Here is a 497,856-nt window from a genome sequence, read left to right as displayed (position 1 = left end):
GTCAACTCTGTTTAACAAACAGAAGCACCTTTTGTCTTAGGTTTGGGAATGATTTCCTCTTATGCGCTGCCTTTTTCCACTACCTAGTAGAAGGCTTTTTTATGAAGATAGGAAGTAGGATACAAGTCTCCTCTCTCACAGTTTGATAAAAATAAGGATAATTAAATCTAAGAGATCAATTGACCAACCTGCTCCTTTTTAATAATTTAATGTCATATAAAGTATCACAGCAATAGACACAAGCTACTAAACCATAGCAACTATAAAAATCTTCATGCACAGTAATACTGTATGTATAGCTGGAGAACCAGCTAAATCCCCACTCCATGTTAATGGTATATTTTGTTGCACTGACAACTCCAGACATCACCAACACCACACTGGAAGGGGATTTTAAAGCCTCCCTAATGAGACTTCACTGCAGAAGATTGAAGGGAAGATGGCCCCAAACAAGCTGCAACAAGAGTTTCCTGATGAGTAAGGATTTGAGCCCCTGTGAGGGCCGGGACAACAACAAATCTAAACCCCCTTGTGAATAGCAATTCCTAGGCCCTTGCTCCTCTCATATCAAGAATGAAGCAATAACTGACTAAAACAGTAGCAGCTCCTGGAACTAAACTGTGAGTGACACCAGGAGACTGGGAAGGTTAGTGTAGCAATTTGTGGTTGGATTTGTTCAGTTGCATGAAGGCTTGTAATGCAGCCACTAAAACAGAATGTCAAAATAAGTTTACCATGTGTCCTCTCCCACTAGGTTATATGCTGCTGAAAGAACATATTTGTCTTTAATCAAGAACTCATCATTTACTGTTATGTGAATGTGTTCCTTCTGGTGTGCTCTGTAAAGACTTTGCCAGCAGCTCCTTATTCAAACTGCTGCTTAGTTTAATGCTTTGTTTCTGCCACAACAGCCAATAATTCTCTGCTGTTGTGTTACTGTTTCAGTTCAATACTATTTAACTTCATCTGCGTTCAAAAAGATTCATGGCTGAAGCCACTCAACCTAGAAGCAGACTGCAGTGGGGCATTCATGCTATGCTACAAAATCCTTGTACTTTCTAGTTGCTTTATTGTTTTTATACTGTGTCTGCAGGACCTGTGTTCTAGGAAACTGACCAGCCTTAAGTAGCTAATTGTCTGTACAGGTAAGTGGGCCACATGTACGATTGTTAAGTGCAACATTCTTAGGATAGTCCATAAATGTCTTTAATGCAAGACCTTGCAAAGAAAAGCTTGTCAGTGAAATATGTAAAGTTGTTGGGATCTCACACCCACATTTACGTAAGTTGTTTAGAAGCTGGCATGTTTTCTAGGAACAATGGGTTGTTATATATCATTTAGTTCCCCCCTTCTTTGTCACTTGTCCTTAAAGTCTGCTGTGAGAGCCACTCTGACATTGATTGTGAGCTTTCTTTTGTTGTTGAAGCTCATTCTGCTAAAATTTGCATCCTCCTATTTCCCTTTGTTCAGTGGAGGTTATTCAGACTTCCCAACAAAATGTATTTCAAGTAGTTCTTTTGCTATTTCATACACTATCTTCTGCTCTGAAGTGAGACCTGATTCATCACTGTGCCATCTGCCTAATCTCTGCTGGTGTAGGTGAGTTGCAGTAGAAATTGCGGTAACCTGAAAGTGACATGGAACACTAGCAATACTTGTGACCTGTAGTGAGACTTAATTCGATGCTTTCCGCCCAATAATGCTCCTTGTATGCAGAGCCCTTTTTAGCTTCATTATTAATGAATCCTCTGCACCCTCACTACTTGGGTAGATGTTATCCTGTTGTGTAGATTTCAGACTGTGAGGCAGAGAGCCACAGGAACAGTGATCAGCGTGAGAGCTGAGAGCTTTTCGTCTGCTCATGGTAGCCCCACTTAGCATGCTTCCCTCTAAACCTTGTCAACACTTGAAGAAATTAAAGAAACACACCTCTTTTGGCAATGTTTTGGCTAAATGCCATCTTCGGTGTTATGGCTTTGTCCAGATGATGAATGTTCCCTGTCAGCCTTGCAACATAGTAAGAAGGAACAGCAATATTGTAATTGTCTAATCAATTCCATTTTCGATTGTAAAGCAAATGCAATTCATTAACACTCTGGTTTTACTATAGCTATTAATTAACTTGTGCAATTGCAATTCATACAGCAAAGCTGAGTTTGAGATGAAGTAGTTGCATTTTTGTTACTTTACTCCCCTCTAGTGGTTTTCTATAGGATCCATTGCATGAAACAATTCATCGCAATGGATTTCAGATGGTGAGTTAAGGCATTGTAAAGAACAAGTGTCTGCAATTAATTTTTGTTTCCCTCCGTACTTTGTTTCTTTCTATGGGGTGAAACCCATTCACATAGTTTCTTGGTGTTTTCTTTCCTGTAGAACAGCCATCTACCTAAACACTGCTATTACCGTATGTTCTATTTTAACCATAGCTAATAATCAAAGGTGAGAGTGTATGCATGGGTTTAAAAGGCCAAAATCTCCAGATAAATTCCAGAGATATAAGTTTTTGTGCTACCTACTACACATGGTGCCATCATTAATGTTAACAGCCCTATGGCTCAAATAGCAGCCAAAAGCTATAGAAACTTTATTTAATAGTGGTGCCTAGCCTTACACTAAACATGGTCCCCTCCAGCAGGTAAAGAGAGACAAGAGCTTCTGTGAGAATATTGAAGATGTCTAGGTCTGCAGTTATTTTTACACCTCACCAAGAGTGGTTCCTTCCTAAGTCACTGTAACATGTAGTAAAGCAGTGTGCAACAAAGGCCTAATAAACGACTGCAGTGTTATGAATAAATCTTTGGCCCAGGTTTCCTTGCATGCTTAAACCTGTAATCCATGGGGTCAGAATGGGCTCTTTTTGTTTGTGTTGAGGTGAGAAGAAGGGTAGGGGTGTAATGATCAAACTGAAATCTTTGGCACCATTTCCCATTGGAAAATTTAGTTTCTTTGAAATTGAAATGCTTCATGAAACAGTTGATTTTTTTTTTCCTAAAATTTTATTTTGGAGAGAAAAAAGGGGGAATAAAGTTCTGATTGTCAAAATGTCCTGTTTTGACACTTTGGGGACCATGTTTCGATGTTTCTTTTGAAATGACATTCTTTTGAAATCTTTAAAAAATTGTATTGTGAAAATTTAAAATAGGTCCATTTTCAATTTTGCAATCTGAAACTAAATTTTGAAATTTTGGGGATTTCTGCCTTGGAATGAAAACAAATTTAGATATCTTGAATTCCTTCACAAAACGGAATTTTTATTCTCTGCACAGCCATAGATAAATGTTCTGCACTTATATATCTGCACACAGTAGATTACCCAATATTAATATCTCCAAAATTCTTCAGATAATTCCCTGTAGGTCTTTAACAGACACTTCCAATACACATGAGCCAATGTTGTTTTGACCCCCCTACATCCACCGCATGTGTGTGAACAGGACTTACACCAACTTAGCAGATAATGAAACAGTTTAACATGTCAGTGTCAAGGCAACTAACAATTATAGCAGAACCTCAGAGTTATGAACACCAGAATTATGAACTGACCAGTCAATCACACACCTCATCTGGAACCAGAAGTACTCAATCAGGCAGCAGCAGAAACAAAACAAAACCAAAAAAAGCAAATACAGTATAGTACTGTGTTAAACGTAAACTGCTTGAAAAAAGGAAAAGTTTAAAAAAAATTTGAAAAGGTAAAGAAGTTGTTTCTATGATTGTTTAATTTAAATTAACATGGTTAAAAGCAGCATTTTTCTACAGCATAGTGAAGTTTCAAAGCTGTATTATGTTAATGTTCAGTTGTAAACTTTTGAAAGGACAACCATAACATTTTGCTCAGAGTTATGAACATTTCAGAGTTACGAACAACCTCCATTCCTGAGGTATTCGTAACTCTAAGGTTTTCCTGTACCTCGTGCAGCAGTTTCAAAATACCCATGTAGAGTGATACTTCGTAGCAGGAATAATTTTTAACATAACTATGCATATATGAAACCTCGCAAACATACCTTGCAGAGTAAGAAAATAATTTTCTTTAAATGAAACAGAGGAATTAAAATAACCATTTTATTCTCCTCAGAAGAAATTGTTTCCAGAATCTTAAAAGCTGCATGATTGGCTTATTGTGTCCACAGGTTGTATATGTACTCCTCTTGTCCTGGTTTTACTACCATATCTGATCCTCTGTTCTTGGTTTGCAGGCATGTCAGGATATGAATTCTGTTTTTCTTTTAAAGATGACCTGTAAAAGGGGAGGATGGGTTTGTGCCTTTATACAAACAAACTCATTTTGTTTGTTTAGAAATGCTGGTGTTGTTTGCCCTGGTGACTGGATTACATGTGAGACTGACATCACAAGATATTAGAGAACTTAACAGCTGAGAAGGGAAGGAATGTCTAATCAGAGAGATGAAAATATACTGGGTTTTGGTAATTCCAGTTTTACTCCAATGCCTAATAACCACTTCACTAAAAGGACATCATTGCTAACAGTTCAACACTCCTACACCTGTAATTGAGGTGTGTAAGCTCACTGCATATTTTGATGAAACTGCTATCACGTTTTCCACCAAAACCCAAGAAAGAATGGACTTTATCATAGAATATCAAGGTTGGAAGGGACCTCATCTAGTCAACCCCCTGCTCAAAGCAGGGCCAATCCCCAGATAGATTTTTGCCCCAGATCCCTAAATGGCCCCCTCAAGGATTGAGCTCACAACCCTGGGTTTTGCGGCCAATGCTCAAACCATTGAGCTATCCCTGCCCCCTATGTCCCTGATATTCCTAAAGTAGGAATGAACAGGGGAGGGGAGGAAAAGAAGCCTTAAAAATCCATCCAACCCTTCTAATCAAGTCCTAAAGAAGCAGAATAAAAAGCACAATCCAGATTACCAAGGATTTTTTGAGATCCTATTTCAATGGAAAAGAAAACCATTTCTCCCTGATGGCTGTGTGTAGCAACACCATATGTATCAGGGTGTGTCTACATCAGGATCTTAAAGTAATAATAAATAACCACTGTTACTACAACCAGTTCAGCTCCACAGCTGGCAGCAAGAGGGGATGGGGATGGAATCAGTGTAGCAAGGGCTTCAGGCACCTGTTAACTTTTTAAGCACAGTGTCAGCTGACTGCTGAGAGCAGCTCCACGCAACATGGTGCTTAGAACACAGCCAGATGCCAGCACTTGGTTTACATTAGCGTGCTCTCTGTTGCTACCGCCAAATAGCACTAAACTGGTGGTAGCACCAATAGGAAATTTTGGCTAACATTTCCCAATGTTTTCCAAGGCCACTGAAACTCTCATTCCTTCTTGCGGTTTCAGAGGAGCCAGACTGCAGACAGCAACTATCCTAGCAACCCCTCAAAGCCTCTGTGTTCTTTGATTCTTCGTATACAACAAGTGGGGAAAACAGTTTTAAAATGCTCATGCAATTGTTCTCACAAGTGTGCCCTTGTAAGCATTGCACCAAAGGTGAATATGTTAAGAGAAATCTAAAAACGTATTTACGTTCAATAATCCAATTTCCTTGAACCATCCAATGGCTGATGTGGAGGTTTAATGAAAAAATCTGTGGTGATGAGGAAAACTGTACCTTTACTATTACAGGGAATAATACTACACACGACTGACAATATTGCTTACATAAAAGTGCTTCCTCTATTGTTGTTCCTTTGCTGCTAGTCATTTTGGGCACAGTGCAAGGCTGCTGGAAGGGAGAGGCAGATCTGGGTGTTCCTTTTGATTTTAATTGCATGTTAATGGTATAAGTGGTGCATTGTATAAGACATCTCACTAGTGCCATCATTAACACCGGTAGTGACCATCGCTTGCTCAGAGCATGGCTCAACTTTAATGAAAAGGTGGAGAAGAAAGCGCTACAGATGGCAAATCAGAGACAGCAGCCAAAAATATTCGATGATGCAATTTGAAAGCAAACATTTCCAAGGAAGACTGGAGTCTTATAGATAGCTGCAATGTGCATTATAAAAACTTCACTGATAAATTGAGGCAATCCCTGAAATTAGCTGAGAAAGAGAGACCAAAAAGAGCGAAGGGAAGAATCTCTAAGGAAAGGCAGAACTTGCTAGAGAAGTGGAGGAATATGAAGAGAAATGATGACAAATTGGAGTACTCCCTCTGCAAGTTGATAAGAAGAAGACTAAAGGAGGACTTTGAGAAGTACCAAAATGAAAGGCTCTTAAAGATGGCTGAAGATCGTAGAGGCCTCACAAAATGCAAAAGGGAATTGACACAGTACAGGTCAACAATAATGGCGCTGAAGAACAGGTACGGAAAACCGGTAATTGACAGAACAGGGACGGAAGCGATCTGCAAAGATTTCTACACTGAACTGTTTGTGTCTCAGCTAAATGTCCCAGTACCAACAATTCAACAGACCGACGAGCATGTACTCCCAGTCCTTGTCAGCGAAGTTCGACATGCAGTTCACCAAATGAAGGAAGGAAAAGCCCCAGGTAAAGATGGACTGACAGTCAAAATGATAAAAGTTGGAGGCCAAGACCTCTGGAAAACCGTTGCTCAGAGGTTTAACCATTACTTGGAAATGCAGAAGATACCATTTAGCTGGAAGGAGTCCAACACCATTTTGCTGTACAAGAAGGGTGATTGTGAAGATATAAAGAACTCTCGTCCAATATGCCTACTCTCACATGTCTACAAGCTGTTCACCAAAATAACAAACTGACTCTGTCTGGATGAGTAGCAGCCGAGAAAGCATGCAGGCTTTCGAAGGAATTTCAGCACAATGGACCATATTTTCACTATAAACCAGCTATTGGAACACTCAAGGAAATACAAATTCCCTTTATGTATTGCCTTCATCAACTATATGAAAAAGGGTTTGAGAGCGTAGAGATCAATGGAATGTTGAAAGCTCTTGCAGAACAGGGCATCAACGCAAACTATATCAAACTATTAAAGGAAGCAAATTCTCAGTGCACTACAAATATAACTTTATTTGATGCCCCCCTTCGCATCGCCATTTAAAAAAGATGTGCAACAAGTAGACACTGTTTTACTGAAACGCTTCACAGCCTGCCTCAAAATGGTAATGAGACAGATGACTTGGAAGGGTGGAATCAACCTCAACGGAGAGAAGTTAAACCATCTCAGATTTGCGGACGATATTGTGTTGATCGCTGAAAATACTATCAAACTACATAAAATGTTGCAAGGACTCAACGCAAAAAGTAGGCAAGTCGGATTGAAAATTAACTGCTCCACAACAAAATGTATGTGGTCGGACACCTTGCCAAAAGCCCAAATAACAATAAAGGGAGAACAAATAGAAGAAGTTGAGCAATATGTCTATTTGGGTCAAGAAATTAACATGCAACACGATCAGGAAGGTGAACTCTCGTGAAGAAAGAAAGCAGGTTGGTGCGCATTCAATTCTATCAAGGATGTCCTCCAAGGAAAAATCAACAAGACAACATGCGCCAGCCTCTTCAACTCAACAGTACTGCCAGCAATGTTGTACAGTAGCAAAACATGGGCGCTGACGAAGACTTAGGAGCAGCAACTGTCACGAAGAGGGCGATGGAGAGAAGAATTCTTAGAATTTCAATCCACGACCGAGTCTCCAATGAAGTGATCAGACAGCAGAGTGGAGTGCAGGACATCGTTGTTGAGAGCAGACATAGTAAAACGCGATGGGCTAGGCATATAGCGAGGCTCACTGACCATCGATGGACTGCAGCTGTCGCCGAGTGGTAGCCACGGGAACTGAAATGATCACTCAGTAGACCTCCAAAGGGATGGGAAGATTTTATTGTGAAAAGACATGGGTGCACATCGAGAAGGAAGGCCAGGATATGAGAAAAATGGAAGATGTGTTTGTGATTGGCGCAATCTTACAAGGGCTGAAGGATTGATCAACATTAATGGTAGCTGAGCAGTGCACATGCTGGGTTTGAGAATTTTGTTGACATTTTAAATTTAAAAAATATATATTTAAACTTTCTGTGTTTTTGAAGGGCTGTCTGAAAACAGAAAAGCTAGAAAAAGAACAGAAGGCACAAAGTCTCTCCTTAACTCATCCATTTGTGCCTAGACCTTGTATGGATTGCCAGATCACCAGCAGTCTGGCAGGGGCTAGCTCTTACAATATGCATAGTGCAGTAGGGCCCCAGTCTTGCTTGGTGACACTAGACCAGGGGTTCTCAAACTGGAGGTTGGGACCTCCCCGGGAGTCGTGAGGTTATTACATGGGGGGGTTGCGAGCTGTCAGCCTCGACCCCAAATCCCGCTTTGCCGCCAGCATTTATAATGGTGTTTAAATATATAAACAACTGTTTTTTAAATTTATAAGGAGTGGGGGGTCGCACACACAGAGAGGCTTGCTATGTGGTCACCAGTACAATAGTTTGAGAGACACTGCATTAGATGTTAATGCACATACTAATGCCATCAGCTAATGCTCTAAGTTGTTCAGTGTGTTCTCTGCTGTAGGAATCTGCTAACTGTAGAATGCATTTTGCCTCTCATCTTAAGAATCAGTAGCATAATCTCTGCCTGCTGCTGGCTAGCATTTTGTTGAGAGCAACACACGTGCTGGTCCACTCAGGGGATGAGGCTAAACAGCCCCCGAACTGCAGACCCACACCTTTGTGGCTGTGAGGCATAGTCTAGAGCGCTTGCTTGCATAGCTTGCAGCACTCTGCGGTGCTAGCTGCTGCCCTGTTGCTTGCATGGATGAAGAATGCCCATTTTCTAGCCCAGTCCTGGCACAACAATGCAGCAGAGGGCAGGATTTAGCTCCAAACGTGATACAACAATTCTGTCCTGGGGGGATGAGAGTTGATTAAGCGTGTGGCTAAACTTCCTGTATCCGTCGAAGCCATAAACCAATAAATAAATCAAAACATTTTTACCACACTATAGACATATTGCTATTGGGAGAAAAAAATGTTTAGACTTGTGAAGCAAGCCAACCAAAGCAGAGCAAACAGAAGATACCACTAGGGCTACTTTACATTATCTTGCTGTGCTATCCTTGACAAAATCCGTGCACTGTCAGATTTTTATTCTTTCCTATGGATACTGCAGCAAAGCAATAGGCGATACTTTTGGTTGGTTTGTGTGTGGCTGTGTGTCTTTAACTGTGTTAAAGAACTAAAACGTAAAAATGTTGGAGCCAACGTTCTAGAGTAGGCCTTTTGGACTCTAATAGTGAGGCACTTATCTTAGTACTTTATTAAATTTTCAAAATCTTAGTTAGTCCATTGACCATAGATCTCAAATAAACAAGCAGCTTGATCCACATGCTAATTGAAAACTCATTATTTACCAGGTAAATTGCAGCAGCTTCAAAGGAGGAATAAGTATCTTGCCTATAAGAAGCTGTGTGAAGACTTATCTAGGTGTTATTAAGTATATTTTCATCCTTTTAGAGTCTAAGACTTAGACCATGGGTTCCCAGTCAGGGGTGTTGTAACCATATAATTATATAGGACAGGGAACCCTGCTAGGTGGGAAATGATTCTTGGGTTGGGGGTCAAGGCATGGAACAGTTTGGAGAACCACTAGCCTAGACCATAATGTCCTGAAAGTGAGGAACAATTTGTTCATTGGCCAAAGAGTACCCCACTTCTGTGCTAGGACATCTCTCATTCTCCAGAATGCTCTAGCCTCAACCTGATGTCATTTTCAGGAGCACCTCAGCTGTAAGACAAAAGGGTTGTGTAGGGTAAGGTACTCCATAATTAAGGTAGGGGATGATCCAAAGCCCCTTGAAGTTAATGGAAAGACTTCCATTGACTTCAGTGATCTTTGTATTAGGCCCTTAGTGCCCAGTGAATCCTTTCACAGCAACCCAAGAGTGGGAAATTCTATCTCCTCTACATTTTATTGTAATCTGAGTGCAGATTGCAGCCTCTCAATGTTCCTTTCAACTTGAAGGGGCACCCCCGAATTCAATTTATTTATAATCTCCACCTCTCCATCAATAAATTAGGCTTCCTTTTCCTTATGGCTTTACTCCTGAGGAACAGGAGTGGGAAAAGTCTGCTGTGCTATATATACAAAAATGTTTTTCCCTTTCAGGCATCTGCCCATGAGTATTTTTCCTTGGCTCTCCCTTGTGGGTGTCGGATGACACTTCCTCTGTTGACTGTGTGCCTGCTCAACCTCTGTTCTTAGTCGTCTGAAGTAATGTGGTATTTTTTTTGGTATGGACAAGAGTTCACAAAGTTAAAAACTGTTTCAACATTTTTTTTTATTTACAATTTGTGAAGTGTCAGCCTATCGAGATTTTTTTTTTAAATCAATACAAACATAACTTCCCCCTGTGATGGGGTGCCCACCCTACACGAGGCTTGAAGGGATAAACTAGACCAATTTACCTATAGGTTGGACCTGGAGGAAAGTCAGGGAGTGCTAAGGCTTAATTTGCTGATGAAGTGCACCTGGGGGAGCTGGGCTGGGATTATAAAGCAACAGAAGAGGGCTGCAGGATACAATCACCCCCAGGGGAAAGGGAGGTATGTTTGGAAGCTACAGAAAGAGATAGGTAACCTACAGTTATTCCCAGGGAGGAGGGCATTTGGGCTGGCAAACCCAGAGGAGGGGGGAGAGCCAGAGGTACAGAAGAGGCTCAGGAAAATGTAGCAACGTTTAGAAGGGAATAGAACTTGGCTGCTGACTAGAGGGTCCCTGAGTTGGAGTCTGGAGTAGAGGATAGGCCCAGGTTCCCCTACTGAGGGAGTGGAACTTGGAGCAGTGAATGGGAAGCTTGCCCAAGACTGCTGAAGAAAGACTGATATTCTGGAAGGGGAAAATAATGTATAGTAACCTGGCCAGAGGGACAAGTCATGAAGAGCAAGCAGCAGCTCCTGGAGTGAGTGAGGAGCTGCAGATCGAGAGAGTGACAAAGAGACATGGAGGTATCGCAGGAAGGGGTGTTGGCTTCACAGAGCTAATCCCCAGAGCAGCCAGGAGGAAGTGCCCTCCCAACCCCCAACTAATATGAACACCAGACCTAGTGCTGGTGGTAATTTTCAATTCAAAATTTGTTTGTAAATCCAGTGTCCCCCAAACTGGAAGCGTTTACATGTTAGAATTGTTTTCCCTATTCAAACTACAATCTCTCAATAATTTGCATCACAAATGTGTTATTAGCAGTGAAAAATCTTGATATCAGCAATATGTTAAATAGAAATTATTGTACAAACCAGGTTACCCTAAAAAATAACCCCTTTAAGCCTAGATAGTCTAGTATATTTCTAATTCATCTCAAATCTGCATGTAGCAAAAATATGTGCTTTACCTCTCTCTACTAACTGTTTCAGGATCAGTATTTGGAACCCAATCCTTCTTGCCTTATCCATTTACTTCAATAAGCCTACCTGTGTAATGTAATGTTTCAGTCCTGACTCCAATTGTTGTTTCCTCTTTCTTTCCTGTGTGCAGCTGCAGAATTTTCATTATCAGAGGATCCACACTTTTCATGCCAGTATTCTTAGGAAACAGTCAGTTTGTCATGAATTATAGTATGAGTTTATGGATACATCTACATTTAAGCTGCACCGTGTGATTGCACAAGCATACCCACACTAGCTCTGCTTGAACTGGTGCCTTAAAAAATTGCAATGTCCGCAGCAGCACAGATGGCCACTCAGGTAGGCTGCCCTGAATTTAATCCTGCCCACGGCCAGGGTACATACTTGGGTGTCTACCCTAAGATGCTGGGAACTCACTGCTATTTTTAGGTGCTAGCTTGAGCAGAGCAAGTGTGGGTTACGTCTCCGTGAGCTAGGAATCACACTTCCCAGTTCAAATGCAAACATACGCTGAAGTGTTTCTCTAATCCAGTGTATACGTGAATGGGACAAATAACCAAAAAAGTGCACATCTAAGTCAATGGAGTCTTTCTATTGACTTCAGTGGGCTTTAGATCAGGCCCTAGATGCACTTAGGTGACAGTATTTTGAACCCTGCACCCCACAATGTAAGGATGCAGAATACTAAGATATATGTATTATATAATAAAGATGGAACATGTTTTCTAGCACTCTGCAAAGAGTTCTTATAATCTCCAATGCAGTTTGAGGCAATTAATGATTTCTAAGGACTGGCTAATGCCAAATTTGGATCTGATGAAAACCCCTTAATGAGAATCACCACTTGGCTATTTTAACTCAAAAATCAGCAGTTAAGGCAGACATGGAAAAATAATCCCCAAAGGGGTTTACACCCAGTAGAAGGTGACGGACTCCAAATCAGATTGTCTCACTTAGTTTAAGCCAGTATCTAGAAAACCTGAGGAAATGAGGTCATACTTTGGAAACTGTTACTGAATAAGTGAAAGTGCAGACTCAGGCAGACCAGAGCTGTAGTGAACTGTTCACCAGAGCTTTGAACTAGCTGGAGACTGACCATGGCCATGCATGAGTGCCACTGCCAAAGCCATGGCACTGGTGCTTCTCATGTGAAAGATTGGGCAGAGAAAGCATGATGTGTTCAGGGTCTAATCCCAGGTCTTTGATAGCCATGTTGTTATTTAAACTATGTCAGTGGGGAAACTCCCATTGAACTGAAACATTTCATTGCCAGAGGAATGCTGGGATAGAATATCTCAGCAGAGACGCCCAATCCCACTGCTGACACAATGTTGTAAGGAATGTAGGGCCTGATCCTACAAACATTACTGAGGTCAGGGAGGAGTTTTGCATGAGGGAGAGCTGGAGGAAAACACTAGTAGATGCCAGCTTGCAGTCATCCGGAATGTAATCATTGTAGCTGAAAAGGAAGCTGCATCCATTTTGCTCAGCACTTCACTCTGAAAGCTCACCCAGTGATAAGTATGGCAATTTACTTTTGCTTTTGAACCTAGTGATGGTTGTCATTATTTAAAATGTCAGTTGCGACAGCAAAGGAGTCCAAAGTAAGACCCTCCCAGTCATCTATTATTTGGCTTCAGCATTGGCTTAAATTCAGTGGGCTGATCTGCAGACTTTACTCAGTTAATATTGCCATTTCAGTCCATAGGAGTTAGGCTTGAGTGGTGACTGGAGGACCAGGAAGAACATGTCATGAACATTTATTTTTATTTTTTACATAGTTCTCAAACCTGCATTTAATTTTTTTACATCTAAATCAAAGAAACAGAATTTCTCTTTCAACCACTGGCTTATCTACATACCTATATCGTGGTAGATATGTTTCCTTAAGTACATTACACTGTATTAGAAATATGTTAAGCCACCATCAAAGGTTGGACGTTGCCTTTCAAAGCCTTCCCCTGCATCCCTGCTAAGAGACACTTTTATTTTTATTTGGTTGTATGACATTTGACATCAGTCATGCAGAAAACTAGGTCAAACTCCATCTTCCCTGGGGGCCAGAAGGATCAGAAAAGCCCCAGTAGCTGGTAGTTTTCTGACTCATTAATAATCTTTTGTGTAGGGGCCCTCATGAATAACTATGTTGGTGTTAATAGGTGCTTGGATTACATCTTCAGCCACTAAAAGATGATAATCTCATTCCCCTTTTCTCAGGAGGGTGAAGATTAATTGTAAAATTGACCTACCTTAGGACAGGAAAAAACACTCAAGTGTTAATGGACAACCCCTAAAAATAACAAAAATGTAGAGAAATGAGTTTCAATTTGGGCATCTTTTTTTTTTTTTCCTGTTGCTTTTCTTTGTCATCCTGACTTATGAAGCCAGGTGTATCAGAGGATCAAGCACATCTGTTTCCTTTAGACTTTGAGGGCAATCAGATTCTTTCCCAAATTGTCTCGAGTTTTCAGTGTGGAGCCATCATACTCCCCATTCTGTAAATCTAAGGGACTGTTTTGCTTGAAGGGATACAAGACTACAAATCCTGCAGGCATTTCACCTTCCACAGGAAGTAATAGCGGAGGGGAGAGATTTTTTAAGCCTGTACAAAGTGTAACAGCTCCATGGTCAGCCAGGACTTTGTGGTTACAAGCTGGAATAGAACTGGGGGCCTGTGTGCGCTTTTGGATAAGGACCAGAAAGTGTGAACTAGAGGGTAATCTTCTTTAGTTTTCACTGTATTCCAGTGGAGTGCACAGCACACCCCTTAACAGGTCTGACATTGTGTCATTTCATCCTCCTTCATCTTTACCAACTCAGCTGAGAGATGAAAACTTCAAACCAAAATGAAAACACACAAGAAAACCATAAGCAAAGATTAAATAGAAATCTGTGGCCCCAGAGCCACGTCTCTGAGGAGTTGTTCCCGAAACTCATCCATAACATATCTTCTTGTGTCTAGTTATTACAGATGATCTGATCATACACTGTTAGGAAAAAGGGTGGTTTATTGGTGAGTTTCAAAATTCGCTCATGCTTTTGTAGATTTAAACCAGCCACTTGATCTAACTTTACATTCAGGCAAAACCTGTATTATTACTATTTGTGCTTCTAGAATACTTACATTTAAAAAAAAATCTTTCCCACACTGTTTGTTTTCATTGGCATGATCAAGGTTTCCTTTACTAACTAAGAAATATGTAGCCAATTGAACTAAGATATCCAGACCTTTTCAAAAGCATGAACATATTATTTCTGTTCATGTCGGTTGAAACAGATTAACAAAATTTGCAGATCTAAATATTCACCTACTGCGGAAGTTCAGGTAGTTACATTTAAAAAAAAAATACAGCCAGCTAGCTAGAGACTAGTTCTTAATTCTGTCCCATTAGATGGTTTCTTTGTTTATCACAAAAAAAAATATTTCAGTATAAAGTGTGAACATTTTTTAAATCAATATTTGGCTCTACAAAAAGGGGGAGATTTTTTTTTTTATGCTGGAACAAAATCAACTGTCTGAGCAGTAAAAGTTCAAATGGAGGGAAAGACAGTGCAGAGACTAAGCACTTCTGAACCACCAATATTCCAAACCAAAAGTCTGTTCTGTGTCTTCAGGAGATGTGTGCAGCAGGGTAAACTGGGGTATTTGTCTGGAGGTAAGCTATATACAGTGAGCATTGCTGTGCAATTTAATTGTCTTTTAGGCAAATGATGAGACCATCCTAGATGTACAAGAGAGTTTAATATCCAGAAAAACAGAATAATTACCAATGAAAATCCTAAACACAAATTCCTGTTAACATACACAATAGAACACAATTATAGACTAGGGTTTTTTAAGTTACTACATAGCAGCCTGAGCAAAAAAATCTGTCAGACTTAGCCAGTGTAAATGGGGGAAAAAAATAAATCAGCATGTCAGTTCCAGACACACAGACTCCTAACAGAACTAAAATGGAATTACAATTGTGTTTACTTGGAGAGGTAGCTTAGTACAACTGGTAGGGAGGAATGATATTATTATTATTTTAATAACTCAGCCACTTTATAAAATGAACTGAACCATTTATGTATCACTGTCGATTTGTGCTATGGTAGAGGTTAGAGGCCCCAGCAGTATTGTGTTAGGCACTGTACATACAGCAAAGAGATGGTCCCTGCTTCAGAGAGTTTACAATCTAAGTAGTAGTGGAGAACAAGCAGACACTAAGGAAGTTATGCTGCTGAGCAAAGAGATGCCTCCAACGCAGTGGGTGGTGGCTGTGAGCATGTCTTTTATTAAAGATGCAGTCCTGACCTTTGCAAAAATAATTTCCACTTTTAGGTTTATATTGGATCTATCACTCTTACTGTTTTCCCAGATGCCAGAGGCAGCATGTCTCCCCCACCCCAAATCTAGATTGACCCAATCAGCTGCCACTGTTCCTTCTTACTGTGGACCCTGCCACCACAACCCACACCACTGTTACCTGCAATGCACTCTACTTGGGGTTACTCCTGAAAATCATCTGGAACATTTCTTCAGGGAGGTAAGTTGTAATGCGCATGCAATACTGGTGTTACCAAAGCTGCTGTGATTACTGGTTTATTTCTGGGTGCAGTTCAAGGTGTTGGTTATGGTCTAAAAAGTCCTCAAAGGTCTGGATCTGTTATCCAAGAGATCAGGCCTTCTCCTGTGGCCTGTCCCGGTAGCAGAGAGATGCTGGATAATTCCTGCTGTCTGTCCTTGGAGTGAAATACTCTTGAATGGATGGCAGGGCATCATAGTTGGAAGGCCTAGGAACCTCTTCCTTCTAGATGTGTTCTAGAGTCCAGGTTTGATAAGCTTCATGTGGCTGTGCCAGAGTTATCCATTTTGTAGGTCTCTGGCTGCTAGTAAGGAGCAATCAATTTAGTAACACAGAAAAGAAGTTCTGTTTAGTCTTTTGATTTGAAGAAGTACTTGTTGTTGGTTGGCTTTTTTAAAAGGGTCTAAAATACCCAGATAGACACCATTATAAATCTGTAAGCAAATCAGATAAATATTCCCCCTTAGTATGTATAAGCTGATGGTCTTTAAAAGTGCTATACACCAAAAATTGATGATCTCCATGTTTCCCTATATTAATTGATGGGCAGCCTGTGTATCGTGCAACATCACCTCATTTACTGTAATCTACATTTCTGTAACTGTGCAAGATACCAAATAAGACATCATAAATGTCTCATCAGATAGCAGTCATCAGATTCTAATTAACCTGTTATGCAGACTGGATAACTTTTCAGAAGCTGAACCCGGAGCATGAAAGCAATCATAAGAGAAAATCTGAGTCCAAATGAATGTTTATAAGTGCCTCATTAAGGTAATACTTCTCATGATTCGTTACCTTTGTGTTTACTTGTGTCTTTTTCATTATAAACCTCATTTTCTAGCAGCAGTTTTTGCAATAATATAGTTTAAAAGCACTCTGCTTCCAGAGTCACTTTAGTAAATGTGTAGATTTCGCTATACATAGAGCAAGACCAAAGTAAGGGAACCAAAGATGACTGCCCCATTACAAACATTTGATTTGTATTCTTCTGTAGTAGCAAGAACTCTGCAACTGCACCACCACTCTCATCTAAACTTTCCTTTTGTAATGACAAACTTATTTTAAAAAGGAGTGCAAAATCCCTTGCACAGCACCGTCTCTTCACTTGAGCAGTTACAGATGTATATTTCTTTTTCACAGGATACTGTTGGGTGCGGGAGGGAATCTGAATGAGTAGCTTTGAAGAAATTACTTTCCTTTTTATCCCCAGAATGGGTTCAGTATGAGTGGCATCAATGCCAGCTTTCTCCTCACTGCCTCATGAGTGTGCTGAAAACCAAACTAGCGTTTCTAGGAGTGTAAATGTTTTTCAGCCTCCATGCTATTCATTCCTTGGAAGGTCTCTCTTCTGAAAGAGCCAGCAAGGTAAAAATTAGTGACTTGATCCTTATTGTAAATAAACAACTTTTTTCACACAGGCCACTGAATGGTAGTGATAAGTTTTGGGTCACTACCAACCTGGGCCAGAATCAGACGATGATCTACAATAAAGTGCAGTGCTCTGTAACCCATTGCCCAGTCAACTAGTCATCATTTTTCAATGTATATCTGTATTTTACCTGTCTATTGGGACTGCACACCCTTCCTGTAAATCCAGTCTACCTTGACAGTACAGCCTTCTTTTTTTGGTTGGTATCTTCTTGGGAGTCCAGGTTAAGAGATCTGAATTGCAAGGTATAAGGATTTACTAAATATCAAAATGACCGGGAAGAAAACATAGAATCACCACTGATAAAGTTTGCAGATGACACAAATTTGGGGGGGAGTTGGTGGTAAATAATGACAAGGCCCAAGTGACTGTTTCGGAGCAATTGGATCACTTGGTAAACTGGGTGCAAGCAAACAATGCATGTTTTAATATGGCTAAATGTAAATATAAACATTTAGGAACAAATAATGTAGGCCATATTTACAGGATGGGGGACTCTATCCAGGGAAGCAGGCAGTGACTCTGAAAAAGATTTGAGGGTTGTGGTGGATAATCTTCTGAACATGAGCTCCCAGTGTGATGCTAGCCAAAAGAGCTAATGCGATCCTGGGGTGCATGAACAGGGGAATCTCAAGTAGGAGCAGAGAGGTTATTTTACCTCTATTTTTGGCACTGGTGTGACTGCCACTGGAATACTGTTCCTAGTTCCAGTGCCGACAATTGAAAAGGGTGTTGATAAATTGGAGGGGATTCAGGGAAGAGCCACAAAAATAATTGAGCTCTGTCAGCTTATCCAAGAGAAGGTTAAGGTGTGTTTTGATTACTGTCTACAAGTATTTACAAGGGGAACAAATATTTAATAATGGACTCTTCTTTCTAGCAGAGAAAAATGTAACATAATCCAATGGCAAGAAGTTGAAGCTAGATAAATTCAGTCTGGAAATAATGCCTAAATTTTTAATGGTGCAAGTAACCATAACAAGCATTGTGGTAGATTGTCCATCACTAACAAATGTTATAGATTGGATGTTTGTCCAAAAAATATGCTCCAGGAATTATTTATAGCGAATTGTAAGGAGGCCAGACTAATTAGTGTTAACTGATTAGTTATGCTGGAATGGTGAAAATGAAATGCGTGGGGGTACAGATATAAAGTTAATTGATCCCCTTAATAAAATTCTACCGATTGGAATGCTGTTTCTATTGAGTAAGCAAAAAATACTGCATTTGTGTGGATGGCTTAAAGTAAAATGGTCCCACATACTTAAAAGGATAAAGTGTGTTGAATAAAATATAAAGAACTGCTGTAAAAAGAGATTTCAGCTCCTTACAGTCATTTCAAGTGATGTCCATCATGTTTTTACTACATTAGATTAGAGTTGTAAGCACAGTATGTAAGATATCCAGTATGTAACCATACAAAGTTTTTTGCATTGTTCTAATAATGCACTCATGGCACCAGATGTAGCGTGCGTCTACCTAATGCATACTTTGGGCAGGGTGGCATACGTGAGGGTGGTTAGCTACTTGCTGTAAGGTTGTACATTGTCCAAAATCAAACAGGTCAGTACTGTAATTAAGCTATCCTATATATCAAAACTTCTGTAATTACAAAGCACAACTGAAAGCAAAGCCTTTGGAAGACCAGTTTTGTAACGTAGGACCATTCACAATGGAATAGCTGGTTGAAACTGACAACCTGGAATATTTTCAAGTTTGAAAATCTAACGTGTCTGTCAAAATACTTACTTATTAGCAAGGAGATGAATACGTTCATATTTATTGTCTTCACACTTGGGCCTTGTCTACACTACAGGAGAAATTCGATCTAAGCTACGTAATTTGAGTTACGTGAATAGCGTAACTCAAATCGACATAGCTTAGATCTACTTACTGTGGGGTCCATGCTACATGATGTTGACAGGAGACGCTCTCCCGTCAACTCCCTCTACTCTGCTTGATTTGGTGGAGTACAGGAGTCAAGGGGAGAGCAATCTGCGGTCGATTTAGCAGATCTTCACTAGATCCATTAAATCAACTGCCGATGCATCGATTGCTGCTTGCCAGTTCCCCGGTAAGTGTAGAGAAGCCCTAAGGTGCTTGTGTGCTTTCAGTTGTGTTTTGTAACTTCAGAAGTTTTTGATATTTAGGATAGTTTAATTACAGTACTGACCTGTTTGATTATGGACAATGAAATGAACCCCAAAAAGCATAAATAGAGGCTCCAGTGGGTTAGAGAGCGGGAGTGAGATTAGATTTTGTTTTGCAAAGTGATTTACAAATATTGAAATAATAAAAGTAACTACAGGAGCATGAATGAAAACTATAGACCTTACCAACTACAGACATGGCTACAGAAATGCTTTGCAGCCAGAGCTATTAAAATTAAAGGGGAGACTGACTTCTGTCACTCTTTTTAGGCTCTGATCTAAAGTTCACTGAAGTCAATGGAAGTCTTTCTGTTCCCTACTGCTGGCTCTAGATTGGCCCTATTGGCTGCAAGTTGTTAGCATCCACACTTCCGATCAAAAGGGTATAATTCCATTTTTAGAACATCAGCGGGAGCTGCGCATAATATTATAAACATAAGCAGTTACTTGAGAAGTGAGCTCCTAGAGGATGCTTACTCCTCTTAGAATGCAGCAGAACGTGTGCAGATCTTCTCTCTCATTTTAGTGATTGTCCATAGGCAGTTTGATTTATGGGTTAGTTGTATGGTTCTCTGTACCACGCATTATCATAGCATAAGATTATTTACATTTTATAATAATCTGATCTCCTTGTCTCTGTATTTCCTACTGCATTCTATCTTCATTTTATCTATCTTTTAGTGTCTAAGCTCCCACGAGCAGCAATTCTAGTTCTACACCAAACCTCACATCCAGGGCTGAAGTACCTAGTGTAAAGCAGGCAACCAGAAATGCAAAGCACTAAAAATTATCACACAGGCACCAGACTTCTCCATTTTACAAAGAAAGATTGCTTAAAAATCAGACGAGACTTAATTTGTTGCGTGTGGGCCGAAAAGAATATTTCTATCAACACCAAGATTCTGCCACTACCAAGTCTGGAAGAATGTGATACTGACTTTCCACAAGGAAAAGCTTTTAGTTGTTGGCTTCACTGTTCTATTTATTAATTTTTTAAATCTTACTATCTGTTGCAGTTTTGATCTCCTGGTTTGCCTTGTACTTCTGCAGTTGGACTTCTCTATCTTCTAGTCAATAGTGAATTCATTATTCGGCAACCTCCAAGGTAAAGTCAATATCGCTGCTGTTTCCCTTATAAGGGAAACATAAATACCATTATGCTTTTAAGCCACTCAATCAGACTTAAACTGCTGCACTTCCAGGACACATGATTTCAGACAGAGGCTGAGGAATCCACCTCTTTCAGTTTTGTTTTCTCCTAGTCCGGGGTCGTGGAACAGTTTTTTATAGTGGGGGTGCTGCTGCATGTATTTGGGGTTTGTTATTACTACTTCAAGCTCTGGGGTGGAGCAGCACCACGGTCTTCCCCCCTCCGCTCCTCAAGGTTTCATAAATTGCTTTGCTGCTACAACCCAGCAAGAAAGTGATTTGGACACTTCTGAGCCCAAGTGCCCTCCTGGGACCAGGCCCCGTGACCTGTTGGTACATTAACATCAGGCTGGGGCTTGGCTAAACAAGCAAGTCCTCTCCTCCTCATGCAGTTGTACTCAGGCCCGGTTAGGTACTGCAAGAACCTGATGCTTTCTGCAGGGCGTGGGGTTACCTAAGGCAGCTAACCCTGCAGGCCGGGTATCCCTCTCCGTCCTCAAGGCAGGGGGAAGAGCAGCTGGCTCCTGCTGGCTTTTGGTCCTCTCCTTCCAGCGCGGAGGGAGGGTGGGGCCAGGAGCTGCGGCTGGCCTCGGCCCCCAAGGCATCCCCACCTTCACTGCGGCTCCCTGGCCGCCCGCGGGCGTTCTTGGCGCAGGTGCCGCCCGCCCTCCCGGGAGAGCTTCAGCGGCCGTCCGGGCTCCCGAGCCTGGCCCCAAAGCGCGCGCCAGGAACCCGAGCAGCCGGGGGAGCGGCGCACGGGGCCGCCCCAGCTCCGCGGCCGGTCTCAGGAGCCGGGGTGGGGAGTGGGGAGGGGAGGCCGGCGGCTGACCTGCCTCTCGCGAGACGCAGCTGCGCGGACGGTACTTGAAGAGGAGGGGAGAGGGAGAAGGGAAGGAGGGGGCCGTCGGAGCAGCGGTGGGTGCAGCGGACGCGGCTGGAACAGCGGCGGGAACAGCGGCGGCGGCAGCAGCCTCCGCAGCAGCGGCGGCTCCAGTGGGTGAAGGCAGCGGGTTTTTTTTCCCCCTCGGGTTGTGTTGCGGCTGGGCACGGGTGTCAGCGCCCGCCCCGTGCATGGCTCGCCCGGGCTGCCCCCAGCCTGACACCTCTCTCCTGCCGCCTTAGCCTCCCGGTTGTTTTGGTGCTGCTTTGCAAAGCCTGGCCAGTTTCATGCTTTGGAGACAGTCCCAGCCCCAGAGCAGCCTCAGCAGCTGCAGCCGCCGCTCGGTGCGCTGGGCGGGCTGTGCAGCCCTTGCTGATGCTGTCGGAGGGAAGGTACGGGAACGGGAGCGATGGGGAGCCCCGGCAGCCGCAGGCGGAGAAGCCAGCCGGGAGTTGGGGATGGGGGCTATGCCGGGCTGCAGCCTGGGCGGCTGGGGCAGAGACAGGCTGCGCAGTGGCCGGGCTCCGGGCACGGGCGAGCGGAGGAGCTGCGCATTGCATGCTGCGGTGGCTCGCTCTGGCAGCTGGGGATGGGGGTGGTGCGGGGAATGGCTGAAGTTTAGCTCCGTGTCACTGAAAACCCTTCTCCTCCCCTCCCCTCTTGCAGCTGATCGGGAGTCGGTCGGCTGGGACCTGCGGATTTAGGCGGCTGGGGAGGAAGGAGAAGCCACTTGCAGCGCTCCGAGCCCAGGCGAGCCGGAGAAGGGAGGCGGCGCGATGTGGCTGGGGAGGCTGCTGAAGTTCGCCCTGGGATTTACAGTGATTTTATCTTCCTATACGAGCGAAGGTGCCGAAGGGAATTTGGAGGCTGATAACGCGAAGGAAACCAGAGCCAGCAGAGCCAAGAGGAGAGGACAAGGCGGAGGCGGAGGAGGGCACGATGCGCTCAAAGGGTAATTGGAGGGGAGGGGGCACGGGGTGTTTGGAAATAACAGAACCTGGCGCACCGTAAGGCTACAAAGGCAATTCCTGTGAAGTGGCACCATCCTTGGGACATGTTAGTGTTTTTGCACCGTCCAGTTCTCCCAATGGGCTTCAGCGAAAGGGAGGTCAGAGAGTTTGGGACAAATTGGATTGTTACAGTAGAAGAAAAGCCACTGTTATTACCTAGCCTGGTGAGATGGTACTTTCCTTGGAGCCCCTGAAGTTGTAAGGAGGCAAGATCTGGCTGTCTCTGTTCTCTTATGTTTAGTGAGGGTTATACTTCCCCCAGATCAAGCTCTGAGTGTGGAGTAATGGTAACTATTGATCTGCAACGTCCTGCCCTCCCCTATTAAATACAGGGAAAGGGTGTGATCATGCTGACAAAAGCAAGGAAAGTCCAAGCTAAGGCTGAGATTTTTGCTGCTCTGTCCTGAGCTGGTCATAGCTATACCATGTGCATTACACACTGAGCACAACAGGACTGGTAAGGATAAGTTTTTGGCCTGATCTTGCATTCCCTGTGCACCCAAAATTTCCAGGAACTTTAGTGGGAGATTTGGATGACCCAGGATTGTATAGTCCAGTCTTTGCTTTTTTGATAACTGTTAATTTTAACTCAAATGAAATATTATTATATGTTAATGTTTTGGTGCTTGTTAATTTAACTTCCAGAAAGGAAAATAGAAAAAAAACCAATCCCATTCCAGCCCCTCACCCTCTTTTTAAAAATAATTAGGGCCAGTCCTTCATTCCTTGCTCACACAGGACTCCCATTGTTTGCCTAAGACAGAATGCCCGTAACTTTCAGATCAATTATGGTCTGTCATGCCTATTTAGACCATTTTGTAATATGTATCATTGCTCATTTGATACCATTATTGTCTGATGTATAAAATATGTACCATCCTCACAATGCCACTCTTCTGGAGCTATTAATATCTAGTACAGTATTAGTAGCTACGTTGGCATATGCCCTAAGTACTCTTAAGTGTAATAAAATCATGGTGAAATGTCATGGTGCAGGCTTAGTAGTTTATTTTCAGTATTAAAGATTTCAGCCTGTAAAACAAAATGTCTTTAAAGATGCTGAAACAACACATTTCAAAACGTAATTGTTTTGTTAAATGGGAAACCTCAAAATAATACCTCATCACTGTACGGTGTGTAATGTGGATTCCTGCCCCATCACCAGGGCAAAATTCTCAGTGATTGGAAGTAAAGTTTATATGGATGTTCTGATACAAGCCTAGCTATACTGATATTAGCAGGCATCGCAAATGAGCTGAATTCTGCAGTCTTTAATCTGGAAAATATTTCTATTGATATTAATGGGTGTTTTGCGTGAGTGAGAAATGCAAGACTGGCTCTTATATTTTTCCTTATTTCAGTATTTGCCTAATAAGGAAACATTATGGTTTTATTCTTAGGGGGTTAGATACATGGAATTCATTCTTTTGCCAAATTATGCATATAATGATCATGATGTATATCTATATGTAAGTGTGCAATGTGGTAATTTTATAGTTCCTTGAGCGAGGAGGTGTCTCAGGTCACTTTATCCTTTCTGGGCATCATCTTGAAAAAAACATACTCAAGTGATCAGTGTTTACTCATCCAAATAGTCTCAACAGCTTGAGTTTTCATGGTCAGGCCCTTTACTTCCAGGTGTCTTGTCACTAGAGAGACAGCTGGACAGTGCACATTCTGGCACTTCTTACTTGCACAAAACTGCTGTTGAAGGCAAGGACTGCAAACAAAGATAATTGTAAATAATAAAAGCTTTCAAAGGGTTAGAGAATTACTTTTCAGACAGATATTTACTATTCGTACTATGACTTTCAACCATTTTTCCCTCTTCGCATAATTCGGGTTCTGAATTAAAGTATCAAGTTGAAAAACACGATTACTTAATCGTGGGACCAAATTCTGCCTTCCAGTGCATGTGTTGTCTTCAGTGGGAGTTGCATGTGTGTGCTGGAAGACACAATTGCTTTGTTGAAAATAACCATCACTGTCTTTGTGTGGGTTGTTTAGAAAGTAGTAAAAAAAGCATGAACAAACAGTTGAAATCAACAGCTTTTTCAAAGATCATATTGCAAGTGTTGATTACTGCTGAAAACTGAAGAAATAGCACAACTGTCTAGTTCTGTGATTTGCTTCATGAGTTAGACATCTTTTATTTATAAAATATGTTGTAGCAATTGCGTAAGAAATATTTGTGAGTGAGTTTGATGTATTTTAGACAACACGAGAGTTTAGAGTTAACAACAATGTTAGTTTTAGACATTCCATTTGACCATGGCTTGGGTAATTATTTGGAATATTACAATTCTGATTTAGTGCCCTGGAAAGCAGATACTTAACAAGCTTATAGCATTTTGCCAAAGGGTCTGATCCAGTAAAACACAAAACAAATCATTAGTTCAGTCAGTCATTATTAGTCCCTTTTTTGCACCTCATACTGGAGGCTGACAGTAAAAAGTGACCAAGTTGTTTAAGCTTCGGAACTCTTTTCTTCTGTTAGCCATATAACCATCCTTACCATTGTTATAGGAAGTCCTGTTGGATATTCCCAATTTGGAAATCACAAGAACTTTCTTTGGTGTGGCAGTCTAATGTACAAAAAGAGCTGTCATTTTAACAGGCAGGATTGGAGTTAATTCTGTGAAATCCATATGGAAAAGAGGCACCAAGTATATAGGAATTGCAGATACATTAGACAGAGAATCAGTGGTTGTTAAATAGACTTAAAACATTATTAGAAAATTCACTTGTTTATAAGAAGACACATTCACATTATTTTTCTCATTTGTCCATTAGTACAAATATCTTTGGAGCTCTGAGAATTATAACATAAATCATAATGGTAGACTTTGTTTTCATGTTACAATACTTCAGATAGTTTTTGGGGGGGACACATAAATCTGAATCTGGTTTTACAGTGTTTTCTGCTCTTGATGGTCAGTGCATGGATGTGGGTGCCTCTTCAAAAATTTTCAGAGAAAAAATTTTAGTAGACTTTTTGTTAGTGTTTGTTTGGTTAAAAGAACACTGAAAAGCATGTAGCTTTAAAAAATATTAAGATTCTGTGGGCACATGTTGGTTTTATATGCAAAAGAATACAATTAGGGTTTACTGCTAATTTGTAGCTAATTTCATACTAATTCTGTATTTTATTGCAAGTTTAAAGTTGATTATTTTCTTCCTCACTATCATTGCTTTATCTGTTATGCCGATGAGATGGCTGAAAACTAGAAGAGGACTTTAACTGGAGCAGATACTCCTCTATGTTAGCCTGAGCCTTAAGACTTCAAGCCTGCTGCTTGTCCTGTAACTTAGATTTCTGACTCAACCATTATGCCATTGAGCAAATGGCATTTTAGCAAAAGCTGAATCCCTTGTGTTTTAAAATCAATTCCTCTAATCTAACATGCATGTTTGCATATTAGTTTCATATTTTTATTAGTTGATCAGAAAACTATTATTAAGGTAGTAACTATTTTTTCAGAAAGTATAATTTGATTTTTCGGTGTCAGTTTCCACGTCCAAATACATATTGCAACATGGTAAATAGACGTATCTCTGGAATCCATTGTGGTTTACCCTATAGCATGTTTAAAATAATAAACACCTTATGTGTATATAGATAGATCTTTCATCCGGAAGAGTCCCAAGAGCTTTAAAGACTGTTAGTATATTATATTGTAAGGGTCTTATCCTGTAACCCTTGAACTCCTAAAACTCTCACTATTGTCACTTGGAGTTTGCCCAAGTAAGGACTACAGGACTGGGCTTCCAATGGGAAACTTCCTAAATAATAGACACTTGAAGAATATGGTGTGTAAACTTAACCCTTGAATATAAAGTAAAAGTCAGTTGTTTCTTATGATCTGGTCCCTTTTGGACTAAATAGCAGAGAGGTATTTTGTTTTGTTATGGTTATCTACATTGATTAGAATTTCTTCCCAAAATGGGGAAAGACCTTGTAACTTTAAAAAAAGTGAAACAATTACTTAATAAAACAAGTGGTTATTTGCTTCCTCTCAAAGTGTAATGGTGGAAGAGGGTAATACCTACCTTAACAATCAGTTGAAACTGAAATTTTAAAATGGCTAAGGTTTCTTTTGAGGTAGCTGAACCGTGAGATAAAAGATTATTCTAAATAAGACTGTAATTAAATAAATTGATACTAGAACTGGAAATGATAGTGAATATTACAGAACAGAATAGTTGGCACTGATCTGATTCATGAAACTCTGAGTGAAACAAATTAAGCTCTCCTACAGCAGATTATTATCCTTTTGGGATTAAATGTTGCTTGTCCTAGTCCGAAAAGCAAGATGCACTGGTTTTACAGGGGTTGAATAAACCAAGCAGGATTTGGTCTTTCATTTGCATCACTGCTCACTGAAATAAAATAAGTCTTTTAAATCTATAGCATAATTCCAGTTTCCTGATATATAATTAAGGCTTCTGGTTTTCATTTAAAACCAATGCTTGCCACTAAAAACCTGTTGAAGAAAAGCAGACTTACCGTACTGGTAAATATTGGTTTATACTGAAAACCTCAAACATTTTTCTTACCACTTCTGGCCTACACACCTCTGGCTGTCCACTTATGCCACACCCAGTCAGTGTCAGACTCTGGACCTGAGTGAAACTGAAAGCTGAAAACTTCAAACTGGGAACAAAGTGAAAAGAATGTAAATGCAGGGCAAATTGGGTCTTTTGGCTTTAGAGATGTTTGCCAGTACATATCTCACGTAAATTGCAGCATTAAGAGGGAACACCATCAACCTGAAATCTGGCCAATTAAAAAAATTAACAAACTGCTGCTCTTTTTATATATATATACACAATGTGATAGCAACCAATCTGAGTTTGATGGCTTACAAACACAGAGGAAAGCATAGTTCAGGTCCCAAAGATCTTACAGTTTAAAGCCAGTGTGGATGCAAGATTCCAGTACTAGCTGATCCTGGGGCAGAATTAAGGCCTTTGACAGTTAAAAGTAGTTTTGAGTACTATACTTGTCCCTGAGTCTACATGCCATTGATGGTGGTTGCTACAATTACATTTTCCTGTACATGAACTAAGGTCTAGTTCAGGTCAGAATGAAACAAGTGAGGAGATTTTGGCTCAGTCCCTAATGCATATGTGAACATAAGAATGGTCATACTGGGTCAGACCAAAGGTCTATCCAGCTCAATATCCTGTCAACTGACAGTGGCCAATGCCAGGTGCCCAGAGGGAGTGAACCTAATAGGTAATGATTAAGTGATCTCTCTCCTGCCATCCATCTCCACCCTCTGACAGAGGAGAGGGACACCATTCCTTATCCATCCTAGCTAATAGCCATTAATGGACTTAACCTTCATGAATTTATCTAGTTCTCTTTTAAACCATGTTATAGTCCTAGCCTTCACAACCTCCTCAGGCAAGGAGTTCCACAGGTTGACTGTGCACTGTGTGAATAAGAACTTCCTTTTATTTGTTTTAAACCTGCTGCCCATTAATTTCATTTGGTGGCTCCTAGTTCTTATATTATCGGACAAAGTAAATAACTTTTCCTTATTCACTTTCTCCACACCACTCATTATTTTATATACCTCTATCATATTCCCCCCTTAGTCTCCTCTTTTCCAAGCTGAAAAGTCCTAGCCTCTTTAATCTCTCCTCATATGGGACCCATTCCAAACCCCTAATCATTTTAGTTGCCCTTCTCTGAACCTTTTCTAATGCCAGTATATCTTTTTTGAGATGAGGAGACCACATCTGTACGCGGTATTCAGGATGTGGGCGTATCATGGATTTATATAAGGGCAATAAGATATTCTCCGTCTTCTCTATCCCTTTTTTAATGATTGATTTCAAACATCCTGTTTGCTTTTTTGACTGCTGCTGCACACTACATGGTCGTCTTCAGAGAACTATGCACGATGATTCCAAGATATATTTCCTGATTAGATGGAGCTATATTAGCCCCCATCATATTGTATGTATAGTTGGGGTTAATTTTTCCAGTATGCATTACTTTTCATTTATCCACATTAAATTTCATTTGTCATTTGGTTGCCCAATCACTTAGTTTTGTGAGATCTTTTTGAAGTTCTTCAGTCTGCTTTGGTCTTAACTATCTTGAGCAGTTTAGTATCATTTGCAAACTTTGCCACCTCACTGTTTACCCCTTTCTCCAGATCATTTATGAATAAGTTGAATAGGATTGGTCCTAGGACTGACCCTTGGGGAACACCACTAGTTACCCTCTCCATTCTGAAAATATATCATTTATTCCTACCCTTTGTTCCGTGTCTTTTAACCAGTTCTCAATCCATGAAAGAATCTTACCTCTTATCCCATGACAACTTAATTTACATAAGAGCCTTTGATGAGGGACCTTGTCAAAGGCTTTCTGGAAATCTAAGTACACTATGTCCACTGGATCCCCCTTGTCCACATGTTTGCTGACCCTTCAAAGAACTCTAATAGATTAGTAAGGCATGATTTCCCTTTACAGAAATCATGTTGACTTTCGCCCAACAATGTGTGTTCTTCCATGTGTCTGATAAATTTATTCTTTACTCTTGCTTCAACTAATTTTCCCGGTACTGATGTTAGACTTATTGGTTGTAATTGCCGGGATCACCTCTAGAGCCCTTTTTAAATATTGGCGTTAACATTAGCTGTCTTCCAGTCATTGGGTACAGAAGCTGATTTAAAGGACAGATTGCAAACCATAGTTAATAGTGCTGCAATTTCACATTTGAGTTCTTTCAGAACACTTGGGTGAATATCATCTGGTTCTGGTGACTTGTTACTTTTACATTTATCAATTCATTCCAAAAGCTCCTCTAGTGACACTTCAGTCTGTGACAATTCCTCAGATTTGTCACCTACAAAGAACGGCTAAGGTTTGGGAATCTCCCTAACATCCTCAGCCATGAAGACTGAAGCAAAGAATTCATTTAGTTTCTCCACGATTACTTTATTGTCTTTAAGCGCCCCTTTTGTATCTCGATCGTTCCGGGGCCCCACTGGTTGTTTAGCAGGCTTCCTGCTTTTGATGTGCTTAAAAAACATTTTTTTATTACCTTTTGAGGTTTTTGGCTAGCTGATCTTCTAACTCCTGGTTGGCTTTTCTTATTACATTTTTACACTTAATTTGGCAGTGTTTATGCTCCTTTCTATTTACCTCACTAGGATTTGACTTCCACTTTTTAAAATATGCCTTTTTATCTCTCACTGTTTCTTTTACGTGGTCTTTAAGCCATGATGGCTCCTTTTTAGTGTTTTTTACTGTGTTTTTTATTTTGGGGTATACATTTATGTGGGGCCGCTCGTGCCTAAAAAACAGAGTATGAGACTATTTGATAACAGTGTGATGCAGGATTGGGAAGCATATACAAAGCCCTGCACGAAAGCATGTGCAAAGGCTACCTTTGCTGTGGCTAGTGCTGACCAGTGCCAACACTTTCTTGAGTACAACAATTTAAGAAAACAAGAAATCACATTTAATCCTTAATAATACAGATGGCTTCCTCTGTGTGCTGTGTTTAATTAGTCTGTTGGTTTTTTTATGAAAATATTTATTTTTTAGTGAATGTAATGAAAGTTGTCTTGTAGCCCTGGAATCCACTATTCACAGCCAGTAGCGGTGCAAGTATCCCCACACCACCTTGCCAATATGTCCTGCTTTGTGATCTGCATTGGCAGATTCCTGGGCCTGTGTGGATCACAATTTAGGATCGGGGACCCATCCAAATAATTTCAGGCACATCACTGAAAAGCAATCAAGAATCATCATTAAGGGCTGTATTCCAACCAGCAGTGACCTGGAGGCTCTATATTCCATTACCAATCTCCTGAGCCACTCTGCTCCCCAGCATGTCTTTCTTACGTCCATCAAATGCAGATGTTTTAACTGGATTCTGAGACAGGACACAAATATCTTTTGACATGCTGGTTGTGTATTATTTGATAGTTGAGCCAGAAACCCTCAATTGAAAAAACCCAAGTTATTCTATAGATTCTCGGTAATAAATCGTAACTAGAACAGAGAGAGTAAACAGACTATAGTAAAGTGAATACAGCGCAGCTGCTCTGCAATACAGGATGAAACATAGCTGTAGCGCAAATATTGTAAAACTGGCTCCGGGCAATCAGGTGAAGCCTGATTACCAAGTGCCACTTTGTCAGAAAGACACTTTGATGTGCAGATGAGGGTGAGATATTTTTGCCTGCTTAATTGACTGCGCAGGATAGACCGTGGCAGACTGCCTAGCAGGCTGCAAGGTGGGGGTCACAACTGGCCATTGGACGAGGTATTTGATTGGGCCACTTTCTGCCCAACAGGCTGGGGGTTTCATGATGGCTAGTCCTGTAGCCTTGAAAGTCAAACACAGTAGTCTGGCATGGATTAGGAAAGGTCATGTGCATGGCTGGCTACATGTGACCAAGTGACTGGCAGGTCAGAAGTGGGGTCATGCTATGACTCCTGTTTACAGGGCTAGATATGTAATGGGACTTGGATCTGTTTCCAGGTGCCTGTTGCACTGCATCATTTTCCTGTGGGGATGTTTAGGGTGTACATGAAGGGTGTTGGCTTTCCGTGGTTTGGTATCCATGTGTGCGCTATGGCTTCTGATTTTGTATTGGTGTCTTTTTTTTTTTTTTGATTTCTTGTATTGCCTTGTCCATAGGACTGTAGCCTTTTGATATGTGTCCATCTGCAGACAGTTTATTTGCTGCAGTTTAGGTCAAATGAGCAGTGCTCACCCAAAGACGGACAAGTGGTAACCAGTGCATAGAAACTGAATGCTTAGTTGGAGTGGGGCTGGAGGAAGAGTAACAGTGGCAGAATAATGTCTGATTGTTGTAACCTGCACGGAAGTTGGAGGGAGGAGCGCAGGTTGCAGGAGGGAAGAGTTTGGAGAAGGCACCAGGAAACCAATCTGTATGCATATGGCGAGAATGGTAGCTGCAGTTGTGGCACCTCTATGTTTATAGTTTTTAATAAAGACAGTTTAGTTTTAGAAACATGGAGGCCTCTCATGTTATTACCCACCACATGGTACATGAAATACTGATGATACTTGGTTGGGGGCCAGTTTGCACGCTGCTTGCTGGATTTATCCTGACCTCATGTAGTTGTCTCATTACCCAGGCAAACTACTCTGCGTGGGGCTTAACACTCCTATTCTGGGTAGTTTGAGCCTGTACTTGGGCTCAAGGACCCTGGCAATTTGATGTAGGCGTAGGTCCTTATAAGTCTCTTTGGAGGAGGTAGGAGGGACATTTGGCTTGGACTGCCTACCTGCCCTCTTACACTGGCTTTTGTTGAGTAAAGTTGCAGCCTGTGTTTTCCGCTCAGGTTCATTTGTCCCCTCATCGGTGTGCTGCCATTCAGCAAAAGTGTTGCTCACTTAGTACGAAGAGTGTCTTGTTTATTATGACTTGTGTTCCATATTTAACTCTGTATGGACTTTAAAGAAAATTTTCATCGGGGTTATTTTGAACATATCTGTGCATTTAGCTGCATCTGATTGACAACATGGAGACCTAACAAAAGCACGGTTTAACTGTTTGCATAACGAAGCAAAAGAGAACTCCTTTTCATAGAAATGTATTGAGCAAAGACACATGGGCCATGTCCTACCACTATTTGGAAAAACCCTCATAGGTACTAGTGAATCTCTACTCCTAGAGGCCCCCAGGAATCATTCTGAGTTGGGAGAATAATTTGTATTGTTCCCACACCAAGCTGGAAGTGGGATCTTCTTCCCCTAAACCTGCAGATATTTTAAGATCCATGAGAAACTCTGGACACACAGAGGTGGTTGAGACATGTAGGTGAGAGCCTCCTGCATAGAACATTTTTTTGTTTGGTTTTTGTTTTTATTTTTTTGCTGCTCCTCATGTCTAAAGTGAACTACAAAGTACCTTTCAATAACTCTTCCTGAGAGCTCCAGCTCAGGCCAACTACTATACTCTGTAATACCATACGATGTCTTACAGGACATAAAACCTTAGAATTAATATTCTCTCCTTGTTTGGTGGCTGGAAGTCACTTTGGGCCCATTCCTGGATCAAACAGAATGGAATGTACAAAAGATGAGAGATTCACCTGGATTGGAGAGCGGCTGAAGCTAAAGCACTTCTGAGGCGGAAGGAAGCACTCCCAAAATGAGTCCATATACTGTTTATGTAGCCGCACATCCTTCCCTTGCCTCTCTTCCTAGGGCCACAAACTCATCTCAGACTGTCATATTTGATGTGGACTTCTTTGTTCTTGGAGTAGGGAGGGAGGAGTGTGGAAAGCAGGTTCCTATGTGGCTGGACAGCAATCCACTAGAGAGATGCTGAATGGGAGCACGTGCCTCAAAGACAATGGCTTGGCTAACAACTCCAGAGCTAAAGATGGTTGATTTCCCTTCTTGTGGCTGCTGAAGGTGGGATGGGCTAAAGTAGAATGTCCACTAGCAGCAGCCCTTTCCCGCTCCTCCACACCAGATGTATTTAATTTACTTTAAAAACACAGGAACAGTATTGCTAACTGCAGGAGTTCAAAAACCACAAGTCCTCTCACCCTTAGATTGGCCTGAAAATCACAGGAGGTGAGTGGGTGAGGGAGAAGTTCAGGCAGATTTTCAAAGGCATGAACAGCAATTAGGTGCCTAGCTCCTATTGACTTTCAGTAGCAGGGAGGTTTCCAAGTGCCAGTTGTGCCTTTGAAAATCTCTCCCAAAATCATGCTGTTTGGCTATCTATCCAGATTTTGAACTCCCCCTGCCTCTCCACTGCCCCCAACATGTTTTTGACAATGGAGCTTGAAAATTCAACTTTCAGAGCATACAGAGTGCGTGCACAGAAATTCAGGTCCCCTTTCTCCTGTTCACCTGCTCCCTAACTTACTTCCATTTCAATGCCTGCCCCTCCTTGGCTGCCTCCCCCGGTGCCCCACTCTCCCAGCCTCACTGGCAACATCCTGCAACTCCAGTCCTCTGCCAGCTTCCAACACGTGCTACCAGTCTCTAGCCTGCAGGGTTAGGGTGGATTGCCTTGAGCTCTTTCCTCTAATACTCCCCAACACTCATACACACCTTCATGCCCTGTAGGGAGGTGAGACTGCTGCTGCTGTCCTCGGAGAGAAGCTGCTCAGCTGTGTTGTGCTTTGCCTACTCCACTCAGAGTACACAAGATGTGTGCAAGCAGCCTCTAGCGGCCGAAGCGGGAAATGCCTTGCAAATCTCACAAAATTCCTGAGCTGCTTTTGTTTCCTTATGAGACTCCCACAGTTGACCCCAGTCACTGGCAATGAGACTGTGAATGTTGGCAATGGTGCAGAAACCTTGACCTAGTCCCTCCCTCTCTCCCCAGCTGGAATTACCTTGGGGTGACTACAGACATCTGTCTTGGCCCTAAAAGGTGAGGTGAGAGGGAGGATTGGGGTATGCCATCCCTTGAGCATGTCTATAGTTCTTGCTCATGGACTGCATGAGAGACCCTTCATTTCCTTTTATGGACCATGCTTGGTTGGCCCAACATGCCGTTAGTTTCCATGGCATGCTGGGGCTCATGTGCCTCATACTGCCACATAAATTGGGTCTAGGGCTGGACCCACTGACATTAGCATGTAGAACAATGAGAGAATGTGCCTAAGAATTTGCCATTCTGTGGCTAAGCGTGAGAACAGTGCATTGCTGTCAAGTCAGATGAATTTGTCCCTGCAAAATGATGACAGGAAGATTCCATGAAGCAGTGTAGCAGAGTCCCCTGATGTCAAATACCATCACCCAACTGCTGTATTTGGCGGGCACAGTATGATAGGAGCTGGGGTTTGGAGGATGTTCAGTGTTGCTGAAGGAAAGATCTTGCAGGTCGTTTTGAGTTCCTGACATGCGCATTGGCCTCAGGACTGCAGAGCCATTGGCACCCATGGAGCTACTAAGTCTGTTCTTTCCTCAGCTGAACTGAGCCAAGATTCTGGGACAGTAGTACTGTCCTGTGCGAGTGAGGAGTAATTATCATGTTAAGCTCACTGCACGGCACAGACACACCACAGTCTCACGCTACAGGGGAAGAAAATCAGACAGTCATAAGAGATCCTGTGTATTACACACATAGATGTGCATGAAACATGGCACAAGATTTTGGTGACATGGGACAGATGCTTAATATCTTCTTTATGGGATAATAAGCAGTATGCCTGAACACTCTGGTTGTTGGTACTGAGACCTGAATGCTTTCATGGGTTTCTCTTCTACACTGCTGCTACAAGTTTTCAACACACTCTTCTCTCCCTCTTCCCCCAGGATCTTAGGTGGACCAAGGTCTTAGACAGACAAAGCACAATGGTAAAAATGCCTTATTTTGCATGAAGATAACTGGCAAAACTAGTTTAATAATCAGTGGGATGTGTGAAAATCAACTGTCGTGGAAATGCATGATTTTTAAAGCTCCAGTTCACTGCTTCACAGTTTTGTTGGAGTTGAGGGAGTAGGTTAAGTCTGGACTAAAACTTCAGGGCCAAGTCAACAGTCGGTGGGGCTACCCCAATTTACATCAGCTGATGAATGGGCCCCACTACAGAAAGCTGGGGAGCTCTGCACGTGGATAGGCGCACACAAGTGTCCGCAAAGCCATTTTACAGTAAAAGGTAATGATATGATTATAGATGGCTTTAAACAGGGTAATAAGGCCAACTCTGCATACTTTTTAGAATTTTTCGGTGGCATTTACTGGCATACTGGATATACTTTAACACTCTGAGCCAAATTTGTAAAGGCTAGGCACTTTTAACTGCATGCGTGAATGTGGACACTTAGCCAAAGACCTCATTTCCATTCATGATTAAGTACCATGTTTAAGTAGTCAGTTTTGTTTCTGTTATTACTTTTGGATGCAGTGTTTGCAGGCACCAACTTTGCTCAAAAAAAGAGGAGACTAGACGGAGGCCCCTTTAAAAATCTGGCCTCTTGTATTAGTTTGATTTTTACCTTTGGCACCAGGAAGCTGCCTTTTTACATAAAGCAGATGCCAACTGTTGGAGCTAAGGATTTAAGAAAAGACATCAATGAACTTTTCCTTGAAAATAAGAGTCCAGGTGCATTTTGTGTGGTAGGGAGGAATGGGGAGCAGAGAGGTTAGAGATTTCACCTTGTATTTGATCAATACAACATCCTTCCCCTTGTACAGTTTAACTAACTGCGATTTCTCCATTTCAGTTCAGTCTTTATCTGACAAGCACATTTTCTCTGTTACTCTCTCAGCCTTGCTCTGCCCACTCTGTCTAGCCTCTGTCTAATTTATTCCAAACCCACGCTTGATTCATCCCTGGGTTACGCCAGCTTTGACTAGCGTATGGCAGGGCTCCTGGCAGATTGTCTGTCTATGGTACATCTCCCAGCAATGCCAGCAACTCTCATGCACAGATGGGCAGTGTCTTCCCCAGTAATGAGCTGTGCTTTCTGTGAAGGGTCATGGCCAGGGCAGCTGGGGGATGTGAACATTCAGCACCACCCCGGGCAGACTTCACCATGGGGCTCCTACACTAGTCTGGCTACATTTCAGAGCTGCTTTCCCCTGTCAAAACCCCTGGGAAGGGCAGCAGTGCGCATGCCACCAACCTTTCCTTGGAATCGAATTCTCCCCAGTCCTCCTGCTGCCTCATTACGGGAAGCTCTTCCCTTTCCCCAGCTCCTGTCACACTACTTGGCAGTCACAGTGCTTGGGTGCTAGTGCTTGATATTGGAGTGACTCTGCTACACTGGTTCATGGAATCTTCCTGTCTCTTATGAATTTTCAAATAGATTCTCTGTAAGCAAGTTCCATTGTGAAAAAAGCAGGCAGCCGCCCCCAGGTGACATTTCAGGGGGAAGCTGAAGTGGTAAAGGAGGAATTGGTTGATGAAAGGAAGACAAAACAATGGGACAGTGCTGCACACTGTAGAGAAGAGGCAGGTCAAAGATGTATGGTGGACACAGCTGGCATTGCAGAATGGAGCAGAACTAGCAGATAGTATTATACAGGACTTAATTGATGATGGGGCACTGAACAATCATGGCTGTCAGAATAAGCTGATGCTAGGGCAGTATTAATAAAATATTGGTATAATGCTACAAAAGAACAAGGAGGATTCATGCATGCCTAATGTATCGTGATTATGTATGTGCATCATATATGTTGTGCATGCAAGATCATGATTGGAGTGGCACTGGCTACAGAGTCATTGATTTGTTGCTTCTCTTCTAGATCTGTGTTAAAATTGTGAAGAAGCAGCACTGTATATCTGTGCCCAGGTCCTTGCACATGCACCAAGTCTGAGGCTTTGATTTAAGGTAGTTCTGTGGGGATGATGGGTGAAGGAACCCTCACTTCACAGGAGAAATGCTCTTCTGTTGCTATTGAAGCCCTTTCTGCTGCTGCACCCCTCCACAGAGGTCAATAGTTGGTGAATCTGCATAGCAGTGTGTCTGTCGGCTCTTGCCACTGCTTTACCTCCATCCGACCCCAATCCAGTGGTGAAAGGAGTCACCACAGAACCAGACTTGGTCCTACGCAGGGTGGGAGGACTCCATGTATTGGCCTAAATCCTGTACCCAGTGATGAGCTGCCAAAATCTTAACAACCGGTTCCCTATAAAAAGTTATGATTTAAGGGATGTGCCACAGTATGTATTTTTTGTTCCAAGAGGGTTACCATGTTTCCGTACTTTCCTGGGAGGAATTTTTACAATTTAAAATTTAAAAATTCCTCCCGGACGGCGATTTAAGAACCGAAAAGCCTGATATGTCTGGGAAAATATGGATGTATGTTAACCCTACCTAAAGTTCTTTTTTAAAAAAAATGGACCTGAACTAGAAAGGAGCTCTGTTTCACATGTGTGGGTCCCTGCCACTCCCTGGGGGTGTTCTAGGGTGACCAGATGTCCTGATTTTATGGGGGGACAGTCCTGATTTTTGGGTCTTTTTCTTATATAGGCTCCTGTTACCCCCCACCCCCATCCTGATTTTTCACACTTGCTGTCTGGTCACCCTAGGGTGTGCACACATGTGGGTCCCAGCTGCTCCCTGCCCCCCTCGTTGAAGCAGGTGTGCAGGGTTACTGCCCTAGGAACTGCAGGGCACCAGTGGACGTGGGGCTGGCTGCAGACAAGGGCGTGAGGCAGGACTAGCTAGAGGCAGGGGTTGCGGGGCTGCCTGCGGGCAGGACAGAGGGTGCAGGGTTGGCTGGAGGCAAGGAGGTGTGGGGCTGGGCTAGCTGGAGGCAGGGTGTTTGGGGCTGGCTGTCGGCAGGGCAGGGGGTGTGGGGTTGGGTGGAGACTGGAGGGTGCAGAGTTGGCTGGAGGCAAAGAGGTGTGGGGCTGGGCTAGCTGGAGGCAGATGTGTGGTGAGGGAGGGATAGCTCAGTGGTTTGAGCATTGGCCTGCTAAACCCAGGGTTGTGAGTTCAATCCTTGAGGGGGCCATTTGGGGAACTGGAGTAAAAATCGGGGGATTGTTCCTGCTTTGAGAAATGGGTTGGACTAGATGACCTCTTGATGTCCCTTCCAACCCTAATAATCTATGACTCTATGTGTGGGGCTGGCTGTCGGCAGGGCAAAGGGTGCGGGGTTGGCTGGAGGCGAGGTAGGGGCTGGCTGCAGGCAGGGTAGGGAGGTGCGGAGCTGGCTGGAGACGGGGTGCAGGGCTGGCTGGCTTTGGGCATGGGGTTACGGCAGGGGTTGGCTGGAGACAGGGTAGGGGATGCGGCAATGGCTAGCTGCAGGCAGGGCCAGGGGGTATGGGGCTGGCTGGAGACGGGGGTTGTGGAGCTGGCTGGCTTCGGGCAGGGCCACAGGGGTATGTGGCAGGGGTTGGCTGCGAGTAGGGCAGGGGGTGCAGCAGGGGCTGGGTGTGGGTACTTGAGGGGAGTGTCTCGGAGCAGCCGGAGCAGCAGGACACAGCCCAGGCCCACCAGAGCAGTTGGGGACCCACCAGGCAGCAGCAGGAGCCGCAGGGCCAGGGGTTGGGGGAGCAGCAGCAACAGGGCCTATGCCCAGGGCCAAGCGGCAGCCCACATGGCTCCCGCAGCGCAGCACCCCTGGGGGCCGGAGGAGGAATTACTAACTTCCCGGATGGAGCCCATCAAAGCCGCAGCGCCCCCTCCTCGCAGGGAAGCAGGTTAATAACTAGTTCTAAAACCACTTCAAAATTTAACAACTGGTTCGCGCAAACAGGCTCCAGCTCACCACTGCCTGTACCCGCTCTTTCCAAACTAGTTCTGCTGTGTGTCTGTCCTGGCAGATTCTCAGAGGTGGGAGCAGGATTGTGCTCACAGATACCATCACAGAGATCTGAGGTTGCTTTTTGTACATACCTAGATCTCTTATTAAAAATCCTTTGATTCCATCTTTCACATGTTAGGAGTGCATATCGCTGCAGCGAGTCCACAGTATTAAATATGCTGCAAAAAGCAAGAATAACTGTCAGCATTTGCCTGTTTGGAACAATTATGACAAATTCCAGAAGGCTTTCAGAAACAGGAAGATTAAGCAGCAAGAGATGGCAGATGGATTTTAATGTGGACTATGATTTCCTTTTCCCTCCAAAACACCTCCCCACCCACCCATATATTTTCCCAAGACAACAGGAGTGTTTTTGTCCTCTTCTGTGAGGGGAAAAATTTTTTTTAAAACCAGTTTAAGCCATGAAGAGTTCAGTGTCCAGGGTAGAGATGAATGAGTTGCCATCAGGCCATTTCAGACTTTTAAGTGCCTGTGGCCTACTGGCCTTTTTGATTCTACACAACTAAAATGCGAGGTAAGTTTTCATAGTTTAAGGGCATATTGGCAAAAATAATCCATTTATTGTATTTACTGATGTGGCTTGAAATTCATTGATCCTCTGAGAAATGAGACCTGGGAGCCATTCTGGAGAACTCAGTGAAGATTTGGTGGTCTCAATCCAGTTTTAGTTGACAAATGTTCATATCCAAATAACTTCAGTGGGAAGCAGAGGTCTTGAAGGATCAGGCCCCCCACAGAGGTCTGAACACAGCTGAGATGTGTGGACAGGGCACTGTGGCTTGCTTTGCTGCCTACCATCTTCTAGTTCAGGCCTCTCCAGCCTTTTCATTGAGCTACTTTGTTGCCCTTTAGATCTCTAAGTTTTATATTAGTCCAATGTAATGAGCTCAGGTGGTGTTAATGATATGCGGTAGGCGGTTATTGTCCAGAATTTTAGGGTGAGATTTTTACTTAAGGAGAAAAGTATCTGTCCAGCACTCTAGGCATCTTTCATGGAAATGTACCTGATATGTACACAAAACTGACAGCATTGGTGATGATGAAGGCATCTGACTTATGTGGAGTTAACAACATTTACCACTACTCCCATGACATGTTGAGTCTTTGCTTCACAGAGTGCCTGCTGAGGATGGGGAGTAATGAAGCCTCAAGTCTAGTGTTAGATGGGGCATATTCCATTTCTTGCTAACCGCATACATACTACTTGCATTCAGTAACAATACCATTAAAGAAACAGCCTTCTTCAAGCTACTGTCTTCAAGCATCAGACGCAAAAGTATCACCAGCTGAGCATGTCAGTCTCATGTATCAGTTACTGGAAACTGAGAGAGAACAACATTCATACACATTTATCAGTTTTCCAGGAGATGACTAACATCCTTTGACAATAATTCAACTCATCTAGCTACTGCATTTTCACCCGCATGTTATTAATTGAAGACAGAATTTGTTTATTTTGGAAGTCTCTGAACAAAGCTGTGGGCTTCAGTCATGGCTTTTTTTTCATCATCGTGCGATCAGGGAAAGCTTTTTTATGGTTTGCGAGTATATAAGTAACTCTGAAAAATGCAGCCTCTTCCGTGCCCCTCCCCCACCTTTTTTAAGACTTTGAACATGTGGTCATCTAAGTTTTCAAAATGCATGTGCTCTCTTTGGGTCAGATTCTGCCATCCTTACTTATTCTGGGTAGGTGGGTGCATTGACTTTGATGGGACTACTTGAGGGGGAAGGTGGAAGTAAGGGTAGCAGAATATGACCCTGAATTTGAAAATTTTTGGGATAGTCTTCATGTTTCTCACGAGGTGTGGCGAAGGTGACCGTCCAAATCACCCTCTTTGCCAACAGTAGCTTTGGGGTGATGTATGAGCTGCCTATGCTGGCTTTTTTTTTCCTTTGTACATTCATCAGAGTGGGAATATAAGAGTTTATTATATATATTTAGAAGAGTAGTACTCAGACTGTGTAATACAGACACAGGAAGATGCAGTCTCTGCATTGAAAAGCTTACAGTCTGAAAGATAAGAGCTAGACAGAAGGTGGGGGATAAGGTACAATACAAGCAGTAGAGTAGCTTCCTTTTGTGTGTATAAAGTCATGAAAATGGTGCATTTTCTGCTTCTTTTTCAGAATACAGCTAAGTCATTTGCGCTTTAGTGGGTTGTCTGGCTGACTTTCCCCCGCATCATCCAGACCTGTTCAATCTCCCAGTTGATCTGGGAGACTCTTGATATTCTGTTCTCAGTGCTGCGTTCCTGAGCAGCGGCTTCATTCTCCCAGTTGGAGACATTGCAGCCTTGTGGGAGAGGCATTCTACGCAGTCTTCCCTAGATGAGGGCTCTGGCTATAGAGATCATATCTACAGCAGAGCATTAACCTGCTGCACTCATATAGGTATAAAGGGTAATGCAGTGCAGAGTGATGTAAGGGGTCACTCTAGCCATGCTTCTATGCTGTGGGCGTGTTGGTGACCATGCTCTAGGCAGAGGAAAGCTGGGGGATGTAGCGAGGAGGGATGCGGGGAACCAGAGCATGAGGGGAGATATATGGAGGACCCAGACTAGGGAGAAGAGGGACATTTGAGCAGAGGAAACTGGGCTAGGGGGCTGGGTGGGAAACTCAAGGAGGCAAATGATAGGTTTGATAAGGAAGAGCAAGGAATTGAAGGATTTGACGGTAATGAGGATTCATGTAAAAGAAGCTCAATATGCAAGCAGGTCAGAATATCAGCCGAAGCCCACAACTGTGCCCACATCTAAGTGCCTCTCCAGCTCACCCCTCTGGCGTTTCCCTCTCTGTGTCCTGGCTGCTCCTCCATTTCATCTGTTGGCTATGGTGAGGGAGGGTAGCTGGATGAGCAGCAGAGGAGACCTTCACTACTCTATCCACTTCACAGTGCCCTCTGCGAGGCGAGAGGAGCTGCTGTAGCTCTCTCTTCAATCTCCTGCAGGCTGCGGGGGCTACCATTGATACACCTCCCCTCCCATCTGCAGTGGATGTGATCGTAGGGCTGGGGAGTGAGGAGAGGGAAGGAGAACTTCACCACGCTTCAGGCCTCGGGAGGGAGTGGGGGTCAGCTCCTGGAGATCTTTACTTTCAACCCATGGAGTGTGTGTATGTGTGTGCTGCTCCCTCCCTTCCCCACTACCAGCCGCTATAGGAGCAGGAGTAAAAAGTCTCTCTGCCTTCTATTGTACCTTCCTTTGCCATAGAGGCAGCAGGAGGTGATGCAGAGAGAGATATCTGCTAATTCCACTAGTGCTCCTGGATGTAGAGAGAGGGAAGAGCTGCTGGCGAGCTACTTGAGAAGGCTTCATAAGCTACTGGTAGATCACAGCCCACTTGCTGCAGACCCCTTCTCTAGAGAGAGGACTGCAGGGTCCAGGACTGTCCTGGCACCTCTCCCAGCACTAAATTCACTTGGAACCTCTCCCCCATCCCCAAAAGCCCCCCCCCCCAATGGGATGAAGTAATTTTGTAAATTTACAATGGTACGCTCTCGTCTACACAACAGTGTCTAGCTCTGGTAAGCTAGAAAATTGACTGATGGGTGCATTATAAATATCTGGATAGACAGTTATGATGAGGTATAATAAAGAGTTGGATTATTTAGTTTCCAAAGGAAAGGAGAGAGGGAGGGGCTTGACAGAGGTAGTCAGAGTCATTAGGTTTGTAAGTGCAGAATTTCTCAGTGCTTCCTTTTTACACTGTTCCGTGATCCGAGAACAAGGGGACGCTTTGTGAAAATTAATGGCGGTGAGTTTAGAATGTATTTCTTTATGAAGTGTAGAATCTGTGAGTTGGGAAAGTCACTTCTGGAGGAGGTTCACCAAGATGAACACTGGGTTATTATTGTTTGAACCACTTGTAGCTATAGAAAATAAGGCTGTAATAAGGGTAATTGAATGACCTGCTTCAGTGTATAAGCATGGTTGCCCACTGAGGTCTGGCATGTGTTTTCTCTTATAGACAGCATTACGTTGGCTAGCTGCGTTAAAAGGATTTCTTTCCCTGGAACACTGGGTGTTGGCCAGTGCTGGAAGAAGAATATGACAACTTCTTTGTTCTTAAAAAGACATCTATCTCAATCAAACGTAAAGAAATTCTGTATGTAGTGCACAGAGCTTATGAGGCATATAAATGTTTTATCCATTTTGTTCTTTTAAGTTACCGTATAATAAAAATGCATTCTCCATGTAACGCCAGTCAGAGAAATTGTTATATTCCTTAGCATTGTGCCTCATAATGCATCATTAATGTCTAACCAATCATTTTAACAGAAAAAATTGTTCTTTGAACGTGTATCTGTTCAAAGCTGGTGTTTCTATATAGCCTCCAACTATGTGACCTTGTGACAGTGTTATAACAAAAAAAATTTACTGGATGACAATAATAAAAGTGATCTTAAAATATAGTATATTTAAAAAAGAAACCTGGTGAATTTGCTCCGTTCCATAACTTGCCGTGGACCAACAAACAGTTTATTGTACTATATACCTTATCTGTCTTTATATATGTATACTTTAATCACAAAATATTACTTAAATATGAGCTTTTGTCCCTCGTACATTTTTTTAATTTACCTTCAAAATAAATGTTACAGTCATTTGTTATAATTTTGTTTCATTATCCCAACTTACTGTTTATGTAATTCAGCTGCCCTCTTTAAATTTGGTTGTACTGAGGGAATGGTAGGAAAGGGAAGAATATGACTGGCATATCTAGACTATTGACATGGATATAAGCAGGTGAAAAGCAAGACTTACATAACTTTATAAGCCTTGTATTTAGATGCAGTGACCAAAATTGGCCATGAACATAAGTGGTTGCAGTCAATGGAGTTGTGTCCACTTAAATCTTTGATTAATTTAGTCCAACCTATATATTACTATTGCAACGTTACAGAAGATAAAGTAGACTAGATTTCAATCTCATTCAATTAATGTATTTATTCTATGGCATTTATTACTGTAGTATCTGAGCATCTCATAACGTTAATTAGTTTTAGGCTCACAACTCAAGAATCCTTATCCCCATTATATAAATAGACAGACTGATCCACACAGGGTAGTGTTACTCAGGACATCTGTGGCAGAGCTGAGAATTGAACACTGATCTCCTCACTAGAGCTGGTCAGAATCTATGTTTTTCTGTCAAAACATGCAAACTTGTTGAAATTGAAACATTCTGCGGGAACATGCCAAGTTTGATGAAATTCCAGTGGAAACCAGGTGGTTTCCAACAGGACCCTGCTTGCTAAGCAGGCTTCAGAAAGCTAGGCCCTGGCTGCTTCTGTTGGGGTTCCTAAGGCTTCTCGTGTCATTGGCTCCAGGGCAGTCAGCTCGCCAAGTCCCATTTTGAAATTATTTTTAATTAATTAAATTTTACATTTCACAATTTCCCAGAAACTGGAACTCCTGTTCCATGTCTAGCTCTATTCTTGACTCTTAACCTGTGTCGTAACCACAAGACCATCTACTTACTGTGGATTTACACTGCTCTAATTGGTGTAACTGAGATCAAAATTTGGCCCAGAGTCTAACTTGTCTTGTGGCCTTATGCTTAGAGGTTATCACCAACCAAAACTGGATACTTATCAGTTTGTTTCCCCAGGTACCAAGAATGCCAGCCAGTCTGTATTAATAAGTTCCATTATTTCTTCAGACAGGAGAAAGTGAAAGGAAATCTCACTTTCCTGGTTCCCAGTCTTGATTTGGCATGAGATACTGGAGCAGTTTTGTACCGAGGAGAGCGGAACTCCTAGAAAGTGACATGGTTGTAGCCCTGGGGGATGCAGCTGAAACAATTACAATTGAATATGTTGAAAATATATGAATGAGGCGTTTTAAAACCTGTAAAAGCAGTTAGAGAAAAGAGTAGTGTGATGTTCTGAGAAATGGGGCCCAATTATACAGCCCATATTTACCTTGCTGAGCACGGAGCCATTGACCCCAAACCTAGTGAAGTTGATGAGTGTTGCCGTAGATGCCATTGGGCTTTGGATCAGGTCCTTAATCACCAGTGTGATGCTGTTGAAATTGGTGAAATAACAATACACCTCTACCTCGATATAACGCTGTCCTCAGGAGCCAAAAAATCGTACTGCATTATAGGTGAAACCGCGTTATATCAAACTTGATTTGATCCACCGGAATGCGCAGCCCCGCCCCCCTGGAACGCTGCTTTACCGCGTTATATCTGAATTCATGTTATATTGGGTTGTGTTATATCGGCGTAGAGGTGTACTTAAGATGCTATTAATAATGCATATTACTAGATAAATATAAGGCGGTCATTTGGGACATACACACAAATAAATGCTTATAAATATTAAGGAATTTCGGAAATCCATGCTTGAGTTGGCTCACCATGCAGGGCAGCTGTTCACTTAGACATTGTAATAGTTAAAATAAAATAATCTAAAAAGGGTCAAACAATGTCCTAAAAAGAAAAACAAGCATTTAATCTGTCTCTGTAAATCAGAGTGTATGCTAAGGAATCCATCTTTACCAAGGTCTAGATTTTGGCATACTTTCCTCAAGTTGTGTTACCCAAGAAAGGTTGTAGGATCTGGCCCCTAGTACGGTTATGATATGTAAAAGAGTAGGAAGATCTATTTTCTTGCATTTGGAGCTATATTCTGTTAGTCTTTACAAGAGTAGTTCCACTGAGTGGGACTATTCATGGGAGTAAAACAAGGAAGATTTGAACCTAGAGAGGCACAGAATGGTGGTTTCAACTTGTGCATTTTCACTGACTATTAGAAATATGACACTGCGGAGCCCGGTCCTGCAAACCTCTACTGCAAAACTTATTTATCATTCACTTAAAAGGTACTACTGCTGGGAAGTATGAGTTTGAAGGATTGGCCCCAGTGGTTCCTATGTCTAAGGAGTAGCAATAATAGGTTCTGAGTATACCAGGTGCCTTAGTATTTAATTCACAGACATTTCAGCTCACTAGAACCACACATATTTTAATTTTTTTGCTAGCAACACGTTTTTGCTAAATAAATATTTACATATATTGGCTTTTTAATTTGGCTAATGTAATAGTTTGCTTTCCTGTTGTTCTGCTCAAAATAGGAGTAGTATAGCATTTTAGAGCTTGGTAAGGACATAAAAAAGTACATGAAGCTGCAAGGAGTCGGGAGTTATTCTGAGTTATTCTTATTTCAGTGGGAGTTTTGCTGGCATGAGGAATGCAGGGTTGAACCCTGTATATGTTGTTCTGTTTCCTAAGTTCCTAACAGTATCCACATAAAAACTCAGTAGCATCTGAATTATCAGATCTCTGTTACATTTTTTATTTTGCTTTGAGTAGTTTTAATTATATTAATTAATTTCACATTTTTGCAATGTAATTTTTGGCACCATAAGAGGGTAGACATGACTAAAGCCAATAACTAGTATAAATACTTCCTGTTAAATATGAATAGACCACTAGCTCCATTGATGCTGAGAGCCGATTTCCAGAATGTATAGTGCATTGCTTTTATTTTCAAATCTTGGTTATTAAAATGTATTTTGGAGAAAAACCAGAACCAATTTTTCTTTTAGACCCAATGTGTGTGGATCACGTTACAATGCCTACTGTTGCCCTGGATGGAAAACGCTACCTGGTGGAAATCAATGCATAGTCCGTAAGTTACTGTCATTGAACATTGTGACCAAGATTTGTCTTTTCTTGTTGCATTGTGTGCATGTTTGTCTTGACTGTGCAGAGCTGAATTTATTGCTGGTGTCAGTTCAGTACCTGCCATACTACATTTATTTACTGTTTTAACGTATATAAAAACCCCTCTGAGCTACAGTACAGCATGTATGTAGTTGATGTATTGACAATATTTGGACACGGGAGTCCCACAGTTATGTTCCTCTTGAGTCTGTGGTAAATCCCGAGCCAAATGATGTTTGGGCTCTTCCAGGGTTAGGAGCCGTGGGATCTGTTCCTTTGTTTCCCCATTTAAACAAGAATGCTTTTTCATAATCTAGGAGTGAGGCAATACCATATGGCGAAGGAACTTATGCTACATGCAAGTGCTGGACCTCTTTATACTTTAGTCTTGAAATATACGTAGGGGGTATAAAATATATCTACAACTATAGATATCTGTACGTGTGTGTTTATGTAAAGGCGTACCATACCAGCAACAGCTGTCAGAGGTGTTTTGATTGTGGATGAGACAGACAGGGGAGAATAATATCTGAGGTGACAACTACCACATTGCCATGTACATCTCTGGTGCTAGATGAAAGGTGCAGGCCTGCACTCCTATCAGCACCATCCTTCACTAGTGATGCAGTAGGCGACACCATGGTCACATGGCTCCTAAGGCGTGTCCCCTTTTGGGCATCTAGTACTAATGCCTGATCATGCCTTGTTCTCAGGGAGCATGAGTCTGGCTGTCCGCTACAAATAATGGGACGGGCCCCCTTTGCTCACCATCTCCAAACGCAGAATCGTCTTTCTGTGTGCAGAGATTTTGTCTGCAGTGTTATTGTAGCTATGTTGGTCCTAGGATATTAGAGAGAGAAGGTGAGTGAGAGAATATCATCTATTGCATAAGGAGAGGGCTGGACACTTCAGGACAGATGATTTTGGTGAAAATTGGGACTGGGAGTGTGTTGGGGTCACCCTGAAAATAGTAACCAAAGAGAGCAGAAGCCAGGGTGGGGTTCTTGTGCCATAGACATGCTGCTGGAGTTAGAATCTGATCCAGGGATGTACAGCACACGAGACACGCAGGGTGTGACCTGCATGCTTCTCTGTGGGTTAAGGGTGTCTAGGTTGGTCCAGTTAATGATATTACCTCACCCACCTTGTCTCTGTAGATATTTTAGTAATTATACTCTATTTGTGTTATGAATCAGGTGCCTTTTGTGTTTTATGGGTCTTTTAAACATATTTTAAAATCTTTTTTATTTTATTTATAGCAATTTGCAGACATTCCTGTGGGGATGGATTTTGTTCAAGACCAAACATGTGCACATGCCCAAATGGCCAGATAGCACCTTCCTGTGGTTCAAAGTCAAGTAAGTATTCTGCTGTACCTTCCGTTCCTGTTTGCAGTCTGTCAAGCTATCAGCAGTCAATAATGTCTCAGACAACTAACCTCTGAGTCACTAGACCTGCTTACCACAGCAAAGAAGGCCTAGTCCCCTGTGATGAAAAGTGAAGAATGACTCAGAAGCTAGCTATGGGAGATGCTCCTTTTTGCCAAATTAAAACCAAATTAGTTGTATTAGAAACCATATTAGCTTGCCAGTACTCTCACTTCCAGCATTTTTTACTTTCTGGAAAATTCCTCTTCTTTACTAGACGCTAGACTTGCACACATTGACAGCACAAAATGCATCATGATAGACATGTCATTGCAGACAATGGGCCAAATTCCCAGTGAAGTCATATGGGGTGTGGGAGGGCCAGATTCTGTTCTTATTTACATGGGTAATCCTACTGATTTCAAAGGGATTAACCAGGTGTAACCGAAAACAGAATTTAGCCATTTCCTGTTATATCTTAGGGTATTATACTAATTGACATTTTTAATCAGTACTGACAATTTTTCCCTTGTATTGTACTTAGATTTTGGCTATTTTAACATTGTGGATTTCCTATATACACTATAAAACACTAACACTTTTTAACTTAACATGCAGCTCGTGTTAAAAAAATCACTCGGCACTTATTTAAATGGTACTGTAGTTTTAGGCACACTTTTGGAGGTCACACTGTTTTTAATCAGTAAAGCAAACCAGTGTTTAAAATAAAAAGTGACTGAGTTATGTTAATTAGAACACAGTCTACTGCTTAGGTGAGCTTTTATGTAGTAATTTTTATCACCAAGCACTTCAACCGCACAAGGACTTCAGAAGGTAGACTTTGTGTGAATGGTTAGCACAGTTGGCATCATAGACAGATTCCATGAATATATATGTACACAATAGACCACAATAGCTTAGAGCTGTCATTAAGAAACAAAGGAAATGTGACATTAAAAAACCTGTTTAACATTAAAGGGTTATTGTCAACTTAAATCTGGCTCCAAATTAAAATGTTGTCAAAAGAAGCTTTTATAAAACCAAAGACAAACGGCAAATGATGCTAACAAATATAAATTCTGATTTAAAACAATTGTTTTTAAACCAATAATCACTGGGTTTCAAAAATTGCATGGCAAATACTGCAGCTTAAGAACCTGAAACTTAACCATATAAAGAATAGTGAAACCAACTTCATTGTTTTTCACTGTCCCACCTGAGAGACGTTCAAAAGGAAGCATGCATGTTTTAGTTTAAATATTGACTTCTCACAGTGTAGGGTTGGATAGTGCAAACCTTATCACTGGTGAGTACTCACTCATATGAGTGATCTTGTTGACTTCCTAGTGAGACATCTTGTATGAGTCAGTACTCACTAACCTAAGTAAGGAATGCACAAGCTAGCGGCCCTTAAAATGCCATTATTAGCATGGGTAAAGACATTTATTTGTTCACAACATGAGTTTGATTCAGCAATATTTAAGTTTGTGACAGACCTAAGGAGGAGTGAACATTCAAAGTTAAGATGGCTGTTCCATCCATAATACATCCTGTGGGGGGCAGGAAGGGGGCGTACAGTATGGGGAATTGATCAGTCTTGATGTTGATCAGTTGGCATCCTGCAACCCCGGGCCCTCAAAGGTTCTGGAACCTAAGTTGCTTATTGAAAGAAAAGGTATTTACAGAAGTCAACTTTCCTTCAAAAGCTAACAGTGTTTGGGCCCTTTTATGGGAGGACTGTAGAGCAGTCCTGTGGATCACCATTTGGGGGGTCATAGAGTTGCTACTCTTATTTATCTCAGGACTTTTCAGGTCAGGTTTGATGTCTGTGGAAGATATGTGAACCACCCAGATTTCCACATGTATAAATTTAATTAATTGATCTAAACTACGCAAAAGCATAAAATAAGTACAAACAAATCAAATTTAAAGTAAGTAGGTTAATATCAAATCATCAAATTAATCTAATTATCATGTTGATTGAATCATATCAAATAAACCAACAGTTCCCTGTAAGCTCTACATAATAACTTGAGAAGGCAGCAGTCTTGTTTATCAGCCCCCCAAATAGCAAGGCATTCTCAGTCTCAATGCCAGTAGATACATTCATGTCCCAGTCGCATAGATGATACAGGGAGCTCCCAAGCTGAAGTTAATGTTGAGACTTATAGGTCTGGTGCCAGTTAAGGCAGCCTGCCCAAATAATTACTCTGCTAAGAAGATTGGAAAAGAATACCAAACCAAAAAGGTTCCTATTTATGCAGGATGGTTGGGTTGTCCCAATTCTTTTTTTTGGTTTCATTCAGCTTTTGGAAACTGGTACATGGTTGAAAAGATTAGCTGGTAGTTTTCTTGGCTTAGATGTTTTAATCTCAACAATCTTGCTGGCTGATTAGAGATTACTTCCTTGTAAATGTCAAATCTCCAGTGTTTTATGCTGCTGGACTCCTGGCCTTTGGTGGCTAGCTAGGAGGACGTAGGAAACACTGGATTCTTGGTCAGTCATAGTAGCATTCATGTCCTGAGGCCAGAAGCTAATGGCAGCAGTCATTGCAGTCAAGCAAGCCAACAAGCAAAGGATTTTCTTTGATATTTTAAGATATTGACCTGCCTGGTTCTTCCCTCTTGGAACATCTCCTCAGGAGTTCTTTGTTGAATTGGAATGGGGGATTCTGAAGTCAGTGATATCACCCAATGGGATTTGATAAGGTCACCTTTCTGTAAATGGAAAAAACTTCCTCCTCTGAATCATTTTGGGCTTGGAGAATTCTCTGATTGAAAAATGTATCCAGTCAGTCAGCAAATCTGTAGGTATTTGAGATTGTCTGAGGTCCACATACATTGTCGCAACCATCCCACAAAAGCCCTGACTAAAATGTCATTTAAAAAATGCAAGGCAAGCAGAAAGAATTCCATTGACTTCAGTGAACTTTGGGTCAGGACTCTGACTCCAGGTCCTTGTTCAAACCAAACAGAATCTCCCAAAGCTCATGCCTTTCTTCTTTTTGCTGCCATCAGGAAGAAGCTATATCATTTTAAGTTTTGAATGTTTCCAAGGCTTTTGGGACATCACAACTTTCCTGCCATGCTCTGTATAACATGCAGTGAGGCAGAGTGCACCTTCTCATGATCAGTGGTTATAATTCCATGGCTTAGTGCCCACCGCCTAACTCTGGTCTTCTGAGTCAGTCACGCTGCAAAAAAAGCATGCTTGGGACGTGCATTTCTTTTGCATTTGGGTTGCCATGAAGATCTCATTTCACATTTACAGCTGCTGGCTGGAATTCTTCTATATAATACCTGGGCTAGAGTAGAAATGTTCTTTCTTGTCACAGAATTCTATAAAAATAGCCACTAATATTTTCTCTGATACTCCTGTGCTTGATCCTACAAAGCGCCCCTTTTCCAAAGATACTGATATTACTGCTGCTTTTGCCCTTAACTTCAGAACTGAAGACCCTTATGCTTCCCTGCTTGGAGTCATTGACTGGACAGTGCGTGTTACTTTGTTACTGCTTGATCATCTTTTGAATGTGTTGTGAGCTATATTGGTGTGATGATATGGCATGGAAGCTCAGTGTGAAGCCAAATCCTGAAGTTCTTACTCATAGTCATTGAAAATTTAGTTAGAACTTCAGGATTTGTTACTTTTGAATGTGCTGCCCATTTTTTCCATTTGTGTAGCAACTTTAATATTACTTACACATAGTTTTGAGTGTTAATTCTCAGTGCAGTCGGTAGATTTATAAGGCCCTTATCCTGCAGCTACTTCTGTTTGAAGTTAGTGGCAACTCTGAGTGTAGATTGATTGATTGATTTTCAGGATTGGCCCTGAAAGAACAACTATTTGGGTTTTTTTAACCATCTCTTGTGCAATCTAAGACATGGCAAAGCCATGTGTATTAGCTGACCAGTCCCATGTAATTCCTGTATTTTTTTGATAGTGCCGTACTTGATCTGCAATTTTTGGGCCAGATTCTTCTCTCCCAGCTAGACTAACACAGCTGAACAAGAGGAAATTGCTGATGTAACCAAGGGGAGTGTCTGGATCTTTATTAGTATGCTGGATCTCAGAATTTCAATCATAGATCCAAACCCTGGCCAGTCTATGCATGTATTTCTATACATTCTGATACTTTAGAATGTTCATTATGGTTTCTTACTGATGTTTCCAAACATTGTCAAAAGAGAATCCAAAGTCAATGTTTAGGTTCCCTGTTGTATGTCACTGGTTCTGCTGTATAGTACTAGAGGAGACAGCTCACCGACTTGAATGGGCCATTTTAGTAATAATGACTGTGTGTACCACCATACTCCCATCATTGTATTTTAAAAAGTAGAGAGGAATATTTTACTTTGGAAGAGTGCCTTTGAGAAATGAGACAAATGATGGAAACTATTTTTTTCAGAATTCTATGTAAAACCATTCCTTTTCCCAAAATGGGGGAATATCCTTTTGCTTTCAGCTTGAACAAATAATATAAAACTTTAGTAGTTAAGCTACTGTTAACCTTTTTATCTCAGATGTAGTTCAAAGTATTTAAATGGTTTTGGTACTCATGTGGGAATGGAAATTAGCTTTTGGCTTGGCTTGCTCTAATTGAAATCAGTTTGTGGTTTTTAAGTTCCTACCCTGCTTGACAGATGATATCATTTCCTATGCTTTTTCTAATCCCCTCTGTTTTTCTAAGATTGTATAAAGCTAAGTTGAACTACACATTTTAAAGTAACTATACACCTTTTTCTGACCTACTTAGGATGCTGTCCAAAAACCTTCACTTAGACACTTACTCTGAATATTTTCAGATATTTTCACTTTTTGTTGAGGAATGTTATTACAGTTTTTGTTGCCTGAAGTACTTCCATAGAAAAGCAAAGATGTATCACAACTATTAGAAACATGGGAAATATAAGTTCTAGTTTTAACCTCAGACAATTTAAACTTTAACAATGTGTGTTTATATTGTTGGATATATTATAGAGTGGTAGATGTACCTGTGGCAACAAATGCTACAATTATTATTTCTTCTTAAAAACAACAAAAACCCAACAACCACCTCACTTGCATCTTTGTGGAACTTAAATTTGCCAAGGGATCTAAGGAGCTTTGGCTGCAGCAAAATTTCAGTGGTGGTTTGCCATCTGTCAGTAACATGCAGTAGTTGCTTGTGCAATCTCTTTTCCTCAGTCCTTCTGAGCATTTCAGACAGTGTAGTAGGTATCCTGTGCTCTGTGCCAGTCTACCAAAACCTTAATCTGAGAGTAATTCTATCTGGGGAGGAGTCTTTCATGTGGTTCCTGTTAAGAAGGAAACCATTTCCTGGCTACATATTCAGAATGTCTGCCTCAATTGGAATCTATCAGACATTGGGAGCTGTGAGGAGAATTAAATCATGAGGCCTCTCCGCTTCCATACAAATGAAGTGCCTGATATTTAAGTGGTTCCTGACGTCTTCGTTGAATAACATATTTGTCCTTATTATCAGAAAAGTGCAGTGCAGGCTTTTCAGTTTTATTGGCTAAGAGGTAGATTGCATATTAACCATTTGTAAATGGCAAATGCTTAAGTATGGGGGAGCATGAAATACAGCTACCCTTCCTTTGCTAAAAGATGTGGAAGTGCTTCCCCTTTCTCTGGCCTGGGGGAGCACTGCTGCCGTAAACTCCTCCTCCACACTCCCCGGCACATCAGCACCTTTGTCTGGTGATGTAAAGACCCCACATTGACAGGTTAGAGATTTTTCACTGCAGTTCCACCTTCTCCCACTAGAGGTCCTAATGTTGCAGCTCCCCTTCCTGATCTGCATGTGTTAACAGGAGCAGGGGTCTTGCTGGCTCCCCACATGAGCCTATTCTTCCATTGTCCTGTCTGCCAACATCTTTGCTTTCCGTTTTCTGCTGGCTTAGTTTCACCACTGTAAACCGGAGCTGTATCCTGTAGCCCTCACTTGTGTGTGAAATTCTGGTTAGTTCAATGAAGAGGAGCTGGAGGTTCTACCCTCTTTTGTTTCTGGCAGTGTTTTGAGTCCCTTAATACTGAAACTTGATTTTGTTTTCTCTTCCACTTTCTACGTACCAAAGACCTACTCTTAAAGGATGCTAAGCACCCTCTATTTCTAATGACTCCCTTGATGCTCAGCTTTTCACAGAATGAAGCCCTAAAATAATCACTGAGCCATTTAGCTATTCCTGACTATTTTGCTAACTTGTGAAAAATTATTATTTTTCTTTCAAGTACAACACTGCAACATCAGGTGTATGAACGGCGGTAGCTGCAGTGATGACCATTGTCTCTGCCAGAAAGGATACACAGGAACACATTGTGGACAGCGTAAGTAACCAATATTTATGTATGTAGACTGTAAAGATATACAATATTGAGACACACACATCAGTCACAATTCAAATCTAACTCTAAGCTAACATCGGACTCGCTCTTGGTGGACTACAGTGGAATTTTACAGGAACACACGTGACATTTTGAATTAAGTGCCAAGTGAAATCTTTCTGATCAGAACTATTAAAATAAACATCAAGTAAACTCATAATAATTGGATATAACCTGATCCTGTAATTCTTAGGCTAGCAAAATTCACATTGGCCTCCATGCATTTACACGTTGTAGCAATAGGCCCTAAATTTCAGTATTATCAGGAGATTCAATTTCCATACAGTAGAGTTTCTCAAGGTTTTTTTAATGCAATAACTTTATGTAATGCGAGGATTTTTAAATACAGAATTATGTAGTGTACTGGATAAACAGATTGTTCATTTTGGCATTAGTTAAGGTTGCTTGACATAGTTACTCTCCTTGACCAACATTTTTTGCATTGAATTACATCTATTCTTAGCTGTCATGTTCAGCCTGGAGCTATACTAACTAGGCAGTACAAATAGCTGGTAATGCCTTTAACGTAAGTACAGCTCTGTTAAAGAAACATATAGTTGATCTAGGCATGTGAGATCTCTGTAATGTATGACCAGAGTCCTTTGCCTCTTTCAGATAGGATATTTGCTAGATCCTGTATAAACCCACCTGTTCTCCTCTGTAACAACCAGGATCATTGCAGTCATGGGAGAGTCTCCACAAGCATTTCAGACTCCACTGTTTAAAGAGTACCAAAGGCTGATGCTAACTGTGTCTTTTCCACCAGGGCTGCAACAGTTCTAATAAACTCAGAGATCACTCTTGAACCCAGTGCTGTCATGTTGCTATCCAGCGAGCTATTAGTCCTACAAAGAAAATGTATTTAAATACAGACAAAAAACATTTCTTCCTTGGGTAAGAACTAGGGATGAAACCCCGACCCAGTGATGGCAATGGCAAAACTCCCACTGCCGTTAGTGGTGCCAGGATTTCACTATAGGAATTTGAAGGGGAGCGGGAACTTTGTTATGAATGAGTAGGTGGAATCAATGTGTGTGGTTGGGATGTGAAATAGCAAGTAGGTAAGGGAGGACGATCTTGCAAAGTGTGTTATAGATGTTTCCTTAAGTAGAGGCAGGATTAGTAAGACAGATATTGCTTAAACAGAGTCACATCAGAGAGCAAAAACTGTGGGGCTGCTCCATTTGGAAAGCGATCGGTTGCCTTTTCAATTGGTACTGTGAAAACAAATTGTATGTAAAAGCCAGTAGGTATGTGTTATGTGAATATTACATTTACTGATTATCTTTTGACAACTGTAACTATGCTTTTGGACTTTCATGTCAGGAGAAGGGAGTTCTGTATCTCATGACATGTCATATGAGGCTGCAAGACCTGGTGTACCTCTTTTTGGATCCAAACAATGAAACATGAATAGCTGATATCTTTTTTAACTGTCCTGTCTGATACCATGATTTACGGGCTGTCGACAAGAAAGCCTGGGACATTTAATCATATTTCTGATAGGTCTGAGTGAACAAATCAGTCTGTTAATTTATTCCTGGACTGTACAAAGGCATGGACAGAACTTGGAGTATTTGGAGATAATGTGTTTTCCCAGTCCTAATCTGTTTACTCTCTAGTAATTAAATGTTACTTAGATTAATGGGAAATGTGAAGGGATGTTTGAAACTAGTGCAATTAGACTGTACCATACAGAGGAAACACCAGAAGCCCAGAAAGATTCTGATTTTTAAGGTGTTTGCAATATGTGCCCTTGGAAAAATTAATGTTCTTCACTCGATTAAGGCTGTGAAGTTGTGTAAAAACTGAAAAATAGACTTTAAAAGACAGGATCTATTTTTTAATGAATCTAAACTAAATTAAAATATCCAGTCTCATAACATCCCCAGTCTTCACCATTTTTTCCTGAAGCTGGTAAAACTACGTCTATTATGAAAGTATGTCAATTAAGATTATTTTTTTGCTCCCCTTCTCTTGCAGCTGTCTGTGAAAATGGGTGCCTTAATGGAGGGAGATGTGTGGCTCCAAACCGATGTGCTTGTACATATGGTTTCACTGGACCTCAGTGTGAAAGAGGTAAGTGCTCTAGATCACGAGCGCTGGTGTATGTGTTAGCATTCTAGTGAAACTGGTTTAATGGTTATTTATTATAATTGTAAATTGAAAATACTGATGATGTGACACAACTTAGACTGTAGAATTTTATTATTGACCATGAATGATTAATGTAAATAAGATTCTTCTTGAAGAATAGCATGCACATTCTTCATTGAAAGCAAAACTGCAGTCTGAGAGAATTGTGAAGGTTTTATATGCATTCATGCAAAGTTATGGAGTAAGACTAGCTTAACTCTCGTGGATGTAATCTCTGAGGATGGATGATCTATTGATGGATAGAATACCTATTGTCTGTATAGGACTAACAGTTCAGTCTCCTGTTTTCTTAACTGTCCATTCCATGTACTTGGTTGATGGCATGGTCCTATAGTCCTTGTGCAGCCCGATGATAGATTTTTTGCAAGTCTCATTTTATTTTTCTATTGCAAAACTCCCCATTTAATTACTGTTTCAGGGGATGTAGAGATGTCACATTTCCCCCCACAACTGAATGAGTCTTATTTTAACTTTTAGACTGAAAATAAATATTCAATGTTAGTTACAGAAATATGTAAGTTTGATTTAAAAACAGGACCCAGAATAAAAGACATATGAAATTGATTAAGGCATATGTTTTGTTCCATTTGTGATGCTCATGAAAACACCTAGGTCCAAAAGCTGTCAAACAAAAGCATCAAGACATATTTTTACATAAGCGTTAGCTCTGCGTTTAAATTATGAGAATAGCTCTGTTTTCATATCAGTCAGATTGATGCATTTAATTAATGATGATAAGCTGCATCCTGACTCTTTTTGTGTTTTGGGTTTTTTTGGCACGTTTACTCAGTTCTTTACATCTTGTATGAATTTGTTGTTACCGATTTGAAACTTTTTGCTTAAGGGTATCCATAGCAACAAGCACAGCTGTTTCCAGAGGGAAAACACAGCCATACCAACTGCCTTATCTGCTATACTGGGTTGTTTCAAGGAAATTGAATCAGTTTAATGGCTCACTGGGGACAGAGGCCAGGCATCATTGTTTTACTGTAATCCTCATGTTGAACTCTTTGTAGTCTTGAAAGTAACGTTTGTTTAAATTTGATAAAATGGTCTATTAATTTGTAACTTTTGAAAATTCATCTAGATCATCCCTAAGTTACAATTTAGTATATGCTCAATAATATTAAAGAAACATGCATTATAGATATTACAGAACCCATTTTGCGCCTGACCTTGAGAGGTATTGATCATCCAAAACTCCCCTAGACTTCAGTGGATGTTCTGGATTTTTGTACCTTCAGGCCCTTAATTGTGGCTGGCTCTCCTGTACAGGCAGAATAGGTGGTTACCTAAGGCTAAAGCAGCCATATATTGGAGGCAGCAAAATATGTGACTGTTTGTTCTGTCTTTGGTCACGAGGTGGGAAGTAGTAGGCATTTCCTACTTTGCTTAGGGCAGAGAGAACCCCTACAATTGGCACTAAGAAAAGTCTTGCGTACAGTTCACTTTAGTACGGTTTTGCTCTTACGATCAAAGCTTCTGGTGAAATATTTCTGCAAACCATATGAGTGCACCATACAAATCCTCTGTTTTTTTGCCATCAATATTTTTAATGGGGGATTTCTGGAGATTTTTTAGGGAGAATGATACTGATATGTAAGAAGCTATCGTGTCAGATTCTGTGGGGAGTCTGAAGTGTATGCATCTTGCATTTTCCCGTGGTGCCCTCTGCATGTACACCACATGAGCTTAAATTCTACGCAAGCTTAGAGGTGTAACTTGAATCCCATTGTATATCAAATCTGAATTTGACCCCCCAAGTGTTGGTGCACTGAGTTGGTGCACATGGCCAAAAGGTTATAAGACACAAGTGTAGCAGGAAAAGCAACTAACAGCTGGAAGTTATATGAATATGTAGGCTAAAGAAGGAGTGCCTTCTTACTCTTACTCTTTCTTATGCCTTCTTCCAGTTACTTAGCGTATTAATTGTGTGCCACTGTTAACTCCATAGATGGCTGTACAACCATGTTTACCTAATTATTGACATATAACCCACAGCATCTTACTTACCACCTCTGAATTTGACCATTACCACTGTGGTCTAGATTTTCAAACTTCATGTGCACAAGCAGGGTTTGCATGGGCCCTGTTTTGTGCTTGTGCAATGGGTAGTTCCTGCAATGACTTTGATAAATTGGCCCTGTACGTCATGTGGGGATCGTATGCAGATTACAGGTGCCGTTCAAGTCTGTGAGGTGGGGAGGAGTGTGAGGAATCAAAAATTGCTTAAGGATCTGAGATTAAAGACTTCTAAATCTGAAGGAAATAAAATTATCTTAGTGTTTGTATTGTACTCAGAAGTACTGAAGGTTACTGGACAGGGACTATTCATACAGACTTGCAGACAGAGCTTGTTACTGCAGCCTTTGGGATCAAGTTTTGGATCTGGTGAGGCTCTGCCCGGTGCCAGGATATGAGGGGGGAGAGAGCAACGGTGGCTGTATGCTATCCTTATGCCCCCTGCTTCTGGGGCTGCCAGGGGCCAACCTGATTCCCAGCACATGTTAGAGCAGTGGTAGGCTGCTCAATTGTGTGTCTAGCAGCAACAGCTTGCAAACCATTACACCAGCTGGGGGTTGTTGGAGCCAAGCAGTGTTCTGGCTATGCTCCACGTTCCCAGCCATACTCCCTATATGAGGCTGGAAGAGGGGCCAGAGAGCTGGCTAAGCCAACCTTTATGCCATTGTGGAATCCTGGGCAGGCAACTGAGCCAATTCCATGCGACTTTGTGCTAGTGGACCACAGCAAAGCAGACATAGCAGGGGCCAGGGCCTGGCTAGTGTCTTCAGTCTGTTTGCCTTTGCCATAAGGCATTTTCTTAGCATACATGTTTGATTTCATAATTATCAGAAAAAAGAGAGAACTGTGATTAACACACCCTAATTTTTCTTGGTGAGGATTATTGCAAAGATCAGGCCAAATGATAGTGTCCCCTGTGGATCTTTGAAGTTCGATTTCTTTCATACATGCTGCATGTATTTCACCCCTGAAGCCTCTGTACCTAACTGAGCTAATATATTCCAGTTCACCAGAAAGGGTGGGGTTCCAGATTCCTGAGTCATTCTATGTCATCAGAAAAACTCCACTCTGAAGGGAACATTTTAAGTATTAGCTAATGCTGACCTTGACTGGAGTAATGCCTGTTCACCATCTGCACCTGTGTTGTCGCTGGGGAGTTGTCTGGCACTCTGCCTGCATGTGATTTTACACATCTGTCAGTAGAATCAGAGATCCAAATGCACACACTAGCATCAGAAACAAGATGTAGATTTTTGACTCTCCCTGGAGGACTTATTATATGTATATGGATGGATGTGAGCCAATGAGTGGATTACAGTGGAGTTGCATACTGTGTAAAGCAAAACAGTACCTATTTTCTTCTGACGAAACCTGACATGCCAAAGGGGAAGCACCACGAATAAAGTGAGAACTACGTGTGGCAGCATTCTTTTAAAAATCTCAATTTTGGAGTGAGCAAAATAGACCCAGTTTTCTTGTTTGACAGTACCATTTCTAGGTAAACGCAATGGGAGATGGAGTGGCCGGATTTTATAGTATGAGCCTTGCACATCACACATGTGTAGCTGTGGATTGACTTCTGAGTTGGGCCAATGGTCTAACTCATGTATTACAGCTACAAATTATACAGTGCTTCTGTCTACAGATATTAATCATTGCAGTCAAAAAGCAAGTTTGTGGCATGTCTTCTAGTTCATGTATGTCACGTGCCAAAGAATCCTGCAACCCTTACTACATAATGTTGCAGCTTATAGCATTCTTATACAGTATATTGTTGGACAATCTAATACATTGTTTGGAAGCATCCTAATAATCTGAGTGGAAAACAATGAAAAAGCTCTATTGTTGTAGCAAAGACTGTATCCGTTTTTTAGATCCCGAGGTATGCAACGTGATCTTGCCTCTAATATTATGCTATTTTAAATAGAGTTTCTGTTACGTATATTTTGGTCCATATATGTAACATGAGACAAGCTGGATTTATGTTATCTAAAAATGCTGGCCATGTGCTTGCTAAAGGAAGATCTAAAAGCCCTTTCCAGAGGCCTGCTCCTTCAAGCACCAAAGCAAGCAAATCAAAGGGCCTATTACAATAGAAATTCTGCTGACGTGAGAGCGCAGTAAGATCTGCCGAAATCTGTGGCGTGATTACTTTTGACTTGGAAGGGGCAGTATCTGGCCGTGGATGATTAGAGCATACAAATTGCATTTTGTATGGATCAGTGGAAGCCTTCCTGACATAAAATACTATAAACAAAGTCAAAAGGAATGTTGTTTATTTACTACTTTGCTGGAGATCTTCAGCACATTGCGGGAGAGTATGTTATGCCACCAATGACGTATATTCTCTTAGAGCCTGATTTATTTGATGGCTATGGCGTGATTGCATTAGTCATATACCTGTATCGATAACTTCTAAGCTGTTGAGTAGAGTATTTGGCTCCTTTCCAGAGCAGGGGAAGCCTACTGGGCATAGTGCCAAGTATATGCAGATACATCATTATGAATAAAACTGACTTGGTATTTCTTTGGGATGATGTTTATTGGAAAGATGGACATGGCATAAATTAAACAGTGAAAGGGTAATGGAATTGGAAAAACTTCCTAAAAGAATTTAAGACAGATTTAAGATACATTAACTAGGTGGGAGAATATTTTATGGAGCCTAGCTTGGTTGAAAAGATTTCAGCTTTTAGGTCTCCATCCTGCAAGGTGCTGAGTGCTCTGGCCCTGATCCAGTGAAGTACTTCAACACGTGCTGAACTTTAAACCCAAGAGACTCATGTGCTTGCAGTTAAGCATGGGCGTAAGTGCTTTGCTGGATAAGTGCCTAAGTGCTCAGAGCCCTTAAGCACATGCTTAATTTTGAGCGTGTAAGTCTCTCAGCACCAAGTTCTTAGTGAAAATAAACTCCAAATAATAGATTAATAAACCAAAAATCAGATTTCCTTCTGCCATTCAAAATAGCTCAATGAATCATGCACTTGATGAACAAAAATTTCAGTTCAGAAAAGACAGTAGAAACTTAATGATCAGAAATCCCCTATAATCCAAAATAGGTTCAGACCCTCCCCTGCCTGCTAATTGCATTGAAAGTTCCCTTGATTTTCTGAACATATCACTCTCCCCTGTACTTTAATAGGGTGAACTGTACATAATGTACAATTGATGCGGTACATGGCTGCTGTACTTGCACTACAAAAACGACCTGAAAAGCATGCTTTTGCTACCTAGACCCATTTGGAGAAACAAAGCGAAAGCTCTTGGAACAAGATACAGCCCTATTTATTTGTTCAAGTCCTTGTGGCAACATAAAAGGCCCAATCCTGCTGCTTAGTGGCTTTTTGGCGTTGGCTTTAATAGAGCAGGATTGGACCCAAGGTAGTTCAAATATTATTTAAAATGTATCGTGGTTTTTTTTCTGGACTCAGAATATGAGCAAATTAATTCTTTTCCTGCACACCGAGTCATTCCTATACTGCTGTCTTCATACAGGGATTTTTGCTTGATTTTTAATTGTTTGATCATTATTAAAAGTTCCCAAATTGAATGCCCTATGTAAAATCATCTTTCCCAGAGATCCTCTATGCTAGTGCGAACACTAACTGTGCTCAAACCAGGCCTTAGTACTATGCATATTTTCTTCTGTCTAAATATTACAACTGGTAGAATATGTTTTTACAGCAAAGACGCTGCACCCCTTAACGTGCCCCGTCTCTGGTATTTAGTCTAAATGGAAAGTAAATAACAAAGTGTAGATAGCAGTAAAAGTATGTTCTCAAAGCCTTATGTCGCATTTAAAGTAGTATTGCAGCATATGGTAGCTGGCAAACATTTGAATAAACTTGATTTTTGTAGCTGGCTTCCAAGAAACACATCTGTTGACATAGACATGTAATTTCTGCAGCCCAGTAACGTTAATGCATGTACAGTATTATAGCAGCACACTCTAACACAGTTGTAGTTGAAAGCCTATAATAACTGTTGCTATTGTAGACCCTTATTTTCATGAGTTTATAACTTAATCATGAAAATTTGCATCAGGCTGAAATTTAGTTGATTCAGTCTTGGCATTGAAGTGACTTTTTTTTCCTTTAAAATATTTTAAGCACAGTTTTGTAACTCCGTATTATAAAATGTTTTCAATTTTAAAACCCAATTTGCAGATCTTCTTTCCAAATAAGCTAGTGCTTTAGAGGATTTTTGTGCATGAAAGAGAGTGAACTAAATGGATAATCCACTTGAGTTTTTCACTCCTGGAATGGAGGTTGTAGCTTAATCCTGTGGACAATAGTCCACATTACACAATTAACACACCCAATTTAAGATGCTTTAAAATATACAACAGTATAATCAATGGATCTCTTGGCCTGAATTTGATAAATTCAGTTAAAACTCTGAGTTATTTAAAGCAACAAATGTAGCAAGGATTTTGAGTAAGCAGTAACACACTTCAGAAGAGGTAGTTGTACTAGGTCAGGTGTGGCCAATATGAGCCTGAGAAGGTGCCAGAATTTACCAATGTACATTGCCAGAGAGCCACAATAATATGTCAGCAGCCCTCCCATTAGCTTACCCCACTCCCGCTCCCAGTGCCTCCCACCCACCACCAGCCCCGCTGATCAGTGCCTCCCCCACACCTCCTGATCAGCTGTTTTGTGATGTGCAGGAGGCTTGGGGGGAGGAGTGAGGGGCTGGGAAGAGGTGGAATGGGGGCAGGGCCTGTGGCAGAGCCAGGAGTTGAGCAGTGAGCTCCCTCCCCCCACCCCCGGCACATTGGAAAGTTGGCGCCTGTAACTCTAGCCCCAGAGTTGGTGCCTATACAAGGAGCTGCTTATTAACTTCTGAAGAGCTGCATGTGGCTCCGGAACCACAGGTTGGCCACCCCTGTACTAGGCACTAAAAGTTCCTGAGTAGGGAAAGGACTTGGTCATTGTTCTGTTCCTTGCATATATGTGTCTGATATAATTATCTAACTAGCCATATATTGTTGCCTATTCTATGCCTTGTGCATCTCCAGATATTAAATAGCATCTTTAAAAAGTGCTTATTTAGAGAGATACATAAAGCTGATCATGATACATGGTATTTCTTTGGGATGATGTTTATTGGAAAGATGGACATGGCATAAATTAAACAGTGAAAGGGTAATGGAATTGGAAAAGAATTTAAGACAGATTTAAGATACATTAACTAGGTGGGAGAATATTTTATGGAGCCTAGCTTGGTTGAAAAGATTTCAGCTTTTAGGTCTCCATCCTGCAAGGTGCTGAGTGCTCTGGCCCTGATCCAGTGAAGTACTTCAACACGTGCTGAACTTTAAACCCAAGAGACTCATGTCTTCAGTGCAGAGGGACTTAGGGCTTCTGGGAGGAGCTTAATTCTTCATGCATAGTGTCAGGCATTTTTTTAAAGTTTCGTTGAAGTCAAGGCTCTGTTTGGAGAAGGGAAACCATCACACACACTTTAGTTTGACCCAACAATAAAAACCAACCAACCAACCCCCCACCAAATCAACAGGAATTCCTGTATTTTTTCACAAATGCCACAATAAAGTGCAAAAACCTCTACCTTATCTACAGGCTGTTCAGGCCAATGACCTCCAGATATGTAACGATGTACTGGGTTTTAGGTTTTGGGGTTTTTTAATTGTTTTGGTAAAGGTGTGCAAAAATTCAAATGAAAATCAAGGTTTCCACATTGTGTTCAGTGTAGAAAAGATGAAACCCGTCATCAGCAATTAACTGTATCAATTTATGCAGACAGACTTCATAAATTGTAATATAGATATTTTAAAAATAATAATGGTTTGAAATAATTCCTGGAGTTTTGTTGCCCAAAGTATGAGCCTAATCCTGCAAAGATTGAGCGGTTTACAAGTTCCTTTGGGGTACGTGTGTGTCTCAGAATTATTACTTAAGGATTGGATTCTGCTTCCATTGATGTCAATGACAAAACTCCCATTAACTTCTCTTGTGCGTGATCTGGCCCTTAGTATCTAAGAAGCCTTGTGTGCAAGGACATAATTACATCAATGAGTTCTGCTGAGATTATATACAAGAAAGGATGTCCATGCCTACTTGACTGTCGGATTTCACGTTAGTACTGATATGACTTAAATACACAGTGCAGATAGGTGAAGAATGTAACTTCCTGAAGAGCTTGCATTGCTAGATTTGCACTCTGTGAAGTCCTGTAGGGAATTTGGAGGAATCTATATAGAATTGTATTGTGTTATGAAGGACAGATTCTTTCATGTACTGAAGGAACTGCAGGAATGACTATTCTTTGCTTTTGAGCTGTCTCCATACTCAAACATCTCTGGCCTCCATGATGAGCATGAACATTCAAGCTATTTTGACTTTTTCACCAACTGTCATAGTATAATTCCCAGTTTGAACCTTAGTGTCAAAATATGGGTACTAGCATGAATTCCCCTAAGCTTAATTACCAGCTTAGATCCTGTAGTGCTGCCACCAATCAGGACTTAGAGTAGAGTGCCTGATAAACTCTGGTCTCCCCCAAAACCTTCCCTGGGGACCCCCAAGACCCAAATTCCTTGAGTCTCACAACAAAGGGGAATAAACCATTTCCCTTCCCTCTCCTCCCCTCCAGGTGTTCCCTCCCTGGGCTCCTGGAGAGAGAGAGAGAGAGATACAGATTCAAGCTCCATGAATCTAAACAAAGGGATTCCCCCTTCTCCTTTCTTCCTCCCAGATTTTTCCTGCCCTGGGTACACTAGGAGATCACCATGATTCAAACTCCTTGAATCACAACACAGAGAAATCAGATTGGTTTCCCCCCTTTCTCTCCCCCTCCCTTCTCCTTCCCTGTTAAGTACAGACTCAATTCCCTTGAGCCTCAACAAGGGGAAAAATCAGACAGGTATTAAAAGCAAAACTTTAATAAAAAGAAAGGAAAAAAGTAAAAGGTTATCTCTGCAATTTAGATGGTGAAAAGTTACAGGGTCTGTCAGCTTATAGAAACTAGAAAGAAGCCTCCCCCCCAGCAAAATACAATTTAAAATACTTCCAGCAAACTACACATTTGCAAATACAGAAACAATCAAAAGACTATAACTGCCTTTCTTACTAAATTACTCACTATTCTGAATATATAAGAGACTGTAGCAGGGAGATTGGCAAGAAACCTGGTTGCACATCCAGTCCCTTCCAGGACCCAGAGAGAACAAAGCAAAACCCAAAAAACACAAACAAAGGCTTCCCTCCACCAAGATTTGAAAGTATCTTGTCTCCTGATTGGTCCCCTGGTCTTGTGTTTGGTTCCCTGTTTGTTAACCCTTTACAGGTAAAAGAGACATTAACCCTTAACTATCTGTTTATGACACCAACATTACAAATATATTCCCCAGTTACCTACATTTCAGGTACCTCTCAGCTTACTGCTCAGTACATATTTCCTAGAACATACAATAGCCGAGAAAGAGGAATTCCTGTAGGAGCTCTAGCTGGAGAGGTGTTTGGCTTCCTAAATGGTAATTCTTGAGGTTAAAATAATAAATGAGGCTGAGAACCTATTTAACTGTGCATGCAGCCATTTATGGAGAAAAATGTTCGTTCTGCTCTGGACCTCTGTGTTTTGATATAAGAAAGCACAAGTACCTAGAATCTCTTGATTTGTTGCTGTGAAAACAAATGTTTTCTTTGTGAATCACCAAGAAATTTTATGTGAATATTTTCCATTCATACTTCCCCCTTCCCCCTTATTGAGCCGTTAAGCTGCAAGTTTTGTTACTAATGCAACAGAAAGAGACAGAGTAGTGAAATTCCAATGCATATGCTCTCCAAATAATTGAGTATGTGTGGGTTTTTTTTCTTTTTTTAAAAATAAAAGATCCGAAGCTTGAATAATGATCAGTTCTAATAAAGGAAAGAGACCTTCATTTGAAACATCAAAGATCATACTTGATGCAAGGATAAACTGACAAGGGTATTTCCAAATAAAACAATTCTTGTGTGTATGTCAGCTGCAAAATGGGGATTATCTGTAATGAAAACAGATCTTAAGCAGAGGTGGTCAGAATGGTCAGTGCAACTTTCCTGTCATATCCCCTTGCAACCTACTTGTAATAAAGTGGATGAATTTTTTCCCTATCAAAGTCAATGCTTTTGTACAGTAAATGTTGCATTTAGAAATAATTTCCTAATTTAATTTTAGCATTGCAAAGTTGCAAAAGAAGATAGGAAATAACTACTTAAGAATGGTTACAACAGCCACTTTCACACTTCTAGTTAGCCTTGGGAAGTTCAGGGATAATGACTGAGTGGTTTTTATATTTTTCAGTGACAGCATGTACTGTTTGGCACTCTGGAGCAATGCTGTAGGAAAAGAAAAGAGGCCTAAATAAGGTCTGAAAAGGAAAGAGCCCTAAGAGAAAGATCTGTCTCCAAACTCTGCTCTGCTGTAAAATAAAGAGCTAGTTTTACACTCCTTAACCAGACAAAACTCCTGTTGAGATTAATAGGCATTTTACTTGAGAAAAGAAAGCAAGGTTGAGGATTTATCTTTGTAAAAAGGTTTTAATGCCTAAGGATTAGGGAAAGTAACCAACAAACTTCTACTATTGTTAAAAATGAACACCACTAGACGTCTTAAAATTACACATTTATTCTAAAACAAATATCCATAATTCTTTAACTGGACTTTGAGCAACAGAGATCAGCAAAATTCAACTATACATATCAATATCCACAGACAGCATAGGACAATAAAGTTACTTATCTAGCCAGCTCATTTACTGATTGTCATTCAAGTCCCAGTCCAACATATTATACTTCTAATGTCAAGATTTATCATAGGGTTCTCCCATGCATCCATTTGCCACCTGTGTGGTTTTGCACTAGAACAGAGGTTCTCAAACTTCATTGCACCATGACCCCCTGCTGACAACCAAATACTATGTGACCCCGGGAAGGGGGAGTGAAGCCCGAGCTCCTCCACTGCCCTGGGGAGTGGCAAAGCTTGAAGGCTTCAGTCCTGGGCAGTGGGGCTCAGACTTTAGCTTCAGGCCCGAGCCCCAGCAAGTCTAACACCAGCGCTGGCGACCCCGTTAAAATGAGGTTATGACCCACTTTGGAGTCCCACAGTTTGAGAACCGCTGCACTAGAGAGAACGTTCCTGTGCTGTAGCAGCACTCCAATTCACTCTGAAAATCGCATTTCTCATTTATTCCCTTTCTAAATTGTCTTTTAATAGATTTATTTTAAGTGCACATAGTGGTTAGGAAACAGATGGATAGAGGCTAAAATCCCCTCTCTGCAGCAAAGCTACAGTACAGGGCTCAAGCAGTGCAGGGCAGGGTTCCTTCACGTGACAATGCCAGTGCCTCAGCTGTAACACATTTACAGCAGCTGAGGATCTAGGGTAAGAATTTCAAAAGCACCTAAATGACTGTCACATTTTCAAAAGTGACATAGGCACCTAGGCTCCTATAGCCCATTGAAATTCAGTGAGTTTTAGACTCTGAATTGCATAAGCCATTTTTGAAAATGAGGTTTAGGCTCCTAAGTCATTTAGGTGCTTTTGAAAGTTTGATCCCCAGTTTTAATTGGTAGCATAACTTTTACTATTAACACATACAATAATCCTTACCTTGTTTTTAGTTCATGTTCTTATTTTATAGCTCACCTGATGATGATGATGATGACAGTAGCAATAATGATCCCTAGCACAAGCATTTGTTCTCAGATGATGGCCATTTGGACTAAAGGACTTTGCCTCCAACCAGACATTAACTAGGAGGCAAATCCCTACCCAAATGAGTTTTGCCTTTTTACTGTTTAAAATATGCTACTAATAAATATTATGTTTCAGTGTCAGTCTTACAATGTGCCCTGAGTAAAGGGCAGCATATAGTTCATAGATTTAATGAGTCTAAAGCCTGACTGGATCATTGGATCTTCTACTCTGACCTCCTGCATATCACAGGCCATTATATTTTTTCCACTTACTGTGTACGGAGCCCAATAACTTATGTTTGGCAATAGCATATCGTCCACAACTCCAGTCTTCATCTGAAGACTTTGGACTTTCCTTAGTAGTTTGTTCCAATGGTTAATCACCCTTATTTAAAAAATTGAGCCTTTTTCCTAATTTGAATTTGTCTGGCTTCCACTTCCAGCCATTGGTTCTTATTCTGCCTTTCTCTGCTAGATTAAATAGCCCTTAAGTATGTTGTATTTTCTCCCTGTCAATGTCTTTATATACTGTAATCAAGTAATCTCTCAGTCTTCTTTTTGATAAGCTACACAGATGGAGCTCTGTAAGTCTCTCACTGTAAGGAATTTCCTCCTGGCCTTGAATAATTTTTGTGGCTCTTTTCTGTGCCCTCTCCAGTTTTTCAAGAGCCTTTTAAAATGTGAGTACTGGAATGGGACACAGTATTGCAGTATGGGTCTCTCCAAGGCCGTGTAGGTATAATCACCTCCCCACTCCTATTCGCTCATCTTCTGTGTATACACTAGGGATCGGCAACCTTTAGCACACGGCCTGCCAGGGTAAGCCCCCTGGCAGGCCAGCCTGGTTTGTTTATTTGCCGCATCCACAGATTTGGCCGATCACGGCTCCCACCGGCTGTAGTTTGCTGCTCCAGGCCAATGGCGGCTGTGGGAAGCGGCAGCCAGCACATCCCTCAGCCTGCGCAACTTCCTGCCAGCCCCCTTTGGTCTGGGATGGCAAACCACTGCCAGTGGGAGCTGCGATCTGCAGAACCTGCGGACGCGGCAAATAAACAAACTGGCCCAGCCCGTCAGGGATGGGCCATGTGCAAAGGTTGCCCATCCCTGGTATACGCCAGAGGATCACATCAACTCCTTTTGTGACAGTGTCACAGTGGGAGCTCATGATGAGTTGCTCATTCAGTATCACCCTGAAATCCTTTTCAGAGTCACTGCTTTCCAGTATACATCCCTCCCCATTGAGTTGGTATAGCCTGCATTCCTTGTTGCTAGATGTATATGTAATCCACTAAACTTTGATTACACAAGTATTCCATTTTCCTGCAGGAATAGTGAGCAGAATCAGTCTGGTTTTCACAGCAAAGCTCCCACCTGTGGATAACAACACATAAAATAAATAAGCAAATTTGGAGTCGTGGATGCCCATACCCTGAGTTGCCCCAGTTTGGAATAAAGACACCACAATGTAGCAAAGCTGCTCAGATTAAAACAAATCTTTAAATTTGTAAGAGGACACTCTGAGGGTTAATTTAAGACGCCTCAGAAATCTGAACGCAATCTTATCATTACAGCAGTACAGCAAATGCTGTGCTTGGAGCCCTGTGTGGATACAAAATTTGTATCTGCATTTGATCCGCATTTTGCAAACATGGTCTGTGGATATCTGCAGATTTGCAGGGCTCTAACTACGCAAACAAAAATAGTAGTATCAAGCATACCAATATCATCAGTACCAAAACGGTACATAGGCCACAAATTCTAGGCATTTAAAATATACACTACTGATTTGGCATTAATGTCACCATACTGTCCTGAGCTGAAAAAGCAGCATGGGCCTAATTCTTTGAATAGGCTGATATCCTCCTACTTGTGATTATCTTCTTGCAATTAGTAAGAGCATGACCTCTCGGGCACAGAGATTTTCACCTTGTCTCTGATATGGCTGTCTCCCTGTGGGTCCAGCATTGAAGAGTTTGATGCCTTTTTTGTCTTTATTCTTGGGAGTGGAATTGCCCCGCCCCTCCTTGGAGATGTCCTACTAACCATGTTCCAACGGTTTGTGACCTTTTTCCTTTGTTTACCAGCTAGTTCCATAGTAGCTGGAGTCAGGGGACAGCCAGTCCACTCTTCTGGCAGGCTCCCTTCCCCATCCTCGCCCCCTACAAACTGACTTTTCCTGTTCAAAAGGAACAGGTATCAAGCGGAGTGCCCCAGGGGTCGGTCCTGGGGCCAGTTTTGGCCAATATCTTCATTAATGATCAGGAGGATGGCATGGACTTCACCCTCAGCTAGTTTGCAGATGACACTAAACTGGAAGGAGTGGTAGATATGCTGTAGGGTAGGGCTAGGATACAGAGGGACCCAGAAAAATTAGAGGATTGGGCCAAAAGAAATCTGCTGAGGTTCAGCAAGGACAAGTGCAGAGTCCTGCACTTAGGACGGAAGAATCCCATGCACTGCTACAGACTGGGACTGAATGTCAGAAAAGGACCTAGGGGTTACAGTGGACGAGAAGCTGGTTATGAGTCAGCAGTGTGCCCTTGTTGCCAAGAAGGCTAATGGCATTTTGGGCTGTGTAAGTAGGAGCATTGCGAGCAAATCGAGGGATGTGATCATTCCCCTCTATTCGGCATTGATGAGGCCTCATCTGGAGTAGTTTGTCCAGTTTTGGGCTCCACACTACAAGAAGGATGTGGAAAAATTGGAGGGAGTCCAGTGGAGGACAAAAATGATTAGGGGGCTAGAGCACATGACTTATGAGGAGAGGCTGAGAGAACTGGGATTATTTAGTCTGCAGAAGAGAAGAATGAGGGAGGATTTGATAGCTGCTTTCAACTTCCTGAAAGGGGGTTCCAAAGAGGATGGATCTAGACGGTTCTCAGTGGTAGTAGATGACAGAGCAAGGGATAATGGTCTCAAGTTGCAGTGGGGAGAGGTTTAGGTTGGATATTAGGAAAAACTTTTTCATTAGGAGGGTGGTGAAGCACTGGAATGGGTTACCTAGGGAGGTGGTGGAATCTCCTTCCTTAGAGGTTTTTATGGTCAGGCTTGACGAAGCCCTGGTTGGGATGATTTAGTTGGGGATTGGTCCTGCTTTGAGCAGGGGGTTGGACTAGATGACCTCCTGAGGTCCCTTCCAACCCTGATATTCTATGATTCTGTGAACAGCGACAGAAACATGGATTACATATACCTTTGCATTTGGCTGTCTTAAAACACATCTTGATTGAATGGGCCCACCTTACTGAGCGATCCAGATTGCTCTGTATGACTGGCCTGCTCTCATTATTTACCATTCTGCCAATCTTTGAGTCATCTGCAAATGCTATCAGCAGTGATTTTTATCCTGAGCTGGCCCAGGAGCAGAGCAGGGATTGAACTGTGAATCAAGGAACAACAATACAGTCCTTGCTTCCCCCTTATTTGAAGGGGAGGGAATAAACTACTCCAGCCCCCCTCTGCATCAGTTCGGCTCTGCTGGCTGGTGCACTGACAGGAGTATAACCAAGTCTCCACCCACTCCCAATTCCTGCCTGCCTGTCAGCGTGGGAAGGGGAGCAGTAACCTGGCACTGCTGCTCTCAGCCTGAGCTGCTGCCCACTTCCTACCGGCAAGAGCAGATTGGCAGCCAAGGTGACATTCTGGCACTGCAGCAATAGCAGTGAGTTCAACAGGAAGGTAAGAAATGGCATTTCAACCTTCTAATTTATTTAATATATTTCCTGTTTTTGCCAGAGTGTCCACCTGCTGGGCTCTGAACTTCAGTCAGTCTTGGTGTCACCATCCTTCCCAGAACTCCTTCTTTATCTCCGCTTGCCCATGCTAGTTTCATTTAATTTATTAGCTGGTAAGCTTTGTGCAAGGCCAGGGGAGTTGCTGTGATTTCTTCTGGAAACCGAACACATAATTAAAATATGTATCTGCAGGTCTGTGGGGTGGTGCTCATCCCAGGGATATGATAACTTTTTTTTATTTTTATAACAATTTTGAAAAATGTATGGCAGCTGGAAGAATACTGGAGAGAAAGCATGATTTCAAAATAATACTTTGACTTTAGAGAACCTGAAACAAATGTGCATTTGCCTATAATTTGTGATCCAGCTAATGGCATCAGAGAGCACTTTAGCAGTCCAAGAAAGATATAGTGCCCACGTTGTCAAAGTGTTCATAATCCAGAATGTTTTGAGTTCTCTGTTGTGCATGTGCTATGCTATCCAGTGTGTGGAGCAATGATTAATTGAGTGCTGTGAAGGGAAAGCACATGTTATGCTGACAATACCTAATGAACTTGCCTAATAAAATCTTGAAAATAGAACCGTCAGTTTTAAAAAATTCAAGCTGACAAAGGTTTTGGGGGAGGGGGAAAACCCTCTTTCCGACTGACGTGTAGGAGATGTAGTCTTAGCGCCTATTGGCATCAGTGAGATTTACACCGGTAAACTTCCCATTTGTGGTGCCATTGATTTCACTTTTGAGCCATATATTTTTGGGATCTTTGATAAACTAATGTATTAGAACAGCGTTTCCCAAACTGGGGTCTGTGGACCCCTGGGGGTCTGCAAGGTTACTCCAGGGCGGTCCACCGGCCCTGCTGATCAACTCCTCCCCCTTCCTCCCAGGGCCTCCTGCACACTGGGAAACAGCTGGTCAGCAGCATACAGGAGATGCTGGGAGGGAAGGGAGAAGTGGGGGTGGGATATGCTCAGGGGAGAGGGTGGAAAGAGGCAGGGAAGAGGAAGGGTAGGAGTGGAGGCAGGAGGAGGTGGGCGGAGCTGTGAGGGAAGGTGTGGAGTGGGGGTAGGGCCTGGGGCTGAGCGGAGAGGTTGAGGATCCACAATCTTTTTAATCAATATGGGGGTCCTCGGGTTGCTAAAGTTTAAGAACTGCTGTATTAGAGCATAAGAACATTAGGGATGGTCTAGACAGTATTTGGTCCTGCCATGAGGGCAGGGGACTGAACTCGACGACCTCTCGAGGTCCCTTCCAGTCCTAGAGTCTATGAGAATGGCTAGGCTGGCTCAGATCAGTGGCCAATTTAGCTCAGTATCCTGTCTTCCGACAGTGGCTGGTTCCAGATGCTTCAGAGGGAATGAAAGAACAGGTCATATATCAAGTGATCTGTCCCTTGTTGTCCAGTCCCAGCTTCTGGCAGTCAGAGGCATAGGGAGACCCTGATCATGGGGTTGCCTTCCTGACCATCTTGGTGAATAGCCCTTGATGGACTGATTCTCCATGAACGTATCTAATTATTTTATGAACCTAGTTATACTTTTGGCCTTCACAGCATCCCGTGGCAATGAGTTCCACAGGCTGACTGTGCGTTATGTGAAGAAGTACTTCCTTATGTTAGTTTTAAATCTGTTGCCTATTAATTTCATTGGGTGACTCCAGGTTCTTGTATTATGTGAAGGAGTAAATAACATTTCACTTTCTCCACCATTAATGATTTATAGACCTGTATCTTATCCCCTCTTAGTTATTTTCTTTTCTAAGATGACTGGCCCTGTCTTTTTAATCTATCCTTATATGGAAGATGTTCTGTATCTTAATCATTTTGTTGCCCTTCTCTATACTTTTTCCAGTTCTAATATATCTTTTTGAGATGGTGCAAACAGAACTGCACTCAGTTTTCAAGGTGTGGATGTACCATGGATTTATATAGTGGCATTATGATATTTTGTGTCTTCTTATCAATCGCTTTGCTAATGGTTCCTGTTCTCTTAGCATTTTTTGACTGTCACTGCACATTGAGCAGATGTTGTCAGAGAACTACCCACAATGACTCCAAGATCTTGCTTGAGTGATAACAGCTAATTTAGACAGTAGTGTTTTGTGTGTATAGTGAGGATTACATTTTCCAATGTGCATTACTTTGCACTGTAAAGCCAACCACATTGTTGTGGTTATAGACTGGTCATAGGATAAAATAGGTGAGGATTGGGACAGGATATCTGTGGAACTCATCTTGGTAACCAGGACACTGAGGACTATAGTTAACGCCTTGTCATGTTTTCCTTTGATGCAACAGCTGTGAGGTATAGAAGGAGTAGTCTTCCTGGGTGCTGTGGGGCCTGGGAAGGTCATTCCATACATGGTTATTTTGTGTTAGAAGTCAGTTGAAGTTGGACCCCAGGTTGAGCACATAATTAGGCTGAACATAATTAGCTGCAGATGCAGACATGACCAACCACAATCAGCATCATTTCAGGAACCCTGGTTAAAACTTTCTCTGTTCCAAGTCAGTGTTTGGCTGTGACTCATTGGGTGGTGAAAGGAGTATTTACCAAAAGGTGAAAGGGTGAATTAAAGTAAACCGAATTAAAGCCACTTTAATTCTAAGTGAGAGTGTCCACACCAGGGTTTAATGCAGTTTAACTAATCCATGCATTTACCGTAATTAATTCAGATTAATTTTCCCGAGTGTTCCCATCTAGAGAAGCCCTAAAAAGGAGTTTGGAATCTTATCTGAAATCACTTCTCTTTGATACTAGGTAAAACAAGAAAAGAGCTTCCCTAACTTATCTGACTAGATGCCCAGAGGGCAGCTCCTGCATGATGAGAGAGACTGTGTGAGTGAGCTTCTTGGTGATGCTTTTTATAGAAGTAGACAAGCCAGGAATCATTCTGGCATAATTAGAGTAATTGTGAAGTGATTTTCCTATATGAATGAAGGGTTTCGCCTCTCTCTTAAGAGCATGATTCCCATTATTGTTCATACTCATCCTGTAGCTGAAAAGAACTTAGGTCTCTTTATTTTCCTCACCTTGTGACTGGTGTTCATTATTATAAGGAACAGCAATGTGTTGAAGAAATCAGACTAACACAACTGCCCTCCAGTTACTGTATCCACAAAGAGGGAATAGAAAGCCAACCTCAACCATTTACTACAAGGGAAATAAGGGTCAAGTAGGGGTAAAGTAAACAAATACTGTGTTGCCTGCTAAAGACTTGTTTTCATGCTATGGACAGTTTTTAGATTAGAAAGAGACAGTTGTGGCAACATTGCCGTACCACTTTAACTTGTTTGCTGCTCTGTGGGAGTAGGCTGTATCTGCAGAGGTGTGTGCAAATGTAACAGGGTTGCAGCACACACACAAAAAGATTGTTTGGAGTCCTCCCTTTACCTGGATTTGCTGGGCTGGTGTCTCCTTACTGTGGTTCTTGGCTGGCGTGAGCAATTGATATCATGTAATCACTGTAAAGCCAGTGGGAAAGCAGTCAGCCTTTCATTTTCATTTCTAACATTCTTCAGTCGGGAAGAGAGTGTCAGATGCAGGCCAATGACGTCCAAGAAACTGTATGTTAGAGAAGCCAGCAAGCCAGGAAAGACTCACTTTTCATTCTTTACTTAATATTTACCTTGGTTTTGGAGCCTGTACTCCTTCTCAACACCAGACTTATTGGCATTATTTGAGGTCTGTCTTTCTGCTATTGTGTAGTTACAGTCTATGTGTTTGTATGTTTGGGGCTTTATCCTCATCTGGACCAAGCTCCCCCTTGATACAGCAGAGGGAGGAGAGGCAAAGGGGGCTCTAAGCCACGTTTACATCTCTCTTTGTCTCCGGGATGTTCGGGGTCCACAGTTGGCACCGATATAAGCTAGAGCAGCCATAAGGAAAGAAGAAAGATTGAACTGGGTCAGGGTGTTTGAAAGAACAAAGAAGGGAGGGAACTTTATTTTTTCTTAAGAGACAGAAGAACCAGATCAGCCTCTCAAATGTTTCCCTTGTGTTATTTGTTGACCGAATCTCTGCTGTATAGTTCAGCTTCTCACTATTGTTGGCTGAACATTCCTATGCTACTTGTTTATCCTTATGAGAGGACCTCCTGCTTGCAATCTGAGGGGGACAGAACCTCATCTCACCTTTGCCTTGTGCCACTGGAACAAGCTTGTGGTAGATGGAGCAAGGCATCAGGCAGTACAGGTGAAAAGCTGACTTAGTGGTCTAGATTTAAGATACTAGTATGATGTCAGTATGATTTGAGGCTGCCCATCTTTTTTCTGCACAGTGCAGAGTAAGGACAAAACATGCTGAACAATGAGAAGTTGGACATAACTTAAAATGTTACTTCCTTTTTATCATATTCCTTGACCCTGGCCCTATTCCATAATAATTGGGGAGAAGAGGAGATTTGAATAACATGAATTAGTTCTTATGGGGATCTTTAGGGGGGATTTGACTGAGGAGAGGAAGGGGGATTAGTACAAGATGGGGCATTAGTTGGTGTCTGCTACAGACCACCAAATCACGCTACGGAATAGGATGACCAGCTCCTTACTCGTTTATCTACAATCTGTAGGTCAGAAAGCTGTGTGATCATGGGGATTTCAACTTGAGTGACACAGGCTGGAGGTTTTATGCTGCCAGTACTGAAACATCCTTGGAATTTCTTAAATACTACAAAAGATAATTTCTAACTCAAAATTTTTTGCAACCAATACTGCAGAATTCTATATTACACCTCCTCTTGAAAGATAAAGAGGAACTGATCACAGAACTAAAAATTAATTGTAGCTTAGGTACAAGTGATCATGATTTGATCACAGTTGTAATGTGCAAACAGAATAAAAATGCACACCAGAAACTAACACACACACACACTCCTACACCTACCTGGTGCTTTGAAAAAAAGGGCCATCTTCACAAAAATGAAAGCAATCATGAACCAAATCATCTGGGAGGAAGAATTTAACCAGAAAAATGTAAATCATAATTGGGACTCATTTAAAAACACCTTACTGGATACCCAAAACCCTACAATCTCACAATTAAGAAAGGAGGAATATTGGTTTAAAAAACCCGACCTGACTTAGAGGAGAAGTGAAGGCAAATATCTATATCTATCTATATCTGCCTTCACTTCTTATTTTATATATATGTAAAACAAATGGAAGAAAGGGGAAGAAATCTGTGGCCAGAAAAGTTAGGGACAATAATAAGGAATTTAAGTATATTAGGAACAAAAGTAGTCCTGACAATCATATCTGTCCATTACTAGATGGAAATGGTAGAATCATCAATAATGCACAAAAGGCGGAAGTGTTCAATATATATTTCTTGGCTGTATTTGGGAGAAAAATAGATGATATAGTCTCATCATATGATGATGAGTACACTCTTTTCATTCCACTAGTACCTAAATAGGATGTTAAACAGGAGCAACAAAAGTTAGACATTTTAAAATCAGCAGATCCAGATAACTTGCATCCAAGAGTTTTTAAAGAGTTGGCTGAGGAGCTCCCTGGATGATTAATGTTGATTTTAAGTAAGTCATGGAACACTGGAGAAGTTCCTGAAGACAGGAAGAAAGCTAATGTTGTGCTACTATTTAAAGAGTAAATGGGATGACCCATGTCATCTGTCAGTCTAATATCGATCCCATGCAAGATAATGGTGCAACTAATATGGGACTCAATTAATAAAGAATTAAAGGAGGGTAATATCATGATTGCCAATCAAAATGTATTTATGGAAAATAGATTCTGGCGAATTAAGTTAATATTTTTTTATGAGATAAGTTTGGTAGAATAGAGTAATAGTGTTAACGTTATATATACTAAGACTTTTGTAAGGCCTTTGATTTAGTATTGCAGTAGAACAATATAAAGTTAACATGGAGCATATTAAATGGATTACAAAGCTGGCTAATGGGTAGGTCTCAAAAATGTAACTGTAAGCGGGGAATTGTCATCAAGTCTCTCAGGAATCATTTCTTGGCCCTGTGCTATTTAACATTTTTATTAATGACTTGGAAGAAAACAAAATCACGACTGTTAAAGTTTGCAGATGATACAAAAACTGGGGGAGTGGTAAATGATGAGGACAGATCATTTATATAGAGAGATATGGATAGCTTGGTATCCTGGCTGCAAGCAAACACTATGTATTATAAGATGGCTAAAGGTAATGTATATATCTAGAAACACAGAATGTAGGCCATCTTTACAGGATGGGGGACTCTGTTCAGAGAAGCAGTGAATGAAAAAGAATTAGGGGTTGTGGTGGATAATCAGCTGAACATGAGCTCCCAGGGAGACGCTGTTGCTAAAGGGCTAATGCGATCCTTGGATGCATAAACAGGGGACTCTCAACTATCAGTAGAGAGATTTTTACCTTTTTATTTGGCACAAGTGTGACCATTGCTGCAATAGTGTTGCCTGTTCTGGTGTCCACAATACAAGAAAGATATTGAAAAATTGGAGAGAGTTCAGAGAAGAGCCACAAGCATGACTTAAGGATTACAAAGCATGCCTTATAGTGATAGACTCGAGGAGCTCAATCTATTTATCTTAACAAAGAGAAGATTAAGGGGTGTCTTGATTAGTCTATAAGTACCTATGTGGGGAACAAATATTTAATAATGGGCTCTTCAATCTAGCAGAGAATAATATAATCCAATACAGTGGCTGGGGAAATTGAAGCAAGTCAAATTCAGAATGGAAATAAAGCATACATTTTTAACAATGCGGGTAACAATTTAGAAAAAATTACCAAGGGTTGTGGTGGATTTTCCATCATGGGCAATGTTAAAATCAAGATTGGATATTTTTCTAAAAGAAATGCTCTAGGAATTATTTGGGGGAAGTTCTATAGCCTGTGTTATAAAGGCAGTCAGACTAGATGATTACAATGGTACCTTCTGCCTTTGGAATCTGTGAATCTATGGGTATGTTGGTACTGCACACTAAGACTGGGCTCTGAATCAGATTTGAGCCCAAGTCCTCCTCCTATCCACACATGCATCAGTCTGACTTGGGTCAGCAAGCCCTCAGTACCCAGATCCTAGGACCCTGCTGGGGTGGGGTGGGGGGATGAGTCAGAGCCCAAGTCTCAATGACTGTGTCTACACAGCAGTGTAATCCCAGGGTTCAAATTCAGGCTCAAGCCTACCCACTCCTTCCATCTACACACACAAATTGTGCTAACCCAGGGCTCAGACCCAGGGCTCCAGAACTTCACAGGGGTGGAGGGTCTGAGCCTGAGTCAAGCCATAACACAGGGTTCAAGCCCTATTGCTTTGCAGTGTGGCCTCAGCCTCACTGGAGTTATTCTCTGGGAGTCTGCCAAGAGTATCCCACAATCCTATGGCCAACTTTCTTTGTCCGTTGGATGGTCAACTTTGGGGGACAGTTAAATTTTCCCACACTGCAACACAAAAAGAGGGCTAGAGAAGGCACATTTTGGGAGGGTGCTAGGAAGTCTTGGAAATGGATGGTTGGACTGGGGCCCACATAATGCAGCATTAGACACTAAAGCTCAGGCTGGGAATGAGGGTTCAACAATTGCTAACCTGGGGTTGCAAATGAATGTAGATGTTCAGGCCCTTGGTTAACAAGTCCAGGGTCTGCATACTCAAGCTCTCCTAACCTGAGGCTTACATTGTAGTGCAGACACACCCACTATGCAAGCCTTGTCATTTTGCGGTATGTATGGAGGTCAAGCTAAAGACCGAAGTCAGAAGGTCTGTGTAGTGCAGTATGAACACTTTAGCAGGGCTGTGAAACTTAGATCCAGCAATTATAAATATTGAATTCTCAAGTCCAGGTCCCACAGCCTGGGCTTAATGTGCAGCATAGACATACCCTCTGGGGTATGGTTAAAAAAACTGACCTGATTTGGAGGGGAAGTGAAGGCAGCTACAAATATATAAACAAACAGAAGAAAGGGGACCTTTCTTATCCTATGGCTATGTCTGCACTGCATACAAAGACCTGTGGCATGGGACTCGGGCTGGGGCTGCGGGACTATAAAATTGCAGTGTATCTTTTGGACTTGGGGGTCTCAGAGCCTGGGCTCCAGCCCAAACATCTGCGCTACTATTTTTAGTCCCACAGCCTGAGCCCTGCCAGCCTGAGTCAGCTGACCTGGGCTATGAGACTGAGGGTTGCGGGGTTTAGATCGCAGTGTAGACCTACCCTATGAGTCTGTGTCACTGTGCCATCAAGGATCACAACTTGAGAATACCAAATTCAGGACAAACTGCTGACAGGTAAGGCAGCTACACCCCAAAACTGGTGGTTATTCTCCCATGAGATATACCAAACCAGCAACAAAAGTAAACTTCTGTTTCACCACACTGGCTAACAAGAAGTCAGAAGAGCAGTCTCCTTAGGCATTCCAGTCCTGGATTCAACGCCCAGACACTAGATTGAAAGATGAGTGGTTATTTAAAACCAATTTAATCAAATCAAAGGTTCTTCTGATCCCAAAGGACCAGCTGCACACCCAGGTCAATATATAACTTAGATTTTACCCAATAATCATGCTGTTGCCAGTCCTTTAGTAGCTAAAATCTAAAGGGCTATTTATAAGAAGAAAGAAAGAAAGATTAGCATTAAAACTGGTTAAAGGAATTAAATACAACAGTAATTAAATGGTTCTTGGATCAGGCTTGTAGCAGTGATGGAACAAACTGATGGCTTGTTAAGTCTCTGGTTACTTCCAAATGATTGGAAGGTGCTCAGTCCCTTGGTTAGAATGCTATCATTAGTGTAAGTTCATAGTCCAGAGGTTTGAGCAGGAAAGAGGCAAAATGGAGATGTTTCCAGGGCCTTTTATAGCTTCTGCCAATTGAAGGGAAACCCATTGTTTTCACTGTGGAAAATTACAGGTAACAAGATGGTGTTTGGAGTCACATGGGCAAGTCATATGTCCATGCATGATTTCGCTTAGTCACAGCAGAAGCCATTACTTATATTCCAGATAGAAGGTTCACAGGAAAATCCATTAAATGTAGATAGGTGTCTCCTATGGTCCATTGTGAGTTCAGTGCTCCTTGATGAGCCATTTAACTTGAATAGTCCCTTCAAGATGTGCAGGCTAAATACCTTGGGCCTAGTCTACACTGTGTGGGGATGGAATCGATCTAAGTTACGCAACTTCAGCTACATGAATAATGTAGCTGAAGTCGACATACTTAGATCGACTTACTGTGGTGTCTTCACCGCGGTGAGTCGATTGCTGCCACTCTCCCATCAACTTCACCTGTTCCTCTCTTGGTGGTGGAGTACAGGACTCGACGGGGGTCTAGACGCGATAAATCGACCCCTGTGGAGCAATCGCTGCCTGCCAATCCGGCGGGTAGTGTAGACATACCCTTGTTGTTGTTACCATGTGAGCAAACATTTGAAATACAGCTACATAGTTAATATTCATAACTTGAGATACAAAAATGATACATTTATACAAATAGCATAATCATATTCAGCAAGCATAACTTTCCTATTGACACCTTACTGGACACACTTTTGTATACAATTTGTTGCTGTTATGTAACAGTGGTAGCAACAATTATCTACATGGTCATATTTTATTCAGATAATGTCACAGCCTGGCAGACTGGAAATGGAAGGTCATTCCGTCAGTAGTGGGTATCATAAAGTTGACACAGAAACAGGTGAGGGAAAGAGAGGCAAAAGAGTGTGAAATCAGTAATGGAGGGGCTGAGGGAGAAGTGATATACCAAAAGCTTTTGACATTCATGGTACATCTGCATAGCAAGTGTCAGTCCATGGCAGTGAGTCTCAGAGCCTAGGTTTACTGACTTGGGCTTGCAGGCTTGTGCTGTGGCCCTAAAAATAGCTGTGCAGATATTCGGGCTTGGGCTAGAGCTCAGGCTCTGAAGCCCACCCCCTCCCTAGGGCTCTGCGACTCGCTGCTACTGGCTGTGTAGATGTACCACAAAGAGGGATGGAGCTGTGGAGAGCTTTGAATCATAGACCCATGAGGTTAGAAGGGACCACAAGGGTCATCTAGTCTAACACACTGCCAAGATGCAGGATTTGTTGTGTCTAAACCATCGAAGACAGATGGTTATCCAGTCTCCTTTTGAAAACCTCCAGTGAATGAACTTCCACAGACTCCCTAGGTAGTCTGTTCCATTGGCCTTCTGTTCTTACAGTTTGGAAGTTTTTCCTGAGATTTAATTGAAGGCAGGGGCAAGGAGTTTAGACTGAATGTTAGACGAGGGGAGGGGAACGAATAGAGATGCATTCTATTCATGTAAATGGCTGTTTTGTTAAAAACATTACTGAGAAACAAGCATAAGCAATAAAAGATGAAAGCCTCTGCAAGTTACCTAACATGGGTAGTTAACCTGGGTGGTTATCCAAGCCATGTGAAATACTTCTCTTGGTCTGAGACAGAATGGGCAAAGTGAGGGGGCATACACTTTTACCTTGATATAACGCTGTCCTTGGGAGCCAAAAAAATCTTATCGCATTATAGGTGAAACCGCGTTTTATTGAACTTGCTTTGATCCACCAGAGTGTGCAGCCCCCTCCCCCCGGAGCACTGCTTTACGACATTATATCCAAATTCGTGTTATATCGAGGCGCATTGTATAGAGGTAAAGATGTACTTTCTGCCTCATGCTACCATAGTCTGAGGAAATAGTCGCATTGTTTTTTCCTTCTTGTTCGAACAGGAATTTAATAAGACATGGCTACATGAAAGAAAACCGATGTACTAAATTAACAGAGCAAAATTTGTTCCAAATACAGTCCAGGGAGTCATGTTTTTAGAAACCCAGCTTATATCTAGCACCGATGTGTCAGCTGTTTGCTGACATCCATATAGGAAAGAAAAAGTACCAGTACTACTACTTATAGCTGCTGTCTGAAAGGAAGATGAGCGGGAAAATTAGGTTAGTATAGTAGAAGATAACCTTTATATTTGTCATTAAATAACTGGATTGTTTAATGTTGAGGGCAGTGAAAAAAAATCCTCTAGATTTTTACTATTTATAATAAATAAATTATTTACTTTTTCCATGTTTTTTTTTAATCGTAAAAATTATGTCAAATTCAATTGCAGACTCTTGATTAAACTTCTTGGGGGTAAGACCTAAGCCACCAATGTGTGTGAGAATGATTCTGCTCTTCTTATTACAGTTGATTACAGTGTGCTCTGTTATAAAGGGTGGAGACACTTGGTTGTTCTCCAAAGAAAGTGAGTAATAATTGACCTAATGTACAGTGCACATGAATAACATATTCTTTTGGTAAGAAATTTATGTTTTACAGGGTGTGCTAGAGTTCACATCCCTTTTTTACGTCTTCCAGAAGACTTTAAAATACTCAGCTGCTCTATTAAATTTCTAATTCAACAAAGACTCAAATGCAAAGTATGTATTAGATAAAGCTCTTGAGTCAAGTCCAAATCCTGAAAATCTTTTAATCTGCCTTGAAAACAGCTGTTTAGAATTTTGAATAGAAATAATAACAATTTTCCTCAGCATATATTATTGCTGTTCACATCAGTCCCAACTGGGATACGTTTCTCTTTGTTATAACTGATGTGAAGTATTTCTGCTGTTACAAAGGTTCAGCTGTCTTCTAAACATACCAGGCATGATAGTCTGGTCCCAGTTAAGTCAATAGGAGTTTTGTCTTTTACTTCAGAGAGGGGTGAGAAGCAGGGTTTCACCTCAGGTGTTTTGATTTGCTCAGAAGACAGGAGTTGACTTTAACTCCTTCAGTGCCAGGCGCATGAATGTGGCCTTGCTGAGATGTTCCTGTTAGTGCCACTATATCTTCATGGCTATCTAGTTCCCCTTTCATGGTACTACTTGTAGTCCCCATGAACACACTCAAATGGCAAGTTTTTTAGACATATGAAGCTTTTAATCCTCTTTTCATAAATAAATGAGTAATCTTGTAAAAATATTCATATATCGGCTCTGCATTAAATAATGTTAAGTAAAATTGAGTTCCTAGGCATGTGCATTCAAAGAAATTACAAATGAATTCAAAGTGATTAACATAACAGTGAACACCAAAAGAAATAATGATTTGCCGTTTGAAAAATGATGCCCAAACCCCACAGGCCTGGCTTGCATTTATTCCACAACTTTCATTTTGTCATATCCAGAGAATAAATTCTACATGTGTTTCCCAAAGGAACTGGTCGTATATGAGAACACATGGGCACTTTTTCTATAGCTGAGTCTTTCTTTTAAAAAAAAATTCTGCACTGTCAGGGGAAATAAAGCCTGGATGGAACCCCTCTTGAATTCTGGCTCTGATCCAAAGCCCAATGAGTCAAAGAAAGGATTTGACTTCAGAGTAGTCAGCTCATGTCCGCCAACTCCAGTGAGGGGTGTGAGGGAGTTGGAGGCACTTTGTTGTGTGCACAGGTACCTGTGCATTTGTGGCAGTCCATAATTTTGGATACTCATAAGACATTTCAGTTACAAATATGAAATCACGTTAGCATAGAAGACTCTCTTTTTTTCTGTAGGCTCAGGGTGCCAGATGGGGATTGTAATTAGCTGGACAGGGGGATTTAGGTCTTATAATAAATTGGTGATTATTGGTAGGGAAAGATACTGTATTAAAATGGTGGCAAACTAAGTAGGTATGCTACTGCTATAGCCGATAATTCCGTCTACTCTTTTATTTTGAGCTTCATACCCTGCATTTGAAAACCATGTGTTTTTTGTGTTATGAGTATGCTTCAGAAATGGGTGTTTCTTGGATGTCGCAATGTTCATGTATGCATTGGCGGTCACATATAGAAATGTGAGAACGCAGCACGTGCATATGTACCCCAGACAATGCTACCAATGAAAAGCAGGTAGCCTATTAACTTTGCAAAGGGAATGTAAGCATTTCTTACCATGGGCCTGATCCCATTACATCTTTCTATTAAGTTCAGTGAGCTTTGGAGCAGGCCCTGACTTTGGTGCATGGAAATGTCATGCGTTCTCTTTTCAGTGAGGGCACTTCATCTTTTAGTAATCAAACCTGAACTTGGTTTGCAACTGCACATAGGGACATTCTACAAATACAGGACATCTGTTGATGTGAATGGGACCCCATGCATCCAGCCATGAGCAGTATTTGATCCCAGATATGCAACATGCATGCTGTATTTTACTTTCCTGCAAACAGGAGCATGAAGACTTCTTGATTTTTCACATAGATCATTGTATGAATAGAGTTTTAATTAGTTATTTAAAATGTACTGATTCAATTTTTAGTTCCTAATTAAGTGAACCGGGGGAGGGGGAGCATCAAAACAGTCTTCTTGCCAAGTGAGAGTTCCAGTCTGGTGGTGATCTCATTTTAAACATGGGCTAAACTACATTATCTTTATAATTTAGGCTTACAGTATATTTACACACTAATGAAAGTTCTGTGTTTAAGGGCAACCTAACCACATCAAGCTGATTTTATTTTATAACACTAAATTATTTAATGCTTAAAAACATTTTTCTAATTCCAATTTATCTATCAGAAGTATGGCATGAAAAGCGGCGCTTAATTATTAAAATAAGGGTTCACGGCTTTTCTTAACCCGAGCACTTCCGAACAGGAATGATATGGATAAATAACATACTTTCTGGGAACTTGCCTTTTGGACAAAATGCAAAATAACTGATAATTAGGAGGAAGTTTTCTCTGTCTCTGAAGTGTCCCAAATTATGGGCTTTCTATTGTTTTATGGGATGTTTTTGTTTTGCTTTGCTTTTTAAAACCACCTAAAACTTTTCCCACAGTATTGGTGTGAATGCAGCTGTAACTTCCAGTTATCAATCAAAATAGTCTGTTCTGCCATTAATGTTTCTGGGGCTGATGTGTGTGTATCAGTGGCCATCTAGATCCGTAAATGTTCCCTTCAGTTACAACTTAAAACCAAAAACTTCCTTTCAACCTTGCAAACTTGTACTTAAGAAGAAATTTTTTAACTATAAGTTTGAATTGGCACCATAACTACTAAACTTTACATTTCAGGCTGATGCCAGAGCTCCCACAGAGGAACTGTGTGTGTGTGTGTGTGTGTGTGTGTGTACACATATATACTGTATTACATTCTATAAGCTTACTCTCCTTAACACTTCAATTTGAAGAGTTCTGGTTTATCACTGGTTAACCCCATCCTGTTTTCCATTTTCTCCACTCTCCTCCCAACAATTATGGGAAGCCCCTGTACTCTCATGTAACTTAATGGTTCTCTTGCCTTAAATCCCAGACAGAAATTGACCCCTAATAGTCATCATGTCCACAGTCATCATGTCCACTGCTTCGGAGTGTGAATCTGTATTGGCTGAGAGGTTGGGAGAGTTGGATTTGGCTGGAACAGGTTCCCAGCTACTAAACAGCATGGATTTGATTCAGAGCCTGTTGGAGTAATAGATTCTCACTGACTTCAGGTTTACTTTCATTTGCCAATTTACTGCATTTTGTGTGTGTGAGGTGGGTGGGAGGGTGGGGGTTATGTCATTTATGGCATGTGTCATCTCTCCAGCTGGATTAAGCCATTCCTGATGTAGTTTGCAACCCTTTAACTCTTACTTCATCTGGTGAAGCATTTGTTTTTCCTATTGTCTGACAATGAAGAATGAGAATAATATCAGGGCAAAACATTTGGACCACATCAGCTTGAGGAGAACAGGCCAAAAAGAATGTGGAAATCAACTGTCTACGGATGGGAAACGGTCCTTTTGGAAAATATGAGGTTAATAGCTTTAGTTTATGTAACTTTGTTTATTAATATGTGGTCGCCTAGTGCTAGTTAGTACATAATGTGTCAGAGAAAATAGCCAGAGGAGACAGTCTAATGTTTTATGTTAATGATCTACTTATCACGGTGCTTTTATATTCTCCTGCATTTCTCAAGCCGATACCTTTCTGCTGGACAGAATATGAACAGAACCTTGCTTTTGTTCCTCTCTTTCTTTAAAAATAACATCCATTAAGGCAAGGTGCCCTGCTCCCAGGGTGGAACCAAGACCTGTTGGGGTCAGCTTGATATTCAGGTTCTCTTCCTAGCTGGCTGCTCCTGGCTATGCCTCCCTTTTAACTAGTTGGTTGGCTGGCCTTTCCTGGCAAGCTTCCCTCTCCTGGTTGGCTGGCCCCTCATGGCTGGCTGACCCATCCCTTCTTTTTCTCCCCTCCCCCACTATCCCCCTATGGGTCTCCTCACTCCCATCGTTTGTCTCTCCTCTTGCTCCCCTTACCACCTTCTTGTTTACCTCCCCACCCGTTATATTCACTTTGATCCTTTCTTCCTTGCTACATCCCTCTTTCCTGTGCTCTCTCTTTCTTTGTTGGCTGTTTATATCTATTTCTCTCACATCTGTTCTCTAACCCGTTTCTCTCCTGTTTTTCCCGTTTCCTCAGATTTGTTCCATCCTCCCCGTGCACTGGAGGCACTGCCTGGGCACTTTCATTAAAACAGAGGAAATAATATTTTTACTAAAACACCATCTAAGAATGTTTTTGAGGGTTTTATTTTGGTGACTTGTGGAGATTCCCCCTTGGTATATGCCTCTCTTTCCTGAGCCTCATGGATTTATGAGCCCAGTCTACACTCAAGCAAATCTTACAGTAATACATCCGATAAAAACGCTGTATAAGAGTTACATACTGCTTCTGTATCTTCTTACCCTTGTTGTTGTGTACCAAGAAATCTGTGTATCAAATAACAGCGTTTCTCCTCTATAGTTGGTTATTGTCTCCTGCAGGATTCCTTTAGAAATGCTTCAGCCCACTGTTTCGGACATTACAATTGCAATTGTGGTCTCACAAACACTTCATTACGTCAGTGTGGAATAAGATTTTTTTTCGCGATCACAGTGATGGGAAAGGAAGTACAGGCAAATGTCATGGCAGCTAAATAGAAGTTTGCTGAAGAACCTGGTATTTAAAAAAGACGTTCCCAAGTAAGATGAGATGCTGCATTTCATAGAGTATTCCTTTCTCACGTATTTCAAGCTCAATCTTGCACTTCATACTCAGGCAAAAGCTCGCACTGACTTCAGTGTAAATGTTGCCTAAGTAAGAACTGCATGATTGAGCCCCTTATTAGCTGCTATGTAGCACATCACTTTCCGTCTGGTTGAAAACTACGTTAGTATTATCAATACTGATTGATGGATGAGCCCTAAGGGGTCCTGTTAGGGCAACTCCCTCAACATTGTCTGTATTGGAAAAAAAACCCTCTTCTTTCTCCCTGATGTGTTAAGCCACCTCTCATGTCAGAAATATGAATCCCACCTGTGAGGACATTGCTGCCACATGGGAATATGTTGCTGTGAGTGAACACCCCTTGTCCAGCTGCCAAGAAACAGATTCTGAGGGGTTGTGGATTGGCTTTTCGCATATGCCCAGATGAGTCACATTTTTGTGTAAAAAATCGTTCATGCAACTTATTGAGTTGGAAAATTAATTAGACTATCTAATTGAGTGCACATGAATTCTTCCAAGGAATGTGTTCTGTTGCCAGTACCCTTGTACAACACAGAAAATCTCAGGAAATAATTCCTATGGACTTTGACTAGAAGCTGGTGACCAACTGTGCATAGAAAGATAGAGGATCTTAGCATGAAAAAATGTTACATGAAAGTTCTTATTTATTATTTGTATTACAGAAGTCTCAAATGAGCTTGGAGCCCTATTGTGCCAAGTGCTGTACAAACATATACTAGATCTTTGCCCCAAAGAGATTACAGTCTCATTAGGCAGAACTCCCGGATTGTGTGTCTGTATATAAAGGAAGTACTGTCAACTCCATTTTACAGGTGGGGAACTGAAGCACAGAAAATTAAGTCACTTGTCCAGTGACACACAAGAAATCTGTGGCAGAGCTAGGAACTGAACCCAGGTCTCCTGAGTCCCAGCCATCTGTCTTAAACTGAGGAGCATCCTTCCTTTTTAATGATTCAGTCAGTAAGCAATTTCCAGCCTATTATATACAGTGCTTGGTAAAACTATCAAGTGATGCATATACATTAGACAGGCATCTGGACTTCAGTTCCTGCATCTGCTTTCACCTGTTAGCAGGAGTACACTATGCAGTTCATAAAATTTCCCAAACTGCTTTTATTTATAAAAAGTTTAGCATTAGGCCATAAATAATATATTTAACTATGACAAATTTGAAAAGATATTAAGGGTATAGATGTGTTTTAAATACACTCTCATGACCACCACCACCACCCCACACACTTCATGGCTTTCAGTAATATTCATATTATAAATTCCTGCCATGGCTCATTTCTCATGATGAATTAACTATGGTGCATCATGCCTGGTTAACTAGTAGATTACACTCAGTTATGTTACCCTGGAGAAAGAGAGAGAGACAGAGAAAGGGGAGGCAGATTAACCCCACTCTACTTGTGTGTTAGGAACTCCCACGCTGGGATTTAGGGAGGTTTCCAACACTCAGGCCTCTCCAATGCCAGGTATGAACACTAAAGTGAGATTGAATTCTATTTATATCCATAGTATCATAGTAAAATGTATAGTATAGTATATACTATACTATAAAATAAATAGTACTATATACTATAGCATAAAATATATAGTGTATATAGCAAAGTATATAATAAAATCAAAGCTTTTGCTTTAGTCACTTGTCCCCCAATTAGTTTAGGGGGAAGGAAACATGGCACAGTCTCCCTTTCATATATACTCTCCATTCCCAATCAAGAGATTGTGCTATTTTGTGTGGAAGCAACAGTATTCTGCGTAAACATGCAAGGAATGAACAGAACTACATGTTCTTGTCATGTAGTAATTGAGTTTCTGCTGACAGCCTGCTTGAGCCCTCTGCTCCCCCCCTCCCCTCTGAGAAAATGTTCCTATTTATTAGTTCCCATTGACATGGATTCTGGGAGCACCACTGTTCTGGATCAACTGCTTGACTCCATTGGATCCAGATGTTTTACATATTTACATTGACATATTTAAATGATTGTCCTGGCAACAAATAAAAAGTTCCACTTTCAAGGAGCTTTGGGATTTACACAGTGTGGAGGTGAGAGAAGCCTTTATTTTTTTGCAAGGGGATCTTCAAAATAACTAGCTAGGAATCTTCCAGAACTAAACAGCAAATCATGCAGTGGACCACTCAGTATAAATTAAGATTTCCAAGCTTTTGACACTTCCCCAGGAGCAGATCATTAGTAAAATACAATTGGATCATGTCATTTACGATTGAGCCAAGATGGGCCTGATTTTCAAAAGATGCTCCTGACTTTGTGGGGGAGGGGTTCTGGTTTTGGATCCAGAGCAGTAGTCGCTGAGCATGGAATCCTGTCTCATTAAAATCACTGTGAGTTCTGCTTTTGAGTCCAGTGGAGCTAGGGTTTCACCCATAGGGATGGGTTGTCATAAGTGTTGAGCAGCGGCAGCCCCCATTGACTTCAAATGGGGTGAAAGGTGTTAAGCACCTCTGAAAAGGAGGATGTAGCTGTGTTATTTAAATGATTGTCTTGGCAGCAAACTCTCATTGACTTCATTGAGGCCAGAATTTCACTATAGACTTCTAAAGCTGAGCACTTCGGAAACGGACATGCCCCAAATTAGTAGAAATGTCTGAAAATTTGTATCAGTCATTTGTTTACAGCAATTAATTTTGGTGAGGAAATTAAATTTTGGCAGGTTACAAGGTGTGTTGTTCCCATGAGAAGCCTACAAGACTTATTGGCTTGTACTGGCACCAAGCATGGGACAAATGGAATCTTAGGATCTCCCACCAGGAAGTAGAAGAATTGGTTTTTTTTTTGTTTTGTTTTGTTTTTGTTGAATGCTTAGATAGTTTTGCAGTACCTGTTACATTAACATATACATAGCTAGCAGGAAGACTAAGGAAAAGCAAATTACATCATCACAGATGTTATACAAAATTCAGGAAATGTGAAACAATATGTTGAGAATGTGGAATTATTTTTACATATTGAATAGCAACAATAGGTCTGCCGTAGTTGGTATGCATGAAAATGCCCAAAGCCTTTTAGGAAGACTTACAATTCTACTTTAACCAATACGTCAGGTTTAACGAATGTTGAATAATGGTGATCTTCATTAAGTTGCCTACTGGGAAGTTCAGTAAGACCTCCCGCCCGTCATGCATATAAAGGCAGAATTTAAACGGTAACAGCCTATGGCTAAGGATTCCAGGTTTTGATTTCTATTTTGTCTGATGTTTATTTTTGCCTAGCTTGATGCCTCTCTTATTCCTTAGAAAAACTGGATTTTGTAGCTTTGATATAAAGGTGACAACATTGTTGTGAGTTGAAATCAGTTAGTTTTATCGTCTCTAGGATGATGAACGTCCCACAGAGCATTGCTGCAGGCATCAGTCACGCAGAGTGTAGCTGCTCACTGTCTTTGGAACACCCACACACACAATAGCACTTCACAAGCAGAACACTCCCTGAACTACATCCTCTGTGGCTGCTATGCATGACCGAGAAATGAATAGCTGTTAGGATCCTTTCAAAGCAACAATACCACTTTCCATTTGTATCAGAGGTTAGTTTTTTCTAACCAAATATTAGTAAATTGGGATTGACGGTGTTTCATAGGCTGCTTCCAGTTTAGTGAAATCTCAGCTACTGTGTCTGAGCCTGAATTAAACCCCAAATGTTTATATTTTACAATGTTATGCAGGTGGATCAGCTCTTTTGCCTGCAAAGAAAAAAGTAGGTGTTTCCTAATTACCTTATGTAATGAAGATATGATTTATTCTCATACCTGTTGTACACTTTTCCCATCAAATCTCAGTGATGGTATAATCAGTGTTACTGAAGTATCATTACTATGTGCATTCGCTGTTAAAATACACAGTAAAATGAACACCACCTTGATGGCTAAACATGTCGAACCAGATTGATCTCAGTTACACCAATGTAAATACAGAGTAACTCCATTGATGTCAGAATTACTCCATATTTGCAGCACTGTAAATGAGGTCAGAATCTAGTCCCATGACAGAAATGGTTGTGCAATGTTGCTGAGTGCTATTAGCTGCTGAATTGAATGTACCATATTGGTGTCTGAAATTATTTGTTTCTATATCTGTTTAAATTTATAAGATGCTCTGAGACCTTTTGGGATGCAAAGTGCAATGTGGATATAAAATCATGATCAAGGACACACTATGAAGATGAAACAGAATATTTGTATATTATTTATTATTGTCTCCAAATAGTGGTTTTGGTGCATTTAGCCAAGCAGTTACTGCACAGAATTATATAAGTTTCCTTTATCTTATGCAAAAAATAGTGATAGTTTATTGCTTATTGGCACTGATAATTGAACAAATTGAGTAATGAAGGACTTTAATTTTTACAGCAGTTAAAATCTGTGACTAATCAAATGTTTCTGAAATGCTTAGATTTTTAACCTGAAAATCTGTAGAAGTGCCTGGCAGAACACAGTTGGGTGAGCATGTGCTGTGTGTCAGAATCCACATTCCAGTATAATCTGCATGCTTATTATTTCTGCATAGGGGAAACTTTTTTCCATAGCCATAATTTCCCATGAGTGCTGATTCCATTTTGTTATGGTAAAGAGGGAGAGACATTCTCTTCCCAAGCCAGCTGATTTTTGGCAGCCATTAGAATGGGGTAAGAAGAGATTGGCGATTGCTCTAATCTCATTAAGGGACTGCCAGAAGTCTAGAAATCCTGCACTCTGAGAGAGGATCACGAAAGCGATTATGTATGATGCAAACATACTCCTACCGAAAAGCTTCCTGACCACATTTGTTGCTATCACTTTAAATTAACCAATCTGAAATACATATTCTAATTTCTTTTCCACCATTTCTATTGTGCATTCGCTCTTTGCATTTCACTTAGCTGGACGTTGAAATTGGCCAGTTCCCTTCATCTCACCTCCCCCTTTTCTTTGTAATCCATTTAATTTCTGGACTGGGTCTCACCCCAGCATGCTACGGTTGCATTTGGCTTCATCACACTGCAGAGGAATATTTATATTTAAAAAAGAAATGAAGAGAACATTCTAGTTTTTTTGTTTTTTGTTTTTTTTAAACAAAAATTACCCCTCACCTTTTTTTTTAAAAAAAAGCAAATGTATCCCTTTCAGTTTTGGGTATCATATTGTCAGTGTAAGAGCATTTCCTCTCCTCTTTCCTTCCCTCCCTGCACCCCAGAGGTTGCTCTATTTAATCTACTGTAGCTCCTTAGGATCTATTTTTCTTACAAAGTTTGCACTGCTTTTGGATAGTCTAAACTATTTTCTAGTCAATGTCTTTTGGAGCCAAATAGAAAAACAGACCCAAAGAGTTAGTCTACTAGTGTTGTCTTTACCTTGCTGTTTAATAGTTAATATCTGTGGTGTGTTAGGAGAGTTTCTATAACGTGGCACTTCTTAAGAACTCTTTTTAAAAAGAAGTAATAACTGCAGCCAACTTGTTCTTTTTAAGTGGAACTTCCAGACTATTTAAATTGAACCCATTCTCCTTAATAATCATCCGGGCTCGACAGTAAATATGTCACCAAAATTTGTTATTCTTTGCAAAAGGGAGGAGAGAAAAAAATCAGATTGAATTTTATTTCATTATTGTTATAATCTTTTGAGAAGAATTGAAAAAATGAAAAGCTACAACAGAGCATTCCTTTTCAGGATATACAGGAAATGGGGGGAGGAAGAAGAATGTGTCAGGTAACTGATTATTCAGATATGAGAAGTTCTCCGTTTAGTTGCATTGCTTACTGTTTTCTTCATCATGAAAAAGAATAAAATGTGGTAACAATTTTCTGTATTTGGACTACTGCCGCACATAATTGGGACCAACAGAGCTAAAGCCTTGATTTTGGTGAAATGCTTAGTCTGCGTGTTGGATTAAAATGTGTGCAACAAATCACTCCAATTCTATAATTTTTTGAATATTATTTTTTATTTTATTACTTTAATGTTCTTACTTTTCAATGACAGACTTTGAGAAGTGGGTCAGTTGCAAGAACAAAACTGGCATGAAAAGAGTTGTATATTTGCTCTTGAACATGGACTGCCAAAATACTTTTTAAAATGGTCAGCCTGATTTGTTCTGTACATCAAATGCAGCTGATAAAAGATAGTTAGGCTTATGTGGATAATAAACTATTATTTAAAAGCCCTGTTCTTTAACCAGTACCCAGGAATACTAGATAGCATTTGCTAGATAGGCATGTTAAAAAGATCATCTTGCAAAGATGGATTTTTGAAAAAGCTTACAGAATGGAAAATAAATTTAGGCTAAACTGTGCCAGCGAGGCAATATATGACTACAGTACAAGCAACAAGCAAAGGTGGTGGAGACATGGAGAAATGGGGTCACTGAAGTTATAAATTATGCAATGTCATTTGTGGTGCTGCAGTATATGAAGCAGTAAACAACTTTTGTGGTTGATTAAATGCTGAAGTTAGAGCAATAAAGCAGCTTATTGCAAGTACTGTGAGTGCCAACATCATGATCGTTATTTCTGTTACATGACTAAGGAAAATAATGAGAGGCAGCTAAGCGTACTAAGAAATAGTATTAAAAATATTTACAATGTTGTTTTCTTTTCTCATGACGGTTTGAAAGCCCCCTGCTGCCTCTCCTGGAAAATCCATGGCAATGATACATTTTAGGGCTTGGCTAGGATGTGTGTGTGGGGGAGAGTGTGAGTGTTAAATAGTGAATTTTTTTTTTTGAAGAAACGGCCCATGTAGAAAAAGGAGTGGACGCAGTTATCATCAAGCAGAATTTCAGTGTTGCCTGTGAAGGGATAATCGTTGTAATTGGGTGCTCTGGGGGTGACTGGTTGAAATTCTTCTTGTCACGTAGTTTGATACACTATTAAAAGGACAACTTTATACAAAATAGCAAGCTAGATGAAGAAAGGCAGGAACTCTTGAGTCTTAGGTCTGCTGCTGACTCAGTCTGTGCAGTTAGGTGAGTCACATAACCAAGTTGAAAGTGCTATATACAAGCAACTGGCAGGGACATTGTGTAAGGGAAGCAGGGACACAGTGTAGTTGCCTTCCCCACCTCTTTACTGCAGTGAAATACATTAGATTGCATTATTTGGGGGGTTTTGCAAGGTGTGTGTGTGAAGCATAATATTTGTTTAAAAAAAAAAAACAAGCTCTCCCTCCTCTACCATAGGACCTTGAGCGTGTCTGAGATCTCTACGAGCACTCTGAGAGATAAGGAGCACTGAAGATTTGAGGCTCAACTCCTAACTTTTGTTTTCTTTAACTGTCCACAGTTAATGTTCCAGTTTACTAAGGTGGTGATAAGAAAAAGTGAACGGTACAGAGTTTAAGCATAGAAGTTTCTGGTTATCAGGGAATAACATACTATACTCCGTCTTCTGTCACTTTCTCATCAGTTCTCGGCCTCACGGTAATTTGTAGAATACAGTCTAATCTTGTTTCAGTCATAGCACACATCGCCTTCTGGAAAGAGGCGTGTTGTGATCTTCTCTGTCATGTATAAGTATATAGTTCCTCCTTTTGTTTATTATTGTTATAAAGGTTTGGATTCGAAATAGTTGGAGACTGATGGATGAATTTACATCATTTTGTTCCTTCCATGCAGTTCTGTTGCTCTTTTAGTTCAGGAAAGAGACAGTAGTGACTGAAATACTGTGGAACATGTGGTAACTGGAACAGTGTTTCTCTGTTAATATTATAGTTGGTGGGAGGTAAATGTGTATTAAAAGTGGAAGTGAGGCATCTAGTATTTTAAGTTGTATTGGTCTTGAAGGGTTGCTCAGCACAAATATACCCATGGCAGGTGGCTGCTCAGTTCAAGACTTTTAGAAAAGTAAGTCAATGGTATTGACTTGTTAAGAAACTAGCCACAACAGATGAGTAATAGTAAGGTATTGGTGTATGCGTGAGGGAGCTGTGCACCAATAGACTATTGACGCACACACTGCTGTGGCAAATGGTTATGTTTCTGTATAACACATATCTCGTGTTCTATATAAACTATAATATTAATACACCAAACAACAGCTTGGAACATTAATACTGCAGTTTGTGGGGCAAACCCAATATATTTTCTAAGTAGGTTTCTATGATTTATATGGAGTTACTAATGCTTTATACTAGTTTGAGAGAAAAATCATGGCCATATAGTTATTTGCATTTAATTTTCTTGGTTTTTCAAGAAAAGGAAAAAAGAAGATAAGAAACCGCCTATATTTTATTTGTAAAATTTCACCCACACAGAGTAATTTTCCTCTGAGTTAAGAGCAAGTGGAAATAGAATGGGTCTCTCCTCTGTATGTAACCTTAACATCGTCTATTAGAGTGAACACTACAATAAACCAATGGATTAAATATTTGCATCCTCTTGACAGCAGAGTCACAAACCACTAAATAGATAAAATACAGATTTTTCAGAACAGTGTTATTGCTTGTGGAATGCATATATTGCCCATTCCTACAATCTTTGGGCCAAATCCTCCAATCTTTACTCAAGCAAAATTCCCCTTGAGTTCTTTGGGAGCTTTGTCTGAACAAGAGTAGCAGAATTTGGCCCTGTGCTTTTACTATTAGAGAGAGGCAGTTACAACCACCCTGAGAAATCTTTTTGTAGGTTCCATTCTTTGTGGGGTGTCATTAGCATCTGTGTTAATTAGAGTAAATATATTGCCCTTCACCTTCCCACATGAGATTGTTCACAGACTGATGTTCGTTCTTACAGAATATGTGTAGTTGTGTAAAATTAATTTACCAGAAATGCCACTTCTGTGCTGCTGCATTTCTGATGCTAATTAATTCGTTACAGGAAGCATTTTGTGCTTGCAAGGTCACCAGGGTTAGATTTATCTTGGCATGAGCATTTAGCTGAGATCTTTCAGTAGGAAGAGTTCAGTTAGGTACTTTTTTCAGTGATCTTTCCTCTTGCTGTCACAAACCAGTGTTGTTACTGAGATGTCCAGTGATTGATAGGTTCTCACTAGTGTTTACGGTAGAGATGGGCTCAAGCCACAAATTTTGCATGTTCCATAGGTGCATTTTGGATGTCCCAAAGCTCAGAGGTTTACAGATGCGAAGGTTTGCTTTGGTTCACTAACAAGACCAGGATTCATTTTCAAAATCAAGATCTGTATCTACAATTGGATTTTGAAGACCCTTAACATATGGATTCAAAGTTTTGATTCCATCCCATTTCTAGATTGCAGCACCGATGTATTTGATGCTGATCTTATTTAAAGTTTGCATCTGATCTGGAATCTTTGCTACAATCAAGATCATCATGATCTCATCTTCAAATAATCAGATATACACAAATAGAAGATTAAAAGAGGGCTCCTGTTACATTGTTACAAGTGTTAAAAACAATTTAAAAGTAACATATAAACATAAGATGTTTGTTAAAGTATCTGTACTTGTCTGAGAAGTAACCATGGGCCTGGAAGTCTTTTGTGGCTTGAAATTGTGGGAAGAGACTCTTAATAATCCCAGGTAACACTTTTTGCTTTAGGATCTAAATTTTCCAACCCTATCAAGAAAGAATGTTTTCCCAAAGAATCACAACTGTAACAGATCGTATTTACTACAGCATTCACACTGCTGCTATGTGGTGGTCATTGGTTTCAAACTCTTTAACAGTACATGAATAGCATAATTATGTAGTTACAGCTTTGCAAAATCAGCTAAGTTAATGGGAGTTTTTTTAGCCTATGTAAGCACTGCAGGATCAGGTCCTGTTTTGGAAATTCTATCATGTCATGAATCTTCTTTTTACCAGTCTTAAGTGAATGTAGTATTTACCTAGATAGTTATATAATAGACATAGGGATATTTTTAGTATTAATTCTTTGAAAAATAAAATACTCTGTTACTCCCACCTCCCAATAAAGATTCAATTTTCAAAAGTAGTCTCTAAATTTGTTGCTGTAATTTTAGAGCTAATTTGCATGCCCTGAATTTGTATGCTTTGAATTTATGCTTACAAAATTGCAGGCACAAGATATGAAACTGGGTTGAGGCCTCTTGCAAATTTGACCCAAAGTACTAAATTCCAACTTTGTCTGTTGGACAGTTGAGGTACAGTATAGAATTCTTTTTTTTTTTACTCAGTCAGATCAAAACTGCCCAGCATTGTTTGGAAACCCTTCCAGAGGTCTAGGGATTTGCTTGTTTTCCCTTTCTCTCCTATCCAACCTTTCGCTTGTGTTCCCTTTCTCTTCCCCCAAAATAAATGATGCCGCCACATACTTCTAGACAAGGACTGGATGAAATTCCTTTTGGAATCCATCAACTTTTTCTTTTCAACTGATGGGGGCACTCTTGAGCAATGCAAATACTTCCCTCTTCCACAGAACTGGATGTATGGCTAGAGCAGTCTCCACCTCTGCCATTCCAGGGGGAAAGGGACTGGGACAAAAAAATGAAACTCTCTCTCATATAGCACCTTCCATTATATTACTGTTCACTGAATTTAATTATATAGTAAATTAAATGCTTTTCCTTACTAGTAACTAGAGTTCTGATCAAAGTCCTCGCCCTTTTAATGGGAATTCAGTTGAAAAACACTAAGTTCCTATAGAAGACAGGAGGAGTATAGGCTACAAATACCATTGATGTGAAAGGCAAAAGTAGAAATTTCTCCCCGTACGCTGTAATAGTGTGTTGAAGATATTTCCTCATATTGTTCCTTCCTCTTCCATTATTTTGTTTTTCTCCTTTCTCCTTCTTCTTGCGTTGTTTCAGAAACCTGGGTTGGTGACACTGTAACATGGAAATCAGTAGATGTTTTCTTCCTTCTTCTGATACTTTTGTAACAAATTATCCACTGCCCAGATTCCAAGTGTTAAATAACTCCTTCTCTTTTGACATGTTTCCTTGTATGCGTGATGAGGTTGATTTGACAGTTCTTGATCAATGGCTAGCTGTAGTAGTACATGGAATATCTCATTTACTCTGACCTTTGGAGACTGTTTTTCTACCTAGTGGTCTAACGTGTATAATCCTCCTCTTCTCTTTCTCCACCCTGCTTCACAATGGACTAAATTAAACTCCTTCTCCCAGTCTACTTCTTTAGTATGACTTAAGTCTTTAGTCTCATCTTCAGCTAAAATATAAAGGTAATTTTCAAAGCTATTCATGTGCATTTAGGTACACATGACTCCAATGAACATCAGTGGCTGTATTTCCTTGTGAAATTGTGTATTGATTTTGAAGGGCTCTAGTACTTTATAATCAGACTGCCAATGTGCAAAAGTGGAAAAGAGGTCTTGGTTTCTATGGATGGTTTTTAAATCAGTGGTCCAAAAATAAAATTGGAGGTGGGTCTGGCAGCTTTGGCCATCAACCATGCCTGAAACTATCCACACATCTACATGGACTGTCATCGAGTATAATGCAGGATGAGGCCCTTAGTTTGAACCATTGTCCTTTAAGGCTGGTGCAAAGTCTCTGCATGAGAATTTCTGTCAACTTAAGGATGGTAACTCCTGTGAGTAAGGCAAGCAGGATTTCATCTCTGGTCCTTAGACCGATCTGAATTTTAAAATCAGTGCTCCAGTCATTTAAAATTTAGTTTTTAAACAATATGTTTACATTTAAGAAAGACAAACTGTACTTACAGACATCAAGGTTAATGTGATGTGAGCACAGGGTGATGCAGATCTGGGTGTTGTAGTTGTTGTAGATGGCCTAATACTCCGAGTCGCATCGGGCAATGCCATCCAGTCTGTACTTGGACCAATTATCGTTATGTATCGTGGTGCTGCATTTTGGTCCAAGTCTGCCAATGGTACGTATTTTGGCAGCCAATGTGGTGGCTTAATGAACACAAGGGATCTTTTAAAGAAATACATACAGTTGTCTAGTTGCTGTAGTCAGTGCAAGAGTGACCCACTGCAACACAACCTCATTCCTTCCCCTTGACTTAATGGGCTAGATCTTCAGCTCACATAAATTGGCCTAACTCCTTTGATTTTAATATTCTTTTTGTGACAATGTGTGAGAGCACAAGTGCTGTTACAATTGCCATCCTTTTATGAACTGTGTGCAACTGTGCCAGGGGGTTGCTGGCCCCTTTAAGGGGAGCCTGAACCCATGACAAGCTAATTTAAGGCTATCTTCATTACGTTCACAGAAAATTAAGAGAACCCCTAACCCACTATCAGCTTTTGGACTGGAGCTGTTAGAAAAATTAAGCATTTTGACATTTTTAATCATTAAAATGTCTGTGTAGGCAGTTAATGGAATAATGAGCTCTGGAGCCTGATAAAAGGCCATCAGGGCTCAGTTGCAGATAGTGCTCACACAAAGAGAAGCTCTCCTAAGGGAAAACCGCTCCCAGAGAAATGCAGGCCCCCCCAAAAGGGGACTGTACACCCCCCTGAACCCAAGGGGAGAGACTTTATATCAGGGTTATTTGAATTTAATAAGATAGAACCCAGCAGGGGTGTTATATCTTATACCCACTTGGATGGCTTGGAATTCTTAAGGGGCCCTGAGGGAAGGGAAACTAAGGCAGTGAGTGGCTCTGACACCACACTAGGTCAGGAGGGAGTGCTGCAGGGCAGGCAAGCTCTGAGACAAACTGTCATTGGAACTGGTTTATGCAAATAACTAGTAGATACAGGAAAGAATGTATAACATTGTGGAATGCTCATTAAATAAATAATGGCCCTATCCAACAATCTGGTGGTCATCTGCAGTAAAGTGCCGAGTCCCATCAACTAGAGTTAGGTGAAAAAGTTTGTGTTTTCAGCAGCAAATGTTTGCAAAATTCAACTATATTTTAAAAGGTTTTTTTTCTGTTTTTCAAGCAGCTTATAAAAAGGGTTAGATTTTTCAAAAATTTAAGTGAAAATTTTCAATGAAAACTTTTGAATTTTTTCTGCTTTTTTACCTAGCATTTTTCAACTAGCTTTTCTCTCAAATCCCAACTAACGACTTGATCATGCAGACTGTTGTTTTTGTGCTTTGCTTATTGAAGTAGCTGCATTGACTTGACTTGAGCTTGGATGGATTATATATAGATTATGAGGAAGAGTTTGTGGGATCAAGACCCAAGTCAGGGAGAATTGAGGGCCTTGTAGAAGAAGGTCCAAGATTTATAACCTCTTGAAATCAGCATGATTTACAAAGCCAAACATGTTTTTTTAAAGGAATGTAAATAGTGTGAGTGATATAAGTATGTATGTGTTAGGTATACTTTGTCCGGCCTCTGCATGAGGAAACGCCTAGACTAGATGACCTTTCGAGGTCTCTTCCAGCCCTACATGTCTATGATTTTATAATGGCTTTACTTGTTCTACAATTAGTTTCTTCTTTTAATATTTTGACTGGAACTCATTTCACTTTCTTTTTCTGAGCATTCCCCTTGTACTGTATCAGCATATATTATTTGTGTCTAATCCAAAGCCGATTGATGTTTGTGGTAAAAGTCCTATTGACCTCAGTGGGCATTGGATCAGGCCCTTATATGAGAAACTGGCACTGAAAAACAGCATGGTTTTCTCTGTGAACACAGATTAACATGAGCATTCAAATTCGTCTTTTTACTAATCCTTTTTATTGGCCTCCAGATTGTTCCATTCAAAGGGGAAAAAAAAGGGGAGTGATGAATCTTCTGTAAAAAGATCAAAATTTTTATTTGATGAGTGGGATTTGGCATGTGCTGGAGACAGCAGGAATTGGTGTTTCTATTTTGTTGTTGCTGTGGGAGAATGGAACAAAATAAAGGCTACTAATATTTTATTAACATCCCAGTTTAATTCTGTCTGTTGGATAAATTGCCTGTACTACCATAAACAAATCAAAGCAGATGTATTCCACATGCCCTCAGTTCAGATGCAGGCAAAGTTTACCCATATGGTTGGTACGGAACAGGTCTGTATAACCCTGAAAATTATGCTTAATTCACTTCATGTAGACTACATACCCTTGAGACCTGTTTAAAAACAACAGTTGTGGAAACAAAGAGAACCTCTTCTTTATAAGGGTAATTTTAAGTACCGTGCTAAATATTAAAACAAACTTCATTCAATTTAATGAAAAGACCTCACTGATGTTATTACTAGATATGATCCTAACCTGCAAAGTGGATCCAAATCTAGAGCTTAACTTCCCCGAAGTGTGGGAGTTATTCAGTTTAAGGAGTTTTCCTTCTGGGGCCATCTTAAATACAGGCATGCATTAAACAAAAAAGGTGCACAAATATTTGATCAAATTTGTAACTGAACTACAGTAGCTTCAGCCATGTGCATATGCATTATAGTGTTGGCTTTCTGTGAACATTTGAGGGGTTGAATTTTACTGACACAGCCATTCACAGAATTGGACCTGCTTAGCTGCATTGGTGAATAACCATGGAGACTGATTTTAAACATACCCATGCAAAGTCCCTCAAGGAACAAACAATACCATGTGACTTATCTGACCAGTTACAAATAAATTTGAGCGTCTACCATTTTACAGAGGTATGCCTCATCGTGATAATATCTGAGCATCTCCCATTAAATAAAAGAAAACAACAAAACTCTCACTCCTCATCATGTGCAGGAATACCTTAAAAAGTAGTGGAATTCTTTTTCTTCTTCTCACTTCTCCCTCTCACCCAAACACATGTGGGCTCTATGAAGAGCAATAGTAAGGAAGCTAAGACAAAGAAACAGGGCTTACATTTAATCCTGAAAATTATGAAGAGACTTGGAGCATCTTAAACATCAAGTATTCATGGTAAAGTAATCGTGATCAATCCACAGGGATGTTTATTTCATATTCAAATATATTGACTATTAAAAATAAACCTGAGAGAAATTATGTGCCCATGGACAATCACTATGTTGGAAAGAGGGATTTGGGGGGATTTTTATGGGGTAAATTATTAGTTGCAAATTATTTACCCAGCTCTGCTTTATTATGAGTTTTATGTAATGTCTTTCTAATGTGATGCTGACTTAGATTTCCTTTCTTTGGTTCAGATTATAGGACTGGCCCTTGCTTCACACTGGTAACCAATCAGATGTGCCAGGGACAGCTCACTGGAATAGTCTGCACAAAAACCCTTTGCTGTGCTACAGTTGGGAGAGCTTGGGGCCATCCCTGTGAAATGTGTCCAGCTCAGCCTCATCCCTGCCGCCGGGGTTTCATTCCAAATATTCGCACAGGAGCCTGTCAAGGTAAGCTAGGTGCAAAGTTTCACCAAGAACTGCTAACATTATTAATGACTTAATCTTGATTGAGTTACATTGCTTTGTATAACCTGTCCTAAGCCATTCTCTGCTGTATGTGGGAAGAATGGAAAAACGATGTCAGATACATTACTTTATGGTTTGCTAAGTGTATGATGTTCAAGTAAGTGCACTAGTAACTTAGGTCATGTGAGAGCAGCCAGGTTCTTAATGAATTTTTCACTGCCAGCAGCTCCTTCATTTGACTGGATAGTGGTGTTTCTCTATACACACATTACCACTCTGAGAAGGAGTTTGTTCTGTTTCAAACTGTACTCAAGACAGACAGAAAACCAGACCTGTGAAGATGATGTTCTCTCTGCTTTTATATTAATTTTTTTTACTTCAGTTTGTTGGCATTCGGTTCGGTCTGTATGTCTTGTCTTTTGAGCTACATTCATCTGACCTGGAGAAAACTGCATGTCGTGCTATTTAAAATGCCCAAATTAAAAATACCCTATTGTACATTTTAAACAATTTTAGGAAATACATTTGCATTTGGTTCAAATTGTGAAATCCACCCAGATGTTGCTTGCTTCTTTCTGAGCATGCCTCACCCTAGAAAGTCCTTACGCTGCTTTTTTGGCTTTTATTCTAATACTTCCAGCTGTACAAATTCTTTTATTGTCTGGATGTCTGGCAGGAAACAGGAGAAAGTTAACAAGGGCAGCCATGTACTGAACTAGTGTGGATTATAAATTCCCAGGACTGTATCTTTGGGACTTGTTCATTTAGACCTCTCTAACATATTTTGTATTGTGAGAATAGAGAAGTTAAATATTATAAATCTATTACTAATTTTATTTAATCATGAAATTCCTGTGAAGAACTTCAAGGCATTCCATTCCATTAAAACATTTAAACATCTTGTACTACTGGCCAAGTCCTGTCTGGTGCCTACAAACAGGCCTGATATACCTCTAGATGGACACATGTTAATGCTGCTTTTGTAGGATACATGTGCCCATATTCTGACCTCAGACGTCCTAAGGCACAGTCCTCTCTCCCTGTGAAAGAGCAGGGAGAAACCGTGTAGACGGTTGAGTATTGCACTCATTGGCAGGTCAGGGACTGTATGTGCATAAATGTTTGACCCCTGCCCTCAGCTCTCAGGCTGCACCTTGTTACACCTTTCCATTGTTTCTGTCACGGGAAGGCTGCAGAGCGACCTCTGATGGTTTATATGGTCCAGAACAAGGCTGCTTCTTCACACTGCAGGTTTCTTAGCACGCAACTACATGCAATGCCAATCCAGTTTTGGCTCTGTAGGTTTGATTGTACTTCCAGCTGATCTCTTCTCTTGTGTCCATACTTTTAACAGACCAGCTATGGAACTGTATGTTATCTTTATTCTTCATGCAATTGTATGACATCCAGTCCTCTTTAAATCAGATAACTTAAATGTCTTCAATCTTAGTGGATGTTATTTCACATCCATATTTGATCTAAATAGTAAAATGAAAGCAGGTTCAATAAAATCCAGGCTTGTTCACGCAGGTTCTCTGAAGCAAGAACACGTCTATGATGTTTGAGAGTCAATAAGATAAATGGATACACATTTAAGATATATAATATAAATAAATATGTTGAGAAAAATACAAAATTGTTACCCCCTGTTCAAATCTGCTCTTTGTCTGTCTATCTGACATATTTTAAAAAATGCAGAAAGTTAAATTGATGAAGTGTCATGGTTGAGATTTTAAACGCTTAAAAATCAAGGGAATCAAAGATGTAGGATGAGGTGTTCAAGTGTTTTAAGTAATTTACGAGCACAAGTTCCATTTGCTTTTAATGGGATTTATACTTCTAGATCACTCAGGTGCTTTTGAAAATCCCATCTGTAGCCCCCACATGAATCTTAGCCCTTTTTGTAGACAAAGTAATTTTGTGTTTGACATTATGGGCCAGATTGTGGCTGGCTTTGTGGTGTTAACAAAGGGCAGACAGAGAGTTTTCTCCATCTTGTGTCCCTGTGTTTAAGCCAGTAACAGTGAGGAACACAAGCACTGCAATCATCTAGTTTTACCAGCAGCAATAAACTCCCTAGGTTGAGGCTAGAAAACAAGGATTGTGGAGGCGTGGCCAGTGGGAGGATCATTCTGAATGCTCCCACAGATGGTGGAGTTCAGGGTCCGACTTGCACTACCATGCAGCTCCCAGAAGAATTCTCTGAGACCTCCAAGACCTCCCACTACTGCTTTGCTCCTCCTCCCTTCCACTTTCCAATGCAGCCATTGCTGAAAGCCACAGTCTAGCCGGACTTTTGCACCTTAATATTTATGTGCAGCCTTGCTTTGTTAAGATAGATGTGGGGACAAAAAATGGAGATCCCTTGACATGTTCACATTTCATTTCCTACCCATAAGGTGCCATCAATTTTGTAGTTTCATTTTCTTAAAAATAAACATTAAATATAAGGAGGAGGAGAAAAAGGGAAAGTAAAAAGCTACATCAATAATGTCGAAGTACGTTGTTCATTAATGTCAGTCATGGATTCTTAAACCAGGTCCTAACCACCACTTATTTAAGAGTAGTTGGCCCGTTGTGCCATGGGAGTAAATAATAGAAACTCCCCATCAATAGTAGACTGAATACCACAAAGAACAAGGGTCTCTCCCACAGGTTGTAGCTTGCAGCTCTTGCGCTCATCCAAAATTTCTGCGTATGCCTCATTCTGCATATGCCTATTGTACATGCCTGTCAAGATTTTCAGATTTCTATGTAATGATTTGTGGGTTCCCAATTTGAGAAACCTTAAAGGGTCCTGATTTTCAGAGGACAGTGTTCCTGTACTGAAAATGCCCCGAATGTTTTGAAAAACAGAAGTAAATGTTAGAGCAATAAGCTGAAAGGGTGAGACAATAATCAGCAAGCAATTTCTTACAGAATTTTTTTTAGAGAATTGTAATTAATCACTCTTTCTATAATGTAATTACAAAATCAATCTCTTCATGGGCAAGAATCATAATATTATGATGGGATGAGCAACAGATTTAGGCATATTTACTTAGTTTCTGCATGGACAAATTGTTATGGCTCTTTCTGAGGAATGAATTAAATGTGGGTGTTTTTCCTTTATTATATGATAGATGTGGATGAATGCCAAGCCATCCCTGGGATCTGTCAAGGGGGAAATTGTATTAATACTGTTGGATCTTTTGAGTGCAAATGCCCAGCTGGACACAAGTTTAATGAAGTGACACAAAAATGCGAAGGTAAGAACTTTCAGAACTTTCGTCTCAAAGTAAGTGGAGGGGGGATCTTTGGTTTGATGCCATCTTTGTTTAGAAGATTGTCACAAATGTTCCAGTCTCTCTTATTTCCTTGAATATGCAAATGATATTGCACACAGCACATATGAACAATATGCCTTTCTTCTTCTAAACCAGAGAAAATATTGGCCCTGCAGCTTTTTCCAGTTTTATTCATGTAATATTTTACAGACTTAAAAACTCAAGATACATCTGAATCAAATTAAACATGAAAACATAGAATATTTATGAACTAATATTTTGCTTTAGAAATATCTGAGGTACATGTCTTTGCACAATTTGGTTTACAAGAATGCTTATTTGACATGCAGGATCCAATTTCCCTCTCTTGACTTAGGGTAACACTCCATTTGACATGAATAGGAGCTTGCCTTGAGTAACAACTGCAAGATTAAGACCTAACTGTCCTTGGAAGTTGTATATTTTGTGTGTTTTTTCTTTTCTGCTTTAGATGAAGTGTTTTATCTTCCTTTATCAGTGCTTTGGTCCTCGTTATATAGATGAGTGGCAGATGGCAATGCAGAAATGTGCATTACAATCAGGAGCTTGGGCAAAGGAGGCAGGACTAGTGGCAGGAGCTTGGAGTCAGGGGTCAGAGCCAGTGTCAGGGTCAAGAATCAAGCAGAGGCTGAAAACTGGAGACAGAGTTTGGAGTCAAGCCACAGGTCAGAGCTGGAGACAGAGTCAGGAATCAAGCTGAGTGTCAATACCTGGTATCCTAGTCAGTGTTGGGGTTCTGGAGGTTGATCAGGGGTCAGAATCCAAATCAAAGCCTAGGTCAACACCAGGAGTTCAGAAGCAGGACAGTCATGGCAGCTAGCTAGGGATCCACATTGTTGCCTGGATACTGCTTGGTACACCTTATGGGCTTCTGTACGGTCAAGCAGCCTATTAGGGATGGCTAAGACAACTGTCAGTCAGATCACTTGAAGTGGAACTTCCGATGATGTTCAACTTTTGTGGATTGTGGATCACAGGGAGCAGCCTAGTTACAGCTGCCCTTGGGTGGCAGCGTGGAGATGCCAGTCATCTGCTGACCCCAGAGGCCTGGGTGCAAGTCCTGATGAGAGGTGGCTCTAGCTTTTTTGCCGCTCCAAGCACGGCAGTCAGGCAGCCTTTGTCGGCGTGCCTGCAGGAGGTCCCCAGTCCCGTGGATTCAGTAGCTTGTCTGCTGGAGTTCTGCCAGTCCCGCAGCTTCAGAGTACCCGCCACCGAATTACTGCCAAATCCGCGGGACCGGGGACCTCCTGCAAGTGTGCCGCCGAAGGCTACCTGACTGCCATCTTTGCAGGGACCGGCTTGGCACCTCCTGCAGCTTGCACGGAGGCACACGAGGCATGCACTGGTGCCTGGAGCCGCCGCTGGTCTTGATGATCCTTATAGTTACATGGTCATGGGGATTTTACTGCTGCTTAACGCTGACTTGACAATATTAACTCAGTTTTCTTCTTAAAATAATGTAACTGGAAAATGGTATACTTAGAGCTTTCACCATCAGGGGGAAAAAAAACAGACCCTGAAAATGTAAGTCCTCCCCCTCTTTCATCCCAAGCCTTACTGAGTAACACTGTAGCTTGATGCTTTACCTTGAAGTCAATGACAACTGTCTCAGCGGCTTTACTAATGCAGGACCGGGCCTCACATGCTGCTGCAAAGTCCTGAGGCCATGAGGGTTGAGGGCACTTAACATCTTACAGACTCCAGTCCTTAGAAAAGATTTCTTTCAGATTAAATGACAGGAGGATGATTTCCAAAGCTTTCTCATCCCTCTTTGGTTGAGTTGTCTAGTTATAAAAATGCTTTTTCCAATGTATGTTACTTAACTAATTAGGGGCCCAATCCTCATACCAGGAATGGCCCTAGCCATTTTGCCAGCCTGGGTGGAAAATGTTTTTGGCACCACCACGCCCTGAGTGGCAGAGGAAACAAACAAATAAATACCCAGCTATTCAGATAAGTGCACGCAAATAAAATAAAATAAAATAAACCCTGAGGCCACAGTAGGTCAGCTCCCCCTGAAAGCTGGCACCCAGCGTGGTCCCCCTAGAACTGACCCTGCCTGATACTCTTACTGAGGCTGAATAGCTCCTTACTCCACAGGTGGTTCAATTCTAATTGGCTTCACTAGGGCTCTACTCAGTGTAAGTGGGTGCATCAGAATATGGCCCGAGGAGGGTATCAACAGTAGCACGGTTCCGTGCAAGTACTGATCCTCCATTTCTTGCTCACGCAAACTCCCATTCATTTCATTGGGAATATTGGGTCCACAAAGAATCCAGAACTGGGCCTTTAAAAGATGACTGTTGGCTACACGGGCCAATAATGTGCATATGGTTTTAATTTATTCCTCCTTACCTATAGCTTTTTTCCTGACAATGTTCATTTAGGGCAATGATACTCAGACCACAGTGGTTGAGGAGCCAAATTAGCAATCAACATTACCCAAAAGAGCCACAGTAGTATGAAGTATCAGAGAGGTAGCTGTGTTAGTCTGGATCTGTAAAAACAGCAAAGAATCCTGTGGCACCTTGTAGACTAACAGACGTTTAGGAGCATGAGCTTTCGTGAGTGAATACCCACTTCGTCAGATGCATGTCAGTAGTATGAATTCATTGTTTCATTTACTATAGTACAATATATTCATATTAAACAGTATGACAGGGGAAATATTTAATTTATATATATTCTCATAGCAAAATGAATGACAAAGTATTGTTGTTTTATCAACCACAATCGTTTAATAACTTAGTAAAAGCATCTTGATTGGTTATTAATTTAGATTGTCTGATTTAATTATTAACCAGTGTTTTGTTATCATGTGCTGCAAAGAGATGCAGGAGATGCATTAAAGAGACACTTGCGGCTTGCAAGCCTCAGACTGAATATCACTGATCTAGGGTGTTACGTTTAAAATAGATTCATGTTAACAGAAGTAGGAAACCAGCTCTACATTTTTCAAAAGTGTTTAATAATTTTGGTTGCCCAACTTGTAACATTTAGAGAAGCCTGATTTTGATAGATACTCATCCTCTGCAAATCATCCCTCTTTCAGGAGTTTCAGATTGGGCCCCACAAAACTGAGGGGCCCAGAATCATTAGTCATTTTTGAAAATTTGGAGCACAGTCATTTTAAAAGGTAAAATCCCCATTTTGAGTAATAAATATCTTACAAACATTTTAGTTTAATTGTAGATAATGGAAAGCCATTTTGTAAGAATTTGCATAATGTATGTTTTTCACATTGGCTGCTGGTGGTTTGGCTTTCCTTCTGGGGGATAGAGCACTGAGGAGATGGAGAATAATAAAGACTGAACGTGTGTCTTGTGAAATATTAATAATTGTAAAACTGAAACCTGTAGACATGGACATCCCAGCAAACACCGCTACTGCAATTTTCAGGCCCTTCAGTGATGAATTGTATGGGAAACTCCCACCTCCATATGCTATACCTTGTGTAACCTATGGTTACATTGCAATGAATGGAAATTCTGTTAAACACTGCTACAGAGACATGTGCAGGTTCTGACAGCAGTGAAGAGTCTGCTATATTTTCCTCAGCTAGGTGTTGGTCCATACTTCAATCAGCATTCATATGTGATCTGAAAAGTTAGTGGAACATAATCACAATATTACTTAGTTATTTGTATTGTTATCAGCCTCCCTCGTTGAAGAACCATGGGGAATGCAGATACCATAGGTAGAATGCAGTTACACACGTTGAACTTTTGCTAGGACTTCTGGGCTAACATACTACTTTTAAGAGATGGCACCGGATCATTGTGACGGGATCCCTGAGGTACAACCTGGAACTGTGGGACCACTGTTCCACCTTAACTCTCCAGCCTGGACTGTCTATCAAAATTCTTTGCCAGTAACAAGCAGCGAATCCCTCCGGGCGCTGTTATCACTCAGCCACCAGCATGCAGAGGCAAGCCCAGCTAAGTTGCATGAAGGCTTCCCAACCCCGTCTTGAACTATACACAGGGAAACACTAGCAAATCTCGGAAGCCCCCAGACTTGCACCCCAGAAATATATCACCTTGAACTCAAGCTCTTCTCTTGAGTGGTGCAAGTTTATTAACTAGTTCACCACTTCGTCAAAGGAAAGTGGGCATGCACCAGCCTTTGTAAACTGAGCAGATTTCCCAAACACTTTAGACAAAGTCACTGGTAAGGATAAAATATTAAAATAAGTTTATTGACAATAGAAAGATTTTAAGTGATTATAAGTGGTAGGCATAAAAGGTCAGAGATAGTTGCCAAAGAAAATAAAAAGTAAGCATGCAGTCTGAATCCTAAACCTTATAAGGCTAAGCAATATTTGGATCAAGCAGTTTTTCTCACCCCAGGTAAGTTACAAATGGTAATACAGACTTTCCGTTTAAGCCTATGACCAGTCACCTCAGTTTAGGTCTTTGTCTTCCCTCCATTCTTGTTGCCTTCAGCGTAGGTGGAGGAGGAGAAAGGTAGTCACATGATGCCACGGTCCCCTATTTTATATCCTCAGTCCATGTTCCTGGAAAATACTAACCCAGACATGTCCTGGTGGGCCTTGCTGAGTCAGAGTTGAGCAATCCCCCGACCCCCAAACCCCTAGTGTGCAACTCTCTTAAAGAATTGTAAAACCTTTGTTGACAACTCCCCTGCTGATTAATGGCCATTTCACGCCCTCTTGGGCATTGGTCACCTCCTTTGTTGTTGTCACTGGAGAACTAGCAGTGGGCAACTACCAAACTCACAACATATTTCAATAACAACCATACAGCAAAATCTCATAACTTCATGCACACTAACAGTATACATATTTTGGCAGAGCAATGAGTTTCAGCAGAACATGACCTTTCCTATGATAACTTACATGGCATGCTTTGTATGGAATATCACAACTAGCCCCAATGATGAATACGGCGATTATACAGTGCTACTTTGGGGTGCAGTGTGTCACAATCATTAATGACCATGAGTTACCAGGCAGGCCCTTGGATTTAGGTTTCATTTAAAAGACTGAACTTCTAGTTACCTGCTGCCTCAGTATTGTGCTGAAGTTTGATTTAATAATGACAGAATTTTCTGACAAATTTTGTATACCAAAATGGAGAGTGGCTTTTAAATACGGGCATATCTATGTTTTTTTAATCTGAAAGGATCTCTAAGTGCATTACAAACAGTGCAAATATTTATGCAGGAATCACTTTGTTGAAAGGAAGGGTGGTCTGTGGGTAAAGTCCTGGATAGGGACTCAGGATACCTAAGTTCAGTTCCAGGCTCTGCCATGGACCTAATGTGTAGTCTTTAGCAAGTGATGTAATATTTCTGTGAAGCAGTTTCCCATCTGTAAAATGGGGATGATGCTTCCTTTTCCCTACCTTTTGTTTAAACTGGGAGCTCTTACTAAATGATTGAACAGTGCCCAGCACAATGGGGCCTACTCTCAAATGGAGCCTGTGGACATGACTGCAATGCAAATAATTAAAAATAACACTTCAGCTCCCTCTGGTGTGAAAGGAGATGGCTGTTGAACAGTTTACAGCATCATTACACCCCATTTCAAAATACTGACGGGACCATGTAACTAAGCACAAAATACTTTACTCAAATTGGAATCATTTTTAAGATACCCCAAGGATCAGTAATCACCACAAGTGGTCAAGTCCTTGGTTCTACATCTTGTCTGTTAAGTAGCATCTCTGGTAGCCCTAATGCCATCTCTGGCATTAGTACTGTAGATCTGGCTCAGCTGTCTACTGACTCACCAACACTATACTTCCTGCAGTATGTATCTCTTCCATGGAGGTCTTCCATCCAAGTTCTGATCAACTCTGATCTTTCTTAGCTTGTGAGACAACAGAACTAGTTGGAAAGCCAAAAACCTTTTAGCTATTGTGCTATTTACCAGCACAGGTGATGAAAGATTAGATTTAGAAAATTAAATATTAGATTGTTTCACTGATTCGTGCCATCATCTCCATTTCAGTTTCACTAATGCTAAGCCAAGTAACTTTTTTTTGATGGTGGTGATGGGGGGTAATTCTTTCTGCAGTGACCTTTACATCTGCAAGTACCTCAGACATACTTACCTTTATAAAACTCATGTGCTTAATAATGACACTGTTATTTATATTAATGTCATCAGTAATATAAACAGTGAAATGCTGTTTGGGTTAGGCTCAACCTAAAATAAAGAGTGGTGATTTTGCTTTTAGAAAGGTCAGAGTCTATATAAACAGTGGCAACACTGAGTTTAAACAGTGGTGAGCTTGAGTCAGAAGATACTTGAATCTGATCCATTTACAGCTGCATTTTTCTCTGTTAATTAAGTGCTTTATTCAGACCAAAATTCAATTTCCACATTTGTTTGTTTCTGAGACTTTTGGGATTCCTGTGGAGTATAACCCTGGTGCAGAAGCCAAAGTGTCTCAACACTGCTCCCAGGGAGCTCAGACTCAAGGCTTTGACAATGCCCTTTAAATAGCACTGAACAAGAAGTCACACCTGTCCCATACACCAATGTGTGGAATGTGTCCCACACAAATGACATCATAACAGCTCACTGAGATGTTTGGAGGAATGCATTTTTGATGGACATGAGGAGGGTTTTAGAATGAATCAATCTCTATATACTCTTAGATGGTCTGTACTCTCCTAGCAGAGTAAGCAGATCTCACTATAGGATGGTTTAAACTAAACACCTGATTCTCAGGCTGATAATGTCAGGAAGCCAAATGAATAACATTTATTTTTTCTTGCCTTGACACCTCCAAGGAGATGTGCAATTGAGATCCTCTCTATTTGTGCTCATTAAAGACCCTGTGGGAATTAGTAAAGGTGTTAGCCCAGCTATTGTGGCCAAACTTCCCTCAAATAATTTTTAATACATAAAATAGATATCTTCATAGTGTGCCCTAACTTCTTGTGTGATGTAGCTGTTAACCATTTACTATATTTAATTTCAAATATTTCATTGATGGAAGAAGTGATTCCTACATACACTTGTATAAAATTGGTCTATTGATTTGTATGTCTCTGGATGAAAGGTGCATATGGTCCTTGCCATGTTCCACACAATCAGACATACAGAGGCCAAGGACATTATCCCTTGTTTTCTTTTGCTGCACATAAGAGGGACTGTTAATAAATTGTGGTTAAGCTTCTTCAACTACTTAATTTGAATTTGATCCCTGTTATATTCACTTATTTTCTATACCTTATTGATTCATCTGGGCCTTTGGTGCCATTGGATTCTCATCACATTGAGGGCTGCATGTTTATGTTACAGACATTTAGACAGGTGGTTGTTGTTGGTTGCCAGAGCATCTTCCAGAATGCAGCCTGCCTTTATGGCTGCCAGAACTCTTTCTTCCTGTTTGCTGATAGTTACATGTTCTTAATTTAGGCACTTACCTGGCAGAGGATGGAAAAAGTTGTCTGTCTTTCCATTTCTGTGTGCACGAGCTCTCTAGAGAGCTAAGTGGTACCAGCTGCAGATTGGGAAGAGCCACTGAAAAAGAAAGTGATGACAAAGTACTATAGACTGATTACCAACAGCAATTGATGTTGGCATAGGTTGATATTGACATGCCACTGCAGGTCACATAAGCGCCGTGCTGTGAAAGGAATAGAACCTTCAGCTTTACAGACTCTGTTATCAGTGTCAGCAGGCATGCTCCGGTATACGGAGGCATGGGCTGTCATTTTTTTATGCTGACAGTGAAGATTTTCCTGTAAATGGTTTGTCACTTGAAGAGTTTGTATATGGGCAATAAATCTCTTACAGGTTGCATCCATTGCAGATCCTTTTGTTTAAAAGTGGTGATCAACATATAAGACAATCATGGATGTGATCTGCCTTCTGCCATCTGTTTTGTGCTATATACTTCAATTTATGTCTAGAAATCTATAGCACATGAAAACCTTTATTTCAGACAAATATTGTATGCTGGTAAAGAGTAGTACAGGTAGCATTAGGGCAATGTTATTTAAAGATGGAAGAAGCAGGAAGGTTGATGTTCATTGACTGCCCTGTGCTGTAATGCTAATGAATCTTATTAGTTAAATTGGCTCTGTCTGGTCAATACTTGAGTGAGAGGCTTCCAAGAAAAACCTAGGCACAGCAGGAAGTGGTGTTGGTGATTCAGTAAGTGGTACACTTCCCTTTGCGTTGGAGCTGAACTAGAGCCCAAGCATGGTGTTAGTGGCACACTGTAGTTCTGGAATTACCATGAGACATAAAATGAGGCTCTGGACCACTTGTGGTCGTTAAAGATACAATGGCAGTTTTCTTAAAATTAGACTGCTAACTCCAGTGCACCAGCTAAATTTAAATGTGGGATTTTGCATTTTGCCTACATTCAGTAAGTTCCCTCGACCATTTTAAATAAAGTTTCAGGGTAGCACCCATCATTATTAAACAGTGAAGTGTTGTCAAGGTTTTTTCCCCACTTTGAACTTTAGAGTACAAGAAATGGGGACCTGCATGAACACTTCTAAGCTTAATTACTAGCTTAGGTCTGGTACGCTGCCACCAGCCAGAATTTAGTGTCTGGCACACTTTCTGTTCCCCCAAAACGTTCCCTGGGGAACCCAGACCCAAACCCCTTGGATCTTAAAAACAAGGAGAAATTAACCATCCCCCTCCTTTTAGCCCCAGACTTTCCCCTCCCTGGGTTGCCTTGAGAGGCTTCACACAGAGCCAAACTCCTTGGATCTTAAAACAAAGAGGAATTAACCATCCCTCTCCTTTTCCCCCTAGACTTTCCCCTCCCTGGGTTGCCTTGAGAGGCTTCACACCGATCCAAACTTCTTGGATCTTAAGGAAAAATCAGTCAGGTTCTTAAAAAGAAAGCTTTTCATTAAAGAAAGAAAAAGTAAAAATTATCTCTGCAAAATCAGGATGGAAAATGCTTTACAGGGTACTCAGATTCATATAGACTAGAGGGACCTCCCTTCTAGCCTTAGATTCAAAGTTACAGCAATTAGAGGTAAAAAATCCTTCCAGCAAAAGAAGCCTTTACAAATTGAGAAAATAAACATAAGACTAATCTGCCTTGCCTGGCTATTACTTACAATTTTGAAACATGAAAAACTGATTCAGAAAGATAGGGAAAGCCTGGAATGATGTCCCGTCCCTCTCAGTCCCGAGAGCGAACAACCAACAACAACAACAAAAAAAGCACAAACAAAGACTTCCCTCCACCAAGATTTGAAAGTATCTTGTCCCCCTATTGGTCCTCTGGTCAGGTGTCAGCCAGGTTTACGGAGCTTCTTAACCCTTTGCAGGTAAAAGAGACATTAACCCTTAACCATCTGTTTATGACAAGTGTACTCTCTGGTGCTTCTGGAATTTAGAAAATATGATATTACCTTAGATTCAGATTATTTCAGGGCTAAGACTGTTTTTCGTATTTATTTGTCTGATGCCTAACAAAATACTGCTCTGCTCCCATTTTATGGCCCCCTATTGGTACCATATTATAAACATTGCTGGTATAACTCCATTGTAGTAAAGAAATTTGATCTTAAATAACAATAATGATAAATATTTTAATGCTGGAATCTTAATAATTAAGCTGATCAGATCTCTGTTTTTATTGTAGATATTGATGAATGCAGCACCATTCCTGGAATCTGTGATGGAGGAGAGTGTTCTAACACTGTTAGCAGTTACTTTTGCAAATGTCCACCTGGTTTTTATACAGCTCCTGATGGCACAAGATGTATAGGTGAGTATAAAACCAAAAGTGTTGGAGTAGTAGATGCAATTGACATGCATATTTCCATAGAAGTAGATAATATCATACAAAAATATATTTCATAACCATAGAAACTCTCTTGAAATCCCTCTTGAGAGCAAGTGCCCACAGTCATCATCAAAGATTAGTTTTCTGTTTTCTTTCTTTTTGCTGTTGTAGCTAATGATACTCTTGCAATTTAATACAAAGTCCATGTGGCTATTCCCTTTCTGAAATCATTTGATATATTTAACTAAAAAGATGGGTAATGATATACAGTATTTACTATAGTCATCCCTTTTCCTCTCTCCTTTTTTGGTGATCTTTCCCCTCTTCTTCTTTTTATTCAGGGTTTCTCTATAAAGCTGTTTAAAAAAAGTGTGTTGCATTAAAATGAGCTGAACTTGTTTTACAGGGTTCTCTTTCTTTTCCTATTCTCCCACATTAATCTTTGTTGCAGCATGTGTTTCGCTGCATGGTTATTTAAAAAAAAAAACCCTAAGAAATAAAATCATAGACACAGAAATTTGAAACATTGTCAGTCACAGGCTTTATAGGTTTTATTCAAAATGTTTTTCATTAAAGAAAATAATGCGTAATGACTTTAATCAGCCTGGCTGGTGGTTGCTATCTTTGAAGTGCATGCAGTAGTTTGATTTTTATGACATTCATAGTGTGATGATGCTGTTGTGTCTTACTTTGAATGTGATGGAATGGATATGACCCTCCAAAGCAGTCTTTGTGTCATGTTGCATCACATAATGCTCCAAAGCAATATCTCTGGAGTTGCTACTATGCTTCCAGACAAGGTATCGGGGGTTTCCATAACTCACTCACTGACACTTTGATGTCATGGTCTCCAAAGTACAGTGCACTGAAGTAACACTATTTTTGGGAAGGATATAATCTGCCTGCTCCCTGGTACTTGGAGACTGATGATATCCCCAGTCTAGAATAAGATCCGTATGTCTCCAACTGGGTCAGGTATTTTAGGATACACCATAATTTCTTGTCTTTCCTTTAAACTTATTGCAAGTATGTTGTTCTCTATTCAGTCCTGAAACCCAGAGCCTTCATAGTCATTTTCAAATTAAATGAAAATTAAACTTCCATGGTTTTGGCTGGTTTATTTAAAACTCTAAAAGGCTCTGAAAACCAGGTGGAATAAGGCAGTCTCCCCATATTAGCACCTTTCGGAAGAGATCAGTTGGTAAAGGACAGAGCAGAAAAACAACTCTTGAAAGGAAAGTATGGAGGGAGAGTAAGTTTCCCAGAAAAAATGCTTTTCCCTAGAAAACTGGAAATACATTAGTTTAGGACATGATTCATTGTGAAGGTTGCCATTATACTTTTGTATATGTTCAGAAATGCATTTCCTTTAACAGTATCTCTTCCAGTATCAGACACAGTATTTGTTTATGTAGTTAGGTGGTATTTAGAGGGTTCAGAATGCACCTGGTCATTGCTTTTCTTGCTTTGGACAAGTAGCTCCTTAAGAACTGTGCTGCTCACTAGATATTGTATATATTAGATGCTTGTTTACACAAAGCAATGCAGACTGCTATAGAGATGATATAAGATGTGCATTTCCCCTTCGGTATAATATTAGTTAATAATATTTTGAATTTAACTCACTAGTGTAGTGCAGATTCTGCTGTTCTATAGATACTGTGCAGTCAAGATTGTCTGATGCCATCACTCACATTAGATTCCTTCAGATTTTCAACCATACTGTCTGCTCCCTCCTTCCCTCTATTTCCAGGCTGAAGTAGTTTAGTTTAACAATTGGATATTGAAGTGATGACAAGAAGCAATGTAAATGATATACCAGGCCATGAGCCATCATTAACATTCGACATCACGTTCAAGGAAAAATGTGCTAAATGTGAAGCACTATTAATTTTCTGCACATAGTTTAGATTTATGTCTTAATTTGCAAGCTGTGCATTTGCACTATTAACAAGGATATTGCCAAAATTTGCATTAGAGCCAGGCAGAGCATCGTCTTTTTACTTGAGGACAGACATATTATAACTATTTAAAAAGTGTTAGATAAATGTTAGCTAATGGGTCTGGGGAGAGGGCTTTTGGGTCTACAAATAAAGGGCCCTGAACTAAGGAGCAGGGTTTAGAACCACTTCTATCCTCATCCTGTCATCCTTTCAACACTTCCGCTAGCCTCATAATTCTACAGTCAGAATGAAACCTAACAAAGAAATTAATGTAGCAGGGAGAAAATTACATAGATGTTTCATTTGTATTGGCTCGGTCTGAGATTCATTTTAACATGGTAGATCATGGGACAACTTTTGGGTTGTGGATGGAAAAAAAAATTGAGAACCCACGGGCTAGATGATCTAATAAGTCTTTTCTATCTCAAATTTTCCTGATTCTGTGATTTGAATTGAAATTAGTTCTAAAACTTGAAGCAATGGCTGACTGTCTCCATCGGCTGTAGTACCGCTAATATCTTTGTTTAGGATTCCAGCTCATGAAAGGCAGAACCATTACAGACTCTCTCATCAGATCATTGAATATCATCAGTTCCCTCAAAATAATAAGGAATTTCCTTGGATTTTTATACAAACTGTAGTATCTCATCTGCTGAACTCTGGATAACTGAGATGCTGGACAGCAGAATCTGCCACATCCTCGATAACCAAAACACTTTATTTAAGGACTGTTGCATGCTGATATAAGATTACGTCCATGTTTTTCTCCTACGTTTTGACAGAGAACATTCTTCTGCTTTAAAAACTGCCTGGTTTATCGCGCAACATCAGATCATGCTACAGCTTGTTTTAAGTTGAATTATGTTGACGTGATATGACATGCTGAAAGAATTACTCAAAACTGCAGATTGTATCATAGACTTTGAAAAGGTGTTTGGGTGTTTTTCTTTCCCCCTCAAAGATAGGAGATGTTTGTAAAATGTCGCAAGAGCTGAGAAGGTGAAATCCTGGTATAAGCTGTTCTTTGTAGAACACATGCCAGCCCATTTTAGATATGAAGCAAACACGTCTCCATGAGCAATTTGATGGCACCTGTTGTAATTGTATTGTAATTTCTTGCTCTGCCATCTGTATGTAATTTCAGTCATCATTCACTTCAGCTTTGAAAGCCAGGATTAATGAGAAATAAATTGTGTGGCCATGGGAGCTATCGTTTATTTGTTAATGTACATCCACAGCCTTTAAATTAAAGCTGAAACGATGATTTGATGCTGGTTGTAATAATGTTGACAATTATAGCACTATAGGGCTTTTCTGTGAAGGCGCTGAAACATTAAATATTGAATAAACTTTTTCTTCTTTCTCCTTTTTCTCCTCTCCCACACTGTTACAGATTTATTATTTTATTACAACATGGGACTCCTAGCTGAAGGGGTTTTTTTCACATCACATTTTCTTTGGTTTTACTTCCTGTAGGGTTTTCACCTCTGAATTGCACTTTAGCTTTCAGGTTTCAATGAGTCTAAGAACTCACAGCAAAGTCTCATAAAAAAATCATGGCACTCCACCTGGTTTTGAAGTGAAACCATAAATCTGCCAGTGGTGTGATGACTCACACGTGGGTCCAAGCTGACACAAAAGGTTTGGGAACCTCTCTGTATTGCCATCCTTAAACCAGGCTCCAAATATCATGAGGTTGGCTTAAAATCATGAGATTCTGAGAGTAATCCCTTGGGGGTTCTTTTTATTTGCTTGCTGGATTTTGAGTCCTTGTTCACATTTTTCAAGCTTTACTCTGCAACTATTAGGGCTAGATAATTAGGGCTTTTTAAAATGAAAGAAGAGATTTTCACATCTCCTCACTTCAGGACCTTTAAAGAAAACTCTAAACTTATTGAGACTTACAGTACAAATCCTGAGAGTTGGCAACACTTGAGAAAGTTGTGCTGGGTTTTGAGTTTTTAAAACCCCCAACCTACCAAATCTCACCCAATTTCTTGTTTTGTTCTCAATTTTTTTAAATTAATATTACTGATACTGAATCAATCCTACTCAACCAAGCAAACCAATACTTTTGCTGTCAAGGCAGCATTAGGAGCAATAGGCACTGGATTTGTAAATGAAAGATGCACTTTTTATTGGGCTGATCTTTCCATGTGCATTTTTTTCCTCCTGTTAGATGTACGTCCTGGATACTGTTTCTCTTCTCTGACGAATGGCCGTTGCGGCAATCAACTCCCCCAGGTTTTAACTAAAATGCAATGCTGCTGTGACACCGGACGATGCTGGTCTCCTGGGGCAACGAGTGCCCCTGAAATGTGCCCAATCCGAGCTACTGGTATGGATCATTTTGCATTCTTACAGTAATGGTTTAGCACTTTCCTATTCAGTTATCCTGTTTTGTGAGTAATGTTTGCAGTGTAGACTTATGAATCTTACGAAAAGGATTATGGCTGGTGATGAGCAATCTCTAAAGGACTGGATGTTCAGCCTTAACCTAAATTTTAGGCATCCTTCTCAAAAACCCTGTCAATAGGCACAGGCTACTCCCACCGCAATCCTGTAGTAGGCTCTAGTTCCTTCTCACCTCTCCTCTCATCATGACCTTCCGGTAGTCTTTATCTCCCTTTGTCCTGTCTCTCAATCTTCTGATTGGCCCCTTTTCTCTGAAGGCCTGCAACCACTGAGGGTTCTTTCATTTAAACCATGTGATTTCTCACCTCTGGTCCTGACTGTCACTGAATTCATGCGCTCTGCAGTTATTTGCCTTACATTGCATTGAGTGTCCCAGAGAACATAACATATGGACTCAGAGCTGGCTAGGGCCCAGCAGAGTAGTAGCACAAGTGGACTGTGAAACCAAGTGGAAAGGGCCAGAGGATGGGTCTGTTGAAGGGTGTTTAGGAGAGAAGGTGGACTGAAGGCCTACTGGAAAGTCACAGGAAAGAAGAGTGCAAGAGACTTGAGGAAGATTACAGAGAGGAAGCTCACACTAGATTAGGAGCTAGGGAGAGGGAGGAGGCTAGAGAGGAGGTGGATTGGTCTCTTTCTGCAAAGCAATGTAAAATGAAAAAATGCAGGTTTGGTTCACAGGATGGAGGAATGTTTACAATCCCTATTTTTTAACTGGTTGAGTGAGACAGCATGATCTAGTGACAAGAGCAGGGTTCTAAGGTCAGAACCTGGGTTCTCTTCCTGGCTCTGTCACTGTCTTATTGAGTGACTTGAATGATAATACTTCAAATTCATATAGTACTTCACATGTTCGAAGCAGTGTACAGACAATAACTAGAATTCTAGACTAGTACTAAGCAAGTATTGTCCCCTGGCTAAGGTAGGTTAAAATAGGATGGGGAGCTGTAGGAAAGTGCTTTTTCCCAAGACAGAGGAACAGTGGGAGTTCCCCTCTGCTTTTAAAACCGTGCCCAATTTCCCTTACACAACTCCTGATTATTCCCATTTAACAGCTGAAGAAACTGAGGCAGAAAAGTGATTTGCCTAAGACCACATAGAAAGTCAATGGCAGAGCAGAATTGAGAACCTACGACTTCCCGACTCCCAAACCTGTGCTAAGTCCAACAGCTCATGCTGCCTTGGGCAAGTTTTTTAACTTCTCTGTGCTTCCCTTACCAGATAAGGCCTTAAAGACAGAGTAACAGTGTGTGGGGTACAGTGTAGCTAAATGCCACAGTGAAAAATAGGTAGCATCCACACTGCGGTGTATAGCTGCACATGGCAGTGAAAGGCTCTGGCAGGGGGGAAGCAGCGGAGAAATTCTCCAGGAGCCTTTTCTCATTACCTCTGCCATGCCAGAGCCTTTCCCCACTGTCAGTCTTTCACTGTGGTGGGGAAAGGCTCGGGCATGGAGGAGGCTTCAGGACATTAAAACCAGCAATGTGGATGTGGGAAGCATGTAGCATGTCATGTGTAGAGAGCCATGCAGGGTACGTACCCTAAGATTCTAGCATGTCTCTACTCACCTAAGCAGTATCTCACCTTCTACACGGCTATTTATACATATATCAGGGGCTTGTGAAGTGTCTGTACTGTACATGCAGCCGTAATGTAGACCTAACCTAAAATGGAATAAGTAATTTATAATTTCCTTTCTAAAGTGCTTTCAAATCCTCCAGTGAGAGAGGCTAGATATACACATGGGCTCAGACAGCACTGTCTATCAATAGTTTTACAGGCTCACTGGTTTCTAAATATGTCCTAAGAGTGAGCCCAAATGTAGGAATTTTAGGGCTGTCAGTGAATGACGTTGGTGAGGCCAAGTCTCTCCAACTTGGATATGGAAATTTAATGTAATACAAAGCAGAGCACTGGTTGCATAACCAGGCGGTTGCCTTTTCAATGTGGGCAGCAGACCCTCTTGCAGCTGTTACTATAAAATAGGCTGTTTATTGCTGGCAATTATACATGGAGATTAGAGTTCCAATAAAAAGGCTTGCACTGTATTCTGTTGCATACCACAGCAATAATTGTTTATACCGAAGGGCATGATTCACCATTAAAACTATAAATACTTTTAAATTGGTGTCTAAAGTGTTCAGCCTAGTAGGTCCACACCTCACCTAAGCGCTTTATAGTAGTGTCTCTTGGCTCCATTGGGTAGATTGCTAACAGGGGTGGTGTGATTTGTTCTAGTGGAGAGGGGCTGCTCCAGTAATGTGTTACACTCAGCTACTTTTCTGATAAACCACCAGACTTTAAAATACAGTATTTCCTTTGTCAGAAACTGGTGTAATTGCTTGCATATAGCTTTTCTATCATTGGTATTCTCACGTAACTAGATTCCTGCTAACTGTGATAAATTTAAAAAATATTGTGATCCAATACTAACAATCTCTCTAGTCTCGCCTGCTTGTCCAAGAGTAGCAAAACAAATGCAGTGGACCATGACAGGGAAAAGAGAATCTTAGGTTAATATCATATTTAACAAATCTGCTTTAACGTATTGAACAGCATATAAGATGTTGGACAGTCAGATTGAAAACTAAAGCATTCAGTCTAACTTTCCTGGCAGTGTCCTTAGGAACAGGTTATAATTTGTATGTACAGAACACTTAACATAGCATATGACTTTATTTTTTAAGGAATTAATTTATCTTAGAATCATTTTCACTGAACCCTTTCATTATTGCCCCAAAAGCCTTTCGATTTGCACACTGTTTGTATATACGTGTTTTGTGGGCTTGATTGAAAGGTCAGTTGAAGATGTGGCCTCGTGATCATCAGTTGTACCAGTATATTATCTCTTGAAAATATATGTAAAATCACTTTACATATTATAGGTTTTGTTAATGTAAATTATCTAGCCTTCAAGTTCACTCTTCTTATTCTGGGCTATTAAAGGGATTTACAACTTGAGATGCTAATGAGAGACAAAAATACAACCCTGAAGCCTTAAAATTTCACTTGACATACAGGAAAGGTTTTTCTTTTTCTTTTCACAGAAACTCAATGTTTTTCTGTGAAAGTCAGTCTGCAGGACAGGCCAGAATTTTAAGGACTTCAGGATAGTAGTTAATTTGGGACCCGGTCCAAAAGTTCTTATGCCCATTGAGTTCGGCAGAGGTTTTGCCTGAAAGGGACTAAATAAAAAGAATATGATTGGTTCCCTGTTGCCCCCTCGTGGCAGTGTTCTGATGAACTGTGTACTAAATTCTACTTTGCACTGGAAGGCCGATTCACAGAATGAGGTCTTCTGTTACGAAAAAAGTTCACTTGGTCTCCATTTTCCAGGAGGGTATTTCATGTGTACTGTCACCAGACTGAAGTGCTGTGTATTCATGTTTCAGAGGAATATCGCAAGTTATGCGACCTAACGCCTGGGAGACCTCTTCCTCCAGAGCGTCCTCCAATCCTTCTTCCTGAGAGATATCCTCCTGAGAGATATCCTCCTCAGATTCCTGATATACCATCTCGGCCAGGCATTGTTTTTCCACCACTTCCATCCCGCGTTCCTGGTAAGAATTAAATTCCAACCTCCGTGCTCTGGTAGGTGTTGGTCCCTCAAAACCCACAGCTGTGATTTCCCTGTTGTTACAAGTTCATAACCATCTCACAGTCAGAACCAGAACAGCCACGAATAGTTCAGTCCTTCCTTAATACAATTTGGGACTTTGATCTTGGCCTCATCCAGCAGATGATCAGCAGACAATGGACCACTCTCCAGGCTGGGATTTTGCATAACTGGAGGTAGGGAATTAGAATTCACCTTCCTCTAGATATTCACCAGGAAAACCACTTAACACGCTTTGTGCCAAACGTCCATTCTTGTCAGGCACATTGTTCAATATAGTTCATTGAATCTCTAGGTCTCACATCTGTCACATCCTCTCCCACGCGCCCCCCCCCCCCCCCCCGCGAGAGGTTTCATAAAATCCCAGCCTGTGGTAGTACATTGATACAATGAACCTCAAAGACGAATGCTGTAAGGTCTCCCAAGGATAGGGCAGGAAATTGCTCTCTCTCACACTTGCATGGGGGAGAGAAGCTGCTGCTGCCAGGCTGCTATTTCCACTGTTCCTTAGGTGAGTGGGGATTGGGCAGACTGGTGTGGGGAAAAGGTGGAACCAAAGCTCCAATTCACCATGCCTCACATACTCATCCAGTGCACTGGCCTGTGCAAGTGAGCCAGTGTGAAGAGAGAGGTAAACGATGCCAAGGAACAGGCTAGGGGAAGGTTTAGGTGTGTCTGGTGCAAGGAGGAATCAGGAAAAAGAACTCGGACTTTGAGAGTCAATTCATTCCCTATCCTGTCTCTTACTCAGGCTCGTTTGCAAATGCCAATGCAGCCCACAGTAAGCACTTGCCAACTGGTACCACATAGTTACCACAGTAATCTTCTGAGTTTCTGTCCAATCCCTAGTGATAAAAAGTGGAGATATTTGAGGTACTGTGCTATTGTGTTGCAGCTGTTGGCTAATGCTGACTTTTTATAATCCCTATATAATATCACATACCTACTTTACTCCTTATGCATCTGCTGGATGAGGCCAAGATCAAAGTCCCAAATTGGATTTAGCCCTAAATGTTGTGTCCTGCAAGATGGGAAAGCAGAATTATAGATGTCACCATCAGAAAGTCAACATTTACCAGCCATTCTCAAAGAGTGCTGTCTGGGACATAGCGCTGCTTTCCCGTGCTTAGTGTTATCCAAGTTCTTCTCTAATCTATGTGGTGATGGAAGGTAAATGTTAACTTTTAATGGGGAACACTGTATGAGTTGTGTATTACAGAAAATCATGATTATAACCTGTTCATCTGCTTTTGTAACTCTTTCATTTCAGTGGTCTTGCCAGTTAATTTCACTGACTATTGCCAGCTATTCAGACATCTCTGTCTTAATGGGCGTTGTATTCCAACTCCTGGGAGCTACCGCTGCGAGTGCAACAAAGGATTCCAGCTGGATGTCAGAGGGGAATGCATTGGTATGGGATTTTTCTTATGCTCTGTAAATGAGACAGTGATAATTGTATTGAATTGTTTTCCTGTCCCATACGATATAAAGGCCTTCATTCATTTCTTAATAAAACAAAACAAAAAAACAAACAAAAAAAACTAAAAGCAGGCTCTGTGTTTATAATGGCTGTGACACTTAATTTGAGTTCAAATGTAAGCGCGTATTTATAATAGTTTTACCCCTAGTGTATTGCGTGTAAAAACAAATAAACCTTGTGATAATTAAGTTCTAATTATTCTTAGTATGCAAAATGAAGCACTTTTTTTTTTTTTTTAGAAATATAATATTGTTGATTGTGGTTAAAACGTAATCAGTTTAAAGAGTTGCCTGCAGCTTGAATATGCAATTTACAATCACAGATTAAAGTAACATTTATAATAATAGGGTCAGGAAGTTTAGATTGCATAGATCTTTTACTAATAACCACATGTATAACTGTGTGTTTACATGAGTCCTTTTGCATTTGTCTATGAATAGCAGCCTGATTTAGAACGTGCAATTCTAGAGGTTAGTCCAAATAATTTTAAAATGTAAATGCAGAAATTTACATTGAGGCTTGCTCAGTTTATTTGAAGCTATAACATGTATCTGGGAAATATTATTTGACTTAGTATCCAGTACCTGCCTAGAACTTTTGAATATGAAATGCTACATAACATAGAATTACATTGATGAGCAAAAATATTTCTACTGTTTGAGTATTGCATAATAGAGTTTATAAAAAAAACTATGTTTTCCTTATGTAAAATAAACTAATAAAATAGCCCTCAGGCCTGAATACCTGCCAAGCAATGTCTTACTAAAAATATACTGTCTGTATTTTACAGATGTTGATGAATGTGAGAAGAATCCTTGTATTAGTGGAGATTGTATAAATAACCAAGGATCCTACATATGCCAGTGTCGTGCTGGATTTCAGAGCACACTAACTAGGACAGAGTGTCGAGGTGAAGTACAGTATTATATACCTAGATGTACTCCTGTATACACACTGAGGAGGGAAAATATTTGTTGTTCTTAAGCAAAGTTAAACATATGCATTTAATAAGAACTTTTAAAAATAAATTAAATACTTGAGTAAAAAATATTCTTTCAAAAAGGCTGACCCAAACTTACCTGATGGTTGAGTTGGTAGCGCAAAGTACTAACTCTTAGAGGAGGCTAGGACTATGAAAAGACATTTGGGCTTGGGAGGAATCTACCTGGCAGCACTACCCCTGAGATGCAAGATTCATTTTTCACCACTCTCAGACATTCCTGGTCAGTGCTGGGATGTGAATTTGCCTTTAAAGGTGGATCTGTTCCCTTGCTAGTTAACTGATAATGAGGCACTTCTACTGAGAGAGCATTCGACTACTCTGTGAGGGCATGGTTGGGATATATTAGAGGAAGAGAGCCTTGCAAATAAAATAGGATGAGTTTGAATGCTCAAAGACCCAGGTTTGCCTTCATCATATTTCCCTCACTGTACAGAGAAGAGGATTCCCTAGCCATGCACCCACTCTGAACTTGAGTGCGGTGTGGAGATAACTGAAACAAACAAACAAACAAAAATAAATGGAAAGGTCTCAAATTCTCCCCAGCCTTCAATGAGTAGCTTTTAATGCCTACTGAAAAGTCCTCATGGAGTGGAAGACTTTTTTTTTTCTCTTTATATTAATTTAAAATTATTACCTGGGATAAGAATCTGCCTCATCAACTTCGTTTTCACAAGAATCCTGTGAACTGTTTCTTCAACAAACTGATCGAGTACATTTAGTGACCATGTTGAATGACATTACAAAGAGACACAAGAGAATTCACGTAAAGTGCAGTTCTACTCCGAAAAGTGACTGGATGGGATCCTTGCCACCTTCCAGCCCCTTTGGTACTACAGTACGATCAGACTTCCAAGAGTACGAAGGGACTCAGTAATTAAACCCAGAAGGGGTTTGTGAGCAATCATTACGGAACGTAAGGCTGCAGTGACTGTTTTTAGGGTGAACTATTGTGTACCTTTCTGGGAGGCCAGGATTTGGGTGTCCATTCTCTTGTCTCTTAACCCCATACATGGCTAATCAAAGACCAATTGCTGATGAAAATCTGGGAGGTAGGCTATGTCTAAACTAAAAATGCTACAATGGCACGGATGCAAATATGCCACTGTAGCGCTTCAATGTAGACACTTAACAGAGTGGCGAGATGGGTTCTCCCACCACTGTAGGTTGTCCACCTCCCCACGAGGCAGTAGCTAGGTCAATGAAGAATTCTTCCTACAGCTTCTGTACCCTAGGACTATCTATACCGGGGGCCTAGCTCAGCTCAACTATGTCTCTCAGGGCTGTGGATTTTTCATGCCTCTGAAAAGATGTAGCTGTGCCAATAAAACTTTTCAGTGTAGACCAGTTCTTAGTGTACTCTGCATTCTGCAATAGGAAAGACCAAATGAAAAAGTGAAGATAATCACCAAAAGCAGTGGTGCCTAAACCAGCAATTTATTATATACGGCGTGGGTGAACCTTAGCACCTGATGAGGTCAGAACTGGATACTCTTAACATGATTACACATAGGAGCCTCAAGAAGAAGTAAGTCAGCACTTTTATACTTGGTTAAAGATATATTATCGGACACTCAAAAGAAAGCAAAGTTCAGAAATCTCAGTGGGATTAGGGGATCAGAGGCTGAAGCAAAGAATTAAAAAAACAAAGCCCAGAGAAAACATCTGCAAGCAGTCCTAGCAGTGTGGGGACGAGAGGCTCATGACCACATGCCTCATTGCAAAAAAGCTTGAAAAGAAAGCCACCAGCGCTGGTGTGGGATTTTCCTTTCTGACTCAGAAGGACAGCAGCAGTACAAACAGCTGTCTGCAGAACAGTTGGGCATGCAGAAAAAGTACCAGTGATGTGCACGTATAGGAATATCTGACCTAAGTGTCTGCCAAAAAGCCATGCCAATAGTGTGAGAGAATCACATTATGTCGCTTGGTCGATCGGTTAGTTAAGCAATGGTGAAGTTGGACTTCAGGGGATGAATTTAGTCATGAGTCATGTTTGTTACACTGCTTTAATTTGATTGGCTGTGAATCATTAAACACATAAATATCTAAAGCCTGATGGCCATTGCAGTTAGTGTGTGGTTACTTAATAGGCCCTTTGCAATTCATCACAGCTCTGATTGTCTAGCTGCAGTTTTAAAATATGCTAAAACAGGCAGGACCACTTCTATACAAAGGACTTTAAGGAACAGTTATTCAAAAGTGTGGCCTGGTCTACACTACATGTTTATACCAAATTTAGCAGCGTTAAACCGATTTAACCCTGCACCCGTCCACACAACGAAGCCCTTTATATCGATATAAAGGGCTCTTAAAACCGATTTCTGTACTCCTCCCCAACGAGGGAGTAGCGCTGAAATCGGTATTGCCTTGTTGGATTAGGGTTAGTGTGGCCGCAATGCAACAGTATTGGCCTCTGGGCGGTATCCCACAGTGCACCATTGTGACTGCTCTGGAAAGCAATCTGAACTCGGATGCACTGGCCAGGTAGACAGGAAAAGCCCCGCAAACTTTTGAATTTCATTTCCTGCTTGCCCAGCGTGGAGCACTGATCAGCACGGGTGGCGATGCAGTCCCAAATCCAAAAAGAGCTCCAGCATGGACCGTACGGGAGATACTGGATCTGATCGCTGTATGAGGAGACAAATCTGTTCTATCAGAGCTCCGTTCCAGAAGACGAAATGGCAAAGCATTTGAAAAAATCTCCAGGCTATGATAGACAGAGCCACAGCAGGGACTCAACACAGTGCTGTGTGACAACCATACCAGAAAGCCAAAGAATCAAATGGACGCTCATGGAGGGAGGGAGGGAGGACTGAGGACTTCAGCTATCCCACAGTTCTTGCAGTCTCCGAAAAGCATTTGCATTCTTGGCTGAGCTCCCGGTGCCTGAAGGGTCAAAAACATTGTCGCCAGTGGTTCAGGGAATATGTCATCAATTTACCTCCCCTCCCACTCCTCAAAGAAAAGGGAAAAAAATCGTTTCTCGCCTCTTTTCAATGTCACTTTTCAACGCTGCAGCACCCCGTCTACCAGCAGCATCCAGGAGACTGGATGCTGCTGGTAGACGGGGTGCTGCAGCGCTAAACAGCAGCATCCTCTCCTCTCCCCTCCCCGGTGGCAGACAGTACGATACAAAATGACTGACAGCCGTCCTTGTCATTCATCCCGTGAGTGCTCCTGGCTGGCCTCGGTGAGGTCGGCCGGGGGCGCCTGGGCAAAAATGGGAATGACTCCCGGGCATTCCCTTCTTTAAGCTTTGTGTCCTGGAGATTTAGTCCTGGCAGATGGTGCAATAGGCCTGGTAACCATCCTCATCATAGCAGCTGGAGACTGAGCTCCTCTCCCTGCACCCCTTTCCTGTCTAATGGAGATTCTGGACTATCATAGCAGTGGGAGGCTGTGCTCCTCTGCCCCTCCACCCTTTAATGAGTAATGGAGATGTCCAGCCTGGAATATCATAACAGCTGGAGGCTGCCTCCCCCTCATTTTATCTCACTAAAAAGTCAGTATTTCTTATTCCTGCATTTTTTATTACTTCATCACACAGATGGGGGGATAACTGCCACAGTAGCCCAGGAGGGGTGTGGGAGGAGGGAAGCAACGGGTGGAGTTGTTGCAGGGGCACCCCCTAGAATGGCATGCAGCTCAGCATTTCTGCGGGATATCTGGGGCTCTGACCCAGAGTGGCTGTGCTCTCTGGTTCTGTGGTAGACTTTCCTCATATTCTAGGCAGGACTGACTCTGTTTTTAGACAAAACATAAAGAAGGGAATGACCTGGGAAGTCATTCCCATTTTTGTCTTTGCGCCCCCGGCCGACCTCAGCGAGGCCAGCCAGAAGCACCCATGACAGCAGCAGATGGTACAATATGACTGGTAACCGTCATCGCCAATTTCCAAAGCAGCAGACGGTGCAATAGGGCTGGTAACTGTCTCTGCTACCTTGCAAAGGCAAATGAATGCTGCTGTGTAGCACTGCAGTACCGTGTCTGTCAGCAGCATCCAGTACACATACGATGACAGTGAAAAAAAGCTAAACGGGCTCCATGGTTACCATGCTATGGCGTCTGCCAGGGCAATCCAGAGAAAAAGGGCACGAAATGATTGTCTGCCGTTGCTTTCACAGAGGAAGGATTGAGTGATGACATTTACCCAGAATCACCCGCGACATTGTTTTTGGTCCATCATGCATTGTGATCTCAACACAGAATTCTAATGGGCGGGGGAGACTGCAGGAACTATAGGATAATTATGGGATAGCTACCCACAATGCAACGCTCTGGAAATCGACGCTAGCCTCGGTACATGGACGCACACCGCCGAATTAATGTGCTTAGTGTGGCCGCGTGCACTCGACTTTATACAATCTGTTTTACAAAACCAGTTTATGTAAAATCGGAATAATCCCGTAGTGTAGACATACTCTGTGTTTGCCAAAATGTGCATGCTCCTTTTGTATCTGAAAAAAGAGCATTTACACTTGCAGCGGACAACTGCACGTGCAACTGCCTGTTCTGCCTGCACGAGCATTTCTGTTGCACCTACAAATGTGAGTTTGTACAGTTGCATATATGCTTTTGCAGGTGCACCCCTTTCTGAAAAGTCCTAAGTAATTATAGGACATTTATAGATTCCTGGTTCTGAGGTGCCATGGAATGAATCTGTGACAGATACGATAATATACTGCCCAACCCTTATGGAATGAAGATAAATATGATTGAATGAGATTCAGTGACTTTGGGTACATTGTATTAAACATGCAATTGTTTGTTTGTTGTGTGATTTTATGTAACTTAAGATGCGCTAATGTAATTCCTTTGGTTATCAGCCCTTTGGAGAGGTTTGCATCTAATTCAAACTGGATTCTCCAGGGACCAACACACAAAGAAAGGATTTTTTGATTAAATAGCCTGGTTTTAAACCGGCTCCAGGCCTTTTTCCTGATCCAGCAAATGGACAGGACTCTGATCTACAGAGGGCCCCAATCCTTAGGAGAACAGGGCCTATGGAGTGCCCCGTAAGACTGCGTGCTTGTTCTGAGCTGAGGCTGTGATGAACTTGAAACCACAGGAAATCCCTTGGTGGGATTTGAAGGACGACTTCTGCTAGAGCCCATTTTAGGGTTGGGGTGATCTCTGGTAGGCTTATTAGCATGCATATAGATTATTCTGTTTTCTCTGTAGGTCTTTTACCATAAGAATACAGTAGGCGTGCATAGGAAGTGCTGTGCTTATAATGGTGGACAATTAGTCTATTGTTCGTCTCCAAAGAGAAAGTAAGCAGGCTTGCTTAGGTAGAGTTGCTTGCTTGGATGTGACAGTATTGTCAGGGGCTGTGCGACCTGGAACTACCCAGGTAAGAAGGGAGTGAGGTGCATGTCTCCACTCAGAAGAGCCTAGAGTGGGTGCCGTTGTGGGACCATAGATTTGGGACACAAGTGCAGTTGCCCTAAATTATGACAGAGTCCCACTGATGTAATTATTAAACATAGCATGCCAGATCCCACAGTATTTACTCAACTATTACTCAGTCACATTCCCAAGAACTTCAGTGGGAGTTTGACTGAGTAAACGCTGAGTAAAAATCAGTGAGGATCTCAAACTAGGGCCCAGTAAAGAGATTTTCCTGAATAAAGTTGACGGCTCTTGTGATTAGTGATTAAAACCTAGAGAACTTAATTCAGTGACATAAGGAGGCAAGTAAAATAGCATTGAAAAACTATAAGAAATGTTACCAGGATTAACCATAAGAGGTATGTGTATCTCGGAGTCAGAGAGTCAAAAACTGGTTTTCTAACTTCACGGTGTTGTTATGCTATAACCTTTCAAAGAGCAAGAGGAGATGGTTCATGCATGGAAAGGGTAGACGTTAAAGAACATGCGCGGCTCCTTCAGGTGAAAGGCAGCTTTGTGGTTGCTAATAGTTCTGAGAAGAAAAATCAACAACGTTATAATTAAAAACTACAAGTGGAACAAAACATAGCGCTGGGTCTACTGCCCGCCATCTGCTTATAGGGAACAACAAAACTGCAAAGATTATTTTCTTCACCACGGGTCAGATAGCAGCAGGTAAATAAAAGTGAAGATCCTCAAGAACTGCCATTATAATTATCTGAGACCAAGACCAACACTCAACTTTGTACCAGGAGGTTGAAGGAAGGGGCCCAAGGAGCAGGAAAATTCCACTTACCTCATTTCCTGTCCATCACCCCTGACACTCTGAGCGGAGGCTTCCCAAGGAATTATGGGGAATGGGATCTGCTGAGGCAGAAATTATCCATGTGATGATTCTTGCCTTTGCTGGTACCACTATTCCCTGGCAGTCCAACCGTTGACTGGGTTCCCTCTACAGGTGCTCGGTGAAGATAGGTTGCCATGGAAGGGAATTGTGGATTTCAAGTGCCATTAATTCTGCCTCAGACACTAACATAATTAGGAAGGGACATGAGTCTGGAGTGCAGTCTGTTCTCTGCTCATCCCCAACCCCTAGCAGAGCCCTTTTGGTCCTGAACACCTGTTATGGGGCATCTGCAGCATGTCTGGGGAAATGGAGACTGACTGGGTAGTGGAGTAGGCATCTGCATGAGCTGGTTGAGATCTCTGTGCACAGAGTCCCCTGAGTGCAAGAATCTCTGGGACATGATCCAGCCCTTGATGAAGAACACTGTGCAATCTAAAAAATGTCTAGACAGTCTGTCTCAGCATCTCCTCCCCCCTCATTTGGGAGAGAGGGAGAGTTGCCAGCCTTGTGTGGTATCACTAGGCAGGTCCTCCAAGATCTTGCCAAGGACTTCCAGCAGAGAGAGGGAAATGAGGATCTGATGTTTTAAATATAAAAATGATCAGAAAACATATTCTGGAGGTGGGAAAAGTCTCAAAAGTTCCCACTGTATTCCTACTTCATACAGCAGCAGCAAGGGACAAAAAGCTTTTGGTTTTATTTAACCTTTCAATTTTAATAAGTTTAGATTTTAATGAAAACCCTTTTTGTAAGGAACTGAAATGCGGAAATCCACATAGAAAGAATTAAAAGGATCCTGAACCCTATTTTAGCAAGTTACACTTCAGTGTTTTCTGAACTAAGGCTTAGTTCCTACTACAAATTGAAATTTCTTTCAAACTGATCATTTGATACTCTTTCCACCTTCTCAATGTTCAGTTATACAAATCAAACTTTTCCAGGCAAAGGTAATTTTTACATGGAGTCAAAAAACTGGAAAAGAAATCACACTTATAGTTTTGGTTTTTTGCTTGGCTTTCAGATATTGATGAATGTTTACAGAATGGCCGGATCTGTAATAATGGACGGTGCATAAACACAGATGGCAGTTTTCACTGTGTTTGCAATGCTGGCTTTCATGTGGCACTCGATGGAAAAAACTGTGAAGGTAAGAGTTTTTTCTGAAGTTATTTCCCATCGGTAATTACAATTCCAAGAGATTATTCACTTTAAAAAATAAGAAGAAGTCTTTGGGGTGGAGGGAGAGAAGGAGCTGGGAATCAAATTTCTAAATACCTTTTCCTGTGTCTGGGAGGGCAAGTAAACCATCCTTTGCAGCCAGTTCTGGAGCCGTGGCTTGGCAATCGGCAACAGGATGTCTGTCCAGCAAAAGAAATAGTACATACCACTATCGCAAAATGAAGAGTTCCTTTGATGGGAGTGGTATGTTTTAGAGGGGAGAATAAGTCACATGCTGCATGATCTTATTGTGAGATTAACGGCATGCTTTAATGGGACTTTATAGGGCAACTAGCAATGTGCTTTATGTGGATTTAGTTTGGTCCAGCCTGGAAAAAAAACTAAGTGTTTCAAAATTTTAAAATGTGAACTTAACTGATGTGTTCCTACCTCATAGACCTATAGTGGAAAAAAAATGAAGAATGTTCTTTATCATGCTTCCCAAGGTCCTTGGGAGAGTTCCCAATGATCTATTCATACGTTAAAAGAATTTCAAGCACTGTTCTTAGAAATGTTTTGGCAGAATATTATCTCAGTGATTCAGCTCTAAGACTTAATGCCAAAATTCCTGGTTGGGATAGATACACAATTTTTTAAAAAATCATAAATAATTTTGGTCAGACTTCGCCTGTAAGTAAAAAGAAACCACGCTATGTCTAGGAGTATAATTTCTATCCAAGACAGCTGCAAAATTAAGGAAAATAGCATGATTCTGAATATATTGTAATGTCATTATGATCCAGTGATTTTATATTAGTAGTGATTTTGTTAATCCTTGGTAGAGACAGACATTTTAGGGATCTATTTGTCCTGCTCCCTTTAGATTTAATTTAACACTGTAGACTACTTTTTAAACTTCAAATACGTAACTACGTCATTTAAATATAAATGAAAATCCATTGTTACCCGAGGCCTGACTTCTTCCCTTCCCACTAAATTCCATGTGCTAATAAGAACCAGAGCACTAAATATGACAATCTGATAAAACATTTATCATTCCATTAAGCATGTTGCCAGAATGTATCTGAACATTGTGTATTGCATCAACTTCTAAAATCATTGCATCTGCTGCACTGTAATGGGTCATAGTTTGCTCTCGGGGGTTACACATCCAGTTCTCATTAAAGACAATGGGAATTGTGCTGCATATATAAGACTATAAGTGTAGCCTTTTAGATTAGACTGATGACTAGTCCTGATCTTTGATAGATTTAATGGGCCCAGTTCATTGCCGTCTTGCACCTTGCATACTCATTTATACCAGTGCAGAATAAATGCAAAGCGAGTATAAAATGTTACCAAGATGAAAGAGAGCATTTTGCACTCACTGTGCATTGATGTGAATGATTGCAGAAGGTGCAGGACAGCAACAAATTGACCCCATTTATCTATCTTTTAATATCCAAATTAATACTTTACTATATGTGTAAGAGTTGTGGAGAACTTGTCTATTATATTTATAACTTGTGCATCAGTATTAACCAATAGATGGCTTGTTTTGAAATATTGGAAATAAATGTAAATTAAAATGGTTTTTCTTCATGTTACAACCTAGATATTTCTCAGACAATAGCAAAGTATCTTTTATGCTATGCAGCTAGGTCACAGAGGATACCCCGGGGTTATACAGTTCAATGGTTAGTCAGCAAGTATTAAAATAGGCAACTTGTCACCTAAAGAAAGTGAAGTGCTACTTCTATTTTAAATGGAAGCTGGTGATCAGAATGTTAGCATCTGAAGAAAGCCCCGTTGCATTTTCCTGTGCAGGTCTGAGCAACATCATAAGGAGTCTATGTAACACAAATCTGGAACTAATGGGGGTTAGAGAAGTTTTCACTCCTAACACAGTCTTCTCCTCCACCCGCCTGTAGGTGGTCTTATCTTAACAACAAAAGAAAAATTGTGATTACCTTTTAGCCTGGAGGTTGCCTATAGTCAGGCTCTCACACATCTGAAAACCATACTTCCTCTTCACCCAGGGAGGTTTAAGATCTCAGTTTAAAAAACGACAAGTGTTTTATCAGGTGGCAGTTTCAAGGATTTCCAGAGTCTAAATGTCCTTTTTGTGCTTTTCAGTGATTTCAAACTTATTTCTTCATCTACGAATGATTCATTGCTATAAATATGAGTACTCCTCCACAACGGAGTTTGGTTCCATCAGCTGTTGATATTCGCCATAGATTCACACAGCCGCAGGAGAGTTTGGTTTGGCTCGGCTCATTGTCTTGAGGAGATAGTTAACAGAAGCTCTTACCATTTCATCAGTGTAAACATTTGTATCCATTGTGTGCAATTTCAGATATGGATGAATGTAGCATAAGGAACATGTGCCTGAATGGGATGTGTATCAATGAAGATGGAAGCTTTAAGTGCATTTGTAAACCTGGTTTCCAGTTATCATCTGATGGACGTTATTGCAATGGTGAGTGTTTCATTACAGTAAATTAGTGCTTTCAAAGGACATGTGATTCATATCTCTGTGACAGCTTAAAGAATCACTGCATTTCTTCCTACTCTTCCACCTCACACTGACCCTTGAGACCAAGAAGGATTCAGCAAGTTTCCATCAAATAAGTTCTTTAATCAGCTGGAAAGATCTGTCATGGACCAAGGCAATTTCTCCTCTCCACAGGGTTAGCAACTCTCCCAAATAATCAGTGGGAAATGTTGCTTGAGCAAAGACTGAAGGATTTTACCCAATTACACTTCCGGTCTTTACCTATAACATCTTCTGCAGCTTGGCTCCCACATACTTTCACTTTTCTTGTCTCTTCCTGTTCCTCTCTGCTTGGCCACCCAGACATCCTGACTCTCTGCCCTCCTTGGATCTTTCTTGCCCTCCTGTCTCTTGCTTCCGACCTTGTACAGCACCTCTCAGCAGGGCTCAGCACCCTGGTTGGTGGGGACCTAGGTGAGAGCACCACAGCAGCTTAGTCTTTCCCCTTTGCTATGATAATTCAGCCTCACCCTCACTGGATGACAATGTAACATTCTGTTTGCTGGCTATGTCATCCTAGTTTCCGTCCTGTCCCTTAAGAAACTGGAAGTTTTCTGTGTATAAATCTCATATTTCAACAATTTTTACAGGCACGAAGCAGAAGTTGAAGCAAGGAATAAACAAACACTCAGACAAGTTACTTGGGTTTTTTTTTTTTTTTAAATTATAAATCTTTTAGCTCTGGGAATCAAGTCAACAATACCCTAGGGTAAGTTTTAAAAAAGTCAGCTCATTGGAGTACACTTGAGCTTTTTTTTTCATTCCCTTTTTTTTTGTTTTTTCCTGAAGAGCAGTAATAAAAATCTTGGTTTTGATTTCAAGTTAATACTCTGTTTTTTAAACAATTGTTAGTACAAAAGACGAATGAATGTGAATCCATATCTTAAGGTCTGGATTGGAACCACACCTTGTCTGAGAACTTGGACCCAGATCAGGTGCAGCAGATCTCGTAGAGCTCTGAAAAGCTAATACAATAATAATTTGACACCTTTCCTACTGAAGCTGCAAGGCAGATCTATCCAAAATTCAGGGAACTGGATGAGAGTTGCATGTTTCATGCCAGAGAGCAGCTTATTCTCATAGAGCCCATAGGGCTGTTTGTTCAAGATGGTCATAGAAGAAACAACTCTCCACTAATTTCTCAAGCGAACATGTAACTCCCCCCTCAGACACAAACACACACACCTCTGCCCCTGCCCAACTGTCTCCTCAGCCTTGGAGCTTAGTCACTGGCTGGGCCAGCTGTAACTTGCACAGACATACAACAATGCTTTTTCTTTTTTTTGGTTCAGTTTTATTTTGTTTTTTTTGAGAATGCTCACTCAGCCTCTTTGTGTGTTAGGGCGGGAGAGGGAAGGGTGATAAGGACACAACTGAGAAGCAGAGGACTAAGAACTTGTCTTTTTTGGTATGTCAGTGTCTGAATGGGCAGCAAGATGAAATACAAACACGGACAAGACACTAATTGAGACGTAAAGCCCAGTGATAGTTGTCCTTGCCTCAGCACCGCTGTCTAGTGGCTGTTCTCTGTTTGTTGTGGACACACAGCTGCCATCACTAGTAATGTTGGCAGCCGCCAGCAATACTATTCCATCATCTCTTAAAGCAGATGTGTAACACTGCCAGTAACACTCTATCTGCATTTGTCGTCATCCTAGAGTGAAGGGAAGCACTGTCAATGTTTCAGCTGGTGGGGGTGCAGAATGGCAATGGAATGTGGGATCACACACTAGGTGGGTGGAAGGTTGCTGTGGCATAAGGCCCCTGGCAGCAACTGCTGCAGAATGCCAGGGTCACTGGCACAAAGTTTGATGTGGTGCTACCAGCAACCTGAGCCCCTCATAGGGACTTATCCCAAAGGCCCTCATTGACTTTCACTTTTGGCATAATCATCTTAATGTTTTTACAACTTATTTCGGCAAGGAAATGACATAGATCAAAAGTTCAGTAGAGAAATTGACTCGTGGTCTTAAAAAATGAACCTGTGATTCTCTACTTCCCCAGCCTCATTTGTGTGCTTGAGGGCCAAACAGGAGTGAGGATCCAGACAAAAAGGTATTCCTGGCCCAGAGAAATGTTACTTCTGTGCATCAAAGGGAACAGGTTTGAAAATTATCCAAAATTGCAGGCAACTCAGATGATTCCTGCTGAAAGCTGGAACAGATTTTGCAATAAAATAGAGGGTTTCCCCCATTACCTTTCAACACTCATAGTAAGCCTTGACCTCTAAGAATGAGCACATAAATAGCCAGGAAAGGTGAGATTGTTATTTGGTCAAAATCCATTTTCACTTTGCTTTCAACTTCATATTCACCTCAACTATCCCTCCTCCCCACCTCAAACCACAGACCTTCCTGAAATAACACTTATTAGCTCCCAGAAATACATTGTGGCTAAAATTAACATAATTCCCTATTCAACTTCTGTCATCACATTAACAGTTACGTGTGTTTAAAAAAACAACAACTATGTTTCATGACTTTCTCTGTGGATTTTATTGCATCCTCATTAACTCCTCTTTGTATACACCATTACACAGTAAATGGTTTCTTTTTGACCTAAAAAGTAGTATTTTCAGTAAGTAAGCTTTGAGTGCCAGATTTTTGCACTGCATGCACCTACACAAACACATGTAATTGCAATCCTAGAGTCAGATTTTCTTCTAATAAATCTCTGTTGAAGTCAACGTTGATACCTCAGTTTACACTAGCCAAGAATCTGGCCTCTAATTTGCACATGCAATTACTATCATTACCCATGGAAGTTGGGTATGTGTGCACAGAAACTGACAGTTATGCAGCAAACTGGCTACTGTATTGGTGTGAAATTGACAAGTGTTTTGCCAAACTTGTTAGGGGATCAAATACAAGATCTGCAATATACACCATCCCGCTCTTATAAGGATCTATTTGATGCACTGTAAGCTGAGTTTTGAAACATGGGTGCCGTAAAAACACTTTCCTAACCCCTCGTTAGGATATTGAAATTGACCCTTAGTTCCATAAAACTGGCATTTAAGTATGAATAGGGGGCATGTACTTGGGCTATCTGAAAAATTTCACAAAGGCTTTAATGAAATAATGTGCCCAAAAGGAATGTTACACCATAGTTGTGAGTATTCCCTGTGATACAAGGGACATTAAACTTATTTACCATGACAGGTCCCTTATCTGATATTTTGAGTGCATTGTTCCTGTCTTAAACATTTAATAAATTGTTTCACCTTCAGATCACAAATCCTGCCCTGGTCAGCAGGATTGAAAGTGGTTGTGTAGTGTCCTGTGAAATAAGTTGTTTTCAGTTCAGAATTTAGGGAACGAGCTTGTGTTCCCCGGGGTTCTTTCAACCCAAAGCTCTTGGTAACTTTTACTCTGTGCGAGGAGGTGTCAGGAAATAAATCAGGGGAGACACGGCTGTCCAACCGATAGATGGCTGGCACAAACAGGACAATACAAGAGTGCTTTCACTTAAAGCTAAACTTTACTAGTCTCAAGCACTTACACATGTCTGCAGCAAGATTAGTAAAACACCCTCAACCCTTGATAATTACCAAAGCTGAGTGTGGCTTTTGAGTGACACAGCGGAAGGCTTCCGGTGGCCAAATCTTCCATCTGCTGGTGGGGACCGCAAGATGTATCCATGAAATGAATTTAGCCCATGCACTCAAATATAACTTCTATTTAAAAATATATTTTGAACAAGGAATTTTGGCTCATACAAGCTAAGTTTTGTGCCATACAACACAACCCACGTAAAACGTAGAGGTGTTTCGCTCTCAATTTGCACTTTTAAGGTCAGGAAAAAAAAAGAAATCATCATCAGTTGTGTATATATAAAGGAGAGTTGTTCTAAAGTGATTATCTTGTAAGTGTTATATGTGCTTCCAAACAATATTTTAAAACATTCCCTCTGTAATCCCTAATTGTAGAAAAATAGCACGTTCCCTGTGTCAAGAAAATGCTATCTCTGTTAGCAGGATATGCAGTCTATTAAAATGTTTGATTTGACATCCCAACTCAACTGTTAAATAGTTTTAACCTTGTGTTTCAGTGCTACAGGACTTATTGTTCCATGTGGCTGTTGTTGAGCAAAGATGATAGCTTGTATTTAACAGTTGTTCAGGGTTCAGTTCATTAAAAAATTCCTTACGGGGCTGGTGTGTAATTTTCCCATTAAAAAGTTTATATGAAGGGCTGCAACAAGCATCTGATATAAAAACCCAGTTGTCATGCAGATCACCACGAGGACGTGATGTGTGGGCTGGGCTTGGACACTTAGCTTTCATAAGTGCTCCCAAAAACTGAACCCACAGCAGGAAGAAGAAAATTCTTTGGGGGCCCTGTGAAGACTAGTCATAGAGGTCAAAGCTTCAATTTGCTATCTGGCCTGATTTCTTACAGTACAAACTAAATGGTAATACAGAAAAGGAATGCCCTTTTAAATACTACACAAGTCCTTTGTCTTAACAGTCATTGTTTCCTTCTTCCTCCAATTATGTTTTTGCATGAGTGACCCCTATTTTGGATTATGCATCTCTTGGGAACATATTAGGAAAATGTAGCTCTTTTCACTGGAGGAAAGTCCACGGAGAGCAGGATACTTTTCACCCTGAATTTTGCGCTCTCTGTTTCATAGAATGAGCTACTGTTGGAGGGTTTTTTATTTTTAATAAAAAAAAAATTGCACTAATATTTCATTTGGTGAAGTGATGTTTGTTTTTTTTTTTATTGAATACATTGAAAATAAACCTTGCAAATGCAAGTTTCAGCCAGGCATTGAAAATTGTTTAATTTAATTTCTAATAAAGCTTATTCTGTTCTTTAATAGACATCGATGAGTGTGAGACAGCTGGAATATGCATGAACGGGCGCTGTGTGAACACTGATGGCTCTTTCAGATGTGACTGCTTTCCAGGTCTTGTAGTGGGACTAGATGGACGTGTGTGCGTTGGTAAGACAAACTCATTGTGAGACAAGTCACAATTAACTAACTAAGTTAAAGCATTAAAATTGCATTGATGGGCACACCATGGGTTAACTCATAGCACATACCACATGACACTGGATTGGTAGGTGTTCCCAGACTAATGAATGTCTTTATTTGTGAGGCTCACTATAATTGTTCACTTTTCTCTATTTTCTTTCTTTCCTTTTCGAAAAATTCCTCAGGCAAGCGTCTTAGCTGATGTAAATCAGCATAGCAATATTAAAGTCAATGGAGCACTATCAATTTACATCAGCTGAAAATCTGACTACTGTATTTTAAAACAGATGCATAAAACGATACTTAAGAACAAGTACCTCCCATTAGCTCATCACTGCTTTCCTTTAGACAAGATGGAAATTTTCCCAGTATTCTCTGGGATATTCTTTAGTTTTGTCATTAAGATTATAGATAAAATTTTCCCATGAGGTACATTTCTCCTATGTCAACATATCAATTTTTTTAAGGTGCGACATGAGAACTTTTCCAGTGCCTAGAGATCTTTCTCTTTGAGTACCCAAGAAAAATTACCACTCGTTTTAAAATAATTTGTAGTCTCGTAGATTGAAAAAAAAAATCATGTACCATCTATAGGCCCCACTCCTGCAAACACAAAAATGCGTAACTGTATGCCCAGGAGTAGCGTGGTTAACTTCTTGTTAGTGTTTCAGGGATCAGGGGCAGAGGTCCTATGTCCCATCTGCTTACCCCCCCCCTTTTGTTTACTGTTACAAATTATGCCAACTTCCAAATGTCTAGCCCTTTTTTTGACCTACGAGTTATCAACTTAAAACAAAAGCGTCCGTGTTTTTGCTTTTGTGTACATTTTGTGTCTCTAAGGAAAAACAGTGAAGTGGTTGCAGTGTGGCTGCAGATTCTCACTTTGTTTTGGAGATAGCTTGTAGGCCATTTGGAAGTTAGGCTGCAGAATGGAGTTGCTTAGCTCAGCATTTCTGTCCTGACCCTTATATTGCACAAAATACAAACTTGCTGGGCTTAATCCCTGGTGTTTCACAAGTGATGAATTTGCGCCCACGAGTGCCCACAACGTGTGTAGTGGGGGTGCTGAGAGCCATTGAGCCAAACTGTAAACCTTGTATATAATAGAAACCACTTCAAATCAGGGGTGCAGGAGCAGAGGTGAAAGTAAGTCAGTACTGGGGCGGCCCGGCTTCCCCAGGTGACAATTTAAAGAGCCTGGGACTCCCAGCAGTGGCTGGAGCCCCAGGCCCTTTAAATTGCCGCCAGAACATCACTACTGGAGCCCTAGGGTAGCGGAAGTGGGGCCCTGGGGGTTACGGCTCCAGCGGCTATTTAAAGGTCCTGGGGCAGTAGAGGCAAGGGAGCCCTGGCCCTTTAAATAGCCCCTGGAGCACTGCTTCCAGAGCCTTGGGGTAGCAGTGGCAACCGGGGGCTCCGGCAGCGGTTTAAAGGGCCCGGGACGGAAGCGCCGGCCAAGCCCTGGGCCCTTGAAACTGCTGCCAGAGCCCCTGACTGGAGAGGGGGAGGGCTGACTGCTGCTGATACCCTGGCAGGAGAGGGGAGGGCTGACTGCTGCTGATACCCTGGCAGGAGAGGGGGACTTACTGGTACAGGGTGGGCCGTGCTGGATCTGACCCCCTCATCCCCCCCCCTTCTGCCCGAGGCCCCGCCCCTTCTGGGGGCCAGAGCCGGCCCCAACCCAGCCCCATACCAGTAAGTCCCTATTTCTACTTTCACCCCTGTGCAGGAGCACCCCTAGTTCCAGCACATATGTTTGGACCTGTATGAATCAGGAACAAATAATACATATAGAAACAGGAGAAAAACTATTTGATGTAAAGTGAAATCCACCCTCAAAATCTGAGAATGAAGTGGAATATTCCAAAATAACATTGTTTATGTATTTTTTTCCCCTTCAAAAATGGCATGATACCTCAGAGTGTTGGTATGTGGTAATCCTCATTTCTGGAATCCTGACGTGGGTCAGTGTATGAAAAGTTAATGCCCCTGCCATGTGACTGACTCCCAAGATTACCGTTAGGTCTTGAAGCCATCCTATAGTCAATGTTTATATTTATGTTACTACAGTGAGTGCCAGTTTAAAATTGCGATGACCATGCCATTAAATAATGATGATAATAAGACAGATATACCTACGCATATACATTCTTCACATGGAAGTTGCAAGGTTTCATTAATAAATATTTTCAGATGAAAGGTCCCAGAGTAATGGAAAATTATCTCTTGTTTAATAGCCTGGCCAAATTGTTCAGTTTTCAAAAGCTGATTTTTTTGACAGGCTATCTCTATAAAGGCTCAACTCAGTAAGCTTAATTTAGCATGCAGTAGCTATGGAGAATTGATTTTCCTCAGGATTTTCAGGACCTGTCAGGCTTATAGTGTGAGGAAGCAGAATTCTTTGCATTGAGTTGAGCGCTTAGTGATGAGAGATGTTGTATTTGAGTGAGACCTACTGAGAAAATGATGAATAAAAATGATATTTGACAGCTATTTCACAGTGTTTGAAATCTGGTTCTAAAGATGTGACTGAATATATTTTGATTTATGGCATTATTCTTGTGGCTATGCTAGATCCCTGATGGATTATGTTTCTCATTTAGATACACATATGCGAAGCACATGCTATGGTGAATACAAGAGAGGTCAATGTGTTAAACCATTATTTGGCGCTGTTACTAAATCAGAATGTTGTTGTGCCAGCACTGACTATGCCTTTGGAGAACCTTGTCAGCCATGTCCCGCTCAAAATTCAGGTACAGTATGTTTAAGAAGTATGAAATTTGACCTAAACTTTTCACTGATAATTTTTACAAAGGTCTCAGTTCTGACAGTATTATAATAGAAAGTCACATGCATTGATCTTGTCATTCATCTATCCTAAATCTGGAGAAGTGTAACCTTAGGTGCATGACACATACGTCACTGTGTCTTGGAACATCTGCTACCGTGCATGTATGAAGAGTACAGGGGTGAATATTTTTTAAGAGCCATAAATAAATACCAAGAATCTGGCCCATGATCACTGCAAGCATTATATCGGATTTTCAAGAAATGGCCTCCATCGTTGTCAACGTGAATAACTGGACACAGTTTTGACATCAAAATTGTTTGTAGGCACATTTTAGGTAATTGAGGGTGTCTGAATAGTTAGTTGAACCTTCCGTTCAAATGTCTGGATATCTAAATGATCTAAATTGTGTCCACAAATAACGGTGGGATCAGTCAAAATCATGTTTTCCAATTGTGGATGCAAAAGGGTAGCCAGTTAAGGATACTTGAGCCTCTCACCTGAAACTCCTGGAAACAATACCCTTCACTTCTTTGGACCATAACTGCACTCTGGCAAGCTTGCAATCCTCGTCATTTTCGCTGTGCAGGCGCTGCTACTAGAAAAGCACTTTTTACAGGAACAGTGTGCTGACATGGTCCCGGGACAGAAGCCTATAAATATGACAACGGGGCTCCACGGAGGTCCTTGTGCTGAACCAGTTGCAGAATCAGGGCCATAGTTAATCTATTGGTTCTCTTCGCTGTCTGCAAAGTGATTGTATTCAAGCGAAATGTGCCATAATATGGGTAGCACAGAAGGATCTCAACATAATCTGATATCTACTTTGTAGGTGAAGATTGTTCAAGATTTTTTTGATCTTAGTTTTAATTGGCAACCTTATGAAAAGGGACGGGGAGATGTAACCAGCTGGAACAAATTCGCCTAATTTAGTTGATGTGTGCTCTTCAAAGAGACCTTGCTGTTCACCATTTGACGATAAGCCACATTAGTTAGAATAGCAGCAAAACACCGGAATGTCATCAGAGCAGGAAAGAGCCTTTCCATCAGCGCCTGTTGATACCTGGGCTCCCTTCTTATTGCACAGTACAGTTAAAATGTTTTGAAAATGTAGGGCCCAATGCCATTGACTTCTGTTTTATATTTGAATTAATTTAACAGAACATTTACACATGTGGAAGTTATTTCTTCTGGGCTCTTTCGCCCTCCTCTTCTATTGTTAAAGATGCCAACTCATGCAAGGTAAAATATAGGACATGTTCAGCTTTCGAGGCAGAAGGGAGGAGAGAATTTTTCAGAAATAAGTTATTGTTTCAGGAGCTAAAGGAAGGAGTTTATCTCTTGCTGCTCAGAAACTCCTCCCACACTAACCTTACAGCCCCGTTCTAAATGTATCCTGCCCCTGTTCTAAATGTAGCCATGTGCTGACTCCAATGTGTGTTAGATTCTTTTCACTGTATGTGAAAGTGGTTATGTGACCCAAGGCAGTGAAAGCGATCTATTTTACATTTCTGTGTGTAAGATTACTTCAGGCCTAGTCTTGACATGGGAGTTTTGCCAGAACAAGTTCAGCGGAGTCCCTTTGCAAGATCTTTAACCCAGCACACCTTTGTTTCAATTTCTTTGGGATCAGGGAGCAAACACTTGATCCAAGTTATTGGCAGTTTTCATGAGTTAGAGCATCTGTTACACGTAGGTCTTTGGTACACAAATTAAATTGCTCGTTATGATGACAGTGGAAGACATTTTGCATGTGGCAGTACTGAAAAGGGAGAGAGACCACTAGGTATATAGGGATGGCTATTACCTAAATTAACAGCAGTGTACTTATCTGGGCAGTTAGCAAAATACATATGCAGTGGAAGGTGCTGACCCATATCTTGTGGTGGTAATTAGTCTGGTTATGGCTGTGCAGTGCTGTCTGAGCGTTGTGAGCTCATCAGAAGAATTTAGGCATGCACAGAAACTTGAGACTCCTTGTAAAAATGAGTTCTTGTGAGTGCCTGAAAAGTTCCCTGCTTGTCCACCTTACAGTTAAGCACATATCATTATGGCCTAGATTTGTCACAAAATACACACATGTGGCTAATTTGCATGTGCACTTTGTGTATTTTTGCTAAAATAGCCTAAAGTTGATGAGCTTTAGTGCCAGGTGATGATAATGACATTGTTAGAGTGATGGCAAGGTGCCTTGTTGCAATGGGATAATAAATCTGCTTATACATGACTTTGCAAACAGTTAGCTAAAAAAAAACAAAATAAATATCCATTTTTAATATTTTTCAGCTGAGTACCAGGCTCTATGCAGCAGTGGGCCAGGTCTGGATTTAGAAGGAAGAGGTAAGAGCACATAACAGTATCACTTGAAATTTAGACCAGGATAGAAGAGTCAATGTGATGAGTTACTGTACACTGTAGGGAAGTAGTGAGAGGAAGGGTCTCTGAATGAACATGCTGCAAACCAAAGAAATAAGCCTAGGTTTAAACGCCTGGAACGCGTCATTTCACTCTAATGGCTGCTAAAGCACATACGCTCATCAGGCTTACGTGGGAACGCTCTTTGGGAGCAGCAGATTTGTAAACCATGTATTTTTACTGCAGTATTCTACATTTCATTATCTAGAGAACCCCAGCCCGCAGCCACACAGAACAGCAAGACACAGTGTGCATTTAGCTTACTGGATACTTCAACATAACCCATCTCCTGGGATGGTGCTGGGAGGCCTGATAAATCACCCATTTGATCTTAAATGCAGGGCAGATGTTTGTAAATTGCCTCACAAATAACTGCCTTGTGATGGATTGCTCATCATTTTCAGCACCATAGCTGGAGCAGGGAAGAGACCAACTGTGAAGAGAGGAAAAAAGGGAACCATCAAAGAGGAAAATACTCTGTGCTGTTGATTCTCTTTTTATCCAATGATCCCTCAGCCTCTCAATTTACCTTATTTTGAGACACTGGCACATAGCCCATTCTGCAGTGGGATCAGGAGCAATGTGTGCTCAGCTGTGCATAATGCAATAACTTCATTTTAACAGTATTATGGTCCTGCAGGATTGGTCAGAGATTAGCAGGTTCTTGTGGTTCCCTTTAAAGCCTTGTCATCTTAGAGTCAGTTCCTGCAAAGCCTTACTCTGCAAACAGTGCTCATGACCGGAGTCAGTGGACTGTGCAGCATAGAAAGCAGGCTGTGTTCAGGAGTAAGGGCCACAGAGCACTACCTTGCAAGTGTAATGAAGTGGGCGATGCAGTGATTCCTTAACACTCTGTATTTTCACCTGGGAGAACCCTGGTTTAAGTGATTTCAAGTAATCTTCAGCTCCTGTTTACCTCTGCAGGGTTAGCGGTGGAAGTTAGTCGCCATGAAGGTGGAGGTCTTCATTCTTGGGAGGGTCACTTTCTGTATGGGAGTTCTTAATTAGAAAGGCATCTTCGTGAAAACATGGGAACTCAATGTTCTTGATATTGAAAAATATGACTTTTTCTAGTTTAGTGAATGTGATAGTCCAAAGGAAATCATGAACTTTGTGTGTTTGTTCAGATATTAACGAATGTGCACTGAATCCTGATATCTGCCCAAATGGAATCTGTGAGAATCTGCGGGGAACATATAAATGCATATGTAATTCTGGGTATGAAGTGGATGCAAGCGGGAAAAACTGCATTGGTATGAATTTTCCCTTTTTCCCTATCAAACCTTCATGCTTGACTCCCTCCGCCCAAGTGTTCCATTGATCCTTCTCATCTGCTCCACTGATATTATCTGATTTTCCTCTGATCCTTCTGTCTTCCTTTCTGTGCTCTCCAATGCTCTTCCTATCCTCCCATGCTGTGTCCAACTTCAGTGTCCACCCCTAATTATTGTATCTCTTCTGTCCTACTCAACTCTGTGACTTTCCCAGCCCCTCCTCCAAGCCCACCCACTTAGTGCACCAGTTTGTTTCCATGTTTCATCACAACTCTTTTCCCATTCCTCTGTAGTCTTTCCCCTGGCCCTCTCTATCTACTTTTCTGGCCTGCTTTTAAGCTTCTGAGACTTTCTACTTGACTTCCCAAATCTTCCTGCCCCTTGTAACACTTCTGCCATTCCCAGCTGTTGCTTTGGCTCTCTGTTTTTCTACAACCTGCCCAGCTTCTCTCAACACTTTTTGAGGTCTCTCTGACACGTCCAGTTCTGCCTAACTGCTCTCTGGGCCTTACTGATGTTCACCTATCCTTTATGGGCCCATGCCACCTTCTTGCAGCTTCTCTCAAATGATCAAACTCATGCAAAGATCCCTTAAGGAGTCTTGAGCTTTGGCTTCCCAAAGATCATGTCTGCACTAGCATTTTTATTCAAATTTCCCACCACTGCAGCTAGTGTAGACTAGTCTCTTTCATCACAATATCTGACCCAGCCCAGAATAACTCTAGAAAACATGGGTGTTTAAATGCCAGTGGCACCAAACTAGTGCTCTCACCATTTCTACATTCAGTGGAGCAACTCCAGCAGTAGTATGAAGGGTTAGAAATTTTGAAGAAAATTTCTGGTGTAGACAAGACCAAAGGGTGATTTTCACCATTATGACTGTGCCAAATAGATAAATCTTTTATAAAAAGAGAAAATGGCAAAACTTCTCTAGGTTGAATATTCATTAAAATAATAGAGCACTGGGAAGGGGAAGGAGGAAGGAAAGGGATCCAGAAACATATAAACAAGTTTTTCAAATTTTCCCAGTTTTAAAAAGAATAAAATAAAATAAACAGGAAAAAAATGAAATTTTCTCTAGTTGATACCCAGGTAGTTAAAATTAATACATCTGTTATTGTTACTCTTGTTTTCATGGCAGATCCTCAGTAGATAAGAAATAAAGTACAGTAATTGTAAAATAAAATTATATATCACCTTAATTTTTTACTTTCTGTTATGACTGTAGTTATGTTTGTACAGGGCATTATTTTTATTTTAAATAATTTCAAGGGCCATTCCTGTAAGTGTAAACTATTAAAGATCTCCAAAGTGCTGCTCTTTCAGTGGCTTTGCAAAACTGCAAGACATCTCTCTCTTCCCGCACCCCCCACCTCACACACATACAGGAAGATCTGTCCTAATGAAATGTGGCTGTTTGGAAAGAGAATTATTTCATGGCCTCTTGTCAAGGCATGTTTTTTTTTCCTCATAATGTTTTTAATTTTCATTGCAGACATTGATGAATGTGCATTGAACAGGCTGCTGTGTGACAATGGACAATGCAGAAATACCCCTGGAAGCTTCACCTGCACCTGTCCCAAAGGATTTATATTCAAGCCTGATCTAAAAACATGTGAAGGTAATTGATAACAGCCCATTACATTCTAGCTATATTAATTGCAGTTTAAAACATTTTACCATATTACTGGAGTTCTTAGCCAGAGGTTGATATGATTTCCAGTTAAGGCAGAATGGAATAGTTATATATTCTACTAATGGATAGAAACTAATCAGTGTCAATTCAATCCATGAAAGCTTAAAATCTAATAAAATCTCCAATGCAAACTAGAGATGTATTAATAGCCTACTGAGAACAGCATGGAGATTGCCAATATTATACCTTTGACTCTGAATATTAAAAAAAGGAAAAAAAATAAACTACACCTCTACCCTGATATAACGCAACCCAATATAACACGAATTCGGATATAACGCGGTGAAGCAGTGCTCTAGGGGTGCAGGGCTGCGCACTCCGGTGGATCAAAGCAAGTTTGATATAATGTGGTTTCACCTATAACACGGTAAGATTTTTTGGCTCCCGAGGACAGCGTTATATCAGGGTAGGAGTGTATTTGTATTCCTGAGAGAGTTTCTGGGGTAAGGTTTTAACTTCTGTTGTAAAGACACGTCAGATTTACATAACAAAGCTTCTTGCCCTATTTATTTATTTAGTATAGGCGATCCAGGTAGTGATGCCGACAGTGGAGAGTTTTTATTATTTACCATGCAGTAATGTTGAAAATGTGCCCGGTATATTTGAAACACCAAGGGGGAGGCAGTGTCTAGCCTGAAGAGTGTGCAGTCTAAAAGACAAAGGGAAATGATGGGTGGGGGACAAGAATGCAGCATATGAGGGTTGGACAACATGATGGCAAAAACACCTGTGTCTGATCTAAGTCAGCACTGCCCCCATCATTACCACCAGTGGAACTGCACAAATGCTTGTGACAATAGTGAGGAAAGTGCTAGCGTTGATGAGGCCCAGGTGTTCTAGAATAGGCTGTATAAATCCCACTGAGCCAGGTGGGTCCTAGTTTCAAATCCAGTTTGAGCTACAGACTTAACGTGTGGCCAGATCACCTGACCCAACTCAGTCAGTACAGTTGTAAAACTGGGCAGTTCGACCTCACTGAAAAAAACAGATGCAGCAGCTGAGTAGAGCTTTCCTGTCAATGTAATGAGTTAGCACATTTTTTGGTCATGTATTCCATCACTCTTCCAGGAAGAGCACCATAGCTGGAAACCAAAATAACAGAAGAATTTCCTATCAAGTAGGAAGATTTTCTGTTTTAGCTAGATTGAAGGAGGCCTTCTGAAGTCTTACTGGCAGCAATAGGCACTAATGTGAGTGTGTTTCTCTTCTAGATATTAATGAATGTGAGTCTAATCCCTGTGTTAATGGAATATGCAAAAATACACTTGGCTCTTTTGCTTGTGAATGTAGCCCTGAAAGTACTTTGGATACAACAAGAACCATCTGCATAGGTATTTATTCATCAAAGATTACGTGTTCATTAGTTGAAAATGGCCAGTGGTCATACAAATATTGTACACCAAATCCAGAAAGCATTTAAAAATAACTTAGATAAATAAGTTTAGGGGAAAATATTACAGAAAAAATGTTAAGAAAGTATTTGTTTTCACCATTACAGTGGGTACATGACTCTAGCTATTGGGAATACAATGTGCTTTTATATCAGATTTGAGAGAGAGATGCTAGATTTTGTGCATAGTGTTCAGATGCATGGGGCCAGCTCCTCAAAACTATACATGCCCATTTGGGTGCTTCTACAAGGGAGGGTACCAAATGGGCACAGATTATAATTTGAGGAAGGGCTAGTTTGTGATTTGAGGTGGAGCCTGAGCAAGAGATGCTGTGCAGGCTGTCACACGCCAGGAGTAACAAGCCATTGTGACTTGGAGATACTCTCCTGAGTCACATTTCCTCTCCTGCTTCCTCTTTGCTTCTGGGAGTCAGTAATTTACTGTTGACACATAGCAGCAGTAAATTACTAAAACCAACTCCTGTGCTGGCTCACCTCTGGCCAGTGAGCAGGGAGGTGGAGACCCACCCTCCATTAAGCCCTCGCTTATTCTTTGCCAATCCCTGCCCACCTGCTTGGAGAAGGCGGGACACTAGCTCAGCTTACTCTCATGCAGCCAGTCCCAAGGATCAACTAGGAGCATAAGTGGAGTTTGTTCTCCCTCTTACCGTTCTTCATGGATATATAATCTGAGTCACAGTAAATATAGTGCTCCAGATCCTGAATGGTGCCACTGGGATCAATAAGCATAAAGTCATTGGAAGTTGTAGGTGTTCAGTACTGAGCCAGGTTTCAGGATGTGGCTCAGTAGAGGGAAGTGTACAATAAGAACATTTTTAAATATTCCATTCTAATATTGTCAGTTATAAGTTTTACATGCTGAAATGCATGTATATTGGCAAATATGTTAACCGTTTTATATATGTGTGTGTGTGTGTGTGTGTTGTGTATTTTTGTGAATATATATATAATGCTAAGTACTCTGTATGGCAGCGTCTTGTGTTTTTTCCAACAGAAACTATTAAAGGCACCTGTTGGCAGACTATTGTGAACGGAAGATGTGAAATAAATATTAATGGGGCAACTCTCAAGTCCCAGTGCTGTTCCTCGCTAGGAGCTGCGTGGGGTAGCCCATGTACACCTTGTGAACGAGGTAAGATCATTGGTTTATTCCAGGGGCGGGCAAATTTTTTGGCCTGAGGGCCACATCTGGGTATGGAAATTGTATGGTGGGCCATGAATGCTCACAAAATTGGGGGTTGGAGTGTGGGAGGAGGTGAGGGCTCTGGCTGGGGGTGCAGGCTCTGGGGTGGGGCCAGGGATGAGGAGTTAGGGGTGCAGGAGGGTGCTCCGGGCTGGGGCGGAGGGGTTTGGAGGACAGGAGGGGGATCAGGGCTAGGGCAATGGATCAGGGCATGGGAAGGGGTTAGGGGTGCAGGCTCTGGGCAGCACTTACCTCAAGCAGCTCCCAGAAGCAGTGGCATGTCTCCCCTCCGGCTCCTACACGGAGGCGTGGCCAGGCAGCTCTGTGTGCTGCCCCATCTGCAGGTGCCGCCCCTGCAGCTCCCATTGGCTACATTTCCTGGCCAATGGGAGCTGCGGGGGCAGTGCTTGGGTGGGGCAGCTGGCTGCCCCTCCCCATAGGAACTGGAGGGGGGACATGCCACTGCTTCCAGGAGCCACACGGAGCGGGACAAGCCCCCGACATTGTTCCCCAGCTGGAGCACCGGAGCAGGGCAAGCCCGGGACTCCAGTCCCTGGTGGGAGCTCAAGGGATGCATCAAAACATCTGGAGGGCTGGATGTGGCCACCAGGCTGTAGTTTGCCCACCTCTGGTTTATTCTGACAGTTCCCCTTTTCTATTTAACAACTGTAATAAGAGTCATATTAATGGTTCTGCTTCCTCCTCTCCTCTTACATTTTAATGTATAAAGCTACTGAAATGCATGAATACCTTCATGTTTCAGTCAGATGGTCTTAGTATAGCAGATCTAAGCCTACAAAAAAGACAAGTGGTTGGGATTTCCAAAACTATTTGGCACCTAATTTACACTTTTCATGACTGAAACAGACCATTTATGTATCCATGGCACATTAAAAAGGGGTAGTAGACACGGTCTTAATTTCTAGATACGTAAGGTCAGCTCTGCACAAATGTTACACATTGTGGGTGTGGCCAGTAGGGCAAGGAGATCAGTTGGCATTGGCTGGGACCTACAAAGCTACTTCTGTGCCTTTCCTGCCCTATTAAGAGATGGTATAAAGTTGTAGGTATACAATACAGGCACGTATCGCAGATAGGCACACCGATGTTCAGTATTTCTGAAAATTTCAGCCAGCTCTGTTCAGAGTCATGCCAACAACACTTCCATAGCAGCCAGGCATAAGTTGGTAAAATTTGCATTACAAAATAATGTTGCTCACCCTTTTCCCACCCAGCATGGAGAAGAGCCAGTGTAATGCTTGAGGATCACCAGTTGGTCATATAATGTCCTGACCTTGGCGCTTTAAGTTAATATATTGTGCAGTTAGATTTGAAGAACTGGACCAAACCTACATTCTGTGATACTTCGTATTGCTGTACTATAGTTTGTCATAGTTAGTGATATAGGGACCCTGCCAAGGCAGCATTAGATCAATGGCTCCAGAGCTCCCACTAAAAGGTTTGCAGACATACGGACCTTAGTGTAGTAACGGAGGTTTTAGCTCCTGTTGTAACAAACCCTGGTTTACTTAGTAACACAGTGAATCCTACATCTAAGGAGAGAGGTGTTGAGGTGCTTGTCTATTTGCTTGATAATCCGATCTAAGTGTTCAGTGGAAATACTCTGCTGCAGGGAAAGGTGGATAAGCCAGACATGTAAAGAGGATCCTGTTAGCTAAGGCTGAAACGTGCATACTGTTGAAGTCTCTGCATTAAATTCATCCATCAAACTTCGCTGGAAACTCTTACCCCAGTGGTAAATGTGGCCCTAGGAGCTCAATGACTATAATGTATTGTGACTTCTGTAGGGTAACATTTTAATGTATTTAATTGCTGTGAATGAAGCTGGAGTTAACTCCACCTTTAGTTTAGTTTGGTTAGTGGGGAAAGGGTCTATTCCATTGTTAACGTAGCTATCTTGTTCTGTGTCCTTATTATCTCAGAAGTTACCTTCCGGATGCCCATATTTTTCATAGGAAGAAATGTTACTGTTTTGGGTTTTCTTTTTTGTTAATAAAGTAAATCATAGCAGCAAGCTCTGTACTCTGAAAGTTCATGTTTTTTTTTATTTATTTACAGACCCGATCTGTTCAAAAGGATATTCAAGAATAAGGGGAACAATATGTGAAGGTATTTACTGTTACTTTCAAACATAAATCATGTTTTGAATGTTGAAATGCTGATGTTTAGGTTTAATGTTATTTGCTATGGAAGAACAGAGCTAAATTCATCCCTGATGTTACTCTATTGGCCTCATTAGATTTACACCTGGGGTTAATATGGTCTCACTGGGTGATATATGACGATGTAGACTGATGCTACTCACTCAAAATGCACATCTTTGCAAATACAAGCTAGAGTGGTCTATGGAGATGGGTTCTGTCTTTTCTAATATTGTTACTAATTGTGGAGTAAAATACTGGGTCAAAATAAAATGCATCCTGTGTCCATAATAACAATTACAGAAGTATAGCATTATGATATAACAATAGGAGTTTGTCATTAAAACACTCCATAAGCATACACAAATAAAATAGATCTATAAAAAGGAATTTAAAATCAAATTTAAATAATTTATTTTTCTTTTTTAATAATTTCTAGCTTTAGATTTCGTTCATTCTCTTGTTATATAAGAAATCTGTCTCAGGCCACGGTAAAACATTAATTCAAGAAAAGGTTGGTTTTTAAAACTTTTTTTTTTTTTGCAGTGTGTGAGATCATCACATATTGTGCAGTGAAAATGTAAAGCCTCAACGCCCTTTTCCCTCCTTATTGTGGATTAATTTGAACCCCAGCCAAAGGACTGTACTGTATATTTCCCTGCTATGCACAAGCTCAGAGAGTCTCAAATTGTAGCAGGTCATCATGACTGACACAATCTGACATGACACTGCAGTTAAAATATTTTAAAAACAAATTATTCCCATATGTGGCTTCTAGAAAGAAGCACTTTTTTGACAAATGAACAAACTAAACACAAGCAAAAAATCAAATAAGTAGAACACCCCCACATGTATCCTGCACTTTCCAAGTGGTGACTGAATACCTTGGCGCTTCTATACCCCAGACCCACTGTATAGAACTTCTCTGACCTCAGCAATACTTTCTGGAGTGTGTAAGTGAAAGAAGAGGAGGGGAGTGGGAAGTGGCCCCACCTATCTCTATTCACGAGGAAACAGAACATTTTCAACACTGCTGGGATGGAAAATTTATTAATCCAAGATGTGAACACCGTTCTTTCAGCATTTCTTTTAGCAGCACTTTAGTTTACAACTGTTACGTGCTTTAATCTTTATCATTCCAGTGGGCCAAAATAGCCCAAACTTTCTCACACTAGTTAACCAGATTCCTAATGTATTAAAGTAGCATTTGGCTTCCACCAACATAAGGACTGTTCAAATCAGAGGATGCAGGGAAAATATTTGCCAAGGAAATGTATTTGAGGGGGAGGAGAATGGTAAATGTGGCTTCCCAAGGTGATATTCGCTCCTCCCCACACACAGTTTGTGTAAAATGAGTTTTGTGCAGGGAAATAAATTGAGGTGTGTGGAATGGAATTAACAACATGCCTCCAAACCACAGACAAACTCAGAAGTTGAAAGTGCCCACATGTCATCTGCCACTTTGGGCAATGAAGTCTGTTCCATTTGTTTCACATAATCATGGATCCAATGGTCTTACTTCCCAACCATCATGGAGCTGTCACTCACCCTTCTGGAGTGTGCAAGAAATGCAAAGGTCCCCTAGTGGCGTCTCTGGCCACACTGCTCTCTCCCACCAGTTCAAGAGTCTTGAGTAGACTGTTTCCCTACTATGAATTTCACCCTATAAACCAAATAAATCCAGTATTACCAATCCCAAAAATTAACACCGCAAAAATCATGTGATTCACCCAAACATCAGGAGATTTTTTTAAAAGAAAGATGATGTGTTATGGGTCTGTCTTTTGATTTGTTGAATTCACTCTGCCCTCCCCCAACATGTGTGGCAGGTTAGTGTTGTCACTGTTCCCAAATGTATTAAGGTGATTTTGGCCCCCTGCTGCAGGAGCTCTCACCTCCATGTCTGCCTGACCCCTTGCTCACAGGAGGGGAAGAGATAATAGAACCCCCTGTGCTGCTGGACTCTTTCTGCTTCCTCCTTCCCTCTCTTCAGTGAGAATGGTGTTGGCTGCCTGATGGGATAGGCGGAAAGCTCTGTCTGGAGCAGCTCCATGAGGAGTTCTTTCCCAGGAGGAGGTAATGGAGAAGGCAGCCAGTCAGTGGAGTTGTACCTAGGAACTGATATTCATAAGTGTTCTGGAGCCCTGTCAAAGCCAGCCTGGCTCCAGCATAGGCCAGACTCACCTCACTCATGAAGATATTGAGAGTTGACAATGCTATAAATCTGAGCGCCCAATTTCCTGGCTTCGCTCTCTAACTGCACAATGCAACTACAGCTTGTAAGAGCCTTTCCATTCTAACCTCCTGTGTTTGCTCCCTCCGAATTTGTTTAAATTTCTGATGCTTCATCTCAGCCTCTAATTTAATTTCCAAGACAATTTTCAACAAAAACTATCAAGCTGTTTTTGTGTGAAATATGATATGTTACACAGAAGGAGGAGTGGAAGGACGTTACATGCCATTTATTTATCTTCAGGCCATCCTAGTTCAGCAGGCTGAATTATGCTTTCCACTTCTTCATACAAAATAGTACAGCATTTACCTCTTAAAAAATACAGTTCAGATGCTTGTACACAATCAAGTTAAATTCCATGCTCACCAGGGATAGGTTCAGGAACTTAAATTAATGTTTCAAGTGGTTGAAAAAGCTATTGTGCCAGATTTTTAAAAGTATGTAGGTGCCTAAAGATGCAGATAGGTGTCTAGCGGGATTTCCAAAAGTTCCTAAATATTTGCATAATTTTGTTTTAATGGAGTTAGACACCTAAACACTTCTGAAAATTCCACTAGGTGACTGACTGCATCTTTAGGCACCTGAATATTTCTAAAAATCTGTCTCATAATGAACATGCAGTAGGACAGCTTTTTTCAGTGACCTCATTTTGTTTTATTTATGAACCTGATTTCAATAGACATATCAAAGGTGCAATTGACAACACTTTTTAAATATTTTTTAATCAGTGGCAGGGGGCTATAATCAATTAGTTCAGGCTGATTTGCATAGGAAAGCCCAAGAGTTTGGAATTTTGCTAGACTTTGCAGATTGATACATAGTCAGTCCTAAAATGGGAGTGTTAAAATGTTATATTTTTCTAATTGGGTATGTTTGTTGCATTGATTTTCATTTTTATAATTTTGTCTGGAAATAGATGTAAATGAATGCGAAGTGTTTCCCGGGGTTTGTCCGAATGGTCAGTGCGTCAATACCTTGGGTTCCTTTGTTTGCCAGTGTGCCAGTGGAATGATTTTAGATGCCTCTGGACGGACGTGTCTTGGTAGGTATCAAACTATTTTACAGGGTTTTTTTCATGTTTGGGGAGGAGGGAACCCACATCTCAGTATGTCAAACAAAGATTTGCATTCTATATTTTCATGTAAATAGGGAAATAGATTTTATTCATAATCATTTTAAAATGGGATCAGTAATGATGTACAGAGCCATTCAACTCTAGGTTGCCAGTTGGAACTTGAACTTGGTGGCGTAGTTAGTTACCAGAACTCATCTGATGAAGGGTCAGAAACTTATGTGGTCCATTTCCCATAGGGCAGGTGTCAATGTTGTCACACTCCCAGCAAATTTGGCCATGTTTGGCAACCTTTACTGGTTGGCCTCAGCAAGAAGTCAAGGATAGAATGGATGTGGAGACTAGTCCCGTTCGTCCCCGGAGGTGGTCCCTCCAAGCCAGGGCTGAGGTACACATGAGTTTGAGAAAGCTTGTACTGCATCTCCCCATTCTACATCTCTTTGTGGGGAAAGTCCAGAAGAATGCTTTTGTTTCAGGTGCTCACTATAGACTTCATCCGCAGTGTATTCACCTCTTTTTAACAGCAAATCTTCAAGTTTTGTCGGACAAAGACAGGTTATGGCAGAACTGGAATGCTTGAGGCCCCTCTCTTCCCTGATCCAAAACTGACCTCAAATGCTAAGGCCCATTTCCTGGAAAGTTTTAGGCCTATTAAATCTGGAAATGTTAATTCCAGAGCTTAGTGCCAGTAATTCCAGTGAAAAGAGCTGTATTTCTGGCATCCTCCTGATCTGAGGAAATGGAGCAAGCCCTACTGAGAAAAGAATCTTCTCCCAGAATCCTGTGTTTTATGTTTTCCCTTCAGCCCCCCAGTAAGGCAGACTTTTTGTCAAATACACATAAATTCAAACACTCATGCTCATTAAACACACAGATGTGGATGCGCACACGTAATTTTTCATCATCTCACTATTTAATTACCCAACAGACATTCGCTTGGAGACTTGCTACTTGAAGCATGAAGATGAAGAATGTACATTACCGATAGCAGGCCGGCACCGAATGGATAGTTGCTGCTGTTCTGTTGGTGCAGCATGGGGCCCTGAATGCGAGGAATGTCCTGTGAAGGCAACTCCTGAATTTGAAACTCTTTGTCCAAGAGGACCTGGATTTGCTAGTAGAGGAGAGATTATAAATGGAAAGCCATTCTTTAAAGGTATGTAAGGGGGTTTCAATTCATTTGTAAAGCCATTGGGGGCTACATCTAGATGGCATTCCTTAGTTTTTACTTTTTTCTTACTCAGGTTAAATTCCTATGGACTTGAAGTCTGCAGGAGTTCGGGCTTGTTTAAGGATGGAATGATTACTGAGTAAGGACATTCAGCCAGATTTTCAAAGGTATTTAGGCACCCTAAGATGCAGATAGGCACCTAGTGGGATTTTTAAAAGTGCCTAAGCAGCTAACTCCCATAGATTTCATTGGGAGCTGGGCCCTTAACCTACTGTAGACACATTTAAAAGTTCCACCAGATGCCTGTCTGCATCTTTAGGCACCTAAATACCTTTGAAAATCTGGCTCCGGCCCCTTATAAATTGAAACAAAAGGAGTTTGGAATTGTTATAGAACCACTGCTTACTGCGCCTGATACATATGCTTAAACTGCCTTGGAAATCAAGGGAGAAAGAGACTCTCGACACTTAGAAAATCCTTGCACAGCTGTTGAAAGAGGAGGGAGAAACATACCATGTTCTGTAAAGATAGCTTCAACCATGCAAAAGTGAAGCTATGCTAGAGTCTGAGTCATGGAGTTTGTTGGCCAAATTGTTATATTCTAATGGTAGAAACAGCAAATGAAGACTTCATTCAGTTAGGTCATATTGTGACTCTCTGGGGTAAATTTCCAGCATTAATGGGAGTGGGATAGTGCCATCTTGGCACCTCATTCTGAAAGCTTCTTCCCTTGGTTACCAGTTAGATTAAGCAACATGGTATGAAAAGTGAAAGTGCATGTGTTAGGAAAAGGCATTTAAAGAAACTAGTTAACCGAAAACCTATATGCTTTAATATTTGAAAGGAAGGGAAAACACAGATGAGAATGACAATTGGTGGTGGTTGTTTCGGGATCAGTTTTATAAACCGTTACCAGGCTAGTAATTATCCATAAAGAAGTGTAACATGCTTTTGTTTAGGGTAATTATATTTTCTCTGGTTTCAAGAGTAGCAGCCGTGTTAATCTGTATCTGCAAAAAGGAGTACTTCTGGCACCTTAGAGACTAACAAATTTATTTGAGCGTAAGCTTTCGTGGGCTACAGCCCACTTCATCTGATGCAACATCCGCTGAAGTGGGATGTAGCCCATGAAAGCTTATGCGCAAATAAATTTGTTAGTCTCTAAGGTGCCAGAAGCACTCCTATATTTTCTCTGACTCATGGAAGTCTGATTTCTGAAAAAAATAAGGGGATGGGGTGGTTCTTTTGGCAGTTCTCTTTGGCTGCCATGGGCATGATCCAGTGCCCTCTGAAGCTAATAAAAGTCTTTCCATTGACTTTAGTGAGCCCTGGATCAAACTCTGTTAGATAAAGGAGGAAAATTAGCCATTAGTGACAAAAGAAACTGGGGGTCAGCTTCATGTGTGTTAGTGCTTTGCATTGCTATGTCGGTGATTCTCAGTGTGAATTCTTGTTGCGGTCTCCAGGCTGTGAAAGAGGTGCGAGTATGATAGATGTGATACACTGAACTCTGAAGGTAGTGAGTCCTTTGTACTGCTTACATGATGGCCCCTTATTGCATGTTTAGGGGGTATGCAGACCTAGTTCTTGCTGTCATATGCATGGAAAGTGGTTTATAGTAACTTAGAAATGTGGTCTGTTAAGAAGATGTGAAGTCAAGACTTTAGATCACCGGTTGTCTTAGTGCCAGATCCTGCCTCCCAGCAGCCCTGTATTTTATGGTGCAGGATCATAGAAGGAAAGGAGCTGAGAGGTATATGGAGCTTGAATAGCTTTGCATTGAGAAGGCCTCTGTTAGAACCTAGTTACATAGCAAATGCTGCTAATGTTACTTTTACTTCAGAACTGGTTCACAGAGTTCCACTCTCCCTAGTAACTCAATGTGTGAAGTCCCTTCACTCTACCTCCTACTGCCAGCCTCATCTGTGAAGGTCTTTGTGTTCATCTGTAAAAAGGGAATGAACTACACAGGATCAAATTTTCAAAAGATCCTCACTCAAATCATTTTCTACATTTGTTACTGTGTGTTGCAAATACATTCTGTTTCCCATAAATTCTTCTTGTTCCCATATGTCCAAATGAAATTTGAACAGGCTGTACCTCATTTTCCCCGTCTGTGAAATAGGAATAATGATACATTCCTAGTTTTGTAAAGCACTTTCGAGATCTATGGATGAAAAGGGCTATTATAATTGCTTACATGTTGTCATTATTTGAATATAGTGGTTAGCATGCACAAAACTGTAGTTGCAGCTTTTGAGAAGCTGGTCATTGCTGGATTTAGAATTTTACTAACCTGAATCTCTTTCAGTGAAGTTTTACTAAATTGGATGCTTACTAAAAATAACCAAACCTTTCTTTGTCTCATTTTTAGATATCAATGAATGCAAAATGATCCCAAGTCTTTGTACCCATGGAAAATGCAGAAACACCATTGGCAGTTTTAAGTGTAAATGTGACAGCGGATTTGCACTTGATTCTGAAGAAAGAAATTGTACAGGTAAAAGTTTTACCTGGTAGGTTTCAGAACATTGTCTTGAAAACACAGATATTGAATTATATTTTAACATGCATTTAAAATTATTTGTATTTCAGATATTGATGAATGTCGCATATCTCCTGATCTCTGTGGCCAAGGCATCTGTGTCAATACCCCAGGGGACTTCGAATGTAAATGTTTTGAAGGCTATGAAAGTGGATTTATGATGATGAAAAACTGCATGGGTATGTTTTATGTCATATACCAAAGATGGGGTACAGAGTGTATATGTTGGGATTGGTTTTGCAAAGCCTTGTTAGTCAGATTTTGTTTTGGAAACTGAAACAGGACTGGTTTCCTAATCTGGTTTCCAGATCTAGCTTCCATATTACTGGGAAGGCAAATAGAAGGTTCTGTTTTTGTCCCATTTGCACAGTGGGTAAATCAGGCTGGTTTTGGATTTGCAGAATCTTATTAGTCAAATCCATCAGTTGGGTCTTGGTTCATTTTATCTGAATCACTAACATATTCAGGGGCTGGGTTTGGGGGAGAGTTAGGATAGAAGATCCTGGGCTTGACCTGTCTCCACTCAAAGGATTGCCTTGCCCCACTTCCTCACTGGTTGAAACCCTTCCAGCTCTGCAGCAGAAGCTCCTTCTGAAGCCCTTTCCTGCTGTCTCAGTCTGAAGCTGACTGCTGGGTTCTCAGCCAGCAAAAGGAAGCTGGTGGACCTGGAGCACATGTCTGGGTGGGGAGGGAGCTCAGAGCAGATAGGCAAATAGAAAAATGAGGAAATTGTCCACACGGCAGGGAGAAAGAGTTTTATTGATTCTCTGAGGGTGTGGGGGGAAGTACCTGGGTGTGTGTCTCCATGTGTGAAGGAGAAGGATCAGCTGCTGGAAGAGGTCAGAATACTATTTGCAGGAGAGGGAGCGATACATAGGGAGGATCTGCATATATGCACTCTCAGAAGTCCAAGGATCAAACAAACACTTGTTTCCCAGTGTTGCTGTTTAGCACCAGCACTTTATTCTCTGTTGCATGCAAGGCCTTTTAGCACCTGCAGTGATGTGTGTTCCTTTCTTTTTACAGACATTGATGAGTGTCAGCGAAATCCTCTTTTGTGCCGAGGTGGTGTTTGCATAAACACAGAAGGAAGCTTTCAGTGTGACTGTCCTCCAGGTCATCAACTGGCTCCAAATATCTCCGCATGTATAGGTATGATGGTGCGGGCAAAATGTCCACCATATATGGGTCATTTCTATATTTGCATTGCATGACTCTAACTCTGCATGCATTTGTGGCATTTACTCAAACATTGTTGCAATGCAGAGACTTAAAATGTGTTCCCTTTTTCTTTTGAAATAGACATCAATGAGTGTGACCTAAGCCACAACCTGTGCAGAAATGGACATTGTGTCAACCTGATTGGAAGGTATCAGTGTGCCTGCAACCCTGGATATCAGTCCACTCCCGACAAATTATTTTGTATTGGTAAGAGCAGCTGTAATTATTAATGAACGTAGACTACCAATTAACACTTGCCACTTCACTAACAAGAGTCGATGTAAAGAATTGTTTCTATCTAATAAAATATAACTATAGATTCACTAATCTCAGGCACAGTGTCAAGGCAGTGTGAAGTAACCTGAACATGCACATCCCTTTCTTTGAGATCGAGGAAGTTACATTACTATTTCAAATTTGACCCTTGTGCCCGCATTTTCTTTGCTATTTGCCCATCAGTATTTACACAGCATATTTATTTATTGGATCGTTTTGTTCTGTAAATTAACCAGTAGATATAAAACATTTTTTTGAAAGTGGCATAAAATATTGTAACTAAGGACACTTAAATGCATTGTGATATCCCTCAGATCTATATTTTATTTCAGGTTGGCTTTTCTGAGGTTGCTGTGCATTGGTAGAATAGTGTGTGTGGCTCAGTGGCATTTATCCTTAAACTAATCTTTAAATATCTCTATCGTATAAATTTTCACTGTCAGTTTCCTTAACAGCCATAAATTCAGAAAGGGCTTCTAAGCGCATACCAGACACTGTGTACAAAAAATATGAATGCACTTGTTGTGTTTTGAAAAATTCTGATGTACATGCCAAAACAGTGGCTCTGGTCCTGCCTGAATAAGGTGTGTGCAGTCAGGGACTTTGGCCCAATCCTGTATACCCTTACACAAGCATTTCTGTTGACTTCAGGGGGTTCAGGAACTACAGTAATGGGGACTGTCTAGGCACCCAGAGAGAGACAGAAGTGCAGGATCATATGCACATGCATTCGGTTAATTGGACATCTCATTCCCTGATGGGCTATGTATATGTCCACATGTGCATCCAAGGACCTGCACCTGCAAATGCGGGCGTGTAAAAAGTGAGCAGAAATTGTGTGTGCAAATGTGGATATTGGATTGAACCCCCTTTTTAAATTGGCCCAGAATGTATCCCTGAAATATGATTAACAGAAAAGTTATTTGTGTGTGTGTGTTTAACTTTCATTTCTTTCCTTCTAGATATTGATGAATGCAACATAATGAATGGCGGTTGTGACACCTTCTGTACAAACTCAGAGGGCAGCTATGAATGTAGCTGTAAACCAGGCTTTGCACTAATGCCAGACCACAGATCTTGCACTGGTAAAGTAGCTTTATGAGCATTTGTACTGAAAACTCTTTATTTTGTATTGAAAAATGAGATGTAGTTTTAAGAGTACAGATTGAAATCATTTATACTGAGTTATCTTCATTAATTCTTACAGTTCTCTATGCACACTACCTAAAACTCTGATTTGAACATGTTATGATTAATGTATTTTATTTGGACAAATATTACATAAAGTAAAAATAAATAATGTAGCTAGATGTTATGCATGGCAGAATTTGGTTCTCTCCTTGGGGGAAAGAGTACAACTTCCAGCTCACTAGCTCTCAGGGAAATACCTTTTTTTCAACAAAAAAAGATACGTATTTCTAGCTGTCCATTCTACAGCTTCTGTAGCTGTATTATTTCAGAGCCTGTTGCTATTACAGGAGAGATCAGTGTCCATTGTGAGTCTGGGAGCAAAAACTATTTTATCTTCTGCAGGGCCACACATAGGCTTTTGGGGGCCAGGGGCAAAAGCTGAAACTGAGGGGTCCCCGACCCAGGGTGCAAAAACACTGAGATGAGACCCATGGGGAGAGGGGTGTTGGAGAGCAAGCCTGCCCCACATTCACCCCACAGTGGCAGCTCCTGTCCCATGGACCTGAGCCCGGCTTCTTGCTCTGGGTGTTACAACCTAGCGCACGCGGGTGTAGCCCTTCTTGGGTTTGGCCCATTCACTCCTCTGTCATAAAGGAGGGATGGCCAGGTCAAACCTGTGTGGTGTTGTGACCCTGTGCACCAGGTTACAATGCCACTCAGTTTGGGGATCATTTCAGACGCTGGCACTGAGGCAGACCGTCACTTCCCCTCCATCTGGGTGGCCCTGATTTTGTGTAGTAGGTGAATTTCTCCTCCACTGCAAAGTATTACCTTATGTATTGGACTTTTAGAGTCTGATCCAAAGCCCTCAAGTCAATGAAGAGTCGCCCACTCGTTTCAACAGGCTTGGGATCAAACCCGTGGGTCCACAGTCATAAGCAATAAGGTTTTCAACACGAGATGAACAATTATGAGCCTGTTATAGTCACCCGAGATATGTATGTACAGTAATGCTTAGTTTGGTGAGAGACTAGAGTCTCTTACTCCTGTTCTGTGGCTCAGTAGTGAGTATGTCCCCTCTTAGCCAAATATGACTATTCTATGTTACTTCAAAACTGAATCTCTTTCAGACGATCTAAAACCTCATTGGTATCAATCTTTCTAGGCAATTTTCTTGCATTCTCAATAGTGATCTTTAGAAAATTTTGTGAGCAACTTAACTGCTCAGTGTCATTGGGAGCCAAGTCCTGGTCCTGTGCACAAGCTGGGAATGTGAATTGTGCCCAGAGGGTTCCACATGGGTTAGGGAGCAGAGTATTCTACCAGCCCCTCCCCCAGCTTTGTGCTGCCCAAACACTGTACCACCCACTTCTGATCCACAAGAGCAGGGTCGCGTGTTGTCAGCTGGAAGTGAGTACTTGCAGACCATCAGCCATCCTCCCTTCCTGGCTCTGTTCCACCCAAAATTTCCTTCACAGTAAAAAGCAACATCAAAAATCTAATGTACAGTAACTCCTCACTTACCGTCCTCCGGTTTAAAATTGTTTTGAAGTTACGTCACTGCTCCATTAAGGAACATACTCATTTAAAGTTGTGCAATGCTCCCTTATAACATCGTTTGGCGGACTTGTACAATGCTCCCCTGTAAAGTTCCTCTTCTCCGTCTCCTCCCCTTCCCTTCCTCCCTCCCAACGCTTACCCCGCCACCAAACAACTGTTTGGTGGTGCTTAGGACTTTCTGAGAGGGAGCGAGCGAGGAAGTTGCCCGACCCCCTCAGCCCCCGGAAGGCAGGGCCACCCGGAACGCAGGGGCTTTAGGGGCTGCAGGGCCCTGAGCTATCGCCCTGGGGCCCTGGCCTGTAGCTCTAAAGCCCCTTTCGGAATGCAGCCCTGCAAGCACAGGCCAGAGGATTCAGGAGGAGCAGGGGCAGCCGCGCAGCCAGTGGCTGGAGAAAACCAGATTGTCATTTACATTAAGACCACTGAATACCATCCTTACATCAGTGTAAAGGAGTTTTAAAGTGGGTTGAAAGGCAGAACTCAGCTAGAAAAATGAAAACATGATGGACACTGAGACCTGGTACCCCAACTATTTAGATTAGAAGTAGTTTTCCCGTGTGAGCAGAAATGGGTCACGTTTCTAGTGAAGGTAACATTGCATCCAAAACTTGCCAAAAAATCACATTTTTGAGCACATTTTCAATGCAAAAATAGAACCATGTAATCGAAAGTGTGCAGAAAGTGAAATCAGAATCCTAGTGCCAGCAGGACTTTGTGTGTGTGAAAGAGCAAGAGACAGGGGTGGGGAAGGTGGGTCTAAGCCACCTTTTGGCTTTCCTGATCTTGGCTCAGCTGGGGACCAGACTGGCCTCCAGCATAACTTAGAGCAGCCCTGAAGGACTATGAAGCTGCACTGGCTGGGAATCACCAAAGAGCATTTGCCTCTGGTTCTGCCCCCCTTCCTCCCCAGCCCACCCAGAAACGTCCCCTACATGGCAGTAGAAAGATGAGACGTGCCCTAGTAAGAGGGCCTTAATAATGCTTGTTAAACTGAACCCATTGTCCATGCAAACAGAAGCAAAAAGAAAACCCCAGACTTGGATTTGAAAACCCTTAACACTATAAATCTAACAACTCATCACATTCCAGTGTCAAAAGGAAATGATTGATCAACCTTTATTGGAGGGACAGGGATGGGCTCTTAGCATCTTCAATCAAAAGTTAACTGTACTATAGACGTGTCCACAGGCGGATCTAGTCAAATCTGACAAAGGGCCTAAAAAATTTGATTGCAAGTCTTTGCATATTTATACCCTGCCAGTGCTATTAGGGTTGCCAACTTTCTAAGTGCACAGAACCGAACACCCATGCCCCCCCATTCCCCAAGGCCCACCCTCACTCACTTGCTCATTTTCACTGGGATGAGACGGGTTGAGGTGAGGGAGGGAGGGCTCGGGCTGGGGGTGTGGGCTCCAGGGTGGGGCTGACGTGAGTGGTTTGGGGTGCGGGTGAGGACTCTGGCTGGGGGGTTGGGATCGGGTGAGTCCAGGGATGAGGGGTTTGGGGTGCAGGAGGGGGTTCTGGGCTGTGGGATGAGGCTAAGGGGTTCAGAGTGTGGGAGGGGGCTCTGAGCTGGGGCAGGAGATTGGGGTGCGGGAGGAAGGCTCCATCTGGGGGTGTGGGCTCTGGTGTGGGGCCAGGGATGAAAGGTTTGGGGTGCAGGAGGGGGTTCAGGGCTGGGGCAGGGAGTTGGGGTGCAGAGTTGAGGTGCGGACTGTGGAAGGGGCCTCAGGGCTGGGGCAGGGGTTGGGGTATGGGAGGTGGTGTGGTCTGCAGACAGTGCTTACCTTAGGTGGCTCCCAGAAGCAGCCAGGATGTCCCTGTGGCCTCTAGGCACAGGGGCAGCGAGAGGGCTCCGTGTGCTGCCCTTGCTTGCAAGTGCCGCCCCCACAGCTCCTATTGGCCGTGGTTCCCAGCCAATGGGAGCTGTGGAGCCAGTGCTCAGAGTGGGGACAGCACACAGAGCATCCCTGGCCACCGCTGTGCCTAGGAGCAGGAGAGACATGCAAGCGCTTCTGGGAGCCAAGTGGAGCCAGGGCAGGCAGGGAGCTGTGGTGCTGACCGGAGCCACCAGGGTCCCTTTTTGATTGTGCGTTCTGGTTAAAAACCGGATGCCTGCCACCTTAAGTGCGTGCAAGCTAGGACTTTGTTCAGAAGCTAGCTGTTCACAACTACCCACCATCATAGTGTCTTGTTCCAAAGTCTTGGATGCAAAAGACAACATTTCCCGCCTTTGAAACTTGAAATTTCAAAGGCTCTAGTCTTGCAGTTTCTCAATATTTGGTTAGTGAAGCAAAAGAAATAAGAGATACATGAAAATGGAATTAGAAAATTAGTGCCTGATACTGCAAGGCCTTACTTACGTGAATAGATGAGCTGAGTGAATGAGGGAATGAGTAAAGATTTGTGGAATCATGCACACAATCACTCCGGGGTTTCTTTTCGTTCTTTCTCTTTCGGTCTCCCTGCCACTCTGCAGTAAGGCATGAACAGGCAGTACATTTCTGGATTATTACCACTTTGGGAAGCACCAGGCAGAAGACTGACTTCAACCACAAGTGAAGTGCAGTAATTCTTTGGAAATGTATTGCTTGTGGTTTCTTATTAGTAAAGTGCAATAGAAATTATAACAAGCCATAATTCTGTGAAGGGCTGAGCATCCTCCCCTCCCACTGAAGTCGATGGGTGTTGTGGATCTGCAGTACCTTTTTTAGGCCCTGATCTAGCAAAGCACTTAAGCGCATGCTTAGCTTTAAATACACAGGTAGTCCCATTGATTTCCATGAGAGCACTTACAAGTTTAACATTAAGCATATTTTAAGTGTCTTGCTGGGTGAGGGCCTTAGACCCTAAACTAGTTTAAAATACCTAACAAAAACAAAACCTAGGTCACTGCATCTAGTGGGATTTATTCATACAGAAATTACATAACTGATAGTCAAAAGTCCGCTTTTTATCTGTGCTCTTAAAGCCGCAAAATAGCATTTCAAGTGTGTGGCTGTAGTAGATGCAGCTCCTCTGAAGAACTTGGCACACTCTCTTTGAACCACTGTTGAACTTGATTTTAGAAGTCAATTCCATCAACAACATGAATTGGCTCCCCAGAAGGAGCACTACTGTCAATATTTGTCACCTTTTAAAAGGATTGACATGATGCCAGTTTTTCAGCACCAGCCTCTTATTACAGGTGTAAATTGGCATCCATAACTTACTGCAACTGTGAGCCCAAATATTACTAATTAGATGCCTCACCAGGTGTTTTCTCCTACAAATCAGGTAACCAGACAGCTAGCTAGCAGTATATATTTGTCTGTCATGCATTGTGGGGAGAAAACAGCAGCCACAATCAGAGGAGTTGGGTGCTACCCCACATTTTGATGGGCCTCTTTCACAGTGCTTGCAAAATATACAAATAGTTTCTTCTGCACATGCAAAATATGTAATTGCCAAAAATGTACATGCACATCTACTGAAAATTTGGCCCCAAGAATCTTATACAACAAAATGAGAAAAGGTGCACTTGTTGACAGTCAGTGGCCATTGTGATAAATGTGTGGCTTTACTCTATGACACTATGTCACTGTATAAACAACTTCATATACATTTAGTGGCATTGTGGGCTGAATTTAAGGAGCAATGATTTTCAGTTTTCTCTATACATTGTTCACAGATGTATTTTATCTGTGATATCACACATGGCTAGACGCCTTTGCAGAATATATTTCTCCATAATTGAACTGCTGTGAGTTCCATTCATTGTAATAGTGGGTCAGGTTGGTGAGGTTATGCATTAATAATCAATTCAATTAGGAGAAACAATACATTCTTTGTCAGCCATTTTTCCACCCTAACTATGAATGTAAAACCTTGGCAGTTAAGCATATAAAGTTCTTCATGTTTATAAAATAAGTTCTTTATGTTTGTGGTTCCTATACTCATTTCCAGCACTTATTTTGCATATAAATTCACATTCCTCTTCCAAATCTACATTTCCAGGCTAATGTGTATGCCAGCATTGTTTGATTTGTAGGATGAACAGTAAACAATCAGCTTTTTTACCATGTAAGAGTTAATTGTCCATACAAAAACTTTAGGTGCAACCATTTCTGTTTTCTGCTGTTAGAAATATAAAAAAAAGAATAACAAACATAAGATTCTAGGACAAACAGTTAAAGTGAATTGGTGTTCTGCAGCTGCATAACTACCAAAATCCACAACAGACCAGTCTGATAGCGAGTTACACCCTTTCCCTCTCAGGGGGTTCTCAATTCGTGTCCTTGTTTTGCTGGTTTTTCCATGCAGTCACTGAGCAGAGTCTTGGATCTCAGCTGTGCTGATATATGTTGTTTGTGACAAAGAAAAATCTGGAGAGTTTTAGAAAGAAATTCTAACCCCTGGAGTTTTAAAAAGTCCAGATCCTATCATGGTTTCAATAAACAGTGCAATCTCAGTTCCTCAGATCAACCCCCAGTGATGGCTGATGTGCTGATCAGAACATATTTTAAACGCTGGAGAGTGTAAAGATATAGCCTGACTGGTCAGCAGGTACAAAAAAATCCAAGTAACTTATAATATTTTAGTGAAATAATACATCCATGTTAATTATTCTAATATTGGGCTTAATCCTGCTTGTGTGGGAATTTTGTGTGTGGAATGGCTTTTTAAAATCATTTAAGATCCAGTATCTTCCCATTGACTTCTATGACAGCAAGGCTGGGCCTGAAATTTCCGATTGTGTGGAGCTATGTGGCATGAAAAAAGTCCTTTAGTTACTTTCCTACAAGTAATTTTGTGCATACAAGACTTGCTCCTGCTCCCATTGGAATCAGTTGGAGTTGTATATAAAGCTACATTTGGTTTAACTGCAAAGATTGATCACATGCACATATATCATAAAGCATCAAGAATTTTATTTGCTATGATTCATTGCAGTGCATTTCATAACAAGGAACACCTATCTAAAACATGTGTTAATGTAAACTTTCCCTATAGATATTGATGAGTGTGAAGACAATCCTAACATCTGTGATGGAGGCCAGTGCACTAATATACCAGGAGAATACAGGTGTCTTTGTTACGATGGATTCATGGCATCTGAGGATATGAAGACTTGTATAGGTAAGTGAAAACACCTCTGATTCCTAATCTTTCTAACAAGCTATCTTCCTTAATTAAGTGATCAAAGATTATGGTAAAACTAGATTTATTTAAAATATATAAGCAAATAAAAATAACAGAGTGTCATAGCAAAAATAACGAGTGTCCAGGCAATCAGGTGTCTTTTGACATTACATATTGTGACAGACCCAGACCAGTGGGGTACAGGAGTCTGGTAGAGGGCAAATATACTGGTCACTGGATGAGTAGTTTTCTCTTCCCTGAGTGACCAGAGCAGGGGCTGCACTAGAGTAATCAGGAAGCTGCTAGAACCAATTAAGACAGACAGGCTGATTAGATCACCTGCAGCCAATCAAGGCAGGCTAATCAGGGCACTTGGGTTTTAAAAGGAGCTCACTCCAGTCAGGCGGGGTGGGGAGCCAGAGGAGAGGAAGTGCGTGTGAGGAGCTGGGAGCAATCCACAGGGCCCTGGGCTGGAACCCAGAGTAGAGGGCAGGCCCGGGTTCCCCCCAAACCTCCCAACTCCTGATCAGTCATAGGAGAAGTTGACCTAGACTGTGAGGAAGATCACTGAGGTGAGCAAATCTGCCAATAAGTGCAGGACCCACCAAGGTAGAGGAGGAACTTTGTCACAGCTGGTGTCAGGGGTGGGACTTGGTGTGCACAGCGCGGCAGAAGAAGGAGCGTGATTTAAAAAAAAAAAGTAGAGGGTTTGTTGTTTTTTTTTCCCCACCACAATGGATGACTTAGTACGGGCATTGATACAAGCTGCGGCGGCCCAGCAGGAGGCTACCTGTGTCCAGGCAGCTGCCCAACAGGAGGCAGTGCGGCTGCAGCAAGAGACAATCACCTGCTGATGGACCAGGCTTCTCAAGACCGGGCTATGTTGCAGGAACTGGTAAACCAGGTAAAGACCCTTACGGAGCTGAACTGCAGCCATGATGGGACGCAGATCATACGGGCCAGCCATTGGCTGCAGAAAATGACGCGGGAGGATGGTGTAGAGGCATACCTTCTGGCCTTTGAGAGGACAGCCCTATGGGAGGCCTGGCCTCGAGATCAGTGGTCTGGCATCCTTGCCCCATTCCTGTGTGGGGAGGCACAGAAGGCCTACTATGATCTGCCTGAAGGGGCTGCAGCAGACTCCCCCCAGCTGAAAGCAGAGATCCTGGCCAGATCTGGGGTAATGACCGCAGTGTGGGCCCAATGGTGTCACGAGTGGAGGTACCAGGAAAACAAAACCCCGCGGTCCCAATTGTATGACCTCAGCAACCACTTTCGTGCAAGATGGATAACAGAGTCCGGAACAGATACTAGAGGTTCTGGTCATCAACCGATACATGAGGGGACTACCAGTAGACCTTAGTGCCTGGGTAAGCCAGAACGAACCCTCCACCTATGATGAGGTTGTTGCACTGGTAGAGAGGCGAAGGACGGCGAGGGAGCTGACCCAACCAGTTAAGGAAGAGGCACCCCGGGTTAAACTAGCAGCACCAAGTCCTAGAGCTCGGGTGACTGGGCCCAGGTGGAAAAAGAGAGGGGCTGAAGGCCCACCAGAGGCCACAAAGAGTCGGAGCACGGACGGGGAAGAGGATCATGATGTTAGATTGCCCAAACCAAGAGACTGGGGAATGCCTAGGGCTCCATACAGATGTTATGCCTGTGGGGACTGGAGACATATAGCTGCACAGTGTCCCAATGCTGAGGAGCCGATGCAGTGTAACCTGGGGAACTGAGCAGACCCATGCTCCCTAATCCACCTTGTGGGGGTCTCACTAACCCCACATTTGTACACCAGACCAGTGAAATTAAATGGGGTAGAGACCACGGCACTGGTTGATTCGGGGAGCGCTATCACGCTTGTCTCAGGGAAGCTCATCAAGTTTAGTCAGCTGCTTTGGGCTAAGTGTACAGGGATAACATGCGTCCATGGGACAGTTGGTTATTACCCCACCATCCCGGTAAAACTCGAGATTCAGTGGAACACTACTGAGGTAGCAACAGGTGTCGTCTCTAAACTCCCATACCCGGTGCTCATCGGGAGGGATTTCCCAGGGTTTGGAAACTTACTCCCAGTAGGAGGATTGGAGGAAAAGGGGAACCCTGAAGTTAGTGAGGCTTCCACAGTAGACTGTCAACCCCCAGTCTTCTCTGAAATATCCCCAGATTTATTTTCCATTCCCAGACAGGGTAGAAAGTCAAAAAGGGAAAGGAGGGCAGCTAAGGCCTTGGGAACCCGAATAGTGACTCTAAGCCAGAGGGTCGCTCTCGTAGGTAAGCGGACCTGAGCAGATGAAAAGGAGGCCACCCAGGAGGGAGAAGCACCCGAGTCTAACCCCCACCCTAACGCTTCTGAACCAGTAGAGACAACAGAGACTGGGCCCCTAGATCTTGGGCAGATTAGCCCCGGGAAAGGAAATTTTGGACGGGATCAGACTGAAGACCCAAGGTACGACAACATTAGAAAGGAGGTGACTGAAATAGATGGGGCCCCCGTGGAAGGGAAAACCCAGGGACCAGGACCCTACTTCATAATGAAGAAGAATCTCTTATACCGGGTTGCACCAGTACAGAGGCAGACGGTACAGCAGATCGTAGTACTTCAAAAACACCAGAACGCTGTATTAAGTCTTGCTCATAGTCATCTTTTTGGGGGGCACTTGGGGGTAGAGAAGACCCTGGCATGAGTCCTACGACGGTTCTTCTGGCCCGGAGTACACGAAGAAGTGTGGAGGTATTGTGCGTCTTGCCCGGAGTGTCAGCTGCACAGTCGCCGTCCCCACCTGAGGGCACCTTTAGTACCCTTCCCATCATAGAAGTCCCCTTTGAGCAAATAGCCATGGACCTAGTTGGACCCCTGGAGAAGATGGCTCGGGGCCACCAATATATACTGGTTGTTTTGGACTATGCTACTCGCTACCCAGAAGCCTTCCCCCTCCGGAACACAGCCTCTAAAACGATAGCCAAAGAGCTGGTGGGAATCTTTGCCCGAGTGAGGCTACCTGAGGAAATATTAACAGACCAAGGAACCCCATTTATGTCATAGCTAATGAAGGACCTCTGTACGCTGCTCCATATACATACCCTGAGAACTTCAGTCTACCATCCGCAGACTGATGGGTTGATAGAAAGGTTTAACCGAACCTTACAGCAAACTCTGCCAAATGCACTGTAGGGTTTACAGAGGCCAAATATCTTGACTACATTGTGGGAAAAAGTCTGGTAAAACCCCAAGTGAACAAGTTGGAGGCCATCCAAAATTGACCCCGACCACGTCGCAAGAAACATGTCTGGGCATTCCTAGGTGTAGTGGGGTATTACCGAGAATTTATCCTCCACTTTTCCACAAGGGCAAGCCCCCTGACAGACCTAGTGAAAGCCCGTGGACCTGATTTGGTGAGATGGTCTGACGCAGCAGAGGAAGCATTCACAGACCTACGGACTGCCCTCTGCAGTAACCCCGTACTGATAGCTCCTGATTTCACCAAGGAATTTATCCTGCCGACAGATGCATCAGAAGTAAACTTGGGGGCCGTTCTATCACAGATGGTCGGGGAGGTGGAACACCCAATTCTGTACCTCAGTAGGAAACTCCTTCTGAGGGAACAAAAATATGCAGTGGTGGAGAGAGAGTGCCTTGCCGTAAAATGGGCCATGGAAGCATTGCGCTACTACTTGCTCGGGCGCAGATTTGTCTTCGTGACCTACCATGCCCCTCTTCAATGGATGCAGCGGAACAAGGAGAAGAACACAAGGGTGACCAGGTGGTTCTTATCCTTCCAACCTTTCCAGTTCCATGTGCAACACAGAGCAGGGAGCCGTCACGGCTTGTCACGTGTGCACTGTCTGGCTTCCCAAGCTGCCCCACCTCTTGGTGTTGAGCAGGGGGGAGAGATATGTGACAGACCCAGACCAGTGGGGTACAGGAGTCTGGTAGAGGGCAAATATACTGGTCACTGGATGAGTAGTTTTCTCTTCCCTGAGTGACCAGAGCAGGGGCTGCATTAGAGTAATCAGGAACTTACTAGAACCAATTAAGACAGACAGGCTGATTAGATCACCTGCAGTCAATCAAGGCAGGCTACTCAGGGCACCTGGGTTTAAAAAGGAGCTCACTCCAGTCAGGCGGGATGGGGAGCCAGAGGAGAGGAAGTGCGTGTGAGGAGCTGGGAGCAAGAGGCACAAGGAGCTGAGAGTGAGAGGGTGTGCTGCTGGAGGACTAAGGAGTACAAACATTATCAGAAACCAGGAGGAAGGTCCTGTGGTGAGAATAAAGAAGGTGTTTGGAGGAGGCCATGGGGAAGTAGCCCAGGGAGTTGTAGCTGTCATGCAGCTGTTACAGGTGGCACTATAGACAGCTGCAATCCATAGGGCCCTGGGCTGGAACCCGGAGTAGAGGGCGGGCCCGGGTTCCCCTGAAACCTCCCAACTCCTGATCAGACATAGGAGAAGTTAACCCAGACTGTGGGGAAGATCACTGAGGTGAGCAAATCTGCCAATAAGCGCAGGACCCACCAAGGTAGAGGAGGAACTTTGTCACAATATCAAGACTACAAATATACTTAGATACTTGCATTTGGTGAAAAAAGGGTTTTGGTTCCAGCACTGTGCCAGATGGACTGCTGCCTCAAAACTGGCAAATGCTAAAACTTAAAAAGCAAGCAGTGCTGCTGTATTTTGACTAGCTGTGGCCACATGGACAACCCCTCTATGCAGACTATTTTTGTCAACAGTAGGAATCATCTGCATGTGTTCAGAGCTCTTGGCTGAGTTAAGGAGCATGCGTGGTGAGATAAGGTGACCATGCCATCTCTCTTTGGGTCCCATTCCAGAGTGTGTCTATGCAGCTCAGATCGTACAGGGTGCTGTAGGATGGCAGATTTAGGGGTGAGCCACAATCAGAATTCTGGCCAAAACTGACACCAAGACAAAACTGTGTGAGAATTCAGCATGTGTTGGTAGAGCAAAATATTGCAGTCAAGATTTGCTGCATGGCTAGAAGAGTAGAATTTTACATTTGCCTTTTGAAATTGAAACATACTTACTGCCCTTTGGAAACATCGGTGCAGGAAAAAGAAAATATATTGAGGACAGATAATAGGCCAAGTTTATCCTTAGCATAACCCCATTAAATCTGGCCATTTGTGATTATTAATTAAAGTTGGAAGTAAAGATGAGAGGCTGAGAAATAAATACCAGGGCAATAACATAGCAATATTAAATCTGATTTGGAAATGTACAGTATTTTACAGTGGTTAAGAATATTTAGCCTAATTTATTTTTTTTCTCGGCACATGTAGACACTTTTTTGTACCAGTATTAATGTCTCCAAGACATTGGGTTAGTTACGATCTAAGAACTTTGTAAAATCTTAAAATTATGTTTTCTAGATGTCAACGAGTGTGACCTAAATCCAAACATCTGTCTAAGTGGAAGTTGTGAGAATACAAAAGGCTCATTTATCTGTCATTGTGATATGGGATATTCAGGCAAAAAAGGAACCACTGGTTGTACAGGTAAATTTTAAAGTTAATAGTTATCATCTTCTGATTCTTCGTTTTCCTTTTCTAGCATTTAAAACCTCTCTTGAATCTGTTTGATTTCTGTTCCCTGTGAAATGTTACACTGTACCGAGTCACTGAGTTGGTATTGTGTTTGTATAGCATAATATTGGGCCTGATCCTTCACCCGTTGAATTGAATGACAAATATCCCATTGGGAGCAAAGTTGTGCCTATTATTATATGGTTGCTGGTATGACCAAAAAGAACATATAATTCAGCGTAACTTGACAAGACCACATGAAGACCACCACCACATTGGATTTGGATTAGATAACTGTATATGCAAACAACAGGCATCTATTCCAAATATTATTTTGGCAAACACTGGTGGTTTTAAATCTATCCTAAAATATATTTACAGTTTTTGCAAAGTGGCAGCAGTACAGATACCTGACTAGCTGAATTATAAACATATTTTGGCAAAGCCAAAATGTAAATTATTTCATAGCAGCAGCCAGCCAGCAGTGCTGAGGTTCAAATTTACATGCTCAGAGGGCGATAGCATTAAAAACTCAAGATGCTAGTATCTGAGCCAAGGTGTTGAGTCATTAGCTTTGCCCAAAATATGAGCACAAACATATGTTTAATTTAGTTTTGAATATGGATTTAGAGTAAACACAGTTCTGGTACCCTTTGAGACAAGTATATGTGCTGATAGGTCGGTTCTTATAGAAGTATATTATTAATGTTGTATAGTAGGTGTGAAAGAGATTATGCTGATTTTTTACAGCGTACATAGAACAATGGGGGAGCTGGTGTTCTGCTTGGTATATTGGACCTCGCCTGAAGTTGTGTATTATTAACAGCTGCCTTTTACAGACATGTGAACTGATCTAAATCCAAGAAGTCTTTGATTTTACCCTGTAGACCAACATTTCAACATTCTTTGTTTCTACTCTAAATTACACAAAAAGATACAGAGCTTTAGTTCTGCAGACTTGAAAAATCCTTGTGATGTTCAATCACGCCCACTGCAGCTATCACTCTCAGGGAAATGAAAGGTGATGACACAAATATTGGTTTGTGACATCTACAGGATTATACTAGTCGGTTAAAGCAGCCAGGAAATATTAAGTAATTGGTAGGAGATGGAAGGGCAAATAAAGGTCCTACAGGGAAAGGATCTGGGGTATTATTCAGAGGAAAAGTTTCTGGAAATTCTTGCCATATTGGTGACATCTGGTGTAAGGTAACTGGGAAAATAATCTCACTTGAAAACTCATCCATGACAGTGTTGGTTTAGTAATAGACAAAGTAAGGCTGAGAAATCTCTTCCTTCCAATCCCATCCTCTGATTTAAGCACTTATATCCAGATAGAAAGAACCAGCTATTTCTGCTACACCTCTACCTCGATGTAACGCGACCCGATAAAACACGAATTTGGATACAACACGGTAAAGCAGTGCTCCGGGGTAGGGGGGGGAGCTGCGCACTCTGGTGGATCAAACAAGTTCAATATAACACGGTTTCAGCTATAACGCAGTAAGATTTTTTGGCTCCCGAGGACAGGGTTATATTGAAGTAGAGATGTACTTCTGTTTTCAAAAGTAATTCATCAGTCTTTCCCTCTCTTTATCCTTCCCAAAGTAGCCATTCCCTCCCCCTCCCTTACTCACCCATCCTACCTCGTCACACTTCTACATTTCGAGATGGAGATATAAATTCCAGCATGAGCAAACACAGACAGACCCCTCCTCCCCCGCCCCATGCTAGTTCTGATCCAGCTGGAATGCTAAAGCCACAGCAGCATGAGCGGAAGGATAGGCTAGTCACCCCAAGTATATACTTGTCCAAGACGCACTATTTTTAGTGTGCCAGCTTAATCAGAGCTAGTGTGAGTATGTCTCCTCAAGCTGGAATTTACATCTTCAGCTCAAAATATTGGGCTTAACTACTCTTTCAGCCATGGAGTCACTTAGCCAGTCACAGCCAGTGCAAGGAGGAGGTGGGGAGGCTTGATATTGTGAAGAGAATCCAGCTAAATGGAGAGGGAGGCTGAAAGGTCTTGGTATCTCAAGAGCAGCTTCTTTCTGGGGCGGGAGGAGGGTGGCAGTAAGAGACGGGTCAGAAAGCCTGAAGAGCAGCTGCTTTGGCTCTGCCGGTTACTGGGGAGGGGAAGTACAGTAAATCAGAGGGAAACGCTTCTTGCAGTCCACCACAAGGGGTGCTGCTGTGCAACCGTCTAGTTAGCTCATCAGCTCGCCAGGCAGAGAAGGCTGGAGCCTGCACAGACCTGCAGTTTGTGTACAGGAGGGGACAGACTCGCCTTACGTGTAACTGGCTTTGTGTACAAATGCTTGGTCAGCTGGTGGCCCAGCTCAGGCAAGAGAGCATTACTGAATCAGGGTAATGGAACACATTTTAAGAACAAGAAAAGCTTATCGTGCTAGAACAGCATCACTTGAAGGTTGGCTCCATTCTCGCTGTACTCTCCCAGTAGCATTCCTTGTGCTATCACAGCTGGCTCACTGGGATCACTGCTGTATCAGCATCATGCTACTACAGAAAACACAGCTAGTGGGCAGCAAATGAAGACAAAAGGGACGTGAACACAAGGGCTGGCAGTGTGTGAAGATGAAGGGGATGTGAAGGATGAGACAGAAATGAAAACTGTACAGTCCCCATTGCAGTCAAAATGTGCGCATTCCTGTGCATTAAAATAAAAAACTCAGTTTGTCTATAGACTGTTGAACTCTCCCATCATTCTTTGCACAAATCTAGTGTCACAGCCAGACTTCCTGTGCCCATGCAGATTAGCACTCTGGAAGCAGCATTTAGTGCTGGTATCATAGAAGGGATTCTGCACTTGTGCTGAATAGCACCATGGTCATAGCACAGAATTCTTTGCCTGGTATAGATAAGTCAAAATCATTCACTTCTTTAAAAGAACAAGCACTCCTGTGAAAAAAATTACAAAAATGTGTATGGAACTTCGAAGGGGAGGTTCTCTGTTTCCTGAGAACAACTAAATAATGTCCTCTGGGTTACATTACAGTTTTGTCTAAATATTTCACCTCCCTTGTCATTACTGATTGTTTCCATTTTAACAAATAAACATGTTGTTTCCCCAATCATTTAGCAGTATTCAGAATCCACCCACTGACTTACATTCCCATCCCACACAGATGTTAGGTTTTTTTCCCCTTCAGTTCTCAGTAAGAATGCGGACAGAGTTTAGGAAAACAGTTTGTTTTATGCAGAGATGTACATAGCCTATGAATCCAATCTAGGGAGAGTGCTACAAATGTTTCATTTTTAGGTACCTATAAAACAGACTTTCCCATAACCAAATTAGGCGAGCTGATTTTAATTTTTCATAAAGAGGGAATGGGATATAGTTGCTAGAGAAGAGCACTGTGGGTCAGGTATAGAGGTGTGCATAGCCCCCTCCCCTCATTCCAGATTGTCCAGTTATCTCCAAAATTTCCCATCACTGTGTGTGTGCGCATTATGTTGTGGGGAACATAAATTCTTTGTGTTTATGCACAGGTAAAATCCTGTATTGGCACAAACTCACATTTTTTTCATTGTGGTTCATTGCCCATGCCTAACTGTTGCCTGTGAGTTCATAGTATCCCAATCTGGTTGTTTTAAAGCCATAGATTTACTGAATTTGACCTCCATATGCTGTACACAGAGGGATAAATTGAGCTCTGATTTATGCCCCGTGTATCCTATCCTGTTGCCACTGCATGCATGCAACTTCTGTTGATGTCAGTGAGAGTTGTGTGGGGACTAGATAATCTCCTGTTCTTGCAACAGGTTTTCCTGAGGTACACATTAGGGCAGAATTGGGCTCAGACTGTCACAGCACTGAAGATGAATGTTTATAAAAGTCAGGTAACAAATGCAGCAGAAGATAAACTGGCCTTCTCCACAGCAGGTTCAGAGAATTGAGAAAAGTTCAGAATGTGGGCACAATCCTGTAGTTATGACTCAGCCAGGACTCCCCGTGAAGACAGTGGGAGTATCAGCTGAGTAAGGAGTGTGCAGCATTGGGCACCATGGGTGTAATAGAGACATGGCCAGTGTCAGGCTCACTGGGGCCCAGGGCAGAAAGCCCAAGCCCTGCCATGAGGGGCTGAAGCCCAAGTCCAAAGGCTTCAACCCCGCACAGTTGGGGGGCTCGGGCTTCGGCTTCAGCCCTGCGCAGTCGGGATGGGCTCAGGCTTCAGCTTCAGCCCTGTGTGGCGGGTGGGGGGCTCAGCCCACTTGGACTTTCTGCCCTGAGCACCAGTGAGCCTCAGGGTGCCCCTGCCAAAGCCCAAGCCCTGCCACACAGGGTTGAAGCCGAAGCCTGAGCAACTTAGCTTTCCAGAGCAATTGCTGTGCTTGCCACCCCCTAATGCCAGCCCTGATCGGAGAAATGAATTAGAGCAAAAAGCCCGCTCCCGTCCAGCCTTGTGAAGAAGATAATATATATAAAGGAGCGGTCGGTACATGACTGTTCATTACTGTATACCTGAAAACAAACACATTGCAAAAGAGTATGGTAAAAGCGAGGACCCAGCCCTGCAGCTGTCACTTAAGAGCCATCCCATTGACTTGGAGTAGCCATAACATTGCAGCTTGTAAAATGTGCTGCGTTCTTAAGCCTGCTTCCCTCTCTTCCTTGCCTCTCCTCTAGCCTCCATCCATTAAAAACATGTTATGCCTCAGTCTGGTGGCACAGGAGCACTGTGATGTCAGTGAAACACATACCTTTCCCATTATGAATTGAGGAGCTGGCAATATCACGTCCAATACTAAAGGATGATAATACATCAAGTCAGGGAAGTACAGAAAGCTGATGGTGTATGTCAAACACATGAATTGACCCATGTAAAACTGGGAGATGCTCACAGTTTTGTTGAATAAAAAACAAGACAGTTCCCAAAGGAAGGTAATGGTTTCCTAGGCCACTCACTGATTGCCAGGATCAGGAAGTCATGGGGATAAGACTAGGAGAAATTAAAGTTTTGCCCCCTAGGTTTCTCTAGTTGCATCAGAAGATGAATTTCAGCTGAGCTCTACTTTTCTACGCAAATCTATTTTCTGCAAATTGCTTCTGCTGACCCACCTGCTGATATGGGATTTTCTCCATCAGGCAGGGACCCAGGAGGACATATGCCATGTGACTTCTATGTGATCTTCTCCATGGGATCTGCGCACAAACTCAAAATATAAATGGAACATGAGTCGGATAAAGTTGACAGATTTGCAGAAAGAGCCAATAAATAAAAATCAGAAAATACTTTTACAGAAGTTTGCAGACATGAAAATAATCCCAGCTAAACTAAGCTGGTTCACAGGTTGAGATTGGACTAAATTCACCCCTATAGACAGCATGCTCCAGGCCCTCTAGTCTACTTAAGCCCCACTGAAGCCTTTAATGTGAAGTGTAAATGTGTCTGGGTGTGTGTGTGTAAGTTTTCATGGTCTTTCAGTGCATTAGCTTCAGGGTGATACTGCAGTCCAAATGTAAAAAAACATCATTTATTCATAAAATCTGGCCTCCTTCTGCCACCACCCTTGCTCCTGCCAGCACTGGTGGCATGGCTTCTCCCACTCCATTCCGGTGCAAGGAAATGCACAGGGTTCCCAAAGCATGAGCAAGGTGCTGATGACGTACCACTAAATAGGTCTCTGCCATCTCTGCTTTCTGCCCTGGATTTTCAAAACATGCAGAAATACACATACGTAATTGGTGTGTGTAGTCATTTTGCACGCATCTTAGCTGGTTATTTGTTCATGCAGTTGCCACTTTTGTGAACATAAGTACAGTAATTCCACATGCCAGTTGTGTATACATATTGTTGCTCATGCGCAATTAGAAACATTTGTGCCTCTGTGATTAATGGGAGACACCTTATTTATTACTTAAGGCGTGAGAAAAATAAGTATTAAGAGACGTCAAAAAGAAGTAAAATAGCCAACAGTAAATGAAGACTGACGGTTTGTCCCCACTGAGCCTGGAATTGCTATGATTTCTGAGCTGCCTGTTATTTACCATGAACATAGTCATCTGCTATAGTCAGTCAGCTCCCTTGGTGTTAATAGGAGTAATGTGATTACAAAGATGAGAACACGTGTGCTGCAGTGTGGGTGCACAATGGGACCAGCTGAGGATGCAGTGTGAGCCTTAGATTGTAATTCCTTTGTTTTTGTTGGCTTCCTACAGCGTTATATTTAAAGGGAAACTTTCACACTGGAGGAAATTTAGTCAAAAAGAGAGTGTTTATACAGATCAGTGACTCAACCTTGCCCTCTTTATTTTAGTAAGAATCCCACTGAAGTCAATGGGAATTTTGTTGGAGTAAAGTGTGGTGTCAAATTCTGACTTGGCTGGCTTTTTCCTGTGTTCTCTTTGCCCTGATTCTGGTAGTCTTATTCCAGTTGAGTGGTGCCTTATTCCTTGAGTAGTCCTATGCAAATATATGGAACTATTTGAAGAGTAGGGCACATCATAATTTGAGGAAAGGTGGCAGAATCTGGCCCTGTGCTGTTGTGGGAGAGAGCTGTTTAAGTAAAAGCTTTGCCCTTCAGAGCTCACTTTCTCCTTTGTGTCATCCTGAGAAGTCTGAATTCAATACTTATGGTATCCTCAGGCCAAATTAAGCCCCAGTATAAGTGGGCACAACTCCCATTGATTTCATTTCCCCCTTTACATAGGGCTGCCGTTAGCCTGTAGGGTTTTTTGCCATGGATAGATTGGACTATTAGAATACTAAACAGTAGGATATCAGTAGACCCGAGTGGAGCGAATGTCCATTGACTCCTTGGCATTGCAAGACATGATGAGAAAATCAAGCTTCCAGCATCTAACTTTATAAAAGCAGAAGGATGGACCCTGCTCCCAGTGGGGTCAATGGGAGCTAAACTGTGTCTGTGATCAGATGATATCAGTCTGTTTACTATTTATGAAGTTGCCTTACAAAATTGAATTTGTATATAACATAACTGTAGCATAACTATTGCATACAAGTTTCCATTTCACATTTACTGGTGGTTTAAAAAATTCTTGGCAGAAAAATCTGGCATTATGTTGGCTTTTTATGTGTTTTGTTGTGCTCAAAAGGTTATAAAGAAGCATGTGATCACTTGTATATTTCAGAGCATCAAGTAATCAAAAACAGAGCACCCTTGGTATTACCAGTGGTTTAACAACTTTTTAAAAACACTCATGTCGAGATTAAAGATGTAGACTGCTTGCCCTGTTTTTTCTTGTCACTACATACCGTAGTTGACCTCTGGAACTTATTTCTAGCCTTTCTCTTCACTCTAAGCCAAAATTAGCTTTCTTGATCACCCTTAAGGTCTTTAACAGACACTGGTTTCCTGCCTAGGGTAATATTATCATCTTACAAGTTTCTGCACATGATTAAGGAAAATACATTATATGGCTTTCTGTTCTTGGCCTTGTTTTTAAACGGTCTCATTTGCTTGATTTCTAGGTTTTCTAGTGTTAGTGTAGATTAATGAGCAATGGACTCAGGCTGCCAGATTCAGATCTGGATCTGGACCCCAGCAACCAACTTTTGGATCCACCCAAATATTGGGGATGTTCATCTCAGGGTTTTGCTCCAGATTCCTCTGAAAGACCACAGAAAAAACTGGACCCCACCTCTTCCATTGCTCTGCTTAGAGGAGAAAAAATAAAACACAGCAGGCTCAATACTGTCACCCAAACGGGGATTTAAATTGCAAAATGAAGGGGGTTGGCCTACAGGTCATCAGTTCCCTCTTCCCAGAGTCACAGCACCTCTGGAAGGGGGAGGATCTATGGAGTGGGTTCTCTAGCTAGATTTTTTCCCTAAGAACCTATAACATCTAGAAGTATCAGAGGGGTAGCCGTGTTATCTGACGAAGTGGGTATTCACCCACGAAAGCTCATGCTCCAAAACGTCTGTTAGTCTATAAGGTGCCACAGGATTCTTAACATCTAGAAGGTTAATCCTTGCTTAATTTGAGGCTGCTCCTTGCAGCATTAAGTTACATACTTTGACTGCCAGTTCCTCTGAAGGAGAGGTACTGTGCACTGAAATTGAAAACCAGAGCAGAGGAGCAATAGAGCCACCACACTAGACATACTTCTGGGAATGGGGGCAAAGGCAGGCTAAGGTATAGATAACATGTGAGGGAACAAACATTCTGTACAGAAATGTATTGTTCCTATTGATCTGTTTGGCTCCAGTAGTGCCCATGTGCCCTGTGCAAACATAAAGCAGGGTACAATCTTACAGTCTAAAAGGCAAACAGACAGGGAAAGAAAAGGTAGAAGAAAGGAATACAAGATACAAGATGGTGTTCAGACATATCTTGATGATGCAATAGTTAGCTAATACTTTAAAAAAATAGAAATATAAAACTCTCTCCAGTTGCTCCTCTCCCTAACTAGTATTAGTTGGATAGTTTCTGGTAGGCATGATGATAGATGCATTGAGATCCTTGGGTTTGGAGCTGGGAATTCCCATGATTCCTAGTCCAGACCCTGGACCCTTTTTATTCTACCCCAAGAGGAGAATGGGTTGGGTTCTCGGTATGTTAAATCATGCAGAGGTTTTTTTGCCTGCGTTTTTTTCCTTTCCATCGACTGTTCTGCAGAATGGGGTGATTTGACATAAGTTATCACTAAAGGCAGTTGAAAGGTCTGGGAACAGCTGGTAGAAACTCTAAGAGGCTTGGTGTGAATTCTAGACAGTTTACATCTGTATGGAAGTAGAAGAAAACACACCTAGAGTCCTAGGATACAGTAAATGTTGTCAAAGCCATGGCTCATGTATGTGAGATAATTCCTGCAGCGTTTGTTTTAGTTACCAGAAATAATTTCTGAAAACATTGTCTTTGAGTTTATACATTCTCCAAGTGCTTATATTAAGCACTAATTTTGTGTTGTGATAGGGAAAGAGCTGCATTAGGTTTGTTTTTCTCTATATACAATTGTACACTGCCCAAGAATCAAAATAAGGTGAAAACAACAAGTGCTGAAATGGAATGTGCTGGCAAGCCTGTGAAAGTTGAGGATTAGTATAGCTGGCCATATGTTGTCCTCAAGAATGGTGTCCTTTTCTTCCGTTTGTTTAGGTTTGCTGAGTTCCTAAGAAATAATACTCCCAAAGAGCTCAGTCCTGTGCTTTTCTCCCATCTGCCTTCACAATAGGACCAAACATAGTGGGCCAAATCCTCCCCCCCCCACACGCCAGCCAGCCAGCCAGCCAGCTGCTTTGCATCTCTCTAGCCGTGCAAACATCAGCTTCACTGGGTTGTGGGGGCTACCCTTGGCATGGAGGAATCTGCTAGTGGAGCAGAGCTGGCATATAGCACCAACCCCATTCATGCTGTCTGGAGTGTGCCCAGTGCTGCACCCCAGTGATCCCTTGCTAGAAGAATGGCCTTTTGGGGCCTGTGACCACTCAATGCAATTTAGAGCAGCCCTGAGCCCCCGGCAAGCCCCAAGGTTTGGGTGGTAACAGTGTAAGCAAACTTTGTCTCCTTTTCCTCAGCTACCAAGTACAGCTCAAGATACAGGCTGGTAAAATGTTGGTGTCTCTGTAATGTAGGGTGCAAATCCTGGTCCTGGTACTGGCTCTCAGTTAAACGAGTTTTGCCAAAGGACTTTTGGAGACTGTTTGGGGGAAATAGAACCCAAGGCTACGGAGCATCTGCTGCAGCTTCACTGCTCTAGCGATCTCCATGACTGCTGTTCCCCAGTGCCTGGAGGCCTGTGAATCCCCCATGCTAGCACTCTTCCAGCATCACCCCAATGAAAAGAACAAATACGGCACTCCGTACACTGCAGATGTTACTGGGGCTTTAGAGTATATTACATCTCAGGGCTCCTAGGTGCTACGTGCTTCAAAAGTGCTGCTTTAAAAACTGCCCCAAACCTCCCGAAAACAAAACGCAAAATAGTAGGCCAATACATGTTTGAAATAAGCCAACTATTCGATAGCTTTTCTTTGCCATGAGTCTGTTTCTTTTATGCCTAAGAAAGAAACGTAGTCTTGCTGGATGTCAGAAAAGTTTGATGTGTGAGCTCTTTCACAAACACTCCCCTCCCTTGTGTTATTACAGATATCAATGAGTGTGAAATCGGAGCCCATAACTGTGACAGGCATGCCACCTGTACAAATACGGCAGGGAGTTTCAAATGTGAGTGCAGCACAGGTTGGATTGGAGATGGCATCAAATGCACAGGTGAGTTTCATAGATTGTCTGTCTGATTTAGCATTGTAAGCCGTCAACAAAAGTGTTTAGACAGCTGTAGAAAGCAACATTGTATCTATAAACTTTAAAATTAATTGTCACGTGGTAAAGATGTCAGTTTATCTTACACTACAAAGGAAGAGTTCACTGTCATGTGGGAGACATGTCAGCATGAACAGTTTCTCTTCCTTGGCTTGCAAGACTGGTGGAAATGAAGCAATGTATGGAGATAGTTTGTGCGCTTGGGGGGATAGCCTGACTCCATTGAAGTCAGTGGGAGTTTTGCCATTGACTTCAGTGGAGCCAAGATTTTACCCTTTATCTTTAAGGGAGGGGTCTTAGTGGTTCCCAAGCAACACAGACATCCAAGCAAACTTTCATAGCTGAGTTGCAAATATGCTGGAAATTCTCTGTCAGAGAAGAATATCTGAGTGGGGAAGGGAAGTGCCTGTCATGAAGAGAATAAACAAGAAATCTCCCTTCGAAATGAGAGAACAGCTGGACTGTTCTAAACTAGTGAATGCATCAACACAGAATATCCAGTGATAAATGTCGGGTGTTTTATTAAAGTCTGTTAAAACATGTCAAGTAAAAAATCGTAAATGTTTCTTGTTTTTGTGAAAGATTATTTAAAGTAGAGTTTCCCTGTACTATGAACTGAGGAGTTTAAGGGTTGCGTTGACGATGGATTTGGTTTTACTAATGAAATTTTTGTTGTATTAAAGATCTGGACGAATGCTCCAATGGAACACACATGTGCAGTCCACATGCCAATTGCAAGAACACAATGGGCTCTTACCGTTGCCTTTGCAAGGATGGCTACACTGGGGATGGCTTCACTTGTACAGGTGAGCTTTCTTTTGGAGTGATGCAACTCTCAGCATATAACCACCATGCATCTTAGTGACTAGTCCTAGGGAAAATTTACCCACTGCTTACAGGTAGACTAATTTAAATGTGCAATGTTGGGTCAATATTTACAATCTAAATCTAAAACCTGATCCTGCAGTCTTTCTTATGTGCAGAATTCCCACTGAATTGGACTTTGAAGTGTGTATCAATTACAGGGTCAGGATTGGGCAGCAAAGTGTTTTCTTTGACACTTTCCAGCCTCATGTTAAGGTGTATTTTGATATGTCATGTTGAGATGTCTCCCATTTCACGCAACATGACATCATCTGGCATGAGAAAGTTGACCAGTATAACTTGAGAGCATTTTTTTTTCCCTTGTGAGAATGGAAGGTTTTCATGACTGTTGCTTGTAAAGAGATGTGGGTGGCAAACTTATTCAAACAGCGCATGGTGGTATAATTGGACCAGTTAACAAACCGGATTATTGGCCACCCACGTAACATTTGAGTAATAGGGCACATCTGTTAAAATTCCTTTGTATAGTTGCCTAAAATGTTTTAGTTTTTTTCCTTTTCAGAAGTGAGCATGTGGTCACTGCCCTCTTATTGCATGATCAGCATAGTACCCTCAGGATGTGGTGCTCATACATAGATGGGTCAAAGTAGCTACTTTTGAGTAATGTCTCCTGTAAATTGTCACCAGAGACATTCCCCACCCAGACTTAAGTCTTCTGCTTTGAAGAACACATTAGCACCTCACATCAGTCATTAAGAACTTTACTATTGCTACTAATTTGATGTAAAAGTTGATACTATATGATACTACATTGATAGGCTGCAGTATAAACCCCTACAATATATAGAGATACAGAGAGTGGGCCAGATCCTCAGCTGTGGTAAATCAGCAGCACTCTGTTACCTGTGCCAGTTTACACCAGTTGAGAATCTGGCACCACACACTTGAAGTTAATTACGTTTGAATTATTCTGTTAATGCTCGTTATACAGTTCATTCTTGAATCTGATTCAGCTTCTCAAATGGCCTTTGTAACCTCCATTTTTTTATTTTCTATATGTCCTTAATTTTGAGGCGGATATGAACTGTATCTTTAAGGTGTTTTTTTTAATGAGTATCAATTAAGTTTCTGGATTTTGATAGAATTCATCTTGAAATCCTTTTAATGCTTATTGTTCATGAATTTGAGAGCTGGATAGAATTCACTAGAGTAGACTAATACTGTGTAGTGTTTCCGCACAGCTTTGGCAATGTGTGCACATCAATCCTGATATGCAATATCTTTGGTTTTCCAGTCCTGGATTTCTATAAGCTGAGACTGCCAGCCAAGCTGCATTGCAGTAAATGTGCTGTTTTTGTGATGTGTACAATGTCAGCTAAAGACTAAAAGCCAAACTCTCTAAGAGGCAATGTAGTCCAGTGGCTAGGGCACTGTTCCCAGCTCGGCCTCTGGTCCATTGGATGACCTTCACTGCTGTCTGTCTCTGTCTCCACTCCCTCTCTTTATCTGTCTTTGTCTTGTTAGTCTCTGCTCCAAAGAGTTTTCACTCTATCTCTTACCATTTATTAATACGTTGTACAGCACGTCATACAGTAGAGGCCTGATCCCAGTTGGGGCTTCTAGGCTCTATTGTTACACAGCAGTCACCAATCTCCCTCCACTTCTTGTTAATTTTAACCACTTTTAAAAATCTAGACTAATTGCTTCTTTTTTTCCTTTTCATTAGAAGTTGTATTTTCAGAGTGACAGAAATGCCCCAAGCCTTTTAGTATGACAAGAGCTGCACATAACCTGCCTACAGTTTCTTCTGAAGATGTTCTCAATTAATGTAACAGTTAAGACTTTTGGATATATATGTGTCTGAGCTGAACTGAACACCAGTGAGAGAAAATATTTACAGTATAATGCAATTCCTTTTCCTTTAACAGATATTGATGAATGCTCAGAAAACCTGAATCTCTGTGAGAATGGGCAATGTCTCAATGCCCCTGGAGGGTATCGCTGTGAATGTGATATGGGATTTGTACCAAGTCCAGATGGGAAAGCATGTGACGGTAATTCACTGTAACCTTTAAACAATACTCGACAAAATCTGCCTGAATAGTATTTTATATTTGAAAAATGTTACAATTGGTTGCAGTTGTGTTTACTATTGAAAACTGTATTCACTTCCAAAATATTTTAGGGTAAAGTTTTGTTACTTTTTTCAGTTCATGCATCTGGACACTGATTTTGGTTTCAGAGGTCTAAACACATAGCTATGGAGAATAAAAACAGCTCTTTGAGGAATCTTTTACTGCCACAAAGCTAGTTATTTGCTGATCTGGTGATCCAAAGGCTTTTCAGCCACTGCTTCCCCTTGGTCACCTTTTTTTCCTGTCTCCCTTTCTGCTCATGTCTCTTCAGCAGAGGTTGTCATAATCTTTTCTTTAACCTAGAGGGAGAGCAGTGTGTGGGAAGCAAGGGACTGAGCCAATGCCCACTGAAGTCAACGGAAAGACTTTCAATGACTTCAGTAGGCTTTAGATCAGTCCCAGGTCTGCTGTGGTTTGGTATTTGATAGCCAGCCCATTCTGAGCAGCTTCTGTGAAGTTCAGAAGCATATATACGTCAGCCCTGCGGAAGGGCACAGTTTATTAAGCTAATAAAGAGACAGCTCTGAGCGAACAATAGGGAATTAAATCCTATGAACGTGTGATCAGATTCAAAAGTGTGTTGCCAGTCAACTCTTTGCGGCCCTTATATGCACTTTCAAGCGCTTGAGCTTTGCTAGTGCAAATACATGTGAAAAGCAAATGTTTGCTGCAGTCATGTTGCAAATTGTACATTTGATTGTATCATTTGAAAGCCACAATTCATGATTTAGTAATTTAAGTCATCCATTCAAGGAACATAAGACACTATATGACAAATAACCTAGACAGCATAAATGTAAAAATTTAAATCTTGAATTTTCTCAGTTAATTGTTTACAAAGTACTCAAATAATAGAGAAGTTAAAAAACCACAAGTAATTTTGAGTGTTGAAAATGTTAGAATTTTGCAATCTGTTTGCTAATAGAACAAGAAGAGAAACGTAACAAATGAATAACTCCTTGTGAATTGTTTGCTCTGATCCATAAATAAATGCATATTTTCCCCAAGGCTGAGCTGTTTCAACTCAACCATCCTAAGTGCATTATAGATACTGGTATTTGATGAAGTTCATAGGTACACTATAAATAGGATCTGGTACTTTTTCCAGCAAAATTTGTTTTGTGTATTGTTTCTTACTAATAAAGGAAGAGGCATGAATTGTGAAAGTTGAAATTCTATGTAAACTAAAAACAAAATTAGGTTTCTTAGTATTTCATGTATGAAACCATTTACTTTGAAACTATATAATCTTCAAACTAACTTTAACAGCCTGCATGGTGCCTCTCTCCTGTTGCTACAACAATCTTTTCTTGAAGTCTCTGGTGTGTATACTAACTGCAGAAGTATTTTAAAGTCCTTTGTAAACATGTTCTCTTTGTTACTGGATCAAGTTAGTCATTCATTATGCAGTTCATAAAAGTATACTATAAACAGTGAGTCTGATACTGCAGTCCTCACTCAGGCAAAACACCATAGAAGTTACACCCAAGAAATAAGCACAGTACATCTAATAATCTGTCATACGCAGTAAAATTGAATAAAAGCGTGAATTTAATTTCTTTGCAAAAGCCTGTACATCACTTATGTCTCACTTAACCCTTCAGCCCCTTGTGCTGGCCATCTACATAGAGCTGAATTTCACTTCCAAAGCAATTAAGTAAGGGGTTCTAGATTGAACCCTGTTGGCTGCAAATGCAAATCCTATATATTAGTATTGCAGATCTAAAATATATTTTACAAAACATGCAGGAGCAATCAGAATCTAGTTCCATGCTTAGTTTTCTGAATGTTTATTCAGACAAGATTTTAGTTCAAAGTTCATAACGAAAAGATCACGGAACCTAATTTTTCCCTACTTTTTGTTCTTACAGATATTGATGAGTGCTTCCTTCCTAACATCTGTGTCTTTGGGAGTTGTCATAACCTCCCTGGTCTATTCCGATGCGAGTGCGAGACAGGCTATGAACTGGACAGAACCGGTGGTAACTGCACAGGTGAAGACTGGTTTTAAACAAGATGATTTTTAACACAGTTAGCTGTCAATGGACTCAGCTGCCACCTAGGGCATCCATCATGTCAGAGGGGCAGCTAGGCCAAATTTGAGTGTTATGAGCCAGTGTGTCAGGTCACAATGCCACTCACTCAAGCGCCAAATCCTCTGCTCTACGACTAAGAGGAGGCAGCAGCACACCAAAGTTTTGTCTAGAGTGGCAACCTCTTGAGCGGCTTTTGACCATAGCTGTTCATATCTTGGCCAACTCCTTAAGCAAAGCTTTAGCTATATCATAACAATTAGATTGTAAATAAGAAAGTATGGAACTACACTAGATCCTTCACTGCAGAACAGCACAGGGGTCAAAACAGGGACAGTAGGAAGTTACACACAAATATTTTGCCTGATTTTGAGGGCTGTGTGGTCATCCCCAAATCTGTTCCCTACTGAGGTGTGAATCTCTGGGGTTCCACTGATTAAGGGAAGAGGGGATTGATGGCGAAGAGGTGTCGCGCTTTCCCTTCCACATCTCCAACAGGTTAGGATCTGCTGGGCCCTGTACTTTCTGCTCCCAGAGACACATGGGACAGTATGGCCCTCAAAATGATTTCTCTGCTTGATATTTTTGACCAATGTGACTAATGTTTTGGCCTCTCTTATGGTGCATTTCATTTTGTAGAATTATTTTTTTCTGGCAAAAATGAAGTATTTCTCAGTGAAATATTGAATTCATGTTGGACTAGTGCTCTGTTTGCACAGTTTCAGTGGTGGTTTTTTGTGTGTAGATTTCTGTAGAGGGAACATACACCTCATGACAAGCATTGGAACTGATTATTTCCTGAGACTGACATTCTGACACCTGGAGTGTTGTGGGTTTTGGTGGAATATTGGGGAATTTGCTAACTGCCCCCTTGTTGTTTCAGATGTTAACGAATGTGCAGACCCCACCACCTGTATCAGTGGCAAGTGTATCAATACCCCTGGCAGTTACACCTGTGAGTGCCCTCCTGATTTTGAGCTGAACCCCACCCGTGTTGGCTGTGTTGGTAAGCTGTCATTTCCTGTATTCTTTAGAGATGAAGTGGCACAAGGGGTAGTAACTCTAGCTTAAACAGCCAGCTGAGGATTCCCAGAGTATGATGGAAAGCTCTTGGAGCAGACTCTGCAGTTCCCACCCTACTGCTCCTGGCTCATAGGGTGTGGTGAAGGGTAGGGAATGTGGCCTGAGCAGTACTGCACTTCAGCCATTCCCTGCTGCCAGAATAGCCCCTTGGGGCTTGTTGCAGCTGTGCACAATTTAGAGGCTGCTTTAAATTGCACCAGGGCCAAACCAGCCTCTATCTGGCCTTAAGACTGAAGAAACACAAATGTTTGGCATAAAGCCAACATACACCCTTGCATCCTGCTTTAAGTGCAACTAGACCAGACTTAATTATCATCGTCAGAGGAGATACTCTTGTGAGTAGATTCTGGAGGATTAGGCCCCGACTTTCTCAGAACCTTCCTGTAGCTCTCTGGTCCTGAATTGTTTCCTTTGGTTGAATTGCATTTTAATTTTTAAGTATATGTGTTGAATAGATGGTTTCATTTGTAAATCTCATTAATTTCAAGGACAGAAAAGAGGAGCAGTTCCTGGGATTGGAGGAGCGTGCTAATACAAGCATGTGAGAATAAGAATAGGCATCTAAATGATGAAGGACCTGGGTCTGCCACTCTTGCTCAGAAGTTCCTTAGTCTGTGAGCAGTCCCACCGATTGCAGTGAGACTGTTCGCAGAGTGAGGTGCTGCCCAAAATAATCGTGACAGTGAATTACTTCCAACCACAGCTTTCTCGTGTGAAATGAAGGTAATTTGGAGCTCTCGCTCGCTCTCAACATTGAGACTGCCCGAATATTATTAATTCATTTATCTGTATTACCATAGCACCTAGAAGCCCTAATCATGGACCGGGACCCCGTTGTGCTAGGCACTGTACAAGCACAGAACAAATAGATGGTTCCTGCTTCAAAGATCTTACAACTGAAGCATGAGACAATAGATGGGGACAGACAGACAGAGAGGGGAAGCACAAGGAAACAAAACTTTCTTCCCCTCCATCAGATGTAATGTTTGTTTTGTGTGCATTTTGAATAGACACACGTTCTGGCAACTGCTACTTGGATATTAAACCACGAGGAGACAACGGAGATATAGTCTGCAGCAATGAGATTGGGGTTGGTGTTTCCAAGGCCTCTTGCTGTTGCTCCCTGGGGAGAGCTTGGGGGATTCCCTGTGAACATTGCCCACCTGTGAACTCAAGTAAGTCAGCTTTACTGGATTATACCTGACCATATATGCATGCTTCTTTCTGTCTCTCTTTACGTTCTCTAGATAGTGGGAATGCTAGTAAAATAATGTACTGGGTACACACAAGTACTAAACTGCCTGAAAATTACACCAATCATGGTACAAAATCTGCTGGCTTTGAAATATTATCAATTGGCAGGTGCATTGTAATGGCTCTTGCATAGTTGTGCTATTGCTTGGACACCAGACTCTGTGTTCGTCAATGAGAAAAGCGATACCTGATTTTGCACAGTGGGGCCTTTTTAGTATTAGGCTGTTTTATAATGTGCTGTAATGAGCTTTACAGGTTCAAAGATCATTGTGATTAAGATGTTTAAACTATTTTAGGTTAATAAAATCTCTGTTGTTTTCAGCTGAATATAAGGTTCTCTGCCCTGGAGGGGAAGGATTCCGACCAAACCCTATTACAGTTATATTGGAGGGTAATGCTTATTTTTTCATGCTTTTACATGTATTAAATTGCAACATTCTATAACTAACTTGATTTTTCATGGCATGAAATAATGCTGGTGTTTTTACTTTGTTAGATATTGATGAGTGTCAAGAACTACCTGGACTTTGCCAAGGAGGAAAATGTATTAATACATTTGGTAGTTTCCACTGTCAGTGTCCAAGTGGCTACTATTTGAATGAAGAGTCTCGAGTATGTGATGGTATGTAGTCTTAGGGTTTACTCGGCATGGGCATTTATTTCTTACCAACTACTGGCAACTGAGCATCCATCAGAATGATCTGTTCCTTAAAAGAACACCAGCAGTGTAATTGCAGAAATAGTAGAGCTGATCAAAATTTTTCCTTCAAAAAGTTTTTCAACAGAAAATTCCTTTTCGATTAAATGGAAATTTTTGCAAATTTTTGCATTTGTCAAAAACAAAAATCTAACAGTTTTCAGTTTCCAGTCGCATAAAAACGTCATTTCTTGATCATCTCTAAGAAATAGCAGTTTGCTGATGGACAATATAATTCTTTACATGACCATGCACTGAAACCAACAAGCAGCTTTCTGCTTGTGTTTGGTGGGTTGGCTGAAATGGCATCATCCATTTTAACCAAAGCTCATTGTCCATCGTCCTGCAGCCTAAAGCGTGATGATCTGAGACTCTGACTGAAAATATTTGTCTTATTACAACCTTCCCTCTCCCCTTCTCCTCTGCAGTAGGTAGTGTGCATTCAGAACATCACAGCCATACACTTAAACCCAGTCCTGCAGCCATCAGGTTGTATTTTGTACAAAGTTTTAGCCCAACTCCCCAAATCTGATCACTAGTTTTTCATTTTCCAGGTTGCCTTCAGCCTCCCAGCTCATTGCTATAATTGTTTGTTTCTCATAGTGCCCACAATGTGTAGAGCCCTGTGCAAACCTACAGGAAGATTCATGCACTGGAGAATTAAATTAAAAATTTAAATTAAAAATCAGACACAAATACTTTCTGTGAAGTTCTGCACCATGTAGAGCTCAGCATCTGGTTTCGTGTATCGTAGAGAGGAGATACAAATCTACCTATCCCTACAGATTGTTTAAAATGCAGAAGGCTACTTAATGATTTTTTAAATATATTTTACGCTGTGAGTTTTATCCTGGTGCCTTGGCTTGGAACCCCTTGATGTGCGTGTGGCATTGTTTAATGGGTGCAGCTCTTTCACCTTCCCTGCTCAATAGCTCAAATTCCCTAAAGGCCTGAGCAGTCCACTGCAGCATCCTATGTTCAGATGGGCTCTCTGCCTCTATCCACCAGCTGTAGACCCCTGTCAGACTTATGGTTGCAGACACACCTGGACAGACTGATTGCAGAGCCCTTTTGTCACAAAGAGATAGAGAGACCAGGAGTGTAGAATGTGTGATCTGTCCTGATGCCACCTTATTTCAAAGCGTCTCCAAATTTTTTCTGGATAACAAGTGCAGAGAGGAAATGGATTCTCATTGTTCTGGACTCATTGAGTATGCCAGGGACCCACTCCCCTGGCTAGTTGTGAGGCCCGTAGGTTCACCTATAGACCTGTTTAATCATGGAATACCCCTTCTGTGATGCAGGCCTGCCCCATCATGACCCAGTAGCTCAGATTTAGCGCTGCTAAAACAGCTTAACCCAAATTCACTGATTCACAGAAGAAGTGTAGACCAAAATCTGCTGCAATTATTTCATGTCTTATTGTTTTCTTATAGATATTAACGAATGTGAAACACCTGGCATTTGTGGGCCTGGCACTTGTTATAACACTGTTGGGAACTACACCTGTATCTGTCCTCCCGACTACATGCAAGTCAATGGTGGCAACAACTGTATGGGTATGTTTTTTTAAAGTGTTCCTTCTACATTTCATGTCAGAGCTTCCGATGGTGTAAATCAGCCTAGCTCTATGGAGTTCACTTATACAAAAGAATTATCATTGACTTGAATGGAGTTAATGCCCATTGACACCAGCCGAGGTTCTGGCCTATTTCTTTATTTGTATTCAGTCCATGAAGACAGGTTTTCGTCAGAGCATTACTAAGAACTACAATTCACAGATCAATGTAGAGTCTGTTTAAATCAGCGTAACGACATGTTCCCATTTCCTTACACCCACAGCAGAAAGTGTCATATTTACTCTTTGTATGGCATGAATTTCACATTTTAATCTCTTGGCAAGAGTGAGTTTTCATGAGCCATATCTGCTATTGATCGCTGCACAGATCTCCTAACTGGAGAGTTCATTGTAAAAACTGTTGGCTGGCTATAATGTTTTTATGGTGGAAATTGCTAACATGAAGGACTTGTTCTTGCTCCTATTGAAGTCAGTGACAAAACTTCCATTGACTTTAGTGGGACCAAGATCAGGCCCCAAAAGACCAATAACCATACCTTTGTGGAGCATTAAGGCCAGACAGTGGCTGTAAAACCACTGGCCATATTAGGGGTGATGTACACCGCCCCAGCAGAGCTCACAAAGGTATTGTTAACCATGGCTGCACACTTGTCCTATATCTCCTACTTTGGGGAGTCTAACACCAGTGGTGCTAATAGAATCCCAGACTCCTTGTGATGCCTGTCCTTATGCTCAAGAATTGATACAGTGCCCAGCCCTGTCTCCGGACCAGAAGATGGAGACCCCCATGACCTTTGCCTCACAATCTGTGCAGGGCTAGGCACAGTCTCACCCTGAATATGTACTGTTGTAAAATAGTGCACATGGTCGTGGCCTGCACTAGTATAAGGACATTTATCAAGAGAAGATGGGCTAAATACTCCTGTTCCTGACACTATGCAACCCTTGAACCCGGTGTCAGTGAGTACAGATTTGGGTCCACCTCTCAAGATTTATCACGGTGTATAAGCTTTGCAGTAACTCCCCTGAGGTATGGCAATCTTGTTTCCTGTGATTTCAGTTTAGCTGTGTTTGGCCCCCTCCATCTTTCACTTTGGCTTTCGAACTGATACAGACCTAAAATCTCCATGTGAAATTTGGGAAAACCACTGAGTTTCACCTGGTTTTGCATCAAAATGATGTGAAGTCTCAAACTGTGCATGATTTTGAGATCAGCCATAAATGTGCTCAGGTTTGCTCAAGTCTGGGCAAGGGTTTGCAGGCCTAGTGCATCCTTTGATGAGTCTGCTCTGAGTTATGGCCAGTTGGGGTGGGGATTGATTTTTGTTGTAAATTTTAGGGGTGACTCTACAATGGCTGGGGGTGACTAATATAAAACACTACAGAACAAGCTACCTTCAGCGACTGCTTGAGGGACCTACAGATCAGATGTTTAAAAGAGGTGACCTAGTAAAGGTAGCGCAGAACTGTGCCCAGGAACTTGAGGGAAAGGAGGCTGTCTAATAAGAGTGGTCTCTCATTGACACTTCATCTATTTCAGTGAAGTGCTAACACACAGTACCGTCATTATACTTTCGTTTTCTTTGCAGATATGAGGAGGAGTCTGTGCTACAGAAATTATTATGCTGACAATCAAACCTGTGATGGAGAACTGCTCTTCAATATGACCAAGAAAATGTGCTGCTGTTCCTACAATATTGGACGTGCATGGAATAAGCCTTGTGAACAATGCCCTATCCCTAGCACAGGTATGTTTAATTTGAAAGGTAGCTGAAGGCCCTGTTAACAATATGATTACTGCAAGCTGCGATAAAAGTAATTGTTCGAGAGAGGAAAGTGCTGTGCATTTGTGTTTGTACAATATACAAATATTAAATAATAAATTTCTCATTATACTTGTGCCCTGGAGATAATCCTTTCAAGTAAGGGTTGAGGAACATGAGTAGGTCATTGTAGAGCACTCTGCACTCTTGCTGCTATGCTCTGCCTGTTCTGTGAATTACTGGAGGACTTTGTTCTGCACGATTGTTCATCTGTCCCCATGACAAACATATATGGGCCAGATGCTATGGGCCAGCCAAGCTGTGTTTGGCATGTGACCAGGAGTGGGGTCATAGGTGGTGCTAAGCCATCGTTAGGTTCCCCTGATCCTGGGGCAGCCAGGCCCAGTGCAGTCCTCATCATAAAACACAATTGTATTTTACTCATGGCTGCCAAGAGCCCCAAGGAACCTTTCTAGCAGCCAGGGATTGCAGGGGCACCTCAACCCCTTCCAAGGATGGTCCCTATGCGGGATACAGGAAGCGTGTAGCGTAGGAGTCGCTCTGACAGTCCTGTGCCATTGCACGATTCCTCCACACTGGGGGAATTTTCATCAAGCTGGATCCACCAGGCGGTCCTCTGCTTCATGCTGACGAGCAGGTGCAAAACAGACTTATCAGACCTGAGAAATGGCTCCATCCTGGTCGTTTGCCATTTCTGAAAATAATGTGTCGATTTCCTAATTACGACACAGGTTTGTGAAGTACAGACCTGGACCTGTGCATACAAAATACAATGCACCCACATAACTTGACAAGTGTGTACCTAATAATAATACCTAAATAAGTATCCAATCCAAAGCCCGCTGAAGCCAATGAGAGTCTTTCCATTTGGCTTCACTGGGCTTGGGATCAGAACCCCATTACAAATCCGACAGTAATGTTTGCACTCATGCAAGGTACCACATACCTTCTTTGAAAATCCATCCCTCAAGAGGTACAGAAAAAAAACGGAGACTGCATTTCTCTCAGGCTTCGGGTGAAATTACTTGCTTAATTTGATACATTCAGGATAACTGTTTGTCTTTTTTTTCTGCTACAGATGAATTTGCAACACTCTGTGGAAGTCAAAGGCCTGGTTTCTTCATTGACATTTATACAGGTTTACCAGTTGGTGAGTTGGATTACTCTGTTTGAAGTTAAATTCCACACTACATATGTACTAGGGAAAGGGAGGCATTGTTTTCACAGTCAGCTCTTTCCTGGAGAGGAATAAAGACTAAACAATGCCACGAAATTCAACCTTCTGTGCAACCCTTAACCCTTGTCTTAAATCAGATCCTGCAAACTTTCTGCCTAACTCCTCCTAGCTGGCAGCTCTGATTATTGCTGCTTGTGATCACGGCAAGCTAAAGCGCTGAAGAAATGGTAATTGAGCTAGATGAATGGCTTGTAGACACCACAGAGTGGAGAGGTTCTGAGAATAAGGCCAATTAACATTGGGTTTCAGAGGAATTAGGAGTGTTTCCTTTTGACTAAAGCACAGATTTAATCTGACATTTCACACCAATCCCTCTGTGTATTGATTTAACCCAACAGTCCCTTTTTCTGTTCCATGAGAATATTCCTCACATGTGATATCATGTGTAACATTGGTATTGTGTGTGACAAATGAATTCCTCATTTTCTCTTTTTGTTTTGTTTTGTCAAAGAGGCCAAAGTCCCTAGTGGGGGCTTCCTTTTGTTTTTATTCTCATGAAAAGGCAAATAAGATGTGGAGCAAGTGTTGTACAACAGACAAGTAGAACTAGAGTATATAGACAGCAACAAAGTGAATTATCATCTATATATTATGGTGATGTGCCCTACAGAACCCTACAATAGGATCTTAACAATCAATTCTAATAAGATATAGTGTATAATAAGGAAAAGAATTACTAGAAACACATTGTACATTTTGTTCCTGGTCTTTTGAGGAGCAAAGCACCAGATCTCATTGACCAAAATCCATCTTGCACCTTATGACCAGCAAATTAAGTTACACATGAGTTTTAGGTGGCAAGTTGTAAAGTACCTGCCCCACCACCTGCTCAATCAGAGGCAGTCATGTGAGACTGTGTCCAGCCCTGCATGGTCTGAGCATTGTCTGTGCAATGTAATGTGGTGGCACTGTGCAAATGAGGATGGAATCACCCTAGGTAGGGGTGGGGTAATGTAAATGTGCACCATGTGCAGATCCTGCTGTAGCAGTTAATAGCACGTGTTGCAGCCTGCACCCCTGGCAGCTGTAATATTTTATTCTGCTAGCCCTGTTCAAACTGGAGTGCAGCAGCCAATGCAACTGACTTTTGGTGTCCTCATGTACTAGTGTATCCCTAGCCACCAGCCACACTGGTGAGACAAGTTGCTCACCAAGGGCTACGCTGTGAAGCAAACATACACTTCTTCAGTGACTCTTGGGACCTTCATAGGACCTGCTGGGTTGTGATACCTGAACTGCTTCTTTTACTTCTTCAGGAGGGCAGTAGTAGCCACTCCCACTTCTTACACACACTAGGCCAGTGGTTCTCAACCCATGGCCCGCTTGCGGCCCAATCAGCACACAGCTGCAGTCCATGTGACATCCTCAGCGCCCTCCAGGTAGTATAGATATTGTGTGGATGTGGCCCACATAACCCGTGGAGAACTGCATATGTGGCCCACAATGTTAAGACTGAGAACCACTGCAGTAGGCATACTGGCTTACGCCACTGCAGGAGCAGTCCATATTATGCAGTGCCAGAAATGCTGAGTTACTTTCTTCCCATTATGTTTATGTTCCACTTTTTCCATTAGAGTTCTGCATCCTTATATGGGATGATTGATTCTGATGATGGGAGACAAAAACAGAGTTAGGTTCTGCCTTGACTCACTTCTTTTATAATCGGCAGGCTAAAAATCAACAGCATCATCAAATCTTGTGTAGGAAATTAAAAGCTTGGTCCAGGAGCAAAACTGGCCCCCTTCAAAATCAGAAGCAAACTACCTTAGGTGTAAAGAGAGCTGTGTAGTGTATCACTTCCCATAATGTTCATTGGCTTCTGTGGATCCCTGCAGACAGCATTCTTTACTAAAGGAAAAGGCGTCCATGGATTTTCTGACCTGTATTCTGAAGGTAGACCCCTAAAGAGACATATAGCTAAGGAGCCCAGTAAGTGAGATTTGTACTATTTATATTTTGGCTGCATTTTTAGGGCCAAAAACAATGAATTGCCTCACAAATCTACTAAAACAGGAAGGACAATTGCTGGACATAATCAATGCAAAAGCATAGTATGTTGCAGGCATTTAAAATATCATTAGTCACTGGTACTTTCAAAACTTCTGTAAAAGGGCGTAAAACTAACCAAGCTTTAACAGATGGTGAAAGTGGATGTAAAGTTGAGTTATAACAAATGTTGAAGGACAGCATGATCTAAAGACAGTGACTTTCCATTGACTTCAGTGAGTTCTTTGATCAGCCTCTTAGAGAATGAGCTTTTTTTTTTTATTAATACAGAAGAAGCTCAGTTTATATAACTCTCACCTGACAACAAAATAGGTTAGGCTGGATTCTCTGGTACCCTAAGGACACTTTGTTCCATGTGAGTAGCACAAAGTGGCCTTAAAGTGGCTAGAAATGGCAAGTGGAGAATTGTCCCCATGCAGGAGAACTTTCTGCAGATATGCAGGCTGGTGAAGATGGCTCTGCTGCTTCTCACACCTGCAGCCTCACCTCCAGCGTAACAGATAGCAGGAGGCATGTCAGGGGCAGGAAGTGGACAGATCAGATAGGGGATGGAATTTGAGAGTCCTGGGTTGGGCATATCTTGGATATAGTGAAAAATGAGAGCCATTGAGTAGACTATTTAGCTTTCCAGCATGTGTAGGAATTATTGAATGTCTAATACCTTTTTACACAGTAACAGGATCATACTACTAATATAAACATTGTGATAATATCCCATGAGAATAAGGAAAAATTGCTATAGAAGGGGATTGTATGAACTGGTGCTTTCAGACTATTTAAAAATCAATTGTTACAGATATTGATGAATGCCGAGAGATCCCTGGAGTCTGTGAGAATGGAGTCTGTATAAACATGGTTGGCAGCTTCAGATGCGAATGTCCAGTGGGATTCTTTTACAATGACAAGTTGCTGATCTGCGAAGGTAAGAGGCTTATACTTCCATCACAAATAGAAATTGGATCATTAGTAAGCTGGTAACTCAAACACCGGCAAATCTGATGTATTTGCAAATTCATCCATAACAAGGGTATATACTAGGATCAGAGAAATGTGGGCCAAGAGTGTCTTAATGAAGACATTTTGGCTTTTCGCTGGAAATTCTGGTGCCGTGTATGTTTTCTATTGGAAACGAAGTACTAGATTTTCCAGCTAGTATAAAGGTCTTGAATGAGTTTGAGTCAACCAGTTGTGGCAAGTGACTTTTCTTACTTTTTGTGGTCTGGATGTAAATATGAGCAGTGGGTGGCCTTCCCATGTCAGATTAAGACCAGCATTCACTTCCAAGCAGATATTTTTTTCCTAATGAAAACAAGATTTGTGTAAATATTCAAAAGGCATGATGAAAAAAATTATAGTGGATTTCCATATCAAGTAAATCTGGATAAACGTTCCCTAAAAGTGTGTTAGGGGTTGGCTACTCGGTGCTAGCAGAATGCCCTAGAATGATGTGATTTGTAGAGAGAGCTCACATGTGCTTTAGCTGCCTGGACTAGACAACTAGGCACCTTTTAGAGCACGTCACCGTGGTCTGTGCAGTCTGTACAGTCAGAGCACAGCACATTAGTGCATGTAACATATCGCATCTCTCTGGAGTGCTTTGCAATGCCATGTACAAAAGCCCTTAGTTACTGTCATTAAACAATTAAAGATTATGATATGAATTTCCTTCATTCTCTGTGGTGGTTGTGAACATAAGAACGACCGTACTGAGTCAGACCAATGGTCCATCTAGCCCAGTATCCTGTCTCCCGACAGCAGCCAATGCCAGGTGCATCAGAGGCAATGAACAGAACAAGCAATCATTGAGTGATCCATTCCCTGTCATCAGGGCAGATCCAAGGATGTTTCACTCCCTAGGCGAAACTTCCACTTTGCACCCCCCGCCCCGAGCCATGTGGCAGCTTTCCACCACCTCCTCCTCCCTGAGGCGCCCCCATCGGCAGCTTCCCCTGGCCCGGGGAGCCATGTGGCAGCTCCCCACCCCAGCTCACCTCTGCTCTGCCTCCTCCCCGAGCATGCCATCGCCTCTCCACTTCTCCCACCTACCAGACTTGCGGCACCAATCAGCTAATTGGTGCCGCAAGCCTGGGAGGAAGAGGAGCAGGGCGGCATGCTCAGGGGAGGAGGCAGAGCAGAGGTGAGCTGGGTCAGGGAGCGGTTCCCCTGCGTGCCGTGCCCCCCCTTACTTGCTGCAGACAGCCCTCCCTGGCTCCCCCTGCCCCAGCTCCCTCCACCTAAATGCCGACAACGACCAGGGCAGCTGAAGTTCCAGCCGCCGCGGTCGCTGCCGAAGGACCCGAAATGCCGCCCCCCAAATGCTAGTGCCCTAGGCAACCACCTGGGTTGCCTAATGGGTTGCACCAGCTCTGCCTATCGTCCACTCCCAGCATCTGGCAATCAGAGACTAGGGACACCCAGAGCATGGAGTTGCATCCCTGCCTATCCTGGCTAATAGCTATTGATGGACCTATCCTCCATGAATTTACCTAGTTCTTTTTTTTAATCCCGTTACAGTTTTGGCTTTCACAACATACCCTGGACTGTGCACTGTGTGAAGAAGTACATCCTATTGTTTGTTTTAAACCTGCTGCCTATTAATTTTGTTGGGTGACCCCTGGTTTGTGTATTACGTGGAGGAGTAAATAACATTTACCACACCAGTCACGATTTTATAGGCTTCTGTCATATCCCCTTGGTCATCTCTTTTCTAAGATGAAAAGTCCAAGTCTTTTTAATCTCTCCTCATATGGAAGCTGTTCCATTCCCCTAATCATTTTTGTTACCCTTCCCTGTACCTTTTCCAATTCTAATATATCCTTTTTGAAATGAGGTGACCAGAACTGCATGCAGTATTCTAGGTGTGGGCATGACATGGATTTATATAAAGGCATTATGATATTTTCTGTCTTATTATCTATCCCTTTCCTAATGATTCCTAACATTCTGCTAGCTTTTTTGACTGCTGCCGCACAATGAGTGGCTGTTTAGGAGAACTATTCTCAGTGACTCCAAGATATCTTTCTTGAATGGTAGTAGCTAATTTAGATCCCATCATTTTGTATATGTATTTGGGATTATGTTTTCCAATGTACATTACTTAGCATTTATCAACATTGAATTTCATCTGCCATTTTGTTACCCAGTCACCCAGTTTTGTGAGCTCCCTTTGTAACTCTTCGCAGTCTGCTTTGGACTTAAATATCTTGAGTAATTTTCTCTCATCTGCAAATTTTGCCACCTCGCTGTTTACACCTTTTTCCAGATCATCTATTAATATGTTCCAGTACATATCCCTGAAGGACACCACTATTTACCTCTCTTCGTTCTGAAAACTGACCATTTATTCCTACCCTTTGTTTTCTGTCTTTTAACTAGTTACTGATCCATGAGAGGACCTTCCCTCTTATCCTATGATTGATTACTTTGCTTAAGAGACTTTGGTGAGGGACCTTGTCAAAGACTTTCTGAAAGTCCAAGTACACTATACCCACTGGATCACCCTTGTCCACATGTTAGCTGACCCCCTCAAAAAATTCTAATAGGCATGATTTCCCTTTACAAAAGCCATGTAGACTCTTCCCCAACAAATCATGTTCATCTGCGTGTCTGATCGTTCTGTTCTATACTATAGTTTCAACCAATTTGCCTGGTACTGAAGTTAGCTTGCCATCCTGTAATTGCCAGGATTGCCTCTGGAGTCTTTTTGAAAAATTAGCTATCCTCCAGTCATCTGGCACAGAAGCTGATTTAAACGATAGGTTACATACCGCAGTTAGTAGTTCTTTGGTTTCATATTTGAGCAAGTCAGTGACAGATCCAGGAATAGAATCCTTATCTGCTGAGTCCTAGTCCAGTTCTCTTTCTACTAGATCACACTGCCTGTCCACATGAGCATCTTCTATGTCCCATAGGTTAGCTGATGCTCTTTAGTGGGATGTGGCTGATGCATTTATCAAGATTCAAAATAGTATCTGGAATGAAAAATATATCTTTTAAAACCTATTGTATGATTAAAAAACCACAGCTAAACACAAACAAAATGCTTTGTATTTTCTTCTTGAAGAATAATGCTGAGTTGCTTTGGGTACTATATCTCCTCAGTTTCACACAGCTGCCAGTAGGCAATAACTTTCCCAGGGAACAATATACCCTCCCCTAAAGGACCAAAGCACTTCTAGGGAAGCTGACAAGTCCATGAAATCTAGGCACTTGGCAATAGGCCACCCAGAAAAAAACTTTGGTTTCTTGAAGGCCTTATCTGTTTCTTCATATAAATCCTCACCTTCCTGTATGCACCCCTTCTCCCACCACAGTGTATTCCAGCCAGACGAGCTAAAATAATACACTTTCAGATCTCATTTGTTGTTGCTGCCTAGGGGTTACTATTGAATAACTAAGGTAACACTCCACTCCTGGGAAGATGCACATGTTGCCTCTCTAATGCTTCCAGTCCATGCCACTTTGGGGAGTGAGAACACAAATTCAAGCCCAGGTCTCATGTTCATTATTATACACTACTGCCTCTAGCTACCATAGTGGCTCACACTCTGTCTTCTTTCTCATGCTGTCTTCCTCTTTGTGGGTAACTAGTGCTTGCATTATTCATGAAATCAGGTATTTCAGATCCTGCTCACTTATAGGACTTCAGTACAATAGTACAGCTATTGTAAATGGATGCATCCCATGCAACCCCCAGCCACCTGCAGTAAATAAATTGGAACTGACACTGGTCAATATTACAGATGGAAAATGTGTCATTTGCTCATCTGCTCTGTTGGTAGGCAGCAGGGAGGAAAATTAGTTAAAACAAAAATCTTACCAATTAAGTTGCAGGTAAAGAATTAATAATTCAGTTTAAGAATTTTCAAAAGAAAAAAATATTTCAAAGAAAACCTGTTGGGTGAAAATGATTTTTTCCCCCTAATTGTTCTCACCTGTGTTTTTACTAGAGTCTTAGTACTCTAGTAAAAAAACTGAAAGAATGATATTAAAAGTCTTATTTGCGTGTCACTATTGATGTTGAATGCCTGTTAAAGTCATTGAGAGTTCCACACTTGGGCTCCAATCCTGCACTATGATCAGTGTGGAGCCTCAGAGACTTCAGTGGATCTTTGTGTGGACACAGCAGTCCACCTGCATAGTTCATAGTTCAGGACTGGGGTCACGGATTGAAATTCACCCATGGTCAGAGTGCCAGCCAAAGGCCTGTAGACTTCAAAAGAGCCTTCTATTGGCTACCTGCAAAGGGATGAATTTCAGTGATGGATTGCATGCAGGTTCAGAATCATGGTAGGGAAATATTTAAATCCAACCAAAAACCTACTCTCATTGAAATATATTTCTCTACATTTAAAAAAATACATTAAATTTGGTACCAAACAAAAAAAAATTCCTGAACTGTAGGCTAGAGAGCATCCCTTTGAGTTTAAAAATACATTTTTTTTCTTGTCCGTTGTCAGTTTATCATAAAAATCATATTCTTTCTTGCATTGATAGATATGGATGAATGCCAGAATGGACCAGTGTGTCAGCGAAATGCAGAATGTGTCAACACGGCTGGCAGCTATCGCTGTGAGTGTAAACCTGGCTATAGGTTCACGTCAACAGGCCAGTGCACTGGTGAGTATTTCCAGGCTTGTTTGTATCTCAGTATGCAGTAGATAATGCTTTCAAAAATAAAACCTTTAAAATCATATTCTTTCTTTAACAGGCTGTACTTTTTGTGTCACTCTAAACTAATATGATAAGAATGTAGGGAGAAGGTAGGTTTTTCCCTCCCAACAACCCTCTATTGCCGTGGTGCTCAAACTATTCCTCTCGTGCTCCCCTTACCAGTAATGGAATGTGTCCCCCTGATCCGCCCTTGTCCTGGGCCGGGGGCTGCAGCCAGAAGTGGGGCTGTGGCCAGAGGCTGAGAGCGGGGTTGTAGCTGGGGCCGTGGCCGGAGCGGAGGACAGAGAGGGTCTGGGTGGTGCTTCCTCCCTGGCCACCCATGGGAGTTGGCCCAGGCTCTGCTGTGCCCCCTGGACATTCCTCCACACTGCCATAGAGGGAGTGCCCCACAGTTTGGGGACCACTACTCTGTTGGAATGTGTGCAGATTATGTTTATGAGCTGTAAGGACCTGCCTCCTAACAATAAATAATGGTTTTGATGAAAGTTCTGCTTTTTTGTCTCTCTCATGGTTTATATACACTTCATGCCTGCAAAAATTCAGGTGTGTGATTGCAAAATAAGTCTAATCAGAGAACCTCAAAGAGGGGCTTTGAAATGTCATCTGTCAAAAGAGTGTATCCTTTGAATCAAACACTGAATGAAGTATTTTCATTAATGGTTAAAAGTAAAATCTAACTAAAATATAGGCCTTGACTTGCACTCAGTACAATGCTTACTGCGTGACTAGTGTTAGCTGGTTGGACTCTGTGCTTGTACCTCCATAACGGACCACAGTGTCTGGCTATGGAGTAGTATAGTACAGCGCATAAAGATTATTCGAATCTCATTCAAGGCCATTTAATATTTTTCTATCTTTTATTTAATTAACCTTAAAAATGAAAATGAAACGAAGAATAAACTGAACTAGAAGAACTTATATGGTCAATGTTACAGTCAGAAAATTCATAAAGACTAACGGGGAAATTTTCAAAGCAGTTAGGTATCTAAATAGGCCATTTGTGCCCATCTATCCCTAAAGCTCCTTCCTTGAACTAACTCTGTTGTGCTTAACCCTTTATCTGTGATATATCTTTGGAGGTGAAGCCAAGAAAAATTACTGTTTTCTGGCTCTGAAAATTCAAAAACTTCCCAGGGAATGTGCAGTATTTTCCCCCTTCCTCTACATCAGGGATCGGCAACTTTGGCATGCGGCCTGCCAGGATAAGCCCCCTGGCGGACCGGGCCAGTTTGTTTACCTGCCGCATCCACAGGTTCTGCCAATCATGGCTCCCACTGGCCGCAGTTCACTGTTTCAGGCCAATGGGGGCTGTGGGAAGCGACGCGGGCCAAGGGATGTTAGGGGGCTTACCCTGGCTGGCCGCAGGCCAAAGGTTGCCAATCCCTGTTCTACATAATTTCTATGGTTTGCATTATCACTTGCTAAATGTGTTATAGCTAAGGGTATGATTTTAGTCGCAGAAGCCACAGACCCTGTGACTTCTGCGGCTTCAGCTGTGAACACCTACAGCTGGGCCGGAGACTGGACTGTAGGCCCATGGCTGCAGCCGGGGCTGGAGCTGGGGCTGGGCGCCCTGCCTCTGCCCCTGTCCCCGCCCCATGGCTTCAGCCAGGGCCATGTGCTCCCCCACTGTAGCGATGCAGTTCCCCCACCCTCCTGGCAGGGCTCAGGCTGTCAGTTGTCCCCGCCATGGGGCTCCAGTTAACACCCCCCCACACTCCAGCTCACCACTCACCCCTGATTATGTTTAGTAAAAAACAGGTCATGGGCTGCCGTGAATATTTGTTTATTGCCCACGACCTGTCCGTGACTTTCACTAAAAATAACCGTGACAAAATCTTAACCTCAGTTTTAGCACACTATTTACCTCTCACATTTTCACAAATAATCACTGTCTTTTAGGAGTCTCTGATGACAAGGTGGTCTTATCTGCTAGGTGATGTTCAATAGCTAGCTTGGAAAGTTTAAGAAGGCGCTTTTCACACTTTTATGGACTTAAACAGGAACCTAAAGATTATTTTAATATACTTATTTGACTGGGACTACATTTCTGTGTTCCATTCACTCTGTTGTCCAAGGACGACATCATAGCAAGAAGGGTATTCTTGTTATCTTGATTATTTAAAGAATCGCAAAGGTTTTATAGAGGATCGTGTGCCAAGTGGCTATAAACATTGTATACATTTCTGGACAAAATAATAATTACAAAGGAACTGGATAATATTTTCCTTGGATTTTCTGCTTCTAAGCTTTTGAGTTTTAGAACGTGCACTTTTCATTGCAGTGCAGTTTTGCATTGTTTTACAAGACCGCGGGAAAAGGGTGTAGGGGCAGAAAAGAAAATCTCTTTGAGAACTAAAGCTTGTTTTGTTAAGATACATGGCAACACATGCAAATGTTTAGCATATTGTTAACATGATTGTTGTAACTCCTTCATTTTAGCAGAACAGGAAAACCAGGGAAGGTTCTGATATGAGCCACAATACCCTAAGGCACAAGCATTACTTCCCTGTATTTTGCTCTTATTTTATATTTAGTGACAATAAGGTGGAACGATCACAGTCAAAATAAAAGTGTTTCATGAAGGGTTTGATCCTGCAAAGCCTTGAGCATAGTGCCCAGCAACCTTACTGAAATCAGTAGGAGTTTAGGGTGTTGTGCACCTTGTAGGATTGGGCCCACAGAGCAACCACTGCATGGAAAATGGTAATACTAGAACTGTTTGTGTGCTATTATATCCACATATGACCTGTTGTGCCTCTGATAGATTGGGCTAGTTACTCTTCTCAGTATCTAAATAGAATTCTTCAGGTGTTACCTGTTATGGCAAGATAATCATTTGCATTCAACTTCCTTTCATAATGCCTAAGAGAGTGCCGCTTCCCAGTTCCTAATGTTCTGTGTTCATCACAAAAGAAGCTCCCAGGGTCTGGCCATAACATTTGGAGTGTAATCATTGCAAGTTGTGAAGACAGAACAAGGGTCTTCCTGATAATGGATCTCTTCATCACCAGGAAAAAGCTGCTTCTTTCTTTAGACTGAATATAAGGAAAAAATTACTAATAGCCAGAATAGTTAGATTGTGAAATAGCTTTGAAGAGAAAAGGGAGTACCCCATCCCTTGAGTCATTTGAAACTAGAATAGACAAAACACTTAGGCATATACTGAATGGAACCAGCCCTCATTGGAATGGAGGTAGACAAGATGACCCTACTAGATTTTTTCCATCTCTTCTTCCTCTTATTATGAGGAGAAATGTGCTGAATAGTAAACATTCTTCTTCTTTATATGTGTTTTGCTGAGTGCTGGTTAAATCCTGAACTTACAGAGGAAAGCATTCACAGCAAGGGTAGCAGTGAGTACTCACATACCCAACTGGTGCAAAAGACATCCTGCTATCAGAAGGCAGCATGTCATGCACTGGGCCAGCACTGCGTGGTATGGTACTTTTTGTTGCTCTTCTGTGCAGGATGGTGCTAAATTAAGCATTGCTGCTACTGTCAGGAAATGTGCTACCCAAATTATGTGCCAGGCATGTCCCTGTTTTAAGCTAATCACGCTCCCATTGATCATGGTTTGCGTAATGTCACTTTAGATGAGGTTTAGATGCAACCATACTTGGGTGCCCCATTGTAGCCATATTATTTGTGCATCACTCTGCTTGCCCATTGGATTTTGGCTTTCCGAGAGCCTAGTGCGGGGAAGGGCTGGTGTTAGCTCCATTCCTCATTTGTATAAATTCTCTGATAGTTAATCAAGGCGATCATATTACATTCCGTGCTATAATCAAACATGTCTGCAAGCAAGTAGTATTTTCCTCTGGAAATATGTATAACCATAACAGATAAAGCTCTTAAACCTCCCAAACCACTGCAGAATTGTTTCTTCTTCTTTGTTTACGTGCTATTTAATTCAGCATAAGAGAGATTTCCCCACACAATTACATTGTATTATTTTTATTCCCATGGCCTAACAGCGGTGCCCTGTTGCTATAGCTAGAAATAGTCACTTGTAAGTAACTTTTCCCAATTATTTTCCAAATCTTCAAATGTTGCAAAAATTAATTTACCGTGAATATTCCATTGTGTTAACAAACTAATATTTTATTGCCAACAGAGAGAACAATTGTCCTTTTAAATTAGAACCATGAATTGGATATAAGTTTTCATAGTTGCCACTTATAGTTTATTTCTGGCTTTGTGGTTTATGGAACAATTTTCAGATGTCTTTTATTTACAGATCGCAACGAATGTCTAGAAATTCCCAATATCTGTAGCCATGGCCAGTGTATTGACACCATTGGAGGATTCTACTGCATATGTCACTCAGGGTTCAAAACCAATGCTGACCAAACGATGTGCATAGGCAAGTATCAAGTTATGCTGTTAGTTTAATGAATAAGGGGTTTGAGGCCTTTTCTCTGTCATGATAATTGCCAGATCCGAGTAGATCAGGGGCACTTTTCGTCCAGTGACTTGCTTCTGACAGTGACCAGTAAAAGATGCTTCAGAAAAAGGAGCAAGAAACACCTTAGTTCACAATTATGTATAGAACTGACCATTGACTAAGTTTATTCTTCATCAGTTACTGGTTATTTTACACTCTGAAGCAAATAGCACCTATGACTTAAAAAAAAAAAAAAAGAATCCTAGCTAACATAGCTGAAGAGAAATGTTTTTGTTCTCCATAAAAATATTCAATCCTTTTTAGAATTTCACTAATCCCTTGGTTTCACTCAGACCTCAGGGAAATGAGTTCCACAGATTAATAATGCAACACTGGAATGCAATAATTGTAAAACTGTCTAATGCTGAAGCGTGCAAAGGACTGATTTCCTGCCAGGCAGAAACAAAGCTGTTTAAGTAAAACAAGAGCTTTCATGTTAAGCCCTTTGAAAGCTTCAGGTTTAGGTCCAAATTACTTGCTGACTTCAGAGGACTTGTGCCCACTTATGCAATCAGTGAATTCAGAATATAGTCTACTGCATCTAAACCTTCTAAGCATTTGCTTGCGTAGTACTCATCTCAGATAAGACTAGTCCGATTCGGGCCAATTTGTCCGTTTTCCATTGGGACGTTGTTAGAGTGGGAGAGAAGAAATACATCCTCTGTCCTGGGTTTCACCCAGTTTTCTTACTGAGATTTTGGGCATCTGGGTTAGAACTGACTAGCCACCTAAAAGCCCCTGGGAAGATTGCAGACAAGGTTATAGACAAGGTTAGTGTATGCTTCCTTTGGAAAGGGCAAGATGGCAGCTTGTGGATCAGCCCTTGCTCAAGAAACCATCTTTTGACATCATCAGTCAAATGTATAACCCTGTCTCATATCTTCTTCACTATGAGTTAGTAACAAGAGTTCTTCCTGCTGCTTCTCTTTCATAGATATTAATGAGTGTGAAAAAGATCCATGTGGCAATGGAACATGTAGAAATACCATTGGCTCTTTCAACTGCCGCTGTGACAATGGATTCATTCTCTCACACAATAATGACTGCATAGGTAAGGAGGTACTAAAACCATTGCTGAGATCAGTCCAGGTTTTCTAAGATTGTCTGTTATTCTAATTATATAGTCATAAACACCATCTTTTTCCAGTGAATTCGAATCCCAGCTGTATAATCAATACAGTTAGAGGTAAAGAGCAATTTCTTTGCTCTGGAAGCCAGTTTATCAGTGTCATACTCTATGCAGTGTAGTTGTAGCTGTGTCAGTCCCAGGATATTAGAGAAACAAAGTGGGTGAGATAATATCTTTTATTGGATCAATTAAAATAAGAGAGACGTTGATCCAATAAAAGATATTGCCTCACCCACCGTGTCTCTCTAATCTCTTGCTACGTAATTTACTCACCTCTTCTGGCAACCATTTGAACATATGTCTTCCGAATATACAGTCTGTTCTAAGTATCTGTCTTTTGTGAGATGGAGGGAATCCCATAAAACAATCAATTGGCTGCAGTTTTTCCCAACAGTTTTTGAGAAAAGCAAGACTATTTATGATACAGAAGAAACTGTTTTGACTGTCTTCCAAAAGTGACAGAAAGGGACAGAAATACTGTGGACTTAAAATCTCTGCAATTAACGGGATTCTAGTGTGTGAAAGGCTGTCTTAGTCTATGGCCCTACTGAAGGCAAGTGGGGCTCCAGGTGGGAGGAATAACACATATGTGCATATCCCTTAGAAGGATCAGGGCCCACATATGGGGATAGTGCTTTACAGATAGAGATAGATAAATAATTATGCCACCCTAAATGTATCAATATTGTGCTATGAGGATGAAAGTCAGTTTAATAAACAGAATTCCTTCTTACGTGTATTTAATCTTTGTGGATATTCGCCACGCATTTCTCATGTTAGTTTTTTGGTTTAGATGTGGACGAATGTGCAAGTGGAAATGGGATGCTCTGCAGGAATGGCCGCTGCATAAACACAGTTGGGTCTTTCCAATGTCTGTGCAATGATGGCTATGAGGTGTCCCCCGAGGGCAGGACCTGTGTGGGTGAGTTTTTAATCTAGCATTGGTTTACTATGGCAAGAGGACCGTAAACCCTCAGCACGTGGTCCCAGGTAAAATGGTGAGAAAGAGGCAGGTTAGAGAAGAACTTCCCCTGCTATCACTATGCCCTGTAGAAAAGCATAGATGCTCTGGGAGCATGCTGCACTGGAATATTGTATTTCTTGAAATACTCACTAAGTTATTGTGCACACAGCCAGGAAGGAATTTTGCTCTAGGACTGGCTAAAACTACCTTTATTTCCTCTCTGGATTGTGTGTGTGTGTTTGTTTGTTTTTTGTCAAATACCTTGCAGGCCAGTGCGTGTAAAACAAAAATCTTTTTTAAAAAAACATCTTGCATATATTTGAGGGAAACAAACAGGTCCAGTGACTTTCCCAGATCTTCCTCTTTCATGGGAGTCAGATTTTACTTCATTCTTCTATAATACTTATTCTTCCTAATAAGAATGTACATAGCTCTGCAGATTACAATGGCACTTTACAAATGTATAGTATGACACCTTTCCTGGCCAGCATGCACTCTTGCATAGGGCCTGGTCTGGCAGAGCCTTTCTCCCACCCCTATGGTTGCTCCTTTGTATAATTTCAGTGGCACTGTTCACAGAACTGAGTATACATGCAGTTGTATTTTCAGAATCAGGTCAAAGCAAGACAACAGGGCACAGAACAAATGAGGAAAGGCAGATGGTGGGGAATTAGTGGTGAAGGGAAGAAGGTAGACAGGTCTCCTGGAGGAAGCCACCCTCACCTTCTTTAAAACTGGATGCTTGGAGGACAGGGTTGGGGAGACTGCCTTAAGGCACAGGGAGTAGCATAACAGAAGGCTTCGGGTGCTTAATAAAAGTGAGCATTTGGGGGCACTTCACACTTCTTGGGTGCCTACTCCTTGCCAGCTACGTTTAATCTGCTTACATCCTTGTCCATGCCTGTCATGGGGATGAATTGATATTGATTCCTGGGCTGAGGAATCTTTAATCTTTCTTGATTTATAAGATAATTTATAAACACATTAATCTCCTTGTAAAAAGGGACTGCCTCCCTGCCCTTAGAAAGCCCTGCAAGTGACAGATGCTCCCATCCTTTTCGCCGGGAGTTTTGCACTCAACTTGATGTGAGCAGAATTAGAGCTGCTTCAATAACTGTTCTGAATATTGCACCTTCATTTCTTTGCTTGCAGATATCAATGAGTGTGCAGTGGTGCCTGGTAGATGCTCACCTGGCACATGCCAGAACCTGGATGGGACGTATAGATGCATCTGTCCTCCTGGATACATTCTGCAAAATGACAGGTGTGAAGGTACGTAAAGGTCATTCTTATTTCATAATGCAGGCTGCTCAAAAGCAGCTCTCAGTCCTAATAATATGTATAGTCATGCCTCTCTTTATGCCTTGATGTGTCATTTTTGACCTCTGTCAAGAGTCTGAACCTAATCATAAAATAGAATCATTCCAACAAAATTAAGTATCCTGTAAACTTTATGTACATGTGTACAGTATAATATGTATGATAAAGTATAAATGGTATCGATTTAAAAAAAAAGATAATTACATTAATTCTTCCAGGCTATCCAGCCACAGAGACTTTTACTCATTTGGAGGGCAACCCATTAGTCTGTCTAGGTACCTATTGCTGTGGTATCTAAATACCCAGTATTACTTTTCTCTTGGTAATGTGCAATGCTCCATAACCTGTACTGTCATCACTCAGTATTTACCTGAGCAAAAATCCCTTTCCGTTTTGCCTGAGTAAAGACTGCAGAACATGACCCCAAGAAAGACATTTTTAAAGTCCTGTACGTCCCAGAGATGTCTCATTATTGTGGGCATGCCCACTGAAATCGTCTTTGGAAATTAGTCCCTGATTGCACACCTGGATTTATTATTAATAGAGCGCTAACGTTTATTTTCATTAGGTCACAGGGATTTGCTCTCAGCTGAAACTATGCAGTGTAATACCTGCTAGGTCTCAGTTACTATGCTGGTATTGTGAATTCCATTTTGTGTTTTAAAGCTGCCAATACAGCAGTTTTGATTGCTGAAGTATTGTCATACTTTTCTTGCAGATATTGACGAGTGTGTAGAAGACCCAGAAATCTGTGCCTTGGGTACATGCAGCAATACTGCAGGCAGTTTCACATGCTTATGTCCTGAAGGGTTTGTACTGTCTTCCACAGGAAGAAGATGCCAAGGCAAGTTATTTTATACATTTTGCTCTCTCTATATATATTTGCTTTGGGTTTACTAAAAACTTTACGAGATGCCTGTTTCTAATATAACAAAGAGGCTGTGGAATCTAATAGTGGTTTTTCACAAAGAAAGCTTAATGCTTATGTACTCTGTCCCAGATTCTCTCTCACACTGTCTGCTCAGCACAAGAGAGGGGAGCAATTAGCATGAAAAGCTACGGTTAAGGCACAGAGTTAAGCAACGAAACCCTATCCCCTTGAAACCTTTCTTCACTTACCTGGAGAAAAAGTTTAGAAATCTTAAAAGAGGAGAGAAAAGATGAAAATAAAGACTGAGGCAGCTACTCTGAACTTTGAACAAAGTGTATGGAATGGGAGCTGGGGATGAATATACAGAAGAGCTTACGTTAGAGTAATACTACTGTAGAAGATGAAAAGGACAGAGCGGATGTGAAAAAGAATTAGCAGAGGTTAAGTAGCATCAAATGCATGCTATTCCTCATCAGGAAGTTGTGGTAAAGAAAAAAGCCTAGAAGAGCCTTTGAAAGCAGTGTTGTAAGAAAAGTAAACGCTCTCTGCTTTAAAAGGGTTTTGATGCCTTTGTTCTACCAGCAGGGCCAGATTAATGGAGGGGCTTGAGGGGCTGCAGCCCAGGGCCTCAGGCTAAGGAGGGCCCCACAAAAATAAATCCATAATTAGATACAATTCAGTGGTCACCAACCCGTCAATCATGATTGACTGGTCGATCCTGGAGCCTCTGCCAGTCGATCGCGATCTCCAGGCCACTAAAAGTCCAGCAGCGCAACAGAGCTTAGACAGGCTGCGTGCATGCTGTGGCCCCGCACTGATCCTGGAAGCAACCAGCTGCTGGCACGTCTCTGTTGTCCCAGGGAAGGAGGTGGGTCCACCCACTGCCCCTGCCCCCAACACCGTCCCTGCCGCTCCCATTGATGGGTTCCTGGCCACTTCCAGGAGCAGCGTGGGGCTACGGCATGCAGGCAGGCAGCCTGCCTGAGCCTTGCTGCACCAGCAGCTGGGAGCCGCCCGTGGGAAGTGCCTCCTGGCTGGAGCCTGCACTTTGCACCCCTCCTGCACCCCAACCTCCTGCCCCAGGTCAGAATCCCCTCCTGCACCAAACTCCCTTCCAGAGCCCACACCTCTCACCCTTTCCTGCTCCTCAATATCTGCCCAGCCCGGAGCCCCCTCTTGCACCCAAATCCCTCCCCGAAAAAAACTAATATAACAGCTGTTTAAGGTAAGAAGTAGGCTATTTTGAATTAACTTAACTATATTCTACGTGTTTTAAGACTGAAATGTAACCACGGAACGGCTTGATGTTAATTAAAAGGCAAGTGTAGTATAGCGTTAATAGCCTCGATGCCATCATTGTGATTATTCTGTTTTAAATTAGGAAAAAGACTTGTCTACAGGGGCCCCACAAAGTCTAATAGCCCCAGATCCACAGTATAGTTAATCCAGCCCCGTCTACCAGAATCACATGCAGTGTTTTGAGCATAAACATGGAACTGACTAAGAAAAGAGATCAAAAACTGAACACCTTTAAATGGAAAGATGTATGCTTGTTACTGCCTACACAGAAGTGCAGCAAACTAAGGAGAAGGACATCTCAAAGACTTTTTGAAAAAGCTCAAGTAGATCTAAACTTCCCAACTCACAAACAAATTTCCAATTTCACAAATGCAATGTACAGTAGGCCCAGCAAAATACCAATGACAAGACCTTCCAGAATCTCTGTAGTTATGTTTGTCCCAAACACAGGGATGCCTGTTGAAACCCTAGTGAGTTCTTCATCTCATGGTAGCTAAATGAGATTGTGGTTTTGGTGTGATGAATCCAACCTGCAGTAAACATTTGGTTTGGCACTGTGAAAATAGTGGTGAAAATAGCAGTGCTGTCTAAGCTGCACTTACATAGTTGTTTAAAGCCCATGTGCTATCAATCTCTTCTTCTGAAAAATCACCCACAAAGCCAAGAAAATAGCTATAGAAATAATACAACCTCATCTTATCTTCTCTGAAAGAGGACAAGTGTTTCATGTGGATTGTCGCAGGAAAATTAATTTATATCTGTACATTGATGTTAAAGCAATGTGTTTTTTCTGAAGAAGGTTGGGTTTTTGAGTGTACTGAGCCAAACAAGCTTCTGTTTAAAACTTCACATTATCTAAAGCTTTTCTGAAGTCTGGACAGTGCCCAGCACTGATCTTGTGGCCAGAAAACTGGATGAGCAGCTGCTTCTGCAACTGACCCTTATGCTGCCTGAGTGCCAACCTGAGGAGTTGCCAGCTGTCTGCATGCTGGAGGCATGTGGTCTGTCATCTCACTTTTGTTCCAATGTTTAGGTTACCAAGACAATGTGGTACCACAGAACCAATGGGCCTTTATCTGTAATTTGGTAAAGCACTTAGAGGCAAGAAGGTGCTATTGAAAATTGCCACTCCATTGTTTTTTACATACAGCATTATCATCAAGGGTTAACTCACGCTTTTTAGTTTCCATGTGGTTTATTAGCTAAAGATCATTGCTCTAATAATAGAATGTAAATAAATTAAGCTAATATTCAGAGGGTGCAGGAAAGGTAAGTGAGGTTGGGAAAGCAGTGGGGAGCTCCCCCTCTTCTCCTTGGCTAGAATAAACAACTCTCTCTCATGGATCTTCTCTTCCTTGGCTGGTATAGAGAGGGCTCTCTCTTCTGTTTCAATACACTGTAATCACTGGCCACAACAATGCTTTTTAATATCAGCCATATGGAAGCACTTTTGTAATTAGCTTAAGTGTTGATTTTCACATACCAATTGCACCAAGTCCTAATGCCTTTAATGCAGAACTGTATTATGATGTGCTTTTGCTTGTGCAGATCTGAGAGTGAGTTATTGCTTTACCAAATTTGAAGAAGGCAAATGCACAGTTCCCAAATCCAGGAACCATTCCAAGCAAGAATGTTGCTGCGCCTTGCAAGGAGAAGGATGGGGTGACCCATGTGAGCTCTGCCCACAGGAAGGAGATGGTACGTTATCAGATATAATGCAACCATTGTATTATGGGCACTCAGAACTGAAAGAAGACAGACAATAACTTTGAAAGTCTTAGAAGTGGGAATTAGAAAACAATGATCTTCCTCAAGGAATGGTAGATTATTTTGTTTGACCATATCACTTAATATTTCTTTTAATAAAGTAAAGGCCTTTGTGCTATAGAAAGGCACACAACATACCTGTTTCTCAAAAAAATATTTATAGCATTTCTGTGCTATTTTATGGAAAGTAAGTCAGATAAGTCTCAAGTACTCTGCTCTGGAGTTTTCTAATGCTATACATCTTTTATTTTTAAATTTTGGTAAAATAGTATTAAGTCCTTACTAGGCTGTAAGTTTAAAAATCTATAGGACGCAAGTGAATTTCATCTAAACAAAATGAAATCTAGAAAGAGCCACCATAAGCTTGAAATCTAGTCAGTTTTTTAAAAAACTGTAGCGCTAAAAGTAGATACAGCTATTACACTTGCCTTTCTGAATCTCCTTGCCTGTCTTTGTGGTTTTACAACCACATTTTCTTATTGCTAAAAAAATTTTCTCCATCCTGTAGCTATGAAAGACTCAAATAACAGGGGGAACAGTGAAACTGATTATTCACTGCAGCCCTGATTTAGGATAGCCCTGAAGCACATGCTGCACTCAGTTAAAGTGTTGGTGTACAGTTTTCACTCAGTAGACACTTTGGGAATTCACAGGTCAGTGCTGTTACAGTACAGTTATGTTACAGGTATATTAATTCAGAATGACAGATCGTGATTAACGGTATTACTATTTTCAGTGATGTGTTAATGCAGTTCAGCTCATGAAAAAATCGTGGAGATGTTGAGCAGACCATACACTCAGAAGCCAAGAAACAAAACATCAGGTTTCCCTGTTGTGCTGTTTCTTGAAGGCTTCTTCCCTAAGGTTAGGTGATTAAATTGGACTATCTGTGTACAAGCCAAAAGGGTAGAGTGAATTATAAAAGCATGGTGAGCTTCAGATCCTTTTCCTGAAGTGCCCACACATATGTTTGTCCCAGTCTAAATCGTTCTCAGATGACAAGATCAAGGCTCAAGAAATTGCTTACAAATTTCTGAGCTTAGAAAACTTCCTTAGCATGGAGGATGCAGAAGTTTTTAAACATTGTATTGAATTCCCTGATGCATTCCATCTCCTCCATGTGAAATGTGCCCTTGAGCAAGCAGTCACCCTAAGGGTTATGCATCACTTATATCCCAATTTAAGACCTACTTTAAAGGCGGGTGTGATGCATAGCCTTTTGCTGACCCCCTGCATGGGGCTGAATTTCACTGTCTGTGAGGAACAGCTGGTCTGGCACTTGGTTGATTTTTAATGCTATCGTACACCGTTCTGTTTTGTTTCATTTCATTTTATACAATCTCAGCAAAATGTAGCTAATATTTTAAAATTAAGCTATAAGACAAAACATCTGCAACTGTCTCTAAAACTATGAGTCTGCTGTATTGTAAGCTTACTCCTAGTGTACTGAAGTACTTCAAAGTAGGATGTTACTGTATCTTGCAAAAGAATCTGTTGTATTCTGAATGTAGAGTAGATAAAAAATATCTCAAGGGGGGCCTGAACTAATCTCAAATCCAGGACTCCACTTTCCTGCATAAATTTTATGGGTGCGTGAGGGGAGGGGTGGTTTTGGATTCAACCCCAAAGCTTGTGGGGGTTTTTGTCCTGGATCTGACTCAAAATCAGAAGAATTCTATTTTTTGAATCTGACTTGATGGAAATCTTGGGGGCATATCCATTCTCATTACCTTTTGGTTCAGTGTAGTGGAGATTTATGATGATTTAATTTATTTCTCAAGTGTCCAGAGTGTGCTAAGTAACTCTCATAAACAAGGGGAAACCTGCTTTCCACACCAAAGAGTGGACAGCTACCTGATCTTGCAAAACTTCTGCCATTAGATATCTTGCAAAAAGAGCTCAAGTGGTTTGTTGACATCAAACTAATTCTATTATAAATCTAAGCTGAACTGAGACAACAGCACCTCAGCCTATCTGTAGTAAAATCAGTATTTGATGTATAAAAGGCAGCTATTAACCTGTGGCTCTACAGCAGTGTTTCCCAAACTTGGGACACCGCTTGTTTAGGGAAAGCCCCTGGCAGGCCAGACCAGTTTGTTTACCTGCTCCATCCGCAGGTCTGGCCGATCATGGCTCCCACTGGCCGCGGTTCACTGCTCCAGGCCAATGGGAGCTGCTGGAAGTGGCAGCCAGTACGTCCCTCATCCTGTGCTGCTTCCAGCAGCTCCCATTGGCCTGGAGCAGCGAACCGTGGCCAGTGGGAGCCGCGATCGGCCGGACCTGCAGACGCGGCAGGTACACAAACCGGCCCGGCCCGCCAGGGGCTTTCCCTGCACAAGCGGCGTTTGGGAAACACTGCTCTACAGGATTCAGCAAATTGGTTTGCAATCAGATCAGGTTGTATTTTCTTCAGAAATTTTAGTTACAAGAAAAAAGAACACAGTTATTGACATTTTACTGTTTTTCATAGAAATCTTTTACTTAATGTCTTCCATAAGAATAAAATTAAAAATTCTCATTGTTTGTAAGATTATATATGTACCTGATAAAAATGAAGTAACATACATTATATGTAAAGGAGTGTAGGTATATATACTTCATGTACCACATTTGAGAGAGAGGGGGTGTGTGCATGCACGCACACACACGCACACCCTTCTGAATATAATATATAAATGAAAGCTGCCAGTCTAGAATGGTAAGAATACATCCCACCATACGTTAAGCTGATAATACATTTATCTGTAATTAATTGTTGTGACATGATTTAACATACATATTTCACTTACAGAGGCATTTCGTCAAATTTGCCCATTTGGAATTGGCATCCTTATTGGACCAGGGGATATACGGGTTGGTAAGTAAGTGATTGGTGCTCTGAATGTTACTGCAGGCTCACAACTCTAGTAGGCTACTTCCTGTCCATCAGCCACCCTCCCTTCCAAAGCCCTGGATTGGTTTTGTACAGAACTTTACACGGAATTATTTATACAAATGTAAAATTCAAACGTGAACTTCTCTCCCACTCCATTAATTAACCTTGAGGAGACAGTTCTCAGTCTTAAATTATAATGACCAGACATACCAGGAGGAATCTGAAGAACCTAGAGAAGGAATCCAAGCTGCATATATCCCCTTCTTACAGGCATTTATACCCAGCTCAGCTGTGAGAAATGGTTTTAATCTCTTAGTACTGAAAACCACAGAGTCCCAGTTCCCTTGTATACATTCTTGGGTCTAACTCCCTCCATAGACAAACAGCACTCTGGCTCAGAGCTTGTGGGTAACATTTGATATCAGGAGAGTGAGATGGCTACTATGTCATGATGCTTCCTCTCACTGGGACCCCTCCTAAGAAGGTTCTTTATCCAACCTTTAAGATCATTGCAACTTATGTGCCACCCTTGGAAAATTTGGCGTGAAAGATCCTGTTGTCCCTCATGTGAGCTAATCTCCTTTCAAATATTTTCATTGCGTGTTGTGGAATATGCAGTCCTAAATTCATGTTTATCATGCATGCAAGATTAGTCTCAGAAATGGCATTTAATTAATTTCACTAACTATAGCCCTTTCATTTTTGTTTCTGGGCTAAGATGTGGATGAGTGCCTTGACCCAGATAATTGCAGATTTGGGCAGTGTATCAACACGGATGGGTCCTTCCGCTGCGAATGTCCTTTTGGTTATATCCTTCAGGGAGCTCAATGTGTAGGTAAGTATAAGTGTTGTATTCCATTTTAATTACTCCTAATTCCCCAAGTATAACAATAAAGAGTAGTAGTGATAGATGAGACTCCAGTTTAGGACCCTTCCGAATTCCTTGTTTTTAAACTCTGATGCTCATGAATAATGCAGACTCCTTGCATGTGATCAGAGTCAGACGCTTGCAACTTCAGCCTCCTGTAACATGCATTCATGTCTTATTTTAACTGCTTGCAGATACTGATGAATGCTCTGTTGGAAATCCATGTGGAAATGGAACTTGTAAGAACGTTGTAGGTGGTTTTGAATGTACCTGTGATGAGGGATTTGAGCCAGGACCAATGATGACGTGTGAAGGTAAGACTCTCAAATGCACGAGTCTTTCAGTTTCAGTTTTATGGTAAACCATCAGTAACTTCAGAAACAATTGATAAATTTTGAGGTGCCAAAGCAGGCAAACTAGAGATACTCTTGTGCAATGTCTCCAACTATCTATGGCAGACCTTAGCCTCATTCCCACTCCAAATACAGGCATATATATCGCTCCCGCTTACCAATCCAAATGTGAATCCTTTTACCATGTTACCCTGTTTCTAACTGGAAAGGTAAGTGAGCAGCTTTTTCACTTTCTGAGCCTATGCGTGCTGATGAATTGCCCAGATGGGGGTAACATAAGCAAGTTCCGTTCAGGACCCTCTCCAGAAATGTTACTGATTGTATTCACTATGCATGCAACTTCGATGTGAGAGTTCAGACCTTCTGCCATAACCTAATTCTCTCCAGCAGTGCACCACAGGGTAATTCTACCACTGGACTGGCTTGCACTACTGTTATAAGCGCATAGGGCCTCGTCCAACTCCCACAGAAGTCAGTGGAAAGTTTCCCATTGACTTCAGCGGGAGGTAGATCAAGTGCATAAACACCAGAATGTAGTTTTCTTCAGTTTACGTGGCACATGAATAAATATGTTTCAGGCAATGTTGTCCCCAATAAGGATAATATTTTGTAAAATGCAGGGTACGGAAGAGTCTGTTGTCCTGTTGGTAGCTAAAATAAAATGCCTAGAATCAACAACACTTGTAAGAGTAAACAAGATCTGAAGGCAGATGTTGATTTAACACTGATAGTATTTTAGCAGTACAAAGCTGGAAACTACTCCCATTGCCAGATGGATGCTGCAAGCAGTGATTTCTGCTGCCTACTCACATAAGGAAACCTAGGCAAGCAGGGATGTCTGTGGCCCTGCTCTTATGCAGAAGTGTACCGTCAGTCAGTAGAATCACAGATCTTGCAGTAAAAATTAACCTTGAACAATTTGGCATCTCTGATTTATAACTAAACTAAACAACATACATTCTCAGCTGGTGTCTTTTGCAAAAGCAAGTTTCACTTTGCATATGGTTGTTTGTCTGAATATAGATGTAAATGAGTGTGCTCAGAATTCTCTACTGTGTGCCTTCCGATGTGTGAACACCTACGGATCATATGAATGCAAGTGTCCAGCTGGCTACATTCTTAGAGAAGACCGGAGAATGTGCAAAGGTAAGTTTTCATAGTTAGAAGATACTGTCATTTCAGACAGGTTGGGGTATAGTTCTCTCAGTGCTAACAGTCCCAGATACAAATCCCCAGGGAGCACTGGAGGGGAAGATTAGAGTGCCCAGATGTCCTGATTTTGTAGGGACAGTCCTGATATTTGGGGCGTTATCTTTTATAGACGCCTATTACTCCCAACCCCCTTCCTGATTTTTCACACTTGCTCTCTGGTCACCTCAGAACAGTTTAAAATTTTGAGTGAAATTCTATGCCTGCTCATATTATGCAGAAGTTCAGACTAGTTGATCACATTGGTCTTAAAATATATGAATCTATGAAAAGGGTAATAGTATCAATGTAAAGGGTTTCCCATCTTAAGTGAAATCAGTTACCCCCAGACCAGTATTTTTGGATTATTAATTTAGCACAGCAGAAAGAAGTTGTTTGTGATTTCACTTTCAAAACAGAGAGTTCGTTACTGTGAGTTTCCATGAGAATCTCTCTCTGTAAGTATGCATAATTCTGCAATATGAACTCTTTCAGATCAGGATGAATGTGAAGAAGGAATTCATGATTGTGACTCAAAACAAATGGAGTGTAAAAATCTGATTGGCACTTACATGTGCATATGTGGACCAGGATATCAGCGCAGACAGGATGGTGAGGGCTGTATAGGTAAGTGAAACTGAGGTGTTAAACCTCTGAGTTTTCCCAGTAGAGCTGAGCTGAATTTCAGGTAAGAGCCAGATTCTGGAGAAAAATTGGCAATTTTGGATTTGACTAATTGCGAGGGGAGGGGGAATCACTCATCTAGCTGTATAATTGTGCCCATGATTGCAGGTAAAGGGTCATGCAGAGCCTACTTCTCCACTGCCTTACATCTTTGGTCACATATGGAAGATAAGTGTAAAATGCTACCACTGTCGTTAGTGAATGGAGAATTTGAATCCAGAAACATTGCACACTCTCTTTGCACAGAAGTTAATGCCTACACAGGCAGTAGAGCAGGGGCAGGCAACCTATGGCACGGGTGCCAAAGGGGTACGCGAGCTGATTTTCAGTGGCACTCACACTGCCCAGGTCCTGGCCACCGGTCCGGGGGGCCCTGCATTTTAATTTAATTTTAAATAAAGTTTCTTCAACATTTTAAAAACCTTATTTACTTTACATACAGTAGTTTAGTTATATATTATAGACTTATAGAAAGAGACCTTCTAAAAACATTAAAATGTATTACTGGCATACGAAACCTTAAATTAAAGTGAACAGATGAAGACTCGGCACCCCACTTCTGAAAGGTTGCTGACCCCTGCAGTAGAGAATCAGGTCCACAGGCTGGATATAGTCAAAATTCAGATATACCCAAAATTCAAGCAGGTGAAAACTAGAGAAGAGCAGAGAAAATGACAAATTTTAGTATTTCAAAATATTTTATCCAAAACCATGTCCTGTCTTCTGCTCCGCTCTGCCTGCGAGTTACAGTCCCCAAAATGACTGGTCATTTTATTTAAGACAGTGTTTGTGTAAGGAAAGCCCTTGGCGGGCCAGGCCGGTTTGTTTACCTGCCGCATCTGCAGGTCCAGCCAATCACGGCTCCCACTGGCCGCGGTTCGCTGTTCCAGGCCAATGGGAGCTGCTGGAAGCGGCGGCCAGTACGTCCCTCAGCCCACACCACTTCCAGCAGCTCCCATTGGCCTGGAGCAGTGAACCACGGCCAGTGGGAGCCGCGATTGGCCAGACCTGCAGACGCAGCAGGTAAATAAACCAGCCAGGCCCTCCAAGGGCTTTACCTACACAAGAGGCATCCCAAGTTTGGGAAACACTGATTTAAGATATGTGCCACGGTAGTCAGCCATGATTTAACATACAGACCAGTAGCACCAGGTGCTGCAAGTATACTCATTTATTAAACGTGATCACATTTACCACTTGATAAAAATGTAGGAAGATACTGTATTAAACTGTTTTTTTCAGAAATCCTTCTGTAGGACTTGGTCTCTTCTGTAATCAGACATTCTGGGCCAGATTTTCAGATGCTGTCTATCACCACTGAATTTAACGAAGCTATGCTGATTTACAGCAGCCAATCGTCTGGCCCTGTCTTCTTTAATTATGTCAAAAAACAAGAAGAAATGTAGGTCCCTTCCAATGAGGTCCCTCACCCAAGAAACATGAAATATACATACATTAGATAAATACTTTTATTTTCCCCATTATAAAGCACCATTATATAAAAATAGTAAATAATACAGAGCTCTAAGGTATAATGAATCACAAGGTTAACCATACTGTTTAATAAAAATCCTCTTCTAAAATACCATACTACCTTGCATTTTGACTGTAAGCAATGTTATGTCTGTATTGTTTTTAAACTATGCATGGAATCCAGGGGATGCAGCAATGACTGCCAAATAATTTTTGAGTGAATCAATAGCGTGGAATATGATGCAGGGAAATCTTAGAAATAATGTGTGTGGCATGGGTTTACCTGTCATCTATTTAGATTAATCTATCACTTGAAGCACTAAACGTCAGAATGTTTAAGAAATATCATTGTTTATGTCTGTTTGTTCCATTTGATACCTTCCTCAAGTTTAATCGGTTAAAACGCACCACATTAGAATGGCCATACTGAGTCAGACCAAAGGTCTGTCTAGGCCAGTATCCTGTCTTCTAACAGTGGCCAATGCCAGATGCTTCAGAGGGAATGAATAGAACAGGCAACCTTGTTGTGTTGTACCAATTATATTAGACCAGTAAAAACCAGCAGGATCTTATTAAAGGGGACAAGGCAAAGATGCCACATTTATTATGATAACAATTTATGACTTATAACTAATATCTTAATTCTTATACACACACATTTTACCTATACACACACACACACACACACACACACACACACACACATATTCACATTATACCTAATACCTATACACACACACACACACACACATCCACATTCATCAGGTGTTCTGCAGCTGCTGCATAGTTACCAGTCCTGAAGATAGCTTAAGTTCATGGCTTGATTTTGCAGCTTGGGTTCGTAGCTTGTGGCAGCTAACTGGCCAGGAAAGCTGGGCACAAGGCTGAGCTGGATCTCTGTTGGGCAGGCACCGATGTTCTTCCATGTTGGCAGCAGAATGTTACCCAGAGTCTCTCATCTCACCCTTCTTTTTTATAGGCTTTTAGTTTGGATTCAAAGTCTATAGGTCTTGCTGTGTCACGCTGCCTCTGGGTTTAGATTGATCACCCATCAATTGCTGGCGTGACTTTCAGCCTTGGACCTGGCTTTGATCTTCCTTCTGTTGTTCTGTTGTCCTTTTCTTTTTAGGGTGGATGCTTCTTACTTTGTTTAGGGCTGTTGTCTAGGTCTTCAGCCGTTGGTATTTGAACTTTATGTCATCAGGACAGGCTGGGGCTGGAGGTTGATTTCATCATTCATACATACCTCATTCACACATCTAAACTAAACTAATAAGATTACAGCAGGGTTTGCAAAAATGAAGGTTGGAGGAAGCTTTTACAAAATGGAGTGAGTGTTTTAAAATGGGGTTTGAATTACAATATGGAACAGAAGTTACAGTATAGGCAAGTGTAGTGAATGGTGAACAGAAGTTACATTAATAAAGTGAACAATTGAAAACAATTTCATTTATCAGTTCTACAGTTGTCCACTCCCAGCTTCTGGCAAGCAGAGGCTAGGGACACTCAGAGCATGGGGTTGCATCTCTGCCCATCCTGTCTAATAGCCATTGATGAACCTATCCTCCATAAACTCAAAACTTCATGCTGTTTTTTCACTCCTGGACTAATATGTTTATGGATTTTGTTTTTTGTCACATCGTTTTAAAAAAATACAGATGAAAATGAATGTCAAACCAAACCTGGGATCTGTGAAAATGGACGTTGTATCAACACAAGAGGAAGCTACAGATGTGAATGCAATGAAGGATTCACTGCCAGTGACACCCAGAATGAATGCCTTGGTAAGTACCAAGTTAATGGTTTAGCAAAGCCAACTAGCATCTCCTTTGGTACCGGAAGTTTGCAGTAGGTTGGGATTATTTCACTGGTTAAGAATATATCACTATTTTTGCATAAATTTGAACTCAGTGGGATTATCTAAGTGTCTGTAGGGTGGAGCCCTCTGTCACTAGGCGCCATCCTGGCACTATATTCTTCCTTTGCTAATTGTACACTTGGATCAGTTGGTTAGAGTGCACTGGCTTATTATGAAAGCCTCCTGTTGATTAGTATCAATCTGCAGGGAGTTACTCTGTCCTTTTGTCTGATAGTTCTATTTTCAGTGAGCCCTTCTTCTCTTCTCTGGGTTCAAACAGAAGTGCATCTTTTCTAGGCACACACTGACTTCACTCCTACCCTCTTACTAAATTTCTTGTCTCCTTTGTTTCCCTCAGACATCATGTTCTCTTTCTTGCTGCTGCCAGACTTTCATTCTCACTTCCACAGTCCCAGGGTTAAGTATGCTTCCCTTTCTTTGATATTTCTGTCTAAATTCCTAATATGTCATGACCCGCCCCCACAGCCATTGCCTCTAGTACTCTACTTGCAACATAATTTGTCTTTCAGACAACAGAGAGGGCTACTGCTTCACTGAAGTGTTACAAAGTCTGTGTCAGATTGGATCAAGCAATAGGAACTCTGTCACAAAGTCTGAATGCTGCTGCGACGGTGGGCGCGGCTGGGGGCCAAACTGTGAGATCTGCCCCTTCCCAGGCACCGTGGCCTTTAAAAAGCTTTGCCCCCATGGCCGAGGATACATGACCAATGGAGCAGGTACTTCTGTCTGTAAAAGTTTAAGGGGAAATCTGCAATCAAAAGACCACATTAGTGACCGTGAAATCAAGAGATAAAGTATAAACTCCATTTGCTGCCCCTTTGAGCACATGGGAATCCTCTATTGTAATACATAGGCATTTGTGTCCAAATTTTCTGCAAGCTTTCCAATGGTGAGAATGCAGAATTTGCTGAGGACCTACATGCATAGGCAAAAAGGTGTTTGAGCAGCGAGCTCAGGTGGTTAGGCACCAACTAAATCCCAAATTTCAGCAGGCTCCCCAGATCATTCGCTGGCAGGATGTACATTTGTATGCAGACATCAGGTAATCAGGCACATGGACGTGCAGTGGTGCTGAGACAATTTGTACAGTGGGGGTGCTGAGAGCCATTGAACCAAACTGTAAACCCTATACATGATGGAAACCACTTCAAGCCAGGGGGTGCAGCAGCACCCCTAGTTCCAGCACCTATGTGACCGTGGATGTTTGCACACTCAAATTTGAGCTCTTTGCCTGTGCCTAATGGAGGACACTTGAAACCTGGCATTTGTGTTTGGTGTAATTACCTGTTTGGTTTGATTAAAGATAACTGGACAAAAACATACAATGGACTTAATAGGATCTACAGTTAAACACATCACTGAGTACTCCAAATGACCCAGGGAACGTTTCAGCACAGTAGTCCCTGATGCTAAGCATTGGTGTTTTTCACCAGCTCTTAGAAGTGTTGTTCCCTCCCCATCCCAAGATCATGGGCTCCTGCTCAGTGTGATGCCCCAGCATGCTCTTGGTTGGTGAGTTGCATGCACGCGCCCCGTGAACAATGCTGGAGCCATGGAGAGATAAGTCCCATTTACCCCAATACTGCATCGTTTGGTGAAGTTTTTTTTTCTAATGTGCTGTGCTAACTAAAACACCTTGGGGGAGGAGAAGGTGGAAAACTTCCTTTAAAACATGCAGTATTGGAAAAGTGGGACTTTAGCTTGCTCTGGGTAGTCCCCAGTGATGTTCAGTGGTGGTGTGAGCTGTCAGCAGCAAAGTTTATGCTGCAGTGTTACAATCCGCTTCGCAAACCTGCAAGAAACGTAATACTTAAAGGATAACATTTTCAAGAGTGCTTAAGTCACTTTGACTTTTGAGGTAGGTTATTAAATACATAGCAGCCAGATTTGTAAAGGCACATAAAGAAGCAAACAGGTGCCTAGTGGAATTTTCATAAGCACCTATCTGCATCTTTAGGCATCGAAATACCTTTAAAAATCTGGCCCTATGTGATCTTTGAAAATGGGACTTCAGCTCAGAAGTCACTTATGTGATTTTGAAAATGTTATGCAAATTCACTTGCAAATATGCTGAAATATCTCTGTTAATTTTCTTTGGGCCAGATTTTTAAAAGAAGATGTGAGCTTCATCACTGGCTTAAATGGGAGCTTTAACAAGTCTTTTATTTGAGGTTCTTGATAGGACCTCTTACTCTGTTCATTTGCATTTAAAGCTTGCTCATTACATTTAAATGTTCAATTTGTGCTGCATTGCCTAAATCCATGCATATTTTTCTTTCTAAAGATACAAGCCTCCTAAATGCATGGGGCATTTCATTATTTGGATGTTGCGTTTTTCTTGTCAAAGCACAGGAGTCTCACTGGAATCAGGTACGGTAATTTCCTATTATTTGTCTTCTCTCTGAATTTATATTTATTGCATTGCAGATATTGATGAGTGCAAGGTTATTCACGATGTCTGCCGAAATGGAGAGTGCGTCAATGAGCGAGGATCATATCGCTGCATATGTAAACCTGGCTATACTCCAGATATAACAGGCACCCTTTGCGTAGGTAGGTTTTCCATTATTTTACACCTGCCAGTACATTACTAAAAAGATGAACTTGAATGGAAATTTCCAGGAATAAGAAATAAGGGTTTTCTTTCATCATAGGAAAACAAAACGTCATGTGTTACCAGACTTCGGGGGAATATTTTTGTGCGAAGTAATATCCTGGATATTCTTCATTTCCAATCTTGGTTGATATCGCCAAAAAGAGTCTGTTTTTTATCATTTTAGATCTGAATGAATGTAACCAGTCCCCTAAGCCTTGCAATTTCATCTGCAAGAACACAGAAGGGAGTTACCAGTGTTCGTGTCCAAAAGGGTACATCTTACAAGAGGACGGGAGAAGCTGTAAAGGTAAAAACTGAAAAGGAAAACTTGACTGGAGGAACTCTACATTTCACAGATTTGACTGTATCTGCCCAAAGATACATTTCACAGACAAATAGCTATCCAGATACGTGCCAAGGGTCTGACTCTGGTGTAAATCAGGAGTATCTCCACTGAACCCTGCTGTCTAAAACTGGAGTAAATGTGAGAGCAGAGGCGAGCCCAAAGATATTGGAGACAGTTGGAATATTCCAGTAACTATAGCAGTGAATATTTTTTTTAAGACTTTTCTTTATCAATATTTGCTCCCTGGTATAAATAATTTTTCTTCTGATTTTAAGCATGTTGATTTAAGCCATGCCTTGTGATAATAATTTCACTTTAATTAATGCACGTTATAATAGCTCAGACTGAATGTTTGCAACAAAAAGATCAACTAGTTCTGCAATACACTGTCAAGCATCAGCAGTGTTTTAACTAACCATTCCTGCAGCACTGGATGAGAGAGGGAAATGAGAGGAGAATATTCTAACTCCTCCGTTTCTTTCCTTGGCTTCCATCTCTCAGTAACCTTGGCATCATGCTCAACCGTCACCTTTCTTCTTTCTTCCACATCTCTCCTGTCTAAAAAGCTGCCTTTTAACCTCTAAATTATTGTCTCTTCCTGTTAAGGGCCTACTACAGGAGTGGGTGGGTGAAGTTCTGTAGCCAGGAATGTGCAGGAGGTCAGACTAGATGATCATGATGGTCCCTTCTGAGACCATATTGCCTAAACATATAACTGCTTTGACTCCACCAATTCTGAAACTCTCATCTGTGCCTTCATTTCTCCTCCCCTTGTCTAAAGCAACTCCCAGTTCCATGGCTTTCTCAGGTCCCAGTGCCCTACAATCAAGCTCTCCACTGTTGCTGCCCACTTTCTCACAAGTCCCAAGAGGAACTACCAATAAACCTCATTTCTTAAACAGCCTCACTGGTGCCCCCATGCAGATCCAGTTCAGGGATATTCTCTATCTCTCCTCCTCTGCACTGCTTCTGCTCATCTAGCAACCTGTCTCCTCTTTGTCTCTTTCTGCATAACCATTGGTTGGAGAGACCTCTCTTCTGCAGGCTTTGTCATCTGGAAGAGTCTCTCTGTAGCTCTATATCTTGTCCAATTTCCATCTTTTTTCAAATTTCACCTTAAAATGATGAAATTTTCTCTATCGCCAGTAATTTCCATTTTGCTCTTCCTTTGTTGCTGGCTTTATGGCTGCATGCTAACATGTATTCATCCTAGAGAACCAACTTTTTCAGTGCTGAGAGGTGGAGCTCCACATGCAAAGAGGAGCTTGTGCAATTACACGTCTGCAAGTGCACATACTGCATACTGCAACTGCATAGGCAAGTAGGTAGCTGTGTACTTAAATTCCTGTTCGCATTTGCAATAATATCCCATTTATGAGTATTTGTGGTAAAGGTGCACAATACTGTGGAAGCACCTTTGCGTGTGTATTGAAAATTTGGTCCATAATTTCTGGAATTTATACAATACGCTGTCATCTGGCCCGCGGTATTTCATTCTGTGAAAGCATTTTTAGGTCAAATCTCCAATCCTGCAATGGCTTGTAGCTCCCTTCACATGTAGTCCTACTATATTCAAAAGGGCTCTGCATGCACATCACAGTCTGCACTAAGGGAACCCACTGCAGCATCATGGGCATCATCATCTATCTGAAAGATGCTACTACAAAACAAGTGTATGCTACCACTGAAGTCAGTTGTCTTCCAAAGGAGCTTCAGCAGGCTATAAACTGTATTCTGCTGAAATGGGCTGTAATCCCAAAGGAACTATTTAAACAATAATGACAAAGTAAAATGGCATTTCCTATGCCAACTTTGGAATTGCTGTTGTACCCACAGGGGCTTTACTCAACCCTTTGATATTTAAGGGCATTACTTAAATACATCAAAATGTAATGTTACTTGCCTGAAGCTCACTAGCTGACAACAGGCAAGGTCCTCTGACTGGTATCACGTTCTGCTCTGCTAGAGCACTGGGCCAGGCCTCTGCAATATATTTTTGCGTTCTACTCTTCTACAACATATTTATATGTTGAACCGCTAGCTAGCAGCCACTTCTCTCGGTGTCTACATTGAATGTCAGCACCTTGGTAGGGACTGAAAATGAAAGGAATGTTGATTTACTCTTTCAGATCTCGATGAATGTGCAACGAAACAGCATAACTGCCAGTTCCTGTGTGTCAACACCATAGGGGGCTTCACTTGTAAATGTCCTCCTGGTTTCACTCAGCATCATACAGCGTGTATTGGTAAGTGACATTGGACGTTGCTCTTCATTAAGGGGAAACTCCCATTTGAGGATTCTTATTGCATCTCATTCCTGATGGTGTTGTATCAGGATGAGGAATTCATCTTCCAGAAGAAATGAGGTGCAGAAATGGAGGCTATTTATGCTGAATACTGGACCAGATTCTGCTCCCGCTTACGCAGGGCAACCACAAAGGATGGAATTCGGCCTAATAAGTTTGTTGTGCAAACAGATTTCCTCTGCTGTGTCAGCTAGTACCAGTTATTTACTGTAGAAGAAACCAATATGTTTGTACAAAGAGCCACGGTTTTTTTAAACAGCCTCTATATTTTGCACCCACAGTTGGTTGCTGGTGTAAATGAGAGTGTCAGTGTCTATATGAATGCACCAGCAAATCAGGTAGTTAGAGTCCTAGGAACAGAGAAGGACTGCACTGGATGAAAGAGTAGGGGCAGAGGTGGAAAAAGGGCCCTTCCTCCCTCCCCGTGTCCCTTGTTTCCTGCACACAAGTCTTTGAGTTCCCTAAGTGCAAGAACTGTACACTGATTGCATGTGCATGTTTCTGACCCTTTCTTCACTAGTTAGAAGCAGTTTCAGTGTTGTGCGTGTAGTTGGGTCCAACGTTAACATATCTTTAATAAGTTAGCCCTAAATGTTTGCATTTGAACAACTTGGCCTATGTATACATCCATATTAGATCAGTTTAAATGTAAAGTAGAATCTCTCCTTTTCAGTTCTGTAATCTGGATCTTGAGTCTAGTATTCTGTGCTCCTGTGGCATCAGTGTCTGTGCTGTGTATGCAAGGAGCAGAATCATAGAATATCAGGGTTGGAAGGGACCTCAGGAGGTCATCTAGTCCCACCCACTGCTCAAAGCAGGACCATTCCCCAGACAGATTTTTTGCCCCAGATCCCTAAATGGCCCCCTCAAGGATTGAACTCACAACCCTGGGTTTAACAGGCCAATGCTCAAACCACTGAGCTATCCTCCACCTCCTCCCCTCAGTCAAGATCCAGCATGAAGGTATGAGAGCAGTTCCCTTCAAACTGTATCTCCTGATAGTGTTGTCAAGTGGAAAAGTAGGGATTTCTCTCTCCCCTTTCTTTGATGCAAGGTACAGGATGGAAAGGAGCGCGGTGTCAGTCATGTCAATGTCTTGTGTCACTTATGTTTCTCTTCTGCTTTTCATGCACTCTTATACTATTAATATCCTTGAATGATCGTCTTTGAGATGAGTAATTACCTTCCAGAACAGCACTAATACTTTCATCTATTTTACTTTTAGATAATAATGAATGTGCCTCTGAAATCAATCTGTGTGGAGCGAGAGGTATTTGCCAGAACACACCAGGAAGCTTCACGTGTGAATGCCAGCGTGGCTTTTCCCTTGATCAGACTGGAGTCAGCTGTGAAGGTAGGCACACTAAATAGTACAGACCACTTGAGCCCGCTGGTCTTCTATTGTCCCAACATGAGCCTGGGGCATCCGGCATTATAAACTCAAAGACAACAGCACATAGACTTGTGCTGCCTCACTGGGGATTTGGGGAATAAGACGGTTCCTCTTGGATTTCCCTTCACTTCTCCCCACAGGCATGAGGAGATGGTGATCTTCCCTCTGTGCTGAGCCAAGCGCCTCTGTTCCAAACTGAACATTGTGTGGTGACTTCCTGTTGAATTTTGCCCCAGAATTTGTGAAACCCTTCCCTTGCTATGGGAGTTGTTGCTATTTGTAGATCAGCTTTGATATACATTAAAAACAATAAGATCTCCAAGGGGCAAAACACAGACAATGAGGTTAGAATCCTGGATGCCTTGATTTTCTGATGGCTCTGTCTGAGTGTGGAAGGGAATTCTACTGTGTGGATCCTATTCAGCCCTAGTGAAAGCAGACACAACTCCACTGAAGTCAGTAGATGTGCCAGTAATGAATTTGGCCTCGTATACATGCCCCATAGAAGAAGGGAACAGTAATCATGCATCTGATGTGAGTACGCAAGGAAATACTCACACACATTGCTCTCAGCTGTGCAGTTTCACTTCCATTGAAGTTAGTAGGAGCTGTACTTGAAGTACTGTATTTGAAGTCATTTGCATCCAGGAGCCAATTCAAAGCTGGAGTAAGCAAGTGCATGCAACACCATTAACTTAAACCAGCTCTGAATTTGGCTCTCCCTGTCTAGTTTAGAAGAAAGATTACAGTATGAAGCACAAAGGAGCACTGTGCACAGTCAATTTCAGCGTGTAATGCAAATTAGTGCATGTGTGAAGTAGAAGAGTGATTGATGCCTGAGTAATGAAGGTTAATAGAATTTGTAAAGAAAGAAGAATCAGAAAGATAGAACCTAAAATGTTTAATAAAAACCAATCCTTTTTTATGACAAACTTTATTTCATCTTACAATGCACGTTTAAAATGCACATTATATTCTTTTTTAAATGGCCTTCATTTAGATCTTTTTGTCTGCCAGTGCTTCCATTCAGTCATAAACGCTCCATTCTTAAGGAATGCAACAACATGTAATGTGTACTGCTTAAATTCTGAGCAAAATATTTTACAGGCCACTGTTTCTAGGATACACTGCTTTCAGTTTTAAAAAAGTTGATCACATTTTGTGTCATAAAATAATTCCCAAATGACGAGAGAACTAACACGAGAAGCCACTGAAGTTAGCTTACTCCTCCTCTGGTATTCCTCTCTCTTACAGTTTTATATTGCCGCTCATATTTGCTCACCTTTCACAAATTCTCCTCACTGATCACATGACATTGATTTTGGAGGCTAGGAGGATTAAAAAGGAAAGAAAAAAACCTTGTTTAGAAACCACGGAAAATACAGTATTACTTAATATCTCTGTTGAGAAGAGAGAATTCCTGAAACTTGGACTGTGTCTCACCCTTTTAGATGTTGATGAATGTGATGGAAACCACCGGTGCCAGCATGGTTGCCAGAATATAATTGGAGGATACAGGTGTAGCTGCCCACACGGATATCTCCAGCATTACCAATGGAACCAATGTGTTGGCAAGTCACTTTTCTTTGTGAACAAAATAAAATACACCATAATTGTGTTAGCAACAAGATTTGGGGGGAGGAGGGGAGGAGTGTTTCTGTATTTTGTTTAGCCACGTGTTCCATAAAACTCTGTCCCGCAGAAGGCAAACCTGATACGATACTGTGTCCCTCTTGTGACATTCTGAGCATTCTCAACTCCCATTGAAGTCCAATGAGCAAAGCCCTGCTTCAGCAAAGCACTTAATCAGAGCTAAGTGTGTGCTAGTGAGTAGTCACATTGACTTCAAGGGAACTATACTCATATGCTTAAGTACTTTGACTCAGACATGGCCCAAATGCAGAAAACCTTACTCAGCTGTCTCTATCTTTACTCAGACAGGACTGTAATTGAGAGTTGACAATACACAGCAGCTGGCGCAATCCAAATACAGGGTTTGATTCTAATAGACCTGTAAGATTAAACATCTAGCACAACACTTTGCAAGCATCTAATATTCTAGGACAATCCTGCTGCATCTGCACCTCCATCTTTTAGCTACAGTCCCACAAGTGGGCTGTTGAGTATGAGAACTAGCTTTAAAATCTGCTGAGATCACGTGGGTGAATGATAGGTTCTCGTAAGGCTTTGTGGAGGTTTGCCCACATTACAAATCTAAAACATGATTTGTCAAAATTCAGCCAGATTTGACTGTATCTGCCCAAAGATACTTCCGCAGAGCTTAGGGGTAAAGTTTACAAGGAGAACCTCCCCAACACTGTTTCTGCTATTGGTTCTTCAGTGTGTTAGGAAATAAATTCACCTGCAGATTAAAATGAAACATTTGATCCCCATCTAAAATTTGGTTACATCCCAAGTTGCTGTGACCCACATCAGCGGGGTTACTCCTGGAGAATGTTACTCTTCAATGAATCCTGTGGCACCTTATAGACTAACAGACGTTTTGGAGCATGAGCTTTCATGGGTGAATACCCACTTCTTCAGATGCATGTGGTGGAAATATCCAGGGGCAGGTATATATGCTAGCAAGCAAGCTAGAGATAATGAGGTCAGTTCAATCAGGGAGGATGAGGCCCTGTTCTAGCAGTTGAGGTGTGAAAACCAAGAGAGGAGAAACTGGTTCTGTAGTTGGCAAGCCATTCACAGTCTTTGTTCAATCCTGAGCTGATGGTGTCAAATTTGCAGATGAACTGAAGCTCAGCAGTTTCTCTTTGAAGTCTGGTCCTGAAGTTCTTTTGCTGCAGGATGGCCACCTTAAGGTCTGCTATAGTGTGGCCAGGGAGGTTGAAGTGCTCTCCTACAGGTTTTTGTATATTGCCATTCCTAATGTCTGATTTGTGTCCATTTATCCTTTTCCGTAGAGACTGTCCAGTTTGGCCGATGTACATAGCAGAGGGGCATTGCTGGCATATGATGGCGTATATTACATTGGTGGATGTGCAGGTGAATGAACCAGTGATGGTGTGGCTGATCTGGTTAGGTCCTGTGATGGTGTGGCTGGTGTAGATATGTGGGCAGAGTTGGCATCGAGGTTTGTTGCATGGATTGGTTCCTGAGCTAGAGTTATTATGGTGCGGTGTGCAGTTACTGGTGAGAATATGTTTCAGGTTGGCAGGTTGTCTGTGGGCAAGGACTGGCCTGCCACCCAAGGCCTGTGAAAGTGTGGGATCATTGTCCAGGATGGGTTGTAGATCCTTGATGATGCGTTGGAGGGGTTTTAGCTGGGGGCTGTATGTGATAACCAGTGGAGTCCTGTTGGTTTCTTTCTTGGGTTTGTCTTGCAGTAGGAGGCTTCTGGGTACACGTCTGGCTCTGTTGATCTGTTTCCTTATTTCCTCGTGCGGCTATTGTAGTTTTGAGAATGCTTGGTGGAGATTTTGTAGGTGTTGGTCTCTGTCTGAGGGGTTAGAGCAGATGCAGTTGTACCTCAGTGCTTGGCTGTAGACAATGGATCGTGTGATGTGTCCGGGATGGAAGCTGGAGGCATGAAGGTAGGCATAGCGGTCCGTAGGTTTTCGATATAGGGTGGTGTTAATGTGACCATCACTTATTTGCACCGTGGTGTCAAGAAAGTGGACTCCCGTGTAGATTGGTCCAGGCTGAGGTTGATGGTGGGGTGGAAGCTGTTGAAATCATGGTGGAATTTTTCCAGAGTCTCCTTCCCATGGGTCCAGATGATGAAGATGTCATCAATGTAGCGTAGGTAGAGAAGAGGCGTGAGCGGACGAGAGCTGAGGAAGCGTTGTTCCAGGTCGGCCATAAAGATATTGGCATATTGTGGGGCCATGTGGGTGCCCATAGCAGTGCCACTGATCTGGAGATATATATTGTCATCAAATTTGAAATAGTTGTGTGCAAGTATAAAGGCACAGAGCTCAGCAGCCAGTTGTGCTGTGGCATCATCAGGGATAGCGTTCCTGACAGCTTGTATTCCATCTGTGTGTGGGATGTTTGTGTAGAGAGCCTCTACATCCATGGTGGCTAGGATGGTGTTTTCTGGGAGGTGACCAATGCATTGTAGTTTCCTCAGGAAATCAATGGTGTCACGGAGATAGCTGGGAGTGCTGGTGGCATAGGGTCTGAGTAGAGAGTCCATATATCCAGACAGTCCTTCAGTGAGAGTGCCAATGCCCGAGATAATGGGGCGTCCAGGATTTCCGGGTTTGTGGATCTTGGGTAGTAGATAGAATAACCCTGGTCGGGGCTCTAGGGGTATGTTCATTTCTTCTGGTGTTAGTGTAGGGAGTGTCCTGAGTAGATGCTGTAGTTTCTTAGTATATTCCTCAGTGGGATCTGAGGGAAGTGGCCTGTAGAATTTGGTATTGGAGAGTTGTCTGGCGGCCTCCTTTTGGTAGTCAGACCTGTTCATGATGACAACGGCACCTCCTTTATCAGCCTCTTTGATGATAATGTCAGGGTGGTTTCTGAGGCTGTGGATGGCATTGCGTTCTGCACGACTTAGGTTGTGAGGCAAGCGATGTTGTTGTTCCACGATTTCTGCCTGTGCACGCTGGCGGAAGCATTCAATGTATAGGCCCAGACTGTCATTTCGACCCTCAGGAGGAGTCCATGTGGAGTTCTTCTTCTTGTGCTGTTGGTGGGAGGGCAACTGTGTATCAGTGCACTGTTCAGTGTTGTCCTGGAAGTATTCTTTGAGTCGGAGACGGCGAAAAGTGCCACAGGATTCTTTGCTGCTTTTACAGATCCAGGCTAACACGGCTACCCCTCTGATACTTTACTCTTCAATGTGACTTCAGCAGACAGATTTGGGCCCTATGTGTCCCAGAAGTCATAGGAAACAACTCTGTATTATGCTGCAGCAGGGCAACATGAACCTGCCATATTCAAATGATAGACACATTATTTTTCTGCTAGCTAGGATTGCATGTATTTCCAGTCTGATTTAATTGAGTTCCACACAAGCTGCAGTTTTGCATGGATGGCTAAAGAGATATGTTTGATGACCCCATCTTTGAGAATTAAGAGCCTCATACTCTTTGTTTGGCTCTGTTTTTAAGAGCATATAAAAATGCCTTTGTTCATTATCGTTCTGCTGCTCTAGGGAGGTCTCTGCTTTTAATTATGTTTACTAAACTTTCTGACATATTACACAGCCCTGGATGGGGAGTCTAGACATTTCTGCTCCAGTTCTCAATGCGTTTTACATGCATGGGAATTTGAGATTCATTCAAAAAATGTTTGGTTATGGAAAGATTTAATTAAATGTGGGAGAGAGGAGAGATTTGATTTAAATTGGGATTTAATTCACCCTTTTAAAAACAACCTGAAAAGAATAAGCTGTAATTTCCAGCTCTCTTAAATATTAAGGATGGAGGAATTCTCTCTGAGCGCCTCAAACTATATTTTGGGTCTTTATTGCTTGTAATTGAAACCCATGTCTTGCAGGATGATTCCGCAGTTGAAACTCATTTTTCTAGCTAAAGTGAAGCATACGCTACCAATGTTTGTTAAAAATGAGTGAGCCCCTGATAAGCTGGGCTGATACCAATGGATCCTCTCTATAGGATATATTTATTATATCATTTTCCACTGGATTTTTCTCTTCTTTTCCTCATCACAGTCCCCCTATAAATAGAAATCAATACTTAAATTCTAGTTCAACGGTTCTCAGCCAGGGGTCCGGGGCCTACTGGGGGGGCCGCGAGCAGTTTTCAGGGTCTGCCAAAATAAACCAGAGAGTAGGGTCAGTGTTAGACTCACTGTGTGAAGCCGAAGCTCAAACAACATAGCTTTCTGGGCCCCCTGTGGCATAGGGACCCAGGCAGTTGACCTGCTTGCTACCCCCTAATGCTAGCCCTGGCGTTTAATCTACTGGATATGCAGAAAAAGTTGTGGAACAGGCAGGCCATGGAGTTTTTATAGCATGGGCTGTGGGGGGGGCTCAGAAAGAAAAAGGTTGAGAACCCCTGTTCTAGCTGATTCAACATTAGGTAAAATGAGTTCACCTTTCTTAGTTGCTGTGGTTGTTATAACCTTCTTATAACCCAAACTTACATTCATAATGTAGGCAAGATAACCATGAGTTCAGCAGCAAATAAGTATGTAGGTTTGAGCCATAGTTAGTGACATAGAACCCAAACCTGTCCTTGTTTTAGTTAATGACTAAACTCCTGTGGACTTCAGGGAGTCAAGGTCAGGCTGTAGGTTCTACTATTTCCTGAATGAAAGAGTATGAATGTCTTAAGTATGGTGAGATATTAATCTGGGGCCCCTGGGCCTACCACAGGGGAAGAATTTTTGTCACACGCTTTTGCAGGACTGTTCCTTCATGTAATTTGGCAATCTTGAATCTGCAAACCATTTATGTCTTTTTGATCTTATTACATGAAGTGTACAGGGACTTTTTGATGTTGCTGCAACACACATTTAGTTAATCACCGAAGAATGCTTTGGTTCCTCCCATGTCTTGTACAGTGTGTGACTGCTTCTCTAGCCCAGGCAGTTCTGTTGTCTGCCAAGCCATAACTCAATATTGCAAGAAATGTAAGAGATTGCTTTAAAATATAAAAAAATAGCTAAACTTTGTCACAGAACAGAACCATTAAAAATCTAAAGGCACTCTTGAAAACATCCTGAACAATAAGCCATATATTTACTGTAGACAAGTCCAACCTGACCTCCAACTCACCATACCACTGAACTGGGGGAAAGTTCAGATCCAAACTTTGTCCATCTTTAATATTTACATATGCTTGCAAAGGGGCTTTAATACTATGCTTTTCCTGCTTATTTCTTCTGTAAGGAACTGTACCTCATCTATATCTCCTTTTTTAATCAAAGAAAGATTCAGTGGTTACAGAAGGTGTCATCCATTATTTCTTCATTCTTTCCCCTTAATGTTTTACAATATAATAAATATGGTGTTACCAGGCCAGCTCTTCAGCTTCATCCAGTTTACACTTGGCATAGCTGAGAAGGGAGGTGGGTGGGGAAGGTGACACATAAGCTACTGTTCTACTCTCTTCTCTTGAACTGGGCTGGGCTGGGCTGAAAAAGCTTCTGGTATAGTATAGAGTAGTCCAAGGGTTGCTCTGTGTTACTCTGGTTGCAGAGGTCTCCTAGGGACTGCTGCAGCAGCCAGGGATGAGGCAGGGCCCTGTTCTTGGATTTGATGCATGTGATGTGGCAGCATGTTTGAATCTGCTTAGTTATCAAGATTAGGCCTCTCTAAAGTTACAGAGGGGAGCGATAGACTGAATTAGTCCTAAGAATAAAAGCCAGTCTCTAATCTGCTGTGCTTCCCTTCCAGATGAAAACGAATGCCTCAGTGCACATGTTTGTGGAGGAGCATCTTGTCACAATACTTTGGGAAGCTATAAATGTATGTGCCCTACCGGATTTCAGTATGAACAATTTAGTGGAGGTTGCCAAGATGTCAATGAATGCAGTTCTGCACAAGCCCCATGCAGTTATGGTTGTTCAAATACTGATGGTGGCTATGTCTGTGGATGCCCACCTGGTTACTTCAGGATAGGACAAGGGTAAGGGCTTCTCATATTTAAACTAATAGCCATTAACTGGCAAAATCTGCTCCCTTGCCTCTGCTGAGGAGCTGCAGAACCAGTGGCAGCAGATCTGCTGGAAAAGGGGTAGGATTTGGGGAAGGTGTTCGAGAGTTTCACACTCCCTCCTGTGCTTGGAGCCAAGCTCTGCAAGGGAGATGAGGCAGGGCCGGAGGAGAGGTGAAGGTGGGGATGATGGATCTATAGCAAGATGGATTCTCTAGGCCTTGCCAAGGAAGTTTGGCTCAGGGCCACAAAGGACTCTACAAGCTGGAGTAGTGTCTGCTGAGCCACTCCTGTTGGGAGGGACGATTCCTCTCTTCCTTTGTTCTCCTACATAGAACCCCAGCACCTACCCCACATTCCTGAGCTGTGCACTAGGGAGATTTTCCCCCTCATTATGCACTTGATTCTTGTGCAGCATAGAGCTTCTCTCTAAGAAAAGGGGAGTTGTATGGCTCTAAAGACAATTGCTTTATCCCAGTCTTTTGCTGATGACGTTAGAATGAAATATCCTTATATTGGAGTGATCCTGTGTTTCTAGTTGAATGGCATCCAAGTTCCAAGGGAATTATTTTCTGTATATGTCTATGCTGGCATGAAAATTAGAGAATAATGTTCATTAGAACTTGATGTGCAACCTACAAAATACAGGCCTGGGTCTGAAGTCTTTCGGCACCTTTCCTTCCATTAGCTTCATTGAGACTTTTAGGTGTGTGAAGAATCTAGATTCAGGCACTTCGGTGGATGGGACAAAGATCCTGGCGTAAATTTTCAAAAGTGACCAGTGATTTATGGGTGCCCAACTTGAGGAATTTAAGATGAGAGGCTCAGTGCTTCCTGAATCTCCTCCATCAAGGTGTCTTGGATCGGGCACCCGAAATCACTAGCTACTTCTGAAAATCAGGGCCTGTGTTTATAAATCGTTATTTACATAGTATAGTATTAGTAAATCAGTAGTTACATACGGCCAAACATTGGAGGTCTTTTTTAGGAAAAGCCCCATTGGGCCACTTTCTCTGAAGCCAAAGTGTGACTGAGAAGAGAATTTGGCCTGTTGACCTCAGTAGGAATTTTGCCAGTTAAATTGGATACGTTATTTGTGTGTGTGTTTAGATCAGTATTTCCCTAACTTGGCACACTGCTTTGTGTAGGGAAAGCCCCTGGTGGTCTGGGCTGGGCTAGTTTGTTTACCTGCTGCATCGGCAGGTTCGGCCGATCGCAGCTCCCACTGGCCGCGGTTCGCTGCTCCAGGCCAATGGGAGCTGCTGGAAACAGCGGCGGCTGAGGGACATACTGGCTGCTGCTTCCAGCAGCTCCCATTGGCCTGGAGCAGTGAACCGGGGCCAATGAGAGCCGCGATTGGCCAGACCTGCAGACGCGGCAGGTAAACAAACCGGCCTGGCCTGCCAGGAGCTTTTCCTACACAAGCGGCGTCCCAAGTTTGGAAACACTGGTTTAGAGCAATACAAGTTCTTAATGTTGTATGAGTTTTTTCTTGAGGGGTGGAACTAATTTCATGGAACTAATTTTCACTTCTTAATTCATCAGACACTGTGTTTCTGGAGTGGGACTGGGTAAAGGTCATGGTCAAGAATTGCCCGTCAGCGGTGAAGTAGTTGACAACTCTCTCTCCCCCGAGGCTTGTTATGAATGTAAAATCAACGGTTATCCCAAGAGAGGAAGGAAGCGCAGAAGCACTAATGAAACTATTGCAAATGAAGCAGAGGTAATTGTCCTTCTTGGGGAGGGATTTTGGCTGTTTTCTGAGAGCCAGAATCAGAGACTTAGCATGCAAAGAAAGAATCCAGAGGGAAAAATTCAGACCACAGCCAGGCATGTCAGTTCAACATGGCCCAAGGAGTTGCTCTGGGACTCTGCATGTCTGGGGGGGCTTTCTGAACATACTCACAGTCATCATGGGGAGGTCATCCTTACAAGATCCTAACATGCTTGCTCATTTCCTGTTTCTTGTCAAACACTAAAGCTAAATGCCCATTCAACTCTCCAGCAAGGGTGAGCACAAGAGCAAGGATGATTCTCGATATCAAAGGACAGCATGAGTGTAGAACACTTTTGTGACCTTGTGGTCTCAAAACAGGGACATTTCGTTCTGGGAGTGGGTGAGTCCCCCACTGAAAGAGACTGTGTTGAGCATGGAGTGGGTGGTAGTGGGACCCTCTCCAAAGAAAATACTGTGTTCCAAAGGCAAAATACGGAAACTGCTGGGATTCCTGTGCATCCAGTCACTGCAGCCTTTCACAAGGTATGTGGACGTGCTTCTGGTCACCCACAATCTGGCTTTGGACCAATGGCTGTCAGAGACAGTTAGGCAAACAGTGTTCTCCCTGTGTGGCCCAGATAGCAGAGCTGGAAGCTGAATTCAGAACATAATTGTTGGAAGGTCACTTGAGTGACCAGTAGGTTTAATGTACATCTTTAGGTTGGGGTAACTGTGAAATTTAAATTACTACAGTCTGCTGTGATGCTCAGCCAACTCCCCCTCCTCCCCGCTGTTGTCATGGGCCTCCTGCACCAAGTAATGTTAATAATAGATGATGTAATGACCTGTATTTACAATAAAAACAGTATGTCGTGTGACTAGTTGCACCTATCTACAAGTCACCTTTCACTCAGTCCAATGGGAGACAGTCTTCTTTTCATTTTTAGCAAACATTCCTTAAAACAGATTCAAAGGAAAATAAACACTGCATCAGCCTCATCCTTACGGTTTGTTTTGAATTGACAAAAGCGAGTAACTTTGGTGTTAAAACAGTCAACCCTGCTCTGTTCTTAACTTGCCTGGCAGAAAAATGTTAGACTCCTTCTGTTTCCAGCACATTACAATGCCTGTGCACAAGAAGCCTTAGTGGCAGGTTCAACTTTGCATGTCCATTGACCAAATTCTGCACTCTGACTCAGCCGAATTCTCTCTCACTTTGATGGGAGATTTGTCTAACTGAAGGCTGCAGGATTTGGCTCCTTTCATAATTTGTAAGGCCGGAAGGGGCTATCGTGATCATCTGGTCTGAACTCTTGTATAGCACAGGCCAGAGAACTTCCTTCAATTAATTTATACTATAAAATTCATATTCTTCTTTTTGAGACATTTTAATTAATTTACATTAGAAATGACACCAGATCCAAGCTCATTTAATTGATTCCCTTCCATCTTCTCCAGCTGCTCTAAGACAACCATAAACTGATAGTGGCAGACTTTGCATTAAAATGCACAGAAGCTGTCAGGGAATGGGCCATTGCTGTGGTCTTCAGGTTGTACAGGTTTTTTTAGTTTTGTGTTGTGCATCCTGATGAGTATAACCCAGAAAACTTTAAAGGGCCTCCTAAAATGTCCCTGTACCATATGCACACTTACTGAGCTAAGTATCGTGCATGCTTTCAGCGTATATATATTTGCATGTGCAGATATCTCATCTTTTCATGTGCTAACACGGGGAATCAGGAACACCCTTCACACATGTAAAATAACTCAAGTTTGTGTGTGCAAGCCAAGTTGTGTACACAGGTACCTGATCCACATGTGCAAAAGTATGGGGGCTTTTGCCCACGAAAAAGTGTTTTGGGTGCACTTCTCTGGACCCCTTGAAATTGGTGCACAGTTTATGATCATGCAAGATCAATGATTTAGTAAAGCACAATAAATATACTTGAAGAAGAAGCTGTGTTGAGTGTGAAGCAAGCTGGAATGCCACAGGTTTGATAACTGTTCCCTAAAAATCATCAGGGTTTCAAAGCTTAGCATGTTTGCTAGCTGATGAAGGGTAATTTGTCGCTGTGGCTGAAGAATTACACTGGCATACCCTTGCCTGCTGCAGGAAGTTTCCAAATTAATATCGTTCCAGTTGGCATTCTTTTATGGTCCCTGAAACTCTGCCTTTTAGAAATGTTACTAATAACTCATCTCAGTGGAGTTTAGCTCATGTCTTATGTGAGTTCAATCACCTTGACTTCAGCTATATCTGCACTGGCTCTGCAGGTGTAATGTCCCACTTGGGTAGATATACACATGCTAGCTTTGATAGAGTGAGTATGCCTAAAATAGTGTAGACAGCACAGTGCAGGTGGTGGGAGACATTATCCACCCTGAATATAATCCGATCCAAGACCCATTAAATGACTTGCCTGCTCCACAAACCACATTACCTCACACAGCTCATTATTAGCTTCACTTCACTACTGCTTTTGACAGACTGGGAAGTGTGACACAGGTATGTGCACCCAGCGTGTGGAGGGTGAGAAAAGGGTCTGAACTCTGAAATGCATCATCTCAAAACTCTGAGAGCCGTGTGCAGCATGCAGCCTGAGGTGAGATGACCCATACAGAGAACGCTAGTTGCAAGTAGCTAAGACTTTTTTTTCTTTTGCCTTCATACACAGGACTAACTGCTCAGTTCAAGGTTCAAATCCTGCTCTGACCTGGACCCTCTGCTACTCAGTTGGAGCAAATGGGGTTGCCTGGCGTTTAAGACAGGCAACAACGTTTTTTATTAGATGGCCTCTTAAGTTGTTTATAAATGAATGAAACTGTTCTGTGGCAAAGCAGAGACTAATGTTAGTGTTCTTGTGCAGGATCAACCTGAGGTGGAACCAGAAGTCAGTCTTGCCAGTTGGGATAGTGAAAAAACAGCCGTCTTTTCCTTTAACATCTCTGGGCTTAATAACAAAGATCGCATCTTGGAACTTCTTCCTGCTCTCTCAACACTGACAAATCACAACCGATATTTAATTGACTCTGGAAACGAAGATGGTTTCTTTAGAATCAATCAGAAGGAAGGGATAAGCTACCTTCATTTCACAAAGAAGAAGCCAATACCTGGAACCTACTCATTACAAATCAGTAGTATTCCACTCTATAAAAAGAAGGAACTTAATCAGCTTGAAGACAAACATGACAAAGACTACCTCAGTGGTGAGCTGGGAGATAACCTGAAAATGAAAATTCAGATTTTGCTTCATTAATTCATCAACCAAAGACCAAATAATTAAAACCAAAGATAGACAGGTAGGACTGAATGTTCCTCCCAATCAGATTCTCCATATCATAGGTACAATCTTTCATGAGTACATTTGTATGAATGAGCACTATTATATTATTACATAAGCAAGGTACAGAATGAATACCCTAGATCAAAACAACCACTTTCTCAGGCTTCTTAAAGTGTAGCTGAGCTACCTTGATATGTTGAATCTTGAAAACTGGGACTTTTATCATTGGAGGTTGGCCACTGATGCTGAGACACATCATTTCAGCAGAGGTACAAGAACGTGCTTTCAACTGATGGACTTCTCTATTTTTGTAATTCTTAAACTTTTGCTTCTCCAACTACAACTTACTAGGTCAGCCATTTATGATATCCATTTGGTGCTAGTACATTTTCAATCTAGATTTATAAATGCACTGTAATATTTACACAACTTAGAAGCCAAAATTGCAATTATTCAGTCTACATACTTCAATCAACCAAAGTTAGCTCAGTAGTTTATCTCAGTTATGCCTATAATACAGTACATGTAAATTAAGTGTGTGTATACTGTAATCATACTATTTTTATCAATGAAGCATTTGTAAACTAGATTAATAATACCCTTAATGTGAGGGTTTGTAATGGTGCTTATAAAGACCAACTACTCGTTAACTGTATACACAAACCTGATGATGAAATTTCTGTGACTTACCAAAATGCACTGAGGTCAGTAGGGACCATTAAACATTCTCAGAAGTCAGATGATAATCAGTGCCATCCTACACCATGACATTATGTAATACATGTCAAGAGTACCCATAATCATTCGTATCAACAAGGGTTCAATGTCACAATAAAACAGTGGGTTTTTTTAGTTTATTCTGTGACTTTGTGTTTTTGCTAGTACTAGCTCTTCAGTGCACTAGACTGAATGTTTATGCTTCATGCATTCCTGTATAGTGGGGGATATACTGCATGTATAGGTGATTCGTTACTGAATATGTGCATCTGTAGTTTATCCAGTCTTCCTACAGAGGAAGACAGAAGAGAAATACAGAATTAGTCACAATACTAATTCAGCAATGGAATTCTTTAAAATGTAGCTCCCAAAGGGCAAGTTAGAACATTTCCAATAAGCTGACCTAAATAATCCTGTCAATCAGTAACTAATAGCCAAAACACGCAAAATTGGATGTTAAATCATTATTTGGAAAACATGCGCATTTTATTTCAAAAGTCTTGTCTCCTAAAGCCCCTTTGGCATGTATAAAGTATTCCATTCTTCCTCCTCCTCCCCTCCCCATGACATCTATTGTCAAATAATCCAAGGCTGATTACAAAGGAATAATCCAGCATTGAAATCAACTGCAAATTATATGACATGCATAATGTGAAGGTGCCAGTGTTTGTCTATGAAGTGGTACAAGCTACCACTTTAGCAGGAAAAGAACATTCTATTGATATGTGACAATGTAATACACCCCACCCCCCCAAAAAAAAAACAATTTGTGGCACTGAAAATACAGTGCAAAAACTTGTTTGGACAGCATTGTAGTTGATAGATGGAAATACACAGAGCCACAATCGTTTGTGAAAGGGAAAAATAATTCACTCAGAGGGGTATTATTTTCTGTAATCAGATTTCATCTCAGATTTTTTCTCCATAACCAGCTTAATAATATAAAAAGAAGTTGGCACACGGAGAGTCACCATGATGTTTTCAATAGGCCATGCCTGGTTTTATTTACCATAGTGCCATAGTTTTGAACAGCATATTTTCCACATGTTGATTAGCTATAGCAAAACATATTCAGAGTTTTACAATTATAAATACCATTCCCATTTCAATAGGTAGTGAGGTTTGTTTGTTTTTTTATGCCAGTGAAGGCATGTACATTGGAGTGTATTTGGCTTTTTTCTTTCCTGTACATAAAAACTGAGGGAAACTAAAAGGAATTATTTTAGAGAAATCTACAGACAATGTCAAGTAGATTTCTTGATTTAACATTTAAATCTTTATATAACACCTTATCGTGCCAAAACGTGTTTGATTGTGCTCCAGCAGCCTCAGTGTTGTCTGCACAGCTCTGAAAATCATCTTTGTTTATTGAAACTGCAAAGGGGAAAAAAGGCAGTTCGAAATATTGTGATTTCATAGGTCCCACAAAAGAGAGACTATTTAATAGTATATCTGTGTCATGGATTGATATATTCAAACAAGAGGAGATGTTTAGAATCAGAAAGTTCTCTCTGTCAGCTAAACACAATATTTGAACAATTCCAATGTTATGCTACAAAATCTTGACAGTGTCCCTTTAACGAGTTCAGAATGCAAAGCCCAATCCTGCAAACAGATCTGTGTGTAGCAACCCATATGTCTCTCTTTGCAGGATTGGGCCCTGAATTGAGATTTGCCTCTGTATGCCTGTCGATGTAATTTAGAACTTTTAGCATCAATAATTGTTGACATGAGTTTAATTTCTTAATTACTCCTGGATTTGGGATGAACAACAAAGAGTGTTTAGCCAATAGAGTTTGTGGAACGTACCAGAGCAATTAAATGCAATTATTTTCTTGTATTTGACTTGGTAGTGGATTCACAGAGGCTCTAAGCTTGCGGTGGAGTTGAAGGGGAGGAGGAGCTTTAGTATGGTTTTGTACGTAAAAGTTAGTTTTCATATTAGAGTTAGGGAAATGGTGATACATATTTTAGCTCTTTGAAATAATTGTGGCTTTTAGCAAGTGAATTTGTGCATAACTTATATGCATGTGCCAAAATATTATAATTTCTGGTTAACATACAGCTTAACAAAAATGTCTCATTACTGTATATATCAACCCAGTCTCTTGACTTACTGTGTATTGTAACAGTATCTTGTAAGCTTGACAGATGATGTGTATTTTGGCAGGACATGACTGTTTCCACAGTCTCCCTTTTAAACGGTCTTGCAAAGAACCCAAACTGTTTGTCTTTCTTATAGCCGGTCTGAGACCAATTTCCAGGTAGCTGCTCTTGCTGGGATTTCATATCAAAGTCATATGTTAATGCAAAGGTTTGTAGTTTGTTCTGATTTGGGCTCTGGAACAGACAAGTCTAGGTTCCTCAGCACAGGTAGGGCCTGCCCGCTAGGAGTCTGATACGTTTGATCTTTGCCTGCTGCTGTAACCAACTCTCAGCACACCTTTCTGTGACTGTTTGGTTACTCACGTTCAGCTGTCACCTGTCTCTACAGGTAAGTGTGATGCTAACCAGTCCACATCAAACTGCTGACATTCGAGCTCACCTCAGATCAAGCGAAGTGACAGAGCAGGATTTTACCTTCTGAGTCTTTCACATCTCTTTCTAGCAAATGTCAATTTTTAAAAAGCAATTTTTAGGTTCCCATTTTAAAGCCACAGCACTAAAGCCTCACACCAGTTTTAGGGATCAGAGTTACTTCAGCCAGAATCAGTACATTGCAACCAAAGTTCAAATGCCATATGCTCACTCCTTGGGACCTAGATAGATACTAGATGGGTTCAAATCCCTCTTCCTTTTTCACTCAAATAGGGGCCAAAAATAAAAAGACCAAGAAAGTTCTATTTGATATCCATGTTCCAGTCAGCATGAAGGTAGCCACACAACTTTTGCACAGCTGCAAATGCAGATTACTCATGCCAAGAGCACAATCCCAGCTGAGAAGGAGGCACCAGGGATAATTGAGTATGTACAAAAACAAGTGGCCCGTGACCTTCAGCCCTTATCTTATACCACCCTCTCTATGGTATTGCATGGTCTCTGGAAGTGAGGGTAGCTAGGATTGGGTGCAATTAGTGCACCTCACTTTGATGACCTTCACACTTTCTTATTCAAAGTGGACTGAATTTAGCCCTTTGTAACATTTTGGCATTAACTGTAGTCATCTCAAAAAATCTAAGTTGAGTGTCCCCTTTCTCACGCTCTCCAGAACAAACCACTAGTCATCACGTTAATATGGTCATATCAAAATAACACCTTGGAGAAAACTTTACCTTTAGAAAATCCATTAGCGTCTGCTCCATAAGTGTGGGAGGAACGTATAGATGCCTGGTTAAACACCTACTCTATGCATTAAATATTTGTGCCCCCAAATTTCACCTGTACAAGGACAATCTGCTGTGCGCGTTCCTGCTGATATTACCAGAGCTGGTGCACAAAACAGGTTAATAAAAGGAGGAGTCATGTTGGCTTGCATGCTGTGAAAAACAAGAGCAAGCAATACTATCCAAAGGGAAAAGGATAAAATCAGTGAGACAAGAAATTATTCTTGGGGTTCTCAGAAGGTATTACCCACCAAACACAGATTTCAAAGGATGTGTCTGTCAAGCTAGTGTTCCACAGCTAAAGCTCATCTAATGTGCAACAGCAGTCAAAAAGTGAACAGAATAGTGGGAATCATTAAGAAAGGGATAGATAATGAGACAGAAAATATATTGCCTCTATATAAATGAATGGTATGCCTACATCTTGAATACTGCATACAGATGTGGTTGCCCCATCTGAAAAAGATATATTGGAATTGGAAAAGATTCAGAAAAGGGCAACAAAAATGATGAGGAGTACAGAACGGCTGCCGTACGAGGAGACATTAATAAGACTGGGACTTTTCAGCTTGGAAAAGAGACAACTAAGGGGGAATATGATAGAGGTCTATAAAATCATGACTGGTGCGGAAAAAGTAAATAGGGAAGTGTTATTTACTTCTCATAACACAAGAACTAGGGGTCACCAAATGAAATTAATAGGCATCAGGTTTAAAACAAACAAAAGGAAGTATTTTTTCACACAACACAGAGTTAACCTGTGAAGCTCCTTGCTGGAGGATGTTGTGAAGGCCAAGATTATAACAGAGATCAAAAAAGAACTAGAAGAATTCATAGAGGATAGGTCCATCAATGGCTATTAGCCAGGTTGGGCAGGGATGGTGTTCCTGGCCTCTGCCAGAAGCTGGGAATGGACAACAGGGGATGGATCATCTGATGATTACCTGTTCTTTTCATTCCCTCTGGGGCACCTGGCATTGGCCACTGTTGGAAGACAGGTTACTGGGCTAGATGGACCTTTGGTCTGACCCAGTATGGCTATCCTGTTCTTATGTGAAAGTGCCCTGGCAAAAGACCACTCATACTTTCACTTTACAATTTAGTCACAACAAAATACTTTGCCTGCAAAGTTTAGAACACTCTCCCCCCATTCATTGCCTATGGGGATGATAGCTGATGACAGTTGCATGCTGGTTGTCACACTGAAATATAGTTATTGGCTAGCAGTAATATTAAAGATTCAGACCCTTCAAACTATTATAGTGATTATTGCAAGCTAAAGTCTTGCTGATGCTCAGATTCATTTCAAAGGCAAAAGATTATAAAGTATGTGATCCGTTCTACTGGGTGCATTCTCATTGAAAAAAGCTTTACCTTTTTTGCCCCACTGCATGCAGTGGTATATTGGGCCAGACTGTGATTTCAGTGATCCCAGTGTACATCCAGAGTAATCTCCATGAGTGCATTAGAGTTATTTGGTGTAACTGAGATCAGAATTAGGCCCATTGTATAGAAGTTGTTTAATACCCCTAGATGCGCAGTCCTTGCCCAAACACATTTAGCCTTGTCCTGAATGCCAGTTCAGATGCAGTGATTTGTTTCCCTACACTTTCATTCTGCAGCCACTTGTCACAACCCTCTACTTTCTGAAGCAGCTGACGCATGACTATAAGGGTATTCTTCCCAGTGGCCTCTTCGGTGCACTGCGTTAAGTCAGCCAGCAAGGTGAGCATATAGATCATACAATAGCTGAGTCTCCACAGCAAACCTGATCTCCTCAAGCTTTGTGCACTCCGGGACGATAGCACATAAACTGTTCCTCTGAGAAGGATCTTGCTCTCAGTGGTTAGATAAGATGTTGGTTGCTTGAGCCTACACTACCTCTACAAGAGGGGCGTTTGAAATGCAAGACGTCAGCTGACTTCCAGCAAAGCCTGACTAGAAGAGGCCAAAGAGGGATGATTCTGCACGTCCGTCATGACCATGCCATTGTGCATGTGGCCCAATAATTAATTCGCAATGACACTGGTGTCATGGGGTGAAGGGGGGCGGCAGGTGAGCCTGAAGAGGACTAAGGAAAGCCAGTGCTGTGTGTCTGTAATGAAATTAAAATGATGGGTAGTTTAACCTCTGTCTCCTGTACTTTTCATCACGCCAAGAGCTTAGGCAAAGAAGATGCAGGAGCGCAAGTTTTGACTCTGCTACCTAAAGCAGCTCACATATAAATCCTAAGGCATCATTGGCCCAGTCCCGCAAGGAGCTGAGCATCCTCAACTCCCGTTGGTTTCAGTGGGACTAAAGGGCACATCTGAGGCTCCATTTCTCCTAGGGGATACTTCACTTTGGTTGTCTATACGTTATTACCATGGTCATGTGTGAATTACAATATCTCACTTCAGCATGAACAAAACGCTCGTTTTTTACTTGTCACTTTAAGTTTTTAAAAGCTAGAGAAACCCTTTAGACTCTCCCATTAGCAGAAGTACTCTTGGGGCTAGAGGGCCTGAAGCAACTCCTGCTGAAGGCACTGGGACCATAGAAATGTTGTGTTCTGTATGTCAGAGACTCTCTTCCACTTCTCAAATATTTTTCTAAAGATGAAATTTACCCAGGAGATGGGTGGGTGCAGGGCGGGCTGGATTAGGGCCTTTCCTTTAATGCGCAGAAACTGTTTCATTTCTGAAAAAATAACCATGTGAGCTTGCCAATTGTTTCAGTCATTGTACTGTTGTCATAACTGACTTCTCATATATATTTAAATACAGAAGAGTGTAGAAAGGCTGAATGTTTCCCATTGCGTCTGCCAAAGCAGACATGCACTACATTAAACCTTTGCTAAGTACCCAGAACTATATTACTTTTTCACACAGGCCTGCTAGAGGCTTTCATCATACTGAACAGCATCCAGAACTTTCACATGTCCAAGCACCACAATTTAACATTCGTTAAGTTTGTTTGTTTATAACGTCTCTATGGCTCCCAGCTCTGTAGTCTCTCACCACCTCGCAAACATTAGTGTGTATCCTTGCAACACCTCTGTGAGGTAGAGCTTTTGTTATCTCCATTTTACAGAGAGGGAACTGAAAAACAGAGGTTCTGCTTCAAGGAAGTATGTGCTTAACTTAAGTGCCTTCCTGAGTAGGGATAGACTTAAGCACATGCTTAAGTATTTTCTGAATGAAGGACAGAGGAGTGAATAGGCTTGGTCAAACTCCCAGAGTAAGGCCTTTAGGGTCAGCCTTGAGTACAGGAAGGCACATAATACTGCTGCCTCAGGAAGTTGTCCCTCAGAGGCACAGTTCCTCCCAGGGCTCCTTTCTGGGACCAGACAAAGTTGGGGGAATAAAGAAGATAACCTACTAGACCCCTTTTCACCTACCCAGCCAGCTATCCACTTGCTTAAGGTGGTAGCATAAGGCCCACAATCTCCTTCCATGCTCAGAGCTGATAGTTGCAATCAGGGTGGGTTGTTGCAGCTGCACAGAGGTTTCTCCACTATGTACCCTCATAGGGCCACAGCACAATTTGTAGCAGTTAGGAACAGAACCTGGTTCATCTGCATCCCAGGCGCATGCTTTAATTATTAGTCAATCTTCCCTGGGTATTTGGAAGAGCCAAGGTTGCAGTAACAATTGAGAATGTAACTGATGAACACAGCATCATTTCAGCCAACATCTCGGTTTTGTCATCTGCAAAAACAGGCTTTTATGAATGTATCCATCAGCACAAGGCTTCAACTTTGTTTTCTTAACTCTTGTCGTTCCAATGGGTCCCAATTGCACCTTCTTCAAGGTGATTTATTTTTCTGCAACAAACCATTCAACTAGCTAAGTAAGTCACATAGGATAAATGTTTGGTTATGCATATATGTAAATTAAACAGAAATCAGTATATTATTTACATTATAAGCTCTGCGAGGCAGGAAATGTGTCTGGGCCTTTTCTGTTTGTAATGTGGTGTATACGCTCACAGGCCTGTCTAAATGTGTTATAACTGTAATCATAATAAATATTAGCTCTGTGAGAAGCATTTGTAACAAAACCCAAACCAGGTGAAACTTGCATGTTTCTGGTTTCATTACAAGCCCAAAACTTGGGCCAGGTTTATCAAGGTTCATGAACCTCTCATAGAAACTGGGCTCTGTTTCAAGCAACCCTTAGCCAACTCTTGAGCAAATTTGGAACAAATTTCAGGTGAAGCAGGGATGATTTATGGTTTTAGGTGGAAACCATACAAAACTTGGAGGCTGTCCTTAGTTTCAAGCTGAAACCAAGAAATCTTGGCATTTTTGGCTGCATTTCACTTTGATTTAAAATAGCAGGGGGAAGAGGAGTGAGGCCACACAAACTAAATCGGAGAGAAAATGGTTTGCAAAATGAGGTCGCAACCTAGTACTGCATGTAAGCATGTGCTTAACTTTTAAGCATGTGAGTAGTCCTGAAAATCAGGAGGAGTACACACATGCCTGAAGTTCCACTCATGGGTTCCTGGACCTGAGATTGCCTGGGTTTGTGCTGCTCTAATAAGACCAATCCCACAATGGGGGGCTTCCCTGTGCTCATGGTTTGAGGTTATATATACAGGTTTGGTGCCTGAGCCAGCCCCATTGTGGTTTAAGCCACTGATTTCAGTGGGAACAGATTAGTCCCATAGCACACATTTTAGGCCCTGGGGACAAATCCACATCTGAAAGCAATAGTTACACCAGGGGTGAATATGGGCCCCATGGTTTTGTCCTGGAATATGGTGCACACACACTTTGTGGGAGGATGTAACAATTGAAAAGGCTTTCTTGTTCATTCTCTTTAAAGTGATCTGGAGACATAAACTTGTCTTCAATAAAAAATAACAATAATAGTCACTAAAACCCCTGGTCATGAGATTCCTTCTGCTCCAACCACCAACTGTAGCTGGAAAATATTTGAGCAGAACCTGGTTCCAAGTATCAAGCAGAATATGAGCAGCTGACTATGGAATATAAATGGTAAGGCCACAGAGCAGGGTAATAGCGCAAGTCACTGTTGCTTTGAGAAACACATATTCTAAGCGTGGCCAACAGGAAATGAGAAGCAAGATGCCAATGAAAAGTAGACTAGGACTATAAAGACAACCACACCATCAATCCACATCCATACTGGTAGGAAACTAGGATTAATGAATAGAGGAACTAGCTGTTAGGCATTGCTAGTTCATCACAGCTATAGAGTGATCTTTAACTAACTGTTTCATGCAAATCGGGTGTCATCAATACATGAAAATTACCAGCTTTGAGAGCTAGGTGATTGAGTGCAAAGCTTCTCCCACATGCTCCAGCACTGTTGATTGCAGTCCTAAAATGTAGGACTTGCAGCACCATGTATAGCTCTGACATGGAGCTGGTCAGGACAATGGTGCACATCTTGGGGAGGTAGCATGCTCTGGTGGATGATACGTATGACTAAGAGGTGAGTTCTGTTCCTGACCTCTGTGACTTTGGTAAGTCATTGAACTACTGTGCCTCCATTTCCCCACATGTAAAATGGGGATGATGATAGTTCCCCTCTTTTGTAAAACTTTTTACCATCCTTGGGTGAAATGCACTGTAAGACTAATGTTGTCGTGGTTCTAAGTCCAGAGTTTTGGTGACCAAGAAATAATGGTTCTTACATTCCTGGGGCATCAGGTAATTTTCCTCCCTCGTTCTGTGCTGGGGAAGCTTTCATTTGCTCTCAATCCTATTGTTTCTCTTATTCTTTCCTTTGTTCCCTACTCCCTTCCTCTTCTGCCCATCATTCTTTGCAGGTTGAGAATGTTCAAACTTTTTCCACCCTATTACTGTCAATACTGCCTGGCAGAGCTAGGAGAATCCATAAAAAACTGGACCTCTCCTTGTTTCTTATCTGGTCCAATACTTTGCTAGTGAAGAGATCAGAGAAGCTATGGACAAAGATGGGATGCCTTAAGCAGCTAGGAGCATCATTCTTCTGGAAAATCAACTGTGGTTTCTTCCCCCACCAAGTGTGGACCCTATCTTAGGCACAATTGGTTTAGGGGGGGGAAAGTATGCAAGGATCTTAACAAGTAAGAGGAAAATTCTCATCTGAATCATGCTTTAAACCATCCCCTTCAGATCGGAGTTTGGCTCTAGAGGCTAGTTTTAAACCTGTATAACTGAGGGCAGAATTGGACCTGAAATGGGTAACTATCCAGAACGCTTCATGTCAACATACTGCATTTGTGCCAACATTATTTCCAGAAAAGCCATTTTGAGACTTAAGTCAAAGGAGGCTGTATGTGTGATTTTCAGGCTCTGAGGTTGGCTTTCCTATGGAGGTTTTGATCACTCCAGGGAGGGGGAATGAGCAAAGCTAACTCATGAAACATTTAAAAAGACTCCCTGAACCTTGTCAAATCTAGGTAACGATAAAAAGAAACTAGTAAATGTCAAGTGTGGAGTACTAACTACACAAAGATGAGTCCTTCTTTGCTGAATCCAAAGTGAAAATGACTCAGCAAAAAAGAAATGAACAGGTTGCCCACTCCACAAGTTTAAAATAGCCTTGTCAGAGATACCTCTTCCCATCACTGAAGGCTTTTAGCTTCCACTTCTTGCATAGTGTATAAAATGTGTTACATTAGAACAGGGATGGGGAAACTACAGCCCACGGACCAAATCCAGCCCACAGGACCGTCCTGCCCAGCCCCTGAGCTCTTGGCCTGGGAGGCTCACCCCCAGCCCCTCCCCTGTTGTCTCCCCTCCCCCACAGCCTCAGCTCGCTCGCTTTGCCGCTGGCGCAATGCTCTGAGTGACGGGGCTCTGAGCTCCTGGGGCAGCACAGCTGCAAAGCCCGGTCTGACCTGGTGATGGCAGCAGTGGTGGCAGCGTGGCCCAGCTCCAGCGTGGCAGCGTGGCTATAATGCCACCAGCCACCAGTACTCCAGGCAGCGCGGTAAGAGGGCAGGGAGAAGGGGGGGTTGGATAGAGAGCAGGGGAGTTTGGGGTGATGGTCAGGGGGTGGGGTGTGGATGGTGGTTGGGGGGAAACGGTTGAATAGGGGCATGGATTCCAAGGGGCAGTCAGGAAGGAAGGAGGGTTGGATAGGGTGGCAGGGGACAGTCAAGGGTAGGGGTTCCGGGGGCAGTCAGGGGACAGGGAGAAGGGGTGGTTGGATGGGGCAGGGATTCCAGGGGGACCGTCAGGAATGAGAGGAGGGATTGGATGGGGCAGCAGGGGTCTAGGGGCAGTCGGGGACAGAGAGTGGGGTTGTGTGGAGTGGGGCAGGGGTCCCAGAGGAGCCATCAGGGAACAGGGTGGGTTGGATGGGGCAGGAGTCCCAGGGGGGGCAGATAGGAGGTGGGGACTGGGCCACGATCCCCTCTCCTAACCAGCCCTCCATGCAATTTACAAAACTCGATGCAGCCCTCAGGCCAAAAAGTTTGCCCACCGCTGCATTAGAAGAGGGCTGCATGGGTTTTTTTTTTAAGCACCTAGATGCTATGACAACATTTGGGGGAAAAACAGACCATACCATGTTATTGGGTGTCAGGATCTGGGACCTTACATAATCATGTAGCGCTATTTTGCTGACTCACCCTGGCAGCCAGCTGGTGCTACAAAACCAAAATGGCTGTGTTTCATCGTTGCTTTGCACAGGGGTAAAGGACAACATAAAGTGGGAGACAGTGGAGAATCAGCCCTAGAGTTTTTCTGTGACCCTGGTTCCAGAGTTTAGGCTCCAGCCGGAGCCTGGAAGTCTACACAGCATGAAACAGCCCCACAGCCTGAGTCCCATGAGCTTGAGTCATCTGGTATGGGCGAGCCATGGGTTTTTCTTTGCTGTGTAGACATACCCCTAGATAACCTGCTTTTCATTAAGGAAAACACCTTTTTTGCTAAGGCATAAAATGAGTTACACCTAGAAAGGGACATAAAAAGCAATAAGAAGAAGGAGCAAGAGAAAGACCAAGGAAAGCGTAAGTCTGCTATTTAGTGAAGGCGAGCTAATAATGGACAACCCCAAGAAGGCTGAGGAGTTTAATGTCTATTTTGCTTCAGACTTCACTGAAAAGTTTGTGACCAGATGTTTAACACAATTAACAGTAATAACAAGGGGGAAGGTGCACAAGCCAGAATAGGAAAATAACAGGTTAAAGAATATTTAGGCAAATTCGATGTTTTCGGGTTGCCAGGATCTGACAAAATTTTCCGTAGGATACTTAAGGAACTAGCTGAAGCAAGCTTGGAACTGTTAGCCACTATCTTTGAGAACTCTGGGAGAACGGTTGAGGTCCAGAGCAAACACGGTCCCTATCTTTAAAAGGGAGAATAGTGTGCCTGAGGAATTATAGAACAGCCATCCTAACTTCAACATCTGGAAAGATACTGGAATAAATTGTCAATCAATCAATTTATGAGCCTCTAGAGAATACGTTGATAAGTAATACCCATCCCATTGCAACCCCCTTGAAGACAGAGTTAGAATTCAAAATGACCTTGACAAACTGGAGAATTAGTCTGAAATCAACAAGGTGAAATGTTATAAAGACAAGTGCAAAGTACTATACATAGGAAGGAAAAAAATCATGCACAAACATAATATAGGAATAACTGACTAGGTGGTAGTACTGCAAAAATGAATATGGGAGTTAGGGTGAATCACAAATTGAATATGAGCCAACAAAATGTGACACTGTTTCAAAAAAAGCTAATATCATTCTGGAATGTATTAACAGGAACTCTGTATGTAAGAAATGGGAAATAATTTGGGGGAGTCTACTCAGCACTGGTATGGCCTCAGCTGGAGTACTGTGTCCAGTTTTGGGTGCCAACCTTATGAAAGATGTGGACAAACTTGAGAGAGTCCAGAGGAGAGCAACAAAATGATAAAAGATTTAGATACCTAACATATGAGGAAAGGTTTTTAAAAAAACAATTAAGTTTAGTCTTGAGAAAAGACAACAGATGGGGAACCTAATAGCCTTCCAATCTGTTAAGGGATGTTATAAAGAGGATTGTGATCAGTTGTTCTCCATGTCCACTGAAGGTAGGACAAAAAAAAAGCAGCTTAATCTACAGTAAAAGAGCTGCAGGTTAGATATTAGGAAACATTTTCTAACTATAAGGATAGTTAAGTACTGGAATATGTTACCAAGAAAAGCTGTGGAATCCCCATTATTGAAGGTTTCTAAGAGCAAGTTTAGAATAACACCTGTCAGGGATGGCCTAAGTATATTTAATTCTGCCTCAGTGCGGCGGGATAGACTAGATGACCTTGCATGGTCCTTTCTAGCTCTATATTTCTATGATTCTAAATTGAAGGCCTGGATTACTCCTGGCACTATGTGGATCTGGAACAAATTCTGATCTCTTTATAATCCCTGTTGCCTTCACTGGAAGCAGTAAGTGAGGACAGAACTGAGTATTAACATTTGTATTGCCTCCAATTTGTACATGACGTACAGGGTGCTTTAAAGTCAGATGTACTTGGGGGACTGGGTGGATGGTTGCTCTGCATGTATTTCATGATTCCATATATGCATAGGCAGGGTAAATCTCTCATGATCTGGAGTCTTGGTAAGAATGTCTGAATCATGTTAATAAAATGCTAAAAGAAAATGATGGCTGATCAATATAATGTAAACTATGGTATAGAAAAATACGTTTTTGAATTAAAGCCATAGATAAATAATTTATCCTTACCAAACCCTTTGTGTTTCTTATCCCCATAATTAAGACCATGTGTTGTGCTATAAACAATAACTATGGGAAATTACTCATAATTCTTCCTTGGTAAACTTGGGAAATAAAAGCGATGAGAAGTATGATATTTTTTTTTTGTTAGCAGCTCTAAATTATTAGGGTGGAAAGCAAATGTCAATAGAACATAAAAGTGCTTTGTATAATCTTCACATTTGCTCATATTTTCAAATCCACTGTGGCTTATTAGTTCATGGGAAAAATGACAAAAAGGAATATAAACCAGAAAATGAATCCAGTATCAACAACTTGTGTCTATAGTAACAGAGAAATTGTAACGTGTAAGTAAAAAGTGGCAATATTAGGAAATGTTCATTGGGCAAACATTGTGATTAACCCTTTCCATCCTTTTCAGCCCAGCCCTATGGATTAAATCTTGAACATTGTTGTAGGCTGCGCCTTATGGCAGAAGCCTTGTGCTGATGAGACGCTCAACCTCTGTTTGCAAGAATGTATACAGCTCAGCTGCAAAAATTCTCCCAGGGCTGAAGCTTGACAGAAAATGTCTCCACCTGGGAGGAGTTTCTTTTCTGAATTTGGTTTGAATTAGTTCAGCCCTTTTCCACGTGCAGTAGGACATTTTGTTTGTTTGTTATTTTATTGGCTTTTTTTTAAGTAAAGCGAATGTCCTGATAGTGAAGTGCACTTGGCTGACACCGGAGTCCCGTCTAGCTACAGAGCGGAGTCAGTACTGGCCACCCTAGCACAAGAACTTCCCATGGTGCCCTGGCAATGGACCAATTCATCCCTGTGCTACTGCAGATGCTGGCCTTGGGCCAGTGCCACTAGGTGGTCTGTGCCTCACTTATGCAGTTTGTCCCCAGAGCAGGCTAGGGAAGTTGACCCTTGTTGCTGGGGCCCAAGGGAGCAGAATTGCTGGGATGCAGAACCATCCCAGCCTCACCACGTTCCCACCTGCCCCAGAACATCCCCTATGCCAGGAGGGGCATCACCTCCTGTGATGGTGGCACAAAACTGTTCCAACCTGTTCTGTGCTTGATGTAGAGGTCCTCTGCACTAGGGCTAGTCCTGGGTATTGGGGGCTAGCATCTGCCTACAGACCCCTTTTGCCATCCTGGACATAAGAAACTGGGGCCAGTATACCTCAGTCCTGAGGCAGGGAGACCACCTCTAGGAGTAAGAGGGTAATTCAGGTTCCACTCTCCGTTTGCTGAGGTTGCCAATAAGGCTGAGAAATACATATCAATACTCAGCATTTGCAAGTGCTTTATAGGTGAACTCCTAGCCACATAGATGTAAATATCAAAATTCCCATTGGTTTCAATGGGGCCAGGATTTGAACCCCAGTCTTCAGAGTAGAAATGCTAACTAAGCCATCCTCACAATGCCCTTCCGAGGGGGAGAGGGATTATTATCTCCATTGGGGAAAGTGAGGCAGAGAGGTGAAGGCAGCACCTCAAAAACCTGGCAGGAATGGGATCCAAAATGTGGAGGTAAGGCCTCAGAGTGACAGGGAGCGCAAAGGGGCCAGAATGGAGGAATGGAGACTCTTGCCACTAGTTCTGGATTTGAATCCTGGGCTCCTTGTACCTTGAGTACAAATAGGTAGGGCCCAGGTCACCATTGCCCTGCATGTTGTGTGATCATTTACACCAACACAAGGTGAGAGTGCAGTCCTACCGTGCTGATTTAGCAGCATTTCCCACTGCTGTGAATGACTGTTCCAGGGCAGGCCAGTGAGGCACTGAGCCCATGCTCATGAGAGTGAGTGTAAAACACCACCAAATCGGAATTCTCCACTTACGCTCCTAGAGGGAACAAAGAGGGGCCAAGCTAGAGGATCAATGTGAAATGGGCTCATACACAGAGAAAGACAGACGTGCCTAGTGATCAGAGAGACGTGGCCGGCGGGAACCAGAGATCTAGAGAAGTGAGTGTCACAGGATGCACAGAGACACAATGCAACGAGCAATTCATGCCTGCTCCTTCACTACTGTTGTCGGTTGGAGCTTTATTATCGACTTCAGTGTGCTCAGGATGAAGTCCTCAGAGAGCCAGTGTAAGAAACAGAAATGTAGTTAGGGAGATGCAGCCTGTCATAAACAGATAGTTAAGGGTTAATGTCTCTTTTACCTGTAAAGGGTTAAGAAGCTCAGTAAACCTGGCTGACCCCTGACCGGAGGACCAATGGGGGGACAAGATACTTTCAAATCTTGGTGGAGGGAAGTCTTTTGTTTGTGCTCTTTGTTTTTGGGGGTCCTTCGCTCTTGGGACTAAGAGGGACCAGACATCAATCCAGGCTCTCCAAATCTTTCTGAATCAGTCTCTCATGTTTCAAACTTTTAAGTAATAGCCAGGCAAGGCGTTAGTCTTATTTTTGTTTTCTCAACTTGTAAATGTTCCTTTTTTGCTAAGAAGATTTTACCTCTATTTGCTGTAACTTTGAACCTAAGGCCAGAGGGGGTTCCTCTGGGCTACATGAATCTGATTACCCTGTAAAGTATTTTTCATCTTGATTTTACAGAGATGATATTTACTTTTCTTTCTTTAATTAAAAGCTTTCTTTTTAAGAACCTGATTGATTTTTCCTTGTTTTAAGATCCAAGGGGATTGGATCTGGACTCACCAGGGATTGGTGGGTGGGAAAGGAGGGGGAGATGATTAATTTCTCCTTGTTTTAAGATCCAAGGGGTTTGGATCTGTGTTCACCAGGGAATTGGTGAAGTCCCTCAAGGCAACCCAGGGAGGGGAAAGTTTTGGGGGGACAGAAAGTGCTCCAGACACTGAAATTCTGGATGGTGGCAGTGTACCAGATCTAAGCTAGTAATTAAGCTTAGAAGTGTCCATGCAGGTCCCCACATTTGTACTCTAAAGTTCAGAGTGGGAAAGGAACCTTAACACAGCCAAAGGAACAGACACCCACCTAGAAGAGTCTCAGCTTGAAACCAATAACTCACGCTTAGTGGTGACTTTTCTGTGTGCGTTTAAATGATTGTACAGCTCCAGAACAGTTTATAACATTAAAATGTTGTTAGAAATGAGGGAAGAACCAGTAGTTCCTGCCAACACTTGTTTCAATACTGATGTTCTATTTGCCATTTTACAGTTCTGTGGATTCTGACCTGTCCCTTGAGAACTCGAACCATAGCTTAAGCTGTTCTAGCCACCTTCATAAGCCTGGTGGCACATTACCTAAACCTGTCTCATCCAGAGCTTCTGATCATTTCACAACCATTTTGTAGTTTCCTGCAGGTACATTGCTCACCCCTCATCCCAGGGAATTTGATTGTGGTTGGAAAAAACCCTCTTTTACCTTCCTCTGTAACCAGACAAGTCAGATAATGGGCTGACAAAGCTGCTAGCTCCACAATGGGACTTCTTTCACCAGTTTCCCACTCTTACTGGTTTAAGTGGACTAATTTTCTCTTTCACTATTTGTGTCTTGCAAATATATTTAAAGAAGTTGTACTGGGAGTTGACACATTTGCTCCTGTTTGGTATTCAATATCTCCTATTACTGATTTTTTGACAGCTCTCCCAAGTCATCTCCTTGGCCAGGTTGACCAAAAGCCTCCTTTTGAGATTCAAGTGGTTTTTACATTCCCACTTAGCCACTCTCCTACTGATCAGAGAGGAGCTGTGAAGGCAGCTCACAGGTCAGGTAACTGTGTTTGTTTCAGAGTAACAGCCATGTTAGTCTGTATCCGTAAAAAGAACAGCAGTACTTGTGGCACCTGAGAGACTAACAAATGTATTTGAGCATAAGCTTTCGTGGGCTACAGCTCACTTCAGCGGATGCATAGAATGGATCATAAAAGAAGAAAATATATGGCTTTTGTAGTGTATGCAGACCTGGTTGCCAGGCTGCTGATCTTTGGGTCCTTTTAAATGCCAGAGCTAATCTCAGCATTAAAAAATTAGATGGCCCTTTGTGTTGCTGAGAAGGCTCAGACTTCAGCAGCCCCAGGTTTACATTTGGCCTATCCGAGGAGCGAGTGGGGTGGAAAGGTGGCTGTAAGCTCAGCCAATATGGGGCTAGCTAGGGGATGAAATGGCCTCCCTTGTAACTTAGAACAGCCTAACATAGAACCCTGCCCCTCCCCCACACCTGGTAAGCCTGCTACCCCTTTCCAAACTGACCTGGCTCCGTGTTCCAGGGAAGGAGATGGCGCAGAGCTTGTTATGCCAAGGATTCCTCTCTGTTAGGGGGAATCCCTGTCTGCCTCTTTAAGGCCGCTTTCCAGCTTCTATAGCAGCACAAAGCAGCCAGAGCAGATCCCAAGGATTGAGCCCATAGATTCAAAAATATAAACTAAGGGCTAACTCCAAAAGGCACTTAGACATCACAGTGCTCAGCATTGCAATGCCTAGCTTGTAGGTGCCCTGCCACCCAATGGACTTCACAGCCCCATTACACACACAAGGGAATCGCAGAAGCCAGCGATATGAGGCGGAGGTGAGTGGGGAAAGTTGCCTAAGCTAGCCAGTAAGAAACACTAGGCCCTGCCCCTCAAAGGGAGTCAGGTGCCTATCTTTGCTCAGGATTCCAAGCCACACCTTCTCTCCTAGAGGTAGGTGACTACACCAGGTCAGCCCTTTCTCACCAGAAGCAGGAGACACCCCCCACCCCATGACAGCCAATAGCCAAGTAGTTGAGGCACTTGCCTGGGATGTGAGAAACCTGTTTTCAAATTCCTGCTCTGCAGCAATGACTTGAACTTGGGTCACCCACCTCCCAGGTGAGTGCCTAGAGTCAACCTCTCTCTTTCTCAATGACTATTTAATTCTTTATACAAAGCAAAACAGCTCCAGTGGGAGAAAAACCACGCTAGAATGCCCTTTAGTGCAAGGGCCAAGGGGCTCATGTGGGATGTGGGAGACCTGGATTCAAGTCTCTGCTCTGAATGAGGTAGAGTAGGGATTGAAACCTAGGTATCCCTTGTGGGTGCCCAGAACATTGGGCTGCTGAGTATTCTGGGACACTCACCTAAAATTCCTGATCTGGTTGCCCCTGTCCATCTTTTATGTGGAGCTCAGACCCCAGTAGGCAGGCTTGGAAAACACCTAATGGATTGGGCCCCCCTGGAGATACAGGCAGGAAAAAGCCTAGTGTGTGAACCCTGCTGGGGCTTAGGCTGAGCAGCTCAGGCAGTTTTATACATTCCCACTGGCAGGCACTGAGGCAGCGAGGGAATTTTACTGGGAGGCACTAAGACATCTATGGCATTTAGGCTCACGCAGGGTTAGGCAGCAGCTGAGTAGGTTTTGAGGATCTCGGTGGTGCCTAATTCTTTATTCAGGTGCCTAATATGGCAGTTAGGCACCTAAGTTCCTTTGTGGATCTAACCCTGCAGGGTGTAATGTGGCTTTTAGCCTGAGCTGTCAGTAGGGTGTAACACAGAGCCATCTTGCCCCAGTGGGAGCTCTGGGAGGCAGGTTTGAAACACCCAGGCTGTCACATAGGGCATGCTCCCTACTCCTCTGTAGGGATGCCTGTAAGGCTGACCTGCTCTGTCAGGGTGCCTTGGGTCTAGAACAGGGATCGGCAATCTTTCAGAAGTGGTGTGCCGAGTCTTCACTTATTTGCTCTAATTTAAGGTTTTGCGTGCCAGTAATAATTTTAATGTTTTTTAGAAGGTCTCTTTTTATAAGTCTCTAATATGTAATTAAACTATTGTTGTATGTAAAGTAAATAAGGTTTTTAAAATGTTTAAGAATCTTCATTTAAAATTAAATTAAAATGCAGGGGCCCCCCGTAGACTAGTGGCCAGGACCCGGGCAGTGTGAGTGCCACCTTCAGCACACGTGCCATAGGTTGCTTACCCCTGGTCTAGAACATGCTTTCTGGCTTGGTTCCTCAGAGCCCACATTAGAGATCCTGCAAAGAGCCACCTGTTTTCCAGGCTCTTCCTCTGGCAAAAAGCAGCTAGCCTATGGGGAAGGTTGTCCATCACAACAGCCACATAAGTGGGCAGGAAAGGGTGGTCTCTGTTTAATGCAACTAGAGAATGAGAGGCACAAATGATATTCCAAAATGTATATAGTATATTTTGGACACCAGAATTAAATGAATCTTGCTGATAACTCTGGAATCTATAGGTAACCATGGGGGATGCATACAGGAAATATACCCTAAAATCCACCTAAAAGCATGCAGCCTTTCAGCAGCCCTTGTGGCCCTAAGAACCTTGCTTGATTGTAACTGACTTCTGACTATTACCAAGCTTTCATTGACCCCATCACAAGCAATGCTCCCACCTGTTCCTGCAGAATGGGAGTGAGGTGGTGTTGAAAAGATCACTCTTGCCTTTGTTCAATATGAATCAGTTATTTTGGGGAAGACCCTCCCCAGAAAACCCTGTCTCCATTGACTGAATACATGGTGCTATAGAAGCAAACCTAGTGACCCTTTTCAGATGAACAAAGATTACCTAGTGTAGTGAATGTAAAACTACACTGCTGGAACTAAATCCTTCATGGATTAATATGCAAATTAAGCTGAGAAAAGCCTGCTGTGATTGCGATGCATGTAGCCCACCAGATCCTAGACAGCATTTGTCAGTTATGCAAGCTTTCTTAAATAAGTTTTTATAGGTGAGGATTTGGGAGACTGCTTCAGAAGAAGAACTGTACAAAATAGATCAGTAACCCTAACTGTAAGCAAACAACCTGCTTTAGGGGAGTATGGGCTGCAGCACATTGGCTAGTGTGTTTCATTGCTTGGTCTATACATGATGTAGAAGATTTTATGTGGTACAGCTTGTGTGGATTAGTTGGAGTTTGATACTACAAAAGGTTGAGATGTGGGAGTTTGTTATACGGAGCTGGCTGGAAAGTGTACATAGCGAAATCTGATGTAATGAAGGATGCGCCTAAGGTGCCTAAGATTTCAAGATGATGAAGAAAAGGTAAGTAAGCCCTGTTGTCTCCAAACCAGAGCAGATGATGTAGCTGGAGTCCTAGATCTGCAGCTGAGCTAGGATGCTCATAGACTACTAGGGATGAGTGAACAGCAGCTGTAATGGTTTGAAACCTGGATTCAGCAGTAGCTATAAGAAATCCAGAGTTTAAGAAGTGAGGTTCATTGATTGCCTCTAGTATGAACTAAGTCAGCAGGTGGGGAAGAAGAAGCTGTGCTCCTTAAATGTGAATTGAGTCAGCCTCTCACTCCACATGCAGAAAACAAAAGGGAGAAGGAACAATACCTGACTTCAGTCAAATGCTCTGCCACCCCCCCAAAGTAAGGTCATGCAATGTGTGGTCTTACATGCTAGTCTTATCTTGACCTATGCTTCCCAGCGCCAGCTGCACAGATGGTATGTAACCTCACTGACTGATTTCAGGGCCTTGCAATGTTTAGATACAAGGCCAAGTTAAAGACACTGGAAACCTTCACCGTGAATTACCTTTTGTTTTGTACTGTCCATGACTGTCAGATCATTTGTCTCACTGGGACTTAATATTTGCATGTGTTGATATCTAAAGTACTTCAGCAGTAAAGAACAAATCACCCTTCCCAGGAAATTACTCATTCTACAACTTCACCATCCTTAGTCAATTTGAGGCTAGCCCAGTAATATGATAGCCATGCATTATGTAGTTATGGGAACTCTGGTTTCTGGAACAGACTGAGGTTCCCAAGCTCAGCTCCAGCAATACTAAGGTGTGTCATTCATGTAACAAACTCAGGGTAGAGAACAGGCTGTGAGGCTGCAGTATCTAGCACTCATCCTGGGAGTCTTCACAGCTGCAATATTGCACTGAGGTAAGCTTGAAAATGATTTCTCTTTAAGCAAAACACACACAAAAATGTCGTAAGGAATAGAGAAATGGTGACACATACAGAGCTATATCTATGCCAGGCACACAGTTGGAAACAAACTGACTCAACATGGTTCCAGGTCACAGTGCATTTTATTACCAGTTTTGCAGGTGTCTATTACCTATTGTTGATTTAACTAAAGAGAATGTATTTGTATGATTCAAACGCACTTTCTATACCATCGTACAAAGAAACAAAAACTCTTTGCATAGGATTGAGGGGAAAATGTTTTACAGAACTGAATATAGCTGAGGAGACAAAATTATTTCAGTGTTCAGAAGAAGGATGACTGAGGTATCATGGGATAGAATGTGAAAGGGGTTAGCCCTGGCAAAAGGCACTGTGAAGGAATGGTGCTCACAGACACAACTTAGTCCAGGATGTAGAAAGCATTGAGATAACATCAAAATCTCAACCTCAGTGTGTTTTTCAAGACTGAAGGCATAGCTGCTGAAACTAGTAGTGTGGGCACCCCTGGCTTGAAGTGTTTTCCATTACATAATGTACGTGGTTTACAGTTTGGTTCAATGGCTCTCAGCACCCCCACTATAAAATTGTTCCAGTGCCCCTGACTGAAGGAGGAGGTTAAAGGACCTACTCTGAAGTTTTATCTGTTACTAAAGGCTTAGTCATGCAGTCTTTACTCAAGCAAAACTTCCATTTATTCCAATGGGAGCTTTTCCTGAATAAAGCACTTCAGGATTTATTACCAAGCATCACATTAAATCAACCAAGGATCCCCATGTCAGGACACAGTCCTGTTTCCACTGAAGTCAATGGCAAACTCCAAATGATTTCAATTACAACTAAATCAGGGCTGCTCCACAGGGGTGAAATCCTTCCCCACTTGAACCCGATGGCAAAATCCTATTGACTCCAGCGGAGCCAGGATTTTACCTGCAATTCTTTGGAAAATCATGAATGCCCTCCATACTAATTTAACAGTCTACAGATCTGTCATTCTGTCTTTTTACAGTGACCTGGTTTCAACTTCACTCTTCCAACTGCCTCAGTAATTTACAGGAACAAAAATCAGGTTGCAATAGAGCAATACAAAGCTCACTGAACTCATAAAAATAATGTTATATTTAAATGACACAAATATGGCAAATTCTATCCTGCCTTAAGTACCTTTGCCACCTGTTGGCTTCAGAACAGTGGCTGAGTATAGGCTTAGGCAGAATATTCTGTTAAACCTTCATTGCAAGAAGGCATCTCCATTCATCAGCCATTTTGTAGCCGATGGAAAGGTTTGGAATCTAAGCCATGCCGTGTTTTGTTTTGTTTTCCTGAATACCAAAAGACAGCTATATTTTTCCATACAAATTGTCCAAAAGCTAGACAAGTGCTCTGATACACTGAAAAGCCTCATTTTCTAAACTTTAGTTTGCCATTAAAGAATATGTACATATAAAACCACCTGGCTTTCCCATCTTAGCTTATGCTATCTTTTGTCTTTTACATTGCAGCAATCATGATTTTGATTTAATACTCATTCTCATAAGTAAATGAGACATATTTCAAATGTATTTCACATAAGAGATGTACAACTGTATCCAAAATTGTTGTCTCAAACAAGTATCTGTCAGAGCCAACCCTCTTTCAATTGGAAGGCTCTTACAAGCTTTGTTTTTATAGCATATGAAGTAGCAATGGGATCCACTTGTTAGTTAATCATCTGATTAAACCAGGGACACCCAGAGTTGCCCAACTGAAGTCTATATTGGGGAATTAAGAAAATCTTGATGGCCAGGGATCACATTTGCATAAAAGAGACGAGATGTATCCACTCTCATCAGGAACACAAAGACATGGCCTATAGAGACATATAACACGTGTGTTGTGCTTGTGTTGTGCTTCATGTTAGTATAAGTCAGAGCCCAAAGGGAAGAAACTCCTGCTCCGTGACTAAGAGGCTGATGCTGGAGGGGTGGGCACAGGGTCAACTTTTTGCTGATAAGCTGAGCATTTCTTACTGATAATGGTGCTGGAGTGGTTTCTGGGTGAATTCCTGCCTCTAGTGCAAAAGGAGCAAGGGAGGTCTCCCTGTGAGACAAGGGGTGGGAGTAGGGAACTAACTACCATTGGGTGGAGTGCCCACCCCACATCCAAATAACATATTGGGAAATTAACGTGTTCGACACTTGGGCACTGTATCTCCCATCCAGGGCAAATCTTTCTTCTCCAGTGTAATATGCTGATAACAATTGCAGTGTGTACAGTTACTACAGGGGGGAAGAGAGAGCTTCAGGAAATGCAGATTCCTGGGGCTAAGGGGTTTTCTGAGCACATTCAGCTGTGATCTGTTATGCACTAGGAGAGCATTGGCACTCTCTTTTCCTGTCAGCTCATACCAAAGTTACTCATACAGGCTTATTAACTGTTTCTGTATTCAAAAGCAAACCTTGAATGACGTTTCCAGTAAAGCAGCAGTATTGTGAATGGGAACAGGGCCTTCAGGCATGAAAATCATTTAGAAGACCTGTTAGGTCAGGTTGTTCCCTGTTCTTCTACTTTTGTCTTGTCTGGCTTTAAATGCACCAAGCCAAGGGGTTTCCACTACTTCCCTCAGGCAGCTATTACAGAGGCTACTTGATGTCACCATTAGGGATAACAAACTTGATTCTGTGAAATAATAAAAGTAAACTGTTTAATTCAGGTGGACAGAAAATAGGTGAAGGACTCTAGTCTCATGACTGTACCGTATCTCAAATTTAACCTTTTATTTTTGCATTCAGATCATATGAGGCTAACAGTGTCCCACCCCACAGCTGTCTCTTTCAATAATTATTCCTTGGACATAGTTATAAGTCATCCGGCAGCAGCAAGCAGCACATAAACCCCCCCTAGACAATTGCATTTCATTTGGCTAATGCTCAGAATTTGCCCTGTCACATGTACTATTCTCTCTGACTCTAACTCCCTTTAACTGTGCCAAAGTTTTTGGCTATTAGTAATGGGATGTCCTCGAAACCTACTGAAAAATAATCGCTCAGGCATGTTTCTGAGGTGAATAAAAAACACTTAACAGATGTTTACTGACGAGAAGTTTACAATGAAATATCCCTTCTGCTTTGTCCAGCTATTAAGACAACCAATTTTATTTGTCAGGAGCTCTACAACTACACCGTTAAAAACCCTTAAAATTGCTCATATTTAAGAGCAAAGTGAAGGAGGCAGCTATATAGTTAAGGCTCCCAAGAGTTTCTATTCTAACCCCCCCTTCAGACCCTCTCTTCATTCCATCACCATAATTTTCTGAAACTTTAATCTTTTCCAATGAAATTTTCCAGACCTAGTCTTTATATAAAGGGGAGTGTGTGTTGGGTGGGGGAGGGGAACAAGGAGAGAAATTTGAATGAATATGGGTCAATTATTTTTGAGCCTGGAGAAACAAAGAAATACACTTTCCCCATTACAGAAATAAAACAAACCATACTTTGAGGTGTTTTTTTTTTTTAACATCTCTAGAGTCAAAGTATCCAAGGTAAATAAATAAGAGTTGTCGTTGAGTGGTTCAGTGAGAACTGATATTGATTTGGCTGTTGTTACCCATTGAAAATTGTTTGGGGCATGTGCGGTAACTTTAACAATACAATGCCATACTTCTAAGTTCCACAGCTATAGAAGGCCACCATGAGTATCGTTGGGTAACTATCATAGCTGTGAACGGGAGGTGCACGCTGATTGAGGCAGTATCCCAGAGACAGGGTATAGTTGGAACCATGAATATCTTGTAACGTGCATTGTGGGACCTTACCTCTTCCACTTTGCTCTTTAAATATGAGCAATTTTAAAGAGTTTGGGAGGTTTTTTTGGAAGGGGGGTGGTTGTATGGTGCAAAAGGAACGAGGCAGGAATCCTCTTGCCCATTGGGCATCTGGGGCTACTTACTCACACAAGTGGTCCTATTGACTTCTAACAGGACTACTTATGACTAGATTACTCATGTATTTGCAGGTTAGGCTATTGATTGTAGCATGAATAGCTAGATGGTTGGCAGAGGGCAATGTCAGGCTGGCTCTAGTCTAGGCACTTACAACTTCTGTCGCTGTTGGAGGACCCCAGTTCCCAGGGTGCCTTCAGTGGTAGCAGGGATACAATTCCCTGATCTTTTAGCCAGAAACATTGGGGGTGGGAGGCAGAGCAAGGGCAGCTGGCCTCAGCAGTGCTACTGACCGTGCTCAGTACAATCCAAGCAGCAAATCTGAGGGGCCACGTGACCCTGCATCCTCAGTCCTCCGCTCCCCTCCCCCCCCCCCCCGCACGCATCGCCTCTGCCTTTAGCAGTTGAGTCTGTTTATCAGAGTCCAGACAGGGCTCCATGTACCCTAGGTCCAGACCAGGCAATATGATGACAAGAATGGGTCACCAACAGTCTCAGGCTATTGAGACCCCTATGATGGAATTTCTTAAAGGGTTGGTCTTGAAGAGACAACCAAGCTATTAAACTAAAGGAGGCCCAAAAGAAATGTTATCCTTGTGCCCTTCTATTGGACTGCCCTTTGGAGAACACAGTTAAGGTGAAATGTGTGTTTCTGATCACCTTTTTCTAATTCCCACTATAATATGTACACTTAGTTTGTAGGCACCTTTTCCTTTCCACAAGCGCTAATAAAGCCTGAAGATTCCTCTTCTGTTTATTAGAAAGGAGTATGTTTTATGGGAATCTACCAACTAACTATTCAAGAATAGCATCTGAAGCACCTATGACTGTCTTCTCGCTCATGGGTCATCTGGCATGATAAAAAATAAGAGGGTTTGGTGAACCAAGACTGTGTAAGGTTGGTAGGCATGTGGGAGAGTGATGTTATTATAGGACACTATCTAGATACGGTACTTTTTAATTACATATACTGGTTTATAACTTTCTGTTTGTATAGTCACTATAGTGTTTTGTTTGGATTTTGGTGGCGGAGCAGTTTATAATAAATGCAAACCATGTTCCCAACCTCATAGTTAAATGCCCATACCGGACCAAGTTACTGTCATTATAGATGGCACTATGCCAGTCAGATAGCTCCAGTTTTACAGTACATTGTTGTATCTATTTCTACCCTACAGCTATGGTACATGTGGTGCTTTCCAAATTCTCTGTTCTAATAATAGCAAGCATACCAGTTCCGTAGATGTGGACTTTCTTTACATGTAAGCAATTTTTATTGGAATGTAGCTTTACTAGCAAAAAGTTTTTAGCTGAGTTTATTTTGTACTACACCATAATTGAACTATAACAGAAACAACTGAGAACTATAAAAGAGACAACTGACTTATCAAGACAACTGAGAAAATCAAATGCTATTTTAAGACATGCAAAAAGGATCTCAGATTTAACATTTATTATTTAGTGAAAAAAATTAGCAAAAGCCCACAATCGATTTGTTTGCTTAGACACAGCAATATTAATCTAAAACATTAAACTTTCCCTCACTTAGACTGAGCCTCTTCTTAATACTGCTAGCAAGAACCAGAAAAATAACTACCTCTATGCAAACAGTTACATGAGTAGCTCCCACTGTTCTGTGTTCATCATAACTTCATACATATTTGTATTTTCTTCTCAAATGTCTGCCCTTAGAATTAATATTTCAGGATATTTTGGTGCTAGGTACTGTATATGCAATTCTTAAAAAAATTAGGTAATTGTGATACAAACCAACTATCAAGAAATGAAAAAATCTCAATCTCACTAATCACTTCCATGCTCTAAAATATATACCTTTGAACATGAACTTTTAACATCTGAATGGCAAATTTAAGCAGTAGGGTGTCATGTATATAAGGAATCCTATGTATTATTAAATTCACTATTAGTCTAGCCCACCAATATCTGTCAAGTAAACCTTTAACAGCAGAAAAAACTCAGATTTAAAAAAGCAGTTGTGAATCATATGTAAAAAATCCACTCGTCTGTGGTGAATAGGAAACTTTTTTCCTAGGAAAGTGAGATTAATTCTGCACAATCTCAAATTTCATTAAGAAAAAAGCTGCTAGTCGTCATGGCTGCAAAGAAAACCTTCTAAATGTGAACCAAATGCAAACTAATGCAGTGAAGTCTTCCCCAGTCAGCAGACACACAGCTCCAGTGCTTCAGTTGCTGCTCAGAACTTTTCCAAGATAGCACAGTGAAAATTGGGAGCTTAAATTCATAGCTTTGCTAAACACTAAAATCATGATCTTAATAAAGACATTGGATTTATGGCTTATTACAACAATCTGTAACACACTTACTCCCCTTTTAGTCCTACTACTACAGAGGTGTTAATGGGCCAGTTCTCCTTGAATGTCCCTGAGAATATATGCTAACTACTTATGCTAAATTATCTGTTCAATCTTGAATTTAGCTGTGACGCTCTTAGTACCTTTCCTAGTCCTGAGGAAAGCCTGTGTGTGGCTGGAAAGCTCATCTTTCTCACCAACAGAAGTTGGTCCAATAAAAAATATTACCTCCCCCACTTTGTCTCTTGACTGTTGTTAGTCAGATTCATTCTGTTGGTACTTAGGAAAGCTATGAGCAATGGCAGGGGAAGGCATTAGGGAGGAGCACTCAAAAACAGAGGCTGGGTAAAAGTAGACAAGTATAGAACGTAGTCGCACCATAGCCAGGAAGCTCTGGTGTACAGGGCAGAAAGGAGGGAGAAACTATGCCTTCATCTTTCCAGTAGCCAGGGAAATTTGAAGCCCCCTTCAAAACCATCAGACTTCTACTGACTAGAAGCTGATATGAAAGATGGAGTACCTTGAGTATAGTTCTGGGACAGTATCTTAATAGAAAGACCAGCACTTTTCTCCTTCCCAGCTAACAATCTGGCTTCACTTGGCTATTGCCTGTAGACAGGGAATCCACTCAGTTTTTCCTAAGACATTTTAGATTTTTTTTCTTCCCCACAAAAAGTCAGTTTTGGATGGGAAAAAACAAAATGAAAACTGAAAGATGTTTGGTTTTCATTTTTTGTTTTTGTTTTCTGTTTAAAACCTGGAAAATTTTGAATGAAACAAATTTTCTACAGTCCATTGTAGTCTAAAAATAAATTTGGAAGGTATGGTTTCAACCTACCCTACCCATCACCTTTAAATAAAGCAATGGGTGGTAAATGTCAAATAAACAGAAATGCAAACAAGATGCTGCTGCTACTTGGGGGAGATGGTCAGTTGCATCAGTCGTGTAGAGTGGTAGAGGAGCTGTTAGTTTATTTGTATCGTTATCGGTGTGGCTTGGCATGCTCTCTTGATATCCTTACTCTCCTGGAAGCCCAGCAAAAATAGACCTAGGGAAGATGATCCCCTTATACAAGCAAAAAGGGCTTGAATAGTTCACCTGGGATTAAAACCAAGATGATGATGTGAATCCAGAAAAGGAAGTCCCATTCCATCCATCCTGACATAGTTTTCCCTCCTCCTCCTGTCAAGGGATGGTAGTGACTTCCTACTTTTGTTGCATCTCCTTCCTCTTTAATTAAAGTTCTGATATGTCGGCTCTGTCCAACACAGGTTGGACAGATTGGAACAAGGGCTCCAGCTGAAACTTTATAGCTAACCTCCCCTTCACAAAAGCTGTTCCAACCTTTCTTTGACTAGTACCAGTCTGCTTATCCCTGACACAGCCCTTTCACCAAAGGGAGGAGGGGAAAACCTCTTATTTCTCCCAGCATCTTTTAATGGCCTGAACAGTAGCACCACTTGAAGCTGGGCTGATTGCATCCGTACTCCCACAAAGAGATATGGGAAGATTTTTTTTCTTTTAATGGGAAGGCATAAACAATGGGTTCCCCTAACAAGGAGTATTTTTATCCTGGAGGGAAAGAGGCTATAATCCATCTGCTGAAAAACACCATGCAATCTAGCACAATCCTGTATTGGCATAGCAGGGATGTTTTGGTCAGTCTTTAGGTGCAGTAGCCGAGCTGCATGGCATATTATGCTCACTGCCTCGCTCGCTAGAAACTGCATACACAATCAACTTAGTTGCAAAGGAAAGGGAAAGGTTTTCATCCAAGTAGGGCACATGGTTATTTTGTCTTGGACAGTTGGAGACAACCTTTCTGACTGGCTAGGAATCTGTAAACCACAAAATGCTCATGTTAAAAGAATCTGGCCCAAATTTCTTCTTTTATGACTGTTTGGTTTTCTTGCTTCTCTTTTTCAAACTTAATTGTAATCAACATTAAGCAAGATAAATATTTGCTTCAGTTCAAACATATCAGCTTTAATTGCTAACAGGGCTATAAACAATATTTATTATGGTACACACAAGGGCGGCTCCAGACACCAGTACGCCAAGCGCGTGCCTGGGGTGGCAAGCCACAGGGGGCGCTCTGCTGGTGGCCGTGAGGGCAGCAGGCAGGTTGCCTTCGGCGGCATGCCTGTAGAGGGTCTGCTGGTCCCGTGGCTTCAGCAGACTTCCCGCAGGTGTGCCACCGAATCCGCAGGACTGGGGACCTCCCGCAGGCAAGCTGCCGAAGGCAGCCTGCCTGCTGTGCTTGGGGCGGCAAAATACCTAGAGTCGCCCCTGGGTACACAAGAAAACCTAAACAGGTGTTAACATTTAAGTACAGAATCCATAATTAGTTTTGTAACATAATTGAAAAGTCATCAAAGCCTACTGAGAAAAATAACAGGTACACATACAGCTAATGCACCTTTATTCTTTCCTAAATTCTTTAAGTATTAAAATTAAGTAATTTCTATTTGGTTGGGGATTTTAAATTGCAGACCCAATTTGTCAAATATTCAGATCAGACTGCTTAATCAGCTGTGGGTGGTTGTTTTCTAACTGATACATGTTATAATAGAGTACGGGGCGGGAGGGAAGAGGTGTCATAAATTCAGTTGTAAAAAACTAAATAAGCACACAATTAATGAAAGAGCAGTTTCAAAGTAAATAAAATGAACAACTATATTATTTCAGTACAAAATTAGGGTCTGATCCTGTGGCCTTTAGTCATGCAATGAGCCCTTTACCCAGCAGTAGTCCCAGGCTTGTATTGTGCAAAATTGGATCTTTATGGAGGAACAGGTTGGGAAATACTTGCTCGCGAGGCAAGGGCCTTTTGTGCCAATTCTGGAAATCAATAAGTTAGTACAGTCTGTCCCATATATTCAGAGATTGGGCATCTTATATAACTAGTTACAAAATTATCCCATTTTTACCTCTGATCCTTTCATATGGAAGTGCAATCATGTACAATAAGGTGGAATAATTATGTGGATAATTATTCAAAAACTACAGTAACCAGAAAAGTGGGCACTTTTCTTTTTTAGGCAGAGACCATGCGGCACTGAAGCAAGCATTCACTTTTCTTGCACGTAAGGTCACAAACGTATGTAAGTCAAAAATGTTGGGCCTGCCAAAAACATCATGCTGCACTCTCCCAAATAAAAGGACATTGTTATTCTTACAAGGAAAGGTTTGACAGGACAGGAAGTAGGCAGGGTCAGAGAAGTTTACTTAATACTGAAACTTATTTAACCATCTTGAAGCCAAAATACAATGGCAGTTTAAAACAAACAATCCCCACCCACCAAAAAAAAAAAAAGACAGATGCAGAGTACCTGTAAACTGTTACAGGAGTTCCAGCCAATACAAAACCTGGAGAACCTTCCTAAAAATTCCCATAATTCTGCCATGTCATTGTATGTCATCTGCACTTTACTAAGTGAAGTGTTAAGTATTTTTTAAATTTATGTTCAGAACTCACAGCAAAAGGCAGCCAAATTAGACAGCCCAATAAAGAGTTCAACAGGATCAAAACTAGCATTCATTATAATGCAATCATTAAGTAAATTGCATTTCCACTGAAAGTAGGGGGTTGGGGAAGGGAGAAGAGAGAGAATATGAAAGATAGAAAAAATGCGGCTGTTACAATTTTTCCATTTTTTGTTTTTGTGGGTTTTGTTGTTGTTGTTGTTGAAACACAGCAGGAGAGCAAAGCCACAGACTTCTTTACTGTTCTTGTATGCCAGGACAGACTATGCAAACACCACAACCACCCAAATCTTATTTAAATTATAGTCATTGTTCCCTTTTTAAATGGTAATACTTTTGCCTGCTTTCACTCAAATATTGCTGCATCTTGCTTTCTGCCAACACAGCCCCACTGGGAGTCATCCACTCTTAATTATAGATGAACAATTTGAAAAACATCTCGCAAAAAAGATGCAGGATAGAAAAGCAAACTTTAAGTGCCACCTAGTGGTTAATTTATTGAAAACATTTGAAAGGGCCAAAAAAAATTCTGTGTAAGCTCTAAAGCTTGTCTCTCTCACTAACAGAGGTTGGTCCAATAAGAGAGATTTTCTCCCCACATTGCCTCTCTGATATGCTGGAACCAACACGGTTACAACAATTCTGCATACAAAAATAATTCTGAGCATACCCCAGGGCAATGCATTTGTTATATCTATGCTTGGGTTGTGGAGGCTGTGTTCAGATTCACAGCTAGGTTACAGGATTCAGTATGGTGTGGAATAAGCTGAAGGGCTTGGATTCAATGGTATCAATGATTTCTAAGCAGTCCTTGTAAGATTTTTGGCCCCCAAATGGAGATATTGAATGGTGGAACTTTCATAGCAATAATCTGTTCCTTCAGGAATTTCACATCTTGTAAAAATATTTGTTTCAAGCTGTCAGCTGTATTTCAATTCAAACTAGAAAACAATCTCCCGGGAGTAAAATCACAGGTATGGATTTGGAGCCAAGTATCTGAATTCAAAAGCCACCCTTCCCATGCACATTGATTAGGGTTTGGATTTGAGGTTCAGATTTCATCCAACTCTAGTTATAACAAGACCATTTCTTAAACAGGACACCAGATCTTATTGTCGTAATCGAAATTGTGTTGTAATTTCCCTTTCCTTTCCCTGACGGGTCTTCACTGACAGTGAGAATTCCCATCAATCTTTACTTTTCTCTCCATGAAGGCACCAGATCCCACTTATTCATGCTGAAGAGCCCTGGTGAAGGAGCCATCCTATCTTTGCCTGCTTTGTATTCATCCCTAGGGTGTCCAACATCAAACCTCTCTTTCTCCCCTCTGGGGATACAGCACTCCCTCTAAAGCAGTCCCAGTGGTTGATGTTTTAAACTAAACTAAATAAAGTTCAGACTAAACTTGCTGAAGGGAGATGGGGGGGAATTTTCATCACGCATAAACATTTTGATGTAAGTGATTTTATTGTGAATTAAGCAAGCAAGCTTCCGATTTCTTGGCACCTTTCTCCTTTGCTCCTCTCCCATCCCCACCTAGCAGGCCTTGCCTACTTAACAACTTGAACTTGGGCACTGAAAGCACCTAAAATTGAAGTGATTTATTTTCCTAATAGATCAGCCATCCTGTAATAGGTATGGCAGATTTCAAACAACCTGTCCACTGCCCTAATTTGGAAAAACTACTAGCTAACAGCTATTCAGAACAGTTCTTAGCTTCTTCTGAACTGTGGTGGCCAAACACATGGCACTACACAAACTAGTTTCATAAACTTGTACAGCTAGCTTATGTCACTAAGACCAAAAACCAGGTTTCAACTGATGTAACAGCAACACAGCAGGCAAGCATCACTGCGCTGTTCAGCCTCTTGTTCTTTTTGAAAAGCTAATTTGTACTTAATTTGAATGGTTTCAAAGAAAACATGTTGATGACAGCATTTTTATAGATAGTTGTGATGCAAAAGCCATCCTCCATTAGTTTTGTTCAATCAATCGGGGCAGTAAATGTATTTATGATTAAAATAGGATTCAATCTGTACACTAACATTTAAAAACACTTGCTCTTACACATCCCAGATTTTTAAACTGGCTTGTAAGGCCCCTTTTTCCTCCTACGTCCATTTTCCTGCTCTGGTGGGAATAATATTTACATAAATACAAACCAAATCTGGTCGGCAAGTAGTGGGGTGGGAAATGAATCCAGCTGAACACTGCATGGCCAGACTGGAAAGACTCGGACAGCTACTCTGAAAGGCACTCTCCTTGATACTTGCAGGATTTCAATCAGAAATTGCAATGGGACTTAATGGCCGGTTTCACCACTAACTCTTGTTTTGTGTGTGTTGTCTGTGTGTAGTGTTAGAGGCTCAGCTGGATGGCAAGTTACAACATGGCCCCATAGCAAGTCAAAAAGAGGAAATGTAAATTACAACAGAAGGGCAGAACCTCTGCATCCCTGTTAAATCTATGGGCCTCACAGTGCAGTTGGGGGTGAGGGGATGTGATAGGGCCAGCAAACCCTTCTCCCATGTGGAAATAAAAATAGTTAGTTTTTTTAAATAACTTTTCCCCTTCCATGAAGGGATCCTGTAGGCCTTAATCTACAGTTAATGGGCTTTCAACAGTAAATGTTAAGACTAACTGCAAAATAATGAATTGTAAACTGTTTATTCCATGGTTCTTTGGGTTACAGAAGTTAGGTGCTTATAAAAAGTAACTATCCTCTTCACAAGAGATTAAATTTTGCCATTCAAAACTATAATATTGAACCAGATACACAGCTCCAAAGCCATGGTGGGGGACAGGGACTCTCAGTGACTGACTCCAGTTGAAGTTCCCCTCAGCACTGTGGTTTGATTCACACAGGGAGAAAGGCAGTGTAATTTCCCTTTGAAGTGGGTGGACTTCTTCCCAGCTCCTTATTGGCATGAGTCCCGCAGCTTCACTTCACCTACATACTGACTTTTCTGAATAGGTAGTGAGAAATGGACTACGGAGTGAAACACTTAAAGCTTTTCTGATCCTCTGCCAAGAATTCACAATGGTCCACATATGTAGGGAGTTGTTTTACAGTACGTGCATAACCAACCACCTCTATAAAGTATCATAGTTATTGCATACATCCTTTCTTGTTCATGAGATTACACTCTAAAGCTGTCTTTCTACTGAGAGTGGACTAACTAAGCTCCCCCCTCCTTCAACATTTGCAATATTTTAGGTATTCCTCCATGAACAGGAAATGCTGTATGTAGTGGGATCACTTATCTAAAAGTACAATAGCAATCATTTATATTTGTAAGTTCTATCCTAAAACAGAACCTACCTTCACAATCTTCGACAAGTGCGGCTGCTTTAGCAGGTCACAAAGGACAAGATAACCAAGCTGTCTTGGACCTCACTTTCTAACTGCTGTAAAGAGCAGGACTAGCACTTTAACATGGATTCAAAAGTAGGTCACTGAGACATGCCCTCCTCAAACTGTCTCAGCAGAAATGGGCTGTTTCATGATGAGCCAACTTCTAAGGACTTCGTGATCAAATACCTTAAGTGTGTTGCAGAAATAAAAAGCAGTCACTACAGCTAGATGTACATCAAAGTTCTCTATCCTGCCCAACCACTGAACTCTAGTCACTTGGTATTTAGGTTCCAAATTCCAACAGACACTAGGGGTATGGCTACATTTGGAATTTCAAAGCGCTGCCGAGGCAGCGCTTTGAAGTGTGAGTGTAGTCAGAGCGGCAGCGCTGGGAGAGAGCTCTCCCAGCGCTGCATGTAAACCACATCCCTTACGGGTGTAGCGTGCAGCGCTGGGAGCTGCGCTCCCAGCGCTGCTGCCCTGATTACACTGATGCTTTACAGCGCTGTATCTTGCAGCGCTCAGGGGGGTGTTTTTTCACACCCCAGTTGCAGCGCTGTAAGGTGTGAGTGTAGCCAAGCCCTAGGACAACTACAAGATGCAAGAGATGAGTGGCATTAGAATACTGAGAAATTGGCATGGATAACAGTGCCATATACGATACTAAGTGTCTAGATCTTCAGCATTATATGATTTAAGCTTAGAAAAGGAGAGGACTAAAAGCACTCAAGCCACAAAGCTTGAGACAGGAAGGTCTACATTAGTGCTTACTTGGATACAACTTTGCTCAGGGGTGTGGAAAAAGTTACACTGATGTAAGCATTGGTGTGGCCAACACTATGTCAGCGGGAGATGCTCTCCCGCTGCCATCACTCAGGGAGGTGGAGTAATTCTGCAGACAGGAGAGCGCTCTTCCATTGGCAGTGTGTGTGCTCTAGCAGCGCTGGCTGTAATAATTCTACTGTAGAGCTGCCCTATAATTCTAGTGTAGACCTGTGGAGGAACATACACTCATCATAGCCCTAGATCCCTTACCTTTCTCAGCAATGGGAAGTTGTAAAGCAGACATCCTTAAATGAAAGTTTCCACAGATTTGCAACATTCACTTAAACTCTTTTCTTACTATTGATGTGCAATACAATACAGGCAAATGCAGGAAAGTTAATCAGTTCTTCCTCTGGGCACTCTTTTTTTTTTTTTTAAGATTTCCCCACAACTCTAACCATTTTACAGAAAAGACTTCACATTCCTTCCTCCTTACCCCTTTTTTAGTGCATGCTCCTTCACCTCTATGTTAATAGATCAGTTAAGCCAGTGTTTCCCAAACTTGGGACGCCACTTGTGTAGGGAAAGCCCCTGGCGGGCTGGTTTACCTGCCGCATTCGCAGGTCTGTAGATCCCGCTGGCTGCAGTTTGCCGCTCCAGGCCAATGGGAGCTGCTGGAAGCAGCGCGGGCCAAGGGACGTACTGGCCACTGCTTCCAGCAGCTCTCATTGGCCTGGAGCGGCAAACTGCAGCCAGCGGGAGCAGCAATTGGCTGGACCCGCAGACATGGCAGGTAAACAAACCAGCCCAGCCCACCAGGGGCTTTTGCTACACAAGCAGCGTCCCAAGTTTAGGAAACACTGAGTTAAGCTATAGATCTCCTACACTTTAAGAAATAATCAGGTTTGGGATAAACTCCAAAACAACATTCTAATTGGTGGAATTATTGTTACCTAAAAGATAACTCTGGATGGACCATTCCAGTAATGACTGAGTCCCCTTTCTGTGAAGTATTTATTTACACCACCCTGTATGAACTGTTTTCGTTGACATGGCAATTCTGTTCTTTGCATGTATTGAAGCCACCTATACGTGAAGGATTGTATTTACAGATCAAACTGCAACTAAACAAACCTTGTTTGTTGGATGTTGAATGACAGTTTGTCATCTTTACAACATTTGAGGATCATATTTCTCCACCATAACTGTCTTTTGAACATTATACTGAAGTCTTACGGGCTTATTTACATGAAAGATTTGAGTGTTTAAGCATCTTTTCAATGTCTCATTATAGTTTGAGAAGGTCACATTTTTACCAGAAAAACTGACAGGACTGCAGAAGTACTTAGTCATTGACAAGTTTTGTATTAAGCAGTCTTTACACCAGGCAGCATCTGGGCATAAGATAAATTGTTAGTTTCCAAAAAAGAGAGTTATGTTTTTCTTTAATCTGCTGCAAGATAGCTTCACACACTTTTCTCTTGCAAAAGACTACTTATCTGAAGATGTCAGAAAATCTAGCTTGCACAAAAGTGATAATGTAATTAGTACCATTAAACTTCCACCTCCATAGAAACACTGGTTCAGGATTCTAGGAGTTAACAAAAAATACTTTGTCAAATCTCTTGTGCAGATTTCTCTGTGCTGCAAGCCAGCATGCTGTTCAACATCACTTGCTATCAGTTTGGAAGTGGACAAGAGGGCAGAGATTTGTAGACGCTTATATAATGCTTGAGTTATGAGTCCCCTTACTTTCATAGATTCTAAAATCCCAACTGCCCTTTTGAAACAATTCTTGAAAGACTGTTTAAAAAAAGAACCTTTAATCAATAAAATCCAAAATACAGTAAGAATTTATTACATCTAACATCTCTCTTCAATTCTGGCCAGTAGAACCGAAGCCACCTGTACCACGTTCAGTGTCATCCAGAACCTGAAATAAATTAATAAGGTTAGCTTTTTAAAAACTTACACTTGTAATATACTCATTTGTTTCTTGCATGCTCTTCATCTTCCCCACAGAAAAATCAGTACATCTTCTTTTATAGAGATATTTATTGCACAAGCATAAATAAGTTTCAGTTTTTTTAAACTAAAATTAAGTTCAGGAGTCGACAGAACACACTTTTTAAAATATATTTTTACAATATCTTACAGGTCCAAAGTAAAGATATGTCAGTCTGCCATGTTTTCAATACTTTAAAACTGTAAATTGCTCATCTCCAGGAAAATTGCATCACTCTTCAGTTTATTTCTTTAAATCAGTTGTTTCAGCGTGGGATTATCAGCCCATTCCTTCTCTTGCATTGACATGGGCAAATTGCAATGGTTGTCATAAATTATAGAACTGTAAGCAGACATGCCTACAAACTGAAATGATTCCAGATTTCTAGTAAAAAACAAAGTTTGTAATTCTTATATTTAAGAATCACTGATTTTTCAACTCTTCACATCCCCAACCTCCCTAACAGGCTTGTAAAGACTTGTAAAGTGTTAAACTGCAGACATTTTCTTTTTTAATTCAAACAATGATAATTTACATGTTGTTATAGGCAGCAACGGAAGTGAATAACTTTTTGAAAAGCCCAATTGTTCTCTGAATTTTGAGAGATTAAATACAGCTCTTCCATATACTCAGACTAATGCAAGTGTTTCATTCCAGTAACTTACTTGAACTTCCTCCAGCTCAGGATAGAAGATGCGTTCACAGATCAGCTGGGCAATTCTGTCCCCTTTTTTAACTTGAGAAGTTAATAGGTTATTTTTTTAAAACAAACCCAATACAACTTCAACTTCCATATTTAAGACTCCCATAAAACATTATGGCATTAGCATTACATTTGAAATTTAAATTATGTAGGCATCTGTAGCAATTTGAGTTTAGGTTATGCTCAGAAATTTGCACTTTTAAGCAAGACTAAAAATCACTCAACTTCCCACTAATCACTAAATTTAGTTTAATAACTTCAGACACAAATTTTCCAGAAAAATATTTATTTATTTTGCAGACTATGCATTAAGTGCTCCCTTTTTGAAATGCAATCCTAGTTTCTTCACCTTTCTTTGAATTTCTCTAAATAGATAACTGTCTCCAGAATCAAAATATATTCTGATTACATCTAGGAGCACAGGGGAAATAGAACAGTAAAGCATTGGAGGGTTGGGCATCTTTGTGTTTGTGGGGAAGGAAAGGGGAAGGTAGCTTAACTGATGGTAAACCAACCCTTTCCCCACACACTAATCCCCCAGGCTCCAGGGAGGTCATCATCATTCTCAACTATTGTCCCATTGTCCCAGTTGGGTCTATCAGATTGGGACTCCTCTCCTGGTGAACCATAGGGAAATTTGCCAGATGAAAAAATTGCCACTGGGCAGAACTACTAGCTCAGTCCTGGAGCTACAAGTCTTTCCATGCCACCCATTATACTGGGAGCAGAAGACTTCATAGTTGCCTGTTGCAAGGCATGGATAAGGACTTAGACTCATAGACTCATAGACTCTAGGACTGGAAGGGACCTCGAGAGGTCATCGAGTCCAGTCCCCTGCCCTCATGGCAGGACCAAATACTGTCTAGACCATCCCTGATAGACATTTATCTAACCTACTCTTAAATATCTCCAGAGATGGAGATTCCACAACTTCCCTAGGCAATCTATTCCAGTGTTTAACTACCCTGACAGTTAGGAACTTTTTCCTAATGTCCAACCTAAATCTCCCTTGCTGCAGTTTAAGCCCATTGCTTCTTGTTCTATCATTGGAGGCTAAGGTGAACAAGTTTTCTCCCTCCTCCTGATGACACCCTTTTAGATACCTGAAAACTGCTATCATGTCCCCTCTCAGTCTTCTCTTTTCCAAACTAAACAAACCCAATTCCTTCAGCCTTCCTTCATAGGTCATGTTCTCAAGACCTTTAATCATTCTTGTTGCTCTTCTCTGGACCCTCTCCAATTTCTCCACATCTTTCTTGAAATGCGGTGCCCAGAACTGGACACAATACTCCAGTTGGGGCCTAACCAGCGCAGAGTAAAGCGGAAGAATGACTTCTCGTGTCTTGTTTACAACACACCTGTTAATGCATCCCAGAATCACGTTTGCTTTTTTTGCAACAGTATCACACTGTTGACTCATATTAAGCTTGTGGTCCACTATGACCCCTAGATCTCTTTCTGCCATACTCCTTCCTAGACAGTCTCCTCCCATTCTGTATGTGTGAAACTGATTGTTCCTTCCTAAGTGGAGCACTTTGCATTTATCTTTATTGAACTTCATCCTGTTTACCTCAGACCATTTCTCCAACTTGTCCAGATCATTTTGAATTTTGACCCTGTCCTCCAAAGCAGTTGCAATCCCTCCCAGTTTGGTATCATCTGCAAACTTAATAAGCGTACTTTCTATGCCAACATCTAAATCGTTGATGAAGATATTGAACAGAACCGGTCCCAAAACAGAACCCTGCGGAACCCCACTTGTTATACCTTTCCAGCAGGATTGGGAGCCATTAACAACTACTCTCTGAGTACGGTTATCCAGCCAGTTATGCACCCACCTTATAGTAGCCCCATCTAAATTGTACTTTCCTAGCTTATCTATAAGAATATCATGCGAGACTGTATCAAATGCCTTACTGAAGTCTAGATATATCACATCCACCGCTTCTCCCTTATCCACAAGGCTTGTTATCCTATCAAAGAATGTTATCAGATTAGTTTGACATGATTTGTTCTTTACAAATCCATGCTGGCTATTCCCGATCAGTTAGTTGATTTTCCATATGTTTACAGGTCGAAGAGGGAGGCATATTCTTAACCTTGGGTGAACAGTTAAGGATTATTTTTTTCCTGAGGGAATACGCAAATATCAAGTTTAGGTGGCTGACTGCAACCTCAAATACAGGTTTTTTCCACAATCTAACACTTACCTTCAAAATCTTTCTTGCCAAAATTAAAAAGTACAACGCCAACATTTCCTCTGTAATCTTCATCAATGACCCCAGCTGTAATAAAGGGAGTAATTCAGAACTGTATCTACAATTGCTGGAGAGATGTTAATATCAAGGAAGAAAAATATTAATGAAATACTAAGTTAGTTAGATTAGTAGATACACTTAATGTGCTGAAAGGTATCCACCCATCCTCTAAGGAGAACAGATATTAAAATACTGGAATATCCAAATGCAAGTCTAATTTGTAATGATTATGAACTAAAAAGACCATCACATTTTTCTAGAGTGTTATTTCTAAAATGTAACATGAGTATTTCAACAAGCATTTAATACCACTGTTAAGTTACATGATGGTTTCTTTTGGTTATCCCATATATAAGATTAAACTAATTTAGCTGAGAAAGGGACTGCATCAAATTGGTTGTCTAGAACAATAGATTTCTTCTGGATTTAAAATGGACACTATTGATGGAAAACGTAGTCTGGCTGTCATATGAAGTTAAAAATATGATTGGCTATCTTATTCTTAGCCTTACTGAAGCTCTTCTTTAAATAGAACATCAGCTAATGCGGAACATTTTCTGAATGGAAGCAATGTGATAGGAGGGTTGAAAGCACACACAGTCCACACAAGTAAGCTTCAAAATACTTACTAAAAATCATTAAGGCCCAGATATTTAAAGGTATTTAGGTGTTGCTGCACTCAGCATAGCAGTGCATAACTGATTTAAGAGCCTCAATCCCATCAACTGCCAGTGGGTGCGGCAACAGCTAAGTACCTTACCTAAGTATCTGACCTAAGCGTCTGAACTACTTAAGACTTTTATTGTCTGAAAGTGTTTGTTCAGCTAGAAGTAAATTTTTTTTTCCTGTCCCAGCATGTGAACTAGATATTGCTACTTAATACAAAGACTAAGAATGGAACTGAACCATAGGGAAATTTGCCAGATGAAAAAATTGCCACTGGGCAGAACTACTAGCTCAGTCCTGGAGCTACAAGTCTTTCCATGCCACCCGTTATACTGGGAGCAGAAGACTTCATAGTTACCTGTTGCAAGGCATGGATAAGGACTTAGTTGATTTTCCATATGTTTACAGGTCATAATCAGAGCTAGTTTTACTTCCAAAAGTAATACACAAAATACTCTTTAATGGTTCGACTTTGTGTATTGATGGATTACTACAGTCCTAGTAATTTTAAAAGCTCAGTCATCCTCTAAAGTTTTATGTACAATAGAGATTTAGAGAGCCCGTTTAGATGTAGATAAAAAAAATTCTAAATTTAGTGCTGCTCTTTGGTTACAGTTTGTGTCAGAAATCCGTAGAAGAGAATTCTGGCAATTTCAAACTTTCTAATTATAGCATTAACTCCCATACACTTAAATGAATTCCCGTTCCATGTAATGCCAAAGCCATGCTTGCAATGCTGGTTTAGGTCACACTGGAGCAGACTAGTTACTACTAGTTTACTTTCTAAATCTGTCAGTATTGGTATTATTTTCTGGGAAAACAGACAATTCATACAGCTCTGCATACATAACCCTCAGGCCTATTCTAGGGGCTCGGCTACACTGGAGAGTTGCAGCGCTGGTGGTGGGTTTACAGCGCTGCAACTTAGTAACTGTCCACACCTGCAAGGCACATCCAGTGCTGCAACTCCCTGGCTGCAGCGCTGGCTGTACACCTGGTCTGCTTGGGGTGTAACGATTGCAGCGCTGGTGATGCAGCGCTGCTCATCAAGTGTGGCCACCAAAAGCACTGTTATTGGCCTCCAGGGTATTAGGAGGTATCCCAGAATTCCTGTCCACAACAAACCGGAAGAATGGCTGAACTCCGAGCTCCGGAAGCTACTTATCTAAAAAACAAACACAGCTGCTCTTTGCCCCAGCGAGGGACGAGCCGAGGCAGGGGAATTGCTTTGGAATGTTCACAGCTGTTTGCTTGAGGAGAGTGGGGAGTCCGTGTTGAGCAGCTGCTTATGTGGTCTGAAGGCTATTTAGGAGTGCATAATTTGCATTTAGTGAATAAGAGAGCGGTGGGGGAAGGGGTCAAAACTTTTAAAATGATTGAAGGTAGGTGCTGTGTATCTTCCAGTCCTTAGAACTTGCAAGGCAGGGAGCTGAGAACAGTGTCAGCTCCAAAAATCCACTCTGTCTTCCCCACGCTCCCTGTCACACTCCACCCCACCCCCATTTTGTAAAGGAAATTGCAGCCACTTGAATGCTGGGATAGCTGCCCACAATGCACCACTCCCAACAGCGCTGCAAATGTGGCCACACTGCAGCACTGGTAGCTGTCAGTGTGGCCACACTGCAGTGCTGGCCCTACACAGCTGTACGAAGACAGCTGTAACTCCCAGCGCTGTACAACTGTAAGTGTAGCCATACCCTAGTAATAAAAAGTGGCACTCCTCTGTATTGTGCATACTGGAAACTAATTAACTCTGTAGTGAAGTTCATGTTATTCTAAGAGTCTGGTTATATAGACAAAACCACTAAGGTTTTTTAAAAACCTGTCTTAATTGTGAACCTGTTTGTTCTAAAATAAATACCACCAGCCTCTAATAAAAATTGAGTCAAAGTGGGGGGGAAAGTGAAAATAAGAATAATTGGCTATTTAGGAATCTGCAATAAACTAAAAATAAAGTTACCTTTAGTGAAATTCACCTTTTGCTTTACAAAGAAAAGTTGAGAGGGTCATCAATGAGCCTTAGAGCTCATAAAAATAAACTAGTTAAACTCAGGAATAATGAGTAGGGAGGAAACCAGTGCCACTACATTAAATAAGATGACTGGGACCATCAGCTAGATCTCTCTCTCCATAGCATCCTAATTGGGATGGGGGAACAAAATAACAATAGTTAAGGGGCAGGTCCCCAGCTAACGTAAACTGGCACAGCCCCATTGAGTTAAGCCCCTTTAACGGTTTGTGAAGTGCAATGCCAGAGTCATCGTTTCACTTTTTACAGTTACTTTACCGTAAGTTAAGTTTTAAATTCAGAGTTGTTATAAATAATTGTTTTATTTAGTGCCAGACTCCAATTTTCACTGAGAGGAGCAGTGGAGATAGAATGACTAAATAGAGGCACCCATAATTACACATGGTGGACAGGGTTTGAGGGGTAAGAACTATCACAATGTTAGTGTAAGAGCCACCTACAAATCTGCAAAATTTGATACAGATATTCGGACTTGGCAGAGCCTAATAAATTGTTTGTGCCGATCTAATTGCAGGACTAGCAAAAGGCTGGTAACTGTAATTACAGTGACCTCATCTGCTGGTACACGCTAGAACATGTGGGTCTTGAGAAAGAATTGATGTTCAAGGCCTTGGAGGAGGCAAAGGAATGATTTACACTAGTTGAGGAAGATAGGCCTGAAGTCTTTCCTTTACCTTTTACTGGCTGGGGCTTTGAAAATAGGAACGCTTCAGTAACTCCATCTCAGCCTGGTACTGTAGCTTAGTCACTATGACATGCTGAAAGTGTTTGCTGTAAAGTTGCCATCCAAATATTTTCTTTAAAGAACAGGCTCCTGCTTTTTCTGATCACTCCCTCAAATGTTGCCATGGAGATTTGGCATTGATGTGCCATCTCCATTTCACCACTTCCCCGAAACAAAAAGCACATGTACCAGACAAAATAGCCTCCATGTACTGTTTCTTGCTGAGTTAATGTTTAACATACACAGCTCAGGTCTGTTTAATACATACTCCAACACCTGGCTCCCTAGTACCCAAACTTAAAAACAGCTATTTTGTTCCCAAGTTCTATACTCCAGTGTGCATGTATAACTCCAGCTGAAGTTCACAGGACTTGAATGCATATATTTTAAGGACTAAATCCTGCTTTGAAGTAATGTTCCAAAAACATCAAATTCAGTCACAGCAAGTTTACTTACACAGAAGGTAAGGTATTTAGTAAACTAGTATCAGAGGGTAGCCGTGTTAGTCTGGATCTGTAAAAGCAGCAAAGAATCCTGTGGCACCTTATAGACTAACAGACGTTTTGGAGCATGAGCTTTCGTGGGTGAATACCCACTTCCTCAGATGCATGTCATGCATCTGAGGAAGTGGGTATTCACCCACGAAAGCTCATGCTCCAAAACGTCTGTTAGTCTATAAGGTGCCACAGGATTCTTTGCTGCTTTTAGTAAACTAGTAGAAAACTTTCCTGAAGATGATTAGACCTGCCTTTCATAAAAGGTGTTATGCACTATTTGTCATCATCCACCCCATTTACTGATTCATTAAGTCTTAATGGCAAGACACAGATGGTCATATCCACCTATACAGCCAGAATTCCCAGGTTACACAGAAGCGCTGCCTATGAGCATCATCTGCTTCTCTCTCTCAGATAATCAAACTTCTCTACAGGACTGTTAGATAAAGGTGAAGCATTGAACCAACCACCCTCCATGAGTCTTGATAGTCTTATGTGATTTCGACACAGAAGTAGAGTGCTTGCAGCAGAGTTAACTGCCAATGGGTCCCTTCAAGCAGCACCAGAGGACTCAGCCACTGACAGCATGATTCCATGTACTAACAGAGGAAATGGGAAGGAGATCCACCCCATCACACCAATCTCCCAGGGTCTGAGAGTTTGGAGGTTTTACTCCCTGCAGTCAGAGCTCTCTTCAAACTCCTACTTGAGGGGGATTTCCTGATTTTTTTTGTTTGTTTTTTTAAATAGGTTAACTTCGCTATTCAGTCCCTCTCGTCTTCTGCGGGTGGGGTACAGAAAAATATCCTCTCCATGAGTTAAAGGCTACCTCTGATAAAACCAGTCCTAGTAGTAAAAGAATAAACCACTGACATTATCATTACACTAGATAGAACCAGTTTAATGATTTACCACCACCTCCTAGGGTAAAATTATGAACTAGACAGAGGTTATAATGATTCTGTAGCCTGATAGGCTCTTTTTTTTTTTTTTTAATAGAGCCAGGAATCAAACTCAGGCTATGCAGCGTGTGTGAAAAGTTCTCCTTTTCAGGATGGAATAGAGAAAGATGACTTCTGCCCTGAAAGCATACATGCTATAGACTGGATCTGCCCTTGGAACCTAAATCTAAGATGTGATAAGCAAAATGATTTTGGAATATGCTGCAGCTAACCTAGTGCTGTGCAGAATGAAGTGGCAAAAATGCTGTCAAAGCCATGCTAATTTCAAGCTCCATTAGAAACACAGCAGGGTAAGAGTTTGCCAAATAGAAAAAGGGTTGGTAAGGAAATAATTTAAAGAGTATTCCAATAGTGGGTTGGTGGTTTTTTGTAGTGTTTTTTTTTTTTTGTAAAAGTGCACCACTGAGACCAACCTCCATTTGGTGTTCAAACTACATTTACATTTTGTGATACAGACAAGGTACTTGGGGCAGGAAGCTAAAACATCCTCTGTTCTGTATAAGAGGCACTCAATTTAAGTAATTGGTATGGATTAACAGGAGGAAGCAGAGCAAACGTCTGCCCTGCTAAAGGTTAACGTTAACAGACCGCTTGGGATTCTATTTTCAAAAACATCAAGTTACAACAGCTATACACTCTCTCTTGAACACTAGGACACACTTCTGCATGATCTACTTGGGGTGAAAAGTCGTTACTAAATCATTACTGGAAAAATCATGCATTGGAACTGGCACAGTGAAATACTGACTTCATGCAAAAGCCCTTACTCTGTCAAGACTCTGGCATGTCACTTGTTGGAAAACCATCCAGGCCTAGCAGATGTGGATTCTGAACAGAATCCTGCATGCTCAGTTTTTTTCCCAGGTCCTTTATTTACAGCCTGGGACCGCTGACAATACATTTGTATTGAAATAGAGAAATGTTTTATGTTAAGTGTGCTTATGCAAGACTCTGAGATCCAAGAAAACATCAATGTCTGATTTTTCATAAGCAGCACCCTATCAACTGTCATGATTTTCACTTATGATGTTGAACTGTCACCTTTTTTGAATGCTGAACACAAAAGTTAAACATGATTATAGTTAAAGCACTCAATTCAGAAAATACCAAAGTTACTCTACCCCAGCTCTTACCCCTGTGCATATGCAGATAGTCTTATTATATGATCATAATTCTTTTCTACAACCTTAGATGCATAGATCTTATTCTACAATACACTATGTATACCAGATACTCCAGGAAAATATTTCGGTCACATCTTGTCCCTGTTCCTTTTTCTTACATAGACACACATAAAGAGAAGAGAGCTGCCTGAGGTCAGCATAGGATTCCCCAAAAGGAAAATCCCCTATGACATTAGGCTGGCATAGTGAATATATCAGGGGTAGAGCCAGCCTGTAATATGTACCAGTGATCCTCAGCTGGTTTACAGGGCCCGTAAGATGTTCTAAGTTATCCTGGGAGTGGTTTCAGCTTTGGCTCCAGGATCAGGGGAGAGAAACAAATGGCTTAGATCCATCTTTCCCCACCTCCATGGGTCCTGTGCTGGCTGCAGCCCAGCTGCACCAAGAATCTAGATCTTCATATATAATGAGCTGCATTGAGTGTGGTTGATGGGAAGGTGGACCAGCTGGAGCTTCCCTATAACCTACTTATTTTACATATCCTATCTACTGCTATAAGGGAGCCTGTCTGGCAAGAATCTGTAATTACAACTGATATATATTCAGAGGAAAGTATCACATATCCTCACTATTATTCAAAACCACTCTGATTTTACTAGATTTATGCAAAGGTTGAATAATGAGTGGAGTCTAAAATTTAAGTTACCATTCTTTTTCCAATGCATTTTTTCCTAGAATAACAAAGCAGAACTCTTATCTTTCAAAGGTGCTTCTGGGATTCCTTATCTCATTATTTCCCACCAATTTTTGATAAGATGTAAAACCATAGTATCTTTTACCACATCAAAGCTAAGTCTTCATCTTAATTAGCCATTTTCTGATTGTGAAGAACTAGATATGAAAATATATATAAATTTTTCCTTTGCTTATACTGTTAATACTCAGGAATAATGATTTATTATACCCATTTAAAATTATTATATGCCAACAACCTTTAAATATTCAACTTTTTGTAAGGGTGAAAATGGGCAAGGAAAAAGAATAGTCAAATAGAGAAAACTGGCTGTAGAAATGAGTTACTCTTGAAGGCAATATTTTGGTTCTTATAATAATTACTAAGCAGCAGCTAAATAACATGTTTAAGACTATTTCCAATGCATAATAAGAGGACATAGGAGTACAAAGAACAGCAATAAAAGGATGACTAACAGAAGCAAGGACAGTCTGTCATAAACAGATAGCTAAGGGTTAATGTCTCTTTCACCTATAAAAGGGTTAACAAAACTTTTGTTCTTGGTCTGTTCTCCTTCTGGGCTCTGAGAGTGACCACAGGAATCTCCAGGCTCTCTAATCTTCTGTCTCCAAGTTGTGAGTACAAAGGTAGAAAGACAATATAGGCTTTTATATTGTTTTTTCTACATTTGCAAATGTGTAGTCTGCTGGAAATAGTTTAAATTGTATTTTTTTGGATAAGGCTGTTTATCCATTTTCTATAAGCTAAAAGACCCTGTACTGTTGACCATCTAAACTGCAGAGATAAACCTTTTACTTTTTCTGTCCTTTTTATTAAAAGTTTTGCTTTTGAAGACCTGTTTGGTTTTTTTTTTTCCCCTTGTTGAGGCTCGAGGGAATTGAGTCTGTACTTAACAGGAATCGAGAAGGGGGGGAAGGGTGGAATCCCTTTGTTCAGATTCACGGAGCTTGAATCTGTATCTCTCTCCAGGAGCCCAGGGAGGGAACACCTGGAGGGGAGGAGGGGGAAGGGAAATGGTTTATTCCCCTTTGCGGTGAGACTCAAGGAATCTGGGTCTTGGGGTCCCCTGGGAAGGTTTGGGGGGACCAGAGGGTATCAGGCCCTAAAACTTCCTGATTGGTGGCAGTGCTATCAGATCTAAGCTGGTAATTAAGCTTAGGGGAATTCATGCTAGTACCCATATTTTGGACGCTAAGGTCCAGGTTTGGGAATTATACTTGACACAGTCACAATTAAGCCTGAAATTCTGGGATGATGTTTATAGCTTGGTGTTAAAGTTCAGGGCAGAAAAATAAATAGGTAGGAAAGAAACAATTAGTTTTAATCCAAGAAAACAAAAACAATAGGGGATTCAGATCTAAGAGGAAAGGTAGTCAGTAGTTAGCTGAGAGTGCAAAACAGCAAGCCCTTTTAGAAAGTTTGAGTCCTACTGAACAAGACAGAAAAATACAAGAACAAGGAAAAAAATCATCCCTGGTACTTACTTACTGTTTACAGTAAACCCCAGAACTGCAAGAGGTTATGAAGAGGTCTAAATGCAACCCTAACGTAAATGAGCTCATGGCAGACTTGAATTTGGTCCCAATGCTTTATCTAAACTTGAGAGATACAGAGGAACATATGTTGTACTTAGTTCGATTACCGTCATCATTTGGTTGATGAATGTTTGTTAGAAAGGTATTTGGCCCATTAAGCACTGGCTACATAGGCATTACTTCAGAGAGAATGTCATTTGGTTACTATTTTCTGAATCTGAAAAAAAATCAATATGCAGATTAGAAAAGAATTATGGCTTTACTGGTGCCCAAAAATGTGACCTAAACTTTCTTCTTACCAGTCCAGATCAATCAATCTGAAAGACTGGTAAGAAAATGAAAACCTTAATTAAACAAGATTCAGTTCAAAATAGTTTGGGAATTTAGATACTGGTATATGATTGAAAATCTTAAATCACAGTTTCCATTATTTTAATGAAGCCCATAAAAGTAATGTTTATTAATGACTCTGAGTTTTCACTTTATAGTTTTAGTATCTTAATCTCACTTTGAGACGTAGAATAAAAGATTTACAGAGACTGTGAAAGGAACATAAACATCTTACCACCAACATCTATGAAGTGTTTTGCAGCTAATCCAGAACGTGGGGCTAGAAAATGAAAAACATTTTTCAAAGTTTAAGAAACCTCCTGAAAATGAATTTTAGTATGCATTCTATGTATGGGTTGCTCAAAATCAAAAAGTCCCACCACCAAAAACTCTGACCTAGCACCTTCCAAAACCTACATGTAATCCTACAAAATGTACAGCAAGAGTCATTACATGGCTGCAATAAATGACAATATCAACAGTTGCAGGCTATAGTAAAATTGCAGATTAAGTAAATTGGGTGTATGATTATTTAGAGTAGCTGAAATGCATTGTTTTATCTTGAAACACCACTAAAAGAGAGGTGGTTCAGACTATGGCTATTTATATTACTCCTTGGCCCTTCTTTGTTACTGTTGAAACACCTGTACCATAGTAATCACCACAAAGAATTCAGGTATAGTGCAATGCACTCTAGTTACACAAAACAGTAATACACCTAGCTCACTTAAAACTGCAATTCTGGTGTAGCCTGAAACCTATTAACAGATTTTAAATGACAGTTGCTAATACAAGTTAATTATTGCTAAGGCTTCACTTCAAGCTGCTTTACTATGAGGATTAAATGTTACCTTACTATCTATATCTATTTCCAAAAAGATTTTAAATTGTACATTTTTCTCATCTTCAGCCAATCTCCCTTTTTGGAGAATTTTAGCAGTAAACAGTGATGGAAACACTGTCATTTTCTTAATTTGGGATGGTTGCTGGTCCTTTATTATTTCACTGAATATTTGAATACACTACATTTAGAACCCAGGACAGGCTTCCCCCTTTACCACTTGTAAATCGAAGTACACATAATAATTACAAAGAATGCAAAGTAGTAGCACAAGCCTAAGGAAGTACCTCAATTCTTACACGGAGGAACCACCACTAAAGAACATAGTTGAGACTACAGCCATTTTATCCTTGGCCTTGCTTGAGATTACCAAGAGGAAACTAGTGCCAATTGTAGAAGTTGTTTTTGTGGTAAGACAATCATTATTGAAGTACTTATAACCCTCTACAACGTAGTATCAAAGCATCTCATGTATTTAAAAACAGATACATCCTTTTCCTCCAAGCCTGTGGAAGAAATGGCTTGATTTGTTTATATGAGTTTTCTACGTCTACAACTTGGTGGGGAATCTAAATGAGGGAGCTTTTCATTTAGTTCTGAAAGTGACCATGTTCCAATAGGAACTTGACTATAATACCATTTAAGTTTTCATAAGCTGGCCAACAGCAATCTGAGTTATTTCCACTAGGGCAGGGGTCTCAAACTCAATTTACCTTAGGGCCAGTGCCAGTCCTCAAATCCTCCTAGCAGGCCAATAATGTCACTGAAGATGGTGTTCAGAAAAGAAAACGTTTATATTGTATTTTTTATTTCAAATTTCTTAGAAATAATAAAACTGTCATACACAATTCTTCGCCTGCCAGAAAGTTTAGCGTTTGCCAGACATTCGGCAATGTTTCAGTTCTGTCAGTTTATTGATGTTTGGCCTCAGTGACTGACCAGTTGAAACCTTCAGAATTGCAGCATGTTGTGCATCAGATAGTTGTGTTAGGTATTCTGACTTGTTTATAGTCAGTGTGGAAAAAAGTGGTGCTGCCTCCATGGCTGACTGCCTGACAACTAAAGATGCTGCCTCCATGGCTAACTCTGCCCAGCAACAAGCGACGATATCTCTGTCCCTCTCCCTCAATTAGTGGGAGCTGCAGGAGCAGGACCTGCAGCAGACACTGTAGTGCAGAGGTGAGCAAACTGTGGCCCACAGGACTGTCCTGCCTGGCCCCTGAGCTCCCGGCCAGGGAGGCTAGTCCATGGCCGCTCCCCTGCTGTTCTCCCCTCCCCCGCAGCCGCATGGGCAGTGCTCTGACCCCCTGCTCCTGCCAGACTGCGCAGCTTGTGCCTGCCCACCTCCCAGGCTTTCCAATAAGCCAGTCCTGCCGCTCCGAGCGACATGGTAAGGGGCGGGGAGTTGGATAAGGAGCAGAAGGTCCTGGGGGCCGTCAGGGAACAGGGGGTGGTTGGATCGTATGGAGGTTGCGGGGTCAGGAGACAGGGAACGGGGGAGTCCCTGAGGGCCTGTCAGTAGGCAGGAGTGTGGATAGAGTTCAGATCAGTCAGGGGACAGGGTGAGGCAGGGGGGTTGGATGGGGGACAGGGAGCAGTTGGATGTGGTGGAGGTTGGGGGGGGCAGTCAGGGGACAGGGAATGGGGGATTGGATAGGCATGGGAGTGCCTGGGGGCCTGTCAGTGGGCAGGGGTGTGGATAGGGTTTGGAGCAGTCAGGGGACAGGGAGTAGGGGGTGGGGTCTCAGGGGGCAGTTGGGGCAGAGGGTGGTTAGAGGACAAGAAGCAGTTGGATAGGGTGGAGGTTTGGGGAGGCGGGCGTCAGGGGACAGGGAATGGGGTTGTTGGATAGACGTGGGAGTCCTGGGAGGCCTGTCAGTGGGTGGGACTGAAGATAGGGTTCAGGGCAGACAGGGTTTGGATAGGGGGCAGGGTCCTGGGGGGTGGTCCCAGGACAAGGAGCAGGGAGAATTGGATGGGTTGAGGGCTCTGAGAGCAGGCGGGCAGGAAGTGGGAGGGGGAAAATGGGGGGACAGGCTGTTTGGGAAGGCACAGACTTCCCTACCCAACCCTCCATACAATTTTGCAACCCTGATGTGGCCCTTGAGCCAAAAAGTTTGCCCACCTCTGCGGTAGCGTGTCTGCCTGAGTCTTTCCTCTGCGGGCCGAGTGGGGAGGTTCCTGGGCCGCAGATGGCCTGCAGGCCAGGACCTTGAGACTCCTGCACTAGAGAGTGCTAATTAAGTTGTACTGTATTTTGATCAGAATATTTGAGGGGGGGAACCTTAAGAGATTTAAAATATTTTAACCAGGTCAGCTGCTTTGTCCTACAGCTACTACACATCACTATGTAGTAGAAAAACCCCAAAATTTTTCATATTGGTAGGTTCTATTATACTTCAAACAAGTTATACACATTTTCATTAGCAAAGTATTTTACACAGTTTATTATGAGTCATCCATCAAATCTTCAAATATTTTCACCAAAAGATGTGGTAATAGATAAGCAGCATGTTACCTAATTGGAGTACCAGGTTAAAGATAATTTAAATTAAGTCACAATCGATGGGCTGTAGTTAAAAAGAAGTCCAGTAAGGTGCAGTCTCTAAAGAGGAATTACACCATTTAACCACATTCACTTCTCCGAAGATTTTACTTTAATGGGTACAACCCTCCTGTGCAGCCACTCAAACTGGCTTAACAGCATCCTTGCAAAGGAATGGCACCCACTTAACTAAATCAATATAGAAACAGACTTGGGTAACTGGTCCAATTTCCACATGTAGATGAAGCCTCAAGGCAAGCCACTGTGGCAAGTGAACCTGTTTCAATGAAGTATCAGGAGGTAGCCGTGTTAGTTTGTATCCACAAAAACAAGAAGTCCAGTAGCACCTTAAAGACTAACAGATTTTTTTGGGCATAAGCTTTCATGGATAAAAACCCCTCACTTCTTCAGATACATGTTGTTTTTGTTTCAATGAAGGTTTTCTACAGTCTGCTAACTTACCTACTCTTCCATAACATCCAGAAGGGAGAGAGATCTGAATGTCAGTTTTCACTATAGCCTTTTCCATAGCAGGAATCACATAGTCATAGGCACTAAATAAAACAAGCAAGCAAATATGTCAACAATTACTTAAAATGTTTTGGGTACTTTCTTCTTTGTAACAGAATAACTAAATAGAGGCACTCATAATTACACATTGTAAAAACAGGGTTTGAGGGGTAAGAACTATTACAATTTCAGGTTTCAGAGTAGCAGCCACGTTAGTCTGTATCCACAAAAAGAACAGGAGTACTTGTGGCACCTTAAAGACTAACAAATTTGTTAGTCTCTAAGGTGCCACAAGTACTCCTGATTCTTTTAACTATTACAATGTTAGTGTAAGAGCCACTTACAAATCTGCAAAATTTGATAGATATTCGGACTTGTCAGAGTCTAATATATTGTTTGTGCTAATCTAATTGCAGGACTAGCAAAAGGCTGGTAACAGGATTACAGTGACCTCATCTGCTGGTACACACTAGAACATGTGGGTCTTGAGAAAGAATTGATGTTCAAGGCCTTAGAGGAGGCAAAGGAAGGCTCTGCATGCATTAGGAAGTCCTTTCCAAATACAGCAAGCAATAGGGAAGAAGGTACAAAAGCTAGCATGTTGGAGACAAAGCAATGGTACGGTGAGCAAAGGGTTAGGGCAAGCAGAAGCTCGTAGGAAGCCAATGAAAGGATTCAAAACGCAAAAGAGGGAGCTGCTGCACGCTGGGTGCACTGGAGAATAGAAAGGGAAAAAGCAGTGGTCCCCAACATGGTGCCTGTGGGTGCAGTGGCGCCCGCCAGGGCATTTATGTGCGCCTGCCTAGTGCCCAGCAGGGGAGAAAAGCCACGGCTCTGCACCTGCCGGGGACAGAGAACTCTGGGCTGCAGGTTGCGGGCGCCGGTGTTCTCAGTCCCTGGCAGGCGCAGGGCTGCAGCTTCTCCCGGGCTGCAGACTGTGGGCGCTGGTGTTCTCGGTCCCTGGCAGGCACGGGGCTGTGGCTTAAGCCGGAGAGAAGCCACAGCCCCGCACCTGCCGGGGACAGAGAACTTGAGGGCTGCAGGCTGTGGTGTTCTCGGTCCCTGGCAGGCGCGGGGCTGCGGCTTCTCTCAGGCTGCAGACTGTGGGCTCTGGTGTTCTCGGTCCCTGGCAGGCACGGGGCTATGGCTTAAGCCGGAGAGAAGCTGTGGCCCCACACCTGCCAGGAACCGAGAACTCCAGGGCTGCAGGTGCCAGTGTTCTGTCCCCGGCAGGCGCGGGGCCCGCCTAGTGCCCAGCAGGGGAGAGAAGCCGGGGACCAGCACCCGCTAGGGACAGAGTACTCTGGGGCTGCAGGCTGCGGATGCCAGTGTTCTGTGTCCTCCCGGCTCCTCTCTGCACTGCCCAGAACTGGCACAAAAATAACCCCAAAACCAAACCAAACCAAAAAACACTCCGACTCTGCAGAATGGACGGAATGCTGCCCCGTAGCATGTGCTTGCTCCGCTGGTGCCTGGAGCCAGCTGTGTATGTGAGTAATTGTTGGTGCCTGCCACACTCTTCTGAAAACATGAATGTGCTACTGGCCACAACAGGGCTGGGGACCACTGGGGAAAAGAGAGGGGCCCACGTGGAGGGGCTGGAGAAGTGATGAGAGTAAGGCCACTCTCACGCTGCAAATCCCTGCAGACACACTTATTGCGATGTGAGGGGCTGGTGTCTGCACAGAGCACGGCGCTGGGCTAGCTCACCCGGCGGGGGTCTCGCGTCAGGCTCCTAGGCCCACGAGCCCGACAACGGAGGGGGCCGCAGATCCCAGCGCCGCTGAGCAGGGGCTCAGCTGGCCCTCCACAGGGAAAGCGGGAGATGGCGGCGGGCTCCGCAGGGCGCAGAGCAGCCATTCACCCTCTACTCACGAGAGGCCGCTCCGCTCACCGCGCGCGCCCTCGGGGCTGTTGAGCCCTCGCCGGGGGGAGCTACGCGGGCTGACCCGGCGGCGGGCTCTCGGGCAGGGCACGGGGCGGGCCGCCCCTCACCTGTATAGGTCGTAGCCAGCTGCGCGGGCCGAGCCCCGGGACGGGGCGGACGCGTTCTCGGAGAGCTTGGCGAAGCGAAGCCGCAAGTCAGGCTCCGATGCCTTGAGCCTCTTGCTGGGGGACACGGCGGGGTCTGCTCCGGAGCACGGCATGGGGAGAGCGGGTCAGGGAGACAGAGGTGAGCGAAAGGGAAGCGCCAGTATTTCCCGCCCGCGCCATCCGAACCGTTACCACGCCCCGGCCCGGCCCATGAGGCGGAGTCAGCCTCCCCCCCCCAAGCACAGAATGGGCTCTCCTGACCCCACCCCCTGAGCCGGCGGGCCGGGCCCCGCCCCTACCGCGGTACCCTGTCGCCTCGCTAAGGGACTTGGCCAGGCCGAAGTTCCACAGGGACACCCCGCCAGCCGCGCCTCCTGCAGCACCGGAGCCCTGCTATCCTCCCGCCCCCGTACAATCCCGGAGCTGTGCATTGTGCCATCTCCTTCCCCCGCCCCCCTCCCCCCCAAAAACCCCACCACCTGGGCCTGCAGCACCGGAGCCCTGCTATCCTCCCGCCCCCGTACAATCCCGGAGCTGTGCATTGTGTCATCTCCTTCCCCCGCCCCCCCCCCAAAAAAAAACCCACCACTTGGGCCTACAGCACCGGAGCCCTGCTATCCTCCCACCCCGTACAACCCCAGAGCTGTGCAATGTGCCATCTCCTTCTCCCCCCGGGCCTGCAACACCAGAGCCCTGCCATCTTCCCACCACCCTGCTGCCGCCGCCGCCGCCCCCCCCCCCCTCCCCCCATAGCCACCACACGGCCCTGCAGCACCAGAGCCCTGCTATCCTCCCGCCCCCGTACAAGCCCGGAGCTGTGCATTGTGCCATCTCCTTCCCCCGCCCCCCCCAAAAAAACCCACCACCTGGGCCTGCAGCACCGGAGCCCTGCTATCCTCCCGCCCCGTACAACCCCAGAGCTGTGCAATGTGCCATCTCCTTCTCCCCCCGGGCCTGCAGCACCGGAGCCCTGCCATGTTCCCACTACCCTGCCGCCGCCCGCCCGTAACCACCACCTGGCCCTGCAGCACGGAAATCCTGCAACGCACCCCCGCCATTTTCTAGCCACCGCCGTGCAAAACCTCTACCCCGCCCCTGAGAGCCTGCAGCACTGGAACCTGCAACTCCCCCGCCCGGCAGCGTCGGAGCCCTGCAAATCCCCTCCCCGATCCCTCAAAACCAGGCTGCAACTCGCTTCCGCGCCCCATGCCGTACTGCCCGCTTCTCCGGATTGTGCTGCTGCGCCAGGGCCGCGCTCCACAGGGTTAATATCTCCGCAGCCCCTCGCTCCGCTCCGCTTACTGTGTCCGCGGAGGAGCTGCCCGAGGAGGCGCTTGCCCAGCATGGCGCCTGTTGCAGCTCGGGGGAGGGAGGAACCAGCTGCTCAACAGCCGCGAAAGCCGGGCTGTCTCGTGCCTGGCTGTAGCCCTCGCTTGGCGCACGCAGCCGCCCCCGGTAGTCACCGGCCAGTACAGTGATTGCGGCCGCTGCCTGTCCATTGAGGGCCAGACCGCGCCTTGCGCGCTGGCCGCTTTGTAGCCACCCCTGAGGCATCACCTCGGTTGTGGTCTCCGCTCATGAGCCGAAGGGAGGTGGGAGCCGCCCAGGAGAACTCAGGGTGCTGCAGGTAGCGGGGTGGGCTTGGTCGGTAGGCAGCTCCCGCCCCTGCACACGGCAACTGTGAGGTACAGCGTCTCAGGTGAGATGTAGAACTAATGTCTCGGATCAATAAAGATCCCGTGGGGCTTTCCACAGGGATCAAAACAATATCTCTAGTGTCCTGGCTGAAATTCACAGGTAAACACACTGGCCAGGCCTGCCAGGGGCTCTCCGTTACACAAGCAGCGACCCCTGTTTGAGAAACCCTGACCCAGGAGTCACCAAAAAGAGATACAAAAATAGCAGGAAAGACTTCCTGACTGTAAGAACAGTAGGACAATGGAACAGATTACCTAGGAAGGTTGTGGAGGATTTCAAAACAAGGCTGGCATCTGTCTGGAATGATTTAGAGACAATAGACATAACAAATCCTGCGTCTTGGCAGGGAGTTAGACTAGATGACCTTGCAGTCCTTTCAAACTATGATTCAAGTGAAATCTTAAAATCATGTGAAAGTGAAAAGAGCATAAGGAAAAGGGGTAAATACAGAAAGAGAGAGAATGAATGTTGTAAAAGTGTGCCTACTATTTCCAGCTAATGGATTTTCAGATTACAACATAAATAGCAAGAAGTGAAGCTAAATCTGTCTAATTAGGCATTTTCTAGTCCTCCCTTTCATAACATGAGGGAAAAGAGGAAATGCTACTTCTGGGGAATTCTACACCACTGCACACATGCAGAATTCATGTTCCCCACTGATTTTTTTTCCCCTGCAGAAAATACATTCTGCCAGAGAGGTGCTGCAGTTATGCCTTTTGCCTACCGTGGGCTGCTGTGGTGCCAGAACAGAAGGCAGCCAGCCAGCCCTGGAGAAGCTGTGTTTCTCATAGTACGCTGCTTGTGGGGCCAGGTGAGGAGGCACAGGATTGGGGGTGGGGGCACAAGGGGCTGCTCATGGGTCACATAGGTTCAGAAGGGCTAGTGTGGGGGACAGACTGATATGGGCTGAATGGGAGTGGGGGTGCAGGGACATGGGGGAACAAGAGGAGGGGTGACTGAATAGGAATGCAGGTATATGGGGACAGGAGGGGGTGGCTGAGTGTGAGTGCAGGGATACATGGGGATGGGGGAGTGTGATGCAGTAGGGACTGTCTGTGTGGGGAGTGGGAGAGCAGGGGAGGACTTTAAGGGATGGACGATGCCAGAGCCTGTAACCTGAGCTAGGTAAGGGAGGGGAAAGGTCAAACACCTTGGCCCGGGAAGGGGAACAAAGGAAGGGAGCGGCAGGAGGGAAGCAGTTGGAGTTTGGGCTTGGGGCTGGATGGGCGGAATTCAGGGTATCCTAGCTAGGATCCAAGCACCCTGAAAGCCCAGAAGGACTCGGTGGAGGGGTCCTGACTGTGCCTACAAGCTCTGCTGTAACCGGTGTTCCTGTTGTCCAATAAACCTTCTGTTTTACTGGCTGGCTGAGAGTCACTGTGGGTCCCAGGAAGAGGGGTGCAGGACCGGACTCCCCACACTCCGTGACAACTGGTGGCAGCGGTGGGATATACTGCACCCCGTGGACGGCGCTTCCTGCAGTAAGTGACCGGGGAGCAGTAAAACGAAGGGGTGGTTAACCCCTGGGAGTGTGTGCCCAGTGAGAAGGACTTTGCAGTAACAGGGTCCCCCGGGGGATTGCAGCGAGCGGTCCCAGGGGCGGAGGAGTCTGCAGCTCGACCCTGGCAGAGAGGTGGTGACCTCAAGAAGGGCTGGTGCACTAGGGGTCCCCCTGGAAACCCGGGGAGCGGCGAGCACCCCAGCCTGTGAGTGGTCAGCAGGAAGATGTATGCCAAGCGGCGCAAGTGTGACCTGCTGGAGCTGTGTAAGCAGAGGGGGCTGCACCCGGGGAGACGCACCAAGGACCAGCTGATTGCCCAGCTGGAGCAGGGAGACCGCATGAATGAACGGAGCCCTGTCTCTGAGGGAAGCAGCCGAGCAGATGCAGCGCAGGCACCAGTGACTGTCCCTGCTGGGAGTGGTCAGCCGGCAGACGAGGGCTTCCCGAGACCCCCCCTTCCTAGGCGTAGAGGAAGGGCGGGGAGGAGCCCAGTGTATACCGAGGGCACCGTGACCCCCCCGGCCAGCAGGGGATCCTCCCGGCAACGCTCGGCATCCGTGGAGCGGATGCGGCTGGAATATGAAAGGGAGCTGAGACGGGAAGAGCTCGAGTTAAAGAGGCGAGAGCTGGAGGAGAAGGCGAAACAGCGTGAACATGAGGAGAACCAGCGTAAACATGAGGAGAACCAGCGTACACATGAGGAGAACCAGCGTAAACATGAGGAGAACCAGCGCCAGCGAGAGTGGGAGGAGAAGGAGAAACAGCGTAAACATGAGCTGGACCTGGCCCGGCTGAGGAGCAGTGAGGCTCCGGCTGCAGTGAGTGAGGGGGGACCCAAGCCTACAAAGAGCTTTGATAAGCACTTGCTGCCCCGGCGTAAGGAGGGGGAGGACATAGATACCTTCCTGACGGCCTTTGAGAATGCTTGCGAGCTGCACAGGGTTGACCCTGCAGACAGGATCGCAGTTCTCACCCCCTTACTGGACTCCACAGCCGTGGAGGTGTACAGCCGACTGAAAGGGGCGGAGGCAGGGGACTACGAACTGTTCAAACAGGCCCTGCTCCGCGAGTTTGGGCTGACTCCTGAGATGTACCGGAAAAAGTTCCGGAGCCAGCGTAAAACCCGTGAGGTCACATACCTACAACTGGTCAACAGGGCGCAGGGGTATGCTCGCAAGTGGACAGCTGGGGCCCAAACTAAAGAGGACCTGCTTGACCTATTCATACTGGAGCACCTGTACGAGCAGTGCCCGTCCGACCTGAGGCTGTGGTTGATGGACCAGAAGCCGGAGAACCCGCAGCACGCAGGCCAGCTGGCCGACCAATTTGTGGACAGTCGGGCAGGGGATGGCAGGGAGGAGTCTCGAAGGAGCAGGCCTGCCTCAACGCAGAGAGAGAGTCATCATGGGACCTCCCAAAGGGGGCCTATGGAGAACCCCCCCAAAAGGGGAACATCCAGCTGCAGGTCCCTCCGACCCACTCAAGGGGACCCACGAGATATGGGCTGCTATCGCTGTGGCCAACGAGGTCACATACGGGCCCAGTGCCCCAAGCTCAGGGACAGACCAAGCAGACCCAACCCGCAGAGGGTGGACTGGGTAAAAACCCAATCGGAGGAGGGGCTACATTCCCAGGAAAGGGGGGCTGGCAACATACCACCTGTGGATGCTCCCGGTTCCGGGTTTTTGGTTTACCGGGTGGGCGCGGGGCTACCCCTCCGGAAGGAGTGCATTGTTTCCCTGGAAGTGGATGGGAGGAAGGTCACTGGGTACTGGGACACGGGCGCAGAGGTGACGCTGGCCCGGCCCGAGGTGGTGGCCTCAGATCGGATGGTGCCCGACACCTACCTGACCCTGATGGGCGTGGGCGGGACCCCATTCAAGGTACCCGTGGCAAGGGTACACCTGAAATGGGAGGCCAAGGAGGGCCCCAAGGATGTGGGGGTACACCAATATTTGCCCACTGACGTGTTAATGGGAGGGGACCTTGAGGACTGGCCTAGTAACACCCAGAGTGCCCTGGTCGTGACTCGTAGTCAGAGTCGGCAAATGGCACTGCTCCCCGACAACGGGGAAGGTACTCGACCTGAGGTGCAGGACCCTAACTCAGGGAGCGGGGAACGCCCAGGGGCACGGTGCAGAGAGGCTGCGGCCTCAGACCCAGCCAGCAAGAGAGAGCCGGTCCCCATTCCTGTCCCAGCTGCTGAGTTCCAGGCCGAGTTGCAGAAAGATCCCTCCTTGCGGAAGCACAGGGACCGGGCTGACCTTAGTGCGGTACAGACCATGAGGAGAGGTTGCAAGGAGAGGTTCCTGTGGGAGAAGGGGTTCCTGTACCGAGAATGGGCTCCCCCAGGGGAAGTAGAGTCATGGGGGATCAGGAGGCAGCTGGTGGTTCCCTAGAAGTTCCGTCACAAGCTGTTGTACCTGGCCCATGACATCCCTCTCGCAGGGCACCAGGGAATCCGGCGCACCAGGCAGAGGCTGCTACAGAACTTTTACTGGCCTGGGGTCTTTACCCATGTCCGACAGTACTGCCAATCCTGTGACCCCTGCCAGAGGGTGGGGAAGGCCCGGGACAAGGGGAAAGCGGCTTTGAGGCCTTTACCCATCATAGAAGAACCTTTCCAGAAGGTGGCCATGGACATAGTGGGACCCCTCAGTAAGACGACCCGGTCAGGGAAGAAATACATCCTGGTGGTGGTGGATTTTGCCACTCGCTACCCCGAGGCGGTGGCCTTGTCCTCTATCGAAGCAGACACAGTGGCAGATGCGCTGCTGACAATTTTCAGCCGGGTGGGGTTCCCCAAGGAGGTCTTAACGGACCAGGGGTCCAACTTCATGTCGGCCCTGCTCCGGTCCTTATGGCAGAAATGTGGGGTCCAGCACAACTGGGCCTCAGCGTATCACCCCCAGTCCAACGGGCTGGTAGAAAGGTTCAACGGGACGCTGAAGATGATGCTAAAAACATTTATGAACCAGCATCCGCAAGATTGGGACAAGTACTTACCTCACCTGCTGTTTGCGTACAGGGAGGAACCCCAGGAATCTACCGGGTTTTCACCTTTCGAACTGTTGTATGGAAGGCGGGTGAGGGGGCCCCTAGACCTGATGAGGGACGAATGGGAGGGGAAGGCCGCTCCCGAGGGAGAGTCAGTGGTGGAGTATGTCCTGACCTTCCGGGAAAGACTGGCCGAGCTCATGGGCCTGGCCAGGGAGAATCTGGCCCGAGCCCAGAGGAGGCAGAAGGTCTGGTATGACCGCACAGCACGAGCCCGTGCCTTCGCCACAGGGGATCAGGTGATGGTTCTCATCCCCGTGAGGAGAAACAAACTCCAGGCCGCCTGGGAAGGGCCCTTCAAGGTTATCAAGCAACTGAATGAGGTAAACTATGTGGTGGAGCTGTCAAACCGGGCACATCACCGTCGGGTGTACCATGTGAACATGATGAAACCATACTATGACAGGGGGAATGTGGTGTTGGCCGTGTGTGGACATTGGGAGGGGCAGGGAGATGACCCCTTAGTGGATCTATTCCCTGGGACAAAAACTGGTTCCCCCCTGGAGGCGATTCCCCTCTCTGAGCAACTGACCCCGGGCCAGCACGCTGAGATCAGAGGGGTGCTGCATCTATACCGACAGCTGTTTTCCAACCAGCCTGGACGCACTAATTTGACTGTCCACCGGGTGGAGACCGGGTCACACCCCCCTATAAGATGCTCCCCTTTTCGGGTCACTGGTAAAACTGCCCAGGATCTTGAAAGAGAGGTCAGGGACATGCTGGCTTTGGGGGTGATCCAGCCGTCTTCCAGCCCTTGGGCCTCGCCAGTAGTGCTGGTTCCCAAGAAGGATGGGTCAATCCGGTTCTGTGTGGACTATCGAAAGCTCAATGCCATCACCGTATCTGATGCCTACCCTATGCCCAGGCCTGATGAGCTCCTAGACAAGCTGGGAGGTGCTCGGTACCTCACCACTATTTATCTTACCAAAGGCTACTGGCAAGTGCCGCTGGACGCAGATGCCAGGCTGAAATCGGCCTTTATCACCCCTCTGGGGCTCTATGAGTTTTTGACCCTGCCCTTCGGCCTCAAGGGAGTGCTGGCCACCTTCCAGCGCCTGGTGGATCAGTTACTGAGGGGGATAGAGAGTTTTGCCGTGGCGTATATTGACGACATCTGCGTCTTCAGCCAGACCTGGGAGGACCACGTGTCCCAGGTTAAACAAGTCCTGGACCGACTCCGAAAGGCTGGGTTAACAGTAAAGGCTGAGAAGTGCAAGGTGGGGATGGCTGAAGTATCTTACCTGGGCCATCGGGTGGGGAGCGGCTGCCTGAAGCCGGAACCAGCCAAGGTGGAGGTGATCAGAGACTGGCCTGCTCCCCAAACCAAAAAGCAGGTCCAGGCCTTTATTGGGATGGCGGGGTACTATCGAAGGTTCGTGCCCCACTTTAGTGCCATAGCCGGCCCCATCACTGAGCTGTGCAAAAAGGGGAAGCCAGACAAGGTGATCTGGACTGAGCAGTGCCAGGAGGCTTTCCAGGCGCTGAAGGAGGCTCTGGTTAGTGGCCCAGTTCTAGCAAACCCAAATTTTGACAAACCCTTTATGGTGTTCACTGATGCCTCAGATACGGGACTGGGGGCAGTGTTAATGCAGGAGGATGAAAAGGGGGAGAGACACCCCATCGTGTACCTGAGTAAGAAGCTGCTACCCCGGGAACAAAGCTACGCGGCCATCGAGAAGGAATGCCTGGCCATGGTGTGGGCCCTTAAGAAGCTAGAGCCATATCTCTTTGGGCGACACTTCACCGTGTACACCGACCACTCTCCCCTGACCTGGCTGCACCAGATGAAAGGAGCCAACGCCAAGCTCCTGAGGTGGAGCCTGCTCCTCCAGGACTATGACATGGACGTGGTCCATGTGAAGGGAAGTGCCAACCTGACAGCGGATGCGTTGTCCCGGAGAGGGGACCCTGAACTTCCCCAGGTCACTGGGCAGAGTGACCCCGCTCAGTTCAGTCTCGAAGGGGGGAGAGATGTGATGCAGTAGGGACTGTCTGTGTGGGGAGTGGGAGAGCAGGGGAGGACTTTAAGGGATGGACGATGCCAGAGCCTGTAACCTGAGCTAGGTAAGGGAGGGGAAAGGTCAAACACCTTGGCCCGGGAAGGGGAACAAAGGAAGGGAGCGGCAGGAGGGAAGCAGTTGGAGTTTGGGCTTGGGGCTGGATGGGCGGAATTCAGGGTATCCTAGCTAGGATCCAAGCACCCTGAAAGCCCAGAAGGACTCGGTGGAGGGGTCCTGACTGTGCCTACAAGCTCTGCTGTAACCGGTGTTCCTGTTGTCCAATAAACCTTCTGTTTTACTGGCTGGCTGAGAGTCACTGTGGGTCCCAGGAAGAGGGGTGCAGGACCGGACTCCCCACACTCCGTGACAGGGAGGAAGGGTGGCTGAATGGGAGTACAAGGACACATGAGGGGACTGGGCAGATGTGCCTGACTGAATGTGAGAGGCTAGGGGTCAGCCAGAGTCTGCATGAAGGTTCCCCAACTCCCTAACGATCCCTCTTCCTCTCCCCCTCCCCAAGAAAAACAACTGTTCTATACTTCTCCCACTCACACCCACTGATCTTCCAGGTTCACTCCCAAGCTCCTTCCCAGCAATTACTTCCCTCTCCCTCAGCTCCTCCATTACCCCTGACTCCCCCAAGCCCTTGCAGAGCTTCTAAGGGGTGCAGGAAATACATTTCTGTATTGTAGTTTTAATGAATTGTTACTCAAAGTTCTGTATTAATATTCCTAGTAAGGAACCTATTTGTCAAAAAAATTTCCTGAATCTTTTTTTGTTGTCTGTATTGCTACAGACATACCTCCTGACAGATATTTTGAAATAAATTACCAAAATAATTGAAACTGATGTGATTATATTATTTTGACAACTAAAATGTGCAGAATTTTGCAGATTTTTAAAATATTGTGCTCAGAATTTTTAATTTTTTGGCTCATAATTCCCCCACGAGTAAAATGCTTGCATACTTGTCTTTTCAAGTGTCATTTGTAATTAAAGTTACTATAGAGACAAGAAGATTGAGGTAATATCTTTCGTTAGACCAACATCTGTTGATGAGAGAGGCATGCTTTTGAGTTTACACACACACCTCTTTTCCCTGCCCATTGTGTGTTCTGTAATGTGGGGGACCTGGCTCCTGGTGGGGTGTCTGAGCCTCTCTCCATGTGAGCTGGGATCTGGGTGAAGGCTGAAGGTAATGCAGATTTAAACATCTGCAGTCCAGAAAACGAATAGTTAAAGTACAAACACCCCAGGAGGTGAGGGGGCAGGACCAGGGGCGGCTCCAGGCCCCAGCATGCCAAGCACCTGCTTGGGGCAGCAAGCAGCAGGGTCTGCGGGAGGTCCACTGGAGCTGCAAGACCAGCGGACCCTCCGCAGGCAAACTGCCGGAGGCAGCCTGCCTGCTGTGCTTGGGGCGGCAAAATCCATAGAGCTGCCCCTGGGCAGGACTGGCCATAGTGTGTATAGGTCAGGGGTCTGGTTTAAAAGTGGTGAACTGGGTGAACCTGGGGCATCGGTGAGGAAGCCTGGCTGAAGCAGGGGCAGGAGTTGCAGCTGCAGGTGAGTATTGGGAGTGAGGGGTCCAGCTCACGGTGCCATAATGTGATGTACCCCTCCAGTAAGCTGCTGGCTGTGTTGTGTACACAGCAGCAGAAGGTAGGAAACAGCAAGGAGCAACATCTTACATGTTAATGGCTGCTACAGTGCTCACTAATGGCTTAATGGGAAGGGAAGGGTGAGCTGAAAATGTAGGGAGTGGGGGGCTATATGTTGCAGGGAATGGTGGGGAAAGGGGGTAAAGAAGGAGCGAGATATACCAGTCTTTTCACATGCTTAAAGTTACTGTAATCAACATGTTATGAAGCTGGGACATAGACCATAGATGAAATTTCTCTCTCTGGTCCTGTTAGCAGATAAACACTGAAAACATTTCAAAGTATGACCACTATCCCCAGTCCACTGTAACAAAATGTACAGGAGCAGCACTTAAGAGTCACATAGCAGCCATGTGGCCAAGGGCAAAGACCACTGGCCTGGAACTATTCTTAGCTCTGCCACTGGCCTGCAGGGTGACCTTGGGTGACTTGCTATTCCTCAGTTTCCCATCTGTAACATTCTTTGAGGTCTAATGTTGGAAAGCACTATATAAAAACTAGGCCTTTTGATTATTACCTAACCACAGTAGCATATCAGCTGTAAACCCAGGTGAGAATTACAAATGCCTAATTGAGCACTAACTCCTACCAACAAACATTTCCTTTCTGCTTAAAAAAACAAGGAAATTAAATGGCAATACCTTCATTAATGCAGAGTTAAGGTTGCCCAGCCAGTAGCTTGTGCCCTTTCAGAATGTCAAGTTCAGAAAACTCAAACTTTAGAAAATAAGGAACTACAGAGCTAAGGTGTATGCCCATGTAACCTTAACTCTGCCACCTTTGAGTGATGTCTCAACATGCCCATACTCATGCGTTGCTTTAAAGTGGGAAGTGATTGTTAAATTTCACAAGTGTGGTATTCTGTCAGCAGAGTAGGCTAAGTGTGTGAGCGTAGGGCAGGTGCAGGTAGCTCCTTTTCTTTACAATGAAAAGACATTGTAAAGGATGTGTGATAAGGGGTTTGGGGTCATTTGTTTAACTATACCTTTTAGTAATTTGTAGTTTAAATATTAATTATACATATATTCTCTCTCTAATGGAAATAAAATAGCTTATTTTTAATGATAATGCATGAGATAATATAGTACTGTAATATTCCAGAATATGTAGAAAGAACATGACACACAGATAGTTTAGTGGACTTCAATTATTAATTTCAAGTTGAAATGTTTTAACAGATGTTCTTTAGAAAGCCCAGCAGTTAAAGGAATAATCTCTTTTGACCAGGAAAATTAAGACATTCAACTAAAGAGTAAATGTAATGTTTATTTTATTATAAGTTGTTTAGCAATTTGCCAAATCAGTATAAAATGTGATCCTTTAAATCATATGAGAGTATACATTTGGGAAAACCACAATGTTGATAACACATCTTAACAGAATGTTACTTTAGTATTTCATTAACTTCACTTTGAAATCTATTTCATAACCATATGTGATTATTGCAATTATACATTTAATTTGGTTGCGTATAATAGTTTGAAAATTCATGATCAGCTATTATAATTTAGAAACTAATTTTCCATAAATCTAACTTTTCTGTTTCTCAGCTAGTTGGTTAGAAACTGTTTGCAAATAATGTCTCCTGAGTAACTAGCAAATATATTTGGTAGGTGTCTAAGATAGATGCATACATTCAAAGAGACAGCATATGTGTTTGGATATAGTACATTTTTATATAGACCGTAATTTTAGAAATGATATAATTGGGAAACGCAGCTTAAACAGACTATTTTAAGGTATATATATTACATTAAATTATCATTTTTAGTCAAATGCAGTGAAACTTTAGAGATATTGTCAATATGGGCTGATGTTATTGTCATTCTCCTTTATGTATACCTATCAGCAGCAATGTCAGCACAGTTCCGAAAGTAGTGTTTGTTTGAATAATTTCTACCCCTCCTGTTAATTGGCTCTTCAGTAACAAAGCCCAAAGCATTTTAGATTCTATATAAATAGCAGCTTTTTAAATTTTTGGTGACAGATATGTGGCACATAGTTGTTTTTTTAAAACAGGATATTTATGATTTGGAGGACATTCTCCATCAGTAGGTAAAATTCTGAGTCTAAACTCCTCAATAGTGTCTCTTTAGTATGGCTTTGTCTTTAAAAATACCTGTGTCGAAATCAAACGTACTGTATTCTAGGTAGTTATATTTTTCTAGGAGTAAAAAGTTAGTACATTTTTGTGGTTGCCCCTGACCAGTAAGATTGGAGGCAGGTTCTTTGAGAGAATTTCTAACCAAGCCATATATAGGTGATCAGACACTACTCCTTTTCTTGCCACTGGCAAGCTCCTGTTGAAGTAAAAAGAGGAGTAACATTAATGCTAAAAATATAGGGTAATCCTGATAATATGCTTTTCAATAAATAGTATCTTGAGTAGAAAACTATAACCAATCTACTTAAAACAATCACACAGCCTAAGCATGAACATTCAAAATGTCAATCTTATAATATATGGGGTTTCTCTTAGGCCCTGATCCTGAATCACTTACATATGTATTTAGTTTTACTAATGTGAGTAATCCCCATGAAATCAATGGGGCTGCTCATGATAGTAAAGTTAAGCATATAAAGTTAAGTGTTTGCAGGATTGGGGTAATAGAAATCAGAAATTAGTTACATGTCTAGCTTGATAAGAATCAGAGGAGAGAAAATATAAAACTGATAAGTCATACATTCCATCTGCTGTGTATCAATCAAGGTCTGCTCTAAATTATTTTATGATAGTTTATTCCCGAGAGATCTGGGTTGTACAGTAAAAAGTAATTTTCCATATAACTGTATACTGCAAATGCAGTTTCTGCCTCCAGGAGATTGTGTTGTAGCAGAGTCAGAGAGGCTTATCAAAACAAAACAGTATCTGAAGCTTATTCAAGCACTTAAAGTGTGGTTCTGCTCTAAAAAGTGGCTCTCTTAAAAATAGCTTCATGGTTCCATGTGTATTGGTCATTCTATTTGTCAAATTCAGAAGTAAGCATTTTTTCTAATTGCCATTCCTGCACAATCATCAACCTGGACCCTAAAAGTACATATATCTGATTCTTAGAACCTCACCTAAAGATTCTTCAATCCAAATTATACCCCAAGTAAAACCTGTGCAGTTCCTTCTCTGGGGGAATTCTGTGCCAGTGCACACGCGCAGAATTTATGTCCCCTGCAGATTTCTTTGCTTCCCCGCAGAAATATGACTTTCTGACAGGGAAGCAAAGGGAAGTCACAAGAGCGGCAGAGAGTTAAATCACTGTAGTGCAGGGGGTGGGACTGGGGAAGATGGCTCCCTACCCTGCATCGGGCTCAGCTGCTAGTCCTGGCTGGGCTGGGGAGGATGGGACTTCCTCTTCCCCTGCACAGCATCTGGGGCTGGGTCAGACCCAGCCCCAGATTTCTCCCCCAGCTGCAGGAAGCTCTGCAAACTCTCCCCCCACTCCTGCCTCCTGTACCCATCACTCCTCAGCTGCAGGGGAAGGATCCCTGTTTCTGGGGCAGGCCCAGTCCTTGCTCTGTGTCAGGGTTGGGTGCAGCCTCACCACTGAGTCCATGTCTGGGGTGAGGGGAGCTGCACAGTGATCTCCCACCTCAGTGCAGCCAGTGGCCTGAGCTGCTCAGTGCCATGTTGGAGCCTCCATATTTATTTGGCAAATAAAATTTGCAGGGTTTTAAAATATTGTGCTCAGAATTTTTAATTTTTAGGTGCAGAATGCCCTCAGGAGTAAATTCCATTGTCTCCACTGGGTTTTCCTTGGGAAAAAAAGATGGGTCCTGCAATCTGAACCTAGCTAACAAGTCTGGTTATGATGCATAAAACAAAAGAAGAATTCTCTCTCTCTCTGATATCAGTTGACCTTGCAATGTTAACAATAGTAAGAGAATTATTTTTGCCACGATAGTAAGCAGATACAACTCTGAATACGCAGAGAGTAAATTTGTTGGGTAGGAAGATGCCATTTTCATATAATTCTTTTTCAGAGTAGAACCTCATTTTAAAAGATGCAAAGAACTGTTAACTAAGAGTGAGCTTCAGCTTCATCCAGAGAACCAACATGAGGCTTGTGCGCTGCTTAAGTCCCACAAAAGTCCTCAAAATAAGCTTAAAAGGGACTTAAATGATACATAGCCCTTGTGCTGGACCTCTGAACAGAAGTGAATTTCACTTTGAGTGAATTAACATACATCTTTCTGTTGCTTGTATAAAAAAAAAAAACCTATATACAGGTTAACTTATTTATTTTCTGAGTTAAAATTGTGCAACTTACAGGACAATGAGATTAGCAGCCCTAGAGTGTTCTTGTAAGAGTTCATTCAAACGGACTTGACGGTAACTCTGGGGGGAAAAAATTAGATTCCATTAGACAATACAGTTTCCTGGGTGTGGAAATTACTCTGTGTTTGAGACAGAATGTACCCCTGTATTCACACCATACATACTATTGTAATAATCTTTGCACAAAGTATGCCTTCTAAGGTATCTTTCAAAAACTCATCATTTGCTGATCAGTATCATCCTGATAAAATATGTGTGGCAACATTGCGTGCAAAATTATAAAATTCCACTGGATGGTGTTATTAACACATGTTCCAAACTGAGGTTGGCAAACAGGTCTATCTTAAACAAAGGAATGGGTGCTCTGCTTAATTTGCATTTAAGCAGTAAACAGAGTCATCAAGCAGGAAGGGAAACAAAAGAAGCTCAAACAGAGGAGGAAAAAGCAGGGAACATCCTTCCACATAGACTTTTTGTCTGCTGTTACCCAGCTGGAAATGTTTTTCAAGAAGGGGACTGAAACTATAAATAGGGGAGATAAGTGCCCCTAGGGACACATCTCTCTCTCTCCTTGCCCGTCACATTCACTGCACCTGAAGCAACGGAGGAAGTTTTTGTTGGATTCTGAGAGAAGGGATCCTGACCTACGACATTTGGTGAGTACAGCTGCTGAAAGCATTGGGTGAGAAAATTTGCTTTGAATTTAAAATAGTTTGTTAAATTAGGCACCAGTAGTGTTTTATCTTTATTTCTCTTGTAACCATTTCTGACTTTTATGCCTCATTACTTGCATTCACTTAAAATGTCTCTCTCTGTAGTTAATAAACTTGTTTTATTGTTGTATCTAATCCATTGTGTTTAAATTGAAGTGTCTGGGAAACGCCATTGGGGTGGCAAGTAGTGTGCATATTATTTGTATTAAAGAATTAACAGACTTAATATAACTGTATTCTCCAAAAGGTAGCGGGGCAGTACAGGACATACATTTTTGGGAGGAATCTAAGACTGAGGGTATGTTGGAGTCACTCTGCAGTATAACCAAGGCTGGGGAGAGCCAGAGTATAACCCAAGTGTGGATGACAGGCTGCAGTTGCACACAGACACTCGGGTGTGACTTGCATGCTGGCAGGCTGTTTGTGAGCAGCCCAGGTGGGAACTCCTTCAGCAAGGCATCCAGGGTTGCAGGGCAGGGGAGACACAAGTGCTCATTAGTCTGGATTGTACCCATGTATGTCACAGTGGTAACATATCAGAGCTTGAGAAGCCATGAGTTATTTTGGCCAAATATTTGACAATGGATTATGGCTGTCGTATATTTCTTTAACTGTGCATTATGGCAGTAGATTACCTATTATGGCTGTTTGGGGAAACTGCTCTCTGTAGTTGCATTTTAATTTGTTACTACATTTAATTTGTCAGGTGCCCAGGTGCCATCTCAATGAGTATAAAAATAAGAATATATAAGAACCATAAGAACCGTCATACTGAGTCAGACCAAAGATCCATCTAGCCCCCAGTATCCTGTCTTCTGACAGTAGCGAATGCCAAGTGCCCCAGAGGGAATGAATAGAACATATCCATTCCTTGTTGCCCATTCCCAGCTTCTGGCAAACAGAGGCTTGGGACACCATCCCTGCCCATTCTGGCTAATAGCCATTGCCGGACCTATCCTTGATGAACTTATCTAGTTCTTTTTTGAACCCTGTAATAATCTTGGCCTTCAGAACATCCTCTGGCAAGGAGTTTCACAGGTTGACTGTGCGTTGTATGAAAAATTATGTAAATAAATAAGCCACCTTGCAGCCTAGCAGAGGTTATTCATTTTACTAAAACTTTCTAGAGGACTGATCATAATATATAAAGAGTAAAAATATTATAGTTGTTTCATGTATTTTTATGGACTATAACTTGCATTCATGAATGCTATTTTGAGGTTCAACCAGGATTATATCAAAATCAGACTGAGTTTCCAAAGGCTTCCAAAACACAACACACATAATAGAGAAGAAAAGAACACGGAAGATTAATGTCAATTGGTGCCTAACGCCTACTAGGTTTTAAGTTGGGATATCTTTACAGGTGTGAATTTCACCTACAAGGAGTTTGATGTAGCCTCCTCATCCTAATACACCTGTCCAGTACTCTAGAAAAAGGAAAAATAAACAAACTATGGTTCATATCAATCTGTTTTTAAGGAATAGTCCATCTCAATTTGAAATCTTGCCCTCAGTTTAATCCTGTGTATGATGAATAAGAATCACCATAATTTAGTTAAGCATTTAATCCCATGTATGATACCTTAAAGTGCCACTGGTATCTGAATAACTACTATTATTTTCCTCTCTAATTTTAGTCCTGGTTCTAATTGTGGTCAGAGAATTCCAACTTTTGAGTAACCCCTGAGGATGAGGGAGGAAAAAAACTCCATGCAGTAAACCTAAACTTTGTTGTTGCTATTCTTATTTCTATGAGTGGCCCTGCAGTTTCATGTTGCTTATTGGTTCAAATAGGTTTTTATTCAATCATTTGGGTCTTATGGTAATAACTAAGAGCCCAAGGCACAAAGTCTGGATTTGGATAATACAGTTTCCCAAGTTTACGGGTGTCCAGATCTAAAGTTCCAGTTTAGGTTCTTCTCTAAATACTTCAATAAGTTCTTTCCTCTCCGCTAAATGTATCGTCTCATCTCTTCAACCTGCCCTCGTAGCTAAAACCCTCCATTCTTTTGCTTCATGTAACAATCCTGTTCTTGGCCTTCCCTGAATGAGTGTATAGCTGCAGAGGTAAACATTTAAAGCCACACTGAGTACTCTAGATAGTCCTCTCCAGATCTTTGTACGAAGGAAAAATAACTTTTCTTATGATATGTACAATACAAACCCAATTCTTAAAAAATCAAATGCTGACACATAGTTAACATATATATATATCTCAAATTCTTAGCTGATATTTCAGATTTGTTCCCTAGTTTCTTTAGCTAGCTAGTCAGCAATATATAATAAAGTTAGGCAAAGATTTACCTTCTCCTTGAATGCTTCCAGCTCTGCATCTGTAATTTTCCATGGAGTCTCTCTTTTTAATTTCTCAGCAGTTGTTAAATCTTTGCAGCTTTCATGGAGGCGATATGGTTCAATCATCTCTTCAAAGAATTTCCAGCTGGAACAAGAATTATGAAAGAGGCCTCCCAGCAGGGTACTAACTCATTATTTCACAGATGATTTCGGTAAGGCAGGTCCCTACTGACTGCAGAATTGCAGCTGAATGACATGCAACATCTTTAAACATTTGGGGCCAAATTGTGCCCTCAGATACATCGGTGCAACCCCACTAAAATGAGTTTACATAGGTATAACTAGGAGCTACTTTTGGCCCACTATCTCTACAATGAATTTACAGCAAGCATTGGTGTCCTTGTAACATAGCCTATTTAAGATGCTGAAATGTTTTCACCGTAAGTCCAAACTGGAAAGTATTAGTTACTAAGGCTGCATCTACACTAGAAGCACTATAGCAGCGCAACTGCTGCAATGCAGCTGCGCTGCCATAGCGCTTCTGGTGAAGATGCTTTAAGCTGACAGGAGCGAGCTCTCCCTTCAGCTTAATTATGCCACCTCCCACGAGAGGTTGTAGCTATGTCAGCAGGAGAAACTCTCCTGTCTACACCAGTGCTTAGGTCGGTATAACTTACATTGCTCAGGGGTGTGGATTATTCACAGCCCTGAGTGACATAAATTATACCAAAGTAAGTTCTAGTGTAGACAAGGTCTACGTTTAATAAAGAATGCAGGACATTATGCCACCACTGAACATGCATAAATATTTTTCAGAGTTTTGTAGTGTTAGAAGTTACCTGAACAGTATACAGCTTTAATTCAATTAATAGCTAGTCTGTGTACGTTTACCCTAATGACAGGTGGAAAGAAGTTTTACGACTAAGGCTCTGGAGTGGGACTGAGGGATCTGGGTGCTGTTCCCAATTCTGCTATAAATTTTCTGTGTGACTTTGAACATACCTCAGTTTCTCTGTGCCTCAGTTCCCATATGTAAAATAGGGTTAATAATACCTCCTGTCTTGCAGGGGAGTTGGAAAAATAAATTCATAAACAACTGTGAGGTATTTTGATACTACTGTACTCGCAGGCTGATCTATATAGATAATTTTATCATTTTCAGCAGCAATTTCAGAGCTTATTCCTGCCTGTAATCCATGTGCACATCTCTTAATAAAATCAAGGGGATATGCCCACAGGTTCAGGGAGAAATATGACACTATTGCAAGTGTCCAGTCATGATTATTCTGTGTTATAAATAATGCTGAGCTTTCAAATGCATTTGCTCATGTGAATGCCAAATGTATTTCTGTTCGATTCCTCTGCAAATATACTTTTGGAAGATCATTACTCAGTTAACATGGGAAAGAAGAAAAGAATAATGCTCTTCACCATTCTGGGTATAATTAAGAAGAAAATACTGACTGTGGAATCAGAAAGGGTATGAATAATTTAAATAGCTTTGCTGATTTTTCAGAAATATAGTTATCAAATAGTAAATACTTTATATGTTCATAAGAGTATAATACTCTGCATTTCTATAATGTCTCCCATCCAGTGATTGTATAAGCAGTAATGAAACAAGTTAAGTATTGTTATCACCATTTTACAAATAGAGAATTGAAGGTACAGTGAGATTAAGTGGTTTCCCCATGGTTATACCTGAAGTCCAAGATGATGGGTGTGTGGAACAGAAAGAAAGAAGTATGGTATCAGAGAAGCATGGAGAATAGGCTGGAGGTCAGAAGGAGGTACGAGTAAACTGAAATTTCACAGAGGACCTTGAAGAACAAGGGAGAGATTTTGTACTGGATTCTGATAGGGGGAGGTATATTCTTCTCTGAGTATTGGTGAGGAAATGCTCTATTTAGGAGAGATTTACCTTGGGAAAGTTGGGACTTAGTTTGAGTTTGAAGGAGGACTTACAGGGTCTACTCATTTTGGGGAAAGTTCAATAGAAATCTAGAGGTGGTGGTTTGTTTTAGAAGAGAAGCGGCACGTTTACCTGCTGAATGGGGGTTAGCTACAACAGGTTCTGAAATACAGGATTTCTACTACCCTGCAGGCAACAGAGGGGTGGTCATCTAAGGCAGCAAAATAGAAGGCTAGAAAATGTGAAGTGGCTGTGAGGGCCGGTAGTTTTCTAGTTTGCCAACGACAGCAAAATATTTAATGCTGGCATAGGTCTCAGAATATTTCTGGCCAAGGCACTCAGAGATGGAATTTTTTGAATATTACCCATTCTTCAGTCCTCACTTGTCTTATCTAGAGAATAAGCTTTTAAAAAAATGTGTTATGCCTTCATTATATTTGAGTGATAGGAGACAGCGGTAATGTCCTTCTCTAGGGAAAGGAGCAGTGTGTGTGTTCGGCCTGCAAGATGGTAAGCTACTGAATGCCTGGGCGAGGTAAAACCCAGGGGACTCTGAAAGTCTGAGTCAGAGGGAAAGATGAGTCTTCAAGAGCTGCAGTGAAATCTGATGAATAGCATGATGAAGTCAAGGCCATGGAAACCAAAACAGATATGAAAAGCAGTTATAAAATGATCCCTGTTAAATTCAGTGGCTCATAACTGTGGGTCTCTAATTAGTCTTTGTATTAAAATAAAGTCTTATCATTACAACATAAAGTGGAGGGCTGTTTGTAGTATCAACCTTTGTATTGTGATTTTTAAAAGACTTTTTTTTTTAGTGCTCTTGAGTTCATCCTTTGATAATTTTTTATAATCAGTATAAAAGAAACGCCTCCCAGATAAAGAACTGCAGTGAAATAATGGGTTTTGGAAATGTTTCTTACCTCTCTTTGTTGGGTTTCATATTGATGTTGCCAATGATCTTAATATCAGCATATTTTATTCTGAATTTGCTTAGAAGTGAAGTCATCCTGAAAACAAAGGGGAGAACACTTCATCACTGCATTTTTAAGTACCTCAGATCAAAGAGTAAATGAGTTAAGTCATCAAAAGCAATCATCTAGTATTTTAACTTTAATTATATGACAAGTGAATTTATCTGAAATGCTTTAGTTAGTGTTTCTGTTTTCAATTACAGAATTTTATAGATCAACTATAAACTAGGGATCTGGCTATACTGGAAATGCTACAATGCCGCTGTAGCACTGAAGGGTAGACACTACAGTGATGGAAGGGGTTCTTCTGTCAGTGTAGTAAATCAACCTCTCTGAGAGGCAGTAGCTGGGTTGATGGAAGAATTCTGGGGTTAGGTTGGCTTTACTGCTAATTATTTCACATGTAATTTTTCACAGCTCTGAGCGATGTAATTAAGCTGACCTAATTTTGTAGAGTAGACCAGCCCTAAGTTACTTAGCGGAAGATCTGTGGGAATTGCATAAAGATACAGAAAGCAGGGGCAGCGGACAGAGGGAAGTATGTTTACACTTTAGGGGAAACATTGGTTCTTTGATCAAATATTCTAAAAGATTAAATTCCAAAAGATCTGTCATATACAAAAAAATAGGAGAGAATTCTCTCTTCCTGTCGACATTACAGACCTCTGTCATCAGAGTTATCAATGGAATTTATGTGCATTGAATAAATACAGCACAATTGTACCGATTAGAGAGGAGAATTTGGCCCACAGGCTTGATAAGTAGTATCTGGAATTTTATCAATCTGTGCACTCATGTGGTTCCACTACTATAGTGTCTGAGCACTTCCCAAAAAAATAAAATTAGAAAAACAACATATATATCTATCTCCATTTCTTCCTTTCCAGTCTGTAGGAGAAATAGCTTGCTTATTTTAGAGGTTTTATTTGTGTGCACTGTGTTTGAGGGTTAGCCAAGTCAGATATTGGTTTTGCATTTAGTTCTGAAATTGGCTACTTCTACAGTAGTAGTCAGGGAGTGGTTGCAGTGATTGACTTTCTAGGTTCCTTGCTTTCTTTTCTATAACTAATTTTTGGAATTTGGAAGGATCCAAGAGTTTCCTAGGGCAGATCATTGTGGTGATTTCTTCTTGCCTAAGAGGAGAGTTTTTATTTTCACTTGAAGGAGAAAGTTATCTGAACAGGATTAGGGAGGAACATTTCTTGCAGCTTATGTCTACATCTAGTCCAAGGTATGGCTGGCTGTTGGAGGTGGGTGCAGAGATTAGCTAAAGTGGAGAGTTTGGTTTGTGGTATAGTATCAAAAGTGTTGTCTGTGTTGATGTGGATTCTCCTCAGATGATAAATCTTTTAAACTTTATCACCATGTCAGGCAATGTCTCTTTCAGCTCCTTTGGAAAGCTTTTAGTGTTTGACAGATGAGGAGGATGCATAGTTACTTGCATCTCTGGATTCACAGATTAAATGGGCATACACCAAGGATTTTGTTTCAAATGATGATGTCCCTGTATTTAAGGTCAAAAGGAATAGAATGAGCAATTTGCCTCCAACTTAATCTTATCTGGGTATGGGTATAGAGAACGAGGTAAACTCATGTTGAGTCTGCAGTGTCAGTCATCCACAAAGACTAGGTCAGGGGACTTGTCAATGATAAAATGGTAGTCATTAAAGACGTTATTGACCACAGAGATTGCACTGATCAGCTTGAGCATTGAGTCCTGGCATTTGTAGAAACAGTGGTGGCAATAAAAATACCTGTGTCTGCCCATTAGTTAGTAAAGCTACTAAGTTCTGACATACCCATAATGAAGCCAAAACATCTTGCTTCAGCTCTAAATGAAATTGATTGTTTTCTGTGCAAGGTCAAAATCCAGAAGCCAATTGCTAGTCTGAGTAGCTAGACCAGACATTGCATGGTGGCCGTGGGGGGAAAGGAATCCTTCCTTTCAGGCAGCAGAGAAACTACAGAGCCATTCTGCATGGTTTATACCAACTCAATGATTGGAATACCCTCCACAGTTACTTATCTAGCCTTTTTTACACGGGTGTGGGAAGCTTGTCAGGATCTACAGAGCTCACTGCCACAATGGGGAGAGAGGTTTCACAGCTCCACTCCATGGAACTTCATCCATGCCCTTGTGGAATGTCAGCTATTCAAGTCCTCATAAGAGAATGCAACCAAACCACAGAGCAGCCTTGTCATGGCTAATTTCCAACTCATGCAATTATATCCTTCCTGCTTAAATTCCCCTTGTAGTGATAATTGGATAGTTATTCTTCACTTCCTGTCCTAACCAGTTGCCTAGTGATGCTCTGTTGTGTTAAACAGTTACTGAATTCCATTCCAAATTGTCTACTTTGGAAAGAATGGTGTTATATAAATGATTATTATAATGAGCTTACATTAGCAACTTTCTTTTGCACATGGATGGAAAGCAGACTATAGCTCAGAGGTCTAGAAAGTTTTAAAACTAAATGACTTGGTTTTCAGCTCTTAAAAGTTTGCACTTGCTAATCACATTTTTGTGGGCTGTCTGTCTATAACAGTGGTTTTCAAACTTTGGGTCACAACCCAGTACTGTCTTGCTCAGCACTCAGGGACCCTGGCAGCCGACCAGTAAAAACTAGTAGTCCCTACCTGTTCTGACACCGCGCTGCGCCCTGGAAGCCGCCAGGAGCAGGTGTGGCTCCTAGGCAGGGGGGAAACGGGGCTCTGTGCGCAGCCACTGCCCTGAGCAACAGCTTCACACTCCCATTGGCCAGGCTGGGGGGGGGCAGTGCCTGCGGGCAAGAGCCACACAGAGCCACTTGTACGCCTTTACCTAGGAGCTGGACCTGATGCTGGCCATTTCTAGGGCACAGTGTGGTCCATGGTAACAGGACAGGCGGGAAGCCTGCCGCTGACCGGGAGCCGCCGGAGGTGAGCCCATGCCCCAACCCCACATCCCAATCCACTGCCCCAGCCCTGAGCCCCCCTGCAACCCAGAGCCTCCTCCTGCACCCCAAACACCTCATCCCCGGCCCCACTCAACAGCCTGCATCCAGAGCCCTAACCCCCTCCTGCACCCCATCCCCCTGCACCAGCCCAGAACCCTCTCCCATACTCTAAACCCCTAACTCTTGGCCCCACCCTGCAGCCCTCACCCCTGCAGCCCTGAGTCCCCTCCCACTCCCTAAACCCCTCATTCCCAGCTCCGTTGGGTCACGGGCATCAACAATTTTCTTCAAGTGGATCGCCAGGAAAAAAGTTGGAAAATCACTGGTCTATGGCATATGCATCTAGGAGGCTTCATATGCAGTTTCACTTGTTAACTAGTCAAAATCATGTCGACCCTATAAAACACAATGATATTCCCATTACAGATTAAAGAGTGTCATTCTCTAAGGAGGGAACATGACCAATTAGGGAGAGAATATGTGAGGTGTGATCTTCCTATGCTAGTCATCATTTATATTTAAGATTAATGACCCCTAAGGCCCTTGTCAAGTGCTAGACATCTCTATATGAAATATACTTTTATTACTGTTCAAAATAAAGCTAGCTGGACTTGCTCAGAAATGCTAAGGTTACTACTAGAGGAGACTATATACAAATAATATTTATAAGCAATCAAAACATTTTAAACAGTAGTGGGAAAAATAGGTAAATTTACGCTAGTTTCTCATCTTCGATCCGGTTGATCTTTCCTCCAGTGAAGATCCTTAATTTACAATCCTTCCACTTTTTCCTCATAGTCAGAATATATGGAATTAGGAGTGTCAAACCTGGATAAACATATTAAATCACAAGAAAATCAAATGAGTATCTTGTGTGGTAAAAATCATAGGCACTGACTCTGTGAGTGCTCAGGTGCTGGAGCACCCATGGGGAAAAATAACTTCGGCGTGGTCAGGAGGCACTGGGGTCAGGGGGTGGAGCAGGAGCAGGAAGAGGCGGAGCAAGAGTGGGGCCTGGGGGGAAGGGGCAAAGTGGGGCAGGAAGAGACAAAGCAAGGGTGGGGCCTTTGGAGAAGGGGCAAAGTGGGGGCGGGGCCTTGGGGCAGAGCAGGGATGGAGCACCCACCCAGAAAAACAGAAGTTGGTGCCTGTGTTAAAAATAAAGCTTTCTCCTTTTCTTCATAGTGATATACACAAATTTATCTGAAAATATTTAAGCCATGTAAAAAATAACCTATATAATGTAAGTGTTATCATTTTATATAAATCCCCAAGAATGCATTTATATTTGGCAACGCAAAAATCTTTCTCCCTGTGGTGTCCTTTTCAATCTCTTACCTCCATCATCAAACAGCCACCAAACATCAATTGTTCCTTTCCCTTGTTTCTTTTTAAACTGATTGCTGGCTTCTAGCAGCCTCTGATTGAATTCACCCACATGCATAGACTGGATTGTGTTAATGCTGCTGTCTGAAATGAAAAAGAAAACTGTGTATCTTCTTTTCTTTTGAGAACTGAAGCGAAGCAACTTTCTGATAAATCTGTTTTCAGGAAATAAGGAGGGAAAAAACTCGTCATCTGGGTGAAATTTTTCTTTTTCCTGTTTCTTTTTGGGAGTTGGAACCCTTTGGACAAAATAATAAATATATGGAGGGGATGTTATGATAGGATCGTTAATTTGGGCAATTGATCTTGGATTACCACCAGATAGGTCTGCTCAGTGGTCTGCGAGGAGATGTTGGATGGGATGGGAACTGAGTTACTGCAGAGAATTCCTTCTTGGGTGCTGGCTGGTGAGTCTTGCCCACATGCTCAGGGTTTAGCTGATCGCCATATTTGGGGTCGGGAAGGAATTTTCTTCCAGGGCGGATTGGCAGGGGCCCTGGAGGTTTTTCGCCTTCCCCTGCAGCGTGGGGCACGGGTCGCTTGCTGGTGAATTCTCTGCAGCTTGAGGTCTTCAAACCAATTTTGAGGATTTCAATAACTCGGTCCTGGGTTAGGGGTTGTTATAAAATTGGATGGGTGGGGTTCTGTGGCCTGCCTTGTGCAGGAGGTCAGACTAGATGATCATATTGGTCCCTTCTGACCTATGAGTCTATGAGTCTATAATGGTGTGTCTTGTAGGGAATCAAAAATGATTAGTGAAATTTTGTCTAATCTTATAATAGTTTATATTATCTTTTACATTAAACAAAGAATATACGCTAGTTTTTAAATGTGGAGTTATAAAGCAGTGAATTGATTTTAGATAATGGCATAAGGTGATATTTTATTCACCATTAATTATTATATAGATAACGTATTGAAATGATTCAGGCCCCAAACCTACACACTTTTATGCATGTGCTTAAATGTATTCACATAAGTAAAGCCAACCCCCCCCCCCACAAAACATTAGGAGACATCTTCATTGACATAGTGAAAGCATTCAGTTCAGTATCTCACAAAGGCATGGTATGGTGCTTTCTGTCAGCGAGGAGGATCACATGTGATATGACTCCTGTTTGATTGTCACCACATGAGCTTTCTTTGACTTTCCTACTTAAAGTCAGCGTGTGCGTAAATGCTTACAGGATGTTTGCTTTAGTGTCATTTTGGGACATGCTTCCAGTTATATCTGTTGGAGGTACATGGACTGTCTTGGTAACATGGTTCTTAGGCCTCAATGCTGAAAACCCTTAGTGCACAAATAAATCATCTTCTGAACCTTAATAGATCAGCACACACCACTTCCGTAGGTACCAATTGGCACTGCGTGCATGAGCAAATTTGCTCTGGTGTTAGTTTGTATGGTATTGGGACCTTATTGCATCAAATTATAACAACTGTAAAAGGGAGCAGGTTTCTGTGGATGAGATAACCTATTCTAAAATGGGTATCATTGAAACATAGGCAGATAAGAACTGTATTGAAAATGTAAGGAATAACAATTATTTTTACCTTTTATATCATAGAAATATTAATGTGTTGCAAAATATAGAATCTTCCATATAATACATTATAGAGCTTGCAAAAGGGAGACATGGACAACTAACTAGATACAGAGAAGGTTGAGGTGGGGCAAAGACCTAAAGACCTTCTGGGCAATTTCCCCATGTAGACAAACCCTAAGCGTAGGAGGACAATGTAAGCATGGGACATATATAATGCCCTGAAAGGTCTTTGTGTTAATTTTAAAAATATGATTTGCTTCTTGTTGCAATGTTGGTTCTGTCTAAAAATGTAGATTTTTGTCTATATACTAACAATATTTTTTCCCATTCCATCATTCTTTGAAGCCAGTGACTTTATTACAGTTATCTTCCAATGATTTCAAAGAGACAGTGTCAGAGCAATATTTAAAGTGAAGCAGACAGGTTTCTTTATAGGTTTTGCTCTGATGTATTAGGTTCAGAAGATGCTTTGTGCAGTCTTTGAGTGTTCCTAGAGTTTTGACAAGATAATTCTAAAACAATTATCAGCTTTCCTGTGTAGTATGGCATCTATGTTGGGAGTTCTAACAACTCCAGGGAGAATATAAACAAAATGGGAAGACAGGGATATTTACTAATATAATGTATTTTCATATTTCTGTTTGAAAAGTGTGCAGAGCAAAAGTGTGCAATATGTATTTCCTATTAGAGCTGACCAGAAAATAGAAATCCCTTCCTGCAGAAAATTTCAATTTTCTTGAAAGGGCAGTTTCTGTCAAAATGATTTTCCAGTGCAAAATTCCCAACCTACTCTATTTTCTTTCTGAACTGACCAGAAAAGAGTAGTTAAAGCATGTTATATTTTGTAGCATTTGTTATGAGAGGGAATTCTACTCTAACATGCAAAATTAACTGAGCACTGCCAAGTAAAGAATTGACGACATTTTCTGCTGCTAGTCTGTGATATCTTCTTGATATCTCTGGGAGTTGAGTGTATAGATAGACCATAGTCTCTGTAGTAGAAAATTGAAAAAAATATTTTTATGAATGCAAAAATGGTTTTGGATGGGTCATTATCATACCCTAACAATTGTAAAATGAGAATCTTCATTCAGTAAATCTTTTGCTGTAGATTTACTATATTTCTCATATGGTTTGTTTTTTTGTATCCCATATAAATTTCAGTAGTCTAGATCCTACCACACTATACTACTTACAGTCCATTTTATTTGTTTCATAACATGTTGTATGTTTGCTTTCAGTGGTTATGCATACATCGGTTCACTCCTTTAGTATGATAGCGTACCCACAACATAGAACAATGGCCATTTTTATTACATATTTTTCATCTACACATTATGGGTTTGTGTAAAATAAATAATTGTTCCCTGAATTCTGTGCACAGTTCAACATTTTTATAAAATTTCAGAAAAATGACCCCAATATAAGAAAAGAACTTGCTGATCTGTGTTTGTTCAAACATTTAGTAGCCATACCCAATGTTATCAATTAGATTAAAAGTAAAAAACCAAAGCCATGCATTTCCTCTGAAAAATGACAGAAGAAATTAGTTCTGTCATATCAGATAACATCTTATACCAGAAGACATCACTGTATACCTCATTACATAGTTATCTCAACTAATATATTTATGTTCAGGGGGCAAAATGTAGTACCAGAACCCAAGTCCACAGCATTCTCTTACTCCACTGGCACATTTCCCTAATGTGTTGTCTGACTTAAATGGCAGCTCCGCTAGCTAACGTCAAAGGACGCCATTGTACCTTAGAAGCTTTTCTCTAGAATGAAGGTATAGCTGTGTATCAGTGAAAGTGTTTTATGTCATTTACAAGCTTACCTTTTTTGGTTACATGCTTGGTAATATTGAGCTTTCTGGCTTTGCCAAACAATCCACGGATACCATGACTTTCTTCTTCAAATTCATTGTCTTTAATAGTAGCTTCTAGTGCCAGCCTCTCCTGCTCTAACTTCTCTAATTCCTCTGTTAATGGAAAGCAACACTGGAAACTAGTAACACAATAATTTGCAGTTTAAATGAAACTGTTGATGGTAATAACATTGAGAGTTATAATTATCTGTTATGATTATTAGTATACACTGTAAAAATGTTGGGATATGGACAATTTTTGTGAAATGATTTTCCTAGTAGGTGGCAGGAAACTCGATAAATCTGTGAAAGCTCTAGTTCAGACTGCAACATCCTCATCCACAGAGATTGCATTGTTATCAAGTGTTACTCCATTGCTCTCTATCTTTAGTTTCCTAGTCCACCAGATCAGAAATAGCAGTATCACTGTACTTTATAATAAGATCATACTTTGAGGTTTTTTTCTTTCAGGGATATCAAAGCACTTTATAAAAGCTGATTTTGTCCGGCTTGGGAAACCAAGGCACAGAAGTAGTGATTTGCCCCAGGTGAGTTATAGAGTTTAAGGCCAGAAGGGATGACCCGATCATCTAGTTTTACCTCCTGTATATTGCACACCACCACCCCCACCCAGCACCTGCACACTAAACCCAACAACCGAAATTAGACGGAAGTATTCAGCCCACAGGAGACTGGACTATTACTTGCCAGAGGCAGAGAATCGGAGGGGCTGACTGAGTTCACTAACCAAGGTCCCAGTGCACAGTCCTCTGAAGTGAATGGAGTTTTCTCATTAACTTCAGTAGGCTGTGGATCAGACTCTAAATTGTGAACAGGATCCAGTTGCCTAATTCTCAGTCCCCTTCAGTAATCACAAGAGCAGACTGCCTCCTATTTTGAAATGCTCATAAATATTTGAGTACTTAAACTGAATATGTGAGCACTGTATATATTGAAAATATTACAGTACTTTATCTTGTGTTGATGCATTTTGAAATGCTTGCTGCAGAGACAGAAGAGTCAGCTAAACTATTCTGTATATATAATAATATAAAAAATCCCTTTTGTCTTGGAGAAAATGAGCTTTTCTCCAAGGAAAAGTGGCATCCACTGATATTGAATTTATTATGGTGAGGCACTAGTTAATATGTTGTAAGTACTGGTCCGTAGTATGCTTTTTTTTATACAAGGAAAGGTGTTTTCATTGAAGTGAGACATGGTACAAAAGTAATCTTCCTTGGCTGGTAAATTATCTGTGTATAGATATAAAAAATCATCTGTGGCCACTAGAGTTTATTAGCTCTGTTGGTGCTCTGAATTGCTAAAATTTTCTTTAAATTAGACTCTAGTATGATAGCATAGTGCCTGTGTTTACTAGGACATGATGATAACCACTGACATACACTTACTCAGAACTAAAGATTCAGTTATTCTTTTAAACATAATGCTGTAGTGAACAGGGCTGGCTCCAGCTTTTTTGCCCCCCCTGCTCCCCAAGTGGCAAAGAAAAAAAAAAGAGAGGGACTGAGGGACCCGGGCGTGCCGCTCTTTTCCACTGGCCACCCTAAGCACCTGCTTCCTGCGCTGTTGCCTGGAACCGGCCCTGAAGTGAATGTAATAGAACACAGTGTTTCTTTTCCCATTTCCTAGCCTGATATGTTTGTATGGTAAGTATCATCTGCTTCAAAAAAGGTCTCATTGTTGGCTTTTTTAGGGTCAGTTGTAATTTCTATTTGTATTTATATTTCTTTGTCAATTTGCACCCTGATAAACTAAGTAAATATTCAGAGTTGGTATTCATCACTGTTACATTGGAGACTTATAAAATGTGCTTTCCCAGAGAGGTTTAAAATAGGAGTCAATTCTTGACTGTTTTCCTGTCAAGTAATTGAAGTGTTAGGGATATCAACAGGGAAGATAGCAGAAGCTGGTTTGGAATTTAACAGTGTGTTTGGAAGTGGAGTGCTCATCTGCTTTAGTTTTTTAAAAAGAAGTTCTGGAATCTCTTAATCCTTAATGATCTTAAAGGTGACTTGCTGTTGGGCGTTACAAAATTAGCTTGCTCACTAAGGAAGACAGGCTTTAGTTTTGTGGTTTCTGCATAGAAGATTCTGCTATTCCACGTCTCCCTTAGGTATAATGACTGCATTTTGGTATGTGTACCAACAGGATACTGCAGGGAGAAATGAGAACGGCAAACGTCCAGCAGGTGGCAGCAAAGAGTCATCATTCTGTTTTATGATTGACTCGTATACCTATTTTCGTATGAGATTTATTCCACTTCATGTACAGTAGAAAAAGAAAAATACTTCATTTTCTGTACCGTGGCTTAATCACCATATCTTGGATGGATGTTTCTCCCTCAGTGGACTAACTCTCAGTAGGGAAAATAATTCTACTGAAATCCTGAGGGTTCTTCTGGTGGGGTTTCATTTGGTATTCTTCTCTCTGAGTGTCCTTGAGAGGCAGTGATATGCCTACAAACCCTCCACATCCCAAGGATGAAAAGAGAAAGTGATGGCAACTGTGTGGATCCAGGAAACCCTTATACTAGAAGAACCCTGCCATGTCCCCATGTCCATGGGGACATGGACCCATGAACCCATGTCCACTGGAACTGTGCACTGTCCCCTTTGGAAAGGGGAATTGCAGCTGCAATAGGGAGTTGGTGCTCCATACAGCTGCACTAACCTTGTGTGGATTTTGCAGCTGAAATCTACGGTGACACACAGTAGCACAGACAGGATTTAGAGAGTGGTAGCTCCCACAAGTCCTGGCAATGTCAGTCTTGGGGATCTGCCCTGTAGAGTCTCCAAGAGCAGTGAGGGAACATATGTTGAAGCCACCAGTCCCCTAGTTGTGCCTGATTTTACTACTTCAATCCATGCCCAGGAGGGGGTGTCTTAGGACCCCAGTGCTGTGAAGCAGTGTGCAGGACCTCTGACCAGTTCTAAGGCCCACCCTTGAAGGCCTTTCTCAGGGCAATACAGTAACTCCTCACTTAAAGTTGTCCCGGTTAATGTTGTTTTGTTGTTATGTTGCTGATCAACTAGAGAACATGCTTGTTTAAAGTTGCAAAATGCTCCCTTATAACATTGTTTGGCAGTCGCCTGCTTTGTCCATGGCTTGCAGAAAGAGCAGCCCATTGGAGCTAGCTGGTGAGGGTTTGGAACCAGGGGGGACCGGTAGCTGCCCCATCAGCTCCTTGCTCCCCTAAGTTCCCTATGCATCAGCTGCCCAGCAGGCTATCAATAACTGGCAGTTCAACTGTCCCTCCCCCCACTGCCATGTGCTGCTCCTGCCCTCCGCCTTGGAGCTGCTCCCAGGAGTCTCCTGCTTGCTGTGCAGTGGTGGAGCGGGAGGCTAATGTCAGGGTGTCCCCCTCCCCCTGCTCCTGCCCCCCACTAATCCCATCTCCATAGAGCGAGGGGTGGGGGGACACACACGACAGGGCTCAGGACAGAGGGAGCTTTCTGGCAGCACCTTCTGTCTCAACTTGCTGATTTACTTAAAAAGATAATGTACTTAGAGTGGGGTCAGCGTACTTAAAGGGGCAATGTGCGTCTCTCTCTCACACGTGGTGTGTGTGTTTGTCTCTGTCTGCCATGCTGTCTCCCATCCCTCCATTTGTGCTGCTTTGTAGAGTGTGAGGCTACATTAACAAAAATGTGTTAACCCTTGAGGGCTCAGCTGAGTGCTAGTTCATCATTTAGCAGTAAGGCATTCCCTGGGAAATATCCCACCTTCTGACTCCTCACTCTCAACCAAGCTTCAGAATCATCATTGCTGTGTACAGTATTAAATTGTTTGTTTAAAACCTATACTGTGTGTGTAAATATTTATATACAATATAGTCTTTTGTCTGGTGACAAAAATTTCCCTGGAACCTAACCCCCCCCTCCATTTACATAATTTTTATGGGGAAATTGGATTTGCTTAACATCATTTCACTTAGTCACATTTTTCAGGAACATAACTACAGCATTAAGCAAGGAGTTACTGTACTTGCATTGACTTCTGTGGGAGCTCAGCCACAGTAAGGATATTGGCAAGGGCTACATGCTTACAAGTAAGAGGCAGTAGGTTGCCCCAGGAGAAGGACAGGAAACAGACTGTGATTCTGAGAATCTCAGTCTCATCCCTTGGACCAGGGGGATTCGAGAAGTAATCTGTGTCAGACAACCTTTGGACAGTTGTCTGAAACTGTTTTTAGTTCTTTATTTGGGAATTACTAGATTTCAAGCTGACAGTGGACCTTTAATTTTTTTTCACTAACATGGAGAAAATGGTGTGATGCTCCAGCAGTTACACATATTTTATTGATTCTAAGCTTCCGGATATCTTACATTAAGCTGTAGGTTAACAAGTCATTGAGCAGAACTTCAAAGATTGATATGTCTGGAAACTAGTGGGAAAATGATAGTTTAAAAAAGAAGTATACCTTAATAATACGAGATAAGTACAATTCCATTATTCCATCACTACATACCTTGAACCTGGAGGACTTGAGATATATCAAAGCCTTGGCTAATTCTGACAATAACCACGCCAAGCTCAAAATCAAATGCATCGCTGAAAACAAAAATAAAATGATTATGGGTACTTTCTCACCAGTGGTGTTGTGGTTAAAAAAAAACAGTGGGTACGCTAACCCAAACTAAACTCAATATTCACCTAAACTCCATTTATCCTTACCTACACTACTGCCTTGCCCCACAGATGTCACATAGAGCTGCCTAACTTAAAGACATTCAGAGAAATGTTAATGCTTAGTATGAAGCATTGTGGGCCACACACTGCCCTGCAATGGCTAAATCCACCAGAGGTGAAATGTGGCCAAAACTAAGCAAATGTGAATTTGCAGGGTTCCAGTGACCTCCCCCTCTCCAGACAGAGGAGTTGGTGCTTGCAAGAAACCGACAGATTGTCCCTGAGATGGACCTTCCTCTCACATTTGCCTCTAAGCTCCCGCTTGGCAGCTTCTTTAGGAGTTGTGCCACCCTTGAGTGGCTCCTCCATGATAGTGCCCCATTCCATCCCTGCTGAGCAACAGGAGACGTGGAGTGGGTTTTACTGCTGGCTGAACCAGCAGTCGCTCGTGGGCAGATTTACAGCTGGAAATTCAGACGATGTTGGGAGCAGCACACTTCAGAGTGGCTGCACCCTGGCCATAACCCAACCCACAAAGCCGCTGAGCCTCAACCACATGATTCTTGAAGGAAGGGGCTTCCATAGTGCTTTGGGCCTACAAGGAGAGTGCCATTATTCCCTCTTATCCGCCAAGCATGTATTTGGGGTTAATTTTTCCCCATACCAGTCCACAGAAAAGAAGAAAGTGTAGTCCTACAAAACTGAGAACTGTGCAGCTTCCTTATGCAGCTTTGTCAAACCACCTCTGCTGTGGCAGTGATGGGCCAGGCGTTGCCTGATGTGTCACATTGGGGATGATTTTGTCTTCTGAACATACATCCTTTAGGAACTAGGTTGAGCATATTTTCATTGACGAGCTCAGATTTGCAGAGGTGAAAAGCTAGAGCACCAGCCCAGGTACCTTTTCATACTTTTAATTTTACTTATTAGAAATATATACATTATCTTTTCTTTTTAGAAATGCAAAATAATTTGAGTCCACAGAAAATATTATGATGAAACTGAACCATAACTTACTGTATAACACCCATGTAGTTTTCATTTTGCACAGCAGACGCGTCCCGCCAGTCTGTTTTAAATCCCAGCACCAAGGTATTTGGTCTCATCCTACCTAAACCTGAGGCCTAGTGATATCAAAATACTGCATGAAAAGGTGCATACACACAGGCTGTTGCTGTAAATGAGAAATAATGGCAAAATATAACTGAAGTAATGTTCTGGAGATTCTTAAGATTTGATTGCATTTTGTGAATGTCCTTCATGCCTGTACCCAAGCAGAAAGTAGAAAGATTAGGTCTACATTATTCCAGTCATAAATGGTCTTTAGATTAAAGAAATGCAGTTTTGCTAATTTAGCATTCATTTGCATTTCTTCTGACATGCTCTCATGAAAATGGTTCAGTAACTTAAAACCAAGAGCCAGTTCATGCTGCTGTTTGTGTGCATCAAGCTTCTGTCTGGCTTGTAACATAAAGTAAATCAACTAGGTCTTGAAGTCCCTTTAAGGACTTGAAGCACTCAGAGGGAGGAGGAGTGGCAGTCCTTTGTTAAAAACAAATTCTGTGCTTTAGTTTAGGAGTTCTCACCATCCCCCGGAGGAGATGATCCAAAAGTAGCTGAGTACACCTTATATGTAAATAATAATTTGGAAATGCGTAGGAAGAATAGGAGATTTGGCAAGATGTAACATCAGACCAGGCTTCTTCCAATCAAGATGTTCACAGCGGGTTTTAGGTAGAGATGGCTCTGAGTGCTAAAAGTTGGATCCAAATTTAAGAGGAGACCAGATCTAGCTTCAAGCTTCCCCATGGTTCCAGTTAATCTAATTTGATTAAGTATGAGTGCAGACTAAAAAATGCAATATGTTAGGAATACTTTCTTAGGATACACAAATACATTAGCTCTTGAGGTATTGTATTTGCATATTTTCATTGCTAACAAAAGCGACATGGAGCTATGGGAAATTGTTTTTGTGAGTTGTACTGACACATTCATATATTGTACATGTTTAAATGAATAGCTTGTCTGCAAAACAATTTCATACTGATTTCTCCAGGATAATCTACTGGTGTTGTGGCCACCTTCCCAAACTGCTGAAAGGGAAGTGTTTATTTGCACTCATGTACTTGATTTTGATCATGGCATTTAAAAAGAGATGGAAGAAGAAAAAATCATCAGGAATAATAGTTCTTTGAAACAACAAAAAGAACTGCTGCTTGGCAAGCTGTTTTGTACACAAACTCAAGATAAAGTCTCTTCATTGAGCTTTAATACAACAGAAAGATGTATTAACACATTGCTACATTAATACATCATCTTACTCACCTCTGCTGTCCATTCAGCAAACATGATAAAATCCATAATATGCTACCAGTGGGTGACTGTTACCAGAGAACTAACAAAAAGTCTTTTGGGTGGCCATGCTCTTGTAGTGAGGTTCACAGGGTGTTTTGCACATGAGAATAGTGAGATTCTTTCCCCATGTTTTGCCTCCAGACGTACATGTTTGCACACGTACATGTGAAAGCGAAGAAAATGGGGAATCTAAAAGTGGTACCAGTTTAGCCTCTGACAATGCTATCTTCAGTGAAGGTAGGCTAATTTTAATGGACTGTTTATAAGCAATCTGGAATATGTTTGGAGTGATATGAAAATGTTTCAGGCAGTGAGTTTTTATTAATCGAGATGGGCTTCATTGTGTTTGCAAAATTGATATATATAAAATGATAAAAAATATTTCCTGTGATATGAAATACAAAAACATTCTCAAATGTCTAACATACTGCATATCACCAACAAGCAAAACTCATTTGCAGTGCACTAAGTGCAGGCACAGACATTTGTATGGTGCCCTAAAGGCATCTCTATTTTCATAATAGGGCCTCATTCATTTAGGATAGAATCAGCTAGCCTTGTTTCTCAGTTCCATAGCCTGGAACCAAATCTGTTCGTAAAGTAGAGTGACTATACTACAAAGAGAGGTATCTTCAGGACACTCTCTACATTTATAACATATTATCCCTTATATACAAGACCTTTTAACAAGTAAACAGTAATGCTTGACATACAGGGAAACTTTGATGTAATACTCTTGTACGCATTTTGTAAATAAAAAGCTTACTTGAAGGAGACTTTTGACTCCATCTCTAAAGCTGTCAGCTGCCACTGCAGCATAAAATGCTTTTCTTTTGTTCTTTGTAAGCCAGGCCTGCTTTTTTGCCATGCCACTGTTCATCTCTTTAACACACAGCTTGCGCGGTCCCTGTAGGATACAATAAAATATTAGTAAGAAGACTTTGTTTTATACATCGCACTGTGATTTTGAAGGAGTTACCTAGTCTGCTGTATGGGGAAATGGAGGGAGTCAGAAAAATACATTTCCAAAAAGAGTCCATGGAGATTCAATGCTTGTAAAAGAACTGTGCTGGTAACATAATTCACATTCTGTTCAAGAGGACAGAGGCTGTTAATGCTACTTAAATATAGTGATTCTGACAGAAGGAAAGACTACTTTGAATTGTAACATCTTAGAACAATATTGTGATGAAGTATCTCTGAGTGAATAAACTCCCTACCTGACTTGACTGCATAAGTAACCCTACAGGAAGGCTCAACAGATCTTAGGCAGTCATTAAATGTCTATCTTCTGACAGTAAGGGCAAACTAGACCTTACCCAACTGGACACACAAGCTCCTTTGTTATTGTGTCTTTACAGTGATCATCTGATAACTTAATTGGGTAAAATCCAACAGTTACAATATTTGTAGGCATTCTGGGATTCCCACTCACAACACATAGCTGTTTTTATCACTAGGTTATTTCTACAGTTATACAAATCACAGTGGTTCATTGTGTCACACTTTTATTACCCACTAAACTCAATTTAGCTTAAATTGTTAGAGAAGAAATAACAACAAAAATGATTGCACTAGCACAACCAACTTGTGTTTTATAGGCAGAAGTGAAATCTCCTAACCAGTAATAATACAGGAAAATGCCTAATAAGAAAACTTGCTGAAGGCATGTTATGAAGTTGTCTAGTCTGCACCCACGGCCTTTAATGGCAAACTCCCATTTGTAGAGAGGTGTAAAGTCTCATGCTCACTACATGTTGCATGCTCACTGGCCCATGTGGCACCTGCTGCCGTGAACTGTAAGTTCCCTGATGTAATACTGTTTGAAATGGGACTACGTTAACATGCACTGGGGAACTCTTGGTGTGCGGTGGCAGGGTCCGTGTGGGCCATTGTTGCACAACACACTAGTGCGCACTAGAATTTACACCCCTCTAGTGCAGACTAAGGCACCATGCAGAGAAGCCTAAAGATGTGTTTGGGTTGGAAGAGAGCTTATCTAGGTCTTCTAGTCCACCCTTCTGCATTTTGGTGGCATTGATTTAATAATCACTACAGTAACACTAGGAAAAGGGTGCATTATCTGGACTTGAGTAGCTCTAACGAGTAATTCCATAACCCCTTTTGTAGCTTGTTCCAGTATTCAGTTTTTTTACAGGAAAAAGGTTGTCCTAACATTTAAACTACACTTTTCACTGCTGCAATTTAAGCTCATTATTAAATGATCCCTATAATCTTTACAGCATCTTTTCCCTGCACATAGTTGTAGCTACTTATCATATAATAACAAAAAGGTGTACTTAGCTAGCTCCTTTCTTCATAAGATTTTGGAGCAGAATCCCTTTCCCCCAAAAGCTGGAAGAGTATTGCTATTATAATATTATAGATGGGGAAATTGAGGCACCGAGCAGCAAAGGTCAGCACAGCAAATCAGTGGCAGAGCTGAGACTAGAACTTGGGTATTTTGACTCTTATGCTCTATTCCCAAAATCATGCTGACTTCTTGTCCCTGCACTTTCTCTAGCCTTGGCTTAGCCAATTTTTTAAATCTTTCCTTGTAACTCTAATTTTTCCAAACCTTCTCTCATTTTTGATTGGTCTTCTCTGAACTCTGAACATATCTCAATAAGGCATTAGCCAGCAGGCTCCAAATCAGCTGATAGCCTTCTTGTCAAGACTCATGACAAAATTCATCTACCCATCAGCATCAATGGGAGTATTGTGTGCCCAATGAGTGGAGAATGGAGCTTTGTAGTGCATACTGGAGAATTTTGCTCTGAATTTTTAGGTTCACATACATAGACCCTACCGTATATACTTGGCAGCAGATGCAGAGACCATTGTTCTTTGTGAATGAATGTGTGATGTCTAACAGAGCAGGTCTTGTCATGGGTCCTCCTGTTAATACTATGCACTGGGGTCTGGAGGAAGGAATAAAAGGTTACATTTAACTGGGAATCTATCTATCTAACTCCAGACTGAGCTATTCACTACTTCCCTGCAAACCTTACCTGAAGTTTTTCACATGATCTTCTACAGCAGTTAATTCCAGTGCACTGTCTAAGGCATTAACATAGTAGAGAGCCTGTGCAGATGAGCCCCAATTTACCTCTACGTATGACAAAGAAAAACATTGCATATTAAACCATGTTTTTTAATAAGTGGTGTAACAGATGTCAGCATCATCTTCTCGATAAACCATAGCACACTGAATTCTATCATGCTCTCAGCCACATAAATGTTGGGGTAGGGGGGTGTGATGCAAATACTAACATACAAACAAATCCTGCCTTGTTCTTTGTGTGAAAAACATAGGGAACATTCTTCCTCTGCTTAAGAGATGTTTTGCTCTCTGTTCCATTAACTCTCTTCCCTTCTCCCACATATAAAATAGACACCTCTGAGTAATGCAGTTATTTGATGTGATATTTCAGCAGAGGAAATGAAGCTGTTAGGAAGGCACATTACTAGCCCCAGTGAGCTAAAAACCACATGCTTTCAAAGAAGAAAATTGAAGGTACGGTGCCTCACTTACTGAGACATGCCAGCCAGCCACCCACAAGCTAGTTTGCCTTGCTATTGAACGCATATTGTTGCAACCTCGTTATAGCGCACGGTGTCTGAGAGACAAAGAATAGTGTCATGGTAAAGGAATACTTGTATAACAATATAACATGCCATTGTCCTTTCTCCCTACTCCTAACAGCCAACCCTTTGGATCCCCTCACCCTTCACAGGTGTGCACTGGGCATGACAATAATCTCGCTCCATTCTGGGACTAGGCTTCAGTAAGGATCCAAGTGGCAGTTCTGCATCCAACACTCCTTGGGCTTCTTGGCATGGCTGCTGAACTCCTAATTCATATAGGGTCTTGAGGGATGCAAGGGGACAAGAAGTACCTGTTCACTCAGTAGAAGAAAGGAAAGGAAACAGTAGAGCCCCAAGATCCTAAACATAGTTGCAAGGGGACCCTCAAGATTTGGAGAGAGCAGAAGCTGTGTACACTGTGCCTCCTAAAGGGCCTGCTGGCAAGGCAGCCCATCAATGTTACCTAAGGCTGATTCTAAGAGCAGAAAGTAGAAGCAAGTCGAAACTTCTGAAATAAAATAGAGGTCAGTCCTTGGCTTGTGGTAAGGGAGAGGACATGGAATGTTACCTTCAAAGTCCAAACCTAAGGGTCGGTTCATTGTAACCCCTGCAAACTGAATGCCCAGGCTCAGTTCATGAACCAAACCTTGCAGGGATTACACAGTCCTGCAAGTGGTCTAAATCAGGTACCATAGTTATGGGCATGCTATAAAAATCTAGCTCAATTTCCCAGCTGTTTGCTCAGATACTCAAGACTGTTGGTCTGGCACAATGTGATCGTTCAGCTGTATGTAATTACTTTCCAAAAGCCACATCTTTTTGCTGCTGCTGCTGTCCTTGTTTCTAAATTCTGTTGTCATGCCTGTGTAAATGGGAAGCAACAGCAGTTATACCAGTGTAGAACCAGCATTAGATGCAACTTTTTGAATTCTGAATATGGCCTTTTTGATTTTCTTTTCCAAGGTAGGAAAGAATGTCACACCTTTCTGAGTATCACTCAGCTGTCAGTAAAGAATGTAACATCTCATATTGGTAGTTAGTAGATGTGCTTCTCTCCTGGTGGAAGGGGGAGAGAGTTTATGTGCAAATGTATGAGCTGGGAAGCTTGTTGCTTTTTCAGTCTGAGAGTATGTCTTCACTGCAGAATTAACCCTGGTAATTGGAATACAGGTCTGAGCACCTGCTTGGTCTTGTCTGGGTGTGAACACCCACAGAGCAAAGCCCTGCCTGAGTTACTCTGTTCTCTTTGGTTCTGCATTTCCCTGTCCATATCACTAGGGCGTCTGGAAGGCATAGTCTGTGGTTCTTTGTACAGCAGTAAGCTGAGGTGGTCTAGGATTCTTTCCTGGTACTTGTTCATCCTTCTAGGCACTGGAGGACTATCATCAGCACTCTGGTGAGATAGCCTACACCCTCATTAGAAAATGGGTGAGTAACCAACCTGAGTGAAAGAGGAACCCAGGCTGTAACCCACACCGAGGTTGAAAGCACCACAAACTCTGGTGAGAGGGTCTTGTGTGTGACGGCAAGTAGGGGTAAGGGCGACACTAAGGTAAGTAGCCCAGTTAACTCTGCTGTGAAGAAATACCCTGAAAGTAGTGACCATTCTGATTTAAGACTCCAAAGAGGGGTGTAGCAGATTAGTCATTTCTGGATTTAAAAGCTGAAAGAACAGCTTGGTTCCTTTGCGCAGGTGAGTCTGTTAAGACCAACTGAGCTCGACTGCTGGTTGCTAAAGCCTGATAAGGAGGTGTGTGTTCGGGGGCAGAGAGGAGCTGTTTCTTAAAAAGCTCCCTCAGAAGTTTCTCCCCAGAGGTGGTTCTAGCAGCAGAAGGGGCTGGCTGAGAGGATCAGATGAAAGCTGCAGGCTGAAAGTAAGGATTAGACTTTTGATCTAGGAATGAGTAACAGAGTTTATACCTCCTAACAAGAGCTGGAGTTTGTGATTAGGATATCTCCTTTCTGCTTCCAAAAGGGATGGATTAAATGTGCCACAGAGAAAGGACCTTTATTAGGGCACCATGTTTTGGAAATTTTAAAGTAGTATTCTTGTGATTTCTTAGTTATACTTTTTAATACCCACTTATCCCAAATTCTCTACCACTCTTGGACCTTTTCTGCACACAGAAGTTACATTGGTTTAACTTGAATCAGATTAAAAAACTGGTTTAATGAAACCCATGCAAACCTCTGTGTGAACACTCTAATATCTGTTTATGCTAAATTTATATCAGTTAGATTGCACTATTATATAAGCCAGGTTCAAATTGATTTCAGAGCATCCCCACACAAATGTACATCTGCTTAACTGAATTGGTTTTAAATCATATCTTAAGTTAAACTGGTGCCACGAACTTTGTGTATAAACCAGGCCTTGAGCTGCTTGCAATACCCACAATACAATGAGGTTTTGCCTTGAGAAATCTGTAGAATGGTATTTCTCTGTTATTCATTGTGCGCTGTCCGTAGTGCCTGGGGCCTCCAGTCCTCCTCATGGCAGAAGTTATGTTGAAAAAGGAATGACCACAGGGCCTAGGCAGTAGCCTTAGGGATGACTACGACAACCACAGTTAACTGCACATCATGAACAAAAAACAATAAACAACTTTTTCAGTCTCACCTGGCTTCTTGTATGTCACATAAATATAGAGGAAGAGCTCAATGGCATAAGTGATGAGAGCTGCCCACCAGTTGATGACAAACATGACACCACAGCACAGCATGGCTCCAAAAAGTGACACCCACATGTTGTAATACTTGAATGCAGGTCTCCAGCCTATTTAAATTAGAATCAGAAAAATCAGAGATGGAAAAGGTGGAAGGTATATTTGCACTGCCTGCAGATGGACAGGGGTGGCTCTAGGTATTTTGCCGCCCCAAGCATGGCAGGCAGGCGGCCTTCGGTGGCTTGCCTGCGGGAGGTCCCCGGTCCCACGGATTCAGCAGCACGCCTGCGGGAGGTCCGCCGAAGCCGCGGGACCAGCAGACCCTCCGCAGGCATGCCACCGAAGGCAACCTGCCTGCCGCCCTCACATGCCGCCCCAGGCATGCGCTTGGCGTGCTGGTGCCTGGAGCCGCCCCTGCAGATGGAAATGAGTGTGTTGTAAAAGGGCTCTTGTTAAGTATTTAATATAATTTTGTATGCAAAAGGATGAAGATTGTGTTGAGACCTCTTGGATATTCAGACAATTGGGGTCTCTGAAGTCCCTTCCCCTGGCTACTGCAGGATTGTTCCCTGCAGTACCTCTTTGATGGCTTTCTCCAGTTTGGTTTTAAACAGCCAGTGCATTTACATGCTTTTGCCAAATCATAGATCACTGATTCAGAACTGAAAATGAATTTTTCTATAACTGCAGGTAATAGATTATTATCTCCTTTTTGATGCATTTATATAACTCTCATTAATGTTAATGGGAGTTACACACGCTCCAAGAGGAGACTATATCCCAATATTATAAGTGCTCCTGCCTTTTAAACTTAGAAATCATTTGGGATCACTGAAAAAAAAATTGCAATTGACTTTAGAAAGGTATTATTCCTACTGTTCTTGAGCGGTGATATTGAATACTTCCCCTGCTAGCAATTAAAATGATGAGTCAAAGAGTGAACCTCCACGGTTTGTGCGTCTCTACCAGGTGTTCTTCAGAACAGATTCTTTGGCGAGGGAAAAACACTAAAGATATAAAGAGGTCCCCAGTACCCTAACATGGATCACCATAATAATGATGGAATGAGAAGGCACCACTGTGAAGAAATTTACTGTCCTGCAGCCTTGCAATTAGGAACATCTATCACTGTGAATTGACAGGAGGCGAAGAAATTAGCCAAAGGAAGCAAGAAAAATAAGGGGGAAAAATTGCTATGGTTTTATATGAAATGTTAAGTAGTTTCAGAATCATGACTGATGCACACATGAAGAGCACAGAGGTAATTTGTACTGAGCTCTATGGCAGCACAGAGCAGATTTGCATTTGTTCAGCTCGGCAGATAATTAGCAGAAGTGCTTATTTTTTCTGCCTTCTGCACAACTGGTAACATGCAGACTTGTGGGAAGGGACTTGATATGTATATTTATGCCGCCACTGTGGCTTTTTTCACACTGGAAATAAAGAGTGTATTTCTCTACTGTTTGAAATAAATAATTGATTTGCAGCAGCGGAAAATTGCCTTTACTGCTGGTCAAAAAGGGCATCGTTCAGATGATTCTCCTTATTTCTGGCTGTTAACCTTTCATTCATGAAAATAAAGAGGATTACTCTGCCCATGGTGCTACAAGTACACCTGGATGCTCCCCTGTTGCATAGAACTGGAGAGAGGTCCTTCATCCTCTTCTCTCTCCTCCCCCGTCCAGGACTTCCAGTGGTACAGATTAGTTAGGGGTCAGCGCTTGGACCAAAACATTAAGCAGAGGCCTCATGGATCCCAGTCATCCGTGTGGAGGGACTCTCTGAAATTTCTCTACAACCCTGCTAATAGCTATGGCAGGCCCACTAACTATGCTGCCACTGTTTTGTTGGTTCATTGTTGCTCTATGTAACCCACTATAGGGGCTGCCATTTCAAATAATAGTTTTACTATTATTAATAACTTACTACAAAATGCCCTGCAGAGCTTCAGCATTTATTGGGGAGAAGATCGTGCTACTTGATGTGGCTTTTTCCCTTCCCGCAATTCCTGGTTTACCCACTTTCTCCCAGTGACTGATGGACCACATGGAGTTTTGCAAAGGGGGAGGTGGAAGTGATTATGTAGCCGAGAAAGCATCTCATGTAGTAGCTTTTACCCTCCACTGGATTCCACCACAGCGTTTCCCATTGTTTTGCTCCCTTCCATACTGTGCAGCTGCAAGAAGCATAAAGGTATATATTTCCAGAGCCAAATTACAGTTTGAGAGAGAACCATTAATCTTAACTTGTAGAGATAAGTCACTGTCTTCAGTGGGAGCATGATCAGGCTGCACATTGTATATTTTATTTGTTTGCAGTGTTGTCATAGCCACGTTGGTCCCAGGATCTGAGAGAGACAAGTTGGGTGAGCTAATATCTTTTGTCAGACATTTTATTTTATCTTTTATTTATTATTTCTCTTCAGGTCTGGGAAAGAAGAGCTCTGTGGAGCTCGAACGCTTCTCTCTTTCACCAACAGACATTGGTGCAATAAAAGATATGACCTCACCCTACTTGTCTCTATCATGTAGCCTGGTCATTTTAAAGATGCTGGAACTTTCGCTGGACAGCAGCTAAATGTTAAGTTACCTTATTATGCTATTTTGATATCACAGACTGTGATGCCTACATTCAGTTCATGGTGGGCCCTAAAACTAACCTGGAGATTTTGCATATGATGCATGAAAGCAGGAGAAGTTAATAAGCGCATATGAAGCCAGGAAGAAGTTGGAGATGATGGGAGCAATGGTGTTCAGTTCAGCTGCAAGAAAGAAGCATAAGTTAGATTTCATGTGCATCTGTTTCTGATGGCACTGGGGTTAGACAGCTGTTTCCTCACAAAGCACTAATACTTGCATATTGGAGAAGTTCAAGTTACACCTGCAAAACCTGGGTATCTTTCCAGGGGTGGGGAGGGAGCTAATTTAGGGCCAGATTGTGAAACTCTTACTCATATTGGGTACTACCTGACCCCACAAATGATATAATTGACTTTAATGACGCTCCTTGTGATGTAAGAGACTATCCAATGGAAAGGCATCATAATCTGGCCTTTAATTTTGGTTTCAGTATTTTAAAAATGTAATTGAGCAGATGATGCACTTCTTAAAAGCAAAAGGGTGATGGTGAATTCATTTTTTTTTGCTTTTTAAGAGACATTCTAAAGCAACATGTCACACAGCTTGAATTTGAAAAATTATGAAAAATTAACTTCAAAAAATCCAGACATCCCAAACTGCTGCTCATAATGATCAAATAAATACTGGAAAGCAATAGCGGGAATCTCCAAGGACCAGTGCTGTGAGCTTGTGCAGAAGTCAGTGGGAATTTTCTGTGTGGAAGGTTTGCAAAATCAGTTTGGTTTGTATAGTACTTAAAAGAGATTTGAAATTAATGCCAAATGGAAAGTGTATGAAGTGTCTTAGTGTCTGTGCCAGATTTCCTAAGGTGATGAGCATGTACCTCTCCCATTGAAATTAACTGGAGCTGTGGATGTTTAGCACCTTTTAAAATAACACCATAATGGCAGTAATAACAAATTGCCATAGTTCACTTATATTTCCTGTTCACATTATGGGCCTGATCCTACTGCATCTAAGGATAAAGGAATTTTTGCCATTGCTTTCAGTGGGAGTATAATTAAGCCTCATACAATTTCTTAACCAGTTTATAGATTTCTCTGGCCTGGACCTACGTTTAAAATTATCTGATTTATACAATTTCAGTATTACTTTTGCTTCTCACTATAACTTAATACTGGCACCTCTAAAGTGGGTGTTAATGTCTCACCTATTCCTTGTACATCAAACATTTCATCAGTGGATTCGGTTAAGATTCTTTTGCCCTGAGTGTTTGCTTTGAGGATTTTATAGAAGGAGGTCAATGGCCAAAATAACAAATGTTCTTGCCTTGAGCCACAGTTAGGTGGGTCAAGAGTAATGTGTGGGAAGAACTAGCTGAACCATTGGTTGGTGAGCCCACCAGTTAGCAGCTGTGATGAGTATTTGTTTAATTATTTAAGAACAGGATGCATTAATAACCAGTGGCAACGTAAAATGCGTTCTGCACTCGTTGCACTTTTTACTTTCTTGCAAAATGAAATGAATTAAAAACACATTAAATTAAATGCCAAGATGAAGAGGGATTTAATAGTAGATATTTTTATGAAAATGAATTTAAATTCTCAGGTATTTGTTTCTAAATTATAGCAGGCAATTGGAACAAATATACAAACCAATCAGAATGAATGCCATAGCAATAATGAAAGTCAGAACATATCCTCTGAGAGGTTCGTTGTTCTTCCCATGTCCTTTAGCAAAGAAGTGGAGTGCTTTGTAGATGTTATCCTTGCAAAGAGCCTGGGAGATAAATCAGAATTTAATAGTACTTTTTGCATTAGAAAAAGTTTTTTCATACTAGGAAAAGCTGACCCAAAACAACACATGCTCTAATAAGCAATAATTGTATCTATCTATTTCAAAGATGTTTATCATCATGCTATCTAAGCACTGAAATAAAGTGATAATCAACCCCCTAGAGTACAGTAGCTAAATAAAATCAATGATGCTTAACACTCACTCAGTGTGTTACAGGCACTTACCAGATAAGTCTTACAAGACCCATGAGATATAGTTAAATGGGGGAAACTGAGGCACAAATTAGTGACCTGTCTAAATCACACAGCAAGTCTGTAGCAGAGCTGGGGTTTAAACGCAGGAACCCCACAGCTCTTGCCTCTCAATCCCATGCTCAGATCAGTATGCCATGTCTCTTTCTATATAAATAATAAGACCTTTCTAAAATATTTTATATCACTGCTGGGAAGAAGATATAGTTCAGCGAATTACATATGTTGGGAGCAAAGTAGGGTAGAAGGAAATTGATGCTCTTTATTGTACCTGGAAAACCTTTGGTGCACTGACAAGTGAGGCTAGAGCTGACGAGAGGGTCGCAGAAAAGATTCCTGCAGTGATTAGAGGACCAAAGCCGGAAACCATGCTCATAACCTTTAGAAGCAACAAAAGTAAAGAACTGTCAGGCTCATGAATAGGATACACCTATCCATCGTCGCTATTTATATGGTCCCAGTTACCAGAGTACCTCAGCAAAACCCCCTGTGAGGTAAGGAAATAACATTACCTCAGTTTACAGTTTGGAAACTGAGGCACAGAAAGACCAGGAGCCAAATCTTTAAAGGTATTTAGGTGCCTAACTCCCATTACAATCAGCATAAAACCTTAACAGTGACCTCAGCAACTTTAAGGCAAAATAACTCCTCAGATGTACGGAATGTGTGGCAGTCAGGTGTGCTGATCTCTTGATATAGAAGCAGCTAAGATCACTTAAGGCTTTTCCCTAAAGTGTCAGTTTCATGATGCAGGGGCATGGACTTCTTTTTAGTATTTTTTGGAGGTAAAGCTAAAAAGCTTTATGGCGTGTTGGAGAGAACTCTTGGGTGTTGTAGGCAATGTGAAAGTGGCAAGCAAGGCAGGACTCATCTCTTTGTAGCTTATTTCTGTGGTTTTCAGGTTTTGAGTTAGGGGCGTGTGTCTTGATGCAGCCTTAACTGTCAGTAAACAAAGTGTGTGGGTTTATATATGTGTATGTATCATTTTGTGTGTGTGTGTGTGCTTGTATTGTTTATGAATTTGCATAGTATATAAATAAAACATGTTAAAACCTGGAAATTGTTCATCAGCCCATAACGACATTCTTGGGCTTTACAGCTGGAAAAGTCGTAGCCAAGAGTACAGGCAGAGGATCCATTACAGTTCATTCCAGATACAACTGTGTCATTGGTGTTCCCAGTAGCATCACGTACAACACACGCAGCTGGGGAAAAAAACAGCATGTGATTATTTCCCTTTCTTGTGACAACAGAAGAATGTCCCCCCCTCCCCCATACTTTGAAGCTTAGCCTGCATGGACTGTGTACAAATGGGTGCTTCCATTTTATCCCACAGAGCATTACTTTTCAGTAGAATAAGTTCACTTCTCTAGCTTGTGACCCTGGGCCAGTGGGGGAGAGAGGGACTGCCTTACTCATGGGAGTGGAACACTAGGTACTTTGGCAATCAGCAGAAAATTATCTGAACTAACTTGGAATTGATGTAGTGAAGTAAAAGGTCCATCTATGACCCTTCTAAAACTACCAATATTCAAAAACAGTCATGTTGCCAAACAGTTTAGGGTCTGAGCATACATTTCTTGTCTAACCAAGGTTCCCACTGGCTTCATAGGTCCAAATCATCAGCTGCTGTTTAAAACATTGTAGCTCCATTGAAGTCAATAGAGTTGTACTGATTTACCTGGGGTGAGAATTTGGTCCAAAGTCTCTTTGTTACTAATGATATTTATGATCACTCTCTTTTTGTTTGTTCCCCCCACAAGTAGGAAGAAACACATGAAGTGAACTTATGGAGCTCTGATCTCAACAGCTTTAGCTGCTAATGTGTAACTTTCTATAGTTTTTTTCAAACATATCCAAACAAAAATGGTTTAAGGATCCCAAAATACCATTCTATATGTAGAAGCTGATCTACAAACAGAAATGACCGCATCCACCACTGAAATGTAGCCCCCTCTAGGGTTGAAGTGCAGCAACTGCTTAACAGAACAGAGCCACATTACACAGGTTTGAAGCAGAATTCACTTTCTGAATTCTGAAACTGAAATTGCAGGGGGAATGCAGGTACACAGAATGCAGTTACCACAGTTTGAATATGGCTAGGGTAAGAGCAGGGCCGTCCTTAGGCATAGGCAACATAGGCAGCTGCGTAGGGCACCTGAAAATTTGGGGCACCACTGGGTCTTAGTGTCCACGCCCTTGTTTTCCTATCCCTGTTCTGACCCTTCCTGCAGGCTCCCACAGATGGCTGCTCTAGCCTGGTGAGTCTTCCTTGGGAGGGAATCTAGTAGTTAAAAGTGAAAAAACCTCCAGCCTGCCAGACCTATTAGCACAACATTGAAACTGTTAAAGAGACATTCAAGGGGTAATAAAGCCATTTAACAGGCATTTGCCAACCCAAGGTATATACTGACAGGTTTCAGAGTGGTAGTCCTGTTAGTCTGTATCAGCAAAAACAAGGACACAAGGAGTCCTTGTTTCACCTCAAAGACTAACAAATTATTTGGGCATAAGCTTTTGTGGACTAGAACCCATTTCATCAGATGTCCACGAAAGCTTATGCCCAAATAAATTTTTATACTGTCAGTTTCTGACTTTACTGACAAAAACAGTTGTGCATTAATGTAATATTTACACAGAACATGTCAGTCTACAGGACCTTAGTTTAAAATTTGCTTTAAAAATATTTCATTAGTGAGCTGGTGAATATTATAAAATCACATTTCTAAAAAATGCTTGCATAGAGTTTTAGAAGCACAATCATCTTTAGCCTTAAATGTGTGGATCTTCACACATAGTTTTTTAAATAAATCCTTCAAAAGACCTCCCTTATCTAAAATAACATTTTAATTACTATAGTTAAAAAAAAAAGTGCTTCCAAGTCTTCCTGTCCTTTCTGTCCATCCCTTCACCACCTCTCCCCCCACTCCCCACTGAAGAGAGCCCTTAAAGGGACAACAGTCCTTCCCTTCCAGATAGCTGGACAAAGAGTTCCCTTTCTTTACTTCTGACTATCCGACAAACTAGTTTTAAAAGAACCCTCCAGCAAAATCAGTACCTTAGTAAGACAAAATCCTTGTTATACCTAAAATCTTTGGAAACATATTTTTTTAAAGTTGGTGAAATTTCATAACCATGTCTCTTGTTATGGAGATCACACAAAGTAAATTACTGTTCCCTTTTTCTAAAAGCAATGAACATTGTTATGAACACACTAAATCTCTCTGATTAATTTAAAAGAATGTCTTTGTTTCAGTGAGTTAAATATGTAGTAATCTGGAATGCTGGCTTAAGATTTGAGTACATTTAAAATATAAATTCAACTTAGAAATACTGATGAAGAAAATGTAAAACAGAGAAGAGCTGCATCATGTATTCCATTATATGTAATGTTGTATTCAGCAGGACAGCTGACTCACCCTTACTATGAAGTTTTTGCAAATAAATCTCTGACAAACTTCAGGGCATATCAAAAAACCTGTGACTGACATTTTTTATTCCCAAATTTTAGTGCTTTTAATTAGGTACTTTCTTCATGTCCATTCTGCATGAGGGAGAGTGCATGGAAGTCTCTGCAGGGAACTGTGACTCTCCGCCACCATGAGGCAGGCTGGGCATCTCAGGCCATGGCTACACTTACAGTTCTGCAGCGCTGGTAGTTACAGCTGTGTTCGTACAGCTGTGTAGGGCCAGCGCTGCAGTGTGGCCACACTGACAGCTACCAGCGCTGCAGTGTGGCCGCATTTGCAGCGCTGTTGGGAGTGGTGCATTGTGGGCAGCTATCCCAGCATTCAAGTGGCTGCAGCGTGCTTTTCAAAAGAGGGGGGTGGGGTGGAATGTGACAGGGAGCGTGGGAGAGACAGAGAGATTGGATTTTTGGAGCTGACACTGTTCTCAGCTCCCTGCCTTGCAAGTTCTAAGGACTGGAAGACACACAGTGCCTACCTTCAATCATTTTAAAAGTTCTGACCCCTTCCCCCACCCCTCTCTCATTCACTAAATGCAAATTATGCACTCCTAAATAACCATCAGACCAGATAAGCATCTGCTCAACATGGACTTCCCCCTCCCCCTCTGCCGTGTGAGCGTGCTGTTTCTCTCTTCAAGCAAACAGCTGTGAACATTCCAAAGTAATTCCCCTGCCTGCCTCTGCTCGCTCAGCAAACAGGAGCTGTGTTTGTTTTTTAAATAAGCAGTTTGGCTGAACTCCGAGCTCCCCCCTTCTTCCGGTTTGTTGTGGACAGGAATTCTGCGATACCTCCTTATACCCCGGAGGTCAATAAAAGCGCTGGTGGGGTCCACACTTGCTGACCAGTGCTGGATCACCAGCGCTGGAATCGCTACACCCGAGGCTCGAGCGGGTGTACAGCCAGCGCTGCAATCAGGGAGTTGCAGCGCTGGCCGTGCTTTGCAAGTGTGGCCACATCCTAAGTTGCAGCGCTGTAACCCCCTCACCAGTGCTGCAACTCTCTAGTGTAGCCATGGCCTCATTATCCTTTGCTGTCAAGTCCCTCCTCCCCCTCCCCCACCAGGCTGTGAGCTTGGGCTGCCATCCGGCATAGGGGCACCAGTTTAATAATACTGCCTAGGGCCCCATAAATCCTAAGGACGGCCCTGGGTAAGAGGTATAACATATCTACTTTTGCATGAGGTACCAACATCCAAAATGTTGGAAGACTTTTCTTTTCTCTCTCCTTCAAAAGGAAGTTTCTCACAGAGCCCTAGTACATGCTAGGGCACATATTCAAAGGGGAAGAGTGCCACTTACTAAATTGTTTCTTGCAGCACTGTTAAAGTGGAAAGAAACCTTTATTTCTTGATCAAAGATTAATTGAACCCTTTGTAATGAGAATTTCATTGAATGTTTGTCTTACACAGATGACGCCTGCAGTACAAGCCTGTGTTCTATCCTGTGTCTGTTTTGTTGAACTATCATTTCCAAACTCCAGTGCCATAGGGCACCTTGTGGCCTAACATTTCTTCTTTAGGGAATTAATTGATTTTTCCTGTCTTGAGATGTGAAGATTCAGAGTTTGCATGTAACTCTGTCACTTGTGTGTGCAGTAATGCCAGCAGGAGAGCAGCTGGAGGCCACTTGGAGAACTTCCATGTGACAGAGGAGCAAAATCGTGAGCAGATTGATTTGTGGTAATTCTCCTACCCTTTACTATGAAACCAGTTTGTTCTTCTGTACTGTACATGGATGGTCTTTGTTGCTGAATCATTTGGCATTATGGAGTTTCTTTATAATATAAAAAGAATCTCTCTACCCATATGTAAGCACTCATTTGCTCAAATTTCACCCAGATGCCACATGGAGATTTTTGCTTTTGTTGAATGGTTTGTTTTGTTTTTTAAATACTATAAAGCCAAAACAGTTGTCTAACTGCATAGCAAATCCTCCAGATCAAAAGTAATGATGAGGTTGACCATTCATATGTGTATAGAGCTCTAAACCTACTTAACTATATTAATTGTGACACAAAACAGATGTTCACTACTTACCTACACATATTGCAACTCCTAGGTAGGCAACAGCTGTAATCAGAATGGCCAACATTGTTCCTTTGGGTATAGCAGCTTGTGGGTCCTTAAAAATTGTAATTGCAAAAATTGCTGTGAGTCCTTTATATATTTAGTATCAGAGGGGTAGCCGTGTTAGTCTGGATCTGTAAAAGCAGCAAAGAGTCCTGTGGCACCTTATAGACTAACAGACGTTTTGGAGCATGAGCTTTCATGGGTGAATACCCACTTCGTCAGATGCATCTGATGACATGCATCTGACGAAGTGGGTAGTCACCCACGAAAGCTCATGCTCCAAAACGTCTGTTAGTCTATAAGGTGCCACAGGACTTTTTGCTGCTTTATATATTTGTAAATTAAGAGTTTGTACTGTGATTATTTACAAGTTAGCAAGTTTTGGTGCTGCCACTTTGTGATATGAAAATATTTTGGGGAGGGAGAAATTGTTACCAGTTAGATCTGTACAAGGAACTCACTCTACAGCATGCGGGTGGAGTCAGACACTTCTGTGGCACCATCCCTCTCCCCTGAGTGCTGCAAAGGAGGCACTGCAGATCCAGAACTCCATTTAGGGCAGTGCCACACTGTGAGACTCCCATGCTGTACATTTAGTGTAACTTTAAGTCCCCTTTGCACCAGCACAGCAGTGGCCCTTAATCTGCTTTAAGCACTCACCCAAACTACCCATCTCATTGTACAATTCAATTAGCCAGTAAGATCAGGGCAAACAGTCATTTTGAGAGAAAGACGCTGCTATTACTGCTGGAAACTCATAATCCCGAGTTATGTGCAAAGTGAGCTCCTACCTTTCAGGTTGCTTTTACTTTTACGTTAGATTATTCAGGAAGAGTCTAGTGGGAGAAAAGTTATTGCTGGGAGAGGCAAGTGGGTTGGGTCAGCATTTTTTTTATAAACTGTAACTGAAAACTATATCAGCACTGTTCATGCTTCTGTGGATAAAGGGCTCTAAGACATTCCATTATTAATTATGATTTTTAGGATATTTTAATACCATAAAAAATTATTGCAGGCGATAACTTGGTATATACTTGTTCAGCCTAGAAAGCAATTTATTGTTAATTTTCTTTTTAAATTGGTTTAGTGAGGATTTTTTTTTATTTACTTAAAAGATTTGTTTTTCCAAATGAAATTTAGCAAGTCATTGTGAGTAATGTGGATGAATGACTTAATTATGTTAACTCTTAACATTATCAAACAAGAATTAATGTAGTAAAGTGTCACTGGGCTAAAAATCCCCAAACAAATCACTTCAGTTGCATATGAATCTTTAACCTTCAGTCATTATGGCTTTTAACACATGCCGTCCCAGTGTTCATGTGTCAAGTAGCCATTGTATAGGTAGGATCTTGTGCTGCAATCGTAAAACACTAACTAGAAGGACATTTTCTCAATATGCCATCACCCTTTCAGGGTCTGAGCTAAAACCCTTGAAGTCAAAGCAAACTCTCGTGGACATCAATGAATTTTGGATCAGGCCCTTCATGAATGAATGAATGACTGCCTGTTTCAGAGACATGACCTTGAATGGTATGCTACAAACTTTAGAGGCAGTTTAGTTTGTCTACTTCTAAATTTTAAACTACAGCTTATGTTGTGTTTCAGGTTTCTCTTTAGGCTGATTAATTTCATTAGATTGCTCTTGTTGCATCTAAGCATGGACGGTGGGGGATTCCCAGTGTGGATGAGGGCTATGGAAACATCCATATAGCAGGCAATACAGCTCTGTAGGGCTGTAGGGAATGTTATGTGTCCCACCAATCCATTCATTCCCCACCCTGTCCTAGTTCCTGAGATCTGTGGAGAGAACTCCACATTGTCTGGGAAGGAAGAGATACTGCTGTGGAAGCTCTACTGAGATATGTGTGATTCCTTTCACAGCAGTGGCCTGCCAGGCAAAGGCCTAAATCAAAGCAGCTGCTTTTCTTGTGGACACTAGGTTTGATGAAATAGTGGGGATTCTCTCAGCTGGAATGAGAAGGGCCTGGTTCAGTCTCAACAGAATGCTTCCAGTCTAAAAATCATGAAAAAAAAGAAATCCATTACAAATGCTATCGGCTGGATGCTATCATGCTTACTCCTTTTGAGTAGCACCTGGCTTCAAAAGCAGCCCCAGTAAAACAAAGGCAACCCAAGTTTTTGGAGCAGAGACCCCAGTGGGGAGGGGAGGTTCGCCTTCCTCTGAAGCATGGGGCACAGGTCATTTCTTGGTTTAAACTAGAGTAAATGGTGGATTCTCTGTTACTTGAAATCTTTAGCTCAAGATTTGAGGCCGTCAGTAATTCAGTCAGAGGGTATGGGCCTATTGGAGGAGTGGGCAGGTGAGCTTCCATGGCCTTCAATGTGCCGGAGGACAGACAAGATGATCTTGATGGTGTCTTCAGGCCTTAAAGATGATGAGTCTATGACACTGCTCAGTGTGCGTAAGGATGACACAACTGGCCCTTAGATTGAACTGGACCAGTTTGTGGATGTTTTTCAAATACTTGCGTATCAAATCATTTTGACTGGAGTTGAGCACTTTAACAGGCATACATCTGCAAAGCCAGACTGCATGATAAGGCTTAAGAACTTTATTTAACATTTAATTTATGGGTGTCCCACCCACTAGAATATTTGGGAGACCATTTTATAACTCAGATTCTAAATCCAAACAACCAATGCATCTCAAATACTCCACAGACGGCCGTTGGTTTGTGTGTGATATTCTTTGAATATTACTGAGTACTGAATAGCTTCACAAGTATTGTGACTGTTTCATCAAGTGCTTCCCAAAACCAGAAAAGCCCCAATTTTTTGTATTTCACAAGTACGATTCAATCTGCTATAATATTAGGGATCAGTAAATAGCTAAAATAAAGCCATAAAAGCTAGATGGCACTCATAGTTAAAGGTAAAACCAAATCCTTAATTTATCAGTTTGCTTAAATATTGGAAACATTTAATTGAAAATTTAGTGATTGAAAAATTAGTGACATAAAATAATTTATATTGGTTGCAAGGGTAAAGAGGAAACACTTAAGGGTCTGCTCTCCTATTGGTTTTACCAAAAAGCTCTTTTTTTTTCACATGAGCTTTCCATTTCCTTGTTTTTATGGGTGTAAAACTTGATTTTTATGGTATACTTTTCAGTATGATATAAGGGGAATTAGCGAAGCAATTGTAATGGAATTATACAGCTAATTTCCATAATGGATCTGTTAATATTATGTTATTTTGGGTTATTGAAACACCTAATTTAAATTAAGTAATTTTTAATACATAGCTATATTACATTAAAAGGAAAACGGGAACTGATGTGCTTAGATAATAAAACACATTTTAAAATGAAAATTTTGCCTCCTGGAATTAATTGTGTGTTGAAACTGAATATAGTGTTGATTAATAATTTTGTGTCTTATTCATCCTTGCCCTTCCATAGCCTAACCACTGTTATGAAGTAAATAAAATCCATACCTCCAGATCTCCTGAGATATTGGCCCCTGCGAGAATGCCAGTAGCTGCTGGGAAAAAAATGGCAAAGACCGAGAAAAATCCTTCACCTCTGAAATCTGGTCCAAAATTTTCTGCAAATATTGAGGCTGCAAATACAAATGAAAATTAAGCCTATCACCAAGACTTGATTCTGAAGTGACATGATGGAGTAGGTAAATGAACTAGCCCTTCACCTCTGGAAGACTGGGTTCCAGTGTGTTTTAGCTCATAAGTGAGATGAATTTGATCATCTCACTCTAGTTCACTACAGTGCACATTTCTCCAGATCACAGAACTACAGCTCAGTATTGAAATAACAGGCACGTTCCAGGTCCAGATTGAAATAGACAAAACCGTGTGCGCACATATAAATGGCTCAAACTGCTACTGCCAGTGTGTCAGCTTCAGAGGCATTCACAGGTTCAAAAATAAAAATGAACTCAATCCAGTCACCCAGAAATTTATTTTAAAAAAAAACCCTGGGTTCCCTTAGTTTACATGCTCATTTATATTTGGATAAAAGTGCCTGATCTTGTAGCATTTATCAATGGGAATTTTACAGAACTAAAGGCTGCAGGACTGGGCCAAAAATATTCATTTATTTTATATTATTTGGTCATAGCAACACTTGCCTTGGTAATTAAAAAAGCCTCTGGCCTTCTTTTCGTTGCTGGTCGGAATGACTGTCCCAATGAAGAAATTTGCAATAGCAATAAGAAGAATGACTAGAAGAATTACTTGAGCCTGTTAACAGAGACAAAGGCATTTTACTAGGGGACTTTTTTTTGTTTTGAATATGGTGGTAATTATGTATGTAGTGGTATTTATGTATTACTTATGATGTATTTCAAATTTCTGCAATATTAGAACACACTCAGCCACTCCTTGGGCACATGATTCAATAATCAAGATGACTAAATAGACAAACTGCCTTAAGCTCTATGGCAGTAACGAATATTTTGTAACAAGGAATCAATATGAAATATAGAAAGTTATGACTACCACTTTATCTTGTACTTTGCTTCCTTTACAAGAAAAGGGAAAATGAAACAGCTGACAGATAAATATTTAGATTAAAACATTTTATATTCTTTGTTCAGTTTCAGGCCGTTGTTACATCATGGGTATTATATGTCTAATTGACCACTCTTACAAGTAGCTCTAAAATCCCCTCACAGCAGAACATAAAGGTAAGGTTGCTATTCTGGATCTGATTTTGACAGGTACATTCGAGTCTTTTAGCTGTAACATTTCCTTTATTTTATGAGTGTTTTCCTATTAATATACGTGACTGAGATTTTAACATCTGAACAGTAGACAGGAAGGCATGAATCCTTGGAGGATAACGAATGGATAGCAATCTAACAACCCACTTTGGGGCCACTATTCTACACAGAGCAGCATAGCTAGACTGTGTATTATTTTTATTATTATTATTTCTATAGAGCTATAAAAAAAATAGAAGGGGCATCTACCTAAGGCTATAGATGATCCTGCCATAAATTACAAAAACAAATAAAATTAAACTGCCTGCAGAACACAAAATTCCTCTTCCTCCACAAATTTTGGTGTAAGGAAAAGAGGGAGCCTGCGGCCTAACTCTGCTTCCACTGACATCAATAGCTAACTCCCATTGACTTCAAAGGGAGCTGGGAAGCTATTGTTGAGTACTTTTGAAATTCCCACCTGTCAGATGTAGATCTCTACCCCCAAATCCTTTGTTTTATTGTTATATAATATGTTCTGCAGTGTAGTAATACTTATTTATACATAACTTTTAAAGCTTACCTTTGCTTCCCATTCCATACCAGCCACAGAAATGCCTAAAAGAACAACTACAGTAATGGAGCCTATTATTCTGATGTCATTGGATTCATCCACCATCAATGCACCACTGCTCTGGAAAGGATAAGAACACAGTTTATATGATCAAATGGATAGATCAGACAACCAGGTAAAATAGAATGGAATGAGTAAATTAGCTTAAACGGTTTCAGGGGTTAATGATTTCCTGTGCTAGCTGGGCCTTAGTAGTTGAGATTACTGGTTGACTAATTAGGAACCTATTCCCTTTAGTAATTTTGGAGCTCTTGTAGCACTATATAAAATGCTTCTGGTATAAGTTAGAAGTGATGGAAAATCTTATTAAGTAGCATTCATGGTCCATTTAGAGAGATCTAAGTAAGAGCCAAAGATTGAAGCATTAGAAAAGTTGACAGAATTCCCTGGTTTAACCACATGCAATAAATATACTTTCATATTTACCTTAAGAAGCTCTACAACAGTTTCAGCAAATCCAACTACATACATGGCTACTGCTACAGCATTGGCAAAGGCAAAGATAAGTCCAATTGATCCTCCAAATTCAGGTCCTAAACTTCTTGAGATAAGATAGTAAGCACCACCTGCCAACAGAAGAGACTGTTGCTTTAACATAATTCAGCTATTGCCAGATCTTGCCTTACTCATGTGAGCAATACCACTGGGAGATTTTTGTTTTTTGCTTGAGGATTTGCCCTATTAATAGAAGGAGCAAATTTGCATGTGGATAGGCCCAGAAAAGTGTTTGCAAAAATTCAGCTTTCGGAACTTACTATAGAATTTCAAATATTCAAAATGACTAGCTATTGGAATCATTAATATCTTTTTAGCATGTATTATTTGGTATGCAAACCAGCCACTAATGGTATATAATTAAAACACAGATGCTAGAAAGAAAACATCACCACTGAAAGGATTTTTCCTTACCTGGGTCCTTCCGTTGTCAGTGTAAAAATTCATTCACCAAGATAAAAACAATACAGTCCTTAAATAGTCCACAGAGTTAAACCATAAAGTCTTTAAAGTTTTTGCATTTCTACATAGGTGGAACCTCAGTCAATCAATTAAATAGTTTCTTCTATCATAGTGAACTATAGTGTTTAATGTCAGAATGTTTAAAATCAGCTTCCCTGAAGAGACATGTTGTTATTTGGAGTTAGCTCACTAAAAGAGATCACCCAAAACGTTTATATTTTGATTTCTCTTTGCTTTACTGTACTAGGCTAACACCATTACAATCTCTCCATTTTATTCTAAATCATCCCTGCAGATTTCCATATTTTCCATATAGTTATATTTACGTACCTCCTCTTACTACTCCATTAGTGCAAATGGCAGACATTGAGATACCTGTTAATGTTGTTACTACCACACTCAGCATAATAACCACGATTCCAAGACCTGAAAAATCCCAAAAAGAATATATTCAACCAAAATACCTGCTCAGCACTTCAATCCTGTAGTTAGAAATCACCATCATCCACTGTGGGGAAAATACCTGGTGTACCTTCAAGACCTGAAATGCACTAAACTTTTAGATACAAGTTTCATGAAGTACCTGGAATGTACTAGACTTTGGTATTGCACCAAGAGTAATCACTTATGTTCCAAGAAGCACCTGAAATGTAAAAGGATTTTATAAGGAAATGTACAGGAAGTGATAAAAGTTAATGTATCCATCAATCTGCGTCAGCCTTTAAGCTAAAGGAATGAGGCTCATAATATTCACTCTCTCCAAGGAAATGCAACCTGAAATGTTCTGAATAAGAACGATCTATTAAAAGAGTAAGAACAAAATAACTCCAGGACAAAGTGGAATCCATTCCTCCTCCAGTCTCAGACAGGAACATCTGAAATGTACTTTACAAACTGAAGTGAAACTGGGATTTATTAAAATGACAACTCAAACATTCTAAAATTGTGGATAGTGTTGGCTAAATGTGTTACCTGCTGATTCATCTGGGTTCTAGGTGTCCAGTTTGGTTTATCCTTAGTGGTGGTGGTATTTTAGGGAATACGACCTCTGGTTTCTCTCATAAGAATATAATTAAACCTTTTTGAGTCTTGAGAACATAAGAAACCCTAAAGATTTTACCTCCACGGACAAACCCATTAGTTGCTATTGCAGAAGTTGACAACCCAGTAATTGAGGTTACTGTGGTGGCAAGAAGAATTATGACAACTCCAAGACCTGTCAGTAATGAAAAGATAAAATATTTTATTTGTGATCCATATTCCTCTAAATCATTCTGTCTTTAAATTAAACTTTCAAACTAGAATCGAAACTCTGAACTGAAATGATAGCGGTCTGTGGAGCAATTCCAGCAAGTCCATGTAGCTACTTCTATCATGATAACAAACCATCCATCAGTCTTCAAGCAGTGATGTTTTCTGACAGAAGTAACCTAGTCATGGACTCTCTTATGATTTCCAGAGACTTTCTTGAAACTAATAAAAATAATAATAAAAAAGCAATTCTCTGCATGGGTGCCTCATGTCTTTCTTTGACCCACCCCCTTGATACTACAAAAATTAAGCAACCAAGCAATGTTATAATGTCTTTTTTTCTTGTGTAGATGGTTGGAATAAACAAGCTATAAGCATTTTAGGGAACCATATTTCTGTCATGAGGTTATAACATGGATCTTGTATAAGGAAAAACAAGTTCTTGTGTAAGGAAAAACAAAAAAAGTTATAATTTGGTTTCCATTTTATTCTGCTTTGGTTCTCATACTGCACCCATCACCAAATGATTGGTCATAACAATAGTACACAAATATGCATCTTTGTCAGGTGTCTGCTATACATTTAGCCTTGATCAATGGTTCTCAAACTGTGGGTCAGGACCCCAGAGTGGGTCACAGCCTCGTTTTAATGGGGTCATCAAGGCTGGCTTAGACTTGCTGGGGCCCAGGGCTGAAGCCCAAGTCCCATCTCCCGACGCCAAAGCCCAAGGACTTCAGCCCTGGACAGTGGGGCTTAGGCTACAGGCCCCCTTTCTGGGGCTGAAGTCTTTGGGAAGGGTTGGGCTGGGATTAGGAGGGAAGGTAGCTCTGAGAGAATCTTCATTTTAACAAGAGGACCAGAAAAGGTAAACTTTGAGATCCATTTGTTTAACTAAAATTCAACATACTGTGGAATTACATGTAACTAATCAAATACCTGGAGGTTTATTTTAGTAAATGGTGAACCTTGAAAGGTTCCGAGGTTCTTTACAGTTCAGATAGTTTGCGTGTTTTACTGGACCTTATCCATACAGTGCAGTTCTCTTAACTCTGCAAAACTGGACTAGAAAGCTCATGAGAATAGGGCTTCTTCTGAGGTTTTCCTTCCAAACTACTTTCCTGCTTCTAGTCAGGCAAGAAATATTATAACAGCTTTTCTCTTATCTTGTTGCTTTTACTTCCTGTGGCATATTGGAAGCTGATTAAAAATGACAAACTTTCACTTTAAGTGTCAGTGATTCCCTGCTCCTGCTTGGAGGCTCTGAAGGAAGCCATGTGATCTGGATTATCTGAGTCAGTAGCAAACAGCCAGGCTGGAAGAAGCCAGCTTAAAGCCATGTGGGGTGAGCTGTGCCTTGCTGCCTTAGGGAGCAGCCTATTTTCTCTGTGTCTTGGGTTCTTGTGTGTTATCATTCTGAATTTTAAGAAATAAGATAATATTAAGTTGCAACCTTCCAGCAAGTGTATTTCTGTTTTCATCTAATTTCTCTGTGTGAAATCTTAATTGTATCGGAACTTCTTCATGCTTCCCTACTTCAGCATTTCCTGCCTCAGTAACTCTATTGCTTCCATTAGGTCTGTGCATCTTCACTTTAAAATGGAAGGCTAAACTTAGCCTGTAGCAGTACATATTGGCCATGGTTTGTCAGAACTGAAACATGGATACTGTAACTAGCAAACGGTTAGAGGTACTACAATGTATGGACTTATCTGCCCTAGTTCTACCTGCTGGCTTCATTTCAGAGCAGATAGCTGACTTCATTTCATATTGGATTATTATAGGTATCTAATCCCCAAACAAATGTTCTTTGTTTCTAAAATGATAGGCATGTTATCACAGCACTTTAAGGCAGAGCAACATCGTGCAGGAGATATAAGTGATATACAGCATGAAGTCGGATATTTTAAATGATATATCACACTTATACTACTGACTTGTGAGCTTTAGTTTTAACCAAGGGTGCACCTATTTGGTATACACTTCTGTATACAAAGTCAGTTCCTGAGGCCATATCCTATCACAGTCTGCACACAAAAATCCAACTGAATCCAATGGGTGTTTTTCACCCTGGTGAATGGCAGGCCACGATCTGACTTTTTAATAAACTGTTAACTCATTAAATTGAATAATTCAGACACATCACTCTCAAAATAGATTGAACATTTTCCCTGTAATTTGTATAAAGTACCTTCCAGAGCTATTCAATTACATTTTGATGACATACTTTATCAAAACAAATGTGCTAAATAGGGCTATAAATTCTGCTCATTAGACAATTGATGTGTTTGTTTGGACGGAATTTGTTACCAATCCAGAAAAAAAGGAAACATTCAACAGGCACAATGCAAGAGATAACTGAGCTAGGCAAAACAAAATACTACGAATATTATTCATAGTATTTTATTATATGATAAAATTTGGGGCAAAATTTTCTAATGACCTAAACTTGCCCCTCTTCTCACTTCTCCCTAACTATAAGGTTTGGGGGAGCTGCAAAATGGCAAGTGCAAATTAACAGGATGATTTTGGAAATGTAACCCTCTCAGCAGCAGATTTTACTACTCTTTTCATACTTGATAAATTCTTATGATTAGAGAACCTTGTCTCAACCTGCTTTTTCCTCTTTAACAGCTTGTACTCAAGACAACTTAACAAGAAAAGGGTTTGCTCTCTACTCGCTTCTAATGATTGGGATATAAATGGGGCCCACATGATAGCTTCACTGACTCATTTAACTTCCATGTTAGCAGCAGTGCCCAGTGAAATCCCCAAGCCATGATGGTGATGAGCTTCATCTCTACTCCCCTTAAATAACTTGTCTTGGGACATAATGCTCACTGCTTATAGGATATACAGAAAATGCATTGGGAGATTATCCAAACAGAATTCAGTGTCCCATTTTAAAAATGAAACTGACCTGCTTTAAGTACAGGGTGCAATTTAAATAAAACAACAACAAACCAATAAACAGCAAGAAGGGAGGGTCTGATTATTAGTGAATTACAACTGTAAAATTAAATGTGAAACCAGGACCATTGTAACTGCTGTTGTGCAAAGTAATGATAAGATCTGATTAAAGTTTATATTGAAACCCAGACATATGGATGTTAAGTAAATTGTATTAAAATAAATTACTCTTGCCTATGGCTATTCTCACACCTCAAAACAAAGTAATGCTTCTTGATGATCTCAATAAGTTACTAAACTGCCCTTAAAAAACTAATTTTGCATGAAACCCTGAAGCAAAGTCTTGGCAATGTTAAGATGCGGAGTTTTCATGGCAAGGCATACACTTATGTGTACCCTGTGGCTGCAAACCCTCATTTGGTATGCATCATAAAATCAGCAAGCACCCTTTTGTCAGGGCCAGGCACAGTACTGGAGCCAAATATGGAACATTGTAAAAATATGCAGAGTTCTTCCATTTTCTTTCAGGAACTTTCTTGCCTTTTCAACCTTACGTCAGAATAAGTTTATATTATTTTTTCTCTTTTCAGATGACCTGTTACACAGAGGTTTCATAATTGCAAATTCAGGGCTCAATCTAGAAATCCTCACTCAAGCAAAACTTCCGTGATGCCAATGGGAGTTTTGCCTGAGATGAGATTTAAGCCCTTGAAAAGTCTTGAGGGAATGCGTGGAGCTGTGGTTTTGTTTCAGCCCAGAGATCCATCCACGTTTGGATTCTGAATCACCCCAGAGATCAGACATGGTCAGATCCCAGATGTAAAGTTTTGGTTCAAGTTCCTCTTTAATACCAATTTATATTGAGAGAAAACCAGTAGAACAACAATTGAAAATACCTGCTATTAATGTTATGGAGACTGCGGCTTATTGCTGTCATTATTTGTATTCTATTAGTGCCTATGGGCCTCGATCAAGGTCCCATTATTCTAAGCACTGTGCAAACACAGAACAAAAAGCGAGACATGTCCTAAAGAGCTTACTTATATCAAGTAAATCTGTGCATGGTCTGCACCAGAAACTGAAAGTGACAGAGGAGAGAGATTTGGCTGTGTTGGTTGATCACAGGATAACTATGAGCCACTAGTGTGATGTGGCTATGAAAAAGGCAAATGCAATCCTAGAGTGTATTAGGAGAAGCATTTCCAATAGCGCTAGAGAAGTATTAATGCCATTGTACAAGGCACTGGTAATATTCCACATCAGGTCTTATGTATAGTTCTGGTCACCCATGTTCAAGAAAAATTAATTTAAACTGGAACAGGAACAGAGAAGAGCTACTAGGACAATCGGGGGAATGGAAGGCCTGTCTTTTGAGAGGAGACTGGAAGTGCTTGGTTTGTTTAGCCTAGCAAAGAGAAGGCTGAGAGGAGATTACAATTGTTCTCTATAAATACATTAGGAAGTAAATACCAGGGAGGGTGAAGAGTTGTTTAAGCTAAAAAGGCACAAGAACGTATGGATATAAATTGGCCATGAGCCAGCGCAGGCTGCAAATTAGAGGAAGGGGAAGGTGTTCTGGGACAGCCTCCCAATAGGAGCTCTAGGGGGAAAACTTAATGAGTTTGAGAGAGTTGGACAAATGTGAGTGCAGTTGTATGACAGGGCTGCTTATGATGGTGGGGGGCAGGGCTCAACAGCCCTGAGGCTCACTTCTGGTTTATGTCTTATGTTCCAAAAGGTCTTTCTTCAGGGTGTCAGCTGGCTGCCAGCAGGGGTCAGGAAGGGATTTCTTCTCCAACCCCAATATATTCTGGGAGAGCTTTTTTTAATTCCCTCCTCTGAAGCATCAGGGATGGCCATGGCTGGAGATGAGACATAGGATGGTGTGGGCCTGGTCTCTGAGGTGGCATCAAGCCTTCTCTCTCTCAGGCACTTGGCTGGCTGGTTCTTGTTCACATGCTCAGGGTCTAACGATTGCCATATGTGGAGTTGGGAAGGAATTTGCCTTTCTCTGCAGCAAGTGGATGCAGGTCACTTGCCAGGATTATCTGAGTATATCTCAATAATTTTTCTGGCATTGCAGGGACCTCAGGCACTGGTGCACCTAGGTCCCTGCTATTCTCTTGTCTGTGCACATAATAGTCTAGTCTCCCGTGAGCTGTAATACTTTGGTTTCATTTTGGTTGTTCAGTTGTTGGGTTTAGTGTGCTATTGCTGGGTGATGTTGGTGGCCTGCGATGTACAGGAGATCAGACTAAATGATCTGATGATGCCTTCTGACCTTAAACTCTGTGATGCTATGATTCTACATTCCTGAATAAAAGCCTGATGCTGCAAGATGCTGAAAACTCTGTGAGATGTTGAGCACACTCATCTCCCATTGACTTCAGTGGGCGTTAGAGCACTCGTTACCATGCATGACTGAGCCCTCAGGGTCCAACTCCCACTGAGATTGGTGAGTCATTACGTTACATTCAGTGGGAGTTGGATAGGATGCAGACACAATGAAAAAGAAAAGGTCCTGCACCACAACATGTACTTTGTTAATTTATCTGAAAAGCTTCGTCAAGTTTTAATAAGATATTTCCTGGTGCCACTAGTATCTGGTTCTGTGTTGTAGTTAAAAATAGTGTGTGAACGACAGTTTGGGTTCATGGATTTGAAAAGTGTGAAGTAGAAAGGTCAACTGTGCATGACTATACATATTATAAATTGGCTTCAGTCATGAAGTTGAGAGCTGTTACTGGTTCTAAATACAAATTTCACCAAAGATGGGGGTTGTTATATGTTTGTGTATATAGTTGACACCACATCCCTCTAAGGAGTAATTTGGCTGGGAGTCTGGAAAATTCCAGTAGCTCTTATACCCTAGCTAACACTTGGAAGTTAGTGCAACATGCAAACTCACATTTCAGATTAAATATTAATGGTGATCATGTATAGTTTCTACCCTTTATTCTTTATGCTGTTGAAAATTATAATGAAAACATACATACCAATTCCAGCTTGACCTACAATCCAGGACAGTCGAATGAAAAGCATCACACCCCAGATATTCAACATGCATCTCACCTAAGTTTTAAACAAATGATCTTGTATCACTATAAAATTACAAACAGTATTATGAAACTTGATAATGTGCATTACAGAAAATGAGTAGGATTTTTAAAAGTAGCAAACAATCCTCCCTTTTTTAAAGGGAATTAATAATTGCTAATATATTAATTTTTGTAAGATCCAGATAATTTTCTAGTAGGAAGGTTTCGGTTTCTCTCACCAGCACACCTTTCACCCATCCAAACTTCACAAATCCCCCTTTGCTTTCTTCTTCTTTGTTGACTGTTGCTTCCTCTCCTGGAGTGCCCTCTCCATTAGTAACTCTCTCGATTGAACCAGGGTTCACTGCTATGTTCTAAAAGATCACGCAAAAAACAAATATATTCTGTACAGTTGATAAACAATATACTGAAAGGATGACAACTAGCTACATAAGGAACACATGAAAAATAGGGATCGAAAATAAAAGTGGTTTGGGTTTTTTTTTGGAAGAGACTGTTATCCTCTTAGTCACACTAAATAGTAGCTGAACTAGTCAAGGTATTATCAGAATGAGTAAGTATATCATAGTCTGGACTTAAATACTGTCTATGTGTGTGTATGGGTAAGCATTTACAGCATACAGCATATATACCATACTTATATGTTTGTATAGCACAGAGCACACTGAGATCCTGACCTGGTTGGCCTCTAAATGTTACTGCAATGTAAATTATTGTTGTTAATAATAAAAATAAAATATATAACATAAGTAGTAGTGCTGGCTAAAGAAACAAGGATTTGCTGACTACTACTTGGCAAATAAATTATTTTATGAATTGCACCATTTTTCATCAGATAATACAGTCCTTTGCAGAATTTGACCACCTCTGTAGCTTAAGTTCTCTTTAGTGAGAATGTTATTTGATGAACAGTAGCAAAAATGCATCAAATAATACACTAAATGAATAATCTGTTCTACTGTTTAACTAGCTCTACTAGAAATATAAGCATACACGGTCAAGTACTGGCATGCTGGTGCCATAACCACATGCCAAATGCAGAGTTCATGTGTGCTCACATCCTGGCTTTGAAAAGCCTTCTCCCTACACACAGAGGAATGGCTGAACCAACCCGAAGTTTTGGGAAAGTTCAGATCTGGATGCAGACTTAGATCTGTCCCTGTCCCTCTAATGGGACAACCAAAACCCCCAGTGTCCTGCCCCTTAGCTTTTAAGAAAATTCAGCTCCAGGGCTGCAGCTTGCAGTTTGGATAGGAATAAGTTGTTTCAGAGGATTGCACGTTACAGCCATTGGTGGGTCAGGGAGTGCCTGTAGACTAACACAGAGACCATGTCCCTGACCTCTAAATTATGCTTCATTGCTCCCTTCTGGTTCTGGGTTTCATCATATGAAGTTTCTGGGAGAGTCAGTATAAGGACAGACAACGTCCAGGTGCAGGCTAGGCCCTGTGTGAAGAAAGATACATAGCCCATTGGGGTGAGTGAGAGGGTCAGGGAGACGGAGGAAGCTGGTGGTTCAGGGAACTCAGTGCTTTCCAGGATTTGGTGGGGTGTGAGGACATTTCCAGAGAGGGTAACTATGCAAAGAGCGGAGGGAGAGGGGTGACATACTAGCATAGCCATAGCTGGGTTCCCAATTAATGTGTTTAGTTGTGTGCATGTAGGTGATAGGGAATCTCCATTTATTTCTTCTACATCCTTCTATGTCCTAATAAGGAGGAGAGGATGGAAGATGATAAAATACAGGTAGGATATGATGAGAAACAGTCAAAAGAAAAAAAGTCCCATTCAGTTACATCATGTAATGGCAGACAGCTAGAAAGTGACAAGTTTCTAAAGTGCTTGTATATCAATGCTAGATGTCTAAATAATAAGATGGGCAAACTAGAGTGACTTTTATTAAATGAGGATATTGATATAATAAGCATCACAGAAACTTGGTGGAATGAGGATAATCAATGGGACACAGTAATACCAGGGTAGAAAATATATCAGAAGGACGGAACAGGTCATGCTGGTGGGGAAGTGGCACTATATGTGAATGAAAGCATAGAATCAAATGAAGTAAAAATCTTAAATGAACCAAAGTGTACTATAGAATCCCTATGGATAATAATTCCGTGCTTGAATAATAAGAATATAGCAGTAGGGATTTATTACCGACCACCTGACCAGGATGGTGTTAGTGACTCTGAAATGCTCAGGGAGATCAGAGAGGCTATTAAAATAATAAACTCAATAATAATAATGGGGGATTTCAGCTATCCCCATATTGACTGGGTACATATCACCTCAGGAAGGGATGCTGAGATAAAGTTTCTTGACACCTTAAATTACTGTTTCTTGGAGCAGCTAGTCCTGGAACCCACAAGAGAAGAGGCAATTCTTGATTTAGTCCTAAGTGGAGCACAGGATCAGGGCCAAGAGGTGAATATAGCTGGACCACTTGACCATAATATAATTAAATTTAACATCCCTGTGGGGAGGAAAACACCACCGCGCCCCAACATTGTAGCATTTAATTTCAGAAAGGGGAACTACACAAAAATGAGCTTAGTTAAACAGAAATTAAAAGGTACAGTGTCAAAGATAAAATCCCTGCAAGCTGCATGGAAACTTTTTAAAGACACCATAGTAGAGGCTCAACTTAAATGTATACCCCAAATTAAAAAACAGAGAGAGAACCAAAAAAGAGCCACAGTGGCTAAACAACAAAGTAAAAAAAGCAGTGAGAGGCAAAAAGGCATCCTTTAAAAAGTGGAAGTTAAATCCTAATGCGGAAAATAGAAAGGAGCATAAACTCTGGCAAATGAAGTGTAAAAATATAATTATGAAGGCCAAAAAAGAATTTGAAGAATAGCTGGCCAAAAAAGAATTTTAAGAATAGCTAGCCAAAGACTCAAAAAGTAATAGCAATATTTTTTTTTAAGTACAGCAGAAGCTGGAAGCATGCTAAGCAGCCCGTGAGGCCACTGGATGATCAAGATGCTAAAGGAGCACTCAAGGGTGATAAGGCCATTGCGGAGAAACCAAATTAGTTCTTTGCATTGGTCTTCATGGTTGAGCATGTGAAGGAGATTCCCAAACCTGAGCCATTTTTTTTAGCTCACAAATCTGAGGCACTGTCCCATATTGAGGTGTCATTAGAGGAGGTTTTGGAACAAATTGATAAACTAAACAGTAATAAGTCACAAGGACCAGATGATATTAACCCAAGAGTTCTGAAGGAACTCAAATGTGAAATTGCAGGACTACTAACTGTCGGCTGTAAATCAGCTTCTGTACCAAATGACTGGAGGATAGCTAATGTGACACCAATTTTTAACAAGGGCACCAGAGGTGACCCCGGCAGTTACAGTCTGGTAAACCTGACTTCAGTACCGGGAAAACTGGTTGACACTAAAGAACAAAATTGTCAGACACATATATGAACATAATTTGTTGGGGAATAGTCAACATGGTTTTTGTAAAGGGAAATCATGCCTCACCAATCCACTAGAATTCTTTGAGGGGGTCAACAAGCATGTGGACAAAGGAAATCCAGTGGATATAGTATATTTAGATTTTCAGAAAGCCTTTGACAAGGTCCCTCACCAAAGGCTCTTAAGCAACGTAAGCAGTCATGGGATAAGAGGGAAGGTCCTCTCATGGATTGGTAAATGGTTAAAAGATAGGAGACCGAAGGTAGGAATAAATGGTCAGTTGTCAAAATGGAGAGAGGTAAATAGTGGTGTCCCCCAGGGGTCTGTACTGGGCCCAGTCCTATTCAACATATTCATAAATGAGCTGGAAAAAGGGGTGAACAGTGAGGTGGCAAAATTTACAGATGGCACAAAACTACTCAAGATAGTTAAGCCCAGGCAGAGTGCGAAGAGCTACAAAAGGATCTTTCAAAACTGGATAACTGAGCAACAAAGTGGCAGATGACATTCAGTGTTGATAAATGCAAATTAATGCACATTGGAAAACATAATCCTAACTATACATATAAAATGATGGGGTCTAAATTAGCTATTACCACTCAAGACAGAGATCTTTTAGTCATTGTGGATAATTCTCTGAAATCATCCACTCAATGTGCAGCAGCAGTCAAAATGCAAACAGAATGTTGGGAATCATTAAGAAAGGGATAGATAATAAGACAGAAAATATCATATTGCTCTATATAAATCCATGATATGCCCACATCTTGAATACTGCATGCAGATGTGGTCGCCCCATCTCAAAAAAGATATATTGGCCTTGGAAAAGGTTCAGAAAAGGGCAACAAAAATGATTAGGGGTTTGGAACGGCTGCCGTATGAGGAGAGAAAGTGTTATTTACTCTTTCTCAGAACACAAGAACTAGGGGCCACCAAATGTAATTAATAGGCAGCAGGTTTAAAAGAAACAAAAGGAAGTATGTTTTCTCACACAACGTGCTGTCAACCTGTGGAATTCCTTGCCAGAGGATATTATGAAGGCCAAGATTATAAGAAGGTTCAAAAAAGAACTAGATAAATTCTTGGAGGATAGGTCGTTCAATGGCTATTAGCCAGGATGGGCAGGGATAGTGTCCCTAGCCTCTGTTTGCCAGAAGCTGGGAATGGGCAACAGGGGCTGGATCATTTGATGATTACCTGTTCTGTTCATTTCCTCTGGGGCACCTGGCATTGGTCACTGTCAGAAGATAGGATACTGGGCTAGATGGACCTTTGGTTTGACCCAGTAGGGCCATTCTTATGTTCTTAAGAAGGCCATTGGGGTGAAGAAATCATGGTCCCTTGCTAGGAAGGAGAAAAGTAGGGAGAGGTGTCAGAGAATGGGGCTCTGTGCTGCCACTCTGTTGGGTAGGTGCCCGCCAACACCTGCCTAGTTATGTTGCATATTGTCAGCTGGCATGTGCATGCCCAAACAGGATTTGACTTGTAGTGTACACATATATGTATTAATGTAGAAATATATAATGCATAAGATTTTACTGTATGTGTAATTAAAACTGTGAAGAACCTGCTTTAATGTGATACCACCACAGGAACATAATTAATTACAATCATTATAACAGTAACAGCAACACATCACACATCTTACAAAATCAGGAACATCTACTTACAATGACCCTCATACAACATTAAGTGTACCATAAAGTAGAAGCATCTCTTCTTATGAAAGGCAATGTATTCCAGGGGATAGGCTACCTGTCTGGGACATAGGAGAACTGGATTCTATTTCTGGATCTGCCATTCACTAAGTGTGTGATACTGAGCAAAGCCAACATTTCCAAAAGTGGCCTCTAATTTTGGCCACTTCAGTTTTTAAGAGTCCAGCTTGAGAGCTATGGCACCTTATTTTCAAAGGTGCTGAGCACCCATAACACGAAGTCAATGGGAATTAAGTATTCTTGTTGTGTAGAAAATATGGGCGTAGTTTTGCCATCAGATACACAAATAGTAGATAGCTTTGCTGCATACACACCTACATATCCGAGCTGATGTTCTATATTCTCCTACTAGTGCTACCTACCATCTTATCTGATGAAGAAGAACAATGCTGTACTTCTTTGGAGAGAATTTCTCTCTTTAAGTGCATCTGTGGGTGGGATTTTCAAAACTACCCATGTGATTTAGGAGCACAAATCTCATTGTGCCTTTGAAAATCTCACCCAAGATGATAGCGGCTACATTCACTCAAAATACAGTCAATAATTAAGTAGAGGCCAGGAGGATTAGCAGCCATAATATTGTCACATGAATTTTTGTTTATTGCACAGTCATGGGATCAAGTCGTCAAAGACAAAAAATAAAATGTTCAGTCATTCCCACTTGAAATTAGTTGTTTCTTACATACTTCAAATTAATTTGTACTTTCACATTCCATTACCGTAAATTATGGTCCTAACCGTCCATGTTGCATTTTAAATTGGAGTGCTTTAGGGACTGATTATTTATTTACCAAATGGCTTTACCTGGGCAATTAATGCATTAAGGATAAGGAGAAAAGGTGACAGAACATTTCAAGAAGTCACCCAAATCAAAAGTTATTGCTGTTTTAAACAGTTTCCCTTCTTCATTTCAGAACGTTTCAGCTTTAATATCTTGTGTGGCTAGTAACGATGTGCTCATCCAATCTAAATAATAAGTGTGGAGAACAGCCAAGGAGATGAAGGAAGGTTAAATTATTTTTTATGGTGGGATAACTGTTAGACCCAAGCAATTCTCACTCACTATCAGCTGTGAAATAGTTCTTACAAAATATATCTTTAGCTATAATTGGAATTTTGGAGCTTAATACGAGCTAAAAATGACACATCTTGTTAAAGATTACACACGTTTGACTCCAGTAGTGAACGAGCTGGAGCTCAGATGTTCCTTTCAGCCTGCTTAAATTCTGGCATCAGAAAAACTAGACATTTAAAAAAATGTATTAAAGATGAATGTTTTATCTTCTGATGTTAAACTAGCATCAAAGCACAATGGAAAGGCTTATGTGGGACTCAGACAGTTGGAGTCACAAAATATATCGCTTCTAGCTACCAGCAATGGGCTCAGACAGGCTAGTTATGTTTGACAACTTTGTCTGGTTTTGTTGTTTGAATCTAGTTTTCTCCTAGTGAGATGTGCTTACTTCCATGTGAACAGCAATGAGAAAAGACGGGGATAGTATTTAATGCACCAGCCAGGTATGGCATACACTGCATCAAACACTAGCAATGGTGCAGGATTACAGGGCTTTATATGGTACATTGTGTGGGGTTTGCATAAATGGTCATACGAATCACAAGCCCACCCTTCCTCAAACCATCACATGCACGGCTAGGACTACTAGTGGAACCCACACCACTCAGTGTGATGCTCTGTTCCCCTCTAGTGTAGGCTAGACCACATATAGAGGTTGATGAGCCTACTACAGCTGTGTCTAGCAGGAGCAACGCCAAGCTCTGCATAATGCAGAATTCTTCCTCCCACCTAGTTTGCCATGGCTGCTACTTCATCCTTCAAAACCCCCATTACGTGTTTTTAAGCAACAGGTTGGCTCACATAACAAGTTCCTGCTACACTGTGGTTTGCAGGGAGCTACCACAGGGCTGGGCTCCACTGCTTGCAAGGATGGATGGGCATACCTTGTGCAAGCTCTTTAAGTCCTACCTCCCTCTCGCACAGTGTAACAGCAACATGTTTAGGGGGCAGAGGGCGGAACCGAAGTCAATAGCAAAACTTCGAATGATTTAACTGGGAGTTAGAGCAGGCCCATTGTGTAAAAAAAAAATAATAATAATTGGAGATATACCAATCTCCTAGAACTGGAAGGGACCTCGAAAGGTCATCAAGTCCAACCCCATGCGGTCACTAGCAGGACCAATTTTCACCCCACATCCCTGAGTGGCCCCCTCAAGGATTGAGCTCACAACCCTGAGTTTAGCAGGCTAATGCTCAAACCACTAAGCTATCCCTGCCCATATCACTGAGTTATCCCTCATTATAATGCTAATTGAAAAAGTCCCATTGAAATCAAGTCCTTGCTTGTTTTCACAAACTGCCTGGGGAATGGTTGAGTTATTTCCATCATAGAAGCAGTTGGTGCATATGTTAACACAAAGCAATAACCAATGTACCCCAGGGAACAATCTAGCCCTGGCAGAGGGAGAAGCTTGATATCCTGATAGATCTTCTCCAGCACTAATTTCTAATTTTCAAAAGTGACTAGTGATTTTGGATTGCCCCAGTTTTGGGAAGCCCAAATTGAGACACCATTAAGTCGGCTGCTATTCAGTATGTGCTCTGAAAATTCCACCCTCTGAAAATCACACACCTTTAAGAGGTCTCAAGATAGACGCTGCAAAACTGAGACTCCCCTGCCCCCAATCACTAGTAATTTTTGCAATTCTTGGCCTAAGTTCCTGTGCACAGGAACTACTTTTCATAATCATTCTGCTAGTGTCAACTGTAGTCTAAAACAGTGGTGGGTAACCTGCGGCCCATCAGGGTAATCCACTGGCGGGCCATGAGACAGTATTGACATTGACTGTCCGCAGCCACGGCCTCTCGCAGCTCCCAGTGGCTGTGATTTGCCGTTTCTGGCCAATGGAAGATGCAGGAAGCAGTGGCCAGCACGTCCCTGAGGCCCGCACCACTTCCCGCAGCTCCCATTGGCCGGGAATGGTGAACTGCAGCCACTGGAAGTTGTGGGAGGCCATGCCTGCGAACGGTCAATGTAAACACTTTCTTGTGGCCCACATTTTCCTGATGGGATGTGTGCGGGCCGCAGACTGTCCACCACTGGTCTAGAGCTTACATGGAGTTGTTCCACATAAAAGGAATGAAATGTGATTATTTCACTAATAATCAGTTACTGTAACAATTCCATAATATCCCATGTGCACTAAAAACAGTGTGACAAAATTACTGTGCTTGCATAGTGATTGCTATCCTAACCTATCGTGCAATTACATCCAATTTATTTATTTTTCTAAATACCAAAATTGCCTTCTCTATGTTCTTATCCTGTGTTCTCCAGTGTTTCAGGTTAAGATCTCAAAACACTTTACAAACATTGATAACTTTGACCTCTCAGCACTTGCTTCAGGTCCAGTTAAATATTAATATATCCATTTTATGAATGGGGTAATTAAGACCCAGGGAACTTGTGACTTGCCTACGTCATACAGTGAATCAGTGGAAGAGCCAGGATTACAGCCCAAAAATCCTGATTGCTAGTGATGTGTGTCAACAGCTAGAACAGTCATGACCTGCAAAACCTTAAGTTAAAAAAGTAATGTTATGAAGCTTCTGAAATGAGCCAGACAGTTCTTGCTTTGGCCTTTGTTCACTAAAAAAATCCTCAAAGGACAAAAACCAAAACAGCTAAAGTTCAGCTACATTTTGTAAACAAAAACAGATACCCAAACTGAAAAGCTGTCCAGTAGCAAACCTCAGACTGAATTAGGTTATAAAGGTCAAGACAAACCCCTGAACACCAGGGTTTCATTGTGCTACTTCACATTCACCAGTGTCATTCCTTTATATAATACAAGAAGCTTATCTGAACATGGAGGGCCAGATTCCTCATTGCCTTGTCCTTTTGAGTTTTCACTTGTACATCTGCAAAGTGAGTGGAGGTACCAAATTGGAATTCTCCACTCATTTACATCAGGGATAGTGTTTTATACCCACTTGGCATTCATGTTGTGTAGCTGTAAGTGACCACACAAGGGACCTGATTCTCATTCACATTAAGGCCACTTTACACAGCTCATTGTAAATGTGAGAAATAGAGGGGAGTCAGGCCCTGATTTTCCAAACGGTTAACTTTAGGCTTGATTTCAGTACTTCTGATTGATCCTTCCTGGGATGGATGAACCTCAAGAGGTTTGTAGTTTGAACTGCATTTGAACCAGCATCCAAAAGTCTAATGCTTATCCAAATTATTCAGACCTCACAAGTCTCTGGAGACGACTTCTTCCACATTTGCCAGAAATAGAAAAGGAACTGTTTTTTTCTTACTGTATTTTGGCACATCTAGTCCCAGCTGGAAGCTAGACATGAATCCCCTTCTCCCGCCTCTTCCCTAAGATACATCTGAACAGTTTAGAATCTCAGGGGGAAAAAATAATTTGATTTCCACTCTAAAAAAGGGGTGAAGGTTACATCTCAGCAATGCTTTTTATAGAGAACTTGGTTTGGGGGTAAAAGGATTCCTAAATCGGTTGAACCATCCCTAATAATTTCTTCCTGTAGGTCTTCAATTACTTTGTTTAACTGTTGCAAAGAAAAACTTTATAGAGGGCTTGATCTAGTAGTCTTTGTCCACCCAAAACTCTCAGTGCAGTTGTGTTTTACACCTATTCTTCGCTCACTTTATATGTGTGTGATTACAGAGCAAGGCATCGCAGAATCAGGCTCCCAACATTCCATTAAGGTTTTTTTTTTTATATAGAAATGAATTACACTGGTGCACATGAAGTAACACAGACGTTTGTGAAACCCTGCTATTCAGAAGGTTGGTCTTGACCATTACAGTGTGATTCAGTCTGAGACTTGCTGTTATACATTTTTCAAATATATTTAAGCGGAATTTTGAGAGTGCAGGGAATCAGACCTAGACAATGCATTTCTGGTGAATCGTTGTGGGAAAAGTAGGTGCAGAGGGCAACAGAAAGGAAGATTATAATGACAAAGGGCCTGTTTCTTGTTAATTAATGATCAATTTACCAGAGGTGGCTGTGCAGATAAAATGGAGCATGCATCGAATGACTGCTGGAGGGGAAGTTTGTTCATTAGACCCATCAATCTTGTGGGTCAGTGGTAAACTCTCCTATTCATTCAGTTAATCAAAACTAAGGCCACAATCCCCCTAGAAAGGAGAGGGGAAATAACCCCAACACTAGAAAATCATTTAAAGCGGTTTAGGTATCATTTCTCAAGAGCAGCTGTTCTCTGTGGTTCTAACTAGTTTTCTGTAAGTCTGTCTTGCCTCTATACTTCCATGGTCCCATCACCATAGTATATGAGTGAATTCTAAACAACTCTTTTGCCCTGGGCAATAAAAAAGGATTTAGCCAAATGATTTCTGAATAAATGGTTGACAGACGATCACTCAAGTGGTGCCTCTCAGACCCTCCCAAAAATCATTGTTACAATAAATAATGAGGGCCAAAGTCATCCCTAGTGTGAATCCATTGATATCAGTGGGGTAACCAGTGCCCTAGGGATGAATTTGTCCCAAAGAATTGTCTGTTAACATATACCTCTTTAAAGCAAATACTTTCAGAACCAACACACATTCTTTCATGTGTTTGAAACTCATCTTAATTTGCATCTTGTCACCTTTTCTTATGTAAGCAGAGTCAGGATGAGCTCTACCCTGACATCTGGTGGTGAATTATGGTGAGTGTGGAAAGGAATTTCAGAGGCTGATCGTGTTTGCATGGGCACACCCACTCCGCCTAGCATAGCCCACGGCAGCCTAAAATGGTTACTTTCACAGCTGTGGGATCCCCAATTTCTTTGTTATTGGAGCAGGAGGAAAAAAGTGTTGTCACCCTGATTAAGTAAATGAGGAACTACAAAACTGTTTTATGATAAAGGGTTTCACTATCAACTAAATAGCACTTGCTAGACAAGGGACATGGATTCCAAAACCCAGTGAATTGAGAGAGGCTGGGGATAAGTATCTGTACTTGGTGGTGTAGGTTCCTTGTGTGAGCTAGAAGCACCAGTTCCATCTACTCCTCTCTCCACTGTGGAATATCAGAGTTGATTTTTGATTCCCTTAAGAATCTAGCTACAGGTTACTGAGCTGAACTTACTCTGGGCTAATGGTGCACTAGCACTGGTGTTCCCCTACTGTGAGCTGAAATCACTTAAGAGCTGGAATTGCTCAGCTGAGAGCACTGAGTACTGTGCTAACTAGTGGGGGAGCCTGAAGCTATACTGCAGTGCAGAGCAGCTGGCAGAGTGGAGTGGAGCAGTTGTGGAGCCACTGAGTGAGTGGAGCTGAGCAGTTTGTGGGGACAGCTGGAGCAGATCACGGGACAGCTGGTGGAGCAGAGCAGCTGGCAGAGTGGAGCAGCTGAGGGATCGGTGGAGCAGCCCACAGAGTGAGCAGAGCCGAGCAGTTTGCGGGGATGGCTGGAGCAGATCACAGGATGGCTGGTGAAGCAGAGCCGCTGGTGGAGCGGAGCAGTTTGTGGGGACAGCTGGAGGAGCAGAGTGGAGTGGCTGGTAGAGCGGAGCAGTTCATGGAGAAGGCGGAAGCAGAACCTCACGGAGAGGCAGGGCACTTGGCCCCGGACTTCATAAGGTGCCCCTTTCTACCCAGGCTGGCGGAGGTGGACCTCTGCAGACAGACTCTCGAACTCTGGGGCTGTACTGACCTGGGACAGAGACTTTTGGGTTGCGGGACTTTTGGGACTGTGGGTGATCTTTGGGTTGCTGGACTCTAGGGACATTTGAGGTATTGGACTTTGGAGTCTTGGGGTGATTTGGGGGTTGCTGGACTCAAGAGCCTAGGGAAAAGGACACGGTCCAATTTCCTGGGGTGGGTCTTTGCTCACGGTTTGGTCTACGAACTCTAGTTAAGGTGTTTTCCTAATGTAATGCTTGTTGTTTATCTCATGTAATTAAACCTTTTCTGCTACACCGAGACTCTGCTTGCAAGAGGGGAAGTATTGCCTCTTCGAGGCGCCCAGGGGTGTGTGTAAGATTTTCCCAGGTCACTGAGTGGGGGCTCGAGCTGGTTTTGCATTACGTTGTAGGGAAGGGACCCCTGTGTATTGAACCTGGCCCTTGCTGCTATCAATTCAGCCTGGCAGAAGGGTTACACTTACAATTTGGTAGCTTTTGTTCATAGCACAATTGGGTAAAGCTTTGTATTTCTGACTAGTTGATAATGGATAATTATGGCTTAAGTTGTTACTTCTATACATTTAACCGTAATTCAAACATAAAATAAATCCTGTGGTTTTATAGCTGTAGACAAGAAATAGGCATATTTTTCTACTGATTGAGTACATTCATTATTTTCAACCACATACAAACCTGTTTAACAAAGATCTTTGCTCCTAGCAAAATACAGAACAGAGAACATCCTGCAGGTACAAATCTAAATAAGGGAAGTATTTAGTTATAGTTTTTTCTCTTGCACAGGGTTCACAAGATAAGGGGCTGGATATATTAATAAACAAAAGTAACCTGGAAATGTAATGGAAAATGTTTGTGTCATTCCTTTCAACTTACCTTTGCCAGTTGTTCATGAATTTCTAACAAGCTTGGTCTATTCATTTTGACTCCACTGATGCTGCCAGTGTTTCGATAATAATCAATGTTAGGAACTGCATCCACTGTGTTATGACCAAAGGTTTTTAGGTAGTATGTGTTACTATGAGTATCATAGGGATGTAAATTTCCATCTGATTTAACAGTATCCCCATTTTGAAGAAAATTTTCATATAATGCTCTATTTCCAGGCCTGTGACTGATCCTGTGTCTGCCATGTGCTTCTTCAGTAAATGATGTTTCTTCATAATGTGGAGGATCGGCATCCTCTTGGGGTGTTGCATTATTGTCATGGCTTTCGTTAATTACATTAACTTGAAACCTATTTGGACTTGGTTCCAAGAATACATTTGGAGAATTATTCATTGACATTTTCAGGGATGTTACGTGCTTAGGTCACCAATCTTTCTATTCTTCTGTAGTCGGAGGTCGTGTTGCTTTATCTGCAATAAGACAATAATGCTGTTGCATTTGAAAGATCTTGGTTCTTAATCTAGCAAAGTTGAATGGAGATTTTCTTGAACTGTTCACTTGTAAATATTCTTCTTAAGGTTGTCCTGCATGACTCTGTCGTCAAAAGCATAAGTAAAACTTTTCTATATTTAATTAACTTACACAGTAATGTAACTCTTCCATGATTTCTTAAAAAAACGTGTGAGACAGCAACCTTATCACTTTTTACAAACAGGGCCTTATCCAAAGTCTGAGTCAATGTAATCAATAGGAGTCCTGCTACTTATCTCAGTGGGCTTCGATCAGGCCCTAAATAGGCTAACACTATACTTAAAAGTAACTTTCCTGAGAATATTATCTTTTCAGGGACTAAACATAGTACTTCTTTGACTAATGTACAGCCCAATGGTTCATTGTAGATTAAAGGAATGCAACATCTAACCAAGAAGGATGGAATTCACCAGAGATCCTGCACATGGTATCTATCACTGCACATTGGTTAATTTCACCCATAGTGCAGAAGTAAATTGTCATGACTCTTCAAAAAATCCAATGTTTTTTTAAGTTAACTGTAATATATTAGACTATTAAAAATAAAACAAATAAGTCTTTACAATTTTCAGTAATTCCAAAATGTGAGATAATTTATGAGTAGGTGACTGAAGCACTGAAAACTATACATTTTAGATGTATCTAGGAGTAATGTCACATAAAGGAATAAATGTTAGAAAACTGAAGTATACAAAAACATGTTTTTACTAAATTGTAATGAATACAATAAATGAATGTGCCCAAATAACTGTAGCAAAATGACAGTTATTTATTATTGAAATATATATTAGCAATAGTTTTAGGCAATACAAGATTCAAAAAATAATTTTACAGACCTGATATTGCATTCCTTTTGTCCCCAAATACCCATTTAAGACCATTTGCAATAAATAGTGGCAGATGGTTAGAACTAAATGTGTGAGGGATGCAGAACGGCCCCCCGCCCTCCAAAAAAAGGAAAAAAGGGTATATATAAGGCCCAGTCCTGCAAATGGTTACGCTTTCAGGATTGGGTCCAAGGAGAACAAGCTGTCAAGTTAACTGACTCTGAAATGGCATGTATTACGAATTATTTGTGATCTGTACTAAATCCTGTGGCAGACCAATATGAGGCTTGAAATAATGCATATATTGATAACTACTTTCAGTAACGAAAGAAATGTGATTTTACAACCCTCTGTAGAACAATTCCGTAAAAGTTCAATCCTGTCCCTGTTGAGCTCATTCTGCGTCTTGAGTCTCTTTGAAAATATATCTGATAGCAGGAAATTTTGGAGAAAAAACATGCAATATTATAAAAGGATTATACCAACTGAACGTCAGGTAAATAAATAAACCCATTAGAAGAATGAACTGGGAATTAAAAGACAAATTAACCATATCTATTGATAGATTTACATATGCCTACCTATATAAAATATCGAATAATCACACAGGGGAATTATAACTTGAAGAGCCCCTTAACCAAATACACTGAAACCTTATTATGAGTCTTAGCTATAGCACTTGAATGCAAATCAGATGCAGATTCCATGACTCCCATCTACTCTCTATCTCGGTCTCTGTATATAGAATATCCTGCTGTAAACTCTCATCACAACCAAATTTCTTTATAACCCTCTAGATATTGGTTTTTCAAAGCAAGCTCTTCTTTTCTGCTTAATGTTTTGTGCACTCCACCAGAAAAAAGAAGTTCCTTCTTTCTGCTTCTTTGTTTGGTACTATTTTTTCTTGGTCACCTCTGATTCATATTACATTTGTTATGTTATTGATTGGTAATTTCTGAGCATAGATTGTATGCTTTTCCTCTTAGCATAAAAATCTTATAAAAAGAGTGCACAGAAATGAAATATTTTCTTACATAAGGGCCAAATCCTGATCCTACTAAAGTCACTAAGAGTGTTACTGCTGACTTCAGTAAAAACCAGATTTGGTCCTAACTCTGTGCTTGTAGACTCTGGGTGAAATCCTGGCCCTTTTAAGTCAATGGGAATTTTGCCTTTGGCTTCAGTAGACCTATAATTTCAACTTCCAAGTTTACTTCTAAGTTAAGTGTTTCTGCCACCAGGAAAATAAAAGTCTCTTACTTTTCTGCTGCCTTTGCAAATAATTATTTATTTTTTGCAGTAGATTTCCAGAGGTCTGTTAGATGCTGTTATTTGCCATTAAATTTAGTATTATTAGTATTATTGTATTATGCATAAGTTAACAAGCTTACACTGTTCAGGATAGTTTAACTTACCTCTTGGTCCCGTGCTGTAGTGAAGGGCAATCAGCTTCTTATTTACTTCTGTATATAGACTATCCTTCTCTCTTATGCAGCATGGATTTTATCTCATTGGCTAATTCTTTCTTCTGTGCAAAATATCAAATGACTCACCCAACCTCTGCCTTTGACACATGCTCTAAAACGCTCCTAAATGACTGATTTAGAGGGACATTCTAGCTTGTTAAATATCAACTACTAAATGAACCTGTTAATTCTTGGAAGGAAGGAATAAAACTGTGCCTGCATGTCATAGAAGTAAAATAGGTTGGTTTATTTTTCTTTAGAATTTATAAAATATAGCTACAGGCTTCTAGGCAGCTGTATCAGTTACTGTCCCATAACTATGGATCTGCTTATGTCCACTTGCATGTACGTATGACCTTCCTGTTTATTTTCTTTAAGATCATGGATCATTTCATTTTAGATTTTTTTTCTTTGATACCTTAGGGGTTGGGGAAGAGGTACAATAAGAGGTGGCTGAATTTACATTGAAATTTCTAAAACTCCATGACTGGAAATCTGATTTTAGCAGATCGCATTTGGAAGTTGAACAGTGAATCCAGCAAGTAGTCCCATTAAAATCAATGGGAAAGACTCATGGAATAAGATACTACTCATTATTACTGTGGTTATTTATTTTTTTTATTATGGTAGTTCCTAGAGGGCCCACTCACAGTTTAAATGTGTTTAGCTTTAAGCACATGAGTGACACCATTGGCTTGATTGGGACTGCTCATGTGCATAAAGTTAAATATCGGTGACACCTTTGCAGGACTGGAGTCTGTATAGACACAGAGTGAGAGAAAAGCAGTATTATGATCTCTATTTTAAAGATGGGGAATAGAAGCACACAGAGAGTAAGTGACTTGCCCAGGGTCTCACTGGGAATGTGGCACAGCTGGGAATTGAATCTCCTGATCTCCTGAATCCTCTTCCAGTGATTTAACCACAAGTCCGTCCATCTCGACAGTGCATGTAGCAGAATTGGGCCAAATAGCTGTATCATTTGAAATGAGCATGTTTATTTGTTCACAGACTACTCTGACTTTGCAATGGTGTGTTTGTAGAATCTACCAGCTACATCATTCTCAGTAAACGCTCCTCTCTGCATTGAAACTCATGCCTATTGGGCGTAGTGCTTGAGCTTAAGCCTCCAGATGGGGTGAACTTCAGCCTGTGTGAGTGATGTGCCTATCACCACATCTGAGACTTGGACAGTGGCACTATTCAGGGAGTTAATATAAAGCTTCATGCTAAAGAAAGCATAGCCTAGCGGTCGGAGTATAGGTCTGGGGTGTCAGGTACTCTGGCGCTCTAGGCCTAGCTTTGGACAGGTCTATGAAAAGAGTTTGGGAATTATGTTTAAAAAATCAAAGTTTAATGGGGTCACACTTTGCTGGCACTATGTTTAAAATCATGGCTTTGCTCAGCTCCTTGCTTAGGCTATAACACATTTTAGAACACCGGTTAGCCCCATCAACATCCCCTATCAACACTGTTTAAAACTGGTTTAGCTGGAAGCATGTTTATGCATAATCTTGAATTCATTTAGATTCCCAGCATGGATGAGACCACTGATTCTCCTTGTGACCTTGATGAGGTCATTTAACCTTCCTGTTTCCATGCCTTGGTTTCCCCATCAGTAAATTGGGGATAAGAATACATGAGAGGAGAATCAGGCTGTGTGTGAACTTTTTTGAGTCTATCTCTGTTAAAAACCTTGCCCTGTATTTTTGAGGAAAGCCTTTTGAAAAGTTCCAGCTTGTGCACTCCTTCTTGTAGGCTTGAGTCTTTCCTTTTGAGGGAGAAACAACTAATGTTGCTCTGTAATCAAAATGGAATTTGAATATGGCTATAACAAAATATTGTAAAGTCAAAGAACTAAGTACAGTTCATGGACCAGAGTAAAACTGAACTAGTACATTATTTCTTGTTACCAAGATGAAAAGGGTAATTATGAGCATGTGTACAGTGTGCTAAATCTCTGCACTGGATAATTTTGCACGGTAGATACTTGATTTATATTTGAATTAAAACAAAAATAAATAGAGTATATTCAAGCTATGTGGCCTCAAAGGTTTCTCACACTGGAACCCAAGCCATTTAAATGCTACATGTTCCAGGTCACAACTTTTTACATTGCACACTTTGGAGAAGTGGATGGAGAAGACCACCAAAAAGAGTCAGTACCACCAGTACTGTTCTCTTTCTTGCTATTAGTCTCAGGCATGATGTTCGTTGCTTTTCCATATAATTCAGCGTCTTTCCTCGTGAATGGCATTTTGCTTAGCCAAGTTCCCTTCACTGCCACTTATCTAGCAGATATAGCGTGTGGCACAATATGGATTTTGCTGAATTACTGTAAAACAAACAATCACTACAACTCATCTTCTTGTCTGTGCATCTCTTAGCACACATAGCTGTATAGTGAGAGTGACAGTGCCTAAACAAAGTCTGATTTCAAGTTTCTCAAAAGTGGAATTGAATTACTGTCAAGTTCTGACACTTTCACACAGCAGCTATTTGTGCTAAGAGGTGACCTTGAGGTGTTACTATTCAGCTTCTGTTTTTTTCTCTGTGTTACCTCTTCTGTCTTACTAGAACCCTCTGCCACAGAATTCCTCAGTGTGACACTCCAAATCCAATCCAATGGTAGGGCCAGATCCTGGCCCCTGATTTGCCCCTTTGCACCACTCTGTTAGTGTAAAGAGACTGAAAAACTGTCCTGCTCTGCCTGTTGGGACTTTTCTAGCATGGGGGGAATAACTGGATGGTGCACAGCTGGCATAAACAGGTCTAGGTTCCATCCTCTTTTGTTCCACTGGTATAGAGAGACTTGCAGATTGCCTCTGTACTCTGGCAATCCTCAGCTGGTATTATGGCCATTGCGGGCTGTTACCATCCAACACAAGTTAGAGCAGCAAAGGCCGTTACAACTTCTGCCAAGAGCTGAACCAGTCCCCAGGGGAGCTCAAAGGTGCTGCAAAGACAGCTATACACCCCTTTAGGTCCTGCTCTGAGCACAGCTCAACTAGACTGGTAGAATGGGTCCTTAACTAATATTTGCTTTTTTCTCTTCCCCTCCCCTCATCTCTGTGAATCTCTGTCAGGCTCAGAATGACTTTGCTTTCTCATGTGAGCTACTAACCAATTTTCAGCTATATAAGGATGTGGGGATGGAATTAGAGGCTCTGGTTGGATTTTTGAGCTGACATGTGTCTTGCAATGGTGAGTGTACCATATATCTTATGTATAGCAACCAACTCATCATTTACCCCCCACCCCCACTCCCATCCCAATAACTCGTGCTTGGCCAGCTAAGAATTTGATTAGAGCAGGAGAAGGGAAGCTTTGTTTCAGCAAGTGTAAACAGTTTTCTCAGACTGGGAGCAAGAAACAGCCCTACACATTGTTCTGAAAAGACTGTGGAAACACTGTATATAGTAGCAGCAGCACCATGCTCCTCTCACATGGATTTAGCCAATGCGACAGCTCCTCCAGGTGTTCAAGGGTGGGACTTTCATTAGTGACTGCAATAACCATTAGCTCTTACCTTGGTTTTTCTGTTCTCTTAGTAACTGAAAACAAGAGTTTCCACATGCAGACACGAGTACCTGCAGGCTTCTCCCCTTGTGCTGTGATCCTGTTGTGCTGTTTAATCTTGCAAACTAAGCTGGTCCAGTACATTGGGCTGATTAGTTTTTACATATAAGATTTCCAAGGTCAGTTTCTGGACTTAAAGAAATCATGTTGGTTGAGTTGGGAGTTACTATTATGTTTACTATCCAAAAATATTTCAAACCCATTCCTCTTTTTCACTGACGTGATGTTGTGGCATGAATTCTGCCTATGAAGAGACAGGTGAGAGGTCTGATTCTCAAGAGATTTCTCTGCCCCTCCTCCTCACTGAATGTTTAGTGAATCATCTCCCTGAAGTCTTTCTTTGACATTAACTGTTTCTTACCCACAGCTCCACAAAAGGTCAATTCCCAAAATAAAAGCAGCATTAAATGCTTTTATGAACCTGCAATGAATATTTATTTAGCAAAATGGATGCCACCATCATATCTTCAAAACATAGGTATATAGTACAAATGTATCAGCACTAGGTTTTCAAAATGAAATCAACATCAAAAGTAAGGCAGGATACTCTTTTGAGTTTTCATGCAAGAGCATATTCAAACGTTCCTTTATCAAGACCCTCGACTTCATCTTCCCAAGTGGAAGATGGCATGCTACTATAGGGGTCCAATAAGATTTTGAAGCATCTAATAATAAGTAGTCCCAAGAAAATGCACAGAATCCCTACGAAGGCAAAGCCAGTTTTTTGCTCTAAAGTCAGTGAGAAGGCAGACACTTCGTTGACACTCATGCTGGCTGAAGCGTTGCTGCAGTAGCTACTGCTCATCATTGGGCGTCACATACTGGTGAGTCTTCGGGATTTTCACTCATATTCCTTCTTTGCCTGTATACAAAAGTGGAGTCAGTTTGGTTATGGCCAAATGTAACATAGACCTCTGAGCTATTATCAGGATAAAAAAAAATTTGAAAACAAAAACTGCATGAGCATTAATAGCGAAAGTACATTTTTGTACACTCAAATCAGCCTGGCAACACTGTCATTAGAAATTGGTAGTCCCTGAACAAAAGCTAGTTGGAGTTGCTAATCCTGACAATGACAATGAAAAACTGATCATTTACTTGCTTATCCCTCCCACCCAAAATAGAAAACTACTGGCTGCTTTAAATGACATTTCATCAGATTGGGCAAAATCCTGCCAATCTTCATCAGGTCAGAGCTTGCAAGGCCTCCATGTGAAGAGTTAAATGGGAAACTTATGCTCGAGAGCTTGCACTATCAATATCTGAGTCCTTAATCTAGTGAAACACCCATTGACTTCAATGAGCATTTTACCTGAGTCAGACTGATGGATTGGGCCCATGTATTTTGGCCTAGAACTCTAACTGCAATAAACCAAACGTACAGAATGAAAACGTCATTTTTATATATTGTTGGGCTAGACACGATAAATTGATCCCTGAAAGTGCTCCCGTCAATTCTGGAACTCCACCAGGGCAAGAGGCGGAAGCAGAGTCGACGGGGGACCCGCGGCCATCAATCCCATGCCATGAGGATGAGAGGTAAGTCGAGAAAAGATACATCGACTTCAGCTATGCTATTCCCGTAGCTGAAGTTGCGTAACTTACAACGACCTCCCCCCTCCTCCCCCAATGTAGACCAGGCCTTAGTGTGGGTGGGGGGAGTGAGGAGGGGCTCGCTAGCCCATGTAGTGGCAGTAGAGGCTGCAAAGAGGGTGTGGCCAAGTGGGCTAGGGAACATGGCCAGGGCCCCACCCATACACACCATCTGATGCCTTGAGACTGCTGCTGGACTGAGCATACATTCCACAATTTTTAGAGGTGTCCAAGTGACATTTCTGAACATGCTTTCTCCTGTGCTCTTGGGAGCAATACGCCTGCCTGAGCCTTGGATGGACATTATGTTCTAGCCACTTCCACTCAGGTGCCGCACGCGCCTCATCACCACCACCACAACTCAGCAGACTTCAAGGTGTTAGAGTATGATAGGTGATCTGCAAAGGGGAAAGAAATTGGATTCCCCGCCCCCACCACCACTTTTTATTGGCTTCTTTAAAATGATAAAGAAGGCCAAAGAGGTTTTTCTTTTCTTCATAATTTTTGTCTGCTTGGTTTCCTGTTAGAAATGGATATTCGGCCTACCCTGAAGACTCTATGGACAACTAGAGAACTGGTAGGATTATAACATAGCAAGAACCAAGGGTGAAAAAAAATCATTTTTAGGCTAATTGTTTGTTTTTGTTGGCTGTTGTTAACACCTATTTAACAAAAACACTTGGGGAAAACATTCTTTGTGTTCAACACCCTTCCTTCAAGGAAGCTCCCACTATAAATTTCAAAGTCATTCCAGAAATCTTCTAGCTGAAAAACAAACAGCAGCCAGTAAAAGATTCTTGTTTGAATCCTCTCTTTCCCTCCTGATAACCTCCATTTTTCTTTATATAGATCATAAAGAACCAAAATTAAAAAACAGCCAAAAACGGGGAGGGGAGAAGAGAAAAGGGCAGAAACCAAACCTATTTTTTTCTTTTGCAGCTTCCATTTAACTTAGTCCATAATAAGGAGTAAGGATAAAAAGGAAGGAAGGAAGGATAGAGTTAAAAACTGTGGGCCAGATCTTTAGCTGATGTGAGTCAGCGTAGAGCTATTGACTTCATTGGAGTTACACTGGTTTATACCCATTGGATTTGGCCCTGCAACCTGTGCCTGTTTTAAGGTTTGGAAAATGTTGGTTTAAGAAGCTCCCCACCACCCTCTCTTTCCTCTCTCTGACTCCCAGTCCAAACCTCTGCACGTTGTTCATTAGCAAAATTCATTCCTCTTACTTAGAGGCTTGTCCATCAGAGCCATGAGATCTTTACTCCTGTTGACTAATGTCTTGTTCTGTGAGCTGTGCCATTGAACCAAATGGTACAACTTGAGGCATGTGGTGCTACTGAGTGAGAGACAAGGTGCCAGTATATGGCCCGTAGTAACCAAAAATAATACCAACCGCAACTGAATCACAATAATTGATATCTATATGAAGAAAACAAATGAAATAGATGAAACCACCTGGTTCACACGTTTTCATGTAAGGCACGTTTCCAGTTTTTCTAGGAGGTTTAACAGCTGCAGAGATTGGAGAGTAAAATCACAGAATTCTCAAATTGTTGCCCAAATCAGTTATATGTAACAGGATCCAGCCAAGAAGAAAGTTCCCCTTCCAGGAGTCCAGGGACACTGAGAAATTAAAAAATGAAAGGCTTATACTGGGAAATGATTTGTACACTAAAGCAAGAAGATATAGTGCCAGAAAATAAAGTACACCCTTAGGAGAGACAGAAGTCTCTGAGACAAACTATAGCCCAGGCTCTGCACTTGGTCTGCAGGAGGGGGACATTTGTGCCTATGTGAAGACCATGGAAATCAGTGGGGCTCTGCTTGGGTGCAGAGGTCTGTGCCCCCAACTCCCAGAGGAGCATAAACTCCCAATCTTGCAGTCTTACTCAGGCAAAATTCTCTCCCATTGGAGTCAATGGGAGTTTTGCCTGAGAAACGAGTGCAGAAGCAGGTTCCAAGATAAGATAGAGTTTACAAACCAAATCAAATCAAACCTGGAAGTAATACCATTTATTTTAATGAGGCAGGATGATAACATAATTCAGGAATGAAGAAGAGACACAAAAGACCCTGTGCTAAAGCACCAACAGGAGTATTATGCCCTGGAACCTGTGGCTTAATTAATAGGGTTAGACCAATATTTGGGCTGATTTCTCACACGGACTAGGAAACAACCATTGCTATTTGCCCTTGCATGCTTGCTCTACTAAACACTTGCTATTAGTCCACACTGATATTATTTTATTTATTTATTATTCATTTCATCATCACTGGCAATTATGGGTCAAATCTTCAGCATGCAAAGCCCGAGTAAATTGGCAGGGAGTACAAGGAAATGCATACAGGGCTGAGGAACAGAATTCTTGGCCCCAACCTGCGGTAGTGGGGTGGAATGGCTCTGTGGGTGCCATTGGCTATATGGAGTAATAGTGTATATTTCTTGTGCAGGAGCCTTAGGCGTGTCAATCCATATTGTGTCTCTCTGTTAAGCCCTGAGCTCTCCTTCTCTCCATCCTGAGCAGCAGAGCTGTAGTATTTCCACTGCATTTCAGGCCGTGGATACTCACAGATTGGAGTGGAGAATTTTGTCCTAAATATGTACCATATAAAGGTAAGATTTTACTTGTTTGGGGGAATGGGATATATTTACATTGTAAATCTGTTTACGGATTGGCCACTGAGGGCCGCAGCCAGCAGTTATGCATACATAATGTCATCTGTTCTAGAGTATGTCTGAAATCATGAGCAAAAAGACCACGAATGCTAGAGGGCTCTAATCCAACAAAGTATGTAGGTAACCACTAGGTCAGAGAGTGGGGCATGCATTATAGGAACTAGAACTTGCAGGGTCCATTTGTCAGGAGGTGCCACCAAACCTATTCCTATTGGTACAGTTTCTACAGTTTGCTTCCATGTAGTTTCACTCGACTGCCCCTCAAAATCCCTCTGGATTGGGAGAAGCAAGGATCCCTGAATAGCCTGCTATGGTGGAAAAGGCCATCTGATGCCCCTTCAAGACCAGAAAGGGAGCCACCAGGAAGCAGGAGTGGTAGAAATGCCTCACTCCCATGGATGACAAAGGTAAGTAGAGGGTGGGAAGCAGCTGGGTGTTGCTGGATAAATGGTGCTAAGGAGGTCAAAAGATGGTAGTGAGCACCGTATAGAAGCCTAGATAAATAGGTAGGTAAGTTGGAGTGCCTAAGGTTATTGTAACAGCATCTACCCATATCCGCCAAATGTTTGTGGACCCGAGCTGATGTTTAAAGTTCCATTAGAATCCAACCCTGATTATGGGTGGTTTGAGGGTTTCGATATGAACTTTTTGTGCAACCCTAGTTACCCACCCTCACATTTCCAGACTTTAGAAAAAGAAAGTGTTGACAGTAATTCCAGATATTCTTGGGAAAGGGTCTGAGAAGTCTGACCACAGCCTCCGAAGGTTGCTGATTACAAGACTTCCTCAAGAGTCTTCCTCGCATGCTGGATATTAGCCTTACCCTCAAAAACAAACAGGTATTGTTGTAAAGATCACCGTGTAGGGGCCCAATCTGGGGAGGTGCTGAGTACACTTAAGTCCCACTGAAGTCATCAGGAGTTGAGAAGTCTCAGATCCTTGCATGATCAAGCCCAGGTTGACTGAGAATTCACATTACATATTACAACCCAGGTTAAAAAACTAATTGTGCTTAATGAGTTTCAGGTAACTCCTGTAAATCACAAGTTTCACCTAATAGTAATAAAAGGTCATTCCTGCTTCCATGGTACTCAGATAGTTATCATTCAGGAAGTACTGTAGGGTTCATGGCTGAAGCAGTGGTGCAGTGACCCTGTCATTCTGATGATGCTTCAAATGGCCTGGATTCTAAATTAATGCTTCTAAGAATCTTTAAAAACCTGGCTCTGGAGGAGTGGCACTTCAGGCACTACAATTGCTGTAGCAGGAATTTGAAGGAGATAATGAAGGGAGAGGATTAGTGGCAGTGGTGAGCTGGAGCCGGTTCCCACCGGTTCGCAGGAACCGGTGGTTAAATTTAGAAGCCCTTTTAGAACCGGTTGTTCCATGCGGGACAACTGGTTCGAAAACGGCTTTTAAATTTAACAACCTGTAAATCTCCAGCAGCTCCCTGTCCCGCCCCCGGCCCCAGCTCACCTCTGCCTCCTCCCGTGAATGCAGGAAGCCTGGGAGTGCTGAGAAGGGCGGCTTTGCGCAGGTGAGTGGGGGGGAGTGAGCAAAGAGGGCTCTGGGGAGGGCGGCGCGGCCCAGCTCCCTGGCCTCAGCCAGGCAGCGTGCCCCGGCCTCGACTCCGGCTTCGGTCCCAATCTGGCGGCGCGGCCCGGCACTGGCTTCAGCCCTGGCAGCTTGGCCCACCTCTGGCCCTGGCCCCAGCCAGGCATCCCGGCTGGGCATCGCGTCCCGGTCCCGGCTCCAGTCCCGGTGGTGCGGCCCAGCTCCGGTCCTGGCAGCGCGGCCCGGTCCCAACCCAGCTCTGGCCCCAGCCCTGACTCCGGCTGGCCGGGCAGCATGGCTCCAGCCTGGCCCCAACTCCGGCCGGGCACCCCTAGCCGAGCGGCCCCGGGCGAGCAGCTCCAGCCTGGGGCAGCACCCCTGGCTCGGCCTCCAGCGCGGTAAGGGGGCAGAGAGCAGGGAGGGGGTGTTGGAAGAGGACAGGGGAGTTCGGGGGTGGATGGATAGGGGTCTGGGTGGATTGGGTTTGAGGCGGTCAGAGGGCAGGGAATAGGGGGATTGAATTGAGGCAGGGTTCCAGAGGGCCATCAGGAATGAGAGGAGGGATTGGATGGGGTGGCGGGGGGCAGTCAGGGGACAGGGAAGGGGGGATGGATGGGGCAGGGGTCCCGCGGGGATGGCGTCAAGGAACGTTGGGGTTGGATGGAGCAAGAGTCCCCTGGGGCAGGGGGGGCACGACCCCACTTGTAGGGTGAGGAGGAAGGAACCAGTTGTTAATTTTTTGGCAGCTAATCACTGGTGATAGGTATACCTCAAAAAGTTTTCTCCAGTTTCCATGAATTTGGAAGTTTATCCAAACCATCTAGACCATCTGAAATGACAACACTGGTCTGGAAATGTCACAAGAACAGCTCTGTGACTGCAAAGCCAACCTCACTTCAGTTAATATGCATATTGCATCCCTAAATCATTGCAGGAAAGTCAGCCTCTTCTTCCCACCCTATATAGCCAGCAGGTCATGATCCCAAACCTGGCATTCAAGAGAGTATTATGCAGGGAGCCCAGTGCCATGCTGCCCAGCACTGTTTGGTATCAGAAGGGTGTAATTAGCCATTCTGAGAGTGTAGTAGGACCAAGTGTGGCCTGCAGTACGTAAGCACAGGACATACTGCACCTTTTTGGAGAGCAGAAAATTCCATTCCACTGTGCATTCCTCTGCAAATCTGAGCCAGCAAGGGATTGCCACCTCCACCCCTCAAATATACAAAGTATTGTAAAGATAAGATTTTACTCCTAGTAAATGCACAGTACCTAGAGTATCCATTTGCTGGTAGATCCTGTGCTCTGTAATGCACTTATTCTTATGAGCTAGGGATGTCTGGATAAGTGAGAAACAGAATAGGAAAAAAAAAGATTCAGTGTCATCATCCTTGGATTTGTGAACATAAAATAATGCAGTACACTGGCTATGAGCATGTAGTATAATTGGACCATAAGATATGGAGTATCTGCAAGGCAACTGTTATATCTATAGCTTTCACGTCTCGTTGGCATCCTTTCGCACCAGGACACAAAAAGATAGAATTCAGTCTATAGTCATTTACAGCAAATTTCAAAGAGCAACATTGAAAAAAAAACATTTAATTTCTGTAAAAACTACCTGCTTTGTCTTACCCTAAGAGAGACTTGCTCTGAGAATATCCCTTACCTGGCCATAATACAGTCATTATATGTATTATTAAAAGCAAATCTACAGCATAGCTAGGAAATCATAACACAACAGCATAGCAAGCTCAATATATCCTGCAGAATTTAAACAGACAAAACCAGTGCAATTCTCCAGCCAAGATGTGCACAGCCCCCACCCTTCTTGTTTTCTAACTAGATAGAGAAGCATCCTTATCGAATGAAAACCTAGCAATACAAACCCTGTTCTTCCTTGTCCTCTCTCCCCATGCTGATGAACTGCAGAAGTTGCAGTGGCTCACAGTGTAGGTTCTCAAGCTGTTGAAAGCTCAGGATTGAGTCTATGCCTGCTGGGATTCTCCCTTGTGGCCACAAACCCAATGAGGCTCTCCAGGTTACACATCCCCAGCAACCCCCTCCGGAAGCTCTAGGGGTCATCGGTGGGCGTTTCTTCAGATGGATGGACGCATCGCTCGGGGACTCCTCTCCAAACACTTGGTGAAGATGTGGTTGGAAATTCTCGAACTGGGTTAAAAAAATTAAATAAATAAAAATAAAAGAACGAAAAAGAAAAAACCCTTTCGGATGATTCAGCCCCGCTTCCCTCCAATCCCCCTTCTACCGACTGAATTGAAGAAGTATGGAAACTTCCTGCAAAATACTACGTGAGAGGCATCAGCAAATCTTTGCTGCACACCCATCCAGACGCTGCAGCAGCCGCAACAGCGGCTGCCCAGCGATTTCTCTCTTGGATCACCGGAGCCTGCAGCTACCTTCCCTCCTGAAACACAAGGTTCTGGGACATGACATCTGGAGGCACAGCAGCACCTCTGTGTAGGTGTGAGAGGGATCCTTACCGTGCAAGCAACAATATCACACAGACAAGGGTTTTCTCACAGGCTGGTTTTCCTGTAGAGCAAGTGAAAGCGGGGAGGCGGGATTTGAAATTGACTAAGGTGTTCTGTGGCTATCTGCATTAAATTGCATATTTCCAGAACAATGCAGGGGTTCTCGCCTTTCATTCTGTGTGGGATATCTGAATTATTTAGGTCAGTTAATTTAGCCCTCGGGTGCAGTTTGGTTAAGTAGGCAACGCGGGTATATAATCAGTGTACTGCTAAAATCCTAGCCGCCTCAGCCCCGGATCTCCCGAGGGAGCGGTCACGGATTTAGATCTCACGCTTTCTACCATCTAGTGATTAATGAGACCGGAAGAGCCATGTTAAATACCCCGGACCCAAATCCTGCTCTCCTGCAAGCAACTGGTTTGGAGTAAACAAGCAAGATGTAGCCCATAACATTCAACTGGTTTCTGTGAGATCCAGGGGTGAGCTGAAGGATGGTCTCGTCTTATTTTGTGCCTACCTCTGGCATGGCCAACACCCCTTCTCCCAGCAGCTTAATAATAAATAATTATTAATAATAATCATGGCCAAGAGCTGTCATTCAGTGCTGAAGCTTCTTTGCCGAGTTTGTGCCTAAGTTACATATGTCTTGTAGATCTCTATTTGCAAATATAAATTTAAAAAATAAGGATTCCTCTTGCCATATTAGAAGGTGGTATTAATATGTATGTAGTCACTGGATGAAGAATTGTTTTTAAGTTGTTTTAAGTTTAATATATTATGTTTTCATGTATTAAATTAAAAAAAACCGCTCACGCACATTTTAACTAATCATGCCATTTCCCTGCATTCTAGTAATTAAGCACTCCATTGGAAATTCATACTGATTTCAGTGGCACAGGACTGGTATCCGAGTAAGTATCAAGGATGACAAGGTTTGCAGTTACACTGGCTGGCTGTACACCTCAGGTATATGCTGAAACACAAGGTTCAAGGCTAAAGACAGGGGAAGTCCTGGTATAAATGCATATCTTGAAAGGTTTTTTTATTGCTTTAATTAAAATAAAGTTTTAACTATTGTTAGATAAATACGATAAATATTATTTGTGAAGTTATTTTTTCAGAGAAAATGGGGGGCAGGTTTTTTCCTGCTGTGTGTTGCTATATTTACATATTAATCTTTTTTTCAGTGTTTGTACAGCACCTAGCACAATGGGGGGGCCTAAGATTTTGGGCCCTCTCATAATAGAAATGTTTACTACTACTATTACTAAAAATCTGTGTGATTGTTATCCTGTAATGGCCCTTCATAATCACAGAATGAACAATGTGTATTATGGAAAATGTTACATATATAAAATTAATTTTTAAAGGGATTATTATATGTAAAGACACTTGGTCCCTTTAAAAACAGATCCTTTCAAAGGATATGATGGGCTAGATTGTGCCTCCAAAATATACTCGTGAAAGGGGCCTTCCGTGTGTGGTTCTCCCCTGCTGCCTCCACAGCACCACCACCCTTTTTCTGGGACCCTGCAAAAGGCTCTCCATGAGTTAAGATTTGCATAGAGGAGAAATGGGAAGTGGGCAGGTTTACGCTAGGCATTGGGAGGGTCCACATTACCTCCTCAACAGTTCAGCACTATTTACTAGGGAGAGGTAATACAGCTCCAGGCTCTTCTACTAAGCTCTGTTACCTCTTCTGTTGAACCTCTTGACACAGCAGAATCGTCCTTTAAGTGGGCATTCAGATAGCTGGGGCCAGAGAAGGAGCTGATGGTATGGCTCCATTGGATGGAGCTGTGCTGGCTGCAAATCACGGGAGGGGCAAGCCTGAGCCCAGGGCTGACCCACAACATTTTGGCACCTGAGGCGGGGAGCTCAAATGACGCCCCATGCCCCCTCGCTTGGGCCAAAACTTTGAAAGATCTCAGTTCTGCCTTCTTCCAGTTCTACTCCTCTCATGGTACTGCTCTGCTACGTACCCCAATAAAGGAGATCTAACAACTTAAAATGCCTTGTTCAGAAATTTTAAGTAATGCTTAACTTTCAAATGCCTGAATAGCAAATGTAACTTTTCTTGTCTGCATAGTAAACACTGGCATTTTTATCTGTTTGAATAATCAAAGTGGTGCTTTCCCTGCCTTCTAGGTTGCAAAGATTTGAACTGTTTCCTGAAGGTCCATAGTCTGGGCCAGTTCATGTTCTAAATGGTTGCAAGGCCGACTAGCCTCTCCTGGGTCATTGTGTGTGTAGAAGTGTTTTATTAACTTCAGCTTGGAGAAGCTATGTTCTCCACTGGCCACTGTTACAAGAAACGTTAGAAGTATGCGCAGAGCAACAAAAGCATTTGGAAAGAGTGTGGTCATCTTGTTTATGCACATATATTCCAGAACAGCTTTTGGAGTTGATCCTGCTGAAATGTATCTTGAAAGGGCTTTCAGTTCATCACTTGTCCTAAATCACTCACATCAATATTGTGCATGTCATTATTTGTCAACACTGTCTCTAGTGCCCTGCATTGCTGGTGTAGGTCTTCTTCAGGTATAGTGAGGAGTTTTGGAATATCATACCATATCCCAAATATACTGCTGTGTTCCTTGAGCTGCATGAAACATTCTTCAACTGACTGTATTGAACAATCTAGCACCTGGTTAAATAATTCAACTTTGAATTGTTGTTTGGGGTCTCTTATGGGATTATGCCGTGCCTCGTAATCAAAATGTCTTCTTCTTTGGTGACTCTTGTATTCTTGAATGGGTGGGAAAATAGCTTCAGCGTGATGTTCCTCTGCCAGCTTCTGTGCACTCTTCAGAACCTTTTGAAATCCCCCATCTGACCGGTAAGACTGTAGGTATGACTTTGCTTTGTCCAGTTGTTCCATTGCTCCAGCTATATCAAGGTCAACACCTTAGAGTCTCTTACTTACAACATTTATTTCAAACAGTATGTCATGCCACAACACTAAGCCACACAGAAATCTGAAGTTATGTATGTTTCTGGTGATTCCATTTCTCTCTGCCACTGTTCTCCCACGAACAGTTCTCGTCATAGCATTATCCTCCAGAATGGAAACTATGGCATCATCTATCTTCCCAATTTGGTGTTTGATAGGCTTTATCGCCTCCACTTGACTTTCCCATCATGTGACACTCAGTGGTTTCAGTGTTAGAGAGGATGTTCTAGATGTTACTTCAAAATTTGCCATCGATGCGTTGATGCAGAGAAAAATACATAGATGCTTTGAATGACATTAAAAAATTCAGCAGTCTCACTAGAAGCTGATGCTGCATCACTAACCACCAAGTTCAATGAATGAGAACTGCATGGGACAAGAAAAGCTCAAGGGTTTAACTCTCGGATCCGTGTCTGCACTCCTTTGTTCTTTCCTCTCGTGTTGGCACCATTATCGTAGCCCTGACCTCTCATGTCAGCTATTGCAATTTCCGTATCGTCCAGCTTTTTAAGAAGCACATTTGTCATACCAGCTCCTGTAGTATCATCAATGTCAATAAATTCTAGAAAATGCTCTCTAACAGTCGCCATTGCAGGGACATTTTCACTAGGTTCTGTTGTTGTTACAAAATGCACCATTAAAGTCATTTGTTCTGTATGGCTGATGTCAGGTGTGCAGTCCAGAATAACAGAGTAATATCTTGCTGACTTCAGATCTGCCACAATCTTCTGTTTGACTTTTCTTGCCATTTTGAATTGTACACACACCACTACCTTGGAAAAACTTTTCTTGGGTGGTGACTCTTCTTAGATGCTCTAGGAGTACAGCATCAAACTCAACCATCAGCTCCACAGTTTTAAGGAAGCTTCCATTGTTTGACACATACAGCTGATCTGAAGTGCCATGCAGTGCTAGGTTTTGGGTAGCAAGCATTCTCACAAGGGCAATGAGCCTTTTCAGAACATTTTGCCAGTAAAGAGACTGATGCAGTCTTCTCTTGATGCTGATCATTTGTGATGGCCTTTAACCTTAATCTCATCTCAAGCTCTTTCCACCTATGGAATGCTCTCTGGTGATTTGCTGCCTTCTCATGGCATGCCAGATTTCTCGCCAGATTGTTCCAGTCCTTTGTTCCTGTAGAACCCAATGTGGCTGGAACATTAGACTGGATGAGTTTGCAACAAAAACAGTATGCAGCATTCTGGGTTTTTGAGTACATAAGCCATGGCCTCTCCACTTTGTCACCACTGGGGATTTCACACCAGATGGAAACTTCTGTTTTCATTGTCTTTGGGGAACATGAAGTTTTTCACTTGCTGTGGCCCATGGAGCACAAGGAAATCCCTCAGGCTATTGTTCAAGTGGGCCCATAGTCCTGGATCATCTAGACTTAAGGAACTAAACTCAGCAGCTGCTGTTTCTTGTACCTCCAACACACTCTTCTGTGATCTACACTATTTTTCAGGAATGTGCATGGTTACATCCATTTGAGATAGAGATATGGATGCTGCAATAGCTGCCAGGTCACCTGCACTCTGACTAACTGGAAGATCAGGCATCTGCTCACCACTCTCATCCTCACTGGGGCCAGAAGGCTCACCGTGAACATTTGTGTCTATGTATCTCAGGAGAGCTCCTTCCTGCTTAGATAGAAAAGCTTTCTTTGCTTTCTTTCTTTTTCTGAATGCTGCCCCAGAGGGGCATTTTCTTCTTTCACTCATGACTGCTGTTCTGTGCCAGCTATAGTGGCTCTCAACACTCAATTGAAGGGGACAAATAAGCAGGCTGGTAGCAGGGCCTGAGTGAGGGAAGATATCAGCATCTTAAGGACCTAACTGTTCCTACTTCAATTGACTGCCTGTTCTCCTCAAGTGGGTTCAGGGAAGCAGCAGGAAACAGGAAGCTCCCTGAGAAGCTGGTGTTAATCTGTCCAGGCTCTTAGGGGTGCCAGAGAGGTACATAAGAGGCTCCTCCTCCTCTCTCTCCCTGCAGCTCCTGCTGCTTTCTGTTATTCCCTCTCATCTTTTCTCCTGCCTGCCTGTTATGTCTCTTGTGCCCTCCTTCCTCCGGGACAGCACTCCACCATCTCTGTGCATCTAGAGCAGAGAGAATACATATGCACCAGCAGCAGATACAATTTTCTACACTCTGGGTCCTAGTGGTGCCTCCCCTCTGACACATACACAGTCTAGCACCTGAGGCGGCCACCTCAGTTCACCTCATGGTAAGGCCAGCCCTTCCTGAGCCATTGTGGAGGTAGCCAGCCTCTATGTGGATGGTTCTTGCCTCCTGCAGATCCTTCAAGTTCCACAGTGTTAAAGGCATGGAAGTGCCGTTCATTCACCCCTGCCTCCTCTTGGAATGATTTTGGGAAATCCTCATGCTGTTTTCCTCCCCTCAGGTGCCCTCCTGTAAGAATGGATGCTGATGCCAATCATTGAAAAATTAGAACTATTCTCTTCACGTTTATACTATTACAGCCTGATCTTGTAACTGGTTCTTGAAACTGGCACTTGCAGTTCTATTTCAAACATTTCCCCCCACTGCATTTTTATCTGTTTGGCTTCTATTTTTCATGGAAACCAAACTAGAGAAGCAGTGGGTAGCCAGCAACTGAGAATGAGAGAGCTGCTGGTTGTCAGTAATAGTGCTGTTTTTTTTTTTTAATTCCCTGTGCAGTCCAAAGTGTCGTACTTTAGAATGGAAAAACAATGAAAGATGAAAATAAATGAAGCCACCACTTCCCCCCTTGGATGGCAAACTGGTTAACTGTGTTTGGTATGCTAGATACCTGAACAGATGGAACCTTCTTCACCCTCTCATTTTCCATCAGGCTGAATTTCTGCTAAATTCAGCAATACAACACCCATTAGCTTCATTTAGAGTTTGCATTGATTTGATCCTAGATTTGATCCTAGATTGCTTTCCTAAAGAGGATTAAGGGTACATTGGAAATGGATCCCTTGAATAGGAATTGAAATTTTATAGTCATCTAGTAGTTTAGTATTTTGATCTTTGCAGATTTCATCAGGCAAAATTAAGGTTGGCTAGGTGGTGCAAAGCAAGTAGGGTGGGAGTGTGTGGCAGTGGGAAGCTAGCTATATCTTATCATGTATATATATATAAATCCATGGTACACCTACATCTTGCATACTGCTTGCATATGTGGTTGCCCCATTTCAAAAAAGATATATTGGACTTGGAAAAGGTTCAGAAAAGGGCAACAAAAAATTATTAGGGATATATGTGATGCTCTGTACCTTGGGGAAACACCCTGCACTCCCATGTTCATCCTTATAATATTATTGTGTGGTATCCAATGCAAAGTTTGTGATGTGGGGCATCTTTGGAAGGCTCATGATGCACTGAGCATTGTTGTTATAGTAATGTTATAGGTTGTAATTTCATGTATGTAGTTATGAGGCTGAAAATGTGTACTCATGGCTTAAAACAAGCCCAGGCAAAAACTCTCCAGGAGCAGAGGCCAGGCAAAACTCTTTAAGAGCAGAGGGGCAGTTCACAGCTCATCAGGGCATGTATGGGGCAAACTCAGCCCAGCCTCACAGGAACAAAGGACACTGGCCTAGGCAGTAACAAAGGCTCTATTGGACTCTCTAGTGAGTCCCCCTCTTCCCTTGGTCAGTTTGAGAGTATGATGAGGAAATGCTCACCTGACTCTAAATGTGGGGGAGCAAAGCCAAGAGGGAAGAAAGGACATGATAAAAGGGAGAAGTGTTTGCCATGCTCTTCCTCTCTCTTCCACCTACATCTACAGACACCACCAACAAAGTTAAGTGCTGATCAAAGGAGAGAGCCTGGCTGAAGAGCAATCAGCCAGCCTGTGGTGAGAAGCATCTAAATTTGTAAGGGCAATGAAAGTGTTAAGATCAGTTTAGAATACATTTTTCTTTTATTTCATTTGACCAAATCTGACTTGTGCTTTGACTTATAATCAGTTCAAATCTATCTTTTGTAGTTAATAAATTTGTTTGTTTATTCTACCTGAAGCAGTGCATTTGGTTTGAAGCCTGTCAGAGTCTCCTCTTGGGATAACAAGCCTGGTACATATCAATCTCTTTGTTAAATTGAGAAACTCGTATAAGCTTGCAGCATCCAACGGGCATAACTGGACACTGTAAGACAGAGGTTCCTAGGGTTGTGTCTGGGACCAGAGATTTGGCTAATGTCATTTGGTTGCACAATCGAAGCAGCGGCTGGCAAAGAATATTCACTCATGTCGGGTGGAGGCGGCAGATTATATGCCAGAGGTTGTCCGTGAACAGCCCAGGAGTGGGGGTTCTCACAGCGGAGCAGGGTAAGGCTGGCTCCCAGAGTTGAGGATTGGAGTGACCTAGCAGATCACTGGTCCAGATAACACCTGGGGAATGTCAGAGTATGGAACGTCTGCTGTATGAGGAGAGATTAAGAAGACCGGGACTTTTTACCTTGGAAAAGAGACAACTACGGGGTGATATTATGGAGGTCTATAAAATAATGACTGGTGTGGAGAAAGTAAATAAGGAAGTGATATTTACTCCTTCTCATAACACAAGAACTAGGGGCCACCAAATGAAATTAATAGGCAGCAGGTTTAAAACAAACAAAAGGAAGTATTTTTTCACACAACACACAGTCAACCTGTGTAACTCCTTGCCAGAGGATGTTGTGAAGGCCAAAACTATAACAGTGTTCAAAAAAGAATTGGATAAATTAATGGAGGATCGGTCCATCGATGACTATTAGTCAGGATGGGCAGGGATGGTGTCCCTAACCTCTGTTTGCCAGAAGCTGGGAATGAGCAACAGAGAATGAATCACTTGATGATTACCTGTTCTGTTCATTCCCTCTGGGGCACCTGGCATTGGCCACTGTTGGAAGACAGGATTGTGACAGTGCGCTCCATATGATGTTATGAAAATATGCTGAGTATGAATATAATGTAACTAATGTGCTTTGTGCAAAAGGTCTCTTGTAAGGTATCATTACAAATCTTATAATCTACTGAGTGTGTTCATCCTACTTGTATAAATGTATCATTCTTGTATCTGAAACTAGAAATATGAAATATAACTCTGAGGTCCTATTGTAATTATGCAAAGTGTTGGCCATTAATGGTGGCTTGGAATCTTGATGGCTCCCAGTAACCAGGACAATTGGTTGTAAATGGCTCTGTTTACTTGTAAGTCTTCCTGTATACCTGTGTGCTGGCAAGTGGGTAATGAAGTCTGTCATGGTACAATTCCCCACTCTGAACCTTAGCGTCCAAAAGATGGGGTACCAGCATGAATTCCTCTAAGCTCAATCACTAGCTTAGAACCTGTAGCGCTGCCACCAACCAGGAATTCCAGTGCCTGGTACACTCTGGTCCCCACAAAACCTGGCCCGGGGACCCCCAAGACCCAGACCCTCTGGATCTTAACACAAGGAAAGTAAACCCTTTCCCTCACTGTTGCCTCTCCCACACTTCCCCTCCCTGGGTTACCCTGGAAGATCACTGTGATTCAAACTCCTTGAATCACAAAACAGAAAGGACAATTCACCTTCCTCCCTCCTTCTCTTTCCCCCTCCCCGACTCTTCTTGAGAGAGAAAGTAATCCTGGCACAGAGAGAAATTAGCCTTTCTCTCCCTCTTCCCTCCTTTCTCCCCACCAATTCCCTGGTGAATCCAGACCCAGTCCTCTGGGGTCTCACCAGAATAAAAAAAACAATGAGGTTCTTAAACAAGAAAAGCTTTTAATTAAAGAAAGAAAAACCAGTAAAAATTATCTTTGTAAATTTAAAAAAAAATAGAATAAGTACAGGGTCGTTCAGCTATAGATACTGGGAATACCCTCCCAGCCTAAGTATACAAGTACAAATTAAAATCTTTTCAGCAAAATACCAATTTGAACTCCTTCCAGCCAAATACACATTTGAACTTCTTCCAACCAAATACACATTTGCAAATAAAGAAAACAACCATAAGCCTAACTCGCTTTATCTACCTAGTACTCATTAGTCTGAACTTATAAGAGCCTGTCTTGGAGAGATTGGAGAGAAACCTGGTTGCACGTCTGGTCCCTCTGAGCCCCCAGAGTGAACAACAACCAAAACTGACAGCACAGCACAAAAACTTCCCTCCCTCAAGATTTGACAGTATCCTGTCCTCTGATTGGTCCTCTGGTCATGTGACAGCCAGGCTCACTGAACTTGTTAACCCTTTACAGTCAAAGAGATATAAAGTACTTCTGTGCTATTAACTTTTCTTATCTGTTTATGACAAAGTCTTACAGTGACATGTGATCATGTCACCTGAACAGGAATCCATCTTTAACCTAGTGCTTTTCCATTTAGAAGGAGGGGTGGGAACCCAGAGAGAGACAAAGGATTCCCGCCTTGTGAAAAAGATATATAAGTGGGTGAAACAGAATAAAGGGGGCTGCAGTCATGAGAAATCCTTTAGTTACCACCTGAGCTGGAGCAAGGACTGTACCAGGGGAAAGGATTGGGCCCATACTAGAAGGAGGCTAGTCTGTCAAAGAAGCTTATTAGAACATCTCTGTGGGTGAGATTTACCTACATTTAGTTTCCTACTGTATTAGGCTTAGACATGCATGTTTTATTTTGTTTTGTTTGGTAATTTACTTTGTTCTGTCTGTTATTACTTGGAAGCACTTAAATCCCACATTTTGTATTTAATAACATCACTTTTTACTTATTAATTAACCCAGAGTAAGTATTAATACCGGGAGCGGGGGGAGAGGGGGAACAGCTGTGCATCTCTCTCTCTCAGTGTTATAGAGGGCGAACAATTTATGAATTTACCAGCTTTATACAGGGTATAACAGATTTATTTGGGGTTTGTACCCCATTGGGAGCTGGGTATCTGAGTGCTGGAGACAGGAGCACTTCTTAAGCTGTTTTCAGTTAAGCCTGCAGCTTGTGGGGGACGTGGTTCAGGCTTGGATCTGTGTTTACAGCAGGCAAGCGTGTCTGGCTCAAACAAGGCAAGGTACTGAAGTCCCAAGCTGCCAGGGAAAATGAGCTCAGGGGTAGTCCGAGCACATCAGGTGGCAGTCCCAAGGGGTTTCTGTGACCCAACCCATCACAAGGATACTGGGCTAGATGGACCTTTAGTCTGACCCAGTATGGCCATTCTTATGTTTTTACGTCACTGTTTATTTTCAGACTTTTTTATGTTTAATTGTAGAACTGTAAAGAAAATGTAACTTCTTTTGAGCGGTGACCAGGCTCCATTACTACACACTTGCAAACTTAATATTTTTAATAGCTTTTTTTAAAACCCCATTTTTTAACAATTGCCAGAAATTTACATTGAGTTGGTGCATAAGATCAATGGTGGGAGCCCTGTTCCAAAAGATCTGGCATTGATCAATCAGGATTCCCATCCTACAGCTTTCGGCAAGTCTATAGGAGGTGTGTAGGATGAGATATGAGGGGAAGCGGACAACGAAAGGAATGAACATGTTGATGGAGAAAGGCTTTTATCCACATAGCAAACCTGAAGTGCTAGATTATTTATATCTATAAATTGTTAATGTTTAAAGTTTTAACAACAATATACCACTCCATCTCACTCTGTTCCTTTCTATGCCTCCAGCAACCCCCTTCACTTCTCTTCCATGCCCCCTCAGGACACTGTACACCAAGATCTCAGATGATCCATTTCTGAGTAAGAAATAAAAGGCAGCAGAATTTTCGACACAGGAAAACTAATCTGGAAGTAGAGAGAAATAAAGAAAAGATTTCCTAGACTTTAAGGCCTCGTCCTGCAAAGTTCTTAGGCACGTATGTCATTATACACATGAGTAGTGAAACTGATCTCACTGGGACTCTTCATGTCCTAAAAGTTATGCACATGCTTAAGTGTTTTGCTGGATTGAGGTCTAAGTGCATAAATAATCTTTAAAACACCAAATAGGGAGACCTTCTCCACCAAACAACCATGAACATTCCACCCAAAAAAAGCCTGAGGCTCGGTCTATGCTAAGAGTTTGCTTTGGAATAGCCATGTCTTGTGGGGTGTGAAAAATCCACTCCTCTGAGAGACATAGCTATACTGTCTTTACCCCGGCATAGACAGCAATAGGTCAATGGAAGAATTCGTCTGTTAACCTCGATACTGCCTCTTGGGGAGCTGGATTACCTAAAGCAACAGGAGAACCTCTTCCATCTGCATAGGTAGTGTCTACCCTGAAGCATTACAATGGTGCAGCGTTTTTCAGCATAGAGATACCCTGAGTAAAAGTTTAGCAAACCCAGGCTCTGTTGGGCCAATCAGAGACCATCCACTGAGAAAGCCCTGCCTCCTTGCCCAGGCCCTAACTCAGTGGTCCCCAAACTTTTTACTTCACTTCCCCCCTTACTGCTGTCTACCCCTCCTGAAGCCGCGGTTGGAAGCTGGAGCCAGAAGCAGGGCTACAGTCGGGGCCACGGCTGGGGGCAGAGCCACAGTTAGGGGCAGGGCCAAAGCCAAGAGTGGAGTCGCGACTGGGATCTGGAGATGGGGCTGGAGCAGAGCTGAGGGAAGAGTGGGGCTGGGTAGTGCTCCTTCCCCAACCCCTGTGGAGGCTGGCCTGGGTCCCTCTGCACACCTCTGAATGTTCCTCTGCACCTCCTATGGGGGTGCTCCCCACAGTTTGGGGGCCACTGCCCTAACTGATATATCTGAGAACTGTCAATTTAAGTGTCCCAACAGATGTCGCTGCTGTGTTAAAACATGAAGAGAGTGTGCATATCCAATTTGGTAGGGTTGAAACCATCAAAGCTTAATGGATCAAAACCCAGACCTTGATTTATACCGGGGAATGAACTAAAAGCCAGAGCAGACTCTGGGACATATAGTCATGTACAAGAACCAGCACTATTGTTTGAAAACTCAGAAGGAGGCTAGAGAGAGAAAAACAATGAATCCTGATGAAGTATTTTATTCTTTAAAACAAAAAGACAAACTGGAAAAATGCTAAAATAGCAAGGAGGACAGCTGGAAGTAATTGCCAGCACATATAAAGGTATAAAGCTCAGTGATATTAGTAGGTTTCAGTTCTGCTGCTGTGTTCCTTGTGGGAGATTTCTGCTAACAAACAACCCTCTGCAGTTTGTCCCTTCCAATGTTTGGCATTTTGCCCTCAAAAATGTAAACATCCCAATTTTTGCAGGTTGGGGAGAGAAACCTTTGTTTAATAGGAGGCAGTATGGTTGGGGAAGGATCATATTCCGTCTTACCTCAGACTCATAACTTCTGTATACCAAAGTTTGTAGTATAGACATGGCATTATTCCTGTGCAGGAAGAGGAATTAGCTATACTGGTGCATCAGTGTTATGGGTTGTACTGATATAACTACATCAGTAAAAAAATCACACCTCTAACAAAAATAGTTATACCAGTGCAAAATATGTATATAGACCAGGCCAAAGACACATACTGCCAAAAATGATGGCATGGTGGGGGCAAGACAGTAGAGCCAATAGAGCTCTCTCAACATGCATACACAGGTCTAAAGTTTAGACTGTCCGTGTTGGAAGTACATAAGAATCTTAGCTGTTACTAGATCATATGGGCCATGAAGTAGCAAAGGAGTCATCCCTTAGCCACTTTGCACCAATGCACTGTGTTTGGGGTATAGGACTCCCTTTTCCTCAACATTTTTTAGATCCCTTGTGCAAAACCCATTTATGCAGAGGTTTCCGTACTTGGTCCAATAATATAAAGGTATGAATTACTCCCTTTCGTCTCAGTACAGTGATAGCTCTAGAACATATTGACAACAATTTATAGACAATATTAACTAGTTCATTACTGATCATTATAGCAGAAACATCCAGCTATTATGCAGCTGTAGGTAAAGCTTAAATGGAATGTTATCATTCCTTCCATTTAACCCCTGGGCAGAATGCACTTAGCCCTACCTGCCTAATCTTAGGCCTGGTCTATACTGCGGAGAGGGGATCAATCTAAGTTACGCAACTTCAGCTCTGTGAATAAGCTAGATCTGCATGCTTAGATCTACTTACCATGGTGTCTTCACTGCGGTAAATTGATGGTTGACGCTCTCCTGTCAACTCCACCTGCACCTCTCGCTCTTGGTGGAGTACCAGATTTGACGGGCGAGTGCTTGGCAGTAAGTTTATTGCGTCTAGACTAGACTGGACACAGTAAATCAATCCCCGCTGGATCAATCACTGCCCATCGATCCAGCAGGTAATGTAGACAAACCCTTAGCTTTTGATGTGCCTGGTGTACACTTAAAATTTAAGTCAACATAGCTACTGTGCTCAGGTGCATGAAAATCCACAACCTGAGCACCACAATTATGCCGAACTAACCCCTGGAGTGGAAGCAGCTAGACCAGGGGTCCCCAAAGCAGTGCCCACAGGCACCATTGCACCCCCCAGGGCGTCTAAGTGCGCCCATGTACTGACCGGCAGACAAGCATCCGCCGAAATGCCGCCAACAAGCTGCAGCATCCAGAGATGTCGCCACTGAAATGCTGCTGATTGACACCTATAGACGTTGCCGCTTGTCAGCGGAATTTCGGCAGATGCTCATCCGCCGCCACGGTCCTCCGTGGCTCGTCGCCAGACGAAAAAGGTTGGGGGCCACTGAGCTAGATGGATGGCAGAATGCTTCTGTTGAGCTAGCTACCATTGCTTAAGGAGGTTGTGTTCCCACACCAAACCCCTTCTGTCGCTGTAGCCCGTTTACGCCATTGGGTTATGCTGACATAGCTACAGCTCCGTAGCTATGCTGCTGTAGTCTCTATAGTGTAGACATAGCCTGAGACTGGACTTTAAGGAGAGTACTTAAAATCTCATGATTTCCTCCAAAATCTCTGTAGTATTGTCAAGGCTGGTGGTGTCATAACATGAAAATATAGGGCAAAAGAGAGTCCCACAAAGAAAATAGATCCTGAGCTCTAGAATGGTCTAGATTCACCATAGGGCATATAATATTCTTCCTCATTTAAAAGATGATGAGATACTAGGCTGGTGACTGCTTTAAAAGTTTCTAAGTTAAATCCCAAATCATTTAACGTTAATATTTTTTTTCAAATGATATGGAGAAAACTGGATGAAATGGATGGGCAGAGGGAGACAATCTATGCTGAAAGCAATATCTCAGGCTTTTTTGTTTCCATTTGGAGTCTGGTATGTACCCATTGCCAGCGTGAGACAGGATCAGTTCCTTTGGTTATAGATCTTTGGGGTATTGATTGTATCTTCTTATATATCTGTAAAGTGCTGTGCAGACTTTTATTATTTAGATTTAATAATAAAAGCAATGCCCATGCATAAGCTTTGAATATCCTAACAATAATTAAACTTACAATAACAATAAGAACCACCCAGCAGCATTAAATACTAACAAACAAATACATTATCTGCAGCACTGAATAATCAAATAATAATGCTTCATGGTACTGCATTAATATTGAGATATAGGGGATGGAAAGTGACTCAGACATATCAAAATTGCAGATCAAGCTAAATAACACCATGTCACAACATTGGCAGCGGGAGTGGGATATGACAGGATATACAGAAATGTCTTGAAGCTGTGGAATGAGATAAATAGCACTGTATCTTAATGTGTAGCAAGTGATAATGCAAACCATAGAAAAATGTAGAGAAGAGCCTGAAGAAAAATACACTTTATGTTTTTTATGAGCTAGGAGCAGATAGTTTGGTGGTATTGTCGCAACTGGACATGCAGGAATTCATTCCTGCACTGAGGCCACTGTAAGCTCCTCTAGAGAATACACCTGAAACGGAGGGGCCCACAACTTCAACAACACAGTCAGTATAGCTGGTTCTTTACTATTCTCATCAGGAGTCTTCACCTCAACAGGTGTACCAGGAAAGTGTCCAGGGTGTTCCTATGCCAGGGCTATTCCTAACTGTTAGAATTGCTCATAGGGAAATAGTTGCCGCTGGGGCTAAAACTAGGAGAGCCATTGGGGATGCTGTGACCTGTGTTGGGGTGTGCTGCGGTGTGTGGAGTGGGTCAGAAGCAGCTCCTGGCAGCCCTGTGATTGGAGAGGCATGTTGCCCCTGTGCTGTGCTCTTCACTAATGCAGGGATGAATTTGGTCCAGAGTTGGGAAGCCAGAAGTTTAAACAGATATGTGGGACCTCCCTAAGGCTGGAAGTAAGTTAGTGGCAAAGAGTAGAATGTCACTGGGGGAAAGATTGGTGTGATGATCTAGATTTCAAAGAAATAATGGCCATGCATATGAAAAGTACAGGACAAAGTTTGTTTTTAAGAGGCTATGTGCTGGTCTGCAGGATGTTATTTGTGGTATAAAATCACCTATTTGTATCCAGATTATAGACTTTTTGTGTTCAAAGCTAGATGGGTAATTTTTGATGGAGACCTTTGGGACTGAGTGGGTGACTACTGAAGTTAGTGCTGAGTGCAGACTGTTCTGGTGTAATCGTAGGTGCGTTTATGGAACAATGAATGGTGAAAGCGGATTATGTTGGGGGTGAGTAGTAGGGGTGGGGAGTGATTGAAATGTAGCAGTGGGAGTTTTGGGGGTATGCTGGGAGGAACGGGGGTTATTGACTATTTGGAGGTGGGAGTGTTTATGTTGGGGGGGGGCTAACGAGGCTCGGGGTGTCCAACATTCAGAAGTGGGAGTAGGTATTTTTGTGTGGGGAAGGGGTCTCAGGGCAGACAGAATTGGCAGTAAGTTCGCTGGGGAGGGTGGATGCACACAGAGCGCTGGGTAATGTCTTGGGGGAGGGGGGATAACACTTCGAGCTGGACGTAGCTAATTAAGGGGAGTCCTTTGACCGACGCCTGTAAGATATCCCCGCCTAGAAGAGGGGAGGATGGAGACGACAGGCCTCTCCGGCACAATGGCGTCACTATGGTAACCCAACAGCCCTCTTCGCTCCCCCCCTTCCGGACTCGTTCTCGCGAGAGCTGGCCGGGCCGGCGCGGAGAGGCCAGGGCGCTTAGGACCCTTTCAAACCCAGCGGCTGCGGCGGCACAGGAGGCAGGCAAGGAAATGGCGGAGAACGATAAGCCGGAGGCCGCGGCGCCCCCGGGGGGAGCGGAGGAGGCCTTAGCCGCCCTCGACAACCAGCCTCAACAGCAGGATGAAGAGGAGGCGGCGGCAACAGCGACCGACGGCGGCGGCAGCGCCAATGGCGTCAAAATGTGTGTGAGGGGCTGGGCCTGGGCTCCGAGCCGGGGGACAAGCGGGAGGGGGCCAGGCAACGGGGCTACCTGAGCGCGGGGATTCAGCGGGCCGCCTAGGCCGCGGTAGAGAGGCAGCCTGTCCTCTCCTTCCCCCCTCCCGCCATAAGACTCCTCCCCCTTCCAGGAGTGGAGGGGATGGGGCTACTCCGTCCGCGGGAGGCCCCATCACCTGGGAGGGGAAGTAGAGCCCCCACCCCCCCTTTAGTGTTAGCCGTTGTGGGGTAGCTTGGGGGCGGTGTGTGGAGGAGGGGATAACGAGGAGGTCGGAGGAGGGGGCTAAGAGCAGGGGGAGGGGAGGCTCATGAGGCTGCCCCGCGATGGGGTGCTGCGTTAGGGGAGGGTTGCCTCCCCCATCCCATTAGCCTTTTCTTGGGAGCATGGAGAGCGTGGCCTTGCGGCAAGGCAGGAGGCAAGGCAATTGCATTATATTGTCGATGACGAGGTTTCTCGGTGTGATCACTGGGAGCAGCGCGCTTCCTTGCATGGTGGTGTGTCTGCTCGCTGAATCCAAGCCTGTGCGTGTAACACAGACAGTAAGTATGAGGATTATATGAGTGGGAGTTGATCATCACTCCATGGCAAGCCGCAGGTCGCTTTTAAGTAGTGAACCTTTATGCCTTCAAATACCATAACCTGTTCTGTTTATACAGGGCTTTTCTGGAGATATATTGTAACTTTACATTGCTGCCTCTTTTTTTTTTTTTTTTTTTTTTTTGTATCCCTCCATCTGTAAGGCCAGGTTGTCTTAGAACTATGAGCCCTCTTGTGCAGGTGGATAGAGAAAAATTTGTACTTGTAACACATTTTGAAAAGGTTTTAAAAATTGTCAGCTTTCCTATAAATTACAGTGGTGCTATTTTAAGATCCAGTAAACCATCACCTGTCAGGGACAGATACGGAATATTATTAGGAAGCTTGGAATTTCAGCTTTCCAATGTAATAAAGCAAATGGATTTTCTTGGGCTGATGGTTCTTGGCATCAGACCTTCAAACTGTTACTAGGCAATGATTGAATGTAGGAAGTCTTTGGTCTCAAATCAGTACAACTTTCAGCTTCTCGTTTTACCCAGTTCACACCTGGGAGAAAAGTAATTTGTTACAGACTTCTTTTAATACATGGTGGCTGTTTGAAAGCTGCATTGACGTTTTGAAATTTTAAAAATATGGATTGTGGTAAACACACACACTTGAGGTCAGATTCAGAATAAAAACATTTATAAAAGGGGTGAAGAATGAAGGTATTCTTGACCATATATGATATTTGTGTAGATACAACAAAGAATCCTGTGGCACCTTATAGACTAACAGACATTTTGGAGCATGAGCTTTTGTGGGTGAATACCTACTTCATCAGATGCATGTAGTGGAAATTTCCAGGGACAGGTATATGTATGCAGGCATATATGCATATGTGTAGATTATATTTTACATATCTTGGGGTAACCTAAGCCAGGTTTTCCTTTGTGTTCACCTGGCTCTAAATGCTTACACTCCTTATTTTTGTGGTTTGTATTATTCTTGGTTTAAGGCCATATGTAGGGCCTTGCATTTTCAAACTGCTGTGCAAACATCAAAATACAACACAGTAGTAATAACAGTTTTTCATTTTCATCTGGGAATGTAACAACTCTGGCAATGACTTGACTTAAAAAACCTGTTACCATATATTTTTTTTTTTAGTGGAGTTGGTTTATTTAGAAAGCAATGCAAGATGTAATCCTGGGTATCAGGGTTCATGTACACATAATCCCCCCTCTGTTCCCCCTGTAATCATGTACAGAAAGCACTTTGTTAATTTTAATGTGTGTCAAAAGACAAATTTCAGTCTGTTAAAATTCTCCTGTAACCAGATAATGCTTATGTGAAAGTGGACTCCAGTCCTGCAATTACTTATGCACCTACTTAAACCTACTATTTTGAGTAATAGGACTACTCAAGATAGCAAAGTTAAAAATGTGCGTCTGTGTTTGCAGGATCAGGCACTTAGTTGTGGAACATCCTACACTGCCACTTTGTACCTACCTACTGGTTTGTAGGGATGCTTATGAACAGAACCCATAGAAGTTCCTAGAATAACTTTTTCAACACAGTACGTTAAGTAACTAGAATTCTGAGCTGTAAGTATTTTGTTAACTTTGATATCATGAGAAATCATGTGCATATTACAATTTGTAATCATTTTTTTCTATGGGTTCTTTATGCATAAGCTTGGAAGATTTATCTTTTTATTTATTTTGTTTTTAAGGTTTATTTTCTGCACAATTTTGGATTTAAATGTTTGCCTCAGTTTGTTTCCTACAGATGCAGTCTTCTAGTTAAAATTTAATTACTAGTAATATCTAGAATCAGAAAATAAACATCAGTTTAATTATTGTTTCTTGGTCATATTTAAGCATTATGCAGTAAATGCTAATAATATATGCTGTTGATTGTAATCAAAGTTTAGAATCATGCTATTGTTCCTACACAGCTTTGGCCCCAGCACATGTCGATGCATACTACGTTGGGTCAATCTAATATCAAGTGATTGACTACAGAATGAACGAACAAAAAATCCCTTTACGTAAAATTGATTAATAATGAAAATTCTTGCTGTTTTGGGGATCTGGGTCAAGAAGTCTGCAGAGCAGCTAGCACATTTTTATTGTTATATTTGACAAGTTTGAAGAAAAAATCCCTGGCCTTAATTAGCTAATTTATAACTGATTTCCCTGTATTGCTTAATTTCATTACTTCCATGGGAATTCTATACTGATTGACTTTTTCTGACTGAATGGACTCCTCACTAAAGTGAGATAGGGAAGTTCATAGCTCTTAAAGTTGTCATTTCAGTTGGTCTCCAGACTACAAAGGTAATGCTGCTTTGAATCCCGTTTAGTTTCTTCCCTGACTACAAAGAAAGCCTTCTTTTTCAAGTGATAGCTCATATTTTACAGAAAACATTGCCTCTCCTTCTCGGATGCACAGAAGTTCTGCATCTGTGGATTTCTATATCCTTATGAATGCTCAGGTGATGAGATTATTGCAGAGATTGTTTTGCTATATATAAAATATGAAAATACCTGCATATGCTTGCGTTTTTTTTATATAATCTCTTTTTGAATATAATAGCTTTTTTGGATATAAACTTTGCAATAATCGCTCAACTAACTTGATTTATTACACATTTTGGCTACAAAGCCCATTTCACACCAGTGCTTTCTAATTCTAAGAAAAGTAATTGCTTCAGATTCATGCTCTGAATTCCTAAAATGGAGTTTGGCATTGTGGGTGGATAATAAATAGGACCACACTAGAACTTTTCATTTACTTAGCGCAACAGTAATAAATTGACTATTGCCCACTCAGGATGTGCAGGTTGATTACATTTGAAGGTGTAGTTTTCATGATGAGAATCTTAGTTCTTAATTTCATAATTCTTCAATAAACACAAACCAAACAGTCCGGCGATATACTATATTTATAGAATAGAAATATGTATTTTAGGTCATTTTAGCTACATGCTGAAAGTGTCAGAATTTTGTGTAAAATTTTAGGTCCTGCAAGCTGGTTGAAACAAATACAGCTTGTGAGGTGTTCTGAAGATACTGTTTTGCTCATGTAATAAGTTAAGCAAGAGCATTCCAAATCCTTTTCTGCAATCTTGTAACACTTAAATATGAGATGAATATTGCGTAATCGCAACTGATGTCTTATGTAAAGACCTTTCAGTACTCTATTTAAAACTCCTAAGTCTCAAAGCTTGTAATAACTAGGATGATATATCTCAGTTACACACATTTTTAAAAATCAGTTTCTTTATAACACCACCTTGCTGGAACTTGACAGGCATACTACAGAAGTACAACTTAACCAGACTTCCTTACTGTGATTACAATGGAACAGTGTGGCCTTTCTTTGCAAACTTTAACTTCTTATTGTTGCCAAATAGAAGAGTGTGTTCATGAAATGAGACTGTTTAAAATGAAATAATTCTTAAAATATCTTGGGAACTAGGGAGTTCTGAATGGTAGTTGCAAAGCTGATAGCATGCAAAATGTGAGATTTGCCCTATTAATGTAGAATTGTACCATTATTTCAAGGCAAAACTAATGTGTTTCTCTCTTGAAAATATAGGGATAATGATGAGGCAGCAAAGGAAGAGAAAGCATCTGTGAAGGAAAAGTATGTTCCAAAACCGAAGGCAATTCCATCTCTTGGAAACAAGAATAGATTCCATCCGTATTCAAAGGACAAGAATTCAGGCACTGGAGAAAAGAAGACTATTAACCGTAACAGAGTTTTCATTAGCAACATCCCATATGACATGAAATGGCAAGCTATTAAAGATCTTATGAGAGAAAAAGGTAACTCACTCCTGATAACCCACTTCATATAGGAAGGGGAGGAACTTAAAATATTTTTGTCCTTTGAGCCACACAGGTTTGACTTGCATTTATTATTATTTTTTTTTTTTTTGGCCTTTACTTGATACATCTATCTTCCCCCCACTCTTTCATTTGAGACAACTGCATCGCAGGGTAGTGTGGGAAAATGAAGTGTTTACAATCTTGCCATTTTAGTGTGACAGTAGAGAGCCAACAGCATATGCATGCCCTCATGACTTTTTAAAGAGATTGTGTTTTGTCTAGTTGAAGTCTTTGTAGATTTTTAAAGGGCTATTGTATTTAAGCAATACACTTAGTGTGTATTTCAAAAGATGTTTTGTATTTCCTTGGTGGAATCTGGCTGTGGAATTAACTTTGTCTGCATTGTCACTACTGCCATGACTGACTGACTGGAGATCTATTTTAAAAGTGTGTTACTGCTGTTGCAGTTTTGATAGAGTAATCTGGATACCCCAAATGTTTTACTCTGGACAGTTTGGGGGAAAATAACTCTAATAAGAATTCTGTAAAAAGTTAGATCTGTTATTTTTCTTGAAAATATCGATTCTTTAAAAGTAATGCAAAGCCCACTTGGCTTCTAGGCTGTTTAATAATGCCAAAAACTTTTTGTAACTTTGCTTGGTGTATCTGTTGTAAGGTGACATGACTATTTGATTGGTTTTATTCACCGAAACTTTAGAAAGTGTGTGGCTTGCTGTGAAATACTTGACTTGTAAATTTGCTTATTATATTGAAGGCAAACTCTTATGATTGAAGACATTCAGGTAGAAAGTCACCTTAAAACAGCTGTTGTGAGTAGGATGACAAATGTCACTGAAAAGTGCTAATGTTGATGTTCTAATCTGATAGGTTAAGGGACCAAGTGTGTATCTGAATTTGTTCACCAACTATATCATACTGGCCAAAATATGATCTGTAGTATGAATTAGGTTAAATATAGTTGTTTGTATAGCTCTTGAGAATGTGGCTGCTGCATATTTCTGAAAATTAGCTAAATTATATAGCCATTGACAGGAGGTATGTTGGTCTGGTTTTGATTGTTGGTGAATAATAGGTGCTTCTCTGTAGAGTTGTGCACAGGGGCACAGTAAAGCAAGATATTGGTGTTTAAATGCATTGTCTCTTGGTATTTTCCCTTTGTATGTCTTATGTAGTTGGTGAGGTTACATACGTGGAGCTGTTTAAGGATGCTGAAGGAAAATCAAGGGTAAGTGCCGTGGGCAACAATCTGCTAGAGGTTTAAAAGTTCCTCTGCAGTTTTATTTTTGTATAATACCTGTACCAGTTTTTGGAAAGTAAGTTTCATTTTTATTTTATTATGATAGACTTGAGGCTTCTGTATTAGAATCAGTCTGACACTTTCATGTAAATCAAACTAGCTGGCTGTAAGGGACGAGTTATTTTATAAAGTCAACAAATGGCATTTACTTAATTCTCCTAAGGTAATACTTTTCAGCCAACACTTTAATTTAGGATTTTTGTTGTGTTCTAGATCTGTTTTATGTAAAGGACTTTAAAAAAAAAACTACTGAATTGACAAATTTTGCAAGTGTTATATTTTTATTTGAGACCAGTAAGTATAAAAATGTATAGAATATACTATTTGAAGAATCTAATTTGAGAGTTTACAGGACTAGTGCTCTGAACACTTTGGATTACTGAATTTGCCTGTTTTTTAAACTGAATGGAAGGAGGTGGTTGGCAGCCAAGAGAATGCCAGCAATGAGGCACTTAGAGTGAAGAATGTTAAAGCTCCTTTGTCTTTTTTCAGTCAAAAGTTTGAACTATAATAGATCCGAACCTGCTGTATGAACTTTGAAATGCAGGTTTGATTCTAACTAAGCAAGAATAATTATTGTAAATGATTTCCCTAACATTTGTAAAACAAAATGGTGTGTTTTCAGTTTAGTCTCTATAGTACTGCTCACTTAAAGCAGTCCTAAACTAGTTGCTTTTATTAAGTGGGTTTTGGTGCAGTCGATAATTTACTTTCATGAAAAATAACTTAACTTTTTTAAACGTAATTCAGAAAGGTACACAAAATCCGTGTATACTATATGTATGTAGAATTTAATTTTGTACTGAGTGTGCTGATCACATTCTTTTAACTGTCCTTATATCGATCTGTGTGGCATTTTTCTATAGTCCAATTCTGGTTTGGCTCAAAGAGAATAAAATAGAGTTTAGAATATTGTCTTCTGCTTTTTTAATTGTAATATCCACTGTAGTATGTTTGTTCAAAGGACCTTAGGTGAAATTAAATTTCACCTATCAGTAAAAAGCATGTGTTTTATAAATTCTGGAGTTGAAATTTATCTAACAGTTATTTAACAGTAATATGGAATATTAAAATACTTTTAGTTGTGTTTATTGACTCACTCCTCTTTCTTTTCCTCCTTAACCCGTGTTCACAAATCTTCATCATGGATGTAGGGTTGTGGGTAAGTTTTGTTTTTTTTGTTTTTTTTTTTGTGTTTTGTGTTGTGTGTTTTTTGTGTGTGTGTGTACAAATATTCTGCTAGCTTTTTAAAATTAACTTTACTTTAATACTCTAAATATTTTATTCCTTCTTAAGTGTGGTTGAATTCAAAGATGAAGAGTTCGTAAAGAAAGCATTAGAAACTATGAACAAATATGATCTTAGTGGAAGACCCCTGAACATTAAAGAGGTATGAATGTTACTTTGTTTTAGCTTGAATTGATTAAATCTTTTCTCGGAACAGTTGAAGTGGCTTTACACTAACATTAGGTGGTCTATTAGTTATACATATCTTCTACTTTCAATAGTGAAGAGGCCTCTTGTGTTTCCTTAGCCAGCCAGGGGCCTGTTTGGTCCCCTGGCATTGTGCCTTCTGTGAGCTAATGTGACAAAATCATGATGTGTCCTAAAGACTGTAGTATGCCAAAATAAACAAATGCCTTTTTAAAAAGGTAGATACCTCCTAACTTCCTACCACTTCCCTCTTTTATCCCAGGCTATTACTTTCAGTTTTTATACTTTTATCAAAATATGACTCTTAACTCTAGTCTGCCAGTCAGATTGTTCTGACTGTTTTGTAGTGGGACGGGGGTGGAAATAGGGTGATTGTGCAAATTGAGATCTCAGATAAGTATCAAAATTCTCAATGTAATATATAGTGTTGGGTCCTATAATAGTTCTTTGGAATGTTCTGTTACATTTTTAATCATGGAATTAACAAATAATAAAATGAAGTTAATTGAATTAACTCAGTGCTTGGAAGAAGGTACTAGACTGACAGCCCATTAGATTGAAATCTTTTCTACTTGTCCATAGGCTAGGTACAGCATGTGAAGTGGCAGTGCACGCTTCCTCCACAAGTGCTTTGCCAATATGCCTCAACCCTCATCTGAAAGGACCCACCTCTAGAGGTGAGGGAATTAGGTCTCCATGCTAATTAAGTGCTTGATCCCTCTGCTGATGCTGACAAGGATATTAGTTGATTTTGATGGATTTTTTATGGAATTTTAAAATAGTACTTTTTTTGTTCAACTGTCAGTCCTGCTGTTCGATGAATGTGTTAGCTTTACTTTTAAATGTGTTCTAGGATCCTGATGGTGAACATGCTCGCAGGTTATTGGCGCGTATGGGAGGACCATTCCCAGGAGGACATGGACCTGATATGACACCTGGATTGATGAATTTACCCCCTTCAATTCTCAATAATCCAAACATTCCTCCTGAGATTATTAGTAATTTGCAGGCTGGCAGGCTTGGGTCCACTATTTTTGTTGCTAATGTAAGTTTAAACACATATTTAAAAATTTTACTGTCTAGTCTATCTTAAAAAATCCTTATGTTCAGTAGTACCAATCTCTGTGAATTACACAAGAGCATCCACTTACTCTCTCCACTTTAAAAGGGAATGCATATGAATTAATTTTAAGATCTGGTATTTCTTTCCTGAAATTGAAGAGAGCGCGCATGCATGAGTCTAGTTTGGGGTGTAAAAACGAAATAAGTTAAATGAATTTTAAGGAGCAGCAGACTACTACTAGCATGTCTCTTTGAAGGTCTTCACTCTGCTGTAGTCCTTTCTTGCAATTTTTTAAAATAGTATTTACAGATAAAGTTATTTACTGGAAATTAACCTAACTTTTCTTTACAACTGAGTGTACTTGTTAGTTGGCAAGTGTATTTATTGTGCAGAGAATCTTGCCAGTTACTTTGCATTAACACACACTCTGTTTTACAGTATTGTTTCAATGCGATCATTTATTCTGATTCTCTTACTAGCTCAGAATGTGCACAAATTTAAGAAATACTAGAACTAGTTTCCTGTTTCTCTTTAAATGCAAACTGGCACTTAAGGGAATGCAGGTGCTGCAAAATATTTCCCTTCCTAATCAGCATGTTAAAAGTTGAGGAGGTGAGGGAAGCATACAGAAGTGACATAAATTCATCACATTTAAAGAGATTTGACTTGTTAGACTCGTTGTGGTGGACATGTGCTATAAAATACATTGTTTTTAGGAGTTTAAAAAGTTACTATTCTGTAAAATGTCTTCTAAATTATTTAGTGAGAAGAGATAAATGTATTGCAGTTGTGTAATTTTGTATATTCAGCTTGACTTTAAAGTTGGCTGGAAGAAACTAAAGGAGGTGTTCAGCATTGCTGGAACTGTAAAACGTGCAGATATCAAAGAAGACAAGGATGGCAAGAGTCGAGGAATGGGAACAGTCACTTTTGAACAAGCAATTGAAGCAGTTCAGGCAATATGTATCCTTATTTTTTGAGAATTAGTTATCTAGTTAAAGGAGCAATTTGTTAAATGTGGATTCAGTTTGTGTTGAATGGATACGAGTGTTGTGATTGATTTTTAAAGCTACACTATATCCATTTGCATTGTAGCTAGTTTATGTGCTTGCTAAACTTCAGTTTCTGTGTACATGAAGACCTTGAATGCACTTCACAAAACAGCTTAGGCACCTAAACTCCAGAATCAGGCACTTAAATCCCTATGCGTGGCACCACTGAAGTCCATGCAACTCCTTCTAGGTTTTAGACCTTGAGGCATGTCTAGTTCTATTCTAGGTGTCCAGGTGCCCAAGTCCCAGAGCAATTCATGAGCCAGGGGAAGATAAGAATTCGTTGGTTTGTGTGGCTTGTGGGAGCCTCCGGGTGCATGCACCAGATCGGGTCCAATTCAAAATCCAGGTGGTGGTGGTGGTGGTGGTGGTGGTGGTGCCCACCTTATAACTGTTAGCTCAATGGTTCGAGCACTCTGCTGTGATGTGGGAGACCCAGGTACAATTCTCATCTCTCCCACAACCCCTTTGGGAGAGAGAGTTTGAACAGAAAGTGCCCTAACCCCTGAGCTATGGGATATTCTGATGTGGGGCTTCCTCAGCTTCTCTTTTTGAAGCCATTCTGTAATGTATAAGTGATGAAAGAGTGGAGCAGGAGGAATGTACTGCGACTTCTGAGGTGGGTGCTCTAACCACTGGAATTCAGAAACATTCTCTTGCCTAGTGACGGTTCAAATGTAGATAAACACTTAAATAATCATTCGGCCTGAGAGAGAGGATAACTCTGCAGTCCAATAGTTAAGGTTGAAAAAGGAGCTGATTTGTTCAGTGATTGTCTATAACTGTCATTCTAACTAGCTGATCTCTTGATTGGAGAAGGGAGGAGGAAACTACTAAGAAAGGTGAGGGAGATAGGTAAGCTAAATCATAAAAATGAGTCTTTAAAATTAGTTAGACTGCCTTCAGTAGTCAGATCAAACTTCTTTGACTTGGTCTTCAGCTATGTTCAATGGACAGTTCCTGTTTGATAGACCCATGCATGTAAAAATGGTGAGTTGTCTGCCCGTCCCCTTGTACCTTACTTTTAGCTAAGCTAAAATGTAGTGAAGTCCCTCCTAATAATACTCATTTCACAACAGGATGACAAATCAATTCCTCATGAAGACTTCCGTGTGGTGGAGAACAAGACGCCACAGTTACCTCGTGAGTATGGGTTATAATCTTTCTTACTCCTTGAACTTCATATATTATGATCTGCAGTCTGGAACTGTGTGATGTCTGCACCAGGAGGCATGAATGACGTTTGTAGGGTCTCATTGTGGCAACAGAAATCCTGATTCCTGATGGTGATACTTACTGTGGTTTTCAAAGGTGGCCTTGGAGGTATTGGGATGGGACTTGGACCAGGAGGACAGCCCATCAGTGCAACCCAATTGAGCATGGGTGGTGGAATGGGCAGTATGGGTCCAGGAGGTGAGGATACTTTTATTTCTTTTCTCTATAACGTTAATGGTTCTTGGTCTTGCTTCAGGAAAAATTGTCTGCTCTAACAAAGTAAACCTTGAATAGTGTGAATTTGATTAATTGATTTACATAAATTATTCCTAGGGGAATTCTGCACAATACAGTATTTGTGCAAAATTTATGTTCTGTGCAGAATTTCCTTTTAACCCCACGGAAATAGGCTGCAGAGGTGCTGATGGCCACTTGGGGCCACTGGACCCAGCAGAGCCCAGCTTGCAAATGGAAGACACTCCAGGGGGGAGCAGGGGGGATTTGAAGTGTTCTTGGCAGCTGCAGTTCCCGGCATGCCCTGGAGCAGGGGTGGCCAACTTGACCCTGAGAAGGAACCAGAATTTACCAGTATACATTGCCAAAGAGCTACAGTAATATGTCAGCAGCACCCCTTCAGCTTCCTCCCCTGCTCCCAATGCCTCCCACCCACTGGCAGCCCTGCCAATCAGCACCTCCCTCTTCCTCCTGATCACCTGTTTCGTGGTGTGCAGGAAGCTCTGTGGGTGGAGGGCACAGCAGGCTCAGGGGAGGGGCCGAAAAGGGGTGGAGTGGGGGCGGAGGGCACGGCAGGCTCCGGAGAGGGGCTGGGAAGGGGTGGAGTGGGGGCAGGGCCTATGGCAGAGCCAGGGGTTGAGCAGTGAGCACCTTCCGGTGCATTAGAAGTTGTTGCCTATAGCTCCAGCCCTGGAGTCAGTGCCTCTACAAGGAGCTGCATATTACCTTCTGAAGAGCCGCATGTGGCTCCAGAGCCATAGGTTGGTCACCCCTGCCCTGGAGGAAGGAGGTGGCATGCAGGAAACTCTGTGCAAGCCCAGGACCCAGCATCAGGCTGTTTCTCCTTCTGGATCCCTGGGCTCTGAGAGGATAGTGGGCATGAATGTCTGAGGTGGACCTGGGCCTTGGAGGGAGTGTGGGGGTGTCTGACCCTGAGGTAGGGCTCGGGGGGAGGGGCAGAGAAACACAACTGAGTTGTTGTAGGGGTTTCTTTAACTCTCTACTCCTGGGGGAATTTTTTTTGTCTGTATTGTTACAGACATAATTGCTGACACTATTTTGAAATTAATTACCCAAATAATTGAAATTGATGTGATTATATAGTGTTGTTTTGATAAAATATGCAGAATTTTAAAATATTGTGCACAGAATTTTTAATTTTTTGGTGCAGAATTCCCACAGGAGTAATAATATAGAAATAAGGAGAGAGCTTTTTCTGTGTTCTAAACTATATGTATGACTTTTTGTTGAAGGTATCGGAATGGATGGCCCAGGCTTTGGAGGAATGAACAGAATGGGAGGAGGTATATGTATTTTTTTATTTCTTTTCTGTTAACGTCTTTAAAATATCGTATAGAAAACATTTTTCTTATTGCATAGGTATCGGTGGATTTGGTGGAATGGAAGGAATGACTAACATGGGAGGATTTGGTGGAGTCAGCAGAATGGGAGGTGAGTGAACTTTCTCTCTCTCTCTCTCTCTCTCTCTCTCTCTCTCTCTCCCTCTCCTTTTAATTAATTATTGTTACTAAAACGCTTTTCTTTACATAGGGATGGGGAGTGTAGATGACTTCAGAGGAAATATGGGCAGTGGAATGAGTGGGGGCATAGGAACCGGCATGGGAGGCATGACAACTGGCATGGGAGGTAAGTTAGCAAACTTAAATGTGAGCTCTTCAGATTTGTGCTTTAAACTACTTTCCCTTTACATGAGCAAACATGAAATATGTAATTTATGTACATCTTATGTTGAAAATGTAACAGAAAATCTATTGTAACTTCTGCTTGTTTGTTGGTATATTCTCAGCAGAAATGTTCCGTGGTGGAATGGGAGGAAGTATTGACAGAGATTTTGGTCGGAGTGACATGGCAATGAACCGGGGCTTTGGAGATTCATTTGGAAGAATGGGTATGGTAACTCTGTCAAACTTGAGTTCTTCCTGAGCAATCACATTTCTTATTTCTTTTGACAAGTAAACCAACTAGTAAATCTATCTGCTCTTCATCTTCAACCTCAGTCTCCAAAAAGCATTTTGGTAGGTGTTGCAATGAGGATAAAATTTAGATCTTTACATAGATGGAAGTATGGTGGCCCTGCCCAAAAAAAATTTTTTTTTTTTTTGAATGAGGGTGTGTTTAAAGAGAATATTTTAAGTTAACATAGCTAGTAACTTTGAGTATTTGAAGAATTGAAATTCTAGGACACCTTTCTGGAAACTACATACCAGCTGTTCAAATATGTCTTGCAATTTCTGTGGCCTTGTCTCATTAGTGCACACTAGACAGGTTGTCCTTCCTGTTTATGTAAATTGAATAGGAAGCATCCAATAGAAACAGTGAAATTTTACCATCTTTGTCTCCTCCCCTTCCTTGCACAGGCCCAGTCTGCTTCCTTTCCTCTTTTATGCAAGTCATAGTCCTGGGGGAATTCTGCACCAAAAAAAATAAAAATTCTGAGCACAATATTTTAAAATTCTGAAATTTGTCAAAATCATACTACATAATCACAGCAGTTTGTTGTTTTGGTAATTTATTTCAAAATACCTGTCAGCAAGTATGTCTGTAACAATATAGACACACACACAAATTCCCCCAGGAGTAGAGAGTTAAAGAAACGCCCATAACAACCCAGTTCCTGTTTCTCTGCTCCTTTTCCCCCTTCCCCAGAGCCCTGCTGATTGGGGGGGGGGGGAGACACCCACAACCCCCTCCTCCCCCCAAGCCAGCCACTGTGCTCCCCCAGCTAGTATACCCCAGCCCCCTTTTCCCCCATCCCATACTCCACCACCCACAGAGCCCAGCCAGGCTCCTGCCTCTCTCTCCCCCAGGGCATGCTGGAAACTATAGCTGCCAGGAATCCTCTAGCTCTCTCGTCCATCCCTCGGCATTGTTTTCTAGGTGTGAGCTGGGCTCTGCTGGGTCCAGCAACCACTAGCTGTGGCCCTCAGCACTGCAGTCCATTTCTATGGGGCAAGGAAATTCTGTGTGCATGTTAATTTCTGAAAAATTCAGCATTGCATAGTGGCACAAAACGTCCCCAGGAGTAAAGACAGCTCAGGAGGTTGTGCTGATATTTTTCTCCTACTTTTAGGTCACCATGTCCTGTGCAAGGATATTGCACTTTTTTGACTGAGCAGGTTTCACTACTCTCTTGGCTTCACTTGCTCATTTAGGATAAAAAGTATTCTGCAGAAGTAGAGTCTAGGTTGACCAGAAGTTCAAGGATGAGCCTGGATTCTGCCTAAATGTAGCTATTTACTACTTCCTTTTATAGTGGACATGCTAAAGAGATTGACTTTCTTTTCTGTTAACTCCACCCTGCAAAGGTCAAGAATAGCATGAGGTTGACTCATAAAATCCTTTATGATATATGGATGCCTCAGTGGAAGAGGCAGAGGGGACTAATTTAGTTGCCACCATAAAGTCTGCTTGTAAAACAGTGTTTCCCTGAAGGAGGTTCAGGCATGATTACCAATTTTAATTAGAAAATCTCCATTTAGACAGATGCTTAAGTCAAATTAGCGAACCATTATTTACACAAGTCAGTCTGGAAGTGCTGCTTCTTCTGGCCTGTGAATGGCTTCTACTCTTCATACATTCTCTGTTTGAAGTGGGGCATCTTTAAGGATTGGGTCCACATCACAGAAGATCAGTGGGTCCTCTTGTCTCCCTGTCTCACAAGGTGATTCAGTCTTTTCTTCAGAGGCAGAAAAGAAGATTCTTAGCAAATCATTTTATCATCTTTGCACAATTTGGTTAATTTGCCCCTTTCCAGAAGACATCAGATTTTCTGGTATCTATTTTAGACTATTTCCCATCTTTTAAGATGACAGGAAATCTTTGCCCCATCTTGGATTTAAAGTGGCTGAACGGTTCCTTGGAAGTGAAGACATTCAAAATAGAATATATTTAGGTTGATAGTAGCTGCTATGTATTTGTAGACCAAATTTCACAGTTGAAAGTACAAACTTAGCTCTGACTGCAGATCTCTTACACCAGGGGAAAGCAACCTATGGCATGCGTGCCGAAGGCAGCACACGAGCTGATTTTCAGTGGCACTCACACTGCCTGAGTCCTGACCACTAGTCCAGAGGACTCTGCATTTTAATTTAATTGAAGCTTCTTAAACATTTTAAAAATCTTATTTACTTTACATACAACAATAGTTTAGTTATATATTATAGACTTATAGAAAGAAACCTTCTAAAAACATTCAAATGTATTACTGGCACATGAAACCTTAAATTAGAGTGAATAAATGAAGACTCAGCACACCACTTCTGAAAGGTTGCCGACCCCTGTTTTACACGAATATCAGATTTTTTTTTTCTTTTTCCCTGTGTACTGATGATGCATATTGGTCTTGCAGAGGCTGGTATTAAGTCTGTGCATTTTAATACTGTTGTGAAGAATTGGATGTGGGAGTTCTGCATGCAATAGATGGGAGCAGGTTTCAGCCAAGTAGAGTGCAAAACAGCAGGATTCTGCCATATACTTGCATTCTCTGGTGCTGCTGTAACAGAACAAGACAGTACATACTTAAAGGTGAAAGTGTCCTGGGCTGATTTATATCTACAAAGTCTATATCCCTGCTCCCTGTGGTCATTACTGTTTAGGGATCACTGAGCAGGATAGCAGTGTCAAGAATGGAAGTAATTGGAAGATACCAGATATCTGCTTCTCTTGATTGTATTTCGGCATTGCCTTTGTATTTAATGAGAACTTGATAGAATCCCAGAGGACCTATAACTTCTTATTTTTTTCCTTTTGCTAGCTAAACTATTATGACTGTACATCATAACTATTGATTTATGCTGTGTTTAGCCGAGCAAGACCCTACTGTCCTCCTATCCCAATATCTAGGCTGATGCCTTCTTACTTAAGGGAAATGGGCCACTGGTGCATCGAAGAGGGTCTTCAAAGCTTTAATGCCCCCAAGAGACTGTATTGACCATTTTAAGGGGCATTGTTTGAAGTAAAAGGCTCTCCCTTCTTCCTTGCCTACAATATCAGGGAAACTTATCAATCTAGAACAAGATCTATGAAATCATCTACCTAGATGACTAGCTTATTTAGAAGTTTGTATATTAATGGCTGTGGCCAGAGTGGAGATGTTCTTGAGTCTAGGCCTCTTCATTAATGAGAAGCGCTTGGTAGAAGCTTTCTTACTCCTAATAAACGCTTGGAGACTAGTATTCCCTTCAGAGAATCACTTTGAGGATAAAATCTGATAGCATGGTAGATTTCTCTAGCAAATTGGGCAATCTGAGCTCTGCTGATGTTGTTTAACCTTACTGTATCCTGCTGGGATTTAGTACCCTGGTTTCAAACTCTGCAAACAGTTCCTTATCATGGAGGACATTTTCAATCAAAGCAATAAGTATGAAATAGTCTTTCCCCTATAGGTCACAAAATGTGTTGCATTGTGATGAAACAATGAAAAGGATGCCCCTGCAGGACCCGAACACAAGCTTTTTGGGTTTGGGGATCCGGTCTAAGCATCCATCTGACCCAAGGAAATATTGTACTTCAGAGAGAGAGCTTTTGATGCCCACCCGCTGGAGCACTGAAAATCCCAGCTTGCATTGAACAAGCGCAGTATTCTAGCCAGAATCAGCACATTATTCTGAGGTCAGATAACACTGGTGTGGCAAAGGGGGAAACACTGTTCCTCTGAGAGACCATCCTTCTACTCAGATTTGCAGAGAAGAATCATCTTTCCGTTTTTGAACTGCTGAGCTAACCAGTCTGTCATTAGGTTCATTATGGAGAAAATATATCCACTCTGGGGAACAGTTTCAGAAATTGGGTATTCAGAGTGTGTGCAGTCTGGGCAAGTCAGTCACTGACTTTCTGTGGCAAAAAACACCAGACCAGATAGATAAAAAACCCAGAATGTGAAAGATTCTCAAGCAGATAAAGTAGCATGGGCAACATGAAGTTTTCAGTGTTCTTCCTTCTAGCCCATACCATGCACACTCTTGTTTTCTTTCATGTGAAGGATAATAAAATCAAGCAAGACAGAGCCAAGGTTGTGCTGATAGTTCTGGGGTGAGCAAGTCATCAGTTTGTGGACATACATTGAATGGTATTAGAACCGCACCCATTTGTCTTCTCATGTCAAGATCTATTGTCACAGTGATGCTGCCTTTGTCACAGTCTAGCAGATCTAGATTTATCAGAGAGAGTTCTGTCTATTCTCTTCTCCATGAAATTGACTATACTGGGTCAGACCAATGGTCCACTTAGCTTAGTTTCCTGTCTTCCAACCGTGGCTGGTGCAGGGTGCTTCAGAGGGCATGAACATAATAGGGCAGTTTGAGTGATCTGTGCCCTATGGTCCAGTCCCAGCTATTGTCAGTCAGAGGTTTAGGGACATTCAGAGCATGGGGTTGCATCCTTGATCATCTTGGCTAATAGCCGTTGACGGACCTATTCTCCATGAATTTATCTGATTCTTTTTTAACCCATTTATATCTTTTGGCCTTTACAGCACCCCCTAGCAACAAGTTCTACAGATTGACTGACTGACTATGGGTTGTATGAAGTACTTCCTTAAGTTAGTTTTAAACTTGTTGCCTCTTAATTTCATTTACTGTGACCGCAGGTTCATGTATTATGTGAAGGGGTAAATAACACTTTCTTATTCACTTTCTCCAAACCATTCATGATTTTATAGAGCTCTATCATATTCCTGTTCAGTCATCTCTTTTTCCAAGATGACTAGTCCCCGTCTTTTTAATCTCTCCTCATATTGAAGCTATTCAATATCCCTAATCATTTTTGTTGCCCTCCTCTGTGCCAATTTAAAGAAAAAAATTTTGTTTTCTTTTTTGAGATGGGTGACCAGAACTGCATGTAGTATTCAAGGTGTGGGCATTCCATGGATTTATATAGTGGCAATATATTTTCTGTCTTCTTGTTTATCCCTTTTGTAATGGTTCCTCACACTATTAGCTTTTTTGAGTGCTGCTTCACATTGAGCAGATGTTTTCAGAAATCTGCCCACGATGACTCCAAGATCTTTCTTGAGTGGTAACAGCTAATTTAGAACCCATCATTTTGTATGTATAGTTGGGATTGTTTTCCGATGTGCATTACTTTGCATTTATCAACACTGAATTTCATCTGCCATTTTGTTGCTCAGTCACCTAGTTTTTGTGAGATTCCTTTGTAGTGCTTTGCAGCCTTGGCCTTAACTATCCTGAGTAAGTTTGTATCATCTGCAAATTTTGCCACTTCATTATTCTCACTCTTTACCCCTTTTTCCAGGTTATTTATGAATATGTTGAACAGAACTGGTCCCGGTATGGATCCTTGTGGGACACCACTATTTACCTCTGTCCATTGTGAAAATTGACTATTTATTCTTACTCTTTGTTTCCTGGATTTTAACCAGTTAGTGATCCATGACAGGACCTTCCCTTTTATCCCATGACTCCTTACTTTGCTTAAGAGCCTTTGGTGAAGGACCTTATCAAGGGCTTTCTGAAAGTCCAAGTACACTATTTCCACTGGATCATCCTTGTCCACATGCTTACTTTGACATCCTCAAAGAATTCTAATAGAATGGTGAGGTATTATTTCCCTCAACAAAAGCCTCATTGACTCTTCCTCAATATATCGTGCCCATCTGTGTCTGATAATTCAGTTCTTTACTATTATAGTTTCAGCCACTTCGCCTGGTACTGAGATTTACTCCAGAAAGAAGGGCAGTTTAGCTGCTTACAACAGAATCTGGACAGGGACAGTAGGGATAGTGCTATGGTAACCTCTACCAAAGCCATCATGAGAGAGTTATAGAATGGTGGAATTAAAGTGCTTTTCCCTTGCTGCCTCAGTCTTGCAGCTGTCTTGCAGCTCTTAGGAGTTTAATGAATTTGGTATGTCTTTTCTTCCACATCCCTAGCACTGTTCCTAAAAGCATGTTCTCTCCTCTGAGCCATATAGCCTTCCCAGTGGAATCTTTACTTGAGTGTTTAATAAGCAGCTCCTTTGAATTGTTTTTCATCTTTTGGACGAGAAGCAAATTTCAAGTAATTCTCCTGGTATTGGTACGCCAGTTGGGAGTGGGAATGACAGAAGATCTTTCCACCCTATATTTTTCACAATAAGGTGGTCCTATTAGCCTTGCTTTGGTGTTCTTGCAGGATCATTTTTCTTTATTCCATATAGCTTACCCTAATGGCAATTTGTCCGTACAAAAGAATTTTTTTTCCTAGAATGAGGCTTTGGAAAGCATCTTAAAACCTGTAAAAAGAGCTCAGGACTAGGGGCCATCAAAGTCACTGGTTAGAGGCTTCCCACCCAGCTTGCATAATAAAGTACCAACCCATCTAATCTACACAAGTGAAACCAGTCCACAGAGAAGAATCATAAGAATATCTTGTGTTGTTTTAAATGTTAACTAGTGTACTTGCTAATATGTCTGGCTTTGTTAACTTGACTTTTTTTCTATCCTTGTTTAGGTGGTGCAATGGTTGGTGGTTTTGCAGGAGGAATGGGTGCTTCTAGCATGGGCCCAGTAGGATCTGGAATGAGTAGGTTGATTGGTTCCAACAGAATGTAAATAATCAATATATAGATGTAGCAGAAGATTTTTGAAAATAATTAACTTGTTCTAGTGCAATACTTTCAGTGGCAGGAAAATATTCATGTACCAGTCCTAGGTTGTGATTGTAATCCTAATTGTTTTTGGAGGAGCTCTTTTGCTAGAGATGCTTTCCATATATATATATATATAATAGGGTCCTACTAAATTCAGGGACTGTGAAATCAGGCCTCCCCCCCTGAAATCCAGCTATTGGAGGGGAGGAGCAGGGCTGAGAGCACCCCAACTGGGGGCTCCTACTGTTCACTGATCTCCAGCTGCTAGTCTGCTGGGCTGGGGAGGGATGGGGCTTCATCTTCCCCTGCATGACCACTCTGAGGGGAGATCAGACCCATCTCTGGGTACCCAGAGGTGGGTCTGATATCTCTCCTCCCCTTGGCCATGCAGTGGAAGAGAAAGTCCTGACCCTCCACAGCCTGGCCCTGACTAGCAGCTAGGAGCCTCCGGCTGGGGCACTCCCAGCATTACAGGGGAGATCAGACCCACCTCCAGGAACCTCCTCTGGCTGCAGGAAGCTCTATGGCAATCCTGCGACCTCAGGCCCCCCCCCCCATCTTTCTTACACCCCCCCCATGCTGCCCTTTTGGGTTGGGGCCCCCCACAATTACAACACATTGAAATTCCAGATGCAAACATCTGAAAATGTGAAATTGATCAATTAAAAAAGCCCTCTGGCTGTAAAACTTACCAAAATGGACCAAGAATTTAGTAGGGCCCTATTTATATGTAAACATGGAGTTTCCTCCTCGTTCACTACATCCTTTCTAACTTTTAATCTGGTGTTGGAATTTGTCATACTTCTTAGTATGCTAATTATTTTTGACAAAAGGAGCAGCATTCTGGTAAACTTTTTGCTAGAAGAAAGGTAGGGTGAGTTATTTGTAGGAATCCTACAAACAGCTCTGATTTTTCAATACTGTAATTTTTGCACTAAGTACATCATGCTAGAAACCATCATTTGTGGTCTAGAATTTCAGATATAATTCAGTTAACTTTTTGTGTAAAGGCAACATTGATAGTCAGTAGGCATGACACCTTCACATTGGGATAGTTGAAAGACAGTAATGCCTTGCCATTGGCTATTTTGGGTGACACATTAGGAAATCCACCTTCTTGATACTCAAGACATGGATGAAGTTGAAGCTCCTGCCTTACCTGAATTTTAATTGTGGATTCATAAAACATTCAGTAGGATATTTATCTGAGTGCCAGTAGTTTCACACGCATGACACAAACTAATGTGCTTTAAAATAGCATTTAATGTTGGAAAGTCCAGGCTTCCGATATCAGGTAGTGGCTATTAATGTCAATCCAGTGTAATATCCAAAGAACCCTTCCTTTGGAAGATGATGCCATCAGGTAGGTAAAAGTGTGTGTATCTGCATTCAGGAAAACTGATGTATTTTTATTTTGCCTCCCTGGATTATAATGCTCGAATTATCCATCTTCTAAAATGTCTACAAAATTTTTGTTTAATCTTTTGGGTCCACTGTATGACTCAGTGAAATTTGAAAATCATGAACTTCCAGTTCCTGTGAGGTTTGTGATGTTATTCGTTGGAATGTTTTTTTATAGATACAATACTAGTCCACCAACACTTCTGTATCTGCTACTTGGTATCTTATTGTACAGTACTGATATTTTGATAATTCAGAAATGTTCAAATAAAAACATCAATTTTAGTAACTTGCAAAGAATGTAATAACTGTGATCAGGCTAACACGCTAATATTTGAATCTGCTAGGAGCTTATATGAAATATGACAGACTTCATTATGCTCTGTACTAGACCAGTTTTCTTTCCTAAAATGATTGCATTTTCCTTACATAAGAGATCTAATTAGTTAAAGCAGCAGAGAGTCCTGTGGCACCTTGTAGACTAACAGACGTACTGGAGCATGAGTTTTCATGGGTGAATACTCATTTCGTTGGATGCATGTACATGCTCCAATATGTCTGTTAGTCTATAAGGTGCCACAGGACACTGTCGCTTTTACAGATCCAGACTAACACAGCTACCCCTCTGATACTAATTAATTAAGTTCACTTACAATACAGCTATAACTTGCATTTAATTTAATATCGTGAAGTAAACTTATTTTTATTTCCTGAACATCTTTTCTTCCTCTCTCTGCCTAGGTGGTGGAATGGGTGGTATGAATAGTATGACTGGAGGAATGGGGATGGGGATGGATCGGATGAGCTCCAGTTTTGATCGAATGGGACCAGCTATGGGAGCTGGCCTTGACAGGAACATTGATATGGATCGAGGATTTGTGGCTGGCCCGATGGGAAGTGGTGTGAGAGAGAGAGGTTCTAAAGGCAACCAGATATTTGTCAGAAACGTAAGCATGTGAATTCAAACAGCCACCTATTTTTTTCCACTCAGTGTCTGTACATATTATTAATACCTGTTTTCATTCTAGCTTCCATTTGACTTGACCTGGCAGAAGCTAAAAGAGAAATTCAGTCAATGTGGTAAGTATATGGAAGGTTGCAAATGTTTTTGTCCTGCATAAGCCATAAAGTAAGAGCTTAACAAATGTTCAGTCTACAGGGACAGTGGGATGTAGTTATTGCCTAGACAAAATGTTAAATAGCCTGAAGAGTAGTCTGGCCAGCCTTATCCAGCACACATACTTTAATTTCTAGGAAAATTACTGCACTAAATTTACCCTTGCGACTTTAGATATGTCTTACAATCTGGAGGCAGATTGTTTTTGTTCAGCTAGATGGGCCTGGTCTGTGTATTATCTGAGGGCTGTGGCTTATTAAAAGGAATAAAAGCATTCTTGCTATATTGTTTGGCTTTGTGTATGGAAGACTTGCAGGATTGCTGTGGATATTCAACATAGCATTGATTTATGCAGGTAATTCAGAAAGCCTTTATAGCCCTATTGCTAAAAGTGCATGAATCATGGGGCTTAGATGTAAGAACAAACAACTTGTTTCCCCCTTTGAAAACTCACTTTCTGAACTCAGAACCTAATTGCCTTTTTTTACTTTGCGGGGGGGGGAGAGGGGAGGAAGAAATAACTATCAGATGGCAGTGCTATGCTGAGATGTTGAATAGACAGTCAAACATTTGTGCTCTAGAAATTTGATAGCAAATGTACATACATTTTGTCCAAGCAAATGAAGTTGCAGGTATTCCTGCTTTTGACTTAATGCAAAGATGTTCATTGCTTGGATGTTATGGGTACATCTACACAGCAAAAAACAACATGAAAAACTTGCGGCAGTGAATCTCAGAGCCCAGGTCAACTGATTTGGGCTGGCACTACAGGGCTAAAGATAGCAGAGCAGACACTCCTGCTTGGGCCCTGAAACCTGGGAGGGGTATGGGAACCTCAGGGTCCGGGGTCCAGCTTGAGTGGGAACATCTACACTGCTGTTTTTAGCCCTGTAGTGCAAGCCTGAGTCAGTTGACTCAGATTTTGAGACTTGCTGCTACAGGGGGTGTGTGGGTTTTTTTCCCTCCCAGTGTTTATGCTACTTGGCAGGAGTGCATAAGATAGTAAACTATTTGCCAGTCTCTTGTGGCTATTTTTGTACCTAAACGTTCTTCCTCTTGGCTATCTTCAAGTTTTACTGTTGTGCCTAGAACCCATAGTCATGGATAAGAGCTCCATTGTATTTGGCATTGTACAAACACAAAACAAAAGATGGTCCCTGCCCCAAACAGTAGTAACCATTTTTTGCATATGAGCTAATCTTAATAGCTGCCTTCTTTTCATGTGTAACCTTGATAATGTTGCATTTTAAAATTAAAAGAATTTTGTGAACATTAGAAGAATGTGGAATTAAAATGTGGAAAAATCTTTACAAGCCATTCTGCAGGTATTAGTATAAAGGAGAAGTAGGGAGGGAAACTAAGGAGAAGTATGAAAACAGAATCTCTGTTTAAGAGTTGTCCAAATACAGTTTTTTGTACTGCTTTAGCTATATCAGTTTCTAAACCAATAATACTGGTAGTGTAGATGCAGTTATACAGTAACAAAGGTGCTTTTACCAGAATAGTTTTTATCCATAAATTTACAGAAATAAGCTATACTGAAAAGCATTTTAGCCTGTGCCCACAGTATCCCTGTTTGCAAACAACGCAATTTCTGTTCAGGTTTAACTAGATGAGCCCTAGAAATGCATCTGCTTTTCTTTGACAATCTTCACAGCAGCTAATGTAGTAATTGTTGAATGATTTTTAAGAAAAGAATGATTAGTACAAATCAGAAAAATCTGTACGTCATGCAAATATCGTTAAGGGACTACAAAGAATGTCTCTAAATGTTTCATCTTTCTGTGAAAAGTCAGTCTTGTATTGTGAGTCTCTTAAAAATGAGGCCTACATTTTAGAGAGGCTTGCCTACTTCTGGGGGCTTGGCTGTACAGTGAAACCCTGCTATAACGCGATGTTTGGGGTCCAAAAAATTCCTTTGCGATAAATGCGGGGTTGTGGTATAGCGAGGTTTCAAGCCGGTCAGTTTAAGTCAGTGGTCCCCAACATGGTGCATTGATGTACGCCGCCCAGTGCCCAGCAGGGGAGAGAAGCCGCGGCCCCGCGCCTGCCGGGGACAGAGAACTCCGAGGCTGCGGGCGCCAGTGCTCTCTGTCCCTGGCAGGCGCGGGGCCGTGGCTCCGCTCTGGCCTCAAGAGGAGCCATGGCTTGCGCCTGCTGGGAACAGAGAGCACCAGCACCTGCAGCCTCGGAGTTCTCTGTCCCTGGCAGGCGCGGGGCTATAGCTTCTCTCCCCTGCTGGGCACTAAGCGGGGGCACATCAATGTCCCTGCGGGTGCCATGGCGTTGGGGACCACTATTAGGCCTTAAAGGGGAGCCAACTGACGATCACGTTATATGCGATTTCACGTTATGGCAGGGTGCGTTATTGTGAGGTTTGCCTGTATTAGCATGGTATAGCTAAAAGGATAGCTCATTATGAAATGTCTTTTTTAAAACACCCAGTTAATGACTAGTTTTCTGTCTTGAGTGCTTTTTGAAATCTTAGGTCTTCTAAAGGAGTGTATTGAGGATAAAGGAATGTCCATCCATGAAGAGTCATCTAATTCTTATTTCAGTAATCACTCCAGTAACAGAACTTCCACTCCATTTGATCTGTACTATGAGTGTTTTACTGTAACATGCACCTCTTAAGTAATCACCATATGATTGCTAGCATCTTTAAACTGCCTGATAGCTCAAATTGTGGCTGAAATGGCCTCAAAACTGGTCTTATTCTAATAGGATTCTTGTTTGTGCAACTGAGCTCAATTAATTCAAGCAAAGGCATGTTTAATTCTATACTGGTATGAGACAAGGACTGTTGCTATTTGTGTAGACCAGGGAGTTTTCATACTCTGATTCTTGTCCGCTGTATTGACACTTATGTTTCCTTTCAATAAGTAAACGCTTCCTGAATGTATTGGAATAGCAACTCCTTGTTTTAACACTTTTTTAAAAATAAAAATGTAATTAACACCTCAGATTGACCCAAAGATTCAGTCTACTGTAAGATGGATGCAAGCCTTACACTTGGTTAGCTCATTTGATCGTAGCATGTTTTTAAATTGTATTTTACCATCTAAGCTTAGATGCCTCCTAAAATCTTAATGCCTTTCTACCTCAATCTGCCATTGGATCTCTAACTTGGTAATGCAATGTAGCCTTTATAGTAACTGCTGTTTAACTTATTTATTCAGGTCATGTAATGTTTGCTGAAATAAAAATGGAGAATGGAAAATCAAAAGGCTGTGGAACAGTCAGGTTTGACTCACCAGAATCTGCTGAAAAAGCCTGTAGAATAATGAACGGCATAAAAATCAGTGGCAGAGAAATTGATGTACGCTTGGATCGCAATGCATAATTTAAAACTGTGTTCAGGAACATTCCTATGTCTGTTTAGCTTCTATATCCTAGTAAGTCATTTTTAGTAACATTGTATGCTTACAAAAGCAGTAAAAACAAACTTTTAAATCCCACCAGCCTTTAACAGTATAGTGTTTAATATACTGTGATTCTTGTTAACTAAATCTTACTATGTTTGGTTTTTAAGGACAGTTTGCCTGATTTTCAGAGGTACTGAACACCTGCAGTCCGCTTAAAGACTGTGGAAGCTGTGGATGCTTGGCACCTCTGGAAAATTAGGCCAAGTGTCTCTAGTCATTCAGTTTAAATGAATGGTTATACTGTTTTTAATAAAATAAGCCATTTTCTCTGTTCTCAAGATTGCATAGTGGGAATTGTTTAGTGTTTCAGATTTTCCCCAGCTCGTATCAACATTGTAATGTAAAAAATTAGATGTCCCTTCCAGAATTTTGGTTTTATATATGCATTGTAGTCGCACTGTAATTCTTGACTCTAAAAGAAAGGGCTCCAATTAGGCTGTGATGTTGTTTTATTTTTAAGATTACTTTTATGCCATGATTTAGAACTTCTGTAAATAAGTTTTAGAGCCCAAAGGGAGTTTTGGATTTTTTTATTTGACTAAATGAAGAAATTGATCCTCTCTCATTGTTTTGTCTTCCTCAGTACAGTCACTGGCTAAAACTAGCCACCACAGACCTTTACAGGATTGTTCCCTATGATCCCAAGTTCATATAAAATTGACACTATAACAAATGCTAAGTACATTATTAGACAGATTGCTCCCAGTTTTTTATCTAACTTCCAACCGTTCAGGTGAACTGCCAGAAAAATAAAAATAATGGAACAAATAAGAGAAACGGCTGTGTAAGTCAATCCACTGTTATTCACTTCCACGGGTGCTGATGTATCTATGAAGGCAGTTTTTATAAACCAAGGTAATCCCAAACACAGCATATCAAATACATTGGATCCTACAATGTTAGACATAGCCATATCTCCTTTTCCTGCAAAACAAAAAACACCAAGTGTTCATTTACTTTTATTGTACTGTAGAAATAATTTTCTAAGCATCTTCTTAAACTATGAGCATCTGTGAGATCACTTGATAAAGTAAGCTGTATACCACTGGGCTAAAATCAATCATGCTGGAACACAAACTTGCAGTTTTATAGTAGTCATAATTCTTGTCCAACAGCAATCAGACTTCTCCTAAAATGTTTGATATATATTTTTTTAACTTTAAATTTTAGAAGGCTAAGCTACAATTGACTTTAGGTGAACTTCAGTATTTAATACTAATGAATTTTGTTTTAGACACTCAAACAGAAGCAGCTTTATGACTTGCTCTGTGAACCTTTCAGATGTAGTGAAATATCTGTGAGACCTCTCTGCCCTAGCTCCTAAAACAAGTTCTTAATGGAATGAACATGAATGCTGAAATTCTTACCGTTCCTAGCCACCAGTACACTTGCAACTGTGTCTGGTATGCTTGTCCCTGCTGCTAGTAATGTAAGACCCATTACTGTCTCTGGAATTGCCAGCGTGTCACCTGCAGTGGATAAATAAGGATACTAAGTAACACATTTCATAGGTGAAGTCTGGTCAGAGGAAACTGCTACATATCTGTTTTTACCAGAGAAAGAAAGGATTGGTATTTGTATGCTAATTCCAAAAGGAATCCATGCAAGCCAGTAAGAATTCAGGGTAGCTTAACTTTATTTACTGAAATCTTACAGGCTTGACACTGATTTTGTTTTAACTTTTTTACTAGTTAGGTGCTTGTTCCATTAGTAAATAACCACTATCAGTAACGATGTGGAATTTGTTTTCAGTTTGAAAATAAATTATGCCCACTCAGCTAGAGGTAGGAGGCTATTACTGACTTCCTGCAGATACAGTAAAAGTTAGAGGTTTCTAACAATCGTGACACTTTTTTTTTGCACTGCTGAAAATAGACTAATCCCTTGTGTTCTTTGGGCATTTTATCACATGAGTTCTGGAAGTCACATGAAGCAGTAACCCCTTTTAATCATTCACTCTTGAAAAAAAGCACATGAACTCCCTGGGGAAACATATGAAAAGACCTTTAAGTAGTCCTTACTACTGTACTGTCCAAATTAATTGCTGTGAAACTTCACTTCCATCAAAAAAATGCAACTTTCCAAGTCTTAGTAGTCATACATAGCAAAATGCTAAGTAAATATAATTGCAACACTTCTACTAATTTAGAAGCCTATGTTTCCCACAGGTAAATACTAGTAGCAGTACACTACTTTCTTCCCTGAAAGCAGCCATTAATACTTTGAAAATGGATTAACTCCTACTCTTCATCTTTGTGCTTCAGTTGCTTAACTAAAATTTAAAGATAGAACTGCTTAACTTGGATTCAAATCTATCTTTTGGGGCTAATCTTGAGCAGCCTTTAGTTTTGATTTTACTGTCAAGCAGATGTCTCCATTTGTTTCTCCTAATGCAATATTCACAAAACTTGGGAGAAAGTTTGAAGGATTTAATCTGTTTAAACTCTTTTTTTAATGGATAATTTAATTCACTTTACTGAAAAGTGTATTGTCTACCTCAATGTTTTTGTTATGGGCCTTTCATCCATAATAGTAAGGGTTTTGACAAACAGTAATAAGCAGTTTTGTTAGACTGAATTATGCAGTGGATTGTCTGTAAACTTAGGTGCACTGTAGTTGCATGTCAGATACCAGATTAGGTCAGGTAGAGGCAAAATTTAAAAATAGGGAATCTAAAACTGCTGCTTCTCTGTTGGAAGGGATTGAAAGTGATTGATTCTGATCTGGAATTCGTAATGGTCCAAACCCTCCCTCCCCAGATTAAGGCATCAGTGTAGGAAGAAAGCTTGTAAACCAAGAAGGCTAAAAAGTAATGGGCATGACAAGGGAGAGCTGAAGCATGAATCTTTTAGCCTATGAAAGGTAAGATTGGAACCTAGATGGAAGTGACTCTGATCTCTTTCCTCGCTACATAGTTTTATCAGCTTCATAGTTAAAGTGCAGATCTAGCCTGGTAAGTGACTATGTAAAGATGGGACTAATGTACTAATAGAGAATGTGGACATAAGAACGGCCATACTGGGTCAGACCAAAGGTCCATCTAGCCCAGCATCCTGTCTTCTGATAGTGGCCAATACCAGGTTCCGCGGAGGGAATGAACAGAATAGGTAATCAAGTGATCCATCTCATCGCCTATTCTCAGCTTCTGGCAAACAGGCTAGGGATACCATCCCTGCCCATCCTGGCTAAATAGCCATTGATAAACCTGTCCTCCATGAATTTATCAATTGTTGATAGATTCTATTCTTCATATGCACTAGAATTAAGTTCCAGTATGTTAAACTTGTACAAACCCTATGAAGTCCAGGGGCAGGGTAGGTGTTAGTGCATTAACTTTTACAAAAACTCTTTTTTATGAAAAGAAAAGAACCCAGGTTGAATATGCAGAGCTATCAAAGCTTTATATGGCAGACAGAACAAACATAGTTTGAAGTCTGTGAGAGACAGACCCCCTCCCAATAGCACTTATAATAACTTTTCAAAGTAGACCAGCACTCACCCTGTTTGAAACTTTGGCATACCCACTTTCACACTGTCATGGCTCTAACTAGCAGATTGGCAATCCCTCTCGCCCGCAATATGGGAGAGATTGTGAAAGATTCCTAGCTCACTATTCTAACTTACCTGCTTTTACCTAGTTATGAGTAGGATGTGTTTTACAAACAATGAATGAATGTAGTAGGGGCTCAATTACCTCTATCAGTACACTAGACCCCTTGACAGCTAGTTGTTTAGTTTTGGTTGCATCAAACTACACAAGCCTCTGTTGGCAGGATTGTTTTTCCTTATTTAAGACATTCAATTAGAATCAATTCAAAACAAATTTAGAGGTGAATTAGTAGACTACACAGGCAGACTTAAAGTGAGCTACGAAGGAGAAACGCAAGGGTTGTACCCCCGTCCCCTCCTGTCCTTGCTTTTTGAGATGTAAAGCTTGAAAGGCTTGTCAGTTTTCAGCTTGTTCTTAAAATCTGAAATTTCATGTCTACCCTGAAAGCTATGACTGGAGAACTAGTCAAGTTATGCCATGTGACTGAAAGTTGAGCAACTGAAAGGGGGAAACAGTTTAGTCAGCATTCAGAAACAGTTTTTTGCTTTTACACCTATTTAACTCCAGTTGCTAAAACACTGAGGAGACAGGATGACTTCATTAGAGACTTAACACTTCAACCCCTTCACTTAAGATGTGAGTTCCTGAGACTGCCAGAAAGTACTCCAGTTTTCCCTGAGTTTGCTAGACACACATGATTTTAAAGGTTTAAATCACTTTCATACTAACACACAATTTAAGCCTCCCCATCAGAGCAGCAAAAAAGCAAACTTGTTAAAACCCTTTACTTGTCACTAAAGGTACTAAAATCAGTTCATTTCTTTAAATGACCATTATTGATCTTCACCTCCTAATTGATGCTTGCAAGGAAATAATGTGTAAAGTTAAGTGATAACTGCTCTTGTATGAGAGGAACGGAAACTTTATTTGCCGTCTTGGCAGATAAATTTGGTAATTTTGATACCTGCTTGGTAAATCAGTTTAAAATAATGCTATACCTGTAATGCTGTTTAAGATCTTAATGTTAGGTAGAACAAATCCATAATGTTCTGAACAACTTGAGTAATGAAGTTGTAAATATTTTTCTCAAATGCATTCATTGTTACATCGCCACATGAGCAGATGCTCATCACCTAGATTGGGAAGGCTGATGGTAGAGCACAATGGTACAGCCAAACTCAATTTCCAAAAAATATTATTCTAGGGAAATATAAGATGGAGAAAGAAAGTTAACTATGAAAACTTCTCAATACAGTCTTTAGGTAGTTCTGAAGTAGCCCTTTTCAACCACTTTTTTTGGGGCAGTGGGTGGAGGAGGAACTTGAGCTATGAACATGTAATCTGAGGCTAAGCTTTTTCGAAAGAGTACAGAATTAAGATCTAACCCTCCCCAGTTGTGGAAAAGGAAACTAGATGGGAAAAATCATTCATTCCTCATGACTGAGTCAGTTGACATGATATAGCAGCAAGTACATACCCACTGTTGTTACCATCCATACAAGGACATATGTAAATGCAGAAATCCACACAGCTGACAAGAAAAACGTCACCATGAACCAGTTTTTCCAAAACTGTCTTCTGCAGTCTGGTGTGGTCAAATAGAGTAGTGTAATAATAGGAAGAGATAACACCCAGAGAATTCTTTTTAAATCTGCTTCAGGGATGGTGAAGACACTTGGAGGATCTGTTGGAGATTAAAAGGTAAACCATTTTAAACTATCCCTGTAATGAGGCTATGTTGGTGTATAATCTGATAACCTGACTCTACTTGTAAGACTGATGGGCAAAAGCATACAAAAATACAGTCTCAAACAAGTTTTCCCTTTCTTTCATCACTAGGAAAATCCCCCTGAGTTATTTTGCTTACTTGAGTAACCTGAGCTTTGTAATAGGTTTGTTTGGTGCTTTCTTACTGAGTAACTAGGTCCATAAGTGAAGTTTTTTCCATAGGTACCTGATTAGTCACATCAGGCTGTTACTTTCTTTTTTAAATTCTTTTTTTAAAGATAGCACATCTTTTGGGGCTATAAAATTGCGTGTTTCACAGAACACCAATATCACACAGTTAGGGCAGGTGGCAGTTTATATCAAATGAAATACTTATCAGCTAAGCCATTGAGAAGTTTCAAATATGCACTTCAAAGAATCTCAAAGTTACTCTACCCATCATTCATAGTTCTGCTGTGGCTCAAATGAATGACTGTTTTGGCATTCTTCCAGTGGATATCTTTATATAACCAACTCTGTGTTTTGATTTTGCTAAAGGTCAGATTCCAAGAAAGAATAGTAGTGTATTAAACCCAACTAGAGTTCTTTCCTGGTCTAAACCATTTGAAATTAGTCTTACAATTTACTCAACCCCTGCTCCCATAATTAGAGAGATGTAGACTGGTAGAGGCTGTATTAATACCTTCAGAAATTTCATCAAGCCCATGTAAACTTATAGAAAGCTGGGAGTAGTCTGATTCATCATGAAAAATTCCACTATCAGTTCTTGATTGTCGACAAATTAGTGGTTCACATTCTTCTTTCCAGCCAATTAATGGCTGCTGTTCACTGTGTTCTTCCATAGCTTTTGCAAAACAAGTACAGCAGGGACTAAACTTCTTCATAATATATTGATTGATTTTAATATCAAAACACAGCACCAGAATATATAACGCGTAAATCAGCAGCAGGGAAGCACCTTCATACCTAGAATAAAAATTGGATTTTACATAAAAATCCAACTCATCTTTATCTTCAGTTATTTTTAAAGAAATTGATTTTAAAAAAAGCTAGTTTTGCTTAGTAATACTTAAGTGACTGCCCACTCATTAGATAACTAATTGGCTTTGGCAGCAGAAGGAAAATAAGTGGAAACAAAAACCTTTTCCCCAATGCAGATTATCAAAGATTTCTAATTTACAAGGGGTCACGTTATGTATAGCTACCTTAATGGAGACTAATGTTTCTCCTTATTTTACAGCAATTTGATCAATAGACTATGGCCCCAGTCCCACAAACACTCATCTGTGATAGTATTCTGTAGTCTTATAGAACTACTCATGAGTAAACATTTGCAAGATTGAATCCTATTACGTTAATCAACAGAAGGCATGATCTGAGTTCTGCTCGGAAGCCAGGAACTTCAGAGTTCTATTCCTGGGTTTAGCTAATTTGCTAAAGGCTACACAGAGGAACTTATTTGTAAAGATGATAAACTAGTCCAAATATCTTCTGGTACAAATGGGTGCAACTCCATTGACTTAAGTAGTGTTGTCCCTTTATATTAGAACTGAACCCACTTTGTAAACTCCACTCACAAGGATGTTGAGGATTTTAATAGTCTTTGAAGATAAAAATACCAAATGAGTGCAATGTATTTAATGAACATGGAATAATGACAGTTAGTAGGTGCTTCCATTACTCAGTTAAAGAAAAACCTAAAAATTCAGATCTCATGCATATTACAGGCTAATTTCTGCGGGAAAAGTAAAGCTGCGGCTGAATGGTTCAGGAAATTGGTAATTAAAGACTAAAGCCTCTCCTCATAGGTTCAAATCCAATCAAGGTCAATATTGACTGAAAATAGTTACCCATTGGATAGTTCAGCAGTTCATATGAGTTACTCTGTCCATTTGATAGTGGACAACTCTCTCAAGTCAGGTGCACAAAAGAGGTTATCAAAGGAATAGACGATGAAGACTAATGGTTGTGCAAGGGAGGGGACACCAGAACAGTTCTGAAGTGCAGTGCAAGGAAGCCTATGCTAGCTGAGATTTATAAGCAGGAATCCACAGTATAGTTAATATAATAGCCTTCATGAACACTGAATTCAGTATACAATTCTTAAAGCCAACAAGAATTCATATTTGTCAATATATAATACAATTAACTTCAGATTGGGATACTTGAGGTTAATGCTTGATGAAAAAGTGACAAAATAAATTAATTTTTACACACACTAATTTCCAGCCAACATGAACTTAACACAAATTGTGCACTTACCAGTAAATTCTGCTGTCAAATATCATTGCAAGGACTGCTGCTGCACTAATTGCATATGCGAAACAGTCTCTAAACAGTGGCCAACAAGACAGCCTCGAAACCTGTAGGACACAAATTACTTTTTCAGATCTGTTGTAGTTCTTTTACCCAGTACTGAACATGCTGCCTTAATGTTTGTGTTGATATGTGACTAACTCGGTTCTTAGGAAATGATTTAAATGTAGTAACTCAAAAGTAATTTTTTTTAATCTTATTGGAGTTATCTTCTGATTGATTACATGGTGTTTTGCTACTGAGTAATAAATTGAACTATTATCATACTAAACTTGCTTTGACTTTTGTCAGTAAGCCATAAGAAGTTACAATCATTTGGCTCTAAAGAGAGGTGAATTAGATCAGTGTTTTACATACCACGCTAGATAACAACCCACAAGCTGCACAGATACCAAGAAGGTTATAGATTGCAGATCCAAGGATGGTGCTAACTCCAATGTCTCCCTTTGTCACGAATACCCCTGTAAGCAAAATAGTGTTCAACATAGTTAATTTCTGCTGTTCAGTTTTTCTGGGAGGAGGGGTGATTGATTATATATTCTGAATTGTTAAACAATTGTTCATTTTACCTAGAAAAGCTGTGACCAATTCAGGAGCAGAGCTACCAGCTGCCATAAAAGTTGCTCCAGCAACATCCTGAGAGAGGCCAAGGGCTGAAGATGGAATAAAATAATTATTAAACAAAAGTTACACCTCCAGTCCACTCACACTACTTACAACTAATGTGTAAAAACTACAGTAGCTCCTTACATGATTAGGAACCACAAAATCAACATTCTTAGCAGAAGAAAATTAATTGGTTACAGAATAAGCTATAACAGATGCTTGGAGACCTTTGTTTGAATGTCAGTAAGACAACTGATCAAGAACTTCATTTATAAACTTTTCTAAAGATGGGTGTATAGGTTTAAGTGTTTGAAATAGTTTTTGCTCTAATATAAGTGCACAAGATTTATAAACTTGTAGGATTGGAACCTTTATTTGTGGTTGAAAAATTTAAAGTTGTCAGATTTTAAATCCAAGTTCATTGATGTTCTAGATGTTACTTGTTTGTATTGACTATTGTGAGGAAAATACACTCAAGTCAAGCATCAGCAACTCCGTGAAGCATAAAACAACTGACAACTAGTTCCTGCCTACTTGCTGAATCCATTTGTAAAATGGGTATAGTACTGCTTGCTTCATGGATATATTGTGTAAGGGTTAGGCCATGTCTACACTATTAAGCTTACAGTGGCACAGCTATTCTGCCAACATAGTGTTGTGCACACTATCACTTATGCGAGTGAAACTTATGTTCTGGGGGAGCTGGGGGGTGGTTTCACATCCCTGAATGACATAAATTTTGCTGACATAAGTGATAGTGTGGACATGGCCTTAATTAAGCAGCTTAAGATCCCTTGAAGTATAACAAAACATGAAGTTTCCAGCCCACTCAGGACTGGGCATTGTATCCCACATTGTATTGGGATGAAGGAAACTTTAGGGCTAAGTTTATACCAGCTTTTATGGAAAAACTCCCATTGTTTCTACTAGCACACATTTGGTAGAAGAAGGCACCACTGTTCTGATAGTTTCCCAGAGTCTGAGGACACAATGATAAGGTTATTTATTAGGTGTTAACTTGTTAGAATCATCAATAATTTACCTTTGTTCCCCCCGACACCACTATCACCGCCACTGCTTAAGCTGATTTTAAGTAACGCCATGGCTACATTTACAATTCTGCAGCGCTGGTAGTTACAGCTGTGTTCGTACAGCTGTGTAGGGCCAGCACTGCAGTGTGGCCACACTGACAGCTACCAGCGCTGCAGTGTGGCCACATTTGCAGCGCTGTTAGGAGTGGTGCATTGTGGGCAGCTATCCCAGCATTCAAGTGGCTGCAACGTGCTTTTCAAAAGAGGGGGGTGGGGTGGAATGTGACAGGGAGTGTGGAGGGGACAGACAGAATGGATTTTTGGAGTTGACACTGTTCTCAGCTCCCTGCCTTGCAAGTTCTAAGGACTGGAAGACACACAGTGCCTACCTTCAATCATTTTAAAAGTTCTGACTCCCTTCCCCCACTCCTCTCTCATTCACTAAATGCAAATTATATACTCCTAAATACCAGTCAGACCAGATAAGCAACTGCTCAACATGGACTTCCCCCTCCCCCTCTGCCGTGTGAGCGTGCTGTTTCTCTCTTCAAGCAAACAGCTGTGAACATTCCAAAGTAATTCCCCTGCCTGCCTCCGCTCGCTCAGCAAACAAGAGCTGTGTTTGTTTTTTAAATAAGCAGTTTGGCTGAACTCCGAGCTCTCCCTTTCTTCCGGTTTGTTGTGGACAGGAATTCTGGGATACCTCCTTATACCCCGGAGGTCAATAAAAGCGCTGGTGGGGTCCACACTTGCTGACCAGCGCTGGAATCGCTACACCCGAGGCTCGACCGGGTGTAGAGCCAGCGCTGCAACCAGGGAGTTGCAGCGCTGGCCGTGCTTTGCAAGTGTGGCCACATCCTAAGTTGCAGCGCTGTAACCCCCTCACCAGCGCTGCAACTCTCTAGTGTAGCCATGGCCTAAGATATTGCCAAGGGTATGGCTACACTTGAAACTTCAAAGTGCTGCCGGGGCAGTGCTGTGGCAGCGCTTTGAAGTTTGAGTGTGGTCACAGCGCCAGGAGAGAGCTCTCCCAGCGCTGCACGTAAACCACATCCTCTACGGGTGTAGCTTGAAGCGGTGGGAGCCGCGCTCCCAGCGCTGCAGCATTGATTACACTGAGGCTTTACAGCGCTGTATCTTGCAGTGCTCAGGGGGGTGTTTTTTTACACCTCTGAGTGTGAAAGTTGCAGCGCTATAAAGCGCCAGTGTAGCTAAGCCCTAATGCACCCAGCATCTTAGAATATAGGCACTTAGCTAGGAGACATCTACTGTAGATAGAAAGCAAATGTGTGCACATTGCCCTTCTGTCCTGCTGCATGTGGGATGATTAAGTCAGCAGGGAGTGTCGATCATCTATCCTGACCTGCCTAACACTAGCCTTAGGACCTCCCTGAATTAATTCCTGTTTGAACTAGAGCAAACCTTTTTTGAAAAAAATCCAATCTAGATTTAAAAACTTCTAGTAATGGAGATTCCCCTACAGCCCTGGGTAAATTGTTCCAATGGTTAATTACTTTATTACAATGTACGCCTTTATTTAGAGTCTGCATCTGTCTGGTTTCAGCTTCCAGCCTTTAGATATTGTTACATTTTGCTTGTTACATTGAAGAGCACTGTATTATAAATTATTGTTCCCTATGTAGATGCTTGGATTGTTAGTAAATCACCCCATAACCATCTATTTGATAAAACTAAATATACTGAATTTCTTGAAAAAGCAGCAAAGAATCCTGTAGTCCTCCAGACTAATAGACGTTTTGGAGCATGAGCTTTCGTGGGTGAATACCCACTTTGTCGGATGCATGAGGTATTCACCCACGAAAGCTCATGCTCCAAAATGTCTGTTAGTCTATAAGGTGCCACAGGATTCTTTGCTGCTTTTACAGATCCAGACTAACACAGCTACCCCTCTGATACTTGAATTTCTTGAGTCTTTCACTATAAAGGATTAGAAAACATTCCTTAATCATTCTGTGGCTGTTTTCTGAACACTCCAATTTATCAATATGATGCATACAAGAGGAATCTCATTGGTAATAGTGTGTGTTTTGTTAAACTTTTCTACAGGAACCAGTGTCCTGGAAAAAGCTATCTATCTGCTACTTTCATTTTTTAAATCACTTTGAAGTTAATCATTTTACTTACAATATTTATCTCTTTAGTGTTAAGCCTGGATGTCAGTATTCCATCTCCTACACTGCTGTAGTTTACCTGCCTTAAGCCCACTCTGCCTGTACACTGTTTCCCAACTCAGCTAAATATTGAGTGTTGAACTTTCTGCCCTTATTTCTAAGTTGCACTCATACTGTGAAACTCTGCCAAGAGAATAATCTTGCCAATAGCGGTTCAATTTTAGAGAAATGATTACTAAGACTTAAAAAACAACTTACATTCACTAATGATCTCTAGAGAAGGAAGGAAGTAATCATCACACACAATGGATACAGCCATAAACATGTAAAGGATAATTATGAAATAGATAATGATCCCCCCATCTTCTCTCTCCTGTTGTGTAAAAAATGCATCAGGAAATTCCGCTGAGGGAGGAGAGATGCATTGTGTTTTATTTTCTGAAAAGAGAATACAAAGGTCTTGTGAATATTATCAAATACTGTCTCCCTCACCCCCCAAAAAAACTTTTGAGGATGTTTTCAATGGAATTCTGGTAAGGTGAGACATATGAACCTATTTTAAATTATTTGTTCTTAATTGTTGGCAGCCCCAGACAGAACTGTTGCAATACACACAAGGGTATAGGGATATTGTTAATGTTTCATTCCTGCACCTAGGGTGATCAGATGTCCTGATTTTATAGGGACAGTCCCAATTTTTGGGTCTTTTTCTTAGATAGGCTCCCATTATCCCCCCCACCTCCTGTCCCGATTTTTCACCTTTGCTATCTGGTCACCCTACCTGCACCCAACACTGTAAACCTATACTAAAGAAAGCCAGCACCCCAAACTTGTTTCCAACCCTTTGCCTAATGAGCCTTTGAAACACACCTCTTTCTAGAGCAACCAATGTTAAGGTAGCCCGAGGTTTCCTGTTTGACTTCCAGTTAAGACTCCAGAGAGGAAAAAAGCGGGTGGGTGCTCCCTATGGCCACAGAAGGTTTGCGTAAATTTAGACATTTTCTAATCATATACGGGTCATGCTCGAGTTATCCTGGCAAAAAAAATAAACGGCTCCCTTCCGACCGCGGGGAGGAAAACAGCCAGCGAAGGAAGAGGAGAAACCTCAGGACCACACTGAAATAGTTGAACAAATTTGCCTTTCTTAAGCCATGGCTACACTGGCGCTTTACAGAGCTGCAACTTTCGCGCTCGGGTGTGAAAAAAACACCCCTCTGAGCGCTGCAAGATACAGCGCTGTAAAGCGTCCGTGTAAACAGTGCCGCAGCGCTGGGAGTGCGGCTCCCAGCGCTGCAAGCTACACTCGTCGAGGAGGTGGAGTACGTGCAGTGCTGGGAGAGCTCTCTCCCAACGCTGGCAAAGCCCCAGTAAACCGAGCGGCCCGTGCGATGGCTGGTCCAGCAGCTGCTGCGCTCTTCCCACCCGCGCGCTGGGCGGGGGCTCGCACCGGAGCCGCTCCCGAGGTGTGAACGCAGCCGGCGAACACTCCGCGCCCCCAGCCTACCTGTGTCCCTGCGGAGCCGCTGGGCGGCAGCGGCCCTGCGAGGCAGCTGAAAGGCGGCCAGAGCCCCCAGGAGCAGCAGGACGGAGGCTGCCCGGTCGCCTCTTGCCCGCTTCCTCCAGCCTCCCTTCATCGCGCCGGCCTCAGCCTCGCACTGAGCGGCCGGGGGAGGCGCGGAGGGGATTAGGGGCCGGCGGGATCATGTGAGGGGGCGGTTTTGGCCGCTTCCCCCGGCGCGAGCAGGCGGGGCAGGTGGGCAGCTCGCCTCCTGCTGCAGCCCAGGCTCGATGCCGCCAGAGCCGGGCTCGTTCTCCTGGCGGCCGGGACCGCGGGCTGCCTGCCCCGGGCCGAACTGGAGACGCACCACGCTGGGGTGCTGCTGGCAGGTGGGGCTGAGTTTCGGGCCCTCGCTAGTCCCGCGGGGTGGATGCTGCCCTCCCCCGGGTTCGGCAACGAGCCAGGCCTCGGGCTGGAGTCCCCTTAGCCGAGCTACCACTGCCGGCGATAGACACAAGCCGTAGGTAGGGCTCCCTCCCCCTGCTTCGCCCAGGAATTGCCCCCAGAGGCGCTGGGCCTGGCCTGGCCTGGCCGCTGAAGGGCGCCAGGCCCAAGTGCAGCACCCAAACAGCCCTGAAGTTCTGGGGAAGGCCCGGGTCTCGCAATGGGTCCTGGCCCCTGTGCTCAGGCACAGACAAAGGTCTATCGGGTTGCAGACTGAAGGCTTCAGCTATTATTACTAACTGCCCTTAGTTTCTGCAACTGTGGACAAAGCATGTGACATGTTGGCCACCACCCGTGTTGCGCTGGTGCAAGCTGCTGAGACTGTGCCAATGTTGGGATGGGAAGGAGATGTAATGTAGGCTGCTCTCATACCAATATGACTGTCTTCCTTGCACCACTGTACAGCCTCAGCTAGTCCCATTGGGTCGCCACAGTTCCCACGCGGGGTGATGCCAATACCAAGTTTGTGGGGGAAGACGACTTCCATACTCGTCAGATGAATTATTCAGCAAGAGTCACAGTAAGACTAAGCACACAGGCCCCTGCTTCAGAGCCTGCAACCCAAACTTGTTTCCATCCCTTTGTCTGAGGACCTTTCAACATTGAACTCAGGTGTGTAATTGAAGATTAAATAAAAAGCTTTCTTGCTTAAAAATGTATTTTAATAGGTCCCACAAAACTATCACTGGCTACTCTGAAGGAAAAGCTGAGTTAGGTTTCTATCAAATCAGTTTCTAAACTTAGTTTCTATAAATGTTTACTGTCCAATTATGTGAAATGACATTGTAAAGTGCCAGTATTGTAACTAACTTTTTCTTAGGAGCAGGGCTAATGCTCACTTGCATTTAGATATTTGGGTTTATTTCTCTCGCAGATTGAAAAACATTATTTTGCTTCATTGCATCCTAATCCTTTAAGTGTATTGCTCCTTATTCCCATGCTGTTTTAGCTAATGCATGATCAACCACTGTATAGTATGCATAAGATGTGATAGCATAACTCCACTGCAAAAGTGTGGTAGAGTGAATTTTTTTCCTTTTTATAGTAAAAGAGATTGTATCTACAAAACCTCATTAGGACAGGTGGAGACTGGCAATTAAAAAAAAAAAATTCTGAATCAGCCCAGTCAGCTATAATAGGTATATCAATCTCTATCACCTCTGTCTCAATATTATAAACAGTGTGATTGTTCTCTCCCAGAATAGTATAAGTTATAAGGGCCAAGATTTCAAAAGTGGCTTGTGAGTTTGGGTGCTTAACCTGAGACATTTTAAAGGATGGGTGCACAGTGCCTCTGAAAATCAGCCACTCTAAGGTGTGTCAAGCAGGGAACCCAAAATTACTAGCTACTTTAGAAAATTTTGGCAAAAGCTTTACACTGTTTCTCTGACATGAAGAGAGAAAACCAGGAGGTGGAGATGGAAATCATCTTGGCCGAGATAGATTTATCTATAAGGAAAGTTAAATCCCTATTTTTCTGATTCCTGTTTTTCACTATGGGTGCACTTTTACTAGAGACAAACAGAGGAGGACTTTCTGGAACTGGAACTCTTTCTAGTCACTGTTTAAATGATCTAATGTATGTAGGTCAATAAAGGGGGTCTTCCTATAAGAGGTCTCTAGCACCATCCCCTGGATCTCTTCCATAAAGGTAAACTGATTGCCCATCCATTACTAAATGAATACTGTAATACAGCTTTCTAGTATCCAGTGTGTTTAAAGAGGATCTTACCATAAAAAAACTGAATTGAAATCTGTCTTTTCTTGGCTGAAATGACATGTGCAGCTCTGATTGAAATGTGTGTTCTAAATGGAACAGAACAGCAATTCTTCTTAGAGTGATTGCTCATATTGATTCCAATTAGGTGCGTGTGCGCCGCATGCACAGTCATCAGAAAGTTTTTCCCCTAGCAGCACCCATTGGTTTGGCTGTGGAGCTCCCTGGAATGACACCTCCATAGTGCTCTATATATGACCCTGCCGACCCGGTGCCTCCTCAGTTCCTTCGTGCCACCAGTGACGGTCGTTGGAATTGTGGCATCTTGCTCAGCACAGCTCTCCACGTTTCCCTAGCCTCTGTCTATGTTAGTGTTTGTCTTCCATAGTAAGTTTAGTTAGTTATTAGTTAGTGTAGTGTTAATAGTTCGCTTTTGGGAACTCCAAGCTGATTGTGCTCTTCCTGGGGACTCAGGGCATGCCTAAGACCTAGGGGTTCAAACCCTGCAAGTTCTGCGACAAGCCTATGCCAACGGGCAACTCCCATGACGCTTGCTTAAAGTGTCTGGGGGAAACGCATCAGGTGGATAAGTGCAGGATTTGCAAAGGGTTTCACCCAAGAACGAAAAAGGAGTGGGACTTTAGACTGAAGCAGCTCCTTATGGAAGCAGCACTTAGACCGCAACCAGCATCGGCACAGCAGGACCCGGGACCGAGTGCATCTGTGCGTAGTGCCCTGGCAGCAGTAACAGAGGCAGCATCACAGAAGGACTCTGGACGAGACCCGTGGCACCGCCACTGTCCGGTGCAGAAACAGCTGGAGGCGACTCGGCACCGGTTACCATTCTCTGGGGGTAGAAGTGGCACTGGAAACAAGGTACTGGAAACCTCGACTTTGGGTCCCACCCCCTTTGAACTGGCCAGTGGGGCGCATCCCAGGGAGGAGCCCCCAGTGCCAAAAACTTTGCAGCCAGCACCATTGAGTTTGGTCCCGCAAGGAGGGCCGTTGAGTCCGGTGCAATTGGACTCACCGTGTCAGGTGGTGGAGGAGGTACAGCTGCCTTCCATCCCAGACAAATTTGAGGCTCCAAGAGACCTCATAGATATGATGGCACCGCAGTTCCTGGCCCTTCACGCCAAGCCTGCAATGCCACAGTGTTCGGCACCGTCACCTCTCATTACCCCATTCTTCAGCATGCGAGAGATGATGCAGCTTTTGGCAGAGCAGTGCTTCAGTCAGCACTTCCATAACTCCGACTCCGCCACCTAGGTAAGGCTTGGGAGTCACCTAATTGGAATCAATATGAGCAATCACTCAAAGAAGAAAGAACGGTTACTCACCTTCTCATAACTGTTCTTTGAGATGTGTTGCTCATATCCATTCCAAACCCACCCAGCTTCCCCTTGGTTGGAGTAGCCGGTAAGAAGGAACTGAGGAGGTGCTGGGTTGGCAGGATCATATATAGACACCTAGGGAGGTGCCACTCCAGGGGACTCCACAGCCAACCTGATGGGTGCTGCTAGGGGAAAAACTTTCCAATGACTGTGCATGTGGCACACACACACCTAATTGGAATGGATATGAGCAACACATCTCGAAAAACACCAGTTACGAGAAGGTGAGTAACCGTTCTTTATCATGTACTTATGAAAACTTGCCTAGGAAAATCCTCTAGACTTGTTAGTTCATTAGCATAGACTGTGGGCTGGCCTAGTGATCAGTAGCATCTGACCAAGCTGCTGCTCCATCACAGCAAGTTTTCTCTGTCCAAACGAAGTGCTGCTTGAGGGCTGCAGGGTGTGATAATCAGAAATGTTTCTCTGTCAGTTTACAATTTCACAGTTGTTATTGCAAGTAAAAGAACCGAAGTTGTGGAGAAAAGTTTGAAAACATGAACCCTAAAGGCTCCAGCACCAAGAGGCAAATACAAAGATCTAAAATTAATTATTAAAAAAAAACAACACCTCATGTTTTTAAGCCAATCTTATGATTTGGGAGGGCCTGACTCATAATTTGTGAACCTCTGGGGTTAGCATTACTGCATTTCTCCCCAGAATAGCTCTGAAAGGCTCTGACAGAGAAAACTATGCAAAATGAAGTACCAGACAAGAAGAGGGAAAGCTATGGAGCTGAAGGAAGGGTATCAAGCCTGTGTGATTCTAACCCCTTCTTGCTGCTCTGACGCTAAACACTATAGTTTCCCCAAGTATTCTGGACAGGCACGTGAATGTCCAAATCAGGCATGTGCATATGTGCTGGTCAAAACAAAACAAAATCTTAGGATGTGTAAAGGAATGGAGCAGAAAATAATGAGACTATTATAACACCATTACATAAGTCAATGGTATGCCCTCGCCTGGAATTCTGCATTCAGTTCTGGTTATCCTTTCCTTTCTATCTGTCTCCTGCTTATTTTACAAATAATATACATAAAGTTCTGTTTCTCTCAATGCAGTGGAAACAAACACCAGGCCTTTTCCTTGCTGACAATTTCTAAGCCTGACTTTCCAGCCAGTCCTGTGACTCAAGGAGCTCTGTCTCTCTGATCTCTCTCAGGGCGGGGTTGCCAGTTTTGGTTGAATGTATTCCTGGAGGTTTCATCACTTGACATACTCTTAAATTAAAGATTAATCTTTAATTCCTGGAGACTCCAGGGCGATCCTGGAGGGTTGGCAACTCTGTCTCAGGGTGGTGCTCAACACGGCTCTTCTCACTATCTGCTGGCTTTCTGGACTTTTCCTCCAATACACACAGTTTGCCAAACAATCACATAGATCCTGCATTTGCATCCAATCCCAGGGAAACTTTTCAATCCACATGCTTTGGCCCTGCTCAGGCTTTGCCATGAGGCCCATATCTTGAACAGTAGCTTCTATTGTCTCCAGTTATTTCACTCCCTAAAGGGACTCCTTTCATTTAGCCTGAAAAAGGGATTGTTAACACACCCATCAACCTTAGACGGTCTCTGGTTATCTGTAGACCTAGGACCTGCTAGATGGTAGCCATTAATACCTTCCAGCATAACACGTGGCAAGATTTCCGCAGGAGAGATTGAAAATACTGGGACAGTTTAGGGCCAGGTGTTCACTAGTAGTGCTTTACCAGTAAAGCTGTAACTGGCATACTGTACTGCAAAGTGCTCCTAACTGTGTTTTTCGCCAGTATAGCTTATACCTTATCTGTCTCCCCACCCCGAATGAAACAAGCTATACCAGCAAAACTGTGCTTTTTGCAGTCAGGGATCTCACCTCATCGCATCTCTGACTGACATAACTATGCCCACTGACGTTTATAATATAAAAGAGGATTTGATAGAGATATTAGTAGTGGGGAAATGGAATGAAATAGAGAAGGTAAACTGTGACTTCCTACTTATCTTTTCTCAATAACATTAGGACCCATGGATGTCAGGAGGTATAGATGGATCTCATTCAACTGTTTTCATAGAACGAGCCATGAGTTCTGAGTAGTGGAACTTGGCTAGTTCAGTGGAAGACCCATTTCATATTACCAGTTTATGAGTTAGTGAATAATAAGCATGATGACATCAATCCATCAGTACTGCACCTGAGCAACTATGTGAGGTGTAGGAGTTCTGTTTTACATATGGCATGCTGAAATCACAGTGAGATTGTGTCTGGTCCAAAGAGAGTCTGTGACAGAGTCAGGAATGTAACCTAGATTGCATGAGTCCCAGCCCAGTGCTTTAACCACAAGATGATCAAGCCTGCTCCTTTAATTTTTTTCTCTCTTTTGCAGTCCTCCCCACTCTCTCTTCTTTACTTTCTCTTCTTTTTTTTTTCTTTTCCCCCCTTCCATCTTGAAGATCTTGTCCGGTCTGTGCTCTGACTTTATCCACAATCAGGCAGCATTTCCTTGTATTACGCTAGTGTCATCACTGATGTGAGTCTGTGGTAGCACCAGCTGGGAGCCACTGCATCTGTTATGAGCTTGCTGGGTTTATTGGTATGAATTTTTCTATCTGAAGGTTAGCCCAATACAAGGTAGCCAAGTTTGTCTGTAACTTTCAATTGACCTTGACTTTGCAAGTGCACTGAGACTAAAGTGCAGAATAACCATCGCTTATAATCTGCAATGTGTGTTGTGATAGCTCGAGATAAAATCATCTAAACTCATAGTACAAAAACATCTATATGTAAATAATACCAGTTGTTTGTTCACCAATGTTTTAATCTCTTTGTTTTCATACAATTATGAATTAGTGTTAGAATAACAATAATTATTGACAGGGGATCTCTGGAGAAAACTCACTGATAGTTTTATCCCTCTAATAGGTTACCAAGTATCCAGTACGTGCTGATGTTATCCAGTGAAACAAAGTGTACAGTGTAATAGGTTCTGTTGGTTTGGGAAGTCTTTCTGTTTTAGAAATCGATTGATAAAATACGGTGCATTGCAGCAATACCATCTGTATACTTTGGGTTTTGTCACTGCCTCAATCTGGAAAAACACCCTTGCATTTCTAAATGTCTTGAGATTTCAGTGCAATAGTTCTAGTCTTTATCAGTAATGCTGATCTTAATTGTTATGTTCACTGTGTGCATTGGGATAAGCTCATGGAAATTTCCCCCTCACGGTCTCAGAAGTGGGGAGGCTTTGTCTGACCAGAAGCGAAAGAAAAACCTATGGCCCATCTAAGGATTGCACCCTTTGCTCCTCTCCTGGTGGATACTCAGCCTCTTCTTGGATTTGAGGAGGGGAGAAGGGGGCTCTGTGGCACCTGCAGGCACCATTCTGTGACTGGAAGACAACCCTGCCCACCCTCCACCTCCCCATTGGCATTAGAGTGAGGGGGACATGGGGCCTTGCTGGGGGCATCATGTTAGTTGCCTTTTTGAAGCTGAGAAGGAATTTTTCCCTCTGCCAGACTGGCCTGGGCATTGTGGGTTTTTCACCTTCCTCTCAGCAGCCCTGGTGGGTAGATTAGGTTTTTGTCACAGCTTGGCAGGTGCCCAGTTCAGATGATGGTTCCACAGTGGTCCAGTTTCCTGACCTTAGATTAGGAGAGGACAGCTCATAATGGAGGTGAGGAATGGTGTGAGGATCCTAATGTCTGGTACAGTGAGGTGGGTGGGGGTAAGAAAACAACCCCCTCTTCCCCCACCCCCTTAACTCTTGTATAAGGGGAGAGCTGTGGGGTTCACATTGAAAGTACTGGGTTAGCGGCTGGAATGGTGAAATGGATTACCTAGGAAAGATGATGTGCACTGGATGAGTTCTTTTGGGATAGTTCCCAGATGTGCTACTTAATACATTTGCAGCCTAATTAAACCACATTTTTCTTTTGGTGGTGTCTGGGACAAAAGCAAACTTGGTTTGTGATTATGTGTGAAGTGAAATTGCTGAAGATAATTTCTTAAGTGCAAGTATTTTAATTGATTGTTAGTCTTATTGATAATATAATCTCTTAGATTTAAATTATTTGAAGAGGTGTAAGCGTCCCTTTCCTTGGGATATAAGAGAGAAGGTTTGTGTAAAGTGAACTCAAACTATCCACAATGAACTTTCATTTTGTGATTAAAAATTGAAACAAAAGAAATATTGGGGGCGGGGGAACGTTTCAAAGGCACACATGGCAGTAAAATGCTCAGCTCCCAGTTATGTCTTTGGAAACGTACTTATTTTACATGAGATCAGCTAGGTCTGGTCCACACTTAAAATGTAGGTTGACATAGCTAGAATGCTCAAGGGTGTGAAGAATCCGTAGCTGTACTGACCTGACCCCTGGTGTAGATTCAACAAGGTTGACAGAAGAATGCTTCTGTCAGCCTAGCTACCGTCACTTGGCAACAGGGGCAGATTAGGGTTTTTGGGGCCGTGGGCCAGAGCAAGTGGGGGCCCCTCCCCACCCCTTCTGCCTGCAGTCCTCCCCTCCCTGCTGCTAGCAGGAGCGTGGTGGGGTTGGGGGGAACTGCAGGCAAAAGGGGTGGGGAGAGGCAGGAACACCGGGCAGAATGGGGCAAGCCCCTGTGCCCTGACCCCACTCCCTGGCAGGCGTGCTGGGTGGAGCAGGTCAGGGTGTGGGGGTGCCCATTTTTCCAGAGCCCCAAAATTGGCCAGGGCCTCTGGGCACGGACCTGGTGGCCCAGTGGCTAATCTGACACTGCTTGGTGTTCCTACAGCAATGGAAAAACTCCTTCTGTCACCGTAGACCTCATCTGCAGCACAGGATTTATACTGTGCTATGACTGTGCTGCTACAGTCTCCTGAGTGTAGACACGGCTTTAGGTGCTAGCACGGACATTGGGAGACTCAAGTTCAGTTCCTAGCTCTACCGCAGACTTTCTGTGTAATCTTGGATAAGTCACTTAGGCCCATGTTTTTAAAGATATGTATGTGGTGCTGCACTGAGTGACGCAGTGCCTGTTTTAGGAACCTAACCCTCAGTTTTGAAAGAGACCTAGGCACTTAGCCAGAATCCCATCAACAGGATTTTGACTCCTATGTCCTTTTTGACTCCTAAATTGGCTAGGCACTGCACATTGAGCGCAGCAAGGCAGAAATACCTTTAAAAACATGGGCCTAAGTCTCTCTGTGCCTCAGGTCCCCATCTGTACAATGAGGTGAATAGTACTTCTCTGTGAGGCCAGGGTGTTGTGAGGATAACTACATTAAAGATAGTGAGCAATGAGGGCTATGCAAGTATCTAAGATTAGGCTAGAAATAGACATTGCAATTCCTTGCCCATTGTTTTAAGCCAAATTGAAGAGATGAACCCTCTGGCAAACTATAGCCAACTGGCTGTGTGCCAAAAAATGCCTTTTGACTAGATATCTCTTCATTTGGGATTTATGAAAATAGGTTGGAACTTGACAAAATACCCTTCCTGACAAATGACTTCGCCTAGTTTGCACCATGGACAGGAGCTGCTATAAATAAAATCCAAAATAATGCCCAGGATAAACACAAGTGCAGCTGCCTGCTTTTCCTCTGGAAACGATGAGGCACCGTGAGAATGAAGGGCCTACATATGTCTTCCAAAGTCAGTTCTTGGCTTCTAACAAGGAAACAGTGATAAACCATTACTGTACAAACTGGAGAGTGCAAATGTCATGAGCATATAATGTTTGTAAACCCTATGGAGCTTTGTTGTTTTGCTGCAAGCCCTTTCCTCTTCCCTCTAATATATCTTATCATTTGATACATTCATTATCTGAGGCTCAAATTTCCCTGTAGCTCCCGCAAACTGGTAGTCGTTTCTTGCTGTTTATTTCTTCTAAATGTTAAAATGAAATGATTCATGGTGAAATTGGGGTTATAAAAGTTTGTTAAAGCAACTAATGTCATTGTAGGATAGGCAAACTTATGCTAGAACAGTCGCTCTTAATCTTTTCAGACTAGCGAACCCCTTTCAGGAGTCTGATTTGTCTTGCGTGCCCACAAGTTTCACCTCACTTAAAAACTACTTGCTTACAAAATCAGACATAAAAATACAGAAGTGTCACAACACACTATTACTGAAAAATTGCTGACTTTTCATTTTTACCATATAATTACAAAATAAATCAATTGCAATATAAATAGTGTACTTACGTTTCAGTGTATAGTATACAGAGCAGTATAAACAAGTCATTGTCTATATATGAAATTTTAGATTGTACTGACTTCACTAGTGCTTTTTATGTAGCCTGTTGTAAAACTAGGCAAATATCTAGATAAGCTGATGTACCCCTTGCAAGACCTCTGTGTACCTCTGGGGGTATTTGCACCCCTGGTTGAGAACCACTGTGCTAGAATATACTGCTTGAATTTCCTAGAGCAACATTTCAGGTTTTATCAGGCCTTTCATGAATGCATTGCTAGATCTATCTACACTTCGTGTCAGTGATTACACTGTGTACATCACATAAGAGCATGTAATAGTATGTCTGGTTTGGGTGATCACGATTACACTGGGGCTGAGGTGGTAGGCTGGTGTTACAGGATAGCTTGTCACTATGGATAGACTAAGCCAGCCCAGCTCCCCTGGAGCAGAGCAGGGAATCCTAGTCCAACCAATTAAAGAGGTTTGGACTACAGCTGGACCTACAAAGGGATGCTAGTGGGCAGCTGGGGGAGATTGAGTGAGACCAGCTGTACCCTGGGATGGGAAAACCACACTTGACTGGAGCTATCTCCTGTGGTGGATCTGTGGAGTAAGGGGCTCAGAGAAGCAGCCCCGGGGCTGCAGCTGCAGGAAGGGAGCAGAGCTGACTGGAACTGAGAAGCTGCCAGGAACAGGAGTGGCAGAGACCCTGGACTGGGTTGCCCTGAAGCTGGAGGCTAAGGAATTAGTTCAAAGGACTGTGTTTCTCTGTTTGCTAACCTCTGTTAAGAAAATAAATCTCCTTGCAAGAGACTGGGCATGTCAGAGCATGTGTTGGAGCTGGGGAGATATCCAGCTCAGTGGCAGGTGGGTACAAATTTGAAGCTGAAGCCAACATAACTTAAAACTTTTTCAATTCTTTTTTTCAAAAAATTCAGTATCTTTCTAATTTAAAAGTCATTGACTGCACCTTTATTCCCCGGCAGGTTGGGAGCTATGCTCCCTGGTTATCAGTGAACTTCACACTAATAAAAATCATCAGTGCACACTAAGAGGGCCTGCACGGGTGCCAGCATGTGAAAATGTTTGCCAGAGGCAGTTCTCCTGATAAGCAGGGGATCTGATGGCAGCCAAGTCTCCAGCTGCTGGACCGTTCTGTGCACATTCTGGTGGGATTGAGAATAATTTCTTGCTAGAAAGGCAACAGGGGAAAAGGGTATTAAACCCTAAAAGTCAGCTGGGTGTACATAAAGCCTCCAACTGCCCCAGGCTCCCAGCTAGTATGAAAAACATGCTCCACTTTTCTCCTCCTGTTTCCTCATCCTAACAGCTCTCTCCTGCTTGCCCCTAGCTATGCTGCTCTCACTTTTACCTCCCTGGCTCCTCTTATCTTCTCCTACCTCAGTGGCTCCCTCTTCTGCCTCCCTCCCTTGCTTCCCCACATCATTCTATGTTTCCCTTGTCTGCCCTATTTGCCCCATTCTTGTGTCTGCTCTGTGTCTCCACCCATGTGTTCCTATAACTGATTTGAAGTGTTTGCCACTGATAGCGTCATAGGGGGAGTGGAAGCCTTCATTGCTGCTTGGTGCTGACCAGGCTGGCTGGCTGCATGCTCTTCCCACCCTCTCTCGCTGCCTGAGAACCCTGAGCTCCAGGGTTTAAAAAGCAAGAAAGGAAGCTCAGTCTCTCCCCTACTTCTTCCCTCAGTATATGCCCTTATGGCAGGAAGCTGGCGCTGAGCCCGACTGCGTGCTGTTCTGTGGTCCCTTTGTGTCAACTAGGCTAAAGAATACCACCCTGTACAGGGAGCCCTTGGCCCGGTGTAGAGCAGGATCCGGCTGCTATGAGCTATCTCCACAGGAGCCCCAGTACAAGGGCTGTTCTGGGGTAGGGTGACTTGGGGTGGGAAGCAGGCTGGGGTGGATGGCCAGTTCTGTTCTCCTGAAGTGGTTCATAATCTTTTATTACAGCAGGGGTGCAACTTAGGGTAGCCCTCTGGATTCCTCTAACCTGTGCCAGGAGCTGCACCAGCTCTGAATAGGAGAGGTGGAAGCTGCCTTGCCACTGGTTGCAGTGCAGGAATAAATCTGGCTCATTGCATGGTCCTTTGCTTGGGTCAAACTCCTGTGTGCACTAGCAGCAGGAGGACTTGGGGCAGTCCCATGCCAAATCCAAAATGGGACTAGTCACAAGTATGGGTCTGCATAGCCATGTTGTTAAATGAGGGCCCGTATTGGGAGGTGCAGAGTGGCTTTAATTCCTATTGAGATGCTTGGCGTTTATGCCTTTGGAAATCCTTTTGTAGGCAAAATGGAAACCAGTCTCTAATATACTACCACATGAAGCAGTGTGTACCACAGCCAACTATGAATAACAGAAACAAGGTCCTGCTTACATATGATTGATCTTTCTACACAGAGCAGGCCTGCTGATTCGTAAAAGTTCTTTCAAATCTCTAGATGCTCTTAAAAAAACTAAACCTTAAATGGATGTCTGAACACTTTAATTTGATACTTTGAAAATTAAGGCTGTTCGTTCCATGGGCTCTACATTCTTCCTCTTGGGCTAAACAGATGATTATTTGCACATCACAGGAGCCTGCTGCGAACTTTGGGCAGGTGTGAGAATGAGGTCCCTGCCTGGAAAAGTTTTCAGTCTAATTCTGTCACTGAGGTAGTGAACATTCTATCTTTTTAAATGAGTGCCTGCTTTCAGAGTTTGAAATTCAGACAGGATCTTAAGTTAAAAAAAAAAAAGCTAAGGATCCCCCCCGCCCTTTCCCTATTAGTGAGCAAAAGGAGACTATGCACAGGACCCATTTTTAGTAGAAATCTGTTTTTGTAAACTGTCATCATCTGTTGGAGTCAGGAGCCCATTTCTATGCAAATCAGCTCATTGATGTCAATTTGTGCCAGCTTTGGACCAATTCACAAAGGATTTGGTGAATGTTGAGAAAATGCTTTTGTCAGTTCTCCATTCCTTCCCCACTCTTGCTTACTCTCACAAATTATAAATATTAGGAACCAGCCATGAGTCTGGCCCAGCACCTCTAAGCCTCAGCCTCTGGCAGTGCACTTGTGACAGGTGCAGAGCAGTCAGAATCTAGGGCCTGGTCTACACTACGCGTTTAAACTGATTTTAGCAGTGTTAAACCGATTTAACACTGTACCCGTCCACACAACGAGGCCCTTTATATCAATATAAAGGGCTCTTTAAATCGGTTTCTGTACTCCTCCCCAATGAGAGGAGTAGCGCTAAAATCAGTATTACCATATCGGATTAGGGTTAGTGTGGCCGCAAATCGACGGTATTGGCCTCCAGGCGGTATCCCACAGTGCACCACTGTGACTGCTCTGGACAACAATCTGAACTCAGATGCAGTGGCCAGGTAAACAGGAAAAGCCCCGCGAACTTTTGAATTTCATTTCCTGTTTGTCCAGCGTGGAGCTCTGATCAGCACGGGTGGCGATGCAGTCCTAAATCCAAAAAGAGCTCCAGCATGGACCGTACGGGAGATACGGGATCTGATCGCTGTATGGGGAGACAAATGTGTTCTATCAGAGCTCCTATACAGAAGACGAAATGCCAAAGTGTTTGAAAAAAAATCTCCAGGCTAGACAGTGCTGCGTGACAAGCGTAACGGAAAGCCAAAGAATCAAATGGACGCTCATGGAGGGAGGGAGGGGTTACTGAGGACTCCAGCTATCCCACAGTCCACAGCAGTCTCCGAAAAATATTTACATTCTTGGCTGAGCATCCAATGCCTGTAGGTTCAAACACATTGTCCGGCGTGGTTCAGGGTATAGCTCGACAATTTCCCCCCCCCCCCATGTGAAAGAAAAGGGTAAGAAATTGTTTCTTGACTTCTTTCAATGTCACCCTATGTCTACTGAATGCTGCTGGTAGACGCGATGCTGCGGCAGTGAAGAGCAGTATCTGCTCCTCTCCTCTCCTCTCCCCGGTGGCAGATGGTGCAGTAGGACTGATAGCCGTCCTCATCATCAGCCCGTGAGTGCTCCTGGCTGGCCTCAGGTGAGGCTGGCCGGGGGCACCTGGGTAAAAATAGGAATGATTCCCAGTCATTCTCAGTAGATGGTACAGAACGGCTGGTAACCGTCCTCATCATAGCAACTGGGGGCTGAGCTCCATCAGCCCCCTCCCTTTCCTGTGTAAAGAAAAGATTCTGTACTGCCTGGACTGTCATAGCAGCGGGAGGCTGCCTCCCCCTCATTTTATCTCACTGTTTCTTATTCCTGCATTCTTTATAACTTCATGACACAAATGGGGGGGGACACTGCCACGGTAGCCCAGGAAGGTTGGGGAGGAGGGAAGCAACGGGTGGGGTTGTTGCAGGGGCAACCCCTATGAATGGCATGCAGCTCATCATTTCTGCAGGATCTGACACGGAGCAACTGTGCTCTCTGATACACTGGTTCTCTAGTACACTTGCACCATATTCTAGGCAGGACTGATTCTATTTTTAGATACCATAAAGGAGGGATTGACTCGGGGAGTCATTCCCATTTTTGCCTTTGCGCCCTTGGCCAACCTCAGCCAGGGGCACCCATGATAGCGGCAGACAGTACAGAACGACAGATAACCGTCATCTCATTGCCAATTTACAATGGCAGCAGACGGTACAGAACGACTGATAACCATCTCTGCTATCATGCAAAAGCAAGTGAATGCTGCTGTGTAGCGCTGCAGTATCACCTCTGTCAGCAGCATCAGGTAGACATACGGTGACAGTAAAAAAAAAACAACAAAAAACAAAAAAACAAGCTGAATGGTCTCCATGGTTGCCATGGTGTGGCGTCTGCCAGGGCACTCCAAGGAAAAAGGGCACGAAATGATTGTCTGCCGTTGCTTTCCCGGAGGAAGGAATGAGTGACGACATTTACCCAGAACCACCCGCGACAATGATTTTTGCCCCATCAGCCACTGGGATCTCAACCCAGAATTCTAAGGGGCGGGGAAGACTGTGGGAACTATGGGATAGCTACGGAATAGTTACCCACAGTGCAACGCTCTGGAAATCGACGCTAGCCTCGGACCATGGACGCACATCACCGAATTCATGTGCTTAGTGTGGCCACGTGCACTCGACTTTATACAATCTGTTTTGCAAAACCGGTTTATGTAAAATCAGAATAATCCCGTAGTGTAGACGTACCCTAGGAAGAGAAATGGTAACATCATGGTCTCACACAACACAGAATTTCCTTTCTCCTGCTTTCTGTGCCAGCATGGTTTAAAAATCTTTTTTTTTTTTTTTTTTTTTTTTTTTTAAATAAAGCACTGTACTTAAAAAAGGTATCTCCTATTCCTGCCGGTTGAGAAAACAAAAATGTGCCCATTCCCCTACCTATCCCTGGGCCCAAACACCTTATAATTCTGGGCTGTTTGAAATCTGAATTCTAATCATCTAAATTTTACAAATGATCCTTATCTTATTAATGATCTGAATCCAGACTTAATTCTCAACACCTTGAATTATGGTGTCTTTAAAATCCACATCCAAATCTAGCATAGCACTGCCCTTCATGACACCTGTGTGTTTGCACATTAGTGTGGGTAAAGGGGAAAAGAATCCATCTCCTTATTTCTCTGTTGCTTTAGTTGTCTGATAACTATTGAGAACTGCTGTGTTAAGAAGTTAAATAAAATAAATTATGAAATGTTACCAAGGCATTTGCAAACCATAGTGAAACCAAACAACCTTTCAAACAGTTACCTGCCTCTTTTGAAGCACATGAAACAGTAAAGCCAAAAAATAAATCTCTACCCAGGATCTGTAATAAATAAGTGGGTAAAAGAAATCTCTGCAGACCCACATTGCCTTTTGCCAACTGTTAGATATTTAGCTTTGATTTTAACAAAAGCACAGTGCAAAGTTTTTTCTTACTGTGTGTTTGTTACATATCTAAAGGACTCTTTAGAATGCCTTCATTTGCATAATCTAATGTGGCAAGAGTCCATTCATTCTATTCCTTTGCTCCATCTACCGTTAGCGTTATGAGCTATCTTACTCTGTGTATTATAAACTCTCCCCACCTATTTTACAAATGCTATTATGTAGTACTTTTGCACAGCCCGTATACTTAGCAGATTGTATGGTCAAATGATTGTGTTAGAGTGAATGATAGAAATCCAGAACACAAACAATTATGGCAGTGAACTGACTGTATGAGCTGGAGCCATGGCTGATTTTAGCGACAGATGGAAAACTCCACTGAACCTTTTATTGCCCATATGCCATTTTTGAGTGTTGGCCAACAACAAGATTTGTTGCTAATATATAATGATTTAAACGGTAAAAAGAGCAGCTGCACTTTGGGTTTTTTGGTGCCTTTACTCTAGGTTTTCCTGGAGGCTTTGCATGTCTGGGGCCACTTTTTAATACAAGGCTGTCATTTCTAGACTACGAGAGGTGGCTTCATTTTCACAGTACTAAATGTGGCTGAATTTTATATTTTGATACTTATCATTAAAACTCTCCCTCCCTTTTATTGCATTTAATATAAGGTTGTAAAATCTGACTGCTACATGAAACCAAAAATGGTTACTAAGTGCTTGGCTCTATTGTGTAGTAGCGCAACAGAGCCTTTGTTATGTTGTCAGTAGTGCTGCTTGTATTTAAGACCTGTCTGAGGACTGGCCTCTTGGTGTTCCTCCACCTGCTCAGAGAAAAAGTCTTTCAAAATATAACCCAGAGGAGCTGCAGTTGTTGTTCACTGTGTCACTAGGATGGTGCTTGCAAGACACAAACCCATGAACATATGGCATTTAAACTGAAGTCTTTAGCCACACAGTAGAATATGACACAAGGCCCTGCTGCTACTGCCTAGCTGCCATATAGTGTCATGCCTTTTACCTCTCCTAAAGACAGGGAGACTCCACTTACTTTAGTGGAATTAACCAGTGATTACACTGGTGCAAACTGAGGTTGGAACCTGGGCTGGAGTGTAATTTCTGTGGCACTCCCAGCTGCTAACAGTTTGAGAAGAGGGATGCCTGGACCTATGACTCCTGGCTAGTAACGTTGGCCTGGACCCATAGAGACTTAGATGTTCCAGTGCCTAACTTTAAGGCGCCAGGAAAATCACAACAAAGAAATCCACAAAGCCCAAGTTAGGCACCTATACAATGAATGGGAAGAGACAGGTGCCTAAAAACATGATCCACAAAAGCCAGCATGCTAGGTGGGGATTTGCCTAAGCTAGCCAAGGAGAGATGTCTATGAGAGGAGTGGTAATGATGGAGCAGCTTCAACAGGAGAGTTTGAGGGAGCACCACATCAGCATATCCCATAGTCCAGTGGTTAGAGCACTCTCCTGAGGGGTAGGAGACCCCTATTCAGATCCTCTCTCTCCATCAGGCAGAAGGGGAAGTTGAATTTGCATCTCCCACATCTCAGGTGAGTGCTGAAACCATTGGGGTAAAAGTTATAAGGTGGACATGCCCCAGATTTTGAACGGTAGGTGGCGTCTGAGTAAGCTTCCCAGACAAGGCCCCTCAGGTGAGATGAGTGCTCCTCCACCTGACTTCCTCTGGTTCATGGATTGCAACAAGGCATAGATGGAAGATAGCAGTGCAGACACCTAGAACAGAGGTTCTCAAACGGGGGGTCAGGACACCCCAGGGAGTCATGAGGTTATTACAGGGCGGGGGGGTCACAAGCTGTCAGCCTCCATCCCAAACCCCCCTTTGCCTCCACTTTAATGGTGTTAAATATATTTTAAAAAAGTGTTTTTAATTTATAAGGGGGGGGGTCACACTCAAAGGCTTGCTATGTGAAAGGGGTCACCTGTACAAAAGTTTGAGAACCACTGATCTAGAGAGAGAAAGCAGAATGCACACCCTCAGGCAGGAAAATCCATGCCTGGGAACTTTTACAGCAAAAGTTTAGGCACCAAGTGTGATTAGGTGGCTACAGAATTAGGGAGCAGTCAAGCAGAAGTTATGAAAAATCACAGTGGTGCCCAAAACTGGGATTTAAGCAACTAAGTACCTTGTGAATCTTGGCTGTTGTGCTTCCAGCAAACCCTCTGTGATGGTCTTCATTATTTTATTTTCAAAATGTGTGGATTTTATGTAGATATGTATAAAAACCCACTTAATTTCATCTTGCAAACATATGTCAGGAGAGAAATAGTTATGCAAGCGGTCCAAGCATTCGTTACACATATCGGTGGAGATACGCCATGTTGCAGTGGAACATGAATGTGGGGTTAGTGTGATATATCTGACAGACATATGAATAGATCCCAATCACCGTAAAGCTTTCCAAAGAGGAGTAAGGGGGCAAAAAGAGCCCTCTTGCTACTTGCATAATGGGAGGAGAGTGTGAAAGGGAAGGGTTAGTTGCCGCCTGACTAGGGTGATCAGATGTCCCAATTTTATAGGGACAGTCCCGATTTTGGGGTCTTTTTCATATATTGATTCCTATTACCCTCCACCCTGTCCCAATATTTCACATTTGCTGTCTATGCCATTTGCTGCCTATGCCTGACCATAACTCATCTGCCTGCATAAGTGGGCAGAACGTTGGCTCTACCCGCACAACGTTCCAGCTGGTGTGGAGGGGAAAACAGCTTCTAAGCTGTTGCTCTGAATCTCAGTCTGGTTCCTGCTCTGCTCCTGGGGCAGCACAGCTACGTCCAGCCCCTCGTTTGGGGCAGATTTCAGGATGCCAGTGGGAGAGGAACTGCTGACGGCCCAGCACCATAAACCCAGAGAGCATACAATACCTGCTCAGATCTTGCAGGATCATACCTTGAAATTCAGAGCACAAAAAAACAGGGGGAGAGTGGGGAGAAGAAAATGGGAAAATATTGTACTAAAGAAGACTATTAGATCTGCTGTTCAACTGACCCACTTTTGAACCAACAGAATCAGTCGGCACTCTTGGGAGAGGTGTTGTTAAAATATTACATTAAAAGCACTGAGTGCTATCACAAATGGTAATGCCAACTCTAGTTACAGGAATTTCACCTCTCTAGGTGTGACTTGTTTATAGATTGAGACAATAACATATGTATTATACAAAATTATCAGCCTAAAAATGTCTTCAAATACACCACTACCTCGATATAACACCACCCGCTATAACATGAATTTGGTTATAACGCAGTAAAGCAGCGCTCGGGGGGGCGGGGCTGCGCACTCTGGTGGATCAAAACAAGTTCAATATAACACAGTTTCACCTATAACGTGATAAGATATTTTGGCTCCCAAGGACAGTGTTATATCGAGGTAGAGGTGTAATTCTTGATCTGTAGCTTTTGTATGCAAAATCTATGTTGCTTTAATTAGACAATGTTCCTGTGGTATACAGTATTTATGATGGTTGATTGTATGGGTGTGACTTAGAATCAGGCTTCCAGTGTAAATACTCACCACTACAAATTTGAAAGGCAGTTTTCTGTGAGCTTTCTACAACACTCTTAGCTGCTTTTGGCAAATGGTCCTAAAAACCAACTCAGTTGCTAGAATATTTACAGAAAATGAACACAAAAGGGATAGCAATACAATTGAAGTAAATTATCTGAAACAATTTTGTGGTGGTCACTCCTATAACATTTTCAGAACAATGTGAAATGCACAACAGCCACACTGTTTGAAAACTATGTAATTCTTATTTGTACTGGAATGGAGACGAAAAACAAAAAAATAAAAATGAAAACACTATAAATCCGGTTTTGAGCAGGGTTTATAGCTGTGTGTGTTGCCAATCTGAAGCAGTATACAATGAGCAGTAATTCTCCCTCTGGTCTTGATGCTTTTAATGTGTGATTTGTGAGCTGAATGTTCTGCTCTTTTGAAGTGGATGGAGTCCTGTGTTTGTTTCATCTCTTGTAGGGAGCATCTGATAGCTCATGCATGCATGTGACACAGTCCAACCAACTTCTTCCTTTTCTGGCCTCATTTTCACATGGTTCTGCTGCCACCTCCAGCTGATGCTTCTAGATAAAGCAAGCCAAGCTGAGTTTAATACATATGCAAAACAGTTGTCTTGTGTTAATTTCATTTGTCCTTCCTTTTTTACAGGACTGAAAAAATCTCTTATGCAGGTGGTCACAATTAGGGGCGAAATACTGCAAACTCTCCGTCATACAGATATAGTTTCTGAGATCTCAGTGCTTGTACTTTACATTCATTTTAAAGTGATTCCCGAACACCCACTTACATCCTGTCTTGTAACTGTTGTTGCTTCATCTGCCCTCTTTGCAGTGTCTGAAGTATCAGCATCTGCTGGTAATCCTTTATTTGAAAGCTAGTCAAATAAGTAAACCAAGGTCATAGCTGCCAGTGTGTTGGTGCATTGCTTTTTAAGTTTAAAATCAAATTGATTTAAGCAGTGTAATTTTGTAGTGATTAAGAAAGATCTGCTGCAAACAGAAAATAAGCATCTATCTACATTTTTTATGGTTTAAAATCAGACAGACATTTTAAAATAATTTATGGCCAACACAGATAATCCAAAACAACGGCAAAGGACACCTATTAAAAGGACGTTGGGAAATTAGGATTGTGTTTTCCCATTGATTCTCATGTAACTCCCACTAATGTTTATAGACAGTGTGCATGCAGGCACACACAAGAAAGAATGATCATTTAAATTATTTTGAAAATCAATACAGTACAACATTTTTCTCTTCCTTAAAGTGTGTTCCTGCTTCATGTCAAGATTTTAAATTATTTTTCTATGTGAAAGACATACAGTAGACAATTTTTAGCCTTGGTTAAAAATTACTCTTTTTCTGATATTATTGTGAAACAGCACCAATGATTTACAAGTTTAAGATAAATGTCCTGGGTGACACCATTGCAGAATATTAAGTAATTAAAAACCATGATAGGGATGGACTGGCAGCAGATGACACAGATGAAGAAAATGGAAGTGCTTTGCTAGTGTCAGCTGTTAATTGAGTATTTGTTCTCTTAAAAGCACAAGGTTATTTTAATCTCCTCTTTTGTTCAACCCAGCAAGCACTCAGTCTGAGCTGTAAGACTATGCCCTGCTGACTGCTGTGGCTGCAATTTTTTCAATTGGTATTCATGCAATATAAATGCATTAAGAGCTATAGCCTGATCTTGTGGGAAACCGTGATGGGAATATCTTTAAAACAGTGTGTTGAGAACAATGTCTTAAAACAGCAAAGCAACAAAGCATACTGTTGTAACAGCCCTACAAGCTTCATACAAGGGAAGATGTTTCCTGTATGGAAGTTTCAGTAAGCACTTCCGAGAAACATATGCTACTACTGCTACTAACAATTCTTCCAGCCGTGGTGCAGTTACAGAGAGCAGCATTTTAGGTGCTAGCCCTACATTCAGCATCTTAATGGTTGGAGAGGATGCCAAGTTGACTTCTGACATTATTATAGATACCTCTATAATATCCTTACTATCTTAGAACTATCTATTCCTGAACCAATCTCCCTATGATGTGCTCTTGAACAAATCACACAGCTGATCTCCCAATAAACATATGCACACCTGCATTGATTTATTTAAATTAATATAAATAATATATAATTAAAAAGCGCATGTGTGTCTATGTGGCACATATATGTGAAGATACTAACCAATCCTAAATGCTGCCTCTACTCCAAGCCTTAATGCAACATTTCAAATGGGTGCATTTTTTTTTTAAAGTCTACCTGCCAGAAAAATGTTTCCTCCTTCTTCCCTAAACTGTTATGCTATGGCACGAGTTGGCCTCAGCCTCATTTGTGTCATGGGGTTGCCTTCCTCCCTAGGTGAAGGGAATGAGTGCAAGAGTCATGTGGTGGGAGCATGAGACTCAGAACCAGGCTGGCAAAGACCCAGAAAGGGCACCCTGAATATCTAAGTGCGGCTCTGTTATGTATTGAGCTTTTGTTTTAAAGGGGACCTTAGCCTGAGATGCAGGATGGGTAATGTTTAGACCTAAGCTGCTGCAGGATTTTCTACAAGTAGGTAGGTTGTGGTTTTGTTTAACGTTATTTTGTGGTCATGCAAGGCTAGAAATGAGTGGTTTATGCTGTGGTGCAAAGGATAATAGCACACTCTCTCAGCCCTTTAGGGGTCCAGAAAGGTAAAAAGAGGAAAGAGAATGAGCACTCATTTAGCACAAATTGAGATCCTGGGAAGAAAATTAGTTTAGGAACCAAAGGACATGAAGAGAAAAAAAATCTTTAATTCTATACACCAATGCTAGGAGATGTGGCAACAAACGAGGAATTGGAATAGCTCATTTATGAGCATAAATTTGATCTAGTTGTGTCATAAACAGATAGCTAAGGGTTAATGTCTCTTTCACCTGGAAAGGAGTAACCTGAAACACCTGACCAGAGGACCAATCAGGAAACAAGACTTTTTCAAATCTGGGTGGAGGGAAGTTTTGGGTGTGAGTTCTTTGTTCTTTTTCTTGGGTCTGACCCTCTCTGCTATGAGAGTGATTTTTCTATCTCCAGCTTTCTAATCTTCTGTTTCCAAGTTGTAAGTACAAATATAGTAAGGCGATAAGGTTTATATTGTTTTCTTTTGTATTTACATGTGTGTAGTTGCTGGAGTGCTTTGAATGGTATTCTTTTTGAATAAGGCTGTTTATTCATAATTCTTTTAAGCAATTGACCCTGTATTTGTCACCTTAATACAGAGAGACCATTTTTATGTCCTTTTCTTTCTTTTTATATAAAGCTTTCTTTTTAAGACCTGTTGGAGTTTTTCTTTAGTGGGGACTCCAGGGAATTGAGTCTGCAACTCACCAGGGAATTGGTGGGAGGAAGAAGTCAGGGGGAAAAATCTCTTTGTGTTAGATTTATTAACCTGACTTTGCATACCCTCTGGGTGAGGGAGGAAGAGGAGAGATTAGCTCTCTCTCGGTACTTGTGTTTTCCAGGACTGGAAATAGGGAGGGTGGAGTCCCTCTGTTTAGATTCACGGAGCTTGCTTCTGTATATCTCTCCAGGAACCCAGGGAGGGAACACCTGGAGGGGGGAAGGGAAATGGTTTATTCCCCTTTGTTGTGAGACTCAAGGAATTTGGGTCTTTGGGGTCCCCAGGGAAGGTTTTTGGGGGGACCAGAGTGCCCCAAAACACTAATTTTTTGGGTGGTGGCAGCTTTACCAGGTCCAAGCTGGTAACTAAGCTTAGAGGTTTTCATGCTAACCCCCATATTTTGAATGCTAAGGTCCAAATCTGGGAATTATGTTATGACAAGCTGGTATTACTGAAACCTGGTGGGATGCTTCATATGGTTGGAATGTTGAAATTAATGGCTATAATGTACATAAGAAGGATTTAGTGGACAAAAGGTGAGGGGGAATGGCACTCTGTCAAAAATGGTGTTACCTGTTTCCAAGTCACTGATAACTCAGAAGAAAATAATCTTGAATACTTATGGATCAATGTTCTAAAAGATAAAGCACATGATGGCGTATTAGGTAGTTTGTGCTACAGACCACCAAATCACACTAGGGAACAGGATGACTGGCTCTTTATGCATCTGTTTGTTTGTAATGTGCAAGAAACAAAGCTGCATGATCATGGGGGACTTCAGTTTGAGTGACATATGCTCATGCTGCCAGTACTAAAAGATCATTGGAATGTGAAAATATTATAGAAGACAATTTCCTAACTCAGAAAAATATTTTGTCTTGACAAATGAAGAGGCTCATATCACAGAACTAAAAATTAATGGTAGCTTAGGTACAAGAGATCATGACTTGATCATGTACAAACAGAATAAAGTCCAGACCAAAAAAAGCCAATTTAAAAAGGCAGATTTCACAAAGCTGAAAATTATTATGAGCCATATCAACTGGAAGTAAGAATTTAATAAGAAAAATGTGAATGATAATTGGAAATTGTTTAACACTTTACTAGATGCCCGGAAAACCACAATTTTGGAAGAAGGCCATATTGGTTAACAAACCAACCTGCTTTAGCAGGGATCTGAAGGCAGCTATAAAAAAAAGAAGATGAAAGGGGAAGATAGTAAAGAATATAAATGAGAAGTTAGGAATTGCAGAAAATTGATATGGGAAGCAAAGGAACACAAGGAGAAATCTATGGATAGCAGAGTTAAGGACAATAAGAAAGAATTTATTAGCAACAAAAAGAATCCTGGCAATGGTATTGCTCCATTACTAGATGGAAATGGAAGAATTATCAATAATAACGCAGAAAAGGCAGAAGTGATCAATAAATATTTCCGTTCTGTATTTGGAGGAGAAAACGGATGAGATGGTCTTATCATATAACACTCTTTCCCTTCCAATAGTATCTCAGGAGGATATTAAATAGCAGCTATAAAAGTTAGATGTGTTTAAATTGGCAGGTCCAGATAACTTGCATTCAAGAGTTTTAAAAGAGCTGGCTGAGGAGCCCTCTGGATCATTAATGTTGATTTTTCAATAAGTCTTGGAATGCTGGCAAAGTTCCATAAACCGGAAGAAAGTCAATGTGTCAATATTTAAAAGGTAATTATAGGCCTAATCAGTCTGATGTTGATCCTCGGCAAGATAATGAAATAGCTGATATGGGCCTTGATGAACAAAGAATTAAGAGGATAATGGAATTAATGCCAATCATCATGGTATTATGGAAAATAGATCCAGTCAAATTAACTTGTTGTATATATTTTTGATGAGATTACAGATTTGGTTGATAAAGGTAATAGTGTTGCTGTAATATACGTGGACTTTTGTGAGGCATTTGATTTGATATCACTTGACATTTTGATTAAAAAACTAGAATATAAAATTAACATGGCACACATTAAATGGGTTAAAAGATGGCTAATGGGTAGATCTCAAAATGTAATTGTAAATAAGGGATCATCATTGAGCAGGGGTGTTTTAGTGGGGTACTGCAGAGATCAGTTCTTGGCCCTATGCTATTTAATATTTTTTATCATTGACCTGGAAGAAAGCATAAAACCATCACTGATAATGTTTGCAGATGCTCCCAAAATGAGGGGGAATGGTAAATAACGAAGAGGTCAGGTCGCTGATGGAGTGATTTGGATCATTAGGTTAACTAGTTGCAAGCAAAAAATGTGTGTTTTAATAAGGCTTAATGTATACATCTAGGAACAAAGAATGTAGGCCATACTTACAGGATGAGGGATTCTGAAAAAGATTTGGAGGCTGTGGTGGATAATCAGCTGAACATGAGCTCCCAGGGTGACTCTATAGCCAAAAGAGCTAATGTGATCCTTGGATGCATAAACAGGGGAATCTCAGTTAGGAACAGAGATGTTATTTGGCGCTGGAGTGACCAGTGCAGGAATACTATGTCCCGTTTTCGTGTCCATACATCAAGAAGGATGTTGAATAATTGGAGAGGGTTCAGAGAAGAGTCATGAGAATGATTAAAGGATTAGAAAACCAGCCTTATAGTTACAGACTCAAGGAGCTCAAGCTATTTAGTTTAACAAAAAGATCATGGAGTGACTTGATTACAGTCAATAGGTACCTACCTGGGGAACAAATATTTGATAATGGGCTCTTCAATGTAGCAGAGTCTGGAATCCGAAGCTAGGGGGTAATTAGAACGATGTGCCATTGGAACAATTTACCAAGGATCTTGGTTGATACCCGCCACTGGCAATTTTTAAATCAAGATTTAATGTTTTTCTAAAAGATATGCTCTAGGGATTATTTTGGGGGAGATCTATGGCCTTTGTTATACAGGAGGTCAGATGAGGTGATCACAGTGTTCCTTTCTGGCCTTGGAATCTATGAAGGATACCAGTCTTTAAAGTCATTACATTTCTGGCATAGAATAATTGTTTTAAATCATTTTAGATGCTTTATGGCTTCTTCTGACCCTTCTTTGATTAGACCCGTAGTTATAAGTAAGGCTCCGTGTTTGTCACGGAAAGTCACAGATTCTGTGACTTCCATGACTTCTGCAGTGGCTGGTGTGCCTGGCCTGCCCCTGGGCCAGTTGCACTGGCTGCTGCTGGGGCAGTTTTGCCCCCCTCACCTCCCAGTAGCAGGAGTTTGGGTGTGGGGGGGCTCAGGGCTGGAGATTGGGGTGTGAGGAGGTGCTTACCTAGGATGGGCTCCCCTGAAGGGCTACAGGAACTCCCCTCCCTCAGCTCCTAGCTCCACATGCTGCCTCTGCTGACAGCCAATGGGAGCTGCAGAACCGGGGCTTGAGGTGGAGTGGAGGCAGCACATGGAGCTCAGGAGCCGGGTAAGGAGCCTGCCCCAGCCCCACCAACCCTCCCCCTTAGCACCCATGGTGCCCCCCTCCTCGTGCTGTCCCCACCCCCAAGTTTTAGTTATGGGTATTTTTAGTAAAAGTAATGGACAGGTCATGGGCCATGAATTTTTGTTTACTGCACGTGACCTGTTCCTGACTTTTACTAAAAATACCCATGACTAAAATGTAGCCTTAGTTATAAGGCACCTAGCTTTACAGGTAGAAGGATTCAAAAAGTATGCCCTATTTAAAACAAAATACACCTCCCCCCCCACCTTAAAACTTTCTACACTGGCTTTACTGTAATGTGAGATGGGGCAGCCTTGTAGATAGGTCACTTGACTGGGAATCAGAATACCTGGGTCAGTTCCTGGCTCTGCCACTGGCCTACAGGGAGACCTTGGCAAGTCACTTCTTTCTCTGTACTTCCATTTCCTCATCTGTAAAATGGGCATAATGATACTGACCTTTAATACAGGGCTTTGAAATCTGAAGGTGAAAAGTGCTATGTATAAGAGTTAGGTATTATGTAGCATCAGAAGTATACATTATGGTAAGTTGTTTTCTAAACATCAGCACTTGTTTGGGATGACCATAATAACTCTCTGGTGTCTTTGCTACTTAGAAGTAATTTTGTCTTCTCAAACTCATGATAACCTTTATGCTATACCACCTCACACAATCCTGTATTTCCCGTGTGTGTATGTGTGAACACGTACGTACTCTACATAGGTATTTTCAGTGTTATCAGTTTCAACTGTTATAAATTAGTTCTTGGTTACATATAGATGTTTATATCAATTTTTTTCACTTCTTACATTTTTCCAATTTTAGGTTTGATCCTACAACTTTCACTCATACCAGTAGTCCCATCAACTTTCACGTAAGGGCTACTTGCATGAGTGAGCATTACATTCACAAATAAGGATTACTGGCTTGTACATTTAACTCCCTGAACTAATTTGCAAAAGTATAAGATTAAGAATTCTTATGAAGTCATCCATAAATCAAGACATCCCAGGACAATACCTTGGGATGGTATTGACTGGTATTGATGGGATGCGAGTCTAGAAAATAATTTAATTGTCAGTAAGTAGTCAAGAACTGTACTTTGATTATTTTCTCCAGCATTAAAATTAGCTACCCTGGTATCTGACTGCATAGCCAATAGTACCGTGTAAGAGAGGACGTTTCACTGGTCAAATCCTGAGCTATGGCAATCTTGCTTGATACATTCCTACTTTGAGAGCCTGCCAAGATAGGTTTGGATGCATGGACAGAAATCTCAGCTGCCATCAGAATGGCTATTAAACAGCAGTGGTGTCATGAGTATTTGTCGATATTCCATTTTTGATTAGTCAATGCAAATAGGTAAGCAAACAACAGTTACATGACTATGCTTATGTGATGGGTTGCATAACCACAGTGGCAGAGAGCTTTCACTGGAGTCAGAGAGAAATTAGTGTGCCTGCACAGTGAGCCAGGCTCAACCTAGGATGAGTCCAGCTGAGAGGAACAGGTGACTGATAAAGGAAGCACTTCAGGGCAGTAGAAGGAAGGCAGGAGATCTGGGAGGAGAGGATTCTCTCCAAAAGCTATAGCAAAGGGCCGGGAGGAAAAGACTGTGAAGCCTTGGGGTTGAATCAGCTCTGGTGAGCCTTGACAAAAGGGCAAATCTTTAGAGAGGCAGTCTGAGACACGAACGTCTTGAGGAGGCAGAGGCGCTGGACCTCCAGGGAGAAAGCCTGGGGTGGTGGTGCTCAGTATAGTAGCTGGGAAGAACTCTGCAGAGCCCATGAAGGATCAAAGAGCCTGTGGAGGAGTGAGCCCAGAAAGGGGCTGGGGAAAGGGCCTAGAAACAGGCCCTGATAGGAAGTAGTTCAGGGATACAGCAAAGAGCTGAGGAACCAGACCATAGCTACTTGTTACAGCGGCCCTGGACTGGAACTCAAGAGTAGAGGGAAGGTCTGGGTTCCCCTGTAGTCTTAGGAAAGTCAAGGTTGGTATGATAGTCCCCTGATATAAGGGGTGTAAGAACTATTGGGCCCAGAGTCAGGCCCAAGAGTTGACCCAAGGTTACTGGACTTACTGTTTTGTGGGACTCTGTTACCTTAGAAGAGGTAGGACAGAATGTGACCTGGCCAGATAGCTGAGTCATGAGAAAAAGCAGACCAACAGAAGGGCCAGGAACTGTTGTTAACAGCTGGTGCCAGAGGAGGAGAACCTGCTTTGCCATGCTCGGCCAGGAGAGGGTGTGTCTGCTGAGTGTCTCTCTCCTACAGCTGGGTTAATAAGAGTATTGAAATATCTTGTGTACTTGGCCAGTATCAAACAGTAATATATTGTAATGAGCTTGTTAGTGTGTATCACTGCCCTCTACTGGATGGACTGAGAACTGCCCATCTGTGTCAGACACCATCTATAATGCTAACAGTTAAGAGTATACTTATCTTTTGCTCAGGTGGGTAAGATGTATACTTCTGGAGGACAAGGAGGATCTAAGTTCTGGCCCCAGGGTTGCCGGGAAGTTCTGAGTGGCCATAATATACAGCACAGTACAAAACAGCCTCTTGGAATGTCTAAATCACATCTCCACCATGTATGTGGTTCTTGCTTATTATCATGATAGTTAATGGGATGAGAATTAATCACCGCTAGATGTGAACACTGCACTTCTGAATAAATATTTAGCAAACTGTGCATGTAAAACAATTGTTCTGATGATGTTTCTTTTTGTTCTCTGTCAGTATATACCCACCATACAGCCAGTAAAATATGTTATTGGAACTCAAAACTTTCAGTAAAACCATTGGTCCATCAAGTCAAATATCCTGGTCCAGCTGAAGTTAATACACTGGATACTAAAATAAATGGCAGAGATAAAATCAAAACACAATTTCCTGGGCTAATAGAGCATCAGGCATCAGTGGAAAACAAACAAACTAGAACTAGAGTATGCTTAAGGATTTTTGTATTTTTGCCTTGTACACTTTCTGGGATCATGTTCCACTGCTGACCTTGGAAGCACTAATTAGTTATTAGCATAATACGATTACATATCTATCTGCAGGGTTTAAGATGGAAATAGAAACCTTACAATAATTTGGCTAAAAACTACTAGAGCATTCATCCAGCTGTCAAATTATAAGACAAACCATATTAAGCAAAAACAAGCTGTAGCTATTAAACTGATATTTAAACACCATCAGTGCAGCTACCTGGACAGGAGCTATTTGGCCAGCATAATTTTGTTGGCGACAAGTGTGAATTATTAGCAAAATGCAGTTTAGTGAGAGCTTACCCACTCTGGGCCATATACTGTTCTGTCCACATGTGCAGCTTGTATTGTAGCCAGAGAAGGTGAACTTATAACAACTCAGTCTTGTTTTTTCTTTGTCTCTTTTGTTCCTAGATCTGTTTTCACAACTTAAACAGACACTAGGATTCTGTTAATTACACACTCAGGAGAGAATAGCTTGTTGTCGCCTATGGATGTAGGCAGCTGTGAACTGATAAACAAAACCCATGGCAGGAATCTTAGCAGGAATATTGCTACCTAAAAAAAAAAACAACTGTGCTTCATTAATGAACGAAGCCCTTTTCTAGATAAAAAGCTACAGCTTTTGATGATGACTAGTGGAGCTATTCCCTATAGGTCAATGCAGTGCCTGGCATACATGTCTGAACTTGCCCGACAGCCTTTCTGGACATAAAGGTCATTCATCTTCAAGGCAGAAACAACCAGTAGCACTGGTGAGTAATTCTCTTTTAATGATCTTATTTCCTTTTGTAATATGAATTGTAATAGATGAGTAGCTGTTGGCTTCTTCAGATCTAGCAAAAACATTGTATGATCCATAGCATCCTATGTAGAAAACATATATAGGCTCTTTGAGTTGTATCTCATAGAATTATCTTGTTGTGCTTTTTGTTTCTGTTACTTGCAGAATGTGCTGTTTATGTAAGTATTTACATCAGATGTCAGGACAACTCTTTCCTTTTGTTCAACTTGCACAAAGATTGAAAGTGTTCTAAAGCATTTAGTTATTCATATATAGTAGCTGTGCATAGTTGGGAAATGATCTGGCTCTGTTACAAGGTCTTAGCTAATTTTTTTTTAAAGCCACTTTGTAGTCAGGGAAGATTGAGCGTGCAGGTAGAGGAAGTTAGTTTTAAGGTCTTCATGTTTTTATAATGGAAAATCCTTGCCTGCATTGCACAGAGTTCTCTCAACAACAACCAATACAAATGGAGGTCCCTGTTTTCTCTTACATATTTGAAATTGTCCCTGAGAAGTGCTTCATACTGAGTACCATGATCACATGGTAATTTATTTGCAAGCATGTTGCAGTATCTTGAGCCCCCTATATTTTAACAACTTATTTATGGCTCTTGAAAGATAATGTGATGGGTAAAGCACAAGAAAATAAGCTGTAGGGAATAATCCTGCACTGGCTGGGGAGAGAAAGATGACCCAATCATTATTTTTTCCATCTTCCATTTCTCATATTACAAAATAAGAGGTAGCAATATAACAGGAACGTCTTTTTTTTTTTGCAGTACCCAAGTTTCAGTTTTTAACACACTAATATTTTAACCTGCTGCAGAAATGATGACACAGAAGTCCTTTAAAAGTCTTTGTGTCCTCTGAAGTTCTCCAGATTGGGAAGAAGGGGACAGAGGAAATGTTCATTTAGACAAAGGAATAGAGGACATGCAGCCTTGCTATCTATGGCTTCCATATTATTCAGTAACTCCCCCTGTCTCCCCCCCCTTTTTTTTTACCCTGGTATCTATTAAATAAATACTGTTTTCCCTGAGACATCATTTTAAAAGTTGTTATTGTTTGTATTAGCACATCACCTAAGAGCTCTAGTCATGGACTGGGACCCCCATTGTGCTAGGTGCAGTGCAAACACAGAACAAAGAGACTGTTCCTGCCCAAGGTGCTTACAATCCAAGTACTGTATAAGATAAGAGGCAACATATGGATATAGGCAGATTGGGGAGTACAAGTGAACAACGCAATAATATTGGTCAGCATGATGGGCTGTGGTCTTTGCCCACCAACAAGCAAACTCTTGTCAAGTTGTTTGTAACTGGAGATAGTTTTGCAGTTTGAGTCTTTCTGACTTTTAAACTTTCAAGGTTTTTGGAGCTTGTTCACACCCTAGTTTTCATTTCAGCCCATTAAAGACAGAGTCTGGCTGTACAAATTTGTATCTGGGTTCAGGTTCTGAATCCTGTCTCCCTCTCACCATCCCATCCATCTGGCAACTATTGAGTATGTTCAAGCCTGGATTTGGTTCTGGCCCCTCTCCAGTTGAAATCCTGTTCTGGTTTTTTTGGTTAGAAATTCTAAATCGGAGAACTAAAAATATAGGACCTGATCCTGCAGTGTGTAGAGTGCAGGTGAATGTACATATGCAGGCCCTAATGGGGAATCTGTATGCCCCTGTTTGCAGAATCAGGACCATATTTCATGTATTAACTGTTCTAAATGCACATTTCCAATATGAGTTGTGCACACTTCTCTGCCTCTCCCTCTCATAATTCTTGAGAAAGATTTGCTTATATCAGTCTCTCTGTGATGGCAGCTTTTGAATACAAGATTCCCTTTTCTGCATATACTGGGTTGGCCTCCCTATTTCATGAAGAATTTGGAGTCCCGAGCCTTAATGAAAGATGTTGAATCAGTTTCAGCTTTTAAGAGCACTGATATCTTCCCCCAACCCTGAAATGTCAGTCAGATCTTTTGTCCTTTAGTGGCTGGAGGTTCAAGTATCATATACTTTGTGGGATTTTTATGTGCTTTTAAGCTCTTTTTTGGTCCTTGTGCAACTTCTGTTTTGGGTGAGTCAAAGTGGCCGCCTGGGTGGTGCTGTGACCCACTAATGTATCTATTTTACTGCACAGGTTGTAAAGTAGTGGTTGTACTTTCTGATTTTTGTCAAGGATGTCTCTAGCTGAGCCATCTTGCCTAGGAAGGCTTCATATTTTCTCACCCTTAGCAGCGTATCTTCCGATAGCTCTAATTTTAATATTTCCAAAGTTGCATAATAAAAGGTAAAATATTTTTCCTAAGAACTGCAAGCTGTGGGGCTGTGTTTTTGTCCTGTTGTGCCAGCCCTGTCTTGTGTCACAGTGGTATTTTATTAATATTTTGATACATTATAATATATTTTTTCTTCCCTCATGTTTTTAGGTCCTCTGTTTTAGCAGCTTCTTTCTCTTGACTTGCCACAAAAGAGTTTTCACAAAGCTATTGACAATAAGTTTGCCACTTTTGAGAGACTACTAGGAGCATTGAGTGAAGTCTCCATCTGTAGGTTTGCTGCAGACAGTCACTTATTGTATTAATTCCTTGCTGGATTTATTTGATTTCTATAATGTCTATTGCTGGCATCTGGGCTGCTGTATAATTAGCACTGGTCAAACGAAACATGTCCAAGTGTGGCTAGGCTGTCAGCTGCTGTCGTAAAACATAAACAGATGAGTAAATAAATTCCAAGGAAGCTGTTGAAAAAGGAAGGGAAAAGGAAATGGTCCAAATGATGTGAACAGCAAAGCCTTGCAGAGAGTCCAGAAGAGAGCCACCAAAGGGCATGCTTGAGTTGGTTGTCTTGAAGATGGGTCCCTGAAATAAAGATGACCTTGTCTTCAATCTGAATTAGTTTGAACCTCAGGATGGAAGACAATGGCAACTTGTCTTAGGTGAATGCAACTGCCTTAGAAGGGCATAGCAGGAGAGAAAGTTGCTTACGTGTGGGGAAAGAGCACATACAGGATTCTCATGATCTCCTTAGTTTGTCTTGGATAGAAACTTCTGTCTGAGAAGCATGCACCTGATGTTGGGTTAACTTTATTAAGCAATAAGTAGGAAGAACATCCTATAGCTTCCTATGAGGATAGAAATAACATTAAAGGGAGCAATATTAATCAGTACAGTATGTTACATCTGAGATCTTCCTATTAGAACTGGGCATCCAAATCCCACTGATAATCTCACTTTATAGCTTTCCGTGCTGTAACCCACTCCACTGCAGGGTGTCATTGTGAGTGCCACACTGCCCCAGTCCCCTGGATGTCTTGGTAGAATGCTGGGCTTGGGGAGGTGTGTTGTAGGCACTCCAAGCACTGGGCACTTCAGGCCCTAGTCTGTGCTGGGTGCCCCTGAACACCTGCATGTTTGGATTAAGTAGGATTCCTTTATTAGGGCTTCCAGAAATAAAAGGTGCAAATGCCCTCAGCACATTCTCTTTAATCCCAATGTAACTCCTCTGTGCTGTGCTGTCCTGTCTGGGTGCAGCCCTTTGTTCTTGTGCTGCAGTTGCTGCCAGCTGCATAGTGTGTCTGGCTGTCCAGCTCTTAAGGCTTCCAGTTACTGCTCTCAGGCCCTCCAGTTCCACCCTGGCCTTCCTTCTACAGCCAGCTCTCAGGCTGCTGTTCCTGCTCTCCAACAGCCTTGTGCTCCCTCTTGCACCTGGTCCCATCAAACCATGGGTAGATCCATCAGGTTCATTATGAATCAGGATATATGGTGTGGGTTTTAGAACAGCTGTATAGGAAAAGCATTGTACCATATTGTAACTGAACAAGAACACTCCTCTTTGCATGAAATTCCTATGGACATTTCCAGAGCTTTACATTGAACTGTGCAGCACTGACCCGATCCTGGCTTCTCAGGAACTTCTTGGGTTCATTGCAACCCAGCTATACACCGGACTGTGTGTGTTGTCTGGTCCCTTTACTTCCCTTGCCTGCTGTTTGCTTGTGGTCTGACATGGTTTAGTGATGGAAAAGAATGCTGCCCTGCCAGAGCTTCTGAGAGCAGGATTCTTGTCAGTTTCAGTATCTTGCTCCTTCACAAAAACCAAGCTGGCAGGGAGATTGTAGTGATGGCAGGAAGTGTGTGGATGGAGTGTGATTACCACAAACAGTGTTCTGGAAATTGCCTAGCCTAGAGGCTGGGATGTGGTTAGTTTTGTAACTCATGTTGAAGGCGAATAGCTTTTCCCACAGTGATATACTGATACTTTAATATTAGGCCTTCTGTTTTTCGGGGTTTATGAATATTCTTTTGGGGGTTATTTTTAACAATTGAGTTTTATGTAGGTGTCCAAAAGTTAGGTGTTTGTGTAGCTTGCATTACTCATTACAGTAATATATGCCTGAGTCCAGCTGAGTGAAGAGAAAATGTTAGATCCTATGGAGATCTGAGGTTCTGAAGGGTATTTTATTGTAAGCCGTAAAAGGAAGCAACCACATCTCATTTCAGACCTACCACGTTATATGGGATTGGCTGGCACAGGCATTCATTTTAGTACCAGGGAACTGAGCTCAAGCTTGTGCACATGTGAAACAAGTGAGCTGCAAAGTTCCACTCCTAGCCTAGAAATCAAATCCATTGTCCTACACTGAAATCAACAGGTGGAAGAGGGAAATGACTGTGATACAGGGTGTTCTCTCTGAATCTCAGGTGTCTGTCTCTTTCTCTCTGTACTCATTTTCACTTATAATCACTAGAGTATTGGTACAAAGCCCGGTTAACTGATTACATATTATGCAGTTACACAAATAATAAATGGAGATGTTCCCATTCACAGACTGTATATCACACACTGTCTAGTTTAAGGAAGAGGTTGGGGCCCCCAGTTTCCCCAGTGCACAGGGCCCCAAAATTCTTTAATCCAGCCTAGGGATGATAAGAAAGATGAGGACCCTGGACAGGATCCAAGAACAGCACATTGGTAGGAATCCTGGTAGCCTCCCATATTCTAGCAGTTTGAGGTGATTTCTCATTTGTGGATTGCCTCTTGCAAGTGGTTCCTCTATCTTTATATAGTAAGTAGGCCAGTCCTCTGGATGTTAGGACTTAGATATTTTACCTGTTACCTGTATGTGCTGGAGTGAGTGAATGGGCGGGGGGCAGAGTCAAGATAAGAGTAATGGGGTAAGATTGATGGAATGCAAAAGAAGTTCAGTGTGTGAAAGAATACTGAAAGAGTTTGAGAGGAGAAGAAAAGAGGAAAGACAGAGGTAGAGAATACAAGGAAAGAGAACATAAGAGGTGGTAGGATACAAAAGAGAGAGGAAACACAGGAAAAGATAAAACAAAATAGGAAATGAAATGAATGAAACTAGTAGGGGGAAGGTCTGACTCTTTGGGCTAGGGACTATTTTCCTTGGTGTTTGGAATATGTCCAGCAAGGTTTAGCCTTGCTGGACATATTCCAAAAAAAAACCTGATGAACAGTGAGAACAAAATTTGGTGTTTTCCTGTAGGGTCTAGTTCCTGGATTCATGTGTGTCATGGTATAAACCCCTACTCTGAACCTTAGCGTCCAAAAGATGGGGTACCAGCATGAATTCCTCTAAGCTCAATTATCAGCTTAGTACTTGTAGCGCTGCCACCAACCAGGAATTCCAGTGCCTGGTACACTCCGGTCCCCCCCTAAAACCTTGCCCGGGGACCCCCAAGACCCAGTCCCTCTGGATCTTAACACAAGGAAAATAAACCCTTTCCCTCACCGTTGCCTCTCCCAGACTTCCCCTCCCTGGGTTACCCTGGAAGATCACTGTGATTCAAACTCCTTGAATCTTAAAACAGAGGAAAATTCACCTTCCCCCCTCCTTCTCTCTTCCCCCTCCCAGATTCTCCCTAAGAGAGAAAGTAATCCTAACACAGAGAGAAAATTAACCTCTCTCTCCTCCTTCCCTCCTTTCTCCCCACCAATTCCCTGGTGAATCCAGACCCCCGTCCCCTGGGATCTCACACCAGAATAAAAAAAAAAATCAGCTTATTAAACAAGAAAAGCTTTTAATTAAAGAAAGAAAAAATAGTAAAAATTATCTTTGTAAATTTAAGATGGAATATGTTACAGGGTCTTTCAGCTATAGACACTTATAGACCCTCCCAGCCTAAGTATACAAGTACAAATTAAAATCCTTTTCAATAAAATACACATTTGCAAATAAAGAAAACAAACATAAGCCTAACTTGCCTTATCTACCTAGTACGCACTATTCTGGGCACATAAGAGCACAGAGAGATTGGAGAGAAACCTGGTTGCATGTCTGGTCGCTCTCAGAACCCAGAGAGAACTATTACCAAACACTAACAGCACACACAAAAACTTCCCTCCCTCAAGATTTGAAAGTATCCTGTTCCCTGATTGGTCCTCTGGTCAGGTGACAGCCAGGCTCACTGATCTTGTTAACCCTTTACAGGCAAAAGAGATATGAAGTACTTCTGTTCATTAACTCTTACTTATCTGTTTATGACAATGTGACTATAGGAGAATATCTTGGTGTTATATGTGGGTTTTTTTAAATTAAGGTTTTAGTTTTCATGGTTGTGGAGAAGGGCTAGAGATTGTGAACCCTAGTCTGGGATAGTAACATCCAGGAGGGTTTAAGGGAGCACGGGAAAACTATTTCATTAAACCCGTTATCCTCATCATAATACTTGACAAACTTTGTCCCTGGTGGACACATCTGGTGTTGCGGGGAAGTAATGTAATTACAGACATTTTGCTTAAGGTTTCATTCCATCTCATGGTCTAGAAAGGTACTATTAATTTAGGCTGAGCTTTTAGTCCTGAAATATAACAGGTGCCGAGGCAGAGTGTAGACAGCACCCTCTCTTTGTATTTGGGATGTTGGCAGGTTACTTTCCCTTTGCAGTGATCTGATCACATCTGTTATTCCCTTTTTGCTTCAAATGCACACGCTGTCATGAGTGCTGCACTGACAGCAGTGCAACTGTTTTTTTTAAATGAAAGAGCTTCTTAGAGGGGCTCCTGTGGTCATGCTGCAAATGCCAGTGCACAGAGGAACAAACACCAGATTCACTTTCATCCCAAGAGGAAATCCTTTGAAGAAGGGCTTTTGGGGGGGAGCCCCTCAAGAAGAGTATCCTGAGGGTGCAAACTTTTCTTTTGATTATGCTGATCTGCCATGATTTCATAATTGGCTGTTGATGCAACAGTGGCTGCTTTAGCAGGGGTTCATGGGAGCAATTGCCCCCACAAAAATCCCACAGCAGTGGCTCCTGTCCTGTGGGGCTGAGTATGGCCACCAGGGTCCACCAACCACCTGCACAACTCAGATTTTTCCTGTTCACCCCTCAGCCATCCTAGTGGGGTGGCTAGACCAAAATTGAGTGAGTGGCACTGAGACACTATGTGCAATGCCCAGAGCGAGGAGTTTGACGCTGTGGCTGAGGGAGAGGATCTTCTCAGACTGTTCCTCCTGGACCTCCCTTCTTCACTGTGCCAGGATTAGGACTGCAGTGCCAGAGCGGAGGGCATTGCTATGGTTGGTTGGTGCTCCCATGTCAGGGTGAGGAGGAGGAGGCAACAGAGTGCCTATTTAATCAGGAGGCTACATCCACCTTTGATTAAAGATTACTAGGAAGGTTGCTTCTAATAAGTTCAGATATTGGGGGTCTTGTGATGCATCAGTTCAGTATGGCCTGTTCTGTAACAGGAATTGATAACTAGATCGTGCCTCTTGGCTAGATGGGCAAAGTGGTGCTATCTGGCTAGCTTGTAGAGAGTGGAAAGCTATCACTCGTATATTGATGAGTTGCTCAAGATTTAGCGACGGACAGTTGGGTGTTCCAGGGATCATTCCTCTTAGTGAGGGCTAGATTGAACTGCAGACTGACAAGAGCATTCTGTTACCCTTTGTTTGTTTACACTAACTTCTGATGGATCCTTTTGAAAGAAAAAACCTTTTCGGGGTCAGCCTCCTATTTTTACACCCTGAAAGTGGTACCTCTATTGTAGCTGGCTGGACAAGTTTCAATAGAACCATAATGCCATCGGAATATGCTCTTATTGAAGTCAAGATGTTTCATGAAATCAAGTTGTTTGTGGGTTTTTTGCCACAATTTAGTTTCAGAAGAAAACCCAAACGAATTCCCACAATGTTGAAACCACCCATTTTGATGTTTTCGGAATAAAATGTTTTGATTTTTCTTTTGAAGTTATTTTAATTTCAAAATGTCTGTTTGTATTGTTATATAATAATTTTATTTTAACACAAAATGAAAAGGTGCAGTTGAAACACTGACTTGAAAAGAATTTTTTTCAGAATTTTCTTTTGTGGAAAATTTCAACATTGTCAGTTTTCATTCTGATTTAGAACAAAATTGGATTTTAAAATCTTGAAATCTTTTGTGAAATGGAACTTCTGTCCTCCCACAGCTCTGGCCTCTAGTCTTTGTCACTTCTGGTAAAATCCTGCAGTGTGCTGTACTGAGGAGTGCAGCTAACCACCTTCTCAGGGATGGTGTGTACTAGAATATTTGATTTACAGAGCTATGTAATTCGGGATGTCAAAAATCCACACCGAGTGATGTAATGAAGTTGATTGAAGTCCCCATGTACACAGCATTAAATCGACAGAAGAATTCTTCTGTTTAACTAACTACTCCCTCTCGTGGAGGTGGATTTACCACAGTGCTGGGAAAACCCCTCCTGTTGCTGTAATAAATGTCTGAAGCGCTGCAGCTGCATTTTAAGTGTAGATATAGCCTTAGTGTGGCTTCTCTGAGCATAGGATAGATACACTCATGCTCCTGTACTGCTGATGTCTGGCAATGCTGATTGGCCGATCTTGTGATGCCTTTGCTTTTCAGCAGGAGTGAAAACAGCATGGTAACCACAGCCCCTCACATGGCATGTCAGGTATTTGGAAGGCCTCTGTGAATGGCCATGCAGAATATAACTGGAAAACTTGTTAATATCTGCAGTTATAGGCTCATTCAGCCCATATTCTAGTGCAGTATTGCTAGTGGTACTTCATTAGAGCTTGCCTAAAGAAGGAGGAAAGGGTGAAATCTTGGTGTCACTGAAATCAACCGAAGTTTATCCATAATGGGGCCAGGATTTAACCTACAGTATTTTTTTGATCATTTTTGAAGTGTTGCCATGTCATAATGAGTGCAGTTCTGAGTCTGCTACTATTATGGTGTCATAAACAGATAGCTAAGGGTTAATGTCTCTTTCACCTGAAGCACCTGACCAGAGGACCAATCAGAAAACCGGATTTTTTCAACTCTGGGTGGAGGGAAGTTAGTGTCTGAGTCTTTTGTCTGCCTGCCTGCTTTCTCTGAGCTTTGGAGAAGTAGTTTCTACTTTCTAGTCTTCTGTTTCTAAGTGTAAGGACAAAGAGATCAGATAGTAAGTTCTATGGTTTCTTTTCTTTGGTATTTGCATGAATATAAGTGCTGGAGTGCTTTGATTTGTATTCTTTTGGAATAAGGCTGTTTATTCAATATTCTTTTAAGCAATTGACCCTGTGTTGTATCATCTTAATACAGAGAGCCCATTTGTATGTATTTTTCTTTCTTTTTATATAAAGCTTTCTTTTAAGACCTGTTGAAGTTTTTCTTTACTTCAGGGAAATTGAGTCTGTACTCACCAGGGAATTGGTGGGAGGAAGAAATCAAGGGGAGATCTGTGTGTTGGATTGCTAGCCTGATTTTGCATTCCCTCTGGGGGAATAGGAAAGTACTTTTTGTTTCCAGGATTGGGAACAGAGAGGGGGGAGTCTCTCTGTGTAGTTTCACAGAGCTTGTGTCTGTGTATCTCTCCAGGAGCACCTGGAGGGGGGAAGGGAAAAAGGATTATTTCCCTTTGTTGTGAGACTCAAGGGATTTGGGTCTTGGGGTCCCAGGGAAGGTTTTTCAGGGGGACCAGAGTGCCCCAAAACACTCTAATTTTTTGGGTGGTGGCAGCAGGTACCAGGTCCAAGCTGGTAACTAAGCTTGGAGGTTTTCATGCTAACCCCCGTTCTGAGTCTGCTACTATTATGGCAATTAAGTTAACAGATATAAAAAACGTTTACATTTCTCTTTTGGAATTGAAGGAACAGATTCCAAAGCTATTTTTATTTGTGTTTTGTTTTTTAAGTACTGTAGGTTCTCTCAACTTTGTATGGAAGCAAATTCTACCATGATCCCCTACATATGCTGCTATAACTACTCCATGGGAAAAGTAGAAAGGGAGGGTGACATGTCTGACTTACAATTACCATAAAAACAGTGTAGTAGGCTAAGATGGCCTTTGGTGCAAACAGATTAACTTGGAATCTCCTGTCTTCTGGAGCATTTATACTTCACATTCAATTAAAAAAATATTTTCTGTGGGTTAAAGTATCTTGGAAGGCCAAAGTTTACATTTGGAAGCTATCAGGTTGGATGGATGGCATGTGCTGGATTAACATGAGCCTGGCCATTTTTAAAAACCTGTATATTATAGTAATGATAATACTTAGGACTTTACATTTTCAAAGTGTTTTATAAACACTCATGAAATAATCCTCAAAGTATCCCTATGAGATGTGAAAGCCATATTAGATACCTTATATGTCCAGTTAAATTTATAGCATATCTTGATCACATTAAATATAGAAGATCCATTGTTATGTTTTCACCTCTATTTCATTACGTGAGGCTAACAGTGTAGCACTGTCAGGTGTTTGGAGGTTTTTAAGAACAGGTTAGACAATGACAGAAATTCTGCAAACTCCCTAGGCAATTTGTTCCAGTGTTTAACTGCTCTGAGAGGAAGTTTTCCTAATGTCCATCCTAATCCTCTCTAGCTGAAGTTTAAGCCCATTGCTTCTTGTTCTATCCTCAGAATTTTTTTTCCTCCTTCCTCCTTGTAACAACCTTTTATGTACTTGAAAACTGTTGTGTCCCCCTTCTGTCTTCTCTTCTCCAGACGAAACAAACCCAGTTTTCCCAATCTTTCCTCATAGGTCAAGTTTTCTAGACCTTTAATAATTTTTTTTGCTGTTCTCTGGACTTTCTCCAACTGATTGAGCTAGCATGCAAATAAAGTAATGTCGCCATGGCAGTGGGGGCAATGGGACAAGCTAAGTATAATCCTATCTGATACCCTAGATAAGTACTTGGGTGACTAGCCTGTGCTACCACCTGTACTGCTGTGGCTATGCTATTTCTTTGCATGCTAGCTTGATCAAAGTTAGCATGTACATCTACTTGAGACAGAAATTACACCTTCAGCTGCACTGTAGACATAGGCCCTTAAGTGTCAAAGGGTAAACCCCATTGAATGTCAGTGGAATTTAGGCTCTGAAGTCAATTAAGCACTTTTGAAAATTTTACTTGTTGGGTCTAGGTCTGATGACTCATGCTAAGTAAAACTCACTTTGACTTGTACTTGGTTAAGCATTAGTGAACATTTTAATAACGTAATAAATAACTGCAATTCAGCAGAGATTGGTGGGATTGGAGTTGGATTGACCTGGCTGGAAACTGTGAATGTCAGCAAAAGGGCCACCAAAAAAGGTTCCCAAACCTGCACTGAATTAAATTTGTAATGCACACTAAGATCCCTTTGTTTTGACAGTGACTATTTTGCCTTTAGTGCATTAGAAGAAAAGAGTCAATGTTTAAGAATGGGGAGTACAGGGCCGGCGCTTCCATTGAGGCGAACTAGGCAATCGCCTAGGGTGCCAGGATTTTTTTTGGGTGGGGGGGGGCATTTTGCTGGGCGGGGGGGCGGCAGGCGGCTCCAGTGGACCTGCCGCAATCCTGCCTGCGGAGGATCCATTGGTCTGCTGCTCCGGTGGACCTGCCGCAGGCATGCCTGCGGACAGTCCGCTGGTCCCGCGCGGCTCCGGTGGACCTCCCACAGGCACGGCTGTGGCAGCTCCACTGGAGCCACGGACCAATGGACCTTCCGCAGAAATGGCTGCCGCAGCTCCACCGGAGCTGCGGGAGCGGCGCACGGGGCGGCGAAATGGCCGTGCGCCTAGGGTGCTAAAAACTCTAGCGCCGGTCCTGGGGAGTAAAATATTTAAGTATTAAAAATGGTATTTCAGATGACACATTGTAAGGCATTCGGGAGTCTTAATAGAACTTCTAGGTTTAACAAATGTGTATCAGTTTGTTTTCAGTTGTGTTCTTTTATTCAAAAATGATGCAGAGATTAGTAATTACACTCCTTTCTCACAATCTCAGCCTTCTTTTAATAAACACTTTGCAGATAAGTCAGGAGTGTTGGTGTTGCACAAGAAACTTGTCAACATGGAAACTTTGATAAAAGTGTAATTGTGCGTTTAGACAGTAATAAATGTGCAGTGTTTCATCCTCTTTAAATCCTTTAGGTCAGAACACAGAATTTGTGTCACCTGAGAAATTCTGACACTTCAAAATCTGCGCTGAAATTTTGAGATTTTTCTATTGGAACAGAAATTCCAAAAATTTTTAATTTGGAAACAGAATCATTTTGAGCCTGCTCTGCCAAATCATTTCAATATTGTGGATTTATATCTAATACAATGTTAAAATGTATAAATGTCAAAACAAAATTCAACATTAAGCTGAAATGTTTTGACACTTTTCTGTCTAATTTCATCAATCAATACTTTCCTGCAAAACAGTTGGGTTTCAGCAAAATTGCATTTTTAAATGCAAAACTATCAAATTTTTCAACAATCTCTAGCTCTGCGCCAGATAATGCTGTATCACAAAGCTGTAAACCTGGAATAACTCTGCTGCTTTCAGGTAGACAGAGGTCAGGATCTGGCTCAGAGTTTATAGTAGAAACTACAGTATGCCTGTATGTTTCATTGTGAGCCGTGATAATTTATACAACTTTAGGGGCCTTATCAGCAAGAAAAAAAAACTAAAACAAATCCTTGCTGGTAAAAGGTGAGACATGGAACAACAAAATCCAATATTGATAATATTGGCAACTGTTATATTTGGTAAAGTGTTATAATGCATGCGAGCATGGATTTAGGCTATTAAAGTAGGAGAACCCAGTTATTATTTTCTCTTTTTCAGAGGGATTAAGGGAAAAGAAAATTGGTCTTTAATGGAGAAAATGAATGGTCTTAGATCTTAGCTAGCGGTAGTAGCTGGTGGCAGTAGTTTTTAAAGCACCAGTGTAGCTTATGGTTTCCAGTCCACTGATCTGCACATTTACCTTTTTTTCTAATTGATAGCATCTCTTTATGCCCCCTTTTTGTTTTAATTTGAAGATTTATTGTGGCATTAGTTCTACTGTCTATAAGCGAATGTGTCCCGTCCCCCCCACCCCGATATGACCTAATGTAAAATGCTGAGAGTGGATTAGCTATGGCTCTTTTCTCTTTACCTACTATATACTTTTCTGACATTAGATTAACTTTCAGCCGCAGGCCAATCTGTCAAAGAAACGGGGAATGTTTCCTTCTATGATGGATTTGCCAGAGGCTGAGTTTTGAAATAAGTTGGGTATTGCTTCTTACACAAATGTAATTTCTCCCTGCTAAGAGAGCTATCACTGAATCAGCTGAACGGGAGCCTCTGACTTGCATTTCTGGGTTCTGATCTGAAAATCTGCAACAGGCATTTTTTTAATAAACTCGTCTGCCACAAAGGAGCTCTGGCAGTATAACTCTGGGGGAACTCTCAGCAATATAAGGTCAAAATAATTTCCTCGAGGAGATCAGAAAAGCAATATGTATTTTTTTAAAAAAAACTTTCCACATATGACTTCAGCACCATTATCACATTGGATGAATATATACTGCTGCAAAGTTAGATCAATAGTTCAGACCTCAACACGCAGACAGACCTATGCTAGCATCACCACGTCTGTCCATAACAGTAACAAAAGTGTCAGACTCAATTTATCACCTAATCTGAAAGATAAGAAATTACTCATTATGCCCTCCAATTGGCCTCAGTTTGCAGTAGTGGGGGAGGAAAAGGGGGAACTGCACAGCCAAAACCCTTTCTTCACAGCATAGCTTCTCCGAAAGGGAAATCAATACCCAGCATGCAAAGCAAATCCAACAAAGTAACAAAGCCTGGCCTTTCTGCACAAATGACTAAACATGATACCTATTAAAGGCATCCATAAGAAGCATTCCAGACAATCGCACAACAGTTAAACTGCTGCTGGGCAGCTTGCTGGGTAAAATGAAGTCTTGACTTATTCAGTCGGTGCTCCCTTTGCAGGGCAGTTGCTAAAAGCAGTGGAATGTGTTTCCTTCCTCCTGTGTTGGCTGGTGGAATCCATTTTCAGACCCTTGGGAGAGGCTATGAGATTTCAGTTACAATAGAGAGAACAGCAGAGTGGCAAAGGAACCTCAGCTCCCGCTGCCCTTTCTGGCCTCCACGTGAGTTTCCAAGAGATGGGGAAGTGTGTCAGCCTATTAGTGTTGTCATATACTTGTACAAAGATCTCTTAAACTGGGAGCCAGATCCTAGGCTGGTGGAAATGGTCAGTTGTATTGGGCTCAATAGAGGAGTTAATAGGTGTCATTCTATGGTCTGTGTTATGCAGATTTTACTGTATCATGATGGCCCCTTCTGGCCTTAAAATTAACTTAATCTATGAAAATCAGCACAGCTCCGCTAAAATCGAGAGGTACACACCAATTTACACCAGCTGAGGATCTTGCCCTATGTGCCTATGTTAAATAAAATCAAACTAAACTAAACAAAATATGTAGTTCATTTAGTCACAAGTATATTTGAAAATCTTCAGTCTTAGACAAATGATTTTTACCTTTTGTTCCTGGTAATACGTGTTTTGCTCTTTGTATTTGCTAAACTAAGCTACTGCCTATAATTTTAGGGTATGTCTACACTTCAAGCTAGGGGTGTAATTCCTATCTTGAGGAGACATACGTGAGCAGAGACTGAGCTGGTGTGTGCTAAAAGTAGAGTTGTAGCTATGATGGTGGGAGGAGCTGGCTTAGAGGCAGTGAGTTTATAATCGGGGCAGCGGGTTTATACTCGGGGCAGCTAGCCTTTCGCACTGCTGCAGCTACATTCTCTCTTTAGTGCACTAGCTTGATCAAAGTTACACCTCCTGCTTGACATGTATGCATACTCTTAAATACAAAAATAGAGTTCCCGATGTCATTTGTTATATTAGAATCCCTGTTTAAATTCCTTTTGACCCTCCCCTCGTGCCAAAACACATTAGCAGAGTGTCTTCATGAACAATTAATGGATGACAAAGGTACAGTATGGTAGTGTCCGATGGTCCCACTTGTCTTATAGTTACAGTAAAGTAGCAGTAATAGTTCAGAGGAGCTAAGATGAGATAGGAAGTGTAGTTCCACACTACTTTTTTAGTAAGTTCCTTGCTGCCAGTTAGATTCTTTGGGTGTACAGTATGAGAGGAAAGCTGCTGTTCATCTCTTGGGCTCACGGTGGGCTTATGAGGGGGAAATGGAACCTAGAAGCTTACAGGTTTAAAAGCTCAAGGAACATGAATAATGAACTTCACATCCCACTTGAAATCACAGAGAATGAAATTGCAATGTGACCTATTGATCTCATTCTGAAAGCTTCCCATGTGACTTTCTGCTGTGTGACTGATTCATAGAAGGGGAGGGGAAAGAGAAGACTTCTGTCAGCTTTTTTGTAAGTTGACCGAAATAGAAACTAATAGGAAACAGACAGAGGAACATGCTCACATTTAAAATCTGATTCGACTTTGATACATTGCAGTACTTCTGATTTCACACAGTAAAATGCAATGGAAGAGAGGAAAAGGCTGAAAATCTTGGAACAGTAGGAAACAGAAGAAAGGGAACAGGAGACTTTCATTGCTATAGTTGCCTGCTCCTAGGGTGTTATCCCCTACAGACGTTTATTTTTAAAGTATATTGAATTTTCAGTGACAAATGTAAGGGAGCAAACTTTCAAAGAAGGTGCAGTTTTTGCCCCTGCAAACATGTACATGCGCTCGTTTAACAAAATGCCATTGCACGAGGAGAATGGGGTGGGAGGGACTTAGCTGATTTGCACATTGGAATTATTTGGGGCAAATCCTTCCTACATCCCATATGCTAAGGCTAAGTGGGTGGATGTCAGGGGAGAATGAGAGGGAGAGGGTTTGGTGAGCAATGGAATCCCTTCACTCATCCCCAGGCTGCAGAATTATAACAGGCTGTTCTGGCTGTTACAGCTGCCTTGGAGATAGTTGTGTCCACAACCAATATGTGCTCATTCCACAGAGGGGTGAGAAAAGGATGGTGAATCTCTGTAACAGAAGATGCTTGAGTGCCCATGTGCCTCTCATGAGTTGAGCTCTGCAGTGCAGAGAGCATGTAGAAGGCCTGCATGAGGTCCCAGTTTTGGCTTTTTCTCCCCACCCTGAGCCATGGAAGTGCATGGATTCTACCTGCTGCAGGAGGGGCAGGATTTTCTTCAGGCAGTTATTTGATGTTAATTTGCAAATCCTGGGAAAGGGAAAAGAAATATTGGAGGCGATCTAGGTATGTAAGATTCCTTTTTGAGCTAAACAATAAGTCTGTTTCAGGAGAGTAAAAGGTGAGGAATTACTCCAGGCTCCCTTACAAGAGTTCTGGATTTGCTAGACAGAGGCTTTTTCCCCCTCATCCGAAGCAAAACTAACGTTTTTGGCATTTGTCCAGTTCTGCAATGGTTTGAATTATTTCACAGCAGAGAAGTGGTCAGATTTCATGGATAATGAGATTAAGAAACTGCTTTTTCAACTTCAAACAGCCCTCTCCGATTCAACAGAAAAGTCAAAGTAGGCCAGGGTCCAAAAGAGAATAGTTAAAATAACTCCTCTCTGAGTGGTGGTGGATGGGAGTTCTAATGTGTAACCCAGTCAGTGTGTCTGAGATGGAGCTATCAGCTTGGAAGGCATGGAGGTATCTTACTTCACTGAGGGTTTGGATATATAATATATCAACAAATATTTCAGGTAAGGTCTAAACATCCCCAGGATAAGTTTCTAATATTTCTTTCAAAGCTGGATTTAAGAGTCCTATAAACCCCAGATGTTTTTGCTCTATGACCCAGGTAATGAGTTCTTGGCCACTCTTATCTGAAATACATTAATGTAAACATTTCAGTCTTAACAAAATGCTTTGAGTTGTGCTCTCTTTCTTGGAGCTATTCATAGACTCAAGGACTGGAAGGGACCTCGAGAGGTCATCGAATCCAGTCCCCTGCCCTCATGGCAGGACCAAATACTGTCTAGACCATCCCTAATGGACATTTATCTAACCTACTCTTAAATATCTCCAGAGATGGAGATTCCACAACTTCCCTAGGCAATCTATTCCAGTGTTTAACTACCCTGACAGTTAGGAACTTTTTCCTAATGTCCAACCTAAATCTCCCTTGCTGCAGTTTAAGCACATTGCTTCTTGTTCTATCATTGGAGGCTAAGGTGAACAAGTTTTCTCCCTCCTCCTGATGATACCTGAAAACTGCTATCATGTCCCTTCTCAGTCTTCTCTTTTCCAAACTAAACAAACCCAATTCCTTCAGCCTTCCTTCATAGGTCATGTTCTCAAGACCTTTAATCATTCTTGTTGCTCTTCTCTGGACCTTCTCCAATTTCTCCACATCTTTCTTGAAATGCGGTGCCCAGAACTGGACACAATACTCCAGTTGAGGCCTAACCAGTGCAGAGTAAAGCGGAAGAATGACTTCTCATGTCTTGTTTACAACACACCTGTTAATGCATCCCAGAATCACGTTTGCTTTCTTTGCAACAGTATCACACTGTTGACTCATATTAAGCTTGTGGTCTACTATGACCCCTAGATCTCTTTCTGCCATACTCCTTCCTAGACAGTCTCTTCCCATTCTGTATGTGTGAAACTGATTGTTCCTTCCTAAGTGGAGCACTTTGCATTTATCTTTATTGAACTTCATCCTGTTTACCTCAGACTATTTCTCCAATTTGTCCAGAAATTATTTATTGGCTCCTAATGGAGGAGGAAGGTGAGAAAGCAGGGAATGTGAAGACAGCATTTATCAGAGTGAATTAAATTTTTAAAAATGTGTATACTAAGGCATGTTCAGAGGTTATACCAGAATCTGAAGTGAGGGGCTGAAAAATCAGTGCAGTAGATTATAGAAAATTCAAGATAGTGCTATTGGCATGATAGAAGAGAGGTGAGCCATTGAATTGTTGCTGAAGTACTTGAATAATGAGAAGTGGTGACAGATGTTCTGCCAAAGTACAACTGGTATAAGTACTGTACTTCTGAAGTGATACTGACCCAGATCCTGAGCTGTTATTCATTGGAATGCATCAGGCCTGGTCTGCACTTAAAACTTACACTGGCATGGCTATGTCAAACAGGGATGTGAAAAAAAAAAACATCCATACCCTGATGACATAGCTAGACCGATGCTACTTCCAGTGTAGGTGCAGCTATGCCAACAGAAATCCACTTCTGTCAGCATAGCTAGTGTCGTTTGAGGAGGTGGTCTTCCTAGACAGGCAGAACTCCTTCTGTTGGCATGCATTGGGTCTACAATAGGGAGTTATGCCATAGGCTCTGTAGTGTAGGTATAGTTTCAGTTTTGACTAAGCTTTTGTAAGGAAGGTTTCAATATAGAATTTCTGCTCAAGATGACAGAGAGAGACGGACCCTATACTCCAGTGGTTATGGCTCTCACCTGGGATGTGAGAGACTCAGGGTCAGGTCCCTTCTCTGCCTGATTCAGAGCAGGGACTTGAACCTGACTCCCATTTCAGTGCCCTGGCTACTGGCTATCTTTCTCTTCCTGAAAAATTTCAAAAGATCTCAGTTCTGTCCCAATGCAGTATGGGAGATTTTTTAAAAATCTCAGTTTTCAGGGGGCGGGAAAACTGTTTCCTGCTCAGCCCTACTGAGGAGTGCTCAGTGCAGCTTGAGGCCAGGGTGCAATGGTAGCCTTCAGCCCCTGATTCTGGGCTGATCTATGCCAGGCTGGTCCCCACAGCTCAGTGCAGAAGAACTTGACATTTCAAGGGTCTGTTACAGCAGCCAGGGATTACTGAGGGACTGGGAATCCCTTTCCTCTGACCATGCCTCTGTGTTGGCCAGATGAAGAGATGAACCCTGGTGGGATCCCCATACATAGGAAAGATCCTGCCGGGGATGGTTAAGGAAGCTTTGGGACAGTTTTGTGCTGGTAGTATGTACAAAACTGGCTTAATGCAGCTGAGGTTTTAGCCCACTGCCTGTAACTGCTTCTCTTGTGAACACTGGCCTGACAATCTCAGATAGTCAGTACTAATACCTTCAGGAAATGTCACTGCATGCCATAGATTCTGACGGTAAGAGAAATTCAGCGATGAGCTAGGAAGAATAATATGCTGCTTCCTTTATTGAAAGGAAGAGAGCTATCCAAATTAAAAGCAGAGTTTAATTCTGAGTCAAAACATATATTATATAAAATGTCTCCAGTTCTCCCTTCATAAACATGAGAGCTCTCACAAAACCCCTTGTCCTCTTCCCGCACTTCTCAGTAGAGCTGCAATAAAATGAGTGCTGTAGTGCTCTCTTGTTACGCTTTGTAAATGTATGGTAGCATATAACTAGCAGAGCAGGGGGAGCAATTCACAGCCAACAACTGATGTGATGAATTTAGCCCTTTGCAAGTTATATGTAAGTGGCCTTGATTTTCACAGATTGGTTCCTTAACCAGTTTCTGCAAATGTTTCATGCTGTGGATTG

The 497,856-nt window shown here is 41.9% G+C and overlaps 6 protein-coding genes and 2 long non-coding RNA genes across 15 annotated transcripts; 3 read left to right on the top strand and 5 right to left on the bottom strand.

Annotated features, from left to right (window-relative positions):
- Positions 1 to 15,088: 15,088 nt before the first annotated feature.
- Positions 15,089 to 21,236, bottom strand: LOC127057829 (uncharacterized). The gene is made up of 3 exons (XR_007776187.1): positions 21,058 to 21,236; positions 17,435 to 17,537; positions 15,089 to 16,306 (listed from the first exon to the last, which is right to left on the bottom strand). It is a non-coding gene; the product is annotated as an uncharacterized LOC127057829 (long non-coding RNA).
- FBN1 (fibrillin 1) lies at positions 20,992 to 247,949 on the top strand. Of its 2 annotated transcripts, none has more exons than XM_050966864.1 (66): positions 20,992 to 21,015; positions 22,150 to 22,435; positions 46,307 to 46,389; positions 47,684 to 47,782; positions 54,027 to 54,122; positions 56,163 to 56,258; positions 102,743 to 102,940; positions 106,081 to 106,206; positions 115,857 to 115,982; positions 120,123 to 120,281; positions 123,748 to 123,915; positions 125,242 to 125,382; positions 126,242 to 126,361; positions 133,711 to 133,836; positions 136,207 to 136,329; positions 141,232 to 141,354; positions 143,991 to 144,143; positions 146,465 to 146,518; positions 147,721 to 147,846; positions 149,363 to 149,488; positions 150,775 to 150,894; positions 151,969 to 152,106; positions 154,237 to 154,287; positions 157,469 to 157,594; positions 158,553 to 158,780; positions 161,170 to 161,295; positions 161,391 to 161,519; positions 162,367 to 162,492; positions 162,643 to 162,768; positions 163,800 to 163,922; positions 170,521 to 170,646; positions 176,037 to 176,162; positions 186,264 to 186,386; positions 187,121 to 187,243; positions 189,191 to 189,316; positions 191,269 to 191,391; positions 192,314 to 192,436; positions 193,524 to 193,688; positions 194,090 to 194,158; positions 194,264 to 194,389; positions 195,901 to 196,023; positions 197,633 to 197,791; positions 198,906 to 198,977; positions 201,868 to 201,993; positions 206,568 to 206,690; positions 210,985 to 211,110; positions 212,126 to 212,242; positions 213,114 to 213,242; positions 214,437 to 214,556; positions 215,323 to 215,448; positions 218,323 to 218,472; positions 221,333 to 221,398; positions 222,135 to 222,251; positions 222,479 to 222,598; positions 223,661 to 223,783; positions 224,321 to 224,452; positions 227,641 to 227,766; positions 228,371 to 228,577; positions 230,289 to 230,414; positions 230,642 to 230,764; positions 232,933 to 233,049; positions 234,335 to 234,463; positions 235,954 to 236,073; positions 241,833 to 242,064; positions 243,637 to 243,814; positions 246,676 to 247,949. In XM_050966864.1, the coding sequence occupies exons 2-66, from the start codon at positions 22,260 to 22,262 to the stop codon at positions 247,063 to 247,065; spliced, it is 8,619 nt and encodes a 2,872-aa protein (XP_050822821.1). In that variant the 5' UTR covers positions 20,992 to 21,015; positions 22,150 to 22,259; the 3' UTR covers positions 247,066 to 247,949. The 2 variants fall into 2 exon arrangements, with proteins under 2 accessions (XP_050822821.1, XP_050822820.1); XM_050966863.1 differs by lacking the exon at positions 20,992 to 21,015 and adding an exon at positions 21,647 to 21,875.
- Positions 247,950 to 284,278: 36,329 nt separating this feature from the next.
- Positions 284,279 to 303,634, bottom strand: DUT (deoxyuridine triphosphatase). Of its 4 annotated transcripts, XM_050966937.1 has the most exons (8): positions 302,823 to 303,017; positions 302,669 to 302,709; positions 301,956 to 302,091; positions 299,913 to 300,004; positions 296,300 to 296,344; positions 287,396 to 287,470; positions 285,148 to 285,218; positions 284,279 to 284,410 (listed from the first exon to the last, which is right to left on the bottom strand). In XM_050966937.1, the coding sequence occupies exons 1-8, from the start codon at positions 302,969 to 302,971 to the stop codon at positions 284,354 to 284,356; spliced, it is 666 nt and encodes a 221-aa protein (XP_050822894.1). In that variant the 5' UTR covers positions 302,972 to 303,017; the 3' UTR covers positions 284,279 to 284,353. The 4 variants fall into 4 exon arrangements, with proteins under 4 accessions (XP_050822894.1, XP_050822892.1, XP_050822891.1 ...); XM_050966935.1 differs by lacking the exons at positions 302,669 to 302,709; positions 302,823 to 303,017 and adding an exon at positions 303,552 to 303,634 and having other exon boundaries at positions 301,956 to 302,088; XM_050966934.1 differs by lacking the exons at positions 302,669 to 302,709; positions 302,823 to 303,017 and adding an exon at positions 303,297 to 303,397 and having other exon boundaries at positions 301,956 to 302,088.
- A 10,081-nt stretch (positions 303,635 to 313,715) lies between these two features.
- On the bottom strand, positions 313,716 to 379,849 carry SLC12A1 (solute carrier family 12 member 1). Of its 2 annotated transcripts, none has more exons than XM_050966895.1 (26): positions 379,439 to 379,849; positions 366,944 to 367,078; positions 366,663 to 366,738; positions 360,629 to 360,724; positions 358,978 to 359,117; positions 358,501 to 358,611; positions 357,345 to 357,456; positions 356,695 to 356,819; positions 353,203 to 353,287; positions 348,751 to 348,902; positions 347,969 to 348,076; positions 347,305 to 347,428; positions 345,730 to 345,831; positions 343,025 to 343,180; positions 339,828 to 339,927; positions 339,626 to 339,737; positions 337,583 to 337,723; positions 335,479 to 335,585; positions 334,301 to 334,383; positions 329,782 to 329,925; positions 326,350 to 326,481; positions 325,728 to 325,839; positions 322,025 to 322,111; positions 319,199 to 319,334; positions 316,171 to 316,238; positions 313,716 to 314,208 (listed from the first exon to the last, which is right to left on the bottom strand). In XM_050966895.1, the coding sequence occupies exons 1-26, from the start codon at positions 379,847 to 379,849 to the stop codon at positions 314,073 to 314,075; spliced, it is 3,291 nt and encodes a 1,096-aa protein (XP_050822852.1). In that variant the 3' UTR covers positions 313,716 to 314,072. The 2 variants fall into 2 exon arrangements, with proteins under 2 accessions (XP_050822852.1, XP_050822853.1); XM_050966896.1 differs by lacking the exon at positions 360,629 to 360,724 and adding an exon at positions 359,839 to 359,934.
- Positions 379,850 to 386,108: 6,259 nt separating this feature from the next.
- On the bottom strand, positions 386,109 to 394,681 carry CTXN2 (cortexin 2). 3 transcript variants are annotated; one of them, XM_050966940.1, is made up of 5 exons: positions 394,098 to 394,680; positions 393,567 to 393,849; positions 392,950 to 393,016; positions 388,905 to 389,072; positions 386,109 to 386,715 (listed from the first exon to the last, which is right to left on the bottom strand). In XM_050966940.1, the coding sequence occupies exon 5, from the start codon at positions 386,659 to 386,661 to the stop codon at positions 386,413 to 386,415; it is 249 nt and encodes an 82-aa protein (XP_050822897.1). In that variant the 5' UTR covers positions 386,662 to 386,715; positions 388,905 to 389,072; positions 392,950 to 393,016; positions 393,567 to 393,849; positions 394,098 to 394,680; the 3' UTR covers positions 386,109 to 386,412. The 3 variants fall into 3 exon arrangements, with proteins under 3 accessions (XP_050822897.1, XP_050822898.1, XP_050822899.1); XM_050966941.1 differs by lacking the exon at positions 388,905 to 389,072 and having other exon boundaries at positions 394,098 to 394,681; XM_050966942.1 differs by lacking the exons at positions 388,905 to 389,072; positions 392,950 to 393,016 and having other exon boundaries at positions 394,098 to 394,681.
- Positions 386,729 to 390,533, top strand: LOC127057827 (uncharacterized). The gene is made up of 3 exons (XR_007776186.1): positions 386,729 to 387,392; positions 389,901 to 390,063; positions 390,371 to 390,533. It is a non-coding gene; the product is annotated as an uncharacterized LOC127057827 (long non-coding RNA).
- Positions 394,682 to 409,982: 15,301 nt separating the features above from the next.
- On the top strand, positions 409,983 to 436,107 carry MYEF2 (myelin expression factor 2). The gene is made up of 18 exons (XM_050966943.1): positions 409,983 to 410,290; positions 414,449 to 414,678; positions 415,875 to 415,927; positions 417,154 to 417,161; positions 417,296 to 417,389; positions 418,287 to 418,478; positions 419,306 to 419,459; positions 420,489 to 420,538; positions 420,628 to 420,691; positions 420,860 to 420,961; positions 422,251 to 422,301; positions 422,378 to 422,449; positions 422,549 to 422,644; positions 422,805 to 422,906; positions 429,466 to 429,537; positions 431,747 to 431,952; positions 432,034 to 432,085; positions 435,302 to 436,107. Exons 1-18 carry the CDS (start codon positions 409,998 to 410,000, stop codon positions 435,463 to 435,465), a joined length of 2,055 nt encoding a protein of 684 aa, XP_050822900.1. The 5' UTR covers positions 409,983 to 409,997; the 3' UTR covers positions 435,466 to 436,107.
- Positions 436,108 to 436,148: 41 nt separating this feature from the next.
- SLC24A5 (solute carrier family 24 member 5) lies at positions 436,149 to 448,545 on the bottom strand. The gene is made up of 9 exons (XM_050966911.1): positions 448,415 to 448,545; positions 447,169 to 447,348; positions 443,711 to 443,794; positions 443,499 to 443,602; positions 443,088 to 443,188; positions 441,508 to 441,791; positions 440,575 to 440,781; positions 436,915 to 437,016; positions 436,149 to 436,471 (listed from the first exon to the last, which is right to left on the bottom strand). Exons 1-9 carry the CDS (start codon positions 448,542 to 448,544, stop codon positions 436,149 to 436,151), a joined length of 1,515 nt encoding a protein of 504 aa, XP_050822868.1. The 5' UTR covers position 448,545.
- Positions 448,546 to 497,856: the final 49,311 nt, after the last annotated feature.

The sequence above is a fragment of the Gopherus flavomarginatus genome, chromosome 9 (genome assembly GCF_025201925.1).
Source record: "Gopherus flavomarginatus isolate rGopFla2 chromosome 9, rGopFla2.mat.asm, whole genome shotgun sequence".
NCBI classification, from domain to species: Eukaryota; Metazoa; Chordata; order Testudines; family Testudinidae; genus Gopherus; species Gopherus flavomarginatus.
The sequence above is the reverse complement of the archived record's forward strand: the minus strand, read 5'-3'. Positions and strand labels throughout refer to the sequence as shown.

What these genes read in the sequence shown, in the direction of transcription:
- FBN1 (XM_050966864.1), top strand. Translation starts at nt 22,260, where the DNA reads ATGTGGCTGGGGAGGCTGCTGAAGTTCGCCCTGGGATTTACAGTGATT. An exon ending in TTCCTGTGGTTCAAAGTCAA is followed by an intron (nt 47,783 to 54,026) that starts GTAAGTATTCTG and finishes TTTTCTTTCAAG; the next exon opens with TACAACACTGCAACATCAGG. An exon ending in CACCCAGAATGAATGCCTTG is followed by an intron (nt 227,767 to 228,370) that starts GTAAGTACCAAG and finishes TTTGTCTTTCAG; the next exon opens with ACAACAGAGAGGGCTACTGC.
- DUT (XM_050966937.1), bottom strand. Translation starts at nt 302,971, where the DNA reads ATGGCAGGGCTCCGGTGCTGCAGGCCCGGGGGGAGAAGGAGATGGCAC. An exon ending in ACACTTCATAGATGTTGGTG is followed by an intron (nt 287,471 to 296,299) that starts GTAAGATGTTTA and finishes CCTTTATTACAG; the next exon opens with CTGGGGTCATTGATGAAGAT. An exon ending in TGGCAAGAAAGATTTTGAAG is followed by an intron (nt 285,219 to 287,395) that starts GTAAGTGTTAGA and finishes TAACTTCTCAAG; the next exon opens with TTAAAAAAGGGGACAGAATT.
- SLC12A1 (XM_050966895.1), bottom strand. Translation starts at nt 379,849, where the DNA reads ATGTCAATGAATAATTCTCCAAATGTATTCTTGGAACCAAGTCCAAAT. An exon ending in TAATGGGTTTGTCCGTGGAG is followed by an intron (nt 359,118 to 360,628) that starts GTAAAATCTTTA and finishes TTCTGTTGGCAG; the next exon opens with GTGGTGCTTACTATCTTATC. An exon ending in GTGGCTGTTTGATGATGGAG is followed by an intron (nt 325,840 to 326,349) that starts GTAAGAGATTGA and finishes ATGTTTATCCAG; the next exon opens with GTTTGACACTCCTAATTCCA.
- CTXN2 (XM_050966941.1), bottom strand. Translation starts at nt 386,661, where the DNA reads ATGATGAGCAGTAGCTACTGCAGCAACGCTTCAGCCAGCATGAGTGTC.
- MYEF2 (XM_050966943.1), top strand. Translation starts at nt 409,998, where the DNA reads ATGGTAACCCAACAGCCCTCTTCGCTCCCCCCCTTCCGGACTCGTTCT. An exon ending in GACCCATGCATGTAAAAATG is followed by an intron (nt 420,539 to 420,627) that starts GTGAGTTGTCTG and finishes ATTTCACAACAG; the next exon opens with GATGACAAATCAATTCCTCA. An exon ending in CCCAGTAGGATCTGGAATGA is followed by an intron (nt 429,538 to 431,746) that starts GTAGGTTGATTG and finishes CTCTCTGCCTAG; the next exon opens with GTGGTGGAATGGGTGGTATG.
- SLC24A5 (XM_050966911.1), bottom strand. Translation starts at nt 448,544, where the DNA reads ATGAAGGGAGGCTGGAGGAAGCGGGCAAGAGGCGACCGGGCAGCCTCC. An exon ending in TTTGACAGCAGAATTTACTG is followed by an intron (nt 441,792 to 443,087) that starts GTAAGTGCACAA and finishes TTTTTATTCTAG; the next exon opens with GTATGAAGGTGCTTCCCTGC. An exon ending in ATGGATGGTAACAACAGTGG is followed by an intron (nt 437,017 to 440,574) that starts GTATGTACTTGC and finishes TATCCACTGCAG; the next exon opens with GTGACACGCTGGCAATTCCA.